At 33.9% G+C, this 477,443-nt stretch overlaps 23 protein-coding genes, 2 long non-coding RNA genes and 11 other non-coding genes across 40 annotated transcripts; 11 read left to right on the top strand and 25 right to left on the bottom strand.

Annotated features, from left to right (window-relative positions):
* Window positions 1–7,388: 7,388 nt before the first annotated feature.
* Window positions 7,389–8,336, bottom strand: LOC149907476 (uncharacterized). The gene is made up of 3 exons (XR_016456834.1): window positions 8,237–8,336; window positions 7,869–7,920; window positions 7,389–7,464 (listed from the first exon to the last, which is right to left on the bottom strand). It is a non-coding gene; the product is annotated as an uncharacterized LOC149907476 (long non-coding RNA).
* Window positions 8,337–29,858: 21,522 nt separating this feature from the next.
* Window positions 29,859–30,938, bottom strand: LOC149907475 (uncharacterized). The gene is made up of 2 exons (XR_016456859.1): window positions 30,866–30,938; window positions 29,859–29,955 (listed from the first exon to the last, which is right to left on the bottom strand). It is a non-coding gene; the product is annotated as an uncharacterized LOC149907475 (long non-coding RNA).
* A 5,755-nt stretch (window positions 30,939–36,693) lies between these two features.
* Window positions 36,694–36,812, bottom strand: LOC149907474 (5S ribosomal RNA). Its single transcript, XR_016456874.1, has one exon. It is a non-coding gene; the product is annotated as a 5S ribosomal RNA (ribosomal RNA).
* A 13,530-nt stretch (window positions 36,813–50,342) lies between these two features.
* LOC149907473 (uncharacterized) lies at window positions 50,343–53,678 on the bottom strand. Its single transcript, XM_090102461.1, has 2 exons — window positions 53,569–53,678; window positions 50,343–52,153 (listed from the first exon to the last, which is right to left on the bottom strand). The coding sequence occupies exons 1-2, from the start codon at window positions 53,624–53,626 to the stop codon at window positions 50,352–50,354; spliced, it is 1,860 nt and encodes a 619-aa protein (XP_089958587.1). The 5' UTR covers window positions 53,627–53,678; the 3' UTR covers window positions 50,343–50,351.
* Window positions 53,679–60,046: 6,368 nt separating this feature from the next.
* On the bottom strand, window positions 60,047–61,957 carry LOC149907472 (uncharacterized). Of its 2 annotated transcripts, none has more exons than XM_090102460.1 (2): window positions 61,389–61,957; window positions 60,047–61,072 (listed from the first exon to the last, which is right to left on the bottom strand). In XM_090102460.1, the coding sequence occupies exons 1-2, from the start codon at window positions 61,480–61,482 to the stop codon at window positions 60,402–60,404; spliced, it is 765 nt and encodes a 254-aa protein (XP_089958586.1). In that variant the 5' UTR covers window positions 61,483–61,957; the 3' UTR covers window positions 60,047–60,401. The 2 variants fall into 2 exon arrangements, with proteins under 2 accessions (XP_089958586.1, XP_089958585.1); XM_090102459.1 differs by having other exon boundaries at window positions 60,047–61,090; window positions 61,389–61,950.
* An 11,431-nt stretch (window positions 61,958–73,388) lies between these two features.
* On the bottom strand, window positions 73,389–78,185 carry LOC149907471 (uncharacterized). Its single transcript, XM_090102462.1, has 2 exons — window positions 78,026–78,185; window positions 73,389–73,562 (listed from the first exon to the last, which is right to left on the bottom strand). Exons 1-2 carry the CDS (start codon window positions 78,111–78,113, stop codon window positions 73,423–73,425), a joined length of 228 nt encoding a protein of 75 aa, XP_089958588.1. The 5' UTR covers window positions 78,114–78,185; the 3' UTR covers window positions 73,389–73,422.
* Window positions 78,186–79,090: 905 nt separating this feature from the next.
* Window positions 79,091–79,955, bottom strand: LOC149907470 (uncharacterized). The gene is made up of 2 exons (XM_090103394.1): window positions 79,817–79,955; window positions 79,091–79,665 (listed from the first exon to the last, which is right to left on the bottom strand). Exons 1-2 carry the CDS (start codon window positions 79,878–79,880, stop codon window positions 79,181–79,183), a joined length of 549 nt encoding a protein of 182 aa, XP_089959520.1. The 5' UTR covers window positions 79,881–79,955; the 3' UTR covers window positions 79,091–79,180.
* Window positions 79,956–82,301: 2,346 nt separating this feature from the next.
* Window positions 82,302–83,455, bottom strand: LOC149907469 (uncharacterized). Its single transcript, XM_090103330.1, has 2 exons — window positions 83,347–83,455; window positions 82,302–83,118 (listed from the first exon to the last, which is right to left on the bottom strand). Exons 1-2 carry the CDS (start codon window positions 83,408–83,410, stop codon window positions 82,382–82,384), a joined length of 801 nt encoding a protein of 266 aa, XP_089959456.1. The 5' UTR covers window positions 83,411–83,455; the 3' UTR covers window positions 82,302–82,381.
* Window positions 83,456–84,197: 742 nt separating this feature from the next.
* On the bottom strand, window positions 84,198–85,725 carry LOC149907468 (uncharacterized). The gene is made up of 2 exons (XM_090102472.1): window positions 85,665–85,725; window positions 84,198–84,709 (listed from the first exon to the last, which is right to left on the bottom strand). Exons 1-2 carry the CDS (start codon window positions 85,723–85,725, stop codon window positions 84,198–84,200), a joined length of 573 nt encoding a protein of 190 aa, XP_089958598.1.
* Window positions 85,726–86,892: 1,167 nt separating this feature from the next.
* Window positions 86,893–87,921, bottom strand: LOC149907467 (uncharacterized). The gene is made up of 2 exons (XM_090102934.1): window positions 87,756–87,921; window positions 86,893–87,499 (listed from the first exon to the last, which is right to left on the bottom strand). Exons 1-2 carry the CDS (start codon window positions 87,823–87,825, stop codon window positions 87,177–87,179), a joined length of 393 nt encoding a protein of 130 aa, XP_089959060.1. The 5' UTR covers window positions 87,826–87,921; the 3' UTR covers window positions 86,893–87,176.
* A 3,531-nt stretch (window positions 87,922–91,452) lies between these two features.
* On the bottom strand, window positions 91,453–93,534 carry LOC149907466 (uncharacterized). The gene is made up of 2 exons (XM_090103329.1): window positions 93,439–93,534; window positions 91,453–93,241 (listed from the first exon to the last, which is right to left on the bottom strand). The coding sequence occupies exons 1-2, from the start codon at window positions 93,509–93,511 to the stop codon at window positions 91,476–91,478; spliced, it is 1,839 nt and encodes a 612-aa protein (XP_089959455.1). The 5' UTR covers window positions 93,512–93,534; the 3' UTR covers window positions 91,453–91,475.
* A 1,005-nt stretch (window positions 93,535–94,539) lies between these two features.
* Window positions 94,540–95,496, top strand: LOC149907465 (uncharacterized). Its single transcript, XM_090102424.1, has 2 exons — window positions 94,540–94,613; window positions 94,959–95,496. The coding sequence occupies exons 1-2, from the start codon at window positions 94,553–94,555 to the stop codon at window positions 95,309–95,311; spliced, it is 414 nt and encodes a 137-aa protein (XP_089958550.1). The 5' UTR covers window positions 94,540–94,552; the 3' UTR covers window positions 95,312–95,496.
* A 3,166-nt stretch (window positions 95,497–98,662) lies between these two features.
* LOC149907464 (uncharacterized) lies at window positions 98,663–101,105 on the bottom strand. Its single transcript, XM_090103375.1, has 2 exons — window positions 100,997–101,105; window positions 98,663–99,054 (listed from the first exon to the last, which is right to left on the bottom strand). Exons 1-2 carry the CDS (start codon window positions 101,055–101,057, stop codon window positions 98,738–98,740), a joined length of 378 nt encoding a protein of 125 aa, XP_089959501.1. The 5' UTR covers window positions 101,058–101,105; the 3' UTR covers window positions 98,663–98,737.
* Window positions 101,106–103,244: 2,139 nt separating this feature from the next.
* On the bottom strand, window positions 103,245–104,310 carry LOC149907463 (uncharacterized). The gene is made up of 2 exons (XM_090102466.1): window positions 104,039–104,310; window positions 103,245–103,786 (listed from the first exon to the last, which is right to left on the bottom strand). The coding sequence occupies exons 1-2, from the start codon at window positions 104,097–104,099 to the stop codon at window positions 103,398–103,400; spliced, it is 450 nt and encodes a 149-aa protein (XP_089958592.1). The 5' UTR covers window positions 104,100–104,310; the 3' UTR covers window positions 103,245–103,397.
* A 234-nt stretch (window positions 104,311–104,544) lies between these two features.
* Window positions 104,545–104,663, bottom strand: LOC149907462 (5S ribosomal RNA). Its single transcript, XR_016456872.1, has one exon. It is a non-coding gene; the product is annotated as a 5S ribosomal RNA (ribosomal RNA).
* An 867-nt stretch (window positions 104,664–105,530) lies between these two features.
* Window positions 105,531–106,494, bottom strand: LOC149907461 (uncharacterized). The gene is made up of 2 exons (XM_090103067.1): window positions 106,382–106,494; window positions 105,531–105,894 (listed from the first exon to the last, which is right to left on the bottom strand). The coding sequence occupies exons 1-2, from the start codon at window positions 106,440–106,442 to the stop codon at window positions 105,542–105,544; spliced, it is 414 nt and encodes a 137-aa protein (XP_089959193.1). The 5' UTR covers window positions 106,443–106,494; the 3' UTR covers window positions 105,531–105,541.
* Window positions 106,495–108,024: 1,530 nt separating this feature from the next.
* On the top strand, window positions 108,025–128,102 carry LOC149907459 (ATP-binding cassette sub-family A member 17-like). The gene is made up of 33 exons (XM_090103328.1): window positions 108,025–108,110; window positions 108,373–108,599; window positions 109,352–109,458; window positions 109,843–110,016; window positions 110,952–111,107; window positions 111,591–111,807; window positions 112,425–112,611; window positions 112,892–113,063; window positions 113,247–113,357; window positions 113,450–113,573; window positions 113,874–114,034; window positions 114,267–114,440; window positions 114,901–114,966; window positions 115,089–115,224; window positions 117,490–117,742; window positions 118,014–118,096; window positions 118,208–118,320; window positions 119,115–119,219; window positions 119,514–119,599; window positions 119,683–119,758; window positions 119,864–119,968; window positions 120,410–120,562; window positions 120,937–121,050; window positions 121,302–121,455; window positions 121,610–121,732; window positions 121,977–122,171; window positions 122,423–122,698; window positions 122,963–123,133; window positions 123,253–123,323; window positions 123,592–123,739; window positions 124,240–124,450; window positions 127,007–127,208; window positions 127,710–128,102. The coding sequence occupies exons 1-33, from the start codon at window positions 108,025–108,027 to the stop codon at window positions 128,037–128,039; spliced, it is 5,067 nt and encodes a 1,688-aa protein (XP_089959454.1). The 3' UTR covers window positions 128,040–128,102.
* Window positions 110,430–110,502, bottom strand: TRNAF-GAA (transfer RNA phenylalanine (anticodon GAA)). Its single transcript has one exon. It is a non-coding gene; the product is annotated as a tRNA-Phe (tRNA).
* Window positions 128,103–129,121: 1,019 nt separating the features above from the next.
* LOC149907458 (BLOC-1-related complex subunit 8 homolog) lies at window positions 129,122–130,696 on the bottom strand. The gene is made up of 3 exons (XM_090103327.1): window positions 130,490–130,696; window positions 130,034–130,211; window positions 129,122–129,664 (listed from the first exon to the last, which is right to left on the bottom strand). The coding sequence occupies exons 1-3, from the start codon at window positions 130,539–130,541 to the stop codon at window positions 129,379–129,381; spliced, it is 516 nt and encodes a 171-aa protein (XP_089959453.1). The 5' UTR covers window positions 130,542–130,696; the 3' UTR covers window positions 129,122–129,378.
* Window positions 130,697–131,113: 417 nt separating this feature from the next.
* On the top strand, window positions 131,114–136,421 carry LOC149907457 (epidermal retinol dehydrogenase 2-like). Of its 4 annotated transcripts, none has more exons than XM_090102455.1 (6): window positions 131,137–131,261; window positions 131,618–131,662; window positions 131,824–132,024; window positions 132,383–132,712; window positions 133,231–133,475; window positions 134,984–136,421. In XM_090102455.1, exons 2-6 carry the CDS (start codon window positions 131,660–131,662, stop codon window positions 135,174–135,176), a joined length of 972 nt encoding a protein of 323 aa, XP_089958581.1. In that variant the 5' UTR covers window positions 131,137–131,261; window positions 131,618–131,659; the 3' UTR covers window positions 135,177–136,421. The 4 variants fall into 4 exon arrangements, with proteins under 4 accessions (XP_089958584.1, XP_089958581.1, XP_089958583.1 ...); XM_090102457.1 differs by lacking the exon at window positions 131,137–131,261 and adding an exon at window positions 131,335–131,506; XM_090102458.1 differs by lacking the exon at window positions 131,618–131,662 and having other exon boundaries at window positions 131,114–131,261.
* A 1,215-nt stretch (window positions 136,422–137,636) lies between these two features.
* On the top strand, window positions 137,637–295,474 carry LOC149907455 (uncharacterized). The gene is made up of 26 exons (XM_090102454.1): window positions 137,637–137,684; window positions 172,999–173,049; window positions 271,287–271,427; window positions 272,721–272,849; window positions 273,139–273,298; window positions 273,683–273,911; window positions 274,220–274,563; window positions 274,651–274,803; window positions 275,086–275,229; window positions 275,831–276,035; window positions 276,478–276,590; window positions 277,275–277,374; window positions 278,078–278,273; window positions 278,807–278,871; window positions 279,354–279,433; window positions 283,712–283,834; window positions 284,338–284,374; window positions 284,938–285,071; window positions 286,162–286,290; window positions 287,687–287,836; window positions 290,604–290,858; window positions 291,232–291,399; window positions 292,501–292,654; window positions 293,873–294,066; window positions 294,557–294,697; window positions 295,063–295,474. Coding segments are annotated over exons 2-26 (3,618 nt in total). The 5' UTR covers window positions 137,637–137,684; window positions 172,999–173,047; the 3' UTR covers window positions 295,135–295,474.
* LOC149907456 (uncharacterized) lies at window positions 260,925–262,424 on the top strand. Its single transcript, XM_090102397.1, has one exon. It carries the CDS (start codon window positions 260,925–260,927, stop codon window positions 262,422–262,424), a length of 1,500 nt encoding a protein of 499 aa, XP_089958523.1.
* Window positions 295,475–305,948: 10,474 nt separating the features above from the next.
* Window positions 305,949–307,285, bottom strand: LOC149907454 (ubiquitin-conjugating enzyme E2 N). Its single transcript, XM_090102451.1, has one exon. It carries the CDS (start codon window positions 307,059–307,061, stop codon window positions 306,606–306,608), a length of 456 nt encoding a protein of 151 aa, XP_089958577.1. The 5' UTR covers window positions 307,062–307,285; the 3' UTR covers window positions 305,949–306,605.
* A 3,133-nt stretch (window positions 307,286–310,418) lies between these two features.
* LOC149907453 (calcium and integrin-binding family member 2-like) lies at window positions 310,419–318,826 on the bottom strand. Its single transcript, XM_090103488.1, has 5 exons — window positions 318,738–318,826; window positions 316,600–316,634; window positions 314,620–314,737; window positions 312,258–312,385; window positions 310,419–310,658 (listed from the first exon to the last, which is right to left on the bottom strand). Exons 1-5 carry the CDS (start codon window positions 318,786–318,788, stop codon window positions 310,421–310,423), a joined length of 570 nt encoding a protein of 189 aa, XP_089959614.1. The 5' UTR covers window positions 318,789–318,826; the 3' UTR covers window positions 310,419–310,420.
* A 2,133-nt stretch (window positions 318,827–320,959) lies between these two features.
* LOC149907452 (uncharacterized) lies at window positions 320,960–322,868 on the bottom strand. The gene is made up of 3 exons (XM_090103286.1): window positions 322,780–322,868; window positions 322,039–322,126; window positions 320,960–321,228 (listed from the first exon to the last, which is right to left on the bottom strand). The coding sequence occupies exons 1-3, from the start codon at window positions 322,832–322,834 to the stop codon at window positions 321,096–321,098; spliced, it is 276 nt and encodes a 91-aa protein (XP_089959412.1). The 5' UTR covers window positions 322,835–322,868; the 3' UTR covers window positions 320,960–321,095.
* Window positions 322,869–323,650: 782 nt separating this feature from the next.
* TRNAH-GUG (transfer RNA histidin (anticodon GUG)) lies at window positions 323,651–323,722 on the bottom strand. Its single transcript has one exon. It is a non-coding gene; the product is annotated as a tRNA-His (tRNA).
* A 4,054-nt stretch (window positions 323,723–327,776) lies between these two features.
* On the bottom strand, window positions 327,777–405,729 carry LOC149907446 (uncharacterized). Its single transcript, XM_090103325.1, has 5 exons — window positions 405,322–405,729; window positions 330,959–331,083; window positions 330,052–330,227; window positions 328,795–328,936; window positions 327,777–328,599 (listed from the first exon to the last, which is right to left on the bottom strand). Exons 2-5 carry the CDS (start codon window positions 331,062–331,064, stop codon window positions 327,920–327,922), a joined length of 1,104 nt encoding a protein of 367 aa, XP_089959451.1. The 5' UTR covers window positions 331,065–331,083; window positions 405,322–405,729; the 3' UTR covers window positions 327,777–327,919.
* On the bottom strand, window positions 335,550–335,621 carry TRNAH-GUG (transfer RNA histidin (anticodon GUG)). Its single transcript has one exon. It is a non-coding gene; the product is annotated as a tRNA-His (tRNA).
* TRNAH-GUG (transfer RNA histidin (anticodon GUG)) lies at window positions 336,859–336,930 on the top strand. Its single transcript has one exon. It is a non-coding gene; the product is annotated as a tRNA-His (tRNA).
* On the top strand, window positions 343,907–348,541 carry LOC149907448 (uncharacterized). The gene has a single exon (XM_090102465.1). It carries the CDS (start codon window positions 343,907–343,909, stop codon window positions 348,539–348,541), a length of 4,635 nt encoding a protein of 1,544 aa, XP_089958591.1.
* LOC149907447 (uncharacterized) lies at window positions 376,109–377,697 on the top strand. Its single transcript, XM_090103324.1, has one exon. It carries the CDS (start codon window positions 376,109–376,111, stop codon window positions 377,063–377,065), a length of 957 nt encoding a protein of 318 aa, XP_089959450.1. The 3' UTR covers window positions 377,066–377,697.
* Window positions 405,730–409,023: 3,294 nt separating the features above from the next.
* TRNAH-GUG (transfer RNA histidin (anticodon GUG)) lies at window positions 409,024–409,095 on the bottom strand. Its single transcript has one exon. It is a non-coding gene; the product is annotated as a tRNA-His (tRNA).
* Window positions 409,096–409,360: 265 nt separating this feature from the next.
* On the top strand, window positions 409,361–409,432 carry TRNAH-GUG (transfer RNA histidin (anticodon GUG)). Its single transcript has one exon. It is a non-coding gene; the product is annotated as a tRNA-His (tRNA).
* Window positions 409,433–413,048: 3,616 nt separating this feature from the next.
* Window positions 413,049–413,120, bottom strand: TRNAH-GUG (transfer RNA histidin (anticodon GUG)). Its single transcript has one exon. It is a non-coding gene; the product is annotated as a tRNA-His (tRNA).
* Window positions 413,121–413,331: 211 nt separating this feature from the next.
* Window positions 413,332–413,403, top strand: TRNAH-GUG (transfer RNA histidin (anticodon GUG)). Its single transcript has one exon. It is a non-coding gene; the product is annotated as a tRNA-His (tRNA).
* A 17,419-nt stretch (window positions 413,404–430,822) lies between these two features.
* TRNAH-GUG (transfer RNA histidin (anticodon GUG)) lies at window positions 430,823–430,894 on the top strand. The gene has a single exon. It is a non-coding gene; the product is annotated as a tRNA-His (tRNA).
* The last annotated feature ends 46,549 nt before the right edge of the window (window positions 430,895–477,443 follow it).

The raw sequence follows: 477,443 nt of genomic DNA, 5'->3' as shown, positions 1-477,443 counted from the left end.
TTATCTTAGTGGAATATTTTTATGGCGGGCATATGCTAATATGCTAGAGAATGACTGAATAGGCATATGCATTAAATTAATATAGTATGTATTTCATATATAAGTGTTTGTATCAACGATGTGTGTTCGCGGTAATGCATTTAACTGCCACGTGTCACATTTTCGGCAACTTTTTAGGGTTCCGTAGCCAAAATGGCAAAAACGGAACCCTTATAGTTTCGTCATGTCCGTCTGTCCGTCTGTCCGTCTGTCACAGCCGATTTACTCGGAAACTATAAGTACTACAGTGATGAAATTTGATGGGAATATGTGTTGTATGAACCGCTACAAAAATATGACACTAAATAGTAAAAAAAAAGAATTGGGGGTGGGGCCCCCCATACATGTAACTGAGGGATGAAATTTTTTTTTTCGATGTACATACCCGTGTGGGGTATCAATGGAAAGGTCTTTTAAAATGATATAAAGTTTTCTAAAAAACATTTTTCTTAAAGTGAACGGTTTTTGAGATATCAGCTCTCAAAGTCGTAAAAAGTATGTCCCCCCCCCTCTATTTTTATAACTACGGGGTATAAAATTCTAAAAAAAATAGAGGTGATGCATGCTAATTAACTCTTTCAACGATTTTTGGTTTGATCAAAGTATCTCTTATAGTTTTTGAGATAGGTTGATTTAACTGTAATTTATTATATTTGCTGCTACGGAACCCTTTGTGCGCGAGCCCGACTCGCACTTGGCCGGTTTTTAGTAAAATAACAAAGGAATCGTGGTTTTATACAATTTTACATAATGTTTTTTCGTATTCTACTTTTTAGACCAGTGCTTAAGTGACTTTTGTTAATACGCTAAATATTTATACGAATTGCATAATATTTGTTATTTTATATGTTGCAAATACATATATTTGGGGGTTTACAACGATAATTTTCAGTCCCGTGTAGTTAATGCTAGTAGCATTATGCATAATCACAATTTGGGACTGATATATTATGTGCTGTTTCGCTGTCTTTGTGTGTTAAATAGTTACAATCATTTATATTGTTTTTAAACTTTAATAATTTTAAATATTCATATGTGAATTGAAAAAAGGTCCTTCGAGTCCGCAATTTTTCTTATTCATGTGTTAAAATATAATTTTGGTTAATCTACAATGTATGTATTTACTTTATATTTGTTATGTTAAATATCTAATCTAATTATATATTATAAAGGCGAAAGTTTGTAAGGATGTATGGATGTATGGATGTTTGTTACTCTTTCACGTAAAAACTACTGAACCGATTACAATGAAATTTAGCACACATATAGAGGGTAACTTGGATTAACACATAGGATAGTTTTTATCCCGGAAATCCTACGGGAACGAGAACTATGCGGGTTTTCCTTTGCAAACGCGGGCGAAGCCGCGGGCGGAAATCTAGTATATTATAAAAGAGCACATAAAGACAGCGCTCAGCGAAACATTTATATTTCGATTATTGCGAATTAAATGGCTAGTGATTAGACGTTTATTTTAGGGATAGTATTTTTAATTTTTTTGTAAATATATTAAGATGAAATATAATCACAATAGTAATATTTTATTGATAATATAATTTTTTAATTTACTTTAAAATTTACTCGCTCGAGCTATGGCCAGTCAATGTAACAATAAAAATAGTTTATGAATGAAGCAGTGAATATTTTTAATTATTATTGTATCTGTAAAATGAATACAACGGTATTTTTTTAATATGTGAGACAAATCAGCCTTACAAACATCATCAAATATTTTTTACCAATAATGATTCCATTATATTTTACAAACTTTAATTCCGGTTTATACAATTATTACATTATAAAAATATCGTTGTTGAAATGGATAGGATAATAGTTATTTTTTAGATAAATATTATATTTTTAATCGCCAGATTTTTACACAAATGACGGACTATAGTTCAGTGAATGATATACAATAAAAGGCTGGGCCAAGTGTAAACGTGTTATTATAAAATTTATAAGCAAGTCTAGGTTATTTCTCTTGTCGAGATCTGCAATACGTTTTGCTATTGTTAATTCTTTGTAAATCAATTAATTTCTTATCAATATATGGGGGTTTATATCTTTAGGATGGCATGTGCAATAAAAAAAGAATTTTTATTTTTAAAAATCAAAGCATACCGGCCACTGCCATATTGCATAGTAATGATTATATTATACAGATAAAAAATATTTCTAATGACCATCATGTACTTGTGTTCTGTGCCACCAAATCTTTTTTTTATTATATGTATTGTAAATATCGTATTCGTAATTTCTAACATGTGCATTATTCGTGTGCAATCTTTATAAATGTTTATGAATTGAATAAATTAGTATAAATGTTTTTTTTTTTCTTATATTTTCTTTTGGCTGCGTTTTATCGAATTGCGGCAGAGCATAATTATTATTATTATGATATTTAGGGCGTTCTATTTTGAACAGGGAATTTAATTGAAATATTATACATCACTAGTGAATGTCATCAGTTAGTTTTTAGTTGAATTTGTTGTCTGTTTTGCGAATTAGTACTAATCAATCAAGTTAATGTTTTTTGTAACAATAACAAATAAAAACACTAGTCTACGTTTATACATATATATGTAGTTGTAACAAATGAATACCTCTTGGTATTGTCAATTTATTGATTGTATTAATATTAAACATCATGTAATAAATCATGCATAATCACAAGCCGTTTTTTGGCGAAATTTTGATATTCTTATGAAATATTCGCTCAGTGGTAGCTAACCTTATTTATAGAAAATAAGCAAAGAAATTGGAATGTCTGTTTGTTTTGTTACAGGAAATTTTGAATATTAAAAAGCTATAGGTATTGGGTTTATATCTTTATAGCCGTGAAATTCGTGCCTTGCAAAGTGTCTATTCAAAATACTATTTAACAAAATAAATACAATTAAAAAAAATCTTGTTATTTTTTGCTTATATTTTCGTAATAATTTTTGCAGTGCCGTCGAACAAAATGTCACTTATTTAAGGGAAAATGTGTATGTTATAAGGTGTAGTTTTAACAATTTACCAAAAGATCACAAATATTATTTATAAAAAGTATATTATGTACGCGTATGTACTTTGTTTTAACCAATTTCAAAAATTTCTAGAAGGTTTTTGGTTAGATGGATTTTGTAATGTTCCCGGTATGGCTACTTATCTGTTCATAATAATTGTTACTGTGCGTTCGTCACATATTTTATAATAATTTGTAAATAAAACATTATTGAGAGATACATTGGGTTTATTTTTGTCAATCCCTATATAATCCTTCATTTATAAGTTCTCAAAATCACAACATGAGCTGTTTCGTTTCTTTTCTCAGAAAATTTGAAAAAATTCGGCCAAGGTAAAAGCACATAATACGGAGGTATTTCACAACATTTGAAAGTAAGTAACAAAGATAAGCATATGTAAGTATTTATTTTTAAAGGTGCCAAACCGCTTTATCGTTAAAAGTGGATCTTAAATTTTGTATTGCTGTTGAGTCTGTTTATTTTCATGATATTTCTTATTTAAAAAAAAAATATTTAAATAGTCAGGTCGATTTTCCCTATTACGGAGGTATGGTTATGGTCAGAGCCTATTACTGCGGTCTTAGATCATTAAGTAATGGATAACACTCGCAGGCGTTTCCCCTTTTGCTGAGGTATAAGATTATTCGAATCGAAAAATCTTATGCTTTCATAAAAACTACTTGCGTAATCGATTACAAACACTCTGCGTATTCGTAAAACATCGAAAGGACGTCTGCGAGTGCTCCGCTAAAAATGCCGTTTTGCACTGTCAAGTCTTGGTGACATATCACACTAGCGGATTGCGAGCGGTTTCAAAGCGGAGCGGGTGCGCAACGAATACGTTGCGGTTGCGCAGCGAATTCGTTGCGGACGCGTGGCAGATGCGCAACGTTTACGTCGCAGTCATGTACACTCATTAACAAAATGGAATCCGTGCTGGTTGTTACTTATAACTTGTGATAGTATAATAATTATGAGATCATTATTTTTTACGAGTTTCATAACATGTTAATGTTTAGGGTATTGTTTTATCTATTAAATCTTGGTCGAAATGCAATCAGATAACTTAATTGCTCATTAAGAAAGTTCATTAGTGAAATAAATGTTAAAGCTCCTTAACTAAAACAGGGCTATCTTATTATTAGATAAATAGCAGTGAATAGAAAATTTTATCAAGCAACCAGCAACTCACTATCACTTTGCTCATAATTAGGTTCACAAAATCTCTTTATAACATACGTTGCTATGGGAGAGATTATACTGGTCAGTCGTTACATACTTTTGGAATGTATGGTACATTCTAAAAGTCCTAGTAATTCAATTTTATAGCACCTTTTTTTAACAACTCCAGTTGTTATTACATCTTTAGTTAACTGTTAAGTAAGTGCATTTCCACAGTACGGTTAAAAAATTGAGTGCTACAGAAACGATGGAAATATTGAATGGAAGTTAGGCAAGGCGGAAGGGCTGGCTTTTGTGCGAGAGTATACAAAATGACGCGTCCGCAACGAATTCGCTGCGCAACCGCGGCGTGTTCGTTGCGCGCCCGCAACGTATTCGTTGCGCACCCGCTCCGCTTTGAAACCGCTCGCAATCCGCTAGTGTGATATGGCACTTGCAGAAGCAATTCAAACATGTCGAATATTAAAAAAGATGGAATAACCTTTAATTTGTGTATATTTTTTTATTTTTTAACGTACATTTCTAATTAAATGCAATTTCTAATAATCGTCGATGTATCGTTTAGCGATATGATCAAGACAAATAATCGAGTCATGTTTCGAGAGAGAAAGAGACGAGACTATCATGGAAAGAAAATATACAAATTTAATCTTTATCTAGTAAGAGAGAAAGTTGAATTTAAAACGCGATAATGAACCGCATTCCTTACGAGACTATCTTTAAAAGAAATACAAATTTAATCTTTATAGTCTAAGTTATAAAGTTGAATTTAGAACGCGATATTGAACCACACTCCCCACGAGACAACTTGGAATGAAATACAAATTTAATCTTTATGAACTTAGGGATAGAGTTGAATTTAAAAACTCGTCGCTTAAAAGGTCGTAAATTTTTACGACTTTCGTGACACAAATTATTTTTGTGAATGTGTGATTGTGTTTCAATAGTGTGAGTTGCCCTCCCCGCACCAAAATCAGCAGAAAGTTTAGTTAGAACATTTGCCAGCGTACTCCATCCATTACTTAATGATCTAAGACTGCGGTAGACGGCTCCTAATGCGGAGGGTCAGAAATTATATTCATTGAAGTTCCCTACAAATAATATTTATTAAATAATATAAATGTGTTCTAAATCGGTGTTTTCTTAACTGTTCCCCACTCTAGAACTTATAATTACTTGCTTAGTCATCTTAAGGTCTCCAGAATGGGTCATGTAGTAGAGACTTAGCTTAATACGGTTAATGTTGAAAGATGAGTCTTCCTACATATTACATTTACAATATACATAGTACACAACATTTACTATTCATAAGCTAGTATTTTATAAACTAAGTTTTTCGTCTTAATAAGCCGTTCAAGTTTGTATGTTGTATTGTTTATAGCATTTTCCTACTATTACACCCACTATTTAAATAGCTTGTTTCATATTTGTAAGTCATTTTTTACCCAAAAAATAAGAAATAAAATACCGCCGTAATACGATACGAATTTTATAGATTAATATCCTAATACGGTGGTATAACTCCGAAATAGGAAAAAATACTGGGCATGTTTAATTGTTTATAACTTTCAATTTATTTACTTATTGAATTAGTTCCAAGATTAGTTGAAATAATTATTTATCTGATAAATTAGAAACCATAATATTCTGCGGTATGTGTTCTTAACCCTTAAATTATCACCCCTAGATAACTTGTGTTTATAATGTTCAAATTTGGAGGATGTGTTGGAATTAGGATGGAAAAGAGGAAAATGAAAAAAAAAAAATTAAAAATTTTAATTTTTTCTATTGTTTTCAGTAAGTCACATAAAACGGACACTGTCAATTATATGTACATGTTCGAACCGTCACATATAACGGACATTGCACATTATTCCTGCAACCGTGGTACATGAATACAATGCACATTTTCAACTCTGTAATTCAAAATTATTATCAAATTATAATTATGGACGATCTAGAATAAGCTTTTCAAACATCTGTCTTAAAATGTTGGTTAAAACTTTAACGATATCGTTAAAAATAATGGATTTTAAAAAACGACACTACCAAAAATCACAGCCTAAGAATATGCTAAGAATTGGAATAGAAATAGTATTATGGTTAAAATCGAACATGATGTATTGGAGCCAAGTAGGTAAGAATCGGTCAAGTAGTTTCAATACAATCAAAACAACAACAACACACAAAAAGTAAAAAAAAAACACGAAAAAAAAAACACTAAACACCCCTTTTATTAGTTTTATCTGTATGTTACTTAAAAAAAATGTTTGTTTAGATTTAATTCAAACTTTAGTACCACACAGCCTTTTTTTTAACTTATTATCTGACTTAACCCATGGCTCCCGGGGAAGGAGCCGTGGGTTAAGTCGGATTCCTACCGACTAAAACCCCACTGTGTACCAACGCGCTGCTTTAGACGGAATGCGGGAACACTATCGCAATCTTCCGCATGTCCCGCCCAGCAGTTGCCCCTTTCCAGGCCCTCCGCGAATTGCCTGTTTCCAGGCCCTCCAAACCAAATTACCCACCCCAAGGCGGCGCAAGCTGGCACACGAGCTCACGCCACCCAAAGATCGGTTTTTTAGGGTTCCGAACCTCAAAAGGAGAAAACGGATTCTTTATAGGATAACTTAGTTGTCTGTCTGTCAAGACCATTTTTCGCGTGGTACCTCAACTCAATCTCAAATTTATATCATATACTCAAATCTACTGTGCCTTGAAGCTGTGAAAAAATTAAACATCTAAGCCAACGCAATCAAAAGATACAGCCGTTTATACTGCAAATTTTGGACATTCGCAAAGGAAGTAAAATCTGCAAGGTACTTCCCGTGAACTCAGCATCTTGAAATTTGGTACGAAGTAACGTCTCATGACACAGATAGAGGAATAATTGCGAAAAACATAAATTTTTGTTACACCATATCATAAAAAATAGGTTTGTTCTTAACCCTCAGTGCATGAGTCCGACTTGCACTTGGCCAGTCTTTATTTATTTTTTCAATGAACAACGCTATCTACAGTATTTAGTATAATATGACTCCTTGTCCTTAGTCATGATACCTTTATCATCTACCTATTTCTGAAGTAGGTAAGTATAGAAAAAAACTAAAAATAAAACAAAATGTATTGACGTCATTTTTATTATTCACATAACAAAGCTATTATTAATTTCATACAAAGGACAGGGTGATGTTCTCATATTGTGTTCTTTATTTTTCTGCTCTAGAGCGATCTGTAAAAAGAAAATCATTATTACTGTTTTTCCTAATATACCGGGTGTAATTGTTATGCATGCACAGGCGATTATTCAGTTACCATTGCAGATATGAAGAAAGATTTTTGTTTAAAGTTATTATTGTTTATTTATTTATTTATTGTCATTTTACTCATTAGGTAAAGTACTTTCGATATTAGTTTAAAGATTTTTACGCTACAGCGTGTAAAAATCTTTTAACCTTAACCTGAGTTATCTACATTATACATACTCTACATCTAAGCAGTGAATGACAAAACAATATTCTAAAAAGGAGATAATACAGAGTTAAAATATATTTTTTGAGAATATAATTATTTCTAGTTCTATGGTAATATTATCTGTAAACATCTAAGCTTGAAGAATAACATAAAGTTACGTACACATTCAATATCGGCGTTTCGATTCGAACCAATTGCAATGACGGCAACACCTCTATAAACAAAATAAATAGATATTAGACACATACATGACCATAATAAAAAAAAATATTTTGAGTGATGGTAACTACATAAAAAAATATATTCAATTCCACAATGTGGACACACAATTAGAACGAATTATAAGTTAACAGCTCTTACAGAAAACCTCAAAATTACAAAGAAAAAATAAAATTCACATCTTTGAAATAAAGTTCCTTTTTTATATATTTATTAAAATAAATTATATGCAAAAATACAAATAAATTTGTAGAAAATTTAAAGTAAAGGTTCCCGTTTAGCGATTTTTGTTATCATTTTGAAAAACTTACCCAAAGCAGCGGAATAGACGGTAGCTAGTTGGGCGGCAAATACGACCCAAATCACAGAGATTATCAAAGGAAATTGCTCAAACCACATCCTCAATGAACGTTGCATTTTGATTTTTGAACAACTAAATGTGACAAAATCTACACATACGCCTTATATATTAGGAATATTTTGTTCTTATCATGTTAATTAATAATGTAGTGTTAAATAAATTGAAAGAATAAGGAAATAACAAAGTTCCCAATGTCATAGAAAGTAATTAGTTTTTTAACCGACTTCAAAAAAAAGGAGGAGGTTATCAATTCGGCCGGTATGTTTTCTTTTTTTTTTTTATGTATGTACACCGATTACTCCGTGGTTTCTGAACCGATTTACGTGATTCTTTTTTTGTTCGATGCGGGATGGTGTCGAATTGGCCCCATAAAAATTTTATTCGGATAGGCCCAGTAGTTTTTATTTTATGAGCATTTTTGTCTGTATTTGTGTATGTAAATGTTGCAAGTGCAAGTTTGAAGTCGGTTGTTTTTAACGCAGTTATTGACTTGTTGTTTCAACTTTCAGATGATTGTGATCATAATCGTTTTGTACAAAATAAAATGTATCAATTGTTTAAAATGAGAGTTATTTCAAGGTTATTCATTAGTATATCCATGCCGCATGATGAAACAAACAAATTATTATAGAGTGTAACAATGCATTTACATCAAACGAACATAGAGCTAGAGCTAGAGCAAGAGCATTCTTTCGTGAACTTTTAGTGTAAACGAAAACTCGTATTCAGTGTTGTTCTGTATTGGAATATTGCATAGAATCTTTTCGAACGCACTAAGAACAACGAAAGATTTGATATAGTGGGGTTAGAATGAGCAATTGTTCGTATGATGTAAATGTACCCTAAAAAAAATATGAATAGGCTCTTTTTTGCGTAGTGTCGCTGCTAGGAAGGAAGCTACAGCCACACCCCGGACACTCCATACAAAATTATCGTTTTGGCAGTCACACTGTAGAGACTGCAAATGTGTGTGTTAACGCTTTATGGTTGGCACATTTGTGACTAGCGTAAAAAAAATTCGCGTTTTTCTGATGAAATATGTACATCCGTAAACAGCACAATATCTAACCATTTTCTACGAAAAGCGATAATCACAAATCCAAAATAATAAAATTACTTTCAGTCAATTTAATTAATAATAATAAATAATTAATTAATTATAATGTTGTCAATCTTCGTTGCGTATCGTCCTTGTAGAAAAATGCGGACCATTTATAGCCTGATCGTGCGGGGTGAGGTAAGTGTTTAATTTTGGCGGGAGGCGGAGAGTGTCTGTAGCGTTTAGCTACTATTATGTATTCTGTGCTACAGCTACAGCTTAACCATTGATAGATCATAGATGTCATAACGTAAACAACAATTAGTGAAGTTTGTTAACAGATCAACATACACAACCACACCCAACATATACCTACAGAATTTCTCATAAATAAAATGTTATTCAACTCTGGAGACGAGCACCGAAACAATATTTATTTTGCAAAAAATTTGGTGCTCTCTAGATAGAGAGTATGCTTTGGCATTAAAACCATTTAATGCCAAAGGGTTAGGGTTTAGGGTTCAATTTATATTGGTAGGGAAGCACCTCGTGAACAACAATATGACCATTAAGTTGAGCCGTTTAGAGTCATTAACTTGGCTGTATTAGTATTCATCAATTTCTGTGGAATAATTCAACACAGCAATTGTTATAGATAAATCTTTATTATATTATTATATTCACATAATTATAAACAAAGAATACTCTTTGAATGTAATCTGTGAAAATAAGGGTTTCTTATCTTTTTAAACACAAAAATATTATTCAAAACTTAAAGTTTTCCGCGTCAAATTAAAGTTTTCCGCGTCAAATCTATACATATAATAAATCTGTAGAAGGGTCAATTCTGTACATTGAAAATATTGAAAAAATAAATAGCAGGGGGTGTTACTGGATCGATACCAAACCCAAATATGTGATTAAAAAAATTTTTGTCTGTCTGTCTGTCTGTCTGTCTGTCTGTCTGTCTGTATGTTCAGGCATCACGTAAAAACTAACGGTTCGATTTCGATGAAACTTGGTATAATTATACCTTATTATCCTGGGCGTAAAATAGGATACTTTTTATCCTGGAAAAATACGTAAAAAAAAATTAATCTTAATTTTTCAGTTTTATCCATAGACGTTGTTCTGTAGAACCGCGAACACACGTTGCGTATTATTATAGGCCTAGCCGTATTTGGGTCCAATAGATATTTATAAGATGTCATTGTCAGAGTTACTCAAAATGGAGAAATAAACCATCCACGCGAAGACCGACATCCGCGCGGACGGAGTCGCGGGCGGAAGCTAGTAGACAATATTATCGTATCACTTATTTTACAAAGACAGCGGACTGGACGCAAGCCATTTGGGTGGCAAAAACGACCCAAATCAGTAGAATTACCCAAGGTTATATTTTTTTTAGCCCTTATATTCCATGCCTAAGACGGATACCATTCCAAAATATTAAACATGCTGAACGTTAATAATCAAGTTTTTAAAGGTCCTAGTTTCTTGTTAATTTAAATGTAGTATTAAATAAATAGAAAAAGAAGAAATAATAAATGATTAGGTATGTAGGACATATAAATTACTTTTTTACAAGCGTCAGTCATGTAAAAACTCATGAAAATGTATCGGTTTTTAATTAGTTTTTTAACTAGGATATTCGAAGCCATCATCATACATTATCCTAACTTATATAATTATTATATAGACATTATAATATTGTGTCTGTCATGCTTTTACGCCTTATTTTGATAACATTGGGTATAATTTGATTATAGTCATTCCAAGGAATTTTTGTCATAAAAACAATGTTTTCAAGCGAAGCTGCGTTCGCATTTTTCCTATAAGTAAGTAACATATTTTTAATGGATGTGCCCAAACCCAACAAGTCCTCAATCCATTTTAGGATATACAGGGTTACTTGTAAAACACCAGCAACCTCGCAGGACAAGATAGCTAACATCATAAGTAACAACATTAATTATAATCTGTGCCTCCAGTGAATAAGGGAATAACTCAAAAACAGCACTTTTCAGGAGAGACAAAAAACTATATATCTATACTAAATCTTTATTAATTCAAAATTTTAAGCTTGTATGTGTAAGATATGATGTTAGACTATATTTTTACATATGAACACATATTGTAACAACCCCATAAATATACTTTTTTCATGTTTTTTTGTAGTTGTGGCCTTATGAACGAGTACTTCATGGAATAACTCAATGTATTCACATAATTTTTTTTTTACTCTTTGCAATATAACGACTTATGCCCTTATGCACTATGTTCATAATCGCACAACACGACTTATATTATTGCCAGTTTTGGTTTTATAGAAATGATGTGACTTATTATGCTTGAAATTTGTGTACTTTATGACTCAATTGAGGCATTTTTGTGGAAAAACTATGCACGTAGCTTGAAAAACGAATGAAATCAACGGGATTTTTTATCGTTATTAGATAATAAAAACAAAACAACATTTAGGTATTTATGCATTTAACCCTAGAAGTCCAATCTACGTAAATTTGACGTATGAACTCTTCTATATTTACCATCGAATCGCTGCAAAATCCAGAACCAACTTATTAGCCGTCGAGACCTCGCAGTACATAGTTGGCTCATCCAGGTAAATTCCGCCATTTGGTTGTAAAGAGGATGTTGTGCGTCATTTTGACGTATAATTGGGCTTTTCGTAACTTTTAAGATTGTTTCAAATTTTTATTTTGTGATTTATTTGAATAATTTTTTTCCAAGTCACGTTTCACATGATATCTATAGTATTATACTATAGATTGAGTATAAAATGGGATCCAGACAACTTTTATACCAGGACAAAAAACCTTCAATCTTAGTAAATGACGATTATTGTCCTCCGCTGGATTTGGACTTCAAGCAAGGGGATTGGGTGGCTGAAGATGTTGTCCGGAGTTAAACCGAATATGTTATGGGGTTTTGTTACCCATGTATAATGAAAGTCGTAGATTGTAAAATAAACCTTTAATCGATCTTTCAATAATACAGTATTATGTTGTTAATGCTATACAATGTTTCACCAGTCACCACAATGAGTCTAGTCTGTACAGGTTAGCAGGAGACAATCATTGAGTATTGGTATTAAATACGTATCAACTGCGTATTGCGTTTTGCGTATTAACTAGGTATTGTCCTAGTGAAAATTAATCGTCGAATCAATTTAAAATTCGATCAAGTGCGTTCCGTTTCGGAACGCCACAGATAATAAAATATAGATAATAAAAGTGGCAACGCCACAATGTCATGGTGGTATACATTGAGGATACAAGCACTTTATAGAGATAAGAGAAGCCCGAAAACCATATTCCTGTATGTTCAGTTAATACAGGAAAAGTTATAGGTGGTCAGTGGCGATATTTTACGGCATGATATAGAATTTTAACAATTTCTATATCATATAATATCCAAATAATGTAGATAAATAAAGAAAATACAATGAGCCGCAAATATTTTATGAAAAAATTAAGCACAGATTTGAAGGTGCCTTGGATGCAAATACGACTTGTGGCACGCACTTTGAAGAGACTCTACGTGACAATAGCGCAATTTTTTCAAAATATGTGGTACCAGAGTATCCATAAAATGTTTACGAAAATGCAGGACCAAAGAAGTATCGATATTGCGGATTTTTTTCCTATAAAAAAGGCAAATTACCAAAGCACAGTAGCTAAAACGCTATATGCGGAGAAAACAATATTCATAATTATTGTCAAGACTGGTTATAAATACTTTTTTTTATGCCACTATTATAGACTATAGTATTATTGTCTTGATTATTGTAGTTAGATAATTTAAAAAAAAAAGATTAAAAACGAGTTATTTTTTAAAAACTTGCCCAATTATAAGAAGAAAATATAAGTTTAACATACTATAACTTAGTTTGTTGGCTTTTTTTAGATGATTCAACTATCGTTCTGTATTTATATAAACAAAGAGTATAATATCATTAAATGCACTTAATGTGTTAACTGTATTTTTAATATCTATTGCAAAAAATAGTTAATTTAGTATCCCAAGTTAACTGATGAACCTTTTTTAAAAAATATAAAGATTTGTTGTTGCAGATTTATTGTAAAAACGATTTAAAAATAATAAGGAATAGTGTGTGTTGTTTCCGTGCAGTATTCAATTAATAGACCAATAGCAACACGGCATTAATGCCAAACTGTCTCATGTCGTCACTTGAACCAATGACACTAAAAGAGTTGTTCCTTTATGCTCATGTTAGAAAAATGACACAAATGCGTTTATACTAAAATAGTGTTAGGACTGATGGAACAAAATGAATTAAGTCTTTATTCAAAAAGTATAACTACACATACGTCTTTGTGTTCGTGGGTACTTTTGACTCGAGACGAATAGTTCCTTTGCGATTGCCTAAAATGATGAATAAGGTAACTTATACCGTTAATCACACCCTACTTATACCGTTTGGTTCATTCGAAAAAATGGGTTAGGACGCAGCTAGAGATATGACCTTTTGATATGTTGTGTATTTTGACGAGCTGAATCCAATGGTGCAATAAAAACCAAAGGGAATAACTCGTCTTACTCCCTTATTCACTGGAGGCACAGTATTGTTCTACGACTTTTGGCATAACGCAATAAATTATTTTTAAATGATTTTTTAAGCTTTCATTGTACTCTCCTAACTACATTCGTAAGTCTATGTTCTATTCACTATCGAAAGGATGACGCGACGCCCCCTTCCCCCTCTCGTTCGCCTCTTGCACACTTCTTGTTTACGTAATTATTGCACGCCTCATAAGCGAAGCGTTGAGGTGGGTACTACTGTCACTTCGCGCAAAACATCTGATTTTTCAAACTTAAAATGTCTTTATGTATCATACATTGCACTTGTAAGATAATACATACACACACATATTAAGAAAAAACACTATTTTTAACGTTCATGATATTTTTGATGTCATTTTTGTTATTTAAACTAGTTAAAAAACAGTTTAAAAAAGTCCTGTCTTGGACGTCCGTGTGTCTGTATGTGCGGATCCTTTTTCTTGTTAACACGATAGCGACCAAAATACTTTACTAATCGAGTCTTTTTTGCACGCCTCATAAGCGAAGCGTTGAGGTGGGTACTACTGTCACTTCGCGCAAAACATCTGATTTTTCAAACTTAAAATGTCTTTATGTATCATACATTGCACTTGTAAGATAATACATACACACACATATTAAGAAAAAACACTATTTTTAACGTTCATGATATTTTTGATGTCATTTTTGTTATTTAAACTAGTTAAAAAACAGTTTAAAAAAGTTCTGTCTTGGACGTCCGTGTGTCTGTATGTGCGGATCCTTTTTCTTGTTAACACGATAGCGACCGAAATACTTTACTAATCGAGTCTTTTTTCTTCTCTTACGCTTGAGTATGCTCAGGAATAGAACCCTTTCATTTTTCAGGGTCTGATTCGATGTGGTTTAATTGTTATTAAATAAACAAAAATAATAATTAATAAATATTTATTAAAAAAAAATTATGAGGCGTGCACTTTTGGATTTTCCAAATTATTTTTCTCTTACGCTTGAGTATGCTCAGGAATAGAACCCTTTCATTTTTCAGGGTCTGATTCGATGTGGTTTAATTGTTATTAAATAAACAAAAATAATAATTAATAAATATTTATTAAAAAAAAATTATGAGGCGTGCACTTTTGGATTTTCCAAATTATTTTATAATATTCAAACGGAAAATTAAATGAATATTTATTTTTGTATGAAAATAAAATCTAACAAATTGAAATTATCAAAAGTCGTAGACCAAATGTTGTTACTTATGATGTTAGCTATCTTGTCCTGCGTGGTTGCTGGTGTTTTACAAGTAACCCTGTATAGATATAATATCTAAAGACACTCACAGTCAAAATCAAAGTGAAAACAGATTCACAGTATGTATTTTTTACATATTTATTTTTTATTTGTAAGGTTATTGGTTCATATAAAAGTATATTTTAAATGACTCAAACACCGCATATGCATGTGTTATTGTTGTTATATTTGCATGTTATAATATAATATTTTATGATTATTTTTATAGGATTAAAAAGAATACACATTGTAAGATACAATAACTTTAATAGATACAAAAGTTAACGTTACATGTTGATGTTATCATGTGTTGTTTAATTGTCTGCTCTAGACTGGTCTGGAAAAGAAAATCATTATTAAGTACTACAATTTCCTTAGCAGAAGAATCATATGAAAAATAGAGTTTAAAAACTTACATTCTTGGAATACGCGATGGCACACCTATAAACAAATAAGGTTATTACTTAGATCCCGAATCAAGATTTTTTGAAGTGAAAACAACAAAGAATAATATAAAAAAATACATTTAATTAACTGAATTAAAAAAATGAATTAAAAATTTATTATAAACTAGAGGTCCGCCCCGGCTTCGCCCGTGGTACATATTTTGCAATAAAAGGTAGCCTATGTCCTTTCTCGGGTATCAAAATATCTCCATACCAAATTTCATGCAAATTGGTTCAGTAGTTTAGGCGTGATTGAGTAACAGACAGACAGACAGACAGAGTTACTTTCGCATTTATAATATTAGTATGGATAATATCCACTTAAAATCCGTCAAAATGTCTTGGATTTTTAAATGTTCTGTGCAATAAATCAAAAATAAAGTGAGTTAAGTATAATATAAATTCATATACTATTACATATTTGAATTTACTAAATTATAAACAAAGAATCCTTTTTTATATAAAAGGGTTTTTCTTTTACTATAATTGCAAAAATATGTCTATCTACATATTAGTAGAAAGTTAAAGTTATTAAATTATTTATGAATTGCTAGTTTTAAATTGTTTAAAAATGTACTTACTCGCAGGAGCAGAGTTGACCATTTGGGCGGCAAAAAGCACCCAAATCACAAGAATTACCCAGGGTAATTGTTTGAACCACGTTTTCGATAACTGTTGCATATTGAAATTTTTAATTTTGACAAAATCCACAAGTAACTACGCCTTATATACTTTGAATTGGTTCTTATCATGTTAATTAAAAATCTATTGTTAAATAAATTGATAGAAAAAGGATGTAATAAAGTACCTGCCCTAGTATACAGGGTGTCCCACCGTCGGTATACTAAGCTCAAAGGAGTACGTAAAAAATACTTATAAAAGTCCAGACGCATTTTTTTTCAAATAGATGAATTCTTAAAACTTTATATTATGTACACCTAACCTGCAAACCCGCCCTATTTTGCCACCCGCACGTGAGCTATCGTTTAAGATTATGTTTGCATAGACAAAATGCTCACATTAGCGAAGCCGTATATATGCCAGTTGTGCGAAGCTAGAGAAGAAAACATGGATTTTCAGGAAAAATTTAACAAAAATTTTTTGATGTAATTTTGTTGTTTAAGTATTTTTTACGTGATCAGTGTATGCAAAACTACAAGCACAGTATTACCATTATTTCCTACAGTAGTGCGACGAATGTACTTGTGCAGAGAAACGGAGGGGAACTGGCGGGGGTCGGGCGACGCGGGCCGCGTAAAGCAAACACGCTTAGTTTGCTTTACCTAGCGCGAAAGGATGACGCAGTCGTATTTTTTGTGTAATAATTTTATTATACATAGGTACTTACATATTCTATTATGGCGCGCACAAACTGTTCGGTTTACGGATGTAAATCTACATTGAAATCCCAGAAGGAAACAATATTTCAGAAAGATTGTATTAATTGTATCTGTTGAATTAAAATCAAAGCTATGTATATGTTGTCCTCATTATTTTCTAATCAGATTGTACATCCCAATGCGAATTCATTACTTAGTTAAATGTTATAATATACAATTAAGAACATCCAAAAATAAAGTGTCCACGTAAATAATATTTAGCAGTGCAATATCTGTAATTATATATTTATGAACAAATAATTACATCAGATTTAATAATCGCAATTAATTTGAATGTACATATGAATAAAGATTTCATCATAATATTAATAATTGCAATTGTTTTATTTCCCATTTGTTGCAACCCTAGCGTATTTTCGTGTGGCAGCGTAAGTACCTACGCTGGCGGCGGCATCGCGCGACATCAAAGGCGATTCCTTACTGTAGGAAATAATATTGTAATACTGTGCTACAAGTCCCTTCGCGCATAGTATACCAATAGTGGGACACCCTGTACCTATAGATGAATTATAGAACATAATTAGTTTTTATGGTTGGAAATTTCCCAGGAAATTAATGAATGTTTTTGTCTATCTCTCCGTTGCTCTATTTCTCTTGATTTAAGCATGATCATATATAAAGCGATATGGCCTTCCTCGATAAATGAATTATCTAACAGTGAAATAATCTTCCAAATCGGACCAATGGTTCCTGAGATGAGCGAGTTCCAGCAAACAATCAAACTCTTCAGCTTTTTAACATAACATAAGAATATTATGTAGTTATTATTCTTTTAATTATTTGCGAGTACGTATTTCCTTAAATTTGTTAATTGTTTGTGCCCCATTAATATATATTTGAGTAGCGGTCCGCCCCGGCTTCGCCCGTGGTACATATTTCGCAATAAAATGTTCGCCTATGTTCTTTCTCATGGTCTAAAGGGTGTCGGTGCCAAATTTCATCAAAATCGGTTGAGAGGTTCATAAACCTCTCAACCGATTTTGATGAAAACCGTGAAAACCATACATATATACATAATTACAAACTTTTCCTCTTTATAATATTAGTATATTATATAATACTAGCTGTTGCCCGCAGCTTCGCTTGCGTGGATAAGATAAATTTTCATGGAATAAGTTTTCATCCCCTATTTTACCCCTTTAGGGGATGAATTTTCTAAAATCCTTTCTTAGGGGACGCCTACGTTATGACATCTACCTGCATACCAAATTTCAGCCCGATACGTCCAGTGGTTTGGGCTGTGCGTTGATAGATCACTATATCAGTCACCTTTGAGTTTTATATATATAGATTAGTATAGATATAGAATATAGATGTACCTACATAAATGCTCATTTATGTACAATTCATATCACTATCACTAACTACATAGTATAAAACAAAGTCGCTTTCTCTTTTCCTTGTCCCTATGTCCCTTTGTACGCTTAAATCTTTGAAACTACGCAACGGATTTTGATGCGGTTTTTTTTAATAGATAGAGTGATTCAAGAGCAAGGTTTATATGTATAATAACATCCATTAAATAGTGGAGAAGTACTGTTATTTTTGAGGTTTCTAATGTGATGTCGTAAATAATTACATTTTTTCCGCTTACATTGCAAGCGCAGGCTGAACCCTACGAGTTTTATCAAAATAATGTACTAAGTATTGTACCTACACATTGAAAAGTTCTACAGAAAAGTCCGTGATGGTATATGTCTATCTCTTATGGGTAACCCACAATAACTTTTTTTTGTCATTTACTTTTTACGACAAATAATGGCTAATTTTCGAAGCGATTTTAACCAATACAGCATTAATCCTTAACCAATTAATACCTTGAATACATTTAATATAGATCTATATAGCCCTTTACACCGTATGATTTAAGTGAATATTTTCGAAGATACATATTACAGATTTAAAAATTGCGGGACGTAGCGTTTGCGGGGGTACCGGCCGGCCGCCATTGCACCCGTGCGAAGCCGGGGCGGGTCGCTAGTCATTTAGGTATATACTACCAACTAATCTACTAACTGAAAATATAAGAACCTCAAGGTATAACAAAGGTGTAAGGTATGCAAAAATAAAACAAACATTTCGTAAATAATCTATTTTATAAAAATTACAATTTAATGGCGAGATGTTATAACTATATCACATTGTCTGCTTATTGCACTGGGCACTTTGGTTTCGCCGCCATGTTCTCGATATGATATGAAGATTAACGTCTGAAAATAACGAAAAAATGTGTTATTTAACTGTAACCATAAACTAAATATTATTTACTACATGAATCTTTCGGCATGTAGATTTTATCAAAGTCAGTCATAAATAGTCTTTAAACTCAGAGCATATGACGTTTAAAATATTTTGCGTGAATGTCCCAAAAATTTAGTTCATTACTGTCTTACTACAAAAAACTATAGACAGGGTTTAACTTTGCGCGGGTTCTCTTTACTCTGCTTTTGTCGTATTTCACATAGACAACTAATGTGGACTACAAAAAGGGATATTAGAAATATTTCGATAAAAACATATTTTTTAACTAAACAGTTTAAAAATCAATTTGTCATGGCATCCACAGTCGGATAAGGATACGATAGCTACTAATTACTAATTTAAAACATTATTTCTTTCTTTCTTTCTAATTACTTTGTACATGTATTTCAAGGCATTATATTTATATAAAGTATAAGAACTCACCCGTATTTGCCTCCCGAGCTAGCGTGAGCGCTGGCACTGGAGCTGGCGCTGGAACCGCCGTATCCGCCGTGACCGCCATAGCCACCGCTTCCGTGACCGCCGTTACCGCCTCCCAGACCGCCGCCGCTTCCGCCTCCCAGACCGCCGCCGTGACCACCGCCTCCTCCGAGACCGCCACCGTGTCCACCGCCCAGACCACCGCCGTTTCCACCGCCGAGGCCGCCTCCGTGACCACCGCCGTTTCCACCGCCGAGGCCGCCACCGTGACCACCGCCGTTTCCACCGCCAAGGCCGCCTCCGTGACCGCCTCCTAATCCACCGCCGTTTCCACCGCCCAAACCGCCGCCGTGACCACCGCCGTTTCCGCCTCCGAGACCGCCTCCATGACCACCGCCTCCTCCGAGGCCACCACCATTTCCGCCTCCGAGGCCACCACCGCCACCACCTGTAACAGTTGTTTGATGATCAGTAAATAGGTACATAAATACATTTTGCACTATTAGACTAGAGTAGATAATTTTTGAAACAAAAAAAAATCGCAGTCGGATGAAACCCATTAGAAAAGGAGGGGAATATAATAAAAATGTAAGGAAAAATAAATTACGGTCAATCCGAGTTCGGGAAGCGGGAGGGGGGAGCTTTTAAGAGAAAAAAATGGTTTCTCTCGATTTCCGACAAAACTACAAGTCCTATAGAAAAAAGTTCAATGGCAAAGTTGTAGGTAATTAAAAGTTCTACAACTTTTGTATTCACAATTTTTTCACATAACCTCAAAATTTAGGTGAAAAATTCAAAAAACCAAGTTTTTGGTCTTTTATTTTTATCTACTTCAAAATTTATTTTTTTTCTACGAAATTTGGTGGAAACTTACTTTATTATGTCCCAAATACACTGTAATTTATTTGATTGAAAATATTTATTTTTTCGCCTTATTTTGAATTAATACCAAAAAAACAACCTAATTTTCAATCGAAAAGTCACCCGTCAAAATATCAGTTTTTTTCAAAAACTTGGGGTGCCTTTTATTCATTGAAATCTCTACTTTCATATGGTGTAAAAAAAATAAACACCACCATAGTAAATGTTCTCAGAAAATGCATACAAACAGTGTGAAAATTAGCTTTTACTAAATCAGGCACACTTCTCGAACTACCTGAAATGTTTTTATCGACATCATTTTGCTTTTAAATATGCTGTAAAATATTAAACTTAGAACAGATAATTATTTTTCTTTTGAAATATTACCGAAAAGCCGATACAAGAGAAGATATAGAGTTCAAGAAGTGTGCCTGATTTAGTAAAAGCTCATTATCACACTGTTTGTATGCATTTCCTGAGAACATTTACTATGGTGGTGTTTATTTTTTTTACACCATATGAAAGTAGAGATTTCAATGAATAAAAGGCACCCCAAGTTTTTGAAAAAAGCTGATATTTTGACGGGTGACTTTTCGATTGAAAATTAGGTTGTTTTTTTGGTATTAATTCAAAATAAGGCGAAAAAATAAATATTTTCAATCAAAAAAATTACGGTGTATTTAGGACATAATAAAGTAAGTTTCCACCAAATTTCGTAGAAAAAAAATAAATTTTGAAGTAGATAAAAATAAAAGACCAAAAACTTGGTTTTTTGAAATTTTCACCTAAATTTTTAGGTTATGTGAAAAAATTGTGAATACAAAAGTTGTAGAACTTTTAATTACCTACAACTTTGCCATTGAACTTTTTTCTATAGGACTTGTAGTTTTGTCGGAAATCAGGAGAAACCATTTTTTTCTCTTAAAAGCTCCCCCCTCCCACTTCCCGAACTCGGATTGACCGTAATTTATTTTTCCTTTTATTTTCATCATATTCCCCTCCTTTTCTAATGGGTTTCATCCGACTGCGATTTTTTTTATCTTTTCATTATTTTTAAAGGCTTCTACCCCAGCCTATATGCTTTGCGATGTTTCGTAGATATAGACTTTATTTTTGTATTACTTAGTGATAATGTTTAAATATGTATCTAATTTACTAAACGTGTAGGTACTTTCAAGGTTTACTTATGATATTTAAGCATTTTTAATTAAAACATATAATTAACAGTGCTGTCTAATTTGTAATATTAAAATAAGCTAGTATTTCACTGTATTTTGTTAGGTATTTATGTTTAAACATAAAAGTTAAGTTTAGTTTCGTATCGTCTCATAGTTGAAGCGAGCGTCGATTATAATGTTACTAGCGGTCCGCCCCGGCTTCGCCCGTGGTACATATTTCGCAATAAAAAGTAGCCTATGTCCTTTCTCGGGTATCAAAATATGTCCATACCAAATTTCATGTAAATCGGTTCAGTAGTTTAGGCGTGATTGAGTAACAGACAGACAGACAGAGTTACTTTCGCATTTATAATATTAGTATGGATTCAGATAGTGATTTTTTATTCAATTAGCAACACATCCTTACCTCCTAATCCACCGCCGGCGCCTTTACCGCCCCCGAAACCACCGCCGAAACCGCCACCACCGCCGCCGCCACCGCCGCCGCCTCCTCCGAAACCGCCACCAAAACCACCGCCCTTACCGCCTCCACCGCCACCGCCGCCGCCAAAACCACCGCCGTTGCCACCGTAACCTGGAATTAAAATAACAATGATTTGTTATATTCATAAAATATAGGACTAATATAAATACGTTAAAATATAGGAATTAGGAACAATATAATTAAGAGCAGGACTTTTCTTAGATTATTTTCATTCTCGTTCGTTTCTTTTTTTTTTGTTCAATTTTAAAACATAGCAAATACTTACAAAGGCAATTTGTTTATAGACATGTCGGACATTCATTTACTAATTACATTATCAAATAATAATAAGTACTTAAAATTGTTGTACTAATAATTAATATTACACTGCCAAGTGAAAAATATTATCAAATAATGAATGTGTAATATAAAAATGCTTATGAACAATCTCTGGCGGAACAGCATATAATTTATGTAAATTAGGTACCTACTATCCTCGGAAATTTTTGCAAAATTAAATACTGCATTAGTTTACACGTTTTTTGTTGTTATTAAATCGTATACGTGGGTTTTTACTATTATAATATAAAAGGTTATTTGATAGAAGTGACTCATGTACCCCAGATAACAGATTATTTTAATTTATAGGTCATTTAGGTTATTTATAATAAGACTACCAATTTAATTAGGAAGTATGAATTAAAACTTAAATTGACTTAATGAATTTAAAAATGAAATTAATACGCCATATAATAATTATTTTAACTCAATAAAGAATTAACAAACCTTTTTTTTATCTGGTTGCGAATATTTCATTTTATTCTTTTGTTTGCATTTATAAGAGCTGTTCATTAATTAGGAGATGAGTGAGAAGAAGCATAAAAAATATACCTATCTCAAATATTACTAATTTTTAGCAGTCCCGGTAAACGTTGTTCTGCCTAATTATCACTTAGGGGTATGAAAAATATATGTTGTCCGATTCCCTGTAGACTACCCAATAGGAACATAAAATTTGATGAAAATTGGTCTAGCCGTTTCGGAGGAGTATGCTACGACAATGTATTACATTATATACACGGTATGTATAGACAATATTATATTATCGTTAATATATTATGCTTATAACAATACATCATCATAAAAAGTTTCTTCAAATCAACGATAAGTATCTATTTTGCGTGACCTAAAAGACTAATTCTAGGTATTGAGAATTATTACATCAATTTAAAATTATCCTACATAAATATTAAAATATAGACAGTTGTATCAGTAATTAATTATAAATAAAATGGCCTTCGATGCACAAGATGTATTATCAAACATATCCTGTTCAAACAACAAACTAAGAAAAACCTTCGCAAGAAAACTGAGGCACAATGGTTATTTATTGTTTAGTTAATTTTGGAGTTTGGTTATTTATTGTTTAGTTAATTTTGGAGTTACCATGACTCATTTACATGATTAAGGGATAGATAATATGCACAAAAACAAAACTGATAAAAACACCGGATTTACTGGTTTCGCAGAAATTTTTATTTTTAATACAAAATTTAAAAGAAAACTTTATATAAGTACCAATGAGGAATAAGAGAGAAAAAGAGCACCGCGTTATTATAATTAAGGTAGGTACCTATATACATATATTATAAGAGCAATAATATTATGTAGAAAGAAAGTGCTATTTCCATTAAGCTTTCCCACACAAACTAGGCATTATAAGATCACGGTTATTAAAAATCTATCGGTAGATTTTTCTCAAATTTCTTGCTTAGTTAAAAAAAAATATTTACTTTCGCCACTTATTCTCTTAATGTAAGGGAATTTAACTTTCAGGACAATAAGTAGTCTTCTCGTTCTCAACGGTGTTGAGATATTCAACATCCAAAGAAGGGTCCTATATCTCCTGTATTGGATGAACCGTTGCCACATTACAATTAAACAAACGAACTCTTATTCCCTACTAAACTAATTGATCACTGAAATTTTATCCCAAGCTCTATCATTAAATCGCATAGTATATAAAACAAAGTCGCGTTTTAAGAGATAGAGCGATTCAAGAGGAAGGTTTTATTAGTATATAATTTATTAGGTTTTAGACAAAGCGGGCGAAGCCGCGGGCGGTAAGCTAGTTTAGAAATAAAATGCAATATAATTACCCGGTGCAGCGTACACACAAACAGCGAGCCCTAAGGCCGCACAGGCTACTGCAAGTTTCGCCATTACAATTGAACTACGAAGTCCAACAACATCCCGCCGTTTATATAATCAGATTCTGACCGAGCTTATGTCATGAGCTAGTAAATGTTTACAGTACACACTTCAGTTTTTGTTGTTTGCGAATTTTTTGTGCTAATTTTTAGCGAGAATACTTAGATCGACTCGAAGTGGGTGACTATTAATGTATTGATTTTCGTGGTTAATAATGTGTGACCTTTTTATGTGCTATTTAAAAGCTAGGATAAATATCGATTTGTATAGGTATTGTCTTGTTTTTGATAGATTTACTGCACTTTAAAGAAATTATTTGATAATATTAGGCTTATATTAGGTATCTATACAATACAACTTAATTTTTTTCTCCAGGGATTTTGCGAAATTAGAGAAGCAGAACAATAGTCTATCTATTAGATTATCTGCTTAGATTTTTTAATAATACTAGCTGCCCCTGCAGACATGGTTCTGCCCTATTTCCCCATTTTCGTGCTTTCTCTCCATAAGAACCTTCCGGGGGCCATACTCTTTTCTCAATCAAAATTCATTTAAATTATGTTACAAATCGTTTTTATTCCAGTTTCAAATTATTTATGATGACCCTTAAAATTCTTTTCAAACACACACTAGATTTATAAGATATTATTCAAATTAGGGACAACGTTGCATCTGCGGCGTAGCTTCAACAATAAAGTAAAATAATTTGGAAAATCCAAAAGTGCACGCCTCATAATTTTTTTTAATAAATATTTATTAATTATTATTTTTGTTTATTTAATAACAATTAAACCACATCGAATCAGACCCTGAAAAATGAAAGGGTTCTATTCCTGAGCATCTTCTTCTTCTTCTTCTTTTTAGCAAATGGCAACTCTATTCCTGAGCATACTCAAGCGTAAGAGAAAAAAAAAGACTCGATTAGTAAAGTATTTCGGTCGCTATCGTGTTAACAAGAAAAAGGATCCGCACATACAGACACACGGACGTCCAAGACAGAACTTTTTTAAACTGTTTTTTAACTAGTTTAAATAACAAAAAACCGGCCAAGTGCGAGTCGGACTCGCGCACCGAGGGTTCCGTACAAACCTTGTTTCTTTTGATTGCGTTGACATAGAAGTTTGATTTTGTTACAGCTTAGAGGTATTATAGACCTGAGTATTTGGTATGAATTTCAATTTAATACCTCTACGCGCTTATGAGGAAATGGGTAGTAGGTAAGTTTAAAATTATTAAAAAAAATATATTATGTGATGTAACTAAAAATTTATGGTTTTCGTAATTTTTCCTTTATCTATGCTATAAGACGTTGCTTCGTACCAAATTTCAAGATTCTGAGTTCACGGGAAGCACCCTGTAGGTTTTGATTCCCTTGCAAGTGTCGAAAATTTGCGGCATAAACGGCTGTATCTTTTGATTGCGTTGGCTTAGAAGTTTGATTTTTTCACAGCTTCAAGGGACAGTATACTTGAGTAATTGATATAAATTTCAGCTTCATACCTCCACGCATTCCTGAGAAAAAGGGTCTTGACAGACGGACGGACGGACGGACGGACAGACGGACAACAAAGTGATCCTATAAGGGTTCCGTTTTTTCCTTTTGAGGTACGGAACCCTAAAAATGACATCAAAAATATCATGAACGTTAAAAATAGTGTTTTTTCTTAATATGTGTGTGTATGTATTATCTTACAAGTGCAATGTATGATACATAAAGACATTTTAAGTTTGAAAAATCAGATGTTTTGCGCGAAGTGACAGTAGTACCTACCTCAACGCTTCGCTTATGAGGCGTGCAATATGGAAATATCCTTCGATTATGCTAGTGAAGCTTCGTGCAGAAAGCTAGCATAATAATAACTGTATCAATAAATAATTATAAGTAAACTTTTTTGATATTCATTATTATTTAAATGAGTTATGAAGTACGGATCTTTGTTTTCTTTGAATAAATGATATTTATAATTACATTTTTGTTTTATTTATCTCCTATCTATGAAGGTATGTCGCTACAGAACTAATGCTACATATAATCAAGATTTATTTATATTTCGCAGCTGATTCCATAACCATGGGAAATATATGTTTTATTCCATAACTAGCTTACCGCCCGCGGCTTTGCCCGCTTTATCTAAAACCTAATAAATTATATACTCAAACCTTTCTTTTGAATCACTCTATCTATTAAAAAACCGCATCAAAATCCGTTGCGTAGTTTTAAAGATTTAAGCATACAAAGGGACATAGGGACAGAGAAAGCGACTTTGTTTTATACAATGTAGTGATATTATGATAGTGTATACCTAATTCGAAAATCCGTTACACCTAGAGATACATTTATCTACACAAAAAAGAGCTTTATACAGACATTTACATACAAATACCCATTTTAAATATTCTGAAATTTTCCTACAAATTCTGTATAAAATTATGTTTATTTTTATACTTTTTTACGGCCATTCAACCCGAAATGAACAAAGAACTTCAAAGGAGGTAAAAAATTATGATTTATTTTGATTAAAAGTTCATGCAATTTGCTTAGACCATGTCTGATACAGGATAAATCTATTAAAGTGACTGCGGTATGCTTGTGGTTAGAAACTATAAATCATGCGTGAATGAATATCATATGCTTGGTAATATGCAAATCAGTATGCAATCAGTATAATAATTATTCAGTTTACCCCGCTCATTCAAAAGTTTTTGATAGAGTTGTGGTTAAAAGTATAGTTTGTTCTGTGTCTGGGTGTTAATAATCTAAGTATTTATTTAATACTAGCTGCTCCACGCGGTTTCACCCCGGTAGCCCCACTCCTGTTGGTCGTAGCGTGATGATATATATAGCCTATAACCTTCCTCGATAAATGGGCTATCTAACACCGAAAGAATTTTTCAAATCGGACCAGTAGTTCCCGAGATTATGTTTGTATGATATGTTCATCAGCCATTTGGTTTCCATAAACACAAGCGAAAGCTTGTGGGATCGGATCGTGCCGTGTGTGAAAAATGTCCTGAAATATTTATTTATTATTATCTTCATACTGCTATAATTCATTCATGTAAGAAAAATGATTAGGTTTTTATGTCGGTCTATCTGTATGGTATGTATGTAAGTTTGTTAAACATGTGATATATGCCAAACAATAGTCACATTGAAATCACAACCTTTATTATATTTTACACTAGCGGTCCGCCCCGGCTTCGCCCGTGGTACATATTTACGTTTTCTCTACGTAAGAACCATCCTCGTACTTCAAGGAATATAATAAAAAAGAATTAACGAAATCGGTTCAGCCGTTCTCAAGTTATGCGCTTACCAACACATTTTGGGATTCATTTTTATATTATAGAAGACTAGCGGTCCGCCCCGGCTTCGCCCGTGGTACATATGAAAAATAGATGTTGGCCGATTCTCAGACTTACCCGATATGCACAGAAAATTTCATGAGAATCGGTCCACCCGTTTCGGAGGAGTATGCAGACTAACATTGTGACACGAGAATTTTATATATAAGAAAGATTATATTCGTCTTTACTAGATATTAATTACAAGATGTAAATCCAAGACGTGTTCAGATTGCAATCTGATAAAATGCATACTATGATTATTTAATTTAAAATAACAAATTATCACTCAGTCTTATACCAAGAAAATTTATAGCGTTGTTATTTTTCTTCAACAAAGCCGTCTAACAACAACACGTTTTCATTTACGTATACTTAGAGCAGTGGCAAATTTATCTCATCAAGATGTTTTCATTTACGTATAGAGCAGAGGCTTTATAAATAATCTATAGTCTACAGTAAGGTTAATATTATATTCTCTGTGGTGTGTTGACCGCCTCCTTGGTAAAGTGGTCGCGTGAGCGTAGAATCGAGGGGTCCTGGGTTCGATTACCGGTGGAGACGAAGAAAAAAAATGTCTCGTTCTGGCAGGACACAGAAGGCTGATCACCTACTTGTCCCTAAAAAAATCGATCAGTGAAACATATGTATAATGCACCTGACCCATACCCCACTAGGGGACATGGATCTTTAGTTTGTGGTGAGTCCAACGGCCAACGAGACGATAAAAAAAGGTAAATAAAAGGGGTCTACTTTAGTCCTATAGAGAATAGAGAGCTTCTGTAATATCGTAGAGGTCAGAAATTCTCAAGGGTAATAGTAGATATTATAAGTAAAAAGTGTAGTTTAGTTACCTACATAATATTCGATCTTCAAAAGCGTTAGAGCTAGTCGCAAGAGCAACTTTTGTCTCCGTAACTATTTTGTCTCTCCCATCTAAGATGGTATGATTCAAGAGCTAATTCAGTCACGATACAACTGTAGTAAAATGTGGCTAATTAGACATTTTGAATGCCACTTTCTGAGCGCTAATATCTGTAACACCTTTTTACTTATAATATCAGCTCAAAAGCTTTACATTATGATAAAAGTTTAAAAAAACATTTCCTTGGATTAAAAAAAAATGTTGTGTGGTTTTATGAAACCACGGTAAGTGAAACTGTTCGAACGGTTCCGAACACTGCTTTGTGTAGCGCATGTCGCGTGACGGTCGGCTGCCGAGTAGGTATACCTACTCGGCAGCCGCGATACACGCGACATGCGCTACACAGACCAAAAAGTTTGAGACGATGTAATAAAAGTTTCACTTTAAAAATATATTTCAAATAACTTGAGACGTGCTTGAGATGTTGAATTAAAAAAAAGGCATTGCCTTTGACCTTTGTCGAACTTATTGCACGCCTCATAAGCGAAGCGTTGAGGTGGGTACTACTGTCACTTCGCGCAAAACATCTGATTTTTTTTCCTCTATAACTAGCCAGTACTTTTGTTCTTGTTATGAAGTTTTTATTTAAATACTTTAACCTATTTGATTATATATTATTATCAGAATTAAAATATAAAAAATATCGAGATTGAAATACAATTTGCAATGCATGAGTATAAACCCATTTGTTTAAGAATAGCTGGATTAAAATTTAAATAATAAGAATAGAAAAATACGTCTGGCAATAATTATTTTAACCTTTCATTATTTTCATAGAAGAAATCACGACTGCGCACTCGGGGAATCCTCAATACCCAAATCATTTTATACATATTTAATGAGCCGTAATCGAGATAATATTTTAAAAAAATATGTATGGAAACCTTATTTTGTTAGTATTTTTATGATATCATATAACAGATTAGGAACAGATTAAAAACGCTACAGTTATTCAAGAGGAAAAATCTAAAAAAGGGTCCTTTGAGCTCCCCCTACACTCTTAGCTCATCCCCAACCTTGAGGGCTTTCGATATGATTATCTGGACATGTCAAGGAGTAACTGTAGCGATTTTCAAAACTAAGTACACGATTTATTTAGGCTTCACGATAAATTTTACCTATTTTCTAGACTATATTATTATCCTTTCTTTTAAATAAAACATCAATGATGTTTTAAATAATTAATTTATTTCTATGTATTTATTACAATTTATTCTAAACGTAATGGCCGTAAGTTGGTATCAGCGTGATCTCGTCTGCTATCTGAAATTAAAAGAATCAGTGTTAATTGTTATATTGGTTATTAATCAACTAGATTATAATTTAAAGACTAAAAATATTCAATATCTAAGTATAAAAAAGTGTGTTTCTTTTTCAAAACTTTAAGGCTATATTCCTGATCTTGGTACATAGGTACCTAATATGATTTTAAATGAATCTATGAAGGTTTTTCTCATTCCATTTCATACTTCCTTTTATGGTATCAGTAAAAATTTACTTATTTCACACCACTTTATTATTTCGAGTTTTATTCTCGTCTAATACTTATCTACAATCGGTTCAGTTACAGTATTTTTTCATCTTCAATTTTCATCTATTGATCGATTGCATTTCTTGAAATATTGTATGAGGACACCATAATGCCTTTTTTTAAGTGGGGAAATCTTGCTACATAATACCTACTTAGAAGCTATCATGCTACATTTTAACAATGGTTCTAAAAAGCTTTATGGTTATGTTTATTCCTTTAATTATTTTCAAGGTTTAATACTTCTTCTCAATTATTTATGAACAGAGTTAATCCAGCCACGCACGTGTCTTCCTGCAATTCAAGTTTATTAAGGTACAGGCCTTTGCTACGAGAAATATTTTCAGAATGTTGTTTCAGCTGTTTGATTTTCAATGTGTTATGTGCCTTGGGAGAATTTTTCGGGGTAATTTCAATAATTTTGTATGTGACGAAATTGATACTTAAAATCAATAGTTACTCTGAAGTGATTTTCACCAAGTTACCTGTGCACAGAAAAGATTTCGTGCAGCTTTTTCGTTAAGTAGATTCGACTTTAATTACCTTCTACTATTTAATTCGCATGCTCAATTTATAACAAATTTTATTAAGTCTCCATAATGTGTGTATTATGTACAGTATAAACTATAAACATATGTCACATACCATAACAACGGCATTATTTCCCGTAGCCGTAACCACCGCCGCCGCCGCCGCCGCCACCGCCACCGCCTCCGCCGTAACCGTAACCGAAGCCGCCTCCTCCACCGCCGCCTCCGCCGCCACCGCCGCCGCCGTGGCTTATCCCATGATTAAAGCCTCGGCCTCCTCCAAAACCACCGCCGTAACCTCCGCCGTGACCACCGCCGTAACCACCGCCGTGACCACCGCCGTAACCACCGCCGTGACCGCCGTAACCGCCGTGACCGTGTTTGAAACCGCCGTGACCTTTGCCTTTAAAGGCTGAAACATATAAAGGATATTTAAATATTTGTAATTATGAATTGCAATTATTAATGCAGTCGTCTGGATATTTTTTTTGGGGGCTTTTAATGTTTACTTTGTCATATTGTAACGAAGAATACACAACTTAAATAAGATGTTGTCATTACTTAGGTATATTCTTTGTTAAAAAAAATGTTTTTGCTTCCATCAGTGAACTACTTCGTGCATTTTAAGATCTTAACACCAAACACTCTTACGATAACAATACACTTTTAACTTTTTAAAACTAGTAACAAAAGTTTAAATATTTACTTGGTGCGGCTTGAACGTAAACCAATATCCCAACCAGCAAGCAGACTGTTAATATTTTCGCCATCTCGATAAAACTACATAAATCTTTTACGTTTTTGCCTTATATAGTAAAGATGTACCAGAAACCGGCAAACTGAGCGGTTTTGTGAAGCGAATTATGAGCGTGTCTTGCGTGGCTTTATGCTAATGGTATTTAATACTACCTGTAACCTCTACTTATACGTCGGGTATACCTGTATAACGGACGAGATGGGAGTTTTATAGACCCCTAATATGACATAATCGATATACATAAAAAACTCCAATCAACGATAATAAGCATCGACAATTTGATCTTCATTCGAGTGTGTTATTAAATATATTAAAAAAGCTAAGTATTGACGTTGGAAAAATAAGTTTTGCGGTTTATGGATGGTTGTTGAGTTGAATTTGTAATTAGTTGCGTTATTTTAAAAACGTTTGGTTCAAATATTTCTATCTATACTAGGTAATATTATTATAAAGCCGAAGAGTTTGTTTCTTTGCGGGTTCGATTTGAAAAATCATTTCACTGTTAGATAGTCCCTTTTTCTCTCTAGGCGTTGTCGTAGCCGTCCTCGAAAAAGGGAGCCAAAGTTAGTCTATGCTAAAGTCATCACGCTAAGACCAATTATTACAAGAACGCGAACGGTGCAATTTGGGTAAAACTGCAGGGCGTCAGTAGGTTTTTCCTATACTTAAATTATAATGCTATAGTCCCATAACCATAAATATTGAAAGAATAACTCGCACTAACATATGTTTTTTTTTATAAAAATAAACAAACCGTAATATTAGAACAACGCACAATGTTTTTCCGGGTTAAATTAATATTGTGGATCGAGCTTCTCAAACCACAAAACAGAGCGAGTTTATTTTTTGTTTATGCTCAAACGCTGCGTCAATCATGCCATATTTTAATCATATACTTAATTTTCGATGTCTAAAAAAATTTTTTGAAATAAATCATAATTCATAACTAATATCAGGAATGCGAAAGAAACTGTGTCTATCTGTCTCTTCTTCACACCTCAACCACTGATTGAGATGTTCCCGAATAATTTATTTATTTTAAACAATTAGATGACAATTGACAGGGATCCTCAATGTTAGTTCGTAACTTATAAGCGAATGTTAGTAAATATTAAAAATACTAATTATCAGTTGCTGGGGCCCCTTATGCCTGTCGCTTTGAATGGACAATGGAAATCCCATGGGAGCGGAAACTATGCGTGTTTTCCTGTACTAGGTAACTGGGCGAATACGTGGTTGCGGGCGAAAAGCTAAATCTGATCAATTTAAATTCACATCTCCGTCAGTTCATTTCTTAGTATCAAATGTAAATAAAACCTCGATTGCATAATACTGTTTACATTTATTCGCTTTACATTCACAGAAATACATTCATTGTTGACATTTCATTAGTACTTCAGTGAGAAGTCTATATCCTTAAAATAAAATGTATGTTCACATACAGTTCCATAGATTTGCGTATTGCAAAAGATATATAATAATACTCATAGTATGATATGATTTAAATTAGAATGTGCATGGATTTGCGCCTTGTGTTGTCGTCGCGTCGCTGGGAATTCGGAAAAATCGGTTAGTAGGTTCATTAAAACAAGATTAATATTAATACGCAAATAATTCACGAAAAACAAGAAAATACGCGGAAAAACTATGTGAATATTTTTGTTGATTTCCGCACTTTTTATCAAGCTTTGACATATCAAGGTCATTGACGCTGTTCTTCTTTAGTTTTATGACTGTTCCATTATAATATGAACCATTTCCATAAGTTTGGTTCAATATTCAATATTCAATTATATTATATTCATTCATATTAATTATATTAAATTATTTTCATAAAACTAAAAGAAGAAGACGAAATTAATTGAACTTTTGCACTTAGTAACACCTATTATAAAGGCTTATTAGACCACCCAATTTTTAGGGACCCTAACCCTAATTAAGAGTGGTGTAATAAGACTTAGGGAGTTAGTGTCCCGATTTAGGGCGATCGGGTCTGCCCGATCTGCCTAGCTCCCTAAGCGCCCTGCAGATTGGGTAATGTAATAACGTTTAGGGCGGTTAGGGAGCTCAGTTGCCGCGCGACTAGTGCGTGGAGTGGCTGCTTTTGTATGTAAGGTGTCACCAAACTTCCCTACTACAGGTTTATATAACTTAAAAGGGAAGTTCCAAATGTTTGTGATCACACCGCCATGTTAACAAATAAATAAATTGTTTAAATCAATTGTTTATTTAATTGTTTTAAAACTCAACAAGTGTTCAAATTGTTCTGCACCTACTCTAATTAATTCATTAAAACTCCCGGTTCAAGCACGCTTAGTATTTGCATATTTGAAAGCTTTTCACGTAACCGCAAATACTCTTTCACCCAGATCTTTCTCTTCTTTTTTTAATATTTGTTATTGCGTCAACGGTTGCCACTGCTACAGCAACTTTTTGAAGTTTCGATACTGACGGCGGCATAATGTAAAATGCGACAATACGTTTATCTCTCTAGACATTCGCGTATAAACTGAGTTAGGGCCCAATTCGCAGAGAAGTGTAATAAGCGCCACACTAACTAGGGAACACGCCCACCCTAGATGCAGGGCCCTTCATATCGGGTAGTGTAATAAGCCTTATAGCTAGACAGGCTAGGCTCGCGGCTCGCGGCGGTGACAGACGTGCGAGCGAAGGCGGGCTACGAGTAAAATTTCAAACATGTTGGATCGTCAACGAACTTACTCGACGGTTTTTAAGTACGCGTACTTGGGGTGACACACGAGCGAAAAAGGTCGTCGAGCCACAAGTTCGCGTACTTACTCGTACGTCTGTCACCCCTATAAAGGGCTGATACACGTAGGAACTTTAAAACCGCGGTTTTAAAGTTCGCGTACTTACTCGGCTCGACGTCGGTGACACACGCAAGAGCTTGGTCAGTAGCTTCTCGCGCGTCACCGATATCGAATGTCTCTATGTCATCAACAGAGGGAATTTTATGTTATTCAGGAACTAATATAGACATTTTTAATTTAATAACCAGCACTTATTTTTAAGTAAATAGCATTCTAACTAAATAAATGTTCAAAAATTGAAGGATATTTTCGTTTTTACTATGTATTATATTTTGAGGGTACTTTACAAAAAAGAGCGTGTGCGCCGAGCCCACGCGTCAGGAGTGAAACTTCCTTGGCGTGATTCAAAGATACCTGATAAAAGGCCTGACAGACGTACGAGTAAGTACGCGAACTTGTGGCTCGACGACCTTTTTCGCTCGTGTATCACCCCAAGTACGCGTACTTAAAAACCGTCGAGTAAGTTCGTTGACGATCCAACATGTTTGAAATTTTACTCGTAGCTCGCCTTCGCTCGCACGTCTGTCACCGCCGCGAGCCGCGAGCCTAGCCTGTCTAGCTATAATAGGTGTTACTAAGTGCAAAAGTTCAATTAATTTCGTCTTCTTCTTTTAGTTTTATGAAAATAATTTAATATAATTAATATGAATGAATATAATATAATTGAATATTGGCGAAGGTATCTTTGAATCACGCCAAGGAAGTTTCACTCCTGACGCGTGGGCTCGGCGCACACGCTCTTTTTTGTAAAGTACCCTCAAAATATAATACATAGTAAAAACGAAAATATCCTTCAATTTTTGAACATTTATTTAGTTAGAATGCTATTTACTTAAAAATAAGTGCTGGTTATTAAATTAAAAATGTCTATATTAGTTCCTGAATAACATAAAATTCCCTCTGTTGATGACATAGAGACATTCGATATCGGTGACGCGCGAGAAGCTACTGACCAAGCTCTTGCGTGTGTCACCGACGTCGAGCCGAGTAAGTACGCGAACTTTAAAACCGCGGTTTTAAAGTTCCTACGTGTATCAGCCCTTTTTACCTAACAATCGATGTTATCTCGATTGTAAATAATAAATAACAACAAGCAAGGATACCGAAACTGCAATCGAATGTAGCCTTTTATTATTATAAATATTTTCAGTTCGATATAGATAAACATTATCATTGCAATTGTTCAGACTTCCTCATATTGACAAGTTGGTAAATCAGTCTCCTTGATCTAGCTTCTAATATTTAGTTCCTAGATTTATTATAATATACAAAATTGCAAAGAAACACTTCGTGTAAATAAATAAAGTTATAACTTAACTACAATACACGCTTTAAATAAACATTAAACTCATGAAATCACTAATATTATAAAGCTGAAGAGTTTGTTTGTTTGTTTGAACGCGCTAATCTCAGAAACTACTCTTCAGATTTGAAAAATTCTTTCGGTGTTAGTTAGCCCATTTATTGAGGATGGCTATAGGTCATATATCATTACGTCAAGACCAACAGGAGCGGGTGAAACCGCGCGGAACAGCTAGTTATTAAATAAAACTTAAAAGTGGGTCAAAATTGAAACTAAAGGGATCCGGTTATATAAAATAGTACAAGCTTACAAAAATACAGATGAAGCTAATAAAAGCAAGTTAAAATCAGTATGACGTTATAAATTATATTTCATTAGTAATGAAATAATCAATTTAAATACAAATAATAATAGTTTAAAAAAACTAAAAAACATGCTTTTTATAGAAAACCGAACTAAAAAATAGAAAATTTTATCAAATTAGTGTATTGTCATCGGTCCTCAATAAATCTACAAAGTTTGAACGAAATCTGGCCGTTTAAAGTGGGTCAAAAACGCGCCCAAAGAAGTCGGTTACAAACATACAAACATACAGGTGAAGCTAATAAAGCTAATAAAAAATATTCTAGGCAGGCGTAGTAAATACATACATTATATTCTAAGAATTATCGTACTATGCCAATTGCGTGCTTAATTTATAAGGAAAACATAATCGTGATTAAAATCATTTAAGCTGAAGACAACTATTATAATACATACATGGGCATTATTTAAATAAATGTAACAACTTCGTGACCTGTATAATGACCATGTCTTATTGGGTTTCTTGGGTTTACTTTAAAATAATTTTCCCTAGGATAGCTCCTATATAATTGTAGGTACCTACTAAAAACTTAATAAGGACTAATTGTCGCTTCGAATCATTCTTCCAGAAATATAATTCTTTCCCTACTTTACCTATTGTAATTTGTAAAATTGTAACCTTACTGTTCTAAAGCCCATATTAATAACTATAATAGAGTTTTATCATAATGTGCCTCAAAAGTGTAAAAAGCCAACATCACGCGGTGTTCCCAGGCGGTCACCCATCCAAGTACTGACCGCGCCCGACGTTGCTTAACTTCGGTGATCGGACGAGAACCGGTGTATTCAACGTGGTATGGACGTTGGCGATTACCATTGTATATTTTTTAAATACACATTACCACAGATAATAATTTAGGTAATACTATATTAATAATATGTAATGCCAATGCAAGACATGTATTTAGGTATCCTATCCTACGTCGAGCCAATTTAATAGGCAACATTTGACGTCTATCAATTTTATCTTCGAAGAGAGGTAACCTGCTTAAAAACATCGATAAAGTGAATTAATCGATACGGATTTGAAACATTTGTAAAATTTATTAATTTATGATGATTTTTGTTCACAAGTAATCAATGCATTCGATTCTAGATGTCAGATCTCGATTTTTAGAGTAACATCTCTGGTATTTAAAAAGAAAAAAGGTTTATTGACACAAAATTGTAGCGACGTTAGTTCTTCAATTCAGAAATTGTTTATTAAATTATTATGTTTAGAATGGTTCACCAGTAAAATGAAATCTTAAAATTACTTGTATCGGTCATTATTATTATAAATATGTAATCGTTATTGAAAAAAGTTAAGCAAATGTGCAGATCTAACAGAAAGAAATATCATGTTATTCTATGTCGTCGTTACTAGGTTACGTTGTTGAATTTTGTTGAACTGTCAAATGTTGCCTATTAAAATGGCTCTACTTAATATTATAAATGCGAATTTTGTAAGGATGTGTATGTGTGTGTTAGTTACTCTTTCACACAGATACTACTGAACCGATTACAATGAAATTTAGCACACATATAGAGGGTAACTTGGATTAACACATAGGATAAGTTTTATCCCGGAAATCCCACGGGAACGGGAACTATGCGGGTTTTTCTTTGAAAACGTGGGCGAAGCCGCGGGCGGAAAGCTAGTTATAGTATACAAAATAGTTGGTACATCTCCACATAAATTAAAAACTAGTATAGATAATTTCAATTTTAAAATTTTACTTTTTAATTCCCAATTTGAATGTTAATAATAATAAAACTCTATTTAAAAGAGCGCAATGTCCAAAAATGTATTAACAATTGCCTATAATTAGAAACTTATCGATCCTCTTTGCGATCAAGTTTTTTGGGCGTCTTTTTGTCGGTTTGTATTGCTATAGTACATTGATCGACGGAGTTTTTTGTATTCTACGAATTGATAAGTATCTTGTTTCTACGTAGACTTCGTGATCTGTTTTCAGGGTTACCAATTTATATTTATTTAGGTATATTTTTAACGTCAATGTAGTTTTGTTAAAATATTTAGTTGCAGTTCTAGGTAAATACTAAATACACAAGTTAACAACCATCTAATTTTTACTAGCATTCTAATTAATATGATATACTCAAAATATAAATTACAATATTAGATCAGCTAAAAGTATTTTTTGTAAATTTGAACAGTTTTTACGGTAAAAACAACATCTAAATATAACTACAATGTTATGAAGTAATTAGTATGTTCACAATATTGACTCGTCAACATGTATTTTAAAAATTTTACCTTGTTTCTAATTGTTTGAACGAAGCTTATAACGGAGCATTTACACGCACGAATACCGAGGCGAATAACGAACATGCATGTGTACACTGTGCAGCAGTTTGATAAAAAAAAACAACGACAACTGTGACTACTATAAAAAATCAGTTGTAAAAAAATTATAAACACACTTTATATCTATTTAGATTTTTGACAGGGTTATTAAAAAAATCTAAAGCTCAATAATTGACAACCCTATACCACAGTATTACAATATTATTTCCTACAGTAAGGAATCGCCTTTGATGTCGCGCGATGCCGCCGCCAGCGTAGGTACTTACGCTGCCACACGAAAATACGCTAGGGTTGCAACAAATGGGAAATAAAACAATTTTGATTATTAATATTATGATGAAATCATTTATTCATATGTACATTCAAAATAATTGCGATTATTAAATCTGATGTAATTATTTGTTCATAAATATATAATTACAGATATTGCACTGCTAAATATTATTTACGTGGACACTTTATTTTTGGATGTTCTTAATTGTATATTATACCATTTAACTAAGTAATGCATTCGCATTGGGATGTACAATCTGATTAGAAAATAATGAGGACAACATATATATAGCTTTGATTTTAATTCAACAGATACAATTAAAACAATCTTTCTGAAATATTGTTTCCTTCTGGGATTTCAATGTAGATTTACATCCGTAAACGGAACAGTTTTTGCGCGTCATAATAGAATATGTAAGTACCTATGTATAATAAAATTATTACACAAAAAATACGACTGCGTCGTCCTTTCGCGATAGTTAATGCAAACTCAGCGTGATTGCATTAAGCGGCCCGCGTCGCCCGACCCCCCGCCAGTTCCCCTCCGTTTCTCTGCACAAGTACATTCGTCGCCATACTGTAGGATGGTAATACTGTGCCTATACTATAACTACGTATAAGCATTTCACGGTCTTACGAATATCTATCAACACTACACACCGGGAAGCACCCAGTTTTTGCAGTTTTATTTAACTATGTCTATACTCAATACATCGACCACATGGTCGATGACTCAATATTTTATATTTAGCGAAGGTTTCATTATATATAAGGTATTAAAAATATATGTACGTTTATTTAGGAACTTAATTTATTTATCTAAAATTTAATTGGTATGTTTAAAATTTCCAGTGTAAATTAGGTATTTGAAAACTTAAATAAATCTAGTACCTAGAGGCCCTGGAGCAGAGTATTGTATTCATAATATACATAAACAAAGAGAATGAAAATAATATTGTTAGCACTTATTTAACGATTTATTAAAATATTTTGTACATTTACAATTGTTAAATAGTTCTTAGTTACAATTATTTCGTAACATTTATGGATATTTTACCGGTTTGGCGGTTATAAATAAAAAATATTACTAACTTGTGTTTTAAATTTCATGTAAAAATTCTGCTAAGATTTTTTTATTGCTTCAATTATACATGCCTTTTTTGTTGACTCGAATGCTTTGTTTTTTTTGGGTTTGATGTTAAGGACTATTTGGAATGCGTTAAAGTTTATCGAACTTATTGCCTGTTAAAAGGTGGTTACAGAACATAGCTTCATCATCATCACTACATAGTCACTACATAGTACATAGTATAAAACAAAGTCGCTTTCTCTGTCCCTATATCCCTATTTACACGCTTTATATTAGCTTCACCTGTATGTTTGTAACCGACTTCTTTGGGCGCGATTTTGACCCACTTTTAACGGCCAGATTTCGTTCAAACTTTGTAGATTTATTGAGGACCGATGACAATACACTAATTTGATAAAATTTTCTATTTTTTAGTTCGGTTTTCTATAAAAAGCGTGTTTTTTAGTTTTTTTAAACTATTATTATTATGCTTAAATCTTTAAAACAACGTAACGGATTTTGATGCGTTTTTTTAATAGATAGAGTGATTCAAGAAGAAGGTTTTAGTATATAATAATTTATTACGTTTTAGACAAAGCGGGTGAAGCCGCGGGTGGAAAACTAGTTCTATAATATACACTACCTTTCGGCCCGAGGTTTCGCCCGCGTAGTAGGAAAACCTTCTTAGACTTTTCTTCACTATCACTACATAGTATAAAACAAAGTCGCTTTCCCTGTCCCTATGTCCCTATGTCCCTATGTCCCTTTGTACGCTTAAATCTTTGAAACTACGCAACGGATTTTGATGCGGTTTTTTTTTAATAGATAGAGTGATTCAAGAGGAAGGTTTATATGTATAATAAGATCCATTAAGTAGTGGAGAAGTACTTTTATTTTTGAGGTTTCTAATGTGATGTCGTAAAAAATTACATTTATTCCGCTTACATTGCAAACGCAGGCTGAACCCTACGAGTTTTATCAAAATAATGTACTAAGTATTATACACATTGAAAAGGTCTACAGAAAAGTCCGCGATGGTATATGTCTATCTCTTATGGATAACCCACAATAACTTTTTTTTGTCATTTACTTTTTACGACAAATAATGGCTAATTTTCGAAGCGATTTTAACCAATACAGCATTAATCCTTAACCAATTAAATACCATGGATACATTGTTCATTTAATATAGATCTATATGGCCCTTTACACCGTATGATTTAAGTGAATATTTTCGAAGATATTACAGATTTAAAAATTGCAGGACGTAGCGTTTGCGGCCGCCCGGCTATGTGTTTTATACCCGTGCGATGCTGGAGGCCGGAGCGGGCCGCTATATTTTTATACCTATACAACGTTCACAATTTTTCTGTAGTGTATTTAGTATCAGCATTGCACCCGTGCGAAGCCGGGGCGGGTCGCTAGTAGAGCATAAACTATCTTTGTACTGATTTTTAGGCGTGACAGACAAACTTTACTTTAAACTTGAACTTTACTTTTGCATTAATAATTTTATAGTTGGCATATGAGTTGAAAATTAAACAAGGTACTATCTACTATTTCTATATTATATAGGTATAAATGACAAAGTTTTTGTCCGCGAGGTATTCCCGAGGGAATAAGATATTTGATCACTGGAAAATCTAAAAAGTACCCTATATAACTCTCTAAAATATAAAATTAAAATTAAAATTAAAAACCATACTATAAAATCGCTCAATTGCGACGCGGACTTGAAGAAAAACAAACAAACAAACATAATCATATTAAAGCAATTTATGAAAACATTATTCTTAAAAGGGAACATAATAATCAACCCGTTAACTCACAAATTTAATTCGACGGAATTTACCATTTTTTATTTCCATGAATCAAGCGTATTACTCATTTGACTTTTCCTTATGTTGTAACATTTTTAATTCTCAAACAATGCTGAAGGTTTTTATTGTTCAAAATTGATATAAATTATTTTTTACGCTGCAACGTTACAAGTTCCTTTCACAAGAATAAAAACAAGACTGAAAAAAAGTATTAAGCTATTGCATAGCTTCTATATATAGGCCTTGAGCGCGGGGACCGAATCGAGAAATTCCGTAACGAAAAAACCTCACGCTCCCCACTCCGACGGGCTCGGAGGTGTGGCTTGAAGGCATGCTATGCAATAGCTTTACCGCGGCAGTCCCCGAGTGCCACACGTCTTTTTTATTTTATCTGTGCAAACTATAAATTAATATCGGATTTTGGAATAGTTACAATTAACTTATATTATATCCATAATAGCCTTTTGCTTTCTATTTAAATTAAAGAGTCAGAGGTTTTGGATTGGACGAGCGGAGTTTTGAAACTATTTTACAGCTATACATATAAAACATCATCATCAGCCCGCCAAATTTCATTTCAGCAGTGGAAGCTTATGTAGGTACTTCGCGTCCTAAACATGACCAGTTATTTAGATAGAAAATAATTAATATAGTTTAAAAACCTTAAAAAATGATCGCACATATGAATGGTTATATACAAACATATTATCTAATCACTACATAGTATAAAACAAAGTCGCTTTCCCTGTCCCTATGTCCCTATGTCCCTATGTCCCTTTGTACGCTTAAATCTTTGAAACTACGCAACGGATTTTGATGCGGTTTTTTTTAATAGATAGAGTGATTCAAGAGGAAGGTTTATATGTATAATAAGATCCATTAAGTAGTGGAGAAGTACTGTTATTTTTGAGGTTTCTAAAGTGATGTCGTAAAAAATTACATTTATTCCGCTTACATTGCAAACGCAGGCTGAACCCTACGAGTTTTATCAAAATAATGTACTAAGTATTATACACATTGAAAAGGTCTACAGAAAAGTCCGCGATGGTATATGTCTATCTCTTATGGATAACCCACAATAACTTTTTTTTGTCATTTACTTTTTACGACAAATAATGGCTAATTTTCGAAGCGATTTTAACCAATACAGCATTAATCCTTAACCAATTAAATACCATGGATACATTGTTCATTTAATATAGATCTATATGGCCCTTTACACCGTATGATTTAAGTGAATATTTTCGAAGATATTACAGATTTAAAAATTGCAGGACGTAGCGTTTGCGGCCGCCCGGCTATGTATTTTATACCTACCCGTGCGATGCCGGAGGCCGGAGCGGGCCGCTATATTTTTATACCTATACAACGTTCACAATTTTTCTGTAGTGTATTTAGTATCAGCATTGCACCCGTGCGAAGCCGGGGCGGGTCGCTAGTACTAATATAATTAGAAAGATAGATATATCAATTTTAAAAGGGTAAGTTGTAAGGTGTATAGCTAAAGAAATTAACGAGCAATATTTCTGTTCTCTCTTTTAGCTATATTTTTGAGAAGGCTAGTTATTTTTAGTTATTTTTCCTATAAAGATATGTTTATTATTAGGCAAGGGCGTCGCCAAGGGGGGGCAGGGAGGGGCAGCTGCCCCCCCCTAGAGATTTTAAAAAGTTGAAAATTTTGATCGCTCTTCCATGCACGACGTGTACGGTAGAGCGATCGTTTAGCAGCCTCTGCAGGTCGAGACTAAAAACCTGGCTAAGAAGCACTATGTGTGAAAATCGCCTCAATGGTTTGGCCATGATGATTGTGCATCGAAAACTTATACATGGAAACTTACAAGATTTTAATAATAAAGTGGTCGAGAAGTTTACAATGAATCCCCGAAAATTACGTTTTAATTAATATTATAAACAAACAACGACCACTATAATATTAAAATCTGGTAATTAAAAAAAAATACCCTGTACATTTATTCAAATTCAAACTCCTTTTTATTCTATAAGTTTATTGCATAGTCAAGAGCTCGTGCTCATGTAACTTTACACATTGGACCCTGTACTGTCACAGAATATATGTATACAGGATAGAGCAAGTTTTTAAAAATCAAACAGATTTTTTTTTTTTAAATCAAGCATCTACCGCAATAATTGACGTCACCATGAGTAAAAATCTCATCATACTCGGCGATAGGTGACAAATTGAAAAAAAAGTCATAACTCCGAAACTACGAAAAATCGCATAACATACATGGGGGTGATTCGGATAGCCCTCTAGGTCCTCTACCTCCTGGCTTCAGTATATCCATACTTCATGGGACACCCTGTATGTAGGTATATATGTACACCCTGTGATAGTACTAAGATACTGTTGTTATTACAATCGCTGTAGAATGTAGATGTAAGGCTCATAGTACAAGTGGAAAGCTTTATGGGCTGTCGACTTTGCCTATACTTTTCTCATTCATAGAGAATGAGAAAAGTATGAATTGTAGTAGGTAAAGTCAACTTGCCCCCCCCTGCGGCATCGGCTGGCGACGCCCTTGTTATTAGGTATAAGAAACCTCAATAAAAAATATAGTTCAATTGATCTAATTATTCTCGTATTGAAACCAGTCAGTCAGTTTTAAAATATTGACATGCTATTTAGGGAAAAATCGTTTTTATTTACCGCTTGCAAAACAATTATGGAACTATCCATATAAGTATGTACGCTGTGAATTTTTATTTTATATGCTTCACATATTTTAAACTCTGTGAAATAGAATAATAGAATATTATGTTTTAATTGTATAGTCTCTAAGCTTTCTGCATTTTCTGTATTTTCATTAATACAGTTTACCCAATAAATATATTTTATTCTTTTTATTTTTCTAAGTGTTGTATAAAACTGAACATATACGGAGCATATTTCTTTATGAACCATATATTATAAAAATTATTAAGAAACTAAATAGTTAGCAATATTTCTCTCGCCCAATTACCTATGCTTATTCATCAAGGCGCTATTTTTTTCTATATGCATTCCTTGTAGATTATTTATCAATTTCTATTTCAAACTAGCTTTCCAGGCAGTTATTGATCTGCCCTATTGCCCCTTTTTCGTGTTTTCTCCCCATAAGAACGTTTCTTGTGTCCTTTAAAAAAATACTAATTGCTCCAAACGTTTACAAGTTTTATGCTTAGCAACACGAGTTTCACTACATAGTATAAAACAAAGTCGCTTTCCCTGTCCCTATGTCCCTATGTCCCTTTGTACGCTTAAATCTTTGAAACTACGCAACGGATTTTGATGCGGTTTTTTTTAATAGATAGAGTGATTCAAGAGGAAGGTTTATATGTATAATAAGATCCATTAAGTAGTGGAGAAGTACTGTTATTTTTGAGGTTTCTAATGTGATGTCGTAAAAAATTACATTTATTCCGCTTACATTGCAAACGCAGGCTGAACCCTACGAGTTTTATCAAAATAATGTACTAAGTATTATACACATTGAAAAGGTCTACAGAAAAGTCCGCGATGGTATATATGTCTATCTCTTATGGATAACCCACAATAACTTTTTTTTGTCATTTACTTTTTACGACAAATAATGGCTAATTTTCGAAGCGATTTTAACCAATACAGCATTAATCCTTAACCAATTAAATACCATGGATACATTGTTCATTTAATATAGATCTATATGGCCCTTTACACCGTATGATTTAAGTGAATATTTTCGATGATATTACAGATTTAAAAATTGCAGGACGTAGCGCTTGCGGCCGCCCGGCTATGTATTTTATACCCGTGCGATGCCGGAGGCCGGAGCGGGCCGCTATATTGCACGCCTCATAAGCGAAGCGTTGAGGTGGGTACTACTGTCACTTCACGCAAAACATCTGATTTTTCAAACTTAAAATGTCTTTATGTATCATACATTGCACTTGTAAGATAATACATACACACACATATTAAGAAAAAACACTATTTTTAACGTTCATGATATTTTTGATGTCATTTTTGTTATTTAAACTAGTTAAAAAACAGTTTAAAAAAGTTCTGTCTTGGACGTCCGTGTGTCTGTATGTGCGGATCCTTTTTCTTGTTAACACGATAGCGACCGAAATACTTTACTAATCGAGTCTTTTTTTTTCTCTTACGCTTGAGTATGCTCAGGAATAGAACCCTTTCATTTTTCAGGGTCTGATTCGATGTGGTTTAATTGTTATTAAATAAACAAAAATAATAATTAATAAATATTTATTAAAAAAAATTATGAGGCGTGCACTTTTGGATTTTCCAAATTATTTTTATACCTATACAACGTTCCCAATTTTTCTGTAGTGTATTTAGTATCAGCATTGCACCCGTGCGAAGCCGGGGCGGGTCGCTAGTATAAGAATAATTTAGACACCTCTTCCGTTACACCGTTTATTGAAACATATTATGGATCTTTAACAATGTGAAACATTGTTCTAGCTTTTTTTAATAAAACCTTACAAGCTATAAGGTTATCAATCAACATCAACTTTGCAGAAGCATGAGATGGCCGGGCAGCCCGGCGCCACTGGTACATTCATGGTATAACCATTAACCACCCGTCTTCAATATCTCCCTGAGCATTTTAACTACGTTGACCCCTTCGTACGGCTTTCGTTCTTCACTGGTAAAATGTCTCCTGCTTCCAGGCGGTTCGTATCTTTTAATTCTCACGTCATCTGTTGAAGAGGTAATTAGGTTATTTCGAATCGATAGTGACTTTGGTAGAATATTCTGTGCCTTGGTATTTATGGTCACTGGTATATTTAGTCAGGCGTGAGGAGAATACAAAGTGGTGATCATCAAGATTATATTTTTCAAATAATAGTTCAATAAAACATATTATGATAACCTAGTTCTGATGGTTCTGTTCTAAGCCGAATTGTTTAAGTACGAAAGACGTACACGGAAGGCACCAGTATAAGAGTTAATATTTTTTAGGTTCGTGCGTTTTAACTTGTTGATATTTATCCTCAACATTTAATATTTATGTAGTTACTTAAGAGTTATTTTTGGATGTACAAAATTTATTTTTATTAAAAAACTAGCGGTCCGCCCCGGCTTCGCCCGTGGTACATGTTTACGTTTTCTCTACATAAGAACCATCCTCGTACTTCAAGGAATATAATAAAAAAAGAATTATCGAAATCGGTTCAGCCGTTCTCGAGTTATGCGCTTACCAACACATTTTGCGATTCATTTTTATATATAAGACTAGCGGTCCGCCCCGGCTTCGCCCGTGGTACATAATATTTACGTTTTCTCTACATAAGAACCATCCTCGTACTTCAAGGAATATAATAAAAAAAGAATTATCGAAATCGGTTCAGCCGTTCTCGAGTTATGCGCTTACCAACACATTTTGCGATTTATTTTTATATATAAGAAGACTAGCGACCCGCCCCGGCTTCGCACGGGTGCAATGCTGATACTAAATACACTACAGAAAAATTGTGAACGTTGTATAGGTATAAAAATATAGCGGCCCGCTCCGGCATCGCACGGGTATAAAATACATAGCCGGGCGGCCGCAAACGCTACGTCCCGCAATTTTTAAATCTGTAATATCTTCGAAAATATTCACTTAAATCATACGGTGTAAAGGGCCATATAGATCTATATTAAATGAACAATGTATCCATGGTATTTAATCGGTTAAGGATTAATGCTGTATTGGTTAAAATCGCTTCGAAAATTAGCCATTATTTGTCGTAAAAAGTAAATGACAAAAAAAAGTTATTGTGGGTTATCCATAAGAGATAGACATATACCATCGCGGACTTTTCTGTAGACCTTTTCAATGTGTATAATACTTAGTACATTATTTTGATAAAACTCGTAGGGTTCAGCCTGCGTTTGCAATGTAAGCGGAATAAATGTATTTTTTTACGACATCACATTAGAAACCTCAAAAATAACAGTACTTCTCCACTACTTAATGGATCTTATTATACATATAAACCTTCCTCTTGAATCACTCTATCTATTAAAAAAAACCGCATCAAAATCCGTTGCGTAGTTTCAAAGATTTAAGCGTACAAAGGGACATAGGGACATAGGGACATAGGGACAGGGAAAGCGACTTTGTTTTATACTATGTAGTGATTAAGTTTTTCGTAGGCGTCTATTTCAGCCAAATTTCAGCCTTCGGATGTAATATTCATATTGTTCAATACATCCTGCACGATATTGCATGGATAAGTACAAAATAAAAAATAAATTATTAAATAATTATGACCATACTTACCTGATGCGTAACATAATACCAATGAAATAACAATAATGATGATCAGAGAACGCAACATCTTAATGTAGGATCTACCAAGGGTAATGCTGTATTAAAAATTTCTTCCACATTTTATAGATGAAAAAAAATTACAGTATTTATTTATTTATTTATTTTATTTATTTTATTAGAAATACCAACGTTTGTTTACATTGTTTCATTAATTATTAATTACAGACTTATTGTATTCTTCTAAATGTAACAAACAATTATAGGTATTCACAACATGCAAATATAAATTACACAAACTGACAATTTTTAATTGTAAACTCAACAGCGAGAAGAGAAAAAACAACATTACATTATAAAGAGAACAAAGGAAAATTATATAATAAAAACAATAAATAGTTGCGTCTCATTACTAACACATAACTATAATAAATTGCTATTTTGGTGTTAGAACATAAGGCTAAGAACATAATATAATTTTTAATAACTATGACTACATGCTATCCATTAAGCTTACATACAAACAATTTACGAACAGTTCGGAGAGAGGTATTATTAATATCAATGATATCACCATATTTATTTACCATCTTGCACAGTCTTGGAATAGGAGAGTTGGCTCCGAACTTACACCTACGGACTGGTGGAACAAGTGGATCAATTTGCTTTCGGGGATACCTACTAGGGACACGAAAATTTACTTTATTCAAAAGTTGAGGGCAATCAATTTTATTATTTAACAATTTTAATGCAAAAATAAGATCGATTAAAATTTGCCGTTCCTCTAAAGAAGTCATTTTGAAAAATTCCAGTCTATTAGTATAGGAACGCAAACTATTTCTTGATAGTCCGTTTGAATAAATTAAATGCCAAATAAATCTTTTTTGAATTCGCTCTATTCTTAACATGTGTGTCGCATAGTGAGGTCTCCAAACCACCTATCCGTATTCCAAAATGCTTCGTACTAATGAGTTGTATAGCGAAATTTTTAAGTATTGTAGATTTTGAGTTTTGACTGCATATTTATATATTATGTTTGTTACTTGTTGGTGCTTAATATCCTTAAAAGCCTATCTACTGTAACAATATTAAAATTCTAGCATTCCGCCCGCGGCTAAAAAAACCTTCCTCTTGAATCACTCTATCTATTAAAAAACCGCATAAAAATCAGCTGCCTAGTTTTAAAAATTTAAACATACTTAGGTCATAGAGACAATGTAGTGATTATAATAAAATGTTTGAAACATCGACGGCACAATCATTTTTCATGTAGATATGTACATATTCTAATTCCACTAATAAGTGAAGTCGTGGTGGAAAGCTTAGTATATGAATAAGTGCGGCACGCATAGATAGGCACTGAGATTATGTTATTTTGGATATACACTAGTGTTCAAAATTGATTTATTTTGTTCCATATTGTTTTAATTTCGTTACGCTTATGTATCTCTACGGTGTTAAAATTGATTTAAGCTTCGCCATAGTCCGTTATTTACATATATAGTTTATATAGTCTTATAGTGAGGTTTCAATAAGCTTTTGCTCTACGAAAGTGACAAACTTTTCTTCGACAGACGACAGGATTTTTTTTATCTAGATTATGTATAGCTTAAAATTATTCTATAGTTAAGTATTAATGTTCGCGATTTGTGTCTACAAAAGTTTAATCCTTCTATTATAGGCGAAAGAAGAATCGCATTTTACAATCCCGAAATTGGTACGAAGCAACGTCTTATAGTAGGTACAGACTACAGATAAAAGAAAATTTTTATTTTGTATAAAAACACAGATAGTGGATTTATAATTTTGAATTAATAAGAATTTAAACATTAGAAATGAAGACCCACGACTTGCATTGATTACAATCTTTATACTAATGTCTAGTAGCTACGCAGAAACTTATAGAAACTCAATTGTTTACAATAACAAGTTAAACGTCTAATTATATTTTAATTATCGTTATTGTTGATTGAAGATTGCAAACGTTTAAAATATAAATTTATTATCAGGTTCATCATCTTGTAACTTTGTTGTTTATAAATATATCAGCCTATCTTCAGCCTATTCATTTTAAATATCTAAACAAAATATTTCATCATGCTTTATATTTTTCTGATTATATTCTAAGACAATATCTTCATATAATTAATTAATGTATAATAGCTAATTCACTTTTTTGTTATATATCAAGTTTTTAAACTAATGTCATTATTAATATAAAATGCATGCTAGTTCACACGGCAAACTTTGTTATGTAATATTTTTAAGATCTAATGTACCTGTTCAAGCAGTAAATAAATGATTTTGAACTTTGTATTTAAATTAGATCCTTCATAAAAGTATCAATGATACGTTATCATTAGCATTAAGGTTATATTTAAGTTATAGGTTTACATAATATGAATCTTGATAAAGTTGCAAGCTATTTTTAAAGAGTTGCAAAAGTAACTATCATTTCAGGGCAGGTTTAAAAAAAAACAACATAATAAAAAAATCTGAAATATATATTAACTAATTCTTAACTAAAAGTAGTACAATAATAATCACAGTTTTTAAGTTCCTTAACAATAAATCGCTTCGTTACATTGTTAAATGTTTCTCAAAACAATAATGAGTTTTATTTGCCGTAACTGCCCGCGTGAGCGCTGGCTGATGCTGATGCACTCGCATGTGCAGTGCTGTGGGCACCTCCTGAACCGCATGAGCTACAGCCTCCACAATCACCGGAGCCGCAGCTCTTTCCACCGCTTTGACTTCCAGCGCCACCATAACCTCCAGAACCGCCATAACCACCACTGCCAGAACCGCCTAATCCACCTCCTGCTCCACCTCCGAGACCACCTCCAAGTCCACCTCCGAGTCCACCTCCTGCTCCACCTCCAAGACCACCTCCAAGACCACCTCCAAGACCACCTCCATAACCACCAGATCCTCCAGCACCACCTCCATAGCCACCAGATCCTCCGCTGCCTTTAGATCCATATCCACCAGCTCCCCCGGCTCCACCGCCCAATCCACTTCCAGAGCCACCTCCTAATCCTCCTCCAGAACCGCCTCCAAAACCACTTGATCCTCCGGCGCCACCTCCATAAGCACCAGATCCTCCAGATCCATAACCACCGGCGCCTCCATTGCCACCGCCTAAACCTGCTCCTCCTCCGTGTCCACCGGAGCCAGAACTTTCAAAGCTTCCTCCTGAACTACCAGCTCCAGATCCACCGAAACCGCCGCCGTTGCCACCTCCTAGGCCTGAGCCATGGCCGCCTCCGGAGCCTCCTCCGATTCCAGAACCACCTGCTCCTCCTGCTCCACCTCCAAATCCACCGGAGACTCCGAAACCACCGCCATTTCCTCCTCCCAAACCGGATCCACCACCTAATCCTCCGCTTGATCCACCGTAGTTGCCGCCTTTACCACCGCCCAATCCTGACCCTCCTCCGAGGCCACCACCGGCTCCTCCACCGAATCCACCGCCGGATCCACCACCAAGGCCGTTGCCATGACCACCGGATCCTTCAAAGCCTTTAGATCCATAGCCACCAGCGCCTCCACTTCCACCGATACTTCCACCCAAACTTGTTGATATACCCAAACCAAGGCCGCCGCCGTTTCCAGCTCCGCCTCCTAATCCCCCACCAGAACCGCCTCCGTAGCCTCCGCCTAATCCGCTTCCTGAACCGCCTCCGACTCCACCGTAGCCAGATCCTCCACTTCCACTAGAACCAGAGCCGCCATAACCCCCTGAGCCTCCAAATCCTTTTCCACCGCTGAGTCCACCACCGGCACCTCCGCCGGCTCCGCCTCCAAAGCCACCGCCGTTTCCAGTTCCACCGCTCCCACTGCCACCATATCCTCCAGAACCTCCCAATCCGCCGCCAGCACCAGCGCCTAGGCCACCTCCACTTCCACCTCCGAAACCTTTGCCGCCGCCATATCCTGAACCACCACTGCTGTAGCCACCGCCGCCGCCGTATCCGCCATTCTCAAGTGTTCCAGTGAAAGCGAAGCCTCCAGATTTGCCATCAGGTGACGAAGTTTGTATGAATTTCTCGGTTCCTTTTCCTCCTAAGCCTGAACCGCCGCCCAATCCAGAACCGCCGCCCAATCCAGATCCACCTCCAAATCCAGCGCCACCGCCTAATCCGCCGCCACCTCCCAACCCACCGCCTCCCCCAGCACCAAATCCAAGTCCAGCCTTCGCAAGACCATGGGCTTTATCGAGAATGCTATGCACTCCTTGGTGTATAGCACCAAGTCCTCCGGCTAGTCCTGCACCGCCATCGAAACCACCACCTGAACCTCCTCCGAAGCCTCCTCCTCCCCCACCACCGCCTCCTCCTCCTCCTCCAAAGCCAAGCCCTCCGCCGAAACCGAAACCACCCCCGCCACCGCCACCGCCGCTGTATCTACGTACTCTCTCTGAAAAAATAATAACAGAATATATTAAATAACTGGGTACATAAATATTAAATACAAATTATACAATACATTAAAATATTATGAAAGAAAATGACATAATAATACGATAAAAATGCAATCTCTGCCAGAACTCTCCAATTAATTTATAAACGTTTTATTATTCAATTTTATCGGTAATAAAAATCATATAGGTATTATTAAATCCGAACATCTATCTACATATACATCAATCGCTAAAAAAATACAAACGTTATTAAACTATATTACAGTAATTTGTTGTAATCGAATCAATAATTATATAAAAATAATTATTAATTATTATAAAAATAATGACGCACTTCATACTGTATGAAAATTATGTTTTTATGATAGTTTTTTTTTTTATAGTAACCATTTGTTTTGATCAAAGCGTAATTAAAAATCAGTATTTTTCCGTGACTTATGAATAAAAAAAATTGATTTTAGTTAACTTGAAACTTGAAATAATGGAAATTTTTGTTATTGTTACATCACAAATAACATAAACATTTTGATTTTAACACGATTGCTAATCTATTGTTTCAGAGGTTTGAAAGGCCGTTCTCACAAAAATTTTAACATCTAATCGTTTCATTTTACAGTCAGCGAATCGTACTTAGTTCAAATAATATACTTGTTATATGATATTATATTTTATTATTCTAGATAGATACTTATTAAAATTTAAAATATAGGTACATTTCCATTTCATCTATTTGTAAATCTATGAACTTATATTTAGTTATGTATCGATAGCTTCTATTACAAAGGTTACCTAGATCCGGAAGTCGAGATAACATTTTACGAGACCTTTAGAAATTAGAAATTAATTACAATATGCTGTTTGATAAAATATCTATACTAATATTATAAAGAGGAAAAGTTTGTATGTATGTATGTATGTATGGTTTTCACGCATAAACTACTGGACCGATTTTGATGAAATTTGGCACAGATAATCTTTAGACCCTGAGAAAGAACATAGGCTACCTTTTATTGCGAAATATGTACCACGGTTGAAGCCGGGGCGGACCGCTAGTATATTATATAATAGATAATAATAGACAGGAAAATTGTATATATTTCTGCAGATGAAATAATTTTTACTTTTGTAAAAATTATTTCATCTGCACTACTCTATTAATTAAAGTTCTGTATTTTAGAAATATCAAATAACTTTCATAAATACAATAATGAATTCATTTCGTTTAAATGTTATTTGATAAAAATATTAAGTTTGTTATTTACTTAAAACCAATTAAAAACATTTACACCCTCATATTAAATATTACAAAGAACAAAAACACTAAACCATTAAAAATTTGATCACATGTAAACACGCTCAATCTGGAAAAATTAAATAAAAGTTTGTATATTAATAAATAGAAAGTATGTACCTGTAGCATCTCCAAGAGCCAGGGCAATCCCAAAAACTAAATACAACGACCGCTTCATGGCTGCGAACACACACTAACAATGATTTCATCTTTATAATCCTTTTATACATCTCTTATTATAATCGAGACAGACATAAACAAGTTCACTAGAATACTAAGTACGGGGAAAACTAATGGTTTTTTTGATACACGTCGTGCGTACTCGTGTCCGCTGATTTTCAGAACTTAAACCAATAAATAATAATTATCGATTGATAAACGAATGTCATGCAAACATTAATGTTATGTAAACTTCTTTGAAATTATAATGACAAGATATTTTCATGATAATTCCAAATCTGAATTTCCCGCGCAAATCGTATCTGTCACTACCAAATAAGCACTATTTTTTTTTTATTTGGGATGTGAAATAAATGGTTTAAAAAACAATTAGGGGAAACAAAGCATACATAGGCGTAGATTGTATAAACAAAACTAGGTTAAAATATGAATTAAAAAAAAAACTACAGACTAAGAGAAGACTCGTGTTACTAGAAACTTAGATAAAAAAAGAAGTCTATGATAAAATTTCCGACTATAATTTAAAAGCCCACAAAAGACAGTTGACAATCGATGATTTAATAAGTAACAATTACGCTCATTAAAAAAAATGATAATTGTTAATTTCCCGCCAAGAAAACGAGGTGTTGCAAGTACATAATGATATCATCAGTATTTATTTATTCACGTTTCTATACATACTTACATAGATATCTAAAGAATTATATAATCTAGATGTAAACATGAAATGTTGTAATTCGGAAAATTGATATGGATAAATAGAAATTCTAATAATTAACAGTGTGATTATGATAACCATTATAACCTTTTAATTATGTTTAGGTACTATATAATTATCGTATATGGTTTTTCAATTAATTTTGATCTAAGCAGGATAAGTAAATTGAAATTTGAAAAAAAGTTCTTGTTTTATAATAATCTAACTGTAGGATATTTAATACTTTGTATACTTTAAATATTTATTGTTTACTTAATTAGTTGTGATTTTCCATAAAAAATTATCAAAGCGTATTTAAAATTTAGAAATTAATAGGAAACGATTCCATTTTGTTTATTTGATAGCATAATTCGAGTTCCTATATTTAGTGACGTATTGACAGTTTCAAAATATAACAACACTAGCTGCGCTCCGCGGTTTTATCCGCGTGGCTCCGCTCCTGTTTATTATGTAGCCTTCCTCGATAAATGGGCTATCTAACACCGAAATATTTTTTTCAAATCGGACGTTCCTGAGATTATCGCGTTCAAACAAACAAACAAACTCTTCAGCTTTATAATATTAGTATAGGTAAATAATGCAGGAAATTCATTTCATTTCTGCATTGCTGTCTTCAATTTTACCTATATGTGTTTATGTAATAAAAATTGCAATAATAAATTAACGTTTTTTATTCTAACCTTTTTTGCAAATAATAATAATTTAACTCACATTTTTACTTTAAAATATCATACCATTTTACCTACTGTTATTTATATTCTAAAATAAGGACGTGCATTCTTATAATTTTCCTTATTTCTAGTAATATTAGCTTTATAAATGGCATGTCGAATTTGTATTCGACGTTGAAGAACTTGTGTTCTTCAATAAAAAGTTTCAAGTTTTATTCCTACAACAATTATAATTGCACTATGGTGGAAAAAACAAACAGAACATTGACGCTTTCGGTCCGCCATGTGAATTTAAAGTATTATGAAATTAGTCATGGGAAAATTGAACATTCAATCATGCGTCATATTAATTTCATGTTAGTATCGTGATATTTTGACAAAAGTTTGAGCTTTTTGCTCGTGGCGAGGTACCATGAGATAAGATCGGCGAGGAGGTATTTCCAACGTTGGGGTCACACCTTGACATTGTATTGTTGAGCTAGACATCACAATGCATGATAATCAAGGCCCATTGTAATCTTTTCGGTATGATCCGTAGTGGTGCCTATTGGTAAAACCTATGTAGTTTAGTTGAGATAATCTCACATGTGTGATAAGTATAACTAAGTGTTAATTGATTAACTATTTGAGCCCGCGACTTCATCCATTTATTAAAATACTAGGTTTCCGCCCGCGGCTTCGCCCGCGCAGTCAAAGGAAACCCTCATAGTTCCCGTTCCCTTGGGAATTCCGGGATTGCGTCATTTTCCCGGGATAAAAAGTAGCCTATGTCCTTTCTCGGGTATCAAAATGTCTCCATACCAAATTTCATGAAAATTGTTTCAGTAGTTTAGGCGTGATTGAGTAACAGACAGACAGACAGAGTTACTTTCGCATTTATAATATTATAAAGGATGTTATCCCATTTCTATTAATAAAAAAACTTTCCACTTTTGTGAAGAAGAGCATACATATAGAAGTAGTTTTGCATACTTAGATTATTATTTATCACCTATATTCTAATTTATAAGTTTTTTCTTCGAATAACAACCTAATAAATTGTCTACATTATTTTTTATATTATAAGTATTTATTTATTAATGATAGTAATTAAGCTTTTGTCGAATAAGTTTGAATCCGGCTTAATATGAAAAATATTTTATTAGTCGCGTTACATACAAATGCTGGGATTATAATGAAATATTACAGTGCAAGAACTTGAAGGTGAATCGAGTATAATCAGTGTGAATAAAGTTTTATTTTTGGCTTCTCGTGGCTTGTGATAGTATCTCTGACTTTTTATAAGTTAGTGCTAGTTTTTTCGTCTCGACTGTTATGAAGTTTGGTTGGGATTGTTGGAAACGAAAAGTATTAAGTCATTAAATGAAGAACAGTTGGATAGTTAATTTTACGAAGTCAATAAACATTTTTATTAAATCGTGTATAATATACCAGTTAATCCCGTTTCGTTCTATTTTCTACTACCACTGTGAAATTCCATATACATAATATTATATTATTGTTTACAATTTGAACATAATATTGTGAATTATGACCTACCACATAAAATAACTGATTTATTATTCTCAAGAAAATTTTGCAAAAAAATACAAAATATTGATTTTTATTGCCATGATGTTGTTTATTTAAAAAGTAGTGGTTATTTTTGAACTTTTTGGTTATAGGTATGTATTTGGATAATGAATGTCAGAGTATACCAGCAAGACGGAAGCTAAAGCTAATTATTTTGTAAAAAATGCTAAAAAGCATTGCAACATAATATTTAATAATCAATATCTCCTCAGTATAAAGGTTTTTTCTTTGAAATAGGTAATTATGAATTTGGTAAATCCAAAGAATTTATATCTACACGTGATTAAATGGAAAATCCTCGTTGGGTATGAGATTTAATTATAAAAATTAATCTGATTTTATTAACGTATCTCTTTTAATCTATACAAATATTATAAAGAGGAAAGGTTTGATTTTTTGTTTGTTTGTTTGTATGAATTGAATAGGCTCCGAAACTACTGGGCAGATTTGAAAAATTCTTTCACTGTTGGAAAGCTACATCATTTCTGAGTGACATAGGCTAGGTTTTATCCCGGAAATCCCACGGGAACGGGAACTATGCGGGTTTTTTTTTGAAAACGCGGGCGAAGCCGCAGGCGGAATGCTAGTGAGATATATGCAGACTCTTATGACGTAGATATATGCATTTTTACGTTGAGCGTTTTTTCCTAGATTATCTTTTCAGCTTTCTGTGCTAATAACCTACCTAACTTTTGTTATCTAGGGGAAATTTTCAGAGTAATGTGAATTAAACAAAAGATCTCTATAAATATTACAATCATAATATAATTATATAATGAATTGACCTACATTTGTATTCAATATTATCATTAAAATTTATACATAGGCTTACCGCTTATGTTGGGCTTATGTCATTCCACATTACTGCTAAAACAAAACTACAGGCGCAATAGTAATTATTTCAATATATAGGCACAGACTAATCCATACTAATATTATAAATGCGAAAGTAACTCTGTCTGTCTGTCTGTTACTCAATCACGCCTTAACTACTGAACCAATTTGCATGAAATTTGGTATACTTAGATATATTTTGATACCCGAGAAAGGACATAGGATAGGTTTTATCCCCGAAATCCTACGGGAACGGGTTTTTCTTTGAAAACGCGGGCGTAGCCGTGGGCGGAAAGCTAGTAATAATATACTACGTATATATAGGCTTTATTTACATTTTACTATGCCTTCTATCTATCTATCTATTGTGATCTATCTGCCGGATATTTTCTGAGATTTTTATGTTTCTTAGGTAAGTAGGTATAGCATATATGCTATACCTACTTACCTAAGAAACATAAAAATCTCAGAAAATATCCGGCATACAATAGTATAGTAAAATTCCCTTACAGATATTTTAGACACAGCTGATAAGACCCAAGAAAAACAATATATTTCATTAGATATACAATACGTTTAACGTAGGAGTTAAACTTGACAACATAGTGTGTACAAAAACTACGAGTAAATTACGGTAGGCGCTAACCGTTACAATATGTAATTTGTCTCACAAAAAGTTAATTGTACTTACAAGCAATTATAGCAGAATATTGCCCAGGTGTTTTTTCCTTTTTACATATTATACATAAAGAAGCTTATAGCTTGCATGTATTGTTAATATTTGATATGAGGCCTTGGATCTTAAATATCATTGAAATTATTATCTACCGTTTTATAGCTAAGCGGACAAATTGGAATGGATGAAAAATATCTCTATAATTTGTTATTAAGACAAAGCTAACAAAATTGTAGAAGTAATGGCTGTGCTCTGCGTGAAGAGAAGCAGAGCAATGGGTTTGCACATGCATTGCTCCGGTCTTATTGGTCTTAGTGTGATGATACTCGTATACAACCGATAGCCTTCCTCGATATTTGGGCTATCCAACATTGAAATAATTTTCTATTTTCTAGTCGGAGCCGTAGTTTTAGTAATAACAAAAACGAACTATCAATTTATTCGATCCCTGTTTCAAATGAATGGTTACGTCTATTTTTAAAGGATGGAAAATGCCTCGGCATCTTCAGTTGCAACAAAAATGTTCTCCCATTACTCAGATAATGTCAATTATAGATTTATTTATGATCGCCCTTCTATGTAAACGCATATCGAGTCACGACAAATGCATCAATACCACATCCTGGATGAACTGTTACATCATTTATCTTAACAAAAGATGGTACCTACTGATATTGAAAATAGATTTTATTTATAGGCGTCGGAGGCTTTGTATCATAATGTCAGAGTTGATGGTTCTTAAATCAAAGTATTATTATTTATAAACGAGCGTTAGTTGATGATGACTTGCCAGTTCTAATCATTCCCTTTTATGGCGTAATTGAATAAGTATTTGTTAAAAATAATCTAAAGGTTGGATAAAAATGTATAAAAAGCAATAATAGATAATGTTTAGTTATGTGCGGTTTATAGGGTTTTATGCGGAATGTTATAATTAAAACAATTAACCATCGAAATCCACATATTATTGTGATAATATGTGCATTGTGATGTAACCGCAGTTATTATTGGAATATTTTTTTTTCTAAATTACTTTAAAAAAATGTTAACTTAATGAAGACTAGCTTTCCGCCCGCGGCTTATCCTGCGTTTTCAGAGAAAAACCCGTTCCCGTAGGATTTTCGGGATAAAACCTATCCTATGTCCTTTCTCGGGTATCAAAATATCTCTATACCAAATTTCATGTAATAATTGGTTCAGTAGTTAAGGCGTGATTGAGTAACAGACAGACAGACAGAGTTACTTTCGCATTTATAATATTAGTATGGATAGTATGGATTAGAACACGATTATGAGTTCAAAAGTAGTGTATGAGTTGATAAGTAAAAAGGTGTATAATAGATGGGTTACGAACAAAACATATTGTGAATTACAAAAACTGCACACTAAAGCGCGTCACACAAATGACCCGAAATTTTGTGTTAGTGTTTCGGGTCATTTGTAACAGGATGGCGGTACAAAAATGGTGGTCAGAACGCTAATACCGGATACCTTAAGATAGTGTAATATTTTATATTAGAGAATCTTAACATAAAATATTATAGTATCTTCACCGGGTGTGACGCGCTTAACACATACGATTTGACGTAGACCACCTACCTAATGAAATTTTTTTGTGTATTTTTTATCAGATTTTGTGAATTTAATATTGTTTTGCTGCCTCACATTGTTTAACAAGTTTAATATTTATATTTTAGGTAGCAAGTCGTTGTAATTTAAAGTACGTTACATACCCATACATTTTTAAATGTTTATAAACATTATTTTGTTAACGAACTAAGAATACACGACGATAATAAAATCTAAAGTAAACAGGTTCGCATTGCAGGTAAAAAATGAACATATTGCATCCGTTTTTTACTTGCATAGATATTAGATTGAACTCATAAAATACAACATGTACCTCAAAGACCTTGAGCATAACGTAGAGAAATAAAAAACATGTGGTAAGGATTTAATGGCAATTTATTCAACGTTTCACACTTAAAGTTTTACAAAAACTTAACTATATTTCTGGCAATTTTTACGTCACAAGTTGATCTACAATGGCTTTTTTTATTATATAACAAATTAAAATGTTTCTGATTTAATATAAAATATATTATACCTTTGACAAGCTTTTTGTTTTGCGCGCCATCTGTATTTGATCGGCGTAATTTTATACTCAGACTCAAACCATTATTTGCAATTCTGCAGATATTGCAAATATTGTATACCATTTCCACTAGATGTCACTGTTATACACTACGTCGAAGCTTTGCTTTCAAAGGCTCTATTTCATCTTTCGTAGATTAATATTTACTTAGTATTTATTTTCGGGTCTGGGTGGGCCGTACGCCGTAGCGTGGCTGGTAGCAACACCACCACGGCCAGTGCTGAAGGCGTTAGCGATAGCTGTCGCTCCTTGGGGAGCCCCTTGGGCAGCTCTGCCTCCGTAGCCGAAGAACATGGGGAAGTAGGCACCGCTTGGGATTCTGGGGTAGTCATCCCCTTCATCTTCCTCCTCATCAACGGGCCTCTTCACTTGCTTCTTCTTGGTGACACGCTTCCTGGGCACAGGTGCGGGCTCTGGCACTTCCTCAACTTCAGGTTCGGTTATTTCAGGGACAGCTACGGCTTTCACTGTTGTGGGAGATTCGATCTTTTCGGTTGGGTCTGCGATTTCTGTGGCTTCGGTAACAACGGCGGGTTGTTCGGCGGGTTGTTCAGCGGGAACAAATTGTTGTTCGGGAACATAAGACTGCTCGGGAACGGAGGATTGTTCTGGAGTCTGATAATACACTTCGTTCTGTTGTGGCGTGTAGTTTTCTTGCACGGTCTGGCGGCGTCTGTCTGGCACGTAGTATTGGCTCGTCTGTGGGGTGTATTGCTCTTCAGGCTTGAACATGAAGGCTGCCATACTACCACCGACGGCGCGAGGGTTGTAGTAAGGGTTGTAGTAGCGGCTCAGCACCATACCTCCACGATTTCTGTCTGCAGAACCATATGAATCTGTGAATAATGTAATGAAATTAATTACTTTTTGATAGTTAATGGATTATTTATTATTACAGATGGCAGGATTATTGTTAATTAGAATCGATATTATATGAGACAGATATTTTTTAATTGTATAAAAATGTATATCAAAATAATTACTGAAAAAATTAGTTCTCCTTTATTAAATTTAAATAGACCCGACGATAATAAAAAAAAACTTTATAACTTTTTATTTTAGAAAAACATTTTTGTAAAAATTAATTTTCGAGACACAACCCTTAAAATAATATTAATATTTGAATTAACTCACAAGAATCCACATTAGCGCCATAATAAGGGAATGGGTATCCCGTGACTTCCCAGAGCGCGCAGGCAATAACGAGAACCACGCTTACTGCCTTCATTTTTGAAGATGATTTTTTTTCAGGTAGCACTGAATTACCCTTAGTCTTCCGAAGGGTGTTGTGCGTTTAGCTGCTTTCGAGTTAGTGATGTACCGAACCTGACGACGCATTATATAGTCCATTTGGTTTGAACTGATTGTCATTCAGGGCACATCGCCAGCGTCTGCGCCTGAACCGATCATTTTACACGATTCGGCTGAGCTTTAGCCCGTTATCGAAATTGGTCTAGGCTGATTCTGGACACGTATCTATAAATCTATCTAACTGTTTGGCGCCTGTGGCCCACTTCTAATTGCATTGGTGAGTCATAAATGCATTTGCAGGATAAACAAACAATAAAATAGAGGAGGATTGGCGAACTGGAATGGAAATTTTATCCTGTGTGTTTTCATTAATAAATATAAAGACATCATCTCTATGAATGCTATTAAAGTTACAATCTGTGATCCCACCAAATTTCCCAACTGATATTTCATAAATCGTTTCTTGAATTTAGATTAGGCCCAAGAACATTTTCTGAAATTGAAATCATAAATCCTTGACGTCATACGAGGTAGGAATGAACCTATCAACTACAATTGCCTAAAGAGATGCCTGGAATAGTATATCATAACAAAGAGTGTTAATAGCTATTTATGTAGCTTACACTGACTGCATATTAACAAGGCATTGATACGATTTACTCCATAGTGAAATATCGTGTGAGTTTACAATACAAAGGCGCCATTGGCTTGCAAGTGAATGCACTTGGATTGCATACACAAATGATAATAATATTGATAAGGTTCATTCATGAAGATTTATACCCTAGCGCCAAGGAGCTTTTTACTGGATTTCTTGGAAGGGACAACGGGATTGTATAATGTATTGAGGAAATTCATTGCGTTCAGCATTATCAGGATCAGGAGTTCTTGTTAAAGAATTGTTTTGCAAGAAGTGCTTTAAATAGGTTTGAGGTATTATGGAATTGTAAGTAGTTTAATTCATCCTATGATAAGATTATCTAGACGACATCACAGTAAGGATTTCCGCTTTTGCTTTGTTTTTTTTTTAATTGTCCTAAGTATATTTTTTTAGAGAATTACTATGACTATTTGTAATTCATATGAGGTTGTTGTCGAATAATGTAAGCTCTATTGTGCCATGACATTTAATAATATAATGACTTGCGTGATAGCTATAGATATTAAAATCAATTATCTTTTCATTATAGGAGCAATATCAATGTTCAGACACCGAAATCTATAGTAAATCCGTACATTCACACTGCTATAGTATTTCAAATTTGAACTCAATGATATTAAAGATAAGTGACCCCACGTGTAGATGGAGTGCGATAAAATTTAAATAATGGTATAATTTGTTGTGTATGTTAGGCACGACGCTGCTACCTAGAGCTGATACAATCGGTTTCTTTCTACCTCCAAGATAACATCACTGACCACGCCATATAGCCTCTTAAACGGTCGTAACAGTCAAATTTGCGAGCGAACAGTACATAGTGGGTCCTGTCGGAAAAATGAATGGCGATATTTGTATGCAAACGTTTTGGTTTGGAGTGGACTGGATGACCGATTTTATCTCTTTTGATATGTTTATGAGGCATGATGCGCAGTTATTACGTGAGAAAATAGCGACAGACTGTCTGTTGGAGCGTTTGGTTAGGAATGTTTCGTATGTAGATTCTGTTTAATCTTTATTTAAATCTGGCTACTTTTGGGGAATGTACACAAATCAAACGAAATGACGAGATGAAGCTGACTGTTGAGAACAAAGTTTTTGCTTTAGGTATAGTGCGTGATAGCTTCTATCATCTGCCCAATTTCTATCCACCGCACACAGGGTAAGGTTAAGAAGGGTTTGGTTCTAATCAATCATGCTGGTCAAGTGCGGATTAACAAATTACATTTTCTTAATTTTTTACTGATCTTTTTTTTTATTAGCAGACTTGAACTTGCACAGTTACAATGAAAATTAATTTTATTCATAAGTAAATAATTTTTCCTAACGGAGATACATAGTTTAAGATCAAATCTTTAAGAAAATTGATTTATTATTTTATTATTTGGAAGCATGAATTGAAGAAGGGATTCGGAAGAAAAGGAGAATAAATTGAGAATAAAAAATTTGTAGTTGTAGGCAAAACAAACGCTGAACAGATGTTAGCAAATTCTAATTTACTGCAAAATATATTCAAAGTCGTTCTAAAAATATAAGTGTCCGATAAATCAGATAGTTAAGTAGAATTAATTTGATGCAGGTCGATTGTATTGTAACAATGGCGATCGGTGATGCATTGGCGTGTTGTGACTTTAAAAGATTAATTTAATTGAAGTTTTTACACATTTAATATTATCTAATAGTATTTAAAGTTTGTTTGTTTGTTAGTAGATATCTGAATCATTAAGATTATAATTATTTGAAGAAACATATTTTGCGAAATTTTATTGTGACTAGGTAATGAAAATTGCAAACTTTCTGCCTTTTTAGATTTTCGAAAACAGTTAACAAGTTAATTGAATGGAAAGTCTTCCCTGTTTTTATTAGAATTCATAAATTCTTGATAAAAAGAAACAAATCTGTCTTAGCTTTATCAATTTGATTGTAATCACAATTAATAAACGTTATTTTCCTCTACAAAAGTGATACAAGACATTTGTTTAAGTATATATTATTTTAAATCAGGCTTTACCCTTCAATGCAAGTTCCGTGAACTGTTTGTGCATATATTTGTCGTTGCAGACATTTGGACTGCTGCGCCTGTCGTGATAGTAATCTTGTATCGATGTAAGCGCCATACCGTTAGTGTCTAGAACTACTTCGGCTTTATTTATGGTTATGTTTATTCTAATAGCTTTCTTGATGGTATTATCAGAGTTCTAATTTTATGACCAAATTAAAAGCAAAGAGAGGTAGTCAAAACTGAAAAATGTATGTTCCGCCCGAGGTTTCGCCCGAGCTTTAAAAGAAAACCTTGCATAGTTCCCATTCTCGTGGGTTTTCCGGAATGAAAGCTATCTAGCTATGTCCTTTCTCAGGTCTCAAAAAATTTTTGTGACAAATTTTAGCCCATTCGGTTCAGTGGTTAAAGCGTGAAGAAGAGACAGACCTCAAGATAGACAGTGCTACTTTCGGATTTGTAATATTACAAAAAAGTTAGGGTTCCTAAATCCCTCACAATTTAGGCGCAAACATTCATTGTTTCAAGACGCATGTTCCTGGTACAAACCTTTCCAATTGATTCCAATCTATGAAATTCTAAGTAATATACTTTTGGCACCCAAACCCATTGTTGAATCCTTAAATCTATTGGTACATTTGACGTCATTTGCGCCCTTAACGTAGACGGCACACAATGCAGGAGTCATTGCATACTATTAACACTATCATCTACATATCGAAGTGCAATTATTTACAGAGAATTTTATTGTTACATCATGGTTTCATTTTTATAAACGCCAACATTGTTACCTTTTGGTAATTCCTCAAACTTGCTTTCAGGTAGTATACTGAGAATTTTCATTAACAAAACAAATTCATTAGTTGTACATTCACGAAAGCTTTAAGCCCAAAAATATTATGCCTTTGTTTTGGTTTCAATAACATTAATGAAAACCACTTAATTACGCGAGCGGTTAATTTAAAAAAGCAACATGCACCTGATGCCTATGCATCCATACAATTTATTTTACGCCTTTTTCAGATATTCTTTTTTCTTAAGACAATATTCTTAACAGCTAGTCTATGTGTGGTCGCATTTTCCTGTTTATTGTGAAGTCCTATCGGGGCATTAGCATCGATGTGGTTACGTGCCTAAGTTCACGATCGATATTGTTATTATTTGTATCTTCTGGATCAATGTGTGCCTTGAATTTATAGCGGGAGCCGGGAAGACGTTTTAACAATGAACAAGGAACAGTGATTTAAATATTCAGATTTCTTTTCGTAAAAGTTTGAGCTAGAACGTTTAACTGGAATATTATGTTTATGTCCAATAATAATATGAATAAAATATGTACTGTTTCTTCCCTTAAATTATTTCAAATCTTCGTTTCGTCATTTGCGATAATTTGCAGCATAAGCACATGCATCTTTTGATTGGTTGGCTTATAAGTTTGATTTTTTCACAGATTCAAGGGACCGTACACTTGAGTATTCAATATAAATTTCAGCATAATACCTCCACGCGTTTCAGAGAAAAAGGATATTGACAGACAGATATCCAGACGAACAACAAAGTGATCCTATAAGGGTTTCGATTTTTCCTTTTGAGATTCGGTACCCTAAAAAGTGATATTATGTCTGCATGTAATTCTCTTGGCAATTTGATTTCCTTGCCACACAGAAATGTACCAAAGCAAATTATAAGGTTTTTGTACTCGAATTTTTGGCATGAGGACAAAAATATAAATTTCGTTATGTTTTTGAACACGACGTTTAGATAATATTTTAATCTAAGATTATTGAGAGACTCCAAGAATATTTTGATTGTTGCTAAGGATTCATACTTTATTCTACAGGTTCTTCCAGACTAACCGATTCAAAGAAATCTCTATATTCGTGGATCGAGTCAATACAATGTAGCATCAAATTTATGACATTGCTTTATTCAAATTATCAAAAGAATTGTTTAGCTCAATAATCACGTTCGACAAATTTGTTTGGAAAATTATGCGGATGAGCTTAGAAAAAATGTGTCAGGTGTTGGTTGCATACAATAAACCGCTTAATTTAACTTCAGTCGTGGTGAGACTTATGACTGGCTTATTATTTAGCGTTCCTAGAACTCATAACAACCTCTCAATTGACTGTTTAGTATGATCCATGCACGCCATAATGACGACTTTCATGTGCATTGAATCGAATAAGATGTGGCATCTCAAACATTTTCTATTTTGATGACTTGATCATATTTTTATCGGGAATATCCCACGTATCTCCCAAAGAAATCGTGCCCTTATACAGGGTAGATGACATAATTGTTATCAATTCATAATCGTCATTGTTTCGTCTGATTCATAGTCTGCCGAGTGTTATGACGCACGTCACCTACGCCACAGATTATATCACGCTGTTTCATAGATAGTTCGTTATAAACACGGGAATACCGACGGAAGCTTTGAATTCACGTGCCGTTCAACCATTTTTAATTTATTACTCCCGAATCTATGGTCATTATAATGCATTGCGCGTAATACGAATTTTTATTGTTCTCCAATGAAATAAATCCGTTGTACATCTGCGAACTGTGATTTCTGAATTTAAATCCTATCGAGGTCGTCTAGCGATATAGTTTGAGTCTTCAGTTCCTAAACTCGCGATGGATTTAAAAAATTCGTATCACCAATTATCAATGAATATTTCATTATTTTTTTATATATTCAAATTGAATATTGCGCAGGTGTTTAATGCGATTTTTATGTACAATTGTAATTATGGATTGGTAAAGACGAAGTTCAGGACGTGATTATTTTCATTGATTTTCTGATAATAGCAAACAGATGCAATGCAATGCTGTTTTGCATTTGTTTTTGTATGTACAGAATAAGTTACAGAATGTATAAATATAGGTAGTAACATAATAATATGTATAAAAATAGAATCATAATTATGCATAATCTTTTTCAGATTTAAAAATACTTACCGACTGATATTCAGTATTACTTAGGTATACATAGAAAGGTATATAGAATACCTTATTATTCAAATGCAATACTTATATCTAAACATTTTTATAATGTTGGCGGCCTAGCTGTTGCACTGCCCAAAACTTTCCATGGTGTTGTATCATTGATGTACATATTAGTATTGTAGTTTTCTTTATATTAGAAAAGATATAAATTTATAAAGAATAGAAAAAATCGATCACGAGGTGGGACTCGAACCCACATCCTTTCACGTCAATCCGGGCCGGATATTATTTAAATGTTTCGCACTTAACCGAGGCTCAATTTCGATGTATAAAATTGAAACTACTTCGAAATATTGTTTACGGAAGATCTTCTTATAATAATTTATGCAGCTACTAAAAAAACGTGCTTTGAATAATTGATAAAAATTAGTAGGAATAAAACTGAATATGTTCCGACAAAGACAAACAGACTTTACTATACTCTGTCCATTATATTATTTGCTTTTTGACAGCTTCACGCCTATGTATAATTGTATTGTCTATGTTAAAATGTCATACAAATAATTATCGTACTTCATGGACAGGTCCCGCCCACTTAGTGATGCCTACACAGAATTATTCAATTATGGGTCGATAGATTAAAATAATCGATAGAAATACTCTGTAAAATATATCCGATACAGAAAAACTCTTCTATTATGTTATATAATTTAAACGTAAAGACAACCAAATTGTAAGATAGAAACCAATAAATAATAAAATATTAGTTTAGTTTAGTTTTAACATACAATGCATAGATATGTGGTCTTATTATTACATATCTTATTAGTACGTTTACGTTGTAATTATTATTTACGTACCTGATTCGATTTATGATAATATTTTGTATTTATAATTGAAATGGTATCACAATCGATAATCTTTTGAACATCACTTCTAGTATCACCCGTCGAGCTGTCAAAAAGCAATTCTTATAGTGGACAGACTATAGTATTATATTATATAGCTATACGGTAAACAGTAGCAAAATTGCAAATAATGAATGCAAAATAACCCATATTTTCCGCTCTTAAGGGTTTGTTACCTCCTTGCAATACTAAATGGTCTAATTATGTTCTTTCTGTGAACACATTATTCTAATGAACTTGTTAGGATGTACAGTAGATACTAAATCGTATGTGCTTTTTGTTTGGAAGTAATAGAACGTTACATACGTTATACCCAAAAATAGTATAATTTCGAAGGTATTTTGAAGAGTTACACAGGATAACATTATTACAGTAATTCTTCTACTCTCTTGTTCTTACTTCTCTAATTATTTATCTAAAGTTAGTAGAGAAGTTCATAAAAATGCATATAAATTATATTTGTATATTTTTTAGGAGTAGATTTTTTTAAATACTTATGCCCTAATGAAAAGCTTGGATGAATGAAGCGAGCCGCCATGTTTTCTTGCCTCCGTTTTTAATTTTGTTTAGTTGAGGTACTTATGTATAAGAATTTCCTAGTGGTTTATATGTTACAGAGAAAAAACTGTGAAGCAGGTTTTCAGTGACGACCATGTAGAGTGAGTGGCAGCTTAAATAACAAAGCATCTAAAAAATATTATGATATATATGAAATTTACAAAATGTGTCTAAACAAATATTCACAAATATGTTATCTAGGAAATAAGTATTCACAAAATTAGCATGCAAAGATCATCCTGCGGCTAACATCAGTTGACCTGCGTCTTAATTCCAGTAATCGATAACCAATTTCGTATGTACTTGCACATCTACAAAAGCAGTTAAATTGGCAATAAAGCGTGTCTCACAGAAAAATCCATGTAAAAATTGACATAACAACAAATCAATGACAGGTTTTGCATGGAAATCGTTGGATCCTTGCTTCTAAGAAGATGTAACCGTATTCTGGGCATATGGTCGAAATAAATAATGGTGGATAGTGCGCGCGCGCCTCTAACGGGCTCGGTGATCCCTTGTGCGTTTGATTGTATTCAAATATGGTATTATTTCGGTAAGTACAGGGTGTTCTTGTGGTGAGAAATCTATTGTCTATTCTACTTTACCGTAAGTACGAATGCCATGTGTTTATAGGTAAGTAGCTAATTCAAGCATAGAGTGAACGCACCTACTAGGGAAGCGCGTAGGTACCATCTAAGCTCTTAACAAAACAAAGATCTAAATTATGTTCTGTCTCTCTGTTATCAAATATGCCCATAACTGTTGTACTCTCATACGCATTGACTTGCCTCTAATCTGATATGCAAATAGAGCAAATGTTCAAATAATAATAATCATACCTACGAGCTTTATTTAGCAAAAGTTCGGGCTAGCAAGACTGCAAATATATTTATACAGGCAACCTACAAATATACTTTATCCAAACTGAAATGATTAAATCAATACTCATACAATAAACTCTAAAAAAAGAAAGTTCTTATTTTAATATAAGTACCTTGCTATAATTTATTTGTTAGTTTCTAATATACTCCAGAGTCCAAACTTCGTCTCGATGACTCTCCAATGCTTTTATCGTTTAAAAAGTTACGAACAATTTATTTTTAAGAATAAATTTTAAGTTCATAATAGGTAACTCAAGCCAAGCCAAAATTTTGTTTTTGTCATATTTTTTTTGTCTAAAAAGCACCCTGTACCATGTATCGCGGCGGTAGTATATTCGCAGCGCGTGCGCATCACATTGGCACGCCACCCCGCGTACCGCTCTATGAATACATTATTGGTATTAGCGCTTTTTTAATCTATCATCAAACGCCGACACGATCTTTGGAACAAAATTTTGAACATTTTGTCGCTTACAAATTGTTTTAAAATCATTCAAAATATTTATTTATCCAGGGAGAGTTTTATTTGTAAATACTAAATATCTATTTTTGAAGTGAAACTTCTTTATCGGGGTTGGAAAAAAATTTAGTGTAACATTTTTCCGTTACGCGCCTTCTTGTTTTTATCCCTACCACGCGTGATAGACGTATTTCTGTAAAGTTGCATATAGTAAATTATTTTTTGAAAAATAAGGTCATAAAGAAGTTTCACTTCTTACGTGTGTACACTAGTACACGCACACTTTTTTTTTTATACGAAAGTAAGTAAGGCTAGACATGCATTCTTGTTACAAAGGAGCGATCTTTAGTAGGTTTATTTTTTTGTATCTGGAGATAAGCTAGACCATATTTAGGGTGCACTCACACACATCAGTCACCGTCAAGTCACCGATGACTGATCGGTGACGGTTTGTGTACGTATCCACAAACACCAGTCACCGTCATGTTGTCCGTCAGTCACGTCGCCGGTTTGACTGAATCATTGAACACATACATCAGGTTAGTCAGTGATTAGACGTGTGTCACGCTAGAGAACATGTAGCAATTGACGGTAGCACGACGCTGACTGAACTGAGACGTGACAGCACCGGGTGAGTGGGGATAAAAGTATGATACATGTATGGAAAGATTATTTGACGTGCCTGACCGGTGACGTCACTGATAGATTTCGTGCCGGCGACTGTCGTGTGGGAACAGAGTCATACTAGAACTATTGATACATATTTTTTTTTAATCCTGTCCGGTGACGTGCCGTGACGGTGACTGATGTGTGTGAGTGCACCCTTATCGGGGTAAAAGCCAAAAGGTAGTTTAAATGTCAGTCATAAATCATTTCCATTGGAATTTTCTTTGACCCGCGACGGAAGAAGCCGCAGACGGTGAAACGGAAAGCTAAAAATATAAATAAAAACAATATACAATATTACTGAGATAGAAATTGCGACCTTCTAACGTCCAAGGACTATTTCAGAGAAGTGTTGAGAGTGGACCTACATAAATGAAATATCGACTACCTACATGAATTATATTTTAACTAGCTGTGCCGCGCGTTTTTCGCGGAAATAAGTCAGTATTTCTATATCTGATGTTCTTATCTTCTGGTACATGCGATGAAGTAAAAGGCTCATTAGGTATTGCGTCAATAGTTCCAAACTTTCGCATTCATAAAATAAGCAGGCTAGGATTTAATATTTCAAACATCTGTTCTAATCTATTTTGTTCATTATTATATATATTCAAAGATAAGTAAGAACCATAAATTGTAACACCTACATTGAGTTATTTTGTAGTACATACTTTTAAAACATCATGTAATGTGAAGATGCGCCATCTATCGGCGAGCTTGTGCCATAGATGACTCATAGAGGAGGATTCATTTTGTGTGGAGTTTTTTGTATTCTGTTTGGTATACGCTAATGTATTTATTATGTTAACACGGTGCTTACTTGTGAGTTGTGTTATAAGTATATACCTATAAATAGTTTATCACTATAATACCTAATACATTTACGTACATGCAAAACCACGTCTAAAAACTCAGTCAATTTTAAGATTTAATTATTTTAAAACAAGTGGGTTCCTTCCTATTTATAAATTTTATTTAATAATAGGGAATTAAATATGAGAAATGCATGTTTTAAGTTTTTTTATAGAAGCGGTAACTTTAAGGTACATACCTACATATTATTTTATAGACCACTAGCGGTCCGCCCCGGTTTCGCCCGTGGTACATATTTCGCAATAAAAGGTAGTCTATGTTCTTTCTCAGGGTTATCTGTGCCAAATTTCATCAAAATCGGTCCAGTAGTTAATGAGCCTATTCATTACAATCAATCAAACAAACAAACAAAGTTTTCCTCTTTATAATATTAGTGTAGATAATAAAAAAATTCATGTTACCAGGATTATCAAGGAAAGGATTTATTTTAACACAGATCCTTTAATTTATTTTTCACACATAATATACAGGGTGTAATCGTTAAGTGTGCACAGGCGATTATTCCGTAACTATTACAGATATCAAAAAACTTTAAACTGATATCGAAAGTACTTAACCTAATGAGTAAAATGGCCATAATAAATTTTTAAAAATAATACGAGAAATATCTAAAAAATTAACTTTAAACCTTCCCATACATTTAGTATGAGATATGAATATCCCATGTACATGGGTTGATCCAAAAGTAATGATAATCAATATTAAACAAGGTCATTACAGTTAAAATAATTATGTATTTCTCTAGATAGTCTTCTAACTAGATAATATACTTCGATATTTTTTTTCCTTAACTTAGAAAAAAAAACTTTGACTTCATCTACAAAAACCCCTCAAAATCGGCCATCACTTCGCTGTCGTCTTAAAATTTCTTGTATCGACGGTGTTTCTTGTGCCGAGGTAAGAGATAGAATTAACTAGGAGCTAGATCTTACAAACAGGGTGGGTGTTCAAGCATTTTCAATGCCGATTTTTGATTGGCAGCCATCGCAACTGACGCTTTGTGATCTGGTGCGTTGTCTTGGTGAACCAACATTCAAGACCGAAGTTTGCCATGTCTCTTTTTCTTACTAACCTACCCGCAATCTTTTAATTTGGTCTGTGTAGTAAGAGCCCTGTGTAGTAGTGGCTACCTTCTTAAAATATTCCACATTTCTTCAGCGTCCCAAAAAACTACGGCTTTAATCTATCCCACTAATTTTCACTTTGAAAATCTTCACCGTCACTTTGGAAGCATCCAGCATCCAGGCCATTGATTGTTTCTTGGTTTCAGCATAAACATGGTGAACCCAGGTAACGCCCATGGTCACAAATCGTGACAAAAAATTATCCTGATCTCATAAAAAATTTAGAAATTCACCCTCTAAATGTCGAATCGTTGTTTCTTCTTTTCGTCGGGAAACATTCTGGCTCGCACTGTTCACATTAAAATTAATGTTAATACTTGGAAACGTGGCCTGTAGATATGATTTTTTTGTGATAACTTAGTGATTACATGAGCAAGCATAAAACATTTATTTTATATTTTTATGTGCACAGGAAATACCCAATTATCATTACTTTTGGATCAACCTATACATTTAATATGAAAGATTTTAGCTTTTTTTTTTGTTTTTTTGGTTTTCTGCTTTAATTACTTCGCAAATTTGGAGGGAAGTTCATTTAGAAACTGTAAATAGACCTCCTCATTGTATTGCACAATAAGGACGTCACTTCGAAAATCTACTATGAATACAAAATGTATGGGAAATAAATTGTATGGGAGCGTTTAATGTAACATTTTTGGTTATTTCTCGTTTTATTTTTAAAAATTTATTATGGCCATTTTACTCATTAGGTTAAGTACTTTCGATATCAGTTTAAAGTTTTTTGATATCTGCAATAGTTACGGAATAATCGCTTGTGCACACTTAACGATTACACCCTGTATAGTACACTCTTTAATCTTAAAGCTATAACAATTTATTACAATAATTGTTTAGTTTCCGCGACACGAGCGCCATCTTGCAGGTTCGTTTTGCTGTTGGTCCTTGCTTGCCGACCGGAGGGACTCTTCACACGAAGTACCGATTCTACCACCACTTCTTCTATGACTTGTTTGTTATCTGTAAAAGATGTGTATGATTAGTGTTGGTTGTGAGACTTGTACCTATATAAATATAGGTACTATAATATGAAGTGGGTCGTAACTACAGAGGAACTTTTAAAGTTCCGTTTTCAGCTGATTCGATAGATTATTATAAAAATACAGTATAATTATATAACATCAAACATATTTTTTTAGGTCGGTACCTATATAATAGGCATGATGTTGCAGAGTGCATTAGAATAAATAAAAAAAATTAGAGTGAATTTTTTTATTTGCAATGTGCTTCTGACGCTTTCTGTTACATTATTATTATTTATACAGGTTGATATAATCGTCGAAAAAGGACAATATATAAAAAAAAATATATTAAATTAAAAAGATTCTCGTAACCTGATTGATGGACTCTTAATAAATTTGGATTTCATGATTTTACTAATAATTTTAATTGAATTACTAAAAATTGTTGTTAATTTTATTTTACAATTCAAACAAATACCAATACGTTTAAATATAAAAAGTCGAATATTGAAACATGGTCTACATTCAAGTTGTTTGCATAATCGCCATAATCTGGTTATAGTTGCATCATTATAATCCCATTTTCTCGCAATCGTATCTTGTTTTATTGAAAAGGAATTGGCGCCATGTACATTTATAGCCACAGATAATGAATCATATTTTTTTTTGTTAACTTGTCTGGATACAAGTCTTTTTGCCGATGCTATTCTTAAAATAAATTTAGTTTTTGTAATAGTCCTATTGTTATAACTTCATCGAAGATACCCATTGACATGCATGGATATATCATCGCATGTCATCGCATGCATCGCATGCATCGATAGTTGCAGGTTCGAATTTGATACTAATTTGTTATATAAATTATTTAAATGTTTGACATCAGTATCCTGAAGTTAACGGGGTTGTACAATTTTTTTTTCTAAAGAAATAGCTTTAGCCTGGTGTCTCGATTGTAGGGAATTATCTGTTTGTAAATTTAGAAATTGATATACTTAACAATCTAAGAATAATTGAATTCTATTATACTTATTTATCATTGTTAATATACAGATTATAAAAACAAAATAAGTTGTCGGTTATAGAAAAAAATTATGATCGTAGCAACCGTTATTAATGTCAAGAACATACCGGCAAAAAAGGTGACATAAGACGTATGATACATTCAACCTTCTTAGGTCATGCAAAGTAAATCATTCGAGTCTCTTTTTCTTATTTTATTCTATTCAAAAACTTCTCTGAATAATATTTGATGTACCTAATTAATCTGGCCTTTCGGCTTGATTTTTATAAAAATTAATTAAGTTACATTCCCAAAGTAATTTTAAAATATCTATAGATGATATACTAAAAATAAGGAATACCTAACGTTATGTTTGTAAACATCTTCAATGGCGACCTTTAACCTCCAACGTATAACACTCAAGGCTGATTGTGACAGAATCCCTAATAAGTTTAAGTTCTAAAAACTATAATCATTAATAAATATGTTCTTTAACAAATGTGTAATAACTTTACATAATAAGACAATGCCTATAATGAAGCCTGACCATCTTACAACCAGGAAAGCATTTGTAAGAATTAGACAAAACCGAAACCCCACTGTTTTATGTATATGGTTGCATAAGTATAAATTATCTACACATTAAGGCTGCAGTCTAGCAAAATTGCGTTTTCAACAAGTTATTTGACAATTTTTTCCCGGCTAATGAAATGATAAACTGAATTTTTTTTTCTTGTTTATCAATTAGTGTTATATACGCAATGCGCGTGAATTTTTTCACATTTATAAAGTTACTTTATGTTACCTTAATCAGGCCTTCAAGATAAGTCTCTTTCCCCCAAAATCATTTCGAGCTAAGTTTGTGCACTCACTACGTTGTAACCGATTACAATTTACACAATCTGATCAGCGCATTATTATCCATAAATAGTCGTTATTAAAAACTGCTGAATACAATTGCCGAAAAACTTATGATTTTCTTAATTAGAACGTTATAAATTCATTAAATTTCCCATTTTTTGCCTTACAAAATCGATTGATAAATACTGCTAAAAGTTATTTTTTCCATTAATTTATTCGAGTTGGTTGAAGACCAATGAGTATTAATCCTTTAAAAAAATTTTTTTTTGAATTTTGATAATTCTTTAAATATTAAAAAAATATTTAAAATAATAAGGAAAAATCCTAGCGAATTTCTTTAGTCGCGCTCCTTGGGCCGGAGCGTTCTGACGTGTGCTCTACGCTCGATTTTCCTTCATACCGAAGTGAAAGTTGCTCTACTTCATTAAATTTAATATTTTTGTTAATTGATTATTTTTATCTTAGTTTTGTGCAAATATTCGTATTTTTAAATGTTTAAATATATGTTGTTATAAATGTTCGATATGGAAAATAAACGAAAAAAATACGCGTGTAACTACTAGAAAAAAAATTATCTTCGAACATAAAGTTAATGAAACCAAATAGATTGCAAAGGTGATTGGCAACAATTTCTTTATTTTACGGGGTGTCAGTAAAGGGATGTATATTTCTTTAAAACTAAAGTAAGCTCATAAATTTTCTTATAATATAATTTTTTTGAAGTTCCAAAAATGTTTATTTTTCGTTTGAGAAATACGGAATATAATATAAACTTGTATTGAGAACTTGAACTTCCCAAGTTCATCCGGGGAAATCCCCATACGGGGAAAATGATTTGTTTACTCCAAAATTGATCCGAGGTGTTTTAATTTTTTCTTCTAGTCATTTTCAACGTAGCGGCATGTTGTTTGATTATTAATTTTGTAACTTAAATACAGGATGTTGGTTTTATATTCTGATCTTACAGACGCGCTGACAAATTTAGTCCACCATTTCTAGTTTAGTCTACTAACTCTAAGTACCAATATTAAAACGAATGGATTATCATCACATCATCAAAATTCAGTGGGATTGAGAACTAAACAAACAGAAGTAACAGAGACGCGAAGAATAAAAAAAGAGGACGAAAACGATAATTCGTTGATGCTTTCCCTTTTCGACGTATTGTTAGGGTACATCACCAATCTGCAAAAAACAAAACTGATGATTCCCAATTGCTGATTAAAAATGAAAAACAAATAATCGACAACAGTGGTGAAAATTTGCTGATCACAATGAAACATCCTTCAGTGGTAGCAGATTTACTCATTTAAAATGTATCGGTGAACAGCGTAAAGGAGAGGAGGACAGGAAAACATTATGAATGTGGATGGTGGATTGTATACAGGGTGTAATCGATAAGTATGTGCAGGCGATTATGACGTTATTATTGCAGGTATCAAAAAACTTAAAACTGATATCGAAATTACTTTACCTAATGAGCAAAATGACGATAATAACTTTTTAAAAGTATAACGAGAAATATCTAAAAAATTTACTTTATACACTCCCATATCAAAAAGGGAAAATGGGACTCTAATTCCGGCAAAAGACATGAATGTGGAAGATGCGGTTAAAAAAAATTTAATATTTGAAATACAATGCAAAAAATAACACTTTTGTCATAGATAAGAATCATGACTATTTTTTCCAAATTCAGGGACAACTAAACGTTGCAGAAGCAGAAGTCTGCTTATTTGCTGTTTGGACTGGAGTGAATCATTCGTTAAAAATAGAATATATAAAAAAGTATGTAACGTTTAGGCAAAATAAAATGATGGACCATTATCAAGATTTTACATAAATTGCCTACTGTCAGAATTGATTGATTCGAGACTTCAGCATTCGATGCCCATCAAGGACCCATCCTATATCATTCAAGCGATTGAAAAAAAAAGAGATAAATCCAGTGCAACCGATAAAGCATCAGAATGCTAGCAAAAGATTTATTAGGTTTATCAATATAAATCTATATATTATACATAATATAATAAATCTGTAGAAGACGCGAAGACTGACATCCGCGCGGACGGAGTTGCGGGCGGAAGCTAGTCAGAAATAAATATCTTTTGTTTTCATTTGCGTATTTTTCTATTTTATAATTTTTTAACACAAACATTACATTTTTTTTATTAAATACAAAATTTGTTTATCCGTTTTATTAGTTAAACTGAACAACTTTCACTAAGAAACTTAGGTCGAAAAAAATGTATAGAGTTATGCATTTTGTATGGAAAGCTTATTTTTTTTATATTTCGTCCAAATTTCTTTGTAAAAGTTGATCAGTTATATAAACGTCATGAAGTTGAAGATATCAATAGAAAGTATTCGCAAATTTTGTGTACTGATAAAAAAAATCACCCGGTGTAATTTTCACGAAAATTGTTTCAAATTGTAATTTTTGGTACTTATTACGAATATTAAATTATACGAATGATTTAATTTTTAAAAATTAAGTGGAGCAACTTTCCCTCAGTACATTTGTATTATTTACATATAGGATGACAGGATGCATTTGTTTGCACTACTAGACCAAGCCCTTAATAATATAAATAACTCACCATATTCCCCAAACTGTAATTTAGACTGTGGTGCAGCGAATACAACAGAGAGAACAAAGAGTACAGATAATAAAATAAATATTCTCATGTTGACGCGTGTACACTTACAAGAAGCGCGCGCAAATGTGCTAGACCAACATGGCGGACCAATCGTATTGCTTTTACTTGCGAAATGCATCTCCTTTTACAGATAATGTGGGGAATAATAAGTTGCAATTAATTGCCGGTTTACATTTACAATATTATCTAATTGGATGAATTTAAAAATTACTTATAATTCGATATTTTTCATTTCGATTAGATCATGATTCGATTTTTAGATAGGTAGGTATTAGTTTTCCATTTTTGTCAAACAACTAATTTCGTGACAAAATAAACAGTCATAGCATCCGATAAACCTATTTTTGCGGGTGTGGCCGTGGTGGCAGATAAGTATATAGGATGTTAGGATTTTTTAAGGAATTAATAAATAATTAATTACATACAAACAGAAATCGGAATTCGATGTTCCTTTTCTTTCTTTTTTTCAATAGTTTTATCACAGTATTACAATATTATTTCCTATATACTGTGGTTTTATTTCATAACATAAATTAACTAATTCTAACAACCGAAAGTCTCTACATAGTTATTTTGGAGGTGGTCTTTATTAACTGTCATATATTAATATATTATATTACCTAATACTTACTACACCTATAATATGATAAATAATTTGGGAATCCTTATAAGTTATAATTAAGAAACTAAGCACACACCTTCATGCATCTCCTGGAATGTGGTACGAGCTGTGACATAATTTATGGCACATGGTAATTAAAACAGACGTTATATTCGAAGATAGAACACGTATGAACAGTTAATTTTAAAGCATACTTTAAAATGAATTTTGTTGCCGATAATTTAAAGGAAGTAATTTATTATAGCACCATAAATAAATGATTATTAAATCTGTGTCAATTAATTTGTAATTAATCTTGAGGTTTTTGTTTAGACATTTTTAAAGAGGATTTATTTTTACTTATTAAATAGATATTTAATTAGATTAAAAAATAAAAACCGAAAAACATTGTAAAGGCATTTTAATAAATAAAATATCTATAATTTACATTAACAATTAAAAACCTTAACTATACTAAAACTAGTTAACACAATTCACCACATATTCCTAAACGGGTCGTAAATGGGATACCTCCATAAGTTGTAATTTGGCGCGTTACGAATATGCCTCAAAGGCCAAGGTGTTGCCATATTATGTAGTTCAGAAAAATCGGGAAACATTCCCCTTAAAGATACAATGGGAGGATTAAATAACCAAGGATTTAAATTGGGCATTTCAGAATCTGAGCTCCAAACTTTTGTGACTGGTGGGTTGGAACCTGTTCTATAAGTTGTGACAAACATGCCACGTGGTGCTATTTTGTTGTCTTTACTAAAACTGTTTAAATTTCCTTTCTTTTGATCAGCAACGGGATAGTAATGGATGCCACTCATGGATGAAACTTTGCCATTCCGTGACGTCACTTGAGCTACGCTGGTGACACCGAGGTTTCTGGAATTTTCTGGCATAACAAATTTCATGTGAACACCATTTTCAGATTTTCCATGAACACCATTTTGAGATTTTCCATCCAAAGCACCTGAAATTAAACACAAAAATATTAATTCAGAAGTATGAATTGATATTGAAAATGACCAAATTGGATCAAAAACTGACAGACGAATTATTAAAAATAATCAATCCAAAAAACAAGACCACATTATCATTATACAATGTTACATATATCATACCTGCAAGCGATGATTTAAATAAAATAGCAATTAAAATTAATATTGAACTTGATATATTCGTCATAATGCGGTATGGATTCAAATGCCGCCCGATGATCACAGCATCCGCTTATATTCACCACAAACTACAATCTCGTTTATAGCTAAACTAACGGGACTTAATAAATGTTCTAAAGTATCTAATATCTCAGTGACACGAAAAGATATATAATATACCATTAAGCCTTGTCACTTATTCGCAAACTATGCGTTGTTTTTTTATTATTTAACAGTATTTTTATTAGCTTTTCGTACATTTAGGTCAGATTTTAATATACTGTAAAATCTATATTAAGGTCAAATTTAAACTGTTATAGAGTTAATTAATTCATGATTATGGGTGTTCCGAATTCCAAAACACAAAAATATCCATAAAAGGCGACACAATAGTCATTTGTTTCCATCGTCTTTGTTTTTTAATAATAATGTTTTGGGTCACAATCAGTATTCATTCATATATTAATTAATATCAATTAGATTTTATGTAAAATGTATGGTAATAAGTAGGTATGATTTTCTTTCGAAAATACTATAAACAAATTCTCCAAGAATTCATAAATCATATTCATTTGTGATTACATAAAAGCACATAAAAGGCTGCGTGGTCGGACGCTATACAACAAACTTAAAGCTCTAGACTAGTATTAGGCAGATCATAAGAAGTTAAGTAATTGCAAACGTGTGTTTAAGTTTATTAAAAATATTGAGTTAAAATAATTCAAATTTTCTTTTCACAAATAAAGACACATTACGTCTCCGATTGTCTACAAAAAAAAAAAAATTATCCGAATTTTCTTATTTACGTTATGAAGTTTTAATACCTACATTTCTACTTGTATGGAAAAACATCTTGAGTTTTTTTTTAACCAATTACTTCGTCTTTATCCTTTTCTATCTAAAATATGGCGCGTCTGATATAAAACATCTTTCGTTATTGCAGTAAAGCATTATTATAAGATTACTAATTCTCCCGTTCTGCCTTCCTCTAATGCCTTATCACTTAGGGGTGTGATGTTGGCCGATTCTCAGACCTACCCAATAAGCACTGAAAATGTGAATCGGTCCAGCCATTTTGGAGGAGTATGGTTGGAGAATTTTATATAATATTATATAGAGATAGAAATTTTGATGAATATGTGTATGATGTAAAAGTTAACACTATGTAACCAGTATAGTATTATATTATCTCTGAGATATTATCTGTCTCGTCACAGATAAAATATAATAAAGAGTCTAGAAAGGGCACGCCAGCAAATACATATACCTATACCTCTTCGATATACCTACTTAAAAATATTAATCAAATTACAATGGTATAAATCAAACATTGAATTAATTTTAATTTTTTACTGGTAAAAAGTTACCTACCTACATCTTTATCCAAATTTATAACAGAAAAGAAGTCACAAAAAATTTACGTTAACTAGGATCACGTGGTAATGAATTGATTTTGAATATTTTTAAAAGCTCGATCACAACACGGTAATCGCGACAAAACAAACATTGGAAAAATCTTCATCATGATCATTAAATAAAATACATAATACCAGAAATGCTTTTTTTTATAAGAGGAGGCAACAGAGACCGAGACCTAATGGTAAGAGATGATATAAAAGAGCAACAGCTATGGAGTTTCTTGCCGGTTCTTCTCCATAGATACTGCTTTCCGAATCGGTGGTAAATGTTAAAAATATGTAATGACGTTTCAAAAGTGCTTCTAGAAGAAGCTAATTGAATAAATAAATGTTTGAGTTTGAGTTTAAGTGTGCAATGCCGGGGACATTGTGAGTGTGTTGCCGGTCTTTGAGGTAAGAGTACGCTCTTTTCTTGAAGGTCCCTAAGTCGTAACCGTTTGGAAATACCGTATGAGGAAGTTGGTCCCATAAATCTGTTGTGCGCGGAAAGAAGCTTCTTTTGAAGCGCGTAGGTGGAATACTATGTTTAAAATAATGTATTCTTAGGTTACGTTTTATTGTTACATTCTCAGAGCAATAAAGAAGAAATAAATAGATACTCTACAAAGAACCAGAAGACACATAAAGTCTTGTCGATAAAATTAATTCTTAAGAAAAGTATATATGTAGGTATATAACATTTAAAGATTACGGTTGATCTCAATTCTAAGGATTATGAGACAACTTGAATTTGTATATAACCATTTTTATATTTAAAACTTAAAAAAATCAACTTTCATATAACGGTTAGTATCTCAGAAATGTTTATCTCAAATTAGGAAGGTGCTTTTTTAAACAAAATTAAATATGACTCAGTGGCAAGTAGCAACTGTATCTAAGCAAACAGGTTTCTGAATAAATAAACAAGACATAATATAATTAAACTACTTCTGCCCACATTTATGACATTCACGATTATAGAAGTTATAAGATCAAATCGCTAAATTAAACATTTCTTCCATGAAAAATTTTGTTTTTTCAAATAAAATACATTTTTAAGTGCAGTCTTTATTACAATGGTTTAACCATTATTACATTAAAATACTTAAATGACTAATTCACAGTCTTAAGTTTAATAATAACCGTTATTATTAGAATATGTCTGTGCTACTTGAATTCCTGGTCCGTTTATGGCAACACTATTTTGAACTGAACCTTGGTTTACATTGTAAGCATTGCTTGTTCTGTATCCACCAACATTCTGAGCTACAGCAAATTGTCCATGATTGCCGTACCCTTGTGTTGAGGAAATGGCAGATTGGTATCCTCCTAAGTTATCAGCTCTAGAAATAGCTGTACCATAGCCATGACCGTTACTATTTGTAGTAGCAATGGTCGAGTCATAGCCGTTGCGTCCGAGACTGTTGACGGAAGAAATTGCCGTTTGGGACTGTCCGTTATTCTGTACAGCACTTACAGCTGAACCTATCCCGTCGATAGATTGAGCTGAGGAAACAGCTGATCCAATATTGCCGAAGCTTTGAGCCGAAGCAGAGTTATACGACCTTCCTCCTGAGTTGAATGTAGCGGCGGATGCTTGCTGGAAATCTTGAGGTACTGTGTGTCTATATTGATATTGGGGTTTCCAGTTTGATTGAGGGTATGTTTGAGCGTATCCTACACCGCGAGCGTAGGTGTTCCCATCAGCTGATCCAAAACCACCGCCGTAAGCTTGAGCGTTTCCAGTTTGGAATGAATTTCCATAGCTGCTTGTATGTTTGATGCCACCAATGTCGCTGCTGAAGCCACTGCCGAAACCGAACGCTATACTAGGAGCCTGAGCTTGTCTTAAATAGATTCCAGGATGACCTGAAAAAATAAGATTATTTTTAGAATAAGCAAGCTCTGGATGTTGTGAAAAATTTATTATAAAGAAGGATATTGACAAAGTCGATAAAGTGCATGATTGTGACGTAATGTGAAAAAGCATGTGCAAATAATACAATCACGATCTTCTTTAAAATTACTTTTGCACTTAATAATGTTTACAATAGATCAGTGTTAACAATAGGTAATTTCGTTTGTATTATCACTTACCCAGCCACGGCGCGGCTTTGCTTACAGCTAGGATAGCCAAGAGGGTTGTCAGTTTTGAGATCATTTTTAGTTTGATGAGTACCTTTCTCGTTGTGAATACTAACCTACCATTTCTCTTAGTTTTTATATATCATAAGTTCCCCCACCAACTAGGTCAGATTCGTGTGAGGCATTGACACTCAAAAATTTATCACAAACCTTACGGTACAATAATTTATCTGTGATCCTATAAATATTTTGGATAGTAATATTAAATGCTAATTGACACGATGGGTAACATCATAAAGTTTTTTGCAAGTCTCATTTCACAAGGTTTGCCGGAAGGACATAGTTTGCTTAAATTATTAAAAAATAGTGGTAACCACAAAACAGCTTTGAGTTCTTAAATTGCCACATCAAATATGCAAATGTGTAATATAATAAACGATAATGTATTTTGACTCCTTGATAGAGGCAATTATGACATTGGAGAGGATAAAAAAGCAAGCGATTTGTTTTATGTATTGATTTATTAAATAGTTCGCAGTTCAACGTTCGATATATTCTGTAATACATTTCGTCATAAAAATAATCAAGACAATTTATTATGCATGGAACTGGTAATAGTGTATATTTGAAAGTGATAAATCTTGATCTCTCTGTGATTGATGTTAAAGACAAACATTTTAAAGAAATTAATTATTTATCAGCAGAGTTTTATATCCTTCGGAAAGTAGCTATTATAGTTGTGAAGATAATATATTTTAACGTGAACGATAAAACAACAAAAAAGATACCACATTTTATACTCATATTTGCTTAATACATAGTTAAATCTACTTCAATCCTACAGTTACAGTAAATCTAATAGTTCAGTCTTTTTTGCTGGCCGATCTTTCATAATGTTCATCACCATCATATTGTTCATCATAACCGCCTCCAAAACCTCCTCCGAATCCTGTTAAACCATAACCATTTCCAGTATTTGCCAAGTAATAGTTTCCATTGTATTGATTATTGGAAGGACCATAGCCGCTTCCGAAGAAGGGCCTATATGGTCTGTTATGTCCGTGGTTTGGATAGCCTTGGTATCCATTGTATTGATTGTAATTAGGGTAATAACCACCGTAACCACCAGACGCTGAAGATTGAGATTGACTGATGCCTATATTGATAGGCGGGTATGGGTATTGGTTGCCTTGATAGCCTCCTTGGTAGCCTTGGTGGCCTTGGTAACCCCCATAGCCCCCGTAACCTTGATGGCCTCCAAAGCCTCCGTAATTGCCAAAGCCTCCTCCGCAGGATCCGAAATGACAACGTCTCTTCTTGTGTAAATGTCTTGCGTCTATATTATTATCTTCGTATTCATTTCTGTTTTGCACATCTGAAATTGCAAAATAGTTTAACATGAGCTTAGTTTAACATGAGCTTAGTTTAAAATAATTCAAATTTGTCGCGATTATTTGTGAATATTATGCTATTTTACTCAAAAAAAATATTTATAAGCACCTATTTTTAATTAAAAGAATGAACATCAGTCATTTAGCTGTAATTTCTATGAGAATAAAATTAATTAATTAAGGGCCGATTTTTCAATCCTTGGATAAAACTTACCCGTCCAGTAAAGTATTACACGATAATATTAAAATGTCACTTGTAAACTGCAATAAGAATACATTTTTGAAATGGTAGTTTAATACGTTATTCGACGGATAAATTTTAACAACGAATTGAAAAATCGGTCCTTAATAAATCAGAACATATACCTTTTTTAATACCGATATTAAATATGAAATATACGTATTCAAATGTGTTAAAATTATTATAAACAGTAATCTATGTACAATGTCAAAACGGGACTCTATAATGAGAAAAAATAATAACATTGGACCGTAAGCTTTGTAACAACAAAAGCTCTAAGAACATTTATATAACGGTGCCAATATCATATTGTACTGGCTATGAAGTTAAATCACCACGTATTAAACAAAGTCGCTTTCCGCTCTTTGTTGGTCTGTCTGTTTATGCTTAGATTTTTAAAACTACGCAACGGATTTTGATGCTATTTTTAAAATACATATAATGGTTTTTGGTAAATGTTTAAGTAAATTGTAAAGTTTTAAGCAAAGTGGGCGAAGCCGCTGGTAAGCTAGTCTATTGACTATTCTAATACATATTATTAAGAGGAAAGGTTTTGTATGTTTGTAACAAATTAGTTCAAAAAGTGCTGGACGGATTTCGATGAAACTTTACAGTAATATAGCACATAGCACATGAATTATTGACTACGGACGAAACCGTGCGGCACAGCTAGTGATAAATAAGATACAAATTAATACCTGCAGCAGAAACAAGGCTCCAACCAAGGCAGATCAGGAAAATCACAAGATACTTAGACATTTTGTTTGCTTTGTGAAGACATTCGGCGGGTCAAACGGTTATATATTATTTGATGCAAGGGCACCGCCTACGCCTTTAACATTGAAATTGCAAATTTAAAGCTAACTTCCTCCGGAAGTATAAAAAATACCCTTATATGGAATATTAGGCGGAAGACATTTTTATTTAATTAAAAAGTCCTCACATATGTTATTTAGATTGTATAATTTTGCATAAATTGATGAGTTAACTGGAACGGCAAATAATAGATTTATGGAAACTGGTTGATGATTCACGCAAAATCGAACTATCGAGTTTCTGTTAATAATATAAAGAAGTTCTTTCCTTTGTGTGAATTATTGTTATTAATGGGCTTCGTGCTCTATTATTTTTTATATAAAACACGTTTTTGAATAAACTGTAATATCGTATATGTATACAATTAAAAGTGTAAACAAAAGCAGAAACGAAACGATTTGACTTCTAACTTTTTTTATATGAAGGCACAATTTAATAAAACACATGTTTGATAAAGGTGTTTTACAGCATAGATGGTAAGCTAACGTAGTTATGAAAAGGATGTGGATACAAACAGTGTGTATTAAATATTTTTATATTTTTTACTTGTCTCTACCAAACTATGCAGTATCAACTTCCAAGGAGGTGGTCTTAATAAAACGCAATAAAACTGTAAATATTGTCTAAGTCTCTACTCTTATATTATGAAATTTATCATTCTTCACATGGAGTAGCGTAACGTATCAAATTACTGTGCAATCTTGTATAAAAAATTATCTTTTTCTAAGAAAATAACATTAAAACGGTTCGACCAATTAAAAGTCTAGCAAAAACTAAGCACTAGTAATAAAATCAGGAACACTATAATAAATGTCTAAAATTATTTGCCTTGAATACTAACGATATGCTAACTCTAGTTTATGAAGTTTATAGATACTCAGCGGGTTCAATAACCTAATAATTTATTATGTAATTATGGTTTTATAAGATTGCTCTCAATTTGATAGATTTTTTTATCATTCAGTAACAAAATTCTTATGGGCAGGTGCGATATCGAAAAAAAAACAAGAAAGAAACAGATATTTTGTAACAATTGTACCTATTTATTTAAAACCTAATATTATTAGATATAATTAAAATCTATCTTATAAATAATATTGTAGTGTCCTTTTTAATTAATTCTTTTAAAATTATACGTTATAATATTCTATAAGAATTATAAAAAAAAACTGTCTGTTACGCTAATCCTCAAAATTGCTGAACTGGTTTTGATAGGAACTTTGTTCTTCACCAATAGATCTGGTGATATGGTGACAAAAGCTTCGTCTAGTTTTTGAAACAATATATGCCTTTTCTGTTATTATATTCAGGAACGGACGGAAATAATTTATTAATATTATTTTTCGTTCGTCATTTATTAGTTAATTTGGTGTGACAATTCTCTATCGTTTTTCTTATGTCTTTGGTTTCCCAGACCTCGAAATTGCTATTGAGATGGCATCTCCAGAGTCACTTTTAGAGTTACTTATAGCAGCATTGCCATTGCAATTATCACAGGGTAATTTGCCAAAATCGTCTTCATTATCTTGTCTTAAGTCCTGAGAATGTGGGAAATTCTGTGATCCAGGTCCCCAATTGTTTCCAAATCTATGATGCCAGGGTGGAGGAGGTCCTGGTGGCCAGAATGGCGGTGGTGGTGGCCAGAATGGTGGGTGAGGGTGTCCATTTGGTCCACATTCTTCAGTAGATCGCTGCAAGCGGTTAAGGAGGATGCTTTCTAAAAAATAAACATATTTTTTATGAAATATCAATATATTTTATAACATTTTCTTATTATTGTTTATGATTTTCTAAAATTTTACAATATTTATTTAAAAAAAATATTTGGTTATCTCAATCGAAAATTAATTCATATTAATTTTATATTCATAAGCAGTTTATAAAAGTGAACAAATAAAAATGTCAGATAAAAATATCGCCTAAATATTTTTTATTATCTGTATTTAAATTATATATAACTGTCAAAAACTTACGATCATTATCTATGGGCAAACAGCTGGCCACATAAAATGCCGCGAAAAATAAAAAGCCTAACCTCAACATTCTGGTGTGTTTCGGAGATATGCTAAAATAACGGAGATGCAACAAATTTTATACCTTTCAACAATGTTTATTAGACAAATTGACAGTCTTACTAAGAATTCCTAATAACGCCTAGATGATAATAAAAAATGTAAAGTGATATTAAATCAGATTACATATCCTCAAAGTTTGTTTTTGATGTAATATGTTTGTTGTACAATGTTTGTCGATTAAATTAGTGATTTAAAAAGGATTTTCCAATGTAAACTACAAAATTATATATAGTAATATCCGTATTGACTACGACAGCTCTGGGTAATTTTTATGAAATGCTTACTGTGTAAACTAAGATTTAAGTATCTCTTCTTTGGAAGGAGATGTTAACTTAATTTATTATTAGATTGTTAAATAATTAACATGTTTAAATACAAAATCAAATGTGTCCCTAAGCGCAAATCTCGACAAAAACGGCTCGACCAAACGGCTACTTTTTATATTTTTGTAAAGACAGTTTTTACGGAGAGAAAACTGTCGCAAGGCATATCCGGGCGGTGATGGGGCACTATAATATTTTAATATCTATATAGGGGGTAGGGGTAGGATTTAGGGTTTTAATAGTAATTACTAATTATCATAAAATTCTTTTAATGTATAAAGATGAAGAGTTGGAGTTTGAAATTAAAGGAAAAGAAATAAGGATTGTAAGGAAAATTGTTTCTATAATTAAAAGTATCATCTCTATAAAATTTGTTTTGTTATTTTTAATTTGTCTATAAAATGTTTTGTTTTACAAAAAAAATCTTGAATACGGTCAACACGTCAATATAAAGGCAATTTGTTTATAAAGTGTCTTTGCTAAGATTTTATTTATTAAACAAACAACCGATTTGATTTACGTTTAATTTGTATGAAGTTTACTAGTTTACTTTCGTAATATTTAGAGGTAGATGATCCTATAATAATTACTCTAAACACGTCTTACTACTAACCCTGGTAATAATTATACAATCTAGATCTATTTTTTCATTCATTGACCTTAATGAGAAACGTATTTATACTATTTTGGAATCAAAAAAGAAACACCCCTAGACTAAATAAAAAAATGATAAATACAATTCTGGAGGAGGGAAGGAATAAATAAATAAATAAAAGGAAAGCAGGGAGCCGCTGGATGCAGGCCGCCGGTGACCGGTCGTACTGGAAATCCTTGAGGGAGGCCTTTGTCCAGCAGTGGACGTCCCACGGCTGAAACGAAATAAAATTCTTGGCTTAATTCTTCTTGTGCTAAAAAAATAAGGGAAAAAAGTTCGATAACATCTGTAAAATTATTGGCTATTGCCAATCCTATCTACTAATATCATCTATATATATAAAAGAAAGTCTGTATGTTCCAACACTTATAACTCGAGTTCTACTGAACCAATTTTCATGGTTTTAGATTCGTTGGATTTGTCTCCGTCCAGAAAAGAAGAATAAATCATAAAAACAACAAAAACTAGACGAATAAATATTTTCCCAAAATTTTGATTTTCGTACATGTCAATCATTAGTTGTCAATCCTGTCAAATACGGAAAATAATGTTTGACATTCATGCGTTCAAAAATGTATTATGTGTAAAATAATAAAAAATTAAAAAGGGTGAATAAATATCGTTTGTATTTATTTTAAAATCAATTATTAAAAAGTGCAATAAAAGCAGATACATAAAAATTCCTCAAATGTTTGTGTTTACGCGTGTTTTCAGAAATTAATAAGGTATTTTTGTGGGGAAACTAACCAAGAAGTTTAGTTCGATTAATTATTCAAAAAATTCTATAAAAATGTAAAAATTCTGACAATTATTTGTTGCGATTTCGTCGACTGCGTCAACAATATTGCTATCAAATTGCTATAAACAAGCTAAATTGCGTTTTGAAGATTACATCCATTTATGCGATGCAATTAGCACAGAAGAAGGTGCAGAATATGTTGGTCTATTGATTATTTTACCGGCGACATACCTACACAGGTAGCCCAAGTGAATATGCGCAAGATGCAATGACATAATAATATGTTCGTCATTATGGTCGGCCAGATTTATACATTACATTTATATGTAATCCGAAATGGATGGAAATTATTCAACTGCTGCTTCCCGGACAAATATCAAGTGATCGGCACGACATCACCACACGTGTTTTCAAGCAAAAAATCCGATCACTGATGAGTTACATTAATGGAACACATCTTTGGGATTATTCAATGATGGATGTATTCAATCGAATGACAACAATCTGGCTTGCAGCATGCACACATTTGAATTTGGTTAGTCGAAAGGATTCGGGCAGATAAAATATATGAGTGTGCGGGGATTGCTAATCCTGAAACCGATCTAGACCGACATAACGTTGTTATCACGAATATGATTCATGGACCGTGTGACATCATCAACCACCAATCACCATGCATAGTTGACAGTGAGTGTACCAAAAGGTATCCACGAAAATTGATGGCAGAGACCATCACAGGCAACGATGGTTACCCACTGTATCAGCGTCGATCGCCCAATGATAATGGTAAAATTATTATCACAACTAAAGTGAAACGAAACGATGGCGTGGTCGATAACAGTTAAAGAATGAAAAGAGTTAATCCATGCTGCACAAATTATTAAAATTCAGTCATTTTTCTCTGAGACGTGTTTGAATTAATAAAATAAAATACTATTACATATCAATCCATATAAATATTTATTTTGTATCATTGTATTACGTTCATCAAAGCCTAAATTAGTTCAGCTAAAAGGTATTAACAAAACATTCATTGACAGGGCGGTACAAAGTTCGCCGGGACAGCTAGTAATTCATAAATGCGAAAAATAATTGTGAGGATGGATGTTTGTGTATGTGTGTATGTTTGTTACCCTTTCACGCAAATACTACTGAACATTGATTACACTGAAATTATACTTTTTATCCAGGAAATCCCACGGGAACGGGAAATATGCGGGTTTTCCTTTGATTACGCGTGCGAAGCCGCTGACGGAAAGCTAGTAGAAATTATAACTTGTAATTTTGTTTCAATAATTATAGGTAATGGAAATAATGTATAACTTATAAGCTATTGCTGCTATTTGGATATATTTGGGAAAATATTTTTATATATTTTACCATTGATCTTATTCTTCATAATGAAAATTTTATTAAAAGAAAATTCAATAAAGTTTATATTAACTAAACAAAAAAAAATTTAAAATTAAATTATACAGGGAAGCCGCCAAAATTTTATAATTATGGTTTGTAAGTGATGCAAATCCTACATTTCAATGAACAAAAAAATTGAGATAATTTTTACTACATTCTTTTTGTAATCTCGAAGTGAAGATCAAGTTTTTTACTAATTAAGTATTAAATTTTTAGTTTACTACCATTCAAACATTCTTTAAAATTTTATTACATATTAATACTATGAGTAAGTACTTATTTTGAAATAAAAAAATGTAATTCTGTGTGATTATATTTTAAGAGAAAAGGTTTTCTAAATGTTGCTGAATTAATAGACATAATAACTGGACATGTAACTTAAAATGGGTATAGAGTAAAGGCATATCAAAACAATAAAAATAAATTTATAAACAGCGATTTATTCTCATTAATAATTATTACAACATAACACAACAATTTACATTGATTTAACCCCCGATAGAAACGGCGACTGCGTTGCCGTTATGACTCCTAGCGTTACTAAGGGCATAACCGCCTTTACCACCGCAAGTACTGCACCCAGCGTTCTGCGCTGACTCTAACCCTTGTGAAGCGAGGTTCAGAGCTCCACTAAGTGATGCAGATACGTCCTTGCTACCTGAGCTAGATCCACTAGCCTGCGATCCACTAGCTACACCTGTTTGTTCATTACTATCAGCTGCCTGGTATTTGGAGCTTCCGAAACCGTTACCGCTTCCATAACCGTGGCTAAAGCCGTGACCATGACCATATACATAGCCTCCTTGACCGCCAAACTGCGATCCGGTTTGCTGTTGACCTAATCCGAAGCCTCCTTGTGTAGATCCTTGGCTGTTAGCACTTGAGCCAGCTAAAGCACCGCCATTTCCGCTGGATTGTTGACCAAGTCCAGAAGCCTGTTGACTTTGTTGTCCAAAGTCACTGCTCTGTTGAACTTGTTGTCCAAAATCACCACTTTGAGCACTTCCATATCCATGTTTGGAACCTTGACCGTGACCAAAACCGAATCCAAAACCACCTTGACTGCCAGAGCCAGTTTGTTGTTGTCCTGATGATCCGCTTCCTTGTGCAGCAGCAGAGGCTTGGCTATTCGCACCCGAACCAGCTAATCCTCCATTATTTCCGCTAGCTTGTTGACCTTGTTGTCCAAAGCCACTACTGTGTTGTGTTTGTTGTTCTAAATTGCCACTCTGGGAACCGTGGCCATGGCCAAAACCGAATCCGTAACCACCTTGACCACCAAAACCAGAACCAGATCCAGATTGTTGCTGTTGACCGGATAGACCAAAACCACTTTGAGAATTAGAAGAGGCTTGGCTGCTAGCAGAAGATCCAGCAAATCCAGCACCACTTCCACCTTGATTTTGTCCAAATCCACCGACTTGATTTAGTTGTCCAGCTCCAGAACTCTGTCCTAATCCATTACTTTGTTGTGTTTGTTGTCCTTGTTCATAATGTTGATTAAAGCCACCTTGCCCGCTTTGTTTATCAAATCCACCAGCTTGTTGACTTTGCTGTTCAAATGCACCACCTTCTTTATGTTGATGGGCAAATCCACCTCCTTGTTGTTTTTGTTGGCCGAATTCACTTTCAGATTCATGACCGTTAATCAACGCAGCCCCTTGACCTTCGTCACCACCTTGACCAAAGGAAGAGCTTTCAGAATGAGAACTACTGAAACCGCCCTGTCCCTGTGACTGAGCATCATTATTTCCAGCACCAGCACCTGTAGCACCAAAACCATCCGTTTGACCTTGGCTTCCTCCTTGTCCTGCAAATCCACCTTGTGCGCCAAACGTTTTCTGTCCTCCAGCTTTGAAACTGAAGTGGGATTCTTTGACCTTTTTGAACGAAGAGAATTCTCCGAAACCGCCTCCTACAGATTTTCCACCAAAGGCACCCCCTGATTGACCACCAGCGGCACCTCCGTTTCCACTACTGGCTCCTTCAGATCCGCCAAAAGCACCACCGGACTGAATATTGTATTGACCCGATTGGTCTTCATCACATCCTTCAGCTTGCCCACCAGGTGCAACAGATGCTAATGATAGGGCCTCTCCAGTGTTTTGTCCAGCATTAGCAGAAGCAGATGCTCCACTAAATACTCCTTGAGCACGGCCATCAGTAGACTTTGCTATTCCGCTCCAATTCTTCGTGTGAAAGAATGGGAATGGTGGAGGCGGCGGTGGCGGTAACGGTGGGTGGTCCAGGAAACCTGAAAATAAATTAATTGTATTAAAGCTCATATATACTGACATAATGAAGTACATATCTATAAAAAATAGACATAATTAGTTAAAGTAAACTTCACATATTGGTGTTTTCGGAGCTTCATAGTTAACTACGTCATTACTCTCAGCGTTTATTAAAAGGCTCATTGTATAAACTTTAAGTAATTACAATTGCAATTACCTGGATATCCATGCGCTGCTCCAAGAGCAGCACAAATTGCTACAGTTAAAAATAACACACTCAATTTTGTCATCTTGTTGAGATCGCTGTGCAGTCTGACCTAGTACAGCTCGATGCTATCATTTTATAGCCAGCATAAATAGGCAAATCCTGCTTTCCAAGAATATTTAGTTTTAGTCAACCTGATAAGTGATAATAAACACGGTCAATATAACACCGGTCTAAGAAAACTCACACGAGTTGTTAGATTTGTCTAAAATGTATATAAATTGATAAGGTTGGAAAAACCCGCTTTATAATTTTTTCATTTTATTAAGATCTGATTTTCCGACCATGTAGTGAAAGGAAATTCCCATGGAAATGAAAGGTTATATCACTCTCTGACCTCCAAATTCTAGCCATAAATCCATTAATACGACATGAAAGAAACAGAGAAATAAATATAGGTACTTTCGCATTAATAATAGGATAGTTCTAATTATTTTTTTTTTAATTTGACAAGGTCACTCTTCCAAATATCAGTTAAACCATCATCAGAATTTGACTTTATTTTTCTTTTAAGTCGGTTTAGTTCTTCTTAATCCTCTCAACAATCTTGTTTATCCTTAGTAAAAAAAATTATTCGTATTAAAATTAAATTCCTAGAAATAATTGATGTCCATTTCATTCGTGTTAATTAACAGACATTAGCAGAAGGTAGATTCACGTCGATGCATTTTAATACATATTTGTTATAAAACAACTAACCAAAGCTAGCCCATATTATAATAAGATCAACTTCGTTATAAAAACTTCTAATTATTCTGACAGAAAACAATTAGTTATAAATTTGGTTTATGTATAACCCACAATTTTTTCTTAATTCCAATTATGTACAAAGCGATGTGTTCTAGGATCGCTTAAAATTATATTCTAGTATGTTCTCAGTCTCAGAACAGATTAACATTACCTACAATTAAAATAAAAGAATAAAAATAAAAATATAACCTACTATCTTATTTCGTTTCAATTCTAGTAATATTTGTTCAAGCAATACACACTCTAATAACTTTGATTGTATAAAACGAGAGAATATTTCAACTTATATGTCAGTCGCCGCCAAGTGTTACTAAAAATGGCGCGTTTTAACTTAATTTGTTTAACATTTTTGGTGATTTTGGGAGTTGCTCTTTCAGGTGATAATATTAATAAGATGTTATCGAATTATTGATATTGGTTATGGAGTTTTGCCTTAGTTGGAAGTGATATTAATAAGCACAGCTTCACTGTTCAAGCAATTCACTGTTCTTAATAATCTTATCTCATTTTATAAGAACCTACCTATAAATTATTAAAAAGGATGTGAATATAATCGATATACATTTAACACAGACCTAATAAGCAAAGATTTAAATGACTTTAAATTAACGATTTAATCCGTTTATCAATGTCAGCTAAGTTTCCCAATGATCCTTATTCGTGTGTCTAAATTATTTCGTGTAATAATTACTACGAGGTATATAAATATTACTTCGTTACAGGTGTACGATTACCTCGATCTCCTCAATTTGGTGGTAGACCAGGAGGTTTTGGCCAAGGTGGTTTCGGCCAAGGCGATTTCGGCCAAGGCGGTTTCGGCCAAGGTGGTTTCGGCAATGGCGGGTTTGGGCAAGGTGGTTTTGGCAATGGCGGCTTTGGACAAGGTGGTTTCGGGAACGGCGGGTTTGGACAAGGTGGATTCGGACAACAGGGTTTTGGACAAGGTGGTTTCGGACAAGGTCGTGGACAAGGTGGCTTCGGGCAAAGGGGCTTTGGACAGGGTGGCTTTGGCAACGGTGGTTTTGGACAAAACGGTTTTGGCCAAGGTGGTTTTGGACGGGGTTTTGGAGGATAAATTGAGTGATTTATGAGAGAACTACATAACGGTTTCGATTGAGATGATTGATTTAATAATGTACTCGGCTAACAGATACAGTATTTTTTATTTATTTTTTAAACTACGTTGTACATGTTGTATATTATAATAATATGTTTTTATGTGATACTAATGTTATTTAATAAATGTATAAAATGTTTAAAGCTTTTTATTTATTAAAGTATTTACCTATGAACCTTTGAACCTACCATGTATAAAATTTAGCACCTATGTAACTATTTTTATAATCTGAAACAAAGACAGAAAATGAAAAAACTAACAGAGTTTTATTTGAAATCTGGTCTCCTCTGATTATTTGATAATTATTTGACTTATTAGTAGTTGACTTATTGTATTAGTAGATACATTTTAATAAATGTTACAAAAACTAAGTAAAACTCATCCAGTTAATATTATTATCATTTGTGTGATAAAAACATCGCATTATTCCAAAAAAAAATCTAGTTGTTCTGTTAGAAACAGTTTTATATATTTTGTAACTCAATATATTTCATTCATTCTAATATAAATCTAAATTATAAACATTGTAATGTAAGATGTGCTAATTTCATATGCGAGGGTGTTCTATGTAAATGGTTTTCAAGTACAGTTCAATTATAATGCACTCAGACGTTGTGGATGACGTCATAACAAATACCAATAGGTATATGTGTTTGCTTTTCAATTCTGTGGGATTTTCGCGGTATTAATTTGTACAAATCCTTGAAATATTTAGCAAATTATATAAATAAACAAATGTAGGTCACCTTTTCATTATAATTATGCACTTCTAATAAGAATTGAACTTGAAATATTATTTGTAGTATTTTTGTATCTCCTCTGGGATATGTCGACATAAAAAAGACGGTGTTTCTTTTATTTGTAACCCAGTTAAAAAAGGCAAACTGAAGAAAGTATTTCTTAAAACTTTTAATAAATCAAATATATTTACATGTACTCCTTATTTTAAGAAATTGAAATTATTAACTCACACAAAATGACTTTGTAACAACAGGTTTCAAACGAGATACGTTCAAAAATAATCGATTTAAATGTAACCATCCATACTAATATTATAAATGCGAAAGTAATTCTGTCTGTCTGTCTGTTACTCAATCACGCCTAAACTACTGAACCAATTTGCATGAAATTTGGTAAGGAGATACTTTGATACCCGAGAAAGGACATAGGCTACCTTTTATTGCGAAATATGTACAACGGGCGAAGCCGGGGCGGACCACTAGTAGGTTAATAAGGTCAAAGGTACCTACTTAAATAAAAAATTTTTTTTTTATCTTTTACACGTTTATTAATTAATAATTTTCTGTCACATATTACACAATTATTTTTAGACCGTTTAAATAATGAAATCAATAAAGTCAATCGAAACTGTTATGTTATAAATACATTTTTTGTGAGCTTTTCAAATTATCCACTCCTTCAAAACCACCATTGCTATTTATTTTCCAAGACCACCTAATCCGAAACTGCCGTTGCCGAAAGCGCCTTTTCCGAAGCCTCCAAAGCCTCCCCTAGAGCCACTTTGCCCGAAACCGCCACTTCCAAAACTTCCTTGGCCGGAACCTCTTTGCCCAAAACCAGAACCACCCAGTCTACCACCAAATTGAGGTGATCGGGGTAATCGCACACCTACAACGAATTGATACAAATAGTTACACGTTACATAACATAAATTAATTGACAAATTTTGAGCAGTTGATGAAACTGGAACTTGGAAATAAAATCTTTCGTCACATTGATATTTACTTTTTATGAGCAGGGTTTGTATGATTTCGCCACAACTTACGAGGTAATTACATCGGCAAATGTATATTATTAGAATATTATTCTTTATTTAATATTTTATAGAAAGGTCTTCAGAAATCAAAATCAGAATACTGATCTTAAGTTATGGAAATTAAGAACAAGTTTAAAAATTTAGAAAACTTCTTGAATTCTAATCGTCGGGCCAAGTAGGGACTGGAAATAAACAAACATAAGAAAGAACAACAAAACAGCAAAAAATCAAGGCATTCGTTAAACTGAGAACTGTTGCTAATCCATACTAATATTATAAATGCTTAAGTAATAAGTAACTGTCTGTCTGTCTGTTACTCAATCACGCCTTAACTACTGAACCAATTTGCATGAAATTTGGTATAGAGATATTTTGATACCCGAGAAAGGACATAGGATAGGTTTTATCCCAGAAATTCCACGGGAACGGGAACTATGCGGGTTTTTCTTTGACTGCGCGGGCGATGCCGCGGGTGGAAAGCTATTTATATAATATTTACTCGTATTTCAAATGAGAAAAACACAAAATTTATATCAAAATATCTCATTATTACCTACTATCACCTGCAAGAGCAAGTCCCAAAATCACCAAACATATTAAGCAAATTAATTTAAAATGCCCCATTTTATTAACACTTGGCTGCAACTGAAATATAAGTTTAAGTATTCTTCCATTTTATACAACAACAATGTTAGATTAATATGTATTAGGTACTGAAATTAAAACGATAAAACGTAATAAAATCGTACTTAAGGTTTTTATTTGGTATTATTTTTAAAATAATTGTTATTAATTGTATTTAGGAAGTCTATCCTTGAGTTACTAGGTAAGTATGTACTTCTAAATGACAGCCACCATGATGAAAATAAAATATCTAGAATTTTTTTAAAATTCAGCAGCAAATTCAGCTATTTGTTTTTTTTTTATCAAAATTAACAGGAAAGTGGTTACTTGGGTAGATAGTGCATATATTTTCACTTAGATTGTGAATTAAATGTTGTGAGCTGATTCTTGTATCACCTATGTGGAAGCGATTATAGTTTCAGGTTTAATCGATGATCTGCAAGAACTCATTTTGTAATTATCCTTCATTCGTGTTTACCTTCATTCCTGTAATAATCTATTGCATTATTAAACTATTGTATAGCTTCTATCGCGGGCCTTGAGCGCGGGGACCGAATTTGAAAAAAAAAGAAAAATCTACGTAACAGATATTTTAAATGTTAGCTGAATCTTCATTTGGGTAATTCACAAAAGCCCTTTTCTTAAACTTTGAGCCTTGTATATTTTTTTTAAAATAATGCATTTATTAATATTAATAATTTTTATCTTGATTATTGATCAAGTCTCTATATACCTACATATTATGATTCGAGTCGATTTGATTACACATAATTACAAAAAATACATTTATACATATTTAGACATAGTTTCGTCAAATTTTGTTCTACATGTTTTATGTGTGAAATAGTCAGGAAGTAATCGTAATTGTGTACCTACGTCTCATATATTGCAAGTAAAAAAACACAACGTAGGAGGTAATTATTTATTTAAAAACAAAAAGATCACAAATTCGGACGGTTTTACAGTCTTATACATCAATTTGATCATTTGCCAAAGGAGTTAGCACTGGAGCTCGACTGCGCACCACCTCTTCCTGCACTAATGCTGACACTCTTCGAAATGCTAATGGACGGACCACCTCCTGGACGGTTGAAACCGGGACGGCCGAAACCGCCTTGTCCGAAACCACCTTGACCGAAACCGCGTTGTCCGAAACCGCCTTGTCCGAAACCGCCTTGTCCAAAACCGCCTTGGCCAAAACCGGGACGAGGTGGGCCGGGGTTAAATCGGTTCCCACCAAAAGCTCCTGCCTGGGCGCTTGCACTGGCCCCTCCAAACTGTGGAGATCTGGCTACCCGAGCTGTAAAGATAATATTATAATGTCAACTTGTGGGTAGAGGTAGAGGTGTACAATTATACATGTCATAGTAAGTTTAGTTTAAATATAGCATTATTTTGCATTATAAAACAAGGTTTGGCCGATGGCCGCCTTAAAATTGAAAGGCGCAATGTTCTGCCATGGGCTTTAACATTTGAAAGTATATACAGGGTGTCCCACTGTTGGTATACTAAGCTCAATGGAGGTTATAGTTTTGCATACGCTGAGTACGTAAAAAATACTTATAAAATTCCAGACGCATTTTTTTTTCAAATAGATGAATTCTTAAAACTCTATGTCTACACCCATAACAAGCAACCCGCCCAACTTTGCCACCAGCACGTGAGCTATCGTTTAAGATTATGTTTTTATAGACAAAATGCTCACATTAGAGAAGCGGTATATACCGGCTGCATGAAGCTAGAGAAGAAAACATGGATTTTCAGGAAAAATTTAGCAAAAAATTTTTGACGTAATTTTGTTGTTTCAGTATTTTTTACGTGATCAGTGTATGCAAAACTACAAGGCCCTTCGCGCTTAGTATACCAATAGTGGGACACCCTGTATAGAGGTGGATTTGAAAATGAATGGTCTTTAGCCAAGATAAATAGAATTTCGGATGCAGATAGATTATATTATGCTATATATTATTTTGGTTTAAAGCTTGCCAGATGAGATTTCAGAGTTTTTATCAAGATCATAAACCTTCAGACACCAATATTTTGGGAAAATTTTGTAGTTCACTACGAAAAAATACCACTTACAAATTAAAATAATTTGGAAAATCCAAAAGTGCACGCCTCATAATTTTTTTTTAATAAATATTTATTAATTATTATTTTTGTTTATTTAATAACAATTAAACCACATCGAATCAGACCCTGAAAAATGAAAGGGTTCTATTCCTGAGCATACTCAAGCGTAAGAGAAAAAAAAAGACTCGATTAGTAAAGTATTTCGGTCGCTATCGTGTTAACAAGAAAAAGGATCCGCACATACAGACACACGGACGTCCAAGACAGAACTTTTTTAAACTGTTTTTTAACTAGTTTAAATAACAAAAATGACATCAAAAATATCATGAACGTTAAAAATAGTGTTTTTTCTTAATATGTGTGTGTATGTATTATCTTACAAGTGCAATGTATGATACATAAAGACATTTTAAGTTTGAAAAATCAGATGTTTTGCGCGAAGTGACAGTAGCACGCCTCAACGCTTCGCTTATGAGGCGTGCAATAATAAAATTTGCATCTAAATATACGTACGTATTGACGTTTATTTCCTACTTGATAAGAACTATTTAAATTCTATGTAAATAATGTGATAATATTATTTTTAAGTTGTTTTTATTACCCCAGCATAATTATTGATTATGACGTAAAACCATGTGAACATTATAAGTGATAGCTCTACATGCTGTCTAATTAAGTATACATGCATATGTATTTCAGAATAATTTACACAAAAAATGGTTTTACAAATACAGATGCATAAATTACTAACGCAATATTGAGAGTCTTGTCAATTCGTAAACACTAGGTACCCCTAAAGGCGAATAGAAATGGAAACTTGTAATATACAGGTGTGATCTTTAAGTGTGCACAGGCGATTATTCCGTAACTATTGCAGGTATCAAAAAACATTAAACTGATTTCTCTTTTTATTCTTAAAAAGTTATTATTGCTATTTTACTCATTGGGTTCAGTTCTTTCGATATCAATTTAAAGATTTTTGATATCTGCAATAGTTACGGAATAATCGCCTGTGCACACTTAACGATTACACCCAGTATAGGCTATAGTAACATTATTATTGAATAGATAATATTTAAAGGTAAACATAAGTATCTATTGTACACAGTCTGGATTCTGGATACCAACTCTATCCCAATTTGTATTTATTAAAATCAATTAAAAAGTACCTGCATGGCTTATTCCAAGGACTACCAAAATCAAGACACAGATTAAATTTAACCGACTCATTTTGTTATCACACTGTCACTAACGCAAAGAACATGATGCCTCAATTTATATGTAATCACTACAATACTTCCACTTCACAGCTATGTGTATATTAGTATAGATTCCACATCATCACAAGTTATATTATTGGCCAGTGTAAGACGACACCGCTCAATCTATACTAATATTAAAAAGTTTGTTTGTTCGCTTGACCGCTAATCTCTGTAACTACGAGTCTGATTTGAAAAATGATTTCACTGTTAGATAGTCCATTTATCAAGGAAGGCTATAGGTTGTATATCATCACACTAAGACCAATAGGATAGGAGTAATTCTGGTAAAACCGTAAGGCACATCTAGGTAATGATATGTTAAGGAGGGATCAAGTTATACTGGTGTAATGATGCGAATTTTGGCAGTCTGTTTGTGTTTGTTTTCGTTAAGTTTGTTTCCAGGCGACTTTTAGGGTTCAGTTTTTCTTTTATGGAGCATAATTTTGTGTTCTAGAAAAGTATTTTTAACCATAACAGTATCAGTCAAAGATTTATGAATATAAAGAAAATATTTAGTACTGTGGGGTTCGTGTCTTGAAAATGGTTGAAAAATAACTTTTTAAACATAAGTTAACACTTTTCTATTTATTCAGAAATTCGTCGGAATAAAGGTATTACTATATTTTTTATAGTTCTGTAAAGTTATGCAAATATGTCTTTAAAAACGTAAATATTAAACAACGTCGAAAAATAAATTGAATTAAAGCCAGCTTCTTAACAAAATATAGCGAGAAGAGTAAAGAAGGAAAACAAAAATAATATCATACGGAACCCACTGGAATTAAAATCATAACCAATAACCAATAAGTAGGTACTTGGCTATTAAAGTTTATTGACACTGCGGTTTTAGTTAAATATAGAGAAATACACGGGGATTACCTCTGATAAATTTCTGAGCAATATTAGCCGTATATATTTGAACTATTCATTTTCACCATAATTTTCTCAATTCTCAGTGTTGTCAGTTGTTATCAAGAATTTTGTTATGAAATTCATTTCATGGTAGATATACCTAAAGAGCAAGGTCTAAATAATAATAATAATTAAATAAATAAATAAATAAATATTTCAGGACAATTTTCACACACGGCACGATCTGATTCCATACTAAGCTTTCGCTTGTGTTATGGAAACCAGATGGCTGATAAACATACATATATAATTTTAAATAAATACTTATATAGATAATTAACACCCAGACACAGAGCAAACATCTATGTTCATCACACAAATATTTGCCCCGAGTGGGAATCGAACCCACGGCCTCTGGCTTGGAAAGCAGGGCCACTACTAACCAAGCCAACCGGTCAGTCATCAAATTTATTTATTAATAGAACATCAGAGGTCCACTTGTAAGTATTATTTCTTAATTACTATGTTATGTTATACTATGTTAAAAACTGTATTATTGACTAGCTGCTCCGCGCGGTTTCACCCTCGTGGCTCCACTCCTGTTGGTCGTAGCGTGATGATATATGTATAGCCTATAACCTTCCTCGATAAATGGGCTATCTAACATCGAAAGAATTTTTCAAATCGGACCTGTAGATAGTTCCCGAGATTAGCGCGTTCAAACAAATAAACAAACAAACTCTTCAGCTTTATAATATTAGTATAGATTAATGCTAAACATAGCACTCATTACTAAAATTTCTCATAAATGATCGATCACAACAGAAGTCAAAGGAAGCCTTATAGCAGGATTTATGTACTTACATATTGCACAATTGTAGTTTCTACCTTTAAAATGTAAAGTTGCTCACTATGTAAATAGTGTAAATTACTCATTAGCCATTATTTTTTAAATTAAAAAAAAATGAAGCTCCGAACTGTTTATTTGTTTTAAATAATAACAACATTTATTAGGTTTGTGTCAGAGGAAAAATGGGTTTAAATGGCCCTCCATATAACACTGACTATGAATTACAATTGCCTCTATTTTCCCTATTTCTTTATCGCACAGCTTTTATGTTCATTTCCGTTTTCGTCTTTAGTAAGTATAACAATTTACAATACAATAAGTACCGTATTTTATACAAATAGGTATGTTCATAAATTCAGTTGTAATAGGTAGTAGGTACCTATTTATGTTTCAGTTCAGATAATATTTCAAAACGATTTCATCAAAAATAAACAACAAGTAGGGTTGCAACAATTTATTCATAAAACACAACACATTGAAACATCAAACGAACAAAACACAAACTTATTTTAATTATCTTCCATTCTATATTTAAATTTTAGAACGCACAACAATCCAATCCTCATCATTTCAATTACAAAAATATACCAGTCTATACAAAACAGATCATTTGCCCACAGCATTCGAGCTAGCTTGAGCAACACCTCCTGTACTGATACTAACACTCTTTGCTATGCTCAAGCCTCCTCCGAAACCACTTCCTTGGCCATGTCCATGTGAAGGCGGATAGAAGCCGTTACCAAAACCACCATAAGGCGGTGGAGGTGGTGGGGGCGGGTAAAAACCACCCCCAAAAGGCGGCGGAGGTGGTGGAGGCGGGTAAAATCCACCCCCAAAAGGCGGTGGAGGTGGTGGAGGCGGAGGGGGTGGATAGAACCCATGTCCAAAGGGTGGTCTAGGTGGATAGAAACTGTGTCCGAATGGTCCGCCAAACCCACCCCCTATTGCTAATGCATTTGATTGCGCAAACTGAGGCGACCGCTCGACTCGATTTGCTGAAATAAAAACATTTTTACGTAGATATTTGCTAAGCAAAATATAAATATTTAAAAAAATCATTTCTATATATAAATGGTCAAAATCTCTGATTACTTTGTGCTACTAAAAATACATAAAATTGAAAAAAATATATACGGTCGAATTGAGAACGTCCACCTTTTTTTGAAGTCAGTTAAATATTGAATCGGTCAATATTGAAGTCGACAAATTATAGTTCCTATACGTGATATGTCTTAGAAAAAAGTTACCTGCATTTGCTATACTAAAAATAACGATGAAAAACGAGCAAAATGTTAAAAGACGGGCCATTTTTCTGTCTGGCTTATTCTCAACGCTGAAAATTGTACTGACGGCAATATGACATGTTATTTATATAAAAGCAACAATACTTCTATTAACACCTGTGTGATTATTGTTATATCACACCTTATGTATTTCTTCAATATAGTAAATACCCGATGATGCGCGTGGATTGATAAAAAACCCATATAAATTAATTGGTATTGCTCCTGTTGTTATCATGAAGGATTATACTTTAGTACATTGCTTTTAAATTATTAAAAACTTTTTACGTATTTAAAGCGGTCAATAATAATATTTTAAAAAGACTGAAGACGACAATTAACTTTTGAGAAACTAGTCCTCAAGTTATTATTATTTCAGTTTTTAGGTTACTATGAACTTATTCCAACTTATTAAATCAAAATAAAACAAAAAGAAAAACTCAAATCGAAAAATGAAACAAAATGCAAAAAGCCAACATCACGCGGTGTTCCCAGGCGGTCACCCATCCAAGTACTGACCGCGCCCGACGTTGCTTAACTTCGGTGATCGGACGAGAACCGGTGTATTCAACGTGGTATGGACGTTGGCGACAGATGTAACGAAATTGCTTTATATAAATAACTAGCGGTCCGCCCCGGGCCCCGGCTTCGCCCGTGGTACATATTTCGCAATAAAAGGTAGCCTATGTTCTTTCTCAGGGTCTAAAGATTATCTGTGCCAAATTTCATCAAAATCGGTCCAGTAGTTTATGCGTGAAAACCATACATACATACATACAAACCTTTCCTCTTTATAATATTAGTATAGATAATAAAACAATAAAAAAATAAAAATCTTTATTAACCAAAAGTGTAGAACATGCAGTGTACTGGAGATCCAAACAAGGCTGTTGCCTGTGTCTTAATTGGATCTCAGAAACGGTTATAGGTACACACAATGGTAAGGTACCTACTATTCTTAAAATAAATAGTAACCTTCCTCGTAATTCAGACAAAAGCGACTTCATTTCATACTTTTTAGTGATGTAATGATAAAGAAAAATATTAAAAAGAGGTGTATTACTAGATTCCATGAAAAAAATTACTTACGAGATGAGGAATAAAGAATCTAGGTACCTACTTCACAGACTGGTTTACACTCTTTATTACTTATAGAGTAAAATTGATTTTATAATATGCAAACTTTTCTTTTCAATCTTTTAGACGAACCTAAATATTATGATATCTTATAAAACAAACATAGGTTTGGTTATATTTTGATATTGTGTAGTGTGTTACTTCTAGGGTAAAATAAATAATAATACTACAACATGTACTTAATTTAGAATGTTATTGTAACAACATTAACTTTATTAAAAACACAAAAATAACAATTTATTAAAGGCTCCATTAACACGTTATTTTACATCCAATCAAACAAATACAATTTGCAGTCTTCCAATACATTAACATAATTATTATTTATCATCATTTGCCAAAAGAGAAGGCACCAGAGCTGGATTGAGCTCCGCCTCCTGCACCGATACTGACACTCTTCGATACGCTGAGGGAACCTCCGCCAAAACCACCGAATCCAGGTCCAAAGCCCCCGCCAGGTCCGAAGCCCCCGCTGGGTCCGAAGCCCCCACCAGGTCCGAAACCACCGCCGCCATAACCGCCTCCGCCATAACCACCTCCACCGAAACCGCCTCCGCCGTAACCGCCACCGCCAAACAAGGGTCGTATTGGAGAGTACCCTCCATAGGGCCCGCCGAAGCCAGAGCTCGCGCTAGAACTTGCTTGGCTGTACCCAAACTGCGGGGAACGGGCTATACGAATACCTGCAAGTAATTCATTTATTATATCAATAAAATATTTAGATTGTAATGTTTTAGTAGATTAAAATGTTAATAATCTTTTAACAAGATTTAATTGTAAGATTTTAAAATTATTCTAATTATTATTCGTACCTATAGCTTTATCTCAATGAAATTTAATAAATATATATTTGAGCAAAGTTTTTTTTTAATTTATGCTATCTTACTTAGATATACATTTTTCAGGAAGAATATTCTTTCACAAAGAGTCTACGGAATAGAATTATGCTTAAAATTTTGAATTTTGTCCAGTAAACGTAACTGTGTAAGAAAGTGTTAATCTAAGCTAATAATCACTTTTTCACCATTAACTTAATTAACTTAACTTAATGATAATTATAGTTATTTAAATGCTCTATCCAAGTCTCCATCTCATTGTGTTTACGAAATTGGGGGTGCTATTTTTTCAATATACATTGTATGTATGTATTTTTGTCTAAAATCAACAAACCTGCTTGTGATAGTCCAGACATGAGCAAAACACAAACACACACATAAATATAACGAATCATTTTGAACGCACCATATAAGCTCTACATAAACTGACATAAAATATATGATATCATCCATTTATATAATTACAACCATACATTTATGTACTTGGTTGTATTAGCATAGTACACAACCCGGCAGTAACCGATACAATACCAGTATAAAATGAACCATAGTTATCTCATAGTACAGGTAAGCAAGAGGTCACCTTAGTGGTGGTATTGGGAAATTTTTAATTTAATTTAAAATATAATATTACGCCGTGTTTAATGTTCTTGTGTTTTGGAATTCCTTTAGAATATATGAAAAACAATTAGTTCAGTTCGTATGACTTGAATTTCCTTATTAAATACTAATAAACTTCTTAGATAACAACATTTTTGATAAAATTAGAAGTGAATTTTACATGAAAGTACGTAAGTATATGTATCTTATGCCTTATACCGTAGGTATACATAGATTTTTATGTATAAAGTTAAACTAACGTTAAGTAATATAGCCTATAGCACTCAGGGATCACGTACATATATCCAATCGTGAAATAATTGTTGAAATAAGTCCAGTAGTTCCAGAGATTGGCGTGTTCAAACAAACTCTTCAGCTATATAATTATTATATACATATTTTCAAATTGTAGATTACGTAATAGCACAATATTACGAATATGCGGAACCCATGTAAAATTAAAACATAACTGTTTATTGTATTCATGTGGACTCGTTAGCGGGTATTACCAAATTCGCGTTCTATTTCGAAATAATATTTGCTTAATAATTAACTATCGATAAGTCCTTGACAAGGTTTAAGGCTTTACATTGGAATCTTTGGAATGTACAATACGAACATATTATATTTGTTTATAATAATTACTTAGAATAATTATTATCTCTATATATAAAAATGAATCCCTATTTCTCTTGGTCACGACATCACGCGTGAACGGGTGGACCGATTTCGATAATTCTTTTTTTACAATATTCCTTAAAGTACGAGGATGGTTTTTTATGGAAAGAAAACATAAACATGTACCACGAGCGAAGCCGGGGCGGACCGCTAGTTATCATATAAAAATCTAGAGTTGTAGAGTAGAACGTATGACATCGTGGATCGGTAACTGATAAATGGAACGAGATACAAGACTATTTCAGCCCATGTGTACATAAATTATGTAATGTAATAGGTACTATGTTTTATCTGCAGTGCCTACAAGCCTACAAGCTTAGGCCGCCTGTCCATCTGCAAGAAACTTCCGCAAGAAATGTCCGAGAGTCTGTCTACAGCAGCTTGCAAGTCTAATTCCGCGTTTCCACCTGCAACTGCAAGTAGACTTGCAAGTTGCTGTCAGACAGACTGACGGACATTTCTTGCGAAAGTTTTCTTGCAGATGGAAACGCGGCCTTAGTATACAAGTTTTGTATTATGTATATGTACCTAATAGAAGTGCAATAAGAACTCATTATCGAGTAAAAACACAGAGTAAAAAGTAAATCAACACAATGTCAGTATGTCAGTATTCGTTTTGACATGAATGAATGGTCAATAAATCCTAGGTGAAAATATTATTGTTACACTTTCTTGAATAAGAGTAAATGAAGAAAAATAATGACAGCGGAGGAGAAAAAATCTATCCACAGCCGATTTCAGAGACATTGCAGCACATTATTTTGGAAGTCTTATCTCCAAAGACAGTAAGTAGCTGATCTCGTAATTGGAAATGTGCCAGTCGTGCGTCAGAGCTATGTATATGGATAAGATAAAAATTATTATTAAGTAGATGATAGTTTTTATATGCACTAGGTATGTTAGTAGAACTACCTACATACAGCCCTGTATTTGACGGTCTAGTTATTATTCAGAGCAAATATTACAGTAGCCTACTTTTGAAGCGAGATACCTTAAAGATGGAATCCAATTGTATAATCATATCATAATTTAAAAAATTCTTCCCAGACGTAGATGGCGCATGCTAGTAATGGAAACATTATTCGCCCTCTGCCTCTATTCCATATCTGTGTACATCGCGAAGCCTGTGTTCATGACGCCAATCGAAGCGATACCAGAACCACCGCTAACGTCTGCTGACATCATAGCGTCTCTCAACACGCAGAATATACTCGGATATGCGCCTGACATCCCCCCGTATACGTATATCATGAACAAGGCTGCTGGGCGGTTGGGTGTTGGTATGTTATACGGCCAGTTAGTTGGAAGTTAAGTCGTAGATAGTATTATACTGACTGTGGTTGTAAGCTGAGGTTGTCAGCGAACGTTTTAGCAGCGTGTGTTAAGCGATAGTGATTAACTATTTTAGCAATAGTTTGATTATGATATTATGTGCAACATGTTGTAGCATAATAGATTGTTGAAGTGAAAACTTCTTTAGCGGCGTTGAGCACTTTTTCTGCAATGGGTATAAAATCTTAAACTCGTGTCAGGACACGTGACCAGATCGAAAAAGCGTAAGACGGATACCATTCCAAAATATCAAACATGCTCAACGTTAATAATCAATATTTCACTTCTGCCGACACTCCCGGAGTGCAACCCGTCTTTTTAATCGTTGTTTAGTATCGAACCTAGAATTTCTGATTTTGACTTGAAAGCAAGTAAATTACATTATTTAGTATGCACTTAGTAGCTCTCTATTTCGATCTCTATCAAGAAACTGTTCCCTTATTTCATCCGTTCTTCCATTGTCGCTTATTGATGTCACAAAAAGTAAACCACATACATAATATTTATCAACACAGTAGTTATTATTCAATAATTCTCCGAAAGACATATTTGTCGTCAGTACATTAGCCCTGAGTGTTGTTTAACAGCGCGAGGTTTTTCAAAGCTCTTTACAAGTGTATGTACATAATATTATTACCTATTTATTCGGCGATACTATGCTACGTAATGATTCTAAGAACTTAGATATTTGCAGATACAATGAGTGCGTCGACCGAGGATGACCTTAACAATATGCTGTACAATCGGTCTCAGGGTACGCCGATAAATAACCCAATCATATGGGTTATTTGGAAGCTAGAGGTAATGTTTAAAAGACGCAAAATAGACGCCATACCTAGTAGGTACCAACTATATTATCTGAGGACATCGTGCGACATCCAACTCGTGTTTTGAACTTTGAAGTGTCAATAGACGATGTTGGTATAAAAATCGTATGAGAAATTCCAAAATTTTAACGACTTCTTTTTAATTTGCATACCTATGTTATAAATGCTATGATCAAATTTGATAACGAAAAAAAAACCGAACTTAGTATTTGCATTTACAATGAATGCGTTTGTTTCTAGTTTTTACCGCCATTCCCATTTACCATTTCCCATAAACGAAGTAGAGTCTAACTTTGAACCGTATATTCTTCATTTTGAATCGATATATAATTATCAATTACACAAAATAACCATAAAGGTGAACAGAATGTGGAGATTCAGCATTCGTAGTACAGAGCGAGCTCGCTACGCAACTAGGCCAGAAAACACGGTGTCTCACAACCCTCACTTGAGAAGTGGTTTCCTGGCCGTCCAGCTTGCTGTCAGCGAAGCACTGCTGGAACATGTCAGTGCTACACCACCTTCATATGAGGTAATTACTAATTAGATGAAACAACAAAAAATATCGTCTAAGTATTCGTACCGTTAACGAGAACATTTGTATGTGTATTTGTGATTTGATTTGCTGAATACTTTAGTTTTTGTATTTGCTCTTCTGTTTTCACCGCTTGCTGATAATATCTGATAGCCTATTTGATATTTGATGCAAGGCATGCATTATTTGGTATTTTAACGGAGAAAAAAGCAAAGTAGGTGAGTAGACGGCGCGGCATGAACGACGTTTCTCATGTTTGCTATTCTTATACAGAAGGCGCTTCATGTTGAGATCTTAACAAATAGTCATGCTCAAAATATAATACGTAGCTTCTTAGCGAATGCTCTAAGCGTAGCTTAGGTATAAATAATATTTTTTGAAAATCTTTTCTAAATTAAAAAAAGAAAGATTGCCGAAACCCGGGATTGAACCGGGGACCTTTAGATCTTCAGTCTAACGCTCTCCCAACTGAGCTATTTCGGCGATGCATACCTACTTGAAATTATCGATTAATTTGTATAATCAATAATGATTTATCACAATACATGTACAATATTAAAAACTAGCGGTTCGCCCTGGCTTCGCCCGTGGTACCTACATGTTTACGTTTTTTTTCATAAAAACTATCCTATCTCTCAAGTTGGATCGAACTGCACATGGTGTGCGAATTTCATTATAATCGGTTAAGTGGTAAATAAAAGTCCATTGAGGACAAACATTGTGACACGAGATTTATATATATTAAGAAAAAACAATCACAAATATACAATACTGCCACTACTGTAACGACAAAATAATTTTATTTATGTAACCTAAATGAATTTACCTACACAGTACGAGCTGGAGAAAACTTGAATTTTTCAATTTTCCAGTTGCTCGCAAAATAGGCGCTTGACGTCCAGTTGCAGAAACATATATTTTATAATTTTCAGTTAAGTCTGGTGTCCATGCCAGTATCACCATTGATGCAAGAGAACAGAGTGCGGCAAGCAATCTCGGGGATTCTTCTGTGCTTTACCCTGGCTTTGTTACCACCAGTTTTGGAAACTCAAGCTCTGGTTGTTAAGGAGACTATCAATAGATTTAAGGTTGGCTTTTCTAAATCTATGTGAGTTGTAGGTAGTTATTTTTTCTTATGCTTTAGCTATCTGCTATATGTAATAGAGCTTTTTTACATATTGTATTTTAAAGTGGCTGATATTTTTTTTTTATAAATTTTATGTACTACGTAAATCACAAACTTATTCTGGCTGCTTATTATTTTTAATACAAACAAAACAATTTAAGTAAATGATTGGTTATTTGTTATTACCACAGTTAATACGATTAAAATGTGTACATAATTATTTTTATAATCTTTAGACTACACTCCAAAAATTGTGACAAATCCTTTGCATGTTGAGATAAATAATCGAACTTCTAATTTCACTCACTATTAAACTCAAACTCAAACTCAAACATTAATTTATTCAAATAGACTTCTTTTAAGAAGCACTTTCGAATCGTCATTACAAATTTTTAACATTTACCACCGATTTTAACTCCTCTCCTTACTACTATTGTACTTATAGCGCGCCCTCCGCCTCCGCAACGTAGCCTATTCATCCATGTATCTCGGCTGGCTGGTGTACGCCTACCTCACAGTTCTACCTGTCTGCCTGCTCGGTAGCACGTGTCTGCTGCTGATCTTCAGGTGGATCCACCTGCTGTACAGCTTCGTGATACTGCTCGCGTACGTGTCGGTTATGATCATGTTGGCGATGATCATGTCTATGTTTCATGATACAGGTAAGTGTACCTACAGATGTTGATATCACTACATAGTATAAAACAAAGTCGCTTTCTCTGTCCCTATGTCCCTACTCCCTATGTATGCTTAAATCTTTAAAACTACGCAACGGATTTTGATGCGGTTTTTTTTAATAGAGAGACAGTGATTCAAGAGGAAGGTTTTAGTATATAATTTATTATGTTTTAGACAAAGCGGGCGAAGCCGCGGGCGGAAAACTAGTATTATACAAACCAAGAATCAATTCAGAAAAGTTCTATATGAGTAATTGAGAGGCGCGGGTTTTTCACACGGGTGAATAAAGTTTTTTTGGTGTATAAAATGTCATTACCTACTTTAATTTTTGTACAATACTGTAGCAGATTATTTTGATAAATGTAAACTCAAACTCAAACTCAAACATTTATTTATTCAATTAGACTTCTTATAGAAGCACTTTTGAAACGTCATTACATATGTAGTAGGATTAAGTGAACGTTTGCAAAAAAAATTGTATATTTAGAACATCTCATTAACAAAACCTCTAAAATGATCATTGTTTTAACTCAATTAAAAACTGAAAAATAATATTTAGGTAGATTTTAGAATGATTTGACCTTTAACGCAACATTTACAGCGTGGGTGGCAATCGTATGGACGACACTGTTCACACTCATGCAGATGTTCGTTGCTGAGCTGATCATTCACCACCAGATCGACTCCGCGCACCCAGCGCTTACCTTCCTCTTGCATGTGATCATACCGCCTCTGGGGCTGCACCACGCTATGAATGAGTTCGCGCTGCTGCAGACTGGACGTGAGGAATAAATCTTTTAGAAAAACTTAGAGATTTTGATAAGCATACGATAATAATAATCTTTTATAATTATTGTATCACACTTGTTACAATAAAATTTAAAAATACTTTTTTAACTACTATGGAATGAATTTGATACCAGCTAATTGCCTTGGCAAAAGCCCACAACAATCAAGAAAACACATAATTAGCTTCATATCGTAAAGGTTGATATTAGCGTAAAAACAAAACAAAAAATCTGATCTTTTCTTTCTTAAAACTTTGTGTAGGTACAAAATTAATATTACATTTTCAGAGGAAAACCACTGGGAGGGACAGTCGATAATATTTACGACGTTCTTCTGGCTCTTCTTGATAGCCGCATACTTCAGCGTGTTGATGTTATTGCAGCGGACGGTAAAACAGATAGCCATAGGTGGTGAAGTGTCGTGGAAAACGGTTCTGTTTAAGAAAGTTGAGGTAGATATTGAATCTCTATCTCAAATTCATATTTTGAAAATTTAATAATAGTATAAAGTTGTGGAAAAGTACGCAGAAAGCTTGGAACTTTAATCACATTGAATTTCATGCGCTTAAAAGTCGTTTCAAGAAAGCATCAGTTAAATTAACATACTTTTGAAACATTTATGTCGTTTTATTTAGGACGTAAACGTGCTGCATAAAATTGAAAATCCGACTGGCAGGGAACGGGACAAATTGCAAGAGGTAGACGAATTAGTAGCGAAGGCTATTAGTATGCGTAACGTGTCCAAGGTACATTTTACATTTACATAGGCATTTAATATAATTATCTTGTAATATATATACATTTATGGTCATAATGTTCTTCAAATTGTCCTTTTTAGAGTATAATGGATCGTCCCGTTCTAAATAATATAACGTTAGATATTTACCGGGGCGAGTTTACGATTCTCCACGCTGAACTCATACAAGTGAAAATGATGACCACATTTGAAGATCTTATCACGGGTAAGTAGTTTATATTCATCATTGGATTACCAAAAATAAATAAATAAATCAACTTTTTTTTCCCTCTGCACGATTATAGGCTTTTTATGTTTTAGTAATTTATAATCACCACGCGGACCATTTGGTTAGGTAGATGCCATAATTATGTTTCCTCACAATTCCGCGCAATATTTTCCGAAGACTAGGTAATGATGTCGATAAATTGAATTTCATAATATCAAATCGATATCAAAAGTAGATATCCAAGGAAATCATCTATAGGTATATTTTGCTTCGGTAATTTTAAACAATTTGCTTTAGGATTGACTCTTCCTGACAAAGGCAGTATTAACATCCTCGGTGAGGAGCTAAGGCCTGGATTGAATCTAATGTCAATGCAGACAATGATGGGCTATTGTCATCGCAGTGAATTTCTTATTGATGATCTGACGGTAGAAGAGCACTTTATATTCTTTGTTTCTGTAAGCTCTCAATTTATAAATTATATTTATACATTCAGTAGCAATAATTGCGAACGATTTACCAAGTTCTGAATTTTATTAATTTTGACTGTCTTGTCCATCTTTTTAATATGTAAAAAGCGTAGTGTATAAATTAAATTATTTTTCCTAATTAACGAAGTTTGGTCGTTCATCGATTAAAAAGAAACTTCTATTTTGTTAATTAAATAAATTATATTTGTATATTTCAAAGCTCTGTCTTTGGAACGAAACAAGCCAATATGTGTCGGAGTATGGACATTTGCGATCGAAATATCTCCTCAAAGAGTGCGGTTTGGAGGGAGTGAAGAGGGAGTACATACGGAATTTAGACGGATATTATAAAGGACAGCTGTGTTGGGCGATTGCAATGCTTTTGGAGCCTAGGGTACCTATATATTATAAACTAGCTGCTCCGCGTGGTTTCACCCCCGTGGCTCCACTCCTGTTGGTCGTAACGTGATGATATATAACCTATAACCTTCCTCGATAAATGGGCTATCTAACACTGAAAGAATTTTTCAAATCGGACCAGTAGTTCCCGAGATTAGCGCGTTCAAACAAACAAACTCTTCAGCTTTATAATATTAGTATTAGTATAGATTTAAATATATATTTCAAATCAATCATGGGTTTTTAAACACTCTTTTATCAGCTTCACCTGTATGTTTGTGCCTATGTAATTGTTTCTATAGGCTCGATATTTAACCCAGTTTAAAGTTGAAACGAACATGTTTAATTAAAACTTTGTACTCTAACGAATATCAAGGAGTGGTGACATTACAATAATTTCATGAGTTTATAATAAACTTGTTATAAGTGTTTGTACAAATTAACTCATTTTGCAGATAATTATAATACCTCATTTCACTGGGGATCCACATTATACAGCGGTTATCAAGGATAAAATTATGGTACATCTTATCATTATCATTTTGTTTGGAAAAATAAATAGTAAACTTTCATGAATAATTTTATATTGGTTACTTAGTTACGTTACAATTTCTATTCTTCTTTTTAAATTTTAATGTTTTAGCTATATAGAAAATACATCACTTTGATAAAAGTTAGTTATGCCAGTGTGTATATGGAGTATGCAGACCGTGTGTTTATTTTTGACAACAGATCCCTGGTTTTTGGAGGAACTCCCGCTTATATGTTTTTCAAATACGGTAAGAATCCCTTTGATACTGTTATTTATAAAAAAAATACGGGTTGCACTCCGGGAGTGCCGGCAGAAGTGAAAACTTGATTATTAACGTTGAGCATGTTTGATATTTTGGAATGGTATCCGTCTTAAGCTTTTTCGATCAGGTCACGTGTAGGGCATGCAGAACCGAGTCCGGTTCCAAGTTTCTGAAACCCGGTTCCAAATCGAGCTCAGAACCGGGTAGAACCGGGTTACCCGGTTCTTTTATAATACTTCGAAAAAAAATACGAAATTAAACAAAAGTAACTGTAAAAGTACCTGATGGGCCTTTTATTTTACGCGGCTTGTGTCTTATTTTATTAAATTAATAAAGAAACAAAATTTCAATACTTCTCTTTATTTATCAGTCTTATAAAAGTACATTGTTATCATAATATCACATATAAACTTAAACCTTATTCATTAACTGCAAACTGTAAAGCAAAAAACCGGCCAAGTGCGAGTCGGACTCGCGCTCCGAGGGCTCCGAACAAACCTATTTTTTATAATGTTGTAACTTTAAAATTTATGTTTCAATTTTTTAACGTGATAACGTTTTTAAAATCGTTTTAGTCGGGTGACATGTTCAGAAACTTGTGTCACACCAAAACCTCACGAGCAAGATCGCAGGTATAACGAGAGAGAGACGGACCGATCTCCCGTCTCATCTCGAGCGCTGCCACCAATAAGACGTTATCACGTAAACATCTCGATCGTAAACCTACTTTACAAACAACATTTTTTTTTATTGGTAATAGGGAAGCGCTTGACCACAATCTCGCCTAATGTTAAGCTGAGATGTGGTCTAAGATGGAACGCGCTTCCCTAGAAGGTACCTGTTCACTCTACGCTTGAAGACCCCCATATTGTACTCGTCGGGGAACACAGACTCAGGAAGCATGTTACCGAACCGCTTAGTCCGGGTACATGGAACGTCCACCATATGGCGATGCCTAGAATCTGTGCGCCTCGACGATCGATAGAAGAACGGGGATGGCGGAACGAGATTGTGCAGTTCCGCAGCGCAGAGTGCGCTGCGGAACCGTAAGAAAAGTGTATCCGAGGCGGTGACCGAGGCTCTGGAGCTTTTCGCCTACTAGGTCATCGTCGTTTATGAGCCTCTTGGCTCGCCTCTCTATCGCCTCAAGCGCCTCCAGCTGGTACTTGGCGGAACCGTCCCAGAGGTGAGAGCAGTATTCCATGCACGATCGGACTTGTGCTTGATAAAGGTTGAGCAACTGTCCCGGGCTAAAATACTGTCTCACCTTCGCCAGAATTCCAAGCTTTTTTGAGGCTACTTGGGCTTTTGATCAATGAAGGAACCAAAGTTCAGAGTAGGCGTTAAGGTGATACTAAGAAGCTCGAGGTGGTTAGTTATCGGCACGGACACACCTTGGAAATTCGGAGTCAGGTGGAATGGACTCCGTTTAGCGGAGAATAGACACGCCTGGGTCTTAGACGCATTGAACTTGACCAGATTGGCAATTTTTAATTCTATAGCAATTTTTCCTTTATCTGTGATATAAGACGTTACTTTTACCAAATTTAAAGGCTCTGTGTTCATGAAAAGTACCCAGCTGTAGGTTTTGAGTACCATGCGAATGTCGAAATTTTCGAAAATTTTCAGCATTTACGGCTGTATCTTTTGATGCGTTGGCTTGTGAGTTTGACTTTTTCACATATAAGGGACCGAAGACTTGAGTATTCGATATAAATTTCAGCTTGATACAAAAAACAAAAACATGACTGCATCATTATAAGTATGAAACAGTTAAATCAACAGCTTTTCAAATTCACGACAAATCTAATAAAAATATTTCTGTAGCCTAATTTTTGTTAATACAACCGTAGGAAACTTATAGCATCTAAGGTTAGACAACCAATCAGAGCCACGCTTGAGGCGTGGCACGAAAATTCGCGATTCACGTGAGTCTGACGTTGCCAGATAAAATAAATTTGTTAAAATAATGCAGCAAAATATGAATAATACTTTATATTTTAATATTTTGGTCGGAACCGGGAGAACCGGGTTTCATATTATTCAGACCCGGTTCTCAAGATCGTCAAAAAACCCGGGTTTACCCGGGTTTTTCGGAACCGGGTAAACCCGGGTGCATGCCCTAGTCACGTGTCCTGACGCGAGTTTAAGATTTTATACCCATTACAGAAAAAGTGCTCAACGCCGCTAAAGAAGTTTTCACTTCAAAAACGATAGAGCAAATAAGAAGTATTTAAATACCTATTTCAGGCCGAGAATACAGACTAAGAATAACATTCAGAAAGAATAGATACACAGAAGGGAAGGATGAATTATTAGATAAAGCTTCAGAAGTGGGAGCTACTGTGAGGGCCCATTTGGGTACCTTACTGATATTGCGAGTTCCTACACGACCTACTGGGAAAGTAGCGGATTTTGTTAAAACTCTGAATGATAATGAATCTAAATACGGCATTCTATCGATTTCTATTAGCATTGCTGATTCGGAGGAGGTTTGTAACAGGTAAATAGCTCTACTATATAGGTAGGCAGGTATGACACTTATCTTTAATTTTCCAGACAATTTATTGAGTCACAAAGTGGACCACAAATCGATATAGGTAATGAAACAGTGTCAAATTAGGGATGATAGATTTAGATTTTTGTTTGTTTTATTGATGTAGAATAGCTAGTAATATAGTAAAAAGAAAGAAAAAATGCGTACCTACCTCAGCATATTCTTGCCTCAAATTAAATAAATTAATATTATTAAAATATTTAATCTTACTTTACAGAGCTATCTTTGAATCTCGGGCTTCGATACACGGAACACCCGAGACTCACGAACTTTCTAGAACAGCTCTAGCACATCTAATGGGTAATTAAAGACATATCCACATTCTTATAAATAAATAATTCAGTAATAGGTAGTTGTTTTGTTGTAATATAGCGTTTTCACATTAGAGAAATATTTTCTTTCTCATTTTAGATGAAAATCCTGAAAGAGAAGATGTACGATTTAAGAATGTTACTCATTTGACGTACATTGGACAAAAGTTCACTTCGTTTTATCGACACTACCGAGTTATTTTAGTCAGCACGGTAATATAACTATACTTTTATGTTATTACTTGATTGATAAACTATGCACTTAAGGGATAACCCTTAAATGCATGATTTTTTATATCATTAAAGATTTAATAATTTAATTTGAGAATTTCTTGCTATAATGCATGCCTACATAACATGAGCTCTACCTTCAAAAGATTCAATATATTCGGCCACTATAGTCCGTTCGCGTTAAGAAAATAGTGAGTCATCAGTGCAACTACAGGATGAGGGTGTATTCACAGTGGAGAAAAAGTACAAACATTTTTTTTAAACATTAAATTATTATTAATGGAAAAAAATGTCTTAAAATTACTTAAATCACTATTCAGTATCGCTAGATTCTTCAGTTATATTTATTATGAAAGAATTTTTACCGCATGCACTTGCTGTTTTTATGACTATGCTCTCGACACAGTTGCATTTAAATCACACAATTTAAAGTACTTATAAACATTGTAAATTATGCGTCTCTCTCCGCTATGGATTATTGATCCACTTTTATTCTTTCGAATTGGTGAAGTATTCATTTTCAAAATTTATTGTTGAACGAGTCACGCAAAATACACAACCGTTTTGTTCGAAGGTCAGATTTCAACTGGTCACTGTGAACTCGACTTTCTAATTTGGGGCGTGGCCAGGCCGGCGGACAACGATGACTCACTATTTTCTTAACGCGAACGGACTATAGAGAAAGTGATTTAGGATTACAGATACTTTGTAGGCCCCGGAGGTTTTTTGGAGTTACACAGTTAAGTACAAAATTAAAACATTTTTTTGACTTACAGGTGTTGTCTGCATTAATTGCTGGAGTGTTCATCGGTCTATCATTGTCGCAAGTTCTGACTGATATAGAACACGATCGAGTTGCTAAAAAGATTCTGCACGGTGATGTATGAATAACTAGCTACTTTTAAATTAATAAGCATCTACATTTATAATATGACTACCTATGCCCCGCGGTTTTACCCGCATTGCTTTGGTCTTAGTGTGATGATAATATAATACAGAGTATAAGCTCTCTCACTAAATGGCCTATCAAACACTCATGAATTTTTCAAATCGGACCTCGTAGTTACAGAGATTAGCCCGTCCAACCAGACAAACTCTTCAGCTTTAGTTATAATACCCAAACTCGTAACAATGATATTGCAACTAGTGTATGTATTTTGAATTTTCCATTTTAGATTTTAACAGTGGAAGCGTTGGAACAGAAAACGACATTGGTATTACAATCTGACAATTCAAGCGCCGCCCAATCGATAGCCAATGCGTTAGTCAATTTATTTTTTGACATAGAAATGTATATTTTTTTTTCATGTACGGGTTTTTAAAATTTCAAATATATTGTCACAGATACGTGTTATCCGAAACAAACGCAACGGAAAAAGAAATTGAAAATATGGCTTACACCGCTCTACAACATACAGAAGTAAATATAAATTTTATTTAACTGAAATTGTTGTTCATTTATCATATTTCAAAATTAAAGGCTCAATAATTTTGTCACAATTTGAATTATCATTTTAAATTTTAGAGTATTTCGGAATATCTGGTGACTAGGGCCATAGACTCCCCCCAGCATTATGTTTACATGTTTGCTTATGGGATGGAAGTATCGTCCGTTAGTGACATAATATCGGTAAGCTACTATATTGTTTCGTATTTAAATAGTCCATATACCGTAATTAGTGTATACTACTTTATAATTATTTATACTAGCTTTCCACCCGCGGCTTCGCCCGCTTTGCGAACCACTCTATCTATTTTAACCGCATCAAAATCCGTTGCGTCATTTTAAAGATTTAAGCATACATAGGGACATAGAGACAGAGAAAGCAACTTTGACTTTGTTTTATACTATGTAGTGATTGTAAGGCTTAACAACCTGGTTACGGTAAAAAATGTCACATAGCCTTTCCCCTGTAAAAGACTCCATTTCATAAACCTATTTTTCATATTTATGAAGGAAAACTATTGCAATAATTCAGACATATCTATAAAATATACACCTCAGTTATACAATATAGCTATACAATAACAGCTCTACCTATAGAATGAGTAACTTCATAAAATATTCCAGATAAAAGTATTATACAGTCCAATACATTACGACCACGGAGCGGCTGCGCGATCTTTAGCTCGCGTATACATGGCGCTGATGAGGCATTACACCATGGCCCCGGACTCCACTATTCAGGTCACTGATGACCCACTAGCGTTGGATCTTACTCCAGTAAGTATAATTAAGATTTTAATTAGTTTTGTCTACCTACTATTTTGTTTTGTGTAGAACGCACACTATCATATTATTTAGTTGTGTGCCTGTACCATCTAAAAAAATATTTAAATTATAAAGAATATTTTTAAGCTATTGCATAGCTTCTATTGCGGGCCTTGAGCGCGGGGACCGAATCCAGAAATTGCGTAACGAAAAACCTCACGCTCTCCACTCCGACGGACACGGAGGTGTGGCTTGAAGGCATGCTCAGTAGCTTTACCGCGGCAGTCCCCGAGTGCCACACGTCTTTTTTTTTCTGGAAGATGATACAAAGTTATTTTTAAAATTATAACTGTGTTAATATAGTCTATTACCATTTTCGATTTCAGTGGGTAAAGTACGCAGAACACCCGCCTATATTTATACAATTCCTGCTGATTCTAACAATATCACACATGATTCTGATACCATCTTTGGAGAGCGGGTTTATAAGACATACACAGGTAATGTTACTAATGAAAATGTTTACTTCTTTAAGGTTTTTTCCTTTCCAATTAGCTAAAAGAAAATAAATTTGCGCCAGTTAATTTTTGAAAAATGCCCACGTATAGTCACTACGTTTTACCGTCTCTCTCCGTGGTAAATGATATTGATGGCTTTCTGTCGCCTGACTTGCCAAAAACGTGTAACAGATAGACGGACACACATATTTGTTCAATGAATAATAAACCATAATAGTTATATAATATTTCAGTGCTACACCATAAACTTCTCTCCACTTCGCTACTGGTTCTCAATGTTTCTATGTGATCTTATTCTCTATTGGATTCTTGTGGCTGTGATGTCTGGGGCAATTGTGGGAATCATGACTTTAGTGGCCCCCTTCTATTTTGGAGTGTCTGATATTGGTAAGTGTAGCAGCTTTTAATGAAATCATTAATGATTAAAAGAGAAATGATGGCTCAGCAGTCGAAATCGTAGTAGTACAATTAAAATAATGTTGTTTTCTATTTTCATACGTCAAAGTTCAAACATCAAACAGAGCTATGATTATATTTGCAGCAATAATAACAGTGATATTGGCGGTATATGGAATCGGTTGCATACCTCAAGCCTATCTATTTAGCTTGGGCCCACGTGCGGCGCTGAATTCCATGATTTTCATAATGGTGAACATCGTTTTTGGTAAGATGCGATTTTAATTATTGCTACGTAGTTTTATACGTTTTTAGTACTTAGATAGATATCTATATCTGTATTGGGCCGTAACTTCGCCCTATGCTAAATTGCACACACACACGGCTCCACCTTAGGAGGTGGAGCATACATTACCTACTTACACAGTACCTACGTCTTAACCTTACCTTGTGTATAGTTTTTCTCATCTATTTTTACTACATCAATAACTATAATCAAATTGGTGTTTCAGGTGAAACCACAGTATTAGCTAAATTGTTTTACGGCAATGCCCTTGATTATGCCTTGAATTTTCTAAGTTTCTCACCGCAATTCAATATGGCGTATGCTTTAATTAAGATCAAAAAAATCTTTCTATATAATAGCGAATGCAATATATTCAAACGGCGAAATCTCTGCTCGTCGAAAACTCTCCACAAATGCTGTCGTAAGTAAACATTTTTTAAAATTGAAACTTCTTTAGACGCGTTGAGAGTAAAATTTCAAGGGTGCGTCATGGCAATACCGCCACGTAATGGAGTGTGGCGACGATTTTGGTATTTTGCCAAAAGAAGTTTCACTTCTGACACGTGTGCTCGGCACTCACGCTCTTTTTTTTCTTTCCCTGACGGAAGTAGGTACTACGAAACACAAAAACACTACTGAAACTAAGGTTATTTATGTAATATTGTTCTACAGCAAAATGCGGCGTCCTGCAGCAATGTTTCTCGAGGCAGTATTATCTCCAAAACGCGCCTGGAGTCCGCATGGAGATATTTGCTATGTTCTCTATAGCCATTGTTTTCGCAACCATTTTGCTTATATGGGAATATAAATATATTCAAAGGTTCTGCTCTTATGTTATATGCAAATGGATATATCTTGATAAAAAGGAAACTAGTGTGGAATCATTGGGTGTGTTACAAGAAAAGGAAGATGTCGTGAATAAAACTATAGAGATGAGATCTAAAACATGTTAGTTTCACTCATTATATTATCGTAGATATATAGTTTTGCAATTATAATATAAAAGGCTAAAAGGTTTGATTATAAAAATAATCCATGTCTACACCTACACATAGTCATATTTATGGAAAGAGTTAACATCTTTGATGCTAAATTCTCAAAACTAAGTTAGTTACTCTAGTTTAATTACGATTTACGATGTTTGCTATCCGTACCTATACTTATTATAGGTACCTTTATTTAATTAAATAATAATGTAACTGTCCTTTTTAGCAATCAAAAGGGACACATTCGGAGAGTATCTTCTCGCGTCCAATGTATCTCAACTACACTATGGGAAATATGTGATCAAACATATTAATTTGGGGATTGGCAGGGGTGAAGCATTGGCATTATCTGGTTTACTTCACCATGGAAGACTGAAGCTTTGCGAGTTACTGGCTGGTAAGAATATAATATTTATATTTTTTTCGATTTCGTTAAGTACTATCTACCTACTTACATCGGTCAGATTTTGTCAGAGAATTTTTAACTATTCTTTAGTTTACGAGTTTTTCTTTCAGGCTTAAAATTGCCCAACGAAGGCAAACTATGGAGCATGTCAAAATGGAGTTTGGATAGAAATCCATATCAGGTAATAAACATTCAGGCCCAAAAGGCTATGCAATTTAATTAGTTAAGCTAGTTGGTTGGGTCACATACATAATAATTACTAGATTTCCGCCCGCGGCTTCGCCCGCGTTTTCAAAGGAAAACCCGCATAGTTCCCGTTCCCGTGGGATTTCCGGGATAAAACCTATCCTATATGTTAATCCAACAATCATGAAAGAGTAACAAACATCTATACATCCATACAAACTTTCGCCTTTATAATAGTATTAAGATTAACTTCAATATTACAGTATAGTCGTCAAATAAGCCTAAGTTGTCGCCACAACCCTCTGCCTCATTGGATGACAGTGTACGATGCGCTGGCTCTCATAGCAGTGCTTCGTGGAGTGCCAAGATCGGACGTGAGGAAGGAGATTAGCAATTATATTGATGCGCTTGGTAATGATATTAATTATTTTCTAATTAAGTCAGTTTTCTCAGTTTAAAAGGCTCTTGTTCTGTTCCAAACGACGAGGAGGACAATCGACGGAGGTTCTCAATTCGCTAATCTTTTTTGTCTTTACAGTTCTATAAAACTTTTGCTAAAAGTAATAAAATTCGAAACTCTGATGATAATAATAGTGTACAAATTAAATACATAATTCAGGTTCAGCTCCCAACTTCAAGATGAAACAATATTCAGCATGTTTACTTTTTACCAAATCTATATATTCGACCGCCTCCTTGGCATAGTGGTTGACGCGTTAGCGTAGCACTGAGGGGTCCTGGGTTCGATTCCCGGTGGAGACGAAGAAAAAAAATGTCTTGGTCTGGTAGGACACAGAAGGCTGATCACCCTACTTGTTCCTAAAGAAAATTGATCAGTGAAACAGATGTATAATGCATCCGCCCCTTACCCCACTTGGGGACATGGGACTTCACTTACTTATATATTCCAGAATTGCACAATTTCACATACAAGCTCATTCAATACCTGGAACCCAACGAACAAACGCGCATACATTTCGCCGCTGCAGTAATTGGAGCCCCTCCAGTTATAATCCTGGATGAATGCACGGCATACCAGAAGTACTCCGTGCAGCGAGCTATGTACTCAATCATCCATAAGTTGAGGAAACGTGGACATGCTATACTTGTCTGTTCTAGCAGGTGAACATAATACAAAGGAACTGTTGTGCGTTTTGAGATTTATAAGAAAAAAAAACTAGTGTTCTCTAGAAACATCAGACAACACTTAGTTAGGTTAGTTTTACGCTTGTGCTGAGTCTGTCACTGACGTGGTGCTGCAGGGTATGGAACTATTTGTGCCATACTCTGTTGTGCCCGTCGGTGGCAGATCCAAGCCTTGGTTTGGACGTTCCTGTAACATGGCGTCTCGCCAGAAACAGGAACTTTTTCAAGCCTGGGTTGCAGCAACGGCGTGTCGCGATCCAAGCGCTGGTCTCATCAGGAAGAAGTACAACTCTGCCTCCAGATCCTACAAGAGAGAAATCGCTAGGGCTAAATCTAGTTACATTGGTGCACTTGGCGATAGACTGACGCGACTTCCTTCGGGAACACGGGCGTTTTGGTCCCTCGCCAAGGCCATCCAAGGTAACTTCTGTCGTTCATCCTTTCCACCTTTGCACAAGGACGAAGACTCTCTGGCCCATTCCGCTAAAGAGAAAGCCGAACTCTTGGGCGCTCTCTTTGCTAGGAACTCGACTCTTGATGACAGGGGAAAGACACCGCCGACCATCCCGCGGTGTAACCATTCAATGGCGGATATACGTTTCACACAACGTGCCGTTCGAAATGCTCTCTTTTCCCTTGACATCCATAAGTCGTCAGGGCCGGATGGAGTCTCCCCTATTGTGCTTAGGACATGTGCTCCTGAGTTGGCACCGGTTGTAACGCGTCTTTTTCGGCTTTCTTACGCCAAAGGCATTGTTCCGAATTCGTGGAAGACTGCTCTTGTCCACCCAATCCCTAAAAAAGGCGATCGCTCAAATCCGTCTAACTACAGACCGATCGCCATCACTTCTTTACTCTCCAAAATAATGGAATCCATTATTAACTGCCAGCTCATGAGGTACCTGGAGGAGAACCAGCTGTTAAGCGACCGGCAATACGGTTTCCGTAGTGGTCGCTCGACTGGTGATCTTTTGGTGTACCTCACTCACAGATGGGCGGAGGCGGTTGAGAGTAAAGGGGAGGCATTGGCTGTAAGTTTGGATGTAGCGAAAGCCTTCGATCGGGTCTGGCACAAGGCACTTCTAGCGAAATTACCATCTTTCGGACTTCCTGCGAGGTTATGCGATTGGGTTGCCAGCTTCCTGGAAGAGAGGAGCATTAAGGTCGTTATCGACGGTTCTTGCTCTAAGCCTCTTCATGTGAATGCTGGTGTCCCACAAGGCTGCGTGCTATCTCCTACACTGTTTCTTCTGCATATCAATGATTTGTTACAAATCAGTAATATTCATTGCTATGCGGACGACAGTACGGGGGATGCTCTTTATCCCGGCCGTGCAAACACCTCAAAGGAAAGCCTCAATGAGAGTCGAAACAAACTTGTGTCTGAAGTCGAGTCTTCTCTCCAAGAAGTCTCGGATTGGGGCGAACTTAATCTTGTCGAGTTCAATCCCCTAAAGACACAGGTTTGCGCGTTCACCGCTAAAAAGACCCCATTTGTCGTAGAACCTCGGTTTAAGAGTACTCCCCTTAGTATATCGCCGAAAATCGGAATCCTCGGAGTCGAAATCTCGAGTGACGTTCAATTCCGCAGTCATTTGGAAGCGAAGGCTAAATTAGCCTCGAAAAAACTTGGTGTGCTCAGTAGATCGAGACAGTACTTCAAGCCGGCCCACCGACTTCAGCTGTACAAGGCTCAGGTGCGACCGCATATGGAGTACTGTTCTCATCTCTGGGCCGGAGCCCCACAGTATCAACTCCTTCCTCTTGACCGCATCCAACGTCGAGCAGCTCGAATTGTCGATGACCGTAGGCTTTCCGATAGGCTCGATCCTCTGTCAGTGCGAAGAGACGTTGCGTGTCTCTGTATACTGTACAGAATCTACTATGGGGAGTGCTCTGAGGAATTGTTCCACCTACTACCAGCCGCACAGTTCCACCACCGGACCACACGCCGTAAAAACCAGTTCCATCCGCACCATCTGGATGGTTGGCGCTCCACCACTGTCCGCTTCACCCGCAACTTCCTTCCGCGTACGGTGAAACTGTGGAACGATTTGCCACCTGCGGTGTTCCCGAACAACTACGACATTGGGGCCTTCAAGAAAAGAGCTTATTTGTCCATAAAAGGCCGGCAAAGCACCTGTAACACTCCTAGTGTTACAAGTGTTTATGGGCGGTGGTGACCACTTAACATCAGGTGGCCCATCTGCTCCTTTGCTTGCTCTGACATAAAAAAAAAAAAAAAAAAAAAAAAAAACTTAGTTAGGTACTGCTTACTTGGAAAGAACCCATTATTATTTATAAGACTATGCGTCGATTGCGTAAATCGTTCAAAGTTACTTACTGTTTGATAAGTAAATTACTGTTTGATAAGTAAATTTTCTGATAGTTAATAGTTAGTTAATGATAGTTAATTGTCTTCTACTTTATAGCATCACTCCTCTGAACCTTTTCCTCACAGATGAATTCTAAAGTTAGTAGGAATTCCGTACAGGCTGGGCAGGAAAAAATATTGTTTCTTATTTTCACCAGTGTTGAAAGCCACATGCCGATCACGAATCGCCTCGCCATATTCGTGAATGGCGGCATCTACGATATAGACTACGTGGACAATCTAATAGAGCGGTATAGCGACAAGGGGTATACCGTAGTGGTACATCTCAAGAACGAAATCGATGTGGAGAGAATGTTCTCGAAATATTTCAAGATGTTTATAATCAATGATGTAACTGAGGTATATTAGAGCTTTAGTTTAACTTTTAGAATGCATAATAGTGTCATAGTTATGACACATCAGCCTATTTTTATTCCCACTGTAGAGACAGTGACCTATGGGAATTATTTTCGCCATAATTCATCTCGTTATTCAAGTAGATGGTGGTTGATATCACGTCTGGTTTCAATAAACATTTTGGCTCTTGGATAGTGGATTAAAAAATGGTTGCCTGTAAAGTCGGTTTTACGGGCGAAGATTTTACGTGACAACGTCTTTTTCTCGATCATAGTTGAGTGGGAGAGAGACGCAAGGCATTCGGCGGACCTCTCTCTCGTTCGGTGACTCATCGTAACGTTACCGAGCGTTACACTTTTTCATAAGTGACTCCCAGTCGCAACCTAATTTAAGACGTTGTCACGTCAAAAGTAAATAAGTTTAAATAACTATTAGCTAAATAATAATATATAAAATATACAAAAATACCTTTTCTATATCTTATTAATATTGTTATTTTCACAGGTACTCGCTAACGTACAAGTTTTAGACGCCGATTTGACTTGGGCAACAATTTTCGAAAAGATGGAAAAGCTACAAGCTGAAAATCACAATGTGTATTCATACGTTGTGTCGTCTGTGCCCATAGACTACATATACAATAGCATATTAAGCAGTGAATCTGGCCAAATGGATGATGTGGAACCAAAGTCTATTTTTACTAAGTATTTGTGCCAATCAAAGCCAAAGAAAAGGCCAAATAAACAAGCCCTGGCGAAGTTAAGACCGTTTGAAAAGAAGTATTCCATAACCAAGCTTAAAGAGTTGCCATGGTCTGTTATTTTCCATAGATAAAATAATTAATGGTAACCACAGATTAAAAAAGATATTATAAGCTTTATGACGTGAAGCATGTTAGTTGGCATTGTTAATATATTTAATGATATTGTAAAGAAGTAAAACATATCTGTTTTTAAATTTAATTTATTTTGTTAAAATAAGCGTGAGGTTAGGCAAGAATAATATTGTGTTAATAAAGCAATTTTGCATACAATAATACAGATATTTCATTTAAATCCTTATTATTAGTGCATGATAAGCTATTTTAAACAAATACCTACCCTAAAATATACAAATTCTTCCTTCACTGACAGTATAACAAAAATCTGATGGTCAAATCAGGTTTATGGCACAAGGAACAAAAAATATAAACTTAAAGCACACTAAAATACAAAAGATACAAAATCTAGCTTCAGACCAATGGTTTTTATAATACCCATAATAAAAATAATACTGCATAATTTTTAGTGCTATCACCTAAGAAATAAGTTTCTATAATAGAAAATATATATAAAATGATTAAGAGTTAACACTTATGTGAGCAATGCACCAAAGCCAGTATTAGAACTGTTTTAGATTGTAAACTATCATTGTTAAATAGACCTCAACCACCGAAATATATTATAATTTAATCAAATAGTGTTACAAGTGCTGAAAAATACAACTACATGCATGTAGATGTATATTTATGTAGATAAATATGACTAGAAGGAAGTTAGGGCCGGCGCCCACTGCCGGCACGGCGTGGCATGGCAGGGCAGAGGATTTTATTACTAATGAAGTTATTTTGAATCTTATTTCAATCAGTTGAGAATTCAAGTTACTTTATTTCGATGCCACGATGCCGCGACGTATCGCAGGATGCTGCAGCATGACGCGGCACGCCGCAGGATGCGGCGGCATGACGTGTCTTGCTTTGGGGTCGAGGAATTATGATTGCTAAGTAGTTGAAATAAGGTTGAAACTTATGCAGCATTAGTGGGGCTTTTAGCAGGATGCCACGGCATGCCGCGGGATGCCATTGCACGCCGCGGGATGCTCTGCCGTGCCATGCCGTGCCGTGCCGGCAGTGGGCGCCGGCCCTAATATGACAAGATATAAAAATTCCCACTGACTATATGGGAATCGTCTCATTTGATTATTCAATAACTATAAGAAATTATTTAATAAGTTATTTCTTATTAGTAATTAAGTTAAAGAAAATAATACATCCACTGTATCCATTACTTTTTGAGAAAACTGACTAGTCTTGCAAAGTTATTTCAAATGTTCCAATGCTAAACAGTGTAACTCACACTGTTAAAATATAGAAATCCTACCAAATATGACCACTATAGGTAACACACTATTCAGTCTAATGTAATGTAGTATGAGACCTATGTAACTCAGCATTAGACCCCCTAGCGTGAGCCATCATATTCTCTATTCTATTGGTTGTCTCACGAACCATAGAGAAATCAGACAAGTCTGGCAGATCAAGAACAATATGAGCAGAGAGACGTTTGTACACAGAATTTGTAACTTTTTTATTTCTCCTAGTCTCCTCATATTTTAACTGTTGTTTTAAAAATATTGCCTGCTTCAGCATTTCTTGAATGTTCTGGAAGCTGGTTGCAGCAGCGTCCATGGATTTTACAGCACTGAAAAGATTGTAGAGTAAAATAAGCAATCATGTACCATACAATTTTAAATATAATACAATTTATTGAATAAACACATAAAAGAAACATCTACTTATAAAATAAGTGGTCTCATTGCTTATAGTAATCTCTGCAAGGCAAACTTTCAATAGAATTATTTTATAAACTAGCAATAGATTACATGGTGTTCAAATTAAATCTGAGTAAAAGAAAGAGAACAATCAAGTGCATTTATACAATAAAAATACAGTTGATTTGAATCGTTAGAAATTTGATATAGATTTTTGCAAATTTCATATAGGAGTAGTACCAACATAATGGGTAGAAGTAGATATATGATATTATAAATCATATGTTATCCTGGCTTACTTCAAAGCATATTCCACATCATAACATCGACCCTGAACTTCATGTTGGAGTTTGGTCACTTCTACTCTTCTTTCAACCATTGGAGGCAAAGCTTTCCTCACATGCTCCTGTAGTCGATATAAAGCTAGGGACGGTTCGTTTGCTACAATATGCATGTTTTCTGATATTCTTTCTGCCGCTGTAATAAAAAAAGAATAAGTTTTAAATTTATGATTTTTTGTTGTTTTTTTGTTGGCTTTGGGATTGTTGCGGATTAGGTTTAATAATATAGATGTAATGAGAGTGTGTTTGTGATCAAAATCTGTATATTCTCTAACTACAATATCAACACCGTATTCATAATCGGAAACACAACTTCACAATTTTTGAAATTATATTACCCTGCAATTTTCATTACATTTAACAGTTTATTATTGACTTTAAAATAAGAAAATACATGCGAAAAAGATCACAAACCTTTTTTTGCTTTTGTTTCTAAATCAGCATCTCCTTGATAAACAAACGCCATTGTTCCAATAGAATAGTAACGTCTTTAGACTTTAAACCTCACGAAAATGATCCAATTTGAAAAAAAATAAATATTCATACACAATAAATGTAGCGATAAATTTTTTTCGATCAAGTAGAAAACTCAGGAAAACAAAATGTCAAATGAACACCAATGAACACAACAAAATATATCAGCTGCACACTCAGAGGAATAAACCTATTATTCCTCTGAGGCTGCACATGAGCTGCACACTGCACAGCTGATATTTGACAAGTGACAAGCCACAGATTATGATGAGTCAATGTTTAAAAATGTTAAAAACCAACGCGAACGGCCGTGGCATTTATTATAATTTTTACGGCCGTTGTGTACATATTTTGTGGCCGCACCTAATTTTTTTTCGTAACTTCGATTAGGCTAATGATGGGCATATTTTTTCAACTTATTCTAATCTGCTATTTAATAATCCCGAATACGAATGAATCAGCTATTCAGCTCCATATCAGCTATCAGCACTCTGTGACTCCAAAGTCCGATGACATTATTATCATTTTTCTAATTTTTGAACGACCGTTAATTATTTATTTCAATCGAGATTTCAATAGATTTGTTTCCTGTGGTTTGGTCTATTGACAAATCGTTGACTATTCATATAAAATATTTATTTACATTTTACATAATAATATTTCTGTTCAATCCAAAAAATTCTACTTAGATTCAGGATATTGTACAAAAAATGTAAGTATCTAATATGTAGTTAAATAGGGTATTAATATTTATTAGACAAATAGACAATGTTTTATGTTATATGTATCCGCTGCACATTGTAAGCGAAATATATATTTTACATTGTTTGATATTATGTTTTATCTTTGACTAATTTTATTTTATCAGCTTATCGTGCATTATGTGCACTTGACGTTAATAAGATCCGTTTATAATAATATAATAGCTCGTTAACCTGCTTATATTAAAAAGTCAAGGTGATTGAACAATCAGTATCGATAATTTATTAATCTATGAAATTAATTAATTGTAAAACTTATATTGTTCATTATCAAGGTGTAGGTACTAACATAATATATTTCTTTTAGTTGTATTTAAACCTTTTATAACTTTTAACTACAAATTCAATCATGGTGAGTACTTTTATAAATACCCTCTGTATTTTATAAAATAAATAATAATATTTGCTTTATTAGTAGACTTTTGAGTGTGCTTATATTTATTTATATTACATATTGCTTAATTATTAAGTAATATTTATTAGGCAGATAATTTAGCTAAAGTTTTTTTTCAGTCGTCAGAAAACACCAGTATATTAACGACCATCTTAAATCCCATGTTACCATTCCAAATGCTGCTCAGGTTGTATTCATTCTGTGTTCTTGTGGTGGACGCAGTATGGGTGTACTTGAACACAATTTATGCCATAATTGAGTCTGTATATGAATTCTTTATACCACCACCTATGAAGTCTTTGGAAAATGAAACTGCATTGGTAAGTAACTATCATATTTTATTACAATTAATAAAAACTAAATGAACAATATGAAATAGCGATTTATGTGTAGAGCGAACATGCACATGAACGTGCAATCTTTGAATGTAAATTTTCTAAGACGTATCTGTTTGCTATGCAATATTATCATTGATCAATTGAATAGAAAGAGGTGAAATTTTCAATGTATAATAATTTATTAGGTATTTAGGTATTATAGTTTTATAGTTTATATAGTTTTTAATTTTTTATAGTTTATAGTCTGCACACAAATCTTGGTTTCTGGATTTGCTGGTTGTTTGATGATTTTAAACTTTGTACTATCTAGTAAGTAACATCCTATTTACTATCATTCAAGGTTATTGGTGCTGGCAGAGGTGTTGGCCGTTCTATAGCTATACAGTTGGCTGATCTAGGTGCTACAGTAATATGTGTGGATATCAATGAGGAAAATAACGAAAAAACTATAGATTATATAAAACAAAGTAGTAATGCAGTGTATGGATATACATGTGATATTACTAAGAAGGAAAATATTATAGAACTTGCTTCGCACATTAAAGTCGATTTGGGTTTCGTTAGTATGCTGTTTTACTGTTGTGGTATACCAAGCCCAAGATCCTTGATCACACTGCCTCCCCAAAATATACATGATACACTGGATTTGACATTGACTTCGTACTTTTGGGTAAGAATTATAATTATATTTAAGCTGTACATTTTTATAACACAAATTATTGATCTATTAATATTCTGAAGTGTAAATATACAATACAGTCAGTTAATAGATATTGAAACAGAAATAATCTTTGACATATTAAAATTGTTTCTTTCTTTTTGGATTAAAAACAACTTATAACAGTGACTTGTTTTATTCAAAACATATAGAAATTTCGATTGCATTTTTTAAGCTATTGCATAGCTTTTATCTCAGACTTTGAGCGCGGCGACCAAATGTAAACATTCCGTAATGAAATAACCTAACACCCCCCACTCCAACCAGCACAGCGATGCGATGCTATGCAATAGCTTTACCGTGGCAGTCCTCGAGTGCCACACTTTTTTTTTTAATGATACCCATTTAAAAGGATCCCATTAAAAATATATCCATAAGAAAGCAGCTATCTTTTCAACCATAGACAAATACTTAATTATTCTAATCTTAAATACCTAATTATTCTAATCTATATTTGAAATAAATTCCAGCTCATAGACCAGTTCATGCCGAAAATGAAAGCAAAGAACCACGGTCATATAGTAGCATTGACATCTGTAGCTGGTCTAAGTTACATAAAGGATAGAATGCCGCTCAGTGTCGCACAATTTGCAGTACAAGGCTTAGCGGAATCATTGATGGAAGATCTACGAGTGAATAAAATTACTGGAGTGCATGTAACACTGTCACATATCTATCCGTTTATTGTGGATAACAACTCGGATGTGAGATTGAAGTGAGTACATATAGTATATAATATATAAATATAACAAAACACATAATTAAATAAGTTATTTTAGCAATGGTATTTAGACCGGGAGATACTGACACAAAATTTCGAGTCATTTGTAACAGGATGGCGGTTCTACAGGGGTCTTAGTACGCAATGATAAAAAGAAAAATGATGGTGTGATCGCTGGTATCGGTGGTTTAGTCGCGTGGGCGTTAGCCGAACTCGTCGGAAAAATAGCGAAAGTCAAACGATTTGTAACACAAAAATTTTAGTATTTACCGATAGCTCATAAAAAAGAAGTAGGCGGTAGTGTCATGCCATACTTTTCCGGTGTGACTTACAGCCCGCCATACCGACGCGAATATGTTGATTTGAATAAAACAATTATTCAACCATTTGTACCAGGCTAACTTTTGCACAGGTAACCATCGTCGTGCAGCCATTTACGAAAATCGCCATGCCATACTTTTCGGACGATTCCAAATGGTCGCCATACCGCCGAAAATCTGCAAAAAAAATTTATTTCGCCAAACTTTTTGTACCAGTATTGCATTTGGATTTTTGGAGAGTATTTGATAAAATGTGACCATTATTATATTTGCCATACTTCTAGTAAGGGGAAAAAGTGCTGTCATACTTGAAAAATTAATTTAGTATTAATTTATATAAGTGAAGATTTCCAACACCTAGATCTTTGAAATTTTGTATTTATATTCTTTGATCCTCAAACTTCCAGGAAAAATAAGTGCCATACTGTTACAAATCGTTTGACTTTCGCTATTTTCCGACGAGTTCGACTAACGCCCACGCGACTAAGCCGCCGGTACCAGCGTTCACACCATCATTTTTCTTTTTGTCATTGCGTACTAAGAACCCTGTAGAACCGCCATCCTGTTACAAATGACTCGAAATTTTGTGTCAGTATCTCCCGGTCTAATTTGTTTACTATTGCTAAATTAATTGTTGCATTCATCAGAATCCTTTATCTATACTATCTATACTAATATTATAAAGCTGAAGAGTTTGTTTGTTTGAATGCGCTAATCTCAGGAACTACTGGTCCGATTTGAATAATTCTTTTGGTGTTAGATAGCCCATGTATCGAGGAAGGCTATAGGCTATATATCATCACGCTAAGACCAACAGGAGCGGAGCAATGCGGGTGAAACCGCGGGGAACAGCTAGTATTCTATAACAAAGTAATGTAGTGCCAAAAATGCGGCGGATATGTAATCACTACCATATTATGCTTCAGCATAAAATTGTAGCAATGGACCTAAATAATAGGCAATTAAGAAATTATCAAATACCATACCATACATTGGCAAATGAAAGAATAGCCTTTAAATTAACTTTAACATTATTTTTTAACAACAAATCTATTCATTTGTATGCTTGAATGTCATGTATCTGTAACAGCAACTAATTAACATGTTAGGTGAATAATTCGCTATTTCACTAGATATCAAAATTTTCTGCAATCTCTAAAATCTAAACATTTCTCATTTCAGGATACCAAGCTACTTCGGAACAATAACACCAGACAGGGCTGCTACATCCATTCTAGAGAGTGTCCGAAGAAATTACCCAGAAGCATCTGTGCCTAAACATTTGGTATACCTCGGACATTTATTACGAATTCTTCCACGTAAAGCGACCGTTTTGATTAGAGATCTCCTAGATACAGGGGTTGATTTTGGGTAAATTTTCCATGATAAAATGCCTATCAGAATTTTTTTTTAAATTCAAAAAGCATTCAAATGATAGCTAGAAAGTAAAAAAGGTGCCTACAGTTCAGATAGAAAATAAGTACCTATAAGAATGTTTTTCTATTTAAAAATTTCTCATCGGAATGATAAGAAATTTTAAAAAATTGCCTATCGTTTAGATTACTACAAAGTCTTGCGTCGTAAGTTTTATGTTTTATGTAACTGAATTATTATGTATCAAGATGTTAAGATGTTGTTATGTAAGTATGGAAGTTAAAAAAAAAAACAATTTATTTGTCTGATTGTAATTTATGATGTATGATGTATGTCGAATTCCAGTAAATAGTACGTAATTCAGGGATAAAAACAAGACTACAAACTAAATGAAAATCCAGAAATGAACATTGAAAAACTTAAGGTGTTGATTTGCTTGTTATTTATTATAAAGGTAATCTTTGCTAGGCGTCCACTAGGCGGATCGGGCCGGGCCGCATCGCAACGCAAAAATACGCCGGCCTATGTTTTGTATGAAACATCGTCCATTAGCGACGGATCGGGTCGGGGCGGGCCGCAACGCATTGGCGGATATCGCTTCGCAGGCGGATTTCTGCCGGCGGTGCGCTGCGGCCCGGCCCGCCCCGACCCGTCTAGTGGACGCAGGCAGGCGGATGTGAGCGGCTAGCGTCTGTTAGATAAAATCCGCCTAGGCGGTCCGCCGCGCCCCGTACAGGTGGACGCAGGAGCAAACAGCGCGTCCATGAGACGGCCCGTTGCGATGCGACCCGCCCCGATCCGTCTCTAATGGACGCCTAGCATATGTACCTAATATACAAATGAAGGTCATGAAATGTTATCTCAGTGATTTATTGGAAAGAAATAATAAGATTTATCAGTTACAAAGATTTTAAGAAGCTCACTATAAGATAAGATAAGATGTGTAATATTTTCTATTCAAATTTGAGCTTTTATTTTTGATATACATATTTAAATTAAAATAATTTATAGCGTGATCTCCAAAAATAGTAAGTTCCTATGTATAAGGCATTATAATATTATTTTGTAAGATTTATTTTTTATTTGTATAAAAAGAGTATTTTAAAATATATTTAACAAGAGTAAATAAAAAATCATTTCCATTTTTATTATAAGTATAGATTTAAGCTTTTTAGTTTAATTGTTTTTTCGTAAAGCTATTTTATACCGAATTTCTGAGACTTTTAAATAAAGTTTTGTAATGAATTATGGTATTTTGTTTTCATTATAATAGTTTCTGTTTATCAAATATTCAAGTCTATTGCCCCTTGAAGCTGTGAAAAAATTAAACTTGTAAGCTACAGTCAAAAGATACAGCCGTTTATGCTTCAAATTCTTGATATTCGCAAAGGAAGCAAAACCTACCAGGGTAGGTACTTCCCCATCATTACCCCATAGAGTAAGTAATAGTAGGTGTAGTACTTCCAGTGAACAAAGAATTTTGATAAAAAGGAACGTCTTTATAGGAGAAAATTAATTTTAAGATAAAACAATAAAAATAGATTTGATCGGAACCCTCGGTGGGTGAATCAGAATCGCACTTGGCCGGTTTCTTTGTCAACAAAAATGTCTGATTCCTAAATCCAGCTGCAACTTAAAATGACGCAAATTATTGGTTAGTATGGAGCGGGTAAAGTAAGGTCCAATGATATTGTAAATAAAAAATTGGTAAAGTCGGTTTACTGACGATAGTTGAACGTGACAACGTCCGATTGTGCTTCTTTGTCGCTCGTTCCGCGCTCTCGCTTGCACTTCAAGCCTTACATGGAACGCCTCAGAGCGAGGTAACGCCGCATGAGTCAAGTTTTTTCGTGCGTGCAGCTAGCGCTATCGAATTATAAGACGTTGTCACGTCAAAAAGTGTAGATAGTTATCCAACACAGCATTCGATATTCAATGACGTCACATCTACGCACACAGCAAAGTATGAATAGAATATAGAAGGCATGATGAGTAAATGGAAAACTATGAAAAACAGAAGTAAGAGTAAAGCAGAAGTTCTTTTCACTCATAATAATATCATTGACCATCGCTATATTATATTGTTATCGCTTTTTTCTAAAACTTCACTGAATGGGACATTACCACAGACATTACTGATTTCATCGCAATTTGCTTTGGACGGCAGCTATACTCAAACTCAGACTCGCTTTTAATAAAATTGAAATAATGATTATATTATCTAAAAAATTTCAAAGCGTCCGCATCATGAAATGTCACTTTAATGGGGCCAATAGACTCGTATCCAGTCAAATAATTTTTTTCGGTAAATTTACAATCCAGTTGACACTTCCAAACACAGTGGCGCTGGCATAGCTGTTTATCGTTTCAAGATTGTTTCTGCTTTTCTTTTTTTAAATTGTTAATTAACTTCGATAACAAATCAGTGTTAAGTTTATCCCTTAGTTTTTTCACATTTGTGACAGTGATAAGCAGATTTTTTGACTCCAGACCCGTGGCAAAGAAGAAAGTAAGTTATTAGTTTCATGTTCTAACACAGACAGCTAGTTACTGTCGATCGATATAAGAAAATTGCCGTTTTATTGTATTGGTTACGTTAAAGTAATTTTGTTTTATGTCCCTATTATCTTCAAAAATATTAAACGAAAGGTCATATTATTTAATTTGCATGAACATATTGCAAATTACGGAACTTAATAATTGATGTCAAAAGTCTAATCGTTTTACGCGAAAAATAAAATAAACGTGATATTTTTAACTCTCTGGATCAATTTAAAAATTAACAGAAGCAAGTAAATACATTAACTATCTGCAACTTGTGTTGTATTTTAAAGATTGTCATTAATCATTTGTTAAATTTAATAAAACATGTCCTTCACAACGCCGATGGTTGGCGAATTCTTAATAGCCTGATTAAAAGTATAATATTATATTTTATGTTGTAACAGACATAATTATTATCAAAGTAAAATAAAAACAATTCTTCTATTTCCTAGCTATGTAATAAAGCTATTTAAAACTTTTAAGATTTCCTAATTATCTGTGTAAAACATTATTGAGTAAATTTTAATACTCTGTAATTAATGTAGGTTTTTTAAGCTATTTTAAAAATTATGAAGAATTTAATTTTTCGGTAAACAAGAATTTGTTAATAAAACAACTTCTTTTTAATTTAAACTGCTTTGAAGAAAGTTAAGAATTCTATTTTTTATTTAGGTAAGTACATCTAGAAATGATTTCTATTTAAATAAACATATTTAATAAATTTTATTCTATTATGAAATAAGTCTTACACAGAGATATTGCATGTACACACAAATTACATCTCACCTACGTATTAAATTTTTTTGCAAAATTAAAATGTAAAATTATAATATGTACATATACCTAGAATTTATCCATTAAATTCTTGCTTGTTTTATGATTCAATTTAGAATTGTTTTGACTTTATTTATTTATTTATTTAATACTTTATTAAACATTTTTTGGTAAAAGGAAAAGAAAATAACAGTACTCATATGTATCAACAAGAACTGTATGCTTGATTTAGTTTTTTTTAGTGTCAATGAAACATACATATGTAACAATTTATTACAAATAATTTTAGTAATATTACTTTAATTTTCATGTAAGTTAATCTAAATACCTTTTTGATACTTAAATTTTTTGTCTCAATCTTTTCGGTCTCAAATTAATAGCTGTGTTTTACCTGAAAATAAAACACATATTAAATACTTACCTATATTTGAAGCTTACTTCATTGAGAAGGTACCTAGCTTTTTCCGCCTATTCTTCCCTCTCTTTCCGTTGTATGTATGCTATCTCTCTCGCACACCTCTCCACCAGGTGGCGGGGCGCACGATAATGTCGGGCGCTGGATGTTTTTCATTGAGTCGAAATCCACAACAGGTGGACGTTAAGTGTAAGCTTCAAATATAGGTAAGTATTTAATATGTGTTTTATTTTCAGGTAAAACACAGCTATTAAACACTTGACCGTAATTTGAAGCTTACTTCATTGAGACCTGCTTGTTACCCACCTGGTGTACAATATATGGACGCCAATGTGAATTTGAATACATAAGTAATTACTTATTTCTTTATTTGAAAGAGTAAGGTGTGCAGATAGTATACCTATCAATAAATCACACAAATTTTTATATTATATAATATATTAACAATCCCAGATGAAAAGTTAATCAAATAAGAACCAAAAAGTTAATCATAATGATTAAAAGTATTAGAACTTATGAGATTGGTTCAAGCGTACCTTAGTTAACCTTTTGGGCTTGAAAAGTTAAAGTTACTACAATTTTCACTATCTTTAGCGTAAATCTGCGAAAGCGCCAGTAACGACTTTCAATTACGCATTTAGATGTTACTTACAAAATGAAGCAACAGCTGATCCCGACGAGGCAAAAATACCTCAAACTCAAACCTTTATTTATTCAATTAGAACTCTGTAGAAGCACAATTGAATCATCTTAACATAGAATTAGGTACCACCTGTCTCAACTCACACAGTTTTAACCCAACCTGCTACAAGCGGACAAGAAGAGAACTTGGTCCTTACTTTTGGGGTCAGAAATAAATTTAAAAGGTCACCCCTTGAATAAGGCAATAAAATATCAAAACAGGTAAACGGTTTTAATTATAATACAGATTTTTAACATCCAACCAAACCGTGCGGTATCTATTAATGTTTAGAGCCAACGCCACCAATCATAATCTAAACATGGCTAGTACTTTCAGTACAATGCATGAATTATTTATTTAAAACTGATAGGTCATAAACTCTGTACTGGAAACAAATATACTGAACTTAAGAGACTAAAATGATAAGGAGCTTATCTGTGTCCCAAAACTGCAATTACTACAGCCAAGTACGTTACTTTTAATCAATTCGGTTTTAAGATATAATTATGATTTACATCAGAACTTATATACCGAAAGCCTCGGGACTACATAACGTGACTTATCTTCTTATTCTTATACTTATATAAAAATGAATCGCAAAATGTGTTGGTAAGCGCATAACTCGAGAACGGCTGAACCGATTTCGATAATTCTTTTTATATTCCTTGAAGTACGAGGATGGTTTTTATGTAGAGAAAACGTAAGTACCACGAGCGAAGCCGGGGCGGACCGCTAGTTTATAATAATAGTGTTTGTGCACAACACTAGGCAGTCAACAGCTATATGAACGTCAGATAGGAAAAGAGCCAAATTTATCCAGTCAGTAACAAAGGATTTTAACTATAGTTACTTTATTCTAATTCAACCAACTACTACTAGCTACTCCGTATGTCTTTTGGATAGACGGAGGCAAATAGGATTTTTATTCCAACTATATCATTTGATATTTTGAAAATGTACTCCACATTTTCATACCGTCAGAGTCATTTTGCAGATTATAGTGGTGCAGCACTGAACACTGTCTATTAGGTGGCTGATGCTGCTGACCGGGCCTTCAGTTCCGCTTTCCAGAATACCTTCACCCTTCTAGGTGTTACTACTACTGAAATAGCGGTACTCTATCGCGTCGTTCAGGTCTCTAACTGACTAGGATTTCTCATATTATCGTAACAACCCTCGCTCGTTCTAACGAGGATAAATTATCGCCAAGGAATTCTGCTGCAGGATAATGGCAAGAGAGATTATAAGCTTAACTATGCATTATTATGTTAAGGAATATGGTGGATTTTGAATACTATCGTCGTCTGAAAGTATCTCCTTTCGATTAACTGCATTAAGGATGCAGATCTGATCCCATCTTTGTTCCGTAGGAATGCTACGACAGTCTAAACGTTACACTGAACAAAGAAAATTGCCCTGAATATAGTCGGTTGTTCCAACATCCGTAATATGGCTAGCCTAAGGTTAGTTATCCCTTGATTGTAACTGCTACCAATGGAGGCATTGCTCTTGTGTTGTCCACAGTTGTGCGAGTGCAAAAATGAAGAACTGAGCTCGTGGGGAGCTATGTCGAATGAATCTGTGTTAAGATTATGACAGTATAGGACAGTTAGCTGTGGATGCGAAGACAGGACATTACTTTATTCATCCGTAAACACGCGAGGCAGCCACGGACAGCGATATAGCAAGAACTAAACTAGCAAAGTTTAGTTCGCTTACCAGACTTTGTCATGTTTTAAATGCAGTATATCCTCTGAATAGCATTGCATTTATGACTATTGATAAACTTAATTCACCCGTAAACACGAGAAGGAGGCACGGATAGCGATATAGCAAGAACTAAACCAGCAAAGTTTAGTTCGCTTACCAGACTTATATTTTAAAAGCCGTATAGCCTGTACATTTCATTTATTGCCCCCCCCCCCCCTCAAAGCAAAGAAATGAGAAGTCATTTGGCAGAGCTTTCTCGTTAAGGGTAGGGGTTCCAAGTAATATCTAATAATAAGAGGCTTTTGTTTGGAAAGATTGACTTTCCGTTATTTATCCTCTATCCTATGTAAGTGTAACTCAACAGTCAGTATTTTCAGCATTCGTTGAGTACTTAAGCGTTTTACGTTAATAGTTGTATATAACTTTATTATACAATATAATAATCCTGGTGGGATGACAAAAAACTTGTCTAACAAACGATTATCCTAATCCCTCAGCGATTTATTGTTTGAGCCCCGAAGAAAAATCTCATGGGTGCAATAATGAGGTCAAAAGGGTTGAAAAACGAGTCAAATAAATTTCCTACAAGACCGGGCAACTAAAATAGGCCTATGAGAGGTCAACTATACGTAATCAATCGTCATTTGTTACATTCAATCGCTTTGCGATTAAAAAATCTCTTCCGATATTTGTAGGTATATGAAAATTGGTCGGCTAGTGCCATTTAATTACGATACCAAACATACCGTTGACACAAGGCTTGGTGACAATCCTCGAAACCACCGCCACAAATCATCTGCGAGATGATATTTGATCCGACTCGCCTTCCTTTGTTGTGATTAGGCTTTGCATTGGTAAATACAATTTGTTCAATTCCAATTTCCATAATTGGTAAACCAATGGTGGTTTCCTGATTCCTGAAGCGTAAACTTTTAGGATACGAAGTATCAATTTCATGCGCCCATTATTTGACGTATCTAACCTTTATTGTATTTATTAGGTCATTTACTATACTGCCCACTGTGAAGTAGATTTCAAAACCTTTTTCTACCTACCTTAGAAGAGTGAAGATCCGATACGGTCATATCCAAAACTTCTTTCGTGGGTCCTCGTTGACAAAAGCAAATATCTATGATCATTTTAATGATCAATCCTTTGTATATTTGCACCAATCGCCATTAAAGCCCCGCGAGGGCTGATATATATTTGCACCATTTCCCCGTGGGGACGGTTGTTATCAAAGCCCCGCGAAGGCTGATATATATTTGCACCATGTCTCCGTGAGGTACTGTTGTAATCAAAGCCCCGCGAGGGCTGATATATATTTGCACCATTTCTCCATGAGGGACGGTTGTAATCAAAGCCCCGCGAGGGCTGATATATATTCGCACCATCTTTTCCGTGAGGGACGATTGTAATCAAAGCCCCGCGAGGGCCGATATATATTTGCACCATTTCCCTGCGAGCGACAGCTGCGCGAGGGATGTTTGTAACTAGAAATAAGTAGGGCCTGCCAAAAAATGCTTAAGAGACACCCTGCGAGGGTGAATTTGACCTGGCTAACCCCTGCGAGGAGTAGTGGCCACATTTATGTATTCTGCTTCGAGCAAGAATACACCTTAGTGCTAATATAAAAATAGCAGTAAATAATCATTTAAATAATATAGCAATTAACAAGGTCCTTTAACTTATTTTCCAATGTTAGCGACATTTAATAAATTCATAATTGAAATCAATTCACTAAATTTTAAAATGAACTTCGATTCATATTTATTTTTGTTCATGCAATCGATGTAACATTTAGTTGCTTTATATCCGTTAACATTCCTTACGAACGCAACCATACCGTCGTAGGACGTTATATTTAATTGCACAAAATAATCTCCACTCACCCGCAATTTTTTACTTTTTGTCAAGGTGTACAAGTTTATAATATTATTCTAAAACGTTAGAAGTGAATTGTAAATCCTTATATCTCGATAATTATTATACGATAACCCTTTCAGCACAAGTTCAGTAAACCAAAGAATTTAATTGTAAAATTTTTGGTACTTACTCGTTTTAACAAAAAGTTGCATCATTTGAACATAGGAAACGTAATTTTCAATCAAATTAGACGTGTGTAATATGTCTATTTTCACATAAAAACGGATCAGAATAATACTCATAAAAGGACACGTATAGACTACGGATAGTTTTGAATGTGTGGAACATTCATGGTACGTATCTACTATACATGAGCGAATTCCATCATTATTCAGTTGAGCGGTAACTCCCGTACGATTTATAAAATAATATCACAACGTGTTCTGACATGTCGTGACTTCTTGGAGCTGACTCATCTCGTTCGATAATTTTTAGTAATAAACTATGATAGGAATTCCGAACCGTTCCTAGCGATAACGACAATGTAATAAAGTCGTAGCAATGGATTGTATGCCTGTAAAGCTTTGAGTTGGCTCATATCCATACTAAGTATTAATTGTAATTTTTCCACGAAAAATTCACTTGTACCCTTGTAATAAAAACACATTATTAAAAATGAAATAAAATATTAAAAATATACAAGAGAGGGTATTTGATATAATATCTAGTAATATCAAATAATCACAAAAGTAATATTAACGATTCGAGTAAAGCCGAACGGTAACACCGTTAAAATAGCTTTACTCACAGTATTAAAAATTCAAATATTAATTAGTACATATTGCATAATGAAATATTTCAAAAGAAAAGTTACTATTTTAAGTAAAATGTAACGGTTGTATCGTTAATTTTAAATATCTTTATTCATGCTATTAAGTATTTAAGCATATTGAAAAATAAACTATTGCTGAAGGATTCATTAAAAACCTCAGCATTTTAAATAAAGTCCAACGATTATACCGTTGACTTTAAAGATTTTTACTCATTTTTAAGTAAAATATTATTAGAATAGATGTAAAAATAACTCACTGTACCGATCCGACGGGATACACTTTTTAACACTTTTAGCACTTGCTTTAAGCAATACTTAATACTTAATAGCACCAAGGTTGTAGTCTTGTAGACAACCTTCTCGCGGCGGAAGCTAGACGCCAATGAAAAACATCCAGCGCCCGACATTATCGTGCGCCCCGCCACCTGGTGGAGAGGTGTGCGAGAGAGATAGCATACATACAACGGAAAGAGAGGGAAGAATAGGCGGAAAAAGCTAGGTACCTTCTCAATGAAGTAAGCTTCAAATTACGGTCAAGTGTTTAATGTATGTTTTAACAAGGTTGTAACTAATGCAATTATAAATTTATAAAAACAGTTTAATAGGTTGAAAGATATTTTTTCCATGTCATCAACCGTTAGTTATTACTTATTAGTCTGCTTAAGGGCGCGTTCCCACTATGTCGTAACGACTAATTTATCGTTCGACGACTGTAGTCTCTACCTGTTCCCATTATAACGATTGTTTGTCGTCAACATTTTTTATCGTTTAGCGACTGTCGTATCTAGCTGTTCCCATTGGATCGCTCAGATCGCTCGCATCATCAGCAAGCTACAAATCTAGTCGCCTCTACGTTCGCTTGGGTTGGGAAAAGCAAACCGAGTACAGACGCGAGGGGCGCGCGGGTGTGAGAGGGAAGGGAAAACACGTGTTCGTCTAACTAGAGTTGCCGTCCACGATTTTTTTATCGTTTTACGACTGTCGTGATTGCCGTTCCCACTGTCACGACAAAGTGTCGTCACTGCAAAAACTGTCGTAGACGACAGTAAATTGTGTCGTTCTAAATGTGAACACCTCCATTTAAACATATAAGCCACGACACTTAAAACTACACGATTATCTGTCGTCACGACCCGGTGGGAACGCGCCCTAACTGAGTTTAAATATTACCTAAGCACTAGCTGCCTCCCCGCGGTTTCATCCACGCTCCTGTTGGTATTAGCGTGATGATATATAGCCTACAGCCTTCATTGATAAATGGGCTACTTAACAACAAAATAATTTTTCAAATCTGACCACCAGTTCCTGAGATTAGTATGTTCAAACAAACAAACAAACAAACAAACTATTCAGCTTTATAATATTAAGTACAGATTAGAAAGCTACAACTCGAGTAACATAGTGTGATAACTAAAAAGTTTTTTTTATTTAATTTTTTAAATGGCTCCATAATAATTTTTATGAATTTATTTAAAAAAAACATGTCTCTAAGAAAGGAATTTTATTCTATATGAAATGTATAGAAGGTCAGTATAATTAATACAATGCTAGTCTAATTACGTCATACAATATCTAGTTACCAGATTATATTTCTGGTTTAAAAGTATTATTCAAAATACAATATCAAGGTTGCAAGATATTCAATACTTTGTAACATAATGCTTTGCAGTAAAATGTTAAGTAACAAAAGATAATATAATTTTGTTGCTTATTTATATTGCATGTTTCCATAAACTACATACTTATTAATCAGCTTTAAAAATGTGCAGGTTTTCAAACATCTGTTAGGTATGTAGTGTGTTTTTTATATTGCACGCCTCATAAGCGAAGCGTTGAGGTGGGTACTACTGTCACTTCGCGCAAAACATCTGATTTTTCAAACTTAAAATGTCTTTATGTATCATACATTGCACTTGTAAGATAATACATACACACACATATTAAGAAAAAACACTATTTTTAACATTCATGATATTTTTGATGTCATTTTTGTTATTTAAACTAGTTTAAAAAAGTTCTGTCTTGGACGTCCGTGTGTCTGTATGTGCGGAGGATTTTCTTGTTAACACGATAGCGACCGAAATACTTTACTAATCGAGTCTTTTATTTTCTCTTACGCTTGAGTATTCTCAGGAATAGAACCCTTTCATTTTTCAGGGTCTGATTCGATGTGGTTTAATTGTTATTAAATAAACAAAAATAATAATTAATAAATAATTATTAAAAAAAATTATGAGGCGTGCACTTTTGGATTTTCCAAACTATTTTGAAATCTGGTGATATTCGAAGTCCTCTTTTCAATTTGATTTATTAATACTTAAATAAGTTCATAATTTCGTCTGCATAACTACTTGAAGTCGTCTTCCTTTTTCTATATTGTTATTTCTACATACCAAATAGCATATGGCTGGTATAAACCACCCCTGACTATTCAGGTATTTTGTCAGAGAAAATCGAATCGAATAGATATCGTACTTTCTCGAACTTTCTCAGTCGCTTTCCAGGTTTGCAAATTGGCCACCTAAAACAACACTAATAATATAAACCATTCAATCATTCATTGCCGCCTCCTTGGTACAGTGATTCACGCGTGAGCGTAACACCGAGGAATCCTGGGTTCGATTCCCGGCGGAAACGAAGAAAAAATGAATGTCTGTAAAATTGTGTGTAAAATATGTCTTGAAAATCCAACTGCCTTATCTCTCTCTATCATACGTGTAAAATTATACCATAATTAACACGGTGAATACTGTACATAATATTGTATTACTGCCTTGCTAATGCTATTATTATATGCCTGTCTACTTTTAATATACCGCGTCCTTGCTACCGAGGGGTACTGGGTTCGATTCCCGGTGGAGACGAAGAAAAAAAAATGTCTCGGTCTGGCAAGACACAGAAGGCTGATCACCTACTTGTCCCTAAAGAAAATCGATCAGTGAAACAGATGTATATAATACACATCTGCCCCTTACCCCACTAGGGGACATGGGACTTCACTTAATCATTCATTGATTAACATTTATCGATTGTGAATACGTACCATGAGTTATGTCTATACATAACTCGTCAATTTATAACCGATGATCCGAATACTAATGACCGTTTGAAAAATTACATCGATTATAAATTTATAAGCCATCCCTGAATTTTTTGTCATTCCAATTCATCATTTCTTGATTAATTGCTCCGTAATGGCGTGGGGCATTAGCAAATCGTTATTTATTGTTATATTAATGGGAATCGCTATTTCCGCGGACAATTTTCATCGCCATTCAATAGAAATTATATTCACACAGCTAAAGCTTCTTTAAAGTTTTCAAAGCTTAATCTCCACTAAACATTTAACATCGAAAGCGATTTATAAGGAAATCTTATAAAAATAAATTTCTAAACTGGATCGAGTGTCCAGCTCCAGCACCCTTACATTCAATTATGAGAATTTCTTTTGGAATTGAATTATTTAGGAAATAGAACCGATTTAAACGTTTATTCATTAAATTATGCTATAGACATAGAGTCAGACGAGTTTTTAATAAAAATTAATCGCAATAAATTAAATCATCCAATTACTGAAATATTTTGATTGAAATGAGAGCATTCATTAGTAATTATTATTAAATTGTGGTTAGTTTGTAGCGGATCTATTGAAATGTAAACAATACCCCTTTCAATACCACATCACAATTATTATTTGTTAAACTGGCAAAGTAAACTAATTTTACCTACTTGTTGACATGTGAATTCCCTGTTGCGATCGGCTGGTTAATCCAAACATACCTAACATAATTGTCTATATTACAATAAACATGCAATCAAATATTTTCTATCGTACTATTTTTTTAGAAAAGATCAAAAATGTAATAAGTAGTATTATAAGATCCTACCTTTTTGGTTCCACCAAAGCTTCAAAAAAATTGAATGGCTCCGACCATAAAAAGCGGTGTCTAGATACATCGCTTTACTTGGCGTTTGAGATGAGCGTAAAAGCCTAGAGCTTATTTGTGAATCAAGATTTTGTAAAAGTAGGCACATTATCATAACCCTGCGAAAAAGGTCACAGCCCGCACGCCCGCCTCTCCAAAATTGCTCTCACAGCCTTTAGTTTCTACACTTTACGAAAGCTATCTGTACTCACTGTGACACATAAATGCAACATCATTTTCGTCTGTATAGAATTCACTCATAACTACGAAAATAAATCCTTGAACTTGGATATATATTACAAATTTTAAAATAACAAATAGTTAGGTACTTTTGGGCAACTTCAATAAAGATACAATTCAGAAATACTGGCTACTTAAACAAATGCTCCTTTCTCTAAAAATATCCGATACGAACAGGGTCAACTACTTAGGAACGTAATTTAAAAATTCTACTACCCTCATTGGGTTTACGGTCGACATTAAAAGGTTTTTGTTCCGCAGCAGGTGCGCAGACTGATCGTTTTCCAAAGTGCGGTGTTCACGTTATTTGAATAAGCCATTATTCCCCGTCTTGTTATTGCTCCAATGCTCCTTTTGTAAATCTGCCAGAGGTGCCGCGATTCATTTTGTTTAATGCATTTAGTCCAGGCCTTTATGTATATATGTTGGTTTTTATTTGAGCAAATTAGACAATTTTACATGTGCGTTATTTTTGTGACCTTAAACTAATTACTGAATACAAGTGTAAATTAAAGGCATAACCATTAATAAATAGGAACTACAGTCACGAGCAATAATATATGCCTAGGGGGCGATGTGCAAAAATATCTGTCACTAGAACAAATTCAATAATATCTGTCTGCCCGCATACAGCAAAAATATCTGACATTATTAGGCAGCATAATAAAGTGGCATCAAAATTATATGACGAAAATGTAGAGCAAATAATTGTGACAACCTCTCGAAGCATAAATATGTGACGTCACCTAGGAGGCAATAATATCTGACACAATTTTATATTTCTGTATTGTAAAATATATAGTCCAGTCTGTGGGGAAATGTAAAAGCCTCTGCTCTACAAAAGGTGGCGTAGAAAATGTTTTGAAACAATATTGTTTAGGTATGAAAGGTTAATAAAAATCCAAGTTTTCGACCTTGACGGACCCAGGCGCTAGCCGCCATCTTGAATTAAAGGTGCTAAAATTAGGTATCATTGTTTATTAAATCACAAAAGTGTCTATGAGGGGTTCAAAGAAGACAAAATTACCTACATTTTTTTCATACATGATTATTCTGTAAGTCTTAAAGGTAAAAAGTTACAAGCGACGGAAATAATAATATTTACAGAAATCATATAATTTTAATTTGTTTAAAAATTGTGCAGCAATCTTTTTTTATTCTTTTTGATGGCCCGGGCTGGTTAATGGTGGCTTCTTCATTATCGTCGCTGAAATTTTCTGTTTCATTGTGTGTATTTTTAGTTTCCAACCATGAAATTTCGTCGATTAAATTTACTTTTTATTGATAACTTTATGAATCGTTCATATCGGATATCTTCTAAGGATTCCTTATCCATGTCCCCTCCGTAAAAAGTTACTAGAAAGCGTGCTCCAGCGTCTTCGATTTCTTCTGGTCATGATGACGAAATTTCATGGTTGGAAACTAAAAATACAGACAATGAAACAGAAAATTTCAGCGACGATAATGAAGAAGCCACCATTAACCAGCCCGGGCCATCAAAGAGAATTAAAAAATGATAGCTGTACAATTTGTAAACAAAATTAAAATTATATGATTTCTGTAAATATTATTATTATTTCCGTCGCTTGTAACTTTTTACCTTTAAGACTTACAGAATAATCATGTATGAAAAAAATGTAGGTAATTTTGTCTTCTTTGAACCCCTCATAGACACTTTTGTGATTTAGTAAACAATTGAGAAGTTATTTAAAATATACCTAATTTTAGCACCTTTAATTCAAGATGGCGGCTAGCGCCTGGGTCCGTCAAGGTCGAAAACTTGGATTTTGATTAACCTTTCATACCTAAACAATATCGTTTCAAAACATTTTCTACGCCACCTTTTGTAGAGCATAAATACCTACAGACTGGATTAATAATTGATTCCTCACAAAGAGCATAAATATGTGACACTAGCTTTCCGCCCGCGGCTTCGCCTGCGTTTTCACAGAAATACCGCATAGTTCCCGTTCACGGCATACATATGTGACATCAACTAGGTGGCAATAATATCTGACACAATTTCATATTTCTGTATTTTGCATCGATTCCTCACAAAAAGCATAAATATGTGACATCAACTACGAAGCAATAATATCTGACACAATTTCATATTTTGCATCGATTCCTCACACAAAGCATAAATATGTGACACCAACTAGGTGGCAATAATATCTGACACAATTTCATATTTCTGTATTTTGCATCGGCTCCTCACAAAAAGCATAAATATGTGACATCAACTAGGAAGCGATAATATCTGACACAATTTCATATTTCTGTATTTTGCTTCGATTCCTCACACAAAGCATAAATATGTGACACCAACTAGGTGGCAATAATATCTGACACAATTTTATATTTCTGTATTTTGCGTTGATTCCACACAAAAAGCATAAATATGTGACATCAACTAGGAAGCAATAATATCTGACACAATTTCATATTTCTGTATTTTGCATCGATTCCTCACGCAAAGCATAAATATGTGACACCAACTAGGTGGCAATAATATCTGACACAATTTTATATTTCTGTATTTTGCGTTGATTCCACACTAAAAGCATAAATATGTGACATCAACTAGGAAGCAATAATATCTGACACAATTTTATTTTCAATTTAATATTGAATTAATATAAAATAAATAAATTTTATTTTAACTACGTTGTTTTAAAACATGATTACCATATTAATTAATATGTGCCCTCGTTGTATACTACATATTGTATGTCTAGATATTATATCCTACTAGCTTAACACCCGCGGCTTCGCCCGCGTTTTCAAAGAAAAACACGCATAGTTTCCGTTCCTGTGGGATTTCCAGGATAAAAGCTCTCATAAGCGTTAATCCAAGTTACCTTCTATGTGTTTGCCAAATTCCATTGTTTTGTCTTTTATTTGTGTGAAAGAGTAACAAACATCCTTACATGATACGAACTTTCGCATTTATAATATTAGAAGGATATCATATCATGACAAAATTAAAGTATTCATATACTTATATGAATACCCACTTGGGTAGATCTATTTTATTTGTAGGTTCAGTGTAACCTTCGTGTATTATTTAGAAATTGTTTTGTTATATTTGACGTTAGCGGCGTTTGACACGATTGCTCCGTTATTAATTTTCATTTACCTATAATATTGCTATTATTTTATTGAGTATCGAAAATTATGGCAAGTTATCATATTATCGTAATTTCATTTAAATAAAAAATATTTACAAAATATAATGTGTCTTTTGTTCATATTCTTACCCCAGCAAAATACAAAACACTAATTCAATAAAAAAACGTTTGGCCTTTTTAAAATCCTATCCTATCTTATCCTACTAGTCCTACTATAATCCTACTTCCTATCCTACTAATCTAGTATTATAAATGCGAAAGTTTGTGAAGATGTGTATGTGTGTGTTTGTTGCTCTTTCACGCAAATACTACTGAACCGATTACAATGAAATTTAGCAGACATATAAAGGGTAACTTGGGTTAGCACATAGGATAGGTTTTATCCCAAAATTCCCACGGGAACGGGAACTTTGCGGTATTTCTGTGAAAACGCAGGCGAAGCCGTGGGCGGAAAGCTAGTGTCACATATTTATGCTTTTTGTGAGGAATCAATTATATTTTACAACACAGAAATATAAAATTGTGTCAGATATTATTGCCTCCTAGGTGACGTCACATATTTATGCTTCGAGAGGTTGTCACAATTATTTGCTCTACATTTTTGTCATATAATTTTGATGCCACTTTATTATGCTGCCTACTAATGTCAGATATTTTTGCTGTATACGGGCAGACAGATATTATTGAACCCGTTCTTATGACAGATATTTTTGCTAATCTGCAAATAGTAATATATTTATGCTTCTGACTGTACAGTCACGAGCAATAATATATGCCTAGGGGGCGATGTGCAAAAATATCTGTCACTAGAACAAATTCAATAATATCTGTCTGCCCGCATACAGCAAAAATATCTGACATTATTAGGCAGCATAATAAAGTGGCATCAAAATTATATGACGAAAATGTAGAGCAAATAATTGTGACAACCTCTCGAAGCATAAATATGTGACGTCACCTAGGAGGCAATAATATCTGACACAATTTTATATTTCTGTATTGTAAAATATATAGTCCAGTCTGTGGGGAAATGTAAAAGCCTCTGCTCTACAAAAGGTGGCGTAGAAAATGTTTTGAAACAATATTGTTTAGGTATGAAAGGTTAATAAAAATCCAAGTTTTCGACCTTGACGGACCCAGGCGCTAGCCGCCATCTTGAATTAAAGGTGCTAAAATTAGGTATCATTGTTTATTAAATCACAAAAGTGTCTATGAGGGGTTCAAAGAAGACAAAATTACCTACATTTTTTTCATACATGATTATTCTGTAAGTCTTAAAGGTAAAAAGTTACAAGCGACGGAAATAATAATATTTACAGAAATCATATAATTTTAATTTGTTTAAAAATTGTGCAGCAATCTTTTTTTATTCTTTTTGATGGCCCGGGCTGGTTAATGGTGGCTTCTTCATTATCGTCGCTGAAATTTTCTGTTTCATTGTGTGTATTTTTAGTTTCCAACCATGAAATTTCGTCGATTAAATTTACTTTTTATTGATAACTTTATGAATCGTTCATATCGGATATCTTCTAAGGATTCCTTATCCATGTCCCCTCCGTAAAAAGTTACTAGAAAGCGTGCTCCAGCGTCTTCGATTTCTTCTGGTCATGATGACGAAATTTCATGGTTGGAAACTAAAAATACAGACAATGAAACAGAAAATTTCAGCGACGATAATGAAGAAGCCACCATTAACCAGCCCGGGCCATCAAAGAGAATTAAAAAATGATAGCTGTACAATTTGTAAACAAAATTAAAATTATATGATTTCTGTAAATATTATTATTATTTCCGTCGCTTGTAACTTTTTACCTTTAAGACTTACAGAATAATCATGTATGAAAAAAATGTAGGTAATTTTGTCTTCTTTGAACCCCTCATAGACACTTTTGTGATTTAGTAAACAATTGAGAAGTTATTTAAAATATACCTAATTTTAGCACCTTTAATTCAAGATGGCGGCTAGCGCCTGGGTCCGTCAAGGTCGAAAACTTGGATTTTGATTAACCTTTCATACCTAAACAATATCGTTTCAAAACATTTTCTACGCCACCTTTTGTAGAGCATAAATACCTACAGACTGGATTAATAATTGATTCCTCACAAAGAGCATAAATATGTGACACTAGCTTTCCGCCCGCGGCTTCGCCTGCGTTTTCACAGAAATACCGCATAGTTCCCGTTCACGGCATACATATGTGACATCAACTAGGTGGCAATAATATCTGACACAATTTCATATTTCTGTATTTTGCATCGATTCCTCACAAAAAGCATAAATATGTGACATCAACTACGAAGCAATAATATCTGACACAATTTCATATTTTGCATCGATTCCTCACACAAAGCATAAATATGTGACACCAACTAGGTGGCAATAATATCTGACACAATTTCATATTTCTGTATTTTGCATCGGCTCCTCACAAAAAGCATAAATATGTGACATCAACTAGGAAGCGATAATATCTGACACAATTTCATATTTCTGTATTTTGCTTCGATTCCTCACACAAAGCATAAATATGTGACACCAACTAGGTGGCAATAATATCTGACACAATTTTATATTTCTGTATTTTGCGTTGATTCCACACAAAAAGCATAAATATGTGACATCAACTAGGAAGCAATAATATCTGACACAATTTCATATTTCTGTATTTTGCATCGATTCCTCACGCAAAGCATAAATATGTGACACCAACTAGGTGGCAATAATATCTGACACAATTTTATATTTCTGTATTTTGCGTTGATTCCACACTAAAAGCATAAATATGTGACATCAACTAGGAAGCAATAATATCTGACACAATTTTATTTTCAATTTAATATTGAATTAATATAAAATAAATAAATTTTATTTTAACTACGTTGTTTTAAAACATGATTACCATATTAATTAATATGTGCCCTCGTTGTATACTACATATTGTATGTCTAGATATTATATCCTACTAGCTTAACACCCGCGGCTTCGCCCGCGTTTTCAAAGAAAAACACGCATAGTTTCCGTTCCTGTGGGATTTCCAGGATAAAAGCTCTCATAAGCGTTAATCCAAGTTACCTTCTATGTGTTTGCCAAATTCCATTGTTTTGTCTTTTATTTGTGTGAAAGAGTAACAAACATCCTTACATGATACGAACTTTCGCATTTATAATATTAGAAGGATATCATATCATGACAAAATTAAAGTATTCATATACTTATATGAATACCCACTTGGGTAGATCTATTTTATTTGTAGGTTCAGTGTAACCTTCGTGTATTATTTAGAAATTGTTTTGTTATATTTGACGTTAGCGGCGTTTGACACGATTGCTCCGTTATTAATTTTCATTTACCTATAATATTGCTATTATTTTATTGAGTATCGAAAATTATGGCAAGTTATCATATTATCGTAATTTCATTTAAATAAAAAATATTTACAAAATATAATGTGTCTTTTGTTCATATTCTTACCCCAGCAAAATACAAAACACTAATTCAATAAAAAAACGTTTGGCCTTTTTAAAATCCTATCCTATCTTATCCTACTAGTCCTACTATAATCCTACTTCCTATCCTACTAATCTAGTATTATAAATGCGAAAGTTTGTGAAGATGTGTATGTGTGTGTTTGTTGCTCTTTCACGCAAATACTACTGAACCGATTACAATGAAATTTAGCAGACATATAAAGGGTAACTTGGGTTAGCACATAGGATAGGTTTTATCCCAAAATTCCCACGGGAACGGGAACTTTGCGGTATTTCTGTGAAAACGCAGGCGAAGCCGTGGGCGGAAAGCTAGTGTCACATATTTATGCTTTTTGTGAGGAATCAATTATATTTTACAACACAGAAATATAAAATTGTGTCAGATATTATTGCCTCCTAGGTGACGTCACATATTTATGCTTCGAGAGGTTGTCACAATTATTTGCTCTACATTTTTGTCATATAATTTTGATGCCACTTTATTATGCTGCCTACTAATGTCAGATATTTTTGCTGTATACGGGCAGACAGATATTATTGAACCCGTTCTTATGACAGATATTTTTGCTAATCTGCAAATAGTAATATATTTATGCTTCTGACTGTACATGCATACAGAATTCAATTTCATGAAAGGATGTTTACCATTCTCTTAATTGAGGCCAAGCACTAAGTTACAGTCAATTAAAACCAGTGGCGTGCCTAGGGTGTAAGGACTGGGCAAGCCCAAAGTTTTCAAAGTTTTTGCTGGGTACCCTTTTCTTGAATTAGAAACCTTCCTAATTTACCTATACTGTGTAATTACCGAATCAAATCTTCTAAATTTTCACGCGCGCCCGCTAACAGTTGAGTCAAACGTTTATCATTAACCCATTGACCACCGAGCGCCCCGATCGGGGCGCGACACAATAGATTTTCTATTGTGTCTGTGATTCCGGGGACTGATGGAAATCGATAAATTATAATTATTAAACTGTATGACATTAAATTATTAATAAAATTGAACAGATCATTTATATTCTAATAATTCAAAACGGCGATCTTCTGAAGGAAAGATTTTATAACATCGGAATCGGAATCGGAATCGGAAGAAAGTAGGTGATTGTTTTAGAATTCAATTACCTACCTAACAACTTTCAATTATTGATAATTCAATAAGGCGTTCTTGGCCTTGTGTATTTCTTAAATACGTACCTATGAATTCGATTTAACCATGAGAAAGCACGCTCCGTGGAAGAACTACCTTATACCTACTAGCAGAAATCATAACTACCAAGTACCAAATGTGCAAGTTTCAACAGCTGGGGCTTCTAAGCAATTCTTATTCATGAAATCGATTAATTCGTAAACATATTTTAATTAAAATTTCGTTTATGTGACTTACTAGCTGTTTGGGTAATGCACAAATCGGGAGTTGGTTTTTATGAAGAAATTAATTGATGTTTTTCAGTAAAGTTTAATGATTTTACCTTTCCCCCGCTGAGCACAAAGCAAACCATCACAATTTACAACACAATCTGCTGTCGCGACACTCATTTTATCACAAAATTCGAAAAACATAACCTAAATTACACCGATATAATCACCCGCTCAAACAAACTATACCTAATAACAATAATATTCACGACGTTCGTTCGCGCAATCTTCACACTGTTAAAGCCGGGCTTTATCGTGGCTTTATTTTCCATACAGATTGCTATAGAATTCTATGGCTAGGTATGTAGCTACTTAGACGAAATTTCATACGTTAGAAGAGATGAGCGCAAAGCCCGGTAAAAGCCCACGCGTGCAAGCGAGACAACTACATGTTATAATCCATCCAATTTAGATTGTAACGTCAAAATAAAAGGTACGACCTTATTCTGATAGGAAGAAGGATGAAATTAAAAGTTTACTCGAATTCGTCATTGTTTTATGCTAGGCGTATTATATATTATATTGTAGGTGAGTTTTCATTGAATTTCGGAGCAAATTATGAACTGCTCATTGCGCGCGAATATTCAAACGTGAATTTGGTTATTTTCCTATCTCGTAGCGAATTTCTAAGGCAAGCCGGGCTTTTCGGCTTGTATGAACGTACCGCCACTGATTAAAACTAGTAAAAACTTCCTTAAACCTCAGACACCAGACGAGAACCAAAACTTCACGAGCGTCCCAACAAATTAAATTGCGCAAAGTAAAATAGTCATGATTATGTTTCATTTTTAAGTTGAAATTTTTAAATGAGCAAAGCTGCTCTTTGTTTCCGCTCTTTGTACTTTTTTACAATTTTCTTTGTGATAGGGAATAGCTCTTTTGTTATGAGATATTTTGTTAACCGAGCACGATGTCTGCCTGTTTTAAATTGGTGTTTTGTTTTCATAAAACACTGTAATGAAATGCTAAATAACATTATGAAGTATGTGTACTTGAAGGTACATTATATGCTGAACCCGAGCCATTAGCAACAATATTCAGGGACTGTTCTAAATCATTATGTACATAAGCTCCTTAACTGAAAACAGTTTCTAACTATAATTGGTGATACGTGACTAGTGAAAACAATACGCTTATTGAAGGAACGGACCGTTTCACTGTGAATATTTAATACAATTCATAACGTACAATACATTTGAGATTGTAAATGCGATTCTGATGTATATCGTCAAACTGTTACATTGTTTTCAGGATAGGTGTTATAAATCAAAGTGCTTGGTTTTATTTATACCGAAGTGGTTTTCAAAGGATATTTTACAGAATATTTAGGCAGAGTATTGTTCAAAGATATTTGGATGTAGATTCTTGAACGAAACGCATTGTTGCATAAAAACCTGTTCCGTTCGGAACTTGTTTATCCTGTTCACCGAAAGGTAATTCACTTGTAGTAATTAAATTTCCATTCGCAGTTTTTTGTTTCAAGTTGAACAACCTTACAAAATAAAATTTCTGAATAGAATTATAATAGAATAATAGACTATTAGCAATCAAGCTACATGGTACAAAAAAAAGGGCAATTTTAAATGCATATTAACTTTTATCGCTTTTCAAATAGCGAATAGAAGAAGGATAAAAGTATAAGGAATAAGAAACGGTAAAAATCATACGATTTGTATTATCTATATGATAGAGATATTGTCCTACTGCTCTCCTAAAGCTTCAAATTACCAGTTCGCTAAAGCCATGGTTTACGTTTCATTGTCAGTAATAAATTGTTTCGAGAAACAAGATTAATAGTTGACGGTTGACATGTGCTAAGTGAAAACAGTACTTAAACTTGTCGAATTTTGAAGGCATTTTGTAAGGTCATCGGAAGGTCTATAGGAAGCTTTGTCACCGTCACAATATTTTATCTTTGGGCAATCTTTAAGCTTAATCGAAAGAGAAAATAGCCTGGTTTATCTATTGGTAATTCTTTGAAATATTACATTTTTTTTGTCGGTGAGGTATAGATGTTGCTCATGTAATATGTAAAATTATCTGACTTCATTTACTAAAAGTATCAGAAGTCTTTCCACGTGTTTATGGGTTGGTACTCTAGTATGTTCGCTCCTTTATTAAATAAAAGCTGTTACATTTCACCCGACAGTTGACCTTGATGTGTATCCTTGACAGAAGTATGAAATAGACCTTGAGAACGAGTTGACTAAATTTATTTAAATAATGTGTCAAATTGATCATATCAAAATCAGATGGTGCCAGCATAGGAGACATAACAAAACCATTTTCAGGCATCAAACGCTCGGAACTTCGCGATAAAAAAGTAATAATCTTTAATGGCTACATTCAGCCAGAATTCATTTTAATGTTTTTGAACCGCAGAATGACTGGGCTGGGTGTATTTGTGGGGTGCTCTGTAACGTTAAAAGCTTTTATGCTTTCCGGACAATGACTCTTAAACGATACTCTTCTCATAAATTATCAGTGTTGCTCGCTATAAGGTAGAACTAGACGTTACATTTTTATACCCATAACGTCTACGTGGTACAGATGGCTCTTTTTATGCGACATTTGAAACCGTTTTAAGGTATAATTGTAGCATCTACGAGTATGTCTCATGTTTAATCCTCTGAATTTTTGTTGAGTACACATATCAATGGTGTAATTAAATTTATATTAGATGTATGTGTAGATTTTATCGGAGTTCGCCCACGGGCTACAACGTTCCCTGGATGTAGGGTAGCCCTTTAACAGTAAATCGATATGTTTTCGTATTTATATTCTCAATTTCAGTCTCTTTCTATGGAAAAAACATTTAATTTTGCTTCAAATTCTTTACAGATACATTAATAATTACGACGTACGAGTATTTTTCCTATTTTATACTTTTTCGCTTAGGCCAGAAATATAGAAATTATAATTAATGTTATATTTTCATGATGTTGATCAGCGTTTTATTAATTTAAAATAAGTGGAAAATTCTTATTCAGTACCACAATAGCAAGAATTAAGCGATTCTTCCTTCGTCAGAAATTGCTATTTCGCGAGAAAAATCTTATACCCTAATAATTAAAGAACCTTATCGGGGCACATTATCTGAATTTATTTCGTGAAATTTCGCTATCGCCACGGAACGAATAAGGCTTAAAGTAATTGGTTAGATATATGGGTGGCAGGTGGCTCAGGACCACGATAAATAATGTTTAAATAAACCTATAAAAGTAACTGAATAATATGATTCACCCTCCATAGTCGAATTATGTTTATTCAAGACGCGTTGTCTCCGTATTTCAAAGATGTTTGGAACGTGCAGACGAGGAACTTATTTTAATACGCGTACATATATTAATTTGATTGTATGTATATTTTGAGATATATTTTGTGGAAATGGACTTTAGGATAATAAAATAAAATAATAAAATAAAATTTATTAGCAACTTCAAATATAACATTACAATATTGCTCTGCCTTCTGAACTAGGTAATTACCTGTATCTCAGAAGGCAGAAGGATGATATTCTTATATCTAAAATCCACATTTTCCTACACTAAATCGTTTGTATTCCTAGCTACTTATTTCAAAGAATTTGCGACAAAGGAGAGGATCAGTGAAAATGGAGACGAAAGCTCAGTGGATTTATTCTTAGGTACCACTCACAAACTAAGCCTTAGAACAACTCTTGGTCGATGTCGATGGAAGATAGGATTTAACGGTACTATAGCCTGTACATTCAAAAATAATATTCCGGATAGCTTGAATATTACTGCAGAAAAATGTTGGACAAAAAAAGTAATTAATTGACCTGTTACTGATCGTTCTGCGCGCCCCCATTGTCCGACAGAATAATCACTTCACTGAAATTCGCATTTCATTGTATACTGCTTTGCATAAAGTCGTGTTGATATTGAGATCACGTAATACAGAGGCTGTAATGTACCGTTCATACACAGGAAATACGGCGGCTGCTTTATTAGTGGCTGAATATGAATCATTCATATTGTATTCGATGTGGCTGAGTGCACTTCGTATTGGTTTCTGGGGTGTCATTTGATACTCCAATGTTATAATGAACATTGTTTATTGACAGTAACATCCTCAAGCTTATGGCTTCTACAGGAAATTGATTTTGATAAGAAGTAACTATAAAAGTAGCTATTTGTTCTTCGCTTTCTTGAAAAATGGAGCGTCGGGGCATTGATGTCTGAAAATTTTATGATGCGATTTCATAAAGTACTACATGGAATATTCAATTCATACAAAGTAACAGAGAAATATTTCTTAGAATCCGAGCGGGATTTATGTGGAAGTATATTTTTTGACATTGAACCTTCATTACCTGTGTGTGCAGATGTAGAGTACATTATTTAACTGCAAACTAATTCTACAGGATTGACAAGTTGCAAAGAAATGAATGTATTAAATTACTAGCGGTCCGCCCCGGCTTCGCCCGTGGTACATATTTACGCTTTCTCTACATAAGAACCATCCTTGGACTTCCACAAACAATAAAAAAAGGATTATCGACATCGGTTCAGCCGTTCACATGTGATGCCGTGACAACGCGAAACGGGTTTCATTTAGATTAGCGTGAAATTAGAACGAAAATACTTATCTCTATTTATTAAGACATTACATTAGTAATGTATCCGATAACTTGTTGCCATTTCTCCACTTAAGATAACTTGGGGATGTGGAAATTTCACAATATTTCGGAAAACTATTTATCGCATGAAATTCAATAAATATCACATTAATTTTCACGTACTTATTATTACTATTTTTTTAAATTTAATATCTGATTTAAAATACAAAACCATTGTATAGATACATATATATGTTATAGTCAAAGTCCGATGTACAGTCTCTTCGCGGAAGGACTGGTTTATCCTAGGATTGGCCAAAGCCATCAGGCAATCCCCGAAATACATTTCAATTTCGCCCTTTGCCTGAAGTATTTTTAGTCAAACCCAGGAGCTCCTAACTTTTCAGTCAAACGTCGAAAGTAAATGATTCTGTTTCGGTTTTGGCCTAGTCAATCCTAGAAGCGACTGAAATTCTCGGTCAAACGTTGAAAAATTTCTTAAGATCGAAGATGTGCCTGACGTTCGGCTGTCTCTTAGAGAAATCAGTGCAAAGGATTCAAAATTTGGTGGCCAAGGCTTTATAAAATGCCACTGCAATAAAAAATGCTCTTCAAAATTATGCAAATGTAAAAGGTCTAATGTATTGTGCAATTCTAAATGTCATAATGCCTCACCATGCCAGAATAAAGATTAATTTTTCATTTTAATTACCTAAGAAATTATTAAAACAATTAACATTAATGCCTCACCATGTCAAAAAAATTATTAATTTGTCACTTTAATTACCTAAGAAATTATTAAAACAATTAACATTAAAGTTAATGCCTCACCATGTCAGAAAAATGATTAATTTTTCATTTTAATTACTTAAGAAATTATTAAAACAATTAACATTAATGCCTCACCATGTCAAAAAAATTATTAATTTGTCACTTTAATTACCTAAGAAATTATTAAAACAATTAACATTAAAGTTAATGCCTCACCATGTCAGAAAAATGATTAATTTTTCATTTTAATTACTTAAGAAATTATTAAAACAATAAACATCAAAATTTTAAAAATGTTATTTTTTTATACTTAATCTTATACAAACTAACCTCTGTATATTCCAAAGCATTTATTTATTTATTTTATACTTTATTGCACATCGTACAAAAGGTGGGCCTAATGCCACACGGCATTCTCTCAAAGCATCTCAAATATAAAAGTGAAAATCACGTAAGCTGACCAATCAGGTGTCAGAACTGGCAGAGTTAAGCGGTTCTTAAGACTTGAAAGCTGCTTAACCCAGATGTTACTGAAACAAATTTTGTTATCATATTAAGGTGAAATTTACATATTGTGTCCATATTGCAAAAAGTTTAACTGGAAAAATAGTATAAAAATTTTATCTATCCTGGAAATCTCGGAAAATGGTGTCCTTTTAAAAGGACGGTAGTAATATATACTACTAAGTAGGTAGACTATGATATTAAAAGGACAACATACATTTCACATATATTTATGTAGCAATATGAAAGTTTTCAAAACAAAATTTAGGATGCAAGGTTACATTACATTACATTTAGGACAATAGAAATTGGCTTTCTTGTGACATTCTATACACCGAAGCTGCTTGTTTCTGTACCTAATGATCTGATCTCTTACATCAAATCGAGAGGTTTCACGGAAACCCTAGCACCTTTACGTTCCTCATTCTTATATGTTTCGAGCAGAGCAGTTCCAACACTTCTACAAATGTGGAGATAATCATAATGGCCCCCTTTTACTTCTATATTTGCCAAGAATTATGAATTGCCATATCAAGTCCATGATAAGTCAAAGGAAAATACCACATCTTGCCTCTGATAGATGTCTTATACAAACCGATGCTCTGGTCGGATCTGTCCACCCCTCCCATTTTCTCGTACTTTTTTTACGACAAGTATATTTTTCTTCTGTTGTTGTGAAAATCTCTTTACCGTTGTAGACACAGGCTGAATCGTATCAAAGTTTGATGCAACAGTCACAACACTGTTATTCTTCCATTTGAAAAATAAATTTGTTCTGCTCTGATCGATTGATGCTTGAATGTACCTCGTGGTGTCTTTTTCAATTCTCAAAGGCAGTAGGCAAAGGGCATTTCGCGACGCGATTTTCACGTACTGTGCCAATAGCCTTTATTCCTCGTACTCGAAGTTCATCAATGAGATGAATGGACGTAAAAAAGTTGTTAAAAAATAAATGGAATGCAGCTTTGCCCTATATTTGTCGAAGTACATCGGCATACTGTAATACAACGCTTGCACCCAATCCCAGAGGCTTTTGGTATTTGTTTCGATTACCAACATCATTCGATTGTCCTTGGTACGGATCACACCAAACTATGCAACCTAACCGTGTCGCTCCGACCCAAAATTCATACCCCCATCTTATCGGTTTCCCTCTTATGAATGCCGCCATAGTAGGGCACCATGGCTTCGCCGATGCTGTGATGCTCTTCAAAGAGTGCGTGCGCATAAAAGTACTCTGTAGTAGTACATATTACTACTGGCCTTTTAAAAGAACGGCAATTAAAACTGCATAAATATCACAAATAAAATGTAATCTAATAGTAGGAAATATATATTTCTGATAAAACACGTTTCAAATTACGTGTATTTAAAATAAATCAAGTAATTTGTTGTAATTTATTGATAATACAGTTAACTTGATTTATCAATGGAAAATGGCAGAAATTCTAAAATAATTTAAAAATATACCACTGTTATAAAACGACACAACACTTTAATTTTCCAATTCCTACAACCGTGAGGTGCCAAATGAATATAAACATTTTTTTCAAAAATGCCCTCATTGTTAATAATAATTTTATTTATGGTCCGTCCTTTTAAAAGAACGATAGTAACAACTGGGTTAAATGATAAAATGCTTCCAAATATACGAAGATAAGACACTTCATACCTATATCGGAGTTTGACTCGTCAAACCCCGATTTAATATAATTGTGTTTTGACGTTTGCCTGACTAAATTAGTCTCTCCCAGGTTTGACGAAAATTGTTTAGTCAAAGGCCGAAAATTTACATTTGTTTGGGCTTTGACTAAGTCATTCAGTCTGACCTGAGGATTGACCAGTCCAACCTAGGAGCGCCGGAGCTTCGGAGTTTGCCTATAACATATATACTTTCTCCCATTTTCCTTAAACATAATTCAAGATTATGTGGTCTTGGTATATGGTCGCCCTAATAGAAACGCTAAACACCAACTTCCCGCTTCTTAAAAGTACTAAAAAACTTTAAACTACGTAAGGAGAAAATTCTAACGTTACTTATTCAGGCAACGGTATAAACTCGAACTTTTGGATCTAGCAATGCGTATGCACGTACGTAAACTTTGCAGGTTCAGAAAACAAGAATTTTGTCTTGCACAGAGGGAAATGCTACTGAATCTTAGGATCACATCGATGAAGTATCGACACTAAAATAAAGATAATTTGGAAAATCCAAAAGTGCACGCCTCATAATTTTTTTTTAATAAATATTTATTAATTATTATTTTTGTTTATTTAATAACAATTAAACCACATCGAATCAGACCCTGAAAAATGAAAGGGTTCTATTCCTGAGCATACTCAAGCGTAAGAGAAAAAAAAAAGACTCGATTAGTAAAGTATTTCGGTCGCTATCGTGTTAACAAGAAAAAGGATCCGCACATACAGACACACGGACGTCCAAGACAGAACTTTTTTAAACTGTTTTTTAACTAGTTTAAATAACAAAAATGACATCAAAAATATCATGAACGTTAAAAATAGTGTTTTTTCTTAATATGTCTGTGTATGTATTATCTTACAAGTGCAATGTATGATACATAAAGACATTTTAAGTTTGAAAAATCAGATGTTTTGCGCGAAGTGACAGTAGTACCCACCTCAACGCTTCGCTAATGAGGCGTGCAATAGTAAGGTCAAAAATTGCAAATGCGAGAAAACAAAGCGAATCTTGAAACATTTGAACTGGTTAGCTCTGAGATATTTAATAGTTTAATTAGAACGTAGTCACAGAAATTGCGTAATCCTGAGAAAATGTTAACTTAAATAATATCTTCAGAAAACTGAAATAAAGCATTAAGCACACTCCTGGTTTGTATTCATTTGACCTCGGAGACTATTGATCATTCTTTCGTAAGTGCAAAAACTTGTTTCCCGCAAAGCTTAGCTAAGACCAACGTATTCGGTGATTCCATTCAAATTTTCCATATAAGTTTAGCTCCACTTTCGCGAAACGGGTGCGGCGAGATGATTGTCTGGTTTCTTGATTTTAGTCATAGTTTTAGTTCAAGCTATGCCAAAATGTGTGTACTCGAGTGTATATGAATATGATGTGAATGCTTCAAGCAAATATAGTTCTACAAGCGGTCTGCCCCGGCTTCGCCCGTGGTACATATGAAAAATAGATGTTGGCCGATTCTCAGACTTACCCGATATGCACAGAAAATTTCATGAGAATCGGTCCACCCGTTTCGGAGGAGTATGCAGACTAACATTGTGACACGAGAATTTTATATATAAGACTAGCGGTCCGCCCCGGCTTCGCCCGTGGTACATATGAAAAATAGATGTTGGCCGATTCTCAGACTTACCCGATATGCACAGAAAATTTCATGAGAATCGGTCCACCCGTTTCGGAGGTGTATGCAGACTAACATTGTGACACGAGAATTTTATATATAAGATGTTACGGTTATGTTTTACTACCGTCTAGGTTTATGTTGTCAATAAAAATTAAATCTGGTCTGGAACAAATAAATCTCTGAATTTAGGGACAATAATTAATGGTATCCAAATAAAAAGTTTTTTTAAAGAAAATGCTAATTAATAGAACCGTTCATATAGGTAGCTGCAGTATTGGTTCCCGTTTATGGTAACTATTAAAGCGACTTCGTATAAGAGAAAGCTTTCTGTTGTTACCTAGGTACTTGTTACAATGGCCAAGCTGTTGCTACTTATAAAATTATTATCGTTAAGGCTTATCTCAATTTTGCTTAACGTATTTGGCAGAGTTTTATGAAATATATTCAATTTTAAATATAGCATCAAGAGTCTCACGTATATCCGAATGCGATCGCTTCTGGAGCATTCGATTATGGAATTATATTCGGCGTTGAGTGTTGTGTGAATCGGTTATAGATGATTGACACGACAGAAATGTTCGCGATACGATCCATTTATTGAAAACTATTTGAGTTTATCGAGGTATTTTTTGGTACTACCGTTTTAAAGCCTGTTGAGAAGTAATGAAGAAATAAATTTGATTCGACTTCGTAATATGTGAAATCATTTCTTTTTAAAAATGTTTTGGATCCGGATATAATTTTCTTAGTTGAGCTTACCCTTCACAACATAGCATTAAACCTAAAGTCCTCTACCTGTATGTGCTATGTATGATTAAATACTTATAACCACCAACGGATTTTGTTGCAGTTTTTTAATAGATAGTTCTCGATGAAGGTTGTAGTAAAATATAATTTGAAGTTTAATTAATAATTATAAACTTCGAAATTGCTTTGGGACATGATATTGTATAACATAACATTGCTAAGGTCACGGGGCCTCAGGTTTTCAAGGTATAGGTATCTTGGCATTCAAGACCACGTACCTACGGTAGCCACAAATGCCGCAGGCCAAATATCAAATTCTATACATATAGCTTCGGAAACTGTAATATAACGTGCAAAAAAACTGATTATCTACTTTATTATTCCCAAAAACAATTCTTGCAAAATCTGTCGGGATTCACAGAAACAGTCAATATTTCCTTCAGCGATGTGATTTTTATCCAGCCAAAAAATATTCCGTAATTTTTTCCAACTTAAATCCGCTTTACGGTTTCAATACTATAATATTCTATAACTTACGTAGTTGTCATGATTCTCAGAAGGACTGGTTTGGAGAAAGCTACTTACGCTCCGTTTGCTCGTTAATTCGGTACAGGGTCAATTTGATTGATGTATTGCTTGCCCGCATTGCATCATTTATTACTATAATAAGACCATATATGGCAAAATAATATTATAAAAAATGTACGAACGAGTGCAGCCCAGTTGACTATCGGAATGTAGTATGCATGCATCCTTACACTGACCTGACCCAACTCCAGTATTGCAAAAACACAAGCCGTAGTTTTAACGTTAATACATGAATATTTCTTTTCCATATAAACCAAACATAAAAGCGCTATAATTTAACGTTAACCTACTTATACAAAGTTTTAGTAGAAAATGTACGAGCCAAGTTATTACGTAGTCATCGGTTTTAAAAGGGGTAAATACAAGTTAAAGTTGGACGTGCAGGCGTTCACTTAATTTCTTTTAATTATAAAATTCCAAGCTCCAATAAATTTCAACGAAAGCACGACGTACATCGCCAAAGTTAATGATTAATTAAAAAATACGGTTCGGTTTATTACAGCTAGTATTTACTTTGTTCTTTTGATGATCGAAGTTGTAAGAAATTGTCTATTCAGATACTTACAAGTAAATCAATCATCTGAGTTTAGGTTTATGAGCTGTATTCACGAAATGCGATTCATTTTCGATACCTATTTAATATCTCCGTGGATATTGTAGACATTTTTTTTCTGTATTTTCGAATTGTATTTTCGAAAAAATTCTCAGTATGGGAATATAATATTTATATCTCATATGGTCAAATTATGTTCCAAATTATAGAAATATCTCCACTTCATCTAAAAAGTAAAAAATTAGCGAGCGAGCGAGTGTTTATAAGTAAAATAACTCTAACGCCCTTCTTATTTATTATTCCTTCTTAGACCGCCCTTTCCTCTAAAAAATCGATTAGTTTTCAATTCCAACCTCGATATAATATTTGACTCACGTTCCGTCTAGACGATAAGCAACGTGGTCAGTGCAATACTTTATGCTGGGCAATATTTGCTCAAGAAACCAATATCCCGCTTGCTGATTGGGGTAAACTTTCCTCCTATTGGTTTTTATAATTAATGTAATAAGTCTCCCCGATGAAGTCAGGAATACCAATTCGATTACTTCCATTTTATAGGCAAAGAAACAGCAATACCTTTTATGGTTGGTATAAAATAAAAGTAAGCATTCTGTTTATTTTATTGTTATGGATATGTTTTCTGTAATAATGAAGTCGAACGCTTGATTATTTAGATCACACCTTTAAAATTATTGAATACATTTTTGACGTGACAACGTCTTATAATTCGATAGCCGACTGCACGCACGAAAAAATATGACTCATGCGGCGTTACCTCGCTTTGAGGCGTTCCATGTAGGCTTGAAGTGCAAGCGAGAGCGTGGAACGAGCGACAAAGAAGCACAATAGGCCGTTGTCACGTTCAACTATCGTCAGTAAACCGACTTTACAGACAACCAATTTTTTGATTACTTGAATTACATTAGCCTAAAGAAATGGAAATAGTGTCCATTCTGGAACATTCGTGCTATGATCGACGTTTAGTTTTGGTTAACATTGAGTATAATATTTGTTCAATGCTAAGAAAGCAATCAACTAAATTAAATCAATTTAGAGCATCAAATTTAATAATCTAACAGCTAGAGCAAGTAAAAGCAGCATGCAATAACAGATTAATGGACTAATTTACTCGAAACTCAGCGCACCTAACGTATAAGTTCCACACTGTTGGAATCCAATTAGAAAACATATTGTTTTAGAGAGTGGAGTTTACTGAAGTTTGTATGACTTCGACTTTCATATTGAGCCAATATAGGTGAACTAAATATTGGTCAATACGTCAGGAAAACTGTTTTTTGAGCAAACTTAGAAGTGTATTCCTACTGAGTAGTTATTTTTGGGAGTTTTTCTTGCCACGTTTCTTTGCACCTACAATGTGAATATTAGCATAAGTAAAGTTTTGTCTGGGGGAATGTTGGAACTTGGAAGTTAGTATTCAGTAGTTCGCCGTGTTTTCCATAACAATATATTATGCTATGGTATGGAAACTTTGTTTATTTTGGTATAAAATGTTTACATTGCAGAGTTTGCCGAGTTCAAAGCTTTTAAACCTTTTATCTTTGAGATTAGGTGCAGAAGTATTAAACTTAGTTTTGTAGATCAAGTTAGTTACTTTACATGGAAGTTTTGATCAAGCTAATAATTTAAGATATTTAAGATAATGATAGGTGTCCTCTACCTATGATCTGAATGCATTTTGCCAATTATTGATGAATAACAGTAGTCTATACTGTGTTTTTTTAAAGGTAATAGTACTTTGACATATTTATTTGTCGTGTCAACTGACTAAACAGAACATAAAATTGTGAAATTGGCTATAGATATCCTGAACACAAACAGGTGAAATAAATTGACAATATTATCTGTACCATGTGGAAGTTTTATTACACTGCACGACCAAGTTGGTTCAACTGACTAAGACTTGCATGCTCCAGAGATCACGCTGCCTTCCCAACTTCGCACCTGAAACTTCGTCTTACTGCATTCAGTTCACGCCTAAATTGTATTAACATGTTTATTTAGCTTTAGATTTAGTGCATTCAGGATTAACTAGAACACTTGTAGTTTAACTATTGCGTATTGTTTGTTACTAACACGTCTGAAGTTTCTGGAAGAACTCGAGTCCAAGTCCAGTTATGGGCTTGATGGGCTCGAAATTAAAATAAAACAACCAAAGCAATCATAAAAATACGTATAAATTCACAAGTGGGATATTACTTGTTAATATTAAGAGGAATCAGGGGTTTCGACTCGGATTTTATATTGATCAAATTATACTTAACCATTTTGATCGAATTTGGCTAACCCTCACAGATTTAAAAGGGTTCCATTAAGTTCTATCGGAAGATTAAACGAAGGATAATCTTCAGTAATATTCGCTGGTCTATGAATATTGATTAGTTAGTGACAAAATTGTCCAATTATTTCCTAATAAAGACCTCATAAAGAGAATATTCATAATTCTGGGTATTAGCAGCGAATCTGGGCCGGTAGCGGTTAATCCGATCATAGCTGGTATCAAGCGGTGCGTTGGGATTGAGTTACTGACTTGGTTAACTCGTTTTACGACGATATTCTGACCCTGCTAGGCATTGAAATAGGAGCAAATGTCCGCAACTAATATATGAGCACCAGCAGCAAATTTGGTTAAAATTAAAGCAGAAAAATTACAATTATAAATATGTACAGAAAATATAGGATGTGAATCTGACGTCTGAACCTGTTACAGCAGTGATACTTCAGACATTTTTTACCCAGTCATGATTACAATCCAAAATAGAGTTTCAATTTCTCACGTGCACTATGACCAAATGTGTTTACTGTTTGAAAGATATCCCTCGTAGATAGAAGGATGAAGGTTTGTTGGAGACGCAAGATTCAATATTGTAAGCATGCTTTGACAATATTGCGTGTATTTCTTGAAAATATTTATAGCAATGCACAATAGTAAGCCATATTGCCATTTTCATATGACCTGCAACGTTAACAAATACAAAGAAGTTAAAGTATTTCGGATTAGCTTTTCCTTTCACGAAACAAAATAACACTGGAATTTAAAATGTATAAATGTGAATCGGCGAACCATTCAAGTTACAGCGTGGATCTAGGTAAGGAGGCACTTTATCTTAGGTGGGACGAGTATTCTATCTATGGCACTCGTTTGTGTAGGTGGAATATTGTCAGTAAGTATCTATTTCTAGCGGCAAAAAATATGATTAAAGATTATATTACAGAAATAAGGTAAAGATTTTGTTTCTTAAGTATTTTTATTGCGTACATTACTGATCTTCTTAATTAAGGAAAATTGCGATTTTTTCTTAACAATAAACATCAAATAAGATGAATATAAAAATCTTCCAGAACCTAAAGTGTAACAACAAATAGCTGCGTAGCGTAATTCAACCTTACATAAACAAGCAAATTAAAGCAAAGCAACAAGTACTAAAATCCGCGCTTATTACTCATTCCTGTTCTCCAAAAAATCGGTGTTAAATGATCCTAAAGCGCAGCTACAATTACAGCGAACTCCATTCCGCAGCGATAAGCCGCTGAAAGGCTTCATAATCAAGACTTAAGCCCACATTACCAGCTGCAGTTTTATGAGAGGCATGGAGAGGCTTACAACGCTTATGGCTTGTACTCGCTTTGTCCATAGCATCGTATAATGCCGCTCCATGGATTAATATCCGAAGTTTTACTCTCACCGTCACGGATTATCCACTATTGAGCTCTTTATTAGATACGGTGCTTGATTCCGCCATGCTCATTATTTTGATTTGATCTTGTCTCTTTTAATTATGCTTTCGAGCTTTGTACTTGTTTTAAAGTTATTAATTGACTTTAAAAGGTCTTGTAGATTTTGTTGTACAGTTTTCTGCCTATCATAATAGATTTTTATGTTTATTTTTTGTTAGATACTCAGGACGTGTTATACAGAAAACATTTACCGTAGCCTACATATTTGCTTCTATGGTTAAATGGGCAAATATAAGTCTGGAAAGTCAATACAAATGGTATATTTATATTTGTTTCTATATTTCAGGTCTAATAATAACTGTATTTTGTTGTTTGTTCTACCCTATTTTCAATCACACATTTTATATAATATACCTACTGAACAGATTCGTTTAAAACCTATTAAACTCTTCTAATAACTGTTTCGAGTTTTTAATCAACAGCCGAGCTTAAAATCTGTTGCAAAGCATTATGCAAGTGATTTCAAGTGATAAAATGGCAGTCCATCTCAAATAGGTCAAGAGGAAAGATTATCGCGACCTAGATAGAGGCCTATTTTTCACATTTTGTAGTCCACTGGGGTGTCTCGTCTTTGTAATTACTGTTTGTGACTTAATTTCGGTTAAACAAAAGTTATTAACGTGGTACTGTAAAATTTTAGATGAGACAAGTTGGTAAAATTTTGGTTAAATGTAGCGTGATTTTTGGGAGTTTCTTATATACGAAGAATAATGATTTACCTTGAATAATAGCTACATTATACAAAGTTTGTAATGTTTCTGATGCAGTAATATAACTTCAAAATATATGCCATAAGATCCCCTAAAAAGAATACATAGGTACCTCATCTTTCTTAAAGGTGTCTTTAGTAGCTACAGTAAATTAGGTCAAAGCATTATAAAAATAAAAGTAATTTAAAAGAGCCGAAACAAAAGCGAAGTTATGTTTGAAGAGAAAAATAAAATGCGCTGGTGATTTTTCCTCAACGCCCAAAGGGTTTATTGCGACAATAAACAAACGTCAAGAGGTACGGTACAAACGGTTTATTACAGTTTTAATATTTCACCTGCGTTGTTAAATTTTAATGTGCAATATATACAAAATGGGTTTTAATAAACGAAGATAAACGTGGCGTAGCAGAGTGCTACGTACTGTTTGGACAACTATCTATTCATATAATATGTGATATACTTATAAATTAGTACAATTACATGTTAAAAGAAAACGATAAACCATGAGCAAGAAATGCATGTTCTGTGTGAAATGATCTAATTGACCGTATGCCGCTGGACATTCGTATAAAACTTAAATCCATAGAATGGGCTCTGAATTTACATAACCAATCAATGAGCGCTATCTTTCTTAGAAAGAAACTACAGTGGTCTCTGAATACTGTATCCTGTAGCGTTGAATTAAACTGCTTGTTAATTTATCAGTTTTATGTACAACTTGCCTATAACCTTCCTGATAAATATAGCCCATTTATGTGACTAGGCTATATTTATCAAGGAAGGCTAACACTGAAAATAATTATTCAAATCGAAACCGTTGTTCTTGAGATTAGCGCGTTCAACCACACAAAACTCTTCAGCTTTAGAAATTGGTACAAGAATGTTCTAGTATCCTTGACCGCTTAACATTGTTACAGTACGTACAGGGAATGAAATGTCATTAGTTACTAGAAGTTTAATCTCTGGAAACGAGAACAGCGTTTTGTTATTTAATTTTAAATTAGAAACAGTTTACACGATTAATTTAGTTATGTAACTAGGGAAAGATATACCAACTATCCTTGTGATAATAGTGGGTCATCAAATAGATTTAGTAGATATATATACCAAGACTTTTGTTTAGTTTATAGGCATATGAAGTAAAATATCATAATAATATAATACAAACTTTTAAATTCATGAATACCAAGCATTTTATTTTATCATCATCACAGTTTCATTATTAATGAATTTTATTTGATTTCAGGTTTTTCGAAGCGGTTTAGAAAAAAATCTCTGACACATAAATACGATTGATGTAAGTATCAGAATACCTCGTATAATAAATATGTTTTGGGTCTAAAATAATTTCGCCAACTTACACAGCTAATGGGCGAAAAATCATGCTTCATTTGCTGCAAATCATATTCGAGTGGACATTTAAGATCCCTTATTGAAAGGAAATTTTCTTTAATGGATCCCAATGTAGGTTGAATTTATTTCATTTTGAAATATGTTTATTTTGACGTGATTTTTTTTTAATAATTCAATATTACTAATAATTTTTGTTGTTGATAATAAAATAAATATGTGTGAAATTTGATGTCATGAGCGAAATCTGATATTTATACTGAATTTTACGATTATTTCAAAGAAAATTATGTTCATTCTGGAACCCTTTTTCCTGGAATACATAGTACAAGCTACTTGACCTTAGTGAATATTTGATTACTCGAGAAATCTAGTATGTATATGGATAATTTGATAGGTTTGTAGCTATTCTTTTTGTATAAAAACGATTCTGTACTAGTAGATACTTAATTATTATGATGTTATTCAAAAAAAACTTTTATTGAAACTGTTGTTTTGTACGTCTAGAATAATACATTTCATATTTCATTATAACTAAATAAAGATAAAAATAATGCATTCTGTATAAAATATCCTCAAAAATTGAGAAGCACGACGCGGACGGTTGTGTTAACGTTACACGATGAAAAATTAGAGCCTTATATGTTTCTAGGTACCTTACTTCAAACTGATTACAGCGGTCAAGTTCATGCATAAAATCATCTAAAAAAAATCCTATTTTTTAAATGTGAGGGTTATAAATGACGTGTGGTCGGTTTCAGGTAGGAAAATATATGAACCGCACTGCAAACCCGGGTAAAGGTCGGGCACCACGTGTTTATCATAATTTAATAAAAAACACCACGTTTTTCTGAGGAAAATTACAAAATTTTACTTCAATCATAAATGATAAGTAAATGATGAAAGAAAGAGAGAGTAAAGATTGGATTATAATAATAGATTAATGTCTAGATAGCTTTCGACAAAAGATTTTCCTTATTAAATGTACATAATAAAATATCAGTATACGTATGGAATACTTTTGCGCCTACACACCTCAAGCTGGAATTTTTCTATCCAGACATAAACAACATTGAAACTTATCCAAGAAACCAATCACTCGTTAATATCGATTAGATTCAATACAAACGCTGACTGGTGAAAAAAGGAAATCCTATTTCCGAGCAATAACAAATTTAGGTTCAGTGGATACAATATTTGGCCGGCAATTAGGTGGGCGTCGAAAGAACCTATTTCTCTTGAATGATTAAGCGGACTCGGCTACCGTTCAAAATAGATATAGCTTTAAGATGGAATGAGTTGTGTGGGTATTTAGATGAAATTCAATAAGTTATTATAAACTATGAAAAAATATATTTTTATCTTATTACTGAAAAAGTTGACCTTTTTATAGTAAAAAGTAAAAACAAATAAGTATGTTATGTATATCAAAATAAATGGTAAGGGGATAAGAAAATTGGTACCAAATTTAAGAATAACCAAATCAGTGGCGAATGAAATACCATGACGTATTTGGGCGGTTTTAAACTTTGAAAAACTCTATGATCTAAAATCTATAAGCATTACTAAATATGTTAACATAATGCTAATAATTCGGGTATTATCTGTAAAAATTTCACACCGAAATATCTGAAGAATTCTCTACAAAGTTCGTAGAATCTTTGGTCAGATAATAATTAAATTGATTACGTACTTTGGTAATTTGTTGTTGTTTAGAAACTACTGATTTACCGACACGAATAAGCTTCTTTCGTAATGATTAAACGAATCCACATAAAAGTTTACATATTTGTATTGTGTATTATACATATTTGGAATTAAAATTAGGTGTACCTTATTCAAATCATTAAAAGATAAAGACTTTAAATAAATAAATAGTCCAATAGACTCGACAGAGTATAACATGTATGCATAGTAAATAAAGTATACCTTAGACATTGGTGGCCTTGGCAAACAGAACAATTTTGTTAGGGTAATCTTTGGGTAATCTATTTAGGCCAGTTGAGCATTGAGTCCTAATGAACGTCTGATGTTGTTGAGTTGTTCCTTTTTTCCTTCAAGGCAAATATTGACACATTATTAAATGTCTTTTGCCATTGTTACATAATTAGAGCATTTTCTTTGGACGCTCCACTCAGTTCTGGTACGCGCTATTAAAAGGGTCTGCGACCTTCATTACAGCTTCATAGCAATTTTAAAGATCTTTCGAGAGCAATTTGTCTAAGTGCCATTTTGGCAAAATTGTAATAATCATTTTCGCCATTCATTTTTATTAGATACTAGCGGTCCGCCCCGGCTTCGCCCGTGGTACATGTTTACGTTTTCTCTACATAAGAACCATCCTCGTACTTCAAGGAATATAATAAAAAAAGAATTATCGAAATCGGTTCAGCCGTTCTCGAGTTATGCGCTTACCAACACATTTTGCGATTCATTTATATATATATACTAGCGGTCCGCCCCGGCTTCGCCCGTGGTACATAATATTTACGTTTTCTCTACATAAAAACCATCCTCGTACTTCAAGGAATATAATAAAAAAAGAATGATCGAAATCGGTTCAGCCGTTCTCGAGTTATGCGCTTACCAACACATTTTGCGATTCATTTTTATATATAAGATTAAATCTATTGAGGGTTAAGAGCCAGAACTGATGAATTTATTTCAGCTCCATTATATATACTTTTACTTCGTATATACTTCCAGTATAAAATTTACAATACGGATGATGTTCCGTTTATCATAAATGTTGCTAAACAATGGTTATAATAGGAAGCCAATAAAAAGTCAAGAAACGAATTTCATGCTGATTTCTTTTCCTCTGTTATTGTCCTAATATGTATATGTATATTTCAATAATAATATGCATTAGTCCATACAGTTCTGTATTCATCTCTGCTTTAGCTTAAAACTAATTTCGAAGAAGTGATACAATGTCGCAATAAATGAAAACAAATGAAATATATTCTACATCAATAATGAGAATGAAATTATTCCTGAGACAAACCCCAGCTGACATGTTTTCCACATTTTTTACGCTGGGAAAGCTTTTTCGTTGATCCAATTACGCAGGAGAAAATTTTAACACTTTATTAACAAACCTTTGTTGTGTACCTGCAGGCATTTCGGCATAATGTATATACGAAGGCCTTTCTACGCTTTTAAAGTACTTTTAATTATCCTTTAATACATGTATACCTATAATGGAATACTCACTCAAACCTGTATTTCAAAAGTTTTTATTTTATAAATCATATCGGACGCTTAGAAGCAATATCTTTATAAGTATGCTTTTCGGTTCGTCCTTTTTAACTACTGAATACGGAAAAAGATAAAGAAGCTCTTTAAATTGTGAGTTCTTCCAATTATTTCGACTCAGTGATTAATTATTACTTCATGCCCTGATCTTGTCCGGAATGCCTTACAAACCGTATTAATGTAAGAGATGTGGGTAGCTGATCTGACGCAAAGTAAAAGAGCAAAAATGTTATTACGTCGACCTATTGCAATTCTTCACAATTTCTCAGACTTAAACAAAATTGCGTAGTGCATTTCCAAGAAATGGTTGAAGCGGGGACGTCCAAATTCATTTATGACAGCTATCTTTTGATAGAAGGTGTCGGTAATGAGCGAGGGTGCTAATGCACTAGAGGAAAGGTTGAGGTTTATTGAAATATTTCTATTCTCAAGCGAATGCTAAAAGCGTAGGGCAGACGGTCGGAATGCTTGAAATTCTCCGGTGTTGTTAATTTAGCTGGAAAATTCAAGATCGAAGATTGCGTTTTAAAGAAGGGTCTGTCCGTGGAACATCATTATTTTTGCGCTGATTTTATAGTTTGGATCAGATTTTAGATAATACCTAGTAGTAAGAATACAATGAAATAAACTAGAAGTAAATAAAATGTATTCTCATTCAACTGTAATTAAAAATTAATTACATCCGTGCTTGGAGAAAATAGCAATTAAATTACGTTTGTTTTTCCAGAGATTTACTAAATTGAAGTAGACTTGAGACTCGGGACTTAAAATATTACGTTGTGATTACTTTTAAAATGTTGTAGGTAATGTGTTTAAACTTGGCCTCTTATAGTAGACTGTATTTTTAACAGTTTCTAGTACTCATCAATAAATATGCAAGCATATTAATAACAGAACATGATGCCTTGTTCTATAATAACACTAATTATAAGGTATTAAATCTTAATATATATAGATATAAATCTCGTGTCACAATGTTTGTCCTCAATGGACTCCTAAACCACTTAACCGATTATAATAAAATTCGCACACCATGTGCAGTTCGATCCAGCTTGAGAGATAGGATAGTTTAAACATGTAGGTACCACGGGCGAAGCCGGGGCGGACCGCTAGTCTAACTATATAATGTTCCTGAAAAAGGTTAATGTCGATAACTTTTCGTACTAGGAGCCGAGAGACAATCTGAGCTCATTTTGTCAAAGCCATCAACAAAGAGCCTTTGAATCTAATTTTCGTTACTTTATCGTTTACTTTTGTTTTTATCCAATATTGAATCTCACTTATTTCGTAGCTCTCAGTCTCTAAATCAATCGACAAATTTTAAATTAGATGGAATTTGGAAATGGAGTTTGTTTTGGATGATATTTGTTAAGATTTTCACTGTTTGCTTTATTTTTGGCTTATTTATGTATTCCTTTTGTGTATTTTTAATGCTTCCGTGTTGAGAATTGTGATCAGGTTTAATATAAGAGGACTGCGAAATATTACGACACAAATAAAAATACAATAATTTATGTATATGCAGCTCTAAACACTGAAATATTATTTATATTTTTAATAACATCGTAATATTTAAAACATAAAATTTTGTAGAAAATGTTTCTATTAATTTTATACAAAGTTCTAATAAAAGAGTGCTAATTATATACAAATGTTGGAATTTTCATAATTGCAAGACTGCATTCATCAGTTGTTCGTCGTCATAAAAATAGACAAGCTTATTTCAGTTTTAGTTTTTATTTAATAACTTAAATTAATACAAATTTTAGAGTGTGTTTGAAAGTATTACAGTGTAACGAACATATAGTTTATCTAATACCTTGAAAATAATTAAACACATCTCTAATTATAAGACTAACTTCTTGTCCAATTTGAGAGAATTCGTAGCTCCACTTAAGCTGTAGGCGCTGAACAACTTTGTGGCGAAGTTACACCTCTGCGGATATGCAATTATGTATTTACTGGTTAACTGCAATAGTTGTATCCTACACTATAATAATATAATAGTAATATATTAAGGTATTAGGTATCTAGCACGTTAGCGGGCTTAATCGTATGTGAATAGATTTGATCGGCTCTTTGTATATGAAGTACATAGTGACTTGTATTGTTCTACTTAAATATATTGTTACATTGTCTTCGAGAATATTTAGCGTATCATGACAGCATGTAGAGTCGTATACTTCTTCTTTCGTTGTTTTGTTTTTGTTATATATACTTTTGCATCTAATAAGTTCATTACCCGTAACTTTCTCGTCATATAAATCAGACACGGTAGGTATTAAAGGATCAGAAAGACACAATGTCTTCGAATGATTGGTTAGCCAGCTTGTGACTCAAAACAGAATCTCATTACGTCAGCCAAACGTCGAATGTGGTCAAAGCTCTGCGGCCTGGACACAGGATCTGTCGCAATCTCCGGTTATAATCATTCAGTTGTATTGGCTTCACCATTGGCTATGTGTTTCGCTTCATGGTGCATTTACACATTCGTGTTCGGTATTCGCCTCGTCTCTTGATGATGCATTAATATACAAGTGATGTCTTGAATCACTGTTTACACATTCTTGAGTAAGTCAGTACAATATCTAAGTTCGTGTTCTGAAGACAAACAAATTAGACTTCTTCTTGAAACTTTTTTGAATCGCCATAACATGGTAAAACATACCATTTACCACTAGTTGATATTGTTATGTATTTATAAGATAAATCTATACCTATATTTAAAGGAAGTCATGGATTCAAACCACAGGTCAATACGGTGCAGCAGGATATCGGTCAATCTCCGTTTGTAGCTGTCCTGCGCTAATTAGTCCCCATTTCGACGCGCGTCATTAAAGTTTCAAACTGCATCAATGTTTATGTTGCATATTTTTTTGTTTGCTTCGTTGAAGTCAATAGAAACATGTCTTATGATTTATCTTTATATTTCTTTTACTTTTGTAATGTATCTATGTGTATCCTGCTGATAACTTGTACGTTCAAAATCAATCAGGCAGTGAATTTAACATTATCTAGTTGAATAGGTCTATGACATTTGATTGGTAACTCAATGTATGAGCTATTTCCTACCTTATGGGAAGGTGACCATAAAACTTTTTATTTCTGTACATTATGTAGACCTGCGTAACGAGTGGGTAAAAGTTATATGCAAGTATTGACCGGTTTTACAAAGATTTAGTTAACTAGATAGAGCTTGTGTAATCATTTTAGAGGGTTAGTACGAAGCGACTTTCCTTGACCTTCTTTCCTGTGTTTAAGTAACTGTACCAAAGAGACAAAATGTTTTAAACCATTGATTCATTAAAAGACGTTTAATTACACTACTAGCATCACGAGTGTGTAAAATTTGAAAGAAAGAAAAAAACATTCAGTGCCGTCTTTTACTAAAATGCGCGGCATCTAGCCGAAGCGAAAGAGCCCAAAATGTAAATTATATTATACCTTTGATTCATTAACAAAACGTTTTGTTGCACCAATAGTAACAAGAGTGTAAAGAAGCAAATAAAAAAATATCGTCGTTTTTTTTATATGCGATATCCAGTCCACTAATTCCTTAGTCACCCCAGCTGTCATTTGCAAGCCATTTCACGTGCTGATTGTATCAGTACCTACGTTTAATTGCCATGCCGGTGTGTTATCCGTTGTTTTGTTTATGGCATATTGGTTTCATTGCCCGTATTTTTTCGGTTTTTATTCAGAGCTTTATTGGGAGGCTGTTAAAAGAAAATGTATGAAAAATTCATGTTTATGTAATTTATTGCATTGTAAGGAAAATATTATGAAAATTGTAATTTGAAGTACTTAATACTTTTATGAAATTTCCAAATATTATATTATTGGTACTATAAATGTATTTAGACCAAAAATTTTCAAATCTTCACTTTTATTTGTTACTATTGAAAACTTCATTAATCTAAGATCACTTGGATTTTAAATCAAGCCCATATACAATCAGATTAAAATAAAGTTAAACTGAGTTAGGTACATATTCAATCAATTACTAATAAAACCTTAAAACTCAAACTCAAACATTTATTTATTCAATTAGACTTCTTCTAGAAGCACTTTTGAAACGTCATTAGGTACATATTTTTAACATTTACCACCGATTCGGAAAGCAGTATCTACGGAGAAGAATCGGCAAGAAACTCCATAGTTGCTCTTTTTAATCATATCAGTTTTAGCTAGAGAGCTAGCGCAAAGCTACCTGTATGTATTTGACCAGACCTGGATTTTTGTGTGTTGATTCCCCTATACCTACTATACATGAGATGAGGAGTCACTAAGCCCAGAGTGGTGGACGAGCCGCGCGCTTAGGTAAGACAGGTGGTAATTTTTGGCGAACTTTGAAACCATTTGACCACGTCTGCCATTTTGATATTTGAAAATAGATTATTATTACTATCGGAAAATAACAATGGCAGACCATTATCACGCGGATAACATTCTGGCAGACACTTATGAAAGTGCTGAAAAAAAATACAATTTTGAAAGTATTTGACCAGATCTGCCATTCATATATTTTATTTATTAGGGTCTTAAAAACTTATTTTCGAAACGGCAGACATTTTCATTGCGTACAGACTTCAGCAGACAACAAAACTTTACAGACTTCAGCAGTCAACAAGACTTAGCTTCTACATGGTCAGATGTATATATGTATTACGTTCCCTGACCTTACATCAATGATTTACTTTATTAATGTTTTTATGGTCATTTAATCTAAACTGAATCTAGACTGAATTACCTCGGTTTGGTGCTCGACCCGCGATGGACATTCCAGGGCCACTTTTCGGCACTGGCCACCAAGCTCAACACCACGGCAGCGGCACTTTGCCGCATTATGCCAAATATTGGAGGGCCGAGCTGGGGGTGTCGCCGACTGTTCGCTGGTGTGGTAAGATCACAAGCGCTGTATGGGTGTCCGATATGGGCGGACAAGCTGTTGACGCGTAACACAATCGTGTTGAGGCGGTCCCAACGAGTAGTAGCCATAAGAGTTGCTAGGGCGTATCGCACCGTCTCTTATGATGCAGTTTGTGTCATTGCCGGGACTGCTCCCTGGCATCTTGAAGCCGCTGCCCTGGCACAAGTTTATTGGCGAAGAACTGAGGCAAGAGAGAGGGACGAAAACCTGCCCTCTGAAACGCTCCAAGGATGGAAACAGGAAGCTCGCGACGCGGTGTTTCGCCGATGGCGTCGAGAACTAGACTCGTCTTGCGTGGGGGCCTGGACTTTGAACGCAATCAGCCCGATGCTCAAGGAATGGGTGGATAGGCGGTGGGGATCGGTCAGCTACCGGCTTGTGCAGGTTCTGTCTGGGCACGGTTGCTTCGGCAGTTACCTGCACAGGATCGGTCGTGAGCCGGCCCCCGCCTGCCATCATTGTAGCAGCCCTCAAGATACGGCTTTGCATACGCTTGCGGAATGCCCAGCATGGACAAATGAACGTAGGTCTCTCGAGAGCCTTCTAGGGACAGACACCCAGCTGACCCTGCGGGCTCTTGTAGAGGCTATGGTCACTGGCGACACTGACCGTGCATGGAAAACCGTAGTCACTTTCTGTGCGACGGTTATGAAAAGAAAGGAGGACGCAGAGAGGGCCCGAGAGAACGATCCAGCGGCGGATCCTCTGCGTCGGCGGAGACCCGGCAGGCGTAGGCGTCTTTATGACCAGCGCCAGCCATAAGACCTAAGAGAAAAAGCGCGGGGGGAGGTTTTCCGTAGGTACGCGCATACTGTAGTTATGCTCGCGGCAAGGAAACCGGATCCCCTCGTGACGTAAGGTGGATAGGTCCGGAAATGGAACGAAGATATTATTTAATATCGTCGCCCATTGCCACTCCCGGGCCTCGGAGTGTCGCCAAGAAGCGGCAGTGGCCACAGACGGCGGGGGTATAAGGCCTGGCTGTTAACCCCCGCCGATCAAGGCGATAGACGGCTACCGTTGGGTTTTAGTGGGTATGGCTTCGTGCGAGTCCCACATACCCCCTTGGACAGTAAAACTGGCGAGGGGGATGCGTAAAGGCATTTCCCAACGTTAAAAAAAAAAAAAAAAAAAAAAAAAAAGGTATAGGGGAATCAACACACAAAAATCCAGGTCTGGTCAAATACATACAGGTAGCTTTGCGCTAGCTCTCTAGCTATTTTACAATTTTACAAATTACATATGTAACATCATAATAATTATATTAACATAATATGCCAAAGAACTGTCCTGTGGTTTTTACGCGACAACCCTCCATGGGTTTTTATCTTCCATATATTCCTTAATACTGTAATAGGCTCTCTGAACTAGTACATTTTTTATATAAGTTTTAAATTTAGAACTACTAAACTCTTTAATATTATGAGGAATTCTGTTGTAAAAGCGTATACCTTGACCCATAAATGAATTTTTAACTTTAGCTAGCCGGAAAAATGGCATTTCAATTTTATTTCTGTTTCTTGTGTCATAACAATGTCTATCTCCGACTTTAGTGTGTAAGTAAGCGTTATTGTGTACATATAAAATATTATTAAATATATACTGCGACGGTACAGTAAGGATACCAGTATTCTTAAAGAGATCTCTTAGTGAGTCTCGAGCACGCAAATTATATATAGAGCGTATGGCTCTTTTCTGTAATATAAATATAGTTTCTATATCTGCAGCCCTGCCCCATAGCAGAATTCCATAGGACATTATGCTATGAAAGTAGCTAAAGTAAACCAATCTAGCCGTTTCTTCATCGGTGAGATGCCTTATTCTTCTAACTGCATATGCAGCTGAGCTGAGCTTAGCAGCGGTGGTGGTAACATGGGCCCCCCATTGAAGCTTCTCATCTAATGTCAAACCAAGAAAAACAGTCGATTCCACAGGGTATAATACCTCCCCGTTTAAAATAATATTCCTTTTCACCTTTTTTACATTTGGGAGGATAAATTCTACACAATTTGTTTTTTTTGTATTTAATATTACAATAGTGTTAAATTCATTGTTTATTAATACATACATTTATTAGCGCATAACATTGTGAATTATAAATTCAGATAGCGTTTGAATAAGTTATAACACGTTCTGTACAAGGATATAACTAAAATTAAGCTTAATTATTTAGAATACTTAATTTAATAAATACTTGATCCATATAAATTAAAAGATAATTATTATCAATGTTTTAGCAAATAGGTACACGATTTGATAATGCACCCAACCTTTTTATATGTATCTGGAAAATAGGTCGTTATTCTTAGGGCCGATTTTTCAATGCTTGGATAAAACTTATTCGTCGAATAATGTATAAAACTACCATTCTAAAAACGTATTCTAATTGCCCGTATTTGACAGTTTACATGTGACATTTTAATATTATCGTGTAATACTTTATTGGACGGATAAGTTTTATCCAAGCATTGAAAAATCGGCCCTTAATCTCATTAAGGCATTATTAATGTCCGTCTGGATACTAATAAAGCACATTCATTGACAAACATGATGACCCTTACTTTCCATTTACTAGTCCCAGGAGACGATTTTATACCTTTTTGTCGAGGTTCCAATCTCCCAAAGGACGATCTTAGCCATGTAGTAAATTGAGCGTTTTATCTCCTCTGCATTATTTTATTCTAAAATCTTCTGGATAACACCAGAATCAACATCATCGGTAAATTTGTTTCCTCTTTACATCTTCCTGTTAAGTAATAATCATAATCAATCATGCTGGCCAATGCCGTGCCAGTTGCTTGGTGTCATATTATTTCATATACCTACTTACATATAATATTTATTTTGTTCACAGGTAAGTTTCCAGTGTCTTTCAATTATCGGAGCCGTGGCGTAAGCATGTTTCGTAAGCTGTTGATTAATCAAAATTCGTTTTTACGTCCTTGTTTTAAGTCAAACTGAATTCAACCGAGTCGCAACTTCTCTTCAGTACTATACACAAATAAGGACTTTTATTAGTCATAGGACAGAATATAATTAATACAAAAATCCAGAAAATCCTTAACCCACATAGTAAACGCTCTTTGAGCTCTATTCCCGGATTGGCACATTGTTTAGCTGCGAATCCCGCGGAGCGTGAGGTTAAATCGGATTCCCGTGCTGCCTTCCCAAGATAGCTTCATACCCAGTTTTAAATAGAAAATTTTATATTTTTTGCCACTCCGTACCCAACTGGATGCGTTTAATAAATTATGAATGCCTAAAATAGCGGCCATTTAGACTGGCAAGTATTGTACAGTGTATATAAACATTTTAAATGAGAAATTAAAATGTTTAAAAGTGCAATTTGCATTTAGATATAATTGTATGTACTGTTAAATATATATTATTTTTTAAGTATTTGTTAAATGACCAATTTAATAAAAGGTATACATTAGATATTATCATATTGAAAGATAGACATTCATTTCATTAACATGATCAAATATGAATTTGCTTATGTATTCTTAGTTACTACCAAATATAGATTTTGTTCTGTTAAATTTAATCCTTGAAAACCACTATATCTTTAGCAGTATACACATCGTATACACATAACGTAAACTTCTATGAAACTTTCAGTTTATACAAGCTAGTCTATTAAACACAGGTAACCCAAATGACAAACAATACGTCAGGAAACTCAATAAAGACAGCTATGAGCTCTCATTCCCCGTAATTTGTAAACTCATTAAACTCATAAGTATTCAGCGCCTGACGCCTGTTTCCCCAAGAACGTAAATCACATAGACTCATATTGTGTCGAACGGCCATAAAACCTTCTATACATGGAGCTGACAACTGCGCAATTTTGATCTCGATGCTGTTTATTGACTTGGGAATAATTGCTTTTAATTTGCGTTTAGTGCATGATTGTGTCGACATGGATTTGCAAAATTTTTTTGGGTATCGGTGGTTTGGCAATTTAAAGAAACGTATCATTTATAAATTATATTTTGGTCTGGGAAGAATCACGCTAGGTATAATTAAAACATGGAAAGCGCCTTTCAAGGCCGTTACTACTTATTAAGGCTTTGTTTGCTCATTTGTTTTCTTTAATGATAAAATTAAAGCCGTCCTTAAAATTTTCCAAGTCGATGGATCCGCACTTGAGATTTGAGCCCTAAATAATAAGAGATTGTATCGGCCTCTCAGCAGTTTTTTGCTCCACAAGTGCTTGTTTCAAATCTAGCGAAGGTCGGGTTTAATTTGCGCTTGCTAGGAATTTCATCTCGTTGAAAGTCACTTCAATGGAGTGAATTTTCAGCTAATTTGTTTCGATGAAAGCGACGGTCGTGAAAAGCGAGAAAATTGTAATTGTATGGTCGTATTCACTCTATTCAGCCGTTCGTTTACTTCTCTGTCAATTGCGATATTGCTAACGATAGCTCGGAGGGGAGGAAAAGTGCCTTTTACTAATTCTGTTATCTGTCTTAATTTATGTATCTATTGAAGTTTCTTTGTTACAAAGGAACCCTGAACTTGAAATTTTCCCAAATTTTTATTTGAGCGTCTCCAATGTCATTCTTTTTACAAGACTTATTTAAAGTTACAAAAGTTAATTACTTTAAAACGGGCGCAGTCCCCAATTATTCTCACATATTCAAACCAAAACCGTAAATTCAGAATCGGTTCGAACAAAGCATGTTCTCGGATAACTAAGCATTAAAGAAGCTCGTGCAATAAATCAGCCGCGTCTTCGCCAACTTTTCGGCTTTCGAGTTATTTACTGACTCTTAATCACTTGAGAAGGTGCTCTGTGAATTATAATTTTATACGTCATGCGTTGAATGTGATTGTCACGTTCGCGATTGATCCCCCTTTTTAGGAGCAACAATACTACCGTTTTAATTGCGCTGTTGAATATCATTATTAATTATATTGTTCTCATCATTCTCCTAAACAAATTCAAACAGATTAGATTGCCGATCGTCTACATTTAAACGTGTTCAAACAGGATTTAAAATGTTGAAACCTTTTTTCCTAAAAAAGTAACTATCGTTAAGGAAATTAACGTCCCTTTCAATTTTTTATCTTGTTTAATTATTATTTTTCATTAACGATATGGTGTTTTCGATATGAATCCTTTAATAAAAATACAAAATGATGCGCACCACGCAGTCATTAAGTTAACAGCCTTATCAGGTTTCAATTTTTAAATGAAATTTTTTTATTAATTATTTTTGCTTGACACGGAACGCAAAATAAGGAGAGTTTGTGTAAATTATTATTTGGGAACTGATAACTGAACTGACAATTTTTGACATGTAATCGCCCCAATACCCAAATAACAATTGAACCTATTGTAATTATTATTTGAAGAAGTAATAACAAAATGAATACAACGGAACTAAAGTATCACATAAATTACTGGTGAGGGTAGAACCGATGACCTCGCAAATACGATGCCGGTCTCGGATTTACTGACTTTTAAAAAGATATACTCCCTGATAAATAAGACGGACAAACCCCTTTTATTAAATTGATGGTAGACTTTCTAGAATTTACATAGACTCCGATTTCGTGAAGAACCCTACCTACCCTACGTATACATAACACGTGTATTTCGATTCCAGGAGTTCAATATGTAACACACTTGTCCTATATATTTCTGGAATCTTCCGCATACATTATTCACTTTCTAATCGAAAGTTTTCCCATTCTGCTCAAAATGCTTCTCTTCGAAGCTGATAAAAAAGATTTAGCAATATTTATGCTAAAACACCATTCTGAGCTAAACGACTTTTCACTTGGAATTCTTATCTCCTAACGCTTTTAGGAGCGTTATTGGGTTGTAAAGAAGCATTAATAATATGATCGTTAACACAAAGGGACTGGTGGCTAGATAAGCTTCGGGTTTCCTTGCTTGACCTAGATGATAAAGAGTTATCTTAATTCTTAATACTATTATAAAGGCGAAAGTTTGTATGGATGTATGGATGTATGGATGTATGGATGTATGGATGTATGGATGTTTGTTACTCTTTCACGTAAAAACTACTGAACCGATTACAATGAAATTTAGCACACATATAGAGGGTAACTTGGATTAACACATAGGATAGGTTTTATCCCGGAAATCCCACGGGAACGGGAACTATGCGGGTTTTCCTTTGAAAACGCGGGCGAAGCCGCGGGCGGAAATCTAGTACTAAATAAGTTGGGAAAGGATGGGCGGACTTTTATAGTTCGTCTAGACATGAAGTGTGGGTTTCAGAAATACTTAAACTGCTAATATTCATATACCGAGTGAAGACAATAGGTCTTTCTTTTTGGTTATTGCCTGGGTTGGATTTTAGACATTTGACTGAAGAGCTATATTATAAATAAATTGTATTTGGTTGTTTTGTATAAAATGTGTGGCACCAGCTTCCACCTATTATCCTAAAACTCCTCCCTACCACGAGGTTTAAACAATAAAGTTACAAATATTGCGTAGGGCCTTGAGCGCGGGGACCGAATCCAGAAATTCCGTAACGAAAAAACCTCACGCTTCCCACTCCGACGGGCACGGAGGTGTGGCTTAAAGGCATGCAATAGCTTTACCGCGGCAGTCCCCGAGTGCCACACGTCTTTTTTTTATTTTTATTTTCTATTTCCCAAATTTAAATTTCAGTCTGCCTTTCAAGAAAATATCAAGCATCGTAGACATATAAACATTTCAATGTCTATATTATCACAGAACTTTCATACACCCGGATTATGTTCGAGGGAGGAATATTTTCTATATACAAGTCCAGTATAGAAGGATCACGCTTTTATAAATCACTGGAGTAAAAATAACGGCAGGCATGCATGAATTTTGTGTTGACATAAAACTTAAAAGTATTTTGAAATCTGGTTTTTCGGATATAGTTGCAGTTTTAGGGTAACGTTTTTCATTTATTGTTCACATACATATTGCTTTCAATTTTTATTAAAAAAAAGAAATATCTATCTTTTCATTTTGATGAAACTAATATAAGTCAGAACTCAAAGAATACAATACGTAAATAACATAATGTAACAGCCACATAATACGGAGACACACATTAATTTGAGTGCAGGAACTTAACCCTAATATCCATCACTCTTCTAACATACGCGTAAAGCACCCATAGTATAATCTCCAGCTACAAGCACTATGCAAATGGAAGAAGTTAACGTATAGGCATTATTTATAAGCAGTTTCATCTCAGTTCAGTGGAAGCGCTCCTGAATCTAGTGCTCTTGTAAAAACCCCACCTGCCTCTAAGCTAGCTGGTCATGAATATTAAACCCGGTTTACGGTAAAACTGCAGGTATCTTCAAACTATAATTATATTTTAATGGAGTCTCTCTTTGTGAAACTTCATAATTCCTGCTTGCATACATGCTTAAATTCCTTTGTGCGGATAGATTATAAACAAAAATGTTTTCCATCTGTCAGGATATGGATAAAGGTCCTTTGAAGTAACAAACAGAAACAAAAGATAATAAAAAAGATACATTTTAGTAAGGCAAAATATCAAACGTGAATACACAATATTAGTGGGAGATAATACTAACACTATTATAATACCCGTAGTAAATTGAGATTACGCTTTCATAATTAAAACTTTCACAATGCAAACGCTTCAACAGGGCTACTGCAGCACAATAGGTAGATTATCCGCCAAGCCACTATCTCATATTAAAAACGTCATAATATACGATATATCAACGCGAATGCCTCGTTTGGCATAGAATTTTAGTTTAGTAAATATCTACTATAGTCAGCAGATTATTTGCTATTACACGTAGTCTTATTAAGGGGAAAAATGCATTTACATTCCACTCTTATAAAAACAGTCGCAACTTAAAATTAATCGAGTCAGTGTAACAGAATTGAATTTCGTCATTCAACTTTTTGATAGGATTGGGGGAGAAAGGTACAAAGTTTTTATAATTAAATAGCTGGAAGTGAAATGACGCAGCTTTCTTGCTTCCTTGAATAATTGTTTTCTTTTACACTTGATCAGGATTCACAATTTGAAAAAATGTGCCAAAAATGTTCTTGATCCTGTATACATTTTTTACGATTTGTATCTTGCCAAATATTTCTTCAAGCCCCTCAATCGTGAAAAAAAACACCAAACCAAAATAGCCAGCAAGCAATTCGAATATAAAGCGGCGCGGGCACGTCGCATTTCGTCTCCAAGACCCGATAAATTTTGTTGGCCATAAATCCGGCCATGTCGATACTGCGAGGAAAACTAGCGACCCTAATAGCTCCTCTAATGAAACTGCTCGAACGTTCAGGTGAATTAATGTTCATTGTGAATTTATTTAAACATTCAAGTATTATCTGGGTTTATTGCCTGGTCTGTGGATTCATGAATGAAGTTTGTAAGCGATTAATTGACAAAGAGGCAGATTTAGTTAGATCCTTGTATTGGAATTGTGTTATACTTACAAAATATATGATGTGTTGTATAATATCATATTATACAGGGTGTCCCACTGTTGGTATACTAAGCTCAAAGGAGGTTATAGTTTTGCATACGCTGAGTACGTAAAAAATACTTATAAAATTCCAAACGCATTCTTTTTTCAAATAGATGAATTTTTAAAACTCTATATTGTACACCCATAACAAGCAACCCGCCCAACTTTGCCACCCGCACGTGAGCTATCGTTTAAGATTATGTTTTCATAGACATAATGCTCACATTAGAGAAACGGTATATGCCGGCTGCGCTAAGCTAAAGAAGAAAACATGAATTTTCAGGAAAAATTTAGCAAAATTTTTTTGGCGTAATTTTGTTGTTTAAGTATTTTTTACGTGATCAGTGTATGCAAAACTACAGGTCCCTTCGCGCTTAGTATACCAATAGTGGGACACCCTGTATATACCAATCATCTTATTTGTAGAACCTGAGTCGAGTGATATTGTTTGTTACTCTTTCACGACAAACATCTGTTTTGGAGCAAATTATACTCATGCTAATTCCTAAAGCATGTGCCCGAAATAATTGACTACATTTTATGCGGGTACCACACGAGGACAGCTGCGGTCTGAACCAAATTGTCTCATAGAAAAAGCCCCGGTTAGAACCGTACTCAAACTTCTAAACAATTAACCCGAGTGAATCTAGGCTGGCAAATACTCACCACTGTTTAATTTGATGTAAAAGCAAGTGTTCAGTCGTTGACTCGGATTTGGATTTGCTGTAAACTTTGCAACAGTTGTATATACCCTAAGGCATCTGAAAATCTATATTAATCTATACTAATATTATAATCTATACTAATATTATAAAGCTGTAGAGTTTGTTTGTTTGAACACGCTAATCTCAGGAACTGCTGGTCCGATTTGAAAAATTCTTTCGGTGTTAGATACCTAGCCCATTTATCGAGGAAGGCTATAGGTTATATATCATCACGACACGACCAACAGGAGCGGATCAATGCGGGTAAAACCGCAGGGCACAGCTAGTTAATTATGTTTCTACTGCGTAAGTTGAGTTGACATTAAAGGAAGTAAGGAAAGCATCCGATTGCAATAAAGATTGCTAATGGTATTTATGGGACGATGTTTTCGATAAAATATGACAATTGCGAGACGAAGTCTGGTAATTTTCGTATTTTATGTTGTTATAACTTGCCACCAATCGTAAGATTGGTTTCATAGCCTTTTTCAATAAATGAGACTGAAAAAAAAAGCTTTCTGATCGTCATGAACTGAAAATTTGTCAAGTTTATCAGGAAATACATCAGAAGATTATCCCTAATGAAGTAGTTTTAAAGGAACTTTATAACCTAATTTTTCAGGAATACACAACCACCTGTGCTGTTACCTCATTTTCATCAAAAATAAATATGGAAATGTGAAACTATTCATAATGAGTCCATTCACGTTCGAAATTAATTCTTGAGCCATGAAATTGAAGCTTTTTAAAAGCTTTAGCAAGTTTAGGAATTATAATACTTTTACATTCAAATGAATTCCATTGATGTAGCTTGTATTAAGGTTATTTCAGCTATTTTTTCAACGAAAATAAAAATATGAATGAAAGTATCAAGAGGATTACATAAAATGTATGCATACGCATGAGTTGGGACATACAATATATAAAGCAAAATGCGTTCTTAAAACCGTCCTAAATGTACGTTTTATTTCTTACAATGGCAGAGAAATTCTAAATCTTTGTAAATAGCACTGATCATGATTCAGATCGAATGATAATATAGCAAAACAAATACATGTAACATAAAGCAAACGAGCCGTGAATAGATAAGTTGTAGATGTCTTGTCGATACCAGAGCGAGTGAGGCAATGGATGCGGAAGTAAGGGTGTGGCTAGAGGATGAGCGGGAGCGGGAGCGGGAGCAGGAGCGGGAGCGGGAGCGGGATTAAATTATATACATATGTGTTTTATATTTTGTATGGTCAATAGAGAAGCGCTTGACCATACCAGCTGGTAAGCGAAGATGTGGTTAAATAATTATGAATAAATATTAGAAGCTCTGAAATGGTTAGGTAAGTAGGTAATGGTTAGTAGGTAGATAGGTGTAACAATGTTACAGTATTAAATCGGTTGTAACTTATTCCTTAAAATATGATTTCACCACACACTCTTGGAAGGTAGAATAGGTAAACATTCGATATATTGTTTGCGTAATAAGACTGGATGGACAAACGTTACTTTCCCTATAATATAGCTTCAAAGCAAAAAAATAAAACCTTTATACTTTAAATGAAAAATACTCGCTATCTCATGTTTATCGTCGTAGTCTCATACGGCCTAAATAGGACGCCGCACTCAGTATATATTTGCTGGATTAGTAGCTATTAGAAAAAGTAGCGTATTGCGGTTAAACATCGTATATATATCTGTATCGTTGAGATCGTTTCATAAAAAGTACTACGTAAGTAAAAATGTACGACTCTGGAATTAAAAGGAACGAAAAGTATTTTTGTTGAAGTTTTTATGTAGTATTTTAACTGGAAAAAAATCTTCAATTTGACACTATTCTTGTGTTCTTTACTGTATCAAAATAATGATACATTACAACGATGTATGAATTTTTCAGACTTTTTATGTTGAGCGTTATTAATAGCTTACAAAATATTATGAAAATTATGTTCATCAATATACAAAAGCTATACGAATGTCTAAATATAATTACCTAAGGCCAATTTATTATAAGGGATCAATAAAAGACTCGTTTCGTTATTTATAGACGTGGAAAATTAAATATTGATTTGCTTCAATATTATAAGTATGATTGTAATTTGTAGACTGAACATAACAATACCTGTGTTATTCTATTTTCATTTATAAGCTATAAGCTTTAATCAATGTTTATTATAATAAATGAGCAATTATATTTGAAGCTTTGTTGTTTCAATGTGAATTCTAGGTCTCTCGTATACTATGGAAACATAATATATATTTCATGAGATATTATAAGGGCCTAGTCTGACGTAGGTTTGCGTATATCAAGTATTTTTTCATACAGTCTTTAGAATATTACACTCGTAAGTCTATACGTAATCTACTATGTACGATTGCGTTACACTGTATAACTTCTTACATATTCCTACCTTACCTTTACACACAAACTATAGCAGTCTTTCATACAGCGTTTATAATATTTCACTCGTAAGTCTATACGTAATCTTACTAGGGTCAACCGGGGCAAATGCAACTAAAAAATAACAAGTTTCAAGTTTGATCGGTTGCAGTTATCTCCTTTTATATTTGGTCATTTATTTGACCCATTAAGTGATTTTTGTATTTATTCAAGATTATTTTCAACCAATCAAGCAATACAGTAGTCTTATAAATAACTGGTAGTGAGAATATTTCCTAAAATTGGTAGAAAAAGTTACATTAACCCCTAGTCGGGGGTAAATGCAACTAACTGCCATAGCTCTTCTTCTATCTTTATATATAAAAATGAATCGCAAAATGTGTTGGTAAGCGCATAACTCGAGAACGGCTGAACCGATTTCGATAATTCTTTTTTTATTATATTCCTTGAAGTACGAGGATGGTTTTTATGTAGAGAAAACGTAAATATGTACCACGGGCGAAGCCGGGGCGGACCGCTAGTTTCATATAAAACAACGAATATAGAATATATTTATGAGATTTCATGTTATTCATAGGATTTTGAACTGGATTACCGTGTAGCAAGGACGAGTTTTCAGGAAAAATCTTATTTTTCTGATTGTGGGGCAAATGCAACTATTTGTTAGAGAATTAGTGTGGGGAATGCAAAAAACTTATTCATCGATATATTTTTATTATTCTATAAATATATACAATAACGTTATCTATACAATAACGTTGCGATCGTAGATGGCGCCGCATTATTTAGAGGAAAAACTCATGTACCTACTTTGATTTACCACTTTAAATCGCAACAAAAAAAAAATAACAGTGTACTACCTACTAAGTCAATTTTAGTTTTTGGTCAGAACAAATAATATTCTTTGTGTTAAATATTGTTAAAAACGTAAACCAAACAAAATACGTTTATTAGTTAATCAACCGTTTACTAAAAATTACTTGAACAATCACAGAACTATCGTTTTTAGTTACTTATATTCTTTAACCACGCTTTATCTAATTTGAATTTTACTTATGAACCCGTCTCTGGGTATAATATCGAAGAAATAATCGATGGTTCTTCTTTAATTAATCATAAAGAAAGTATATTTTGACTACCAAGAAGGATACATAATAAAAATATCGACACTGTCACATCACTAGTGTTTTTAGTTTCATACAAAAATATAAGGGGCTATTGTAACTAACCTCACAGTTGCAATAACCCCACAGTGAAATTTTCATGAGGCAATTGTAACTGCATCAATAACACAAAATAGAGTCAACTAACGCACTAAAAATATAAATGAAATAAGCTTAACGGCTTGTGATAATCGTGTCCAATCAAAAACACCTGCAAAAAATCACTCCTAAACAATTTTTTTGTCTGCAAAACTCGACACCTGTTTTTACGCACACCAACTTCAAAATAGCGGTTTGACACAATGGCCTATCAATCAAATAGTTTTCATCGTAGGGGCACCATCTATTACTTGTAAGATTTATTAGTCGTTGAGCTATTGAATCATAGGTGGCGATTTATTACAACAACTCTAATAAATTAGTTATGATAACTAGTTGCCATAGCCCCATAGTTGCATTTGCCCCGGTTGACCCTATATACTTTTGCGTCACAGTGTAAAATTATTCTTTACATATTCCTACCTTACCTTTACACACAAACTATAGCAGTCTTTCATACAGCGTTTATAATATTTCACTCGTAAGTCTATACGTAATCTTACTACATATATACTTTTTCGTCACACTGTAAAACTATTCTTACATATTCCTATCTTTACACAGTCTATAGCTATACGTATACCTATGACTATTATATCAGCTAGATAATACTCATTCAGTGGATAATCTCATTACCGGCCGCTGAACCGCTCGTCTGTTTCACTTTTAACTTTATTGCTTTATCGATTGTCACTCACACCGTCATGCGACACGTGATACGCAATTTTCGTGTTCAAAATAGGTTATTTTTAATTGTATTATAATTTTTATCTCTATAGCTGATATAAAATGAAATAAAATGCTTATATTTACGTGACAGATTTTAAAGAATAGCTAAAATGGATCATGGGCGCGATTCAAACACGCTACTTTTTGTAGTACCGTAGCCATGCCATGATCTCACTTCAGCACTCTATCAAATGGTCAAATGTTTTTAAAACGATTTCGATAGAGGTAGTTGTAAACGTGTACGAAATATTCTTTGAACTGAAATCTGTTAACTTATGAAAAGAGTAAAGCCACGGTATAGAGACGTTACGACAGCACTTTCAATCACAATCTTTTGAACTATAGTAGTAGTTAAATAACATAATATTACTGTATCAGTAAGACTAATATTAAAACAGTAGACATCATGTTACGGTGTTATTCTAATCAAAATTGGTAGAAATAACTTGAAACTCAGAGACGAAAAAGGTATCATGACCTAGTTATTTATACAAATATACGTAAAAAGGATCGAAAACTATATTACAGGAATCATACATTAACATCTAGTGACAACTAACTATATGTAAGGGTTACAGCCGGCTTGCATAATGAATCAACTGGATTTGCATTTTATCACACGCGATTGAACTAATGCCTCAGCTGTGCTCAATAAGGGCATGTGTTTAATTTATTGTACACAAAACAATGCACCTTTACAATTTACAATACAAAATATAGTGTTGCTTTTACAATTACACTTATATTATATAAAATACAGTGTGGAACTTTTACAATTACACTTATAGTATACAAAATTACAGTGTTGCACTTTTACAATTACACTTATGTTGTGCGACATATAGCGTGGCATGTAGAGAAGCTAATTAAATAGTGACTTGAGTAAAGATTGCAGCGCTTTAAATTGCTATTAATTTGTTGCTAGTTCATAGCATGCTTTCTTTGGCATAAGATATAAAAGGTGCTGGTGCTAAATCTATAATCTACTAGAGGTCCGCCCTGGCTTCGCCCGTGGTACATAATTACGTTTTCTCTACATAAGAACCATCCTCGTACTTCAAGGAATATAATAAAAAAAGAAGTATCGAAATCGGTTCAGCCGTTCTCGAGTTATGCGCTTACCAACACATTTTGCGATTCATTTTTATATATAAGAGACTAGCAGTCCGCCCCGGCTTCGCCCGTGGTACATATTTAAATTTTCTCTACGTAAGAACCATCCTCGTACTTCAAGGAATATAATAAAAAAAGAATTAACGAAATCGGTTCAGCCGTTCTCAAGTTATGCGCTTACCAACACATTTTGGGATTCATTTTTATATTATAGAAGAAGAAGATATCTGAACAAACTTTTATAATATAGCTGTCGCTACTAACTGTTAAGAAGATTGTATCGATATGCTCTATGAAGACAATTATATTGAAAATGGCGGCTATTACACTAAACCCGTGTTTAAATGAATTTAATATCCTTTTTGCAGGAAGTAATTATTCTTACTATCCATACTTATAATAAAATCGTAATAAAATCTATTTTAATATTTACTATTGATTATTTTAGTTCGATTTTGAATACTGTTATGTAAACCTTAAATGTAAACTACCTGAAATTCTATACATAACATAAAGGTCTATGTACAATGTAAGTTAAAGTTAAAGTAAACGTCTCGAGAGGGTATGCCGTTTTAAAACGAAACCAATCTGTGGCTTCCAACAGACAGACGAACTTACTCTGCAATTTATAGCTACCCACCTTTTTGTTAGTTTCGAATTTGGATTCTGTGTTTCAAATTGTTCCTCAAAAACGTATATTTATTTCTTTCGAGATAAAATTTCCTCTCGTTTATGAATATTAAATATGTACTAGTTGTGCCCCGCGGTTTTACCCGCATTGCTCCGTTCCTGTTGGTCATAGCGTGATGATAGGTATATAAAGACTTCCTCGATAAATGGGCCAAAATAATTTTTCAAATCGGTCGCGTAAGTCCTCAGATTGGCTCGTTCAACCAACCAAACAAACTCTTCAGCTTTATAACGTTAAAATTAGTATAGATGTTTGCATGCATATGCGTGAATTATTGATGAACAGAACAATTTTGATATCCAAATAATATGACATTTAAAAATAATCCACTTGTTCTAGACTTTTCAAACCTGAAAAACATTTTATCACAAATTGTATTCCAGAGCGCGAAATGAGATTCAGTCTCATTCTTTCATTACAAAAGTAAGATTAGACTCTATTAATGTTCACTTCATAAAACTTTGGACAAAAAGCTGTTATCCCGAAGTATTGTGAATGATTTCCGCTCGATCGGCTGCGTTCTTGATGCTTTAAATTGACTTTGTATAGAGGGAAATTTATGATAAGCCTTCTGGAATTTTCTACAGTCTTTGGTAAAGTTTAACTATTTTTATAGTATTAATTGAAAGGGATTAAAACGATAAGTTGGGCTTCTTCTATCTATTCTATATATACTGATATTATAAAGTTGAAGAGTTTGTTTGTTTGAACGGGCTAATCTCAGGAACTACTGGTGTGATTTGAAAAATTATTTGTGTGATAACCCATGTATCGAGGAAGGCTATAGCTGTAATCATAGAAATATGAATAACAAGACACTGTTATTTAGATTTCTATGGCTGTAATATATCATTACGCTAAGACCAACAGGAGCGGAGCAATGCGGGTAAAACCGCACAGCATAGCTAAGTCATGTACATTTTAGATATAATTTTTTTGTAAAATATCATCTAATATTAATTTATATAAATTATATTTTTGTGTATTGAATGTGGATCATACGAGATACATTATAATAGAATACTAAAAAAAATATTTATTTAAATTATTATAATTTAGTGTTTTATTTGCACATGTTCTGTTCATATATTTGTTTAGCTTTTGTTTGTATTTATCTGCATACGTGTTATTTAAATGAATTGTTTTACAAAAGCAATGTAAATAAAGCAAAAATCTCAGCATATTGTTGATTAAAATGTGTCGAATGTTGGAGTTTCCATCAGCGTATGTTTCACGTTTTTGAAGAATAATTTTTACATTTGTGTATTCGCCAACACCTTCTACATGTTTTCATATTTTTGGTTCAAACATTTTTATTTCAAAAACCTTTCCCGTAATTTTAATAACGACATTTGTTGTAAAAATAATGAAATAATATTTTGCAATTCTGTTTCTGTCCTACGGCTAAACAATTGAACTAATTTTATGGGGGCTTTCGCTAAAATACAGCTGTGTAGAATAAACTATACATATATTCTAAACAAGCATATATTATGTTCTCTAAATAAGGTCCTAGATAAGGTAAGCTTTCTACATTCATTTACGTAATACAGGCTTAGCTATACCAATTGATTCATATTACCTTTTTAGGGTTCCGTAGCCAAAATGGCAAAAACGGAACCCTTATAGTTTCGTCATGTCCGTCTGTCCGTCTGTCCGTCTGTCCGTCTGTCACAGCCGATTTACTCGGAAACTATAAGTACTACAGTGATGAAATTTGATGGGAATATGTGTTGTATGAACCGCTACAAAAATATGACACTAAATAGTAAAAAAAAGAATTGGGGGTGGGGCCCCCCATACATGTAACTGAGGGATGAAATTTTTTTTTTCGATGTACATACCCGTGTGGGGTATCAATGGAAAGGTCTTTTAAAATGATATAAAGTTTTCTAAAAAACATTTTTCTTAAAGTGAACGGTTTTTGAGATATCAGCTCTCAAAGTCGTAAAAAGTATGTCCCCCCCCCTCTATTTTTATAACTACGGGGTATAAAATTCTAAAAAAAATAGAGGTGATGCATGCTAATTAACTCTTTCAACGATTTTTGGTTTGATCAAAGTATCTCTTATAGTTTTTGAGATAGGTTGATTTAACTGTAATTTATTATATTTGCTGCTACGGAACCCTTTGTGCGCGAGCCCGACTCGCACTTGGCCGGTTTTTTATTGCCTTATCTTTCCGCTTCGATATTGTAACTCGTCAGCAAATGTGGCGTCTAAAGGCTTTGTCAGATAGAAGGCGTACATACCGTGCGTCAGAATATAGCGTCGCCGAGCTATGACGTCGAATTGTGTTGTATAGTTGCCGGCTCGTAACTTGACAAAAAGTCCGGCAAATTTCTTGAATAAAAAGTATTGCGAATCGAGTTTTAGTACCTTTTTACATGAGCAAGCTTCCCTCACTACGGCACTTTACGCTATACTAAACGATAATATACCGTTATACAAAACGACAAAGCTCTGACCCGCGCTAAGTAGTAAGTAACTACACGTTCTATCTGACGTCAATAGCGCCTAGTAGAATTAAATCACGGTGTCATAGCGCGGCGTAGGTTAGCGATCTGATGCGGTTAAAAACGCGTTCTATCTAACAAATCCTTAACCCATTGCAACGCTCTATTGCCAAATTTAATTTTGCGCCGTAATGGCTCGCTATCAGCGGGTTTAATATCAAATAACAGCCTTCCCACAAACGTAGTGAATTCCTGGAATATTACATTGTTTAGAATTATGGAGATGAGGTATGTGTTTGGGATTAATTGCGAGAACTGGCCCTGAGCTATTTATATGATATCAGTTGATGCGGTGTTTGGCATTTTCTATCACATGCTTTATAGAGTTTTCAGAATGTTTTCACACATGTAAGTATGTAATTGTCAGAATATAGCATATATAGACATCTATATTTATTACGTGAAATGCCCTCTTAAAAAACATTTTAGGCTTTCAATATATTTTATTCTCTCGCGTGTTATACATATTATAGGAATATTCCTATTCCTGTGACCCACGTAGCTCCGAATTTGCATCCCCCATTTCACGCCTTTTAAATTGGCAGCGTAGAAGTAACTTACTGCTTTTAATTCAGATCAATCTCATAAAATGTTTACTTGTAAAAATTGGTTGTCTGTAAAGTCGGTTTACTGACGATAGTTGAACGTGAAAACGGCCGATTGTGCTTCATTGTCGCTCGTTCCGCGCTCTCGCTTGCACTTCAAGCCTTACATGGAACGCCTCAGAGCGAGGTAACGCCGCATGAGTCATGTTTTTTCGTGCGTGCAGCCGGCTCTATCGAATTATAAGACGTTGTCACGTCAAAAACGTACTCTTAGGATACCGTACCTTCTAGCCTAAAATCATTCTGAATTTAATGATTTGAGTACGGGTGGTAGATATGTTAATGCACATTTAATTTATAATTTACAACATCTATATGTTTATTTGAATTTACAACGCTATTCAGCTTCCTGTTTTTATTAGCTCTTACTATCGATTTGTCTATCCGTCGGTTTATCTATTCTATATGATCTCTAAATAAAGCTTGAGGCATAACGATGTAATATAAATAACATCGTTATGCCTCAAGCCTTATTCTAATTAATAAACGAGAACATACAAGATAAAGTTGGTAATTTGAAACTGCGCTTATCAATTCGCGTCACGGGTTTATTGGGCCAAATCTCGGTCCTCAGTAAACGATTTCCTTAAGGGTTTAGGGATTACATTGATTGAAATTATCCGTATTGATGTGTTGGATATGTTCATGTGGATTGATTGCGGCTTTAGTCATGGGATGGTAAATTTAAATGACGTTTTTAGGTGGGTTTTGTGCTAATAGTAGTCGATGTTTTAAATTGGTGAAAGTTCTAAATGTTTGTAGTTATTGTTAAGTATGATGGATACATCATAGATTCAAATAGTAGTGTAGAGTCTGTTTATTTTTAATGACTGACAAAACTGTAAGTCTTAAAATAAAACGGTAGTAAAAATAAAACTTAAAATTACAAGACTTTAAGAAACAAACAAAAAGATATCTAAAGCATCTATATAGATTACCTTCTGTTTCTGGACGAATAAATTTACCAACGGTATCCTAGCTTTATTCAAAGACTAAGATTTCTCCAGACTCCAGATAGGTATTAAATTTGATTAGTTATGCAGATTTCGTATCCCTTTGTCTCCTGTTTTGCATGTTATTTTGGTATCTTGTTCAATGTATGCACTACAATTGGATTGGATAATTGCTAGATGTTTTGTTAATTTCTTATTTAAATATTTAGGTCCTAATAAAAAAAAATGTTGTGTGGTTTTATGAAACCACGGTAAAAGTGAAACTGTTCGAACGGTTCCGAACACTGCTTTGTGTAGCGCATGTCGCGTGACGGTCGGCTGCCGAGTAGGTATACCTACTCGGCAGCCGCGATACACGCGACATGCGCTACACAGACCAAAAAGTTTGAGACGATGTAATAAAAGTTTCACTTCAAATAGACTTAAGTAATATTTTGAAAACAATCAAATAAATGAATAAACCAATAGTATTGCATTGACGGCATAATTAATAAAAAATCAGTAGTCGTACCAAACGTTAAATTACAAATGGATATGTATTTATTTTTAAAACTTCAGTTTCAACCAAAACACACTTCATAACAGAAAAGCTGTTTGAAGAGTTTTTTTACCGTATTGACTGTTGTACGTCACCGCATTTTTTGCTTTTCATTATTGCCTTCATGAATCTTTCAGAGTCATACATCCAATTGTACAAATACAGATGTGACAGCATGATTTAAACCTTCAGTTAACCCCGCATTGTTCAAAAGCTCGTTTAGGCGTACAATCAATACGGCGTTACGTGCCAAGCGTTGATTTTTTGTCGGCCACAGCGCCCGGGGGAAATCATATGTCGGCAACATGTCGGCCAGCTTGGGGGTTGTCGGCCAGTTTTGGGAGATGTCGGCCAACTCTATCGCTAACAATTTGATGGACGTGGATCTTTTCGGATGAAGGGATATGTGTTGTTTTGATGTGAATGGCTTACGGGAATTTTCATGAGTCGTTTGCGGTTTTCCTTCGTTTTATTTAGAATCCATACATTTGTAGGTAAAATTCAGATAGAACAATTGGAATTGTCGTTTCTGTTTTTTTATTTCCTATAAATTAGGAATTTTAATATCTAAAAAAAGGAAGAGTGAAATCGTTAGATACGTAAAATCTGTACGGCATTTATAACAATTTGTTTGAAAATACAACATCTTTTAAATCAATAGGTATACCTACTGCAAAAGTTTATATTAACAATCTTCATGAATCAACTCAGTCTCCCTTTTATAAATACTACATTAGCCCATAAAACCTTACGAAAAGTCCCTTCAAGTTCCCAAAGAACTAAAACCTTAAGGAACCGGTGGGGAATCGAGACTAATTGTACTTAACGGGAGCCATGAGACACTTCGCGTCTGGTTCAATGACCTGACTTCTTGGTACCCCCAAAATGGTCCAGACGTATAATTAATGTTCCCCGTGCTTGCTTGGCAGTTTTATGGTATGAATTTATTTGTCTTGTTCAGAGGTTTTAATATTGTGTATGAAATTTGAATTTAAATGCAACTTAATTTTGTCATGTTTTGGCTTATGCAAATATATTTATAAATCACGGGTATGATTAAGTGTGGTGACTAAAAGGTCGATCTCCTAATTGCTAAGAAAATACAATCACTAAAATAGATGGAATTTTCTATACTAATATTATAAAGAGGAAAGGTTTGTAAGTATGTATTATGGTTTTCACGCATAAACTTCTAGACCGATTTTGATGAAATTTGGCACACATAAGCTTTAGACCCTGAGAAAGAACATAGGGTACCTTTTATTGCGAAATATGTACCACGGGAGAAGCTGGGGCGGACCGCTAGTTTTAATTATAAAACATTAATATTCGCAACTGTAATGAAAAACTGTTTTGTTAAACAACAACATTATTAATAATTTTTAAATCCGTTGGAAAGTCATTAATTTCTTAATGTAATTAACGTTGCTTATTATAAAACAAAAGATATAAAATATAAAGGGAACGTTGTATTTATAAGAGCTCAACTGGGATAAAGATTTATTATAATTAAGCTATTGCATAGCTTCTATCGCGGGCCTTGAGCGCGGGGACCGAATCGAAAAATTCCGTAACGAAAAAACCTCACGCTCCCCACTCCGACGGGCTCGGAGGTGTGGCTTGAAGGCATGCTATGCAATAGCTTTACCGCGGCAGTCCCCGAGTGCCACACGTCTTTTTTAGGGTTCCGTAGCCAAAATGGCAAAAACGGAACCCTTATAGTTTCGTCATGTCCGTCTGTCCGTCTGTCCGTCTGTCCGTCTGTCACAGCCGATTTACTCGGAAACTATAAGTACTACAGTGATGAAATTTGATGGGAATATGTGTTGTATGAACCGCTACAAAAATATGACACTAAATAGTAAAAAAAAGAATTGGGGGTGGGGCCCCCCATACATGTAACTGAGGGATGAAATTTTTTTTTTCGATGTACATACCCGTGTGGGGTATCAATGGAAAGGTCTTTTAAAATGATATAAAGTTTTCTAAAAAACATTTTTCTTAAAGTGAACGGTTTTTGAGATATCAGCTCTCAAAGTCGTAAAAAGTATGTCCCCCCCCCTCTATTTTTATAACTACGGGGTATAAAATTCTAAAAAAAATAGAGGTGATGCATGCTAATTAACTCTTTCAACGATTTTTGGTTTGATCAAAGTATCTCTTATAGTTTTTGAGATAGGTTGATTTAACTGTAATTTATTATATTTGCTGCTACGGAACCCTTTGTGCGCGAGCCCGACTCGCACTTGGCCGGTTTTTTTTCATATAAGCTGTGAGGAGGGATTTTCCTTACTTACTCAAACAGACAGCGATTGACTATTTTTTATAAAATTAAGGCTCTGATTATTATTAATGTATCTTTTGCTCTATTTTCTTTAAGTTCTCTTTTTTGTGGGTAAATCTTGCATAGGGCGGCCCCCAGGAAAAGGCTTATGTCGGATGCCTATCGACTACATTATATTCTACTAATTCGGCGTATGCGCAAGTATTTTTGAAACACATAGATACGTATGTGTATTGTGTAGGTCTATTGCGTTTTTGAGCCAAAACGAACGATTATGATGCACTTTAGCATCGATAGCTAGATCTTGAAGAATAATCACGACTCGACAAAAAAATTTTCGTTCTTTGTCCTAAAGTTTATACTATTATTTTCCAGTTAGTTATGCACAAAAACGAAAAGAAAATACCTTTTTTCGGTATAAAGTTTGCTTTTGTGATAGTTATAATAATAATACTCATTTTTCAATTTTTTCATAAATTTTAATTGATTTTAATATTTTTAAAAAGACCACACGGTGAGAGTGGGGTGTTAACGTTTACAATGTGCCGCTAGATGGCACCCGAGTGATAAACAACCATCAGGTGTTATTTACAAGCCCAGAATAACTTAAAATGTCGTCACGAAAGTGCAAATACGATGCTGATGCATTTTGTTTTATATGTGGTCAATTTATTAAAGTTCGAGACGTGAAATATGAACTAAAGACATCTCATGTTCTCTGTGAAGCCTATGAAGCATATTTTGACTGTCCTGTACGGAATCAACATAAGCCATGGGCTCCACATGTTGCTTGTAGTTATTGTAAAAGGTGTTTGGAAGGTAAGGCAAATTACAAATTTTAAGGCCATGGGCTGCAGGATGTCATTAAAAGTACATATGCTGCATGCTCATTTGGATAAATTTAAAAACAATATGGGAGCCTATTCCGAAGAGCAAGGAGAACGTTTCCATCAGGACATCATAAATTTTGAACAACGCTATCAAGGCCAATTCAATGAAAACATGATGGGCGACTATATTTGGGGTTTATTGAGAGAAAGTAGCTATGAACATAAAAGAAAAATTAAAAGTGTGCACTTTTAAGTTATTTCCCACTTTTCTGTAAGCTAATTTGATAGTAAAACTTAATAAAAATAATAAACATTTTTATTTCAATAGTTTTATTTTCAATCAAAAATTAAAATCCGAGATTTTTAAAAATTTCGTTCAATCAGTCTTCTAAGCACAAAAGCAAAGTTTTTCATGCCATATATTTTTTTTCCGTCTAATTACGACCTAAACTACCAAATTTAATGCTTTGCAATCAAAGTCAAATTTCATGGTGACCCGTTGTAATCAAAGCAGACACATATTTTTTCGCGAAACACAATCTTGAAAGGAATGCGATAGTGGGTGAAAATAAATCTTTCTCAGCGAGAACTTGCACACGTAGTAATGATAAAATTTTAAAACATGGTAATCAAATTTGTTTATGTTATAACGGTTAAATTTTTAAAAAGGATAATAACAATTTGAGACGATCAAAATCAAACAAACATAAACAAACCTTATTTCTCACAACAACCACATACAATGTATTCAAAATTCCATTCATAATAACACTTGAGACTTTAAAAAGTCGAATCCAATTTGTTCCGCAGCGACACGAAATTTGTTGATAAAAAGTTTGAGGTTTCAGTTAAAACTTCTTTATCGCCACTTGTTACAATACTGAGGTAATGAGTTAACTTGTATCTGCTATGTTATTTTTATAATGAAATCGTTATTTGTATATTTAATTACAATTAGCCCGCTTGTCCATGCGTAGCCTGGGTAGACTCAGGATAAAAACAATGACGATAAGAGGGAGGACAAAGTGCCGCCAGACCTTTTATACAATTTTATACCTAAAAGAGAAAATACGGAATTGTTTAAATACATTGGCAAATACAATATTTAAATCTAAATAAATCCCCATATAAGATAGTTACTAGTTATATAGTTAGTAGATATAGTTAGGTATGTATACGACCGACGATCTTAAACATATCGCATTACATTTTTATTTGGTCGTGTTATAAGCGACGCACGTTGATAAACAATGTGAAATTCATAATTAAGTCGTAGTATTACAATTTCATTAGTGATATTATATCAAGATCGGTCAGTGCCCTCGCACGCTCAATATCCTAACATAAACTTAACGTAATTGAACGGCTCCTGAACTTAAAATTGCCTCGTGAATAGTGATGTATAGTGTATACGATAATGCTATCAAATTGTGTGGGTCGATTCTTATGGGTAAGTATTTATTATTAAAGTGTAGGTACTTACCTACTTAAAGGTTGTAGGAGTTTTTGTGGGTGAGGTAGGAAAAGATTACTTTTTAGGGCTCTGTACAGAAAGGATACAAATGGTGTACTTCCGTTGCTGATAAATGATAATAACAATAAGCACTAAAACTGATTAAAATTAATGTTTATTTCTCATGCAACATTTTTTGGCATTTTGTATAGATAATGGAACGGAATCTTTCGTGCTCGAGTCCGATTAGCACATGGCTTATTTTTATTTATCTCGCATTAAGTTCCTAACAACGCTGCATTTAGGTATAAATGGACCAAATTGAGAAATTCCCATTTATGTACAAATAAATAGACACACAGGTGCGGTTGGCGTATGCCTTCATAAATAAATATTTCATCATCAAAATCTATCTATAAGATAAAACAGAAGTTTTTACCGAGCATAGAAAAGGTATAAACACTCTCGGTATGTAATATAGTAGGTAAGTATTCATAGAGAATAGTCAGTCTCACATTAAATAATGCTAGAATGCAGTGAAAAGCTATCTTCAAGTGGGGTGGGGGCTGGTGGTGTGTCGTGATGTCCCACTTTCCGTTCATTATGTAAGATGTTCCGAAATATTGGTTTGTTTTGCTTTGTGCACATCTTTTTTTTTACAATTTTCACAACCGGCACGATCTGATCCACTAAGCTTTCGCTTGTGTTATGGAAACCAGATGGCTGATAAACATACATATATATAATTTTAAATAAATACTTATATAATAGATAATTAACACCCAGACACAGCGCAAACATCTATGTTCATCACACAAATATTAGCCCCGGGAGGGAATCGAACCCACGACCTCTGGCTTGGAAGGCAGGGCCACTACCAACCAAGCCAAGGCCAGTCAAAATCTACAATTTGTACTGCGATAGTGGGACCTTTTGACTATGCTTTTACAGATGACTCGGGAGTTTTGATACTGTGTGATGTAATAATAGATTTTGATAAAGCTCGAATTACTTATAGAGTAAAATGAATGCCATTTCGTTTCGTGTATTTAGTTTTTTTTAGTGAATTTTTCTTGTATAATTATCAAATTGGTTTTGAAATGTCATTTTTCAGATTATGGTCCTATCTAGATATCTGATTTATTATTTGCTATCATTATCTTTAAATGATACATACGTAGGTCGGTAGGTATCATTAACAGAGTCTCGTTCCCTATTTCATTGCATAATGCATAAGGGCAGTGCTTATCTAACCAAACATAGACCTATTTACTTTACGTTCTATTTAGTTTTTCTGACATAAACTCTATTAAATCGACTAATCTCAACCAACTGTAAGACAAGCTTCGCGTTGTCTAGAAATTATATATACTAAACCCTTCTTCTAAGACCCTTCTATAAATAAAACAGAATTTCAATCGTTGCAGTAATTTCGGAGTTTATCGCAAACAGACAGACCGATGACGCGGAGATTATATAAAATGTAGTGTCTATAGCAAAGATACTAACCATTTATTTTCTACCGTTTGTCGAAACTTTAGAAATGTTTATTAAACAGAAGGATACGTTACCTAAAAACCTCGTTCCTAGAAAAGCTTTTTCCCTTTCCGAGTACAGACGGACTCACGACGGACTAGATTTATAGATATAACCACAGTTACAACGTAAATCTAAACGTAATAGTTAGCTATGAATAATTTCACATAATGCGGCATTTCAATGCTGTATTATTTGCATTTAATTTTCCATTGTTAAACAGGATTAAAAATGTTATATGTATGTGATATATGTATATTAATTTTTTGTTAAATATTTTCAGGTGTTTTTCATATCGGTTCTATTAAACAATTTTATTCAATTTTATTGTGAAGGCTCATGGGCGATGGTGATCGCTCTTTACCGGGCGACCCACCAGTTCATTTGCCCACGTTTTTATATATTTTTTTATCTTCCATTTATGTTTCATTTATATTTTCAACGAAATAAGTTTTATAAGATTCTTAACAATCGGAGCATTTCAGTGATTATTAATAAAATACTTGTTATACGGCTGAATACGTATAGTAATACAATAGCTATATATTTCATGTTGCTCTAAAAACGTTATAAACACAGGCATACAAGCTTTGACGTCATGGTTTGAAAGCACACAGCTTAATCGCGCGTGAAGTTGCGAACGTGCTCTATGTAAACGATCGTGTTAATTAACGTTCGCTAAATGGCACTGTTTGAGCTAAATATCGCTTTGTTTGATGACGATGATTGAGTACATGAGGTGTGATTTGTGTTCCGGGTTCCGTATGTTTAGATTTGATGGGTAAGTTTGTTGGCAGGTAAATAAATTGGAAAAAAAGAAACAAACTACAGACTACCGTACGGTATAAATATGATGTGTTAATAGTTTGTTGATAGGTATATAATATGGGAGAAAACAACGTTTTGAATATCTTAATTATACCACAAAAGGAGGGCGATTTCAGAAATCTCTACCTATTAATAAAATTCATTAATACTTCGCTAGGATTAAAAGTGAAAAATACCTATGCGCAGAAATGTTAATATTTTTCGAAAGTATTACCAATTTTTAAGGACAATGTCTGTAGTAGCAGTTGATCATATAAGTATTACGATCTACAATCATTCCATAGAACGTCTCAAGTGTTCGATTCTTGGAAATATAGTAGCAAAAATTGCCTATAAATTTACCGATACAAAAGTGCTCTTGAAAGAAGCCTAAATATATAATATCAAGTAAGAATTTGTTACGCATACTTTATAGTTTGGGATCTAGCTAATATTTACTAAGTCTTTTAATACATGAATATTTGAGTAGAACCTTACTGAAAAGCAACTTGTTTAGGGATTTAGGCTATCCATTACTGGAACATGAGTGCTATTGTGTATGTATGTAGGTTAGCGAGCCCTAGATATATAGAATTCTCGTGTTTCAGTATTGACAGTTGAAGCTAATGATAAAATTTATTGTGGAGCAAGCTAATTATTGTTTTATTTATGTGCTTTTTATTGGGGTTGGCTCTTAAATTAATAGAATAGTAAAATATGTTTTTTTCTATAAACTTCGTTTGAATGTAAGATAATCAAACTCAAGAATTCTTATAAAAACACTTTTGAATCGTCATAACATTTTTTAACATTTACCACCGATTCGGCAAGCAGTATCTATAGAGAACGGGCAAGAAACTCCATACTTGCTCTTTAAAAATCATGTCAATATTTCAATTTAATTTGACATAATATGTATCTATGTACATAATATATGCCAAAGAACTATCCTGTGGTTCTTACGCGACAACCCGCTAATACATAATCAAATGTTTGTTCCTGAATTGCAACTCAGAAAAAATGTAGAGTTCACATAGATAAAGTCATTATCTGCAATATACACACTGCAATATATTTTTAATTTTAGCAACAGATTTATTTAAACTTAACCACTAACTCACAGAAAATGTTTGGCAAGGTACCCTAATCAGATATCAAATGAGATATATTATAAGACCATACAGTACTGAATATATAAATTATTTAATCAAAAATATCCATCAGTCAACCCGTATCAGAGGAGTTAAGTGTACACTGTGACGCGAACATACAGAAACGGTCTGTCCTTAATCCATATCAAATGTATGAAATATCCCAAATCTGCTACAATACCATTTATGTATTCTATTGTGTTCTGAATATTACTTTGTTCTTTTCTGTCTAGCCAGCCATATGGAAGCCGTTATTGCAATAAAACTAAATACGGACGCATCGTGTGCCGTTTTAATAAATATGTGTAGGAGGCTTTTGTTTTCAGTAAGCGATTAAACCATTAGATAATGGACAGGTTAATAAGTGCAGTATATGCATTTACTTTGCAGGCAATAATAATAAATTTATCACAACAATTATTCAGTTCAATGATATTTTATAACAAATACATCTTAAAATATGTTAAAGGTACTTAAATCTGGAAATTATGTAAAAAAAACAATGTATGAGGATTGAAGTGACAAAGGTTTTTCTTTTTTAAAGTACTCGACGTGCATAAATAATAATTTACAGAAAATCTGAACCACACGTATTAAAAACATGTCAGGTGTCGATCACGAAATATGAAATGTATATTGTACTTAAAGTTCAACATTGCTTTATGTAGATAGTGACAACGAGAACGACCATCCAAAAATTACTAAGATTTTTAAATTCACTAAGAAAAGGCTTAGTTTCATTTACGTTATAGTTAGGCCAAATGCCGACTTTCCGAAAATTCCGATCAATATTGCCAAATATATTACATTAAAAATTATAATTAAATAACAAAAAAGCTCAAAGCACCAGTTAGACTGAGTTGGCTTTAGTTAAAATAGCAATATCAACAGAGTGTAATCGAACACTGGACGCCATCTGCTGTCAAGTATTTAACTTCAGCTTAACCAATGAAGCATACACTTTAACGTATTACTTGCTTAACTTAACAATCACTTATCGACGAGCAAGTAGTTCCTCACTCCAACATGATACTTTATCTAACAGTTGTTTTCAAGTGATTAGTTTAGAGTACGAAATAAAACATTTTCAAATAGATTGAATTCACGGTTTATTTATTTTTTTGCACCGATTTCTATCATACTATAGAAGACAGTCTGGTGTTTTTTCTTGCCTTGTCTTTCTATGGTTTAGCTTATCGGTCAATTAAAATGACACAGAACACATGAAACAGTGTTCAAAGGCTATCAGAGACATTGTCAAGACGTCGTATCGTGTCGTAAGTAAAATATCTTAGCAATACTGTTCTCACTGCCCAGTGCCCAACAAGGATCACACATTATGTCCCGCTATCCAGACGAAGCCATAGGTGAATGAATGAATGAATGAATGAATGAATGAATGAATGAATGAAATACTCTTTATTGTACATACACAGTAATAAATTTGATACATAGTTAAGATAGCTTATAATAGAGATGTACAAAGAGTGGCTTTATCGCTCGTGAGCGATTTCTTCCAAGCAACTCGATGTAGATATAGATATAGTGAGCAAGAATTAAAGAGTAGAGTAAGACAAGGAAAGAAGAAAGAATAAACATAGAAAAGTATTATACATAATGAAGGACACATAAGTTGATACATTAATATTACAATAAGATTAAAATTATATAGAAGGAAAAACTTAAATTTAGATTTATTTTAACGATTTGTCAGTGATCGAGCGAAGGTAGTAGTTCTTCAATTGACTTTTAAAGGAGTGAGGTCTAGTAGTTACAAGTGAGGTCGGGTAAGACTCGCTGTCATCGCGTCCTCATACTTAACAACCTAATCGTTTATAACAGTAAAACATCTTAGCAATATTACTTCTAGTAAGAGAAGTGGGTAGTGTCCCAACAAGGATCGTACATTATTTGCCGCTATCCAGACGAAGCCATAGGTCTAGTAGTAACAAGTGAGGTCGCGTGAATCGATGTCGACGCGGCGCCGGCCAGACCGCTGACGTTACAGGGCTGACTGCATTAATGTATGGATTTTTAGTTAGCCACTGCGAATTGTAGGCAAATTTTGTTTTTGGTATAAATGGATTGGATTGTGATATTGTGTGAGGTTGTTTTGTTCGCTTTTGAGTATCGGTGTACGATTTTGTTTGCATTTAAATGTTCGTTTATGCAGTGTTGATTTGGTATAATTGTATAACGTAAGTTATTAAACAACGGGTTCATAGCTTATGAATGAAACATATTAAATAGCCGAAAAATTGTATTCTATACTCATAAGTTTTAAGTATAGGTAATACATGTCTTAAAATGCATGTTGATTAGTAGAACATACGAAGAGAAATCTTCAGAAACTCTACATGTAGAATAATATAAAATTCTATATACTAAAAAAAACACATTGCAGTGTGATGTAAAATAATATTTTAGGCCTGTTGTTTTTCAGCAAATTAAAAAAAAAATGAATTCAAAATAAATATAAAATTTATATGATACAGCCCTAATAGCCAGCTAATATTTCGTACCAAAAGTACACTTTTCCGTGCTGCTACAGATTATAGGTAAAGTTTGAATTTTCAATATAAACTTGGTTGAACGAAAATGCTATAGTTTCAAGCGCTGGAATTTGAATTTGAAATTATTATACCAAAACGGTATCTATCTAGAATATCTGGAAAAGATCTACCTTAGTGATACTATAGCTTTTTCATGATTGTAGAGTTATTATGTATTTTAATTTTAAACATGCTTTTATTAGTTTCACCTGCATGTTTGTACCTTTGTATCTACAAGACTACTTTACACACGAATTTGATCCTCTTTGAATGGACAGATTTAATTCAAACTTTCTACGTTTATCAATGATCGATGACAATCCATACTAATATTATAAATGCGAAAGTAACTCTGTCTGTCTGTCTGTTACTCAATCACGCCTGAACTACTGAACCAATTTGCATGAAATTTGGTATAGACATATTTTGATACCCGAGAAAGGACATAGGATAGGTTTTATCCCGGAAATCCTACGGGAACGGGGTTTTCTCTGAAAACGCGGGCGAAGCCGCGGGCGGAAAGCTAGTACAATATAAATAAAGCGTGTTTTTTTTTATTTTTTAACTCTATTTATTATAATGTAGTTTATAAAAAAGTTTTTAATTGACGTTTCTATACAAGATAAATAACTGCCTAAAATTTCCACCAAGTACGGTGTAAACTCCAATAAGAACAATGGTCGGTATATCATAAACCGTTTATTTGTAAAACCTCAAATACCTTTTGTTGTCTGGCCGCATGCTTTGTACAGTCTAGGTGATCTTGTTGCAATTTAAAAATGCATTTTAAACTATGGACCAGGATATTGATATTTTGTAGATTGTTGTTTGTGTGTACATTTATGAAATATAAACTACAATTTGTTGCGAAAAAAGCTTGAAATTAGGCAAATTAGATATATTTGTCAACGGTGGATAGAAAGCTTATTTTTACTGTATTAAATAGACATAAAAAAGCACTGTTTTTTAGATTTCTGTGGGTAGAATATACTGCGTACACACGTGCTGTGTTTATACTAATTCTGCTACTTATATCTGGTATTTAAGTAAAAAATATTTTCTTTAAAAAGTCGTTCGTGAATTACAAGTGCCAGTAACATGTTTTAATTCTCACTTTTATTTACTCTAATAATAATTAAAAGTACAAAACTTAATAGCATTAATAACACGCGTAAGCTTGTAACAGGGCTGAACGTGGCTAAACCGTCGTTTAAACTTAGGTCACTCGTGTCGTTAAATTTATTGACTCAGGACTGTAGCGACCTAACTACTTAGTCTTAGTGCTTATGTGTGTGTATAAGCTTTGTGTTAACAAATGTTGTATTATTTAAACAGGGTTTGTAGATTTTGTTTAGTTTATGAATTGAATTATATTTCGGTTGAATAAACTAAGATGCCTACTTGAGAAAATATCGAAATAAACATGAAAAGAACAACACAAATGTCAAATTGGTATTTCTTTTGACTGACTATGACTACCTTTTTTGAAAATATTTCAATGTTCGAAAAATTACACCATAATTCTTAAATTCCATTCACAAAATTCGCTCAAATTAATGCAGTCTACGCATAAAGCTACACAAATGAAATACGCGGGAAGCATATCTACATCCACGGTTTCTTTGACGCTGAGTGTCTAATGTACTTTGGAATTTCACATCACGTCAGCATAATCGGGTATACGCCGACGATGTTCACTCTACGAACATTTATTTTCATCTGTCAAATAAATGTCTATTCGGGTATGGATTCACGTAGTTATCCCTACCGTATGCGGTGAACATGGACTTACAAATGGGTTAAAACTGTATCAAGATTTTAGCCATATTTGTAAGTTCGAAGTTTCAGGTTAAAAGTCACGTAAAAATGAAGTTATTACGAAAAATGCCATGTTATTTTTTTATTTTAGCTGTCGTTCGGTATTTATTGATATTCTAGTAATCGATACTTAGACATAAAAGTTAGGGATAATCTGTTTACCATGATCAGTCTACCGATGACTACCTACTCTCTGCAATCCGTTCGACACATTGAGTCAAAGTGATGAATTTATTTTCTTTATAAAGTTTGTACCTATTATTCTTCCTTTGAATATTCATTACGAACGTTTCACGATTGCGTATTATTTATATAAAAATTAGGGATGTAACGATACATGATTTTGCCGATACGATACCGATACCGATATTTGTAGTAATGTATCGGCGATACCGATACCGATACCGATATCGATGGCTTGGTAGAAAAATAAATAGTGAATTATGCATAAAAAGTTACCAACATTTAACAGAGACAACTGTTAATCGTATTCTTTTAAATAAAAATGCCAAATCAAAAAACAACAAAACCATTTATTTTAGTATTATTATTTTACGAAGTCAGTTAAACTTTAAGTAATACACATACAATCAGTACCTAATAAAAGTTTACTATAATTGGTAGAGTTTTTTCAGAAAACAAGGTGCGCACGCGCGGGCGGCCTCCCGCATCGTTCATTGGGCGCGGATTTTTGAATTATTTGATATCAAAAAAATTGTTTGTTTGTAAAGTAGGTTTACGATCGAGATGTTTACGTGATAACATAATGCAGTGGCAGCGCTCGAGATGAAACGGGAGATCGGTCCGTCTCTCTCTCGTTATACCTGCGATTGCGCTCGTGAGGTTTTGGTGTGACACAAGTTTATGAACATGTCACCCGACTAAAACGATTTTAAAAACGTTATCACGTTAAAAATTAAAAAAATTCAAAATTATTTATTTCTTTCCTTTACATAAACAAATATGTGATTGGAACACTCCTAGTAAGCAAATAAAATGCTTGTGTCAGGAGACATTACAGAAACAGAAATAAAACAATATGAATGAATACAATGCAAAAACATAAAAGAAAAGAAAGAATTTAATAAAAAAATATCGGTATCGGTTGATTTATTATCGGCGATACCGATATATCGGCTTGCCGATATATCGGTATCGGTATCGGTATCGTTACATCCCTAATAAAAATCATTATATGTACTCATATTTATTACTTCATACTTTATCTTCCCAATTTTACACTCAATCATATAATTTTATCATTCTTATTGTCATTTTCTCTACATGTTCTCAATATTAACCATAATTAAAATGAAACCATCCCAAGCTTTTAAAATAATGAAACTTGCGAAAAAAGGATTGACAGCGCACGTTTTCTAATTAAATACGTAATGAGTGTCTGTTGAGTGCAGTGCAATTGTTTCATTACGATCCCAGTAAAATACTGAGGTCCTTTATACTGCGTCTGAAAAGACTTCCCGACCTCTAACCGTTCATTATTATGGCAGAATATTCAGACAAAGCATTTCGTAAATTAAAAGCGAGGAGCTATGGTGCACTGAAAATGACGGTAGATGGAAAATATGGACTGAGATAGTTTTACGGTTTTGTGATTGGCTGGTTCTTGCTTGGACTTATGAAGGTATTAGTTAGTTCTTTAAAGAAACGAATCTTCAATGGCGGCGCTTATCATTCCCTCTCGCTCACACACGGCCGTACGGTATGCAAAAAAAAAATGGAAAAATAAAATCACTAAAATGTATTTGATTTTCCCTATAATAGTTTTTATCATAAATTTACAATGACAATTATGCATTTGCGAAAGTAAAAAATGTTTTATTGGAATTTGACAAAATATGTTCTTTGGGAAAAGTTGTTCAGTTTTATGGGCTTATTACAAGTATTATGGGGATTTTATTACATTCTGTATACGTAAATATGATAATTCATATAAATACACAAATACAATAACAAAAAAGTTTGTCAACAAACAATTAATAAAATAATTATCAATTTACGTTATTTTTATTTTCTTTTTTGATGATCCTACCATCTGTCAAAGTCAGCTTTGGCCGCCATTGAAGATTCGTTTCTTTATTGAACTGACTAATATCTGAATTGTTTTGCGGTACTTTTCAAAGTGTGAAGAATATTAAGACAATGTAGTTGCAAGAAATATTCAGTTTTTATGTAAACGCGGAATTGTTTTTTGTATTGTGTTGGTGTTCTTTGTTCATATCACGTAAGTCAACGCCGTATTGTAACTGTACCTACACTTTAACAAACAAACTTTGTTTAAGATGACAGAATCTGTATTAATATTTTATCAATAGTAACTTTGTCCTTATATTCGTTTGTGTATTTTAATGTGATTTTTTAAGAAGAGAAAATAAAATATTTTTTTAACATTATCGTATTAATTTCGTAATCGACTGTCTTCCTATAAAACATTTATCTATTATTTATTACTTAGAGATCTTACATAAACAATTGCCGGAGTTTATATAAAATTAATAAAAACAAACAAACACAATGTTACACCAAAAACAAACCAAAATAGGTATGACTTCGAAAAACCTTCATTAGGCTTTCTTGTGCTTTCTTGCAAGCGTATCCGCAAGTCGAATACAATTAAGGCTAGTTATACATGTACTTGTGTTTCAGAATTAAAGAACAATGCCTCGAGTTAGACGCACTACAGTACTGTACACTCTACAGCTAATCTCCCTGTTCATTGTGATGTACTGTTGGTAATCACAATTTTCTTTTGTACTCTCAAGTATTATTGCGCTTGGTCTTCACCGTCGGAAGTCGTCCATTGTGAGCCTGATAGAAAAGAGTAGTGTTTAAAATGTTTTGATTTTTTTTCTTTTTGATCAAAGCAGTGGAAGTTATTTTTAATAGCGACGTAAGAAACGTTGATATTGCTCGCGTACAGAAGAAAAGCTCTTTGTAATTAACATTAAACAATAGTAATTTCTTCAAGCGTTTTCCTGGAAATTGAAAGGTATTTTTTTGTTGATAAACATTATTCATCTATCATCAAATTTATCACAATTATACTGTGACTGTACATAAGTAAGTCAAGTAAGTCATACTGAGACTATAATTAACGTATGTATTATGTAATCTGTGCTATAGTCGTTATTACTCCAGTACCACATACCTTTTTCATTTCAGCCTTTTATCAAAGTTTTTGATTCTTTATACCACTTTAATCACGATGTTTTCTTTAGCAATCGCAGTAGCAACGTGTGTATCGCAGAATCGAGAATCTGAATTAATTGCACGCTAGCTTTGAACCTTGTAGTACTTCGGATTCATCTGTTTGGAACAATTGAGTAGCTTCAATCATTGCGCTAACAAAAAATGTATCGATTGTTACCTGATTGAGTTTACTTTGCCGAAAGAACTCAAAGCGATAAAGGCCCGATCACACTTCTAGCGGAAGAATCAATTTCATTTGGCGTCCGATTTCTCAACTTTTTGTACGAGCCATTTAAACGGTGCTCGGTGTTTGTGACTTTAATTATTTGCGGCACTTTTGGATTTGCAGTGATCGCGCGGAATTTTCGTTTCTATGTATAGTTTTTCTAGTACTCTGAAGAGTTAAATTTGTTTATGAACTAAGTAAGAGGTGAATGAAAAAGGATTATCGTATTAAAGTATGTACTTATGAACTTGTGATTAAATCTCTTTGGCTATACTAATAGGTAGGTAGGTATAGTGAGTAAATCAAGGCGTCTATAATTGCTTCTCTCATATGGCTAAGTTAGTTTATTTAATCGATAGAGTATCAAAGCATATTAAGATATTGAAGCACCCGTATTACCTATAAGAAAAATTATAACGATTAATACATAATTTATTTATTATAATCTACTGAAGAAAATACCTAGCTATTTAGAACGATTGTTGTTACATGGTTGCTATGGTTACCACTACAGTATGCAATAGAAAAAAGAAGTAATAAATCGAGTGTACAACTTGCAAACTTAAAGATCCATATTACCAAAGTTTTTGCTTGAATTAAAAAAATGAAGAGTTGTAACGATCGATAAAATATATTGTAAAATGCAGTAAGTATCTACATTTGTATACTCGTATTTATTGAAGTTCATTAAATACTTAAAACTAATAAAATTGTAATCACATCAACCAGAGTTTTGCTGTCAAAATTTTATTAAAAGATTTTTAAAGTGAAACTTTTATTACATCGTCTCAAACTTTTTGGTCTGTGTAGCGCAAGTCGCGTGACGGTCGGCTGCCGAGTAGGTATAAAGCAGTGTTCGGAACCATTCGAACAGTTTCACTTTTACCGTGGTTTCATAAAATCACACATCATTTTTTTTAAATTGACATGGGAACTAAGTAGTATTCGAATTTATTAGGTCGTAGATAGTAGATCTTCATTACACAATATTTATTTACATATCTCTATGTATTTATGTCGCCACATGTAATTTATAGGTACTGTTATATATTTACTGTAAATGCTTAATATATATCGTAAATGCTTTAACACATTAATCCCGTTTGTCGGAATACGGTCATGTATCATCAGTGCTCAAAGCGATAGCGACACTGGACGAGCTTTGAGAGCCGATCCGCTAAAATAACATAGATTCACTTTGATGATATATTGTAGTAAATTACAATAGATATACATTGGAATTTTAGATTATATTAGATATTACCTATATAAATAGGTACCTAAGTAATAAATGATAAAAACATGTTTTAACTCTTACTAGAGTTAAAATACTGGTTTATATCATTTATTACTGAACAGGTAGAGTAGATCTTTTAGAGTTAGAGACGTAGGTTTATGAAGAAATTAATACAGGATACGACTTTGATCATTTGTATTTTTTACATTTAATATTGAATTGTTTATTTAATGTATGCGAAGAACTGATTGAATGTATAATTAAGTACATATTTGGCTCGTACGGAATGTCAACATTACATTGTGACATTAATTTTAATTAATTATTACGAGAAATTATCCCTACAACGTGTTGTTAACGTTAAATAATAAATTTTGATAAAATAATTTATACAGTTTATAAAAAATACAAATACACACAATCTCATGAAATTACTGTATTGCCACCGATCCTTGATAAGTGGGTAATCGAGTCTTAAAGGAGTCGGTTACATACAAACATACAAGTGAAGCTAATAAAGCGTGTTAAAATTGCTGTTTTATTAATTATTATTAATTAATTATTAATTACTTAAATATTTCGAACATAAACAAACATAGAAAGTTAGACCAACCTTCACCTAACAGTATCAATTCTAATATTATATCCCTAAACCGGCTAGTCAGAGCTTTTGTGACGTAGGTTCGTTATAACTGTTGCGTGACCTTAAAACAATCGATTCGGTGCTTTATTTCCGTATGCTTTACTGCAGTGGGCTTAGATTTAACTGTCTCTTGGGAATTAGCTTATAGATTTGAGCTGGGCTTTTGGGTTAATTGTGTAATAATATGTGTTAAATATAATTATTATTTTTTGTTAGTGGTGTGTGTTCTTGTTTGTGAATAAATGTATATTCGATGAATTTATTGATTTGTATCTGTGATTAGTCACCTGTTCTAATTGTGAAGCTAAAATTACACAATTACAAATTTAATACATTCAACTTAGCTTCCGGATGAAGTAAAAGTGTATAGGCACTATAAGTAATAATAAATTTAGAGAGCTTTTTGAACAACAATCTATGAAAATTAATGTCTGATTAAGAAAACTGGCTAGATTCCATAGCTGGATTTCGGCAATCAAAATTATTTAGGTATATTTTCGAAATTTTAAATTCAAATATCACTCTAATTGTTTTCAAAATATTTTATTCCATATGATAAACTTGTGGCTTTTCTCTCATAATTAACTAATTTTATGAACGATGAAATATCATTCTAATCGGTTTTAAAATTTTATATTCCAAATTCTTATTATTCTCTGATAATTAACTAATTTCATTAACAAAACTCCAAAACGAGTAGACAATGTCGGGCATCAGCATATAATGATTCTAATTTAAAAAGTACTTCGACAAAGGAAGCTGAGCGACGCCGCCGGTTCCACAAAGCTAATAGAAATGACAGTTTAATTAAAAGGCACATGCATGAAAACTTACAAAGGAAAGTGTGTTGGCCTACAAAAGTGTGTACATCAGTGTTACGAGATAAAGTTTTGTATCCCAATACGGGAATCTTTGTGGAACAATGCAAAGGACACCTTTCTCAGTAATCATGTTAATGTTAAAAGTAAAACAAACAGCTATAACTGATAGCAAAATGTTATTTTTAACTCATCCTGGCTACGCGCTGTAAATACAGTACTGAGTATGTTTTTTTAAAAGTTGTTGGTTTGCACCTAATTATTTCCGAATAAAAAAAAATCCAAGAATTTGAAAAATGTCATGCACATTTATTTCTTTTCAAGATTTTCCTTACCAGCAACTACATTTATCTTTGTGTTCAAACCGACAATTATAAATATCCTGGAATCACCTCATTCATAACGTTCACCAATCAACGCTTTTCAGTACCGTTCTACACTTCTGAAACAACAATTACGAAGTAAATATCAAACATTTTATTACGTTTAATAATACAAAAGTAATTTGCGCGGGTTTAATTCGCTATAAACGCGGTAACTTCGCCTATCCTGGCTACAAAGGAAATGCGAAATAGTTTTCACGTTTTAAGCCCTAATGGAGTAACGGAAGTTATGATTTTGTTATGCAGGTTTTTAGTAAAAAGATTTTGATGGTAGGTGATTTCAATATTATAATTTTTAACGGTTATTAAATGGCACATATGGCCATTTTTACAACTAATATTAACAGATAAAGTCTATTTCATACTTTTTGTCCAGTATTTTCATAAAATTAGTCTTTTTAACTGACAGATAAGCTAACAGAACAAATCCGGAAATTGTGGCTATGACTATGGCTATGTGAATGAATTAATATGATCGATGTGGGATATTGTTTTTTAAAAAAATACTATCAAAATATAAACAGTTTTATTTTCTTCTTTGGTCTTCATACTGAAGGTGTCATAATGTCAACTATACCGTTCAATGTTCTATTCAAAGTGAATATTTTCCAAATAGTAAACCTATAAATTAATGTATTCTATCATCAAATCACCAAACACTATAATAATTCAATAAATAACAATGATTACTCGAGATTCATAGAGGTGGCATAAAACTGATATTTGTTCAGAAACAGAGTATCTGATATTCCCTTGATACATTTTGTTTGCTCGAACAACAGGATGGTTAGAAGAGGAATAATGTAAGAGGATATTTTCCGGCGGGCCTTTACCAAAACTTGGGAAGTTTTACCTGACTGTGTCATTTACGAAGTGATAAACAGGGGTAATATTCGGAAATTCCCTTATTTATGACTATTAGGCAGTATGCATAATAAAAATCTGTTTACATATGTTTCGGGTGGGAATTGGGATTGGGTTGGTCTAAATAAAATCATTCTTTCTTGTCCTTTCTTTCATTTTTTTACCATATTATATGGTAATTAATGTTAATAGAATATATTATATTAGTATTAATTCTAATAGCATAGTTATAGGTATATGTAGGTATATGTTTGAAGTTCTTGTAATGATTATTTAAAACGAATTTATTATACACGGAAAGCTGCCCCTCTATTTATAGTGAAGTATACGACACTACGAAACTAACCCTAAATCGTTCTCTTACTAAATTATTACAAGCTAACTTCGTGCCTTCAATCCTAAATATATATTACATTTCATTCTCTATACTCCATCCAGTTATCCTTTAATATAAAACAACAAATTAAAAAGTAATATATTACCGCATGTGACGTAACACGGCTTGCCCCGTTCGCGCCCGCATTAAGCTGTTATAATATCGCGCGGATTTGTTTGACATGGCTTATATTAACAATTCCGTTGTTACGTATGCTTTGTTTCATTTTGCTTGAATAATCTATGGTTTTTATCACGGTTCGTTACGTGCGATTTGAAGCACACATACGTATAATAACGTGGAAATATACTGATGTTGTGTCTATGTTTTGATTTGTTGTTTTGACTAGAATGTTCGCGGGGCGCTTAGTTACGTACTATTTAAAATAGAGGTCCGACTTTAAAATTAGGAGAAGAGCGTATTTTAATTTTCTTTATACATTTCTTTTAACATACACCGTCATTTAGTTACTTAATTTCTTTTTTTTCATCAAAAAGCTTATTACAAAAGTATTTAATGCAATTGTTTAATTTTTAAACTAACTATTTTCCTCATATTCCTCATGTTAGTGAACTTAGCAGATCAAAAAAAAAATGTGAGTTCTTATCGCGTGCAGTTGAGTTCTACAGTTCCTGATACTTTTTAGAAATAGTTCTGGCGTTTTTACCTTAAAAAACGACATTTGAAAAAAATTATCTGCCAACTTCCCGTAGCAGATCATTTTTAGCAGATCAAAAAAAATGTGAGTTCTTATCGCGTGCAGTTGAGTTCTACAGTTTCTGATACTTTTTAGAAATACTCACGTAAAATGAAACACTAGAAAATTTATTTATGTCATATTTCATCACGCCGTAGCCGGTAGCACCATACCGTAGCAGCATGCCGTAGCATCATGCCGTAGCATCACGCCGTAGCATCACGCCGTAGTATCATGCCGTAGCATCATGCCGTAGCTTCATGCCGTAGCATCATGCCGTAGCATCATGCCGAAGCATCACGCCGTAGCATTACGCCGTAGCATCACGCCGTAGCATCATGCCGTAGCATCACGCCGTAGCATCATGCCGTAGCATCACGCCGTAGCATCATGCCGTAGCATCACATCGTAGCATCACACCGTAGCATCACGCCGTAACACATGCCGTAGCATTACGCCGTAGCATCACGCCGTAGCATCACAGCGTAGCATCACAGCGTAGCATCACGCCGTAGCATCACGTCGTAGCAACACGTCGTAGCATCACGTCGTAGCATTACGTCTTAGCATCACGTTAAGCCGGGTCCAGGTCGGGTTTTTTCAAATGTCGTTTGTTAAGGTAAAAACGCCAGAACTATTTCTAAAAAGTATCAGGAACTGTAGAACTCAACTGCACGCGATAAGAACTCACATTTTTTTTTGATCTGCTAAAAATGATCTGCTAAGTTCACTAACATATATTCCTCCCTACAGTATTTATGGCATCGCGTCACGGAGTCCTCGAGAGGCGTTCGAGGGCCCATCTCTCACGCGTGTGAAGTACCATCTATGGTTATAAGATAAATTGTAGGGATATCATAGTTTGGATCATAGAGGGTTTTTCATGATACCAAGGGTGTATTCCTCTATTATGGTATCAGAAATTGAAGGGCGGATAAGACATATTGAAATACATACTGAAAATATAGTCTAAAAACTCCAGCTAGAAAAAACTTCACACCTTCCAATATTTGATCCTCTAACAGCAACGTGTAAAAGCATCGAGTTTTCATATTTTTGACACATACGCTTTGATATTCTAAAAAATACCCGCACTATTTTAGGCCGCATAATTCTGCTCTATTTTCTTCCTTTTTTCCAAAGCCCACTGCGTGGTCCGTTGTACGTACGTTCGTGTCACTGAACGATGACTGATGAACGGGTATCTAAAACAGTCGCTCGTATAGTTACACAACCGAACCATAATACTCCTATTTCATCGAACATCAGCGTTTCGCAAACAACTTTACCATTTATCACGCAAACAATCTCAGTTATATCGAGCTCCATAGTTTCAAAACAGTAGGGTACTAAGGTTTTTCACGAATCCATCCCCTCAAATGCTCTGCGCATGTGCGGGAACCGGCGCGTCCCGCAGTGTCATTCGGAACGTTGACAAGGACACACGTCTCGACCGCAATTCGCACCGCAGTGACGTCCCATATCGAATAATCGAATTCGTGTAGTGAAGTGCAATGTAGCATCGATTTGCGTGATCTCGATTGTGGTGTGCGTTATCGATTTCGGAGACAAGGTAATAGGGTTGGGAAATTGAGGGTCGAAATTTTACGACGCGGACATTCATGTGAGTGTTTCTATGGTATTAGCACGTGACATGAAAACTATGGTTATGGATATGAGATTGTATGAGTCAGATGTTCTGTGACAACACTATTTATTTTCAACTAATCAAGTAGAAATAAAGTAATAGAAGAATGAATTTTACTTAGATTTCTAGATTCCATTTCCTTTTAGTTTTTTTAATCATATGTTTTACAAAAAATTAAACACTGTTGTTTTAAAATATTTAAAATACGTACGATTATTAAATATTCTTATATAATAAACCCTGTAAATATAATTTTATTCATCGATACAGTAAGTATTACGTATTTCAATAGTTACGCAATTTAAAAACGTGTCCTGTCTGACGTTCCAACAATATTTCAGCCACGTAGTCCAGTACCTTGACAAGGTTATTATTTATCAACTCCGGTCATAAAGATTGATGTTTTTCTTATTGATGGGAAATCAATAGTTTCGTCTGGACAAGTTAAGCCTTACAAAGCTTATCTCTGTTTAACATTTGGAATCTATTCAACTTTACTCGAACTCAAGAAGTTTTAGTTACAGACTATAAGACGTCAGTATTATATATTCTTTGATTTAGAGATAGAGGATTATTATGATCTTTAAAATTCGTGGAAAATTAGATCTTGTCAATGTTTTCTACTCAACTTGTCAACTTCAACAGGACCATTCTTCTGCCATTACATAATACTTTTCATTCAACGCACAACGAAAAAAGGGGCAATACATCGTTTTAGATATTGTTACAGTTTAAATTACATACGTATGACTCAGTCTTAGCTTAACTTATTCGAATTAGGGCAGTGTAGTGAATACGCGTCTTTATGAAAGGATTAACGCACACTTATAGGGCAAGATTTCTTTCAATCGGCACAATAATTAAAGTGGCGCATATTCTTTCAGGTTTTGCTTTGTATAAGCATTTTAAACGTAAATTATATTGCAATAAGGAAGTGTGAAAGCTCTCGTTTCAAGCATGATTGAACTTACTACATCGCATCGAGAACTCTTGTTAGAGAAATAAAGAAATTATTTATAAGGCTTTATATAATTTAGAAATGTGAAGGCTAATTTCGTGAAACAGAAAAATGAACGCTTAATTTTAACGTCTTCAATTGTTTGAGGTACTTTACTCGGAAAGTATGAAAGCTCTTATTACAATGTTACCTTTTGTTTTGTAAAGCAAAATTTATTATGCTAAATAAGTTTTTTTTTTAATATTATTTAAAAAAAAAAAAAACTTATTTGCTTTAAGTCTCGATTAGATATTAATTACAATTATAGATACAGAGCTTTATTGTTGTAATACGGTATCAAGTACGGTTCGTACCGTACGGTAAATTCGTGCGTACCTTTCGTAACAATGCCCTAGGAAATGTTAGTACCTACAGTTTCTAGACTTACAGTGAAATGGGAATCGTTATTACTGTCTCTAAAGGTAGCATTCGGATCTGGGCAGTCGCGACCCGGCAGCCGCTGCCCCGCAGCCGCGACCGTGGTCGCGAGGCACCGCTTCGTAGGGAATTGTATGCGATAGTGTCCGACGCAAGCGACCGAGCCGCGCGGCCAAGGGGCGTGGCTTGCTCGCGACTTTGGCAGCGCCGCCGAGCCGCTCCGGGAGCAGTACGGTCGCGCTGCTGGCGACGTTTACCGATGAAAACGACGAGTTTTTAGTTAAATTAATTGCTAAAAATCCACCACTTTACGATCCTTGACTCAAAACCTATAAGGATAATGTTATGATATAATGAATCGATTTTATTCCTCTTTGATGATAGTAAGACCAACATTATTTGGTCGTCCTCTTCTTCGTCCTCTATCAGTCTCTTCACGAGTTCTCGCTTTCGTATATTTGACTATTATTTTGACTGAGTGCTGTTTGACTACTGCGCGTGGCAGTCGCTGCCCGGGTCGCGGACGCTGTTATCCGTAAGCTTCTGGCAGCGCCGCACAGCAGTGACAAGTTTCCCGGCTGCAGGGCCGCGGCTGCCAGGTCGCGACAGCCCAGATCCGAATGCTACCTTAAGGGCTTATGTTCTGTACCTTGATGTACCGGCACCGCTCGAATGCCGAAATAGTATCTAGTACTCATATTTTATTGTAGTTCGTTTACCAAAGTTATTGAATTTATATACTCTGACAAATGTTCTTTTCAGTTGCTTCAGCAATAGGACTATTAAAATTAAAGGATTTTATAGGACTGCACATTGCTGAAATAGGTGAATTCTTTTTGATTGATTGTACCTTTCGGATAGGTCATTAGGATGATGTTTAAATTTGTATGCATCTTTTAATGCTAAGATAAACATACCTACTCTTATAAACTTGATCACCAGCTTTTTTTACGATAAATAAAAAAATATATAAGTAGCATCTATGTTACTTTTTCCGCTTGTAGTTTTACAAAAGATGATAGATCCAGACAAAACTATGAATACATAGCAAAATCTATAAACACGTCATAATAGGAGGAAATAAAACCGAATGAGTTATATGTATGGGGTCATCCGAATAATATAATTAACTGGAGGGAGACACCCTTGCATCTTGAATCATGGGGTGCGTAGTGTTGCTATTTCAAATAGCTTTTATGAATTGTAGCTGTACTGTTTTGCCGTTCAATTGTATGGATTTACGGCATTTCTGTTTGTATAAGTTGTTGCTGTACAAAGTTAGTGTATGTTTTGCTTTCAAATGTATTATTTTGATGTCAAATTTATGTAAAAATGGATCTTATTGATTGCGATTATTGTTTTTTTTTTATATATTTCAATAAAATTAATTTACTGTTAATAATTTATTGAAAGATAGAGTTTTTTTTAAGCACGTAGTTGCTTGCACTTGATAGGTAGACTATTAATATTAGTAGACTTATTTAACGTATTAGTATTTAAAATTATAGTTGATGCAATATGTTTAGTACAGTACTAGCTTTCCGCCCGCGGCTTCGCCTGCTTTGACTGAAACCTAATAAATGATATACTAAAACTTTCCTCGAGAACCACTCTATCTATTGAAAAATCCGCATCAAAATCCGTTGCGTAGTTTTAAAGATTTAACTTTTATATGTATACATAGGGACTTTTATACTAGGTATGTAGAGATTATTATCATTAAATTGTCCATATAACATTTGCGTATAACAGATAAATTATTGTCTTCTTAACGTTGTTTATTCTTGGTTCAATAATTGCCCCACTTGCAATGTACTTAGTCTACGCTAAGCTGTAATACCTTACTTAGGTAATGGCTTGAACTTGCTTGAACCGTACCATGTAATTATATTGCAGGAAAGATTTTAGCATACACATTGTTAGGGCTATTTCATTTGGGCATGTTTTAGTAGTAAATTGTAATGTTGGGGTTTGGTGTATTTACATTTTTATTTGGTAAATTAGAGGGTAGGTATTATTACAATATGATAAAAATAAATCTATACTAATATTATAAAGCTGAAGAATTTGTTTGTTTGTTTGAACGCGCTAATCTCAGGAACTACTTACTGGTCCGATTTGAAAAATTATTTCGATGTTAGAGAGCCCATTTATCGAGGAAGGTTATAGGCTATATATCATCACCCTAAGACAAAATCGCAGGGCACAGCTAGTATTATATATTTAGTAATATACTTATCGAGTCTATGCGAACTATGTTCAGTTAACATACAATACCTACACCAGCAAACATTTGTCTATTTCGTCCTTATGTTACATCTTTTGATAGCAGAAAGTGCAAAATATTTATTAAAAATCTGTATATTTATTAAAATGTACGCACATGTAATTTTACTATGTACAAATGATAAGAAATTATATCATTCAATGAATAAGAAACCATTAACTGTATTGTACCAGGGAAAAGAGACAGCTACAGTCGCGTTTATTTCATTAATCATTTAGACGTGAAGTTAAGAACGTTTAGACTCTCCCAGCAAAACCATAATTAATAATAAATTATTAATATTTACTAACGATGATAAACAGTTGAATATTTCTGGAATAAAAAGGTCAACCCTTTATTTTGATTTATTATGGGTCAATGGACGGTGAAAAATTGGGTAAATACATATTTTTTCATCGTATCAGTATGCCGTAAAATAAAAGTAATTTAAACATTTAACAAAACCATAACTGCAAGTCAGCTACGACCACCAGCCCTTAAAATTGAACTAAATTACAACATTTTTTTTATACAAGTTCAAGATCGATTTTTTATACAGGTATTCACAAAATAAGATAATAGGTACATTTCAAAACTCACGTCTATAGAGTAAAGAACTTATCAATTTAATACTATCATTGGCTATAAGGTTTTCTTGGAATAAATGACAAAAGCCATACAAATGCCGTGCTAAATGTCCATGCGTATCGCTCGATCGTGGCAGGTCGTTCACCTCTCCATAAGACCTAGTCAATGTCTGATAACTAGATTCTAAATAGATAATAGTGTACTATTTAAATAACATTTCGTTTTGGTATCATTATTTGCGCTGACAAAGTATCAGGACTGGATAATGGAAGTACCTAAACTTTTGTATTGCTACCAATGCCTATTCTGAAAAATTGATAAGCAAAATTATAGGGTACTAGCGGTCCGACCCGGCTTCGCCCGTGGTACATGTTTACGTTTTCTCTACATAAGAACCATCCTCGTACTTCAAGGAATATAATAAAAAAAGAATTATCGAAATCGGTTCAGCCGTTCTTGAGTTATGCGCTTACCAACACATTTTGCGATTCATTTTTATATATAAGAAGATAGGTAGTTGTAGTTATGTGATGTGTAAAAGCTTCTTGATAATAAAAAAGATCGTTTTGGTAAAATTATATATAACTTTTAATAGGAATAAGCTTCATTTCTTAAAAAAATGAAAAAGTTTATGTTATTTAATGCACACGAAACAGAATTAGTTAAATTATTATAGTATCAGTTTTTACTGTATTCACAAAATTTTACCCGTCGTGTAAATAATATAGTTTCAATATTGTATGAGTCTGAGGTTCTAGTGTAATCATTTCACTAAGAAACTACCAACTTGTGTTTCATCTGCCTCCGCAGCGCCATGTCAATAAAAGTATTTATAGTAACATAGCACGTATTCCAAAGTTATTAAGGCTAATTTCCTATCACAAAGTTTCAGCAAATCACGACTTGGTTCTTTAAGGCTTAATATTGAAAAAGATATAGAACTTATTTACATCGACCGTCTTCAAACTGTTGTATCATGTATCAATCACATTGATACTTATTCGCCTGCGGAATATTTGCAGGATCAGTATCTGATAACGTAAAGAAAAACGGTTGTATAAATATTTAGACATTCTTTAAGGTGCTAAAATAGGGATAGAATTTTGGTGGCGTAAAGAACGACGTATTTCAGGATTTTGGCACAATTTTTGTAAATTCAACATCTGGAAACATTAGACAGATGTTATATTTATAGTACAGGCTACATGAGACAAAAATTTGCTTCATTACGATTTTCAGCTTTAGGTGAAAATTTTCAATTTTAAAACAAATTATATTAATACTTTCAAGGATTTTAATGAATAAGACATTTTATAACCCAAAGTTATCTCAGGTTTTTGTAATATAATGCCTAGAGAGAAATGTAGCCGAAATGCGGGTATAACCAGTGACGTTATCATGAACTGTCCTGTGTGTTAAATTCGTATTTGAGTTACATAATTATGAAATAATATTCCTATTCCTATAAAGTGATGTAGGTATCTTATATATGTAACAAATTTCATAAATCATGCATAAATATGTTCAATGGAGATTGGAGGTAGCTTTTAAGTTGCTTTTTCAAGAATAAGCTCTCGCTTCGGTTCAAAGGTTAGGAAATACAGTATATCTTATATACTGCAGCTTTTAACTGTTATATGACTTTTATAACTCAATGCAGACGTGTTGGAACTTGGAACTGATACGTAACAAACCTTTGTGAAAAAAATCACATATTTCAAACAATCTCCAAAAGTTTGACCGATTTCCTCTTATGATAAGCTTGTTTGATTTAACCGTCTCGTACCACGTCTCGATCGATACTTTTTAACATTTGCATTTGACACGAACTAAAAGTTCATACAAAACTACGATATTACTTTAATCCGTGGCTGCATAGAAAATAGCTCAGTGCATGAGCCGTCAATAGAACCATAGATAATACAGCAACAAAGAGTTCACAGTTAAGCCGCTTTCTGTATGTCTATGAGTCTATGCCTAGTCTGTGAATAGCGACTTGTTATCACGTCGCAACCGCCTTTGTTCTAACTTATATTCCCGTGCAAAATTCGTATTTTAATGCTATTACGTAGTTAGGAGTTACGCGTGCATGAAAATTGTGCAAATTGTAAAGTTCCTTCAAATAGACGTAATTATCATAAATACTATCAAGCTACTGAAAGTTGATATTACATTTTGTATGTGCAGTCATGCCAGCGTGTTTTCATAGTTTGCCGACCTAGAATGCGAGAATAATTGTTTGTTTTTACAAAATTTTAGTTCATGCATGCAATGAATTAGTTCATGAATTATTTTGAATTTGGTTTTAATGGCATGCTTTATTTATTTAGTAAGAATAGCTATTCTTGTCGACTTGTCTTGTAACCGATGTCCCCCAATAATAAAAACAACTGAGCTCAGTTGTTTTTATTATTGGGGGACATCGGTTCAATAAATAGTAGACATGGACTGGTGTTATAGAGACGAATTTCTATATAACATTGACATATTGTATTGGCCTGGTTTTCTAGAAACGGATTCTAGATATCGTCCATGGGTCTAGAATGTTCTACTAATTGTGTATGTGATTTACCGACGATGTGATGTTCGCACTGGTGTGCTGTATATCCTACAAATGAGAATGATCCTTATTTTTATGCTATTCCACAGCATCCATACACCTATAAACTGAACTTCTTATTTTTAATGACAGTACCTAGTATTTTGATTTTAACTTATAAAAATATTATTTTAATAATTATTGTCTTTTCAGGTAAGTTAAGCTGTTTGCTGTTCGTAACTAAGGTAACAATTGTCCGCTCTCCTTGCAAAGATCGCCGAAATATTTCAAGTCGCTTAGTGCTCTCGTAGAGGGATTTCACTAATAACTTTAGACGACCATGTTGTTATGACGTGTATTTGAATTTTAGTATCCATTTTGTGGGAGTTTAGTATTTTTGTATATACTGAACCGAGATAAAGTGACTATTTATTGTAGAAGGTATACTAACTGAATAGGTTACTTGAACCAAAATATTATTTTATCTGTAGCTTATTTTTAGCTGTTATAGTTAGACGATTTACACGAAAAGCGTTGAGAAATTTGCTAACGCGTGTATAAAATTAACATTTTAAGTAATATTCCAATTAATGTTTGTTTAATGAAATATGTAGGTTGGTACACTATTACTGAAGTAATTTATTTCAATATGAATAATTATTGAACTGTAATTGCTTTATAGTTGTTCTAAATTTTTTTTCAATGAATAAACTCCGAATTAAATGTTGCTTATAATTATTGTTAAATAACCAGTTTGAAAACTTATCAATCGAATATTTAATTACATATTATGTCATAAATTTATAATTTACTAGCTTTCCGCCCGCGGCTTCGCCCGCGTTTTCAAAGAAAAACCCGTTCCCGTAGGATTTCCGGGATAAAACATATCCTATGTCCTTTCTCGGGTATCAAAATATCTCTATACCAAATTTCATGCAAATTGGTTCAGTAGTTAAGGCGTGATTTAGTAACAGACAGACAGACAGAGTTACTTTCGCATTAATAATATTAGTATGGATTATGTACATAGATATTATATTCCACGCACTTATGACAAAACTGATTTAGCTTCTGCCACATTATTATTTAAAATTAACCTTTATTTATCGGTTCAGTATGTGATTAATTTTAGTAAATTATATTTATTCATAATTTTAATTATATTATTGATTTTCCTAAATATTTCTCTTTTATTAACAAATTATAATTCATGTCATGCCTCATGGTGTAGTAGCGTCAAGTCTGGAAATTTGCTTTCGCTGTGCAATGCAAATGATAGCTCTCAAAGAGAGATTAAATATTTGCCTAGACTTTATGTAGTCGAAATAAATGAAATGGACAAGAAATAACATGCAATATGTTATAGGAATGTATTAGTATACGTTTGTAGGTCTGTTTGCACTAGATCCTAGAATCTTAATTTAAAAAAAAATGTTTATAATATCGTTACATTTTATTTAACGAAGCAGTTACAATTTAAAGAAAACGCTCACCATTAATTCAAAATATTATCTACTTATATGTACATTTTCACACTCCTTCCGTTTTATATAATACTAGTGGTCCGCCCCGGCTTCGCCCGTGGTACATATTTCGCAATAAAAGGTAGCCTATGTCCTTTCTCGGGTATCAAAATATCTCCATATCAAATTTCATGCAAATTGGTTCAGTAGTTTAGGCGTGATTGAGTAACAGACAGACAGACAGAGTTACTTTTGCATTTATAATATTAATATGGATTCAGAAATAGTGTGCAACTGAAAATGTTTCTTTATGAAAGAATATCTCTTCATTTTTTAAGATGGAAATATGAGAAATGTGCTTCTTGTTTAGTATAACAAGCTTGTTATATTATAAATTCATAATATAATGTTTAAAATTGCTAAGATTATTTTGCTTTCCATTAACATCTACTTATTGTGATAATACTAGTGGCGTACAGTGGTATGAAGCATATTACATTATTTAATACGAATGACAGTTTGAACTTTGAGTGGTGAAAACTTTGTAAGTTGTTATATTATGTTAACAAAACATTTTATAATTGTATCAACGATTACGTGTCAAACTCAAAACATTAATTAAATATATACTTTCACAATTTCAAGTCTCTTTCAAGTCTTTTCACATTTTCACTTAAGTCCAAACAACCACTTACTTTATCTTTACTTCCTGAATTTATTCTTTACCTTATTGTACTTAGAAATACGACAATTCTCGGAACCAAAATCTAAACATCCTTTAAAAGATTTTTATTCCAATAATAAAGTTTTTATAAAAACCAAAGAAGGTATTAAGACCTCATTTTCTCCCATTAAATCCTGAAGATTTCCGGGATTTCTCTATCAGGGAAGATTAAATTTCTGATTGCACGACGATTGTTTCCCAGCGGATGACAATATTGATTTTGATATTACAAAACAAAGTCTCTAATCTCGATTTAACATGTATTTCGATATTGCGAAATTCGATTCCGTTGATTATTTTCCACCTGGATATATTTTGTTGTTTCATAAATTAAATTTGAATTGGTTTCGATCATGTTTCGGAAGGATCATATTTCCATACTTTTATTAGTTGATTCAATTACAAATTATTGTGATTATTTTTCCGACCCAAATATGGACCAATAGAATTGCACCATTCGACGTCACGTGGTACAACCTACATGGTATTATACTGATAATTTTTGAAAATTTTCTCTGGTCGTTGACGTCAAACTGACAGGTTCAATTCAATTGTGAAATTATTGGCCGACATTTGGGACGGAAAAATAATCCCCCGAATACCACACGAGCTTCAAAATTATCTGGCATTTCCCTCAAGGTTCCCTGCAAACAAATAAAGTCGTCAAGTTTTTCAGGAAAAATCACTCGCGCTTCGCGCTCGTGATTTTTTAACCTTGACTAAAAACTTGACTCCTTCATTTGTTTGCAACGAACTTATCGGAAAATACCCGATAATTTTGAAGCTCTTGTGGTATTATAAGTGATAAACATGGGCGAAGACATTTCCCTGTGCAGACATCTTTGTTCTATTGTTTAATACTTTAAACTCGACTAACAATTTCACGAAATATTAAAAAGTTATAATGATAACTCTAAGGATAACTCACTCTGCGTAAGTTGGAATGACAAAGTTGTCCAAAGTAATGATACCATCAACGTTGAGTGCCATTGTACCTTATTATGTTGGGAAAAGTAAGTAATAAATTTAGAATTACCGGTAATCTTATATATAAAATTCTCGTGTCACAATGTTAGTCTGCATACTCCTCCGAAACGGGTGGACCGATTCTCATGAAATTTTCTGTGCATATCGGGTAAGTCTGAGAATCGGCCAACATCTATTTTTCATATGTACCACGGGCGAAGCCGGGGCGGGCCGCTAGTAATGTTATAAATCCTAATTAATTCTGACAAAAACTGTTCAGTGATTGATGTGTTTGATGATTTCAAGATAGGTTATTAGATGCTTCTTATAGATGATTTATCATTTGTGATTGATTATTTTATGAGCTGTGATTAAATCTAGCGGAGAGTAAAGATGCTCGACAGAAATGATAGTAAAATAAAGCAACAAATGAACATACATACATACATTCGTAGCATAATTGTTTCATATAATTATAAATCACATGAAATCCACAAATATTCTGATCAGAAAAATATGTAGTCATTGTTTTAATAATAATTTTGCTGCAACTAACAAAAAAGGTTTGCTGTGTATCTTTATTTTCAAAAAATTATCATAGATTAATGTGTATAGTTTTTGAGCTAAAACAGGTCATTATAACGAGTAAACACCATAGGGAAGCAAAACGTTTAAGACTTCGTTTCATAAAATAAAATTTCTCGATACACACCTGGTCAAACATCACGATCCCAACGGATAATTTCAATCTATATTCCAGGGGAAATAGTGTAAAAATTTCAAGTACCCTTAACCGCTCAAACGCTTTATTTATCACCCCCATCGGAATGGAGTTGCTGAAGAGGAATGCAATTTATAAACGCCCTATTTACGTGGATTTATATGTATTTCTGTATTGGATTTGCGTGCAATTTCTTCTAACTTTATGGAGAATATTAATGGGGATTCGCTTTTGTTCTTTGTATTGTGAGGTGTTTTACTAATATGGATTATGTTTTGGACAATAGGTTTTGTAAATGAGGGAATTTGTGAGTGTGATGTGACTTTTTTGCAAGTACTTTGAATCAAGTAATTTTTGCCCCGAATACCGCAGTGTTTTATACGTCATTGATTTTTTTAGATTCAAAGATAGATTTTCCTTTCCATTTTATGGGGCTTTTCCCAAATCAAGTAATTTGTTTTCAAGTTTAAGTTTTCAAAAAAAGCCATTACTTTATTTAAATCTGAAACAAGCTAACCTAAAATTGTACACCCAAAACTCGACTTACCAAATAATTGCACAATCACAACAAAATTAAACAATTATAAAACAAATCAAAATAATCAATCAACAGCCACTTAGCACTCAATGGAAGTATCCAATTTGCCGCCTTTTCCGGCGATGCAATTAAACCGTGACAAGGAGCCATAAGTTCAGTTTAATTTGAGGGTCCTCTGTCTGTCCTCGCGCGAGTTGGAATTGTGCGCTTATCGTTTATGCTTCAGTGTTGGTTATAATAATTGTTATTGGATACATTATTAAAGCAGTGTTTGGATACAGATTTGTCAGGATTGATTTTGTCATTTTCTTAAAAATGTCTGTGGTTGTTCATGGGCGGCGCAAATCATTGCTTTCTGTACGGTGACGCGCAAGCTCGTTTGCCGACTTATACATAAAAAAAAATAAAAAAAAAATTGTTTTTTTCATTCAATTTAAACTAACAGTACCTCAAAACGAGTACCTCAAAGAAAATTTATAGTGCAAGTTATATTAAAATTTTCGTATGCGATTTCATAGAACTAAGAGGTCTATCTTTACTAGTCAGAACTGTATATATGTCCTTAATCTAACATTTGCAAGCTTTCGTTATAACCCGTCTTTTATATTTTCGCTCATCGTAATCCCTTTGATAGAATATTTTTCTTAACGAGTTTCTGATATAACGCGTGCCTCTGCATTTATTATATTGGCATCGTTCACGTGTGACGACAAATTTGTTTGAGTTTCTACTAAAAAATATGATATAAAAAGACTGCAAATCGAAAATTTTAAGTTGTTAACCTTTTACTAGTATAATATTAAAACGGCAGATCATCAGCTCATAATGTAACCTATGTACCTAATAATAAAAGTAAAGTAAAATAACCTATGTACATTTGTAGATATGAATGCAACTTTGGATGATAAAGGCGAAAACAAAACAGACTGTAATAATAGTATGTAAAATGGTTTTAAACATAAAGAGCGAACGGAACCATAGCAGGACTTAATATACTATATATTTTACAATTTTACGATGCTACCAAAACCAGTGACCGCAGTGTTAATTTTCCAAATACATAACAATGTGGTTCTCAATAATTATAACATAAACATAATTTCTATACCTATATAAATAATAGTAAAGCTGAAGCTTTTATGACAATTAAAACGTGCTTCTAGAAGAAGTCTAATTAAATAAATAAATGTTTGAGTGTAAGTTTGAACTGGCTACTGACTGCTGAATGAAATCTCCCAATGAAATTGGCTAGCCAAGTTTACTTGGATATGGAAGAAGTTCCCGAGTAAAGAAATAGTTGCACTTAATAAGACGCTGTGTGTGCTTGTATAGCATTGTTTTCTTGTGTTTTCATGATATACTAGCTAGAGCTACAACAATCTATTTCGCTACAAACTAAAATAGATTTTATGACACTTAGGAACAAAGTACTAATTAAATAATGTTCACTCGGTTTAGTAGATCTGGAGTTTATTTCGTTTCAATGAGATAATTAATTTTATAGGTATAAATCGAATCTAAAGGAGTATACGAACATGACGGTTACGTACAAACATATACATATAGACATTGGTGAAGCTAACAAAAGCGTTTTAAAAAGCACGCGATTACAACAAAATCAACGGCAAATTAGTTACTATCATAAATCAGAAACATAGTAAATAATGTAATTTCGTTTCATTTTAAACTTCTCTTATTGGCGTAAAAAGGGTAGTTACATCAGACTGCACATTCAACGCAGCTGAATTTAACCGCAGGCTAACCTAACACTTAAAAAGGTCAATTGCACTGTATGGACCGCTACGATTCATGTAGGTCATAATATATTACGTACTGAATTCCAGTTTTATAGTCTTCATTGTCTTTTGCTTTGTATTTTAAAAGGCTGTTAGTTAATGATAAATTATACTAACACTAGCGGTTCGCCCCGGCTTCGCCCGTGGTACCTACATGTTTAAACTATCCTATCTCTCAAGTTGGATCGAACTGCACATGGTGTGCGAATTTTATTATAATCGGTTAAGTGGTTTAGGAGTCCATTGAGGACAAACATTGTGACACGAGATTTATATATATTATAAGATAATTGCGTGGACTATGTATACTATAATACTCTTATGGAAGGGATGGCGTTTAATCTGAAACCAAGTCCATCTGAAATAATCATTTCTAAGATTGACTATAAAGGCAGTTATTATCAGCCTACCGCTCTTTAAAAAAATACTCTTCTTGACTACTTGAATACTTCAAACTCGGTTGTCCATACCTTCCGAAGTTTATCAGTAAACGGTTCCTAAAATCGAAAAGCTTGTATGATTTTTAGGAATATTGTAAACGTAAAAATTATAGCGGAGGGGTTATATACATCCTAAAAAGCCATAAAGTCATAACTCGTCTTAGTCGTAAATAAAAATTAAGTGTACATCTAAAGTCTTTATAATTAAGCGGAAGAAATTGCGTATTTTATTAGCGCAATAAATGTCGCCTCGCAAATAGCTGGATGCGACCCTTTTTATTTTGAGAAAAGGAATTCTTATTTAAATAAAAGGAGAATTATTTTCGCGCGTGCTTTTATTTCACCCTTTGAGATGTCTGGAAGGTAATAAATAAATGTGTGGAAATTCTACTTGTCTCTATTTTGTTAGAAAATAGGCGTAAAATGTTTATTAATTCATTTTTAGTGCAATATAGTGTCGATGGCCGGTCTTGACCATGTTTAATGTAATTTTTTTGAATGTGTATCCAATTTTGAATCTGGTGAGAAGCGGTTGTGTATGTTATAGTGTAAGAAGTGTCGAACATACAAACATTTTTTTGGAGGAAAAACATTAAAGTATTCTGATAAATATGAAAATATTATAAACAAAATTATAAGGAAAATAGGAACTTATTATTATAAAAAGATAAACAGCTGACGGAACTTATCTCAAAAAAAATAGCTAACGATAGAAAAGTCAATATTCCCCTTTATTTACCCATGAAGAGCAACCACAGGATATATCCAAAGATAAACTAGTAATAATAAATGAAAGGTTCGGTGATGAAAAAGCCTCCGAAGTTAAGTCGATAATATTTTATAAGGTTGTCTTCAACGCGATCCCTCAGGCGCAAGGGGATATATGTACCAACTTCATATAACGTGTATTTTCCCTAAATAACATTTCAGTATCGTTGATATAAGAAAATAACATTTCGATGTAATTTCGCGAAGTTTAACGTGTATTTCAAGTTTGAGTTTGTTTCGCGGTAAGGGAGGAAATAGAATAATAGAACTTGCTTTAAAGTATATTTTGTTTATTTATTCTGAGGTTTGGGTCAAAGAGAAATGCTGTAAGTGACGATATTTTATGCATTTACGTTATTATGCTGTATTTTATTTGTGAATGGTTTAATGCGATTATTTTTTAATGTAATGACTTTGTGAAAGGGGTATTTCATTTATTTATGTCGTATTTCATTTAGTAATTTAATAAAAATAACTTCAGTTTGCTATTTGTCGTTCTAAAGGTCTGAAATATTGTAATAGAATGTAATAAATAATACATTATCAGTTGTTGTTTAAGCAGCAACTACAACTATCAAAACAGTTTGTACCTACTGTTGATTTCTTGCCAACTTATTTAGAACTAAACATGACGGTTTTGATACTTTATAAGCAATCGTTGCAATAAATAAAAGCAAATGTTAAAATTCTTGAAATCTAGTATACTTCGCATTTACGTTTAAAGTCTCAATTATATTATTACATATATCTGTATTTATGGAGTTAATAGACAGTCAATTTTATATTGTGTATAAGGTGGTGCAAAGGTTTGTAAACAGCTTTGCTTGACCATTGCAATATAATATTAAATGGTAACTGGAAGTTTTAAATTGCTTTGCCAAAAAGCCTATTAGCCGGTTTTAGGGGGTAATATATTAGATGAGCTTGAATCTTTCCGCATAACGCTTAAAAGCTTGAAGCCAAGTAATACACACCTAAGTGTGATTTGCTAACAAGAGATACATTTCCACATTATTTCTTAACACTCCAATCCAAAACCCATATTAGACCGGACTCTCAGTGGAGTTTCGTTTGCAAAAATCGCGGACCTAAATCTGACTTCTGATATATATTGTATAGATCCCATACATCCTATAGACAGATGTTGCCAACCAGTTTTGTGGTCCCCCTGCCCGCACCCCGGTAATTAAATATGGCATACAAAGAAAAAAATAAAAATTTCCAAAACATGCCGTGTGGGATATCAAATGAAAGAGCTTATTGAGTAGATCACGAATATATAGCATACTATATACATTTCTTACACTTTCTCTAAGATTTTTTAGAAAATTTACGAAAATGGTCCATTTTTGAGTTAACTTTAAACCACTATAGATTGAAAACTCATGAATATATTTTTTAAATTATTATTTTAAATAATTAACAATAGTCCATTGTTTACGATTCAATATTTCGTACAGTGAAATAGTTGCATGGGGGAGTGGGGGGAGCATTCAAAAATGGCGAGTATATTTTCAAGTTCATATAGTATATAGTTATTTTCATCAAATCCACCACATAGCTCACTTATATTATATTACGAACTATTGAATCATAAACAATGGACTGTTGTTAATTATTTAAAATAATAATTTAAAAAATATATTCATGAGTTTTCAATCTATAGTGGTTTAAAGTTAACTCAAAAATGGACCATTTTCGTAAATTTTCTAAAAAATCTTAGAGAAAGTGTAAGAAATGTATATAGTATGCTATATATTCGTGATCTACTCAATAAGCTCTTTCATTTGATACCCCACACGGCATGTTTTGGAAATTTTTATTTTTTTCTTTGTATGCCATATTTAATTACCGGGGTGCGGGCAGGGGGACCACAAAACTGGTTGGCAACATCTGTGTATAGGATGTCTGGGATCTATACAATATATATCAGAAGTCAGATTTAGGTCCGCGATTTTTGCAAACGAACATCTCCTTGGAGCCTGCTCTATATTGAAATGTGCGATGAGATCTTCCGCATAACTAAATTCTAAGAACACTTAATAAACGTCAGGAGATAACATGGGTTTTGCAGTTGCAACCAAGGCAACTAATAAATCGGAATGGCCTGAACGCCACCGTCCTTGACATAAGGGTACTCGACCCAGTGCCGAGATATATACTATCTATATATATAATCTTTAGCACACACTAAACGAATATGAAAAATAGTGTCAAGGAACGTTTTTAACGAGATGTATGTAAGGGAAGTAGAGCAGCAATTACTTTTGCCGGTGCATTTAGCTTCAGGTATTTGTGACGTTAGTTCCATGAAAACTGAATTACGGTTATATTAGCGTTGTTTCATTAGAGATAATGTGTTTATGGAACATATTGTATTATGTATTACACATTATTATCAATGACAAAAAATAAATCGTAAAATTAAGGATTTATTTGTTTCTTTTGGACTCAAATAATGTAACTATTTCTGAGCAATTTTAGAACAAAATTATAATTGACGACAAGCAACATAAATAATAATCATAAAATATAAAACTGAATGTGAACAACGGTTGCGTATGTTCAAATAATAAATGTGATCTAAATAATAAAGAAAAGAACAAAGGAACTTCCCTCACAGTTGTTATTTTTGCATGAAATGTTTAAATGTTCGTCTCGTTTCAGACATAACGATCGTATTGGTCCCAATTATTTCTATTTCTTACGAATATTAGTACAACGATATGATTTTACATTGAAATCATTCAAATAAAAGAGAATACAGTAATCAAATGTACACAATTCCCAATAACATTTCTCCATCTAGTTTTGTTCCACTTTGAGTGAAAGCGGAGATAAACTTAATTCTGTTTCCTTCAGCTATCGAAACAACAAATTCGGGAATCGAATATTTACGTTTGTTCAAAGCAAAAAGGAAATTACGTATGTAAGAGACAGCTTTTGAATTCATAATGCGATAGATTTCAAAGTTTCCAATACAAATGCCTGACTGATGTTCGAATGAATTTAATATCTTGATTGCTTGATACTAAATACTGTTGAATATAACATTGATTGGACTAGTTCTCGATTGCTGACAGTTTATCGTTTGAGTTGCCTAATTAAAGATGTTTTGGTGAGATTGACATTTCAAACGAATTCTGCTACTTTGAGATGTTTACTTTAATTAAATAGTGTTTGTTCTCCTGTTTGTGTGTTGATTACATGCTTAAATGATTTTCTTTGAATTAATTCAATTTGGAAATGTATGTAGAATTATTAAGATTTATCTGTTTATAGTGAGAACTTATATGTATTAACTTATAGACTGATACACGTTTATTATAAACACATAAGTTATAAATTCGATTAAATAAACAATTTTACTTAGGTATAAGAAATTTATTCAAAAGTTAACTTCACTTTATGAATTAAAATAAATTGAATATATCACTATATGAATTAAAAAAAATAAATTTTTTCAACGGCAATTTTATTTTACCTTTGGTTCTAAATATAATGTATGGTGGGAATCGATATGTTCTTTGTGTAATAATACGCATAATGACATTCTATTTACAGACATATTCCCCGAATTTTATCACTGATTGAACTTCACAAGGTATAGAAAAGATATATTTATGTTTTTCCACGTTAAATGATACATTCTATTTTCAGCTAATACCTAACTGTGCCACGCTCTTTCACCCACGGACGAACCCACGAGCAAAATTAAGTAATTTTATAGCTCATGTGTTATTCTGATAAATAACCTATACTATAAAGTCAAATCTACGGATCATTAACATCTACGGTAGATGTACATAATTATATGTATAAACTATATTACTATAAAGTTTGAGTCAATTTCGTCTAATAGTTTTTCAGGAAAGAATAGCGTCCATCCATACTCAAACTTTCCCGTTTATAATACTACTAGGATTCCGCCCGCGGCTTCGCCCGCGCAGTCAAAGAAAAACCCGCATAGTTCCCATTCCCGTGGGATTTCCGGGATTGAGTCATTTTCCCGGGATAAAAAGTAGCCTTTGTTCTTTCTCGGGTATCAAAATATCTCCATATCAAATTTCATGAAAATTGGTTCAGTAGTTTAGGCGTGATTGAGTAACAGACAGACAGACAGAGTTACTTTCGCATTTATAATATTAAGTATGGACTAGTAGGATATTCCTCAATTCTACTACCAAACCTATATGTTTTTAACAAGGTATACAAGATAGAGTGCACTAATGGCTATATCATCGTTAGTTTTAATTATGACTTCATGAGCTCCCGCTAAAATGTTTATTCAGCAAACGCGTGGAGGCGGCCAATTAACATAATATAGCCTTTATCAAAATATTGCCCCTTAGCTCGGGTTAAATAAACCTATGTGAATATATTACCTACTAGATTTCCACCCGCGGCTTCGCCCGCGTTTTCAAAGGAAAAGCCGCATAGTTCCCGTTCCCGTGGGATTTCCGGGATAAAACCTATCCTATGTGTTAATCCAAGTTACCCTCTATATGTGTGCTAAATTTCATTGTAATCGGTTCAGTAGTTTTTACGTGAAAGAGTAACAAACATCCATACATCCATACATCCATACAAACTTTCGCCTTTATAATAGTATTAAGATGGATCGTTTGAAAGGGTATTTATTAGTGACCGTGATGGTGTAGATTTTTATTGCTGATTGATGTAAGGAATTATTGGATGAATTCGATCTAGAATTTGGATATAATTGTATGTAGTACATTGAGTTATTATCTTCTTATATATAAAAACTAGCTGTCCCGGCGAACTTTGTACCGCCCTGTCAATGAATGTTGTGTTACCTTTTAGCTGAACTAATAGGCTTTGATGAACGTAATACAATGATACAAAATAAATATTTATATGGATTGATATGTAATAGTATTTTATTTTATTACTTCAAACACGTCTCAGAGAAAAATGACTGAATTTTAATAATTTGTGCAGCATGGATTAACTCTTTTCATTCTTTAACTGTTATCGACCACGCCATCGTTTCGTTTCACTTTAGTTGTGATAATAATTTTACCATTATCATTGGGCGATCGACGCTGATACAGTGGGTAACCATCGTTGCCTGTGATGGTCTCTGCCATCAATTTTCGTGGATACCTTTTGGTACACTCACTGTCAACCATGCATGGTGATTGGTGGTTGATGGTGTCACACGGTCCATGAATCATATTCGTGATAACAACGTTATGTCGGTCTAGATCGGTTTCAGGATTAGCAATCCGCACACTCATATATTTTATCTGCCCGAATCCTTTCGACTAACCAAATTTAAATGTGTGCATGCTGCAAGCCAGATTGTTGTGATTCGATTGAATACATCCATCATTGAATACTTAATCCCAAAGATGTGTTCCATCAATGTAACTCATCAGTGATCGGATTTTTTGCTTGAAAACACGTGTGGTGATGTCGTGCCGATCACTTGATATTTGTCCGGGAAGCAGCAGTTGAATAATTTCCATCCATTTCGGATTAATGAATAAATCTGGCCGACCATAATGACGAACATATTATTATGTCATTGCATCTTGCGCATATTCACTTGGGCTACCTGTGTATGTCGCCGGTAAAATAATCAATAGACCAACATTTTCTGCACCTTCTTCTGTGCTAATTGCATCGCATAAATGGATGTAATCTTCAAAACGCAATTTAGCTTGTTTATAGTAATTTGATAGCAATATTGTTGACGCAGTCGACGAAATCGCAACAAATAATTGTCAGAATTTTTACATTTTTATAGAATTTTTTTAATAATTAATCGAACTAAACTTCTTGGTTAGTTTCCCCACCAAAATACCTTATTAATTTCTGTAAACACGCGTAAACACAAACATTTGAGGAATTTTTATGTATCTGCTTTTGTTGCACTTTTTAATAATTGATTTTAAAATAAATACAAACAATATTTATTCACCCTTTTTAATTTTTTATTATTTTACACATAATACATTTTTGAACGCATGAATGTCAAACATTATTTTTACTGTATTTGACAGGATTGACAACTAATGATTGACATGTACGAAAATCAAAATTTTGGGAAAATATTTATTCGTCTAGTTTTTGTTGTTTTTATGATTTATTCTTCTATTCTGGACGGAGACAAATCCAACGAATCTAAAACCATGAAAATTGGTTCAGTAGAACTCGAGTTATAAGTGTTGGAACATACAGACTTTCTTTTATATATATAGATGAATCGCAAAATGTGTTGGTAAGCGCATAACTCGAGAACGGCTGAACCGATTTCGATAATTCTTTTTTTATTATATTCTTTGAAGTACGAGGATGGTTTTTATGTAGAGAAAACGTAAATATGTACCACGGGCGAAGCCGGGGCGGTCCGCTAGTAGTTTATAAAATAGGTTCACCGCCTCGGACACGAAAATCTATTTTGAATAACTCCAAATTGTCTTTCCTAAAAAGAGCAATATCAAGAATATATAAACCATTCACTGTAGAGGAAAAGTCTGTTAGATGAAAACTCGAATTTTTGTCATAAAAAACGTTACGTAAAAAACAAACAAAACAATAATTATCCTTTGAAATAATCAAGCTTCAGCTTCGATAATTACAAGCCACAGATTAAAAAGTCACAGCTGTAATAAACATAAAAAGGATACGCTTAACACAACCTTTTAACACGTACAAAATGCATCGGGAATTGTTTTTATTGCTTCATTTCGAGGTTTAAAAGTGCTTTGGTCTTATTAGGGTGTACATAAGGGTGGTTTTAAACGTGTTTATTTATGTAGGACTTTGTTAATGTGTTATCGTTTTAAACTCGTTTTGTGCATTGTATTTTTGTATTCTGTTTATTGTAAAAGTTTTGGCTGATAAATGTAAAGCGTAATCAAAATATGGTCTCTCTGTGTGTTTTAAATCTAAGCAATGTTTATCCAACAGTTGGTCCGATTTGAAAAATTCTTTCGGTGCTAGATAGCCCATTTATCGAGGAAGGCTATAGGCTATCATCACGCTAAGACCAACAGGAGTGGAGCACTGCGGCAAAACCGCAGGGCACAGCTAATCCATACTAATATTATAAATGCGAAAGTAACTCTGTCTGTCTGTCTGTTACTCAATCACGCCTAAACTACTGAACCAATTTGCATGAAATTTGGTATGGAGATATTTTGATACCCGAGAAAGGACATAGGCTACCTTTTATTGCGAAATATGTACCACGGGCGAAGCCGGGGCGGACCTCTAGTTACTTATATACTAGCTAGTTACTTTGATAACAAGCAATATAAAAATAGTGTCAAGATATATTATTTCAATGTATGTTCCATAAAATTGTGCGTTCAATTATCTTTTATTCTATTTGACAAGTTTATTCGTACCTTTGTGATGTTTATGAAAATATTGCCCTTTGATGTGTTCTGCTTACATATTTAATAAGAACATAAATATGTAGGTATGTTTGATATTGAAAATAACGTTTCTCATGTTTATTCTTTACATAGAATAAGCGATCCGCCCCGGCTTCGCCCGTGGTACCTACATGTTTAAGCTATCCTATCTCTCAAGTTGGATCGAACTGCACGTGGTGTGCGAATTTTATTATAAACGGTTAAGTGGTTTAGGAGTCCATTGAGGACAAACATTGTGACACGAGATTTATATATAATAAGATGTTATATCTACAAATTATTCAACAGTGAAATAACTCTTTAAATTGTGGCTTTTTGGGTCATATTTCAAATGACTTCAAATAAAGGTTAAGGTTCTCAATTTCTTTTTCGTATTACTTCATAACATTGTTGAAAGCTTGGGCCTTTTGATAGTCCTAATAAAATTAGACCCTGAAATTAGGCGTACCTATTTTTTAAATTATGATAAATAATATGCATTTGTATATAGTGTTTTACTTTGTAAAAAAAATCTGTTATCCTTCAGCTGAATTTCTCACATTATATTTCATGGTAAATAGCAGAAATAAGTCAATCAATGAACACCATCGTTCACTTTGTCTATTTCTTCCATTACCTGACATACAACGTAAAACCTGTGACCTTAATGACTGGCCCGTAGAGTCATCTATCCTTGTTAATGGTAGAAAGAACTGAACTGGTTCCAAAGAAATAACTTACAGAAGCTTCGGAGAATGGTAGAAGTGAAAGTTCGTGTCTTTGTGTGCGAAAGAAAATTCGAATAAAGTGAATCATTTGTAAATTCCCATATACATCCATACTAATATTATAAAGGCGAAAGTAACTCTGTCTGTCTGTCTGTTACTCAATCACGCCTAAACTACTGAACCAATTTGCATGAAATTTGATATGGAGATATTTTGATACCCGAGAAAGGACATAGGCTACCTTTAATTGCGAAATATGTATCACGGGCGAAGCCGGGGCGGACCTCTAGTAGTTTTATATGCTGAAATAGAAAACGGGTTCATCTACTAAATATGACTAGGAATTAAGGAACTAAGCCTATTAAATTGTCTTTAAGTTATCATGACAATTTTATTACCTTAATAGGTATTCTTCTTTCCTCATGAATTACAATTCGTCAACCTATTCGTCAGAATTGTATAATGACTATTTACTATATTATAATAATTACAATAACATTATTTTAATTAAAAAAATCTATAAGTATATGAAACACAAAGTTAATCGCTACTAATCAAAATTACTAAACCATCTTTATGACACAGGTATTTTAGCGAATTCTCGTGGGGAATTAAAGCAAATGGTTCGAATAAATGGAAACTCGAAGGTATTTGTGATCCAAATCGTTTCCATTTACTGATTTGGAAAATTTCAATCACATAAAATTATGAATTATATATCAAGACTAGTATACAACAAACAATAATAGGCGAAACCTTCAAGTTACTTTTGAAGTTTTCTAAGTAATTATTTTTTTATATTATTTTAATAATACTTTTCGCCTTATTTTTTGACTAACTAATGTTCCCAAGTTTGTCTACGCAAATAACGTAATGCTTACTCAGCTCTTGTTTCGACTCCAATTAAGAATCTCTTTTGTCAGTAATTATTCTCTATCATTCAACCAAAAACGATTAATTCGGTCGAGTTATTTCGGACCATAACTTAAACCAATATAAATATTATCTTACACATCACAGGAAGATGAGCCTTATTTACGCTCCTATCACCAATTTCGTCCTAACTAAACGCACACCATTATAGCACCCAATTATTTACATGAAAACATTTTTAGCATACGTTACATAAGTGACTCGAGTACACTTACGAAAACTGATTTTCTCTAAGAAAAACTGTCACAACCAGACGCTTTGGTTCACTGAAAGCGATGTAATACCGTCCCTGCGCTAGACGTTAAGTTTATTTAGAGCGCTAATTCCGCTGAAGGTTGAAAGAAGTCGATGTAGACGGCTATAAAAGCGATGGAGATGCCAAAGACTTATGTTAGAGCTTATGAGTTACTATAGTGTTAGTTGTAGGGTAAACGAGGGACGTCTTATGAGCTGTATAACGCGAATTGACGGATGATGTGATTACCTATGTATAGTCCTTTTGTTGATGTACTATTTTTATGTATAGCATTGGATTTTATATGATTTTCATGTTAAATAAAACATGTCTACTTAAATGATACATTTGAAAAGAATAGAAAATAGTTTGGAAAATCCAAAAGTGCACGCCTCATAATTTTTTTTATAATTATTTATTAATTATTATTTTTGTTTATTTAATAACAATTAAACCACATCGAATCAGACCCTGAAAAATGAAAGGGTTCTATTCTAGCTAGAGAGCTAGCGCAAAGCTACCTGTATGTATTTGACCAGACCAGGATTTTTGTGTGTTGATTCCCCTATACCTACTATACATGAGATGAGGAGTCACTAAGCCCAAAGTGGTGGACGGGGCGCGCGCTCGGGTAAGACAGGTGGAAATTTTTGGCGAACTTTGAAACCATTTGACCACGTCTGCCATTTTGATATTTGAAAATAGATTATTATTACTATCGGAAAATAACAATGGCAGACCATTATCACGCGGATAACATTCTGGCAGACACTTATGAAAATGCTGAAAAAAATTCAATTTTGAAAGTATTTGACCAGATCTGCCATTCATATATTTTATTTATTAGGGTCTTAAAAACTTATTTTCGAAACGGCAGACATTTTCATTGCGTACAGACTTCAGCAGACAACAAAAACTAGCTACTACATGGTCAGATCTATGCATACAGTACTATCTCTGTAGCTATTTTTTTCCATATATATCAATATTATTCTCACTCTAGCCTATAGTATTTTTATTTTATATAGTTACTAGCATTCAAATAGTCTAGGTTTTATACCTGAGAGGGCTCTTTTCGGTTCCCACTTTAACGGTTATTGCCAGATGTTTTCAGTACAGATTAGATACTAGCAGATACATCACTTCCATGCAAAAGTGAAAATTACTACGCTATAAATAGCCTAAAAAATCTTAATAATAATAATTACGCTTCACAGCAAGAAGAAATGTACCATATGTACCCGCACAAAGTCGATATTGTGTTGCCTACCGTTCGACTCAATGGCTAGGGTTGTACCTTTAATAATTATTACCAAACTAATAAACCGAGTGATGCGAAATAACCATAATTCTTTTAGAGTTTGATAAAATGATCAGGCAGGTATTTTCTTTAATCCTCTGAATTCTCGGTTACTAAATTGTATCGTTGAAATTATTCTTAATCGCGTAAATTTAATAAATAATCATATGGAAAACACTTTTCATTTGTTTTTTTACTTTCACGCCCAACTACTATACAATAATTACGTTTTTTCGGTATTTTGACGAGAAAACGCAGGAAACATCCGTTGTATCATTTTAGATAGATTGTATATTTTGTATCTGTAGAATTGAAATCAAAGCTATGTATATGTTGTCTCCATTCTTTTCTTATCGGATTGTTGATCCCAATGCGAATGCGTCACTTAAATTTTATAAAAGACAATTAAGAACATCAAAAATAAAGTGATACGTAAATATTTCACAGTGCAATATATTATTATGTAATTAATAATAATTATATATATTTATGAAAAAATAATTACATCAGATTTAATATTCGCAATTGTTTTGAATGTACATATGAATAAATGATTACATCATAATAGTAATAATCACAATTGTTTTATTTCCCATTTGTTGCAACCCTAGCATATTTTCATGTAGCAGCAGAAGTACCAACACGGGCGGCGCGGCGGCATCGTGCGACATCAAAGGCATTGCCTTACTAGGTAAGTTTATAATGATTTATTCTTTAATAATTATTTTTGACTTTACTCATTTTTATTATTATATAATTTACGTTTTACTTTTACAGAATCCGATTCAATGGATTATGAAGACGAGTCACACAACGCCATACGATAGTGATGATGAATGAACATTTCAATAAATGCATGCGTGTTTTTTTTATGTTGTTTTGTAATTGTTAATTGTTTCTTAAATAAAGAAATAAACTAAATATTTAAATGATGATTTGTTATTTGCAACACAACTTTATATTTGAGATTCTTTACGAATGTATTTAGTTTTGTATCATCAAATTTATAAATTTTATTCCATAGTTTTCAAAATTAAATGTAAATGACCATAAAAACATTAATAAAGCAAATCATTGATGTAAGGTCAGGGAACGTAATACATATATACATCTGACCATGTAGAAGCTAAGTTGACTGCTGAAGTCTGTAAAGTTTTGTTGTCTGCTGAAGTCTGTACGCAATGAAAATGTCTGCCGTTTCGAAAATAAGTTTTTAAGACCCTAATAAATAAAATATATGAATGGCAGATCTGGTCAAATACTTTCAAAATTGTATTTTTTTCAGCACTTTCATAAGTGTCTGCCAGAATGTTATCCGCGTGATAATGGTCTGCCATTGTTATTTTCCGATAGTAATAATAATCTATTTTCAAATATCAAAATGGCAGACGTGGTCAAATGGTTTCAAAGTTCGCCAAAAATTTCCACCTGTCTTACCCGAGCGCGCGCCCCGTCCACCACTCTGGGCTTAGTGACTCCTCATCTCATGTATAGTAGGTATAGGGGAATCAACACACAAAAATCCAGGTCTGGTCAAATACATACAGGTAGCTTTGCGCTAGCTCTCTAGCTATCCTGAGCATACTCAAGCGTAAGAGAAAAAAAAAGACTCGATTAGTAAAGTATTTCGGTCGCTATCGTGTTAACAAGAAAAAGGATCCGCACATACAGACACACGGACGTCCAAGACAGAACTTTTTTAAACTGTTTTTTAACTAGTATAATAAAAAAAGATGCGAAGCTAGTTTAATATTAGTTTGAAATGTAATAAAAATGTACTGCAATTCTACACAGCTACCTAATTGATGTAGGTAGTTGATAACAAATCGCAGCAAGTCAACGACTATTAGCAAAGTGAAGGTAGTTGGGTCGAACGTCGTATAAACAGCGTCCGAGCCCCTAGGCACTATTCGTACGAATGCGCCACGAGTCAAAGGAATGCGGCAATTTATAGTATGCGACAGCTAAGCATGTTCGGACAAGTAACAGTGACAACTATATTGACAACTACTCATCCACAAAAATATTAAATCAAAAGTTACGTCTAACACTAGTTTAAATAACAAAAATGACATCAAAAATATCATGAATGTTAAAAATAGTGTTTTTTCTTAATATGTGTGTGTATGTATTATCTTACAAGTGCAATGTATGATACATAAAGACATTTTAAGTTTGAAAAATCAGATGTTTTGCGCGAAGTGACAGTAGTACCCACCTCAACGCTTCGCTTATGAGGCGTGCAATAGTTCGTCGCGCAAAAGGAGCCTCGTCCTTCGCGTTGCCCGGGCGACGCGGGCCCGAATCTCGCCTCGCGATCGAATTTTTTCTATTTTTTAAAAATTCTTTTTTATAAATCATTTGAATGCTTTAAAACGAAATATCAGATACTTATCTTAATAAAGTAAGAAACGAAACTAAGATGCCTAACAAAAAAGTAAATAATACACTATGCGCACTATAATATTCTGACTTAAATAAGTACTTTGTAAACATTTCAATTGTAAGGTCGATAGTGCTTTACTTAAGAACCAATGCTTTTAACAAAAAGATCGAGACGTTAAAATGGGTGAACGAAAGATTCGAATACGAATTTCGCTGCACGGTCAATTCTTTTATACTCATATGTATAAACTACTATATATATTATGTATATCTGTGTACTTAGGTAGTAGGTACTATCACTAGCCTGCCCATCTCCAGATGGGCTGCCGCCGAGGGGGTCGCGGAAGAATTCTAACAAATACCCGCGGCCCCATCATTAACGGCTCGACGGAACACAGTGGGGTTTTAGTCAGTAAGAATCCGACATAACCCACGGCTCCTTCCCCGGGGGCCGTGGGTATCTTTGGAAGATTTCCCCACTATAAAAAAAAAAGGTACTATCACTAGTAGGCAACTATGTTACTTGTAACTCGTACTATATATTCTGTGCTATAACTTTTATTAATTTTTGTTGACAACGTTATAAAACATAAAATTTTGCTTCAAACCTAACATTTCATACATTGTAGCGACACTTGAGTGACAAGCTGTTGGGCTTACCCTAGTTTATTCCAGATTAGATTATCCGTACGTGCTAGGTATTAATTTAATTTAAGGGTCATTGGTCTAGAAATAACACCTTCAGAGATGTATTATAATAAAAAAAGTACTTACAATCTATTTTTAAATAGACCTCCCATTACTGACAGGCTTCGGTTTTATTCCTTCCATTTAACTAAGTCAGATATAAGGTAATAATTATAATATACATATGAAGAAAATCGTTCTTAAACCTATAACGTGAATATGTACTTACATGATTTAAACTTATGCTTACTTAACTTACTTAACTTACTTAACTTATTTTAACTTATGCCTTTAAATAATAAGAGGAGCTTTTTGTTTAGAAATATAGATGTAATGTTTTTGCTCAAGTAATACGCATAAAGCGATTTATAAATACATTTAAAATCGATCAGTGAACCAAACAAAACGCAAATAGCTCATTATAGAAGCTTATATTATACCTACTGTATATAATCGAATTTATGTATTGTGAAGAGGGGAAGTAGGACTTATTAATAGAATCGAGTAGGATTCATCGCGAAGGAAATATTTCAAATAATATTATTTGTATGAAACGTCAAATGAAATTAAATGTACGTTCAATACGTTCAAAACAATTATATTATTTTCGGTTCTTTTTGACATTCAATAAGGTTGACATGCGTGAAAGAATAGACTAGCGGCAAAATTTCAGACTATGCTATTCGAATTACTATTTTTTATACGTAGTTTATTTGTAGTACCTACCTTATAATTTTCCTGTGTACAGTGTTAATAATGACTAAATTTTCTTTGCAAGGAGAGAGGAGCAATATCCTGTACCTAAATACCTGTAAAATTTTTAGCTATATTTTTATATTCTGTGTTCCATTTTTAAATGCCATTCCCGCCAATTTAAAACACATTAACGTTCTGAAAGCTCTTGCGAAGCTTACGTACGTGATATTTGCATAACTTACCGTAGTTTCCTACCACAGAGATTGGCGCGTTTTATATCATCTATGTTTGTACGTGAGAATAAACCTATTGTCTTTGCTGTCCATTGTTGTTTGGAATGGAAGCCTCTGGAAGTATTGTTATATCCCTCTTTTCATATTGAATAGAATCCATAAATCGTTATTTAAAATGCCATCCGTTTTTAATAGTTTTTGTGATGGAGAGCTTTTTGTACATTGTATTGAATTGTAATCAACTTTATCGTTCGAAATTTGTTTTTCTTTTATGTTTTTTACTAGCACTGCGCCCGTGGATACGCTCGTTTCATTGTTAATTTTTTTTAATACAATTTTTGTGTTATTTCGCATTAAGAACTTATATAACCTACCTATATAGGTCGTATAATAAATTATGTGTTGACCAATCTTTTTTGTTGCCAAAATTCGCCACAATTGGTTCAACAATTTAGGTTATGAATACGTTATACGTTAGGCTATAGTAATACATACGAGGTTATGAAAATTAAACTTAGTTATTATATTAATAACTAAACGTTAAAATTGAATTACGATAGACTTAAAAATGTTAACTATTTGGATAAAAGCGTTGATGGACGAAATTGTAATTGGTATTGTGTTTTTGTTTCAGGCATAAATCGGACACGATGATAACCGAAGGTCAGTAACTAAAGTTAAATTATAATACAATTATAATAATAAAGACATTGGTCACGTAGATCATGTGAAAGTTCCTAATCAAAGTCCTAAAAGGAGTTACTATATGGTACGAAAACATTTAAAAAAAATATACCTTAACCATTGAGTTACTATGTATGTACTACGTACTAATACCTCAATGACCTAAACACATTTAATAAATCAACAACATTTTTAAAGCTATGAACTATCTTGGTTAAATAGACTAAAAAATGTCAAACCCGGCCCTTCCTTTCTCTTGCTTTTATATTCAACTACATTCTTTCCTTTTATGTAATAGTATTCCTAAATAACAAGAGTTTTTTTTATTAACTTTTCTCCTTTTCTTGTTGTCTAATATTAAATTTCAGTTCTTGTGCAAAACTCCGAGTTCTTTCAGAATAAAATAAAAATATAATTGCTCGAATTCTTAGAATTTACAGACAAAGGTTGAAACCTCATCGCGATAGAAGATTGAATTTAAAATTCTTAATAAACTGCACATTTTTATTTATACATTTAAACGTCTGAACAACTTTTTATTGTATAATCAGTTAAGTTATATACCTAAATACCTTTTTATTTGCTAAAAAAGAAATATAACAATATTATATTAGTAGAAAAGAGACAATAGATAAAAATGTTGTGTGGTTTTATGAAACCACGGTAAAAGTGAAACTTAGGCACAAAATTATCGTATTTGTACGATAATAATTATCGTACGGTTCGACCGTCACGCGACATGCGCTACACAGACCAAAAAGTTTGAGACGATGTAATAAAAGTTTCACTTTAATATCTCCTAGGTACATATTTAAAGTAAAGGAAAGTAGTAATATCATTACGAAACACAAGTAAAAACAACACATGACAACATTGAAAGTTTTAAATATTTATTATGAGTATACCTACTTACCTCAAAAATTAAAAATATTAAATGCTATATGAGGCAATTTGTATATACAATTTTGCACCCTTAAAATGTTCTTTTTATAAATTACTAGCGGTCCGCCCCGGCTTCGCCCGTGGTACATATGAAAAATAGATGTTGGCCGATTCTCAGACTTACCCGATATGCACAGAAAATTTCATGAGAATCGGTCCACCCGTTTCGGAGGAGTATGCAGACTAACATTGTGACACGAGAATTTTATATATAAGATATTTCTATATTCCGTGACTTATTTAAATTCATGAACGCACGAAAAACAACCTTATAAAATTCTTCACGAGAAACCCAGCGGAAAACGCGCTTTATTACTCGAGTAGCGAATTCTAAACACTCGAGTTTACAATTTACAGTGTAAAAAGTTTAACGAAATTGAGATTCTTTGTGGTGTTCTGTAATTCACTGCGGTGCTTCGCTTTCATGTTGCGTAGTTCCTTAGAAGGGTTCCCTTGTTTAAACTTTGACAGACTTCAACTGACCCCCATTACAGCTGGGAGCGGAAAAATGTTTCCGTGGCGAAAGCAAATGGTTATATAGAAATAGCATGAACAGAGGTTTTCTAATTTGGAAAAAAGGATTTGTTACAGACGTTTAACACCTTGAAACATTTTGTTCGTGTGATTGCTTTGGGTTTGGCGATGCCTGAAAGATGTGATGTTAAAGGGAGGAGAAAATACGATAATAATTAATTTTAAATGTGACTCACACTGAGTCTATTTAAAACGAACAACTATTCTGAAGTAGATATTATATTATAAACGTTTATTTACAAAAGTTATAAATTATGAAAGTAAAGAGATCCATCATATAAAATCTTCGACTTTTCTTTTCTCTATGACTACCCGTAACCCGACATTACTCATATTTCGTTCCTCTCGAGAAGATTTTACCCATTTATCTCAAATAGGAGGGTGTTGATTGATCCGTGAGTTCATTTAATACGAATCGAATATCATTGATGTATATGAAATCACAAGACAATAAGGAAAATTAAATTTCAATATTAAATCATCTCGTAAACATTATGGATAAATATTGGACACGATGACATGTCTCCTCAGGGACATTCTGAGACTGCGTATGTAAAATTCTGATGTATATGTTACGAACAGAAGCAGTGAAATTGCACTTTATGTTACTTTAAATAAGATTGTTTATTCTTTATTCCTAAATCGACAACTGACCGAAAACAGCTACGACTGAAGTACAAAGACTTGAAAAGCACAGTTTCGTAGACTATCGTAGAACTTGCTACGACGTTCTCATAATCACTTCTATCGCTACGAGAAATGTCTTCTTTAGGAAAATCGGTTCAAAACTAGGACTTGTAGCATTAATTAGTTTAGTAACCTTGGTATTTCAAGGTTTAGATAAAGGTTAACACTAATCAATATTACCGTTACTAAGTTGAATATAATGGATAAACGTTTTGTAACTGTCACCATTAGCGGACCCTAATTATATAGGTACCTTAATGAAAAAATCATGAGAACTTTTTCTGTTTTTTTTTTTTTTTTCGGAACTGCTATTTACCGTGATCTTTCCCTTAACCTATATTGTAAAGTTAAATGGCAGAAAATGGCATTAGCTATTATTGACCTTTGCGTTTCGTATACAAAGGTTAACTTCGTAGCCTCTGACTTTGTGTCAGATCAAATGTGAGAAAGCGATTCTGTTTTGATTACAATGTGAAGTCGTAGAACATATAAAAGTAAATTTATATTTTATTTTTACATCTCTCTGTTTTACTACTAAAGAATTGCCTATTCTTTTTGAACCCAAAGTGCTGATTTTACGGATACTTTATAGTATCAGTACTTTCATTTGGTTAGATTCAAACGACTCTTATCTAGAAGATAACTATACAAATTCTGTAATAGTATTTTTATACTAAATTCAAATGACTCACATATAGGCACAGAATACATAATAGTAGCTAAACGCTACAGAACGGACATTCTCCGCCTCCCGCCAAATTTAAACACTTACCTCACCCCGCACGATCATGATTAAAATGGGCCACATTTATCTGCAAGGACGATACGCAACGAAGATTGACAACATTAATCAAATTGACTTAAAGTAATTTTATTATTGGGGACTGGGGATTTGTGATTATCGTTTTTCGTAGAAAATGGTTAGATATTGTGCTGTTTACGGATGTATTTCATCAGAAAAACGCGAATTTTTTTTTACGCTAGTCACAAATGTGCCAACCATAAAGCGTTAACACACACATTTGCAGTCTCTACAGTGTGACTGTCAAAACGATAATTTTGTATGGAGTGTCCGGGGTGTGATATAGGTTTAAGTTTTCCTACTAAATTAAGCGTACTGGATGTCCTAGAGTGAAGTCCTAGAGTCATATGGAAAACAAATTTTCGTCCGAAGAATGCCACTGGATAATCAGGTCACAATCACATTTTTCATTATGACGTCACTTTCATACTCGTGGTATATCCACGATATATTTTATATTCCACGGATGTACATCAAGCTCGCAGCGGATATAATTAAGACTCCATTTGCTGAATAACTCGCGCTTCCCATTTCATGTGGAATAGTTTTATACGCCTTAATGTGACCTTTATATGTGCTAAGTGTGTTTGCTCTTCATATTTGAAGTGCTTTAGAACAATTGTATTTTAAATATAGTGATCATTAGTCCTTTACAGCCGTACAAATAAAAACTTGCTTATTCAAACCTTATGCAATGCATAGATATGATAAGAATAAATAAAGAATAAGGATGTCATAATTTCGTACAAATAAATTTGGAATAACGTCGATGTATCTATGCTCACGCTATGCAATAGGCGCGAAGCGGCAACGTCGCAATTCATTCACAAAATTATGAAAAACATTGAAATTGTCTACGGTTAAGCCTTGGTGCTGTCATTTTGCTGACGCTCGTTTGACTTCGTCGAATTTGTTGTGAAGTTTCATCATACGATGTTCTGTTTATTTATTTTTTAAATATTTATTGGAAATAATTTAAATATATCATTAAATATGCAAGCAAATGATAGATAACGCTATCCAATATCTGGAGAACAGAAGATAAACCCAACTTGAGATAGAGAGTTGCCAAATAACTGGTACTCAAAACATACAACTCCAGGCTTAGAAGATTTATATTTTCAACGAAAGTGTGTGTTTATTGTGATAAGTTTAGAAATAAGTTTTATGTATGTATGGTTTGGCGCATGTTGTAAATAAATAAATCATTATAAATATCAAAAGGGTTTTTCATAATTTCGTATATTTTGACATTTCATACAAAATTTTCCATTTCAATAGGTACGTAATGAAATTATTAATTTGCTCAACTTTTTCTACTTCTCGTATTACTCTCATTGCTATTATCTCAAATTTAGATTGAAAATTGCTTCTAAAACTTGTAAAACACAGCACAATGTACTAAAAGATATGTTATAACTCGGTTATGTCAGACTTATACTAGGGTGGTAGCCGTAATAAGGACGGAATAGCATTAGTATGAATACTTATTACGAAGTTATACTAGGTTACATTTATTTCGTGTTTATTTGTATGATTTTTCCTTATTCTTAGTTTATTCTTTGCATAAAATGTTATAACTCGTTTATTTGTACGGCTGTAGTTTAGACCAATAATAGTTTACATGTAGTGATGATCTGGTAGGCAATCTTACAAATAAAAATAGATGGAAGAAGAGAAAATGTAAAAATTGTTAACTAACAGAATTTAATCAGCAGTATTATTGAATACTTTATTTTTAATTATAATAATAACAATCTAGCCATTAATTTTAAATGAACAAAATTTTGTTATACCTCATAAGCAGTTCTTGGGTTTCGTCATTAGTCAAATCAATCTAATATAAATCAGTCGAAAGCATTTTACTTTATTCCAATCGTTAAAAAGATACTTAGCGCTACTTGATTTAAGAGCTTCCACTAAAACATAATTGAACGCAATAAACAACTGACTTAAGCCACAGATTAAATTATGCTTAAGCTGCGTTGTGCAGAAAGTTTATCAGTCATTTTCATATCAATATTTGAACAGAAATCTAAACATTTACTTGCTTTGCTTGCTGCTTTTAATTAATTTCAGTTGCTTCGTAGCCTAAGTCGATTGCCTGTATTTCAATTTTTAAATTATATATGGGGACTCCGAAGAGATACAAACCTTAGTAACTATTCATACCTTAAACGCAATCAGGAATTAATATAAAAATTATAACAGGTTTTTATATTAAATTTACGGGAAATTCGTAATTGACAGTCTTAAAAGCTTTGTCATCTCGGACACTCAATTAACTCTTCTTATAGAAATATCGTTTCTCCTGCTATCAAATTAAAGTTCAATTTTGAGGGACCCTTCAGGAATCAGCATAAGTCCTGAGATTGCGTTCCTTCAAAGAAAACCCATTCAATAAAAATGTTTTCGTTTGTGATTAATGTCAATGGAAATGCTTCTAAAATAATATCCTTGTGGGTTTTTACAAGTTTTCCTGTATAATGAGGTAATGTTCTATAAGGAGGTAATGAAGTTGCGTCAATTAGTAGCTTGAAACGAAAGGTTGCATTAATATTAAATTCTAGGGATAAGATGTTCGTGCTTACATAATAAGTATCACCTTAGTCAGTTTTGAAATTGTCAAAAAAATTACGAAATGTGATGTAAACTAAAATTTTAAAAGATAAATTATTCGATAGATATTTGATAGCAAGTTTCCATTTACTGATAATATTTTCATAAAATTAATAACATCCTCATTTCTTACGTTTATAAGATTGAGAAAGCAAATAATTTGTTTATTTTGAATATTTAATTGTACGATGATTTTTTTGTTCTAATAAATTACACAAACGTTATACTTATTTAACTTCAGAAAGGATTCATAGCAAGGCATACATTACGAGACGCTACACAAATTCAGTGAAGGAAACAAACGATGTAAGAAAACAATTTAAACAATCATAAATTTCCTTAACATAAATCTTTTAAGCGTCTTGCACAAAGATTTATTTGACAACTCAAACCCATCGTACTAATTATTGAAGAGAAAAGCGGAAGACGACGCATTATTTAAACTAGTGGTAGCTCATAACCATAAACAAAAGAGACATATCCTTGTGTGCGTGTCAAATGCATTGTAGTGTGTGTATTGTATGTTTCATGCATTACTAAAAACCAACCTTAAAACAAATATAAGTTCAGAAATATAAGCGCACTGCACTTATCTATACAGTTGTTATTTTAAGCTATTGCATAGCTTCTATCGCGGACCTTGAGCGCGGGGACCGAATCGAGAAATTCCGTAACGAAAAAACCTCACGCTCCCTACTCCGACGGGCACGGAGGTGTGGCTTGAAGGCATAGCATGCAATAGCTTTACCGCGGCAGTCCCCGTGTGCCATACGTCTTTTTTTTTGTTTTGGTCAAAGCTGTGCAGCCTGCACGCCTGTGCAGTTAAAAAGGAGATAATTATTTGCTTCACGTATATTGACACTGTTATGTTTGATAAACTAACAATAATTGTAACGTAGTTTCACGACTTGAGCTATCGTACGAGTGGCTCAGTGGAACTAATGTGAAGCGTAGATCCGCGGGTCGTAAGTTCAAATCCACACGAATCTCAATGCATTTTTTATTATTATTAATATTTTTAAGAAACGTCTGGAAATCCTTATACGATGTCATTGAAAGGACAGTGGTCGTTGAGCAGTGGATCTCGGCACACCGTTTGTCGGTGTAATTTGTTTGAAATAATATCATAATTATAAGTGTGATTACATATTCTAAGTTTGTGCTATTATTTTCGTGCGAGAAGGGGTAAGTTATAATTTTAGAACTATAATGTTAAGATAATTAAAACTCAAAAGTAAATAAAAACTAAAATTATGTCTTGTTTGTAGCCTGTATGAAACGCCTTCAATCTCGTGATCAAAATAATACGCGTTCGATATCCATGCGACTGATTTTTACTACCTGGAGCTAACTAAAAGGCAGGGATTGGAAGGATCCCGTTCAATAAATAAAATCCTCCTGGCGCCCTCACTAATTTGCTAAGATTACTTAGATATAAGTCTTGTTAGAATTAGTTACGTTAGTTGCTACCTACTACTTATCCTCTGGTTAAGTCTAACTGTTTTTTTTATAATAAATATATGTACCTAGTTCTTACTTTTAGTTAAGATTTCGATTGATTGTGTACGTCAATGAAATAAAACGTTTCCTTCATAATAGCTTAGTTGTTTTGCTTCATATCACCGTGTGCTTAAGAAAAATAACCCATAACAACATGGCGCCCAACGCTAAAACAATGGGATTATTTATTTATACTCTTAGTATATTAATTTAACAAAACTGTGCTTGTTATTTTTAATTTGCTAGCGGGTTAATCTCAATAATAGATACTTGATTAATTCGATTAGTTTTAATTTAGTATTTTAAAATAGTTTAAATACATTATTTTTTTGAATACATGTACGTGCTTAATACTTGTCAAAATAAGATTTCTATTTATTATTATTGTGGATTTGGTGTAATATGTATATTATATGGAATGATTGTTTATAAGAAATTTGTTGATCGAATATTAGATTTAGTGTTACATGGATAGTGATCTTTTTATACACACTTATATGTAAATTATTTGAGGATACAACTTATTCTTTCTTGCACGGTTTTTTTAGGCGCATTAGATTTTATAGTATACCTACCTTTTAATTATGGATCCACAGTATTTGTTAAAGGATGAGGTGGAGTTTGAACTCGCGTGCCGTGGATACGTGCATCCAGGGGGCTTAGCCTCAGCATTAAAACTTGTTTTAAAAAAAATGTTACATGTTGAAAATTTGAAACTGGTTTCTTATGAATTAAAAGCACCCAGCCAATGTAGTGAAAATCCTAGTAATGAATTAGATATATGCTCAGATAAATTAGATTGCATTTTACGTTATGTGTCCGAATTAAAAGAAAAACCCGATAAGCAGCTTTATAAACGTTTAGTCTCTCGTTTAATTCATGTGATGAATAGGTTAAAATTCATTGAAGCAGCTGAAACATTAGATAAGGAGAAGCACAAAGCTTTGTCGGATAAGGCTGTTATATTACTTAATGATTTAGAGGCTAAGGATGATATGGAGGATGATGATAAAATTACTAAGGAAATGAAAGAAATTCTACAAAAATCATTGGGTGAAGATAGTCATAAGATACTTAATGAATTGGATGTTGACGTCATTGGGCCGTCGACATCTAAAGTCCCCTGCGAAACGTATTTAAACAAAGAATGCACTTCGAAAGTAGACTTAGAACAAAAGAGAGTTAGCTTTGCTCATGATGATTTAGGCATTCAATATTTTCATGATAAATTACCGGAGAACGTTTTTAATTCGACGTCAGTAAATGATGCTCAAGTGACCCAAATATTAAGACACAAGTTGGTGCCAATTAGCCAATGGGGTGTTCAGTTCTCGGGCGACACTAGTGTTAGTGTTAACGCTTTTATTGAGCGAGTGAATGAATTGAAATATGCTAGAAATGCAACGGATGAAGATCTTTGGAGACACGCTATTGATTTTTTTAAGGGAGATGCTTTAATTTGGTTTCGCGCTAATAGAGAATATATAGAAAACTGGAATGAACTAGTCATCTTATTAAAACGTAATTTTCAGTCGCCGTACTATCAAGAAGAATTGCTGGCTGAAGCGAAATCTAGAACACAGGGTTCTAATGAATCTGTAGTTATTTACGTATCCGTCATGCAAAATTTATTTAATAGACTTCCAAACAAAATTTCGGAAATGGAGAAAATAATGATAATTATAAAAAATCTTCAACCGTACTATCAAAGAGCCGTATGTAGGGACGTATTTTCTTCTATTTCCGATTTGATTAATGTTTTGAGAATTTTGGAAAGAACCAAAATTAATTGTGATAACTTCAAAGAACCTAAATCTTCTTATAGATCTATGGAACCGGATTTAGCCTATAAGTCTAGTATTGAAAATAATCACGAGATACATGAAGTAAAAGCTTTAGTTCCAAAGACATATAGTAATAAATCGAGATGTTGGAATTGTCGTGAATCTGGACACTTATTTCGATCTTGTGCGGCGCCCAAGCAACGACTTTTTTGTTATAGATGTGGTCGATTTGGCATTACATCTAAAGAATGTAATTGTATGGGAAACGAGAAAGGGGAAGGGCAAGACACTGCCAACTAACCTTTCCCCTTAGTCGAAACAGTATTGAGTGGCAGAACTGGTTAAATTACGTTCGGCTATTCATGTCACAAGAAGTAATTTCGCCTCTGACCTTTCGGAAGGAGTGTGATAATAGGTCATACGTTTGTATTAACATCCTTGGTAAAAGATTCAGTGGCTTATTGGACTCGGGAGCTACTAGATCCGTGGGTAATTTAAGGTTTATAGAATATTTAAAGGTTGTAAACTTAAAGACGCAGAAACGAGAACCCGTTTACATTTCTACTGCAGATGGAACTAATCACACTCTTTCTGAAATTGTTGATGTACCCATTAAATTTAATAATAAATTTCACGTCATGTCGATATTGGTAATGCCTAATCTGTCTCAAGACCTGATTTTAGGCAAGGACTTCTTTGAATTATTTGATATAGGGTTTACATTTAAAGGTTATGATATAAAAGAGGGTTTACATATTAATACGGTATCAGATGAAGAACCAGCAATTATAAGTGAAGAAAATTTAAATGAAAATGAGAAAAAGTCTTTATATGAGGTTATTAATTATATTAAGGAAGAAATTGGGTCAGGGTTAGGTAGAACAACAATTCTGAAGCATACAATAGATACCGGTGATAGTAAACCGATATACCAAAAGCAATACAATTTTTCTCCAGTTATTAAGAAAATTATTGAACGTGAACTAGATGAAATGTTAGCCAAGGATGTAGTAGAGCCATCTTACAGTCCTTGGTGTTCTCCAATAGTACTGGTTAAAAAACCAAATGGCTCCAATAGACTTTGTTTAGATAGTAGGCAGTTGAATAAGGTCACTAAAAGAGATACATACCCCTTGCCTAGAGTGGCTTCTATATTAGACAACTTGCGACACTCAAAATTTCTTAGTACTCTAGATCTCAAAACTGCTTTTTGGCAAATTGAACTGGATAAGTGTAGTAAAGAGAAGACAGCGTTTGCAGTACCTGGTCGAGGGTTGTATCATTTTAAAGTAATGCCTTTTGGTCTTGTAAATGCATCACAAACACAACAAAGACTCATGGATATTTTGTTTCATGCCTTAGAGGGCAAAGTTTGGGCCTATCTGGATGACATTGTTATTTGTTCAGAAACGTTAGAGGAACATCTGAACATTCTAAAACAAGTGTGCAGCATATTAAAAGATGCCGGTTTAACAATAAATATAGAAAAATGCAAATTTGCGCGTTCAAGTATGCGTTTTCTGGGATACATTGTAGATAAAGATGGATTGCGTACTGATCCTGAAAAAGTGTCAGCTATTATTAATTTCCCAAGACCTAAAAATTTAAGAGAGTTAAAGAGATTTATTGGGATTGCAAGTTGGTATCGAAGGTTTGTTAAAAATTTTGCACTTATTGCAGCACCCCTCCATCAGTTGACAAAAGGGAGAAAATCCAAAACATTTAAGTGGACGGATGAGGCAGATAACGCATTTGTTAAAGTAAAGACACTCTTAACCACGACGCCAGTGATTTGTTGTCCTGATTTTAATAAACCTTTTATTATTCAATGCGACGCTTCAAATAAAGGTATAGGAGCAGTCTTATGTCAAAAGGTTGACAACGTCGAGAAACCCATAGCTTTTCTTAGTAGAAAACTTAATGAGCGAGAACAATTATATACGACATCGGAAAGAGAACTTTTGAGCATTGTGTATGCTATAGAAAAATTCAGACCCTACATAGATGGATCGCATTTCGCAGTCGTCACTGATCACAGTGCACTAAAAATGCTTCATAAAATGAAAGACCCACATGGTAGACTTGCGAGATGGGCCATGAAATTGCAACAGTTCAGTTTCGATATAATCCATAGGCCCGGTAAATCTAACGTTGTTCCTGATGTTTTATCACGATCTATTGATGCCCTTGGAGACTGTATAGAAAGTAACTTTCTCAGCAATTTAGAGAAACATAAGGACGAATGGTATAGAAATAAAGTCTTAAAAATTACTAGTGGTAGCGAGGTTCCTAATTGGCAAGTGAGAAATGGGTTATTATATAAGAAAATTCATCTGAAGCAATATCCAGATAAAGTTAACGACTGGAAATTGTACATTCCGCATGCTCTCAGAGGTGATGTTTTGAAACGTTGCCATGATGATGTCACTGCAGGTCATTTGGGAGTACGGAAAACTTTATTTAGAGTAAAACAACATTATTACTGGCCTGACATATTGAAGGATGTTAAGATGTATGTCGGGAAGTGTGAAGTGTGTGCAAGAGCAAAAGTGTCGCAACAATTACCCTTAGGGCATATGGGTAGTCATCGTACAGTCACTAGACCGTGGCAAGTGATTTCATTAGATCTCATGGGACCGTTTCCTAAAAGTAAAAACTGTAACACTATGTTACTTGTCATTACATGCTTATTCAGTAAGTTTGTTCTTCTATTTCCGCTACGAACAGGAAAAGCCGATAAGATTTGTGACATTATTGAAAAACAGTTTTTACTGTTTGGAGTGCCTCAAGCGATTATTTCAGATAATGGGAAACAATTTGAATCTCATTTATTTAAGGATTTGATGTCAAAATATAATACCAGTATTTGGTATACGCCCAGTTACCATCCCCAAAGTAACCCAACAGAACGCGTCAATAGAGTTGTTGGCACTATGATCTCAACATATATTAATAAAAAAAAACATAATGAATGGGATGTACATTTACACAATTTTGGTCATGCCATTAGAACATCGATTCATGAAACAACAGGTTTTACACCATCATACTTATTTCTTGGTAGGGAGACTGCTGTGCCTCCTAAAACCTTAAATTCGAGGGATTCGCAAATAATAGATGTTGACTCTATCGTCATTAAGACCGATAATTATTTGATGGATTTAAAGAGAAGAAGCCAACTTTTTCGCGACGTTGAGCATAAAATTAAGACCTCACATTATAAAAGTTCAAAATTATACAATATTAAACGTAGGCGGGCAAATTTTAACATAGGTGATGTAGTTTGGAAAAGAACTAAGTTGCTTTCTAATGCTAGTAATAAATTTATGGCAAAGTTAGCACCTAAATTTGAAAAAGCCATAATAGTAGCTAAGTTATCAGATAACATCTATCGCCTTAATAATTGTCATGGTAAGTCAATAGGTATTTGGCATGCTAAGGATTTAAAGCCTCTCTGGCGTGAACATAACGCATGAAAGAAATGAGATGCATAAACTATGGCATCTCATTTCTTGTGTTGGTTGGGGGAATGTTATGTTTGATAAACTAACAATAATTGTAACGTAGTTTCACGACTTGAGCTATCGTACGAGTGGCTCAGTGGAACTAATGTGAAGCGTAGATCCGCGGGTCGTAAGTTCAAATCCACACGAATCTCAATGCATTTTTTATTATTATTAATATTTTTAAGAAACGTCTGGAAATCCTTATACGATGTCATTGAAAGGACAGTGGTCGTTGAGCAGTGGATCTCGGCACACCGTTTGTCGGTGTAATTTGTTTGAAATAATATCATAATTATAAGTGTGATTACATATTCTAAGTTTGTGCTATTATTTTCGTGCGAGAAGGGGTAAGTTATAATTTTAGAACTATAATGTTAAGATAATTAAAACTCAAAAGTAAATAAAAACTAAAATTATGTCTTGTTTGTAGCCTGTATGAAACGCCTTCAATCTCGTGATCAAAATAATACGCGTTCGATATCCATGCGACTGATTTTTACTACCTGGAGCTAACTAAAAGGCAGGGATTGGAAGGATCCCGTTCAATAAATAAAATCCTCCTGGCGCCCTCACTAATTTGCTAAGATTACTTAGATATAAGTCTTGTTAGAATTAGTTACGTTAGTTGCTACCTACTACTTATCCTCTGGTTAAGTCTAACTGTTTTTTTTATAATAAATATATGTACCTAGTTCTTACTTTTAGTTAAGATTTCGATTGATTGTGTACGTCAATGAAATAAAACGTTTCCTTCATAATAGCTTAGTTGTTTTGCTTCATATCACCGTGTGCTTAAGAAAAATAACCCATAACAACACTAAGATTTCTAAATTAACAAAATTTTGCAGTTTAACACATGGGTAGGTAACAGAAAAATACAGAAACAGTAATGTCGCAGGCAATAAGTGTTTGTTTAAATTCAACCCGATGTAGGTTCTTCTATAGCGTGAGTATTGCGGAGACGGGTGCGAATTCTCAATATTCCTTTATTGTTGAATCGCAAATATTTGCGAAATTCAATAGATAACACTCAGTGCAGATGCCGTCTGAATTGAGGCTTTGTATACGCGTTTGCAGGAAGGGAAATTAGCTTGGGGATGCTTAAAAGATAAAAATAGTTTGGAAAATCCAAAAGTGCACGCCTCATAATTTTTTTTTAATAATTATTTATTAATTATTATTTTTGTTTATTTAATAACAATTAAACCACATCGAATCAGACCCTGAAAAATGAAAGGGTTCTATTCCTGAGCATACTCAAGCGTAAGAGAAAAAAAAGACTCGATTAGTAAAGTACTTCGGTCGCTATCGTGTTAACAAGAAAATCCTCCGCACATACAGACACACGGACGTCCAAGACAGAACTTTTTTAAACTGTTTTTTAACTAGTTTAAATAACAAAAATGACATCAAAAATATCATGAATGTTAAAAATAGTGTTTTTTCTTAATATGTGTGTGTATGTATTATCTTACAAGTGCAATGTATGATACATAAAGACATTTTAAGTTTGAAAAATCAGATGTTTTGCGCGAAATGACAGTAGTACCCACCTCAACGCTTCGCTTATGAGGCGTGCAAAATATAATATAATGCTCTAAGTTGACTTTAGCTAAAAGTAGAGTGAGATATAGATATGAAATATTATCAATTACTTATTCAGTTAATTTTTAAAATGTCCAGATGACGGGAATTATTGAAGCGTAATAGTTATAATATATGATGCCAAACCAAAGCCTCTAGTAAACAATTCAAAATGAAAACTAATATAAAAGCTTATTTAGCGTTAGTGTTAGCATGTTGACCACAGACTATGTATATCTGTGATGTTGGCTTTATTTGTTGTTATAAAATTTTCATTCATTTTCTATTGTAATCTAGGTATTCATTTAATGTTTCAATATTTTTACCACTAGAAAACAACAAAAATTATGTACCTTTTATAAAAGCTTGCTGCACTCGTCTCTATATGTGTGAGTGTAACCACATTGTTGATATAAATTCCGCACTGTTCTTGAAAATGTAATACTTTAATACAAAAGTGCCAGTGTTACATGTCTCAACAGCAATAAAAAGTCTCAGGAGGACAATGCATCAGATGCATTTCACGAAAGATAAAATTTGCTCTTAAGGGAATTGACAATCACCATTGCCTGCCTTAAGTAGGAATGGTTTAAAGTTTTAAACTGTAGTAATAGCAAGAGTGTTACAATTAAGATAACATTGTATGAAACTTAATATTAGTCTGCTAACACTTAAAATAATTACTGATGAAACTTATCGACGCCTATTGCAACAAAAATGTACAAACATTTAAAATAATTGTTACGTATTAGAATTTGACCTGAAGTTGGTGGACTATGGGCGTCATGACTAACATTATCATTACAATATTTAACCTTATATTTATTGTATAGTCAACTTTTCCCGAAAGTAAACTTATGTTCGTTCTCAGCTTACAATCTTCTCGCATTTATAAATATACTAGCGGTCCGCCCCGGCTTCGCCCGTGGTACATATTTCGCAATAAAAAGTAGCCTAAGTCCTTTCTCGGGTATCAAAATATCTCCATACCAAATTTCATGCAAATTGGTTCTGTAGTTCAGGCGTGATTGAGTAACAGACAGACAGACAGAGTTACTTTCGCATTTATAATATTAGTATGGATAGCAAACAATACCATTGACTTCGTTCTCAGCTAGGTACATATTTACTAATCATTGGCTACTATTCTTATTTTCATTCTCCACATATAAAATTCACAAAAGACATTCCAGTAGCCGATGTATCGATCTGCTATTTGGCAACCAGCGGTGCCATGCGGCGCTGCGTCCTCGACACTAATGGAGCTACCTTACGTTGCTTGTAATTATGTATGCGTCTTGGATATCGATGCGTCTAGAATTTTCTATGATGGAAATACTTTGCTAGGGTTTATTTATTTATTTTATTTATTTATCCTTTATTGCTCTTAGATTTAAACTAAAATATGAACTTAATCTAATTATAAATTAAAACAAATGGCGGTCTTATCGCTAAATAGCGATTTCTTCCAGACAACCGGAGTACGGAAGGAAATTAGTTAGAGGAGAGGGATAGGGCAGAGCATAAATATAATATGTAAGAATATAATATAAAGATATGTATAAATATAATATATATATATTCACAAAAGTATAGGAAAGAATAATTAAAGCCATAAAAACATGATAATAAATATATAAAGCGACAAAGATATAATATAATATATAGGTTATTAAGTACGACAAGAAGAGTGATAGTTATCGCTTACCATTATTTTAAACTTATTCAATGACTGTGCCTTTTTTATTGGCTCAGGTAAAGCGTTCCACAATTTAATAGCCTGAACAGTGAATGAAGTATCGTAGAAACGAGTAAGATGTTGAGGCATTCGTAATCGATACATTTCAGTGGAGCGAACTGGTTCATCATTGTTTCCCCTGAAGACAAATTTTTCTTTTAGGTATTTCGGCATCTTTGGGTTAAACATAACCTGATAGAGAAGATGCAGCACATGAGCATCCCGGCGAAATCGGATCGGTAGCCATTTGAGTTTAGACCGGAACTCAGATACATGGTCATATTTCCGTAGACCAAATATGAATCGTATACAGAGATTTTGTAGACGTTCGAGTTTGTTTATTTGATCTACGGAGAGATTGACATAACTCACATCGGCGTAGTCAAGTATGGGCAAAAGGAGGGATTGTGCTAACAGGATTTTGGTTGGGAGAGGAAGGAAATTTTGTAGACGACGCAAAGACGCCACAGTTGCGTACATTTTCTTGCTAACCTCCTTGATATGATGCCTCCAAGATAAAGTATTGTCGAAGTACACACCAAGATTCTTAACAGTTTCGCTATAAGGGATCAACGTGCCGTCAACAACAATAGGAGGGAGATTCACCCAATTCACCCTTGCAATTAAAGAAGGACTGCCAATGATTATAGCTTGAGTCTTTAAAGGATTTACTTGCAAACCATAAGCCGAACTCCATGAAACTATGCTTTGCAAATCCTTGTTGGTTAAATTGATAGCCTGGTGTAAATCGTCAAGGGTTGCTTGGGTATAGATTTGGAGATCGTCGGCATACATGTGGTAGTCGCATGTTAAGTTGTTCGAAATGGAGTTGATGAATATGGAAAACAATAATGGAGATAGGACCCCGCCTTGCGGAACACCAGCGCCGACTTCACACCATGATGATACAACCTCATCTATTCGTATACGCTGACGCCGCCCATGTAAGTAACTGGAGAACCAGTCGATTACCGGAGGCGATAAGTTAAGAGAACGTAATAGACTCAGGAGTACATCATAATCTACTGTATTAAACGCGTTGCTAAAATCTAGTAAAGTTAAGACTGTAAGCTTTTTATTATCCATTCCGAAACGAATATCGTCTGTGATCTTGACAAGTGCAGTGGTCGTACTATGACCCGATCGGAAACCAGATTGGAGAGGATTAAGAAGATTGTGCATGGGTTATGGTTAGGTTAGGGTTAGGGTTATGGTTTAGGAATGACTATTATTTGTAAGGCTATACTGGAGTATAAATGATTTTGGTGCTAATACGTAGGTTCTAACCATTCGTTAAAAATTGTAGAGGTAAGTGTGCATTTATTGAATCCTTGACATACCTACGTCAATAAATGCTTTACGGTTTAGGTATTTACTCGGTTGTTCTTTTCACCCTTACATACCCTTTTTTGAGTGAGCAGGAGTTTGCGTCTATATATGCAATTATTACGTATACAAACATAGAGTTTATCGTCACAATCCTAATGCACTGAATCGACTGCGCTCCTACACATCACGTTATAGTAAATAAATAAATTTCAGCTTTAAAACTTATTGAAAATAATAATTAATACATCATATTGAATAACTCTGTTATCGCAAACACTCCTTTATTATGCACACAAATAACTGCACATGATAATGCAGCGCATTACGATGTCAGGATGTCGTTAAATCGATAATCTGGATTTGCATCAGCAACGTAAATTATTACCAGATTTTCGTGCCTTTGTTGTAAGGTTTTGTGTAACAATTATAGGTAGTTTTCTAAAATTTATTTAATAGATATTCTATTCTTTTAATAATATGAATTCTATAATATCAATCTGCTTCTGTAAGTTAAATTTTCTGGTACTCTGAAATTTACACAAAGACAGAGCATTAGTAAACAAACACACATGTTAAAGTTGGTCCGTTTTTGGGTTCTCTACATTTGGAGTTATTGTTATTTCTGTAATAAATTAACCCTTTCTTTCTTCTCGTTCATAATATATTATATGAAGTATAAAATTAATATTTATTATTTATACTCCTTAAATAATCAAAGTGGCAATTAACTAATTCGGTTTTTTTAAACCTATTTCACAATCCTTTTAAAACATAATTATATTATATTCTAAATTTTTAGTGTCAGAAATAAATAAAGTTAATAGTGTAAAATTTGTTGTATTGCTAGCCCAGCTAGTAGTGGTAGCTTATAGCCTGACCTTTGAAACCTATGTCGCTGCATTAGTAACAAATATAAGCTGATATTCAAATGGCTGTTGCTTTTGAAACCAATATCCCTGCAGCAGATACAAATATGGGCTTATAATTAACATTCAAATCTTTCAGGCGGTGGAGTGAGGGCGGAGGCGCCATGAGCGCGGGCGTGCGCACCGCCGCGGGCGACTCCACGCCCGGCTCTGACGGCGATCGCATCACGCGCCTCTTTCCCAAGTGCAGACCGAAGAACATGCAGCACCACCACGATAGGTAGGTAATATTCTTTCATATATTGGACAATGCTCATGTATAGACAACAAATCATATAACAATAACTTTTACTTGCCAGAATTGTGGCAAACGCATGGTACCAGATCTTTGTCTTGATAGGAAGGCGTATCCTTAATAGACAGCATTTAGGTAGTGAAAAACAGCAAGCAAGTATTAGGAAATGTCTATTATGTAGAGGCTGCCAGAAGAATATGGATTAGAGTTGAGTATGACATTTTCATAATTGCGTTGTTGTGAAAAATAGTTATCGTTTTCCACTCCTGCAATTATGTCTATAGTACGTGATAGTACTACAATTATAAGAGCATTAACACAAAGCAATTCGTCAAAGTCATGTCATATAGTTCTAGAAATAACAGCGAATACTCAGGACTCATGAATTAAGGAAAAGTTTCTAAGTACCTAAGAGAGAGGACAAATGCCATTACATATTAGGCCAATTCTTTCAAGTCAGCCCTTTGATTTATCACTACAAAGTTGGAATGTACGTACGCCATATAATTTGACGAGCCTCACTAACGAGACGTAATATGTTATTCAACCATCGTAAAATGGACGCATAATACCAAGATTAGCATGGCTGATGGAAGTAAAGCTCGTGGTTAGGTTGTAGACGTAAATCGAAGAAACATAGACGCAACTAGGTCGTTACGTGAGGCGGCAAGTCTGAGCGGTTTGCAGCAACACGCGAAAGGGTGATTAAACTCTACTGATTAAAACGGATTGGGGTGCGGTAATACATTGAACTGTTTGCTTTTTAGGACTTTATTGTACGTTGAAATTGGAAAATGTATGAACAGGTTTTCGGTTTTTATCAGTGATTCTGGAAAACCTCGATCGTATTGCTTTTTTTCTTTTTTGACGCATTGTTCGAATCCGAATTAAAGTTATTTAGTTTAAAAACAACTCTAGGAAATGGTTGTTTAATCTTGTTGTCCTTTGTTCTTTATTTTACCAAATAGGAACAAACTAGCATAAAACTGGCACAGTGGAGATAGATACTTTGCTGGTTTTATATTACAGTTTCCTAAAGTATACTCGTAATTTGAAGGCTTCAGTGTCCGAATACTGAAGAAGCTAAATTATTTTATAATTAAGTCGAGACATTTCGTAATGAAAAGTGTTTATCATTGCATTATGTTGTTGTATTAACCAAGAAAAAAATTGTTCATTATCCCCAATTTTAAGGTTTATCTCTTTGTTTATTTTTGTTTGTTGTACGGTTCTCATTTATGCCGTTCGTTAATAGGTTTGCCTTTATATTAATTTCAGACTGAATACTGCCATAGAGGGTCGGGAGCTCAACAACATGAACAACGTGTCATCAGACGACGACCGGGAGAATGACGTGCAGCCCGTCATCGTCAACTCCAAGGGTGCCTACAAGCTTAGGGATTCTAGGTGATATAATGTTTTAATGTTCGAAAGTAAAGGATAAGTTAGTAGTGTAGTTCCAGTTGAATAGTTATAAAATTTCTAAACAACCGCTCTTGGTCATATTAAATTTACGATTTTTTAGATGAATCTGTTTTTCTCATCACAAAGGACGAAATAATTGGTCAATTAAAACGTTTTTTCTTTGTATGCTCATTATTAAGACAATTCATATAAATAGTAAATCGTCATTACGATAAGTCTTTAAATGTCACGTACATTGATTCGCTTTAATAACAAAATTTCTCTCAACCAGAATAATAGAAATCGCCGGAGGGAGGGAAATTTACTCCCAGAGTCGGACAAAAGCGGTGAGAAAATTACGTCACAACAACACACATAAGCACAACTTGAGGAATAAAATAAGATCCATCAGCAAAGATGCTGCCGACTACGGAGATACCATCACAAACGAGGTATACTATCTTTATTAAAGGCCTGGAAGTTTACCTAATTATAAGGGTCAGACCGTCATTAGAGATTTGAATAGCAAATAGACAACATTCACTGGCTTGATTGGGGTTATGTCAATGTGGGAATGCCTTTTAACTAACTTGTCATTGTGTCACGAAAATAGATGTAGAGATTTGTAGATGGGAGTATAATTTATTCCATTGTATCTTTCTAGACAGTTGACATATTGAAGGAACAAATAATAATACTTGTTTCTTTGAAATTACGAGTATAGCAGCACCATCTTTGTAGTTTTCCTTATTTTATTGATAAATGCTGCTTGATCATAATAGTTTAAAACAACAATGGTATCCGATTTTCTTTAACCAACATATTTATATTTCCAGATATCCTTACACAGGATAAACAGCGAGCCCAAAAAGATGATATCAAGACACACGTCATCAACATACACGAATGGTGATCAAATTCTAGAACAAACTATGGGAATACCCAAAAACAGTTCCCCCATACTTGATCCACATAAGATTGCTGATGTTAGCGCTAAGAGTAGTCCGATAGCAGTTGTAGCTGACGGTGAAGTCGTTGTCTTTGATGACAATGACGATTGGAAAGGTGATCTTGAAATTATTTCAAATGCTGTAATATTAATATTGCTTTTGACTGTGTTTGTAAAATTGTTGTGAACGAAGAGCTTAATAAACTTGCTGTCTTTACTCAATTAGCATTAAACTCAATGTGTCAATTAACTGTCCAACCTTCTCCATAACTATTTTATGTTGCCTTCACACCTTTACTTTCTCCTGTTTCACCTATTTATAATAGCTTTTGCGTCGAGCATCCACGTTCACCGATTTGTGTCATTTATTTCCTCCCGTTAACCATATTCATACAATCGTTTTTTCTCTTTCTTTTATTTTCAGTTATATTGAATTCTGTGTCTCTAGGTTTGAGGACGGAACCAGACGCTAGTGATGACGAAATCGATATGAGTGTTAAAAGGACTTTAGACAATTTGAAAAATGGTGATAGTGAAATGAACAATAGGAGTGAAAGTGATGGCAGTGACTCGAGTCCTTCGAGAGATGACGTCAGACTAAGTGATGCCAGCCCCACTGGTGTTTGGCTTTCTGGGGATGAAGACAAGAACAGGGTTACTAGGGTAATAGGTGAATTGCCGATCGCGGAGTATGAAGGATCGCCGAGACGGTATGGCATTGGCACCCAGAAGACTCATGTTAGATCGCCGAGGCCTGGATTTCCTCAGGTACGAAGTCTGCTATGATTTTCGGGTTTTCTTATTCTTTCTAGTCAGTCAGTTAATACATTGAAGACATTTTCTTCTTTCTTACAGCGAATAATAACAGAGAGTAGAGATGAAACCCCTCCACCAAGCTCAACAGCATTTGACTACTTGTACGAGTTCTCTGAAACAAGAAAAGTGCTCGAGGAATTCTTTAGATGTCCACAGCAACAGAATTCCAACGATGAAATTGTTAATTTTCAAGTGAGTTTTAAACTTCATTTTCATTATAGAGATTTAGAGAATTTAACGTCATATGCATGAATCATACAATGAATGTAATTCATACATTTGAGTACAGGATGTGTGTAAGGTATTTTTTTGAAAAATCTGTATTAAAATTATGAATTAACATTAAGCCTTTTTAACTATCTTATAAAGTCTTCGGCAGTGTTCATGTATCGAGAGAGAAGTTCTAATCTACTTACTTTTAATAAATATTCTTCATATCTTGATATACTTCAAATGTTCTATTAAAATTTCCAGGAGCTAGATTACGAGCTCCGTCGCCAGACCCAAGAATGTCCTTCAGAAAACGGTATAGAAGGCAGCGATGTGGAATGGCCGCTCGCTGACGCGTTGCACTCCCCGCACACCGCGCACAACCATACTAACTTCCTTGGACTACAGGTATATTATAATCCTAGTATAATAATTATAAGTGTGAATGTTTGTATGTTTGTTACTTTCACAAAAAAAAAGACGTGTGGCACTCGGGGACTGCTGCGGTAAAGCTATTGCATGCTATGCCTTCAAGCCACACCTCTGAGCCCGTCGGAGTGGGGAGCGTGAGGTTTTCCGTTACTAAATTTCTGGATTCGGTCCCCGCGCTCAAGGTCCGCGATAGAAGCTATGCAATAGCTTAAAAACTTACTCGACGGATTTGAATGAAATTTTACAGAAATCTAGGTTAAAAATCAGAATAACAATGAGCAATTTACTACGCGGTTGTACCGTGCGGCACAGCTAGTGTACACAATTTTAATACTTCTGAATTGGTTTCATAATCTTCTAGTTGGATAAGCATCTTTACTGACACTACTTTACTTTCATTACTGTTACAAATTTTGTCAACAATAGTTATACAATATATCAACTAAAATTTTAAAGACTCCCCATTTTACAAGTGTGGTTGTTTTTAACAAAAAAAAAAAAAATGTTAAAATTAAAATGTTCTAAAAGTTTTTCGGTGATGATAAATTTTTTTAAATAACTGAGGGTACATCGACAGCAACAGCGCGGGCGCTACAACGCCCCAGACATGTCGGCACTCCGCGCGTCGCACTCGGCCGCAGTGGACGCGTGCGAGCCCGACGCGCCCGACAGCGTGTGTGCGTCGCCCGCTGTGAGGGATGCGCTAGCGTTGTCGTCTGCTAGTGACACGCCTAGTGACCTGTCGCTGGCGCTTATGGAGAACGAGCTGAGCGAGATGAAAGGTGATATTAAAAAAAATATATGTATTTTAATATGGGCTTACAAACTTGACGTGGATTGGGCCAACCCGTACGGGTTACACTGAACTAAAATAGGCGGCTCTGCACTGACTTAACTGCTTCGTTCTGTGCGGTAGGTACCCGCATTAGGATGAAAAACATTTAAAAAAAATCAAAAGTAATGTGAATAGGCATTTATTAGGCAAACATGCTCCACCCTAGACCACGCTTGTCGCTTTCCATCAAGCGAAGCGATGGTCAAATGCTTGCCTAATCACAATTTAAACATTTAGAATCCCTTCACATGTCATTCGAGATCGTTGTTATTGATTATCCGAAAATTATTTCCATGTTAAATGTTTTTAAACTGCTATCCCAAACATGATAGGCATCAATGTAAATACCGTATTTTATACTAACTTTACCAAATAATTTTAAATTTCAGTACAAATGGAGCTGAATCGCGTAGTTGGCGCGCACATGCCGGTGGTTGAAGATGGTCTCTCGTCCGGACACGTATCCGACAGTGATAATAATAACCAGATTATCACTATACCGGTAATTATTTACTTGCTAAAAATGAAAATATTATGGGGTGGAATAGTGAAAATTTTGAAAAAATAAAATAAAATAATTTAATGCCATAAAAATTTAGGAAAAGAGGACATTTTGTTGGTTGTTTCTAACGCTGAAAAATACTAGATAGATTTTAAAGATACATCTGCATCTTGTAATATATGATATATTATTGTATCCCGGAGAAAGCCGGTCAAATGGACAAGCGTTTTATCCTACCCACTTTTGATTGCAAAATAACTATTCATAGATTAAAGCATTCTTTTTTTATTCTTCTGAAATATTGCCAAGTCGACGTATCCAATTCTATTATTGTGAAGTGATAACAAATTATGAGTGTCGTTTTCAGTCCAGTCAAAACCACACGAAAAATATTTATACACGGTTTCACAGTTTCTAAACGTGTTTTGTTTAGTATATCTGTCAGATAAAATTACAAATAGTGTATGAAAATAGAGTCCAAAAGTGTTAAATAGGCTATCAGTGAGATTTGAAACGGGCTGTTAATAATTTGTGAATAAAGTCTGATATTTACTCAGTCTATCTATTAAATGAAAATATACGACATAAAGTGTCAAAAGTAAAAGGGACATTTTCAGTAAGTGTTAAAACGGACCTTAAAATAATTAAATAAGTAAAGTTCTTAATATAATGTGTTGTTTTTAGGCGCATTCACCGATGAAGATAGAGGAAATCGTAGATAGCGGGACTAACACAGACCCACATTTATTATCTGATGCAGACCTGCATTCTTTGGATCCATTGGGTAAGTGATAATGATTGGGATCCATTGGGTAAGTGATATTGTACTTTATTTTTAATTTCGGTTTTAATATTTTTTGGAGTAAAAATTTTAAAGATAGTGTAGTATTGATAAAATGAAATAATGAATAATGAAGAAGCTTTTATTTCCAAAATGTTCATGAAATTTTTTATGTGATGTTTATCTATACTAATTACTAATAATATTATAAAGAGGAAAGGTTTGTAATTATGTATGTATGTATGTATGGTTTTCACGCATAAACTACTGGACCCATTTTGATGAAATTTGGCACAGATAATCTTTAGACCCTGAGAAAGAACATACGCAACCTTTTATTGTGAAATATGTACCACGGGCGAAGCCGAGGCGGACCGCTAGTAAATTATAATACTGAACTGCTCCCAAGGGAAAGTCCTTTATTATGGGACAGCAATTCGACTTTTATAGTTATATTTTATAATATATTAATTAAGCATACATCCACATATCATCCATAAAACTTAAATACATACTACAGCAAGGCAGAACATCGTTTGCTGGGACAGCTAGTAATAATAATATCTGCCATTATTTTCAATGTTTTTAATATTAGAAGACAGACGTCCTTCCACGTAATCCACCCAAAAGACCGTGTCCCTTCTGGTGGTTCCCATGTATTATAAAGAAAAACATAATAATATAATACAAATTCTCCCCATTCCAGCGTGCAGCTCAGCCCCGCCTCCCCCCGCACCAGCCCCGCACCGACCACTCGAACATGCGCATGCGCTCTCCCCGCACGCGCATGCACACGTGCAGCACACGCCGCATGCGCACAGCCCGCATGCCATGTCGCCCCATGCGCACACGCCGCACCACCACCATGCGCACGTGCAGCACCATGACGATGTGTATCCCAGGTGAGTGGACAAATAATAAAAGTAAAATATAGTGATATACGAATAAAGTGTTTTTTGTTGGTGACAGAGTTGTCAAATATGTGTATTTTCTTTTTTGAGTAAAAAATATATTTTTTGATGTGTGATAATATAGATTAATTAAAAAGACGTGTGGCACTCGGGGACTGCCGCGGTAAAGCTATTCCATGCTATGCCTTCAAGCCACACCTCCGTGCCCGTCGGAGTGGGGAGCGTGAGGTTTTTTCGTTACGGAATTTCTGGATTCGGTCCCCGCGCTCAAGGCCCGCGATAGAAGCTATGCAATAGCTTAAAAATTAAAAATAATATTAGGGAAGATTGTTATGGCTTTGACAGTAGATCTTGTATGGCGTCGTCATATTTTGTATATGTTTAGCTTACTTTTTAATAAGTATTTTACACAATGAAAATCAAATTTCACTAATCACCCACTTTGAAAATTATTTACACAAATATTAAAGCTATTGTTTTTCAAAATAAAAATTATAAATCTATATTCGAATTTGCGTTTCCAGGAAAAGACCAACATCAGCCCAGAGCAATGAATCTGTGGAAATCAAACCTGCGAGTGGAGATGAAGGTAATATACTTATTGACATGACTAGACATTATATTTAAAGAGAGCCGATGCACATATAATACTTAACCGAATTACATTATTTATCTCAATCATATAAAATATAATTTAAAAATATGTACAGAAAAATAAGTCTAATTTTTATCAGTCATTCACTCGATTGTTTATCGAAATATACTTATATATTACTTATCTTAAATAGTGAAATTGATGTCTTTGTTATAATTTGCTTCATTGCTGAACTGTAGAAACAAAACGTTTAAAGAAAAAATATAGACATAATCTGTCTTACCACAAAAAACTTGAGACAGGGTTTAACTTTAAGCGCGGGTCCTCTTTAATCTGGTTTTGTCGTATTTCACATAGACAACTATTAAAGTGACAGATCCCTGGTTAAAGTTAGACTATGTTTAATTGTTTTGTGGTAATACCAAATATTTTCTTATTCATTTTAAGTAATTAAAAAATAATATTATGTATTCTAGACGAAGCAGACACTGATCTCGAGACAGATAGACTACTGGGACAGCAGAGAACTGACGACCAAGGATTCTTTGATGACAAAGTGAGTTAATTATTTATTACATCATTATTTTTGTTCGCAATAACGTCTTGTAATTAGATATATTGCAGTAAAATTATCTATTTAATCACACAAAATATAGGTAGATAAAAAAGACGTGTGGCACCCGGGGACTGCCGCGGTAAAGCTATTGCATGCTAATTGCTATGCCTTCAAGCCACACCTCCGTGCCCGTCGGAGTGGGGAGCGTGAGGTTTTTTCGTTACGGAATTTCTGGATTCGGTCCCCGCGCTCAAGGCCCGCGATAGAAGCTATGCAATAGCTTAAAAAATTCAAGTTTTAAAACCGATTTAAAATATTGTTTCTTCTAATTAATTAAAAACATATTATGTGTAATAAAAAACACTATCAACATCATTATTTAATGGAGCTATAATTTTATAAGACAGGAAATGTAATATTATGTTCCATAGTCCATTACCATTCAAATTCAAACAAATATAACATCTCAGTCTCGATTTAAATTAAAAACACATAAAATTCGTTAATTAAATCTTCTCAATTTGCATATAAAATAATAAATCGAATAAGGCGATGAATCAACGCGTGAAGTAATGTCCACATTCGTCCGGTACAATGACGATAATGTTCTGACGACCTTGCCCTCAAATAAACGTCATAGATTATCTGTATCATGGGTTTCTGTTTATGTGCCTTGATGGTTGTTGCCGCTCAGAGGTGCTATGTTTTATTTAAATGTATTTATTTAATAATGATTAAATACATTTATGTTTCTCATAAATAATGCATTTAACAATTATTTTTTTGTATCGTTAAAAAAAACTAACAAATTATTTTGAGGTATATTTTAAGTTAGATACGTAACTTCTTTAAGTATTAATATTGGAATATTTTCAGTTAAGCAAATTTTAAATAGAATAAAAAATATCACACTATCAATTATTATAGTAATATAAAAAAAAACATTCAAACACCAAACACGCAAACCAAACCAATTACAAAACTGTTTTGAATTAATTTAAGTCTAGAACCTGCCGCATGTCACGCCTACACACCACATTAACATAATCTTTGGCCGCCATCTGTTAACTCATTCAGTCCGTGCCGAACCGCTTGTATTATCATAACGTGTTCCAATATTTATTATCTGTACTCAATAATTCGATAAATCAAATTCCATTTTCAAAATCGAAAAAACTGCGTAATTAATCATGAGTGAGGAAGAAAAGACGTTGTGTATAGAACATTCTATAGATTCCGATAGTGAAAGTCATTTAGAGAGTGAATCAAATGATTGTATGAACGATTTACAAGTGGATATAAATAAAAATGTTTATAGTGATAATGTAAACAATGAGGTTGAAAACATTAGCTCCAATAATGATTGTTCTAATGAAATATGTGAAACTTCGAAATTAAATGAAGAATGTGTGAATAGTGTTTCGTGTAAAAGTGAGAGTGTTAAGAAAAAGAAGGTAAATTAGTAATTTATGTTTTTATGTGTTGTTAAACATTGTTTTCATATTAAAATAAATAATGTGGGTTGCATTATAATGTTTTCTGTGCATTATTATTAAAATGAAATAATTATTATAGTGCTCGAAAATTATAAAGGCACTCAATTTCATGAGGTCGATTTTAAATTTTAGTGAAGTCTAAGTACCTAGATATATTATTTTTATACGACACAAGTACACAAGGATTTTATATTTTCCGTTTGATTTAATAATTTTATATTTCAATATTTTTTGTAAATTGCGATATGGATAAAAAGTAATTTAGGGTCGCTTTATCATTAACTAGCGGTCCGCCCCGGCTTCGCCCGTGGTACATATTTACGTTTTCTCTACGTAAAAACCATCCTCGTTCTTCAAGGAATATAATAAAAAAAGAATTATCGAAATCGGTTCAGCCGTTCTCGAGTTATGCGCTTACCAACACATTTTGCGATTCATTTTTATATATAAGATTAGTTTATTACCGTCATTAGATGATAATATGGTTAAACGTGACGAAACCAGTCATTGTACACATGTTTGAATATTTATTATCATTATTACGTTCCACCAAAACGGCTTGACAGATTTTAATTATTATATCTTATTCGTTAAGTCTAAAAAATAAGTTGCAAAATTTATTTTAAACACTTAACTGTTAAAGCCAGTAAATAAATAAAAATACACGCTGAATGAGAACATTTATCGACAACGGTTTAAAACGACTTATAATTTATCAGAATAGAATCGGAAATTAACATAACATAAACCTAATGATAATAGCAATTTAATTCAACGATCAAAGGTTATAAGGTTTAATATTGTATACAATATGTAAATGATACAATCAATATTTACCACTATTTATGAAAAATAAGTGAAAAACATCATCTAATATTTTATTAATCTTAATACTTAACTGATATCCAAAATATTTCGCTTATATAAATTAACTAGCAGCCCGCCCCGGCTTCGCCCGTGGTACATATGAAAAATAGATGTTGGCCGATTCTCAGACTTACCCGATATGCACAGAAAATTTCATGAGAATCGGTCCACCCGTTTCGGAGGAGTATGCAGACTAACATTGTGACACGAGAATTTTATATATAAGATTTTAAACTCCTTATATTCGAGCAACATGCACTACTAACGGAAATCTTAAATACCAATTAACTAGGTATAGTTGAGCCGTATCATGGAACGTAATTTGATACTAAATGACGTTGTACTCAATTGTAGTCATTCTCTTCATGGTTATGAATTTCTGTTCCCAGAAAACTCATGGGTATTCTTAATATGGCTTTTCGAGTCATTTATAATAACTTTAAAATACTTATATCCACATTATAGATAAATAATAGGTAGGTATCTAAAGTTATATGCTTCTATGTGTTTTCACAATGTTTTCGCACAAAAACTAGGTACTGGACCGATATCAAAAATACGTTTTCCATTAGTCACATAATCTTATATATAAAATTCTCGTGTCACAATGTTAGTCTGCATACTCCTCCGAAACGGGTGGACCGATTCTCATGAAATTTTCTGTGCATATCGGGTAAGTCTGAGAATCGGCCAACATCTATTTTTCATATGTACCACGGGCGAAGCCGGGGCGGACCGCTAGTATGTTATTTTTAATTTTTTTTCCATCCAAGACGAGCGGCTAGTTAAGAATATTATTCTAAAGTTGCTTGGAAGAATTATTTATGTGCATATTAAAACCATAACAATGTTTTTCTTAAAAAAAAACTGAATACGTATGAATTGCGAACAACAAGTTAATTTTACACACCATAGCTCTAATCACTGAGTCACCAATCTACTTCGTGTATAATTGAAGATAAACCAATTGCCACTAGGTTGTAATAAATAAATTTGGAAAATCCAAAAGTGCACGCATCATAATTTTTTTTTAATAAATATTTATTAATTATTATTTTTGTTTTTTTAATAACAATTAAACCACATCGAATCAGACCCTGAAAAATGAAAGGGTTCTATTCCTGAGCATACTCAAGCGTAAGAGAAAAAAAAAGACTCGATTAGTAAAGTATTTCGGTCGCTATCGTGTTAACAAGAAAAAGGATCCGCACATACAGACACACGGACGTCCAAGACAGAACTTTTTTAAACTGTTTTTTAACTAGTTTAAATAACAAAAATGACATCAAAAATATCATGAACGTTAAAAATAGTGTTTTTTCTTAATATGTGTGTGTATGTATTATCTTACAAGTGCAATGTATGATACATAAAGACATTTTAAGTTTGAAAAATCAGATGTTTTGCGCGAAGTGACAGTAGTACCCACCTCAACGCTTCGATTTTGAGGCGTGCAATACTCTTGGACATCTTTTTAAACATTATTAAGACACAAATAAGGAATGACTTACAATTAATGAAATTTTCAACACGTATATCTAATTGTTATATTTTGTTCTTCACTCATTTTAAACTGTACAAGTCTTCAATATAATTTAGATAAGCTAAATATTGTTACAAGAATCCAAAGCATTAAATCTAACAATACAACGTTTTTTCGCAGAAATCGTAATAGTGTGTCAAAAAGTATGTACCCAGAAAGTTAAATCGCTTATTAGCGCACATTACATCGATGGGTGGCATATGGGCCAAAATGTTAAATTACAATTTAACACATATTGTACATTTTTACGAATATAATATTATGTCGGTACGTTATATTAATTATTGTATATCTTATACTTTTTCCCTACCAGGGTTGTCCCAAACAACAATTTTTTAAAACATACCATTTAATTTCTATTTCTATTTCAAGGGCTGGCGCAAACCAAAATCGCGAACAGTGATGCCATCTGTGGGCTCAACGGGAACTAACAGGGAGTCGCATGCGCATGAGAACAATGATCCCAGGGATGAAGATACGCTTCATAATGGGAAGGTAATCCTAATTTCTATTATTTAAAATAATACTTATATTTTAAAGATTCCATTATGTATATATTGAATTGTGCATTAACGTAAAAACATAAATTTGTAATGTAAATGATCCTGTTGTATTAAGGGCCAATTTTTCAATGCTTGGATAAAACTTATTCGTCGAATAATGTATAAAACTACCATTTTAAAAACGTATTCTAATTGCCCGTATTTTACAGTTTACGTGACATTTGAATATTATCGTGTAAAATACTTTATTGGACGGATAAGTTTTATCCAAGCATTGAAAAATCGGCCCTAAAAATCCCTAGTAAATAATTAATGAGAAAGTGTAGTGATCTTTTTGAATTTGAACAGATTTTATGAATTTTAGCGCACAGAAAGATTTGCATATAAATCGTGACTATTTATTCAAATATTCCAATTTAAGAAAATTCATAGAACGAAAAATCTTATAATGATCGAAATAATCTACATAATATGAATTTGAAAATTATTTCGCAGGATAAAGACGCAAAGAAGAAGAGTAAAAATAAAGAAGGTGAGCCGTTATTTCCTTAACTTTTATTAACAATTGAAATAAGTAGTATGTATATAAAAAATAAAAATAAAATTTCGAAAATTACACTAACATTTGATCTAATTTACACGCATCTGTGGATATATTAATAACGGTGAGTATTTATTATAAATACTAAAACTATTCAAAATTACTGTACCGATTAATTTGATACAATAAGTAGGTTAGTTCATACATAACTAACTCAAAATGCAGAATAAACTTATTTTGGAATTCTTGCAATCAATTCACAACCTTTTATATTTAATTCAATACGGGACCAATTTTTCTAACATTACTTTTATCCTATTATAAAATTTCTTTAAGAATTTTTCTAAATCGTATCGCATATCGTCCCTTGATTCGTCATTCGTCATCATTGAATGTGAATTTTTCATTTAACAGCACTAAAAATTCAAATAATGTTATATTAAGAAAGAATCCATTTCTAATCTTCAATGAATATGATAATTATTAATTATTGAATATACCATCTTGAATCTATCTTACATAATGCGGATCAACAATACAACCCCTCTTTCCAGACATCGCTTCAGTCCTCATAGAGGGTGTATTATTCCGGGCCCGGTATCTCGGTTCCACACAACTAGCCTGTGAAGGACAACCAACCAAAGCCACAAGAATGCTGCAAGCTGAAGAAGCTGTCTCTAGGATTAAGGTTAGTGGGATAAAAGAGGTAATAAAAACACCAACACAATATTTATGTAAAACAGTTTAAAAAAAACGGGATTTGACCATTCAGTGTCTGGCTTAACTTTATACTAACATTCCGATATCAAAAGATATCGTTTATAGAGCATTGACGTACTTGCAACAATTACTCACAATACCTATTAAATGATCGTCAAAAAAGCCCGTAGCGTTTTCTCATTTATTCATTCAAATTTACAACTTATTCCCTTGCAATAATGTTCAAAGTCTATTGTATCGCGCGTTAGAAAACTCTGCCTAAATAGATTAAGAGACGCCAAGGCAGAGTTTAACTTCGGACTACTAGTGACTATTTGTTTATTGTACATCAATGGTAGAGAATAACGATTAAGGAAACTATGAGAAATATACATAGGATCCTTGTTGTTTATAATGAGGAATAGATATATGTCTTCAAAAATATTATTATTTTACGTGGTAATGAATACTACATGTTTGCTATTTAATATATACCTAGTAGGTTACTCATAAGTTTGAATAGTAAAGATTTAAATGTTTTAATAAAAATGCATTATTTAAAGCTTTATTCATGAAAATGTATTGATTATTCATTACTATTCAAACTTAAATAATATTATAGAGCGTTTACAACACTTTTATGAAAATACAATTTTATATAGTATCGATATGTATACAAAAATACAGTAACTGATGTTACTCCCGTAACAATTGGCATTCTCATAGGTACACGTACGCCCGTGTGAATCGGTAATATTTTATTACCTTATTTTTTCGTAGTTAAGAGCATGAAATTCGTATACTTATTTAGTATTATTTATTTTACAACCTCAGCATTTTAAGAAGATTTTACAAAGAAAACACTGACTTTAAAATGTACATTGTGTATGACGTGACCATAAAATATTTAGTATATTTTTACTATCTATACGCAATTTTATGCTCATTAGAATTAGTGTTGAGAATGCTAGTGGGATATCCTCTATCCAAATACCCCGAATTATTCTAGAAGGTACCGCTAAATCACGTGTGGCCAGCCCACTGCCAAACTATTTTCGCTCTTATTGACTTGGCACTAGAGTATTTTTTCAGTGTTCCTCACCCCTCGACCTGACCCAAGAAGATGTCGGATCCCGTATTGGCCGGCTAGCCTCCTCTGGATATCTTTACTGTCGCTTATTCGCTTAGCTCGCTTTGCATCCCGTAAGGTATGGTATGGCTTGACCGTGATGCATTGATGACCTAAAACCGTAGACTTGCTCGTACAATCGTGATTGCATGGAATGTTTTACCGGGTTAACCTTAAAGATTGGGAAGATCATGAATGTTTGTCCCCGTCACCCATTTCATAGCACAGCGTAGCTTGTTCTAGTCCGATTCACACCGGCTTAGGTGGCCTATCTAACACGGGAGACGCACTAACATCGGTCTAGCTTCCGCCGCACGATATAATACCCTACTCTCAATACTGTTAAGGTTTATTTTCCGAGGTCCGCTTTCATAATGACGACGGCTTCTCACATATCATTGTCTGTGTGTGTTCGCGTTGTTTTGCTTGCTTATGCGCAAAATTTTTTGTATGAACCAATTGGCTTTTTGACATTATTTGCAAAGTATCCAGAATGTTACTACATCGAAAGATTTTTTTGGTTGGTCGGGAAACGGCTCAAAATGCATTATTTAAAAAATAAATGAGCCATTTACAATTAAGAATGCTTTCTCTTCATCGCGTATTCTGCAAATATATCAACCATTCAAAACCCAACTTCAAGCAAAACGACGCAACCGGAAGGGTGTTGTCCAGAAACGATTCAGATATATACAAGCAATCTATGCCAAACTGGTTCTTATAATTCCAGTACAGTGCACCAAAATGCAATCAGTTTTAGATTAGGTACTTACATACATTCGGTATTTTCGCACAAACTCGGATAAATGCAAACCTGAGGCAAAATGCAGTTTACAAAATAATTACATTGCTGGCCAAGCTTTAGTTTTCACGCGCAATTTCAAAAAGAGCAATTTGAGCTTTTTTCATTTCTCTCCAATTTCATTCCGTATAAGCGTTTGCTTTTGGTTGTATAACTAAACTAGTGGTCATCTAAAAAAAACAATCTACACTAAAATCCAGTTTTGGATTAAATTGCTTCTCAAGCTACTCACCCGCAACTATCACGCAAACAAATATAAACACCTAAACGCAGTTAAAATGGCTAAATATGAAATGCGGCGAACCGGCATGAATTACATCTGTGGCTAAAATCTAGTTATCACTCAAAACTATTTCAAAACCAAACAGACAAAATTAGCCATTGGCGTACATTACTCGTTCTAGCCAAGTTTGGCAAAACCAGTTAAGCTTACTAAACAGTCAGCTTTGACATACAATGCTCGTTCTAGCCAAGGGTGGTAAAACAGCCCGTTTTGGCATACATTGCTCTATCTACTAGCCAAGTTTAACATACAAAACGGCCATTTTGGCATACATTGCTCTACTAGCCAAGCGTGGCAAAACAGTTATGGCATAAAACTGCCATTTTGGTCTGGTCGTACTGGACAAGCACGGCAAGGTATGTGAGGGGGTTAGCCGGCGTGTGCCCGCAGTGCGAGGGCCCGTACAGCGGCGTGTACGCGGCGCCCGCGGCGGTGTTCCGCCTCGCCTTCCTGGGCTCGGTCGAGGTGGACGAGGACTCGAGGCGCCGCAAACGACGCCCCAAAAAGAACATGGTGGAAGAGGCGGTCACTAAGATCAAGGTTGTTTGGTTCTGTGGTTACGTGTTTTTAGTCCGTTTTAGGGCCGGCGCAGAGCATTTTGACGTGACAACGTCTTATAATTCGATTGAGCCGGCTGCACGCACGAAAAAACATGACTCATGCGGCGTTACCTCGCTCTGAGGCGTTCCATGTAAGGCTTGAAGTGCAAGCGAGAGCGCGGAACGAGTGACAAAGAAGCACAATCGGACGTTGTCACGTTGAACTATCATCAGTAAACCGACTTTACAGACAACCAATTTTTTTTTAATTGTCAAACTATTAACTACATTGTCCATATTAAAATAATATTCTAAAGCACAGCAAAGGTAGCGCCTTTCGCATGTGATGCTTCAATGCTTCTCGGGAATAAATCGTTCTTATTTGATTTTGAATTGTATTTTGGTGAGGACAATGTCGATAATAGGTTGACAGTGAAAAACGGAAATATCTCCGCTATATCTGCGCCGGCCCTTAGTTTACGGTTTCGTAGATTAGGTGGGATAGTTTGGTTTGATGTCGATAGGTTATTAGGACCTTATGATCATTACATAATACGTTGTTTCAGTCATTGCTCTTAGAAAATAAAATTCTTATTCTATTATAGTTTTATTCGTATGATAAGAAATTACACAATCTGAATAATTAATATCTACTAATGGTTGCAAGGATGAGGTTTCTTAGTAATTTATTTTTAAAGATGAAGTGGCAGGTTTGACTTTTTAAAGTTACCGATGCTTTTTATTACTTAGGCTTAATTAAGGCTTTTATTGTAGTTAGTCAGATCAGTGGTGAAAAAAAATATTAATACGTGCAAATTGCCGGGGTTCTATAAATTTAAGTAGAGATAAACTACGATAACATGGCGCGCCCCTCCAAAATTCAAAACGTTTGAAAGTATTTGTGAAAGTATTTACAATGCACCACCAAGATTCACAACGCATGTGTGCGTAATGAGACGGCCGTCAAACAAAAACAAATCCACGGATTTGTTGCTCGACTAGTCACGCTCTAATCGCTCATTATTATTAGTAATGGCGCTGCACTGACGTAATCTATGAAAACGACACGTGCGTTGTCTTGGGCGCTCGGCAACTTATGATTAGTTGACCAACAAATCTGGACGTAAAGTACTAAAGACGAATACGTACAACTACATACAAACTCCTTCGTAAGGATGTCACTACACACATTGAAACAGTAATTTGGAGGGGCGCGCCATGTTATCGTAGTTTATCTCTACCTACCTAATTGAATAGGGCCATGCACAGACATGTATCAAGATAGACTAAGCGAGTGTATGTACTTCCCGTGTCCAAACTAAGTTTATGAAACTTACTTGACGCTGGCCTACACTCAGTCCGCGCTTGCAGTTCGCCAAGGAAAGACGTGAAGCTGAATAAAGTAAAATGCCGAATTGCGCCGTTATAAACTGTAGAAACTCCACAGCTGTGAGTGGCCGAGTTAGCAGAGATGTTTCCTTCCACCGGTAAGTAATTTTCTTATCAGAATATGCACTATTTATTTTAAAATCAAATAAAGAATATCTGTGGAAAACGATCGTGACAAACACGGATACCAAATCATACGAAATGATTCGGAATACATTGCGGCTTTTACTTGGCACGGTAAAGATCGCGTCGTATGATTACAAGCAATGAATAGCGTCTTCTCATTTTTCTGTTCTCATTTTTCTGTCCAATTTTGTGGTTAGTGATGTTCATTTGATGCAACAGTTCTCGATTCTAATCGATTTTATAATCGAACAGAAAAATGATAATTTGAAGGAGCAATTTTTCAGAAAAAAAGGCATAGATTTTTTTTGTCATTTAATACGACTTGACCTAGAACTTTTAAGTATTTTAATACAAAGGTACTAAAAATAAATATTATGATATGGACGCCATTAGTTAAAGTGTCATCTTGGGAGTTTTTTAAGAAAACTCCTTATTGCTTAGACTATGTTTGTTTTTTCAGTTTTCCAAGTAACCCGAACATAAAAGGAAAATGGATCGATGCAACGGGACATAAAGATTGATTGATTGACAGTTTCATTACTTTCTTTCGATGGCCTCTCTAGTACGCAGTACATGGTAACTTAATGGGCATATGTAAGAAAAAGCTAAAACACATTAGTTTACTTGTTAGAATATTAAAAGGTTTATAACTTTATTTTATCATCCCTCTGTCTATGGTAATTATCATTTTTCTGTCTTGAATCGATTTAGTAATCGATTACGATTCATTTATTTGACTACCTCTTAGACATAGATCTAGTTTGATCTGATTTCTTTCGATTTACTTCGATGGGATAGGACGATACTAGAATCGCCGCGCGAGTGGCGGCCTAATCGATTTAGCGTTAAATGAAATTAACATCACTAAAAAGCGCTCGTGACGTCATAACGCGTCAAGGTCAGTACAAAAAATATGACACGCTTGGTTTTCATACAGATCGCGGTACTTGCGTTGTCTACTTAAATATACATGTCTGTGGGGCCATGATTAGTTTTAATACCAATACAATAGCATACCAGCAAAACACTGCTTGAAAGCCTCATAGTAATATTTATTTTATTAGATTTAATTTTTAAAAATATTATTGTGTATTTTTTTATAACTCTATAAACTCTTATTAACATTTTATTTCTTACACTTGCTTTCCATGGATAAATAGGCTTTGGTAAGTTTTAAATTTTAATTGGCAAGTTTTATACCAAATCTTACCTAGAATATTTCATAAGAATAACCACAAAAATGTCCTATCCAGGCCCCCGAGGGTGAAAACCAGCCAAGCACAGAGGTGGATCTATTCATATCAACGGAAAAAATAATGGTCCTGAACACGGAACTAAAGGAGATCATGATGGACCACGCTCTACGGACGATCTCATACATCGCGGATATTGGAGACTTGGTGGTTCTGATGGCCAGGAGACGCTTCGTTCCGCATGAAAGTGACTCTGACCAACCGAAACTGAACCGTACGCCCAAGATGATATGTCACGTTTTTGAAAGCGAGGAGGTAAGACAGTAGACGGATATATGACATTTTTTATTTAAGAATATTTATTGATGTTATGAAATGTGTTTTAGTTAAGTTTCAAAACAATATACGTAGAATTGTTTGCCCTTTATTGTTGGAAAGTTTGGATAATGTTAATGTTTTTTTTTAATATCTAAATAGCATGCAATTCTGTATAATAATAAGAATTAAATACCTTACCTACCTTTAAATTACCTTTAAATTACTAATTACTACATTAAGCATCTAAATAATCGACGCTTATTATAATTATCATTATGCAAACTACGAATGTCATTTCAAAATCAGGTGCATCGTGTTAGATTACTTTTTAGCAAATAAACAAGCTACTATGGGAAAAAATGCGTTTCAGGCTCAATTTATCGCCCAGTCTATTGGTCAAGCATTCCAAGTGGCATATATGGAGTTCCTTAAGGCCAATGGGATCGAAGACCACAGCTTCGTCAAGGAAATGGATTATCAGGAAGTGCTCAACAGCCAGGAGATATTTGGAGATGAGTTGCAAATGTTCGCTAAGAAGGTATGTACAATCATTCTTTTGGCCATCAAAAGTGGGATATGGCGTTCAGTTTAGTACCATTTTTATTTAGATTCATACATTTAGAAGACTATCACGATATATTTGTTATCGAATACTCAAAAAAAATTGTTGAGTAATTTTTCTTAAGGCTCAAAACTTTGGATTCTAATACCATTCAAAGTATAAAATAAAAATAATAAAAAATATCGAAGAAAAAGCATTCATCATAATATTGGACAATTAATAAATCTAATTCTTTCAAATACAATTTTCATAATAGCACAACGGCAAGAAATCACGGAGCGTTTTACACGACCAGCGGGTACAAAATCGCTCCGTCCGTTCTTAGCCTAACCCCAATAGCCCGGTTTACACGCACACTTTTTACCGCGTGATTGAGTGCGCGGGATTGAACGCGGGAAAGAGCGTGCGTGTAAACCGGGCTGATAGTCTCATCCACAGAACATATAAAAGAGGTTAGAATGGCAATAATTCGCCGTTCCTTTATGAACCGTAGTCGCCTGTGGGTGTGGCCAAGTCCACGCAAGTCCGCTTACGCACATATTTGCAATTTCAAATCTAGCCAATCATAGCGCCGCGCGATCACGCGATTTAAAATGGAACGAATCATACGCATGATGATTATGTGAGCAGTGCTCATATCCTTGGCGCGTCTGCCCCGCCTATTTATTTATTTATTTATTTATTAAGGTTCATTAGCAGCTGTACATCGATGAAATTACATAAAAAATACACAAAAAATATAGAACATGATGGACAACCAATAAAAAATGAGCACTGCATGCACTATAAAAAAAATACGTTGCAACACATTCAATACATTCCAAAATTATCAGATAATAAATTATAAACAAGTACATACCTACTTAAAAATTAATTCCAAAATTATCAGATAATAAATTATAAACAAGTACATACCTACTTAAAAATTAATTCAATTCAAATTATCCACAATCATAATTCATAAAAAATACCTACAATGCCTACAATGCCTTTCTAACCTCTTTTATTATATGTTCTGTGGTCTCATCTGCACCACCATACATAGCAGCTCGCTCAAACATGAATGTTTATGATCAGGAGTTACAGAAAGAGGTGGTGGTGCCGAAGAGCAAGGGGGAGATCCTGGGGGTGGTGGTGGTGGAGTCGGGCTGGGGCTCCATGCTGCCCACTGTAGTGATCGCCAACCTGGCGCCCGCGGGGGCTGCGGCTAGGTGCGGGCAGCTTAATATTGGTGAGTGTGTTTCTATTTGTCATGAGTAAATCTTTTTTACTATTATAAAGGCGAAAGTTTGTAAGTATGGATGTATGGATGTTTGTTACTCTTTCAAAAAACTACTAAAAACTACTGAACCGATTACAATGAATTTTAGCACACATATAGAGGGTAACTTGGATTGACACATAGGATAGGTTTTATCCCGGAAATCCCACGGGAACGGGAACGATGCGGGTTTTTCTTTGAAAACGCGGGCGAAGCCGCGGGCGGAATGCTAGTTAATAATAATATGGCTTTTATGCTGTATTACCCGTAGTCCCCCCGCTATGTCCCACTGATAGGTCTACGGGTAATATTTTTCCCCGTGGACCCACTGCTATAGAATGACATGACAGTGGGTCTACGAGCACTTGAATTAAATGCACTTTTTACCCGTGGTCCCCTGCTGCCATATTTTGACTATTATAGAGACCGAATTATTATATCATTATCTGCATTTCCCGGTTTATGCTTATTCCCGGGCTATGACCCACCAGTGGGTCATAGCGGAGGGACTACGGGTAATACGCCGCTTTCTTAACCTTACTGAATATATTAATCTTTGTTTAGTCAAAATGCTTCAGCACGAGAGAAAACGACGCAAAATTTAAATATAAAAATGAAAAAAAGCGTGTGTGCTGAGCACATGTGTCAGAAGTGAAACTTCTCTGGCAAGATTCAAAGATATCAAAATTGTCGCCTTACTCTATGATGTGACGGTATTGCCATGACGCGATCTAGAAATTTTACTTTTAATATGAAAAGTAAATCACCATGTCAAATTGTAATTGTACTAATCATGTCATTCTAGTGCATAAGCCTGATATCATAGATAGCAGGATTATGTTTATAGATACCAATTTGTAAATATTATTGTTCTTATCTTTCGCGCTTATGGAATTAATGTTGTATAAAAACCTTTATGGTTATGGATTACTTTCTGGGATTTTATCAGATTTACTTCACATGTAATAATATATTGTCGATTTATAGAGTACTTAATATGTACTAATATATAGTCATATTTAATTCATAATCAATTCAAAAACTATTCCACCAAAAGAAAAAAAATATTTCTGATGCTCTATTACATGTCCAATCCCCATCAATCCCCACCAAATAAAATTTCGCCAAAAGTTCAAACGTTATGTTAAAAAATAAATATGTTATCATCCATACATAAACTTTCAACAGGAGACCAAATAATAGCCATCAATGGGGTCAGTCTGGTCGGTCTCCCGCTATCCACTTGCCAGACATACATCAAAAACTCCAAGAACCAGACCGTTGTTAAACTGACCGTGGTTCCTTGTGCTCCCGTTGTGGAGGTGAAGATCAAACGACCAGACACTAAATATCAGCTCGGTTTTAGTGTTCAGAATGGTGTGGTGAGTGAATTTGTATTATGATGTTATTAAGTTTCGAATTGTTTTGTGTCAAAACGTAATAATGAATCAAATCTTGATAATGAATATCTTTAATTACATTCAGCAAATAAAGACAATTTGATTTGATTTAAAATAATGGCGCGTGGCTTATATTCCAAATAATTTCAGGCTACATACATTAAAATTAAATAAATCAACATACATTAAATAAATAAATGTATTTTCAAGTCAGATTATTGTTTTTGTGTTTACAGAATTTTCAACATCTACGTCAACAAGTTTAAATAGATTATGTATCCGCGTAAACTGCGTACGTGTATCTTAAGTTTAATGTCATTGTATCAGAGTGACAGAAACTTTTAGTTTTTACACTTTACTCCTGCCTAATCTTCAATAGAATAGCTACGTTATACTGTAGTGCCCGACATAAAATTCAATAACAGTCTTTTTTTTTTCGTTATACCCTAAAATCCTGACTTTTTTCCTACAGATATGCAGTCTCCTCCGCGGCGGTATCGCCGAGCGCGGTGGAGTTCGCGTCGGACACCGCATCATAGAAATCAACTCGCAAAGTGTGGTTGCCGTACCTCATGAGAGGATTGTTAACTTGCTCGCTACTTCTGTAGGGGAGGTATGGTCAAAAATGCTTAAGTATTAAAAAATAGAAAAAAAAAAGACGTGTGGCACTCGGGGACTGCCGCGGTAAAGCTATTGCATGCTATGCCTTCAAGCCACACCTCCGCGCCCGTCGGAGTGGGGAGCGTGAGGTTTTTTCGTTACGCAATTTCTGGATTCCGTCCCCGCGCTCAAGGCCCGCGATAGAAGCTATGCAATAGCTTAAAACATGTAGTGTGGAAAAAATAAGAAAAAAGTGGGTAGCTATAAAAATAATTGAAAAATACTGGAATTAAGAAAAAGTTGGGTACATTGTATAGTGAAAAGAGTTTAAAATAATGAATTTTTATAATCTTTTTAATAAACCATTCCTACTTCCAGATCCTAATGAAGACGATGCCTACATCAATGTTCCGACTGCTCACCGGCCAAGAGAACCCCGTGTTCATATAACGCGAAGTGCCTCACTACACAATACACACCTTTTATTACATTTGGAATTAAATCGCTATTTCTATACTCGAATCACGGAAACATAGTACATTTAATGCTAATTGGTCCTTCGAGGACGCTTAAAAACTAAACACTGGTGAAGCATTTGTAATTTTATATGACACCTGAATCTCGCTTTCGTAATAAACACCTAATAAAAATGTGTGCGTGTACTAGTGTACACACGTAAGAAGTGAAACTTCTTTATGACCTTATTTTTCAATGATTTACTATATGCAACTCAATGAAATTATATATACAAACGCAACTTTACAGAAATACGTCGAATCACGCGTGGTAGGGATAAGAAAAACATGACGCGTAACGGAAAAATGTCACGCGTAACGGAAAAATGTCACGCGTAACGAAAAAATGTTACACTAAATTTTTTTCCAACCCCGATAAAGAAGTTTCACTTCAATAAAACATCATGTATTTGATAAAGCGTGAAATGCTATAACGGACTCGACAATATTTACTTAAAAAATCACACATTTTGGTGAATTTCCAGCAAGCGATTTAGTGTCCTAAAGCTGTGCTATAATACTCAAAACAAAGGCTATACAATGTGATGTCTTACTTCGGATCGCTTATGCTTAAGTGGTTAAGACTAGATCTAAGGTGTATATTTAGTCGGTTATTATTTGCTATCAATATTGTGTTAAATTATTTCACAATGGTTAATTTTTTTATCTAAAACTTGCCTGTTTTTTACTTGCCCAAAATTGAATTACTTGTTTATAAAATAATTTTTTTTTGGTAAATTTTTTTAGTCATTCAAATGAAGTGGAAATTCTGCACTATATTATGTCTTTATTGGTAGCAAATATAACTATAAAAATTATCATAACAAATGTATACATACATATTATTCCATTTACTAATTTATTATTATACGTATAAAATGTGAAAAACTCATATCTGCTTAGATATTATTAATATAAGTGTCATAGTTATGCTATATTACGTTTTTTCCTTATCAAATTTGATGCCATGTTTGCCGCGAAGTTTTATGTTTTTTAAAATTTTAATTTAAAATTATTGGTTGTGTAACAATATTTTGTTGTTTTATATTTAGTTAAGTAAACGATTGCCATATTAATATTAGTTATTTAAAATTTTCATCATTCCATTACTATTTTCTCTTTTAAAGTCCCTCACCGTGCACCATAGTTCAAATAAGTTCAGATTTTAAATGTATAGCTGATGTAGGACGGACGGGTCTTGATACTCGCTGATGGTAAAGTATCAAAGTTATCCGCGACTATACCGAGACCATGAATCTCAAGTGATCATTGATAAATAAAGAATTGATTAGCGGATAGTATTAATAATACAATATTTCGTGTAGCGTTTCAAAAGATATGTCATATTTTGTAAATTTTATAGTGTGGCTATAGCATTACTATATAATCTATGTGTTTCATAGCTAAGCTTAGCGCGACAAGGTTTATTTATGTATAAAATTATTATTGAAATGATATTTTCAAAAGTGTATGATGTAATTCGTGAAGTAACCCTAATTATAAATCCTGCTTTCTTGTATTCTTATATTCTGATGCTTGGATACAATTTTATTTTTCATTCTAAAAACACCGATTAGTCAAACATTGTGTCTCTGTTACGACCAATAACTTAGTTTTATTTTTTTTAATTTTAGAAAACTTTGTTTCTGTTGAATACCTACCACTTGATATAATTTAAATTGAACACTTCTATTCCCACCTAAAATCCCGCTAAGTATATTTATAGACAATACAGTCTGACATGTAATTTTGTATTGCTAGCTGTTGTGAATAAGATTTATTTACATTGAAATAAACAGATAATAAATAGCATTTTATTGTAAAAGCTGGTATATTCTAGGTACACTATAACATGTGAAAAACTATTGTTGTTCTCATTTCTAAGAGTATTATTCTAGTCTGCATTAAAGTTAAGAATAAATTGAACAAACTGAGGTTGTATTTTATTTTTCCCGCCATTGTGTTAATGTTAATATGAAATGTTTTGAATTTCTATTATATAATTTTTACAATACAGATCATTTCACATGACATAAAACTGAGATACTTATAATAGTTTTAATTCTTCAAAACGGTTAGCTAGTATTGCGTATAATGATGGATAAATGAAATGAACTTATCCTACTAATCCTACTTCCTACTAACTACTAATATTATAAATGCGAAAGTTTGTGAGGATGTGTGTGTGTTTGTTGCTCTTTCACGCAAATACTACTGAACCGATTACAATGAAATAAGCACACATATAGAGGGTAACTTGGATTAACACATAGGATAGGTTTTATTCCGGAAATCCCACGGGAACGGGAACTATGCGGCTTTTCTTTGAAAACGCGGGCGAAAAGTTAGTTCTCATATAAATACTTTAAAGTTTAAGGCAATAAGGGGTACATTTATCTAACTAGGTAGCTATTAATATAACTTAAACCCATGGGTGGATATGTACCTACACTTTTTATCAATGTTCGATGTTCTGTTCGGTGTATGGCTCTCACCAAATGTGCATTTACCTGTAACATTTTGTTGTACTAGAAAATATAATGAAGAAGCATTCTTATTAAGATGTTACCGAAATACGCTCATTAATTTACTTATTGTACATATTACGCTCTTAAATCAGGTGGCTAACAAAAGTTGAACATCAAGTTCGAATGGCGGTTCGTAACTTTGTAAATTTTACAATCGGCGATTGCTTGAGGATCTTTTACAAGTAATTGCTATAGGATGTAGTGTATCAGCACCTTAATTAAAAAAATGTTTCTAACCTCAAGACTGATTTAGCTGTTTAGATACAAAAAATATATGAACCACTGTTGATAGGCATTTCTCCTCACTGTTTCTTTTTTTACAAATAATAATTAAATGCAAACTAGTTAAAATTTAGTCTGTTAAATGTAGTGTTACCAGGTGAAGCTATCTAGGTAGTATTTAGGTTTTATTCAATGCCTGTGTCATATTTCTTCAGATTTGAATACATTGGTTAGTTCATACCACAGTTCATACATACCTACTTACAGGACTTCCAAATTTCTGTTTACATCTCAACGATGGCAACATTTTACCTTAATTACCAATTTTAACAATTTACCTTCATTACTTACCAATGTTAAATAAATCAAGGTACGAATTTGCTGTTAGGTACGCTTTTCTAAATCTTAGGGCCTTATCATACTAGGCTACGAAGCGTGGGGGGGGGGGGGGGTCGCAACGCAACGAATGCGTCGCGAAAACGCAGCGGCCTCAGCTGCGTATCGAGGACGTCGCGGACGCGTTGCAAATACTTTACGGTTTTCGTTGCGTGTTTGTAACTAGCTAATTATTGACATTCAATACACTACAAACAAACACCGACTATGAAACGTAGCGTCATCTCTGTAACTCGGCATCAGCCGTCGACCTCTATTTTTGCATGCAGTGATAGCCATAATGATAGAAAATCTATCTCTGATTAGATACTATATTATGAAAAAATGTGTGGTTTTATGAAACCACGGTAAAAGTGAAACTTTCCGAACACTTCTTTATACCTACTCGGCAGCCGACCGTCACGCGACATGCGCTACACAGACCAAAAAGTTTGAGACGATGTAATAAAAGTTTCACTTTAACAAATTGCCATGTTAAAATGTTTACAATTAACATTCTATTTAAAAGAAATTAGTATTGATCGCAGATATATTATTTTATCTTCTTCTTCTTCTTCTTCTCTTAAATAATGGCTCCACCCAATAAAAAGGGACTTCGCCAATGTCCAGTATATATGGGAGAAACAGGACTCAAATTTCAGTCAGTTAGACTTGTGCAGATTTGACATTTAACATTTGGTACTGAGTGGGAAAATGCAGAAATTTTGATCAACTTGGAGCGGCTAGAACAAACACATAAGACAATACAGGTTATATATATTACAGACAACAGGAAACACTAATATGATTTATAAATATAATAAGGGGTTAATATTTTAGTTTATTATAGGATATAAATTTAGATAGAATTTCAACAAATTTGGAAGGCACTAAGGACAACAGACATTTAAAATTTGTGGGACGAGGGATTTCAGGAGGGAGGACATCCAGTAATGAAGAACGAAGCTTGGTACATTCAAAGAACAGGTGGTCAGTAGTTCCTTCGTCCAATCCACACTCACAAATAGAGTGATCTCGTACTCTGATTTTCGCCAGATGGACAGGAGTACACGCATGGCCGAAGCGGAGCCGACAGATAGTGGATGTTACTGGTTTGTCGAATTTACGAAAGCGGAAAAACCATGGTTTGTGTGGAATAGTAGGCTGAATGTCCCAATAAAATTTACCTTTTGTGCGGCTGGATTCTTGCCAAAGATTCAACCACTTCCTATCTAAACGTGATTTTGATAGTGGAACAAGGTCTTGACTGTAATTACTAAAGTGAGTATTGCAACCCACTTGCGTAGCAGACTTAGCCAAAGAGTCAGCCATCTCATTACCCCCTATACCAGTATGACCTGGTATGTAAGTGATTTGAATGTGGAGACCCTTATTGAGGCAATTTAGAAGCACCACACGTATACTTAAAATCAAGGGGTGACAGGATTTAGATCGAAAAGGATTAGATAGAAGGGCTTGGAGGCAGCTTAATGAGTCGGAAAATATAACAGCTTTATCAAGGTTGTGAGAGTTAATGAAATTGAGGGCTTCGAGAATGCCTGTAGCTTCACCAGTGTAAACAGTAGATAAAGGGGGACACTTAAACTGAAGAATAATGCTGGATTGAGGGTACCAAACAGCGGCTCCCACACATGACATATCGGACATTTTTGAGGCATCTGTAAAAAAGAGGTGCCAATTGGGCCATTTATTGGCTACAATTTCATTAAATGTAGCATTAGCGTTAATTGTATCTTTAGTTATGCCACAATTTAAAAGTATGGGAGGATTGTACGTAAGTGACTGGAAGTTAACGGAGAAGAGAGGATATAGTTCAAACTGAACAGTAGGGTCAGGCAGACGGGAGAATCTTATGAAGCTTTTCAGTAAACAAGGAAAATTAGCAGAGGGACGGAGATTTTGACTAGTGGAGATTTGAAGGAGATTATGTAGCTTGGGCCAAAGGATATGGGAAGAGTTATAGATAGATTTAAAAAAATATTTATCACACAGATACTGCCTGCGAAGAGCTAGGGGAGGGTCAACACACTCAACCTGCAGGGCGTTAACCGGGGTAGATTTCATTGCTCCGGTAATCAAGCGTAGACAGCGAGATTGCACTTTGTCTAGTTTATTCAGTGCCGTCTTATTACATGGATCGAGTATGAAAGACGCATAGTCTAAGTGACTACGCACCACGGCATTATAAATAAGTTTCTGACAGTATGGGTGGGCCCCCCACCACACTCCTGCCAGAGAACGTAATATATTAATCCCTTTTTCGCATTTTTGACTGATGTAGTTAACATGAGGGGAACCAGACAACCTAGAATCTAATATAACGCCCAGATACTTAACTTTATTGGTGACTGGAATTGGCTCATCGCCAAGTGTTAAGGTTGGTGCGGGAATGTGACGCTTTTTAGTGAAAACTACAACACAACATTTTGGTACAGACACAGACATACCATGCTCTGATAGCCAGTCACGAAGATACGACAAAGCTGAATTAAGGCGCGAGGTGATTTCATCCATGTCATGGGCATGAGCAAATAGGGTTATGTCGTCTGCATATTGAAGTATGTCACAGAAAGATGTGACTGTCGTATCCAAGTTGAAAGTGTAGATCGCATATAGGAGAGGACTTAATACCGATCCTTGAGGGAGCCCCTTCCAGGTAAGCCTAGTGGAAGAAATATGAGAGTTATGGCGCACTTGGATGGATCTTGACATTAAAAGATTGCAGATAAATCGTATCATCCTCACTGGGATACTCAGCTGTAACAATTTGTTTCTGAGTAACGGAAGAAGTACGTTATCGTAGGCTGACGCTATATCTAAAAAGACGCCTACCAAATACTGTTTTCTTTCAAAGGCCGACCGAATGTCTGTGGATAAAATGCCTAAACAATCCAGTACGCTCATACCCTTTCTAAATCCAAATTGAGACCGGGATAACAGTCCCCTATTTTCTACAAGCCACTCAAGTCTATTTTTAACCATGTGTTCAGCTATCTTAGACAGACACGAAGAAAGGGCAATTGGTCGATAGGAGTCGGCACAAGAGGCTTGTTTTCCTGGTTTTAGTATAGGAATTATGAGGTGTGATTACCAAGAGTCAGGGATGTAACCGAATTCATAAAATAAATTTACTAAGTTTAAAAAGTACTGTTTGGTTATGGGACCGGATTGGCGTATGAAAGAATAAGGAATGCCATCTAATCCGGGAGAGGAGTCTAAGAGGCCGCTGAGGGCTACATTTAGCTCCTCTAGGGAGAATATGGCTTCCATATTGTTATCATAAGACGAGACGAGCGGACCAGTGGCCATAGGGAAAGAATCTAAAGAAGGGACAAAGGGAGGGGAGAACTTATCAGCGAACTCTTCAAGCCACACTGAGGAGTCATTGGAATCTATATCGTTACAAGAAAGAGAGCCACGAAATTTGCGTATGTTCTTCCAAATAACTGTTGCAGGTGTTCTAGGCGACAGACTCTCGCAAAATGTTTGCCAGCCTGCTTTCTTTTTATTTTTAAGAAAAAGCTTGGTACGCGCGGCTATTCTTTTATAATATATAAAATTGTCAACGGACATGGAAGCATTATACTGAATTTCGGCCTCTCTCCTTGAGTTGACAGAAGCTGAGCATTCATCGTCCCACCATGGCGGAGAGACTTTGCGAGAACCAGAGTTAGAAACGGATTTAAGAGGGATATTATTCGCTGCTGCATTTTTAATACAATCCACAAAGTCAGAATAAGTATGTAGATCATTGTCAAGAGAAACGGAAGGAAGGGACTCAACCAGATTGTCAAGACCAGTAGCGTAATCCTGCCAGTTTGCTTTACAGAGTCTATACATGAGTAGGGGTGGGAAAGGTGAAGTCAATGGGATAACAGACTGAGAAAGAGAAGAAAGAAGAGGAAAGTGGTCACTACCATGAGTACTAGAAAGAGTTAAATTGGTGAGGGATGGAGCCAAGGAGGAAGAACAAATACATAGATCAACTACAGAGGAGAGACTCTGATTAGGAAGGACTCTCCTAGTGGGAGATCCATCGTTAATTACACAGAGGTCAAGGTCATCAAGCAGATCCATTAGCAGGTGTCCAAATGTATTGCAAACTGAAGATCCCCAAGAAGTGTGCTGAGCATTAAAATCGCCCAATACTAAAAGAGGAGACGGTACGGAGGAAAGTATAAGTGAAAGATCAGGTATAATAGAAGGATGAGGATGAGAAATGTAGACAGAAATAATAGAGACATTATTGCATCTTGCAGCCACAGCGTTAATACGCTGATCATGCATAGGCAATAGAATACGAGAGAAATTTAAACAATGTTTAAGTAAAAGTGCTGTTCCAGCATACCCATCGGCTCTGTCATCTCGCAGACAGAAAAAGCCAGGAATCCGAAAGTGACTTCCGGGAACTAGCCATGTCTCCGAGATGGCAAAAGCTATAGGGTTGTGGGTTGAAATAAGGTCAAGTACTTCATGACATTTCGGACGAATGCTTTGAGCGTTCCACTGGAGGATTGTGAGGGCCATTACTGTTAAATAGAGAGATGAGATTTATAAGTCTATAGGCAACGTTGGTCGGTATTGAATCTGTTTTTTTAAGAAAAGTTTCTAAGGCTGAAACATAAAGCTCAACATTAGAGCTAAGTACAACCGGGGGGTCAGGGTTTTGGGATAAGGCACAACCATTCGGTTGAGTAGAGGGTAATTCCTGAGTTATTTGGCGGTGTGCAGCTACATCATATGTTTTACCTAGTGGTGCATGAGTGCGAGGGGGTATAGAATAGGTCTTTTTGTATGAAGTTTTATTAAGAGGACGAGTTTGACGAACACTATTGGATTGTTTCATAGAAGGGATGGGGAAAACAGGTGATTGTTGTGATCTGGGCGCAAAAACGAAACTGGCTGTTTCCGAAAAGGGTCTGTACACTGAAGGGGTAAGCTTAGAGGCTTCCTCGAATGAGATACCTTCTGTGGCCATCAAAAGTTTAATTGACTTTTGCCGGCTGTGTTCCGGGCAATTTTTGTCAATGGCGAAGTGAGTGCCATTGCAATGAACACATAGTGCTTGAGATTCAAGAATGGGACAGGAGTCGCCTGAGTGGTTTTGTGTACATTTGTAGCACCTCTCTTTTGAGCGGCACTGGTCGCGGATATGCCCAAAGCGACAGCACTTGTGGCACTGGATGGTTGGGTAATGGTAAATTTCTACAGGAAGTGAAGTGTATCTACAATAGATTTTTGATGGCATTGCTTGACCTAAGAAAGTTAGAACCACTGTTTGGGATGGAACCCAAGTTGTAATTCCATCAAGGCTATTTTTTTTGTTAAGTCTACGTGCTTTAAGTATGCGACCGTGCCTGTTAGGGAATTCTGCACACTCCACCAAATCATCCATGGTCCATTCTATCGGTATTCCTTTTACAATACCCATGCGGGTGATATGATAGGTAGGAATGAATGCCTTAAATTTAGCTTCGGCCAAAGCAGGTAAAGATAAAAAATTATTAGCATCCTCAGCTGATGCAAACTCAACCGATATCCTGTTGCGGCCAACAGATTTTACTCCGTCTCTTAAAATATTAGGTACTTTTTGGCTAAATAAGAAAGATCCAAATTTGATCGGACGGATGGACAGGCCGGCAGAGGGATCGTTTTCTACGCGAGATACGTGGACAATGTATGGTCCAACTTCATCACCACTATATCTTATAGGATTATTTAAAATGGGATCAACAAATACAGACGGGTTAACAGGTGAAATGGGATCAGATGGAACAAAGCGTTTGATTGGAGATTCATCTGTAGACTCAGGTGACGGACACCTTTGCCTCTTATTCTGAGAGATGTCCAATTCCATGCTTCTTTCCTGGACGTCCGGGGGTTTAGGATCGGGTGGATCAGGGCCCATATTAGTGAATTGTTAGTACACTTACCACTATAACCACAGACTAAACACTTAAAGACGAACACAAAACAGCTCAAAGTGAATATATTATTGTTAAAATAGCCAAAACACTAAATTAATAACCCAAACACGTGTGACAGAAATCACGCCAAATGTCAAAGTCTTATTTTATCTTATCAAATAGAAAAAAAATTAAAGTTGGCAACACAATTGATTTCACAGCAACATTAGTAAATAACATTGTTCTTCTATAATGTCACATAATTACCTATGTAATATGTACGGCTTACTCTGGTTAATAAACTGTAAAATCGAGTAAGTATAGTGCCACAAACTTATCTGACCCGGTGACAGTGTCACTGATGTCGCTTTCTTTTATATAAACAAAATATTTCGTATGAAAAGTCTGTGAAAATGTGACATTTCAAAATGGCGGCACGTAGTTCCAGTTTTTGCCACCGGGTCAGATAAGTTTGTGGCACTGTATACAATTGTCTATAACTACCTCAATCAAAATGAATTATTTATGCTAGTCTTGTTATTAAATAATAATTAACTCAGTAAAGTCTGGCAACTTGAATTGGAATAAGTCATAGACAAAAATCTTGTTAAGGACGTGTTAAGGATACACTTATAGAGTAGGTACCTACTAGAAAAACGTTGATCACAATTTTGACAAAATTGGTTCCAAAACATAGACATAGTTATGTGTGTATTAAATTATTGTTTCTGCATTCACATTTCTTTCTCTTAGTAGTTACTATGTACCTACATTCATCCAATTAGTGTTAGTTTATTTAACTAAATAAAGACATGAGTTAATTGATTAAAGATAATCCCTTTACTATTCATTACCAGTCATATTTGTTATTATAACTATATTCCATTCCTATTATAAAACCAAAGCACAAATCACTGCGATAATGAAGCCTTTGAAATGATAAAATTGGATAAACCTAACTTGATTTCTCTAAGTCATAGAGCATGTTATTGTTTATGCATGTAATTCACATAGGGATATTAAAATAACCGTTTCACACATTCACAAATCAGCATCATGTTATTGTGATTCAATTTATAGGTAGTTTGAATAAATCTGTAGGTTAGCTGGGCATTTCCATGTCTACAAACTGAAAACAAACAGTATTACAGTATTTCTTGCATTTAATTTGATATTTATGTTATCCAGTTACACTAATATTATGTTCAGAGTTCTTGAAGGCAAAAATGTCAAGAAAAATTACATGGTTCGGTTATTCCGGGAACACAAATCTATTTTCTAGTTTCTAGCTGTCAAAATTGCACACCAATATTTTGTAGTACAATAAAACATTATGCAAAATTCATATTGGTTTACCATACTGATGTAGCATATGTGAATAAAGTTCAATTATTATGGAAAAGTCCAATATTAAATTTCAAATAAAAATTATAATTTAAATATTACTGTAAATTCACATCAAATTGACTTGTCTGCTGTAAACAATCAAGTCAATTTCTAACATAATAATAATAGACTTTTTATCAATTACATTACATTTTTCCTACATTGTTGTTTTGTATAGAATAACCCAGTTTGTCAGGATAAAAATAACCAAATGACACATCTGCAGCGCTGAATAAAATACAAATCTTCATCTAACCTTCACCTATGACTATTGCCACTATAAATAAAAGATAACATAAATAAAATAAGGATTAGCATTTGTATATTATGTATTTTGAAGTTGCTCACAAAGCCAAATTAAATTTACATAAATACAATTATAACTTTTATACAAGTAAATAGTACATATAAGATTCACAGAAAAGAAAAAACATTATTGAACACTGAAATAAATTAATTATTTTCCTTCCTCTAATAATTATCCAGTATCAATAGAGATCAGGGAATTGATGTTGCAATATAGCACTTAAAATTGATAAGATTCTGGCAAAGGCAATCAACTTTGTGACGATACACACTATCCTTTGTATAAAATTAACCAAACTTCATAACCATGAATATATACATTACAATAATCTCCCGGTGTTCTTTAAATTTGCTATTTTATTACAGTAAAAAAATATGCATACCTAATATCATAATGAAGCTACAAGTGAGGGGAAACAATGGGCTGTCGAATCGTGCCGAGACGAGGACTACGTTCAGATGCAAAAGGTTAACCTGAGCACACCGCGGTGACACAGCAATTACCTCAGCCGATTTATTTTTTTTCACAATTGTCTCTTCACAAGTTACTGGTCTAGGTTGTAAACATAACTTGCACTCTTAAATCATGATAATAATATAATTATGTTAGTTTCTTCCACTATTCTCGCGTGTGGGGAGGCACTGGTTGCGACGGCGTATGCTCAGTTGTCCATGGCATATCTCCTTGTCCACTCCTTGGCGTTTCGAATTGCCTCAATTTCGTTAACTTTCCAAAGTTCGGCTACGTCGTTTGCGAGGGGGTCGTCGGGGTTAGGCGCCGATAGTAACGCCTGAATGGAAAGGAGAACGGTACGAATTTGCAGTGCTGGGCTCCACTTATCCTTCAATATATCCAGGCATATGCGACCCAGCCGGTCTATGTTCGGGTGATATATTTTCGTTATAAACCTAACCTTAGGCGCTGACATTGGATAGTCTTCTGGCAGGAATAGTTCTAATTTGAATAGTCCTCCTTCGAACGGTGAGTCCTCTGGGCCGGTGACGATTACGTGAAAATAACGCGCATTAGTCTCGCTAGGCACCGCACTTATTCCCGGCACGGGTTCTTGCATCAATCGCTGTGTCTCTTTGATTATTCTACGTGGTAGGGCTGCCATTTTATATATGCGGTCTAGCGCAATTTGTCAAATGAAACAAAGTAATCATATAATTTCAAAAAGTATCTAACTGTCTCTCCCCTGCACGTGTGTATAAATATCACTGAGGCACGTATTCCAGACAATTAAATTACAGCAGCATTTTATCCATGATATTGCTGAAAACGAGATTACAAAAGCGATGTTACAGAGCTCACTTCAATTTTTAACTATGAAATGTCATAGATAACACATGCGTTTTTCATGACTAGAATATTACATATTACAGATTAAATAGAAACTATTTATTATTTAAGACTATAAAATATATCTAACGCTATTATAAATATTTTGTTATTAAAATTGCTATAATATTTATTAATTTATACATATCATGTAAACGGTTGATTCTGAATTACAAATCTCAATAACTTAAAATAATTTTTTTGGTCGATCGACTGGTTTGTTTTATTCAAGAACGATAAGTAAGATCTTTCTTTATTTTATATTCCATATTTTTATAATAGTCTGATTGATGATGTAATGGAGCATGATAAAACTCAATTTGTTCCGTATCCGACATTACAATACCAACAATAAAATATAATAAATGTCTATGGTATGTGTACTGCCATTTTTTTAATTCTTTCTTTTTTTCATATGGCAATCATTCATTTTAAATTATTGATTCGAAAAAATCACACGAGATGGCACTGATGTATAAATTTGATCTATGATTTGATCACAAAAAAAACGAAATTACAATACACAGTGTAAAACAAATTTTATTAATTCACAGTGAAAATGGTGGATATCACCACCAAATAAAATATGTGACTCAAGAATTACTGTAACTTTTATGTTCTTGAGTTTTTCTGGGTATAGAGGCGCAGCTTCTTTGTCAGCACTAGCGGCCTTTCCACTTTCTGCGGCAATGCTATAATAAAAAATAATAACTATTAACTATGTTTTTGGCTGAACCAGCCGAGATTGTTACACCACATATTTTGTAAAACTGTATCAATCTGAGCAATAATAACTTGTCGTTTTTTTATAATGCTTGATTTCAAAGATGGAGAGCTTTTCACGGTTTGCACATCATACAACACACTTTCACAATTTGCTTTTCTACCTTTTAAGTAATTTTTTTTAAGTTGAGTTTCAAAGAAAATTTTTTCGTTTCTTGACTTACCTCGTTATTTGCTCTTTGGTGTGCAGTGGTATAATAATTGAAGATTAAACCAATAATTAGTAATTTTTTTATTATGTACTGCATACGTAAAAATATGATTTACATACCTATTCACAATAAAATTATTATATGATATGGTAAAAGTTATAACTCGTAAGCCGAACACTGGCAGGACAGACAAGGGAAACAGATTCCGAATCCGAAAGATCAGAAATTAACTCCTTCATTTTGTAAAAATTAAAATGGGATACTTACCTAGCTTGAGTCGGGGTATATTACTATTGGTATATACCTAATTAGGATGACATTGAATTAAATCTATACTAATATTATAAAGCTGAAGAGTTTGTTTGTTTGTTTGTTTGAACGCACTAATCTCGGGAACTACTGGTCCGATTTGAAAAATTATTTCAGTGTTAGATACTTAGCCCATTTATCGAGGAAGGTTATAAGCTATATTTCATCACGCTACGGGCAACAGGAGTGGAGCCACGGGGGTGAAACCGCGCGGAGCAGCTAGTAATATATAAAAATGTAAAAATGAATTATAATGACAAGAACATACTTATGTACAACCATTATTGTTTGTTTATTTTTTGTATTTTGTAATTAAGTTCTAACTTACTTCTGCTCTAGCAGAGGATGAAAATTACCTAAGGCCCAGAAAATCATTTATTTCATTCTACCCATAGCTACCTTACTACTGGCCAGTCTATAGTTATTTAGAATAAGTAATATGAAATTTCTTCATGTTTCACGAGAATGCAGTAATAAAGTAGGTATTGTGGTTTTACAACGATATTAAATTTACGTTAAGCTTTTTATATTAAGCCGTAAAGTGGACATTACACCTAAATCTCAAGCGCTCACTCGTAAAGTTATGAAGCGATTTTTGTAAGACGAAGCCGTAAAAATTTAATTCGTAAAATATAGGTAATATGATACCTATTATACCTACAATTAGAGTAGGTAGGTATGTAAAGATCTGTGCAGAATATTACCTATTTTTCTTATGGTCTAAGATCCGAATATAGGTCGACCTTCACCGGAGTGTGGAATGAGACCAATTTTATAATAATAAATGTAGTCTATTAAAAAATCTATTAAAGATGGGTTGACTGAAAAAATCCTGGACAGGATATTTTTAGTTAATTATTAATTACTCGTTTGTTTGTTTGTTTGAACGCACTAATCTCAGGAACTACTGGTCCGATTTGAAAAATTCTGACGGTGTTAGATAGCCCATTTATCGAGGAAGGTTATAAGCTATATTTCGTCACGCTACGGGCAACAGGAGCTATAATATATAATATATAATTTAGGCTATAATAATATATAATCAGGCTAAGTCCTAAGACCAACAGGAGCGGAGCCACGCGGGTGAAACCGCGGGGTGCGGCTATAGTTACATATAAGAGTGACATTTTTATTTTGTTGTATCTGTTTAAATTTTGATTTGTAAGCATTTTTGTTTAAAGTATTCAATACGAAATCATTTGGAAAATATAACAAATTGACGATCTAAATGAAAATTTGAAAGTTACGAAATATTTAATTCAATATTACTAATTACTATATTCCTACATAGGTATTAAATAAAGCATAATATTATTACAGTAATCATTCTAGTTATTATTTATCAATATAGTTAATTACTCGCTACATCGCGCGTAGCAGTTTGGCAATTTGGTATATGCAGATAGATGTTCTGGAATTGCTTTAATGCTATTTTGTATCAGGTTCCACAAGAAACTTGTGTTGAAGTCTACCAGCGTTGTATAAATCCAATTTGTACTCAAATTTAGATAATATCTCAATATAGTTTATACTACATAGGAACTACTGTTTTACAAATAAACGGGGAATGAACATGAAAAATAAAAACAGTATTTCATATTCTTGGGTAAATATATTTTTATTTTATATAAATATGTATACTACATAATATAATTCAGGTTATATTAATATATACATGATTTTTATCTTTATGTAGGCAATATGGCAATATAGCTAAGTCATTTATAAAAAAAAAAACGCTTAACTATACAGATAGATTTTACTTTACGGCACTTTTAAATTACCAAAAACAATAAATCCATTATACCTTTACTCTATACTCTAATATAGAAAGTAAACAAAACAGCACCACAACAAAAAGCAAACAAAAAACACCTCTATGGTCTACAGTCTACACTCTAATATGAAACGTAGACAGAAAATCCGGTGCTCTAACGACCACGTGTTCGAAGTCCATAAACGACAGTCTTCCATCACCGTCCACATCTGCTTCATCCAGCACGCTAGCCACGATCTCCTCCCGCTCGTGCTGCTGAAGCTCTCCCTTTGTGAGTAACTGCGTCGCTTCTAGAAGGTCCTCCCGCCCGATGTAGGTGTCGTCGTCCAAGTCGTAGATACGAAACGCGTACCTAGGAAGTTAAATAAATAAATAAATAAATAAATAAATAAATATTATAGGACATTATTACACAAATCGACCTAGTCCCACAGTAAGCTCAATTAAGACTTGTGTTGTGGGTACTAGGCGACGATAAATATAATATTTAATAAATACACCCAGACCCAAGAACAAATAATTGAGTTCATCACACAAATATTTGCCCTGACCGGGGATCGAACCCGGGACCGTCGGCTCAGTAGGCAGTTACTTTACCACTGCGCCAACCGCGTCGTCGAGGATATTTTATTGTAAAAATTGTGAGAAATTAAATGCTTTTTGAGAAGCATATTTATGAGATGGTCATGGAGAAAAAAAAATTAGGATATGGTCATAAAGTATCACGAACATGATAAAATCGATTTATAGGATGAATTATTTAAATAGCTCTAGGTTTACATGTTTTTCAATGAAGTGGGCTTAAAAAGTTTGTTAAAGAAATGTAATAATTTGGGAAAAAGAAGTACCTACCTATTTTGTAAATTATAATAGGCAGGGATGCCTTCTTTTAAATTTAAATATTAAAATACCGGCAGAAAATATCTTGCCACAGAATAATACACAAAACACAATATCCATTGAGTCTCGATAAAATTGACAGCATCACAAAATTGAACGCTAAGGGCGCGTTCCCACTGTGTCGTGACGACAGATAATCGTGTAGTTTTAAGTGTCGTGGCTTATATGTTTAAATGGAGGTGTTCACATTTAGAACGACACAATTTACTGTCGTCTACGAAAGTTTTTGCAGTGACGACACTTTGTCGTGACAGTGGGACCAGCAAGCACGACAGTCGTAAAACGATATCGTGGACGGCAACTCTATGTAGACGAACACGTGTTTTCCCTTCCCTCTCGCACCCGCGCGCCCCTCGCGTCTGTACTCGGTTTGCTTTTCCCAACCCAAGCGAACGCAGAGGCGACTAGATTTGTAGCTTGCTGATGATGCGAGCGATCTGAGCGATCCAATGGGAACAGCTAGATACGACAGTCGCTAAACGATAAAAAATGTTGACGACAAACAATCGTTATAATGGGAACAGGTAGAGACGACAGTCGTCGAACGATAAATTAGTCGTTACGACATAGTGGGAACGCGCCCTAACAGCAATATGTATAGTTTCGACTTTCGAACTTAATAAAGCAAACGAAATTGCTCATATCGTGATCAATATAACATTCCTGTTACGCAATGAGATGTTATATTGTACCATTTCTGCAAATCATTCGTTGTAATTATCTCATTGCTATCTGATGGAGTTTTAGTGAAGTGGTTGAGATATGGGTGAACTCTATTAGTAACGAATAGCTTAATATTATAAATAATATGATTATTGCGATTAAATTTAAAATTTGATCATAGGTACTCGTCAATTTCATGTAAATCCGTAGACATTTGCGATAATATTGAAATTATAGGTACATATTAAAAACTAAATTACATTTTCCATACATAGATCTACATAACATACCAAAATATACCAATATAACATATTTCAAGTGGCATCATATCCCACAAACTTTCCTTAAAAAATCTCTATCCCTCTATTAAGTAAACAATTTTACAAACCAAGCCTTGATATCCCGTGGAGCGGCTTCACTGAACACCGACATCATATCCAAGAAATCCTCAAAAGTAAGGTTTCCGGAGCCATCGTGAGAGAATACCTGGCAGATGCGCCGCTTGAACGGGTTTTCCTAAGAAATAAGGTTATTGAAAAGCGCTTGATATCTTTGAGTTAGTAAGTTAGCTAGTGACCTTTCTGCACTGTGACTGCTCAGTGGCTTGAATCGTACTCGTAAAGGTGCAAAGTTTGATTATCTATACTAATACCTGTGCTAATACTAATATTATAAAGCTGAAGAGTTTGTTTGTTTGTTTGAACGCGCTAACTACTGGTCCGATTTGAAAAATTCTTTCGGTGTTAGATAGCCCATTTATCGAGGAAGGCTATATATTATCATCACGCTAAGACTAACAGGAACGGAGCCATGCGGGTTAAACTGCGAAGCGCAGATCATCACTACATAGTATAAAACAAAGTCATTTTCCCTGTCCCTATGTCCCTATGTCCCTATGTCCCTTTGTACGCTTAAATCTTTGAAACTACGCAACGGATTTTGATGCGGTTTTTTTTAATAGATAGAGTGATTCAAGAGGAAGGTTTATATGTATAATAACATCCATTAAATAGTGGAGAAGTACTGTTATTTTTGAGGTTTCTAATGTGATGTCGTAAAAAATTACATTTTTTCCGCTTACATTGCAAACGCAGGCTGAACCCTACGAGTTTTATCAAAATAATGTACTAAGTATTATACACATTGAAAAGGTCTATAGAAAAGTCCGCGATGGTGTATGTCTATCTCTTATGGATAACCCACAATAACTTTTTTTTGTCATTTACTTTTTACGACAAATAATGGCTAATTTTCGATGCGATTTTAACCAATACAGCATTAATCCTTAACCAATTAAATACCTTGAATACATTGTTCATTTAATATAGATCTATATGGCCCTTTACACCGTATGATTTAAGTGAATATTTTCGAAGATATTACAGATTTAAAAATTGCGGGACGTAGCGTTTGCGGCGGTACCGACCGGCCGCCGGCTATCTATTTTATACCCGTGCGTGCGAAGTTTTTCTGTAGTGTTTTTTCTGCACCCGTGCGAAGCCGGGGCGGGTCGCTAGTAATAGATAAAATAAATTAATACTAACTATGGAAATTATTTCGTGTGTATCTAGGTAAATTACAAATTAATGGTAGAGTTAGAAGATATAAATTATTTATTCTTAAATGATAGGTCCAAAGTTCGATTGTAAAGCGGGTACCGTAGATAATAAAGATTACTTACTTGTGAGTTGTGGACAGCTAAATTATTAACAGTCAACAGAAATATAAATCATGAAAAAAATACTTGTTTAAATAATTTAAATAAAAATATCTAAATTAGATACCTACATAGTGTATTCTGTGGTTATATAGTATCATATCTGTTTTCATAGAGAAATGTAATAATAAGTAAGGTCATACTGACGAAATTCGTACGTTCACGAAATTGCTTGTAAACTTGATATTATTTTGATATCAAAGGGAATGTTTAAAGCTTCACTTCGTGTATCCAATATCCATACAGGTAAATATCACCAAAGGTTTCAAGTTTGCTTTATACAGCTTTACACATTAAATAAGATTTCTAATTCGTTTTGTACATTATTATTTTGTAGGTACAATAATTTTTTCAATAGAAAGCGTAGGTACCTAATTAGAAGTAGTTTAAGCGTAGTATACGCAAAATAAATATATACTTAAACCTTCATTTATGCTGATGATTAATTAATGATATAAGCTAAAATGAAATTATATTTGTACATTATTATTTATTATACATACCGTAGTTAGTAGAAGTTTGAGCGTAATTTACTCAAAATAAATATTTACTTACCCCCTCCATTTATGCTGATAATTAACAATTATATAACTAGGCTGTAATTATACAGGGTGTCCCACTAACGGTATACTAAGCGTGAAGGGACTTGTTGTTTTGCATACACTGATCACGTAAAAAATACTTAAACAAAAAAATTACGTCAAAATTTTTTTGCTTAATTTTTCCTGAAAATCCATGTTTTCTTCACTATCTTCGCGCAGCCGGCATATACCGCTTCGCTAATGTGAGCATTTTATCAATGAAAACGTAATCTTATAAGAAAGCTCACGTGCGGGTGGCAAAGTTGGGCGGGTTGCTTGTTAGGGGTCGACACATAGAACTTTAAGAATTCATCTATTTGAAAAAAAATGCTACTGGAATTTTATAAGTATTTTTTACGTACTCAGCGTGTGCAAAACTATAACCTCCTTTGAGCTTAGTATACCGACGGTGGGACACCCTGTATAATATAAAACCAAGTATTAAAAGTTACCTTTAATTCTGGTAACTTTTCTATTTGATCGACTGGAACAGCAATCGTATGAGCTTCATTGTCCGTCATGCTCTTCGGAACCAGCTCTGGATTCACTTCTCTGAACCTCTTGAATACCCTGAAGGCATATTATCAAGTTATATGTACGTAGGTACCTATGCTATGTATTAAAGATATTTTTTAGAGATTGTGCAAAATTTTAAAAGATTACTCCAATTATGGAGAAATCGACAATAGGCAGAAATTATAATATTTAATTCAGCATTAAATATTATAATTGCAAAGCGTGCTGCGTAAAATGAAATGAAATGAAATGATTTATTTTGCAAGAAATGTGGTAGATTTACAGATGTTGCATAATTCATTGTTCAGCACAAATCGCCAATTGATTGGCATGCGAAAATTAACAAGAGAATGTCAATTATACATAAATATCATTTTTATAATAATTATCAACTATTATGTACCCTTTTTCACTTACAATTATATAATATATATATATATGTCAATTATTACGCTTTTTACTATGTATGTAATTTATACCTATATTATACTGCTTACTATTATAATATTAGGAAAATAAATACAAATGCATTATCTGTTCAGATGAAGGATCTAGAAGAAATAATATATTAGTTATATATTTTTGTTTTTACGTACTGAAATAGTATGCCAAAGTAAAAAGAATCTATAAACATAAAATACAAAACGCGAAAGATGCTACTATCTCCAATATATCCAACGATAATGTAAACACTAAACCGGGAGCAAGAGTAATTATACGAGATTCTAAATCAATGCGAGCTGCATATCTTGGAAACGACGTCGTCAATTTCACCAAACATAACAACGAAGTACATCACATAAACATAAATAAAATAACTTTAAATGTACATCAGAATTTTCCATTTTCACATTACACAAGCGTAATTGTGATGAAAATGTTATAAGTCCCCAAATCCTAAAATTCCGTAGCATATTGTTATATTACTACAAATGGGTTGAGAGCTTTTTAAAGTAAGTTCATATTCCTTTTGTTGAAAAAGGCTATTTGATGTTGAAACAGGCAGTTTAATATTCGTATTGTATAAATTATTTTATATACCTAAAAGCTTTATCTATACAAATAAATGGAGTTCGAGGGTTTGTAGAAGCAAATGCAAATAGCACCCTTCAATTGAACGTGGATTATGAATGTTTGCACATTACTTATTAATCCAAAATATTTAATGGATGTGCAAATGTTTTACTTCAACGCTAATACACAAATCTCTTAATTGAAGGGAGATTATATTATAAGCACAGATAATATATTAATCTAAGATCATAAGTATGCTTATTACCCGACTGCCAAAGAAGGAGGGTAATGTTTTTCGAGTGTATGTAAGTATGTATGTATGTCTTTTCCTTTGTGACCACCTGTAGCCTAAACGGCTTGATGGGTTTTGATGTATGAGGTATCGTTAGATTTGTCTTGATTACGGGAGTGTCATAGGATACATTTTATCCTAAAAGTCCCACGGGATAAAGACATTTTTACTCTTTTTTTAGTGTGCAGTCGGGTATTTTGTTTTTTTAATAATAATTAGGTACTTGTTTTTAACTGTGATCCGAAGGAATCAATAAACTAATTTATTTTTTTTATGACCAAATATCTACCTAATTATTTTTTTCTGACCAAATATCAGTAGGTATGTTTGTTCCTCAATTATGCTAAACTTAATAATTCCTTTTTGGGTGATTTTTCTACTACATTATCAAGAATAAGAAATAGAAAAAATTATGCGATTTTCACGGAAAATGCCGCGGGCTACAGCTTATATACCTATTTTAAGATAAAATAATTACATTCATCGGATGATAAACTTTTTAAGTACCTACCTACCATGTAAAGAAAGAAAGAAGAAATAAAGAACTATTTTATAGAGAAGAGACTTAGCTTTCACAAAGATTATTAAAAATAATGTTGAGACAACTTACCTCAGTATTTCTTTTCTCGTGAAGAACGTACAGTCCTGTGTAAGTTTAAATGTTTTATAATTTCTTCATAAATATTTAAGTACTTTAATAAAAGTTGTATAAAACTGACGTAAAGTAAAACATTTGTATTTTTATTATATGAAGCCGTGAGGCAATAATATTCAGTCTAATCACGAACATCTAGGGCTAGGTTGGACCGATGACGTCACTGCTATTGACCCATTTGCTTCAAGATTACGACTGTCTTCACGTAATAGACCGGGAGATACTGACACAAAATTTCGAGTCATTTGTAACAGGATGGCGGTTCTACAGGGGTCTTAGTACGCAATGACAAAAAGAAAAATGATGGTGTGAACGCTGGTACCGGTGGGTTAGTCGCGTGGGCGTTAGTCGAACTCGTCGGAAAAATAGCGAAAGTCAAACGATTTGTAACACAAAAATTTTAGAATTTACCGATAGCCCATAAAAAAGAAGTAGGCGGTAGTGTCATGCCATACTTTTCCGGTATGACTTACAGCCCGCCATACCGACGCGAATGTGTTGATTTAAAAAAAACAATTATTCAACCATTTGTACCAAGCTAACTTTTGCACAGGTAACCATCGTCGTGCAGCCATTTACGAAAATCGCCATGCCATACTTTTCGGACGATTCCAAATGGTCGCCATACCGCCGAAAATCTGCAATTTTTTTTTTATTGCGCCTATCTTTTTGTACCAGTATTGCATTTGGCTTTTTGGAGAGTATTTGATAAAATGTGACCATTATTATATTTGCCATACTTCTAGTAGGGGGAAAAAGTGCTGTCATACTTGAAAAATAAATTTATTATTAATTTATATAAGTGAAGATTTCCAACACCTAGATCTTTGAAATTTTGTATTTATATTCGTTGATCCTCAAACTTACAGGAGAAATAAGTGCCATACTGTTACAAATCGTTTGACTTTCGCTATTTTCCGATGAGTTCGACTAACGCCCACGCGACTAAGCCGCCGGTACCAGCGTTCACACTATCATTTTTCTTTTTGTCATTGCGTACTAAGAACCCTGTAGAACCGCCATCCTGTTACAAATGACTCGAAATTTTGTGTCAGTATCTCCCGGTCTATAAGACGTCATTCAAATCAGAAACGGGTTCGTTTGAAATAAATTGATTTATTTATAAATAAAAATGTCTTTGAAATAGTATATGTATTATTTGATAAAAAATGACGTGTGGCACTCGGGGACTGCCGCGGTAAAGCTATTGCATGCTGCCTTCAAGCCACACCTCCGTGCCCGTCGGAGTGGGGAGCGTGAGGTTTTTTCGTTACGGAATTTCTCGATTCGGTCCCCGCGCTCAAGGCCCGCGATAGAAGCTATGCAATAGCTTAAAAATTGTTTCGGTAACATAAGTCTGGACTAGAATCGAGATGCATTAATAAGAAAATTGGTTTAAACTCTATGTTTTACTGAAAATTTTGAGTGTTCGATTTTTATTTTAAAATAATACATAAAACTAAAAAAAATATATATAAGCAGCATAAATTGCCCTTTTCTGTCTTGTAGCGTGTAAAACCAGATAAAAAAGTTTAATTATGACTTTCAAGTTCATAAAGAGAGTTAGAAAAAGTTTCACCGCAAAGGAAACAAAACATTTTTTTTGTAAACTAAGCTTAGGCTTTTTTTATTGTACTGAACTTTTTGTATTGAAAGCAGTTTTCACCGGTGTTTAACTAACAGTGTAATCTATTTCCTATTTTAAGTGTGTTTTTATCAAAACGTGAAGTTAACTGCTTCTAATGGTTATGAATATTATATCTGATTAACTGTAGCTTTGAGTTTGGGAGGACTATGCCCCGCTTAGTGTTTCTATAATAACTTTGCCATTTCTCCTATTATTGTCTTGTTTTTCGTGATCTCATATTGTATATCAATCAATATAATATATCATTAGAATAATCATCATACATAGGTAAACAAGAAAACCAATTATCACCATATTCTTCTTCATGTTAATCGATGTAAGAATGGTATTTATTTACTAAACTTTGTCTAACAATATTTACAACGAAGATTATCCTAATATATCCTTAAGTTAATAGCCTAGTTTCTATATTCAGTAAAGTACGTAAATACAAATAAATTCAAACCTGATAGTCCTCGAGTTGTTGTTCAGTGAACGTCACAACTTTGTTGCCCATTGTACAAAACTAACGGATGTCCCGGCGCCCTGTCAAATGGACACTGCCATAGTTTTGCTAGGGCGCGACTTTGGTAGATTAGCTAATAATAGAGCCTTTTGAATTAAGGGAAAAAATAATATAGAGAAAGTAACGTATAATATTTTAAAAGTAGAGCCCATTTTGCGTTAGTTGCTTTAGTCAAGATTTTACTTTTTTATTAACTTGTTATGAAAGGTTTTCTTGTTTTAGGGAAAATTTGTGTGATGAATGAAAACTATCCATATTCTAACTTGGAATAATCTTATATATAAAACTAGCGACCCGCCCCGGCTTCGCACGGGTGCAATGCTGATACTAAATAAACTACAGGAAAACTGTGAACGTTGTAAATAAAAAAATAGCGGCCCGCTCCATCTTCGCACACGGGTATAAAATAGGTATATAGCCGGGCGGCCGGCCGGTACCGCCGCAAATGCTACGTCCCGCAATTTTTAAATCTGTAATATCTTCGAAAATATTCACTTAAATCATACGGTGTAAAGGCCCATATAGATCTATATTAAATGAACAATGTATTGAAGGTATTTAATTGGTTAAGGATTAATGCTGTATTGGTTAAAAACGCATCGAAAATTAGCCATTATTTGTCGTAAAAAGTAAATGACAAAAAAAAGTTATTGTGGGTTATCCATAAGAGATAGACATATACCATCGCGGACTTTTCTATAGACCTTTTCAATGTGTATAATACTTAGTACATTATTTTGATAAAACTCGTAGGGTTCAGCCTGCGTTTGCAATGTAAGCGGAAAAAATGTAATTTTTTACGACATCACATTAGAAACCTCAAAATTAACAGTACTTCTCCACTATTTAATGGATGTTATTATACATATAAACCTTCCTCTTGAAACACTCTATCTATTAAAAAAAACCGCATCAAAATCCGTTGCGTAGTTTCAAAGATTTAAGCGTACAAAGGGACATAGGGACATAGGGACAGGGAATGCGACTTTGTTTTATACTATGTAGTGATTCTCGTGTCACAATGTTAGTCTGCATACTCCTCCGAAACGGGTGGACCGATTCTCATGAAATTTTCTGTGCATATCGGGTAAGTCTGAGAATCGGCCAACATCTATTTTTCATATGTACCACGGGCGAAGCCGGGGCGGATCGCTAGTTTTTTTATAATATTAATTATACAGTTACATTATTCTTCTTCTACGAATAATTTTGTAGCATTTTTATTCACCAGACTGTAAAGAATTTACAATTAATTATTAAACCAACGGAATCAATCAATACATTTTTTTAATTGTAGATAGGGAAGCGCTTGACCACAATCTCGCCTGATGGAAACCTAAGATGTGGTCTAATATCGTACGCGCCTCCCTAGTAGGCACCCGTTCACTCTATGCTTGAAGACCCCGATATTTTACTCGTCGGGGAACACAGACTCAGGAAGTATGTTCCAGTCCCTTGCAGATCCAATGAAAAATGTAAACATAATATGTATTAAATTGATTTGATTGGAGTCTATTTTCCAATACTGTAGTTCTTCATCCTTGTCGTCAATTTTGTTTTAACCTCAATTTTTTTAGAAACACATTTACAAGAGACATTGATTATCTCTGCAAAATATTATATAGGTACATGTTATATGGTAAGCTTACCATCAGGTGTCTCTGATTTGTATTGATCTGTGGAATAGGGGTGTATCCGCCACACCTTGCTCGCCGAAGTCTATTAGATTCCTTAATTATTCAATATATTTATTTTTTCTAAATAAAAATCTGTGTCAATGTCTTTCAGACTGAAATACACTCTTATTAATAAAAAATAGGCGAAAGAAAAAAGTAGGTAAACATTTTTGCATTTGGTAGGACTACTTACTAAATACCATAAGCGAAATAAATTTATAATGAAACAACAAACACAATTATACCTAAGGCGGAGAAAAGGAAGCTTTTAATATAGAACAATAAAAGATAACGAACAATTGTCTGCATTTTATTATGAAAACTAATTAATAGATATATTTATCAAGGAACATATTAAATTCTTAATAAATTTAATTAGAATATTATTATCTATTACCGTCTACGCTTTAACTTTTGTGTCAGAAAATACATAGATATTAAGAAGGCCTTTTATTTTAGCTAGAACATATTAACTATTAACTGCGCTTCGCGGTTTCACCCGCGTGGCTCCGCTCCTGTTATAGTCTTAGCATAACGATAAAAGAATTTTTCAAATCGGACCAATAGTTCCTGAGATTAGCGCGTTCAAACAAACAAACTCTTCAGCCTATATTAGTATAGATTAAGCCCAACCCCCACACTCTGAGTAACAAATGTGTTCCGATTCGAAGTTATTAGTGAGAGGTTGTGGAGGGCCACAGTACTCCGCCCAGCGGATGAGTAAGCATTTTCGGCGGTCCCATTTGTAAGTGTACCTGGAAATTATAGAACTGTTTATTAATGTAGCGAATGAAGGTGTTGCTCGAGTGTATTTTATCTTACGTTAATTACGCGTAATGTGTAATTAACGTAGGACACATTACGCGTAATTAACGTAAGATACAATACACTCGAGCAACACCTTCATTCGCTACATTAACAATCATTTAGAAACACATTTATATGACTTTTTTTTCTATTTTTGAAGGCGGCGATGAAGACATTTGGGGTTTTAATGTTGGTTGATGAGATGTTTTAAAATATCTGCATGCTTTCTGCATGGCATATTTCATGCAAATTAGTTCTGCAGTTTTGCTTAACTGTAAGATAAGTTCGTGTTAAGCGAATAATTGTTAGCAAAAAACTTAGTGATTACCTAACTACTTCTTGTATACATATGAGTTACAAACGAAGAAAATGCAGTTACTTACATATTTTCTTCGAGTACATAAGAATGATTTTAAAGTAATTTATTATTTCTATACATTGCCCACAAACTACATACGATGAACCTATCTAAGAATAATAATAATAGTTAAAAAAACTAAAAAACACGCTTTTTATAGAAAACCGAACTAAAAAATAGAAAATTTTTATCAAATTAGTGTATTGTCATCGGTCCTCAATAAATCTACAAAGTTTGAACGAAATCTGGCCGTTTAAAGTGGGTCAAAATCGCGCCCAAAGGCGTCGGTTACAAACATACATTTGAAGCTAATATAAAGCGTGTAAAAATATCGTATCAATCGTCTCAGGAGTTAGAAAATCTACGATTTTTATTTTATTGTTATAAAATGTTATTTTACCTTTCTGTGTGCGCCCACCTCTCCCTCGACATCCACTCTATGATACAATACCTCTGCGCCGGTAACTTTTCACATTTTTCAGGTGCCACTAAAATTGGGATATAGGAAAATTTATAGCTTTAAATAAATAACAATTGAAGATTTACTTTAAATAGATAATATTATATTGAAATAGTACGAGAAGCTTTGTGCTGACGAATTTTTAATTCTAAACACTGAGTTCCAGTATTGGATAAACAGACTATTATTTTTTTATAGAACTGATAAAATAAATATTTAAGTTATTTATTGGTTAGCAAAACTTTTATTTTCTGACCAATCGATTTTCCAGATTTGAGGTTGAATATACTAGATAAGTTTATTGAATAATTTTAAAGGAGAGCTTGTTGAATAATATTATTATTGTAAAAGCAAAATATCTGCTGTATCATAATTTTAATTAATAGGTAATGTATCATTTATTTGTGATATCTTCATTAATAAATTAGGATTAATTAATGAGGAAAAGTGATGCGTTATTATTGCTCTTATTTCTATATGATTTTCCTGTTAAAATCAATTTTTAAAATTTTTCTAAATAAAATTTATGGCAACAATATTATTGGCGAATAGGCACAAAATTTTGCGATAAAAATATTATTTTTTTTTATTTCGATTCACCTCAATTAAAAAACGTCATTTATAATTTTTGAATTAAATTATTTATATACCAAATTGTTATTAATTCTAGTAAATACTTACATGCGTATATTGGATAGGTCCAAACGAATAAAACTAAGATAACAGAGGTGAACATTTTGAACAAGTTAAAGTTTATCAAATTATCATTAGTTACAATATTATATAAATTAAATATATTACAATTGGAGCGTTTACAAACACGAGCGCGTGTGCAAAGTTTGAAATTAGTCATTATGTAGAATTTATATAGATAATAAATTAGACTGATGACATAATAAATACTCCTTGGATAAGCATGTGATTATCACTGGCAGAAAATATATTTTTATTGAATCTTCTTTATTTAAAATATGTATATTATATTCGTTGAATCAAAATATGTAAATAATATAATGAAAATTTTTTTTTGAGTAAGTATTTATTTGTTTATTAAATATGAAAGTAATAAAGAGTACCGTATAAAAACCATTTTATAACAACGGTATCCCGGTATAAAACATTTCTATTCCGCGCTTTTTGTAAAAGTCTTTTGAAAATAACATTTTTTATGAATTCCATTGTGTGGAAACGGGGCTCTAAAAATACGTAGCTTGTTTGTTTTGCAACTAAACACTGCATTTCTTTATAAATTTTCCTTTTGAACGTGAAACTTAAGAGCTTATAATTATGCGCCTTAAAATTAAAATGAAGCTGTATTTGTTTGGATTTAGATTGTTTACATTCTCGTGAAGATTTTTAAACTATAATATTTGTTTCATTTTAAAAAATATATTCTAAGAATAAATAAAATGTTTTGGAATTTTTTACTATTGAATGCTAAAAAACTGCAAACACTTGTTAAATTCTCTCTTTTATTATTTTATTTATTCTGATATATCAGATAAAATATAACCAAAGCAAAAAAATATGCTCCGCCGTAACAGCTATTCGCTGCCGTGACCAGGATTCGAACCTGGGTTACTACGGCCACAACGTAGGGTCCTAACCACTAGACGATCACGGCTATCGGAGCAGATACTATGGATATAAAATTCAGCAAAGCAATCTTGTTTTAGTATAAAGAAGTAAAATATGAAGGTAGTTTGTTCCGTACACTTTGTCTGTATTTATGGTCATTTAAATTTGGTCGGCTAATGGTAACTGGAGCACTTTCACTCAGCTTGACGTTGGACTGTTAGGCAACATTTTTTATATAAAACTATTGCAAAGTCTGTTGGTGATAACGGTATTCTATTATTTTGTAGCCATTTAGATAATGTAAATACTACTAGATAGCCATTTCCTAGATTAAGGAGCTAAAAACTGCTATTTGTAATAAAGACAGCATAATCCTTCTAATATTATAAATGCGAGTTTGTGTGGATGGATGAATGTATGTTTCTTGTTCTTTCACGAAACAGATTTAGATGAAACTTTTCAGAAATAAAGGTTACACATGATAATAAAAAATGAGCTATAGAATTACTTTTCGGTCTTAGATTCAAAATTTTCTATTTTCTCGCGGGTGAAACTGCGCGGCGTAGCGAGTATTTTCATAAGCCCAATACCATTTAACAAGTACCCTTTTATACCAATAACCGCGTTGCTAAAAAGTAAAAACATATTTGTGTATTTACACAGTATCGTGTTCTCAGCGATGTTCGCCAAGCCAATCTCCTATCGGTTTCCTTTAGTGGCATCAAATTTCCGCCGAGTGATAAATATCCTTTCAAAAATTTCCATCGCGATAGCTTACGGAAATCCATCATTTGTTGATCCGCGTAAAAACCCATAATGAACGGTATCAACTTCACATTTGTCTGATGTCATTTAAAAATATTGAAGTTACTTTGGTACTTTATAAAATACTTACTTACTTACTACTTACTCCTGTGGCGCTGAAACCCCGAAGTGGGTCTTGGCCTCCGAGACGAGAACTCTCCACCTTCCCCGGTCCTGAGCGGTCTCTTGCCAATTGTCACTGGCTTGAAGCGCACTCAGGTCCCTCTCCACTTGATCGCGCCAGCGATACTTGGGTCGACCCACCGGCCGACGGCCCGGGGGACGGCCCAAGTATGCTCTCTTCAGACCTCGCTCCTCACCCATTCGCTCTACATGACCAAGCCAACGCAGGCGATGCGCTTTTATTTCCCCAAGTATATTTGGCTCGGCCATGAGTTTTTCTAATTCGGCATTCTTCCGGATTCTCCAACTTCCATCCTCTTGTCTGATAGGACCAAAGATCTTCCTAAGAAGCTTTCGTTCTGTGACTAAAAGGTTACGCTCTTCGTTCTGGGTTAGGGTCCAGGCTTCACAACCATAAGTAAGTATTGGTCTTATAACCGTTTTGTATATCCGCAGTTTGGTTTTTTTACTTAGAAGCCTAGACACGAGGACTTTATGCAAGGCTGCACCACACTTGAGGGTATTTTGTATGCGGATTTTAATTTCTTCCTCTCTAGTGTGTGCATCCGTTATCGTGCAACCCAGATATCTGAAGCTAGCTACTCCCGTGTACGTCGTATCTCCAACCTGTAGGTTTTGGCGTTGAGTTCGTGTGTTCCTATAGCGCTTCATGTGGAGATACTCCGTTTTCTTTTCGTTTATTTTTAGTCCGACCTTTTCAGCTTCTTGTTTTAAGGTCTCAACGGCTTTACCCACTTCGTCACGGTTTTCACCAAGCAATGCGAGGTCGTCGGCATATCCAATCACCAAATGCTTTCCATTTAGTAACACTCCGCAGTCCAATGCAAGCATTTTCCGCAGGATATATTCCAGTACCAAATTGAATAGCACAGGCGACAGAGAATCGCCTTGTTTTAATCCGGTGAGCACCGCAAACTCTTCTGATAGTTCTTTGCCCACCCTCACTCGCATGTTACTGTCTCCAATAGCTGTTTTTATTAAGTCCACCAGTTTGGCTGGAATACCAAGCTCCTTTAAAATTGTAAACAGGGCGCCCCTATCAATACTGTCATAAGCCTTCTCGAAATCTACAAATAGCGCGTGCATGCTCAGAGCGTATTCCCACCTCTTTTCCATGATCTGTTTGAGGAGGAAAATCTGGTCGATCGTACTTCGGTTTCGACGGAACCCACACTGATAATCACTGAGGATTTTTTCCGCGTAGGGTTCCAGTCTATCCAGCAATATGTACGACAGGATTTTATATGCTGTTGGCAGCAGAGCAATTCCGCGGTAGTTGCTACATTTCCTCTTGCTACCTTTTTTGTGAACTGGGCAGATGATCCCTGTATTCCAATCCTTTGGTTGTATATGTTCCTCCCATATCCTTCTAAGGATTTCGTACAACTTGGATTGAGTCACCGCCCCACCTTGCTTCCATATTTCAGAAGGCACGCCGTCAATACCTGGTGCTTTGTTATTTTTGAGCCGCATGATTGCTTTGTGCACTTCTTCAAATGTGGGAGTGGGTACGTCTTCCTTGTTGTCCTCGGTCTCCCTGGTGATTTCAACTTGAGGGGGTGGGCAATTAAGTAGGTTCTGGAAATACTCTCGCCAAGCTATCTTGATGTCGTCTTTATCAGTGATGAGGTCACCATTTTCGTCCTCCAGCACTTGGGTTGTGGGTTGGTATCCTTTTTTTGTGGTTTTAACTTCGTTGTAGAATTTCCTCGATTCACCGGCTCGTATGAAAGACTCCATGTTTTGTATAAGGTCATCAAAGTGCTGTCTTTTGGCTCTTCTGATAGCTTTCTTTAGCTGTAACCCGCATTCTGAGTATTTTCCAATCCATTGCCTATCTTGTTCCGCCAGGACCTTATAGTGACGTTTTTCTTGCATTTTATCTTCATATTAATGACCCGATTGACACAGTATGGGAAAATATAAAGAGCACGGTAAAAGAAATTGGTTTTAAAGTATTAGGGAAGGTCAAAAAGAGAAAGCGGAGGAAGTGGTGGAACCAAGAGTGTGAAGGTACTTTATAAAATGCATTTAATAATAATGTTTTATGTACCTAAAATTTAAATTCAACTGTATTATTTGTCAGTTAAAAAAATAATTATAAATCTGCCTAAATTGTTATCCTACCTATTATGAGAAATTGTTAGAAATGTTAGTAAATGTAGATAATAGTAGTTTCATTTGAGTAGGTACCTAGTGTAATTTTTAATTAATAGAAAACGTAGTTCCGGCACGTAGTGTTCTTTCATATTACCAAGTAGTCTAGTTGAAAATAATTGTATTTTAAAGGGTAAATAGAATTCTATGAAATGTGAATACAATTTTTAAAAAGTTATGAACCTTTAAGATTTAAAGAATTTAATTAAATATTTTGATTAAAATCAAACCTAACCTTACAAATCAATTCTTTATAAGTACTTAGTAACCTCACAAAACATATCTATAGTATGTATAAGTATATTTCAGTATTGGCTCTTACAAAAGGCCCTCGTTATATTTCTTCTCATTCAGCACTTGAAAAAAAATTTAGTTGTAACTGAGGGTTGAGTGACCCTCCGTAATCGTTCTTTTAACGTAACCTTAGACCCTTTTCAGTGAAATTTATCTTGCCCTTTACGTGACAGCCTGCATCCGATCCTGTCACAGAAACAGCTGGTGACATTGCAGCCAGAATTTCATTAAAACTGCTACGATTTATTAGAATGTCAACCTTTTTGTTTTAAGCAATATCTATTTTTTTAAAGTATTAAAACTTTAGAAAAATATAATTTTGTCTGTATAACATATGAATTTGTCTCTCTTTACATATAATATATTTGAAATTTGCTTGAATATTGAATGTAAAAAATATGAGCACTTTATAAATATAATTTCCAATATTATAATTGGTTAAACAAGCGTATGTAATTGATTATATTCAACGAAATTCTTCATATTGCTACAAAGACGTTACTTAATACTTTGAATCTATATCCAATAAAGTATAAAGGAATATGTCTCATACTGTCATCAATATTGGCAATATTGCACATATAATGTTGTTCACGCCTGCAAAATATGTATCTATATTATATGGACGATATTATTACCACCATTTACATTGCTATTCGAATTCGAACAATAAAACAAACTTAAGTGTTTCATACACTTTATTGCTTCACGGATATTATTCTCCATAAAATCATAAACAACCATGTTTATAACGACGAAACGAGCGGCGCTCCTGCGCGTAGACTATACGAGGCACTGAGAGACAGGAATCACAGATCGAAAGAGCTTAGAAGATAAATGTATATCAATATAGGAAGCTAGAAGGGGGCGGGCGGGGCGAGGGCGCGGGGCGGGCGAGGCGCGGGTGGAACGCGCCCAGGGCTGCCTCGTTCGTTGACGATGGACGCTCTTCCCTAACCCGCAGCTGCGGCATCCTCCACGCAGCGCAGGCAGCAGTCAGCGCGTGTCTGTTCAGCACCCAGTACGCCGCTGCGTTCAGCGCTGAATGCGCGTGACCGAGCAGTAGCGCGTACTGACACACAACTATTGGCGCGTTCAGCCCGAACGCACTGCATATCACTATCGCTGCGTGCGGACACCAACATGCGGCGAATATCGCGGCGATGCCTATCAGCACGTTTCCGAGTCGCCGTCGTGAGCGTAACGTCGAAGTTTGCGGTTGTGGGCCAAGAAGGCTGGGCTGCAGTTTCTTTGCTCTTACATCGCCGACATCTACGGCATCGCGGCGTTCTCTAGGTCCGACGCCTGCTACTATAATGACATGTGTCGGCCTTCGAATTAGAGGTACAGGAAGAGGCAGTTCCCCGTGAGCTGCCCGCGCCGTCAGCGACAGAGCAGTGAGTTTGACCCGCACTGCCCAGTGGCATTTTGTGACGGCGATCACTGGGACGCAGTATGTGATGACTGCATGCGCTGCAGCTAGTGGCGGACAGGATAGACATGTTGCTATCACTGTTACTCCACCTGGGAACAAAGAGAATTCATTTTATTATGTGACATGTACCTACACTGTACATTATTTTTTGGCAATTTTCATGGCATTCCTAAAATAAATTCAAATTCTTAACGTTATTTATAGAGATAAGGTAATTTTCTTTCTTTCCCCTAAATATAATTTTCCCTATGCACAGTTATCAAGTATATTACAAAACAATTTACCCAATAAGAGCGCAGATATCCACACTAAGACTACAGCTAGGAATGGTCGAGAGCAGAGCGTGCCACGACCGCGCCGCACGACGCCGCAGCGGTCTGCTGCCATGGCAACCAGGGACAGCGTGCTGGCTGCGACCGGGAATGACTGTAGAAATAATAAGCTATAATAGTTTCCAAACATTATAATGATTTCAAAAGTTGACTGAAAATACCTTGGAAAATACTGTTGAATTATCAAAGTCACATTTAATAGAGAAGGCTGGTAAGCGATTATTTCGAAAATACTGTCAAGGAAATTGTAGGTAATCTTTAATTAACAATAATTATTATGGTATTGTTCGCAATATTATTATCAGCGGATATAAATGCTTCTCTGATGAACATTTCGTGGTAAAGTATTCTATTAAGATTTGAAAATGATTCAATAATTTGAGGGTACTCATAAAATATGATGACAAATGACAGTAAACGAAAAACGAACATAAACCTCGTGCTTTATATTGTGTTACAAGAATTTAGGTTTTAGTATCTTCATAAAATCTAATACCTAACCTACGCTAAAAATTACCCAAGCCAACAAAGAAAGCTTCATATTACAATGGATGATAAAGTCCCATTTATTTACTAAAATGAGATTTTATCCTTCTAACCTTACTCAGCGAAATTAATTCAATTTCATTGAAATTACGTCGGAAAATAAACGCTCCGGACTCAGAACTGTAAAGTGAATCTTAAAACTTTATATTCTAGCTGGCTTTATGTTTATTTTATAATATGTTGAAACTTATAACTATAATGAAAGTTGAAAGTTCGTGGTAACTGTTAATTTTCATATAATGGGAGCGTCTGTTTGTGATTTTAAGTGAAATATATTTGCACTTTGCTGAAATGTTTATAGTTCTCAAGGCAATGCGCATATACGTGACTTTCCTATGAACAAATAGTGCAGTTGGTTTAATTTAATAGACAGTAGACACTGGTTATACTGTCTTATTCAAGAAACGTATTTAATAGAGCTATACCAGAAAGTAAGGAAGGTACCCGGTTATTTGGAAGATTTACATGGGGTCATAGATCAACCGTGTAGACTAGAGACTACCGTGTAGACTAGAGACTGTAGGTAGAGCCTTAGCATAATATATTAAAATTGTATTAAATTATGAATTATATTATATTTGACTTATTTTTCTTATTTCGAATGTCAAAAAAAGCTAACGCCTCATTTCTATTTCCTCCATTTATATTCGTATATCAAATTACCTCAATATAATAAGTAACATGGCATGGCAGGTGCTGTATGTGTGCAGCCCGCGTGGCGGCCAGTGGCGCACTGGCAGCGCACACGAGGAGGTCCGCGGCGCACGCGCTGAGCAGCTGCGGCGTGCGCAGGCGACTCGCTCCGTTTGACGCTAGGGCTGCCATGAGGCTTACATTGCCTAGGAAATAGGATTATAAAATTTAATGAACCTGATAAAATATATATGAAATTCATAAATTCGGATGTGTTGTTTGGAAGTTTCTATGATGATGTGTTTGAATTAAATGGGTTATAAAATTATATTATTGTTTTATTTCTTGGTTATCCTAATTGCCTGATAAACATTAGGTATCTTATGAGCTTTTAATACTAGATATTTATCTGTCCATTACAAATAATACTTTGGTTAGGATTTTAATTATTGGCGTTAATTTTTTTATTTGAAAAAGAATTCTTAAAAAAAATGTAAAAAAACATTTTCAGAACGTAATTGACTCTACATCAGTGAACGAACGCAACTAGAAATTAACTTTAATATTAAGAATAATTTGTTCTCAGAAGAGCAAATACTCCACAAGTCCAGAAAGACTAATACCCTTAGAGTTTATCAGTATTGTGGTAAGTACTGAAGGTATTAGTTGAGCAGTTTAAACTGGACTTTGGTCATCAGGTCTTAAAATATCTATATACCTATATAAAACTCAAAGGTGACTGATATAGTGATCTATCAACGCACAGCCCAAACCACGTGGACGTATCGGGCTGAAATTTGGCATGCAGGTAGATGTTAGGACGTAGACATCCGCTAAGAAAGGATTTCCCGAAATTCTTGCGGGAACGGGGAAAAACGGGGATGCACGTACAAAGTCGTGGGCGGAAGCTAGTTCCCTATATATTACAAGAACTCACCTATAATTCCAACAACAGACACGAGCACATACAGCGCTATGAGCACTGCCAGATGCGCGGGAGTTCGATCTTCCACCGCCCCCTCCTCGCTCCAGTTACCGTACATTGCGATGCATCACTGTAACCTGGAATATGTAAAAAAATTATATTAATTAATCAATTAGTTCTATAGCATTCCAATGCTTTTAAAGCTATTGCATAGCTTATATCGCGGGCCGTGAGCGCGGGGACCGAATCCAGAAATTCCGTACCGAAAAAAACCTCACGCTCCCCACTCCGACCTGCTCGGAGGTGTGGCTTGAAAGCATGCTATGTAATAGCTTTACCGCGGCAGTCCCCGAGTGCCACACGTCTTTTTTTATATTAGAATTTGTTTAAACTTTAAAGTATAGAGAGGGAAGGGTGGCCAGGAGGCTAGGTAAATTTTGTCTATGCTTTAAAAATTTCTCAAATATGTTTTATTATTATATATTATGTATTTTTGTATCTCATTTTAATATGATGAACATCTTCTCGAATCGAAATCTCCCTCAGTAATTTGCCCACAAATATTTTGGCGTAGGTACATGTTGGTGTCCGAGTTATTAGACCTTAGGGCGGCCGTACACGGACCGCTTCAAGCGGTTGAGACCGACCGCTTGAAGCCGCGACCGCGCGGTGAACTATAGGCATTCATTCACCGCCGTACACGTGACGGCTCGAGCCGTCGCGACCGCTTCAAGCCGTCAACTGCATGACGAAATTCCACCGTGCCGTTGACGGCTCGCGAGCGGTCGTGAGGCATACACTGACTGCTCGAGCCGTTGACTGCGCTAGAGCCGTCAACGGCTCCCTCCCCCCCTGAAAATGCTACTATGACTTGACTAGTCAAAAAAATCAACCGCTCGAGCGGTTGGTAGCGACGGCTCGAGCGGTCAACAACCGACGGCTCGAGCAGTTGACGCCGACCTCTCGAGCCGTCCGTGTATGTCGCTCAGCCGTTACGGCCGCCCTTATAGTAATCACTACATAGTATAAAACAAAGTCGCTTTCTCTGTCCCTATGTATGCTTAAATCTTTAAAACTATGCAACGGATTTTGATGCGGTTTTTTTTAATAGATAGAGTGATCAAGAGGAAGGTTTTAGAAGGATAATTTATTATGTTTTAGACAAAGCGGGCGAAGCCGCGGGCGGAGAGGGCGGAAAATATTATATTTTTATCAAAAGTATAATTGGAGAAACGAGAAGGGTGTATTAGAACAATAGAGTTGGCCAATTTAATGTATTTAACCGATAATGGTTAACAAAGATGTGCCTAAGTACCATATGGCACAAATTATATAATACTTATTAATTACAATAAGTGCTCCATGTCAAACCGTCTAGGCTAATCTATCAATCTTCAAAATTCTAGGCTCTATGATAATTGTGTTTCATTGGGCAAGATAATTGGAAGAAAATTACAATAAATCTAGAAGAGCTTCTGAAGATATTAGTTTAGTAACGCATTGAGCGTATATTTATAAAAAGGTACTGAAGTAACTAAGTCTTCAGAAAAAGGTTATAAAAGTTTCTTCGTAAATATCAAAGTCTTGTAAACTTATAAAACAGTGTTTGGAATAACCATTACATAGTTATATCTACTAAATTTTTTATATATTAATAAAAGAAAAACAACATTTTATTTATGAAATTTTTTACAAAAACTTTGAACTAAAAGTTTAACTTCTAAGCTCGGAACTATATCATCATCATCATCATCACTACATAGTATAAAACAAAGTCGCTTTCCCTGTCCCTATGTCCTTATGTCCCTTTGTACGCTTAAATCTTTGAAACTACGCAACGGATTTTGATGCGGTTTTTTTTAATAGATAGAGTGATTCAAGAGGAAGGTTTATATGTATAATAACATCCATTAAATAGTGGAGAAGTACTGTTATTTTTGAGGTTTCTAATGTGATGTCGTAAAAAATTACATTTTTTCCGCTTACATTGCATACGCAGGCTGAACCCTACGAGTTTTATCAAAATAATGTACTAAGTATTATACACATTGAAAAGGTCTACAGAAAAGTCCGCGATGGTATATGTCTATCTCTTATGGATAACCCACAATAACTTTTTTTTGTCATTTACTTTTTCGAGAAATAATGGCTAATTTTCGATGCGATTTAAACCAATACAGCATTAATCGTTAACCAATTAAATACCTTCAATACATTGTTCATTTAATATAGATCTATATGGCCCTTTACACCGTATGATTTAAGTGAATATTTTCGAAGATATTACAGATTTAAAAATTGCGGGACGTAGCGTTTGTGGCGGTACCGGCCGGCCGCCCGGCTATATATTTTGCACCCGTGCTAAGACGGAGCTGGCCGCTATGTTTTTATATACAACGTTCACAGTTTTTCTGTAGTGTATTTAGTATCAGCATTGCACCCGTGCGAAGCCGGGGCGGGTCGCTAGTATTTAACAAATGACTACCATTAGTCGCTTTTAGACCTATACTATGATTCGCTTCACTCCATATGCCATAAAAAGTTTCATTAAAGTGCTGAATCATCAATTCTTCATTACACGTAAATCACTGCAATTTCTAAAGAGTGGTAACGAGTTGAGAGACGAATAAAAAAATCTGAACAAAAAGGACGTTAAAGACGGTTCTAAACGTTTGTACAGAAAACATTCAGTATTTTAATGTAAAAACTAAAAAGTATAGCGAAGCGAAAAAATGGGAAAATGCATTTCGTTTAGTTTCTATACAGATTTTTTTCTATTTATCTGCCATTTAATACAATAAATTAAATGAAGACAATAAGTAACATAGTTTTCATTTAATATTACTACTCATACAATATTCACAAAATAAATTATACAATATAAACGCGTATACAAAAGGTTACATACATTCGCGCGAGTTACGACGTTCGTTCCAAAACAATGGCGGCAAAAATATCTCCTATTGGAGAACATTTGTTTCAACGAATAACAAGAACAGATCCTATTTTATTCCACCACACTGCACAGAGAGAATCTGAAATTTATACACTCAATACTGCAATATTAAGCACACCAACAACAGCGAATATAAAATTCGAAAAGCGTATTCTAAAAGACAGTCGTATTATTGTATCTAAAAGGTTTTCTAATCGGGTATTCTCTAGAGAAAAGGAACAAAGATATAACGAGATATTACGAAGGAATCGCTTTGTCTAGACAACATTTTGCTGCACTTGTGTTTTTTTCCCGATTTCTCACCCGTCAACCGGTAATTTTATAGAAGACTTTACGGTCAATGCTTAATTTAAATTGCCTAAGTTCCGTCAGGCTTATATAATTTTTTGTCATAATTTGTAACGCCCCTTTTTTGAATAACGTCAGGAAACTGGCCTCGACTTTAAAAAGGTAGAAATTACGACACAATTCCATGGAAACTTACCTTACTTTTCCTAATTCAGCAAAGTTCACAGTAAAACATTTATGTAATTATTATATTAATAGCTGTGCCGCGCGGTTTCACACGCGTGGCTCCACTCCTGTTAGTCTTAGCGTGATGATATATAGCCTATAGGCTTCCTCAATAACTGGGCTATCTAACACCGAATGAATTTTTCAAATCGGACCAGTAATTCCCAAGATTAGCGCGTTCAAACAAACAAACAAAATCTTCAGCTTTATAATATTAGTATAGATAGGTGTTAGATGCAAATAAAGCTCTAACGAAAAGGACAAAAAATTATAAATCTTAAGGTAAAAAAAATCTAACTAACCCGGTGAACTTTATATCAGAAAAAAAATCCATGAAATGTGCCAAGAAAAAAACCCTGAAGAAAGCACTTTTTCTTATATTGTTACGTGAATTTCATGAAGTTGGAGATATGATTGTGAAGAGAAAGAACAGCTGTACACCAGATCCTGTCTTACTAATGGTATAGCAACCGTCAACTACTTTAATATGACTTTAATATATGTCTCTACCATTTTACGAATATTCCTGCATGAAACGTGATCTTACTTTTCACTTTATACGTCACTTTTCATTAAGTGCCACGCCTGCTTTTGCTGGCATACCATTTATAGTTCATTGTAATAATGCCATTTTTGTGATACACATCAATTTATCAAAGTGGCAAGGGCATGTAATGGATTCACAGTAAGTTCTAGGTGAGGAACGAACATTATGTTTGATTTATTACCTACCTGGGAATAAGAAAATGTACTTTTCTTTAAGCTCTCGTAATTATTGCGTAAGATAATACAGCTTAGTTGAGAACTTCTTGGATTATCTAGTTTTACAAGGTCAAGTTTATAATTTAAGATTTGTCAAACATGTTTCACGTTCAGTGGGAGTAGAAAAATATGGTCGAAAGTTGCTCAAATGTTGCTTGTAATTAATAAGTGCGCGAAAGTTTATCAATGTTTGCCCAAGGATTATTTTCTTAAGCACGTTTAATTTTTAGATAAGGGTATTTTTTACTTTTTATTTTTATTTTAAGACTAGACATAATAGTTGGGTATAGTGTACGTGATAATATAGGTGAAACATAGGCTAATAAGTTAGCAATAACAAAAATAAAATGCTCCGCCGTAACAACTATTCGCTGCCGTGACCAGGATTCGAACCTGGGTTACTACGGCCACAACGTAGGGTCCTAACCACTAGACGATCACGGCTATCGGAGCAGATACTGGTGGCTGCAAAATGTTTACTGCTTGGAAAATATTTTGTCCACTCAATGAACCATAACATTTAGGGCGCTTGTATACTGCGCAATTACAGATGCAGTGAGCGAAAAGATAATTACTACAGCCTGCAGTCAAGCCTACCTTTTTTTACTTTATCTTAGTAATGTTTATTTTCCTTTACATTTATTATAATTCATTCCTATCCCGCTATATCGCAATATAGCCATGGAATGTAGTGCCGATAATTATCTCCTTCTTCTCTATCAAAAATGCCTTAAAAATTCTTCATCAATTTACCCCTTTCCTCGCATAAAGTATCGATTTATTTCTATAAGTAAAACTTCATGAACGGCAAGTAAAACCTAAATAGCTGTCCTCGCGTAAAGTTCCACCCTCAAACGTTCATGTCATAAGATTTTACGATCACGAGCACATTTCGAGGTTTTTGTCCAAACTTGCACTAAAAGTTTAAGCGGTTGGGATATTGATGTATCGTTCGCGAATTTAATGTGAAGTTGAAAAGTTTTTACTGGAAATACTAATGGGCGTACGTGGTAAGGTAGTATATGAGTCTCATATATTTCTCGTTTGACTTACATGTTTCTGCACCTTTTGTAATCAGTTTATAAGTTGTAAAAATTTATATAATATTAAATAAAAATCTTACAAAAAATAGCAGCCGCGCTTATGGAATGATTTCTTCATAAAATGGAGCAACAACAAAAACTCTACATTATATTTCAAGATGTATCATCACTTTGTAGCTCAACTAATACATTTAAAATCCCTGGACAATAATTCGTTACTACAAAGTTTACCTCTAAAATACCAATGTTCAACATTGTGTAGGCTTCAATAATCAATTTTTATATTTTCTTTTCTATAATATTGTGTAAAATAAGAATTAATAAATAAAGAGTCTTGTCTTACTGTCGGAGACCAAGACTCACTTTATTTCACTGCGCTACTGTAGTAAGTAAGTTAATTCGGAGTTTAATTGTTTGTTGCATTGTGTATAAACAGCTTAAATTGTCAATTACATGGCAAGTATCGCTTATGCAACCGTTTATTGCTCCAGTTTTGTTATAAGAGTTATAACCCGACAAAATTATAATGTTAACAATTAGAAAGTAAGTGTATACGAAAGTGGGGTATTTCATTTTGTCGCTATTTAGTTGTTAAAAATGTGATACAATTTTTATTCGCAGTATTACAAGCTCCGATAGCCGTGATCGTCTAGTGGTTAGGACCCTACGTTGTGGCCGTAGTAACCCAGGTTCGAATCCTGGTCACGGCAGCGAATAGCTGTTACGGCGGAGCATTTTTTTTGCTTTGCTTTGAAGTAGGACTAGTATCCTCCTAAGAATATCTCCTTTGATCAGATTTAAAGAAATTTATGTTTGTTTTAACAAAAAAAATACTGGACTTATTTTATATTATATGTTCCCCGCGGTTTCACCCGCATTTCTCCGCTCCTGTTGGTCTTAGCGTGATGTTATATAGCCTTCCTCGATAAATGGGCTATCTAACACCGTAATAATTTTTCAAATCGGACCAGTAGTTCCCGAGATTAGTGCGTTCAAACAAACAAACAAACTCTTCAGCTTTATAATATTAGTATAGATAAAAGATCAGGTTTTCAGCCAAACAAACGAACGTTTAACTAACACGAGCAAAGACGCGTTTGAAAGCACTATAATATAAATGTTTCCAGTTTCAACAACGTCTGCTTTAATTTAACCAGTAATTAAATAACTCATTTGAAATTCATTTGCATAGAAATTATTCATGAACGGTTCATAAGAGCCTTCGTACAATTAAATTTAAAAAATTATAAGTACACTCTAAAATGATATCGCATTGCGGGGATGTTTCAAGTGTACTTGAAATTGAAAATATTTAATACTAAATAATGTGTACAATTTAAATTGCGATAAGGCTCAATTCACAGTAATTATTCTGGTCCTTTATACATTTTCCAGAATTTTTCGTTGATCTCTTGAAAAGGTCAAAGTATTACGTATTTTTAAAGACTATTTTTTTAATTTAACCGTTGTTGGTAAGTGACTGTCAAATTTTATGTCTATGTGTGTTTATGTGTCAGTTAACCAGCTTAATCAGTCGTTATTATTAAGAGGTTTCTTCTTTTTCTAGCTCCCTTCTCTATAAAAACGCGCCTGAATAGATTTTAGAATTCAATGGTAATAATTATACTTATACTTTATTTGTCATTAAATTATACTTTTACTTTAAAAGAACACTTGTTACGTCAGAAAAAAAATTGAAAAATGATATTTTATCATAGCTCTACAATACCTTTACATATTTCTTTACACTTAGGTACATTCTCATAAGTACCATACCAAGTATCAAATTCCTAAATCTAAATAGTATCAAAATAACAATAGCTAGACATCCTATACCATTTGAATATTCAAATTATAATAACAAACAACAATGCAGATTTGTCCAATGCTTGTTGCATTTCAATAGGTACTTGTAGTTCAAGTGAGAGCCGTTAAAGAAAATGTAGTAAAGATTATTTTCAAATGGATCGTTGTCGAATGTCAAATATTCACAATAACAATGTTCTTCCTTTACCATTGAATTGAATTGTTCCCCAAAGATTCAACTAGAAACTAATGCCATCCATCTCATAGTCAGTAATAAATGCCACACATAAATGAGTTGGTACCGTCAACAGAATAAAGACGAAACCATCAATCCCCGCTAAACAAATATTTCTGGAAGGTTCTATTTTTCAAGAGCAATTCAGTCGATCTTTCTTCAATGCTGAGGCGCATTCTTATTTGTATCAAATATATTTACATGAGAATCCTGTCGTTTTATTAAAGTCTAAGGAAAGTTTTCTAAAGGAATACGTGATTGGAAAGTCTAAATGACGTCCCTTTTTGGGCAAATTCCATATGTAAAAGTACTGAACGATACGTGACTTACGAGTTAGGTCCCCCGATTTGCCTTCAATTTATTTGCAATGATAGACAAGTAATATTGTTAGTTTTCGGCCTGGAGGGTGTGATCAGAATATTGGCTGATATTGAGAAATTTAAACGTTTATTGATTATGAGATTGAATCAGACACGTCGCGTAGGCTAACTTAAATTTGCAAAGCTATGATATTTAATTTTAAAGGAAAAAATATAATCTATAATAATACTAATAATTATTGAAAAATAAATTGTTATAATATTTTTTATTTTAATTATAAAGCTGAAGAATTTGTTTGTTTGTTTCAACGAACTAATCTCAGGAATTACTGGTCCGATTTAAAAAATTATTTCAGTGTTAGACATTGAGATAAAATTAATATGGAGTCGATACTGCCTACACCACTTATGTTCCACTCAACATACGTCATGTGGCGTAACTGCACTCAGTCGCTTGCTCGCTCATTGGCGCGAACGTCACGCTCATTTTTTATTTGTTTTATAGTGAAACGCATCAAATATGCCTACGTGTGTGTTACGATATTGCACAAATAATACAAATAATACGGAAAAGTGCAAAGGAATAACTTTTCAATCAGTAAGTAACTAGATAATAATTTTTAAAACTTAGTTAGAACAAAATTTTTGGCGGGCGACATTTTGCGTCATTTGTCATAGATTAAAAATTTAAGATATGACATTGGGCATGAAATAAGTGTTGTTAGTAATATTTGCTGGCGTATATTTTTATAGTATAAAATAATAATTTTACATATTTAGAAAAGCATAGACTGGTTGTTAATTGAAAAAAGGTGAAATCATGAAATATGAAAATCAATATTTTACTTAATCACCAATTTTTTTTTGTTAATTGATTTTAATCAATTTTAATTGATATTGTATAAGCTACTGACTTGAACGTATAATTGAATTATTATTTATTTATCTGCACTAATATTATAAAGAGGAAAACTTTGTTTGTTTGTAATAAATAGGCTCATAAACTATTGGACCGATTTTGATGAAATTTGGCACAGACAATCTTTAGACCCTGAGAAAAAACATAGGCTACTTTTTATTGCGAAATATGTACCACGGGCGAAGCCGGGGCGGACCGCTCATTCAGAGATTAATATTTTTTCTATTCAAGGTTTCCATGTCTGGGCCGTGAAGAAAGGGAAAAATGGGTAAAATTTGTCCAAAACAACCGCAGTGAAGAAACCTGGTTACCATCCGATAGAACTTGCGTCTGTTCATTGCATTTTCGCGATGAGGATAAATATACCACAAAAGCGGGAAGGCGTATTCTAAAGAAGTCTGCTGTTCCTTGTATTGATGTTAGTAATAATAATAAAATTTTACGGATTTGTATAACAAATAAAATATTATTTTAGCCATCACTAACATTATTATTATTATATTTATTTTAGCCGAAGGTGTGCTACAATAGTACTGGAACAATACAAGCAATTTCTGAGCCGGGAACATGTTCTGAGGATGATGAACTAAATATAAATAAACACAATTTTTACACGGCTTTTATTTTTTTTCTTAAAAAAAGGCTCAATTTGTAAGGAATGAAACTTCCCATAGCCCTGACTGAACCTCCTCATCCTATATTATATGCCAGATATTGTTAGCTCCGCGTAGTAAAGTCAGTTTATATCTAAAATAAATATTAAGTAAGTACAAAGAAAATTTCAAGTCAACGTGCATGTAAGGAGTGGCACCCAATAAAATAGACAGAAAGAAACAAAGTGTCGCCTCTATAGCGGTGAGTCAGTGACATCGCATAATCTATGACTGTCTAGCCGTCATTCGCGCGCCCCGCGCCGCCATCTTGGCGCACAGATTTTGTTCGTGGTGTCTGCTCCATATTAATATTATCTCAATGGTGTTAGATAGCCTATTTATCGAGATATATCATCATGCTAAGACCAACAAGAGCTTAGCCACGCGGGTGAATCCGCGGGGCGCAGCTAGTTGGCTAATATTTTTAAGTGTTTCAGTTGCCTAAAATCATTAATTAATTGGTTATTTCAAAAGTAATTACTATTTAATACCTTCTGAATAAATTATCCAAAAGTGCCATTTACAATACCCTAATAGCGTTTGATAAGATTATTGCTTTAAGTACTTTAAAAGCTTAAGAACTTAATAAGTTTCTGAGACAATAGGAATTAATGAAGATCTATAGATTAGCGAATTCTGTTAATACGATTACCAGTTCTAGAAATGGTTTTAGATAAATTGCTGTATTTAGTTGAAATATAAAATAAAGGAAGATATTAAATATATATAATATGTTATAGACAACACAAGCGCAATATAAACATAAACAAAAAAATATATTTGTGTTTTATATTTTTCACAAGTACCTATAAGTTTTTTCCTTCTTCTTCACATAATTACCTACGTCCAAATTCAATAATTGTAGAACTACATTATTTTCTAATGTAAATGTTTCCTAACAATACATTTATAAACGTAGAGTTAACCGCAATATAATTTATTACTGATTATTTTTCCGACCCAAATATCGACCAATAGAATTGCACCATTCGACGTCACGTGGTACAACCTACATGGTATTATACTGATAATTTTTTGAAAATTTTCTCTGGTAGTTGACGTCAAACTGACAGGTTGAATTCAATTGTGAAATTATTGGCCGACATTTGGGACGGAAAAATAATCCCCCGAATACCACACGAGCTTCAAAATTATCTGGCATTTCCCTCAAGGTTCCCTGCAAACAAATAAAGTCGTCAAGTTTTTCAGGAAGAATAACTCGCGCTTCGCGCTCGTGATTTTTTAACCTTGACTAAAAACTTGACTCCTTCATTTGTTTGCAACGAACCTATCGGAAAATACCCGATAATTTTGAAGCTCTTGTGGTATTATAAGTGATAAAATGAGTCTCTGTTAGAGACAACAATTTTCATTAAAACATTTCAAATACGTTAAGCGTTGTCAAAACAAAGTATTCACAACAAAATTACGCTGAAATTCTTCGATAAGTAAATTATTTATCAAAATTAAAACTCTTATATGTAATCATTTACTCAACACAAGAGTAACAAACTCGTTCATAACCTCGTCTCGATTTTCTATTACGCTAATAGCGGGAGAAAATCGAATCCCATCCTTATCCCATAGGTCGATCCCATCTCCAGGGATTGAGACAAATGAACCACCAAATTTTCACCTCGGGACAGAGAGGCGTGATTTCACGCGAATTTAAGGTGGAATTTCCTGGTGGCATTGCAATATATGCTCTATCATATGGTTTTAAGGTTAACATTTGAATGATCTATTAGGTTAGAGACATTTACAAGTGATGGGATTAAGTGGAGGTCTCTTAATTTGTTGGACCCAAGGGTACTGTTATGCAGAGTGGCTTAATGTTACCTTAGGATGGATTAAAATAATTCGTCTTAGGCTCCGCGTCGAACTTAATTAATCACTCTATATTGTTGTTTTTGAAATATTCAGCGGGACTAAGATTATTTTAAATAGGTAATATGAATCCCTTGTGATCTGCTCGTTTCCTTGCTGCGCTGTTTAGCATGCTTTAAGTGGATTTGTTCAAGATAATGGACTGTGTGAAATTAAAATAAAACCTTTGAGTTGTTTTTATTAAGTTCTAATTAAATTTTGATACATAGGAACAAAAATTAAATTTAGAAGTGAGATGGTATTAATAAATAATTTATTAAAAAAAGACGTGTGGCACTCGGGGACTGCATGCATGCTATGCCTTCAAGCCACACCTCCGCGCCCGTTGGAGTGGGGAGCGTGAGGTTTTTCGTTACTAAATTTCTGGATTCGGTCCCCGCGCTCAAGGCCCGCGATAGAAGCTATGCAATAGCTTAAAACTTTGAATAAAGTTGTAGTGTTATAGTAATGACACAGATTTTACTTTTTTTTTTAAATATTTTTTTTGCCAACCCTACTGTAAAGGACGAGCACACGCAGGCGGTAACGGGGCTCCCCGCGCAGCGGCTCCACGTGTATGAGGCGGAATATTAACGCTGCACGTGGAAGAGAGGCGCACCGCGGTTTCGACGAGGCGCACCGCGGTTTCGCCTAGCGCGCTGTACTCAATACGCCACGTGTATTGCGTTTACACGTGGAGGAGGCGTGGCCTAGGGGCTAGGCGGCACATACAAGACAGCCGCCGCCGCTTTTGGATGCCGCCGCCGCTTTGAGTCTCGCCGCCTTTTGGATGCCGCCGCCGCTTTGTGCCTCGCCGCCGGGCGGCCGCTTTGAATCTCCCCGCCGGCGACGCATATAAATAGCCCGAATTTATAAATGGAGTTCAGTTCGAGCAAGTGCTTATTACAGACAAGTAGTTAATAAGTAATAGTGATTAGGAATTGTAATTGTAAAGAGAAAATATATGTACTTATGTATGTCGAAGGAAGGGTTTTATTTCGACCACGAACCCAAAATCATACAGTCCACAACAACGTGTGGTCCTTCGATCGCCGGATAACAACGTGTGACCCTACGATCGCCGGATAACAACGTGTGATCCAACGAGCGCCGGATACTTCAAGGAAGAAACGCTGCACGTGGAAGACCAGATCCTGCCGAAGAGAGGTACGCATCGGCAACGAGCTCACCTTCGAGGGACGAATATCGGCAAACCGGTAACGTTGGTACTAGCCTGCTGGTGTTTTTGATCGTCACCAGGCGAGTCAGGTACCTACCGACGGGGCCGCGCTGTTGGTACTAGTCCAATAAGGTGAGTCGTAAGGTTTTTTACGGGCAGACACGGGCCGCCAGTGGTGACCTAGTGGTACGCGCCGGGAATCAGGGGTGCTGGTCAGCGGAACGAGTCTGCCAGTATAAGCCTGCGGTGCGTCACCTCTTTAGGCATGGTGGTAACCCGCAGCCAGGGTGACGCTGTGGAAGTTGAAGACCGGAGCCAGGAGACAGAGCGTGTGCGGCAAGAACGAATGCGGCGGCTGGTGCTGGACCCGCTGGCATCGCCGTCTGACGCACGCTTGACGTCAGCCACAGAAACAATGGAGATCCCGCCGCAACCGCGACGGCATTCGCCAGCGAGATCCGCTAGATCGGTGCGGTCGTCGGCGAGTACGGCGCGGCGGATCAAGGCGGCGGAATTAGAAGCGGCAGAGCGACTCGCCGCTATCCAGAGAAAAAAACTACAAATTGAGAAAGAACTAATAAATAAACGCTTACAGTTCGAGGTGTCCGCCATACAGGAAGACGAGGGCCTGCCGGAAGATACTGAAGGGGGAAGCAAGGGACGCCGTGGCAGCGCTGCTTCACACTGCTTCATCGCCTGAAGCAGTCATGAAAACCTTGGAGCAGTGCTTCGGGAGGCCCGAGATAATTATCGACAGGGCCATGGAGGACCTGAGGAAGCTGCCGCGACCTGGAGCAGCGGCCAAGGACATCAACAGCTTCGCTGTGAAGGTACAGAACGTGGTATGCATACTTCAAACCATAGATAGGAAAGGGTATTTATACAATCCTATGCTAGCAAGGGAGATATTGGACAAACTAAGTCCGCACCTGCGGTCCAGATGGTGCGACTATGCATATTCACAGGAAGGTACGGCAGATCCGGAAATTGTGGTGCTGTCCCGCTTCCTGATGAGAGAGGCGGACCAGGCGCTCCGCTACACATACGCGCCGACGAGCAGCACTGCGCCAGCGCGCAGAGACACCACGGCAGCAGCGGCAGCAGCGGCAGTGCGACCTGCTCCACCAAGAAGGAAGTCGGCAGTATACGCCATAGTTTCCAGCAGTGGTGATGAAGAGGAGAAGAAAGAAGAGAAGAAAGAAGACTTCTGCCTGTGCTGCGGGCGCGACCACACCATGGTTGCCTGCCCGCGCTACGCCAAGCTGTCGGTGGATGAGCGGTGGGCGCTGGTGAGGGAAAAGGGCGCCTGCTTCAAGTGCGCCACGAAGAGACATCGGCGCATCTACTGTCGAGCGAAACCATGCGGCGTGAACCAGTGCCGCCGCCCGCATCATTCATCACTGCACGACGTAAGAAGAGAAGAGCCTGCTGCGTCGACCGAAGAAACCGTCATGGCGGTTGCTGACCGCGCAACCGCACCGCCCCGCGCCGTCCTGCTGAAGATGTGTCCAGTCACCGTCGTCGGCCCACGGGGGGAGGTATCGACGCACGCACTGCTCGATGAGGGCTCCACCATCACCCTCATTGATGAGGACCTGGCGCAACAGATCGGCGCCGAAGGTCCCGCCACGCCGCTCCGCATCCACGGGGCGAACATGGAGCAGATTGAAGAAGGAAGTCGGCTGGTAACGGTGCAGCTGCGGGGACAGAGCGACGGGACACTACACGACCTGCGCGCCCGCACGATGAAGAAGCTACAGTTGCATCAGCAGTCCATCCCGGGTTCCCTGCTTCGGTACAGACACCTGCGCGACATACCGGAACATGAGGTATGTTACGAACAAGCACGCGCGGGTGTCCTGGTGGGTACCGACCACTGGGAGCATATCGTGACAAGAGAACTTCGGACGGGCGGCGCAGACGAACCTGCCGCCTCCAAGACAAATCTCGGCTGGGTGATACATGGAACAACGCCGCGTCGAATGATCGTCGAAAGGGACTGCGTGCTTCACGTCCGAGAACAGCAGCAAGCGGACCTACGGCTGCACAACTTGGTGGAAGAACACTTCAAGATAGAATCATTGAACATAGCCAGTAGACCGCGCATTGGTGAAGCCGACCGACGAGCGACGTCAATCGTCGAGATGACTACGAAGAAGACGCCGGGCGGGTATGAAATCGGCCTGCCATGGAAGAGAGATAATGTCCGCATGCCGCCGAGCTACAATGCCGCGCTGCGGAGACTTCTGAAGATTGAAGCCAAGATGGACGCCGCGCCGGAATTCGCAGCCGAGTACACCAAGCACATGAACAACTTATTTGAGAAAAGGTATGCGGTTCCATGCGATGGCAGTGAAGGTGAGAGCAGCGTGTGCTGGTACCTGCCGCATTTCGCTGTGACCAATCCCAACAAGCCAGGGAAGCAGCGATTGGTTTTCGATGCGGCAGCCAAAAGCCACGGGACTTGTTTAAATGACGAACTGCTTGAGGGCCCAGACTTGCTACTATCACTGCCGGGTATATTATTTCGATTCAGGGAAAAGGCAGTGGCAGTCACGGCAGATATAGAGGAGATGTTCTTACAAGTAAAAATAAGACCCGAAGACCAGCCAGCGCAGCAGTTTTTATGGAGGGGGAGCCGACGCGACACGCCGCCACAGCACTACAAGATGACGTCCATGATATTCGGTGCAGCGAGCTCTCCGTTTATGGCGCATTACATCCGTAATCATAATGCGCAGCAGCACGCAGAACAGTATCCAATGGCGTTGGAAGCGATAACGAAGAGCCACTACATGGACGATCTGGTGGTGAGCTACGCCGACGCGGAGGAAGCCAGACAAGCAATCGAAGAAATACGGACGGTGCACGCGGCGGCAGGCTTCAAGCTACGAGGATGGAACGCCAGCGATAGGAGCGTGCTGAGGGACGTGCCACGAGAACTGCACGCCAGCACACCAACGCAGCTGGGAGGAGCGCAGCCAGCCCCGAAGATCCTCGGGCTAATTTGGGACGCCGAGCAAGACGCGCTAGGATTCAACACAGCAATGAACAGGGTACCGGTGGAGGTGCGAGATCGCAAGCGCCCACCAACCAAGCGCGAAGCATTAAGTGCGGTAATGTCAATTTATGACCCACTAGGCCTCTTAAGTTATTTCACCATCCGTGCTAAAATCATATTGCAGAGCCTGTGGCGCCTCCAAATTTCATGGGACGAACCAATACCTGAAGAAGAGGGCGAGCAGTTTTCGGGCTGGCTGGCGCAGCTGGAAGCGGTCGGCGCGCTACGTTTGCCGCGATGCTACGCAACGGACAACGTCGAAGACATCGAGCTGCACGTGCTATGCGACGCCAGTGAACAAGCGTATGCAGCCGTGGCGTACTGGCGTATGCGGCGAACGGACGGCAGCGTACAAGTGAAACTCGTCTCGGCGAAAGCGAAGGTGGCACCACGGCGCGCGCAGACAATCCCGCGCCTAGAGCTGCAGGCGGCGGTGATCGGCGCCAGACTCGCCGATCAGATAAGAAGAGAGCACAGGTATGACATATCTCGTACTTGGTTTTGGACAGACTCATCGACGGTGGTGCACTGGGTGCGCAACGATGCAAAGAGATACACGCCGTTCGTCGCGCATCGCCTCGGTGAGATTGGAGAACTAACACAAAGGGAAGAGTGGCGGTGGCTGCCGACTCATGAAAACGTTGCCGACGACGCCACCCGCCTAAGTTTCACCACGGGACATGATCGATGGTTCCAGGGTCCAGAATTCCTGACAAAGACGGAGGACCAGTGGCCCACGGAGAAGGAACTACGAGAAACTACAGACGAGGCTAATGTACTGCATGTAAGCGAGCTGCCACGGAAGATGGAATGGCTGCCGGATCCAGAGCGCTTCTCCAAATTCCGCACACTGGTGGGAGCAACAGCAAGGGTGCTCGCATTCATCGACATACGCATCAGACACACGGCGACGAGACTAGAATGTCGCCACCTGGAGCAAGCCGAACGACTGCTGGTGCAGCGCGCACAGAACGACAGCTTTGGAGAAGACATAAAGCGAATCAAGGACGCGCGCCCCATCAGCAGATCCAGTAGACTGTACAAATTGGACCCGGTAATGGAAGACGGCGTGCTGAGAGTAAGGGGCCGCATAAACGCAGCCACGGCACCCGACACAATGAAGAAGCCGGTAATCCTCGACGGCCGGCACAGAATAACCAGACTAATAGTGTTACAGGAACATTGTGCCGCCGGACACGCCAACCGCGAGCGCGTCACCAACGACCTGAGGCAGCGCTACTGGGTCATCCACCTGCGGCCTACAGTGCGCGCCGTGGAGAAGAACTGCGCGCTGTGCCGAGTACGCCGAGCAATGCCGCAGGTCCCAGCCAAAGGGGACTTGCCGCGCGCTCGCCTCGACCCGTTCCATCGACCCTTCACCAACTGCGGGGTCGACTACTTCGGGCCAATGATGGTCAAGATCGGACGAAGAAGAGAGAAGAGATGGGGCGCGCTGTTCACATGCCTGACATCGCGAGCCGTGCACCTGGAGCTCGTCGCATCTCTGTCAACGGACTCAGCCATCATGGCGCTGAGAAGGATGGCAGCTCGCAGAGGGTGGCCTCGTCTGATGTACTCAGACAACGGTACAAACTTCAGGGGCGCCGATCAAGAACTGAAGAAGGCGTACAACGAGTGGGCGCCGGCGCTACAAGAAGAAGCGCTGCGCCACCGGATGGAGTGGCGCTACATACCGCCGGGTGCACCGCATCAAGGCGGTGCTTGGGAGCGGCTGGTGCGGTCGGTGAAAACCGCGCTCGGCGCGACACTACGGGAGAAGGCGCCGCCAGAAGAGGTGCTGCGGACTCTACTCACCGAGGCGGAGTTCGCGGTGAACGCGAGGCCGCTGACTCACGTGAGCGTGAGCCCAGACGACCCCGAAGCCCTCACGCCCAACCACTTCCTGTTGGGCTCCTCAACGGGACTGCCGACGACGGGGCCGTGCGACGAAGCAGACCGACGGACCTGGCGCGCCAGCCAGGCGCTCGCCGACCACTTCTGGCGCCGATGGATCAAGGAGTACCTACCGACGCTCGTGCCACGGGGGGAGGCGCGAAAGGACACGCGACGCCTCGAGGAAGGTGACGTGGTCATCATCGTGGACCACGTCTTGCCGCGCAACACATGGCCCATGGGGGTCGTGGTGCGCGTTCACGCAGGGCCGGACGACGCTGTGCGGGTAGCCGAAGTGAAGACCAAGAGCGGGATCTTCAGACGCCCCGTCAGCAAGCTCGTCGTGATGAAGGAGGCTACGCAAGCTACGCCGGGGGGAGGACTGTAAAGGACGAGCACACGCAGGCGGTAACGGGGCTCCCCGCGCAGCGGCTCCACGTGTATGAGGCGGAATATTAACGCTGCACGTGGAAGAGAGGCGCACCGCGGTTTCGACGAGGCGCACCGCGGTTTCGCCTAGCGCGCTGTACTCAATACGCCACGTGTATTGCGTTTACACGTGGAGGAGGCGTGGCCTAGGGGCTAGGCGGCACATACAAGACAGCCGCCGCCGCTTTTGGATGCCGCCGCCGCTTTGAGTCTCGCCGCCTTTTGGATGCCGCCGCCGCTTTGTGCCTCGCCGCCGGGCGGCCGCTTTGAATCTCCCCGCCGGCGACGCATATAAATAGCCCGAATTTATAAATGGAGTTCAGTTCGAGCAAGTGCTTATTACAGACAAGTAGTTAATAAGTAATAGTGATTAGGAATTGTAATTGTAAAGAGAAAATATATGTACTTATGTATGTCGAAGGAAGGGTTTTATTTCGACCACGAACCCAAAATCATACAGTCCACAACACCTACTTTTCCCAAAGGAGGTAAAGATCGAGTCACGCCGAAGTAAATAACACGATTATGAGTTCAACAATGAGATCAATAGTTTCGTATTGGTGCGTCGCCCTGTTCACTGGGGAATTGGGTGTCTATGTTAAGTGTATTTTGAAGGATTTTTATTTTTTTATAATCTTTTCATAATCATGTTGTGTTTCTATGAGAATAAAATATAATGTTGATTTCTACATACTTTAAAGTGCCATTGTTAACAATATAATATCATTTGTTACAAAAAAAAACATTAAAGAGAAAGGATATAGAGAAAGGAGGAAAATATACCTACATATTTATTTTATGACTATAAAATCTGTACCACTCCTTCAAAAGTTTCTTCTACACGTGCAAAAATTAAATTTAGTTTTAAATTTATATTGACAGAATCACCACTGTTATAATGAATAGAGAAGAACGTCGCGTCGCGAGAAACTCATCATGATTAAGAATAATATCGACGGCATGAAACATAATATTATTATAATAAACCATTATATGCCATAAGCTTCTACCGCTTACATCCTTCCATGTCCTTGCCAAATAAAACAAAAAAAAATCACGTATAACAATAAAAATCATATCATTTTCTACAATACCCACGGCAAACATAAATCCCAGTCACCCTAGCATCAAGTCAAAGCTTAACTCGTACATTTGGTCGCCTACAGCAAATTCTATTACTTACTTCGCTTTAGGAGATTGCCTATATACACATTCGCACTTTAGAAGCTGAAGGTTAAGTGATTTCTCACTTGCTTTATCGTGTTTCTATTTAAATTCATTCATTCGTTCAGTACTCGTGCGTAAAATACGCTAAATAGTTAATTTGAAACTTAGTTTTTCAGATATCGGTGTTATAAGGGTCTATGGGTATGTATGAAAAACTTAATTGAAATTTATTTTATTCTTCTTGATATTAAAGAGCTTTCACTGACTCTACAATATCATTGATAGTAAACGGACCCATACACTTTAGCAATACAACAAAAAATTGGAACGACTGTCGTGATACGTGTGTCGTCTTCCTTCCAAACGCATGGACCTATTTTAATCAGACTCTCACAAGCGGATAGCTCATGTTTAGTATGTACTACAAACTTCATTTTCTTCATCATATTCTACATCTGTTCTCATTGACTAAGACGAAGCCAGGAGTTTTAGCTAGCAAGCTTCTATATCTCTTGAAATGTATCGTGACTTAGGAAATATTGCTTACTAGTGGTCCGCCCCGGCTTCGCCCGTGGTACATATTTCGCAATAAAATGTAGCCTATGTCCTTTCTCGGGTATCAAAATATCTCCATACCAAATTTCATGCAAATTGGTTCAGTAGTTTAGGCGTGATTGAGTAACAGACAGACAGACAGAGTTACTTTCGCATTTATAATATTAGTATGGATTTTAATACTATCTTTTTAGGGTTGGTCTATGAGTCCTTAAAAAGCTTTTAATTTGACACATAAATATTTTATTTAAAAGTTAAAATAATTAGCAACACAATATAATATAGTTACGAAAAAAAAATATTTATAAAAAAACTGAAAAAAAATAATAAAGCATTCAGTATTCGAAAGTAAATAGCCATAGATCAAAACACACAGTTTGTATATAATTCACTAATTGCAACCGAAAACAACAAACACACATAAATTAGACATCATAATGAAAACAAACCAAGCTCATAATTGTACCTAATAAGCGCCATCATATAAATCTAAATACATAACTATGAGATATATTGTTTCTTGTTAGCAAAACGCCTGTGAAATACCAAAACCGCATTTCACTGTACTAATGAAGATGTATGGCGTATCTCCATTTGAGTTACTTTAGTTCTGCCATTATTCTTCTTATATTCAATATATCTGTGATTTTGGATCGCTATTGAAGTTATTTTTAGACTAGCTACTCGTCCCGGCTCTATTCAGCTAGTTTCGGCATCCTTAATGTAGCGGAGACCAATTTAAGAATAAAAAAATCATGAAATACCCTTCCATGGGTTCAGTTATGCGATGCTGTACATTCGTATATTCAAGGTTCTTTGGATGAGAGCATTCCTCAGGGATTTCGCCCCTGCTTGCGCAAGATATATTACAAATGTTGTATTTTCCTACGGTATTTTCATTTCATTGATTGGCGGCTGAACTGTACCATAATAAAAAAACTGTACTTGTATTTGCAGTCTGCATATCATATTAAGATTTTTAACTCAATTGAGTCGTTAATCTTGAATAAATAATTCGTTTTTGACGTGACAACGTCTTAAATTCGATAAAGCCGGCTGCATGCACAAAAAAACATGACTCATGCGGCGTTACCTCGCTCTGAGGCGTTCCGTGTAAGGCTTGAAGTGCAAGCGAGAGCGCGGAACGAGTGACAAAGAAGCACAATCAGACGTTGTCAGTTGTCACGTTCAACTATCGTCAGTAAACCGACTATACAGACAACCATTTTTTATTAGTATTTTAAATTTGCATAATTGGCATACAGAGAGTACCTAAGCCCTAATGCTACATCCTTACTTTTAAAGAATGTCGTTTATATCGATCATTGGTTATAAGACGTTGAACGATTAGATAAAGTTCCCCACAATTTCTATTAAAAATTGGCAATGACGCGCATCGTTGATACCTATATATTGCTTTTCCAAGCTAAGAAAAATTCCTCCGAAAAAAGATCTTCAAAAATTCCAGAGCACGAATCTGGTATTTAAATTCAGAGCATTGAGGTTCAAATTCCCGTGGGAAATAAACTGCAGTGTAATGTATTATGACGTCATCGGCGAGTGAGTTTGACGTATCCTTAACGTAATCCATTTCAAGTGGTTATTAGAGGCAGTAGTGTTTGCAATATTATAATTTTAGATGACACTAGCAGACCTGGCAAATATTGTTCCGCCTTACCCTTATAAGGGGAAGAAAAATAGATATTGTCCGATTCTCAGACCCTCCCAATATGCACATAAAATTTCAAGAGAATCTGTCTAGCCATTTCAGAGGAGATTAACTTCAAATACCGCAAATACAAACCGCGACAGGAGTATTTTACACATGAGAAGAAGATAGGTATATAAAAACCAAATAATTTTTCATATAAAACTGGAATATGTCTATATTATTGACCAATATTTTATTGCGTATAGCCTTTTCGCACCACATAAAATGGATGCATTTGCTGCTTTTCAGCAGCTTAAGTGCTTTCAGACCCGCTTTCTATTTTCTATTTATGGAATTTAATTTCCTCGCTCGGCTATTTCATACGTGTGTTATTATGGATGCATTTCCTAATACACAAAAACAAGCATCAGGAGTGCGCATATTTGAGTTTTAGTATCACAATTGTCGGTTATAGATAGCTGGAATTGCAAATACATAAGTAACATAAGAAGCATACCTACGTATACATAAGTACCTATATAGAAACTTAGCTAATTTTATCATTAAATACTTTTGAAAACTCTGCATCTAATATTCATCTTAACAAGGAAAAAGGATAGCAATACCGCAACACAAGTTCGTTCTTATCATTTGTCTTTTTCTGCACTGACCCATAAAATAAATGAAGTCCCAATATCAATTCGAGTTTAGTAATATTCATTACATATCTCTCTGATTGCTCCAATTTAATTAATGGCTATCACTTATCCCAATAATCTTGTAATCAGAGGCTCAGCTCATCAGCCCTAATTGCATGACTGAGTCACGCAATTCCGGTCCCTTTTCCAATACTAATTGGGTCTTTTTCTCTAATGAGCTAGTTACTGCGAGTGTCCAGTTTATCTTTAATTGTGAATTATATTTGTATTTCAGGAAAGTCGTGATGTAACTCAAATACTTAAGTATGTAACAATCAGGGAGTCAGGGACCAATTGGCATAGCTAAAAAGCTTTATAAATACTAGGAATATTAGATAATTATTAATAATATGAATAGATGTTATTTTCTGTGAAGAAATTAAACATTGTAGAATACAAATGATTATCGTGCTTTGTCTGGTAGAGGCCACTGTTGGTATAAGGTCGCCCGCTTACACTACCTTAATTATTAAATGGTTTATTTACAACATATTATATGTATTTACCTACACTTAAGTGTTCATTTAATTCACCTATTACGCACCAAAAACCCATTCTTTGAATTTTTAACACGTTCAGGACTCTTTAACTCTAATTTTTTAACTTTATTTGACTCTAATAAATAAAGCCACATTTAACTGGGAATCCAAAGCATAGTAAGTTCTTCTGTACCAACACATCTTGAATTAATAATAATTATAAATGATGATCATTATAGCACACACATGTTCTTATTATAGTTCATATGTATTAACCCATTGACCACCGTAAGGCCCGATCGGGGCGCGACACAATAGATTTTCTATTGTGTCTGTGATTCCGAGGACTGATGGATTAATATATACTAAAATTATAAAACTGAAAAATTTGTTTGTTTGTTTCTTCGAACGCGCTAATCTCAGTAACTATTGGTCGGATTTAAAATATACTTTCGGTGTTAGATAGCCCATTTATCGAGGAAGGCTATATATCATCACGCTAAGCCCAACGGATGTGGAGCTGCGGGTGAAACCGAAGGGCACAGCTAGTTTACTATATACCCTTTTTCGTACGCTATTTGTGCCATTCTTTAGTTTTGATGAATGTGCTTTGGTAGCCATCTTGCATAGATGATAGTGTAATCATCATTTGCATTTCAAAAAGACAGCTCAAAGATATTGAAGTAAACCGAAATGGAGTAGACGTTAGCATCGTCGTTATCATATATTATATTATGTGGATGTACTCTTATTTAAAATATCCATGCGATATATTACTTGAGAAATTTTTATAAAATAATAAATTCAGGTGTTCTTTGTTGTTATGAAGAAATATTTTTATCAAAGCAAGTCATGTGACATATACCTATTGCAAAAATAAAGAATAATATTTTTAAATAAACAGATTAATCATAACAACATGCTATCTAATCGCTAAAGCAGGAATCTCTTTCACACAACCTGAAGAATGTACATTGAAAATTCAATAATAAAATTAAAATAAAAAATGCTTAAACAAAATATTACTTAGATGTAAAATAAATTCTTCAAGAATCTATTTACAGATTATAATTCACTAGCTGTGCCCCGCGGTTTTACCCGCATTGCTCCACTCCTATTGCTCTAAGCGTGATGATATTATATGAATACCGAAAATATTTTTTCAAAACGGACCAGTAATTCCTGAGATAAGCGCGTTCAAACAAACAAACAAACTCTTCAGCTTTATAATATCAGTATAGATATCGCTTTACAATCTGCAACTAGTTCATAAAATTTCTTCTATAATATTTATATATTATTTATACCCGCTTTTATTTACTACTTTTAATTTATAAACCTCTCAAATTGGTATAACGATTAACGTCTGTTCATGGTTTGGTCCTTCGCGTAAAAACTACTGAACGAGTTTGATTTAAATTTGGTATTCAAATAGATTAAAGCCTGAAATAACTTCAGCCGAAGTTAATATTCAATTAAATGCTTGAAGAGGTATGCCAATCTAATTCTAAAGTTTGGACATTTCATTTTATAGCCAAATAATTTTAAAAATAAGTTAGAAATAGAGTTTTAAATTAAACGTTTATTTTTGGATATTTAAAAGGGGACATCATTTGTCGTAGTTTAATAAGAACTTTACTTACTACTCAAAACAAACATAGTACAAAGTTTCCTATATTTTTATTTTTGAGCATATTGAGTTGTCCATATTTGATAGCCATAAATATTAAATCAATATAACTAATCTACGAAGTAACTTTAATTAATCGTGAAACAAATCATGAGTAACACTAAGACACTAACTAATTAACCTACTCATGACCCATATCAGGGTAAAGAAAATCGATCACGTAGGTATGGGTAGAGGCTTGATGTTCAAATGAAACAACCGTTCGGTTATAAGTTGTATTCGAGACTGACTTACGAACATTACATTAGGTACACACAATATAACAGAATATAATATTATAACATTAATGGTACATTTACTTCATATAAGTGAAACATGTACTTACTACAAAGGGACACCACTTCACACATGATCCGTACCATTAATTTGTCCACAATATACGAAAACCAAATTAAACGTGGACACTGTTTAAATTAAATTTTAGACCCAAATCAACATTGATTGATACACGTAGGTATATGGATACTCGTACCTTGTTTGCTTAAACTAGGTTTCCACGGTTTGAATATTGAGTATTGGTCGGTCACGGACCACGGTGTTTACCAAATACACATGATATAGGACATTCATTTTGGCGGGAAAGCAATATGAGCTTTTCGTGTTTTTTTTTTAAAGTAATTGTTTATGAATTTTAATTCTATCAGTAGATTTTTTTATGAAATTGATTTAAAAATATCAATTTCATCCGTATTTATAAGATTATTTATTATCAATTAGTTAATATAGGAAGTATGTAAGTTAAGTAAAGCTAAAGAAGTTATTTCACACAGCGCACGAAAAGTAAAGAACTGAAAACCATGGTTGACTATGACTATAAACCAAGCAAATTCACACTAAAAAATAGAATGTCTATCTCACAATATTTTCAATTAGTCATCGAACCTACATCAATTGTCAAGATAGTCAGTCATTAATCATTTCGGAAATTAGGTCATGAAACACACAGTACCTATTTTTTCCACTAGTTCTTTTGAATAACCACGCTTTTTAAAAGAGCACTTACACATTTTGAAAAAAATGTGTGCGTGTACTAGAGTACACACGTAAGAAGTGAAACTTCTTTATGACCTTATTTTTCAAAAAATAATTTACTATCTACACTAATATTATAAAGAGGAAAACTTTGTTTGTTTGTTTGTTTGATTGATTGTAATGAATAGGCTCATAAACTACTGGACCGATTTTAAAAATTCTTTCACCATTCGAAAGCTACATTATCCACGAGTAATATAGGCTATATATTATCACGCTAAGACCACAGATTAGAGAATAGTTACTTCGTAACTAAGACCAACAGGAGCATAGCCACGCGGGTGAAACCGCGCGGCACAGCTTGTATACAATATTACAGAAATACGTTAGTCTAACACGCTCGTCGCTTCGCTCCTCGCTACCTATTTAAATACAGTCAAAACCGTTTATGGCGACATCGTTTATAACAACATACCGGTTAAATTGACCAAAATGAAAGGTCCTTGCTGAATGTTATATGACCGCCTTATCGAAAACATTGGTTTTTACGGCATTGTTTACTACGACATACCGCATTAAGCGACCACATTTGGTTAATATTTTTGGAGAATTATATCTGTAGAACGACCGGCTCAGCTGTATTGTAAACAATTTGAATAGGTAACTGTATCCACATCTGGCACAGTATAATAGTCAATGGCTATTATCGTAAAAGTAATCAAAGTTTAGGGTCTTTTGTAATTCTTAGAAACAAAGCACATGCATATTTTGATTGGACATAAAGAGTTTGAGGTTTATTCTTATAAATATTGAATTCACAAAATCATATATGAACACCAATCAAGCAAACACGTGTTAACGTGAGTCATAGATTTATTAATGTTTTAAAAAATTCAATCAAAAACTGAGGTTAACTTTAAATACAATTTTAGAAAAATAAATACCACAATTAAATTATAAATTATATATTATATTATAATTATATAGTTAAATAATTTATAAATATATATATAATATATAAATAATATAATTATACATATATATTATATTATATAAATTATTAAATTAAATAGATACCATAATTCCACCCACGTGTTAGTGTATTGAAAAATACAATCAAAAAGTGAGGTTAATCATAAATAACTTAGAAAAATAAATACCATTATTACACCTAAGTATTAGAAAAATAGATGTAAAGATTGTCTAATCTAAAAATGAACGCCCTTCCACTAAACTTAATTGTTTCAATGTGTGAGGACAAATAATTATTGAACCACTTTTATATGTGTGCGTGCGGCGATTCTACTGCAAACTTTGACTTTCGCGCACTGATTTGTCAACTAATCGGGCGATCAGTTCAGGTGCCTAGCATTGTATGGCGGGGAGAGTGCGCTATGTACGGAATGACACGTCCGTTCTGTCGTGCATCGCGTCATTTATGCACTAGTTGGCCAACTGGTCCTGTCGTTCGGGCATGGACAGGACTGGAGGACTGAACGACCAATGAGGCAGACCAATTTGTGTGTATTGCGTCTATACACGTACTTTGAATGTGAGCGTAAACACAGTGGAGGGGCGTTCATTTTTAGATTAGACAATCTATAATTACTTATTGCACGCCTCATAAGCGAAGCGTTGAGGTGGGTACTACTGTCACTTCGCGCAAAACATCTGATTTTTCAAACTTAAAATGTCTTTATGTATCATACATTGCACTTGTAAGATAATACATACACACACATATTAAGAAAAAACACTATTTTTAACGTTCATGATATTTTTGATGTCATTTTTGTTATTTAAACTAGTTAAAAAACAGTTTAAAAAAGTTCTGTCTTGGACGTCCGTGTGTCTGTATGTGCGGATCCTTTTTCTTGTTAACACGATAGCGACCGAAATACTTTACTAATCGAGTATTTTTTTTTCTCTTACGCTTGAGTATGCTCAGGAATAGAACCCTTTCATTTTTCAGGGTCTGATTCGATGTGGTTTAATTGTTATTAAATGAACAAAAATAATAATTAATAAATATTTATTAAAAAAAAATTATGAGGCGTGCACTTTTGGATTTTCCAAATTATTTAATTTTTATAAATTCACTGGAATTAGAATTAAAACAAACCCTTTGATTTTGCTGATCACTTTAATATAACATGTATATAGTCAAATTACTTATTTACTTTTTTATAAATTCACTGGAATTAGAATTAAAACAAACCCTTTGATTTTGCTGATCACTTTAATATAACATGTATATAGTCACGAGTACGGCGTAACGCAAAAATGTCACGCGCGCGGCGTAACGTAACGCAAAAATGTTACACAAAATTTTTGTCCACCCCCGATAAAGAAGTTTCACTTCAACAAAAATATTATTTTAGATTTATAAAGTAACTGGCCAGTAACAAAATGATTGCGTAAAAAAGTAATCGTCTGGGAACAAAAAAAATAGTCTGGTAAATTCCTTTATATGTTCTGTGGGTAAATTTACAGGCCGGTTAGATAGAGAGAGCGCGCGCTGTTTTTAAAAAAAAGAAAAGATGTGTGGTGTTCTTTTTTTGATCGAAGTATTTATGTTTAATATAAGGGTATCGCATTTACTCTATCCATACCTCAAAACTCAACAAAATTGATTCAGCAAAAAGTCACAAGCTATTATAACCAAAATATACCTGCACTTACACGAATCAAAGTTTTCTGCATAATATTTCCTCAAAAACCGACATATATTCACAAAAATTCACGGGCACTTAATCTTGAGACACTACTGAGACTGAAGGCATTCGGTTTTTATGAGCTCAGACCGTAAATCGCCTTTTTATTATACTTAATATTCTCTATTCATATCGGAAAGTTATAGAAATATGCAAATAGTAATAGGTACCTACTGTAAGAACGGCGGTATATAGTGTTTGTCTGACCGAATTTGCACCACAATAACTTAAAATAAAAATAAAAACAGATTAAAAATATACACAGCATCACAAAAAAAAAAATCTAAGCAATCAAATTAGTGGCCTTTTTTATCGCAACAGAGCGATTTTAGGTACATTATCCATGGGACTTAATATTATTTTGACTTCGCAGACGAAGCCGCGAGCGAAAAGTATCATGTAGGTACACAATTTGAAAAAGTTTAAATAGTCAAATGACGATCCTATATAGCATAATATTATAGTATTCTTAATGTAATAAGATTTGAATATTTTCGAGTGAATAATAGCAATTAGACCGAATTAGGCCATTGGTTAATTATTTGGAATTTAGGACAGATTTTTAAGACGACAATTCGTAATATAATATTACCTAAAATTACCAAACCTTTTGACCTAGAAACAATATAATTAGTAATTACCATTCGCAAGTTAATATTCTGAAGTTATACCTAAGAAAGTCCTTGAGAAACCTTTAACCTACATCTGCCAAGACACGAGGTACAAAGATTTATTTGCTCTCTACGATATGCTTACACATTACGTAATTATGCCCAAACCATTTAACTCTTAATGTCTCAATATATCTCTACTATATCCAATATTATAAATCTGAAGTACATATCTGAAGTTTGTTTGTTTGAACACGCTAATCCTTGGATCAATGGACTGAATTAAAAAATTCTTTCACTTTTGGATATGTACGTGATCCATGAGTGCTATAGGCTATACACTATACAGGGTGAAAAAGGAATGTTTCCCTTCAGCCAAATTTATTAGTATTTCAAGTACTTCCCTTCCAGAGCCCATTATAAATATCCAGTAAATATCAATAGGTAGACTAATATAATATTATATATGTTTGCCTTTAGAAACCTACAAGTGTTTTACCGATTGCCATTGTAAATAAAAGTACTCCAATGAAATATAAAAGGGATCTCCTTGTAAGTACAAATTGGTTGAAAAGTACTTAACAGACTGGAAACAAGAAACTTTCCCTTCGTAAAAAAGTTTAATTTCTAACTCAATATAAGGAAACGTGCCTTTTATAAAATACAGTCGGTAGGTATTTAAGTTTATTGCATAACTTTCACAATTTGTAACATTAACATATTCTCTCATTTTTATGATTGCAGTAAAACCACAGATAATATAATAGGTACAGTTATAGCCTTTATTTTATTTATCTATATAAGGAAACAAACAATACTGTATGCAATAGGCAAGAATACTACACAATACCTTGGATGTATAGAATACCAAAAAATTATTCAAATCATTAGTCAAAAATTATTAATATTGTTGTCTATTATTAGTATAAGAAATATTATATTATTGCTATTACAAACTTTAACTAGGTAATAAAAATATGCCACCAGCTACGTATGTTCATTCGATGATTAATAATTATTGAATTTAATCGTAAAAAAAAAACAAATAATATTTTTCAATTATTTCATGAATATTTCCTAGCTTAAAATTTTACGTACCTAGTTATAAAACACAATGAAACCTCAAAATTATTCAGACGTAAACGAGAACATTGTTTTGTGTAAATCAACAGAAATACGTGACCAATTATGATGAGTGAAGCCTCTCAAGCCTACACACGTCTAGGTTATTGTAACAATAAATAACATTTCAAATAAGCTTGCGGAAAAAACACATTTCACGTAAGAGATGATAAAAGTATATAATATATACGAATAGTATGTACAAATTGCATATATTAATATTAATCATTATAAGGACATATTAAAACAGAAGTGTATGCTCTTCAAAATCATTAACGAGCCGCATGATAAACCTCAAAATCATGTATAACATTAGAGTGGACGTGGGATTAATAGGAAAATATACAAACTACCAAAAAATTCAAAAATTCAAAATTATTTTCTTTCTTTCATTTACAGGTCTTAAACTAATTTGTGATTGGAACACTCCAAGTAATTAAATCATAAGCCATTGTCACTACAAAATAATAAAATAAAATTCATTACTCTTAACTTATCGAAACAGATATATAAATAAGAATGCTTAAATAAAACAGCTGCTTCCATAAACCCCTAACAATCAACGGCTGAATAAATTCCAATCCCATTTTATTCGAACACTAAACATTTTGGATTAATATGCAGAGAAGGAACGGTTCGGTTTTACAGTAAACAAGATGGGCCTAACAATGTTTTAATTAATTATCGAGAGGGTTTTAACAAAGAATTGTTTTATTTCACCAGACAAGCGACTATATAAAGCATTTTATACATTATTGTTACCATTACACATAATTTTATTTTGTTATTATTAACAAAAAAAAAATGAAAGTAATTAGCCTTAACATTTTCAGAACTAAGCCTGATTTACATGAACCAGCACCAGCTTCCAAATAAAAAAAGTGTAAAAATCGATTCAACACAAAAAATAGCATCGAATTAAGAACGTCATTTTTTTCTTTAAATCGCTTGAAAATTAAACAGAGCCTGCTTAATAATCTTTGTAACGTCTTCTCAGTGCTTTGGACACACAAAAAGCCGTTTTACAAAATATAATACAATATTACCACTACTTTTCCCGAATCAAAAGTCGAACCTACAAGCGTTATTAAACCACTAGCTGTGCTCCGCGGTTTCACCCACATTGCTCCGCTCCTGTTGGTCTTAGCGAGATGATATATAGCCTTATAGCCTTTCTCGATAAATGGGCTATCTAACACCGAAAGAATTTTTCAAATCGGACCAGCAATCCCTGAGATTAGCGCGTTCAAACAAACAAACAAACTCTTCATATTAGTATAAATAAGCACACGTCATATATAAGCCCAAATTAGTGCTCGTTTCACTTAAAAAGGATATTTCAGGATTCTGTGACAAGAGAATTTAATCCAACATTTTTATTAGAGGCTGTATGTCAAAGGTAATTGAGATGAGTGGGCTCGCTCCATCAGAAGCCCACAATATTAGATTTTTCGTTTATGAATAAATACAAACCTCTGGTGGTATTTTGGGTTTTAATAAAGTAATGCCCATTTTTGTTATTTTCTTGAATTAATTTTCTTAGCGTAGGTTTTATTGTAGGCAATTTTTATTATCAGTTGTAATAAGTATATTTGTATTGATAAATATTTGTAGGAAATAAATACGAAGGAAGCGTACTTAGTATGGATAATGAATTAAATTTATTCGCAATGGGTAATATGTAGGTAATATATGTCTTCACGCTACGACCAACAGGCGTCACGGGGGTGAAACCACGCGGATCAGCTAGTTTACAAATTAAACGTAACCTCAACTATCTAAACACCAAATACTTATACAATACTAGCTTTCCGCCCGCGGCTTCGCCCGCGCAGTCAAAGAAAAACCCGCATAGTTCCCGTTCCCGTAGGATTTCCGGGATTACATCATTTTCCCGGGATAAAAAGTAACCTATGTCCTTTCTCGGGTATCAAAATATCTCTATACCAAATTTCATGCAAATTGGTTCAATAGTTCAGGCGTGATTAAGTAACAGACAGACAGACAGAGTTACTTTCGCATTTATAATATTAGTATGGATGTTTTATGTATTATTATAACTTAATATCCTAGTTCATGTCACGTACACACTCCAAAGATTAATATTATGAGGGTTGTACATCACAAACAGGTGTCATAAGTAGATCCTCTAATAACAATAGGGTTTGTACACAATGAATAACGGCAAAATTATGTGTAGGCGTCTTTAAGAAGTCATTATAACCGACCTCTTGATGTAGAACCTTTGTGGTTCTATGTGCAAACATTATTGCGAACTAGGACGTGCTACGACTCATCGGCGAGCGGGTGGCGTGAGCTCGTGTACAGTTTGCGCCGCCCCGGGGTGGGCATTTGGTGGAGGGCCTGGAAACGGGCAAGTGCGGAGGGCCTGGAAACGGGCAACTGCTGGGCGGGACATGCGGAAGATTGCGAATGTGTACCCGCATCCCGTCTAAAGCAGCGCGTTGGTACACGGTGGGGTTTTAGTCGGTAGGAATCCGACATAACCCACGGCTCCTTCCCCGGGAGCCGTGGGTATCTTAGGCAAGATTTCCCCACTTGAAAAAAAAAAAGGACGTGCTACGACTATGATATAGTAATATGTATTACTTTTATGTATTGACTATAGTTTAAAGTTATGTTATTACCTGGATAAACGGGTGTCCTTAATAAGCCTTTGCAGCTGAAAATCTGAAACTATATTTCAGTTTTCGATTTAGTTGCATTTACGTATCATTTTAAACACACAAACTTATCATAATTTTGTAATTTTTATTGTATTTTAAAGCTTATAAATTTAATTAAATAATTTATAAGCTCTAAAATATATTTATACTTTTTATAAATTAAAAATCAAATCATGAATAGTTTGTTCTAATTTATGTTGACATAGAAATAAATAAATAAATAAAATAAATAAAAACTTTATTGACATAAAGAAATAGGTACAGCTTATATATGAATCCATAGGCTCCTGAATTAGTTAATCTTATATATAAAACTAGCGACCCGCCCCGGCTTCGCACGGGTGCAATGCTGATACTAAATACACTACAGAAAAACTGTGAACGTTGCACGGGTATAAAATATGTATATAGCCGGGCGGCCGGCCGGTACCGCCGCAAACGCTACGTCCCGCAATTTTTAAATCTGTAATATCTTCGAAAATATTCACTTAAATCATACGGTGTAAAGGGCCATATAGATCTATATTAAATGAACAATGTATTCAAGGTATTTAATTGGTTAAGGATTAATGCTATATTTGTTAAAATCGCATCGAAAATTAGCCATTATTTGTCGTGAAAAGTAAATGACAAAAAAAAGTTATTGTGGGTTATCCATAAGAGATAGACATATACCATCGCGGACTTTTCTGTAGAACTTTTCAATGTGTATAATACTTAGTACATTATTTTGATAAAACTCGTAGGGTTCAGCCTGCGTTTGCAATTTTAGCGGAAAAAATGTAATTTTTTACGACATCACATTAGAAACCCCAAAAATAACAGTACTTCTCCACTATTTAATGGATGTAATTATACATATAAACCTTCCTCTTGAATCACTCTATCTATTAAAAAAAACTGCATCAAAATCCGTTGCGTAGTTTCAAAGATTTAAGCGTACAAAGGGACATAGGGACATAGGGACAGGGAAAGCGACTTTGTTTTATACTATGTAGTGATAGTGATTCTCGTGTCACAATGTTAGTCTGCATACTCCTCCGAAACGGGTGGACCGATTCTCATGAAATTTTCTGTGCATATCGGGTAAGTCTGAGAATCGGCCAACATCTATTTTTCATATGTACCACGGGCGAAGCCGGGGCGGACCGCTAGTATAACTATATAACTCTAATATAACTTTCGTAATTTCTATTTAGTAACCTGTGCTATAACTATATTTAAATATTCCTATAAAAGAAGCGGCAAAACTGTTATTTGCGGCATTTATAATACAGTAACCGATAAGCTCATTCGCTGGCTCCAAGCCAGACTGTTTTATGATATCATTCATATTTTTCTCATTATGTTACCATAGAAGCTATAAAATATTTATGCCGTCTATAGCTTGGTACATTTCATTGATTTTTATTATATATGCTTTATGTGAGACGGACAACTATCTGGTGTTAGGTTGAATATGTCCATATTGAATAAGGTAGTTCATATTACTTTCTTGATGCTTAAATATGTCTTTCTTGAATGGACTATAGGCTTCTAAATGAATAAAAGTGAAGTCCCATGCCCCCTAGTGGGGTAAGGGGCAGACATATGTTTCACTGATCGATTTTCTTTAGGGATAAGTAGATGATCAGCCTTCTGTGTCTACCAGATCATTTTTGTTTCTTCGTCTCCACTGGGAATCGAACGAAGGACCCCTCGGTGCTACGCTCACGCGTCAACCACTGTACCAGGCCTCCGTCACTCGCTCAAGGTCGCGCTATAAGCGCCTACCGCACAGTAGGTCGGTACCGACCCAAGCGGCAGTTGGTTGGCACACGCGAGACTGCGCACCCGCGTCACGTTTCCCGCGCTCGCTACCAAGATGCCCGGTTATTGCGATGTGGACGGGTGTCGGGAGTTCGGAGTACGGAGTCGGAGCCACGCAGTAACAAAGAAACTCACAAACCTACCAGGCTACTTTTTATCCACGAGACACATATAGCGGGTCCACGCGGGTGAAACCGAAGGAAACAACTACTATCAATAAGATTTCATTTTTTTTATTGTATAATGTAAACAATAAAAAATTAAGTGTTTCAGCAACTCTGTGTTTAATTTACGCGCTCGGTACAACCTGTGGTACAACCCTAAAGTTTTCGTTTGATGACGCAATCACGCGGCGTGCGCGGGAAACTCACTTCTCGGTGCGTGTTCGTAGAGTACATTTCTTACTGCAGCCGAGTTGCGGCGCATTTTGTAGGTAAATATAGCGTAGGTATTTTAGCTTTTGTATGGGAGTGATGTATCTGTTACGAAGTAACTATTCTCTAATCTGTGACTGTACCAAGGAGGTGGGCAGTCTAAATGAATAGCTACACAAATATTCAGTTAATACCTATTGTGGAATAATTTATTAGACTTAAATAAAAGTAGAGAGTCGAAAATAACACGCACTGCCAACCTTACAAAACTGACCTCTTGTAGCCCTAAATCTCTATTGTAAATATATTAACGTAACTTGTGTTTTGTTATTAATTATCCTTTGTATATTTTCCTTATTTATACTACCCTTGTGTGAAGGACATATTCTCACTCGGGAAATATTAAATATCATCCTTATCATTAACTGTTTACTACACAAAATTTTACAGAATAAACATGATAATTCTTAGGTAAATGAAGGTATAATTCTTTATATTCCGTAATCGCTTTGTGTCGTTAGATTTTCATAAGTTTACTTATTTATGTCTAAGCTAATTTTATATCTTGAACTAGAAATTTACCGAGTACGACCGATCAAAAAATTATAACTATGACAACGCACAATCTGAAAAATAATTAAAACATTTTATAATATAACTACTCTTTATGAAATATACACACCTACCGTTTGAATTATTATCAACCTCTCTTCATTCTTTGACCGCCTCCTTGGTACAGTGGTTGACGCGTGAGCGTAGCACCGAGGGGTCCTGGGTTCGATTCCCGGTGGAGACGAAGAAAAAAAAATGTCTCGGTCTGGTAGGACACAGAAGGCTGATCACCTACTTGTCCCTAAAGAAAATCGATCAGTGAAACAGATGTATAATGCATCTGCCCCTTACCCCACTTGGGGACATGGGACTTCACTCTCTTCATCCATTTTAAAAATAGTACCTCACATTGATATTTCAAAGAATCACACAAAAACATAATATTTACCCACCATTTGCACCACGCAAGTTTCTCGTATATCTGAAAGCAAGCTATTTATACCAAGATAGTACTTCAATAGCGACGTAAGTACTTGAACGTTCAATAGAAACTTTTTCAATATGAGAATCATATTCAAGGTAAAAATCCCAATGAATTTCAAATATACAAGATGAAAAGTTTATTTGCTCGCGTCTTTACGTTGTCACTTTCAAATTGTTTGTGACTTGCTATGTATATGAATGCGTGATTGATGTAAATAAATAATAATGCAAGGTTCAGAAAACCACAGGGTAAAATCGGTAAAAGGCATACCTATCCAAGAAACAAAAGTTCGACGACATGTGACCTCTGCCAACCCGCACTTGGCCAGCGTGATGGATTATGCAGTAGGAACAAATACAGGCTATTGTGATAATCAAATAAATAATCTTTTCATTATCTAAACTACATTCTAGAAACGGCAATAAATATTATGAACGATATTGAAATTTCAACTAAGAATACAAAAAATAAATGGAAAGAACGAGTCCCTGTACAGAAAGCCTAATTGAAGTGTCAATCAAAACACTTCTAACAATACCAAAATAGAATTAAATTTCATAAATTATCACAGAACAAATGATCATCTTATATGCCCTTGCAATTTCAGCCACGTCTGAAATATCTCACATTTTATTTTAAAACCGAAATTTATTTGCGATCGACACAAAGTAACAAAGTCCATAATTCGTACGATGAAATACATAAGATATATTTATACTATAGATCATTGACCCAAATCTCGATTGTTCTAACCTAAGTCATAATAATATATTGAGATATTACCCAGTGCAAGTGATTCGGTATTTCCAAACATTTCTGTCAACTCTCAGCCACTCTCAGCTGCCTTGCTGCGGAAATTAACTTCACGTGTGAAGGTCGAGTGCTCACTGATAGAAAATGGGAAGTTTCGTATTTAGTAGTGGTATTTTTGTTATGTTGATTGTGTGTAACTAATCTAATTCAGAACTAAAGTCATAATTCAATATCACGCTATATACTAAAAGTAACAGTTAAAGATATAAATATAAAAATAATTAACATAGATAGTATGTGGCCCATCCAATTTATGACTGTGCCAATCGTAGCTTAGCCTCGATTTTTTCAATTTGTTGTAATATTTTCGAAATTACATAATCTCTGAAAATTTAAGCCGTCTATTACGGTTCATTGTGTAAATTGTAGTTCTAGTTTCACGTAAAAACTTATCTACTTATTTTAAAATCATACAGTGTGCACTCTTCTTTTACGATTAAAGGTAACGTACACACGACCCACACTCTAGGTTATTGAGCATCTCAATACTGCTTTTGTTTACTATTAAGTGTTTATACAGTAGCACCTCGTTAAGTCGAACCTCGATAAGTCAAAAACCTCCAAATCTCGAAAAAATGTCTTGTTCCCTTCCCTTCAAACCCGAAAACCTCCGTAACTTGAAATCTTGGCCCTCTGTTAGTCGAAATAATCACCGAGTCCCTCCAAGCCATTTTGGTACATATTTTCACTCTATAACTCGAAAAATTAAATTTGACCTCTGTATCTCGAACATGGCAACATTTTATTTTACAATCTTTATAACTTGATCATTTGGACTTTAACAACTTGCCGACAGTGCAGTACACTATAATTATTGTTTCTTAGAAAACATTTTAGGAGTATGCGATAATAAATTTATGACTCACGTAAACACGTGTTTGCATTAAGTAGGTATCTGATGACGAAATTATCGATTCAGTAGCTCAGAAAACCGATACTAATGAATAAGATTTAAGATGACATAGAAGACGTGAATAGTACATGCGCTCCATGGGTTTCCATCAAAGAGGCAAGAACCGCATTGAATACCTTACGAAATTTTATAAAGCAAACCAGTATCTTTGAAAAAGAAGAATTTTCTGCTCTTTATAGATTATAAAATGCTAGAGAACAACCAAATTATCTAAAGCAAAAAAAATACTGACTTTTTTAATGCCATATTTTTTATTTTAAAATGATTTGAAATAATGTTGATTTCTAATAAATAAAAACATGTTTGTGACCTCTGCAAGTTGAATTTTAATTTATTTTACCTCTGTAACTCAAAATTTATAAGAATAAACCTCAAACTCTTTATGTCGAATCAAAATCCGCCTAAGTCGAAATCCTCCATAAGTTGAAAACTCTATAACTCGAATTTTTTGGCGTCTCCCTTGATATTCGACTTATAGAGGTGCTACTGTATTAGCTTTTATAATATTAATGTGTATTTTTCATTAGAATGTTATGAATTGAGCATTTGTTTGAGTGCTCTAGAGAGTGTTAAGTTTGCAGGTTTATGTTTACATATTTTAAAGTACGAATAACGTGTTTTAAACTTTAATATGAAATATTTGCTTTTATACGAGTTAAAATTGTATGTTTGAAATTTTGAGTAGTTGTGTGCGTTTTTTGCTCTTCTTTTTAGAAGAGAAAGTTGTTCCATGTTTTATTTCATATTAAATTTTAATGATACACTAGCTCTAATTTTTCACATTTTCCTGTGAACATAACTATGAAATACCTTCTACTAACATAGATGTTCATTTTTATCTTTAAAATTGGACAAAGATCACATTCTTGTGATATATATTCAAATATTTTTTTAAGTAAAACTTATTGATGTGCGTTGAGAGTAATATTTCAATGTCGCGTCATGGCAATACCCTCACGTTATGGAGTAAGGTGACGTTTTTGGTAACTTAGAATCTTGCCAAGGAAGTTTCACTTCTGACACGTGGCTCGACACATACGCTCTTTTTAATTACTTACTGTCACATGAAACAAAGTATTAATTTCATACATAACTGAAACACATTGTAAATTTAATCAGCAACGTTTTGCATAAAGTCGCGATAAGCTATATCCATTCATATGGAAATGTTGACATAATGTAATTAAATTCTGAGTTGCTCAAACAAATTGCAGTTATTCTTGAACCAACGCTTACATCTGTTATAACTCGTTTTATTATGGCAATAACAGTTTCATTATTATTACCCTGTATTGTGAGTTTTAAGTATCATTAGTTAAAGAAAAACAAATGTTTAATTATTGAGTTTAAATAAAAGTTTTATAACGGGATAAAATGTTCACATTCAGTTATTTACAGCGTCACAAAGTTTTTAAAAAGGGTAATTGAATTTAATGGGTTAATTTATGCAAATAATATTCGGGTTTTTTTATCTATAAACCCAAATTTAGAATGCAAATGAAATGTCGTTTAATGTTCTTTGAAATGTTTCCTACGGGATAACACCTATGAGATTTTCGAGTGAAAAATGTAGATCGTTCCAACAAAAGAAATGTTTACTTTTTTAACATAGTCCAATGAGCCTTACAAGTTTTTTATGCATCACTTTTTTTAATGTAGACAAACAATATCGGAAAGTATTCAATATAGGAACATTTTATCAATCATGCGAAAAGATTAAGTAGGTATTTACTATATGTAATTATAATAGATCATATATTTATATATATATAATAAAAGGAGGTAGGTAGGAAGTACAAATATATGTATATATATTTGTACTTCCTACCTACCTCCTTTTTCATAATATTACTCCACACAGTAGGTTGCCTGGAAGAGATCACTCTTAAGTGATAAGGCCGCCTTCTGTGCTGGACTAGTTTTAAGTTTTAATTTTAAGAATTTATTTGTATGCCAGCACAATAAAGTGTTAATAAATAAATAAAATAAATAAATAAAGGTACATTGCCTAAGGGCAATATTATTATGTTACATAATATCACACCGGACCCCTCGATAAGTTGTAACAAAATATGCCATCTAAAATAGCATTACAATTCTTGGACAAAACGGTGAAGCCAGTAAAAGTTAAACTCGTGAATTTCGAAATGGAAACAAGTTTTTCAGTGGATCTCTTAATTTCAATTTCCTTTGTGAGACGTCTACAGTACCAAATTCTTATTAAACTTTTGAGGTTATAATAAATATTGCGGCGAACTTATAAGTTAGAATAAGGAATAATTGCGGTTTTGGGAAGGCTATTATGTCTTTTGTATAATTGCTTTGGCGTTGATTTTTGGCGGTATTTATTAGTTGGAATTTGTTAAGGCTTTCTTCGCTAAGATTTATGGTAAAGCGTGATTCATTAATCGGACCACAGATAATTAAGCGGGAAATGTTTATGGAAATAAATTGTTTTATGGTCTTTACTCCTTCGGGTAAAAAGTTAAGTAATTGGTGTTTTATTATAATTTAATTGATTGCTATAATTCGTAGAGATTGCACTTTATTATGATAATATGACGTGATTATTATGATAGTGTTAATGTGAGATCATGGTTTTTGGAAAATGAAGTTAGTATCTATTAATAAAGTGAAATAGAGCATGAAAAATATCAGGAGAATCAAAAAACATCCATCCATCTTTTTTTCCTTTTACATGGGAAATGATTTCCAAACAAAAGTTTTTCTTTTATTTTGTCAAAATATCAAGAAATACGAACACTCTCTCAATTTAAATTCAGAATATATTGCAAAGACAAAGGTCGATGCAAAATGAACCAGCTCTGAGGAATTTGAGCCTCTACCCTCATTTATTAAAGTCGACGTCAGTATGTGAGTAAACACGATTAAAATAATGTCAAAATGTGGGAAAAAATTGTGCCAATTTTTTATATAAATTGTCTTTGTTATAATTTAAAATGGTGTATAATAACCTTAAATATTATTCTTCTACTTTACTAAGTATCAATCAAATTATTTTGACTTCTCCGTACACAAATAACATACACATACAAACTATAGCGATTATTTATATAAGAAAATTTACATAATAAACGAATGAGTATGTGTAAATTTATGTGTAATCCGTTTTTACACAAAAACTGAGCCGATCTTATTAAGTTTTATCTTAGATATAGGTACCTAAGCTTCGTCATAGAAAACTTAAAACTCAAAAGAAGAGATGAATAATACAGATGAATAATCTATTCTCTTTTCTCTATCTTTTTTCTGAAGGAATTCTGCAAGAACCTTTTTATAACATTGAACTAGGTTAAATTTATTTTCGAAAAACGTCCAAAAATGTATAGACACGGCTTCGAAGCTTGAACCAACAAGATACGTTGATTAGACTGCTTTCAATTTCGCCGCAAAAATTAACCCGCTAAAAATATAAGAGCAAAAATGTTTTCGGTTTCTCCGATAACCACTTTATTTCGTATTGGAATGTAAATAGAGATAGGACGATGAATACAATTCTTTCAAGAACTTTTCTAAAAAAGTTAGCTGATAAATATTTATAAATTCAATTTGTATTTTAAGGGAAATCGATTTCGAAATATTTTTATTTTTATACGATTTTAATCGTAACTACAGTGTATATAACTATTCTAATGCCTTTTATCAAGGGATTAGGTAGGAAAGATAAGTTTCGTTCATTAAAATGCACATTATAACTAATTAACTAAATATGTAAAAAAAGTTCAAAATATATGAATGGATTTTGGCAAAGGAAAATCACGTCCGCGTTATTAAGATGTCTTTTTGTTGTCCTTCTGGCCATCGAGAAAAAAATGGGAAATGATATGATATTTAGTTAGTGTGTACTTTGGAGCCCGAAAGAATTTACTATTACCCACACACAATACACAAACACAACCCTATTCTTATTTTATTATGATCTAGTTTCAGCTAACGGCTCTACATTTCCTCAATAGTAACTAATAAGGAATAAGTCTATGCTAATTGTATCCAGAACGGATCAGTCGTTTTAAAGTGAAAGCGTAACAAACACTGATCAAACTTCATATCCTTATCAATTTTAGCATTTTTAGAAATTATAGTAGTAGAAGGAGTAGTAGTAGTAATAATATGATACAATTTAACCAATGACAATATAACTAAAACCGATTCGTATGAAAAGGCAAATCGGAAAGTTTAATACGGGCTCGTTTACAAGCTCACGGCCAGTTCGCATATTGTTTGGGAAACCTTCACTTTCGGTAAAGTGAGACCCTGATGTTGGCTTGTTTATTTACAAACATAAGTTTGGGAGAATAATTTTATTAGCGAAGCTGTGCAATATGGGACGTGCTTTTAAAATTATGTTAATATTTATTACTTTATTTAAGTTAGTCAATGTTAATATTTCCTATGCTTTGATTTATCGATGTGCACATCGTTTTTAACACGCTTTAGCTTCACCTGTATGTATGTAACCGACTCCTCTGGACTCGATTTTGACTCACTGTAAACGGACTGGTTTAATTCAAACTTTGTATACTTATCAAGGATCGGTGACAATACAATAATATCACGAAGCGTGTTTTTTTTAAGTTTTTTTAACTACATTAATTATTACATTTAAATACGCTGAGGTATTCCTATCACGTGCCTGCCGCTTGGATGAAACATGCAATATAATTTCCTTCTGGAACCAGGCGGTATTAACAGTATATTCATATCGATACCACTAAATTATACACACAATTAAAAAATATCAAAGAATAAAAATGATAGAACTGACAAAGACAACGCGCAATGAAGCGGTTATGAAAATTGTGAAGTGTCGTGACTTCTTACGTAATCCTACGTCAAGAGAGAGGTGAATATCCCACCTGTTACACTGATCGATTTTCTTTACGTAAAAGTCGCCGTTTGTGTCTGCTATTGAAGGATACAATTTTAATCGAATTCAAGAAAATGATGATATTCTTTTTATTAAGAAGCTGGCGTTTTACCTTCTCTGGAGGTAAATATTGTTTTTCTGTACTTTGACAATTCAAAAGCTCTTCTAAACGAAGACTAGTTGAATAAATAAATGTTTGAGTTTGAGTTCTGTTGAATAATTATTCAGTAGTATCAACTCAACTTCAAAAGCTTGTCTATAATAAGCTTATACTTAAGCGACAATCTCGATATCAACTAATACATTTAATAAAAAAAACTTGGTATTTATCGAATATTTTGCTCCTTCTTTATTTTAAACTTTTTATATTCAACGTTGAAGAACAAAACATTGGTGAACCTTACCCTATAAAATGCAGAGCTTTCTTTTAAACTTACTAGCTAAACAGTTTAGTCGTTTGCCCTTTGCTACCATAAAATTTTATCATGTTTGACCCTTTGCGTATTAGCCAAGTTTCCTAGACATGCATATAAATATAGGTTATAGCGGTTCTCTACTGCATACTAATATCCTGTAGGATGTTCGCCTTTACCGAGTGGTCAAGTGTGAAATGCATGCAAGAATGATCATATCAAAGGTTAATTAATGGCTGTTAGAGGAAAATGGACTGTAAATGCTCAGTTGACTATAATAAAAAGTTGGAGAGTTTGAAGTTCAAACAAGGAGTATAATTTAATACTAATATTTTTTACTAATTAATTACAAGAAGTTTAATTTAATAAACATCGAGGCTGTCCTAATACCGAAACTTTGTATTTATGATAAATATTTAAAAACAATATTTTGTAAAAAAAACGTAATACATTCATGAAGGAAGGCTTTGAATAATATTTTTGAATAAAGTCCTGCTGTTTTGGTTGGGTTCAAATATTTTATTAAAATAAAGAGGTATAAGTGGTAAATATTATCTAGGATAGTACATCAAAGCATTTATTATTATTTTAACGATAATTTAGTTTAACTGAGGATACTTCACAAAACTAATTAATTTAATTACCTTAATTATAATAATCTAATGTTTATAGCGTACCTACCTTATCGTTGAAATTGAAACGCTGTCTGTTTTAACCCTCTAACTAATTGATTCTAGGACCTCGTTAATCTAAAAACTACTAGTACTGGCACTTAATATATTTATAATATATTTTTAACCGTTTGAAATTTTAACATTTATACAACATAAACTACACCCCAAAGTAAACGCGGTTTTGGAGAGACATTTGCAAGAAAGAACAATGTTTATCATTTGTGTAAAAATTCAAAAACGTTTTAAGACGCCCAAATTAGGTAAGGAAAATGACGTCACCGCCAACTAAACATATTAAATTACCAAGTTGATAAACATAAACCCCGGAGCTTCCAATGAGTTTCATTTCGCTCAATTTAATGCAAATTTACTTACCTCCTTTATAAATACAGAATGAACTCCGCAAAACTGTTAAGGTGTACTTTTTTAAAATTAAACAAGTCGAGTCGATGTCAAATACGTTCTTTTTTAATTATGAATTTAAAAGATAATGGAGGGATTTTAATTTGACGAGTTTTAAATAGAAAATGATTAAACATAGACTGTTTGGTTATTGCATGGAACGCCCGTGACCTAATTCTTTTTTTGTAAATAAATCTAGGTAAAGTTTCTACTTGAAATTTCAGCTCATTTTACAATGAAAGTCCCAGTAGAGTCATGACTCAAAAATCTAATCGAGAAAGAGCAATATTTTTATATTACATAATATAAATTATATTTATTATAATACTAGCTCACCGCCCGCGGCTTCGCCTAAATCCTAAATGTAATGTCTAAATCCTAATAAATTATATACTAAAACCTTCCTCTTGAATCATTCTATCTATTAAAAAAACACTAAATCCGTCGCGTAGTTTTAAAGATTAAAGCATACAAAGGGACATAGGGACAGAGAAATCGACTTTGTTTCATACTATGTAGTGATACCCGTAAAAAATCTCACACATCAAAGTGATACCACTATAAAGCATTTCTTACTTGGATTTGGCTTGGGTCCTTTGAAACTAAAACGTTTTTATATTATCTGAAGATCAAGGTGAAAGCATACATCTTAACTATAGAGTTTCAAATGTCACAGCGTTAAGATATTGTATCGCTGACTTTATGTATCATAAATCAATGTTTTATATTAGTTACTCCTGAGATACTTATCTAATAGATAGATAATAATATAAAACATTGTTTTTGTAATATTATAAAAGTAGATATGAATATACTAGGAATATACGAACACAACTGCGTAATATTATTATAATCTAAATAAATAAATAAATAAATAAATATTTGGCTATCTTCATTTTATACTTTTCTTCTTCTTCTTCTCTTCCTAAAATGGGAATTCCCGATCCCAGCGAGGACGAATTCTGCCAATGTCAAGTTATGAACAGATGATCAGAGACTTTTAGCTATCGTTTATGTTAGTGCTTGTATTTATTATTATCTTTAAACACAGTCTGCAGAACTGTCCTTGCTTTTCATTTTTACCGTGTTCTATTAACTCAATAAAGATGTAGGTAATTAAATTTCTAATGACTAAGCACACTATGAGCACTAGGTTTCATAAAAGACATAAAAATAATGTTCCATCTCTGCAGACTTTAATAAGAGAATGATGAATCGATTGTAAAACTTTAGTTAAAATAGTTTACTATTTTCAATATCCGCAATGAAGCTATTTTCAGCCTTGTTTATATTTCTCGCACGCTACGGATATGCCAAATACCTTCATCTCTATTATTTATTGCAATTTTGCAAGGTCGTCTTAGAGTATACGAGCCCTTGAAATTGCAAGAATTTGGAAAAATTACTATCGTTTTTGATGTAATACGAGCATACATTTGGAATTCAAAGACGGAAAAAGGGTGGACGAACTGATATATGTCCACCACGTCTGTGGTCGTGACAGTTGGAGTGTCAGTTTAAGCTCCGTAAATTTTATATTATAAAAAGTATTTTATCATAGCTAGAAAGTTCTAAATGTGTATTTGAGTGATAATCTAACCTACTATTTAATAACGAACCGTATAAAACTTTAATTTATATACTGCATTAGTGTAAAAACGTTAAAAAGTGCCAACTGTCAAACAGCCGTGAGCCGATTTAAAATTCTCAACCGAACATCTGAAAGTGTGCTAAGTGCTAAGTACGATTTGAAGTCATTTATACACAATTTATATACAAAACGTTATAATCTGGGCCATCACGTTAATATTTTACATAATTAATCGTTCCTTCTTCATAAATCGAAGCTTGAATAAACATGGCAAACAAATGCAACAGTTGTGGAAAGTTCTTCGGGGCGTCAGATAGCACAAAATGTAATAAATGCAATATAACTTACCACAGGCAGTGTAATCATATAAGCCCGTCGTCCCGTAATAATAACAAGTGGATTTGCAAAATATGTACTACTAAAACAACCTCTAAAACTGTTGATGATACTCAGCCTGAAAGCCAAGAATCGGATAACTTTGAAGATGTCAGCACCTCCCCACAGGGCTCAACATCTCTAATACAAGAGATCAAGCTTCTACGGTCCGAGTTATCCAGCTTCCGTTTAGAGATATCTCGTCTATCCACTCTGGTCTCCAATTTTGGCTCAAGGTTGGATAGTATAGAGGAACGCGTATCACATCTTGAATCTGAACCATGCATCGAGATCGGCCAGAAACAAGTTCAACAGAATCAGGAATCGATTGAGTCCCTAAAGGGAAAGCTGAACGACTCCGAACAAGAGAAACTACTATATGACGTTGAGATTACTGGTATACCTGAATCTAATGGAGAGAATCTACTGCACACCACTATCACACTTGCACAAAAAATTGGTCTAACCCTAGATGAGCGAGATATAGCGAACGCGCACCGGCGTGGGCCTAAGCGTCTGCCCGAGTCCAGCTCGCAACCACGTCCCATAATAGTACGTCTCACCCGCAGACCCTTGCGTGATAAACTACTACAGGCGGCGCGCGTGCGACGCAGCGCCGATACCAGCGGGACGGGGCTAAGCGGGGATCCATGCCGTTTCTACCTAAACGAACATCTTACATTCGAAAACCGTAATCTTTTTTATCTCACACGGGAGAAGCTGGGACGCACCAAAAATTGGCGTTTTATATGGACTCGTGGGGGCCGAATTTACGCTAGGCAGGACAATAAATCTAAAGTTATCAATATACGTACGGAAGACGATCTAGATAAGGTTTTTCATATGTGAACTATTTTGATGTATGTTTTCTATCATTAATATCTATTTTTAATACAAGTCTAAGCTTTTATAGGTTTGTTTATTACTACCATAGTCTAATTAATGTATTTTTATTGTATAAACTTAACACAAAAGCTAAAATAACTTCTCTTAAACATGTTTACCGCTTACCTAGATATAAATATAATTGCACATATTATGTGACTCATTATCTGAGTTTAATTCTATTTTATGTTATAATTTCATTGTTTTCTTTAATAGTGTTATGTGGCAGTGATGTTTATTACTACCATAGTCTAATTATTGTATTTTTATTGTATAAACTCGTCACAAAAGCTAAAATAACTTCTCTTAAACATGTTTACCGCTTACCTAGATATAAATATAATTGCACATATTATGTGACTCATCATCTAAGTTTAATTCTATTTTATGTTATAATTTCATTGTTTTCTTTAATAGTGTTATGTGGCAGTGATGTTTATTACTACCATAGTCTAATTATTGTATTTTTATTGTATAAACTCAACACAAAAGCTAAAATAACTCCTCTTAAACATGTTTACCGCTTACCTAGATATAAATATAATTGCACATATTATGTGACTTATTATCTAAGTTTAATTCTATTTTATGTTATAATTTCATTGTTTTCTTTAATAGTGTTATGTGGCAGTGATGTTTATTACTACCATAGTCTAATTATTGTATTTTTATTGTATAAACTCAACACAAAAGCTAAAATAACTTCTCTTAAACATGCTTACCGCTTACCCAGATATAAATATAATTGCACATATTATGTGACTCATTATCTAAGTTTACTTCTATTTTATGTTATAATTTCATTGTTTTCTTTAATAGTGTTATGTGACAGTGATGTTTATTACTACCATAGTCTAATTAATGTATTTTTATTGTATAAACTTAACACAAAAGCTAAAATAACTTCTCTTAAACATGTTTACCGCTTACCTAGATATAAATATAATTGCACATATTATGTGACTCATTATCTAAGTTTAATTCTATTTTATGTTATAATCTCATTGTTTTCTTTAAAAGTGTTATGTGGCAGTGTTGTTGACTTTGACTCTAGTTTCCTCAGTAATAAAAGCAAAAACAAGTTTCTGTATGCATGTTTGTATGGATACTCACATAAGGTAATGATTAATTTTTCCCTAAAAATAATTTCCATAATATTTATATTCTATGTATGTATTACTGTATTCTTATATTATCATCCTAATCTATATAGTATATTTACTTATTATTCTATACACCTACCCTATTTTATTTTTATTTTTTTCTCATTTAAAGATAATAATTGGTCTTCAATTGTAAACATAATCTGAAATTTGGTTTTTTAAATCCCGGATCTCTGGGTAATAGGCACGACGAGTTCCTCGTGGCGATGCAGCGCCATTCTGTTGACATAATGGCTATAAACGAAACATGGCTGAGGGCTGGTGAGGAGGGACGTGCTCCTGTTGTCCCGGGATACCGGCTGCATCATGTACCTCGACCAACCAGTGTGCGGACCCGCGGAGGTGGGGTAGGCTTCTATTTGAAAAAAGGGCTTCAAGTGCGTATTTTATCTAATCCCTCTCCATCTACCGTTGAACAAATGTGGCTCAAGCTTGTAGTACGAGGTAAAAATTTAGTTATAGGAACTGCATATCGTCCACCATGGTTGGATGCTGGAATATTTTTCGAAGCTCTGTCAGAATCTATCGGATCTTTTATCTGGTGCGACTATATGGTACTACTAGGAGACTTCAACATAAATATCTTCAACCCCTGTCACCCGAATTTTATGAAATTGGACTGTTTTTTAAATACCAACAAACTACAACAACATATATCCGAGCCCACGCATTTCACAGCCGAAACGGAAACATTGTTGGATTTAGTCTGTACAAACACACCCGTCTCACATGTCACAGTTGATTATATTGAGGCACTCAGCAATCATGCTTTTGTAACATGTGTTCTCAACATAACCAAAGAAAAAATGCAACCCAAACATTTTACATACAGACCGATCAAAGACATCGACAAGGAAGTCTTCCAACAATCTTTGAATAACATTATTTGGGATAACCTATTACAAATTAATGACGTCGATAATGCTGTTATTACTCTTACCAGTTACATTTTATCCTTATTTGATTTTTTTGCTCCAAAACGAACCATCTATATCAAGGACAAGCAATATCCATGGATTACATACAATTTGAAAATGATGATGAAAAGTCGTGATGAAGCTCATGTTACAGCGCGCAAGAGTAAACTTGATGTACACAAAAAGTTCTACACGGATCTAAAAAATTATGTTAAATTTGCAATTCATAGAGAAAAACAGGCATATTTCAATTCATATATAAATAACAACATAAATAAACCAAAATTCATGTGGAAACATCTTAAACAACATTTAAACCCCAACAAGAACTGCATCCTTCCAACACATCTTAATAACCCTCATAATATAAATAGTCATTTTCTAAATATCCCAGGCACTACTCAAGTTGATATATCAACCATCTCATTTTACAATCTTAATAGATATGGTGATGCTGTATTTGATTTTCAATTTGTCAATGAAGATATAGTCCACAAACATATAAAAGAACTCAAATCTCAAGCTGTAGGGATAGATGACATACAACTAGATATGTTACTACTTACCTTACCAAATACATTACCAGTGATAACACATATAATTAATAGATCCATTCAGACGTGCACCTTCCCGGAGTTATGGCGGCATGCCCTGGTAATTCCTAAACCTAAAATAAATAATCCTGAAAACCTACATGATCTACGTCCCATAAGTCTCCTCCCCTGTATATCCAAAATTATCGAGAAAATAGTTCATAAACAATTATTAGAATTCCTGGAGAGGAACAACATACTCCCTGATCACCAGTCCGGTTTTCGGAAAAAAAGAAGTACCACCACTGCACTCTTGGATGTAGTTGACTCTGTGATAGGAGCGCAGGATGAAGGAAAGGGAACTCTACTACTGCTACTTGATTTTTCACGTGCATTCGATACTATAGATATTACTTTGCTTCTCTCCAAACTAGCCTACTACGGATTAAGTGATAATAGCATCAAGTGGTTTAAAAGCTACTTAAGTAATAGAATGCAAACTGTGATGGTCACAAAAGAGGATGGAAGCAGGTTGTTCTCAGAATGTACCAGCATAGGAAGAGGAGTTCCGCAAGGATCAATATTAGGGCCACTTTTATTTATTTTGTACAGCGCAGATATTATAAACAACATTAAACACTGCAGTTACCAGATATATGCGGATGATGTACAACTCTATCTCTCATTCTATCCTAGTGAAACTATACAAGCACTTGACCACATGAATTCTGACATTAAGCGAATTGACTCTTGGGCACAAAAAAACTCCTTGATTCTGAATCCCCTCAAAACCAAGTACCTTATATTAGGAAATCCCAAAGTAATTGAAAAAATAGCTAACCACGATCCTGTCATAACAATAAATTCAAGAAAAATTGACCGTGTGCATGAGGCACGTAACTTGGGACTAATTTTTGACGAACACCTTAGGTTTGAAAAACACATTAACAAAACAATCTCCACCTCATTCTACAAATTAAAAATGCTTTATAGAATAAGAAATTATATCGAAACACCTCTACGCATTCAACTATGTGATGCTCTTATCCTCTCCAGATTCAATTACGCCGACACTGTTTATGGCCCCAGACTTCTTTCTCGCACACAAACAGCGATACAGCGCGTACAAAATGCGTGTGCGCGTTTTTGCTGGGACATCCCTTCAAGAAGTCATGTGAGCCCCTACCTTAATACCGCAAACGTCCTAAATATGAAAAAAAGACGCCAGGTACACTTTGCCACTTTACTTTTTGGATTGATGCAGTCGAAAATACCCACATATCTCTACGAAAAACTCGCATGGGTAGGTGAACGAAGTGCCTTAAACTACCTAACTAGGTCTGCAAACTGTAAACTATCCATACCCAAGCACCACTCAGCTGCATTCAAGGGTAGCTTTCGATACAATGCCACTAAATGTTGGAACAACATCCCACCACCATTAACCAGTTTGAAAAATATTAATAATTTTCGTTTTCAATACCGGAAACATATTTTAAAATCCTGTTCTAACACTTAGTGCATTTGTATCGAATTACACATTAAATATCTATTTTATAACATAATATTATATACGCATTTATTCTCTGCCTATCTATCGTTATAATTATTATTAACATTGTATACATAATTTCATTTTATTTATTTACATTATATACATAATTACATACTGATATTAAGTATATATATATATTATATCTATCATATTAATAGAAATATATCCTTCACATAATATACTCATGTTAAATTTTCATTACATGTAATTCTAGACTGAAACTCCAATAGTCACTTGGGGTCACTGAAAATCAGTGGTGGTAAGGTATTAATCACCTTGCCATCATAAACTGAGTTGGCTCCATTTGTCAGGTCACTCACTGCCACATTACCTACTGTTTCTTAGGAATAAGCTTCTTCTTATTCTTATTATTTTTCTTTTATTTGTTTTTCCTTTGTAAATCAATTTGTAATCATGATGTGATTCTGACAATAAATGTGTTTATTATTATTATTATTTATTATTATATACCCCGCATCTTATAAAGTGTTCGAAACGAGTATTGTTTTACCAAATTGACCATACAAACATACAATTACAAATACCATTGGATGTTTGCACTAAGCTTGCAACACAATACAAGAGGTAATGTGAACATTTTATTTTACAGAACGAAATAAGGTATCGTACTCTTGAAGATTTTCAAGAGCAATTCGGTTGCAGTACAAACAACATTTAACTTTGAAATTTAAAACCACACGAGGTCAACCAAGAGCATAATCAACTGTCGACACCAGCTTTAAAAATCCCTTTTTATTTTAGCCTGTCCTCACAAATACAGAGAGTCATTCTATTACAAAGCGTTGACAAGAAACTGCATTTTCGTAAAACCAAAACTGCGGACATAAAAGTTGAATTGTAACCAGCGATAGGTTTTAGAATTCCCTTTTTTATGTTCAGAAAAAATGTATGGAAAATGATATGTTCGCAAAACGTTCTTCCAATATTTGCATATTCGTTAAGGATAGGGTTAAAGGGCTAGGTAAATAGAAATCTTTCTATGACGTTATATCTGACCTTGTTGGTTTGGAAAACACTTCAGTATGTTTGTTTGCAATTTAAGCCTAACAACAATTTTCTTATGTATGGTGTAGGTACACAAACAAGGTAGGAAATAAGATTGTGAGAAAAATAATGTTGCAGGCCATAGGTATGGTTTATTTTGGCTCGTCGAAAATACGTTTTAACAATAAAAAGTACTTATTTTCAAAAAACTTCACATCGCAGTAATGTCGAATTTATATTTTATTTTAAAATATCAACCTTCATTTCAGTTTGCGTAAAAGTACGACCAACGAAAACACTTGATTTTTAATATAAATAATTGTAATATCTAAAAATTCAAGCAGAATCATTGGCCTGTGTTGGTTGAACTAGGAAAAGCTGGCACTGTCCCAAAAGAGAGCCAAAGCTCTGTCATTTAGCGAATAGACTTTGGCGAGACGAGATTCGATAGGATCTGATATAAATCATCCGATCTAACCAAGGGAACGTAGGTATGTATCTTCTAAAGAATTGCACATCCGTGTTCCTTTGCCTAAAGTAGGAAACTTGTAAAATTATGAAAGTAATAGGGTAAGGTTGCTCAAGTCGTACCCCCTAAGGAAATTATGCTATAATATTCACGACAATTGAAATAATACAAAATAATCCACATTTACTGAATCTTTATTTAGTTGTCTATTATTAAAAAATCAAAGAAACTTACAATGTTAATATTAAAATATATATTTTAACGTTTTTCAAAAACATACCTTCGGTACGATTAAGGCGCCTAGTTGCCTAATTCGTACCACATACAGCCTAAGTCGTACTTAGAAAATACACTTTAGTGAAGATATAATAAACTATATAGAAAAATTCTTAATAATAAGAGATCAATTTTAAGTAAGTTAAAATTACAAATAATTCAGTCTGAGATTAACTTAAGCATATTATTTGGTAATTATTTTAGTGAACAACAAAATCTTAGACCTAAATAGAAGTACGAGTAAAGAATTTTGAACAGGTACGACTTAAGCATACTTATCTTTGAGGTTGAAAAATAAAATTACTAACACAACCTAAAAATTATATTTGAGTATGCCCAAACGATTGACAGATAAGCATTAAAAATCGTTGTAAACAAAGACAAAATATAAAGATAACATTCCTGCCGTAAAAAGCTTATGAATGAGTCGTTAATTTTACATGAAAAGTGATAAAAAACTTACTTTTTGAATTATTTTCGCTGCACGAAGCCGACCGCCTGACCACTTGTTTACGCTTGCTCGCGCGACTAAATAGTTCACGTTAACAACACTAGATGGCCCAATTCAATGGTATCAGACGAGATATTGGTGGGGTACGACTAACGCCGTGGTACGACTTGAGCAACCTTACCCTACTAGTTGCGCCAGCGTCTTTGTTTATGAAGATGTGGTTAATTCAGTTTTGTTTTCTAATCGTGTCTATGTGCCATGTATAATGTATGATTGATGAACTAATAAATGAACAGACAAGAAAAAAGGAACAAAAAGTTATTTTCGGTTAAGTTTTTGGAACACTTTTATTTATATGACACACTTAGAGCTGTACACTTAGACAATTCAATTTTATTCGAATCCGTTAATTTATATCAAGCACAAAAGATAATACAAACTAAACGTGATCTCAAACAAGGAAAATAGATTATTATAATTGAAATTAACGCATTCACGTGTGTAATTTGAAACGGCAGCCCAATGATTTTAACCACACACCGCAGAATTAATAAAATGTGGCTTATTATGTCAGTTTATTTACCAACTTTAATATGGTATAATTTTAAATTAATATTGATCAAAAACTATTCAAAATACTAGCGGCCAAATTTTTGTAGACAACCTTTTTTTTAAGCTATTGCATAGCTTCTATCGCGGGCCTTGAGCGCGGGGACCGAATCCAGAAATTCCGTAACGAAAAACCTCACGCTCCCCACTCCGACGGGCGCGGGGGTGTAGCTTGAAGGCATGCTACGCAATAGCTGTACCGCGGCAGTCCCCGAGTGCCACACGTCTTTTTTTATAGTGGGGAAATCTTCCAAAGATACCCACGGCCCCCGGGGAAGGAGCCGTGGGTTATGTCGGATTCTTACCGACTAAAACCCCACTGTGTTCCGTCGAGCCGCTTACTTGGCAGATATCTATCCTCCCAATTCTAAATATACATAAAATTTGGGTTTTAGAAAAAAAAACTATGAACGCACTAATCCTGCTGCCGGATCTTGCTCTGTTTGTAAAGAATCAAAGCTATGGTTATGTTTTCTATATCTTGCACTACTTGATATTGTTCCCGAAAGAATTTCATTGCAAAGTATCTTATTAAAAATTGTTGTTTAGCTGTAATACAGTAGGTAATATATTTTAATAAACGTTAGCTTAATAGAGTGAAAAGATAAAAATAATTGACTTTACTAGTACTACAAAAGCAAACAGACCATAATAATAACACTAAAAAGCAATAACACGTTGAAGAAATACGTGTACACTTATCGTACCAAAGAATGCCTTTCTGAATTTAATTTTGCACGTGCTTCAGCGATATTCGAAAGAAAAAAAATACATTTATTTGTACCGATACCATAATATTACTACAGTTATAATACAAGAAAATAATTAAAATTAAAGTTAGAGTTAGAAAATAAATATTTTAACGGATTTTAAACGCGATTTATTCATTATATTATATTAGGTATATGTGCAAATTGTGCGAAACACGATACTAATATAACTAATATAACAAGATAATAATTGAATAAATCGCGTTTAAAATCCGTTAAAATCTTTAATTTCTAAATGTAGGTTTATACCTAAGTAATTTTACACGAGTATTATTACTCGTGTAAAATCAAACGCAAGAACATAATCTCATATACTTAGGGATGTTATTCTAAAATAAACCGTAAATTCGTGCGTTAGGATACATATTAAAAAGCTTAATTGCACGCCTCTTAAGCGAAGCGTTGAGGTGGGTACTACTGTCACTTCGCGCAAAACATCTGATTTTTTAATATTTAAGTTAGTTTTCACTAAAATCAATCTGTCCAATAAAAGGCATAGTTTACTTGTCTTATATATAAAATTCTCGTGTCACAATGTTAGTCTGCATACTCCTCCGAAACGGGTGGACCGATTCTCATGAAATTTTCTGTGCATATCGGGTAAGTCTGAGAATCGGCCAACATCTATTTTTCATATGTACCACGGGCGAAGCCGGGGCGGGCCGCTAGTATTTTATATTTTATTAACAGTTTAGAGTACAAAATGGAAATATCCACTCAGTGATTGGAGAATCTAAGGATTATCACAGGCTTTAATCCAGAGTTTACGACGCATTACTAGATTTTGACGGCTCTGAGAATTTAGGTTAATACGTGATTACAGACAGTTTTAAATGTAGGTATATTTATTTTTTGGAAAGTTCTTTAAAGGGCATTGATTAAAGATATGCTTTAGATATTATGCTTTTAAGTATTCATTTTCCAGTTCTGATTAAATAATTCGATTCGAAGTTACATAGACAAAAGGGAACATTAGTTTTTGTATTACTTTACAATGTGTGCTTTTTTTCATCAGATTTATTTAGCTCGTTTGTTTTCTTATGAAATATGAAACCACATAGTTTTTTCAACCAATGGAGATATTATGCTGTTTTCATATTATATAGAGCACTAACGGAACGATGAGGAAATATGATTATTTGTATGGTACAAGTAGTTTATTTTTTCATTTACACAAGTAGATATAGGGCGACTGATTTATCAATAAATGGAAAAAAACTGTGACCTAAATTATGATAGGGTTTCTGTTCTTCAAATGGCTACACTAACTTGCATGAAAACATTTTAATTAATCCATCAGTCCCCGGAATCACAGACACAATAGAAAATCTATTGTGTCGTGGCCCGATCGGGCCGCTCGGTGGTCAATGGGTTGATTCCCCAAATAATCATGTTAAAATATTATGTAATTGGTATATTCAAAGGCAATTCTTGTGAACTTTTTAAAAATGATATTTTTATCTCAGCTTAAATGTATAAAATCTGGACTTCTTATACTTAAGAAACAACTGTAATCCTAAATCCCAAGCATATAAGATATAAATATACCCAAATAAATATAATATGAAGCCTGAAGGACATTCCTAAGCCGTCATAACAGTACAGAGCAAAACCATTCGTGGATATGTAAGCTTCTTAAAATGTCTCCACAAAAATCAAGTTTGAACATGTCAATTTTTAATAAAAGGGCTTTAACAACCCTTCTAACCCCAAGCAGCTTGAAGAACATGTCAGAGTACTTTGTGAATTCGCTGGCTTTTTGTACATAAATAAGTTAAAAGACTGGTTAGGTAACTGAACGAGAATTTTCCATTCCATGTGGGGTAAAAATTTGATGTTCCTATAGTTAGTAATAGTTAATGTCTCTAAACCTAAAAATATTAAACTAAAACACTAACTAATATTACATTATCTAACCAAAATTTTATTTGTATGGAAATCTCATAAACTAACTTAAGAAAAGGTCCAAATTAATTCGACATAGACAAATAATAACGACATAACATTAACTATACAAACATCATCAGCATATCCGTGAATTCTGTTTCTTTTAACAAAATTTATACTATTACTTACAATATAAAATCTCAGTATTCAATTATAAAAAACAGCCACGACTTTATCCACACAACTTACAAGACAAAAAGTGACATCCTATTTTCTCAGTAAATTCAACCGCTAAGATATAACGTGTTGTCTCAGTAAAAGCTATTGACAAAGCACACGTATTTCATTTCCACTTCAAACGGAGTATTTTCTGTATTTATGAGGGACAATTTGAGAGAATTCAGCCCTTACCGTTTTGCGTATAAAAATTGATAACTGATAGCTTTGGCGACGTTCAGAAATTTCCTGTCAAGGGATTATTGGAAGAGTACTTTGACTCCGGCTTATTTAAATACTTTATTTTTGTTTTTATCTATTCTAATATTATAAAAAGAAGACTATTTTGTTTGTTTGGTTGAACGCGCTTATCTCAGGATCTACGGGTCCGGTTTGAAAAAATATTTCAGTGTCCGATAGCCCATTTATTGAGGAAGGCAGTATATCATCACATTAATACCAAGGAGTGGATCAATGCGGATAGAACCTCGGGGCGCAGCTAGTCAGTACTCGGTAAATACATACCTATATAACTTAGGATTTATTCTTTTAACCTACAAATATTCTATACTGCTTTTGGCAAACTACGCCAAAACTTGAAATTAAACTATTTCAGTTTCCTGTCAAATCAATCCGAGTCGAGGGATTACACATATAAAACAAAACTAAATTGATTTATTTGTTAAACTGAAAAGTCGTTTAGCTTTTACGAACAAAGTCAAGATTCGAAACTGACTCATGAACTTGACAAATTCTTCACTATGAGAATGTATATATTGTTCTCAATGCATCGCTTGATCTATAAAAACATATAATTAATTGCCAAATATAAAATATCGACGAATTTTTATCTGCCGCTTGAATCTATTGAATGATTAAAAATGAATCGCCAAATGTGTTGCTAAGCGTAAAGACAAAAAATGGCTCGACCAAATCTTCAATTTATTTTAACGTTTTTGTAAAGCAGGTTCATACAGAGAGAAGTTCATACAAAGTACAAGGGAAACCGAGAAAATAAGTCAGAACAAGCCTGCCAGGGCAGCAATGAAAGGACATGAAGCCTCTTATAATGCAAACTATATTGAAAATGAGTGAAATATTAACAACAACTTCAAATTAATTTTCAATAGATGCCTGTCGGGATATCCATTAATTATTTTGGTTGCTAACACGCGCAATGTTCCAAACATTGTATCTCATTAATTATTAAAATCTTAATAATAGTGGAACAATCACATTTCTGTATTAATGGAATTTCTCTTTAAATATTACTGTTAACTGTATATTATTAGCCGTTAGTCTATGTAGGTTGGAACTTGCAAATTGGAATATGTCCATTTTTCCTGTTTTGTAAGTTGTAAGTTTGGAATTAGATCAATAGTAACGTTGTGTGAAAATTTTCAGAGTTATATATTATTTATCAAAATTTATCAAAACAAGGAAATTTTTCTAAAAGATACTTTTTGAGTGTGTTTCTGATGGAATTAACTTTTCTTTCTTCCTCCTTCCGTATAGTCATAGACAAATATACTCAACTACTTTAGATTCTATTAGTCCATGGTATAGTACAGACAGAAGATGTAATCGATCAATGTAACAATAAAAGAACGTATATGTATAAATAAAATACCATCCATTTATCGCCCAGTGAAACAATCTTCAGTAATAAATAAAATCACATAATATACCGTAACAGGTGCATAACTTGATGGATTGCACTACTTCAATAATAACACTTTACAATTAGAGCAGAGTGCTAATAATAATTAGCTGAGGACTGAACCCTGTTCTAAGACCGAACTGACGTTTATTAGGTAAGTACCACAACCAACGATAACACATTTTCATAGTCTACCTTTAGGTTATTCAATAATCATAAAATAATTGAATAGGTAAGTAAATTAATCTTCTTATATATAAAAATGAATCGCAAAATGTGTTGGTAAGCGCATAACTCGAGAACGGCTGAACCGATTTCGATAATTCTTTTTTTATTATGTTCCTTGAAGTACGAGGATGGTTTTTATGTAGAGAAAACGTAAATATTATGTACCACGGGCGAAGCCGGGGCGGACCGCTAGTAATATATAAATGTTGCACATAAACGTGCCTTTTTCCATATTATGACGTACATCATTTTCCACTGGAGGCGTATTTCTATTCTTGATTCTTAAAAGAAAGATTCAGCAATAGAAACTTATAATTGATTCGTTATCTAAGAAATGGCCGTCAAAGATTTTGTTTTTTCGATAGAAACTATAATTACAATTAGAGAAGGCAAAGTTAGGAAGTTTTAATTGCGATATTTTCACTTCTAATGAATATATCTACTTTAATTAATGAAGCTGTAGTTAAATCATTATTATCTGGCTCTCCATCCCTCGTACTTGTAAAATATGAATTTTAGGGGGAAATTTTTTTGTTTTGTTATTTTTCCCCATTTCATGATGTTCGATTTTGGTACAATAGCATTGTAAAAGGCCCTAGGCCTTTTCTAATGCGTATTCGCATGCGTTTCATCCTACTGCGATTTTATTTTTGTTTCAAAAATTATCTACCCTGGTCTATTATCTGAATCTTTGTTCCAAACGGCACATCATATCAAGATGATAATATTTTAATCATTGATAGTTTTTAATCTGTCCAACACCAAGGGAATTTTTTTTATCCAGGTACTATGCGAGTAAAACCATATACTGAAAGTACTTAAATCCTAACATACACACAACCTGTTGAAAGAAAAGAAAGAAAGAAAGAAAGAAACATTAATCCGACTCCACAATATGTTGCTGTTCTTTTAACACAACATAAGCGGTTAGTTTTCAATACAATAACCCCACGTCAAATCTATTTTAAAACTATTCAATCAACATTACGGGCTACGGCTGAAAACAAAAACAAATTGAAATTGGCATATTCATCGTAATACCTTCACAATTGCTCTTTGTTGTGAAATTTAATTTGAAACTCCATTCAAAAAGCATTAATTAATCCAACTCGACATGCAGTGAATTGAACAGAATATAGTGTAACTGTTTACGCTCCAATTGAATATTTTTTTGTGTAAAAGGTTTTCAGTTATGTATTTCATGTGACGAGTTTATTGGTGTTTAAAAGACTTAAGCCGATTAAAAACATGTTTCTTTATCACTACATAGTATAAAACAAAGTCACTTTCTCTGTCCCTATGTCCCTTTGTATGCTTAAATCTTTAAAACTACGCAACGGATTTTGATGCGGTTTTTTAACGTGATAACGTTTTTAAAATCGTTTTAGTCGGGTGACATGTTCAGAAACTTGTGTCACACCAAAACCTCACGAGCGCGATCGCAGGTATAACGAGAGAGAGACGGACCGATCTCCCGTCTCATCTCGAGCGCTGCCACCAATAAGACGTTATCACGTAAACATCTCGATCGTAAACCTACTTTACAAACAACCAATTTTTTTAATAGATAGAGTGATTTAAGAGGAAGGTTTTAGTATATAATTTATTATGTTTTAGACAAAGCGAGCGAAGCCGCGGGCGGTAAGCTAGTTATTATATAAACTTATGTTTTATGAAATAACTAACCACTTTTCCCGGCTAAATTGGTTATCTCTACGTGTGTAAACAAACGCGTTTTAAACCCGTTAAATCTATTAATTTCTTAACGTAAAATAATCGCGTAAAATCAACCAAGAAGACAGCCAAGTTTGTCAGAGGATTACCGTATATTAAAGCATTAAATTAATTTTCTCGTGGTAACAGGCTTAAATTGCTTAGAACACGTGTATGTATAATGTTCTTATTAGAAATATTTACATATTAACAATAACGCTTAGCTTCTAGGCCGTTTAGCCTTAATATCTGATAGTTGAAAGACAGAAATGAGAAACAAAATAATATTGTATTCAGTTTAATTAAATTGGACATAGAAATCTTTACCTATACTAATAAGGCTGAAGAGTTTGTTTATTTGTTTGAACGCTCTAATTTCAGGAACTAATGGTCCAATTTGAAAAAATATTTCGGTGTTAGATAGCCCATTTATCGTGGAAGGATACATCATCACGCAAAGAATAACAGGAGTGGAGCACTGCGGGTAAAACCGTGGGGCCAGCTAGTTTTATATAATATGTATAAGCCTCTTCTACGTTGAGAAAAGCGGACCATTTTTAACGTATCATGGTTCAATAAACAACAAAAGGGATTGTATTTTCTAAATTGGTATTAGTTTAGTTCCTGTATTTGACTGACCAAAGCCGGCGGCGCAAGTTTAGGTCACCTTAATCCACTGATTGACAGTTCTTCTGGAATCTGGGCAAAAAGATTTCGTACACAACTTTTTTATTAAGGAAACTTCGTACATAACTTTTTTATTAAGTTCAGAAACTAAGATTTGATTGAACTAGCTACGTATAAACACGTATAAAGTAATACATACAGCACGGCCTTTACTTCGCAAAACATCAAAATAAAAACAAATATTTTGTCTCTTTTTTCACATGACCTTTCTTCGTGAAACAACAAAGATAGCTTCTCTACAATAACCTACTTAGGAAATTTACCAGAACCTCGTAAAAATATGACATCCTTAAAAAATATGACTCCCATCGTCTTTTTTTAATTTTAATATGTAAAGCAGACTCTTTACATATTACAAATTAAAAAAAAAGACGAATTTTATTAAAAAAACCTATAAGTCATGTCAAAATTAATATTTTTGCAACAATTTGTTGGGAACCAGACGCAATATCTCTGGTTGGATTATTGTCTGAGAGTGTCATTTGTTTTCATAATCGTCCCATCTACAGCTGTGCTATCTCAAATTATTGCAGATGTAACAACTTTTTACAAGAAAATAACAATTCCGCATAATTTCAATAAATAAGAACGTTAATGAGATTTTCGGAAAGATGAGAGTAAAACGTTTTGAATTATGGATGATTATTGTGGATGATAATACAACTATATATCTATACATTTTTCTTGTATTATATCTATATGAATATCATTTAGAATGTATGTAAATTGTATGGCTGCCTAAAAAATCTATTGATGATGTTTTTTCAAACTAAAATATTAGAAAGACCTCTGATGTTCCCCACTCTTCGGGGATATAATGCAATAACAATACCTATACAACAATAATGATAGTTCTTCTAGAATGCCAGTCACGTTGGTTAATCTCGATCGAGACTAGCGTACAAACACAAGTCTTATAACTCTCATAGACATAAGTATTTCATTTATAAAAAAATTAAATCGCTAAATGCTACGCGTAAAACTCGAGGACGGCTCATCCAATTTGGCCAGTCTTTTTTAACGTTTTTATCAAGGCACAAGGAAGGTTCAAGGGAAGAGAAATAAATAAACAAGAAACAACGAAAACGGATCAACCGATTCGGCCAGATTTTTTAAACGTTTTTGTTAAGGCACACGGAAGGGTCTTATAGAGTGAAAATAAGCAATAGAGGCAATAGTATAACGTCTACCGAGGCAAGAAGTATTTATACAATATATAACAGATTGCACGAAACTTTAAAAATAAATTCCTGTCCTATGTTGCAAAGCCAACCCGATTGCAAAACCTAATACCACGGCTAATACGTAATGCTTCAATAAAATTCTTCACAGAGCGACGTTCCAGGATTTGCCCGGATTACTGAACGAAAGCGCAATTTGGTTTAGTAATCAGACTGCTCTTTTGTAACTAATGCGAAAACATGAAGCCATTCAATGCGCTAGGAATGTAGGATTATGAATTATTTAAGGTATAATGCGTTTTGTGTCATATTCTGTTGTTAATGTATGGTAAAAATGTATGATTTTTATTTATTTTAGCAAGCTGGAGGAAGCATACTACACATACATAATATAACTAGTATATTTTGATACGTCCGTATTCTTATGCTATTGTTTAGGTCATGGACATTTATTTTAAAGGTGACAGTAAATATGATTTATACTCACAATAAAAAAAATAAAAGTAAGTAGCACCAAGAACGTAGTTATAACAGAAGCAGGAGCGTAGCTAGCGTTTTATGAGCAGTATCAGTGATAAGGGGTTCCCTAACGTGTAAGTTTCATAAAATGCTCAGAAAAAGACACCTTTTAAATGTAAAGAAGTCACACAAATATATTTCGATATATTTTGTAAACTTGTACTTTGTAGGCCCCACATAAAATCTTGACACAGGGCCGTACGCCTCGAAGCAATAGCTATCAAATCAATTAACGGCATCGAGTTCAAACTTTATAATTGAGCATCGTAACTTTGACAGTGCGCTGTGACGTCACAGAACTATTTCACACGTGACATCGAGTTGGAGCACTTTGTCAGTTTCACTCTGTTAATGCTGTCTCCTGTTATACCACGTTATACTGAGTGAACAGCCGCCCACTTGATGTATATCGCTTTGAACTTCATTTGACAGTTCTGTTTGGATACACATGGGGTACACTTATCGACGCTAAGAATTAAACATAGTGGATATAAATGCTAAAATTTCATATTTTTTTCTATCCTTCATGCCACTGCATAATATATCTGTGTAAAAAAGCACTATCTTGCAGTTCATATCATATAATTATGGACCACAGTAAAATTCAAATTTTATCCTAAATTTGTATAAAAGTATCAAGTAAAATCCATCACGATCATAGAATTAGTTCTAACAATCAATTATTTAGTACAATTTCGTACACAAAAAAAAAAACATCGATATTAATTGTAATATGACCAAACCCAAGTGTTTTAATTGATATATTTTCTTTATTTTTATTATTTTATACTATCCAACTATTACATCAAATAAAAACTTTTACATCAAATAGAAATTATAAAAATGTTGTAACGTGCACTACGTATACGCTCACGTAAAAAGCTACAATTAAAACATAACTGAAATTTTTACTCATACATGTGAGTCGGATGGTTGCGAGTCATATTTTAAACTCCAAGGCAAGTTTATGAATTATCTTCCTAACTTTTATAATTATCGTACAAAGTTAAAACAGGAATCTGTTTTATGTCTTAACTAGCGACATCCCCGTACTTTGTTTCAAAATAAAATGTCGTTAGTGTAGGATAAATGTGTAGCTGCTGTATTAAGTTTTAGTGTGGTTTGGAATTCTAATTACACGTTTAATTAAAAATTAAATGAAAGATCTTATCTATGATTACACTTTAAACAATTAGTACACTAAACCCAATGTATCAAAAAAAATAACAATTAACTTTTTTATTGCAATTTACTTATGCATTTCTGGATAAGTCTGGGAGTTGCCATTTTACAAAACTAAAAAACGTATTATTTCAGATAACAAATCTTATTATCTATAAAACATGGGTCAAACAACATCAACTTACCAAGATATTTAACAACGCATATGCATTAATTAATTTACACAGCAAACTTTTAACTAATCACACAAGAAAAAAAACAAATTTGATAGGTAGGTATATATATTTTTTTTTATTTGTCATTTGTTATTGGCAACACTTCAACATTGACGTTTTATTTGAACACACACGCCACTGCTCACGAATAAAAAAGTAATAATTTGAGCAAAAACAAAAGCTATTTTGTATTTGACATACGAGTTACAAATGGCATTATAAGAGACAGGGCATTACATATTATTATTTACGTGAATTGATGTGTGATGACGTCATTTGTTAGATATCAAATGGATAACAGGTTTCGACTGTGCCAGATGGATTATTTCTGAACGTGTGTAGGTACGTGTGTTTAAGTGTATGTATTTTTCTTTGGTACGCTATTTTGTGTAAATAGCTTCTTCTTTTGAGAGGTGTCTTTGCAAAAATGACAGGTACATTACAAAAATAAACTGTATTGCTTAGTAATGATTTAGCTTTCCAATGGTGAAAAATTGTTAAAAATTGTTCAGGATTGTTTTTTTTTCTTTACCTGATCAGCATTCTACTCCCAGACTGAGTCATTTTTTGCTTGTCTCCGCCGGGCAACGAACTCAAGTCGCGATTCTACGTTTACAGATTTTTCACTTTATTAAAGGCAATAATTTAAGTTAAAACCAAAATTTTACAAATATCCTTTGATAAAAGTGGAATATGTATATTTTTGCTTTATAGTGAACCAATGAAAACATCTTTTTAAATTAAATAAGAAAGAGAAAATTGCGTTACTAATATGTAACCTATAATTTCTAGCTTGCTTCTAGAAACATCACAATTCACAATGAGGACATAATCAAGCAAGCGATCATTGCCAAGGCTTAACTCCTATCAGCTCATTGCGCCTCTCGAAATTAATTCCAATGCAAAATTAATTAGCACATCTATTTAATGATAATAGAGATTCTTGATTAAGCAGAGTAATTGACGGAATAAGGAGGTTTTGAAGTAATGGTGCATTTACACAATCACAAAAATAGCGAGGCATATAACCTATGCGACGACGAACGAGCATGTGTAATCAGTGCACTCGATATTCGCCTTGAGATTCGCGTATTCGTGTTGGGAGCGGTTTTTGGAGCAATTAAAGGGAAGACGATTGTGTGAACTATTCACAACAGTGGTTCGCGTCCTATGATATATAAAAAAGCTAGATACGTTACCCGCTCTCTATTTTGGCAAGAAAAAACTCAGCTAAGTGCCCGAGTTTCACTTAGTCACGCACCATTCAGCGTCGTGGCTGGACGTTCTTTTTATATTTTAATCGGCAGTTGTTATTACGAAGTACATGAGTGAGACATGTATTATGTCTCGTGCGTGAGAGTGAAAGAGAGAACGACTGTATTGGTGATAATGCGTTAGTAAGTAGGTATGTATTAATTACGCTGTTTTTTAGAGTCATTGTTCACGTCACATTTTTTCTTAATTCGAACCGAAAAGGACTGGGACGTGCTGCCTGAATCCGTAGGGAAGTGAGCTCCGTCTTAGGCCACATCTCAGCTTATCATCAGGAGAGATACTTAGTGATCAAGCATCGATTCATCGAAGCATCAATTTCCTATTGTGCAAAAAAAGTCAAAAATAAAAACAGTAGAAAAAAATTCGTACTTCTACAAATGTTTCGTCGAACATATCGCCGAGTCACGAGGCGAATAGCGAACATGAATGTGTAAATGCACCATGACGCAATAACTTCACGGGTGCGCAAGACGTAATAACAGAACTTGCTTGAGAATATTCAGTAATTAATCTGCATTGCTAATTATTTTGGTGTGCAGTGGATTGTGGAATATAATATGGTTCATACTTGAGACATGCTTGAAGTTAGAACGGAGTTCTCTTTGAAATTAGCAATAGTGATAATAATAGTTTATTATTAGTCATTGTTATAACTAAATGTGAGAAATAACTTTTCAACTTTTTAGCATATTTGCAAACTATATGTGGGTTTTCTTTAAATTTAACATGATGTATTCAGAATTTCGTTATTTTATGTATGTGCATTCATGAATAATAAATGGACTGATACAAACTTGGTATCGATGGTTGGCAGGAGAAATTCATTCTCTACTTATCCATATTTGCAAAATTTTAATTTTTCATACATTCGTGTTTGACAAAAGAATAAAATAAACATTATTTTTTTAATTGAACAAATTTTCATTATCTTGCAATTCACATTTTTCAAATTTATATAATACTAGAGGTCCGCCCCGGCTTCGCCTGTGGTACATATTTCGCAATAAAAGGTAGCCTATGTCCTTTCTCGGGTATCAAAATATCTCCATACCAAATTTCATGCAAATTGGTTCAGTAGTTTAGGCGTGATTGAGTAACAGACAGACAGACAGAGTTACTTTCGCATTTATAATATAAGTATGGATTTTATAGATACATGTGCTTATTATCTAGAGCTAGAGGCGTAAACATCTTAAAAGTTTGACAGACAGACGACAAGAATCCATACTATTAATATTATAAATGCGAAAGTAACTCTGTCTGTTTGTCTGTTACTCAATCACGCCTAAACTACTGAACCAATTTTCATGAAATTTGGTATGGAGATATATTGATACCCGAGAAAGGACATAGGCTACTTTATATCCCGGGAAAATGATGCCATCCCGGCAGTCCCACGGGAACAGGAACTATGCGGGTTTTTCTTTGACTGCGCGGGCGAAGCCGCGGGCGGAAACCTAGTATGGTATAGTTTTGCAAATTAGCTACAGAACCCTGACAGTAGACTGTATAATTAATTAAAGCAGAATTTACATAAAATTCACAAGCTTTTTAATTGAATAAGTATGTGTTTGTCAATTGTTTCGTATTGGAGATACATATAAATAAATACTATCACATACATATAAGCGTTATTTTAAATACTACCTAATGATACGCGGAAAAGCCTGTTCTTCAAAATTCAAAATGCAATTACCAATATATATGGACGATTAGACTCTTATATTACACATAATATCAAATCCATCAATTATCTTGGTACCAAATTATAACATTTATTTAAAACTGACTAATGGTAGAACAATACTAAACAAATGACCCACTTGACATTACCAAACATGACAGTTATAGCAAACGCCTCTATTATGATTTATGTGACGTCATCGATTGCCGCCCTTCGGCAATTGTGGTTTGATTTCAGCCGGAAACCATTCTGGCCCTTCAGCCGAGGGCAATATAGGCCTTGTGCCTTATGGCACACATAATAAATATGCTTATGGGACCCGTCATAGTCATCATCATCAAGCTTTGTGAAAAGTTTTCAAATATTTAGGAAAAAACGATTGTTTGTGTCTCATTAAATATTGTTAAAGTAACGTGCTTTTAGTTAAATTGAGTTTTAAAAACGTATCTTTGTTAAGTAATTTCACAAGCTGGGTACATAATATTGTTTGATAAACACATAATTTGTACCGTTTATTATGTACTAGGTTTCCGCCCGCGGCTTCGCCCGCGCAGTCAAAGAAAAACCCGCATAGTTCCCGTTCCCGAAGGATTTCCGGGATTGCGTAATTTTCCCGGGATAAAAAGTAGCCTATGTCCTTTCTCGGGTATCAAAATATCTCCATACCAAATTTCATGAAAATTGGTTCAGTAGTTTAGGCGTGATTGAGTAACAGACAGACAGACAGAGTTACTTTCGCATTTATAATATTAGTATGGATTTGAATGAAATATTTGTATGTAATCATCTCATTGTTTTAAATACACTTATGAAGGTATTAAATTACTAGCTTAAAGTTTAACACACTCGAAATTGATAAAGGTATTTAAAACATTAAATCCGCATTTACCAATTACTTTTGTTAACTCAATAACAAAAACGTATTTCCAACTGAAACGATATTGTAAAAGAGTGTCGAGTGGAACTCATCCGTTCGAATAGCCTCCAAATTTCCTGAACAATTATTTTTATTTTAAATACAAAAACTTTTATTATACAAAAATAACGTGGGTATTGTGAAAAGCCCAGTTATCCAGTTATACTATCTAGTCAATAAAATAATTAAATGGTTTTCTAGCGTCCTGGAAATATTTCAAAAGGTTTAACTTCCTGTGTTAAATAACAATTATTAAAGATGTTGTACGATGTCTTACTGATTTCTGTACAAAATTTTAATACACTAAAGTGAAAGGAATAATTAATACAATTATATCATTCACAAAATAAACAATAAAGAAGAAATCCACAATTATGGTTACCACACACAATAAACGGTCAGCTTATCTCAATCTGTTTAATCGTTTGAAGTACACAGCTAAAGAAAACTCAAAGACCAACCTACCGTAACTTCCTCGAACAAAATCCTTTTATCTGTTTTCGCCAAAGTATTCCTTCTAATTTAAAGATAAATATAGGAAACAAATCCTCCCTTTATTGTATAGTTAGTTCAAAAAACATTTGTTTATCTTACTGTAATCCTCTTGGCCAAAAATCCCCTAATAATGAAAATAATATTTGTCTCGCAAAGAAAGAATATAGGTAATATATTATCTGTATATATTGGTGTTGTTAGCTTGATTCTGCTTACGTCTGCGAGTCATAAAATATTAATGTTACAGTTTCCGTATAACAGTTTCATTATATCCTCTTATTATTGCCCTGTCCCCGTACGTCTTAAAGCAGTATTATATCCAGTGTGGAAAAATGACAGCGCTATGTATGTCGTCTAGCGCCATCTCTTTCCCACGCTGGAATTAATACTGCTACAAGACATGGTGACGTGTATTGCATTGGGTTTTATCTCTTATTATTATTGTCTTTAAGCTTCATAAGCTTTAGTGGACGTTATTAAAAACCAGCCATAATAGAACGATCTGTCGTGTTCTTACCTATTATTTCATTGTATATTTTACTTGCCTACTTATTACTTAAAAAAATAGTTATAATGTATCTCTCCAAAAAAATACACTTTCCGTTTTTCGAGACAAGAATTATGCCTATTTTTCTCCCTTCTAAGTTCAATGGTCTTTATATAAAAGTTCGTTCAACCGTAAAACTGTAACAGACACAGAATTTCTTTCGTATTATAAATTACTAGCGGTCGGCCCCGGCTTCGCCCGTGGTACATATTTCGCAATAAAAGGTAGCCTATGTTCTTTCTCATGGTCTAAAGGTTATCTGTGCCAAATTTTATCAAAATTGGTCCAGTAGTTTATGCGTGAAAACCATACATCAAACATACATACATACAAACCTTTCCTCTTTATAATATTAGTATAGAAGTATAGATTACATTGGCATGAAGTGTATTATATATTAGGTCATGAATGTGAATGGATTACTGATGGTTTCTTATAGGAACTACTAGCTGAAAGCTTACTAAGATATTATTTGCTGAAAGAAAAATTTACCAGGGAAAAGAAAATTAAATGAATTTACCCGTTTACCAAAAGCGAAAAAGCTAAGACGAGAATTCTCAGAATTTTATTAAAACGGTAAAATAATATTTTATATGCTATGAATTGATTGCGGTGTACTTAATAGAACTTATAAATAAACTAGCTGTTGCCCGCAGCTTCGCCTGCGTAGAGAAAATTAATTTTCATGGTACAAACTTTCATCCCCTGTTTTATCCCCTTGGAGGTAAAATTGATCAAAATCCTTACGTAATGACATCTACCTGCATGCCAAATTTCAGCCCGATACGTCCAGTGGTTTGGGCTGTGCGTTGATAGATCACTATATCAGTCACCTTTGAGTTTTATTATATGTAACTGATTATCTATATATATATAGATAATCAGTTACATATACGCTATAAATAAAGAGAAAATATATCAATATACGAGTACCAAGGAAGATTACCTTTGTAATAAATCAATCTGTTGCATATCAATGAACAAGAATTGAAAGTATTTACTAAAAACTTTAAAACTTTCGAAGAAGCTTTTATTGAAAACGTTTAAACTTTTAAGTTTTCCATTAGTTATAAAGTACTTGGAATTTCAAGTAAAAGAAGCGAGTTTTATAAGAAGCTAATACTATTAATTTTCAGCGTATCTATTGCGAAAAATCCAGAGAAATATAAGGGTGCGTTTCCACCAGAGATGTGCTATGCTACGTTTCTGTGAATGTATTTGATATCCACCAATCATTGATGTACAAAGCATAGCATAGCACTAGCTAAGATGAAATGAAATAAAGTTTATTATGGTCAATTTAGTTAAAAAAAGGAGCTTAAAAATATACGTATGCCATAATTAGGCCAACCACTCAGTGTCGTCATCACTGATTTTCAGTGGCCGCCTTAGGATGCCTTATTGACAGATAGATATGTTTTTATATGGCCTTCCATATGCTCATCCGTTATGCGTGCTATAGATGTGTGCTATGGATGTGTGCTATGGGTACAGCTATGTGCAGATCGCCTACTATCGAAACATCGCATAGCTCGAACTGCGCATCTTCATAGCACATTTTACTCGCACGCATAGCATTGGTGGATACATAGTTTCATAGCATATAGCGATTACATTTTCATAGCATAGCTACGTAGCACATCTGGTGGAAAAGCACCCTAAAGGTTAAAGTTGATAAAGATTCCACGAAACAATCAGAGCGGATGAACACTTGATTTTCACATACTGTCGCAAAAAGTTGTTGGATTTTCTCTTTATCTCGCCTCACGGAAAGTTGCTTCGTTATTTGTTTCGTCAACACTACATTACTGATTTTGTGCAACCTTGACGTCCGGAGTTAAGGCTTTGTTTTAACAGGATAAATATTAAATGTTGTAAAAGTCTACCTTTGTATTTTAGCTAATTATATTATATTGGATTTTCTTCTAATTGTTTCGTAGTAGTATTCAGTATCGTTTTCATCAGTATTCTTATTTCGTACATATCGATATTATTTTAAATCGACAATCCATTCAAAATAAATAAAGTTTCGTTCAGAATCGTTATGTGTAAATATCGTAGTCTATAGTATATATTTTCGACAAAATTATTTATTATTATAATATGTTAAGTAAGTAATCGAATAATAAATAGTCCATTGTTTTACTTATAACATATATAAAATTTTATCCCGCGACGTTCTCATAATATTATAATAACAACCACCATGTTTATCGTGAAAACATAACTTTAAGAAAATGTTCATAAGATAAAGGCAAGCAATATTAGATCTCATAGGACAAAATTATCGTATGTACATAATGTTATGATATTATAAAGTAAAACGTGTAGATAATTTTGTATTTTTATCTATTATTTATATATTTGTTATGCTGTGGTTTTCTCAAATAAAATAATATCGTTGGATACATATATATATCTACATACACAAATTATACATATACCTAGTTACATAAATACGTAAAATAAATATTTCTAGACGCTAGACCATTTATCTTTGTGAAGTTTTTCGTCGTTTTGGCTCCTTTCGCGAAAGCAGTTCTTATGAAGAGCCATGTTCATTGTTTATGGTATAATGGAGGACTATCTCGAAATCAGTTGGAGATATCTTACAAAGATCAGACGATTTCTTGGCCGTTATTATTGTTGTCACTTTTGCTTGAAGTTTATTATGTTTTAATTTAGGTAAGTATAAGTTTAATATAAGGCTCTGAAGTACAGTTTTTCTGTAAAATAGAAAAAAACTTTTATAGAAGATTATTCCCCATCAATAAAGTAATGAAGCAGATTTAAAATGTTATTTGTCTAGTATACTATAACATAGACTACAGATCATGCTTTTATGTTCAAAATATGAAAAGATAAAACATAGTAGATAAAAATATATATATATAACACATCATTCGTTTAAAAGTAAGTATCTCTTAAGTAAAATAATAACAGCAACAATTCATTTGAATGCCTTTTAAACAATGTAAACTTTAATTATAAATAACTTCGGCTATTGTCTTTCACACGAATAATAATATATAAATATATTTGATGGTAGATGATGGGAGATGAATTTATTAAAAACTAAATTATGTCAGTAAATACTAGACACTGACTAGACTTTTTATCAAAATGCAATTTTTTACCAAGATGACTACGAGTGTACTAAAACAAAATCTCTCATACTTTAATTATTATAATATATATGCACATGTTTAACTGTTAAACAACAGTTATTATAATTATTGTTATATCCTAATATTATATTACATTTTCGAATCCATGTTTATATTAGCACATTTTTTTATTTTTAACTTTTTTGTCTTGTACATAAAATTAAACATACATAGTATATCAAAGACCATTATAATATTCTTTACCGACATCTTATACCTTTAATATAATACATAATTTAGACTTTTTTTAACATTACATTATCATGATAACGCGGCATATAGGTACGTCGAGAACCTATTTAGATATTTATCGAGCACATTATGTTTGAAAGGATCCACATCAATTTTCAGGGTTTTGTACTTTAAGCTGTTAAACTAGGCCTTATATTATATGATTAATTATTTAGTTTGAAACTAAACCGATTATTTGAATAGTAAGACGTGTACTGGCAAATATTATGCGATTTTAGTTGTACCTATCTCCTAATTCTTTCTTTTCTTTCTTTCTTTCTTTCTAATTTATCCTTGGGATAAAACCTTTGCGAATAATTGTTATAATATTAATTCTATCCTGAATGTATTGTGTCTGAAATCCCGACTCATATTTGATAGTCAATTTAAGAATCAATAGTGAATGCCAGACTTTAAAATAGAAAGTCCTTGTAAAACGTAATGTATGCCATACTTTAAAAACGTGGTAAAAAAACCACGTACTATTTTATCAAATTCATTCTTTATGATCTCTGATTAAACTCAATAATTTCTGAACAAAACAAAACATAATGCTACTAAACAAAAACGACTAAATTCTACACATTTTGTTTACCATTATTGCGTTTATGAAACCTTCATTTATTTCTGTTCATCACATCTCCAACGAATTTGAAACAATAAATTCACACGCATGTACAATAAATTAGCTCAATGTGACAATAAATTTCAGAAATTAAAATTAAATTTCAATTTACAATTTTGCTACATTAACGAGTGTGGTAATGCGTCGGGTAATGCTTTCTGACGCTGTCATATTTAATGACTGAGAGATATGGGATGTTCAAATTATATCGACGTTTATTGATGAAAATGTAAATGTAACTAACAATCTGTTTATTGGAGATTGAACCTACTGTAGCCAGACTGTGCCCTGATATTATTAAGTTTTGTCAATGACATCAAGAAATATTTTTGCCTAATAAGTTCTTATGACAAGACTATCTATGTTTATACGAATGATAAATTTTACAATAATGAGTGATTAAAATTTAAAGTTTATTCATATAATATACTAAGTTTTATTTTGTGTTGTTGCTTTTTACACTGCATTTTAAAATAAAATAGAAACAGTGGAAGAAATGGTACAAATAAATTTAACGTTACGTACGTTAGAAAATAAAAAAAAACTATAAAAAAGTTCATGTATCGGGAAACATTTGCAATTGACCTTATTCTAACAATATGAAACGAACGAATTAATTGAAACAATAAATCGAGCTATTGAAGCAATTCTGAAACATTTGAAGATACATTCAATGTTTCAAAACAATATATTCGTGTTTAACAAAAGCTCACGATTGCTCTCACACGAGCACTAATCTAATATATTATGTATCTATTAAATCATATTATATTATTTGGTAGAATACTTGACGAAAATATTGAAAAAATCAAAAACAAAAAAGAGCATGTGTGTCTAGCACACGTGACAGAAGTTAAATTTCTTTGGCAAGGTTCAAAGATACCGAAATCGTCGCCTTACTCCATGACGTGATGGTATTGCCATGACGTAACGGTATTGCCATGATGCGACCTTGAAATTTTACTCTCAACGCGCCTAAAGAAGTTTCACTTCAAAAATATTTGCAATTGTAAGCATCGTGTTGGATCTTATTGAATTTTTTATCAATAATATATAGTTGTAATTAATATCTATTAGGATAAGAAAGCAGTTATAAATCTGAGTTATCCTAACGATTTTAGACCATTTTATCATAACAATTAAAGTGCTTTATAGACCATTGTTTTGATCCCTAAAATTCGCTACATCCCTTATTAAATAAATGAATATTACAATGCTTTTAGCGTAAAATATGATATTTATTTGCTTGGGAATTAACGTTTGGCTTCATAAATAAACTTATATAATAATGAATAATTATTCTGTAAATAACAACAAGAGACGAAGTAGGTAAACCTCAGAAGAAACATCCTATAAATCACAATCGCAACTGAAATATTTTCTGGTTAATTATAACGTAATTGAAAAAAGTTAAGCAAATGTGCAGTTCTAACAAAACGAAATATCATGTTATTCTATGTCTTCGTTACCAGGTTACGTTGTTGAATTTTGTTGAATTTTGTTGAATTGTCAAATGTGGCCTATTAAAATGACTCTACTATAGTGCTAAATCTATAATAATTATTACCAATACAAGAACATGAGTAAATACACAAAGCTTAAAATTCCATAATATACCTTCACGCCCTACAGGTGTCCATAAAGTTTATGTGTGTAATTTAATATTTTGTGAGACTCAATTTAATGAGAATGAGGGTCTCGACTCTCGACCCTAAACTTTTATATCACATAAATTATATAGAATTAAAATATATTATTATTGTGTACATGACACTTTGTATCTTAGTCATATTATAGCGTTATTTAGATCATTTACAGTTATGTAGAGCCTATATTATAAGATTTTTTTTTGTAGTTACATGAATAAACACAGAATTTTTATACTGAAGAAAAACAAACAAATATTTGTAATTTATTAAAATAATAAAAATTATAGTATCATTTGTAGAGTTAATGAGAAACAGGGTGCTCTACATTTTAGTAGTATTGTTACTTATAAAAAACATTATTTAAAAATTATTCTACAAACTATATCACCATTTACCTTATAAAATATAATAATCCGCTCTCTGGGTGCTTGTGGAAGTTCATGTCGGAAACAATCTTACATCTTAGAAATTCGTAGCACTTGGGACACGCATTAAGAAAAATAAACTTTGCCTCCAAAACACTTCAAGAACAAATATATATCTTAGTAATAATTACAGGGTGAAAACACATCGAAACATAGATAGATTTGTGAAAATATTTACAAGATACAATTTAGCAAAATACGTTAACATTCATGTTTTCGCGCCGTTTGAAAATAGAAAATTGCTCCTGGGACACGTCCTCACCGCTCGGGAGTCGTGGATACACTGGCGAGGAATCCTGTAGGGTATGTTCACATTGGACATTTCCACGTAAACAAACCCCTTTGAATATGGGTCGCTTTATGTGTTCATAAAAGTCGTGTATCTTGCCGAGTCGCCGTTCGATTTTCACGCGTTGATATAAACCGACATGGAATGCTTGACTGATTTTCACGTGTGATATAATACGAAGATAATGATGATGCAATTTGAACGGGTTATATTTTCGTCACACTGTCAGAAAGTCTTTAGTTCTCTGAAGTGGAAAATCTACATTATAAGACGCCACAAAGCGGATGATAATGCTATAATCGTCGTTTCAAAATAAAGTGTTCACTGACGAATTGTAAGCTTAAAAGTTTCTACATTTTCAGCATTTTTACTTTTATTGCTAAAAATTGCTTCAAAGTACAAGGAAAAAGTGTTCTTTCTCATTTAATGCGCTATTTAAGATTACCTTTTAACGTTTTGTGTTTATTTTTGCCCCTCTACGAGAGCTACGGACTTGCTACGTTCTACGCCCGAGGATACAAGCTACGTCAAAAGGGTCGGCAAATTTGTAACGCGATAGTAATTTTACACAAAACGCTACACGGTAAAATGTTTAAATCATTAATTTATACAACACTAAAACACTTTGTTTTGCTACGTTAATGAAGCAACAAAAGGTCGACCCTTCTCTAATGTTACAATATAAATATTAGTTTTGGACCATTTTAACAACAAAATTATTCTCTAGCTAGTAGTCCCTTCAATCATTATCTTTTATATTATTTACGAATATTTATATTATACTTTAGTCTCCAACTCCAGTAACAGAAGTTTTATAAATCACAATTCTATACAAAGAGCGACGTTTCTTTAGCGAAAAAGAAAACATTTTAATTAATTTTACGGAAATCACATACTATGCCTGAGTCTAGTATAGTATTTTATTATCTGTGGTCTGAGTGTTAATTCTAAAGGTGAAGCTTGTTGTAGTGACAGATTAAAGTGATTGAATCTCTGCTTTGCTGCGGTTTCATGAGCTCTCTGTGACACCTCATACGTAACAGGGGATTTGGTTTGCAATATTGCGTGAATACTGATTAATAATTCTTATTCGTGTTAGAATTAGTATATGTGGATATATGAAAAACATTGCGTAGTCTAAGGTAATGTAGATATTTTTATGCTGGATTGTATTTTGCCTTTTTGTGGGAAACTAAAGGAAATTATAATACTTGAATTTGAAAGATAGTGATATTATATTATAGTCTCAAATGACTGTTTTATAGTCTAATATAACACTTATCTTAATTATTTTCTTGTGTTTGGTTTTACGCGATATATTGGTACTTATTAAAAACCTTTTTTACGCTTCTCTCTGCTCATTTCTCTACGTTTTTTAAGTCTCGGTAAATTCATATTTTCATAATGACATTTAACATTGAGATTTGACATTTTATTTACATTCAGTGCTTCGGATAAAATAATTTATCTGAAGTACTCAATGTAGAATTATCGTGTACTGTAATATACACAATGGGAATCAATAGCTATTGATATATCCCTATGTAATACAATTTTGGCCATGTTCCAAAGCCCACAACGTTGAACATGTTACATGGAAGACAATTTGATATTAAACTTGTATAAATAAACCTATATCCTATCCTACTAATATTATAAATGCGAAAGTTTGTGAGGATGGATGTGTATGTGTATGTTTGTTACTCTTTCATGAAAAAACTACTGAACCGATTATAATGAAATTTAGCACACATATAACTTGGAATAACACATAAAATAGAAATCCCCCGAAATCCTACGGGAACGGGAACTATGCGGATTTTTCTTTGAAAACGCGGGCGAAGCCGCGGGCGGAAAGCTAGTCTCCCATAATCTGTAAATATAGGCACTTCAAAATGCCATGAATAATGTATTTAAAGACGATTCATTGCTTCTTTTTAAAGTACCTTTATGTGTGGATTAGGGATTAGTTGTATCACGCGTGATGTATAATTAATCTTTATTTTGAAACAACAATGGGTTACTCCTGGATATAATAACTTATTTTTCAGATACTTGTGATAAAATATTTCAAATAGAATAATCATAGATTAAAATAATTAGAATAATCATTGATTCTTCCTTTGATTGGTAACAACGATATCCTGAAAATCAGCGCTACGCAATATGTGCGCACGCCGCACATGCTTAATTAAGTACCATACTAACACAGATACTAGGTAATTAATACTTTTTTTCCACAAGCGCAAACAGTAAGTTCCTTCGTACAAGTTAAGATTTTTGTGCTTATTTTCTATTGACTAGTGATATTAAATAAATATTTGTTTCATTCAGAATAAATTGTATTTATTTAAATGATACATTGTATGAATACATATCATTCGATTGATACATGTATTATACTATCAGAATAATTACTTTCTATGGATTGTCCTCGAAGCAATATAGCTCTGAGAGAGAGAGAGAGATACAATATATGTACTACACAATATGGCTTCGTTATTCAAGCTCTGGCTCGTCTGTTTACTGAAATTCACAATTGACCTTTGACCTCTGAAGCTATCAATCATATCCCATCAATGATCAGTAAGACTACCATGATAATATAGAAGGTAGTAATTTGAATTAAATGACTAACCACTGATTTTTCAATATAAAAATAAATAACGATTATATTTTTCAATACTTAGTTAAAATTATTTGTTGAATTAAAAAACCATTAGGAGTTGATGACATTTTACAGGAGACATATTTAAAATTATTGTGTAGGGATAAGTTTTAACCAAGGATTGAAAATGCGGGCATTAAAAGATTAAAGCGACTAATTCATTACTTAAATTTAAACCCTAACATTATATGCGTGGGCCCACAAATTGTTTCTGAACTTCGCCCTTCGAGTCTTTTGTGTGTTTTCCAATAATTACTTTGCTTCAGCACATGAGAGAAAAATCCACAATAATGTGGGCGATTAATTACATTACTCTTTCAAACAACGAAAGTAATGAAAACAATATTAATCTTCATTGACATTTCATAAGTGCATATATGAATCAGTTATCTACTCATTATATTCAGATTCAAAAACAGCAAAAATAAGGCAAAAATGATCTTCTTGAAATTTGGCACACATATAGTTTTTATGACGAAAATCTCACAGGCAAGGGGAACTGTGCAGGTTTTCCTTTGACCTCGCGAGTGAAGCTGCGAGCAAAAGCTAGTTAAGTAATAGTAAAATATATTCTTGTTTAATAATAACAAGTGTTTGTATCTTAAGAATACACATTGAAAAAATGCAATACATTTTCTTGTTTGATAATAAGTGAATTTTATCAGAAAAGTTAGGACACACAGAAAAAAAATGCTCCGCCGTAACAGCTATTCGCTGCCGTGACCAGGATTCGAACCTGGGTTACTACGGCCACAACGTAGGGTCCTAACCACTAGACGATCACGGCTATTGGAGCGGATGCTGTATTTACCAAATTGCTCTATACTTTTACTTTTATCTGAATTAGTTGCGGTCACTGCAAGCGCCGTTACACAATAGATCCAATTTATGTTCTTTTTGGCCAACCAACTTCATCAAGTATAACCCGACTATATAAAAATGTTCACTATCTCGAACAATCTATTCGGGTAGTTGGTTATTTTAATTTTGTCGGATTAAAATGATGTTGAATGCATTCGATTTATTATCTGTCAAAGATATCTACTCCGATAGCCGTGATCGTCTAGTGGTTAGGACCCTACGTTGTGGCCGTAGTAACCCAGGTTCGAATCCTGGTCACGGCAGCGAATAGCTGTTAGGGCGGAGCTTATTTTTGTATTTTGGAACAACACATTTTCCAAAAAATAATGGTTTAAAAAATGTAGAGCAGTCCAGGAATAGTTGATAGTCTTTATAAACACTGAGACGTTGTTTTGATTTATGTGTTTCAATCATGAAAACATCTTTAGGTATATTAAGAAATAAAATATTTTAATAGAATTTAAATATAATGAGTAAATCGCGTTTAAAACCCGTTAAAATCTTTAATTTCTAAACGTATAATGCTCACGTAAAATCAAACTCAAGAAAAAACATCATTATGTTTATACGCCAACTTTAAAAACAAATACTTCAATCATATTATTTTTCATAATCCCTCCACTTATGCCATAGCCTACGGGCCACGCCTGCAAAATAAGATTACCATTTTATTACTTTAATGACCCTCGTTAGAATATAAAGTGAAATATAAGACGTTGTTATATTTTAAACATCTTGGTCGTTACAGACATGTAAATATTTTCAGTTCTTATTGCATACTAAAATATATTTTTTTTGTTGTTCATGTTACGTTTGGCAGCCTGGAAAATACCGTTAGATGAGCGATTAGGTCGCCTTAGGTATACACAGTATTATGCCTCTTGTATACTTGTAATATTTTTGTTAGTGCGTTGTGTGTTACAATCAATTATAAAATATTAAATAAACAAATAAAAGTTTTTACAATTGAATGTCAAATATCATGAACTAATTTTAAAAATGCTCTCATACAAAAAGAGTCAATATAAAACTTGCCAAAGACAGAATTTTCATCCTGAACAAAAGCATAATTAAATCTACGTTCAATTATAATACCCTGCTCTGATACAAACGTTAATTCCAATTAAATTTTTAATTAATATCTCATGAAATGTTATTTAAAACGTAATCTAAAGATTATCTGTATATCACTTTATCTTGGCATTATCCGATTATGAAATTAATAATGAGGTATTAGGATGATTCGAACCATCTTTAAAAAGAAAGTTGTATTTCAGATAAAAGATGAGTAAAATTGATTGTAAAATTATAATGTTTCTATCGTCTTCCAAATATAACAAAGGAATGGTAAGTATATTTCTTACTAGCTGTTCCCCGCGGTTTTACCCGCATTGCTCTGCTCCTGTTGGTCTTAGCGTGATGATATATAGCCACTAGCTTTCCGCCCGCGGCTTCGCCCGCGTTTTCAATGAAAAACCCGTTCCCGTAGGATTTCCGGGATAAAACCTATCCTATGTCCTTTCTCGGGTATCAAAATATCTCTATACCAAATTTCATGCAAATTGGTTCAGTAGTTAAGGCGTGATTGAGTAACAGACAGACAGAGTTACTTTCGCATTTATAATATTAGTATGGATGAATTTAGAAGCATTTCATGACACATGTGACACTAATTTCACTTTTTAATTACTATAAACAAATTACTGATTGTATAATGTATATTTTTATTAGATTACAAAGAAAACACACTTGTAAAACAACATATTGTTTTAATACCTTTTATGATACAATTAATATTTTTCATGTTGATATTCCCGTCCTATCAAAATAAATTTAGGCAAAATATTTCATCAAATTCGCAAATATTACATTTACCAAACACATCATTTATCCACAAATTTTCTATCAACCAATCACTTAGCCCAGGAAAAAATAAATTTGTGTTATGAATTTAGAGCTGTAGTGGCTTAGTGGATAAAGCCTTACTTTCCCAAAAAGGCGAGAGTTTGAAGCTAGAATGGCTTGTAAAAAAGCATTGGTATTTCAATTTATGTGCCCATTAACCACCCTAATAATCGCTACTCCAATTGAATAAAACCATTAAAAGAAAACATAGTAAGGAAACTAACATGTCCGCAACAACATAGAACTCCAGGCGACAAATAGTGTTAACAATACGACTGTATACAAATAAATAACTATATACATTTTTAGTCCTTATGTATTATGTTGAAAGCTAATTCAATTAATAAAATAAGTATAAACAATTGTGCAATATTTTAAGTACGAACCAAAGATTGCTCGATTGTTTATATTTGCTATACATAACAAATTACAAAAGGGTATAAATTATATTTATATACTGTAACGAAAGATTTGTCGTCCCATGTTCCTATAATAATCAATTTCATTCGATTTGGTTTTAGACAAATCACATGTTGTAATGTCATTATTTTCCTCTCTGAACTTGTTTACCAAGTAAAATATTTTCATGATATCCCATAGAATGTGATTTACAATAGAAAATATATCGTATGCCTGGGATGGATGGCTGTTGGATCAAACCCTTGAAGCCTCAAGATTAGTCAAAGTTCACAACCTTTCGCAAGGGTGTAAATGATAGGCATGATGAGTAAATCTGAAGGCTTCTGATTCATGGGTACTGGGAAGGAATTACGTCAGCATTTTTCATTTGTTTGTGTTTTGTAAGAGTGCACGGGATTTTCCTGGTTATAGAGATAGAGATATAGAGCCGCTATTAATTTGTAGTAACGGGTTTTTCATTAAGCACGGGTAGATGTTTTCGGCCTGTGCTGGCCACCTCCTGTGAGTGACATCTATCAAAAATATATTTTATTGTTCAGCCAATTATGCCATTTTACTATGCCAAGTTACAAGAAAAAACATCGGGCACAAATGATAAAATTTTATGATCAAAATAAGTGTCCGTATGTACGTTTTTTTGAGTCAATTTCACGGAAGAAGTGGTGAGATCTTGTTGAATTTTATCATTGGCCTGTGTAACAGCATCAGTCGATTGTGGATTACCTCTTTAGACCTGCAACGTCAAGTAATCCTACAAAAAAAATGTGTAACAACCTAATAATCGCTAATTTGAAGCGTAAGTTCTAAGGCACGGCAAGAAATCACCTGCCTCAGGTTCTGCGGTGCATATCCATGGACTGCGGCAATATTCTCCGCCATTCTTGCATTCCTTGAACGTTCATGTATTGGCTTATTATTGTCCCAATCAATAGTATACAATTTCCCCGCCAAACCTGCAAGAGAGAGCTGCGAAGGGGAACACACCACGTCACTGTGAAATATACGAAAAGCGTTCGTTTTAACGGACATTTATTGTAATCGTAAAATTTTATCATTTATACCTAATGTTTCTTTTTGTAACTTGGCACAGTAAAATGGCATAATTGGCTGAATATAAAAATATATTTTTGATAGATGTCACTCACAGGAGGTGGCCACCACAGGCCGAAAACATCTACCCGTGCTAAATGAAAGACCCTTTATCATAGTTTATATGGTAGAGTTTAACTCCATCTAATATTAGTACATACATTTTTAACCACCATCGCAAAACGACTTGGTTTTATAAGCTTGACGTGTTTGCTTACTTATGTATGCAGTGTAGTGTTTGTTAATGGCATCAAACATGGGCATCACAGCTCCCGAACGGATTAACCGATATTGATGTTTTTTTTTTTTGTTTGTTTGAAAGGTAAATTAGTGGGAACTGGGAAGTGTACTGTTTATTGCAAATCGTTTAAAAATAGCCACGGCATAAAAAGCGGTTGGCGGTTTATAATTTATAAATCAAATTAATTACAATAAAAAATATGCTTCACCGTAACAGCTATTCGCTGCCGTGACCAGGATTCGAACCTGGGTTACTACGGCCACAACGTAGGGTCCTAACCACTAGACGATCACGGCTACTGAAGCAGATGATTGGTACACCAAAGAGATCAATCTTATTCTTACTTTTACGAACAATTTGATACGGTCACGTACAAATAACTGCAAGATACAATCCGACTATTTTAAAATGCCCCCATTTCTTAACTTTTACTTCCTTTTTAATTTTGTAGGGTAATATCAATGAATAAAACTTAAATGTTGGTAGAGAAAGGTATCCGCTCCGGTAGCCGTGATCGTCTAGTGGTTAGGACCCTACGTTGTGGCCGTAGTAACCCAGGTTCGAATCCTGGTCACGGCAGCGAAAGCTGTTACGGCGGAGCATTGTTTTTTATTTGAAAAATTCTGTCCTAATTGAAAACTAACATATTAAGTAGAGAAGAGAAATAATAGAAACAATTTAGCATATAATATTTGCAATTGTATCCCAATAAAATTAAAAACTAATCATCGTACGATTTTTCCTATACTTAGGTGTAAAAGTTGTAAGAAAATATAGACACAATATTTGTATTTATTTTTTCGAGCAAGCTTATTAGAATTAGTAGTTGGTACTAAAACTAAGTTGTATATCTAGCATAGTTAATTGTTTTTATCATTTTTCTTCAAAAATATATTTAATACTTCAATTATTTACAGCCAGTAATTTCATTTGAACGTAATAAGCCTAGACATGGGCTAAAATAACATCAAAGAGCAACCATATTTAATTAATTATTTAGAATACATTCAAAATATTCAATTAATTTTCGCTGATAAATATTTCTTTAGTAATTTAGAGGAATGGAAAATTTACATTATACGTTGTAATCTAAGATTATACGTTTGACATTGTAGTGTATGTCCTTCCCTATTATCGGCTCTTAGACGCACACGACCTCTCACTCCGACCGCCTGCAGCCAACTGAGCTGTGTGAGCGGTGTCACCGTTGCACGTGCGCAAGAGATGACATAATACTTCCCTCTCTTTCACTCACATACACTACATCCCTCCTTTATTTTAGAAATTTTTAATTTTTTCAATTAATTTTATTAAATAAAATATTATGTTCTATTCGGGTATGTTATATGTATGCTTCTATTCTAGTCTATACCTAAGCACCAGTATCAGTCAATGACCTATTATACTAGTAGACGCGGCATACGCCAACATCATTGCACTAAAAAACAGCGTAATTAATACATACCTACTTACTAACGCATTATCACCAATACAGTTGTTCTCTCTTTCACTCTCACGCACGAGACATAATACATGTCTCACTCCTGTACTTCGTAATAACAACTGCCGATTAAAATATAAAAAGAACGTCCAGCCACGACGCTGAATGGTGCGTGACTAAGTGAAACTCGGGCACTTAGCTGAGTTTTTTCTTGCCAAAATAGAGAGCGGGTAACGTATCTAGCTTTTTTATATATCATAGGTATCAGTTAGTAAACACAGCTCAGGGACACGTCCGCTCCATACCAGCGATAGAGTAGAATGTGTCACCTGGCCTAGTAATATAATTCTATCTATATGCAACATCTCTCCTTTTCATTTTTTTTCTTTTTTTTTCCATTAAGTATATGTATATTCAAAATTATAATAATTTTTACAATATATGTATTCAAATCGATATTAATTAATAATTTTTTCAAACTCAAACCTTCATTCATCAACCATACCTCGTCCAGAAACGTTTAAAACGTTTCGTCAGTATAAGGACAAAATATGAATTTACCACTGGTTCGGAAAGCCGCCTCAACAGAGAAGAGCCGGCAAGAATATATAGGCATATAGTCGCTCCTTCGAAATCATAGAAATGTAACATCTTACATAGGTATTTATAATAACAATAATGACAATTTATTTAAGTATACGACAATCTATCATGAATAAGTTGTATACTTATATTTAAGTTTATTAAGTCATTATTTATTTATTAACCAATGGGACGAAATCGTTTTCAGTAACTTAATTTTCCTTCTGTAACTTAACTATACTTTTGACTAACTGTACCTGTACTGTACCTGTACTGTACTTAACCTGTTTTATTTTTTCCTTACATGACTATTGCACTACCTTGTGATATGTTTCACTCACTATTTATCATGACCTGCACTCCAGGTCATTTAGAAGAGGTGAATGCTGCTTCTTCTGACGCATAATTTAATTCACTTTCCTGCACCGGCATCTGCACCATCTAAGTAACCACTGTTTTCCCACATATTAAAATTATTAATAAACGATAGCTGCTGCCGAATTATTACCAAGTGAAATGCCTATAGACTGGGTACATACTTAAATGCTCGGTTATTATTTAATATCTATATTCTGTATATGTACTTCGTTACTAAAACAATATATGTTCCGATTTTAATTCAATACTAGCTGTTGCCCGCGACTTCGTCCGCGATTACGTCGTTTTAGGTCATTCGTCGTTTAAAAAAAATACGTGACACTTTATTTTTGAATGTTCTTAATTGTCTCTTAAAAAATTTAACTACATTAAAATTGAACACTCTGAAAATCTTAAAATCGGAGAAAATTGAAAATCTGAGGAAAACATGAAGGAATGTGATTTAAATTCTACATTACTTAGTATTTCAAATAATAATCTAAATTAAATGTAGATTAACAGTTTGAGCGCACCGTTATAGAATATGTACCTAAGTATTAAATTACGTTAGTTTACATAGTAACAAAACAAAAACACGATGACTTTCTTTCGCGCTCGGTACCACAAACTAAGCATGTTAATGGTACGTGGCCCGCGTCACTTGACCCCCCGCGAGTTCCCCTCCTTTGCTATGCGAAAATACATTCGTCGCCCTGCTGTAGGAAAAATTGTAATACTGTGGCCTGGGCGTTATACACGCCCAGGGAGTTCCTGAGTGCCGATAGACATTTATAACAATCTTATATTAATATCACCATCTTGAGGAAAAGCTTCTAATGTCGATTTAAAACTGCATACATACGAATTAACCTGATGAAACATGTTCTAAAATTGTGAAATGAGTTCAGTTTTAAATTCGAGAAATATTGATAATTCTTGTATTCGACTATTCGTTGTAGTCGAATACAAAATATATTTAAAGAAACTTAGGTTGGCCTTCAGGCAAAAGGGATCCTATCAAATGGTAAACTTGACCTTGTATCTTAAAAGTAAGCATGAAAGGACCTTCTGATAATTGTTGAGCACCAAAGGATCATTTGAAACGCACTACTATAAGAGCGAATATTGTCTAAGAACTGTTTAGATTGCACGTCATGTTCCTCTAAAAGTAGTGATTTCAAAGGTTCCGGTGTATCTTCAAACGAAAGCCGACTCCTTACTCCACTTTAAAGCATTACAAAAATAACATACTACGTTAATATCGCCTATACAGAAGATGATCTGTAATCAATTGTGAGGTTATAAGAAAACCCACTTTTATATTTGTCGGACCCCACCACCGAATTCGTAGATTGATCTTCTATGTTTACCTCTAAGTCATTAAGACTATGCGAAATCTGTCTGCAGTAAGAGGGGCCTCTCGCTATTCGTCCGTTTCCAGAGACCGAATAGTTTCAATTCTTAATCTTTCATTAAACAAACTTAATAATCGTTTTTGTCTCAATTAATTGTAATATTCGCGTCCCTACTCTAGTCATTGCTTATGCTCATGTTCATCTTCAAGAGATCGAATAATATTATGGTGCACCCTATCATTTGTCAAACGGTCTTCATATTGAGTAAAAGTTTCAGATTCTCGAGATAAAATGTGACGGCCGTGATCAGCTGTGAGACGTTATACCCTCTCAGTGAAGGTTTCGGTCTCACGGGATAGTACATGCCGTTCGCGGTCAGCTGTGAGCCGCAATTCTCGTTGTGAAGCGGTTTCAGGTTCTCGGCATAACACGTGTTGTTTTCGGCCTAGAGTATACCTCTAACGATTCTTGAGAACTCTTATTTCTCATTTTCTTAGCTTTGCTCGAATTTCGAGATAAAGATTTTTTAGGTGGCACTGATGCATGAAAATAAAAATTGAGTTAAAACGGACTGAGAGTGTTATAGACAAATATAATCAGAAAGCTTCGAACTCCTAAGCTATCGGAAGTTACACGTGTTATTGTGAGTCAACCATAAAAGATAGACATTTATGATGTCGGGAGATATTTTTTATATAATAAGGAGAACATTTCTTTCTGAATACATGATTTCTGTGTAGCTTTAACCATTAAGGTTGCACACGCGACGAAAGCTTAAAAATGGAGTTACTGCTCTGCTCAGGAATATGAAAAATAATTGTACCAAGTTTCGTTTAAATCCGTCGAGTAGTTTTTGTTTCTATACCGGTTATACGGACAAAAATTTTACTGTTTGCTTCTTTGGCATCAGTGTCGATCCCTAATCACCCCGTGATAGTTATTTAGGAAATATATTTCATGTACAGATTTAATATACCTAAGTATACATAATATATTTAGATTCCAATTTCCATGTAACGTTAAATTCGACTATACAATAACTAACAGACAACGCAGGTTACTCTCGTTTCCGTAAGTTGAGGCGGCTACATATTCGGTCCTCATAACATCACTTTTAGTGAACGAAACGACAGCGCGGTTTAATTCGATGCCAACACCATCAGAAAAAAGGAAATATTTTTAATTGTGAAAAAATATTATGATTTACACTATTTTAATATAAAATATATGGCTGTGAGTGTGTAAAAATAAATCCAGCTAGTTTCACATCACACTTATGTTTATAATTAGCTATACGACATCAAAATATACATATTAATTACCAAGCAATAATCATACAGGTAAATACTGAACAAAAGTATTAACAGTCAAAGTTTATTTTTACTAACATTTTACAACACCCATGTAAATGATGAAGAAATGATAATTATCAACGAACTAACCTTTTCTATAATACTTAACACAGCACATTTTTTAAATTATCTTGCTCAACTCTGCTCAAAAATTTGAGGGTTTTGTTGGAACTGTAATGTGTCAAAACTATGATATATCTAAACTACGATACAACTTGCATGCGGAAATGCTCATTACAATCAGTGAATTTAAAGAATAACTAACAACAACTATTCAATTTTATTGAGCTGATGAATATCTTTTGCCTGGAAGAGATCACCGCCGCCTAATAAATATACTGTGTTTTCTTATAAAATCGTAACATAATTTCTTTTATCTACTAAATTTTAATAAATAAGTTCTTTTTGTTATTTTTATCTAAAAATGATCTTGAGCTTATATTAGGCAAAAGTATACATTAACTTTTTATAATTTCAGGACCGCACCTTAAATGGGGTGCTCGGAAAATATGCCTACGGATTATTAATAGAGAAATGATACCTACACAACAAAGTTATGTTGGTTCCATTTTATTTATAAAATATAATGAAAATGGGCAAATATAAAACATATTATGTAAAATGATTAAAAATAAATAAATGAAGCAACTACGATTCAAAGAAAACATCTTTTTCAGTGTGAAAATGCTCTAAGCAATCCTGGATGATGAGTAGGTATAATATCATGTACTCTCATCCCAGTACGGTCGGTACCTCGATAGCCATAACGATAAATATTATAATCAGATAACAGCAAAGTCAGAATAAAAATCATAACTTGTACAGTTGTGAGTGCAAAATTTATGTTTCATTTGGCAATAACATTTTTTTTGGTACTAAAACGTAGTAGTTTGATATGTGGTTGGCTGCCCCTCCTCTCCTTCCTGAAAAATATCCTCCAAAATTACCCGAGATACTTCCAATGATTGAACCATACGTTGGACATTAACTTCAGTCAAAAATTGACGAAGCGGATGATTACTAATTTCCACTTAATCCTTGCTGCCACTATCTTCATCATCAAATCATCAATTTTCAAGTGTTGTTGTAAAATTGTCAGCAGAAATAGTCTTCCAAAGGCGATATAATTTTATGAACATTGAATCTGTAAATAAAAAATCAAACGTTAATAATTGTAAATCAATAAAAAAAGCTACTTACATATAAAATTTTATCAACAAACTACTGTTCCCAACGCACCTCAAAATCTTGTAAAAGTCAAAAAGAATTCATCATTTTATTATTTCATTCTAAAAGTGTAATATAAAACCATTATAAAACCAATAAAAAACATGAATTGCTATCATTATAAAAATAAATACCTATAAAAGTAACAACTTACCTTTTGTGGGAACGCATGGTGAAAATTCACAAAACACGAAGATTGAATTTGATATTTTTGGTTTTATGACATTTATTTTAATTTTATTTATTTATTTATTCAAATGCTTTATAAATATAAATTTATAAATAATAAATTTATAAAGAATAGAAACATTCGATCACGAAATTATGTGGGTTCGAGTCCCGCCTCGTGATCGAATTTTTTCTATTCTTTATAAATTTATAAAACACGAAGATTAAAAATGTAACCAATGAACACAATCAATATTAGATTAATTGTAATGGTGTCTAGTTTGACTTAAAATAATAAACATCTACCCTCACTTTTAAAAATGTAGTATATTCACACGAAATATAAGCGCACCTTATAGGGAAGGGAAGATATGGGTTAAAGAGTTAAATAAATAACATGATTATATTTAAATTATTAATTTTCAACAGTTGTTCAGTAGTGATAACATGTAAATTGATTTGATTTTTACGAAATCTCATAGATGGCGCTGTTTCAAATTTGTCTTTATACTACTAAATTCATTAAACTGTTTCTCTGCCCAAATTACGTAAATGACATAGTTTTTATTTTGTAAAGCTAGATAATAGCATGGCTTACTCGAAACCAACATTTAAACATGAGTCTTTAGATTGTACGCTGTCGTAGTACACGGAATATGTAAGAAAAATAAAGGTTCACAGCTCCTCCCGCGAAGGTGATATCATGATAATATGTTTAAACTATCCTCACCCGACCTCTTAGGAATATTCATGCAAAATTTGAAGTAAATCTATGCAGTACTTTCTGAGATTAGCCCGGAAATACATACAGACAAACAGACAAACAGACAAACCGACAAACAGACAAAAATTCTAAAAACTATATTTTTGGCTTCTATATCGATTATAGATCATGGATCAAGTATTCTTTTAAAAAAATATTCAATGTACAGTTTTGACTTTCCTACGATTTTATTATATGTATAGATACCTAATAAAATCGGAATGTAATATAATATGTATATATCTGTACCCTAAATAATAAAGTAAATATTATACGGCAAAATTGTAACCAAACATTAATTGGTTCATTATTTATTCTTATTTAAGCAACAACAACTTATCATATGATCCTTAGGCACAAGGAAGATTTGTTTATTTATTCGTTTGTCCGTCTCTCTTTCATATCGCAATAAAGCGATTTATGATATATTTTTGGGTGATAGTTTAGAGGCTAGAAAGTGGCAGCCTTTTTTATAGCGCATTAAATATATTTAATTCATACAGATACATAGTATTACAACGTTAAGGTTCATAATTATCAATTATTTAAATACCAACTTTTGGGTATAAACCACCCTGACAGAATTATAGTCTTAGTGGAGCTTGCTCTGCAACAGTACAATATCATACTATACTGTGCCATTGACTTCTATTGAACCGCTTTTAGCTTCACCTGTATGTTCGTATGACTGTATGCAACCGATTCTTTTCGATTCGCTTATGACCTACCCAAACCGTACAGATTTAACTTCAGTGACAATATTACAACAATTTATTGACAGTACAATAATGAATATTTAGTAAAGCGTGATTAATAATGTATTACTTTTTTTATACTTCTTATTGTAACCTCAACACACACGCGGTGTTGTTCATTGTATGATTATTACATTAATAACACATAGGTATTTAAAATTCAATTAATTGTAACGAACCTAAAACGAATCAAAATGTATCATTTTGTTGATGACTTTTTTTATTTGTTACTTATGATAACATTTGTATTTGTATTACTGACAACTTAATAGCCACTTGAAAAAGAAAAAGAATATAACTTAATGACAATAATAATGGCTAGACATTAATCACACATTAATGGTCTGAAAATAAGTAGTTGGATACATATTTTTTTTAGCTGTACAATGTTAACTGTAACAATCAGTAATACAAATTTAACTGTAACAATCAATAAAAACTTTGTTTTCCTATAACTATATAAGAATTTGCATAAATTAAGTAATTAACTTGAATTTACAATATTCAATTTTGCATTTCGAAATCAATACCAATATACCACCTCAATATTGTAGAGATTAATACTTGGAATTTATATTCTGACTAAGGCACGAATGGTGACCTATTCGCGATAATACATTTTTTTTTTGCTTTGACAAGAAATCTTTACCGTATTTCTTAATTGATAATCTTTTATTCAATCTAGTACGATATCCATTATTTTTTCGCAGCGGTGTTAATGCATTAGGTGCGATATTTAATGTTCAAAAGATGAGCTCTTAAAAGATGTATTACGTAAGTACCTACTTTATGAATATGAAATCAGACCAGTCTTACAAACCACCATTAAAACTTGGATTTTATATGAATTACTACGTTGTAAATCTTATTAAATTCTTAATAACCTTTTAAACTTGTAAATAAAATTATTAGTGTACCTATTGACTTTTATAATACTATTCACGTTGATGTTTGTGTTGCTGATTTTCTCGTCTATTATAAAATTGGTGTTTTTTAATTAAAAACAGTCGTTATTAATATAGTAATAACTAGATGCACATGGTGTATGATTTTACCATGGTTCTTACATATACCTTGCATATACCAATATTTGCGGTATGATGTGGTTATGATCCATTTTTTATTTTACATTAAATGTTCGTCTTGAAATTGACCTTTATTATCTATCTAAAAATTTTAAGTGTATATTTGACAGGTCGTTTGTCACTATACACTATCTATCAAAGTAATCTACTATATAAAAATAAGTCGGGTTTTCCTTCCTGACGCTACAACTCCAGAACGCACGAACCGATTTCCACGGCTTTGCACTCGTTGGAAAGGTCTCGGTCTCCGTGAGGTTTATAACAAGGAAAAGGTGTCTCTGGTGCGAAACGGACTTCGCCAGGTTTGCTAGTTATTAACAATTAACGATTCATATTTTATGCCAACTGTCTATTGTCCAACTTTTGTCTTTCACGGTATATTATTGTATAAATTACGTAAAAGTCGTTTTCAACGCTCCAACATGTAATGATTAACAGTGTGTTATACCTAACCCCAAACCGAGGTGCTACATTTCCGCTGAGAGAGTGGTGTTATGCTACTGCTACGTTCCGTTTAGAAAGCTTCTACATACCCGCAACGTTCCCGCGCAGGGAATTGTCACGTCCTTGCCACGTTCCGATAAGGAACCTCATACGCTGCTACATACCGCTTAAGACCCATCTTCAGTAGTACTACGACATTGCTACGATTGCCGCTGAGGAAATCCTTCTACGTCTTGCTTGCTTCGGCTCCTTAATTCCTGTTGAAGGAATTCAGCGACCAACCCTAAAGACACCCTACCGCCTAGCCTTCGCAACGAGACGCGCACTCCATCTTACGTCCACCTATATCAGTAAGAGCCCTACCGGAGGGTTTGGACCTAGGCACACCACGACCCTTATTGTTACTGATATTTGTATTTTATTTTATTAAATAACTAAATTAATTGCCGACTGTATGGTGAGTATCTAGTTCTTATTATTATTTTTTTGTTTCCACCTCACCTACAACGCCACATAGTATATACAATAAAAATGAATAGCCAAATATGTTGCTAAGTGTAAAACTCAAACCTCGCCACGCAGCGTATCGGCTCGACCAATTCGGATAATATTCATGTTCCAATTCGTTTAACGAACCGATAAAAGGCGAAAGAGCATTACAAGTTACAACGTCTGCCAGGTGGGTAGTTTGAAATAATGAATATTGAGACTACTCTGTATGTCTCTCATTCCATTTATTTTTGTTTTCGAATATTCATTGTTTTATTACCTTACCCTGTTTATCATTATTATATTATCACTTAACCTGTCTAACTTTATAGTTGTCGGTTAAATGTGCAATACCTATCGCAGATATTTTGGGTATTGTTATCATTATGATTATTCTTTCGTTGTTTAACAAAATCTGCTATGAAATCATGAAAATATTAAGTCACTTTTAGATAAGAATAATAAAATCTACTGTAAATATTTTAGTATTTACTGTATGCTCTTAAAAATTGTATTATTCCATTTTTTATTTGGATATCAATACTAACCGTAAGTAATTTCGAAGATACAATCTATCTTACGAACAATACTTCACTGTGAAATGGTGACGAACTATCACTTTTTTTTTAAGATCGCGTATTTAAGTGCATGAATTCGCAATATGGGCATCACCCAAAATATAAACATTTTATACGAGCATCACCCGTATCACATCACTACAGGCATCACCTGTATTGTAATTATATTACGACTACCAGGCATCATTTGGTATAAAATTACAAAGTACACACGGGTGTCACCCGATTTTTTGTTTTTGCACTACCAGGCATCATCATCATCTGGTATAACATTACAAAATACACACGGGCGTCACCCGATTTTTGTTTTTGTACCACCAGGCATCATCTGGTATAACATTATAAAATACACACGGGCGTCACCCGATTTTTCTTGACCACCAGGCATTATCTGGTAACACAGTACAAATTACGTACACGGGCGTTACCCTTTTTAAAGTGAAACTTTTATTACATCGTCTCAAACTTTTTGGTCTGTGTAGCGCATGTCGCGCGACGGTCGGCTGCCGAGTAGGTATAAAGCAGTGTTCGGAACCGTTCGAACAGTTTCACTTTTACCGTGGTTTCATAAAACCACACAACATTTTTTTTTTTGTCAGGCTTCATCTTGTAACATTATAGCTTAACAACAACAACTTTAGAAATCCCTTGTCGTGGTCCACATCACCATCGAAACACATACATCAACTTACATGAACTCCCATAATGTTACTATATTAGCCTGTCCAGGAAACTTACGTTCCTTGCATGATAACCATTAATTAATTCTTTATGCAATAATGAATAATCTTAAATAATACTCATGCAACTTCACATCGAGTAATTAAATAAGATATAAGTGGGTATTTGGTATAATTATATTTTTGTAACCAGACAAATCTATTCTGAGCTGATAGGGAATCGAACCTTCTTAGCTCATTTAATCATGTTTAACCAATCCTTTAAGCAGGTTTTTACATATCAGTATCAATAAATTTATATGTAAACAAATGTCCCAAAATAATAATCTACAGCCTCGACTAAACAAAATATCCCATTTAGTCTCGCATAACGCAGTAACAGTCCTATGCATGACTACGTGAGTACATATACTGGACGACGCTAGCTGTATACCCGTACACTGTACAGTGTATTTATCAAACAGGCACCATACGCTCGAGCAATAAAGACAGCCCGCGTATGCATTGGTATCAGTGTAGTTATGTATACGAGAAACAATTGACAACACCTACTTTATCCTTCTGGCTACAATTATTTAAGAGGTTTTACTAAATCTTTATGTAAACGAAACCTTCGTTTTCTACGGCGCGGAGGCCTCTCGAAAGGCACGCACATGTTATTTATCTACTTTGTGCGGATATTTTTTTTTTTATGTAAGCGGCACAAAATATCATAATGAAAATAGGTATGTGTGTTTATTATTATTAACTTTAATATTCCCTTCGATGTAACTCGACTGTGGATATAATTAGTTCAATAGTTATCACAGCACGCCTATTTCCTCCCTTTTTTTTTTGTTTTGTAATTTTTTTTATTATCAAAAAAAAAATTACTTACATTTATTCCCGATTTACCTCGTCGCCAAAAATGTAGTGTATGTCCTTCCCTATTATCGGCTCTTAGACGCACACGACCTCTCACTCCGACCGCCTGCAGCCAACTGAGCTGTGTGAGCGGTGTCACCGTTGCACGTGCGCAAGAGATGACATAATACTTCCCTCTCTTTCACTCACATACACTACAGACATCATTGACATGTTTCCAAATAAATTAAAAATTTTAAAAAGCTTTATAAATTAAATTCGTTGCCTACGTAATTATTATAACAAAATTAATAAAAAATAAAAAATGTTAATCAATTTTAGTAACGATGCCATAACAGCCACTATTAATTAAATGGGTTTAGTAAATTCGGTATCCACCTTGTATCCACTTTTTACTTCTAACGGATAAAAATTTAAAAACATAGATACAGCCTGAGGATATTCGAAACCATTCCTAAATTGGGACGTATGTGAATCTACGGATAACAAAAAGATCCAAAAATAACAAGAAAAACGGTAAAATAGCTTGCGGGAATACATTATTCATTTGAAAGATAGTTGAACCACAGATATTATAATACCAGGGTACGCTGAACATAGATTTGCATCTTTTGATGTATTTTTATAAAGGCATACTATTTTTCTAGCCAACTTAGATACATATTTCCTAATAAATGTAAAATAGCCTTTGTACTGTAGCGTAACGATTAGCATCTGGTAGTCATTTTATTCAATGAAACATGATTAAAGACAAGATCATATTTCTTAAAATACGTAAGGACTTAAAAATCTATTATTTAATCGTACACATGTCAACTGTAGGAAATTGATTAAAAATCTTTCGTTTTGTCCCATATATTTAACTGCTAAGTCAAGTAGAGCAACTCTACTGTCTCAACTAATATAAGTAATTTTCAAATAAAACTCAACAACTCAAAAAGATTTGATTCTATGTAAGTATATTTTCATATTGAACAATGATGAAGTCCTATAGTTTTGTCGGAAACAATTTTTTTACTCAACCTATCAATAAAACGTCGTATCTTATTTTATTTATAGTTATTTTCTATCTCTTCATTTCCTTTAGTTTTCCTTAATTTACTTAAGTCATAAATTCATCCTGGAAACACTAATTACGCTCAGTTTTATTGCTATAGTAAATGCATGATATCAATAAATTAATGTCGACTTTTATAGTTTAAAAGAGATGAAATTAACTAGATAATTTAAAGCTTATATATTTTTTATGGCTACACCTACTAACGTTTTAAATGTGTTTTGGTAAAAAATTCAAACTTTCTAACTGTATAAAACGGTAAAAACGATTTTAGTAACATATACAATAATTCATGCTTTTAGTAATACATAAAATTCATGTGTAATTTTATATGTTTCTTATCTACGCATAAATTTTATTTTTATTTTCAATACAATAATAATCCTTAACTAATAATCCGTAATTACGTGTATTAACTTTTAAGTTACCGACTTAATTAAGTCACGAACAACTTTTGTACGATAATATTATGAAAGTTTCAATATTCTTTCTAACCTTGTTACCAGAAAAGTAATCGTGTTAAAGTCAAAGAATCAAAATACTGAGCGGTGCCTACGTAACGACGTCACATCAGAGACAATGAACAACTATTTTTAAGAAGTCTTTCCACAAAAAACTGTAGACATGGTTTATGATTTATCTTTAAGCGCGGGTTCTCTTTAATCTGGTTTTGTCGTATTTCACATAGACAACTATTAAAGTGACAGATCCCTAGTTTAAAGTTACACTTTGTTTAAATTGTTGTGTGTTAATACCACTAATTTTTAAACTTAAAACACAAACAAAGTCTGTATTTTAAATGTGTTCTATATGAAATACTTTTATATCTCGCACGTTTTCACATCATTATTCATATAAGATCATTTTACAGCTTATAAACTTACGCTTTGCGATCTACAGACACCATTCCAATTTCTAACAGACGTTGGAATACGATCTGTCATAAAAATGCATTGGATTTTATAACCAGTGGTTTAAACCCATCCCACTATCTGTAGAACTCAGGGTTACTATTTTTTATTCGTTCGGAAATGATAAAATATATATGGTTTACTATTTTTTTGATCGGAAATCTTCTATACTAATATTATAAAGCTGAAGAGTTTATTTGTTTGAACGCGCTAATCTCAGGAACTACCGGTCCGATTTGAAAAATTATTTCGGTGTTAGATAGCCCATTTATCGAAGAAGGCTACAGTTTATATATCATCACGCTAAGGAGTGGAGCACTGCGGGGCACAGCTAGTAATAAAATATGTGTCTAGTATGGAATGTCAACAGTATCGAATACAGAAGTGGGCTTTCACGTGAAAATTCACTGTAAACTGTTTCACCTTTAACATTTCTGGAATATTCTCGTGTATATCATTTAACTAATAGAATGACAGGGTTGGCTGAATGTTAAAATTGTATCGGAAATTTTATCCGTCCGATATCATGTATTCCAAATTTCTGGGATAATGAGGTTTCTATGTACATTTTGGAAAAGATTTTATATGTATATTTTCATGTTTTATATGAATTATTATATTATTGCCCATGCAACTATAAATTGGGCATAATTTAACTTATACTTCTATTAATAAAAGTTAAATTATGCGTTGACTTATATTAATAATTTTATGCTAGATATTAATTTTCATTAATTTTAATAAAACTTAGAAAACTATTATGAATTCATCATATTATCGAAACATGTCAATTAGCAGCTACGTATTTTTATAGATATTTAAGGTTATCAGCTCTACATTAATACTCTTTTTAACTCAATCAGAATCCAAATCCTTCACGATCCCACAATTTCAAGTTATATTTCATTGCAAGCTAGATAAACGTCAAAACTGGTTCACCATATAATGTTTTATTTTGAAGTGCAGTAGCTGCAAGCAGTAAGTCACATGGGATTAATTCTCTTCCGTTGCACTGAAATTTTACTATGCATTGGTTATGTTCAATGAAAAATTTAAGCATTTGTGTTTATATATTCAAGGTTTATAAACTACCAGTTTTTATAGATAAAACGTAGGTATAATTTAGTTTTCGAAGGATAGTCGGAAGCCACGCCACCACCTGCAGTCATAACAAATAACATGTTAAGAGTCACCTGACACCTGGACAGTCCGAAACACCGGAAGAATTCCAACCAATTCCCGCAGCCCCATCATTAAAGCGGCTCGATGGAACACAGTGGGGTTTTAGTCGGAATGAATCCGACATAACCCACGGCTCCAACCCCAGGGGCCGTGGGTATCTTTGGAAGATTTCCCCAATTAAAAAAAAGGTATAATTTAGTAAAAGTAAGCTAGTAACTGCAAGAGTTTGTTGTTATCAGTGTCAATACAAAGTAATTATTTCTTGGCGCTATACAGTACAGAGAATGCAATTGACATAAATTTGCTAATTAATTTTGGCTGAATAGACTTCGCTTCACTGCTTTGCCCAATATCAGCATATCAGTATTAAAGCCTCCATCATAATTATAAGAGCAAAAAGCGAGCGCAATCGAATATAATTTGGAAAATCCAAAAGTGCACGCCTCATAATTTTTTTTTAATGAATATTTATTAATTATTATTTTTGTTTATTTAATAACAATTAAACCACATCGAATCAGACCCTGAAAAATGAAAGGGTTCTATTCCTGAGCATACTCAAGCGTAAGAGAAAAAAAAGACTCGATTAGTAAAGTATTTCGGTCGCTATCGTGTTAACAAGAAAAAGGATCCGCACATACATACACACGGACGTCCAAGACAGAACTTTTTTAAACTGTTTTTTAACTAGTTTAAATAACAAAAATGACATCAAAAATATCATGAACGTTTAAAATAGTGTTTTTTCTTAATATGTGTGTGTATGTATTATCTTACAAGTGCAATGTATGATACATAAAGACATTTTAAGTTTGAAAAATCAGATGTTTTGCGCGAAGTGACAGTAGTACCCACCTCAACGCTTCGCTTATGAGGCGTGCAAAAGTCAAAGAAAACAAATAACGTTTAATTAATGAAATCATAAACTCTGAAACAACGAATGAATCTCTATTTCTTGGACTTTCAAATAGTACACTTTTCAAAGAATTTCAGTAAGAAAACTGTGCAGTTAAAGCAAACCACTTAAATTTTCGCTTTACAGGAAAGAAAACTTCAAACATTAATAAATTAATTGTATATTTGAAAGAAAATTCAAACTTGAAAATCGACTTATTTGTTAGTATTTTCTTGTGATGTTTTTGATTTCATGATTCACGAGAATCGAGTTACATTCTAAATTAAAAAGTTTTCAACGTACTTTTAATTTGGCCAATTACCTAAGAGCAGAGCATCAAACAAAATTATAAATAATATAAGAATGAATCTTAATAAACATTACAGTTATAATTAAAATATAACGCAAGCGAAATCACACTAAACAAAAATTAGTTTTAAAAGAATATTGTATTAAAAATATAAATAAAGTGTAACTAGTGAATTGTGTGTTTCTGTTACTATAAAATGCAGTTCCATCAAAAGGTGACAATACAAAGTATAAATTATACAATAAATATATAATAAAAAATACAATTGTTTTATAATTAACCGCAATATGAAGAGCATGTGTGCTCTCCATATCGCGATATATTCATAAATATTTTAAACAAGATTATCAGATAACTCACGGTGTATATAAAAGGTAGATAATTTTAGCACACGAACTAGCATACAGTACTAACTTTATTAAAACTATAAATCTACACATTGATTCACGTTTAACCTTTGCATTAATTGCATTATTCCCGTGAGGAGAAACTTTGTAATAAATTCAAGTTACATCTGATGCAGTCGAGAAATGTTTACAGGAGCATGTGTAAATATTTACGCTGAATTAGCTTGCAATACACATAATCATTCTTACTAATCTTGCCCGATATTAAGAATACGGTAGTGTGTGTGCTTGTTTGTTTGCAACTAAGCGATTTTGACTACATTTTATCGTGGTGAAATATGTCATTCTCATGAGAATTTACTTTGACCAAACCGGTGGCATAATGCATTTAATGCGTCATTTTTGAAAAGGGTCAGATTTCAAAGTGGTCTCTGGTGGCATCTACACGATGTACAAAATAACAAAGAGATAATTAATGTCAAATTATGTTTATTGAATAAACAATATTTATACGCCATAAATATTGTCTATTCAATAAACGCTATAAAAAACAATCTATGAAGTAAAGTAATATTAATGTGTAAAAATTTATAATTTAATTAAGTACATACATATTTATAATGTATACTGGTGCTCTAATAATATACATATCTCTTTAATAAACTCATTTTTATTAAAATAAATTTTATTTGCTCTAGCTCAATGATAATAGAAGATATATTTTTTTTAGTTTATCTCATAAATTTATAATGAAAATCTAAGCAATTACTAATAAAAATTGGTTATTTCTTTAATTAGTCCAATCCTGGCCGTTCTGTAAAAAATATTTCTTGGATTATTTATATTGCTCTATCATACTATTACTAAAATAAATAAATAAATACTAAACGAAACTGGAGCACTTTTCGTCGCTCGGCCGTTGCCTGAAGTAACTGTAGGTGAAAGTACAAAAAGTCGAGCATATCTAATTACATCAACTACTGACTGACCAGCACGGCATTCACTGCTTTTATTGGCTTATGTATTATCCGGCAAAATTGAGATGTAGTCCAACCACGAATAAGATTATAGGGTAGTTGGTAAATTCATTTTTGCCGCATTATTTTTATGTTGAATGCATTCGATTTATTATCTGTGAAAGGTATCCGCTCCGATAGCCGTGATCGTCTAGTGGTTAGGACCCTACGTTGTGGCCGTAGTAACCCAGGTTCGAATCCTGGTCACGGCAGCGAATAGCTGTTACGGCGGAGCTATGTTTTTGTCACTTTTTTATTATATTGGGGATTAACACTGATTACTGAAACAATCCTTATACATTATTATTTTTTATGTTTCAGGTGAACTTGAATACTTGATAAAGAAAAACTCTACAAAAGGAACTCACGTTACTGAGGAAGACACTACAAGATCGTATATTTATGTAGCACGTTACGATAAAATATATACTTTCTTTGGATAAATTCAAGCCCAAAAACCTTCTCATATGGTATTGGTTTTTAAAAAATTTCCTAGCTTACAACGAAATGTGACTACATTTAATGTAAATTTTCATTATAATTTGTTTAATTAAAATTAACATTCTCTTATATTTAGTGGATTTATAGTTACCATTTAAACAAGCCTATAAAGTTATATAAGTATAGACCAATATAATAGTCCTAAACATTGAATAAACGAAAAAGCAATAACAAATAGCAATCATTTAATAGTTCCAACATTCGATATGGGCAGAAATAAAAACATCGTTTGTTTGTTTTAAATTGAAGTATAACATTCGTGTAATACAACTTGCCTCTTTTATTTTTTGATTGTAAACGTTCAGCATACTATATTAAAACATTTTATTGAAAATGAATATGAACGTCTCTACATTTTTTTATGAAAATAGTATATATTTGTATGTTCAGGTGAAAATGTTATTACTGTATTACTATGAATTTGTGTTATAGTACTATGGAACATTTTAAATTTAATATTTATTAATATTTTCAATTCAAATACGTGTCTTGATAGTTCGCTACGTTGGCGGAAGGTGAAAAGTTTTTTAATCAATTACAATAGTTTTTGCAGTGAATAGGTATTTTTATTACTAGAATAAGTGAGGTAGTAGAGTTTCTTAATTTAGAGCTTTTAAAGTTAAGATTTAGCTTGTAGAGTTTAGCTCTACGTGATACCTCTTTCGTTTTTTCTTAAATTAAAAATCCTACCCATAGGTTGACTGGTAGAAATCGCTTAGTAGTGATAAGGCCGCCTTTTTAGCTTTATAACATATTGTCTGTTTCTTTTTTATATGTATATACTTGGTGCTGAATAAAGTGTATTTATTATTATTTATTATTATCTGATAACTTTTTCATTGTACAAACCCATTTACATGAAAATATTACTTCTTTCTTGTCATGCCATAACGAAAACTACCTTAAGGATTTAAATAAAGCTAATAAACTATTTTATATTTAATTTTTCAACCCATGCAATTCCCTTAGCTCATCGACCAACTGAATAAACAAGCAACGAAATTCCTTATGTTTTATAAAACTCTTTGTTCTATAAAAGACGCTCGGAAAATGAAAGATAAGTAGGGAAAAGGTAGGTTTGCGTTAGCTTGGGTTATGTAAATTTGTATTCTCCATATAATCCGTATCAAATTAAAGACAAACTGTATCTTAATCCATTATACAAGGACTTCATTCCTTAGTAATAATAATACATTTTTTTTAGTGGGAATAGGGAAGCGCTTGACCATAATCGCGCCTGGTGTTAAGCTGAGATGTGCGGATGGTACGCGCTTCCCTAGAAGTTACCTGTTCACTCTACGCTTGAAGAGTTCACTCTACTCTATTCAACAATTTTTGAAGTGAAAACTTCTTTAGCGGCGTTGAGCACTTTTTTTGTAATGGGTATACAATCTTAAACTCGCGTCAGGACACGTGACATTCCAAAATATCAAACATGCTCAACGTTAATAATCAAGTTTTCACTTCTGCCGGCACTCCCGGAGTGCAACCCGTCTTTTTTTTATATAAAATTTTCGTAGTTATACCAAATTGAGCGTATTTCTTTGTAATTACCTACGTGATACTTTTATTTTTTGAATGAAAATATTATGTATTGTATATTAAAATACGGCTAATTATTTATTAAACAACTATTTTTAAAATGGATATTACATACGCAATAGACAAATTATAAACACATTTTACTTCATTTAAAAAATATATTTCCTTTTAGAGATAAAAACTAAAAATACATAGAATTCCATCCATTTTTAGATTATATATCTTTGAAACTAACCTCAAAATCATGGGATTAATCAAGGCAGGTAATTATGTGTCACGTATAAATTTTGTGACGAAACAGAAGTGAAATGCATCTCTTTGAGTTTCCGAGTAATTTCCAGCGGAGTTAGAATTAACCGTAGAAGGATTTTGCTGATTAAAATATTGCAGTTAGGTACCTTTGAGTTAGAAAATAAAGTTCCTTTTATTAAAAATGGTCATATACTTACCTATATCATTCTTAGAACTAAGCAATCTTAATTAATATGAACTGTATTTAAATAATAAACATCTCATCAATTAAATTAATATAGTTTTCACCTAATTGACACATTTATACTTAGCAATTATATGAACAACTAGCGGTCCGCCCCGGCTTCGCCCGTGGTACATAATATTTACGTTTTCTCTACATAAGAACCATCCTCGTACTTCAAGGAATATAATAAAAAAAGAATTATCGAAATCGGTTCAGCCGTTCTCGAGCATGCGTTTATGCGCTTACCAACACATTTTGCGATTCATTTTTATAATATACTAGCGGTCCGCCCCGGCTTCGCCCGTGGTACATATTTACGTTTTCTCTACATAAAAACCATCCTCGTACTTCAAGGAATATAATAAAAAAAATGTGTGCGTGTACTAGAGTACACACGTAAGAAGTGAAACTTCTTTATGTCCTTATTTTTCAAAAAATAATTTACTATATACAATATTAAAGAAATACGTTAGTCACACGCTCGTCGCTACCTACTTAAATATTTACACCGGCCGCTGCTGCAACTCGCTCGCTTCGCTCGCTCGGCTCGTGCGGTAGTTCAAAAGTTAACCTAAGATGCTCGTCGCTTCGCTCCTCGCTACCTATTTACATATTTACACCGGCTGCTGCTGCAACTCGCTCGCTTCGCTCGCTCGGCTCGTGCGGTAGTTCAAAAGTTAACCTAAGATGCTCGTCGCTTCGCTCCTCGCTACCTATTTGAATATTTACGCCGGCCACTGCCGCGACTCGCTCGCTTCGCTCGCTTGGCTCGTGCGGTAGTTCAAAAGTTAACCTAAGATGCTCGTCGCTTCGCTCCTCGCTACCTATTTAAATATTTACACCGGCCGCTGCTGCAACTCGCTCGCTTCGCTCGCTCGGCTCGTGCGGTAGTTCAAAAGTTAACCTAAGATGCTCGTCGCTTCGCTCCTCGCTACCTATTTAAATATTTACACCGGCCGCTGCTGCAACTCGCTCGCTTCGCTCGCTCGGCTCGTGCGGTAGTTCAAAAGTTAACCTAAGATGCTCGTCGCTTCGCTCCTCGCTACCTATTTGAATATTTACGCCGGCCACTGCCGTTTTCAGCTTATAAAGGATTTCGACTTAGGCGGATTTTGATTGGACAGAGAGTTTGAGGTTTATTCTTATAAATTTTGAATTCATAAAATTATAATTGAACACCTGACACCAATCAAGCAAACACGTGTTTACGTGAGTCATAGATTTATTATCGTATACTCCTAAAATGTTTTCTAAGAAACAATAGTGTACTTACATTGTCGGCACGTTCTTAAAGTCGGTAACTTATTTTTGTTCGAACAATAGAGGTAATAAATTCCTAATGATCAAGTTGTAAAGGTTGTAAAATAAAAAAAATATTCTATATTAAAACGTATATATAATATGTGCGTCATTAATTTCTGACTGTTTCGAAATTTGGTGCAAAATAAAATAGTGTGTAAATAAAATTTGTAAAAAATCAATAAAATAAAACAATTGAGTAAAGATCTATAGGCATATTATGTATGTATTTATACAAGATATGTATATTATATATTTATACAGGGAACTTCTCAACGTGTTATCTATGAAATTATACTTTTACTCAATTGTTTAATTTTATTTATACACTGTTTTATTTTGCACCAAATCTCGAAACAGTAAGAAATTAATGACGCACATAGTACATAATATATACATATTAAGACAGAGGTTAAGCTTAAATAACTTGAAAAATAAATAATATGATCACGCCCACGTGTTGGTGTTTTAAAAAATTCAATCAAAAACTGAGGTTAACTTTAAATACAATTTTAGAAAAATAAATACCACAATCAACATTCAAGTATTAGAAAAAATTGATACCATAATTCCACCCACGTGTTAGTGTATTGAAAAATACAATCAAAAAGTGAGGTTAATCATAAATAACTTAGAAAAATAAATACCATTATTACACCTAAGTATTAGAAAAATAGATATAATTACTTATTTACTTTTTTTAGAAATTCACTGGAATTAGAATTAAAACAAACCCTTTGATTTTGCTGATCACTTTAATATAACATGTATATAGTCACGAGTACGGCGTAACGCAAAAATGTAACGCGCGCGGCGTAACGCAAAAAATGTAACGCGCGCGGCGTAACGCAAAAAATGTCTCACAAAATTTTTGTCCACCCCCGATAAAGAAGTTTCACTTCAAAAAAGAATTATCGAAATCGGTTCAGCCGTTCTCGAGTTATGCGCTTACCAACACATTTTGCGATTCATTTTTATATATAAGAGAATAAGATTTATGGGATGTGAAAAATTGTGTCACCTATAAAATTATACTAGCAACGTCTTAAAAGTTTTACGTATAAACATTTTGCTATTGCTTATTAAAAGGGTAAATATATTATTAGTGAAAAAAATTTTATTTTATATTTAAAGGTCAATTTACAGGGATTAGCAGACTAACAAAAAAAACTTTCTTATTTTCCATGTTTGTTATAAGTTTAAGCTCATTAGGGAATATTTCTAGACATCTGAAGTAAAATTGAGTTTTGTAAGTTACGCACGACTGAAGCATAAAATATAGGGATCATTTTAGCTTCAGCATTTGTAAAAAACATATTAAATAAGTTTCGTTTATTTCTTTGTCAAGCTACTAACTTCCTTTATTAAAATTATTTAGAAATTATTTTAATCGTCGATAGACCACACATACGAAAATAAGAGAAAAATAATTTCATGTAAGTTTTATTTCACTCCGTTCATGCTTTTTACAAAAACAGAAGTCCTGTATGAATCAACACAATCATTTTGAAAGCAATACAAACTCGTCCATAATTTAATTATTAAATTTCAACATTACTATTCAACATTATTTGAGGTTCGATACTGAACTTCATTTCAACGAAAACAGAAAAGTGGATTGCAAATTGGCTTTTAAAATGTTGATGCTATGCAATTTGCTTGCTTTTATCCTCAGAGAGGATCGATCTCTAAGTAGCTGCTAATAAATCATCCAAGACTGATACGTAATTAATAATTCATTTTTTCTCTTCAGGAATTCATTTTTTTAACATAATAGGGTTAATGTTATTTGTTTTGTGTAATTAAATGCGTAAAATAGAAAGTCGTAAATAAATTATTATTACTACCGATATCCTTACTGAAAGTTTCTGTTGTAAAATATTATCATAGTATCGTATAAGAAACATGAAAGATACTACATAGCAATTTGAAGCTCGTCTCTGGAGATGATAGTGGAAATTGCATTATGGTGGGTTGCATGCATCATGCATGAGCGATATTGAGCCTGAGATTGAGCAAATAAACCTGAAGTGAATTTTTCATTGATCTTCCGAATAACGTTTTATATTTTTGTTTGAACACACCAAAATTTTATGAGCAGATCGGTCGTTCAACTATTTTGATGAGATAGGAAGAACGATGAAAACTGTGGTCCTTTTTTAAATTTTTACCAAGAAAACTTTATGTAAAAAATAAACAGACATGTTGTATGACTTTATTGTTAATTACTAAATTGAAAGCAATTAATTACAGTACAAGTACATTTCATTTACATGGTTTATATTCCAATTAGAACAAATACTCAAATACTCTGAAGATTCGGAATGTTCTTGTACTTCGTCCTTGTTATTGTTAAGAAGGGACAAAAATATATTATATAATTCCTTTTCCTTCTTAGAATGTATCTTTAGAATCGGATAAATGACAATGTAGTTTTGATAATTAGATGGAATCTATGAGAATAGATTTCTAAACGAAATCCAATTTCGAAATCTATTTTTTCAAAAGAAGGATAGAATCGCTGAAGAAAATAATTATTATATTATGTATATTATTAGTTCCTATATTCTTTCGTTATTAAAAAATAGAAGAGAATAAAACACCTATGAACACAATATTATATACTTCTTGCACCTAAAATAAAATATATATTAGCAAAGTTGCATAGCCACAATATTGCGTTGAGGTTTTGCAATGCAATTGTTCAAATATCACACAAAGCAGTCTTAAGCTAGATTATTTATGTTGTTTAAATATACTTTGTAACAGTCTAAATATATTATATAAAATGATTGAAATTAACGCTCAAAAGGAACAGTTTCCGTTGACCACCCTAATTGGCGTAAATACTAAAAGGGACTACCAATAAGTTATTGAATTTCCAAAAAACATCTAACGAATTCTTTCTTTTGTCCTTTCCATGAAATAAATTGGGAAAGTTTCTAAATCTAATCTATTTTGCTGAAACAGGGAAATACGGTCCCGTCTGTATCGTACGGATTTTATACCTGAATATTCTAATTACGTAATAAAATTTCGAACCTATATTGTTTCATACAAAGGTTAACTTCTTTGATCAAAAGTTTAAAATACCACACATGTCATTACATGTTTCATTCGTTCGTCGAATTTAAAAGTTTTGGCAATTTTATCCAGACAAATTTCAAGTATAACCAAATTGATTAAAATCTATCCGACGTAGCGAACAATAAATCTAAGCCGTATATCTCCATAAACTTCGCTTCAATTTGCAACAGTCTAGAGCACTCCAAGCTGTGTTGTAATGAAACATCTGCAATCTAGTTTCATTAGTAAGTGACTCTGCAAGTGTATCGAGACGTTGCAGGTTTTCGTAATACATACTATTCCTTTGCTATATTTGAAAGTTTAAACTTTTTGGGAATAATACATTGAAATTAGCATCATTTATTATTGTGTGAATAGAAGGAAAATTATAACGCCTGTGTAATTTATTGATAAACTCTTCACAATATTTGCTCAAACTTTTAAGTAGGCGCTTGTGAAAAAACATTTGTAAGTGTATAACGAATTACTTTATTAAATTGTACAAAGTTTTGAGAATGAATAATTCCACATCTTACGCAGAAATAAGTTAAATCTCTTAACTCGTAGGATTTCTTAACGAATTGCTAATATTTGGTTAAGGTTCTTCTCTCCCGAAGCCTATAAACTTGTAAGTAATACTCGTTAAAGCCACAATGTACTGGAGCTTTTTGCGTAATTAAACAATAATTACATTGTTGGATTAGGATTTTGAATATTTTTTTCTAGAATGTGCAATGCGTCTCCATGCGTAAAAACTTTTATGGATAGTAACTAGTATCGACTTAAATAACAAATAATTATGATTTACTGAAATTACCTTAGCTTCAAATATCAATAGGTAATTACATGAACATGGTGTTTCAGTTATGGACATGGTCAGTCTTGTTAGAAGGTGTGTATTGGTCAAATTATTGTTCATAATATAATAACTACTACAATACTTAAAAAAAATCATAGAGTTCTCGTGTCATAGAATCAACGCTCCATATAATAATATATCATTAATCAACAGTTGACCGCCTCCTTGGTACAGTGGTTGACGCGTGAGCGTAGCACCGAGGGGGTTCGATTCCCGTTGGAGACGAAGAAAAAAAAATGTCTCGGTCTGGTAGGACACAGAAGGCTGATGAAACAGATGTATAATGCATCTGCCCCTTACCCCACTAGGGGACATGGGACTTCACTTAATCAACAGTCGATCATTCATTAATTAATAATGATACATACAGTATACACACTGTCAATTTAAAAGACAAACTCATAAAATATTTCATTGCAAATTATACGTAGGTACAAGAAATACGCAGAATTAAGAAGTTCGTTATGATAAGCAAAGACAACTTGAGTTATTTCATAAAGTCTTGTGAAGCTGCGGGCTATGCCTATATAGCTACTGAAACCACGCACAAAGGAACGTAATTATATTTATATGTAAATATAGAATGTATTAATATGAAAATTCATTTTCGGGATTGAAATGCTTATGAATGAAATCTTTGGCGAACGTTACGTGGCTTGAGGTATTAATTTATTTAATAGAAACGATTCAGTTTAAACTGACTTGTGAATTTCAACGATTAACTAATACGATTAAATATTGAAATGTATTGCAAATTTCACGAGGCGAAATAAATATATATTTATCGCTTTTTTCTGATACAAAGTAGAGTATTTATTTGATGATTCACAGTAGAATACTGAAACTGAAGTGCTGAATAATTGCTCTTTATTCGTACATATCGAATTTTAAAGACAGTAGCAAACAGGATTCATGATAAAATGTAGGTAATGTGAAATAAGATAGAAATAAAACCATTTCTAGTCATTTTAAATAATTTATTTATCCAAACAACACACATACACAAACTTAATTACAATTTTCCATTTTATATTTTACTTGATGAGCGTATCATCATCAGTTTTATAAAGAAGTTTAGCACGTAGGTACCAGTATGTAATTATACAATATTACTTACACCGCATCAATGCTAAATAAACTAATCTTTTAACGGAAAATACAATTAATAAATCTGTATAAAATTCATGATCCCTTAATTCAACAAGCTTATAAAATATTAACAAAATAGAACTGAAACCAAACATTTCATATTAAAAATCTTCATTGCAAGACCCCAAGATGTCAGAAAACACATAAAATTTCCGTGACTAGAACTCTCCTTGATTGCTCCATCAAATTCAATTACATAAGGATCGCTGGGGAATTAAAAAATAGCAATTACGTACTCTGAAATGAAACGAATACTTCGATGATTAGTTTGACCCGTTGAGACATTGCTGGTGTTTATTTAATAATAGTATCGAAAATAAAGCTTGTTTGATAGGAATTGCGTAACGTAATTGAGATTTGTTTGTTGATTTTGTTCTAGCGTGAGACGTCATGTAGGGTACAATGAAAAAGTTAGCCTCAGGTCAAATAAAAATTGGCAGATAACAGTAAAGTTCATGGCAATAAGATATCCATAAAGAGACATAATTAATAGATAAGTTAATTGAGATCTCGGTTTTGTGTGGTATCCACAAAACTAGCCCAAGGCCATGCACCCTAGTCCTTTCCCTTATTCCTTTCGTTGTTTTTCATGTCTGTAAAAAAAAAACCTGTCTTACGTCTATTTATATGGGAAGGCTTTAATATAACATCTTGCTGTAAAAATAGTTGCAGACGCATGTGAAACCGTTGGACACATCTAGTATTTAAATAAATAGCAAAAGCGTCTGTCCAGTGTAACGTTAAACAAACAATAAATAAGACTAACAACGGAGACCGAGTGAAAACTAATTAATTATAATAGCGAATAATGAGAAAATACTGCTGTTTTAAATTATTTCAGTAATTACACGGAGTGCTGAGGGAGATAGCTTCTCTTATTCGGATGTAACTTATTATTAAACATAAATCGTAGTGTAGTGGAAACCGATGTTCAAATGTATTTGTTTGTTGATAACATTTATTTAATTAATGTTTATAATAAAGAAATAAGTGTTGTTTTCAATATTATTGCAATTATTTATTAATATTTGCAACAATTTTCATCTGAAACTGATAATTCATTTTTCGTTAGATGTTACATTTTTATTTTTAATGAATTTTGCGGTAAAAGTACTTACAGTTGAAAAACATAACGCTCCATCTCTAGCAATCGGATACAAAAGCTATGAAATACGCAAAATTAAGCAACGATATAAAATAAAATTACAATAATAAGAACTTTAACAAAGTAGGTAATAATAATAATACACTATGCTCGTAGTAAAAGCAGGCAACATGTCTATTTTTTACTGCTAAAACCTTAAATAAACTACAACTAACATAGAATCACACTAACGACCATATAAATTATAATATCAAAGTTCACATTGTTGCTTCAACAAATAAATCTATTTTTATTTTCGTTTTAAAAAAGTTTGGAAGCTTTTTTAGCTAATGGAGCATTTTTATGTACTTAGTATTTTTGTACACTCTGAGCTTCATTAAAAATTATCAACAAAAACATTGTTCATAGTAAATTGTATTCAGAAAATCAGCAAATAAATTCCATTTTATATCTTATGAACTATTCATACGCTTTTATGTACCTAATTGATTCAACTGATATAATTAATGAACATTTTCAATAATAATAAGTGCCTGGTGCAGCAATATTACCTGAATCGATAACATCACTACATAGTATAAAACAAAGTCGCTTTCTCTGTCCCTATGTCCCTATGTCCCTTTGTACACTTAAATCTTTGAAACTACGCAACGGATTTTGATGCGGTTTTTTTTAATAGATAGAGTGATTCAAGAGGAAGGTTTATATGTATAATAACATCCATTAAATAGTGGAGAAGTACTGTTATTTTTGAGGTTTCTAATGTGATGTCGTAAAAAATTACATTTTTTCCGCTTACATTGCAATCGCAGGCTGAACCCTACGAGTTTTATCAAAATAATGTACTAAGCATTATACACATTGAAAAGTTCGCGATGGTATATGTCTATCTCTTATGGATAACCCACAATAACTTTTTTTTGTCATTTACTTTTTACGACAAATAATGGCTAATTTTCGAAGCGATTTTAACCAATACAGCATTAATCCTTAACCAATTAAATACCTTGAATTCATTGTTCATTTAATATAGATCTATATGGCCCTTTACACCGTATGATTTAAGTGATTATTTTCGAAGATATTACAGATTTAAAAATTGCGGGACGTAGCGTTTGCGGCGGTACCAGCCGGCCGCCCGGCTATATATTTTATACCCGTGCGAAGCCGGAGCGGGCCTCTATGTTTTTATATACAACGTTCACAGTTTTTCTGTAGTGTATTTACTATCAGCATTGCACGCGTGCGAAGCCGGGGCGGGTCGCTAGTACGTAATAAACCTTTTTGTATTACATAGAAATACGCATTTATACCTAAAAAAATATGTTTCTTATTTCAGTGTGGGTACATTGTTTAAATATGAAATGAAGAGAATAAAATTACTCATACGGGAAATAAAGCTACATCTTGAGGCGATACATACTTCATATTTTCTTCTTTACTTAAACTTACACATTTATTTTTTGGTATGCACAATATTAATCTCTATACCAGTCTTTATATCATGTAACTTAACCGACTGCCATAGTATGAGCAAATAGGATTAACGATACATTGTACAATTAAATAGGTACAACGGTTATACAATCATAAATTACAACATAGGTATATAATAATTTATCTGGCAAAAATCTAAAAGATACAATTACATCTTCACTTGTCTGTCTATCCAAAGGTCTTCGTTTAGTATTCTTCTTTGACTATTCTTCTGGCTTCTTCTAGAATATTATATCTTGAACAGTTGCTAGTAGATGGCCCTTAACTCCGGTAACCTAGCTTTATGATGTCAAAATACTCATACAGCTAGATAACCAAAGACAATTAGCCAATCTACGACATTTCTTCTTTCTTCTCTTCTATTTCTTCAATCTTCTTTCTTCTTTTTTTCGATGGTGTGATTCAGAAGCATCTTTATGATCTTATACAAAATATTCTTGAAATAGTTGTTAATAATTTACATATCGCAATTTTTATTTCAACATGTAAAGAATAATAAAGGAAGGAAAAATACAATTTAATACATATTAATTATTATTAATTGGCACATATAATAATGATTACAAGTAATAAATATCTATATACACAATAATTATGATTTATGCTGTCAAATTAAATTTCGATAATTTGTCCGTTACAAAAAATTATACAAACTAAATACTTTACAAAGAGTTCTTACTTTGATAACATGTGTTTACATAAAAATTGTTATGTCTAGTTACAATACAATTGTTCCTTGTACTACAATTGTGATATCAACATATTTTTATAATATTATTTTAATATTTTATACACTTCAATACCTATAAGTTGATCGCCTTCTTCAGCTTGCTGTGTGAGCTCGACCCTGAAATTGAGATAATTCAATATTAATATATTTTTATTAAATGTTAAATTATTACAACACCATTTCTTATTACATTTCTCATGTGTAATAAGAAATAAATGCGACAATGATCATTTGTTATAACAAGTTTTAAATATCATATTTATATATACATACTTAGTTCAAGTAGATTTTGGAATATACCAAAACAAACACACTATTTAGTACAATAACGTTTAACAAATTATAATTCATAAAAAGAGTTACTGAAAGCTGGTAACAAAATAACCCTAATTCTCAGAAATTAAAAACGTCGCACTCTTCGTGAATTCAAATTAAAAACGCAGTAAGAATCTCGAGTTTCGTTAGCGTATTAATTCTGAGCCAAGATCACAGGATTAAAGGGTGCTTCACAAAAGAGCCTTGGCGCATTGTAATTTCTTTTTGTTGAACTCGATCGCAATTAGATAGATCTCGATCCTTTTTGGGGTCCGATATTGAGATAAAGGCCTTGTAATAAAGGTTATGCGAGTACCATCGAAATATAAGTAAAGGTACTTATATTCAATATGGTGAGGAGTTTGAAGATGTTCTATTATTGATAGTTTTTAACTGAACTTTATGTTAAGATTCAAGGATTGCAATTCCGTAGTACGTTTTAAGCAGTTTAATCTACTTAAGAAATATTCGTTAGTCTCGCTAAAACTTGGGAATGGATTGTCTGATTTACCTACCTGATTTGAGATATATGTCATAGTTTAAAGAAGGTTTAACATTGAAAAACAAAAAATAAGTTGCGGTTGATACGAAGTTCACAGATATCTAGTATATTTACGCATCCACGTTTATTTCAAATGCAACTTATTGTTTAACAAAAAAACTTAACTTTTATCACACCCCGGACACTCCATACAAAATTATCGTTTTGACAGTCACACTGTAGAGACTGCAAATGTGTGTGTTAACGCTTTATGGTTAGCACATTTGTGACTAGCGTAAAAAAAATTCGCATTTTTCTGATGAAATACATCCGTAAACAGCACAATATCTAACCGTTTTCTACGAAAATCACAAATCCAAAATAATAAAATTATAATTAATAGTCAATTTGATTAATGTTGTCAATCTCGTTGCGTATCGTCCTTGCAGAAAAATAAGGCCCATTTTAATCACGATCGCGCGGGGTGAGGTAAGTTTAATTTTGGCGGGAGGCGGAGAGTGTCCGTTCTGTAGCGTTTAGCTACTATTATGTTTTCTGTGCTTTTATTAAACATAGCACAACATTACCCAAATCATCGTGATTGTAAAATGACTCAATGTTAAGAAACATGTTCACAAACGTGACGTGTCCATTCTAATGATCATTAAACTTCGATGTCTCTAAAGTATGTCTAATTTAACAAAATGACATATCAGTTTTTACTTGGAAATGCGTGTAACGATCCTTACACTCCCACGCTTGAATATCTGTATTAACAACTAATAAAAAATAATAAACACTTTTTTTATTCATGCTTAAACTCTTCCTAACAAGCAACTTAAATAAAATTGAAAAACCTCCGTAAACACTTTATCTTTAACATTATCACTTCCCTCACCAAAAAGAGTTTATCTCCCTAAAGATTATCCTACAGTTATAGCAAACTTATTGAGCACGTTTCACTAAGAGCAAAAAACTCAACCTTAATTATCTTTCTATACAACCAAACCCCTCAAACCACAATAACATCGCTTCAAAAATAACACTGAATAAGACATCGCGAGCAGTTAATTAGTTGTGCAAAGATTCCTCAAGCGTTCGCGGTAACATTGTTAACCAAACATTACCGACCATTTTAGCTTGACCTCTCATTCATTCGGCTAATTATATAGACTCATGAAGAGAAGGCTCATCAACATGAGGGGTCCTGTTTCATTGGTTTTCACAAATGACCGTGACTAGCCGGAAAGTATGGACACAAGTACAGTTGAATTTTCTCTGACATTGATTGTGTTGTTTTTAGATTCTCAGACAATTGTGTTTTTAAATGTTCTGTTAGACGACCATAGACTAAGATAATGTACTTAATAAAATAAAGCTTTTTTTTATGCACATAGAAAGTAATCTATTACATATTTAGACTATTTATACACATTTCATGGATTCATATAACATTCAAGGGGAACAAACTAACACTTGATACATTTATATATTTGTATAACGTTACAAAGTATTAGAAAATAAATCCATAATATAATTCACAAAATGTTCCCATTACGGCAATTCCAAGATCGAATTACCATAAGATGACGTCACGGATTATACATATAAGACCTCTCTAAGAAATTCTCATACATAAAAGGTAAGTAGAAAATCGTATATTTACGTGTATCTATGCACTTTATAGTTCGCTGCTGGACCGTTAATTCTATCTAGATTTACATGATTTCCTCAAGAACCTTATACTTAGCCGAGTTACGCTTGCGTATATCACATTAATTTTCCACTTTTCTATTTTCCTGGCTTGTATTTTCATAATTAATTCTATCAGCAACAGATAAAGTAGTAGAAATACAATTATAAGTTAAGAAATAATAAGACCAGGTATGAATGAAAGACAAGGAAATTAAGGAACACAAATAAAATGTATTAAAATTTGTTAAATCGTAAATAACGAGATTCTGATTTAAAACCTCAATTTAAAAAAAATAAAACATCTTACGTATACTATAAGGTACTAAATGACACATACACATTATACACATATACATAACTTAAAAATAATGACACATATACATAACTTAAAAATATCCAAAGCATTATGAATAGGTTATTTACATCCGACTCTTTAGAATACACCTACGCGTGTTAGAGTTAAGGTCCGGTACACACATTAAAATAATACTTTTACACTTTTTCCTCATTATTTAAAGTACTATTTGCATTATTTTAAAAGTGGCTACTGTTTGAATGTTGATGAAGTTTAAATTAGAATGGAGTTAAAAGTTATATGCGTAAAGTTTTAAAATAATCTTATACGACCTTATAGTTACTCACATAATATATAAAGCTTCTGGCTATGCCACGCAGTTTAATGTTTTATTCTGATGTATACGTACCTTATATTACATTAAATTTTCAAATCCATCAAGTAGCTCTTTCATGAAAGCGTAACAAACATAATATATCCTGTCAAACTTTCGCATTTATAGATAACTAGCGGTCCGCCCCGGCTTCGCCCGTGGTACATATTTCGCAATAAAAGGTAGCCTATGTTCTTTCTCAGGGTCTAAAGATTATCTGTGCCAAATTTCATCAAAATCGGTCCAGTAGTTTATGAGCCTATTCATTACAATCAAACAAACAAACAAAGTTTTCCTCTTTATAATATTAGTGTAGATATTAGTAGGATAACATATAACCTTATTATACCATACCCATTATTTAATAATTAAACGATCTATTAAATCAACCAAACCGATAGCATCACGTCTGCACAAGGCGATTCCGACAAAAACGCCATATTCATGTGACGTACATTGAATATCAATAAACTGTGTGATGACAAACGCATTCAAATTGTATCTTTTTTAAACACTCCACGCATGCCGAAGGACGAAATGCGTAACGTATGTCGTGAATCGTGATATCCTGTTATTCTGGGACCTTTGTTTAATACAATCTGTATGTTTTTAATTCTTTCCTTTGTAACTAAACTCCTACGCAATGGCTTGACCGATTTTAAAATGATTGTGTTCATTCAGTAGGTCTGAAAATAGGTACAGGACGTTCTGGCCGATTTGCAGAGTCAGCTAGTAATTGATATTATTTATCGTTTATCTTCAATAAGTAGGTACTATGAGATAGTACCCAGTTACACGTAGTTAGTTAGTTACTGTTTCTCAACCATCACTATCTATACCTATAGTAATATGTCTTCTATTATAGCAAAAAATTGGTTGTCTGTTAAGTCGGTTTACTGACGATAGTTTAACGTGACAACGTCCGATTGTGCCTCTTTGTCGCTCGTTCGCGCTCTCGCTTGCACTTCAAGCCTTACATGGAACGCTTTAGAGCGAGGTAACGCCGCATGAGTCATGTTTTTTCGTGCGTGCAGCCGGCCCTATCGATTTATAAGACGTTGTCACGTCAAAAAATTAAACTATTCTCTATAACGCTTGAGAAAAAACAAACACTATACATTTAACAAAGCTTGCTATCATTTCTATAGAAAAATAAGTCCACGCCAAATAAAAAGATATTGGACATCAAAATAATAACAACAAGCTAATAAATGACAAACGGGAAAATACATTTCTCGGTAATATTTCAGTGGATTAGTATAATCCATACTAATATTATAAATGCGAAAGTAACTCTGTCTGTCTGTCTGTTACTCAATCACGCCTTAACTACTGAACCAATTTGCATGAAATTTGGTATAGAGATATTTTGATACCCGAGAATGGACATAGGCTACTTTTTACCCCGGGACATAGGAAAGGTTTTATCCCGGAAATCCCACGGGAACGGGAACTATGCGGGTTTTTCTTTGATTGCGCGGACGAAGCCGCGGGTGGAAAGCTAGTTATATATATATCTTCAATGAAAATAATTCCCTAATCGAATTTACTTCTCAATATAATACTTATTGTATTCCTTACACAGATATAGAATCTACCAATTTTTTACTTGATTACATTCGTTATCAGGTTTTTACAATAATTTACTAAGAAATTGTACAATCAAATACAATAAAATACTATATGTATTGTAAATCGTCTTATAAATCTTTACAAATGATGATTCTCCAAATGCGTATAAAATTAGTCATTATCTTATAACACAGGTTTCAAAATGCCATTAGGTTTGCATGACTTGACTTTATATGTACATTTTATTACTGTATAGTCACTTTAAATTTGTATTCATTCTAAAGATTTAAAGAACCCATACTTAAGCTTAAAATATAAGTAACCATATCAGTTTTCCTGTTAATTTTCACACTTTATACATTACTTGAGGCCACTTTTAAAATCCGCTTTTAAAATTCTATAATTAACCAAGGTCCTACCCATTCTACGACAACTGACAAGCGCATGGAAATTATTCCTTTCATTCCAAACGTTTTATTTAACGTCCAAAAACCTTCCAATTTTCGAAAGCACGTATCAAAACTCGTTGAAATCCGACTATCTAGTTTGGATTAGTCATGCTTATTACGTGCATGCAATCAAGATTCAAGTCTGTTTCCACACCGATGCTGTAACAAATAATTGGCCAACTCGATCGATGCAATATAAACTTAATACAAGACGAACAGCGCCATTTAAGGACCTACTAAAGTCTCTATAAAGTAGGTTTATTGCTAATCGTGACGCATTCTCAGAGATGTGTAAAGTCAAAATTTGCATACACATTACGTAGTACGTCAGATGTTCTGCCACCTGTAGTTTAAACTCAGATTTAATTAAATAGCTTCTATACACGACGAACTACGAACATTTCAAAACAAGGTTCTTTAGTTAATGAAAAGAGTTTTGCAAAGACACGAACAAATGAAGTATAAGTATATATCTAAACAATATAAAACTCAGTCGCTTTACAATTACATAAACTAAAGACTATATTAATTATCCAATTTCATGTCCACCGTGTTCCAAACTACAGAACCTAACCACGTATTCGACAGGACAATAGCGAATACAAACTTGTATCTATTACTTCACAAGTCTAGACAAACAGGAATGAGAACAGTCTGTTGGAAAGCGCCTTATAAGGCAAAGCAATTGATGTTGAAAGTAGAAACGTCTTATTTAATATAGACCAGTTATCAGGCGTCGGTGAAACATTAAGTACAAATACGTTTAAACTTTTTTAATATATCTTTTAAACACGATAGTATAAAGTAGAAGTTTCTTTAGATTTTTTCCTACAATTTAGAGATTGTTATTATTGCTCAGAAGCTACAAAGTTTTCGAGAATGCTACATGCTTAAAATCATGAAAACTTTTTGTAATTTCTATCACTATAGTGCGTTTTAACCATCTTTGAACTGCGCATCAATGATTTTCTTTTCTATTTCTCTATAGAATTTTATAAAGTAAATTTCTATACAATAAAAGGAGGGGATACTTCCTGCCTTTACTATTTAATAATAATTGCTATGATCTTGCCTTTGTTCATAAGTTTAAACCACAACTTATTAAGTAACTTTAATATAGATATAACTATCACTCAACCTACCCGCAAACAAGCATGCTTGGATATTATAGCCACTAACATTCCAAAAGCAGAAGGAAAAATACTGAAACTTTTCTTATCTGATCATGAAACGTGTCAACTGGTAAGACTCCCGAAAAATGTTATAAAAAAACCAAAATACTGTTTTATGACACTGAGGGATTACAGTAAAGAGAATATTGATAAATTTAATATGCATTTAAAATCGCTTAGCTGGTACAATGTAACTAATGAGTTAAATGCAAATGAAGCATTCACAGCTTTTCATGAATTATTTTGTTTGCTGTACAATCTCTGCTTTCCAGTTTTTAAAAAAAAGATTACCAACAATACGGGTCACATGAAGTGGGCGTCTAAAGGTATTAGAATAGCTTCTACTAAAAAAAGACAACTAAGATTTCTATATTACAAATCGAATTCTGCTGAAACAAAGATAAAATACAGAAGATATAATAAAATATTGAAATCTTGTATCGACTGTTCTAAAAGACTTATAAACAATAAATATATAGTAAATTCTAAAAATAAAACGAAAGCAACGTGGAATATAATAAAAAATAAAGGGACATATAATATAACAAATAATAACTGTATTGACATAATAACATATAATGACATTAATATAACAAATCCATTCCAGATTGCTGATATATTTAATAAGTATTTTATAAATATGACAAATACTAACATTATTAAGAACGACGAACAACATTATAAATACAAAATAAATGCAAGTAGCAGTTCTATATTTCTCAGTCCATGCACAAGCCAAGAAGTAATTAAGATTATTAATTCTCTGAGAAATACTCAGGCAGTAGGCTATGATTCTATATCTACAAAAATTCTTAAAGAATGTAAACATAACTTATGTCATGTGATGGCTCACCTAATTAATCAATCTTTCACGCAAGGTGTATTTCCAGAATCTTTAAAATTATCAGTCATAAAGCCTTTATTCAAAAGAGGAATAAAAACTGACATACAAAATTATCGTCCTATTACACTAATATCAATTTTCTCAAAGATAATTGAAAAAGCTATGTTCGTCAGAATAATGGAGTTTTTAGTTAAATTTAATGTTTTAAAGAAAGAACAGACAGGATTTCAAGCCAATAAATCGACTACATTGGCAACTTTTTATTTGATAGATGAAGTTACTAGATGCATTAATCAAAAGATTCCTGTTACGTCAATATTTTTCGACATGACAAAGGCTTTTGACTGTGTAGATCATAAAATTTTAATACATAAATGTGAGAGATTTGGTATTAGAGGTCCTGCATTAGATTGGATTCAAAGCTACCTTAGTCAGAGACAACAGATGGTTGTAATTAATGGAATCAATGAAAAGCTGGAAATGACGACTTACAACTCACCTTTTTTATTTAATAGATACGGTGTCCCCCAAGGCAGTTTAATGGGACCTTTATTATTTTTGATATATTTAAATGATTTACCTGACATTATTGACTACAATTGCGTATTATTTGCTGATGACATTTCTATAATTTTCCCTGACGACCGTAAAGTAATTGATTCTAATTATAATATGATAATTGACAACAATTTAAATATAATCTTGACATGGTTTAAAAATAATAATTTATCTGCTAACATGACGAAGACTAAATATATACAATTCTCCAATTACAATACTAAGAATAAACCCCTAACTCTTGCGCACTGTGGTGGGGCGTTGGAGCGGGTGAAATCAATGAAATTTCTCGGATTAAACATAGACGAAAACTGTAATTGGAAGGCACACTGTGAAGCGATGGCTGGGAGGGTGAACAGGTTTGTCTTTGCGTTAAGGAGGTTGAGAAAAACTGTAACTTTTAATGCTGCACTAACTGCATATCACAGCTACGTTACCTCAGTTTTAAGGTATGGGATTATATTTTGGGGTAACTCTACCAATGTTTCCAACGTATTTCTCGCACAAAAAAAGTGTATAAGAGCTTTGTGTAATATTGGTCCTCTTGATTCTTGCAGACCTCAATTCAAAGAAAAACGTCTCTTAACACTTACTGGTTTGTATATATTGGAAATATGTATGTTTGTAAAAAAGCACAGTGAACTCTTCAAACCAACCACAAACAATTCCCAATTGGGTTTTAGGGATCCTACTCGCCTATTGCTGCCAAATTGTAGATCTAAGCTCTTTCAAAACAATGCTAGTGTGATGTGCATAAAGGTATTTAATCACATTCCTAAAGAGCTGCGTGAAATGCCAGGAAGTTTGATGCGTAGAAGGTTGAAAATATGGTTGGCGGAAAAATGTTTCTATTCTTTAAATGAATTTTTTAAAGCGTGATATGTATTAATAAAAACCTGTTAATTTTGATGTTATTGGATGTATGTATGTTTATATAATCTGCAATGTAATCGTGAAAAATTTGTATGCCAATTGTTTGGCGAATTGTGTGGACTGTTTTGTTGATTGAATCATGTGACCTTGTATATTACCACAATTCTGACAAATAAATAAATAAATAAAAATAAAATAAATAAGGTGCTAACACACCTGTGGGCAAAAAATCAAAGCACGTTTATTTAAATAACTATATTATTTGCATTCAGTATTGATAAATTTCGACGTATCGAACTACAAAGAACTAAATACTAAACAAAATTTGCTTTAGGCATTTGTATGTAAATGTCTTCGTAACTTCAAATAACTATGTACATATATACTTCAGAATTTATAAGTCTACGGATAAAAACCTTATACAAACCTTATGTAACCTTATGTAGTTATAATTATTGTAGCCGGCTTTTCTTTGAGTCAGTTTTATTTTACTATGGTTTAAAAACCTTAAGAATTGTTGGACAATATTATAATAACACCACTACTAAATATGTATTACTATTAAATATTATGTAAAATTGTGTAATAAATTTTCTTGTAAAAATTTGTTATTTTTTTGCACAGAAAGCAAAAACTTCGTGACAAAAATATATCATAAATTTTCCAGGTCACTATAAATTCTAAACTGCAACAAAAATGACCATTAATAAAACAAAGATAATAACCAAAAAAAATAACTTCTAGGTATCAATCAAAACTACAATCCATACGAAGCCCAAAGAAAAACTATCTTGAAAACGATAAATAAAAAACGTCGTAACAATCAGAACAGATTAATTTTCCATTTAATTACTTCGCCTGCTCATTCATTGGCGCTATAACAATAATTGATTCATTCAACACGCATCACAAACGTCAATTAAAATTAAATTCAATACTAATTTATTAAACAATTCTATCTTTTTTCCCAACAATTACTTATACAATATTAATATGCAAAATATTCACAAATCCTCTCTTCCATTCGAATTTAATAGCCAACTAAAGTTATGTATAAAGTAAACGCCTCAGAGCATAAAAAACCGAGTCACGCTCTGAAGAACAGAACATCGCCTTATGAAAAACGAATTCCTCTCTAGAATTAACGTTTTTGCAAGCGTTTATATCTTTATACCATTGTCGAGACAACTCTTTATATAGACTTGTTGTTTTTTAATGCATTCTGACAACATTTTTCAATAGTCCGCATCATTATGCTGCCAGGTGTATGCCCAACGGAAACAGCTGAATGAAGATTGTAAAATTTATTAATTACAAACGTGCTAGTTTTTAGAACCTGTATTTTTACCTAGGGCTGAATTCATTCACGCTTATGGCTCTCAAAGATGCGCGGGAGTGTTTATAATGGTGCAATTATGGGATGAAAAACAAACTTGAACTTCAAGTGAAACAAATTGAACGATCGCTTTGAAAACTTCGATAAGGACTATATTCACAAGCACAAAATATACAAAATAAGTACCTACTATATTTTTACGTACCAACATTACCAACCAAATCGCTCCAAAAAACACACGAACAAAAACAAAATAAATTAAAAGTTTAACACGATAAATCTACGTAAAAAGGCCAAAAGAGAATTACCTTAAAAGGGTAAGTAAGACCTTATACACAAAAACCAGCGGTGCAAACCACACTGTTGATTGAGAAAGACTGGCGACCGGTTTGCGTGGGCCACCCCTCCCCCCGCGGGGTGTAGCCGCCAGGGCGTCGGAGGGGAAAGATAACACGCTCGGAAGGACCCTGTAATGGTCGAAATTTCTCCCTTGGCAGGTGCGTATACCTGCGACGAAATAAAGATACCTGCGGTCCGGATTTCACGTTATTTTCGAATGGTCAGTGGAATTTTCTGGAACGTTACACGAATTTGATGTTAACGAAATTGTTAAATTATAATAAATCGAAGAAAATGTTTTGATATTGTAGGTCATTACAGAGAGCCCTAACACATTTCTTCTGTCCAATAAAGACACTCTTTACATTCGTTGAGTTTCCCCAAAACAGTATACCATACCTTAGCACAGAAGCAACGTAAGCATGATATGCTGTCAGGGCAGCTTCATACGAAATTGTTTTTCTTAGTTTTCTTAGGGCAAATACGAACTGGTTAATTTTAGAACAGATAAATTCACATTGTAATTTCCAGTTTATATGCTCGTCAATTTGTACCCCGAGAAACTTTGTACTATCTACTTGCTCTATTTGTTTGCCATTGTATTCTAGATTTATGCTAATTTTATTTGTCTGATAATTAGTAAATTGAATAAATTTTGTTTTCGTCATATTGGGTGTCAAATCATTACTCTCAAGCCATGTCATAATAGAATTTAATGTATTATTCAAAGTCATGTTATAGTCAGAATCTTTTTGATTGTGTCAAGATCCAATCATAGATCCAATCCTAGAATCCAAGATACAATCCAAGATCTAATAAAAAACATCGTAACTTTCAGCAACGTTAATGATTACATTTATTATATGGACGATAAAAACCCATGGAGGGTTGTCGCGTAAAAACCACAGGACAGTTCTTTGGCATATTATTGTTATAATATATTATGATGTTACATATGTATATTGTATAATTCAATTGTAAAACTGACATGATTTAAAAGAGCAACTATGGAGTTTCTTGCCGGTTCTTCTCCGTAGATACTGCTTTCCGAATCGGTGGTAAATGTTAAAATATGTAATGACGTTTCAAAAGTGCTTCTAGAAGAAGTCTAATTGAATAAATAAATGTTTGAGTTTGAATTTGTAATTTATTTCGTTACACAAATTCTTACTCCAAAATGTCTCACATTCCGCCTACGAAGCCTTACATCGTCACAAGTCATTAGACGAGGTAAACGCCAGAATTACCCCACAAAAGGGCTCATTTACATTAAGGAGTAAATAAAATTTAAATTCAAGAGATTTTTGTCTTGGAGACCTGTGTAATTTGACATTAGACTGCTTAAATTAACATTCTGAGTATGAGCTCGTTTCAATTTGGATTGCCTTCTATAGATTTTTTTTTTAATTTTTAGCTAAACAAACGAGGTTTTATTTAGATTCTTTAAAAATAGATTCATTAAAATTATAAAACGAGAAAGTAAATGATATCACCCGTTATTATGTTATAGCTTAGGAAAAAGCCTAAAGCCTAAAATAGATAATTAACACAAATAAACAATACCTAATAATAAAGGATTCCAATGTTATAATAACTAAACCAAAATCCATATTAACAATGGTTAATAGTTAATACTGCTAAAAATATACGATTCGAAGCAAACATAAAATGCGTGTTGCACAGTCTAGTCAGCCAACATTATCCTAAAATTCAAGGAGAACGAGTTTGGAGACAAAATTTTAATGACCCTATTAACATATATTTTAAAATAAATGTATATCGCGATTTTGCAAGATTGCATATGTTTCTACGAATCTGTAATAACTTTAGACCTCGAATAATAGGAGAAACTTCGTTGCAATTAAGAAATCTTCAAAATTATGTCCAACACACACATTGTGCAAACTTTGAAAAAGTCATAAGCTTCGAATAAAGATGTAATTATTATTAATATTAATACAAAACATCGATCTTTTGTAACGAAAGTGTCCTTAAATAATATTTTCCCCAAAAAATTACTTTTAAGTACATATTTTAAAGAAAAGCGTATTAAAGAAGCATAAAACAAAGACTTCTTAGAAAATATACACGCTTCTAAATCAGTATAAGACGTAAAACTTTAAATTAAAAATACCAAGAAGAAACGCAACATTGTTACAAGTTACAAGCAAATAAATATTATTACATGTCAATAATCTTTTGTGCGTTAAAAATCACAATACAATCTTCCATTTTACGGCCACTCGAGGCTCTGAAGGGAGGCTTTGATTGTGCTCTTTTGTTCGCAACTTACAATTTAACCAAGACACTTCAAGTGGGTTTCTTTAAATAATGGAAGACAATGGGGCGTTAAAGCAGGTAGTTGCGAAGGCTCTTAAAAAGGATATATTGACTTCCTCGAGAAATGTACAATTTAAGTTTCCTTGTACCTACGCGTACGTTTCGTCGCGAGGACGGTAACTCTTGGTCAATATGAATTTTAATTATTTTCCCGATGTCCGAAAACGTTCTGTAAAATTGTTCAATGTTTAATACTGATAAAATGTAATCTGTATGTGGATGTTGATCGAATTGCTAATCTTGTATTTCGATATTTAGCAGCTGTTTGCATATTGCAATAAACCTCTATTGTAAAACCGACGTATTTTTTTTTAATTTTAATACGATAAGTTTCGTTACTAATAATTGACTCCAATTAAAATTAAAAAAATTATGACAGCACTCACTTTTAACATCGTGATAATTTTAGTAGATTTCGTAAATTTTTCATGAAATACCTAAGTATTATTGTTGTATGATGGGTAATTGTTTAAATAAAATAGTTTTGAATTCATTAATACACACAATATGTTACTTCATGTTCAGTATCTATTATTTACCTATGTGTATAATTATTAAAATATTCATATGTTGTCACTCAGTACTTGCAGATGTTAGGAAATTCAAATAAATTTATATCAAGATTGCAAAATTCAAAAAAATATATGCTTGACCTCATTAAGATTTTTCTAAGGAAAAATATATTTTAATATTTCGAAAAAGTTTATCAGTTCATGTAATGTTTTACATTAATTAACAAATTTTAACATTCTAAGTTCTTACATCTTAAATACCATGAGTTAAGCTTGGTAATCTTAGTACCAATTAAATAGATAAATGGTAGAAAAAATACAGCTGTTTATTTTAAATATATAGTAGATAAAAAAAGTCCACATTAATTTCATGTAAGTAAATCAAATTTAACGCACTTTTAACAAAAAACACCCCGCTAATTATTATTTCCAAAATTTAAATCTACACAGGCTAGTTAGTCACGGTACGATTTTATAGGTTTATATTATGGCAATTTCGATAATGTTACAAATAAATGGTAGGGGTCAATTTGGACCTTATGTCATAGAGAATAAAGGTCACGATTACATCCTCCACCGTGCGAACGACCGTTGATTCAGTCGCAGATACCAATGTACCCGTCCACAGATCGTGATCATACTTCTAATGCAGTATAACAAACGTGGTAACCATTTTTATGAAGTTTGCGGACTATGACATGTCTATCAGCTTTTAGCAGTATTTTTTACACTATAGCATTGTAGGTTAAGAATGTCAGAAAAAATTGCATCACTTAAAGAAATGTTAACTCAAAAAAAACTTTAAACCCATTTTTTTTTCAGTAATAATCATAATGCCGTGTCTTCAATAAATGTTTAAGCTCAATACATATATGAATAAAAAGTTGATTATTTGTATTCGTAAATTATTTGTAGACTTGTATATTATTACTTACATACTTACAATAAATTCATAATAAAGGCCAAAAATGTACTTATATTTATGTAGCGTGGCCATGAAAAAGAATTTTACTAAATATAATCTTGTATCTATAGAAACTAATCCAACCAACAAAAAAATGCTTATCATTTTATAAATTTAAATATAAGTTAAGTACACAACAAAACGAAAATTAACGCGATTTTAGCACTCGCTAAAAGCCACTCACCCCACATTACAATGAGGTTATTTTTAATAAAAATTTTCCTATCCAAAGCAATTAAATATCAAAGGTATGTAAATGAGAAAGAATAAAGCAATTTGAATTGAATTTCGTTACAATGCACAGTTTTCACATGTTGGTTCACGGTCCGTGGCTATGTAAATGGAGTGTACGAGCTAATTCCTCACGAAAATACTGTTAATACAAGAACATTGACATTAGACAATGGACTGAAGGTTGTTTCTCAAGTTTTCCACGTTATATGTACTTTGTTCATGTGACCTAGAGTTTGTAGACAAAACAGAGACGAATAGAATATGAGTCAATCTAAAAGTAAAAAAATAGTATTCGTCCAAACACCTCAATATGGATAGTTTCTACGTATAAAATTGTAACTCCTGTAGATAACACTTAAAAAGTGTACCTTGTATTCTATTATATGAGCATCAAATTAAAAATCATTATGCTTTCTATAGGTACATACAATATATTGTTGTAAAAATATTCCCCGAACTGTTGAATGAATCAAAAAATAAAATTTGAGTATTATAATTTGTAAAAATACTAACCGCATTTAGCACAGTTATACTTTATTTCTTAATATGTTTCTAAACTACGAAAACAAATAGACAAAATTTTTAAACCGCACTTTCCCATTTTAACTTCATAAAAACATTTTAAAAACGTCCCAAGTTACCAAAACCGATGGACACTACAGCGAGTCGGACTCCAGACATTCTTTCGGTTTCACACGGACACCCACACACGTTCACGGTCACTGAGTATGTAAATACACACACAAACTTACGAATATACGAACAATAGCGTAACGGGACGTTTCCTTCTCGAGAAATTTAGATAATCACAAGCTTGACGGATAATGATTAGAATATTTAATGTTTTTCATATCTTGCTTTTGTTGATTCATTTGTGGAAAAACAAAAAATAAGAAGCCATTTTATTTTGTTTACCTACCGTGCTATCTTCGCATAAGTTAAAACTTTTTATTACTAATAATTAGTTACACTATAGTTCACTTTTTATTTAAATGAAGGCACTCCTCACTCAAGATCTCAAGTTATCTACTTATATTACAAACTTATATGATCTACTCGACTTATGCACAGTATCTAAGCAAAACTATTGTATAAATTTATAAAGAATAGAAAAAATTCAATCACGAGGCGGGACTCGAGTGGCTGAGTTGGTCAGGCATCCGCCCAGGAATGGCGCGAAAGGATGCGGGTTCGAGTCCCGCCTCGTGATCGATTTTTTTCTATTCTTTATAAATTTATATTTATAAATGCATAAAACCAAAATATCCATTTCAAAACTATTGTATACTAGCGGTCCGCCCCGGCTTCGCCCGTGGTACATAATATTTACGTTTTCTCTATACATAAGAACCATCCTCGTACTTCAAGGAATATAATAAAAAAAGAATTATCGAAATCGGTTCAGCCGTTCTCGAGTTATGCGCTTACCAACACATTTTGCGATTCATTTTTATATATATAAGAAGATATTCGTTTGTACATTTCAGTTGTGGTTATTCTTTTAAATTTAACAAAAATCAAAATTAGATCTTAGTTATTCTAATTGCTTTAAAGACTCCGCAAATACGCGTTACATGCAATGATAAACTGCAATAAAAATTATCAAATTATTCAAATTAAACTCAGGTTTAAACTCATACAAACTTAGTTATCTTCTCCTTCGCCTGCAACATTGTGTTTGAAATTACGATGAAAATAAACGAGTATTAAAATATTTATGATACATAACAGACTAATAAGGTTTTAAAATGTTCAATGAGCTATTTGACTTCATTAAAAACTTTATAGGATTACTAATAGATCTATCAGTCTATTTAATCTTTGCTTCGAGTTATTTAATACCTACATTACATTTTCTTAAAATTAACTTAAGTTACTTGACTTATAAACTTAGTATAAGATGGTATAAGTTATCAGATAGACTTCCAAAAAGTGCGTATTAAACAAAGATCTAAGTTCATCGCTATAGGTACCATGACACTGTTACATATGTATCTTTATTCATTTACATATAATTGACGTGATCGTATATCTCGGAATAATTCGCTATATTTTCCTTATAACATCCATATTATAGTACTAGTAGCGCCACTAAAAACCACTCGTTTTCTACGAATTAAAATTTATTTAATTTAAAATGAAACACGAACTTATATTATAATTCAAAAAATCGATCAATTTAAATTAATTTATAAAATATTTGATATAAAATTATCTATAGATTGTAATTAATAAAATAAAAATACGATCATGAAAAGGCGTCTCCTGATATATCCCGTATAAACGACATCAACGCGCGCATTGATAACCCTTTGAAACCCAACAATATAGCCGTAGTAGTAAGAAAGTTTATCGATTAGACAAAAACTGAATAGTTTTTTATGGAAAATAACATTGTTAATAGTTAATATTAATGAAATATATATACAAATTTATCCTACATAAAATAGGAAACGTATAAAAAATCCCTTGCCCTTATTTATTACCTACTTGCGGAAAAATGTATGACGAAAGAAAAACGAAATGTCGAAGCTTATCAAAAGTATTGTACCTACGAAATTTTTATTTCGTAAGATAAAATATTAATATAACAAGTGACATTTAAGGCATTTCTTGTTAAAAAATTGTTTTGATTTCAGATAAGTTACCTACATAAAGTGAGAAATATCATGACATATATCGTAACTTTTTTGACAACACTCCTAAAAAAACGAATAAATTATTTATGGGCTTAATATTGAAATTTATGGATGAGGAACACACCTTCGATCTTAAAAACTATTAATACCTATTCCACAATAGCGTACACTATACTTGCGAAAATTTATAGGCAATTTTTAAGCCCAGTATTAGCATATTCAAATATATCTATAAAAATCATATACCTAGTGTACCCTGCCTTAGCACCTGCAAGAATCCCCATAAAAATAGTGTATATTTCACTTTACAAGCGAGATCTAAATCCAGAACATTACCACAAAAACTCCACCCAACGGAAGCGACGCCGAGTGTAAAAGCTAGTAATTAATAAGTGATATCTGCTCAGTGGGTACAGCCTCAAGTTTCACAAGTTATTCATTAAAGTGTCGACCGGAATTCATGTCCAACTTTCTAATATCGCCGGCCGACAACCTATCAAATGTCTTAGCTTGTGTTACAATCGCTCAGCCGGACTTTTCCATCGCTCTTACTGACGCGAGGTAAATGACAGCATCATACATACATAGTACATACGCTATACATACATACATAGTATATACATATAGTACATACTTTGCACATCCAACTAATGAATACACCTATGAGTATGAGATCGATTAGGTACTCAAAATTCGTTAAGGATACGCGAACTTTAGTATTTAGCCTTTCCAATCGCTTAATAAACTTTAAATCTAAGGTCCATACGGTATTCCAACCCCTTAACATAACGCCATTAAAATTATTAATTATTTGCAAATTAACTTTAACCGAGATGAAGTTATAACCTTAATGAGATGTACATCATTGGTGTTGCGAACTCATTAGAGAAATATCATTCAATTAGTGCCTTACATTCAAGTCAAGCCAGTTTCTTTACATCTGAATATAGCTTACTATCCTTACCATTAGTCAAAGTGATTGAAATTGTATTTTATACGTCGTTATCCTTACAAAACTATACACTCACGATACCTATATGTTAATGTTTGTAAGAAAATCTGGATATTTCTTTACATTCTACAGTTCCAAGGAATTAAATATCAATTTTATAAGTACGGAACTATGAAGTTGTTTTTACGTCATCTGACATTCAATAAGGAAGTGACAGATACCGAAGTGAGCAACCCAAATTACAACCGAATGACACGCACCTTTTACGGCTTATATTTTGACGTTGCCTAGAAAATGACCTTCAGACTATTGCTTTTTATGTTGCAACTATACACGAAATACCACCTGTCAAGTGTGCGCGCATAGAATGAGGTCTAACAGATAAAAAATTGACATAATACGTACGCCACCTGGACAATCTAGTCAATAGGACAATAGTCTAGTGAATAGCGAAGAAAGGAAAGTTTTAATTCGCCTCAAATCAATAGTTCCATTAAAATTGACAATACGCTCTATTATGTATCGAAAAAGGTTTTTGAACGAAGCAGGTGTTGTGCGAACAAAGGCTTTATTCAGCGGCTAAATCTAAGTGCGTGCGTCATACGTAGCAAAGATTTTGGCGGGTTCACAGCGGTCAAGGACATCCGTGGGCAGTCAAACCTGCGAACCCGGATACTGTATAGCCTTAATAACCACATAAAATAAAAATAAAATAAAAATAAAAATAAAAAAAATAAAAATAGCCTTTATTACTGATAACATCATTACATTACATTACATTATACATAGTTAATACATTACATTATACATACTCTCTTGTAATAAATAATTTTCAATATATTACAATGTCTTTCCTATTTATTTTAATACAATCGGTTTCATGCACATTTAGTAATTTCATTTTTATTTCAATTATGGTAAGATTACATGCACTTTTAATCATTAATAATAATATTTAATTAAATAATATAAATATAATTTGATTCATTTTAATCCATTTTAATCCATTTTAATTTTCGACATCGGTAACTTTATTATCAGTTTGCCTTTTGGCATAGGCCTCCCCTAGGCTTTTCCATCTATCTCTATTTGTGGCTTCTCTTTGCCATGTTGTTCCAGCTACCTTCCTAATATCATCCTCCCATCTTGTTTTTTGCCTTCCTTTCTTTCTTTTCCCATCCCGAGGATACCATTCAGTAACATCTTTTGTCCATTTTCCCTTATTGTTCCTTATCATATGGCCTACCCAGTTCCATTTAAGCTTTTTCACTGTGTAAGTGACATCCATAACTTTTGTCTTGCTTCTTATATTCTTAAGTTTAACTTTGTCTCTTAGCTTGAGGTTTAGGATGCTCCTCTCCATTTTGTTTTGGCACACTCTGAGTGCTCCACTCTGTTTGCTAGTGAGGGCCCAGGTTTGTGCTCCATAGGTTAAACTTGGTAGTATGCAAGAGTTGAACACTGTAGTCTTTTCTTTAAGGGGCATATGTGGATTCTTCATAACTTCCTTTAGAGACCAGAATCTTTTCCAAGCTTTATTTATTCTGATGTTAATTTCTTTTTGCATTTGATTTTCCGGTGCAATGATCTGTCCTAAATATGTATATTCATCGACATATTCTATTTGATTTGAGTCTAGCAGTATAGGTGTTTTTATGTTGTTTGTCATTAGTTTTGTTTTGTCTAGATTCATAGTCAGACCCACCTTTCTGCTCTCTCGGTCTAATTGCGTTAACATTGTTTTTAAGCCCTCTTGGTTTTCGCTAAGCAGAATCAGGTCGTCGGCGAACCTAAGGTGGTTGAGCTTTTTGCCATTTACATTTATCCCATATAACCACATACAATGCAACAAAGGCTAACTAGCTATCTATAAAACGATCTTGAGCAAATTTTATCTTAGTTTTTCCTTGCAAATTTAATCGATCGACTGCGTATTTCGCGTATTTAGATACTAATTTAATAACAATACAATGTGTTAATATTTTTTTTCAGATGCTGATAAATTTTCCCGCCAATGTGTTAATAAAATTTCTAAAGTAAATTATCAGAGAGTGACACTTGAGATGTGCGCTCATTGATATAATGATGTTGTAACGATTAAAAAATAGGAGGGTACTTGAATATTTATTCAATTTAACGAAATAACAGGGTAATGAGGGCTTGGTAAGTAAAATTATTTTTGGCACCTACGGAAAAAGCTTATTATGATGTTAATGTACATTAATAGAAAATATTTACGGACTTATTATTAAATATTTCAAAATTCTTATTATAAATATTGAGATTACATTATTATCTGGTTATAGAACTTCAATTAAAGTAACTGTATCAATGCAATCAAAATAATACATTATATTAAATGAAATATAAAAGATAGCTTACCACAAGGAGGCTGTATCCGACGTTCAACGCTCGGAAAACTTGTAAGATGCCGCACGATTATTTTAACATGGCGGGTACACGATACCGGTCACCCGAACTAAATGTGGCGAAATGAAAACCAAAAACGCGAGTAACACGAAATTGGCCCTATACACGCGAGGGAAATAATATGTTTGCGTTGTAAAATTCGTAGTTACTGCGCTTTTGGTAGTGCCGTGGCGCTCGAGCCGCGCGCAGGTGAGTGAGCGCGCGGCATTGCGCGGGCGGCGACGGGCGCAGACTGCCCGCGTCGCTCCCTCCACCCCGCCCGCGCACCGACCCCGCCCCACCAACACGTCACAATCCTCGATGACCACAGACAAACCATCCCAACGATTCGAAATTCAAATTTTAATTGCTCATACGACGGTTACGTTTAAGCAAAACATGGCCGAAATTCCATGATGGCGGCGGTGGCACCGATTCGCGAACCTTCCAAATGTGAATCGTACATTTGATAATACGTCCTCCCAATTCAGGAGATATCGCGGTACTGAAATAACCGGTTATCGTAATATTGGCTTGACGGTTTATTCAAATAGTCGAACCGTTGGCTTATTTAAGTGTAATTACTTATGAATATGGAGTGGTTACACTGGTTTGAGATGGAATGAGCCGGCTTTTGGATTAGTCCGTCGCTCCGAATTTGATGTCGACAAACGAATTATTTACATTCAATCGCCATGTAATTTTAAATTAATAGGTAGTAGGTATTATAATAAATACGGCATCTACGGCATGGCACTTGTTTGGTCTTTTTGGTTCTTTTTTTTTTCATTTATAACAAGCGAATGCGTGTGATGCGTGTGAGTAGCATTTTGCTTAGAGAAGTTTGTATCGTTACATTTTATCTTCTTTATTTCATACTAGCTTTCCGCCCGCGGCTTCGCCCGCGTTTTCAAAGAAAAACCCGTTTCCGTAGGATTTCCTATGTCCTTTCTCGGGTATCAAAATATCTCTATACCAAATTTCATGCAAATTGGTTCAGTAGTTAAGGCGTGATTAAGTAACAGACAGACAGACAGAGTTACTTTCGCATTTAACATATTAGTATGGACTGTAGCCTTCACTTCTATGTTATGTTTAGTATAAAGTGGCATTATGCACCAGACAACTTTGATGTAAATAGAAAGAAGACTTTATGGCATTTTTCTTAAATCAAGAGAACCTCTTCCTTGAATTGTGTAAACTTCTGGCCTTCCCATACCCTTTACACGAATGTATAATCAGTCTAATGTTACTAATTTTAAGCCCTCTCAAGATTTTCGATCTCTACAACAAAATACATCAAAATTAATTCAAAGCTACATGAAAATGAAAACACGCAACATAGGTATGTACCTAATAATAAAAACATGAATTGCATATTGTTATGATATTATTTCATAGATTATTATTTTTGTGAGGGATTTCTGCTGAATACAATTTTTTAATCATATACCGTTATGATATCTATTGTAATAAAACAACAATTTTTACTATAATAATTTGTTGGAGATAAATTCCCACTTTTTATTTCAAAGAAATATGATATGAAACCCCAGTAATGATTAAAATCCACACCGATTCGTCAAGATGAATAAGTCAGTGACAAGACAGTCCCCTTGGAAATTTTTAAATTATACACCTACCTTACATTGTACTCTGATGAATATAATTATGTATGTTCTTTCACATATTATTATAAATGAATGCTTTAAGTTGTGATGATTGATTGAAAATAATAAACTTAAATGCATTTCACCCTGTGATTTCACCATACACAATTACCTACACTCTGTCGAAACTTAATTTTTTAATGATATCAACTTTTTTAGAGATTTTTTTTTTTACCAGCCAGCATCAAACTTGAATGTGATAAGGCAGTCAATTCACGGGATTATATCAATAAAAATTTTCGTTTTTAAGAAATAAATTACTTATACCTAATTATGAGACATACCAAGAATATTATAATGTAGGTAATGTAAGTAATTTTTATATTACTGAAACTAGATGCATCAGTTAAATAAATTTGAACGTAGCAAGTACTTAAGCCTTACTCCAACCTTATAACTAAAGAACATCGATAGCGGAATTAAAAAGAATTTATACATCTCTGGTCGACCAAGTAACAGGATACCATACAGAGACACAATAACATGTATTCGACCGCACTGCTAATGTGCGGTCTACATTTTTTGTTCTACACTTATTTAACGAGACCCGGGAGAAAGGTACTTGATTGATTCACTGGTATTTTTTCATTTACGAATTGTTTTGGAACGTGAGAAGTACAGTTGAGTTTTGAGGTTGTTTCTTGATATGTTAGACGTCATGGGACTTAACATAATTTGGGACGTATTATTTAAGTAGGTCTTGTTCGTAACGTCATTAAATAATATAAATAAATAAGTATAAATAAAATATTTATTTTGCCAAAACATTATATGTACCTTACAAAACTATGTACACTGACTCTTAAACTAGAAGAACTCTGTGTCGAGCCAGAGTTCTTGTTAGAGAAATAAAATGTCCATTAACGCAACTGTATGTTCCTCAATAAACAATTCTTCCTCATAGACCACTATATATGTTTAATTATAATTAACAAAAAAATGCATCCAATTCATCCAAAAAAATGTTTTAAAATATACAATTACTTATTCTAAATAAATACAGTAAACATATTGTAAAATGGTTTTATAATGAAAAATATATCTGCATATAATAAGTAATTTTTAAAATAAATTTTCTTCTCATTTCAACAGATAAAGAAAAATCCGCGAGACTTACCGTCTAGACCCTCAGGCAGAGGCGGCTCGTGACAAAATTTTATGGGTGTTCACTTGAAATAAAACACTGAAAATACATGGTGTAAAGCAGTACATTTATCAAAAAAATTACTTATAAAGGAAATACATACGTCTTTCTTTTTGGTGTGCAAAAATATCTATAACTTAAAGCGACAAGACATTCGTAAATGTCTGTTGTTGCTTTCATCACAACCACACAATCACGTGTTTTCACAAATATTGTTCGGATTTAAACACACGCGTATTATAATCGTATATGTTTTCGTTTTTGTCGTACATTTTTGTGTAAGGTCAAGTTCAGGCCGTGGCAGTCCCTTAGCTTTCAATTCAAGCCGAATTTGTAACGTTTTAACACACTTTTTAATGAACGCCACATTATAATTGTTCATTTTCACACTCACAAGTAATACTTACTGATAACTACAGACTATTTCAACACGTATCTTATGATTTTAATTAGAAAATACCCGAATTTGCATTCGCGCGCGTGCATTGAAGTTGACTCGAGAGTCGAGTGTTTGTTTATAATATAGAGAGTGGCAACATCGCTGTCCTGTGTACGGGCGCCCAGGCGCGGCGGTAAAAACGAACCGGCAACGTTTGCGGGAGCGCGGCGCTCCGAATTTTGCTATTTTTCCATAGAAAATCTTCTGTTTCACGCGCGCAGGGCACTGGCAAACCCTCTCTTTCACTCCTATTGGATTTCGTATTAGGAAATGTACTAAATATTTTTTCATTGGAGCGCAATCGTGAGCGCACCGCTTCGCGCGTTACTGTATAATACAGTATTATTCAGGTGTATGGAATGATGGAATGATGGATATATTCATTGGTATTGACAGTAGTTTTTTACGATTACGATTGATTTTAAATATTAATAATTAATATTAATAATGAAATTAAGGAGTATGATTTTATTATAATTATTTATGGGAGTTCACTGCACTAGCGCTCTTTAGAGCGAGCCGCCTCTGCTCAGGGGAATCCTGAAATTACTAAAACATTAAAGCATACAAAGAAATACAGTCACCTTTACTTAACACAAGACAAACCGTTAAGCTGAGATCAACCGACAATCATGATTTGCGCATTTTGTATGCATACTTACTATACGCCTGTGATCCATCAAGAGATACTCTATCTACCATGAAGGGTATAAATTTTAAACTTTATACGTACTCGCTTATGAGCCTGGAAATAATTTTTACAATAATGTTACGCTATGTTTCCTGATAGAAAAAAGTCGGTTTTATAATAAAAATTTGTTGCATCTTCTCGGTATAAAATACAAATTGTTTTAAATAAAACAATACATAAATACAAATAAAGTATCCCATGGTGCTGTTAATACATAAAAGACGGGACACACAGAGCGAGCAGCCTCGTGAAGTATTTGCTGCACGCAGCGAGCTCGTTCTATGGACGCGGCTTGGCCGAGGATAACGCCATGCCATTTTCCTCGGCCGAGCCACGTCCATATTCTGTGTAGACCCGCTTAAGCACTTAAAAATTGTTCTCTATATCTTCGCACTCACTACTCCAGTGCCTTACACATCTAACAGTATCCCTTTATATAAAATATCTATCAAACTTTCTAACACAATAGAGGGCGGCGTAGTCGTGACTCAGGCCCTCCCCAGCTGACTCATACAGCCTTATTATATAGCAGTATAAGCCTCTGCAACAAATACATTGAAATCTCGCTTCAAGTTCAATCAAATCATTAATTTATTATCAACATTGTAACGAGTAACGACAGTACAGGGTAATGCTACAATTTTGTCCATATTATGACTATGAAAATAACTACTAAAAACTACGGGAAAATGCGTCACTTTTAAAATTTCAAAGCACATCAGTAATTTAGGAACAAGAAAGTATGAAATGTTTCGGTAAACATTTCATACTTTTCCAGTTCATAATCTATACTTATAATAAATCTGTAGAGAGGCCAATTCTGTACATGAAATATATTTAAAAAAAAACTATGAAGGGGTGATAAGGGATCGCTACTGATGCCAAAAATGCAATCAGTAAAATTTTTGTCTGTCTGTCTGTCTGTCTGTCTGTATATTCGTTATAGAAACAAAAACTACGCGACGGATTTTAACCAAATTTGGCACAATTATTCTTCATACTCCTGGGCAGGTTATAGTAAAAGAATCATGTAAATCGGTGTAGAAACACCAAAGTTATACATGAAATACGCGCATATCATCGCGCGTGAATACAGAATCATGCCGGATTATTTTTGTGTATCAGTTGCCGCGTTCGACGCGCTTCGCGGCGGGAGCTATAAAAAGGCGGCGGGTCTGCACCCGTTTCGCGTTGTCACGGCATCACGTGTGAACGGCTGAACCGATTTCGATAATTCTTTTCTATTATATTCCTTGAAGTACGAGGATGGTTCTTATGTAGAGAAAACGTAAATATGTACCACGGGCGAAGCCGGGGCGGACCGCTAGTCTATAATATAAAAATGAATCGCAAAATGTGTTGGTAAGCGCATAACTCGAGAACGGCTGAACCGATTTCGATAATTCTTTTTTTATTATATTCCTTGAAGTAAGAGGATAGTTAGTTAGTAGGAGGTTTTTTTGTAGAGAAAACGTAAATATGAACCACGGGCGAAGCCGGGGCGGACCGCTAGTTTGCTATAAAATTTTTACGTAGTCGGTAACTACTATATTATGACTAATAATATAATTACACTTTACCTCTAACGTGACATTACAATACCGTTACATAATAATTACTATAATCAACATAATCAACCACAAGTTGAATGTTGTTTACCTTTGTAGGAGTTGCATCACTGAACAACCTACAAAGATGAGCTCGTAGCTCGTAGTAGAAAAATCCTCGATCTTCCTTATGTAAAGAAAATCTGCAGTCGCCATAATAGGAGGTGATGTTATCTATGGAGTGTTAAGAGATGGACTTTTACCTTTTATTATAAGAAAAATATGCACATACAGCATCAATTGCAGCCAAATTTAAAATAATTTGAAAAATCCAAAAGTGCACGCCTCATAATTTTTTTTAAATAAATATTTATTAATTATTATTTTTGTTTATTTAATAACAATTAAACCACATCGAATCAGACCCTGAAAAATGAAAGGGTTCTATTCCTGAGCATACTCAAGCGTAAGAGAAAAAAAAAGACTCGATTAGTAAAGTATTTCGGTCGCTATCGTGTTAACAAGAAAAAGGATCCGCACATACAGACACACGGACGTCCAAGACAGAACTTTTTTAAACTGTTTTTTAACTAGTTTAAATAACAAAAATGATATCCAAAATATCATGAATGTTAAAAATAGTGTTTTTTCTTAATATGTGTGTGTATGTATTATCTTACAAGTGCAATGTATGATACATAAAGACATTTTAAGTTTGAAAAATCAGATGTTTTGCGCGAAGTGACAGTAGTACCCACCTCAACGCTTCGCTTATGAGGCGTGCAATATCAGCACCTGTCGTATTTTAGACAGAAATTTTATTTGACCTAGACTGACATTTATCTATTGTAACGGCACTTACTCCCACTCAAAAGAGACAATAGAGGCAGTTAAACTAAACCTGTAGCTATTCATAAGGCGGGTATCCACATAGCGAGCATCCTCGCGAAGCAATTGTAACACGAAGCAGCTTGTTCAGTGTGGACGTGGCTCGGCCGAGAAAAGCGCGTGTGCCCTGTCCTCGTCCAAGCCACGTCCACACTGCCAGTTTACGGCCATCGTGGACGTAGCTGTTTCGGGCATTTCTTCTCGAGGCTGCTCGCTCTGTATGTACCTGTTTATAGTCTCATAGTATACAATATCTATCAAACTTTCTAGCACAATACAGGGCGTCGCTGTCGTGACTCTGGCCCTCCCTAACTGAGTCATGCGACCTTATTGTATCGCGGATGTCGCATAAGAATTTCCAGATCTTTATTCGTCATTTACTCAGAAATATATTACATATATGAATTGTAATGAGATACTCGCATGAAGTGATTATTTAATTCACCACAACCGTTATCTTTATCCTGTACTTGTGACGTTTTTGCGAGTTAAACGTAGTTTTTTTTTCTGTTTATTTTGGATTCTTGTTCAATCTATGATCTACATTATTGTAGATATTGCACTCATAAAGTTAATCGTGTGTTTTTTACTCATTACTCTTGTACGTTTTTACAACTGTTTTGAATGGAACATATTGACAGTTTTTAGAATTGTTTGAATTAGGGCTGATTTTTCAATCCTTGGTTAATACTTATTCGTCGAATAACGTATTAAACTACCAAAAATGTATTCTTTGCCTGTATTTGACAGTTTACGGATGACATTTTAATGTTATCGTGTAATGCTTTATTGGGCGAATAAGTTTTAACCGTGGATTGAAAAATCGGCCCTTAATCAAATTACCATCATCTTTTTACCAAACCCACAGACATGTATATTTAAGTAGACAACGCAAGTACCGCGATCTGTATGAAAACCAAGCGTGTCATATTTTTTGTACTGACCTTGACGCGTTATGACGTCACGAGCGCTTTTTAGTGATGTTAATTTCATTTTACGCTAAATCGATTAAGCCGCCACTCGCGCGGCGATTCTAGTATCGTCCTATCCCATCGAAGTAAATCGAAAGAAATCAGATCAAACTAGATCTATGTCTAAGAGGTAGTCAAATAAATGAATCGTAATCGATTACTAAATCGATTCAAGACAGAAAAATGATAATTACCATAGACAGAGGGATGATAAAATAAAGTTATAAACCTTTTAATATTCTAACAAGTAAACTAATGTGTTTTAGCTTTTTCTTACATATGCCCATTGAGTTACCATGTACTACGTACTAGAGAGGCCATCGAAAGAAAGTAATGAAACTGTCAATCAATCAATCTTTATGTCCCGTTGCATCGATCCATTTTCCTTTTATGTTCGGGTTACTTGGAAAACTGAAAAAACAAACATAGTCTAAGCAATAAGGAGTTTTCTTAAAAAACTCCCAAGATGACACTTTAACTAATGGCGTCCATGTCGTAATATTTATTTTTAGTACCTTTGTATTAAAATACTTAAAAGTTCTAGGTCAAGTCGTATTAAATGACAAAAAAAATCTATGCCTTTTTTTCTGAAAAATTGCTCCTACAAATTATCATTTTTCTGTTCGATTATAAAATCGATTAGAATCGAGAACTGTTGCATCAAATGAACATCACTAACCACAAAATTGGACAGAAAAATGAGAACAGAAAAATGAGAAGACGCTATTCATTGCTTGTTATCATACGACGCGATCTTTACCGTGCCAAGTAAAAGCCGCAATGTATTCCGAATCATTTCGTATGATTTGGTATCCGTGTTTGTCACGATCGTTTTCCACAAAATATTCTTTATTTGATTTTAAAATAAATAGTGCATATTCTGATTAGAAAATTACTTACCGGTGGAAGGAAACATCTCTGCTAACTTGGCCACTCACAGCTGTGGAGTTTCTACAGTTTATAACGGCGCAATTCGGCATTTTACTTTATTCAGCTTCACGTCTTTCCTTGGCGAACTGCAAGCGCGGACTGAGTGTAGGCCAGCGTCAAGTAAGTTTCAATAACGTAGTTTGGACACGGGAAGTACATACACTCGCTAAGTCTATCTTGATACATGTCCGTGACCAAACCTATTTATAACATCTACCTTTACTACTCTCTTTGATAGTTAACGATAAGAAGATACTTTTAAACCCTACTGGAGCCAGGACTGGCATGTTGTATATAATTCAAATCAAAAACCTAACAAAAATGATGTATGCTAATTTGCTTTCAATGGATACGAAATTAAATTAACTTCTGTTCTTTTTAAACATTATACTTACAAGTCGTTGGGAATAATTTAATCTAAATTATGTATCTATTACTTTTCTCGACGTTTTTTCTACCGTTCAAAATTCTTTAACCAATTTAACCGCAGCAACCCACTATAAGTAATATAATTATATCAAAACAATTTTCATCTAACACAAAATTATAAATTGGACACACCGTTACACTATAAATTATTATAAGGGTCATAATGGCGTGTGCTGAATCGTGAACTTGTTCCATCTCTCTTGCAGTATCGAGATGAGTTACAAGCGGTTATTAACCTTAGGTCATATTGTACATGACTAAGCTTAAGGTTGCGATGGCCGAGTCTAGACGGATTCGTTATGCAAAACTTTGGTATTTCAACTATTTCCCTGTTGTTCACTTAAGGGGGCGCATAAAGCAAAATAACCAATCTTCTATTAGATGATACGTGTAATATGCAAGACCAAATCTAAAAAATAAAATATATATCAAACTAGATGATATGTTCAACGATTCTGTTTAATCAAAAACATAAAATATTAAAATTTACTCGATAAAAAAAAATCACCAAGTTAGCTCTAATTTTCACACTTTTACGTTTTCTACTTGACATGGTAATACTTATTATGATTTTTTTTTTCATAAACAATTATATTAAAACATTTGCAAGATATTTGTCAGAGCATTTTGTGTAATTACTTTTAGTTTTGGTTTTATCTGCGATAAACCACTTTTGGCGCTCTTTTTTTCTCGAGATAAACGTTTGATTTTGTCACGATAAAAGTGGTTTATCGCAGATAAAACCAAAACTAAAAGTAATTACACAAAATGCTCTGACAAATATCTTGCAAATGTTTTAATATAATTGTTTATGAAAAAAAAATCATAATAAGTATTACCATGTCAAGTAGAAAACGTAAAAGTGTGAAAATTAGAGCTAACTTGGTGATTTTTTTTTATCGAGTTAATTTTAATATTTTATGTTTTTGATTAAACAGAATCGTTGAACATATCATCTAGTTTGATATATATTTTATTTTTTAGATTTGGTCTTGCATATTACACGTATCATCTAATAGAAGATTGGTTATTTTGCTTTATGCGCCCCCTTAAATGTATTCCGTCTATTTTATACATTGTTGCTTGGGAATTGAATACATTTGAATTTTGGCAGCGATCAGTTATGAATATATTGTGGTTACTATAAAGTCTTGAATATCATAAATTAAAACAACTTTTTATCGCTTTATTTCAAGTTTTACTACAATGTCAATTTCGCCTCAGCTTTTATGAACCAAGCGTCATCACTGATGAGTAACCCGTTGATTCAGGACCTAATTAGTATTAAGGAAAAACTAAAAAAAAGACCAATCATATACAAGTTACATTCACTAGCTGCTCATGTAGCTAAGTGACATGTGTCATCTTTCCTCAATCGATCTTATAAGGATCGATAAGGAGTGGAATTTCCGGCATCTTTTTTCTCAATAATTATGGACAAATTCCAGGAAAATAGGAATAGGGAGTGCATGGGAACGTCCGCTTCTGTTTAACTTTGTACAAGATAAAAAAGAAATGGAAAGCTTTTCCTATGGTCTAAAAAAATGTGTGTGTGTACTAGTGTACACACGTAAGAAGTGAAACTTCTTTATGACCTTATTTTTCAAAAAATAATTTACTATATGCAACTTTACAGAAATACGTCGAATCACGCGTGGTAGGGATAAGAAAAAGATGGCGCGTAACGGAAAAATGTCACGCGTAACGAAAAAATGTTACACTAAATTTTTTTCCAACCCCGATAAAGAAGTTTCACTTCAATAATAAAAATGGAAGTAAAAAAGAAGAATGGAAGGTAAGAAAGAATTCAAATGCTTTAACCGAACCAAAAACACGAAAAATGTATTTTACAACGAAATATTAGACTAAAGTTGTTATGCTTGGAAAGGCTAAGGAAAATTTTGTACAGAGTCTAGATTTCACATAGGCTACATTTCTTCTTAGCTCCAGCTAATACTCTATAAAAAAACGTATACGTGACATAGCAAATGTTGCAATCCTTCACGTAAAGATAATCCTAGGATCTGTAAACTGTATTGTACTTTCATAGACAACACATAAACCTCGTTTTGAGAGCAAAATAAAATTTTTAGTACTTTTCATGGTACCTTAAGTTTATTCAATGGTCGAGATAAATATAATACTTTGATCTTTGATCCATATCGCAACATTACTAGACATACTACGTCATTTTTTATTCAATGCAAAAACGTGAAAGACACTCCAGTTTTAATTCTTTGAAGGTACAGTCAGATACAAAAATATTAGTGTATAATAATTTAAAATAAACTTATTGAAATATATATTTATTTATACTTTTATATGAAGCCAGATTTCTAGTCTTTTTTGGCTAATCTGAAAAACTTATAATCTTAGATTCATACCACAATTTTTGAATACACGAAACTGAAACCTTTCTAAAAATTCAACGTAACATACATAAAACAAAATTCAAGAGATTTCACTCCAGCCCTTTACAGCACTTCAATAGTATAAAATAAATATTTATAGTGTAAATGTAGTAACATTTTAAACGTCTTTGATAAAAGTCGTGCTGCAAAATAAATCTTTGTTGAAGAATGCTTGCTTAGAGTGTTAAGAGCAACTTCAAGATTTCTGTGCCTTTAATTTTTATTTACATTTTCTTTTCATATGGCAATCATTTTGTCAAGTATTTACTTTAGAAACGTGTGTGATGGGTAATTTAAGTTCATTACTTTAAATATCGTAAAATCTAATCAGTCATAATTCATAAAAAATAGTTAAATCTGTATAATTTCTGTGAGTTAAAATGTGAGAATTAAAAAAAAATTATAACATATATAATTTTTTTTTTAATTTTAAACAGCATTCTTAATCCTATTCATTATTAGATACCATCACTACATTATCAATCCTTAATTACCAATAAATAATATATTTATGGAAAAAATAGAACAGAAAAAAGACTACTAAATAATATAAAATTGTTTTTTTTTTCTCTAACTAATACGGTTAATCTATAATACCTTTATTGATTGACTGTACACGCTTTGCACAAATTCGTTTGATCCATCGACGTTACTTGACTTATAACGAGCGTCCGATTTAAATACCAACAAAAAATACGAAATCAAGTCGGATTTAAATCGAGAAGTCATTGTGTAGGCGGACTTCTTAATAGGGGATGGTGTGAGTCATGAGAAGCATGGCGGTTGTACAAGTATGTATAATCTATATTTTTTCCTATACACAGTAGTGAGGTGGTTTGTTTTAGATTTCATGAAGATGTCCAAAATAGAAATCTTGTGAAGCTACGACAATAATCTACCACGCCAGCCTTTTTTATTTTGGAATAACCCACCACGACTGTATACCTTTCTTCGTGATGTTTTCCTTATAACGTGTATATGAATTGGAAAACCTAGTCTATCCTCCATCTAGAGACCGTTTAGCTACCTCTTATCTATACTTCTATACTCTATACTAATATTATAAAGAGGAAAGGTTTGTATGTATGTATGTATGTATGGTTTCACGCATAAACTACTGGACCGATTTTGATGAAATCAAAATAATCTTTAGATCCTGAGAAAGAACATAGGCTTCCTTTTATTGCGAAATATGTACCACGGGCGAAGCCGGGGCGGACCGCTAGTAGTCTATAAATCTGTTTAAGTGTTCTCTTAAATAAAGCCTCCATTTACAAGTATTATATGAATTATATTAACAAACATCTAATTATACACTTACAAATATTAAAACATTAACATTACGGATATTCTTGTGACTAACACATGTAGTTACGTCAATCAATTCTACATCAACATGGCTGTTAGATTCGCGTAAATACTATAATAATATTCACAAACATGATGTCATCGGTTAGTGTTATAAAATTGTGATACTAGGAAAAATTAAATTATACCTAAGACAATTTATTTATCACTTTTATTTGTAGACATTTTAAAATATCCAGTCCAACAAGGTATTTATGTTTTGGGCTGTATTTTTTCCAGTTTGTTAATTAATTAATAATTTAGTGTTGAAGTAATGCTGTCGTTCATATATGTAATATTACAAATATGTATTTATTTCATTATTGGTACTAGTCCTCCCAACTATATCATCTCAGATGATATAATTAATTATTATTAATAAATGGACTGAAATTCTCCATTGAGTTTATGCGAAAGGCGATTCTAGACACTAGTGATAAGAGGATTAGAATTCATTCATTTGTTAAATCCTACTTAGTATTTTCCCAAATAATGATCGTTGAACACAAAATCCATACTAATATTATAAATGCGAAAGTAACTCTGTCTGTCTGTCTGTTACTCAATCACGCCTAAACTACTGAACCAATTTGCATGAAATTTGGTATGGAGATATTTTGATACCCGAGAAAGGACATAGGCAACCTTTCATTGCGAAATATGTACCACTAGTATGTTATAAAGTAACAGAATGAATATATAATATAATATCAGAATTATTTATTATACGAGCCAATATAAGTGGCCATACAACGAATTAATTGTATAGCCATGTCGACTAGTATTGTTTCTAGCCACTTTATTTATCAAATCTTTCCACAATTCAAACGAGTTTTTTCGAAAATCGCTACAGCATAGTTACGTTTTGGGGACCACCAAGAAAAGAGCGTACGCCTTTCTTGAAGGCCGGCACCACACTCGCCAATCCTCTGGTATTGTAGGTAAAGGCCATTATTCTCTTAACACCAGGTAATTCGTCTGCTCGTTTGCCTTCATATAAATAAGAGCGTGTTAGCCGAGTACACGTGTCAGAAGTGAAACTTCTTTGGCAAGATTCAAGAAAAAAATGAAAATGAAAAAAATATTTATTTCAGCAAATATACCAAATTCGTCGCTTTACTCCATGACGGTATTTCCATGACGCGACCTTGAAATTTTATTCAACGCGCGAAGAAGTTTCACTACAAAAGCCTCCGCTCCCGCTACCGCTTATAACTCGCACCACATTCACGTGGGAGGTTGTACCACTACATACGAACCGGCGGCCAACGCATCTGCATCGGCCAGGTCGTCGACCCTCAGATTACCACGGTGAGACCGTGACGTAAGTTTCGCTAACCGAAATACCTGGCCAACGTTTCAATTTGAATCTCAGACATGTTTGTTTTATTTTATATTTTCGTTTGTACGTTACGATTTTCAAGGTTAGTTTCATACGTTTTGAATTCCACGTCGAGTTACAACTTTTAATTTATAAGAGTTAGTTATTTAATCTAATTACTACCTTGTTTCATTACTTCGTAGGTCTTGTTCATCCGTAGAACGTAGGATCTTTAATTACTTGAAGTGTTGTAGTAAAACTTGTAGTTGCTGGAGCAGACAAGCGACATAATGTTATATTTTAATTGGAAAAAGCTCAAATCATGTCAAGGCAGAGCAGTTTAATTATTTTTACAGACATAATAAAAAGTTGAATAAAAAATAAAATGTACAAAG

Source organism: Colias eurytheme, chromosome 6 (assembly GCF_061535395.1).
Source record: "Colias eurytheme isolate Ceu_HAF_F1 chromosome 6, ilColEury1 Martin Lab GWU primary, whole genome shotgun sequence".
Taxonomy (NCBI): Eukaryota; Metazoa; Arthropoda; class Insecta; order Lepidoptera; family Pieridae; genus Colias; species Colias eurytheme.
This window is presented reverse-complemented; position numbering and strand designations above follow the sequence as displayed.

Coding starts and splice junctions, on each gene's coding strand:
- LOC149907473 (XM_090102461.1), bottom strand. CDS start 53,626: ATGAAGCGGTCGTTGTATTTAGTTTTTGGGATTGCCCTGGCTCTTGGA. Junction 52,154..53,568: donor GGCTCTTGGAGATGCTACAG/GTACATACTTTC, acceptor TTATTTTTTCAG/AGAGAGTACGTAGATACAGC.
- LOC149907472 (XM_090102459.1), bottom strand. CDS start 61,482: ATGAAGGCAGTAAGCGTGGTTCTCGTTATTGCCTGCGCGCTCTGGGAA. Junction 61,091..61,388: donor TGGCGCTAATGTGGATTCTT/GTGAGTTAATTC, acceptor CATTATTCACAG/ATTCATATGGTTCTGCAGAC.
- LOC149907471 (XM_090102462.1), bottom strand. CDS start 78,113: ATGAGAATATTTATTTTATTATCTGTACTCTTTGTTCTCTCTGTTGTA. Junction 73,563..78,025: donor ATTACAGTTTGGGGAATATG/GTGAGTTATTTA, acceptor CATCTTTTACAG/ATAACAAACAAGTCATAGAA.
- LOC149907470 (XM_090103394.1), bottom strand. CDS start 79,880: ATGACGAATATATCAAGTTCAATATTAATTTTAATTGCTATTTTATTT. Junction 79,666..79,816: donor ATTTAAATCATCGCTTGCAG/GTATGATATATG, acceptor GTTTAATTTCAG/GTGCTTTGGATGGAAAATCT.
- LOC149907469 (XM_090103330.1), bottom strand. CDS start 83,410: ATGATCTCAAAACTGACAACCCTCTTGGCTATCCTAGCTGTAAGCAAA. Junction 83,119..83,346: donor CAAAGCCGCGCCGTGGCTGG/GTAAGTGATAAT, acceptor TTATTTTTTCAG/GTCATCCTGGAATCTATTTA.
- LOC149907468 (XM_090102472.1), bottom strand. CDS start 85,725: ATGTCTAAGTATCTTGTGATTTTCCTGATCTGCCTTGGTTGGAGCCTT. Junction 84,710..85,664: donor GAGCCTTGTTTCTGCTGCAG/GTATTAATTTGT, acceptor TTGCAATTTCAG/ATGTGCAAAACAGAAATGAA.
- LOC149907467 (XM_090102934.1), bottom strand. CDS start 87,825: ATGTTGAGGTTAGGCTTTTTATTTTTCGCGGCATTTTATGTGGCCAGC. Junction 87,500..87,755: donor TTTGCCCATAGATAATGATC/GTAAGTTTTTGA, acceptor TTTATTTTTTAG/AAAGCATCCTCCTTAACCGC.
- LOC149907466 (XM_090103329.1), bottom strand. CDS start 93,511: ATGACAAAATTGAGTGTGTTATTTTTAACTGTAGCAATTTGTGCTGCT. Junction 93,242..93,438: donor AGCAGCGCATGGATATCCAG/GTAATTGCAATT, acceptor ATTTATTTTCAG/GTTTCCTGGACCACCCACCG.
- LOC149907465 (XM_090102424.1), top strand. CDS start 94,553: ATGGCGCGTTTTAACTTAATTTGTTTAACATTTTTGGTGATTTTGGGA. Junction 94,614..94,958: donor TTTGGGAGTTGCTCTTTCAG/GTGATAATATTA, acceptor ACTTCGTTACAG/GTGTACGATTACCTCGATCT.
- LOC149907464 (XM_090103375.1), bottom strand. CDS start 101,057: ATGAGTCGGTTAAATTTAATCTGTGTCTTGATTTTGGTAGTCCTTGGA. Junction 99,055..100,996: donor CCTTGGAATAAGCCATGCAG/GTACTTTTTAAT, acceptor TTATCTTTACAG/CTCGGGTAGCCAGATCTCCA.
- LOC149907463 (XM_090102466.1), bottom strand. CDS start 104,099: ATGGCCCGTCTTTTAACATTTTGCTCGTTTTTCATCGTTATTTTTAGT. Junction 103,787..104,038: donor TTTTAGTATAGCAAATGCAG/GTAACTTTTTTC, acceptor TTTTTATTTCAG/CAAATCGAGTCGAGCGGTCG.
- LOC149907461 (XM_090103067.1), bottom strand. CDS start 106,442: ATGATTCGTTATATTTATGTGTGTGTTTGTGTTTTGCTCATGTCTGGA. Junction 105,895..106,381: donor GTCTGGACTATCACAAGCAG/GTTTGTTGATTT, acceptor AATTACTTGCAG/GTATTCGTATAGCCCGTTCC.
- LOC149907459 (XM_090103328.1), top strand. CDS start 108,025: ATGACAGCGGAGGAGAAAAAATCTATCCACAGCCGATTTCAGAGACAT. Junction 109,459..109,842: donor GGGTTATTTGGAAGCTAGAG/GTAATGTTTAAA, acceptor ATAACCATAAAG/GTGAACAGAATGTGGAGATT. Junction 119,600..119,682: donor GCCCAATCGATAGCCAATGC/GTTAGTCAATTT, acceptor ATATTGTCACAG/ATACGTGTTATCCGAAACAA.
- LOC149907458 (XM_090103327.1), bottom strand. CDS start 130,541: ATGGCGTTTGTTTATCAAGGAGATGCTGATTTAGAAACAAAAGCAAAA. Junction 130,212..130,489: donor AGAAACAAAAGCAAAAAAAG/GTTTGTGATCTT, acceptor TTTTTATTACAG/CGGCAGAAAGAATATCAGAA. Junction 129,665..130,033: donor GATGTGGAATATGCTTTGAA/GTAAGCCAGGAT, acceptor CAATCTTTTCAG/TGCTGTAAAATCCATGGACG.
- LOC149907457 (XM_090102455.1), top strand. Junction 132,713..133,230: donor CATTGACTTCGTACTTTTGG/GTAAGAATTATA, acceptor AATAAATTCCAG/CTCATAGACCAGTTCATGCC. Junction 133,476..134,983: donor AACTCGGATGTGAGATTGAA/GTGAGTACATAT, acceptor TTCTCATTTCAG/GATACCAAGCTACTTCGGAA.
- LOC149907455 (XM_090102454.1), top strand. Junction 279,434..283,711: donor AAGGATTCTTTGATGACAAA/GTGAGTTAATTA, acceptor TTCTATTTCAAG/GGCTGGCGCAAACCAAAATC. Junction 291,400..292,500: donor TGCAAATGTTCGCTAAGAAG/GTATGTACAATC, acceptor GTTTATGATCAG/GAGTTACAGAAAGAGGTGGT.
- LOC149907456 (XM_090102397.1), top strand. CDS start 260,925: ATGGATCCACAGTATTTGTTAAAGGATGAGGTGGAGTTTGAACTCGCG.
- LOC149907454 (XM_090102451.1), bottom strand. CDS start 307,061: ATGGCAGCCCTACCACGTAGAATAATCAAAGAGACACAGCGATTGATG.
- LOC149907453 (XM_090103488.1), bottom strand. CDS start 318,788: ATGGGCAACAAAGTTGTGACGTTCACTGAACAACAACTCGAGGACTAT. Junction 312,386..314,619: donor AAAAGTTACCAGAATTAAAG/GTAACTTTTAAT, acceptor CTTATTTCTTAG/GAAAACCCGTTCAAGCGGCG. Junction 310,659..312,257: donor CCACGGGATATCAAGGCTTG/GTTTGTAAAATT, acceptor TTAACTTCCTAG/GTACGCGTTTCGTATCTACG.
- LOC149907452 (XM_090103286.1), bottom strand. CDS start 322,834: ATGTTCACCTCTGTTATCTTAGTTTTATTCGTTTGGACCTATCCAATA. Junction 322,127..322,779: donor GACCTATCCAATATACGCAT/GTAAGTATTTAC, acceptor TCCCAATTTTAG/TGGCACCTGAAAAATGTGAA. Junction 321,229..322,038: donor AGGTGGGCGCACACAGAAAG/GTAAAATAACAT, acceptor TATAATTTCCAG/GTACACTTACAAATGGGACC.
- LOC149907446 (XM_090103325.1), bottom strand. CDS start 331,064: ATGTACGGTAACTGGAGCGAGGAGGGGGCGGTGGAAGATCGAACTCCC. Junction 330,228..330,958: donor GTCTGTTGTTGGAATTATAG/GTGAGTTCTTGT, acceptor CCTATTTCCTAG/GCAATGTAAGCCTCATGGCA. Junction 328,937..330,051: donor ATGTTACTTATTATATTGAG/GTAATTTGATAT, acceptor TTATTTCTACAG/TCATTCCCGGTCGCAGCCAG.
- LOC149907448 (XM_090102465.1), top strand. CDS start 343,907: ATGAAAACCTTGGAGCAGTGCTTCGGGAGGCCCGAGATAATTATCGAC.
- LOC149907447 (XM_090103324.1), top strand. CDS start 376,109: ATGGCAAACAAATGCAACAGTTGTGGAAAGTTCTTCGGGGCGTCAGAT.